The 473815-nt window shown below is 35.1% G+C and overlaps 4 protein-coding genes and 3 long non-coding RNA genes across 25 annotated transcripts; 3 read left to right on the forward strand and 4 right to left on the reverse strand.

Moving 5' to 3' along the window:
• Positions 1-223: 223 nt before the first annotated feature.
• CalpC (calpain-C) lies at positions 224-99307 on the forward strand. Of its 4 annotated transcripts, XR_001100378.2 has the most exons (18): positions 71110-71660; positions 82313-82456; positions 84258-84327; positions 87259-87541; positions 95007-95193; positions 95266-95340; positions 95481-95650; positions 95874-96046; positions 96203-96297; positions 96377-96609; positions 97029-97198; positions 97310-97368; positions 98018-98165; positions 98249-98365; positions 98465-98523; positions 98626-98724; positions 98971-99037; positions 99130-99307. XR_001100378.2 is itself a non-coding variant. In XM_012363489.2 (17 exons), the coding sequence occupies exons 3-17, from the start codon at positions 82319-82321 to the stop codon at positions 98650-98652; spliced, it is 2004 nt and encodes a 667-aa protein (XP_012218912.1). In that variant the 5' UTR covers positions 224-332; positions 570-607; positions 82313-82318; the 3' UTR covers positions 98653-98917. The 4 variants fall into 4 exon arrangements, 3 of the variants coding, with proteins under 3 accessions (XP_012218912.1, XP_012218910.1, XP_012218911.1); XM_012363489.2 differs by lacking the exons at positions 71110-71660; positions 98971-99037; positions 99130-99307 and adding exons at positions 224-332; positions 570-607 and having other exon boundaries at positions 98626-98917; XM_012363487.2 differs by lacking the exons at positions 98971-99037; positions 99130-99307 and having other exon boundaries at positions 71111-71660; positions 98626-98917.
• Positions 73466-78860, forward strand: LOC137000083 (uncharacterized). The gene is made up of 3 exons (XR_010890376.1): positions 73466-77098; positions 77154-77428; positions 77785-78860. It is a non-coding gene; the product is annotated as an uncharacterized lncRNA (long non-coding RNA).
• Positions 85503-89008, reverse strand: LOC137000082 (uncharacterized). 2 transcript variants are annotated; one of them, XR_010890374.1, is made up of 3 exons: positions 88503-89008; positions 87975-88230; positions 85503-87521 (listed from the first exon to the last, which is right to left on the reverse strand). It is a non-coding gene; the product is annotated as an uncharacterized lncRNA (long non-coding RNA). The 2 variants fall into 2 exon arrangements; XR_010890375.1 differs by having other exon boundaries at positions 85503-87518; positions 88503-89007.
• Positions 99105-193090, reverse strand: LOC105670148 (dipeptidase 1-like). Of its 2 annotated transcripts, XM_012363491.2 has the most exons (9): positions 192547-193090; positions 192379-192474; positions 105375-105704; positions 104120-104252; positions 103815-104003; positions 103217-103419; positions 102120-102280; positions 101672-101801; positions 99105-101283 (listed from the first exon to the last, which is right to left on the reverse strand). In XM_012363491.2, exons 2-9 carry the CDS (start codon positions 192382-192384, stop codon positions 101152-101154), a joined length of 1284 nt encoding a protein of 427 aa, XP_012218914.2. In that variant the 5' UTR covers positions 192385-192474; positions 192547-193090; the 3' UTR covers positions 99105-101151. The 2 variants fall into 2 exon arrangements, with proteins under 2 accessions (XP_012218914.2, XP_067211843.1); XM_067355742.1 differs by having other exon boundaries at positions 192379-193090.
• On the forward strand, positions 163306-301632 carry LOC105670149 (uncharacterized). Of its 5 annotated transcripts, none has more exons than XM_012363494.2 (10): positions 163306-163342; positions 164475-164683; positions 165069-165138; positions 209111-209338; positions 211877-212016; positions 236803-236893; positions 258033-258329; positions 291784-291896; positions 296201-296436; positions 296788-301632. In XM_012363494.2, the coding sequence occupies exons 6-10, from the start codon at positions 236809-236811 to the stop codon at positions 296903-296905; spliced, it is 849 nt and encodes a 282-aa protein (XP_012218917.1). In that variant the 5' UTR covers positions 163306-163342; positions 164475-164683; positions 165069-165138; positions 209111-209338; positions 211877-212016; positions 236803-236808; the 3' UTR covers positions 296906-301632. The 5 variants fall into 5 exon arrangements, with proteins under 5 accessions (XP_012218917.1, XP_012218920.1, XP_012218916.1 ...); XM_012363493.2 differs by lacking the exon at positions 163306-163342 and adding an exon at positions 163366-163716; XM_012363496.2 differs by lacking the exon at positions 163306-163342 and adding an exon at positions 163366-163601.
• Positions 218186-222633, reverse strand: LOC137000081 (uncharacterized). The gene is made up of 3 exons (XR_010890373.1): positions 222334-222633; positions 220499-221649; positions 218186-220094 (listed from the first exon to the last, which is right to left on the reverse strand). It is a non-coding gene; the product is annotated as an uncharacterized lncRNA (long non-coding RNA).
• Positions 301633-302230: 598 nt separating the features above from the next.
• On the reverse strand, positions 302231-473342 carry Nmdar2 (NMDA receptor 2). 10 transcript variants are annotated; one of them, XM_067355735.1, is made up of 22 exons: positions 472853-473342; positions 472545-472583; positions 469062-469148; positions 425575-425657; positions 385060-385569; positions 382077-382248; positions 344780-344958; positions 344075-344489; positions 341767-341950; positions 341302-341440; positions 328521-328750; positions 317983-318130; positions 317015-317198; positions 316629-316738; positions 315854-315966; positions 314867-315151; positions 313925-314106; positions 313542-313777; positions 312870-313063; positions 310286-310402; positions 309008-309109; positions 302231-308772 (listed from the first exon to the last, which is right to left on the reverse strand). In XM_067355735.1, the coding sequence occupies exons 5-22, from the start codon at positions 385354-385356 to the stop codon at positions 308715-308717; spliced, it is 3345 nt and encodes a 1114-aa protein (XP_067211836.1). In that variant the 5' UTR covers positions 385357-385569; positions 425575-425657; positions 469062-469148; positions 472545-472583; positions 472853-473342; the 3' UTR covers positions 302231-308714. The 10 variants fall into 10 exon arrangements, with proteins under 10 accessions (XP_067211836.1, XP_067211832.1, XP_067211833.1 ...); XM_067355731.1 differs by having other exon boundaries at positions 316599-316738; XM_067355732.1 differs by lacking the exon at positions 469062-469148 and having other exon boundaries at positions 316599-316738.
• Positions 473343-473815: the final 473 nt, after the last annotated feature.

Here is a 473815-nt window from a genome sequence, read left to right on the forward strand (position 1 = left end):
TATATGATAATATATGCATATATGATAATTTATATTTGTTAAATATTTATGATAAAATGTTTTAAAATATCTAAAAATATTTATTAAATATTTATTCCAATTTTTAAATAAGTATTCAAAAAACTTATTGCATGTTTTCTAGTAATTGCAAACACATATCATTCATAATAATTAAAATAATTATTTCTTCTAGTGACAACTGATTTCAAAGGACTTGTAAAGTGAATTTGTGAAGTGAATTTGTGAAATAAATTTGAATGCAACTATGAAGCAGCAATCCATGGAGTTGGCAAAATCTACAGCGGATGAAGTGGACTACAATATCCTAGTTGGTAAGCACTGTTATTAATTTATTATTTAAAAATATAATGCCATAAGACATATCAATTACAAAACTTTTATTAAGAAATATTTATTAAAATATTTAGTAATATATTTATTGAATATGCATTAAAATTTTCAAATCATGATCTTTAAAATTTATTGCATATATGTAGTTATGTCTTATTACAGCTAATACATGTAACATAACTCTTATTCATTGAAATATATATATTCATATTTTTTAGGTATAGCTTATGGCGTGCTTAGCTAGGGTACAACACTGGTGAGTGAATTTATTTATTGCATTTGCACAATTGTGCAACATACTGATTTACTTTTTATCTACGAAATAACGAGAAAATGTGTGAAAATCAAAAAAGATATGTTGATCTATTATCTCAAAGATTATTATTTGAATTTTCTACACAAGTATTTATGTTTTGCAATCTTATGACATGTTAGGATAATTAAAAAGATCAATTGATAAAACATTAGAGATTGCTTTACATATGTGTACAACGCTGAACACAAATTTGAGAGTTACTAAGATATTACATGTATTCCAATGTTATAATTATTCTGATTAATTCTATATTTTAACTTTAGACATTGAGTAAAACAATTTTAATATAATTGAGATAAATTTCGTATTATTATAGTACAAACAGAGAATTATACAAATATTTGAATTATTGAATTAGTTAATCATCTTATTGCAATCTATCACTCTTATGAAAGAGAAGATTGATATTGATATTTAATTCAGTAAACATTGTGTGTTGAAAAAGAAAGCTACAAGATCACATCTATGTAAAGTTAATCTTAATGTAAAGTTAATGTTAAGAAAGAGATGGTGAATTATTCTGTGCATTGTTCTGATATGCGCTAAGTCGTATTTTATTCAGGTTCTGAAATAATTCAATATAATCGACTATGTTTATTAATTAAAAACGAACATTGGCAATGCTTTACAATCCGTTCGGTGTCAAGTCAACGCAAGTTTAGACTTGTCCGGACATTAATTGCTGGCAAGCATCGATGTAAGACGCTTTTAATCGCATGTCCATCGTAACGCGTGGCGACGTAGGAATGTCGAGAGTCGAGCTGCACCGCGATTTACAATTTCAGCGAGTGATAAGCGCAACTTATGCGCCAACTTTGTGGCCACCATCAAGCGTGGAGGCCAAGGGCGCGATGCGAGGACGAGTCGAGAATGCGTTCCCACGAGAAGGAAGAAATACACCACAGTGTACGCGTTCGGCTACTTATTAGCAATTATCTGCATACGCGAATAGTTTTTGGCATTTAGGGTATATTAAAATCCCACAACGTAAGATCTATTTGAAGCATTATTCTTAATCATTAGTCAGGTTCTTCATTTTCATCTTTATCGCGCAATTTCATGCTTGGCATAACCTTGCATTGTTTTCAAATATTTTCATTATATTTTCAATTTATTTTTTTATATTTATATTTTATATCAATCATATTTTTAATTTAAGTTTTGTTATTATATTTGCAGTTTTTTAAATATTTTTAATGTTAGACATTTTAATGTTTAATTTTAGAAGAAAGTTTATTGATTTTTATATACCTAATAATTAAATTATAATCAAATACATTAGCTTTATACTAATTAAATATATAAAATTAAAAGTTTTTTGTGATAATTATGTATATTCTTTTTTGACTTTTAGTTAATTTAGCTAATTCTAGAATATTTATTTAATTCTATCAGAGGATTGTAGAATTGTTTTAAACAGAAAATAAGATTAATTAAATAATAATTGAATATTGAAATTGAACAAAGAATGAAATAATTAATAATAAATTTATTGAATATTAGGAGAAATTTATATATATTTAAACATAGTGTGCTTTGTGCCATAGTAAAATAGAAAAATGGTGGTATCTATTGCAAGTTCTAAATTTAATAGAGAGACGTCGGAATTGGTGTCATTTAACTGAATAGGTTTTCTCCATGTCTTGTTCTTTCGTACAGTAGTGGTAAGGAAAAGCTCAGAGATCCTGCGCGGGCGTGGGAATTATTTCTTTAGGGGCCATTGACCAAGGTACCGCGTGAGGCCTACTGGCCTCACTCGAGCCGCGTCACTGGATCCATGTTCCTCCGAGAGTCCTTCAGATATAAGTCGCAAAACCGCGATTCAAGTGTGTCTCTGACAGGGCGATATATGGCCAGCGATAGAAAGGAACCGGAATTCGCATACACTCGTTTTGAAAAAAAATAAATAAATTTTCCATAAATAATTTACATGCTGAGAAAATTCAAGTAAGAAAAGCAATCGTACTTTTAGGAGAAACTAGTTAACACATAATCATCGTGAGTTATTTATTTTTAGATTAGAAATCAATTTTATCAAGTTACACTTATTAAAATACATTCATAATAAATTATTCTTCTTAGATAAATTATTAATTTTTTTTACTGTCTTATTGAACTATAAACTTAGTCTTATGATATTAAAGAAGCTCAAAGGTTAAAAAAAAAATTTTTTTTTGGTAACAGATTTGTGGTATTAAAAATTAATTAATTTCTTATTTTAAATAAGATTTCTATATTTATCAAATTACTGTTATATCACTGTTAACTACGATCAATCCCGTTCTAATTGAATAATTTACAACAGCTATTATTACCGACCTGAATTAATTACATAATGTCATTAAATAGCTTGGAAGCGTTATAAGTGCGAAAATAGTGTGAGAATATTCAAGTTGAATTGAACATTGTAATTTTAGAGAAGCTCAGAGACAAAAGGCAAAGAAATCGGCTCGCTTCGGTCGATCCGCGTATCGCGACCTCGATGCCCGTGAGGGCTCCGACGCGGCAGGTGCTGGCGGCGGACCCCCGGTTCCTCTCTCTGGGCCTCCGAGGTCCCTTTCTCGTCCCCACTATCCTTGCGGCGGCGACTCGTTCGGCAGACTCGTTTGATCGCCGCCGCTCACGACTCTCCAGGTACGCCGGGACGATAATTATTATCCTTGCGTAACCGCCCTCGGGGCGAGATATCTGTGTACCCTAGGTGTATGCTCCTGGGAATAAATATGCGTCCCTCTTTTTCTTCCGCTCTTCCAGCGGTCCGTTTCTACCGGCAAAGTTTCGATGGCAGCGAAGAAAAATTAAGAGAAACCGCGTAGGGCGAAGGGCGGGTGGGAGAAGAAAGACGGAGAGATCATAAAAGCGAGAAAAAAACGAGCAAAAGGCTAATTGGGGTCAAACGGCGCTCGGCTTGAAGATCGATCTGTAACAGTCTGTATAATTTGATTATCGGTAACGTAATAATGCATTTCCCGAGTAATGCTTCAAATTAGCACATATGAATTAATAAAGAAGAACAGAAAGATAAATGATGTTGAAATATTTATAATATTAATGAAAGATTCTCTGATTTTATAAATAAGATTACTCAGTTTAACGTAATGATGAAAATTTTAATCGCGAAAATTCTTTTAAATAAATCAATATTTTTGGAATACAATAACCGATTATTTGCTCTTAGGTTATAAAAAGTTTTTCGATTTCGTAATGCTAACATATGGGACATGGTAGAACAGTGAAAAATTGACAAATTTCACCAACATGAGACATGAAACATTAAATATTTTTTGTGATCTATAGCATGTCACTTGAGAAATGCATTTGCGTTTGCGCAAGTGACACCATCTCTTGAGAACAGATTCGACGAAGGTTTTAATGTCTGGCAGAAAAATTAAGAGACGGAAATCGAGAGACCTGGAGAGAATGAATGAGAGGGTAATGGGGGTCAAATGGTATCCGACCGAGGAACCATCCGTCTTCGGCCCGCTGGATGCATCTTCCCAAAAAACAAGCATCTCATTCCCTCTCTTTTCTTCTTTCTCGCTCTTCCTTCTTCATCGCACACGCGATACCTGTTATATCTGTGTGTGAGAGAGATATATTCTAATACAACATATTTAACTTTATTAAAATATTAAGATCTTGAGAAAGCAAATAGAATGATATAATCGTGATATATTTGCAGTAAGTTCCACGTTTATTTGTTATAAAAATATGTTGACAAACGATAAAAGAAAGTTTTTATGATAAATTTCAATCAATGTATAATTTCACAAGTCCATTCTTTCTTTAACATTCCATTGAAATTGTTACGACTGACAATGAGTGCGGCAACTGATCCACACTCGTTAGATTTTCGTGCCGCGAGTATGCGTCCGACATTTACCGCCGGCAGTTTGCATTCCGAATCGTTAAGGCGATAATGTATTCGGTCGACGGGCGTATTAAGGATACTTTATTGCTTGGCGCTTAATGCGCGCGCGGCGGTCGAGTGCGCAGCGAAGCGCATCCGAGACTTTCGAGTTTCCGCAAGAGTGGTGCATCAGCGAGATACGGCTCTTCGCGTTCGCCACGAGCACGCGCGCGACCGATAAGCGGCGAAAAATTTTGACGCGCGTTAAACACGTCGTTCCGGGTCGCCGACCACGGGATCGGCCAGTTTGAATTATCGACCGATACACTATCACGATACGGCGTTATATACGACGGAAGGATACCTCCTATGGCCCGCGCACGGCCGTAAATATCGGCCAACGTAATTTATTTATCATTACTGACAACTCGAGCGCAGCTATTATAATTTATCGTAATGCATCAATAACTGTTTAACGTTGGGACAATACGAACCCAGCCAATTCTGCGCTGAAAGCTTGCGAGCGGCGTGCATCGTTTTGATTTATTGGCTTATCGGTGCGTTATCAGGTTCTTCGTCAATGCAATTCGTTTACCGGATCGTTTCCTATTAACGCAAGCGATTGTAAACATTTATCGCAGCTTGTATCTTCGTCGTAGCTATTAGCTTGTTAAAATCTTTTCGCAATGAATTATCACGTCTCGTGCACATATGTGCTACGTGACACATCTAAGATATGGATTCTGAAATATTTCGATCGTTATATTTTTCTTAAAAAAAAAGTATAAATACATATTTAAATTTAATTTTTTAAATAATAAGTTACCGCGTTACCGTCTCAATAGAAAAAGTGCTAAACTGCTAATCGCGTAATTGTTTTCGGCGAGGGGATACGCTTCTCTTCATTTTAAAGGAATCACAGGGCACGCGAACGAAAGGAAGTGACCTACCGCATGCACGGATAATAAAAAGCATTTGCAACCGTAAATACACGAGCCGCCCTCCTCTCGTACTTGTTACATGCATACCGGGAGCAGGACCATAAATTTATCAGCCAACCATCAGCCATCGTAAGCAACGGATAATACGCCATACCCAGATGCCGTTGCGTGCGTGTACCGACGCGTAATTGAACGTATGCGTCGCGAATGTGTTTCTCTAGAAGAAGACGAAGGCTAAAGGGTTGGTGGCTTAAAATAGAAAAAAATTTGAGAGCGATTATCTCGCTGTTGTTTGTGAAATCTTACCGACTCCTGTTCAAAGTTGAAACTATATAGAGGTTTAAAATTGGTAGTATATATTGTAATGTATATAATTAAATCCAACGCGTGGAATGGGTTTTCTACAATATATTAGCGGACGTAAAAGTGGCATGTACGAAACGGCAGTTTTGACAAATGAATATGATTCGCAATCATACTTTTGCTATAATTAAATTTTTTATATTATTAAAGTCAAATTTTAATTTTAATTTTATATAAAATAATTTTATATTTTTTTGTATAAAAAAGTGAAATATCGGTTGACGTAAGCTCACATCGTGTAATGACGTTGGCACTCTAATCGCGTTATTTGCCATCAGTAATCATAATTTCGCGGATCATTTCCGTCACTCGAATGAACGAGCGCATGAATGTGCGGATAGGTAATGCGAACTTGTTTCTCGCGAAGCCTCGGGCGTTCAGATAGAAGGGACCGTAGCCCGCCATTTCTCTACGATTTTTTGTATTGATCGCTTTGATAAGTTCTATGATTGTACTTTTACCGTATCGTTTGCATACAATGGCGCGTTTCATAGCTTTTGCCTGTGCTCTCTCCGACGATTTAATTAGGACGCGACGAATTATCATACGCACATAATCATGTTTTCATAGATTATAGTCTTACATTCCCACAATACAAATCAATAGTGACTTCTTCCTCATGACGTGTGATCGATAAATTGTCTATGATCTATGATCTTCGATTGGATTGAATTACAGAAGCACGTTGTTAGAGTCGATAAGCAATTTTCAAGAGCCGGCTGCACAGTGATTGAAAAGCACGTTGTTCATCAAGTTTTTAATTTAAAATAAATGGTGCATAGAAATAATTGCTTTTTTACGCAATAGCGTATATCTGTAAAGTATTTCTTTAACTGCATAATCAATGTAGTTATAAAGTGAATGTTTATAAATATATATAATTTATAATAACATAAGTTTTTCGGGAAACAAAGTGCTATTATATGATAGGAAATTTTTTCCTGTGCGCTAGGAATTACATATATTCTTTTTAATCGATAAATAAAAACCATTATCAATTTTAATAACATAAATACGCAAAATATCGTAGAATACGCACTTTGATCATTGGTTTCCGTTTGCAGAAGGGTGAGTTAAGGTCTGCAGATGAGTTAAAACACAATTCGAATAGGGGCCATAGGGCTTGACAGTAAACGTACTTCCGCGTTTCGTGGGTTGTTGTTCGTAGCTTGACAAGAATCGTAAACCGTGTGCGGCGGCGACACGCGTGATGTTAGAAAGAAAGAGAAAGATAATATAGAGAGATAGATAAAGAGAGAAAGAAAACTAAACAAGACAGCACACACACGTGGGAGCTTAGCTCCTATCCTCGATAATGCGAGCCGTTCAATGCCTCGAGTGTTGTGTTTGCGATAGGAGGCCGTTCAAGGCTACCAGTTTCCTTCTCGAGTCGCGTTAGATCTCGATTCCTGCCGCAGGAACATCAATAGGAATGTCTTGATCGCAAGCCACGGCCGTACTGCGCACAATAATACGAATAGACAATGTGTACCACGATCTAAAGAACATTATTTTTAAGAGATCATTTTTAGGAGATGATTATAAATTGTAGAAAATTCAACAAAAAAAGCGATTCAAAAATATAGAATGGATGGTAAAGTGACGAAATTTTAAGCTAATGAAGAAAATTGTACTGATTTGTGACTGACATTATACGTGCAAAAAAAGTTCGCGCAGAAAAAGAAGAGAATAGAGTTAATTAAGTAAATTAAATTATTCAGAAGCTGATTAACTTATCACTTACAATGGAATTAAATAGATATAATAAAGTATCTTTTTTTGAATTGTAAATAATTGAATATTATCAAATAACGAGTTAACAATTGATCGTAATAATTTAGATTGTCAGTAAATTGAAAGCGAAATAATTTATTTCATATCACTGATCGATTAAATACAGCATCAGCAAATAACGTGTCACATTGTTTATAGTCTGACTTGAGTATTTTTAGAAGACGTTAAGTCACTACAACCCCATGACGTTACAGCCACAAAACGCGTGATAACTATAATCTTCCCAGTCTGACCCGGCGCATGCGGATAATTAATTTATAGCGCCTTAACGGTACCAGAAAATTGCGACCTTGATGAATAGCCGACTAGAAATCCCCTTCGTATTCGCCATCGTGCACAACGCCAGCTGATGCCAGACTTATTTGTGTTTTCAAGCCTCGCGATAATTCCGTTTCTTCGCGTTGCCAGCCACGGCAGCGGTAGTTTATAATAATTTCTAATGGAACCCTTTAGCCAATTATGTATGCCGGTTTCCGCGGACCTTTCGTTTCTCGTCGTCCTCTCGTGGACGATCATTCTCGCAGGAGAAAAAGGCGCTCCCCCGGTATGAATACTAATATTAATGGAATAATATCGCGTTTCTCGGAATCGCGGGGTCTTTGCTCTGGATTTTTCGTTCCGTCTTCCTGTCCTCATTTTCCTGTGCGAATCCATCTGTCTTTCTCGAGATTGCAAATATGTATACTTACGTTTACAACGTAAAAAATGATAATCTGACAGAAAATTTCAATTTGTTGCCTATTATTTTAATACTTCTGTCGAACAAAAGTAAATCTAGAATTAAATAATATACTGCACTTATAATAAAAGAAAACTATCTTATTATTTTTATTATTAAAATTTTCACAATTAGTAAAAAATAATATCGCCATTTATATATTTGTTCTAATTAGAAGGATTTTCTAAATATTTATCATTGCACGTAGTACTTTTCATTGTTTTCATCTCATCAGAAATGTAGCTACGTCCATTCAACACAAGTGTAACAAGCAGTGGCTTGATGGCATAGATTATTAGTTCTCTTGGATATGCAATTTCAAATGGGTCTGCAGGCACCGATGGTGGTGCCCATCATCCCGGGGGATGTTGTTGATGTCAGCGGTGATAGCTTGTCTATTCTCGGCCGCGCGCATCTTTCTCGGCTGCGGCAGAACGTTCGTTTTAAGTGCACGTTACATATATACATGTATGTACGAATGTGCGAGGTACCAGCCGGTATTACACGTCCGCATTACGCGTAATGATAGGCCAGGACGGTTCCCATTAACGCTTGGAGCACCCGCGTTTCTACGGCGATCGCCTTCTTCTAAACGGCCACCTAATTATATAGGGTACCGAGGATTGAGAAGGCCGGAGGTTTATTCTTTTTCCGTATTGCGAGCAAATGCAACAAGATAAAAATTATTTATTATTTCAGCGAATGTTTTATACAACACCTAGTTATAATTAATTTATGTTGATGTTAATGAATTCTTGATAAACACATTAAGGGATTTTATAATTAATTTATTTTCAAAGATCAAAAAGATTGTAATGTAAATTTCTGATAGATCTATTTATAAAGAGATGATGGCTTATTATCTTGAAGAACGTTTTTAAAGGATTTTAAGTATGAATACAAATAAAATTGATACTTAAATTTAAAAAATTATTAAAATGGTTAAATCTCGTTGCATAATTAAAAAATTAAATACTTTTTATTAAATTTTTTTAAAGTCAAACGCTATAAAATATAGGTATTTTATGTTTTTCTAAAAACATTAATGCAATAGAATATGCTTATTCATAATTTATTATAATTCTTAATTTTTGCAATTTGTACTTACACTTTAATTGACGCCTTACAAACGTTTTTTCTTTATTATAATCTTTGCAAGTGTGGGCGTACGCCAATTCTTGAAAGTAGGATGCGCAGCGAAAGGGTAAAATAGTTGAACCTGCCGTTTTAACTCTGTCGCCTAACATATAATTGCACACGAGCAGATTGCCTGAGATCGCGCCAGTCGATGGGACGAGTTTGCACGCTCCACCGTTCGTGTCTCGCGTGCAAAGGTGCCACCTTAGAAACTCTGTCAGTCAATGGTCATTAGGGAAAACGTGCGAGGCTGTTAGTGGGCTCCATTGTCTTTTATGTTAAAGCGTTATCGTTCCCTTAATGTCTGTCATTAATCATAGATCGTCGCGCGGCACACTCGGCTGACCTGTTTCAAAATTAGTTACTATCCACGCGCGAGTCGGTCTCGCTGCGGGAAGATTGCGGCGTTGTAGACTGCAAATAATGCGAATTGACATCTCCACGCAGGTGAGTGCCTTCGCATAATACGACGATGGCATATGTTTTAGCGCGGCAACGGTGGCAAATCCTTGTTCGCGCATTCGCAATCGGACGATGTAATCGCGCGCTGCAATCAAGTTTAAAAAAAAAAAGCCGATTATTCTCTAATTTGCATCGTGTTGTCGCGAACGATCGATAGTCCCATTGTAGTTTTCCACATTGCGCAACGTTACGCGGCGGAAGTGAAGTATTTATTTGACTCTCGACGCAGCCGAGAGATTGAATCGCGCGTAAATCGATCTCGCGATTAAATTCTGTGATAGAAAAAGCGGAGGAGGATACAATGCCGATTGTTTCTCCTGGCACTGCTCACTGCCTATCGTCTTTCATTTTCATCGTTATCATCATCATTATCGTCATTTTCTTCTAGTTACAACAATTCATCTTCATCTTCCTAGTTAGTATACCGGATTCATTATTTCCCATACCGTATTGCCCGAGGCAATCTATCAAACCGTTAATTAATCAAGACTCGTATTATTATGCAATGTGAAATGACAATAACGATTCTGAGGCTGCATCGCGCGGGTCTCGTCTCTTCAATCTTCGTCTCTTTCTTCTACTTGTTCTTCTCTTTACTTTCGCGCATGTTTCTGTCTACTTCGCGTCGAACATTTCTACATCATTCGGTATGTTTCCGACAAGTCCCGTTGAAGGGAATAAAGTTTGAAGAAGAAATTATAGAAATAATAATAATAATAACCAATCTACACTTTTATCTCTTTGGCACATTCAATTTTATGTTTTATTTCATATTTATCAGTAGCAAACTTCGCATCTCTTGCGTATCAGGCAATTCGATGCGATTTGTATTACGTATTATATTTGCGAAAAACATTTCGCACCGCGGAGCGTTTTGCATTTAAATTGGATACCTCCGCAAATCGTTTCAGTAATAGATTGTTCGCATAATAAAACATTCGGGTAGTTGATGTTCGCGTAACGGGAGGTTCTCTTCGTCCTAATAGCCCTTGGACTACGTCGCGCCGCGGGCAATGCGCGGTCTAAACGCCATAACTTTTCCGCGAATGCCTCCGCGCGAAATAAATCGAATCATTCGCCTTTTCCCGACGCTAATAAATTACACATGCGTTACTCTTAACGCAACCGCACGCGAGTTACCTGCTGGGAGAAGCAGACATTATCGCCTACGCGGTTTTCACGGATCCTTGCGACATTCCGCGCGCAGAAAGTATCCGCCGCAAATGTGTTGATTAATCGGTATTAATGCATGGAAATGCGGTAGCGAGACAGCTGTGCCGACTATTACGATCTTTCGCACGACATCGAAATTACCTCGCGTCATAATTAATAACCAGTTAGCTTTAGATTGTGCGACTTGTAGAATTGTACAACAGCATTCCTGCAATTTTTCGCGAAACCATATTTATAATTGCGTGTGAACGCGTTCTAACGTGAGTGAATTGTTGAATTTTAATTACGTAATTTTCGCACAAAATTGTGTGCGGCAATTCAAGCATTTGTATTATCGTATGATAGTTTACGATAGTAACGTCTTCATTGTAAAGCTAACAAAGACTGTCTCGTGTAAAATTAGTAATGCGATATTAATTGACTTAATTTCAAAATTAATGATTTTTTGTTTATGTGTGTAACATTTAACACCTCTAGCGCGTTCACAACGGCAGGATTCGATCAGGACATGCCCGTCTCTCAAGACGAATGACACCGCCGTTTTACGGCGTAAACGTCGACAAGAAGTGGAAAACGCTCGGCGCGGCTTTGTCACGGCTTCGATCAAGGGAATCGGCATTCGGAACGAGCGTTTAACCCGTAAAAGGCCGAGGGGCCGTGTCGCTCGTGTGTGGTTCGATATGCGCCTCCGCACGGCGGCGTTCCCGCTTGGGAAGACCTTTCGATGTTACGAGACAAACTACGCGGAATCCGAGCGCAGAAAACGCGCGGCGGCGCGGAATAAAGATGTGGAACCCGGATGGTTTCTTCGCAAGAGATTTTTGTCGGAATACCTGCGTGCTTCTCCTTTTTTCGTCTTTCTTCCAAGTTTCTCGCGCGCGTTGGCCAGTTCTGTTTGAATTGTGCCGGAATACTATGGCTTACTTGTTTTAAACTATGCGAGGCGCAGATGTTTTTTAATTATTAATGGCTCTAATAATCATTGAGAATATATTTGAATATTTTGAGAAATATTAATGATATGCTAGCTAGGAAACACTTTACGTGTCGTGAATTAGATATTTGTGTTAGACATGAGCGGTATGGGTTATTTTTTTAATTAGAAAGTGCACGTTCCGTTACGATGGGAAAGGACGAAGGATGATCCGCGTTGAAAATGGAGGAGCGGACCGGAATTAACGGCGGCAGTATTTATTACGTCCGCCGTGTTTATAAAACGGGACGTACACGACGGGATGGCTTATGGAGCAATGGGGGAGGCGGCGGCGGCGGCGGCGGCGGCGACGACCGAGAAGGAGTAAGAAAGAAATTCTCAGGGGAGACGGAAGGTAGGAACGCGGCTACAAACGCCCGATACCATAGCGGAGCGTCAGATCGGTTGTACGCGCGGAAAATGGGACTGGTTTTTATCGAGATCGCCGCCTCGCGCGCTTCTGCGGGGGGCTCGGCTTTATGTTTAATGCAGAGTCCATTGCAATTGCGCGGTGTGCACGTATATACGCGAAAGAGCTCACCCGTTGCGCCTTCTTGACGTTCACGGGCCTGGCATACCTATCGGAGCACCTGAGAGAGCGCGCGCGCATTCTGAGCGTGCTTTTCAGAGTACGTAGGAGCGCGTACCGCAGGTTTACGAAATCATCCATGTGAAAAATCATAATTTTCCGCAAGAAGTATGATTTAATAATATATCATATTATTATTAAATATGTTGATTGCTTTGAAATACTATTTTTTTTTACTCAGGAGATATTTTCACGGTGCTTGGAAAGTAAAATTAAGCGGTACCAAATGTTTTTGTAGAAGTTATCACGACATGCGAAATATTCGACATCTTTCGAGAATCTTTAGAAATAATTTGAAGAGAATGCATCATAATTTCCAATCAATTTTAATTGATCATTTGCATTCGTAAGTTTGAATTCTTCGAATCTTTAAAATGTAAATTTGATAATATTATATTTAAAAAAATGTTTTTAACTAACGGAAGAGATATAAATGAAATCGCGAGTTAGCAATCGAGAGAGACTCACGGTTGCTCACAATCAATACGAAAAAAAGAGGGCAACAGGGATCGACCGGTACGAAGAAGGACGCGAGAGGGCGAGAGGGCAAGAGCAGCGGCTATATCATATACCTACCTACACCCCTTTCGTGCCCCTCGACACGCCTCTCTCGCGAGTAGGAACTCGCGCGGAACCGTACGGGAGATCAGCGCGATAACGGCGCGGCCCCCGTGCGGTTCCTTCGACCCGAGACGAGAGCAATACGCTCGCGCATCCCGCTTTATTGCGGAACGCCTCGTTAATAAAGCGCCGATCCTCTTTTTCTCCGCGCGACTCGCGGCCTGTAGTCTGTAACTCCGAGCAGGAAGCGAAGCTGGTGACCGAGCTCAGGATTAGTCTTAGTGATCGCATTGCGACAATGTTGTTTTACGTATTCACGCATCTGGAAACTAATCATATATTACTTCAGTCGTGAATCTCTTATCTAAAGTATGATTGTATAAGTGTGAAAACATCTCTAATGTAATTCTGTGAATATATCTTCTTCAAGATTAATTTTATTAAGCAACAAAGATGTCATTATTATCTTTAGAATTATCAATTTCTCAATTTCGCAAAATTTATAATATGCTACTAGCATAATGTAGTATATTATATTTTTTATTTAATTCTAAGTACAAATAATCAGAGAAAGGATCTTATTCAATATAGACAAATCAGCAAGATTATGCCTTATTGTTGAAAATATTCATTATTCAGTAAAACAGCATATATTGAAAAGTCATTAGAGATTAATCGTCGGCTTGAAATCAACCGTGCACATATTTCTTTAGCGAGACACGCGTTATATCTATGCAGGCAGGTGCAATCCGTTAAAAGATATTGAAAAGACGAGGTAGAAAAAGAAGGACGGTAGCGAAACGCGATAAGAAGGGAGTATGAAAGAGGTGGAGTAGCCGTAGGAGGAGGATCGACTGGACCACTATACCAACAAGCGAGGCGACTGGCAAAAAGTTAATGAAATAATATCAATGCGGAACGCGTATCGCGGGGGTACAAGTAGTGGGCCAACGAGTATGTAAGGCTGTTGTTCCCCCTCGAGGTCCCTTCCACAAGGGCCCACCTTCCTCACTCCTTTTCACGGTTCGACGAGTTGCTTCTACTCCCTGGCAGAAAAGCAGCGGACGGTTTTGTCGTATTTCTCGTGAATGCCTCGATTTACGAACACATTTTTTCGACCCGTGAATTGGCAGTCGGCATCGGTAAAAGCATAGATTTGACGATGTTGATTACAGCAGTTAGTGTTTAATGCGTAAAATTTAAATTAATGACGGGATTTTATTTAAGACGCCGATAAGTACTTATTTTCGGTACCTGAAAATAAATGATCAGTTTTTCTTACCTTTATACTTCCAGATGCGCATATATTGGCCATTTAATTTAATTTATTTCAATCGCGCAAAGGCATGTGAATGCGACAAAAAGCGTTGTAACAATAATGCTTACTTCTTTATTAAGAATTATTTCGCATACGATAAATAAAGAAGGATGGGATCCGTCACATCGACCGATAATTACCGTAATAGACGAGCCGCGCTCCGGAGAATGCTTTCATTCATATTCGCGGCGAGAAACAAACCGGTCGGAGGAGCGGTTCGGCGATCGCGACGCGGCGTCCCGGATGCCTTCGTGACTGCGGAGCCTGCCGGGACTCAAGTTCCAACGTGATTCCCAAACGAGACCGCATCGCCGCGCCGCTGTGCGTACGAAACCGCGAAGCGGACACGTCCCGCATCCCGCGCTCGCGCCATCACCCGCGATTTATGGGGGTTCGCGCGAATTTATGTGTGCCCAGGGAGACGTATATGGCTCCCGCGTCCCCACCCACGGTGTGTAACGTGTGGGACCAAACCTGGCGAACCTGACCGACGTTCCCGTCCGGTTCGACCGGCGATCCATCATCGTAAAAAGCGCTCCTTTCCTCTCTTCGCCTCTCGTCGTGGATTTACACGCCTGCGAGTCGCGGGTGCGTGCGTGTCGTCAATGACGATCGACTGGCCGATCGATCGATTGATCGTATCGTGGATCGAAGAGAAAGTTGTAAAGAGAATTCTGCGTTTTTTTTCGCATATAAAATAGAGAGATAATATGTAATTAAATTTACTGAGAAAATTCAGTTCTTCAATTATGAATCTATGCAGCTTTATGTGGCAATTGTTAATTTTGCATCGACTAGACTTGAACAAATCGAGAATAGAGATTCTTTGATTTACGTATTAGGTATATTTGTTTATATTTGTAGAAAATAAATTTTTTGATGGGGAAATAGTAGACATGAATTTTAAATACAATAGATATCAAATACATGGAGCGCTTGATTCCTTTTAAATTATCCTTTTAAATTATTTTAAATCAAAAAATGGATTTAGACACATAATGATTTCTGAATTACATGTTTTAAATATATCATAGTATTTGAGAAGGGAAAATACAAAGTCAAAAGACATATATTATATTTTGCTACGAGACAACACTGGCGATACAAAGTCGAGAATATATATCCCTCATAAAATAACGTCGATCGAATGCTAATAGCGAGTAGCGTGATTTTTATAGTGGCGATAATTTGGTTCAGGTCAAAGTTCGCAATGTAGAGGCTTCCTCTTTCTTTCTCTCTCTCTCTCTCTCTCTCTCTCTCTCTCTCTCTCTCCTCTCTCTTTCTCGTGGCGACGATGCCGCTGAAGCCGCTGCTCGAGAATATACGGAGTGCGAAATATATTTAGGTATCCTCGCAGGTGGTGTTCGTGTATCGATTATTTATTTGCCTTAAGGGCACCCGGCCGCTCCTCCCTCTCTCCTCTTGGCCTCTACGTGGCCAACATTCGACAGCAATTTATTTCTATCATAACGTTACCGACGAAGACAGAATTCGCGTAATATCAAATTAAGTGGCCTCATAAATTAATTAACTTTCGGGCATTGCCGCTCCATAACTCTTTTTCATTATGCAAAATTTGATAAATTATTAAAGCTAACATTTTCGAGTTATCCAATATATTATTATAAATTTATATTATCTTTCAAAATAAAATATCACTTGTTTTAATAATGGTAAATTTAAATAAAGTATAATCCATTTATAGTTTTAATCTCATTATTTTAATTTTGATAAAGTTACTTTATCAAAATTATCGTGGAGTTGATATTTTTCTGAAACTGTGTTTTGATTATATAATATATATTTTGCAAAACTTATGAAACTTTTTGATTTAAGATTGATAATTATCTGACATACACATAAATAATATCAGTGAGTAAAATTTGCTTAACCAAAACATTAATGGCGCTTTTAATGTACAGACCATAAAAGTAGAAATAACGAGCACTGATAAATGGCACGGTACCATTTTGCATTATTACCCGTGGAATTCACAGAAACAAGGTCGGTTCACGAAACACTCCGGAAGTGAGATATATCCGGCGAGTTATCTCGGCATCTCGATGTTTGCGTCGCATCGTTCCGTTAGAATTTTTAATTAAAAGAACGCCGATCGCGATAACAATCATTCTTCCTTATCGCGTCGGAGTTTATTCATTGTGGAGTTGGTTCGTTTTCGTGGGACTGCGTTTTTTCGCTCATTTGCTTCCATGCTTTTGACATGAAATACATTATCCCTGTTCTCTTTCGGCCTTTTGTATATAAATATATGTATAGTCTCATTAGGGCGCGAAAGTTCATGAGCTTTCCCAGGCAGACAGTGCTGAAATGTATTGAGACGGTCCATGTGTGCAATTGTTTTTGCGTCATTTAGTCTAAATAAAACATTTCTTCTATTCCGCCATTAACATCGCCAAGAAAAGTACGCATTTTTCGGGATAACTAAGTAAGACCGTGAAATCTCACGAACTTACGCATCGTGATTCTCATAGTTCTGATCGTTTTTTACAATTAAAAAGAGTGAACGACTTCCGTTTGAATAATTATTTAAGAAAAAAAATTCAAGGAACTAAAGATATTTGAATAATTGAGAGTTGCCTCTTTTATATATAAAAATAAGAATACTTTGACTTGCCCATACAAGAGATTAAATATCGATCAGTATTGAACGGGCAGAAGCAGGAATGTGCGCAGGAGAGCGCATCGGCCCCCGAGGACAGAACGGAAGCGCGATTGTATCCGTAGTATGGTCTACGAAACATTAAAATGTTCTGTGCAGAAACGAGTTATCGTGAAAGTATTGAACCAAGAAGCAAAGTAGACCATTATGCGGTGCACTCATAAAGGATGCATCGTATACTGTATCGGAATCGATTTATAATAGTAATAATGCATTAGGAAAATTTTACAACTTTAACATTGTATGAGACATTTGCTCGAAGACAATCGATTTTGGAGATATTTTTAGAGAGTTTTAATATTTATATACGTATATTCACAATTCTCAATTAACTTGATATTTTATTCAGTTTTATATTTATTTTGCGCGCGCGCAGAGAGAATTTATTTATATTGAAAGATTTTATTTGTAGGATTTTTTATGATTAATCTTTATCTTTACAAGATTACTTTGAAGGAGTAACAAAACGTCTCAATGTACACAGCGCTTTTAAAACACTTTTATTCTCAAGTACTCTCGTAGACCATGTCGATAATATCTTACATAAATACAAGCGTCTCGCACGAGACTTAACTTTCGCATTCTAATCGAAGAAGAAACGTACTTTCCCTGTGCTCGTTTGTAACCGGAAAGAAGCGGACGCGCGAACACGGGCACGGTAGAAGGAACGGGAGGCCGGCGTGGCTCGTAGTCCTCGGGTGCACATCCGTGCAGGAATTCGCGGGCAGACGAGAAGGTCAGGCCTCGGGGGCAGCCCGGAAGTGCGATATATCCTCGAGGCTGTCTCGAAACCTCGCCCTGCCGTTCGCCATTCTCCTTCCTTTGCTTCCACGTCGCGGATCCACGTCGGATCTCTCTCCGTCCCGATACACCGGGACTTGTGTGCACGCTCTCTGCGGACGTGACGCAGCTCGCGGAACGGCGCACAGTTTGATTCGGGGTGGCCGCCGCGTTTATTCGTACGAAGGTACGCACGCACCTCCTAACGGTACGCACTGTGTCGGCATCACGAGTCGAGGTAATTGGGTCCCGGTGTGTGCACTTTCGGTCCGTCTCCGGTTCCTCTTTATCTCTCTCTCCTTCTTCGCCAACTGGATCATCGGAGAACCTCGGGGGATTCGAGAGTACGCGCAAAGCGATTTATTCGGCACTACTCGCCGATGTCGCCGGAAATGTTTTATGCGCGATAATGTATGCGCTGCATTCGTTTCTTTGTGCCTTTTTTTTTTTTTTTTTTGCATCTTACGTGCATCTTACGGCGGATGCAAGAAACGAGATCAAGCGGAAACTCGCAGATTATTGTAACGGGTACCATTGATTTTACGGCTTTCCGTGTCATTAAAAAATCGACATTGGTAAAAGATCAAGAAAATAAATATCCGAAGCTTGTTAGTAAACGATTACATACGTGAAAAATAATGAAAATGGGTAATTAATAAAACCAAAATGTCGAAAAATAATCATAATGTAACTGTGTCAATATTAATGATAATTGTAGTATTTTTGCGAGCGAGAGTTATAAATTCAGTTTTTTAATTTATAAAGTTTTAAAGCAAATAATTTTTATATTAATTTTTTACGATGAATAAATATTATTTTTTTGTAAATATGCTAAAATCACATCAGTAACAAGACTATACACATAGTGGCATGATTTCTCGGGATACTTTTGTACTATTGCATGCGCCTGCAATGCACATCTTTTACGTTTTCCACCAGGTGCATCCGGGTGAGGGAAAAATCCTAGACACAATACCGCTACTTCCCGGAAGGTGTGCGGTCCCCGTAAGCATCACATTAAAAAAATTGACGGACACTGTTGTGACCGGTCATTCCACTTTTAGGAATGCGTGCCTCGCAAATTGCCAGACTGCCGTTCCGCGTTAATGTCGTCAGAAGGAGTAGATATCGTGGGAGTTTCCAATTTCTCTAGTCCCGAAGCATTAAAATTTCTGACACACGTTGAAAGAATATCGAAATCTAAGAAATTTTAAAATCTAAGAAGCACGTTATTTAAATTGTTCTTTTTTCTACAAAAATTTGAAAGGAATGGATGAAAAAATTCGATAGATTTGATTTTTCTTTTCAAGAATTTTGTAGATTTAGAATAATAAACACGCAAGATCCTTTTTTTCAGTAATTTTTAAGTTGAGATTTATGAAGTCATTAAGAATAAAAAATGCAAAATTCTAAAAGAGAATCAGCGCATCATTAACTATTCTGAGAAAAGATAATTATTGTTATTTCATGCAAGGAAGTGATATGAAATTATTTTCAAATCGCTAATAGATTCCCGGGGCATTTTCGTCTTGCCTGACTGAGCTAAACGTTATTAGTGCCCGGTCGCGAAACTATCCTAGATATATTAGCCTGATGATAGATAGGTCGCAGCGTTAGTGCATTGCGAGGGGATGACGGTAATTAAGGATCGAATTCAGCGATGCGCTCTCTGAAAAGCAGCCTCATTACTTGGCCGCTGCCGGCAATTCCTATGCGTACTTGATCACAAGACATGTATCTTCCGGACACTGAGCTAATAGACCGTCGGCAAGCAATTCTTGTTCGATTTCGTTGCCAATCAACAAGCGGCCGGCTATATCGACCGGTCGGGACGTCGACGATGTTTGGCGTCATGCTAGCCGGACACCAACCGATCGTAAATCGAGAAGAGGACACGAGTGTCACGCCGAACCGAAGTCCTCGTCAGCCAATCAACGGGACGAGGCAGTCGGCGATAAGCGATAAATCACGCCGGTTTCGTTCGACCAGCGTTCCGCGCTGGACCACGCGTGTTCCCCGAGTGTTCCCCGCAATTAGTGTCAGGCCTCCTTCCTGATCGATCGTTCCCTCGCGGATTCTTTGTCGTGAGACGTGGTCCCCACTTTCAGTTAAGGGAGACAGAGACGCGCCGGTATCCCGGCCCACGCTAACGCCACGTTCATGACGACTCTGTTCTTCGAAGCTGATTTTCTCGATCGGGACATTTGCAGAAAATAGGCGGCGCGGCGGCGGTGTTTACATCAAAGTGTATAATCGCGAGAAATCTTAAGGCTTGTATAATGGAAACTGAATGACAATGATACGAGAAAAAAGAATAAAACTTATTATTTCACTTATCGTTTATTAGATTAGATTTGGCCGTATAAGGCCACGGCGTGAAATCGAGACGGATCGATTGCACGGAATGAATAGGAGCGACCAGGAGAGTCGACTTAAGAAATCAAAGTATGCTAGAAGCGGTAATCTCGCGCGGGGCAAAACACTGGTTTATCTAATTTCATATGTGGCCGCTCGAAATGAAAATATATCTTCGATGTGATGTATCTATCATGATCTATCCAATGCGTTCCGGCCGTCACGATCCATCCGTCATGATCTACCGAGCGCCGTTCCGATAGAATTAGAAACTGTGTGGACCACTGGAGAACCGCACGGTCGCGTCGCGTGTACGGATCTGTCTCTAATAAAATATTGCCGGGCTTGCGATAAACCGTTTTATTAATCCAATGGCCGCAGTAAATCTCGCGAGCAATAAAATTAAGTCATCGTTTGATAAATCGTAATGACCGTACGTGTCTTATTATGGCGTAGACGAATCTTATGTCAAGATCGATATTCTTTACGTGTGAGAGTTCATTGGAACGTTTGAGAAAATACGATATTTGCGTTGTATAATATTGGTGGTTTATTTATTTGTCTGCAATATTTTTTATATATTTATTTTAATATTAAAATATTTTATTCTATTAATATTTTTACACTATTTTTGTATTAGATGAAATAATTTGAGTTGAAAATAATTCGGATTTCTAATATGAAATACTTTTAAAATAATTCAAACATTATTAAAAAATTGAATATAATAGTGATATGATACATGAGAGACTATTAATTAGGAATCAACTGAAAGGTATCTTATTTCAAGAGTAGATTATTATCGAGAATCTATTTTATTTTCTCAGGAACAATAATAAAGTCGAGTACATCATAAAAATGGATTTGAGAGTAATGATGTAAGAAGCTATAAAACATTAATACGAGGGAGACTTTAATATCATTTCTGTCGCGGTCGATTCTCCGGTTCAGCCGCAAGATTCACAACTAATGCGCACGTTGATAGGCCGTCACTTACATTGGGTCGAAACGAAATTATAATTGCGAAGATGCCGAATGATGTGGCATGGCGTACTTATTATCAAGAAAAATAATTAATACGTTCATTTGTCGGCGCTCGCCCATTCGCCGGCGTTCTCCACAAGGACTCGCGCATTTCCGTTTCTCATTAGGAGGCATCATCTCACGCTGAAGAAACTGCATCAGCGAAGAAGTCAATGCGCGGTAGAATCGCATATAGACTTCATAAAATTTCGCATCTTTTTTTCTAGCAAACTGCCTAATATTTCACGAGTCATTATATTTCTTGAATATTATATATATTTTCTTGAGATCCAAGAATATATATTTTTAATAGATCGTTAAAATTGTTTCAAGGTATACAAAAACATATATGCCAAACTTTATTTAGTAACACAAATTTCGATATAATCGACATATTGAAAGATGAATAGTTTGTTAACTCTGCAATGAATTAAAATTATATATAAAATATCATATACGACATGCAAGATCTTAAAGTATCACGCATTATGAAATACGATCTGAATGGCCTAAGGGACTGAAGCCTCTTTGTACTACCCTCGATAAATACAACCTGAATATTTGGTCTTGCTGTGTCGGATGATAACTGTTTCTTTTTCTTTACCGCTGCTTCTCATCTCTCTCTCTTTCTTTCTCTCTGGCTTGTTTTCTTTCCGCCGTAACAGTGTACAACTTCGCGCGTAACACCAATAAAAGCGGCGGTTTCGGTAATGAGCAGTTGCATCTGCGCCCGCTCTCACTCCGGACGCATTTATGCCCCTGGAGAGCTCCCGCGCCGACGCCCGATACCGATGTAGTATCGTGGCATCGTGGCTGGAATAATTTCCATCACTCGGAAGTGAAATTTGTTGCCAGCGCACAAACGTTCTCCGAGGCGCGGTTATATCGTGCGCGTAATCGTCCCAGTTTGCATGGCGAATATATTTGTTCCGCAGCCTCGGATCACGATCGACTCCATTTAACGAATTGGAGACCGGTTTCGACAAAAGTAATAACCAACTAAATATTTAAGTTATTTTAATTAACAATTTATTGCTTTTTTTATAAATGTATTTAAAACTTTTATATTGATAAATATCTTTTATGTCGATTTTCTTGTAATTGTGAATATAAAGATAATTTTTGTTTATCTCCAACTTACTTAAAAATTTTATTATATACATAAATTTCAATTTTTATTTTAAATAACTAATGCGCGATTAATAAAACTGATTTCCTATTAGTATTAAATTTTAATATTTAAATTCAATTTTTTGCCAACTATAATCCGCGATAAATTATATTTTAATAAAATCACTGAAATGATTAATGAACTCGGCTTTATATGGGCTCGATGTAATTTTATCGGAGACTGGAATTTTTTTTTTGGGTCAGATTTCGTTTCCATCGTCTTCGAGATTGATGGGAACATGAAAAATTGGAAAGGGCGAAATAGCGGAATATCATGAGCATATCACCAGCTCGGGCGAGTGTGTAATCCGATCCTTCCAGATTACGAAAGGACTGCGCGACTTGAATCGATGTATATCGAAGAGGTATCATCCACCTCCGCAAACTCGATATCGAATGTTCCGACACAGCTATTTCCAAAGCACCTTGCGGTTCTCAAATTACCAGAGAGCGGGCCGCTTTTGAATCATTCGTCGTTGAAAATACGGATAGGAAGATAAAAATTCCGTGAGAAATTCGAATAAAAGTTAAAACATAGTCGAGCATTAATACGTTCTATATTAATGATCAAGAAAACGTCTATTTCTCAATACACATAAATAGATTAACGACATGTTTATTAAACTAGATTATTTATCGAGCGCGGTAGGCTTTGCTGAGAACTTGTGCGTATCTATGATAATTAGATAGAAATATGTGCGATGAAAGCTATATCTACATATCTAAATATGTTTATCTGTTATCGTTGAATTAAGAAGCATGTTAAATTAATTAAGTAGCAATTTAGTTCAAGAGATACTAACAGTAGTATATTATATATTATGTTGTTGCATAATATATTATTATCAGTAATATAATGAAATAAAATGCAGATATAATCTAGCAATTAAAAAATTGAAATTAAAATTGTGCTGATCACTTTGATTGATAATTCTTTGAAAATTTGTCTCGACCACTTCATTGAATAGTGACACTGTAGCGTGATCTTTTGTAATGGTACTATAATAGTAATACGCTAATTCCTCACATAAATATTTTCCACGCTCAAAAAGGATGCAGCAAAAGGTCAAGACATGACCTCAAAGCGATTTCTGTAGATCGATCCGCGTGTATAATTGAAGGGTTCGAACAGTAACATGCTAAGATACATGAAGCAAATTTGGAAAGTATAAATCATTGAGTATTTTTTCTTTCTCTTTTGCATTGTTTAAAATTACTTTTTTATGTATTATACTATTCCTGTGGAAGATGTAAACATTTTTGTTTTAATTTATAATTGAATCTGTTAATAGATATAATAGGATTAGATTTAGCTACAAAAGTTTTTTTTTTTTAAGAATACTTAAGTGCCTAAGTATTTATTTTATATATTTTTTTATAACGTATATTATTGACCTGAACTCTTGAATTCATGATTGACCGTTACAAGGTCTCGGTGAGCATAGGATACGCCCTTACAAGTATATATATAACACGTACGCACCCGCCGGCATCCGATCCCGAAAGAGCCGCATTGCGTTTATATCTCGCGTTGCACGCAAGGAACGATATTTTCTCGACCAACTGTAGCTCCCGAGAGCTCATTCATGCGCTGTTTCACCCACCGCTGGCTGTTTTGCATGCACATCAATGAACCGCGTGATTTTCTGCTGGCTATTCTCGCGTAGTTCTTGGAATATGGCTTTAGGATTACTTCAGGGTCAAATCCTTATTTAACTCCTTGCGATTTTACGTTACGATGATTATAACACGGCTACTCTTTCATTATACGACTAAATATAGTCTCTAAATTTTTAAAAAATTATATGTATATTTACTTTTAATTATAAATTTTTTTTACTTTTTTAATTTTGTTATATATTTTCTATATATATACAAAAATGATGTTTATCTTTTTTTTGTATCTATATAGACAATGTATAACAAAATTAAAAAAGTAAAAAAATTATAATATTTATCATTTTTGTATCATTTTGATAAAATAATTGCAAGAAAAGTTGCTCCGTATTGCTATCTTTTATTGCATATTGCTTTTAAATTGAAATGATAATAAATAATATAATTTCTTACAAGTAGTTATTGATTAATAAGTCACGCTTTTAATCAGTTTCCAGATCTTTAGATACATATTTTATTTCGCGAACGTTTTTTCTTAATTATAATTTATTTATTTACATATTTATTTATATTTATTCGTTATAATGAGATGATGAAATACTTCAAATATGCTAAATGCGAAGCGCGTTTCATATGCGAAAAATGCAGAAAGCGTACTCAAGTAGTTTAGGTGTAGCACAAACGCGACGGATGACGCGTAAAAGTAAGTTAACTGCATAATTTTTGATTTCTCTCTACTATCGTTGTTTGTCGCCGCAAATGAACGAATAGCTTTGTGCAATCGTGTCTTTTAGTTTTTTTTTGTCGTAATGTGTCAAAGCACACATCGGCAAAAATTGTCGTGCAAAGTATTATATATTTTTTAAACTTTTTTTTATGTCCATAATTTCTCTTAAATTTATTGCATTTAGCTATTTTTACCTTTGAAAGTTATTCCATGATGGATATTTATATTATAAGATATATCATAGCAATAGGACAAAAAACTTACATGAGGCATATATATTTCACTGTCTGGAAAGAATTATCGTTTTCATTGGTACGGAGTTTCGGACAGTGCACCGCTTAATTACGGCGACACAGCTTTATATATCTCTCGGTTACGACGCACCTGTTCTTTCCTATATTTCCGAGCAAGAATAGAGCGGCGAAGATCTATTTAAAGATTCGTGTTATGAAATTCCACACACACTGTTCTGTGCTCATTTAATATGCGCTATGATTAATTATCTATAGATATTCCAATTTAATTTTCCGGAAAATTATGGATGCAATCTCATATCTGATTCTTACAATTAATTTTTCTTTTGATTCTCGTCTAGATAGTTGGACTATCATTTATACAATTCTTAAGTTACATTCACACACTTACTGCCCGCTTAAGGAAACTTGCAGGTGCCTTGTTCTTTTTCTCTTTCAATTAATGTCCACTCATTCTCAATTAATCTGCACTGTCTGTATCGATTATTGCATACCACTTGTCGCTCCGAAGATCGCCCTTACAGTTGAGACTTGTTCTAACGAAGCGTCTCGTAAAAACCTTGAACTTGTGATGCTCGGCTAAGGTGCACCTTCTGACGTTCCGTTGTAGATAATTCAATTAAATTGCCGATTCAAGATAAAAATAAAATAAATCGTATTATAGCAACTATGCTTTAATTCGATATTGCCATGGAAAATTATTGAATATTACAAATTGATTATAGAGTCAATGTAACATAATTGAATCTATCCAATTTTAAAGGAATTAAAAAACTAGTATATACTAATTATTTATACACGTGGGACGACGAATTTACAATTTTATTTTCAATGTTGTGGATAAATATAATTGGGATAATTTTTACAAATAAGTATATAAATATTTTTTTTATTTATAACATTGAAACTGAATTCCTAAAATTGTGTAAGTTTCAATTCCTGAATTAAAAGTTGTCTAAGAATAAATCGGTATTGCTAACACCACTAACAGCTGGATAGTGCGACAATTCCACCATTGTAGAGTCCTAGCGAGTTCTCTCAGCGGGTGTTTCTTCGACGAATCGCAAAATCGTAATATCGCGAGCCCGAGACTGGGACCTGACGAGCGAGATAATTCATCCCAGAAAAGGTTAATCGCAGCAGGACTCGAGCTTCTTTCGCTTCCGGCGAGTGGCTCGCGAGAGGAAGAAAAAGAGGGCGAAAAAGGTGGAGCAGGGAAGAAGGTGGAGAGCGATGGAGGAAGAGAAGAAGATAGTCCGAACTTTTCGGTATTTCGCTCACGCACGCATGCACGCGAGCACGCACGCACGCACGCACCCGCTCGCACGCAATAAAAACGCTTCGTAAAACTTGCCTTCTACGAAGGAATCGTTCCCAGTCGATAACTTCAATGAAAGATATTCTCGCCTGATTATATTCCATGTATACATCGTTATTTACGCATTGCATTATTTTGCAAAATATTTTGAGTTGACAATATTTTTAAGAACACTAGAATCTGCGTAATTATAAATTAATACTTTGCAAAGCTTGAATCGTATAAGAATTACGTCACTTTCTTAGATGTAACAGATAATCAGTGATTCTTTTAGGAATGGAATTTATAATATACGTACTTTGCTGCAAAATTTTATCGAAGCGTATTCGCATTTTGATCAAACGTTACCGTATATGGTGAAAATCTTCGCGACGCATGATGTAATTTCGCAATATTGCCAAAAATATCGTACAATTTACTGTCATAAAAATACTAATTAGAAATTAATTTATTATTATTATTATCGTAAAGGTAGAACGGGATATCTTGGTATAATATCTTGGCAAATTAAAGTTTTACCAGTGCATTTTACTCCGAGATTGCACTAATTAATTGCAAACAGAATTTCAATTTCTAATAACGGATGCTAAAAAATTCGAGAGCTAATGAATGCTGATTGCGCAATTTAATTTCTGATACTGCCACGAAGATTATCGGACCGTTTTCTGTGGCAGCATCGCCGTCGATTCGTGTTGTATACGGCGGTCGGAACCGTTATAATTTCGGCGAGCTCGATCATTTTGGTGTCGTTGATGTACGAAAATGATCTTTATGTCGCTCGGCACTTGGCAGACGTCTTCAAGATGACCACGGAATAAGTTATACCGTATCCTTGGTTCTTACAAAATTGTATTACTTGAATTATGGTAATTTGCGGTGTAGAACGAGTTACTCCGATCGGTATCTTCACTTTGTATGTTGAGATTCTTGGCCATCAACGTCAAGGTGTTTCCTCGCATAAATTCAACGTAAATACTTTGATAACGATGGCAATAAAAAATCATAAGAAAGTAGCTGTAATTTGCTGAATACTAATGATGATGAAAATAATGAGATTTTTATTTTAAGCTTTTTTAAGTAAACATAAGTATGCGACGCGATAAGTGATACTCGCGTGAAACTATTTGTCGTATTTTTAATTAGCAAAGTGAAGTAGAACCGCCTGAAAGTATTCCTTAGCTGGTCATTCATTAGACCGTCCCGCGATCTCTCGGTGTCCCGCGGGAAAATCCTATCGCGCGATACGGCTTTAAGGTCGCGGTGAGCGTTCTCGGTAGTCGCTCACCTGTTGCAGCGCCCATCCAGCCGCAGGTGGAGCCGTGGGTGGGAGTGCTCCAGGTAAAAGGCTGCAGCTTGATAAAAAGGAAGATACCCTTCCTCTCTCGTAGTGCTGCTCTTCCTCAGAAAGAGAGGAAAAAAGGTGGAGGGAACGGGGGAGGGAGAGAGAGATCGGGAGACGGGGGGGGGAGAGGGAGAGAAAGAAAGAGAGGAATGGGACCTCACTTTTACTTGCGAGAGAAGAGGAAGAGGCCGAAGGGAGTCCACCAGGCTGCCAGGCTGGCTGGCACGCTACGTGAGCGGCATGCACGCACGTCGTCCCTTCCTCTCCCCTCGTTTTCCCCTTGCGCGCCACTCCGATCGTATTCTTCTTCTTTCTCCACCACTTCTCCTCTCGACTTCTTCTTCTTTCGTTCACTAAGGTCCGATCGCTCCTGTGTCCCGCAGAGAGCCCAGGCTTTTTCTACTCCCTCGTACTATGACAGTTTTGGCGTCCGTCAGAACAAGGGTAACGATTGATGTTGAATTATAAAAGCAGAAGCTAATGTTTCACGAAGGTCTAACTTGATTACTTGATTTATTTGTAAGAATAATCGCTGTTACATAATTATGAATAATAACAGAAATATTTTCGCATCAATGAATTAAATAAGCAAATATATGCGATGATATCTGTGCGTAAGAGCAAAAATGATAAGATAGAGAGCAGTCGAGATTAATTGGTTTGATTTGCTTGATATAATGACTGGATATCTGCGATAGCGATTGGTCTGGCTGTGAAAAATTTCGCTCCGCTATACTGCGGCGATCCGATAATCGAAAATCAGATATCAGTGGCCGCGTACGTCATTCGGCGGATATAATCGTTCAATGTTTAGTCTTCGCGGCGGATAGGTAATAGTTTGAAGCTAGTGCAACGCATACATCCGCGTGTGCTATAATGAAAAGTCAATCATCCGCTCGCGGAGGTGTAATCCAATCCAACGACGGGGGACTCGTTTGCGCCCGTTTCCGTTAAAAATGCCTCGTTAATAAGATGAGCTTGATTAAAATCGATATACCTAGGATATCCCGTCGATCCAGAAAGCCCCCTCGAGTAAAGTACTCGGGCCGTTTGAAATTAATAACTGGTACGTGTGCGCGCGTATAGGCAACCCCTGCCCGCGGTTATTAATAACCACCGCCGCTGTAAAACTGCTAATGATATACTCACTCCGCGACAAGCGGTACTTGTAGTCGGTCAAGGTACCACCGAACTTATAAACGGCGACGATCCATAATCATAAATGATATCTACGAACGAGAGCGCGCGTGTTGCCGCTCGTTGAAATAAATTGCGAGTCCGCGCGTGTACTCGACATGCCCGCACCTGCACCTACGCCCCGACGCGATACTTTAAACACGCTTTCCGAAGGTTCTTTCTCGTAAGCGCAAGACCGAATGCCGAACAAAGTAGATAAATCGAAATGAGATATAGGATTTCTCTTCTCTTACTTGTACATATACTTTTTCAGAGAGATATCCCTCGCGACAAGTACACGCGATTATCGATCATGTTTTTAAACTCTGTCTATGTTCGTTATATCGATTTCCGATTGAAACTAATAAATATGTAGAGCCACGTTGTCTCAAATTAATAAAAATATAAGTACACGATACTGATTTGTATTTATGCAAAATTTATGTGTCGCACGTATCATCCTTTAAATTAACTTTAAAAATAGGATCAAATTTTTTAATACATTTTTCCCTAGTTTTGCTATAGAAAATTTTAAACTTCAAATTTACTTTGTGAATGATTTCTTTTGTTTATTTTTGAAACAGAAATATTTCTTACTTTCTCTTTTTTGACGATAGAAATAGGCGATAAAATTTATTTCTGACTGTTCTAAATGCACGTTATTATCGTTATGGACAGCGGAAAATGTTGTCTTGGTCTCGGATGCTGTCATAGCCTCCACGACTGCGTGGTAGGCAAGCGAAGTATGAGAAATGAAGTAACAGTTGTTACTTGGAACGCTGATATTTCAAGAGCGTCCAGTGCCAACGAAATAAATCACAGATATCACTTGATAAATCCTCTCACGAGTATCGGAACGTATGCAAATCACTCGAACGTCTAAGCTTCCGCCACAAACGTACGTATGTACGTTAGATCGCTTTGCTACATAGACGGATCGAAATAACAATGTTGTACTTTGACAGCCTCGGGATACGTATTTGTGCGCCATATAAATCGCGTGTAAATCATTGCCCTCGCAACTTGTTCATCATTCATAGCACGCACAGCTACCACCTATGATGACTTAGCGATGCCACTGTAATCGTAAAATTAGAATAGTTCAATCGATATAAATAATTTGCTGTTACAAATTTACGTCTCGAAACATAAGTTTATCAACATTTATAGTACACGACATGCTAAGACCAATAGTAAGAAATAGATTCAGCGAATTATCTAAAGTAAATCAAATTATGTTGTACTGTAAAAGGTAATGAAAAATAGAATTGTTGCCATACATGTGACACATGGAGTAATTAAATTTTATGGATCAATTAATAGCATTTCGATGACCAATGCCCCTCCGATGATATAACAGCCCGACTGAAAGAAATTGGAATCCAATTTCTATCTCGACATAAATTGCACATACCATCTTACCGCAACTTCGAGTATCGTAGTATCGTGGGCCGTAGAATCGACCGTGGTATGTTTCTCAAAGCGTTTATTATCCGCTACTTGAAATAGTTGTTTTATTCGATTCTACCGAGCCGGAAAGAGAGAGAGAGTAGATAAATCGGAAGACCGTGCCCGAACGAACGGGCGATACTTCTCGGACGTGCACTCGTATAGTCTACCAACACGAAACTCTTAGGTTTCCTGTGTCCTTGTATCTCGTGCTCGCAGTGTATGCTCGGCTGTCGCGCGACCTGCACGCGCGCATTAAAATGCGATACTTATGCGCAGTTAATATGCCCCGCGGCGCGCTGGCACCCCGCCGTTAGGTGAATTAATTTCGAGCGGTCGCGTCGATGTAATTAATAATTAGCCGAATGCTTAATTAGTAAGCGAGCATTCCGACCAATTAGATTATGCGGAGATGAAGTTGTGATTCGTCGCGCGTCCCGCTGAGAAAGAAGATCCCGGCCGATCTTCTGGACGCCACACCCGAGATTCGTGTCCCTTGTTCTCTCTTTCTCTCTCCTCTCTCTCTCTCTTTCTTCTGTTGTTGACTAATCGCGAGATCTCGCGGAATGTAATTGATCTTCGTTAATTAGATTCGCCTGGCGAAGTTCTGCTCGTTTCAGAGTGTTAATTAGATTCAAATCAGCTGAGCGATGTAAACTACCGAGTGCGTGCGCGAATGTAAATTTTCGTTTTTTTGACAGCGTTTTTTGAAAGCACCGTCGTATTACATAGCTGGTTAACTAAGCTTCTTCACATATTATATCCTTAAGATTCTTAAGATTAGTTAAATTAAAAAATCACAAAGAATATCGATTTTATAGCATGTTAAAGCATGTGTTATCTTAAAGTAAAAAGATATCTACTTTTGTTATAAATATCTTTATGGCAATTAAAATTTTACAGTTATGTAAAATATACGTTTAGATGCTTTATAATGTAAAGATAAAATTAATAAGTTAAATAGAAAGATTCGGTGTTTAGATACAAACATTTTCAGATACAGAAATATTCTTCGCCGAAAGAAATGTTTATGACAATAGGAACGTCAATAATATATCACGAAACGATTACTCTATCTTCTCAGGAGTCACTTTTTTGTCGCGGTATTTTTCGAATCGGCGTAAAAGGCAGTTTCTGCGTAGGCAGGTGGATAACCTGCAACCATCTCGGATGCCGGGGCGAATCCGGCAGCTCATACGCGAAAATTAGGGTAGGCTGGTAGAAGGTAAGAAAAAGCATGGGGCACTTGTGCCCGCCCGATAATCTTTCGCCGGCAACCGTAAAGAAATTCGTGAAGGAAATTCTTGCTGACGTGAGACGCAAAAAGTTGCACCAGAAACCTCGTCTCTTGACGGAGAGGAGGAGAACGGTATATAAAAGAATGGGTATTTTTGAAAATTAATCCGAGACGTTTAAATTCCTTCTTTTGGTCGAATTTAAGAGAGCAATATATTTAGAAGAAAGTTTTTGATTAATATGCCATTAAAACTGTCAATGTATTATTTGACGAGTCTATCGTAAACTCTTTCGTTGTCAACTACCTGTATATCGTTTTTCAATCAGATGACGTATCCCCTTAGGGCAACAGGTAATGGACGCGATGGATAATAGTCGAGGTGAAAGGTGAAATGCTATGAGTGACAGAAATGTATAATCGTACATCTTCCTTTCGGACTGTCATTCTCATCAACTGTAAAATGCACTCTCGATACAGGCTTTCCGTTCCAATGATCCTAAAAGCTCGGCTATGAATATTCGAAGTCGTCGTAAATACATAAATAATACAAGATAATGTAGTTGTGATAATATATTATGTTTAAATCTTTAAGATTTTCACAAATGCGATCCTCTTTTTAGTTCGACTATTTTTCTATAAAGAATTTTTCACAAATTTTTATGTTCTTTTATTTAAAATGAAAGACATCAACTTCTGTGCTAATACATTTTTAATTAACACAGTCTTAAAAGAACGATAATGATACGTTTCAAAGAATAATGATTCCGCCAGTTAATTTTTCATCTATCCTTTCTGTAGGCAATGAAAAATGATACTTCGAGCTTGTTGGAGATAGATGTTTGTTGTAGATTAATATGATAATTATAAGACATCTATAAGCGTTTCTGTTTGATTTAATGATAATGGAGAACTCGGAGCTAAAGTGTCTCAAGAAATTGTAGCACGCAAAATCCTTAGAATCCAGTTGATCTAATCGTCGAAACCAGAGGTCTTTGTAAAAAGAGGATCGCGCGGGAACCGCGTGTCTTGTCTTAAAGTATCCTTGACGGACATGCAGAAGGGTTACTGCACCGCGAGTGAAACCAGGACCGGACGTTGGTAGCCGAAGAGTAGCCCCTGTGGTAGCCGCGGAATGGTAGCCCAAGGCTACTAGAAGATTGCCGGCAGACAGGTGGGTGAGGCGAAAGGATGGCTGAGGTAAAAGGTAGTAGATGGTGTTGTATGCCCCTCTTACCTCCGGTCTCCTCTTCTTCCTCCTTCGTCTTCTTCTTCTTTCGGGGCCCCTTTTCTCGAGGCCCACTTAGCCGCACGCGAGCCTCCGAGTGCCCGGATAGAAGCCAAGTCTTCTTCTCTCTTTCTCCCTCCCTCTATCTCTTTATATATATTCGACTTTCAGCGCACCGAGCGCACGAGAGGAAGGACGGAGAGGGGGCGGGCGGGATGCGGCGGTGGTGATGGTGAAGGGCGGAGGTACGGAGGAGGAGAGGTAGAAAACCCGTAGGGGAGAAAAGAAGAGGCGAAAAGAGGCGAGGGGAGGCAACGGAGGCATTAACCATGGATTTATTCGGACGAGAAGCCCCGAAATTGCCCGATTACAGTATTACACGCCGCGGACAGGCGGATGGTGGGAGTGGAAGACGCGGGAGGAGAGCAGGAGCGCGGTTCCGTGCGAGGGGGATGGGCGGAGGGGGCTCGAGGGGGCTCCAGTTGTAAAACCGACGTTACGAGACGTAGGCGATGCACCGAGCAATCGGCCGACTCCGCGGCTCCAGCAACGGCGAAGCCGGGGCCGTTCCTCTTTTGAGGGTGGCAATTTGTGGTAATATCGCCAACGACGAGGTAGCGCCTGTAATGGGGCCCCAGGGGCCTCACCGGTGTAACGTGTAACTTAGACCTCGCCTGCCTCGCGGCATCCGACGGTTTTTCCCCGAAGGCAACTTGCCTCTTTGATGACAACTGCGTATGATCAGTCGTATTCAATCATGATTTGATCTTGTTTTTTTTATTTTCTGACGATTTCAAATGGATATTGCTCGCAGCGAGGTAAAGAGCGAAATGCTAGAATTCAGGAATGTACATTGCGATCGTGCTACTTCACGATTATGCTACGTGTGATTATAAATCTTGTTTTTTTTTTTGCACAATGGTAATTTTTGAATCAATGTTAAACTAAACTTCCATAACAATTGAATTAAATATTCAGAAATTATTTAATTACTTGTTCCTTTTTTAGCATTACAGCATCTTACAATTGATGACAAAGTAAAACATATTGAAATAATGTCCACTTATTTTTTAATTTATAAATTAAAAGCAAATTGATTACTGCTAATATAACAAAAAGCAACTTGAACAATAATCTTTTTCCCGTCTTAAAGCACTACCGCTGCGAGCAATTATAGGGATTCGCGCGCGATGCTCTAATCGGTCGTACACCGAAGGCACGAGGAGAGGAATCGTTTGTTCTGCATCGCGGACTTCTGGAAGTCTCTCAACCTGTTCACGTGAGACGGTATCGCAAGGCTGCCACAGCCTTGCCCTGAGCTATACGCGGTATATAAACTCTCGTTCGAACGGGTTCTTCTTCTCTCAGTTACGGCTCTTCATCGGCTGGCGAGAAGTCTTACTCCGAACCTTCGTCGTACTATCCGCATCGGGAATCGTATACCGCGTCCGCCCGCTTCTTTCTGTTCGTCGTCGATGCATACGCTCGCGGCTGCTCTTCCGCGTGTTACATTTCTCGCCGCAGTAGAAGTTTGACGTTTTTACGTCGTAGTTCGCCGCGCGCTCGTCTAGTTCAATCTAAGGAAGAAGCACACAAACCGGAAACTATCAACACGATCAAAACTTTCGCGAATAATTTATTGTACGAATCATACTGGTTTTTGGAGAATGAGGTAAAAATAACAAAAACTTATTGATAATAAAATTAATATTTATAGAATTGCGTTAAAGATGATAAAAATTTGTCAAATTAATTATTAGAAATTTTTGAAGAACTTTAATATTTCTTAATCACGGTTTGTTAGAAGTCTGCCGATCCATGAAACAAATAAAACTGCTGTAATGCAATTAGCGTTGAATACTTCTGAGATTTCTTATTAGATTACACACGTAAGAAAAAGGAAATAACACTTCGTCATGGTTGTCCATCACAGCAAAATTTATATATTATATATACATTTTGTTACTGTATGTTTATATAAATACTTAATTAAATCTCCTTCGTTCTCGGCGTTTCCACTTCTTATTCTGTTTAGCGTGGCTGCTCCCATTCGTGTACGTTTATCTTCTTGCTCACAGTCTTTAATTATACTGCCACATTGCAGCTACACGGTTATAAACAGCTGAATCCTGGTTCGTCGAAACGGCCATCTTTTGCTTGTTATTGTCGCGCGTTTTGCAGAAGTCGAGGCGAAGAACGTTGCGAGACCGGTGTTGTTATGCCTCTTCGGGTTGGAAGTGAAAAATGGCCGGACTTTGAACCCTCGGAGCAATCGGAATGATTCGTGGAGAGAACGGTTCCATCGCGCGCCAAACATCTCGGGGTATCCAACACCTCTTGTTGGTCTCTCTTGTGTTTTCCAAAACAGGAGCCGTCCATATCGTCGGTACGATTAATCTTCGGCCGGTCGTAAGCCACGACTGTTCAGCATCCGTCGGGCTTCTGGTGGTGGCCGTGCGGGGTTTCGTGCTGATCCGACGTTCAGATATGTCCGACTTGGCTAGATGCAGACTGGATATCTGGTCGACGTCATAGACCGGCTGTTATGCGCGCGAGACATTAGAACGTCAGTGCCGGTAGCCACTGGAAGAGATAGATGCGTTTCCGATGAGCGATGCTCCCTCTTCGCAATCTTCTCGATGGTGTTTCAAAGACAATATTTTCTTTGAGAATATCTATTCGTAACATTAAATATTCGTTTCTGATCGAAAATTATGATTAAATATGAAATCAGATTATTCTAATGATCATACGAAATATTATTTAATTTTTAGTTATTATATAATTGTAATTAATTTGACTACTCCGACGAATAATATTTTTTATACTAACAAATTGTTCTATTTTTTGTTTATACAATTTATTATAAGCGGATCATATTTATCATAATTTTTTTATTTTGTAAGACATTTGTGCATTTGAATCGAAACAGCACCGGATTGTCTAATAATTCCAACTGACATTCTATGCAATAAAACAAATCGATTTCTGACTATAAAGCGTCTGCGATCGTAACGCGGTGAAAAGAAGGAGTAGAAAGAGAAACAGAAAATGATTGATAAGCCGTGCGCGGTTAAGACGAGCGAGGGCGCCCGGAAAAAGCGACAGAGGGAAATTAACTGAGATGAAACGAGAACGAGCGGGCTCACTGACGAGGCAGAAGAGTAGTATGTAGCGGGCGCACGAGAGGATTGCGCTCGAGGCGAAACGTACGGGGCCTTATGGGTAGCAGGTAGTAGCAGCCTGCTGGTGAGCAGCTCGCGCGCGTCTATCGGGCCCCTTTGTCATTGTCAATATTCCAAGGAGGTACAGATTATCTGGTGACTGATGGTCCATTCGCGTACCCGTTGAATCTATGCTTGTACGGCCGCGATGCGCCGCGAACCCGAACCGGCACAACGCTGGATCTCTTCTCTCCGTGATTCTTCTTTCCACTTCGATCTCTTCCGTTCGTTCGTCCTTGTTTCTCTGTTCGGATCTCTTTAAGCGATCCACTAGTCTCTTCTTTCTCTCTCAGGTCTCTTCTCATCTCTTTTCGTCTTTTTCTTGTACCCGATATAATTTCATGTATTTCTGCCTTGGCGATTGTTCCTCTTTTTTTCCTCCTATATTTTCCTATCGTCAACTACTCGCATGCGTTCATGTTTTTATTCCTCAGCGATCTGTGCACTTGTCTTTATTCTCTCGTTTTGCTCGATTGCTTTTGACGCAATGCCCTTTGCTTTATCTCCTTTACGTGTCCTTTTCTCTTCTACGCTGCTATTACCACCAGTGTATTGTTTCGAGATTATAGATAACGAGTCGCTTTTCAAGCGAGCCCAAGAGTTATGGTGACTGTCCGATGCAGTGCGCGCTTCGTGTATTACTTTTATCTTCTAAAGTGCGCAACCGCACATACAGCTGAACGACTCCTTGTCATAATCGATAGTAATACAATATGATCGATACCGTCATTAAGAGCTATTTATTTTGCTAAATTAAATAAAATTTTTTTACGCATTACAATAAATTTTTGTGGCAATCATTATTTATAATTTAAAACAAAATTTCAAGAACGTTATACATTTAGTATTTTGAGGAATATCTAAAATTTTAATATGACTTGATATTCATGCCAACTCCGTTTATAGTGAATGAAGACGTAAATCTACTGAAATATCTGATGTTACTGGCGCTTTAGCTGAAAGCCATTACGAACGTTTCATCAGCACGATACGTTTCACCCCATTTCCTCCTACTATCCGCCCTCTAGCGCCTTTTACCGAGACAAATCACGAGCATATCCTACGGTAAAGAACGATACGAAGAAACAGCCGCAACAAAGTGAGGGAAGAAATCGATGTAATCCGATCGACATCTTATGAGAATATTCCTTCACCGCGGGGGGAATTTACAAGGGCAATTTACGGAGAATCGAGCGAAATCGCCGCTCAATGCCGTCACGTAGATTTCTCGCTGCCGATCTCGAAGTGCATTCGCGTTGCTCTCGGGGAAAACCGATCGGTATCAGCGACGATTTGCCTTGTTTCGATGATCACGCCGAAGTCGTCCCGGATCGTAACCTTTCGATTTCGCGAATTATTATCACCGGAATTACCACCGTTGCACCAGGCATCGCATGCGAAAGGCCGTGACCTTAAGATCGAGCCTTACCGAACCTTAACAAGATTGCTTCCGAACTTGTAGTAGGAAACGCACGGTGATTTATTCTTGTCGATTAACGGCGATCAAGAGATCATGCCTTTTCGATTCGCAGACGAAATGGTTTAGACGCAACAGCTAGATTAACTGTGATTGCGATGCCGGTGATAGATTTTGACTGACGGTGGCCTGCGCGTTATCCGATCGATCGCGAACACGCTTATCGGTCTTTGCCGGCGTCTGTCGGAACGAACGGAACGAACGGAAGGGAAAACACACGTCTTTCCGCCTGGGTTGATCCGACGGTGACGATGGGACTTTGTACCATGATGGAGCGGCTGTCCAAGTCCGGTAGGTCCCACTGTCGAAATCGTCACGTCACTAACAGTTACCTGTGTTACCAGTGTTACTGGTCACTGATACGAATCTCTCCCCCTGCCTTGATCCGCCCGCTCCTTCCGTTCTGCCCGTCCTCCTCCTTCGTCGCGTCGCTCGCTCTCTTCTAGATCTGTAAGCCAGATGACATCTTGTACCGCATAATGGACTACGTTAGGGGAATAAATTATACCGGAGTCTCTCCGACAAGGAGCGACGGCCGGCTATGCATTCTGCCCGATCCTTGTTTACAAATATATTTGTCCAGGGTGACGAATGCTCATTAATTAAAGAAGAACATTGTCAGAGTTCAGTTCTTTGAAAGTTCTGCTTTAGTGATATTTTATTTGCAATATAAATATATAAGATTTTTATAATTGCATCAACAGATGAAGCGATATTTTTGAATACAATAAATATTCTCTTAAAAATGTACTAACTATTAAATAATTATATCATAAAATGTGTACATATGAATATGTCGAGTAAATGTCTAATAAACTATACGAAACATCTTTGAAACAATGGCTACATTGCCATTATGCTGTTTTTGATTGTCGGCGGAATATTTTCCCGCGTGAGAAATCTCGGTGGCCTCAAGCAGCCGCGGCACTTAGGTTATCTACATCGCCGTCATTGTTCGGCTTCCAAGATCAGCCAAATCTACAGGCATGATCTTAGTAGGAAGAGAAAAGCGACGCGACGCACGCGGCTGCCTAGCCGTGCAAAAAGCGAATGGCGCTCGGCAGAGGCGCGCTTATAGTTTCGCGCCGGCTGACAGCTGGACAATCGCCAGAAGGGAAGAAGGCGCGCGCGGGATTATAGAAACCGAGATTACCGTGGAAACGACTCGACTCAGGTGCTTAACGGTAATTGGTAAGCGCGAGTAAATCCGCCGCGAGTGTATGCGCGAGCGTGCGTACGTGCGTAGCGAGGGCGAATCTGTATGAGAGCTAATGAAAGTTAAGCTTCAGGCTCTCAATTACCGAGGGTTTTGCAGAATGATTTTATTCAGAAATATCTATTAATTTCTCAAAGTACATTGTTTAATTCCTTAAAAACACAACAAAACTTAGTTTTTAGAATTTAATCTTTCTTGTTTTTTTAAAGGAACGTTTTTGAAAAGGAGATTATTGTTTTATTACAATTTTTAAGAATATATAGTACATTTTAGAATATTAACAACGTTTAAATTTTCTAATATATTTTTATCATTCTATCATATTGAATCCTCTCACTTATGCTCTTGTATTGCTCTGCTGGGAACTCTTGAAAAGTATTACTTCCGCACTTGGAAAAATCTAGCTAGCTTTACTTACCACTCTCATCACAGTTTCTCTCACTTGCTTATACGTCAAATAAATCGACTCGCAGTGCGTTATCCACTCATGTACCACTTTCCTCTCATGATGCGTAGGCAAGCAAACGCACTCCACTGTTGAACCACGGAAAAATCGAAACCGTCCATCTGCCGTATCGAACTATGACCTATGCGCCTCCGCTTTCTACGCCACTCGGACACTGCGGATCTGAATTATTCGTTGCTGTAAGCAACCGGATGTCCGTTCTAGAGAAATAAGGTCTTTGACGCGGTACTTATTGCGTTGCCTTTCTCCCGCGCACGCTCATCGTAATATGGACAGGATAATTGAGTCGCTACTGCATACATTCGAGAGATCATGATATTACTCGATGTTAATAGTTCTTGACGATGTCAAAAAAAGGTTTCCGTTTACATAATAATTATTTGAAGAGAAAGTAATATATGAATTATATGGACGTTATAACTTTATTATGTATACGTGGATGCGATGTATTTATATCTAATGTGTATTTAACGTGTAAATATTTTTGATTCGCATTTATCTGTTGTGCGTTTGATATAATAGATATTCTTCATTTTGCATAAAATTCTCTCGTATCTCGTGGTACGCGAGAAATGAGCTTCCAACGGAAACCAGACATAAAAGAAGAAAATCGGAGCAAAATGCGAGGAAGAACTGTCCTCCCGATTCCATAAACTTTGACCCGTAACCAAGCTCGATTCTCGACAGTGATGCATCGCATCCTGTCGTTGGCCCGTATTCCATAGTTGAGTTTTCTTTTTCTTGTTGTTCTTCTTCTCCTCCTCCTCTTTCTCTTCAAGAACGGCCTCCTCTCATTTTTGTTTTCCCACTTCCCTCGTCGAGTGCGTGGCGAGTGCACTGACTCATTGTCAGAAGGAGCGAGGGCTTAGTCAGTGGCTGGCATGCGTGTACGAAGAAGAAGAAGCAGACGAAGGCGAAGAAGAAGAAGAAGAAGAAGACGACGACGAGGAAGAGACTATTACAATAGAGGAAGTCTGTTCGCCAGGGTGTAGGCGCTTCTCTTTTATTTCTTTTTTTTTCACTGATGTTTCTTTGGTCCGCTTTTGCTGCCCTCGTTCCACTTTACTCATTTTTCTACCTACCTTTTGCCCCCTTGTCTCCGATCAGAGCTCCCGATAGCTTTTTTGCGCTGGTGGCGAGGGCGAAAATAACAGGCGCAAATGCCGAGGAATAAAAGGAGAACCCGGTCCCATCCGCGGACTGTTTACCGGCTTAGCGGATCGAAAGATCAACTAAATATAAACGGATGGCAATCGAGCTTCTCGCTTTCTCTCTTCTTCCCCGCAAATAAATCGTCTTAATGTGTTCGAGCATTCTCTCCGAGTTCTTGCGTCAATTGGCAGAAAGCGATGTTGAGTTTTCATGGAATTAATTTTTGTTTATTAAATGAAACCCTCTTTAGGATTTCAGCGCCGCGATAATAATACAATAATGTTGAAAAGAAAAACAAGCACGAATAGAATATTAAAAAACTTTTAATTTTTTTCTCTAATTAGTGTTACATATGCAAGAATTTGACGAATTAGCCTGGCATGCTTTTATCGCTTAATTATGCACAATGTAACGTTGTACAAAATGTACAGTAAAAGATAATATTGCAGGAGCGTTATTAGCGCTCGGAGCGAAAATAGTTTCGGACTATTTACTACGGAGACCGAACTAATTATTCCGCGTCGCCTCTCGGATTGTCGTGCAACACTTACATCCGTATTTATGCGGACGTTGACGCGTCGCGGATGTGCGACCGCCGGCCGGGGCTAATAAATGCAGTTGCACTTTCCTAAGGGCGCGCGGGTTCGCGACGGGGCCGGCTTAAATCGGCCGACGAAAGAATACGGATCACAGAATTATTGCCTACGTGGACCATTGTCTACGCTCTCATTGACATTCATGGAGTACGTGGTCTCGCGTCCTATCAATGGTATAATATCCGATGCTATTATGAGTTATCGCGCTATTGTCTGTCCGGCAGCGTACGGCGCAAAACGTCTTAATACGTTTTCCGAACTGTTTTGAATAATTTGGAGAACTCTTCTATGAGCTTTCGCAGGTGTGTTTCCATTATATTTTTCACATCACGCTTAGGTTGAGCAAAACCTTCTTGATTAAATACGTATGTATTCGTTAACTGACTGTTAAATACTTTGATTATAATGCTATCTTATTGCGGATAACATTTGCAATTGGCTATAGTAGCAAAGGTCAACTTATAAATTCTCTTCAACCGTAATGTTTATTTTTAGACGATATTATACGACACTTGGAGGTGCTCTTTCAGTCAACACCGATCGTCGTAATAGCGTGGCGAACAATGCGGAAATTGCCAGGAAGGAGCCGCGGTAGCGTCATCTCAAAAAATAGACGCGAGAAGGGATCGGTTTCTGGTGGGGGAGAACGCGGTCGTTATCTCCGGGAGAGGAAAAAAGGATAAACTCGTAAATCGCCGCGATGCCCGCCGCAGCCGGGAGCGAGGGAAGTCGCGGGAAAAATAATCACGCACGCCGCCGCGCGCAGTTTGGCGCACGCAACGCGCACAGGAAGGGACTTCTTGCGAGCGCACTGCGCGGTTACAGTTATGTCTCGCGCGCATTTAATGCGTCTACGTGTGCGCTACGCGTCGTCCTGTTCCACTATACTCCGAGCCGGGGACAATTGCGTTTTGCGGCGCAGGGGAAAGGCGTATCTGCATACACACGGCATAATACAATTTGTGATGCGCCGTGCGTACCTCGCGACCGCGCGATGTATATATATATGTATATATATATATATATATATATATATATATATGCGTTCGCGCCAACGCGCGTGACTACTATGTGCGCTACGCTGCGTTGCGGTTCGCCGCTTGATGGAAAACGCACTTTTATCTCTCATCGCGGTATTACGCCTTCCGACGATTCAGAGTCACCTCTCTACCAACGGCACCGCACGTGTCGAAGACCTGACACGGGCGTTCTCACGCGTTCGAAGATTCAAACACGGCGATAACTTGTCGCACCTCATTGCACCTTATGACACCGTGCTGCAAAGATATCTTATGCGGTGTAGCTGTAACGCAAGTTTTTAGGTTAAATTTAGTATCAATGCCAAATAAATTTTGACATTTCTATGATTTGCACAATTATTTTAATTCATATATTATGCTACGTTATTTTGGCTTTATCTGTCAAAAGTCACGCTTAAAAATATCTTTTTTAGCATCAGAAAATAATGCTTGAAATGCGATTTTAAATTTTAAAATAGCATGCAAATATACCCTGAATCTAATATTAATATTCATATAATTTTGTCATTATGTTTCTTAAGACTGTTCAGGTTTAATCAAATAGATCTGATCGCAGGATTAGAAGAATTTCGCAATTTTGATCGTAAATTTCAGTTATGATGTAAGAAGTAAGTAAAACGTTAGCCTGGAGGTTTTTTCGCTGGCAATTGAGCGATGTATTTTCGGGACATAGCGCTCGAGAGCTTGCATTTGCCATTACTGATTATACATGCCTTTCTCTCGCGTGGAACGCTTTGTCAGGCTGTAGCGCCAGAAACAACGGGGCTGCCTTCCGTCGGGTCGGGTTGAATTATACACATGGAGGCTACTATTCCCATTAGGTGGTCGTTACGTCGCCGTAGAAGGTAGCTCTTCTGTATCGCTGCGATAGAGATACGTAGATCCACCGATGGAGTGATTTATAGATAAGTAAATTGATACGTAAGTAAGTAGATAAAGAAGAGACCGGTAATAAAAGATAGGTATTTTCAGCGCTATCCAGACGGTAATGATGCAAAGCGAAACGATCGTAAGACACGGCTCTTAGCGGTATTCGACGAGATTATAAGCAAAGCGAGCTGCGATGCAAGTTCGATGCACTCGCACATAATATTGTTTCGTTGCTAAAAGACAGACGTGGTGCAACAAATTTTTGTAGCTAAAAATTATGAAAGTTGCATTTAATGTTATCTTCGATTAAGAATCAAAGCAATTCAAGCGATTGAGCAACTAACAAATAAATTTGTAAAGTATTCATTTGTGCTTAGATAATGATTTTACGCATAGAATCTTTGTCGGAATTTCTCTTCTTATTAATAATTATAAAATTATAACAATATTACTTATTTTACTTAATTAAGTCTGCAATCTATTTTACATACAATTGGCGGATGTTTATTTCGATTAAACGAGAAGTTTGCAAGTATTCTATTTGCTGCTAGCGCGAAAAGCCATATCGCTTATCGTAACTATGCAGTGAGCAGTGTTATCTAAATCGCAAGAAGATACCATGAGTTTCCAAGCATGCAACTTCCATAACCGTTAAGTCCACGTTATCTTTAACGCGTTTGCGCACGTCTAAGAAGCACCGTTTCCCAAACTTTCGAATCTCCTTTCTAAAATTCTTACTGTATCCGAGATGAGATACGAGCGAAAAGATACAAAGTATATTTGACGACGATATTTCTTTATAAAAATTATGCAATTAACCTATCAATCTTGGGAATGGCGATTGAAACTACAATTACAATATAACGGTCTGTGCGCATTGATACTGTTAATCATCGACTACAATCATATCGGTGAGAAAAACCATTGCTTCTTATCCTAAGTATCGAATGTCCGTCCGTTTTCTGCATATGCCAGACAAGTGAAGATACGAAACGAGGAATGCATCATAATCTTCAAGCTACATCACAGGGGGCATAATTCACCGTGAAGACAACAGCGAGTTGTGAGAGACCATCGGCGCGATCAGGTGGCTCATCCTCTCGCGGCGTCCCGCGGACTTTAACGAGACAATTGCGACGCGGGGAAAAGACTCTTCAGATCCAAAGTTCGACTCCTACGCGTCGTGGAAGCCGGCCGACGGACGGTGGCAGCGCGGCGGCGGTGTCGCTTGAACACGCGGACTGTGGCGTGTCGCGAGCAGGCGTGTACGCAATTTGTCTCGTCCTCGGATAATTACGCCATTATGCCTACCTTCGTACCTTCTCGTTTTATACCCTTGGCCTTCGCTTATAAGGATCACGCTAGCTAGCAATCCACCTTCGCTCGCGACTCTGTCTCTCTTTCTTCTCGTCTTTTCAACTTCTCGCTGATGCGAAATCTTTCTCTTCTTTAAACATCTTCGCTCTCTCTTTTTCTCAAAGTCCACTTGGTTATTCATCTTCGTCCGTCTGTGTCCGTCTCGAAGCGCGTTATCTTAATTAATACGAAGGACACTTAACGTACCGCTGATTTATGTCATTCGTCTACGCTGAAGTAGTCTCTTCGGTATATTCGCCGTGCCACCGCGACGTCGTTCATCGCCTGCTCGCTCGTTCGAATTAACGGCGCGTTAATAGACCGCTTAGGATTATCGCGGATCCGTCGCGCGAGTTTGTCGAACGAGCATTTGCATGTGCTGGACACACCTTGTGCCATGACGACACTTAATCTACGCACATTTGCATCAATCTTTCAGCTATAATCGTCATACTTCTGCTTTTACGATAATATTAATATCTTTTGCACATTTTCCAAGTAATGTGTTTTCCTCGCTATAGATTCTTCCGTGAACATTTAATTAGAATATTGAATGTGCAGATCGTAATAATTCAAGGATGGTAAATTCCGATGGAAAGATTCCAAGAGATATTAAGCCGGTAAATTCGGCATGCTAATGCAGGCGAATTCCACCTGTTCGACACGATGGCATTAAATGGGCCATTGGATTATAATGGAATGGCTCATATCTCGGCACCATTAGGCGGCGATCACTCATAATTTTACGAGGTGTTAAAACTGGGTGCGAATCTATGAACTGAGCACACAAGCCGTAAAGCAAGAGTGAACGCGTTCGTAACGATAATATGCAAAAGTCGTCGTAAAATTCGCTGTTTGCGCGTAAATAGAATCGTATAAAATTGTATAGAAACATCTTTATTAGAGGATCTATGGAACATATAGAGATATCCGCAATCCAGGATAAAGGTTGGTCGCGTAAACTTTCGATAGGCATGATTCAATAGTGGCTTAACGATGTGACGATCCTCGAATAACGACGAGCAATAAAAGACTCTTTCGAAATTTAAATGATGCGTGATGTAAAGTCGCGAACGAAGGTTGATGATCGTATTAATGGGATAATTAAATGTTGATGGCATTGTGCTAAAAATATATAAAAATTCTAAAAAGAAAAAATATTAGTCTTGCTTGAGATTCAAACAAAATGCAAAGTAAACATGATGCCGGATATCGTATGAACTACATATAAGATGTATAAAATGCCTGTCGATTGTGTATTTTCCTTATTAAAATTGAATGCTTCAAAGGAAAATTAAATATGACATGATAATCCATTTTTACTGTTGCATCTCTTTTTTTAATAAATTATAAAAAATATACGGTTATTTATTACGGCTACTCGCACGATTTCAATAAAAAAATACGAGATATATTTAAAAATAATAAAATATAATGAGATAATTAATCATATTAAAGCACAGATTCGGCAAATATTATTAAAACATATTCAGCTGTTAAGTGACAGCGGCGGCTATTAATCTAGGAAAGAAAAAAATTCTTCGCTTTTGTTCTGCCGCGCGCTTGTCGCGAAATTAGGCGCGGTATCTCAGTAATTAGGGATTGCCACATTTCGCCAATTACCTTACCAGTTAGGCACGACCTGTGTGGCGAATTCTGCCGGACTGGGCAGCGAGCTGCCTGCACCAGGATTTATGGTTCGCCGTGTAGGACGTAACCGAGAAGAAACAAGGTTCCTCTGTGCGAGCAGTTAAGGCCGCTCACGGAAACGTGGTATTCTCTCGACCGGTATACGAGCGACCGGCATTCTTCCGCGCCGATAATACACGTGTACGGTCACCCCGCGATGGTGTATTAAGGGTGTCGATTTTGGCGCGAGAGGCAATACGCGCTCGTCGAGGAAGCTTATCGTACTGATGTACCTCGTGCGTGATACTGCTATAAACCGTGAGTTATAGCGTGTCCCGCGATGGACTCAAAGAATTTAACGAATGGCCACTTCGAAACATTTGTTCGAGCGAGCTCTTTCTTTTTTGCGGGCTGCCAAATACGTATTGATATTTGTATTAAGTTGTCATTGCGGTATTAAAGATACGATTTTACAAATTCGAATAATTACGTTTATTACGGCATTATAATGAGTAAATGATGACAATTTATTTTATTTGATATAGTTTTGAATATATAAGTATAGTATTTAAATAAGTATAAATTTTATAATAATTTTATAATTGCATAAATTAATTTGCTTAATCAACTTTATAGATATTTTGTAAAAGAAATAATTCATTTTCTGAATATATCGGGATTTTAAAGCGGGTATCAAGAAGGAATCAAGTCGTATCTCGATGGTTGTATTAATTTTCGCTGACCTGCCGAGGTCAATCTCCACCTGTTTCACCTGCCTGCGTCCCACAGAATGCCAGACCCCGGATCGAATTTGGTTTTGATTTCTCCGCTTTGTGCGCCGCTTTGAGCGTGGGCGAGAATCCCCGCGGTTCGCCTGGCTCGTCGACCTCGCCGGTTCCGAGAACTCGAAACGTCCGGTCGTATCTCACACGAGAAAGGGGGATTTCGTGCACTTCGGAGCCTCTCTACGAATAATGTACACCCGCCGTTGCTCATCGCCCAACCTCGCGACCCCTGGGGATAGAGGCGATACCACGATTAGTAATCGCGTGTTACCGCTCTCTTTCGTACTCTCTCTTCCTTTTTCTGTACTTCGTTTTGCCATCCTACTACCATTCCGTGTATGTAAGTTTAAAATACGTCGGACTGCTCGCGACAAATGTTCCGGGATATCGATAAACCATAACTAGGTACTTACGTACATCTGTGGAAGCTTTCCGGCACTCTTGATTTTACGAAGTACTAACAGTGATAAAATTCATTGAGTTAAGTAGAAAACTTGTACGATATCTATCATTTTTGTATCTTGATCACAGTACTCGCAAGTTTCTCAAGAATGAAACCGTAGGATTTACCGAAGACTTATATTTCACACTATTCACCTTGCAATTATATTTTAACAAAACTACTATTAAATTATATTTTATAAATAAAATAATTTTAGTTTGTTTAGAATTCTTTATGTGCACGATATAGAAAATTATTGTATGATAACTTTCACCTTTAAAAATCTGAAACGCGTCAATTATGGAAGTATGCAGTCACCACTCGCTTAATAAGAATAAAATTTACAATTAGTTTTGTGGGGGGACCAATGCGCTTTCAAGTTTGCAACTGTCGCGTCTCCCGCTGTTTCGATGAGACTCATCTTCGGGGACACTCGTTCGTGAGATGGTCGTCTCGTTTAGCATACGCAGAGACGGATGACCGTAGTCTTATTTATCCACAATAGAGCCAATCAATGGAGGTTAATTACCATCGACATCGAAGCCGCTTGGCTCGTTATATCGATGATAAATCGGCAACTCGACATCGGAAAGTCGTCATTTTTCGTTACGTAAAAATCGTGTGTTTGTCCTCTTTTATTCGTGATTCGATCGGTTAATGAAGAAAACGCCAATAAAAGCATATATATGTACATTTTTTTTTAAAATCCTTATATATTTTCAAGAAAGTCAATGCTTTCTTTTTGTAAGACAATTTTTTTAAAACCAATCATGAAATATGCGAAATATTTTTAAGTAATACTTTTATTAATACGAAATTTTATTCATCAACAATAACTTTATATTTTCTTATATCTAAAATTAATTAATGTACGTTTTTTGAAACTTGCGCTTTATGTTTGCTAACAATATGTTCAAAAAATTAATCAACGGTTTCTTAAGCCCTGCGACGATTATCAGAGAAGAGAAAAACCGAACAAAATCCACGCAGCCGCGTATCTCGTAAATAGACACGTTTACTCAGACAGACCTTGTTATTTGCCAAAGACCCTTATTAAAGGCTTTAAAGATCGGCGAGCACGCACTAAACCACTGCCTCTGAACTGTTCGCGCGATTACCGTTCCGTCTTGCAGCCGAGAGTAAAACACCTGATTCTATGGCGAAATCCGGCAGCACTGAGCGAAATCCTCTACGTAAACGATCGATCTTGAGGCTCCTAAAGTGTATAACGAGTGATTATATTAATTGAATATTAACGGACGATGGATTTAAAGAGCACGGATATATCCACGTTAAATGCGCTATAAATAACTGGAAACGTCATGGCTAAATGGATCTTAATACGTCCGATCTTTCAATTATATGAAAGTATTTTAGCATTGGAGCAGCTATACTTATATTGCAGTTATTGAACGCCTATTACGGATAACAGAGGCTATTGATTGAAGAAACTGATAACGGCTATGAAATATATTTAAATGGTTCTTATATTTTACATTAATATTCCAAATATATTCATAATATATTATATATATATATTTATTAATTATTATTTTACTATATTTGTTATTACACGAGGAAGAGTCAAAAAGTAACATTAATAATAATAAAAAAGGACTGTAAATTTATTAAGGTTACTTTTTCTTTCTTGTATTTATTTATTAGCACGTTACATTCAAAGGCATCTGTTTGAAACGTATAAATACGTATTTTTTTATTCTTCTTCTTTTGCAAATTAAGTACTTGCAAACACAATCCATTCAATGCTGACTAATTCGCCCTGCAACGCCACTTGAATTCTATCGACATGAGGTCAACAATGTAATGATCACAGAGTATATTTATTGATTGTAAATGTCCTTCTAATTTTGATTTTGCTTCTTATACACTTGAATGCAGCGGTTATATAATAATTATAAAAAGTAGATTTTATTTTATATATTTGCATATACATATCTGTTTATATTTAGAAATTGACGTTTGTTTCTTATTTCTTTCTGTTTAGAGATTGTAAAGCAAACGATAACCGTTTATATTATTAATGATATAAATCGATATAAGAAGGATACTAAAATAATAAAAAATTAGATGAAATGGTTCATAAAATACGCTATATACAATTACGATACTGTTTAGAAGAATCACTTAATGATTTCCGTCCTCAAGAGCATCTTAAGCAAACGCAATGGCTAGGAAGCGGCACTCCGCGTCATTAATCGCAGCTTGTAATATGATGGAAGTGCATCCATATATTAAATAAACGGTTAAGGCACGGATACCGATTGAAGTGTGTCTTGCATATGAGATTGATATCGGAAAGGTGGTCCACTCGCATCCACCACGGACAGACCCGGAAGAAGAGCCGTTTCATTTAGGTTAATATGGATGAGCGTCGTATTCCATCCTGGATGGATCGATTTATGTCGGCAAGTTCCATTCAAGCTACAATCAGCATATATCATTCTCGATTTTAGCGAAGATTGTTGGTTTCTCAAATTGGAACACCCACGCCGTTGATAAATTTAGTTGCTGTCACTGCTCCTCACGTTTATTCAAAGTCTAAGATCGTCAAATATATTCCTAGTAAAAATATTTTCTCAAAGTTTTCAATCATAGTATAACATTGAAACTTTTTTTTGATAATTTAAAAGAATTCAAGAGAATACAAGTACATATTACACAGAAGATATATTGACATAAAAATAATTGAGAATGTAAAATTAAAAAACAGCTTCTAGTTATAAATATGAAATATTTCTGTGTAAAATCTTTATGTATCATGTTATAAAATATGTGCTTCAATTTTTTTACATTGAATTCATGTTGCGATTTAATGCAAAATTATGTTTATGTATGTTTATGATTGATAATAAAATTAATTATTATAAAATATTTTGAACGGTGGACAGTTGACCGGTATGCGTGCTAGGAAGTATCTCGCGGAAAACATTCCTCGTGTTCACGGATGCCTTATTAGGGTGAGAAGCGAGGGTGAGGCTTCTGATAGGTGGAGTGTCGTTGCAATCCAGGCAGGTAGGCGCCAACAATGCCGAGAGACTGTCAAGAGGAGAAAACCGTCGACACCGCGTTAACGACTTGCTGCCATGTAGGGCTGCGACGCCGTTTCTCGCGCTAAGGTAAAAGCCTCTTGAGTCTTGAGAGAAAGATGGCTAGAAGAACGAGGAAGGGGAACAGACGCGGCGTGGACGTAAATAGAGAAAAGGAAGGAAAAGGAAGGAAGGGGCCTTTTGAAGCTCCAGCCTCGACATTCACTGCTTCGACATGCAAAACGGGCGTTGCCGGTTTTGTGAAAGACAGAACAGTAGGCTCACACGTTAATGTGTATTTAAACTTAACTAAGAGAAAGAGCTTCACCAAGATGAAGAGAGTGAGAGAGCATTCATCTATTTATATTTATACATATATCTTTTACTTCTCATTATTTAATACCATAAAAAATTAAATCTCCGAAAAGAGATTAAAATTCAAAAATGAGAAAGTTAAACGATTTTCTATGTATATTAAAATCAACCATCAGATTATATCTTTAAACAAATCGTAAGATACTTGACGCAAAATTCAGCGAACAAATGTATCCTTCAAACATCGCTTATTCACACAGACTTCTCGATTGCATTTTAATATCCAGTGTCCTGTCTCCGCTTAATCGCGGGATCTGAATAATAAAGCATCATCTTTGAGCTAGCCGAGAGAGTTTTCGCGGGCGGATTCAATACTGAAACGCATAGAACGATGATTATCTCCGATATCGAACCGATCCGTGTGCGTTCGCCGTATATATTACGTAACACGTTCAAGATACCACCGGTATATCGATGCCCGATAAATCGCGCACTGCGTGCGCGCATAAGGGCCGGTTGTAGATACGTACACACGTCGGGTCCTAGGTCGGGTATGTGTAATCGCCGGTGAGACATTATTTCTCATGTGTGTGTTTACCCGCAAGTTATAATTCGTCCGATCGCGCACCGTGTACGCGTGTCATTCGCCTAGCCATACCTAGATGCGCAGGGGCCATGAGACTCCGACGAGGAAACCGCGCGCGTTAACCGACGTAAAGGGAAGCGTGAGCTTTCGCGGCGCACGAGCGAGACCGGGATTATACCGGGATTTATCATTATCATCGTGTCGGTAGATACAGAGGCGAGGCGGCTAGAAATTCTCATACGAACATCATAAATTGAGGGCTGCTCTGTCCCCGCCGAGGTATCTTACCGGCTATCGTGAAGCTGCTTTTACATGTTTTATATGGCCTTCTTCAATTCGCGTAGCGTGTAGAATTCGATAAGGGCTTTAATAATATATATAATATAAGAATTTTGAATGAAAACTTATAATTGCCAGCTCTTTTAACAGTATATAAATATTACGTTATGTCAATCACCTTTCAGTGTGATTGATATCAATTTTATTCAATAGATAAATAATCTTATATTTTAATGTAATTATCTAAATTTCGCTTTATGACTATATTACAGCGATGCAGTGGTTTGTGCTCTTTGTCAGTTTATAATTTAACGACGTCGTGGCAGCTGGTTTCGGGCAGAAGCAAATATAAGTCGTTTTCCTAGAAGGTGGCGTCTCAGGCGCGAGTAATAAGCTGCTCCTATCGGATATCGGTTCCAATTTAATTAACGGCCGTCGGTGCGCCGTAAGTCGCTAATTGCAAGGTACGGTGAGCAGGAGCGCCGCGCCGGAGACACGAAGGGCGGATCGTTGAAAAGGATCGCCGATCGATCTTTCCGACGCTCGCGACTCCTGCTTTCGAGGACGCGCCTCTTACCGGTCTCCCGCCTTTCTTTACGACGACGTTCCACCGACGAGTCTTTGAAAAGAACGGCCTCGCTCGTTCCGATGCGCTCTCAAGTCCACTGCGGTTCAATAATTGGAACCGGGAGATAACAGTGATCGGCCGATGAATTACGCCAACGCCGTGCATGCAAGAAATAGTTATTGGATCGTTAATATCAACGAGCACGATGATGGCACGGCTATCTAGAGCCGAGAAATTTGAGAGAATATACGATTCGACGAGGCAACTGCAATGTTCGAATTGTCTGAATATTAATGATATTAAATATTTAGCGTTGGATTGGAAAGTGCTTCCAGTCGCCAATATTTCATTGTAATGTAATTTAGGTATAATGTACTTTCCAGACTTAGAATCGTAACGGTACTTTTTTATAAAATAAAATTAAATATGACTCTGTTATATTTTATATATAACAATTATAGTACAATACGTAATCAATTTAATATGATAATGAAACTATTATCATTGCTAAGTTTTAATAGCATTCAATAATACAAGCTAATATCAAACACTAACGAAAGCTTAAAATTTTCCTTCTTTTGTTCAAAGATATAGATGATGTCTTTTGTAACTTAAGTTATATTTAAAATATTGCTGCTCATTTCCTCCTTTTCCTCTCCATTTGCATAGATCTATACATTAACGGTTCAGTTCGATATTATACTAACTGCAGGCGTATACGGCCGATCGTGCGTGTAACGCACGTACATGCTATAACGCCAGCGCGAATACTAAATGAACGGTGATAGAAAGAGCCTCATAAAATACGATGATCCTAAGGCAGCCACATAACCGAGAGCGAAGGAGGTCCTCGGAGGAGAGGAAGACGAAAAGGGAGAAGAACCGATAGTAATGAGCGAAGGAATGAATTTCGCTAAACGCTAGTCGCCTACGTGAAGGCCTCGTAAATGCAGAGACTTATGCGCGCGGCCGAGAATGCGCCGCTACTTCCTGCCGAACCTTTGCATCGCATCGATGCTTTTCTATTCCGAACGCGATTACGCCCGTCGACCACCTACCGGCTTACGCTCGATACGAGAATTGAAATAGCGTAACGCTAATGCTGTAAATTATGCAACCGTCGCGATTACGAACACTACGGGATACTAATAGAGATCGCCGATTCATCGATACTAATTAATCGATCGATTACGTCTTGCGTGACAGATGCCGATTCGATCGGTTGTTGTATCGCTTAGAAAACCAGCTGCTGCTTGCGCATGCTTTCCGCCGCAGTGATAATCGAGATAAAGCTTATCGTGATGAAGGGAAAGCAAATGAACGATTGAGATTTGTATCCTGGAATTGTACAATGTATCGTAACGGGATATAAGATCAATAGTTTTAGTGAGAAAATAATTATTTAACAGTGATAATCTATTTACGGTAATAAACGTATTGTGAAAATATCATTTTTGATAAATAATTGGTATCATAATTTTCCGATTCAATTATGTATTAATGAAATTTAATTGAGATCGTCAATTGAGGTTATTTTACTTAAGAGAAGCATATTATTCACCATATAACTGAACTAATTATTTCATAGTAATCAGTTTAGAGTAAAAAATTTGTAACAGTAAAATTGGTAAAATCTAGAAAGACACACAATTAGAGTGATTCATTATTACCGAATCAGGTTAGCGGATAAGAATCGATGTTAATTAAGTAAGAAGATAATGGTGCAAATCTCAAATTAGCCGTGCTTTAATAATGAGTCTCATGCCCTATCGTGAATTTAATATGTAGAACTTCCTGACAATTTATATTCTTGCACGTTATTACGAGCGTTAAATTTCGTACCGCCGGGAAATTCAATAATTCTGTAAATTATTTCATTATACTGATATTATAAATATATCCGCCCGCGTGTGGAAACCTCGTAAACGGCGAGAGTCGCTGCTTCCTGCCAGGCCGTCGTTCGCGATATACTCTCCCACTCTCGACGTTTTATACCTATTGACCACCTGCAGGTATGCGGTCCGGTAAATGGAATTGATATACTACCATGTCGATATCATAAACCAAGGAACCGTTGCGTTAACAAAACGCGCTAATGCGTAACAACGCTTTTGCGCGAATAAAACCAGTTTCGTCGTTATCTCAATGTGATTACGCTGGATGTCGTTTAACACTTGGCAGAAATGGAAAATAATTATCGCATTGTGCTGTTCAAGATATAAATCACAATTTTTTACATATTCTTGTATCGCTGATAGTTACAGTCGTGAAATAAAAAAAGGAATAATATAAATTAAATTACATTTGCAAAGGCATTATATTGTGCGCTTTTCCTAAAAAATGAATATCTTTAGAGTAAACGAAACAATTGAATCGTCTGATGAGGATTTCCTGAAGAACGTAACTGATCGAGAACGGCAGTGAAAGTAACGTCAGCTTAACTGGATCTAAATCTGATTGATCGATTTCTAAACACTGAACTGTATCGAAGAGCACGAGACGTTCCACGTAATTACAAGTTGTCAAATCTTAGAAAATCCATTTATTGTTTCATCCATTTATATCCGTAATGTCATTGAATGACATAATTCCGTGATCATTCATCATAAAATCTATCCCTAATATCTTTTGGTTGATCTGGAATAGCCTGTATAAATCATTACATGTCAAACCTTTTCTCGGACATGTCTAATTTTTGTCACGCTTGATCGACGCATACCCATAGCGTATTTGGCTCATAGAATTATTATGTTACACAATCTTAAAACTGACATAGTCTATATCTGCGATAGTGGCAGCCGCGTGCCATCAAAATAACATCCGCATGCCATTCGGAAAACTTGTGACACGGATTGCGCGAGATTTACCAGAGCGAAATGAAAAACTGATGATAAATCGACGATCTGCCAACGGATTATTGGATATGCATTTCAGTTGCCGACGCGCACAACTCGGCACAGTCAAATTTAGGACGGCCACGCGAAACCTACATTATGCGTTATTTATCGCGACAGTTATGTCGCTGATGAGAACGGGCGAGTCGTAATTCTTCGTTGATTACCGCGTGGCGCGCGGCGCGGGTGGGTGTAGCACTGCCGGGAAAATGCCAGTGAAAGTCTATTCAAACGATCGCTCCTACGACGATTCTCGTCCCACGTGTCGCGTCGCGCCGGGACGACAATCGCTTCCTGATGAAGCGAACGGGCCATACTTCGCACGCAGGCGGCACTCGCTCGGGTCGTGCAGCGCGCGCGCGCGCGCGCACACAGAATCGTAACAATATATAATAGTTATCGTAATAACGACGTAATACGTGTGCCCGCTATTTTATGCTACACTATATCACCGGTTATAGTTATCTAGTGCAATGGCGAATTTTATACTCTTCGCAATCGCGTTCAATTACCGTGCCTCGAATCGTATCGCGCCGTAACGTTGCGACATCGGTATCATTCAGAAGCAGCGTATTAACATAATAGCATCGCGACGTAATTACAACACGGCAAGATAACCATAATTTAGATGCGAAAAATGCACTCGTAAACGGTGCGCGAACATGGATACTGGGTGCGCATGGTGCATTATTATAATTTTTTTTCAGATCAATCTGTTGATAATGGGACTAGCTTATAGGAAGTCAATTGATCAGAGAAGTGCTAAAAATTGATATCTTGTTCTCATTTTCCAATCATTACCTGTTTAATGTAGATATGCCCGAGTAAATAGCCAATTTAAGAATTTAGAGTTAGAAGTATAATTCAACTTCTTTGCTAAAACATCAAATTATTATTATATTCACATCTTTCAGTGCATTAAGTTGATTGCACTCTCGCGAATTTCGAGCTGCTTCGGAAGAGAATCGGGCATTCATATGCACGCGCGTGCGATTGCAAACTATAAATAGTCAGCTGGTAGTAGGTGCAACAAAGGGATGCCAGGAAGCCGGAGCCGTGCCCATGCGAGAGACGACTAGTCGCAAACTTTCGCGTGTGAGCGCGGCCTTAACGCGCGCGCGCACTCACGCCCGCGATTATCTTCCGCAGCGCAGTAAGTCCGGCCGGCGGTTCGCGCTTCCAGGCACTGCCTGGTGCTTCGTGGGCAGGCAGTCAAGGTGGGCAGGGTCAGGAATTCCTAGGCGTGTGAGAGTGTCTGGCACACATCGCCGCGCATCGCTCGCAGCCCGGAAACTCGGCGAGAGTTCTCTCGAGGCCGTTCGCCGAGACTCGCAAGGACGTTACCGCTCGTCGAAGAAGATGCCTTCGCGAAGCGGGATATTCGTCCGTTATCATCGTGATTAGCAGTAGTCCTGTCGTAGGATTAATAATGAGTCAGGTTTTTCGTGTGTCCTTGTTTACGATCAGATCTGTGATACATCACGATTTATTAATTAAATGAATGAAATTTAAGTAAAAATGTTTAAGCGAATTCTTGCTATCTTTTATTTTTAAATCTTTTTTTTAAGCAGCTTGGATCCGCCGTTGCCGCATCGTCGGCAATAAATACCCGCAACCAACATAATTCTTCGGGAGAATATCATGCGTCATGCTAAGATTGGTATCGGAGACGCGTTATCGCTCGGCGCGGCTTTATGGTAAAAACCTTACACTTTACGTGTGTATCTAAGAAGAACCCAGTAACTCTTCCGCGCCGGTACGGCGGTACCTTAAGATATGCCCATCGGACAAAGTATATTTTACATGTTAGTTTAAAATCTTGGAGAAAGAGGAATTTCTAAAAAGATTCGAAAAGATTTCATTACATGATTTTCCAAAACAACCTTCTTTAAGAAAGTAAAGGGACCGCCGCTCCTTAAATAAGCACTTGTCACCGAAATGGTGTACTCGTTTCGATGTATTGTAACTGGTGTCGTGTTACTGTTGAAAGAAAGAGAGAAAGCGAATGGAAGTGAGTCCAAACATCGATTTCATCGGTCATTTATGTCTTGTATCCTAACTGATTTGATGATATTTTTAACTAAGTATAAATATACTCGAATCTTAAGTAGCACGCGCATGGAGAAAGGAAAACATTCTCACTATAATCGTGATAGTAATCGTAAAACTAGCCCAAGAATTCAATTATTTAATTTTATTCTGCGATTGTTACGAATTAAAAAGGATTTAATGCTGTAGATAAGTGATTTCTCTAATAAAATGTAGAGGGACCTGCATTATAAAACAGATATAAAAAAAAACTACGAAATCACCAAGTCGATTATTCGTAAATTGCTTATCGTTGCTACGATGTAAAGCCGTTCTTTTAATTTACATTTATGGAAAGATACAAAAATTCCGCTTCGACCGAAAAATTTTAACTATCTTTACGAAGAAAGGAGCTCGCGCCGCAAAGAGTTAATGAGGACGACGCATCTTGTTCCCGCAAGCATTGAGTAGATACGCGAGCAAACCGCATGGCGTCGAAGACCAGGATTAATCGTGTATTCGGCAAATCGAGGGCTTCGGTAGCCGAATGTTTCCGGTGGAATTTCTGAAAGCCATTCGTACCCGCGACGAATCGGCGGGATAGCAAAGGGCTGCGCTCGGCTGTGCGAAAGAAGGAACCGCCGTTCAACGTTTTTCCAAGGAGCCGCGACCACAAAAGCCGACGTCAGTTCCGCCGATAGAGAGATTCCATTGGGCCCTCCACTCGGATCCTGCGGCTGCCGGTTGCAATATCGACGAGAGACGATCTACCCAATTAGTAACCATCGCGAGTATCCATTAGCTCGTACGAGCTATCGGCCAATCTGCTGCTGCAACTCCAGGCGTGTTTCACTACCGTGCATTCGTCATGAAAGCGTACTGTAATTGTTGCGTTATGATTATTGCACGATATCATATTCCAATACTGTCCTAATATTCAATTCGACCGATTGATATAATTTTGATTATCTTTTCCAAATTATACAAAACAATGTTTTATCGATGCAGGGATTTTTATTGCAATAGAAAAAATATATTGAAATAATTAAGAGATAATTAAAGCGGAATAGAATTAATATATATATAATGTATTTTTATTGCATTATTATATTTTACGTAAAAAATTCTTATTTTTTAAAATTCTATTGCATAAAAATGCAACCTTTAATTGCTCTAAAAGAATTTCTTCTATTTTACGTGAACAGACGTTTCAGTTTCTTTGCTGTGCACGCAGCTTAATTCCCGGTCGGTGCGGCCGAAGAGTGCTTTCTGACGCAGGCTTCTTTCGCCGATACATCCGTTGGCCTTTTGCCTCGCCAGATTGTTGACCGTGATTGCAATTAGTAACCCGGCGGGGGCCCTCTGTGCCTCGGAAAGCCTCCAGCCGGCCCCCGCTCCCTTTACCCTTCGACGACTAATACTACTACGAGCGGCGGCGTTCTTTCCGATCCTCACCGCCCCCGAGTACGTCAACCGGCTACGCGCGAGGAGTCGAAGAAGTCGACGAGGACGACTGTAATGGACATTTGTTAAGGGGGGAAACAACAGATCGGAACCTCGTCCGGAGACATCGAGATACCGAATCTATTTCGCGTAATTACTTGAACACACGCCGATGCGCTCGCGGTGCATTGTCGCTCACGCAATGATAAAGCTTCTTTCTCGCATTCCTGCATCGATAATCGCAATGGTTCGTCTGGTTTTAGTTGGCTTTATGATGAGATTTTGCATAGATCTTTTTTCGTATAAATGTGCGGAATGATACGTATTAAAATCATTAAAAAATATTTATAATTCGCAATAATTATAATTTTATTTAAATTTCTTAATACATATAAATTAGATGTTGCGATTGTGATATTTAAGAATGTGTCGAAAAAAATTTGCTAATTGGTGTCAAAATTAGTCAAATTTTTCTCTAAAATTATTGTGCGTTCCGCAATTAATGAGGCATAGAATCTAACAATGTGAAAAGATAAATCTATAAACAATTTGAGATAAGAGAAGGATCACTGAAGTTACAAATCTTCGTTGTCGCGATCGCTGAGCGGACACAAGATCGTCACGCATGATATCATATGTCTATGGACTAATTAAAAATGCAAGGGGTCGCAGATGCAGACGGTGAGATAATAAATAGTCGAAATGTATCGAGTCGAAATTGCGGATGAGGATCTAGAATGGGGATCGACGAAGCGAGTGTGAGCGAGCCGTGTTCGCCGAACAATCGGCTCGCTCTTAAGAAATCGATTCGCCCTCGACGCACACGCTCCCGATGGCTTCTACCGCATACCGCTCGATGAAATATCGGGACGGTCTTTTATATGCAACATCCCGTAGTAGTTAACCTCCACCGGTCTGTTGGCCGCGCACTTACACGCGTGTTCTCGCGACACGTATGGTCGTCGCACGTACATGACCGTGTGCGTAGGCAGCGGTGGTAACGAACAATCAGCGATGCCCGTGATTTTATGTTCCAATTTGCAAACGCAACGTTAAAAGCTCCGTAGATGTCGACAATCACCGGTACCGGTATCACTGTCATCGCTATCATCATTGTCGGCTGTCGATCTTACCACGCAAGACTTGCCCAGTCACAATGAGAGATTACATTAGACGAACGGAATACAAACGTCGTAACGTTCATTATAGAAACAATATTGCATTGAACACTGCAAATGAATGCTCAGATACTTATTAATGCATAGTAGCTCTACATACATACATGTAGAGTTAAATTATCGAGAGGCATTGATTTCGTACTTCTAAATTTGTTTTATTCGACTTGTACAATACCTGATCGCTAATTAATTTCAACACGATATTGATTATAATTATTTCGTAGTCAGCTTGAATCGATGAACTATACATTACATGCAAGAATTCTTTTATCTTATCGAAATGATAAAAATTAATATAAAATGTTTTTTTGTATAAAAAAATAATATATTATTATACTACCTTGTAGATTTTTTAATTTTTAGAAATAAATTGCATGGCTCATAACGCTGGAAATTTATATAAATTATATGTAATAAAAAATTGATATAAAAAAAGTACATGATATGTTAATATATAAAAAATTCAGGTCACAAGGGGTTAATCGCGCGCTCTAATCGCCAGGAGCACTATTAAGAATTATCATGCGATTGACGTTCACTTTCGTAACAGTGAAGTTACGCACGAATTGAAAGTCGTTCCTACGTGATTAATGAACGATATACTATCGATCGTTGCTGGTCACGCACGAATTGGATCCATGACGATATCGCGGAACGATCTTAAGCTGGCAAGCGAAAAGATGAGCTTTCGCGACGAAGGAGGATATAGGAAGGGGCGGTGGTTAGGCACCCCATTACGGCGTATAATTTACATAAACCATAAACATCGGGATTGAACAATAAACGTAAATAATTACCCATATTCTTAAACTGTCATAATAAATTCCGCGCATCCATCGTTGTGCGAGTCATTTCGCTTGCTCGTTCATGGTTTCGCTCTTCGCCTTCTATCGAGAGCCCATCGAATCCCATAAGGACTTTTTACTCACTCACATATACATCTCTCCTCCTTTTTCTTGCTTCGGTAAATTATATTTTTACGACACTCGATTGAGCACTGATTACGAAGTGAGTTATCGACTACCTAATACAGTGTTCGCGCTAAAGATTTGTTGTGAACGAATTTCTTCAAGTTACCAAAGTGAATTATCCCAAGATTGGATGTGCAGCTGTGCGATCGATAATGATTTAACTTGATCGATAACTTGATTTAATTTGATAAAAATAAATTTTTGTTTTCTATATAAGTACTTATCTTCTCTGTATAATAGTGTTGAAAGCACGGCGCAATATTTTTGATGAAAGATGTATATTTATCTACGAGATTGAATTTAATGAAAAAAACTTTACTTATAATTTTTTAAATTAATTTACATATATATTCTACAAAAGATAATAAGATAAAGAATAAATTATTGTGATGAAAAATGTATTATATATAGATTTTTGGACGCAAATAGATTTTTATTTTATATATATGAATAAGAAATCAATTTATAGAAAATTATGATAACGAGTTGTACAACTTTTTTATAATACTTGTCTCAAAGGAGGTCTCTTTTATCTGATACTCTTCTTATGTCACGTTTATAATCTGGCATGTACTCGCGAAGATCTAGGAATCCGGTATAGAAACTAGAAATGCTGTGCGACAAAACCTCACGTAAAGTTCATTTAGATCAAAGATTCAGAGTTAACCTTTGACTGACGAAACCTAGGATTTATTGCAATGTCGACGACCTCCTAAGTAAACCAAGCACGTATACAGGTGATAGTACAAAAGTAACAGCAATATATATTCAGCAAGACAAGAGTAATGATTTAATGCAATGATAATAGAAAATGCATTATTGTGGAAGTATTATTCAAGTATTATTACAAGGCCTTTATATATACGTAGCAAAATGTATAAAAATATATTCACATAACACTAATAACTTTTTTCTATGATAATTGTCAAATATAAAGTCGTGGAAATTACAATTTCCTATCAAAGCAACGGCAAGCACGTGCCTCGCTTCCGAATTGTTTCGAAAACTAATTCCTACGCTGAACAAGGTGTACCATCATGGTCGATACCGTCGTGACCAGAACCTTCCCGGAAATGAGATTAGTTCAGATGTTCGTTACATCCTCCACCTCGTTACTGCGACGCTCGTGGAGCTCACCTAGGGATTTCATTCTGACATAGGGGAGATTTCCGATTATTTTTTCCATCGGAAAGAGTTGCACTCTACCATATAGCGTGGAGTTTAGATTACCACGAATACATTATTATAACTTTACTCCAATGAGATTTCTGTTTTAAATTGCCGACGAGTAATTTAAAAAATTAAAAATTACTGTAAGACTAGAGCGCGACGCGGTATTCTGTTATCGTGCCACATCGAAATAATAGATATTGCAGTTTATTTAAAATTAACTTTTTCTTAAAAAGTTTCAAAGAATTAATACTTGAATCATGAATAAGAATTTTGTAATTTTTTATTAATCTGTAGAAATACAAATATGTGAAACTGTTTTTAAATGTAGAATAGTTTTGATTCATTGTGTAATGTGCAAATTAGTTACAGATAATTGTTGAAAATTGAAAGGCTGCAAAAAGTTGAATTTAAACTAAGTCGTAAAAATAGTGGACGAATTATACACAATAAAATTGCTGCAACATAAAAGTATTTTGGAAAGTTTACGTGATTAATAGCGATACGTTTCGCATAAATATGACGAAATATTGTCCTAGTTAGCGAACATTACGTGCGAGTAAATACAGAACGAATGCCATCGTCGGACACACACGATTGCTCATTCGCGCCGTGCTTGCGTTTGCATTCTTGCTCAGGTGATATATGGCGAATGCCTCCGTCGCTAGGCAGTATCGCGTCGTTTAATTACTGTTACAATTAACAGCGAACCTGATTTTTGCTCGCGAACAACTCTCGCTGCGCATGATAAATCGGCCGCACGACGCCACTCGTTATCGCTCTTCTTGACGCGCATTTCGTCTCCTCGAAACTGGTCCGTAACCGGCACGGCGGACATAACCGACTTCGCGCATCCTATGGTCGGTATAAACCAACTGCTAAACTAGTTCCGGCTGTGAGAGCGGAAGGGTCCACGATGTAATCAAACTCTTGAATCGGGAACTCTGCATAAACCACGAGATCGGATCTCTCTCGGTTGAATCGCGCCGGGGCCGATATGCACGTCCTGTCCGGGTGGAGCGTGCAGACGACAGACTCGAACAATCCGATAATTACTAGTGTCCGAAAGTTTGCTGTTGTAATTACGCGGGACGCCGCTGTGAAAAATCCCCGATGTAATGCCGCGTCTTACTCACAATCAGCCCGGCGTCAGTTCGCCGGTGTCATACGATGAGTTCGTGTTACGAAGTTGATATTACTGGAAGATTTTGCTTCGACGATCTATCTGAAACGCTTTTCTGAAGTATCATACAAGTTTCACGAATAAAATTATTCTCCTTATAGAATTTTTTCAACATGATTTACATAAAATAATATTGATTTGTGTATTAAACAGCAGAGGTCTTTTAATTAATCTTTAATTTGATACTCTTTAATTAATTTTTAATTCAAATTATTGGTTGATTATTTCGCAAATAATTCCTTTTTGCATCATTTATTTTTCTACTTTCAATAAATTATCTATTTTTATTTTTGTCATTCTAAAAAATAATTTGTGTGACATATTGCGAGTTATATTTTAGCTCATCTTCGCTTATTTTTCCTTATTTCCTACTATATATATGTTTGTCCTAGAATATACAATAACTGCTGTGTTGTTCTTATTTTATTCTATCAATATTTTATATCGTACACTTTATTGATTCACCTAGATTTTACGGCTAAAATGTTCGTCGCTCTCTCCGCTCAACTTAAATAGAGTCTTAACACGTTTGCCAATACTTTACGATGAACGTTGCCGGACAACGAGACCGTGTTCCTGTCGCATCGTTACGCGAAAAAAAGATTTAGACCCGAGCATCGCAACAGACCGCAGCATCCCTTGTACAATTTATCTGTCGGACGTACGCTCGATCGTGCTCGGCCATTAATCGATTAATTAATTAAGCAACCGATTAATTATCGAAAGCGAGAAGGGACGTAAGACGCTGGTAATTAAATCGTCGCGTTGAGCCCAATCGTACACGCTTGGGAGATGAGAGAGCCGAAGAGCAGCGCCCACAAATGATTTTGTCGTAACGACGTGGGATACCCCGAACCAGCCCAGCTAATTAAGTCTTAGTCGTATTCGCGTGCTTCTTTTGCTCGTTGACGAGCGTTCCGAGAGGCAGCCGGCACGAGACGCACCGTCTTCAAGGTGGTTTCACACGGGACGATACTGAACGCGTTCATCTGTTCGGCATTTTCGTCGAAATTATTAAAAATGATCAAAAAGTCGTAAATATCTTATCGCTGTCTTGCTGCACGTCTTTCATTTAATTTCACGCTATGCGCGCGTTTGCTTTTTTCTTACATTGACCCCAACCCGAATCTCTCGCTGCATACTTTTTTCGAGGCTTGTTGACTATTCCGGAGGAAACTCGATGTTTTGCTCGGCAGCACACGGTTGTAAGAAAAGTCTCGTAATTGGACGAGGCGAGCGCAAAGGAAGCGCGATAATAAGCGCGATAATTGAGCCGGTCGCGCGCATCAAACGCGTATATTGACTTATTAGTAAAATGTCGCGGCAATCACTTCTAAGTATTTTCTAGTGCCGCAATAAAGCAATAAACATGCAATTTCTCGTGTTTATCGATCGTTTGTGCGCCATAAAATTTGTAATGAATAAAATTCTACGCTATTCGCGTGCGCACGGTCGTTTTATTATTACTCTCATATGTTACGTTAGCTCTATTTCTATTTTATTGCTTTTCCACACATAGTATCTTTACAGTTTTATAGACGGTTATTTTTCATACTTTTTATCAAAGAGATAAATAATATTGACGTTTTTTACCGACATGTTAAAATAAATTAAAAAGACGTTTGTTTATTAGGCTGAGATTGCAACATTGAAAATTTAACCATTACAAATTAAGATATGTTATTGTAGTAAATTACAATTTTAACATTGTACAATTTGCAAATTTTATTTTTGTAATTTTTCGAAAATTCTATTGTTATATAATTTCACTCTTTTTCATTCTATTTCTCAAATTACAAAAGCATCATTTTCCAAATGTAATAAATGATAGTAGTTATTACATATTTTTTTCCATGCGTCGCTGAGAACCACTGTCTCAGCCAAGTAAGACGATGAAGGGGGAATTCGCGATCGTCCCCGTCGACGCAATCTGGCGTCTCGTGTGCGCCAGCGTCGGCTATCGCGATAAGTGCGGCGCGGATGATAGCACGAAAGAGCGTCGAAAAATCTACGTGTGTACACGGGGCCGTGCATGGGCGGGCGTGGGAACCGCAAATAGGGGCCTTATCGTTCCGGCGTAAGAATGATAGCGATTTTTTGCTGCCGGCAGCTCCCGTAGGGAATCGCGCGAACCATCTAGTCGGGCGATCTGCGGGTCGTGGAGGAATTTCGTGTTCCCCCTCCGATTGTAAAAAACGATGGAGTATAGCCGGTGGAGCTTTCGTAACCGGCGGCGAGATCGATCACATCGTAAATCGACAACGCGACGTCGTTGTTACCGTTTTTTTCCGCCGATACCGCCGTTATTTGCTGATTTCGGTGCGCGATACTTCGAACAGAGAGGAGTTCATGCGTGAAGAGCGTTGTCCTGTTCCTTTCACCGCGTGTTCCTACCCCCTCATGGGAAAGTACACAAATTCGAAAGTGTAATATTGGATACACTACCGCGCGATTATGCGTGTACATACGTGCTTCCCATCGATGCCGTTTCCGTGGGATATAACGTGCCGCCGAGATAGCGCCTCTTTAAGAACCTTAAAGACGAAATCAAAATCTTCTGTAGAGATTTCTATATTTAAGCAAAAGTTAATTGGTTTATGTGTAACAATTTTGAAAATCCGACTATTGGAATATTTTTTCGTGAACAATTTTTTCTACGTTTAAGACTTTGGACGTGCAGGTGAAATATCCTGTATATGAGGTACCGTTATTCATTTTCTAAAACTCTGTTAATATATACGGACGCTGCGTGTTGCGCGGCGGTAGGTGATTGGCGAGTGAATCGTCGATTTCAGTTCACACACACCCATCTTTATCAAAGCCTGTAATTTCTCCAGAATTAATCGCGCAATCTTCTCAGATCTTAATGGAAGCAATTATGCGCGTTTATACATATGCGAATGGCAGTCCGTAGCCTCTCCTCGTGCACGGGGAGTCTAGCGTGCGCATTAAGAATTAGCCGCGCTCTCTCGGATGCATTCGGCGCATCCGTGCAGCGGCACTTCGCGACCCGGCAAAACGCTCTCTAATTTACAAAAAAGCGCGAAAACGGGCTCCACCATCTGGCGTCTGCGATCCGACTCCGCGTTCCCTGAAAGCGCGAACACTCTCGCAGTCGACGTGAAACGACCGTAAAGGAGAAGACTGGCTCGAGGCCGCGGGGCCTGTGATGAATTTCTCGCGAAATGCCTGACATTAAGCTACGACGAAGTTCAGCGCCCAGGGCGCGTGCCGTGTGGCACGTATATTTGTAATTCTAATGGAGAGAACGCGCTCGTGTGGCGGAGCCCACTCGGGACTCTTTCTCTCTCTCTCTCTCTCTCTTTCTCTCCCTTTTCTTCGGCATGTAATAGTCGAACAGGAATTCGGGGCCCAGGGCTGCGGTCCTCCTGGAAAAGGTGGGCCCTCCGAGATAGGCGCGGTGCTCAAAGATCATCCATGACGTCCACACCCACCCTTTAGCCCAGGATTCGCTTTTAAAGCGAGGGGCTGAAGCCGCTCATCAGCCGCACCGGGTCTATGTCGGTGAGTCAATCTACGCTGTGGTCTACATCGTGTAACGCAACATTATACGGATCATGTCGCGCGCACCATAAATATTACGCAGGATTACGCGTCATAATAGTGCACGATTTAGCAGTGTACCAGCGCGTCAGTTATTACTGCGATTAAAGATAGGAGATACTTCGGTATTATTGCGCTCTTCGTCACGAAAAGAATTTTCCAAAAAGATGTTTTTCTCCATTCACATCATTATAAAAAAGTAAATTATGGTGAGATAGATAAGTTTTATAAACACTGATAATTCAAAGACGAACATGCATATATTGAATAATGAATAACTATAGTTGTAAAAATAATTGCTTTTTTATGAAATGCACAAGAGAACTAATAAACAAGTAAAATATTAGTTATAAAATTTCGATTTGTCTTAGGAATCTTAAATTATTGTTTATCTTTCATCTTTGAATTATCATCTGTAATTCTTTGCAATAATAAAAGCAATGTTCATTGAACTCCCGAAGATATCGGAATGATAAGTGATTTCAAACGGGGTTCGTGTGCAAAGTTATATCGTTCGTCTCACGATGTGAATAGTGTAGCACGAACAGTGGTCGCGGAATCACCTGGACTCGGATCCGAGCGAATGCCTAGCGTGATTAAGCGTATAATTAAAAAAGGGCGCAATAATGGTGGCACGATAGAAGTCGCACAAAGCGATCGGGAACGCCATTAAATCGTATAATTGAATCGACTAATAGGCGGGCAACGGTTTCCACTCCGCGGACACACACCTATCCACAGTCTCGTACAACGAAAGACGTTCTCAGTTCTTCGGAGCTTCAATTTCGATGCGAAAGATCGCTGCTTAAGCCGTCGATAAATAAAAGATTATTGCGCGCCATTCAGCGCGAGTGGCGGGCCCCAGCGGTGTGTCCCCGTGTAAGTGGGACAGCTTTACGCAAGTTTTTATATGCCGGGCATTGTCACGGGTCCCCGCATCGTCTCGTGCGGGTTCTACCTGCCAGCATCACCGTTCCATGGATCTTCCTTCAGGTCAACCATTGATATACGCCGACCGTAAAAGCGCGCTGCCGTCCGATAATACATCGAGAGAATAAGCATCGGCGAGAAGGGCGAGAAAAGGGCGGAGGAATCGACCGGAGAGGAATCAATGATGATCGCTGTGGCGACATAAATAAGGGTCGTTGGTACGCGCGCAAGTATAACTGTTCCCGAATTGTGTACACACCATCGCATACCCCGCTTACCGTTGTCTCGTCCGCCTCGTCGCCCGGTGAGAACCGCCAGAGGCATTTTCTTCGGCACGCCCGAAGATAATGGGGACGCGTCCGTAATGTGTGCACTGCGAGAGTACGCGTTAAATTCTCTTTGCATGCGAGGCTGCGCTTCCGAAGTCGTTAGAGCGGAGTGCGATTTTATGAGCGTGAAAAAAATTTTTTTTTAAATCATCTTGTCGCGCGCTGACGTCGTAATCTATGCCAATCAAGGTTGTCAGGAAGGCGTAGTATTACGCAAGAACGTCGATTTAACATTCTGGATCGTAGTTTTGGATTTTAATAACATCAGTTAGCTTATGAATTATACATGTTGTTGTTTTGCATTAATGTTGCGGAATATCTCCATGAGAATTATAATGACTCGTGGGAGAAGTTCTCAAGCTAGGAGATTCAGATATTTATATTAAAATATAAAAAAAATACTTATTGAAAGCATGAAAATGGAAGCACTTACAAGAAATATCGATAATTTATAACGAATTGTTAAATTATAGTGCACATAATGATTACATATTTTTTTAATACTATATACAATATATATATCTTATTTTTGTTCATTATCAATCTTAGCAAAGCAGTAGCATATGATAAACTCAAGTTTCAAAAACATCGCGTTATCGCAATCAATCAAAACATAATTTAAATATTGTACGACGTAAAAATTTTATTGACACGTGAAAAATACTGAAAATAACGAGAGAAATATGTAAATACGCGTTCGATTAACACATAACTTCCGTTCGGTCAGAATTTATTGATATATCTCGTGTACCCTGGAGAGCGCAGTAACGCAACAATTTACTGAATCCCCGGTGACAGAAGCATTCAGTAGGTTCGGCGAGGAATTAAAAGATTATTAATTCGATGTGTATACCGCACAGTAGGAGTTAAGTAAGGAGGGTCTAAACGGTTACCGTGAGGAGGATAACGAACGTCAAGTCGGATTACCGTATCCCATGGATTTCCATCAGTGTAGACCCTTATCTCGTCGAGATCTCCAGAATCTTATATATTTTTTCTCCATGAGCCTCTCCCACGAGCGCGAGAGCTGTCGGCGCGAGTGAGCGCAAAGCCGCGAAGTATCAAAGCCCGCGGGTGGCAACGCCGTCGGTCGTCTCTCTGCTTCTCTCGAATAAATTACACCTTAATGAGAGGCAACGTGTCGACCGATCGTAAAGGTCCGAGCTGGATGGCGCGTTACAATCGCGGGAAAACCATCCCGGGTTTCTCCCCAATTATTTGTGAAATTCCACGGTACGCAAGAATCGCTGAGTGTCGTTTTTCGAAATGTTTATCGAATTTAACATCGACACAAATTTCGATAGTTATCGAGCCGAACTGAGCTCTTCAAATATGCCGTCGTGATCGTTTTCTTTTTGATGATTTTATGAGCGTTTTATAATTAGATATTTATAGTCAAAAGTTTTATGGAGCGATCGTTAATCAGAAGAAACGGCTTTAATAAAAAAAAAGTTAAAATAGTTTTTAAAATTGTAATTTTGTTTTTTGAGAAACTATGGATTTGATGTTTAAATCGACATACAAATGCCATCTTTCAACCGCGCATGAAACTTGATCTACCAGTATACGGTATAGCGTCTGCAGTCGGCGGCGACTTGCAGCTGTAGGTAAATCTTCATGATCTCGCCAGTGAGTTTGGTAGATTTAAAAGTAAAAGAATAGTATATAATCTATTTTTAGTGATTATATTTATAATATTAAAAAATGAGGTACATAGAGTAGCACAAATTTAAATATACAGATTTATAATCACATTCATTAGAATTATAAATTAATTTATAAAATTTTAGATACAAAAATAAAAAAAATTATTACGTTCTTTATTAAATATCAGAGTACTAATAATTATTATTTAATATTATTTTACGCGGCTTATTGCTAGCATAATTTATTCCTAATTTTGAACATGATGATTCAGCTGCATCTTTTAGATGGCAGCAAGGTATACCATCTCTTTAAAGTAAACTATCGATTTTGCGTTCTCCAGTTTATCGTATCCTGAAAATGTAGAAAATATTTTCACAATTTATAGTTTAATATATTAATACGGAATTCGATAGTTTAAACATTATTTAGATTACCGAATATAAAGTATGCCTTTTTAATTGTTGATCATATACATGGATGTTTAATCATTCTTATTATTATATTAAATTTATTTCAATAATTTTGCTACTCAAATAATGCTATTCAATAATAAAATGGAAAGAAAAAAATACTCTGGTATAGTTTGCTGTTGATTATTGTATATGTAATACATGTACACCGAACGATGATAATTGCAAATTTTCACAAATTTTATAGAAACTTTTTTAAAAATAAATATAAGAATAAATATAATAAATATTGCTATTTAGAGTCACATCGCGTAGTGATGAGAAAAATTTTTTATGAAGTCTGAGGACAAAGAATGTTGAATGAATCAGTTGCTAGAGAGAATCAGAGAGAAACAGTTTGACATAACGCCGGAGCGAACCTCTCGAGTAAAGTCAACGTGCACAAGCTTTCACCAGAACGGGCTCAGCTCCAGGCTATGATTGGGTTTCTCTGTCGCTCTCTTCGAGATCGATTCTGCCGTTCTTTATCCATTCTCTTACCCGTTTTCTCTCCCACTTCTCTTCAACCGTTCGTTTCTCTCTCTCGCGCACTTTCCACCCGCGACCAAGACGAAATCGACCTGTTTCCACGGCGTCGATAGATGGAAATCATGTTGTCATCGCAAACGTTTTGATATTGTTATTAATTCTCTGCGCCATTGTTTCCTGAATCGCGTAGCACTCATTCGTGAATCCTGTCATTTGGCTCCCGTAATTATAGTCTGCACGCTCATCTCCGCCTTGACCTTCCTCTATGTAGATTCGCTCGTAAGGCGTTTAAAATTATACGTTCCTAAAACGCGAAATAAGACGTTGAGGGAAATAGAATCAGGCAACGATCGATCAACGTCTTGAGGTCGTCAAAGTTCGAGAATAGTTTTTGATATTAAATCTTTTTCTACAGTATAAAATTATGCAAATTAAATAGAAAAAAGTTTATGGATTTTTTTAACAGCAGAATAGATGCAAAGCATATAATTTTTTTGTATGAAATAACTAAAATCTTAGTTGCAGAAAATTTTACGAACATTTTTTGAAACATGTTTCAAGGTATAATTTATTTTTACAAATCAAAATTCTTTAAATAAATGAAATATATAATAAATGTAAACTTACTTATTAGTCTTTTAATTGTCTACAAGAGATTCATTCTAATAATTTAAACTTTTGCAGAAGAAAAGTAAAATACATAACTTTTGTGCAACGTTGCGTAATGTGCTGTTGCATCAAAATCTTTGCCAGCTGATTACATAGACAAAATAACGATTAGCCGTTCTATATAAATAGGTATATTGATCTTTTATCCAGTTGAACGATACTTACACAGTCTCTTTCCTCACGATGAGGAAGGAGACAGCAACGCGGTCGGTCATAAGCAGGAGAGGGAGAAGAAAAGAGAGAGGATCGTCGACGGTAGCTCGGTGGAGAAGGAGGAGGAAGGTCAGCCAGGATGGTGGTGATCGGCTTCGGATCCACGAGTGGCAGTCCATGGCGCGGGCAGCCGGCGCACAGTCAGTCACCAATTCTACCAGTCGGTTGTAGCCAGTTGGTACCAGAAGAGCAGCTCCGTACGCGGGGCCGCGTAGTGCGCCTCTCGCGCTTCGGTTCGTTTAGAAACAGATTTGATTCGTTTTCATCCGCCCGTTGGAAATCCCGATAGCAGCACTCTGGCTTTCGTTCCGCGACGAAATACACGAGATCGTACACATTCGACTCGAGGGATCCTCGGAGTGGCTGGTAGCGCGCGAACTTAACGATAAGTGCGCGGAGTGCCTCAGTATCGAGTGCCTGAATGAAGACACTTATCTGGTATATAAGTGATAAAGTGTCGGCTACGCGTGGGTTCGAAGAGGTGCTCGAGCGTCCTCCTTGGATGTGAAGCGATATTTCAGAGGAAGTTGCAGAAACCTGACTACGGATGGTTAACGTGAGTATCATCTTAAGTTGAAACTACGCGCAAGAATGCATTAGGCTTATTGGTTTCTATATTTAATTAATTCCCAGAAAAATTTATCTAATTGTAAGTTTAGAAATGCGTATAAATTCCTGTCATCTGTTTTTTTTTATGCGTTAATATTAATACTGAAAATTAATAATAATTGATAATGATTGAAATTAATTGATAAAACTAAAATGTACAATTAAAAATTCTAGGGCAATTTTTTTTATATATTTAAATTTATAACAAATGGTGTCAGTAAATAGCTATAATAATTCTAAAAGATAAATTATAAATTTTATAGAGCTAACGTTATTTTGCTGAAAATAATTATAAATTATTGTAGGAATTATAAATTATTATAAAGTATTTGTGGGAAAGAAGTTGATAAATGTTTAATTACATTTTATGAATATTAAAAAAAAAACTACTTACATTAAAGCCACGTGTTACATGCGCAACTGCGTTTTTAATTGCATTATTTAAAATATTAATTGATCAGAAATCTTCTAGTGCAAGTTCTAGTACCATTTTCTAGTGCAAGTTTGACGTTTATCTATCTAGGCCCTGTTCCAAAAACGCTGGCCCACTTTTTTCTCTGCTCATGTATGAAGGCAGCTTCAGCTTGCGAAAGGCTGCCCACATCTTTCTATTTCAGCAATAACTTACTACGGAATTTCTAGTAAGGCGCGGCGCGCTATGTGACTAGAATGATTTCTTTGCGTGAAAGTCATCTCGCTCTGTTTGCACCGAATCCGGCTAGTGAAATGGAAACTATTGGACCCACGCGGCATGCGAGTGCATATGGTAATTCAAGTGCCATGAACAAACATTATGTGAAACAGCAGTAGTTTTCACTTTGCTTTCAAGTGTGAAATCTTAACGTTAGATTTCAAAAGACTTTTTCTAAAATCTCATTTTTGTTACGGTCTTGTTAGCATATTCTTTATATTCTCTTAACATGGCACACGAGAATCTTTTGAAGCATTTTGCGATTAATCGAAATAGTATTGTTACGCAATTTTTTTAAATTTGCGTGTTAAGATCCATTAAGAGCGTGTTCTTGTACAATTAACAACTATTACTACATTAGAAAAGCAAATTACGAATAATATTTCCAAGCTTTCTTTTGTCTCTGCAGTTGCGCATGTGGACTCATCATCATTATCAGTAATTTTATCTGGCACTTAACTTAGATTACTGTAATATTGCCAGCGAACGTAGGACAGTGTTGTGAAAGAATCCATGCGGCCCTGAAGGATTTTTACTTTCGAACGCGTCACCCATAACCACAAATCTCTACCTACGTTTCCAAACACTATCTTAAAGTCCATTAGCTTAGGTCAGTCAACCCTATCTTATACGCGAACATCCTAATGTAATCTGTGTAACACTTTTTCCATTCAAAATCTCTGCGCCATTGAAAACAAAGAAAGACGATTATGATATTTATTTTCTTTCGTAACATCTGACAACATCTAAATTATCCATCCTTGTTTTTTTTTCTGATTTTCTATCGAACATTGAATCTAATGTAGAAATGGAAAAGGGAAAATAACAAAACTTTTAAAAGGATTGTTACATTTATGGCTCATAATATTTTCGCGTCTCGCTCGACGTATTCCTCGTGTAATTATTGTATCAGGGTGAATTAATTACATGGCACCCCAGCAATTAACACATTGCCGTCATGAGTTTGCACCAGCTGCTCGTTGCAATCTCGCAAAATCCGTGCCAGAAGATAATCCGGTCGTCAAATGTAGAAACGGAGGCAGAGTGGACGGGTTCACCTGTTCCTCCGCGTTCCCTCCGACATGGTCGAGAGGAACCTCGAAGTCGACCGGCGCGTTTCCACCTCGCCGCCGTTGCGAGATTCTTTGCCTCCTGCAAAACCGGGTCTTCTTCTCTCCGCGACCTCGAAACACACAAATTGCGAACGGCGCAAACATTGCACATATAGGGACGCCGATAGGAGAGGCCGGTGTCCAATATATTGACATACACCAACACACATTTCTGCCCACGTGCCTAACGTAGCGCCAGCAAAGCTACGAATTGTTGAAGTGAAGATCGTAGAAAGTTGTATTTGAAATATTCTCGGAGACAGCGTCCTCTTTGCGTCCTCCAGAATTTACTGCGCCCAGACGCAGCCCTTCTTCGTTTTCTCACGCGAGCGAAGCCGGCGGTAAAAATTGCAAGCTGAGAGAGAACGTCTCGCGTAGCCTCGAGATTTATTAATCCATCATATATTAACCGTATATCGCCATGTGGAACGTATGCGGCCCTTGCGTGTTGGGTTACAAGACGAGCCGTATCGTTACGCGATTGACTTTTACACTCTCGCGTAGGTGTTACGGTTTTCTTGGTTAGGGTCGATCGTGTTGTAATAGTATTTCCGGTACTTATTTACGTGGAAGGTTCTTATACATTTTCATAAATATTAGATTTATAGCAGATTTTCTGTAACCTTTTTTCATCGTTTAATAATGCAGATATATTGTATAATGCAGATTATATTTGATTTATATTAGAAATCCCGGGTTTTTTATCTCAAGTTTGTAAGTATTGAAGTAGGCGGTGATCGAAAATAATTCGGTATGACCATTACTCGCGAAGAACAGAGAAAAAATTACAGCTCGAGGCGAAGTATAAAGCAAAGAGAGATACGATGAACTCGAGACGAACTCAAGGACATCGAAAGATCCTAACTTGTTCGAATACTTGTTTTTCTTATCCGATGAAAAAGATGGAAAACAGTGAAGACGGTTTTTGTAAAAAAAATTTTTACACATCTATTAAAACTGCACAAAAATTTGTTATGCGTCAAACTTTTATTTGTTATTTCCAAAAAAGGCAGAGTTTATTTTCTGTTATCTTTTGATGTGCATATCCGCTTATAAACGGGATTCTTTTGCAGAAAAAAACAAGACGTGATCAGTACATGACAGTACATGATCAGTCATGTTGATTAAAATTTTACGTGATCTTAAGAATGTAATATGATTTATCTTATCATGTAAGACATGTGGAATTAACATAAGATTTATACGAAATATTACAGATAAGATTTTTTTTTAATGATTTCTTAAATTGGTAAGCAAAGAACATGATGAATCAATTTACATCGATATATCCGTTAACTTGCGGAAATAATTAGTCATCGGTGACTGTCCGAGGAAAGTGTTTCTCGGAATACGAGGATCGTTCAGGGTCGGTAGAGTCAATTGCAGATCTGAGCGAAGCTCTACGATTCAATATTCGCGATGAAGCGCTCGAGCACGATCATGAAGAGAGCGGTAACCCCGCTAAGATCAGTAGAAAAACATCTAAGTGATCCCTCGCCGAGAAAACTCGACTCGTTGGGCGAGTCACCGTAAATCAGTATTCGTTCGGGATGAAATTAGCGTCAGTTAAAGGATACAATAATGCGCCGAGGTACGCATCGAGTACTGGCGGGATAAAATTAAGCAGCACGCGCTTCGAAGAAGGCGACGATTTATGACTTCTTGCGAGCACCACGATGGCGTTTGCGTTACCAACGTAATTTGCTTCTCGTAAATAAATTGCTTTATCGTTCGCATTTCATTCACCCAACCAATAAAAGTTGGAAATACGATGAAAAAGAAAAATCAGAATGTAGCCAGTTTAGCTTCAAAGCCGATCTGAAACGTCAGAGCGTTTAAATGAAATTTCAAGGCTGATACAAGAATGCTGTTAATTAATTTACATGTCACAATATTTTATTTATGGGTTAATGAAATGATAATGGAAGCTGAAAACATATTTTATGTCAGAATCCGATTAAAAATAAATCTTACTACAAGCAAATTGCTATATATTGCAAACTATTTGAGTATGAAAATTCAATAACAGTTTTAAAATATTTATCCATAGTTTAATTATATTAAATTCAAATTTTTAATTCATTTTTAGGTGTATTTATCTCTCGAATAAAAATCAACAGGGTTTAATAAATTAATAGTATTTTTTGTCGAATGTTGCATGAAAGAACAGTTTTTTTGCATGCGCTAATTAATTCACCGCTTCCTGAAACTGGGAAAATCTTGAACTCGCCGAAGGCTAATGGTGATACGTGAAGCTTACCATCGCGATAAGTCGCGGGAAGCCTTGCCTCTGGTACACCAGACTCATCGTGCATATATGAAGACCTGCAGGCCGTGGCAAGATAGTAGACGCGCGTGGAAAATCAAGAGTCGCGTTCCTCGATGATCAGCCAGACGATAACGTTACGGCACTTGCACAAATTTCCGGCATTTGCCAAGGGATAGTGGGAGCACGAGCGGTTGCTTACGGGTTGTTGGATTATCATGCGAAGAAATCGCAAATGAAAGGCCTTGCGCGAAGAATTACGGGATGAACTACTTCAGGCAAGAGGGCCTGAATGTTAATAAAGCAAGCACAAGAAACGTATATATACGATTTAAAGAATATTTTATTTTTATTATTTCTAACTAACAAGACTGCGCACTACCTTAATGTTTTTTTTTTTTTAATGAAATTACTTTCAATTAATTAAAGAACTCGCACATAAAATATAGCGTAGTAAATTAGGGACATCCTGTATGTTATGATCTTTGTTACATCGTTTGATGTGTTTATAAGCAAACTCGCTTTCAATGTGTAACTCAAACGGAACTGTACTAATGCATCGTATAGGTGAAGTATTATGTAAACGTGATGTGCAGATCGTAACGAAATAGGGCACTGCAATGATATGGTTGGTGAAAAGCGTTAAAAAGTTTGCTGTGGCAACCAAGCATGCAGTTTAATATTCTCCGCGAATCTTTTTAATTATTAAATCATTACGAAGCTATTGTTTGCCGATAATTAATGAGGTAGTGATTGTTTAGTGTTCTGATTTCATAAGTATTAATTTCTTTTTCCAATATCAGTGTTAGATAACAATAAAATTATTTTACAATTGTTTTGAAACGTAAATGTGATAAGAAAATAATTCTAACAGAGAAAAGAAATGAATTATTAATACTTTTTAATAATTTACGCTATGATTTATTTAAAAATTTTATTTTGGTTGAGATTTATCGGCAAATTTCTAATTTGAATTTGAATGATTAACTCCTGCTCTCTCTCGACTGCTGTCTCACAAAGTTGCTTCGTTTTGAAAAGATTAATAACGCTCTCGCGCTCGCCCAATTTTCTGCGGCATCAGGCATTTGAATACGTCCCAGGAGGCAACTTTCTAAGTTTCTAGTTTCGCATCGAGTGAAAATGTTGAATTGGGCCCCGCGGAAGTGTCGTGCCTCGGACTTCCGGCAAGGAAATTGCTCGCGCGGATTGTCGATTACGCAAAATCACTCGCGGCATCGTTTGTTATCAAGGAAAACCGATCACGACGATTATCCTAGGTGACGTTGAAGCTCAGCATGATTATGTTCGACTTCCAGGTAAGTCGAAGCGTTACAACGTACATGCGAGACAGTCTAGCGTTTCGAATTGCAGTGCACAGACGCAAGATGCTTCGAGTGAACAGTTCTCATAAGAGCAAAGAGCAGTGTGTCGAGGAGAGAAAGTGCTTTTGTCAGGAGACAGAGAAACCATCAGGATCCGACAAATTATGCATAATCGAAATTACCGTCATTTTCTCGTTTCGCTGTACGGCTTTATGCTGGTGGTGCGGAACCACCACGACTGCTGCTCGTTTTGTTCGCGGTCGTAAACACACCTTGAAATTATCGCACGAGCTGCAATAAAAATTTAACGAAAGTTATTCGGAGGTTTGTGTAATTTATTTTACTTGATGCAGTTTTATTTATTTTTATCTTATTCTTTAATTGTGTTTAAAATTTTTTTTAATAGAAATTTATGTAAAAATTAATAGTACGAAGAAAGTATTATAATTTATAATATAGTCTGAATGATTCACTTAATATCTGTATTATGTTCTTCTTGAATACTTCGTGTGTTTATTGAGAAAAATAAAATTGTTCTCATAAAAAGAATTTTGAATGCCGAGAAATTCGATATTAATATAAAATTAAATTTTGCATTTAATAATAGCAACAATATATATTTATCGCTTCACGATTATGTTACGTAATATTAAAAAAACTTGCTCCGATCTTTTGACAAGTTAAACAACGGAATCTATGGGGGCGGCATAATTGCGAAGGAAAAAATGGAACGAGTTATAATAGAGAAGAGGAAATTAAGGTCACAGTTCATGAGGTTACGAAGAACGCTCGCTGCTGGGTACCGTTACTTGAACATGCATCTCAGCTAGTCGCTGCAGCATCAGCACAATAACATGAAGCTAATAAATATTTTTGATGTCAAAGATAAAGTGATTCTCATGCTTAAAATGGAATATCCGCCATTTAACATTGTATATACTTGAATCAGACATTCTAAAAGTGACTCTTGAATATACCGATTGTAAGTACACTTTATTTTTTTCTCATCATACAAGAAAAAAAGAAGTTTGCTTTTTAAACTCTTATTATATAAAATTGCTAAAGTTTTTAGCGCGACACAATCTAGTTCCCTGAATTCAAGCTTCTTATAAATCGTATTAAGTAAAAAATTTGCTTCTGCACGCTCGACCAGCTTGGTCATTTGTTGGCAACCTGCGCCGACCAAACGACGGCCTTGCTCGTTTTGTGGAACAAAGTGAACGTAATAATACGCCTTTGGAACACGTGACCGACGTAAAAGCCTTCCGCTCAAGCGACTCGTGCATCTGGGACGTTCTTACAAAGAGTGACGTGTCAGGAATCGCGACAGGAAGAACGCAAAAGCTTTTGCATTTCCGCACCATCATTCCGCCACTTCGCTAAGTCATGACGGAGGAGCACGCTTTTTCGCCCTGCGAGTACTTCGCTCGGATGCGCCCGAGTCTCAAGGCCACGTGTGCAAGCTGAGCGTAAAAATTCTCTGACCAGTAGAAAGTATACGATTAGTCATCAACGATCGCTCCCGCTTGTGGAAACACATCTACCTGTTTTTGAGTCAAATTATTTTTGCAAATTTCTACAATAATTTATTTGAAGGAACATGTCATGATTTTTTGTGATGTTACATAACATTCTTCTGAATAATAAATAGCAAGTATGTACATTTTTGTAAGAAATAGCAATTATGCGCAGATAAACAAATTATTTTAGAGACGCTGAGAGTTTAAAATAGATTTTGCAGTTATTGAACTTTATTTCCGCAGAAAAAGTTGTAAAAAAGTTTGGTAAAAAGGTGATGGAAGAGTGAGCGACTAATGGCTGATGGATCCGGAGAATCGGATGTCTAGTTTTATTTCTCAAAGGCGCCTGGAAGCCGACGCATTCGAAGCCGACGCACTCTACGCGGTGAACTCCCGTCTTCCGCTAAAGCGAACACTTCCAGCGATCTACTATACATGTTAGGTACATAATAGCTACCATACTCTCGTACCGGTCGAACTAGTTTCATGCTTGGTTCTCTCGCGGCCTTGAGGCGCACGGACCACTACGCGGTGTGTGTCGGTGGTTGGTCGAGAAAGCCTTTATGGCTTGCCTCATCCGTGGATGGTGGATCCACGATACTACTCCTTGGCCTTCCGCAATTTCAGTCATTATAACCGTACCTCTCGTGCTGCACTTGGACGGATAAAGTGGCTTGAGCTCGGAAACGTAGATTAAGGGCTATTTTCGAGATTTACAAAGAAGCACCGCACAAAACGGTTCACTCCGGAAAGCGTTCCCTTGTTCGAGAAACGCGCAAAAATGTTAGCCTCGTGCCAATTCTTTTCCACCTCTTATTTCAGCAGTAGAAATACTGATCTTTGAACTGATCTCATAAAAGAATTTTTTACTTACTCTTATTAAGAGTTTTTAAATTATCCAAATAAATGATATTAAGCTAATTGTCAGATGTAAATATTAAATTGCGGAAAGGTCTAATAAATACGAGATATGCAAATTTGATGAACATGTTACAAAGAGTAGCGGACTGTCCTGCAGTCGGTTTATTACGAAAGAGATAATTCAAACGTATGGCTGTTTGTCGAGTGACAATGCAAAAAGACACGCCTCAACCTGGTATGCCAAGGTGGCTCCACGCAACAAAACAGGATTGGTCGCAGAGAGGAAAAGAGACGTTGAGAAAGAGAGAAAGAGAGAAACACGGTACGTGCGGAATGAGCGCGACAGAAGGACCTCTGCACCGCGCTAATTATCCAGTGCCGTTTTATTACGATCTTAATTGGTGCACCGCGTCATTCGGTGGAATTAACCGGCTTTGGAACAATGCTTTGAAACCGGAACGCAGTACCCCGACGAATGTAATTGAGTATTTCGCAATCGTGACGCTTTCACGACCACGCGCCGCGCGCACACCTTCTCCTGCATTATCGCCTACGCGGTGAAAATATATTATCAACGGCCGTTGCAAAATTTAATGACAGCATTACGGTTCACTGAGGCGTGGAGGACATCTCCTCCGTCGCAGAAACGTTCAATGGCCTATCACTGTGATGACGATATTTATCTTGTAACGAGAAGAAACAGGATGAAATACATGTTTCTCATTGAACGAAGACTGGAAAATAGTGTCTTCACTTTGTATAGTGAAATTTTTTAATTGATTGAACTGATTTTTTAATTATTATTAATTAGGTAAAAAATTTCACAAATTTAAATTCAGATTTTTATATAAAGAAGTTGATTTAATTTATTTTAAGTAAAATGTACTTTAATACAGAATTTTAATTTGAAGATTATTTTAGGAAATATAGTAATTAGTAAAATAATGTTTGTTAAGAATTTTATTAAATATTTGAAGAATAGGCTAAACATTTCAGAAATTTTATTTAGTGAAGCATATTAAAAAAAAAACCAATGTCTTGGAATGTAAATAACATTTTGTTCCAATTATTGTTCCATGATTTGGAGATAAAAAATTAATATCCATACATAAAACATATTCTTTGCTTATTTCCTGGGTTCCAAATTTTGATTTGTCTTCACGTAAGATAGTAGAATATATAGCAAACATGTTAATAATCACGAAGGCATTAATATTAATGAACGTGCTGCGATGTGTAACGCACGTGTTTTACAGGTAAATATTCCACGCGATATCCGGCGCGGCAGGATATTTTTTAATTTCGCCTTGGCATTAGTGTCGCATCATTAAAATCCATTAGACGAACGAGCATCATCGGCATTTGCTAAGCTCGGTGTAAAACGTCGATATTAATCGTTAATTACACTGTGCAGTAAAACTGTGTATAAAGTTACGTGTTACGGATGCGGCAGGTGAGGTTTATTCCAGTACGCCTAAAGGCTTCTCTCATCAAGAGATGTCAATGACTTTTACTTCCGGCCGAAAGCCGGATAAAGAAACGGCGAAGAAGCGTTGTTAATAACGATGGTGAAAACTTGACAAGGAGAGAGTGTTGACCTGGATATAATACGTTCGATAAACTCGAAACACATTATTGACGTATGTATCGAGGTCAGAAACGCGCCGCCGATTAGCAAACGCACACGCATGGATATCTGTGAAAGTGATTTGTTTCTCTCGTCTGACAAGGTGTTATTATGAGATTTTTTTAAGGAGCTGTATAAATATGATTTCTACTTTGAGCATCTACTTTGTGAGAGGCAAAATTTTACAAGTCGCTCGTTAAGATTAACTCGAGAGATTTGTGAAGGTCATCAAGATACACGCGTGGCGTGAGAAAGAATTCTAAATGTTTGCCAAAAAGTTTGGAACCAGTTTACGTCGCGTATACGTGTAAAATCTAATTAGGAGTATCACAGCACTTTCTAGATTATATGGATTTATTTTATAAAATTCTATAAATTGATTTTTTAAGATTTTAAAATTGTTTTTAAAATTCTTTGAGAGGATTATGGCATGCAAATATATGCAAAACAATTTGTGACACTTTAAAAAAATTTTTAAATTAAAATTGCGTGTAAATTTTCTTTGAATTATCTCTGGATGTACACTCTTTTGTTTTCCAACGAGGTTAAGATATATCGTTATTAACATTATTTTGCACGAGAACGCTTGGAAACTCACTTCGTATTCCTGTGCAATTTTAAACGTCGACATTTGCTAATGCGTATTATTAATCATCGTAAGAACCGCACCGCGGTATTTCAGAGAAGTTTTTGAACATCTTTTACTTGTACTTTAATTACGAGGGAAGATGAGGAGAAGAATGAGAAGGTGATATGTGGGTAAAAGTACTGTTAAATTCTCACCCTCTATTAGCAATGAGCCATTAATATTAATAACATAGCGTAATCTTTGAATTCAACTCCGCTAGGAAGTTCTTTGTTAAAAGAATACGGTCTTTGTTTTAGTATTAAATAACTAAATATATTTTCATAAAATTCTAATCAATTGTAATTAAGAACTATCATGATGTTTTGTTCAGTCTGAATTATATAAGTATAATAAGTTAATAGATGTTACAATTTATAATTTTAATGAATCATAAATTTAATAAGGACTTTATGTTACATTTTTTTCTGTGTCATCAATCAAAAGGTGACTTTAATATCTCTTATGATAAATACTTTAGTTTATATTAATAGTACCGTCAGATTTCAGATTTTAGTCAGTTTTAGTATTCAATTTATTATTTTCAAGTTTTTTCTTCGTTATCTTGCTCTCAGGACGTAATGAGCGAGTACGAACGGATCAAGCGTTCGTGCTTGAAACGAGGTGAGCTCTGGGAGGATCCAGAATTTCCAGCGACACAAGCGTCAGTCTTTTATCACCAGACACCGCCGTTCCAGTTTCAATGGAAAAGGCCGAAGGTAAGACCGCATCTTTTCCTTCGACTAGTATAAAATTATTTTTAACTATAATAGTGTTTTATATTTAGCAAAATATATAAAACGATGTAATATTATACATTCTTTTATAATGTATATACTTTATTAATACTCCGTTCGGCTTATACATCTAAATTAATTTAGACAAATATCTTTATATTACAAAAATATTCGTCTCTATGAAAAATAACTTAAGTATGATATATACTTTTTTCCTGCAATCCGGAACGATTAAAATTTTATTCCTTGGTAGTTGATAAACAATGAGGTTATTCCTTCGGGAGCAGCCTGGAACTAAATTAGCTTCCTCGGTTCGCTCCAGTTCCTAAAGAACGGAAAGACATGTACCATGGAACTTAGGAACCGTAACGAAAACAGTTCGCAACCTTGACACGCAGCTCTTCTCTGTCGCCTGCGTGCTTATAATCGTGGAACGTGTTTTCTGGTCACAAAACTTAACGGAATCACTCATTCTGACAAAAGATCTTGCTGTCTTCACACAATTATCTCACTGATTTATTTTTGTATTTTTTTCCTAATACCTAAACTATATTTAAAATATTCAATTACTCTCTTTGTGTCATAGATTATTTAAAAAAATTATATTTATAACTTTAATATAATTTTGTTACATAAATTTATTAATAAAAATATTTAATGTTCTTACTAATTTTACTTTGATACATTGAACGTTAGAATAAACTCGAGATACTGAATTCAGACTCTTCGAATCCATCTTAAATAGAATGACATTCTTTTAAATCCAGCAAGTAGTTCTATAAAATATCGAAACAGGGATCAACGATCCTGCGGTGTAGATTACGCAACCTGCACGACGAGATGAAAAACGAGTGAGTGGCAGGTGAAGTCGACGACGCGTAACCGTGGTTTTCTGTTTACTAAACGAGACATTGCGTGGCCGTGCATCATCGTCGCATATAATGATCGTAATAGAAGTCACTGACAGCCACACATTCCTACGACAAGGTCAACAATTGCGTGGAGAACTCATATATGGCGTGCATCGTTGGCGTGTCGCGCTTTTAACACCGTCGCCGAAGTTTACCTTTACAAATTCCCGTCACGATCGCGCTACCGACCGGAAATACGCGCCAAAAGAGACTGATATTACGTTAGCACGGGACGTAGTTGGAAAACAGTTATTTAATATGACCCCAATTATTGCTTTGTGTGTTTTACCATTGTTAAAATCATTAATATTTCTTCAGCACAAGGTAACCGCATATACGTGATTATTTTATCGAATATTGATATTTTTCGTACTGTATAATTTGTGTAACAATAAAAATTAATAAAATAGAATTGTCCCATAAAAAAATATTATCAAAAATTACAATAAAATTGCTGAAATATAAATTTCTGCTTCAACTAGAATCAGCAATAAGCAAATGATAAAAGATAATGTGAGGACAGCTGCGTGGAGGGAAGCGTGACAGTATATGGAAATATAAATTCTAGATAATGACACATTTGATACACTTAGAATTAATTAATTAACTATGATTGATAAATGCAATAAATTATGAGCAAATTGTTTTGTCTTTGAGAAGTTTTCCTGGAAACATTTATCTCGAGTAAATAACAGGAAAGAAGTGAATCATGAACACATCAATAGATAGATATGCACCGAGAATCACTTCTTTGTGCCTTACATAATGTGTAGATTCCATTCCACATTACTCTGTTATGAGTGATCAAATACATAGAAAAATGCAAAGATTTTGCAGGAGAAAGAAATTGAAGATAATTTTCTTCGTTTCAGGAATTATGCAATCGTCCGATTTTTGTCAGCGATGCGCCGGCTCAATTCGACGTAATTCCAGGGAAAATGGGTGAGTAATAAAATATTATTTGTAAGAAATAATCGTAACCTGCTTTTATACAATAAATTTGAGTGCAGGAGAGTAGAGCATAACATGAGAGAACGTATTGAATAAACGTCAGTGAAACAAAGCATGCATAAATAAACGGCGCACGAGAAGCATCCAGAAACGACAGAACTGGTTGTTCCGCTTTTGCCTTTTCTCCTTTTATCTTGGTGGTATGAAATTTCCTCGATAGACGTAATGATACGTTGTGTGTTTGAAAACCTCTGGCTCCTATTTGACTCTTTTTCTCCTTGCGCGACGAAAGGTTACGCGAGTTCACTACCACGGACGGGTAATCGAATATTAAACTTTCATAGTCGGTTATCTACGGAATAAAATCATTCATGCACATCGCAATTTTGCTTTATTTTATTTATCTATAAAATAGAGTCGATTCACAATATTCTGCGGAACATTCAACCAATTTTAACACAGTTTGAAATGCGCCCATACATGTAAGTGTGTGAGTGCGTAGAACTTTTTACAATATGATACATAAATATGAAATATTAATACCAGGAATGGTTGAACAGGTTTTCTCGTGCGTTCCGTTTTAAGCGCGCGTAATCGAGCTAGAAAAACTTAAATGTTTTCCTGCGCTACTACCTGCATTAGGTACTCTAAGTGTAATTTCTACAAGCAGAAGAAGAACAACACTGAATCTCAATTGCAATGACGTAAAAAGATTGGCATTTCTGCGTTGCGTATCAGCTGTATGCGCATAATAGTCATAGCTCTCGTAGATGATATCAATTAAGTAATTAAGAAAGTGATCACGTCGCTATTTATCAATTGAATATTGAATATTGTGATTAATTATGATTCAATATCAATAGTATTCGCGATTAAATGGTTCAATCAAAATGGCATTAACAGCATTGTAGGCGAAACTTATACCTATAATGAGAATCAAACGAGAATGTAATATTTGATAAATGCTTTCAAAACTCTGCGTGTATTAATTACGTTAGAAAGTTGTGCGTTCGTGCCGTTGATACTTGAATGCGCAATTTACTCGAGAACTTATTCCACTGCTAATTACTACATCATGAAGATAGTAACACTTGTTAAATGTTACGTATCGTATCAAATGTTGGAATTATTTTTTCGCTGCTACGATTCTAAATGGTGCGATAAGGTCAACGAATAAAATGCTGAAAGATATAGTGTCTACTATAAACTTTCTGTACGCAAGATAAAATATCGCGTTTGAAATTCTTGATTTCTTCCGAGAATGCAAGAACAGGAAGTCAAACCAGTTTTTAGTTTGATAGGTGTTACGGATTGACAGCAAATACGTTGTTACACTTTTTTATTATACCCTGTAATTATTGTAACAAAATTTCACATTCTTGTGAAAAAAAAGTCAGTTTTTAATTTTTGGCTATTAAATGTAACGTTATAATTACTCACTCTTTCTTATTTTTAATCGTAGTATCTTAATTGCAAAAAACGTGTAATAATGTTAACGGTTCGTTTCTACAAAAAAAATTTTTTTGCCACGAGTTTAAATTTCATTATTTCATGGAGTGAGATGAGAGGTTACTCATTACTTGTTACTCGCTACTTGTTACAATGATGCATTGTAGTAATAATTTTGCATTCTTCGGATTTTGTCATGCCTTCGAATGCTCACGATTGTAGCCAACTCAGGAAATTAAAACGGAATGCAACTTCACCTCGGACGCGAGCTAATGCACCGTGGAACGTTCTGCGACGTAATCCCTTCCGCAGCTCAGGTATAATTCACGAGTGTTGCATCGCGCCGCCGGAAGTCGAGCGCTCTCGAGTAAGCCATGCGGGCGCATTCCTGAAGATATAACTGCGTTTGCTGTAGCGCGAGCGACGTGTCCCGTTAACGTGTACGCACGCACAGCCAAGCAGGATGATGACATGTAATAATTTGTACCGACCTACATCGCGACATCACAAAATTCGGCGATTTGCCTTCATGGCCTTGCGTGTCGACACGCCTGCTTTCGAGATCGACTTTAATGAACTCGATCGAAGTGGAAACACTTCGAGCGTGTTTCAAGTAAAACATAGTAATATACGGAATGAAGATTAAGAGTTTATGTAGCAAAACTATCATTCTGCGAAATAATGAAAGTTCAGTTTGTTTCAGTATGTGTGATAGAAACGTTATTATATATTTCTTCTAGAAACTAGTTGAAACGTGAAACAAGAGTCATTATTGAAAGTGAATAATGCAAATCCGCCTTCGAGCGACTTGCTCTCATTTTCCTTTCTTCTTCAGTCTTGAGTGGCAAAAAGCCGATAAAAGCGAGCATTTGATCAGCGATTAGATCTTCGAAAACGAAAGTGAAGTGAATGAACACAATAAGATAAAATACAATGTCATTCTTGAATCATAGACAATTTTCTCATGATATTACAACACATTCGACGAACGCTACGCAGCTATTTTGTTTTTACAAAGAACTCACTGATCGCTAAAAAAACAGTAAATTTTTATTAATTGCGCAATTTGCAACATTAAACAGTTCGATAAGTTATTCCATATTCTTTAAGAGTTTAGTGACAGGATGACAACATCAGTATAATCACTTTAAAATAAAATTAGGTATGCATACATTAACGATTTCTCGGATGTTTTGCACGTTTTTTTTAATAAGCAAATTTAGTTTGTAGTTTATCACGCAATTTATCTTTATGTTTGTGGAATATTAAACTTTATTTTTTTATTTGATGAAATTTTTAGACAAAAAGCGTAAGATAAAAAGTAGTTCTAAGATATTTATCATCCTACTATCTTTGGATAATTTTTCTCTTTCACTAAAAATTTTTTACGGTCGCATTTTTTTTTAGATCTCAATAGAAAAAATAAAAATTTCCAAAAAAGGTTATTCAACAGGATATTATTTTTCTGTTTAGGTGACAAGTGGCTGGTATCATGCCTGGGCGTGCTGCATCTTAGCAAAGGTCTATTCTACAGGGTGGTACCAGCAGATCAGGGTTTCGGAAGCAGTGGAGAACCCTCGGGCTCGCCAACTGCTGAATACGCTGGAGTGTTCAGGTTTCGACTGTGGTGGTGTGGCGCATGGGTAGAAGTTCTCGTCGACGACAGATTACCAGCAGTTCACGGAAGATTGGCCTTCGTCCAGAGTCGCCATAGTGATCAATTCTGGCCGGCGCTGCTGGAGAAAGCGTACGCCAAGTGAGTTTTCTTTGATCGTTTTTACATCAGAATTTCACGGACAGATAAATCTGCAGATAGAAATTACAGCGAGATCGCAGCTACAAAAAAAAAATAGTGATAGCACTTTTGTTGACCCAGATAGAACAGAGAACTGAATGAGCGATGTGTTGATGAGTAAGCAATTATGTCGTTTTAATTATAGAATTTTTTCTAGGTTGACACAAGAGTTGTTTATTTGATATTATTGCACGCGCATAAAAATTCTTTTTGTTATTAAATAAATTATTCATTGTTTTAATTAGCACCGATGAAAATAACGCAAGAAATATTGTGCTAATAATTGATACAGATTTATTTTTTCTGAAGAACAAGCTTTAAAGTTTTCTAAATCTTGGATCTTATTTTGCATAAGGTCGTAGAAATGAAAAGATGAGATACATTGTGCTCTTACGGAGGTGGTTTTCGAGCCAGTTTGAGACGAACGGCGAATTGCCGTGGGCGGCGTGGGCGTCCACCAGGTGGCTGTTCAAGGTGAATTCGCGCGCAAAGATCGACCTCAGTGTGTTCGATCGATGAACCTCAATCGCCATCGGCGCGGGTGTAGGATACGTGAGATTGGACCGACAGACTGGCGTCGATTGCGCTTTGAGATACGCGGTTCTAAATTTGGCCGAACCATAAAAGGAAATGCACAACAGTGATACGTTCTGAAAATAAAAAGATATTTTTAATATTGTCATGTGTCTATAAAATAATTAATATATTATTCTCAATCACACAAAGTTTAATACAGTAAGGGTTTAAAAAATTACAAGAAATGTGGCTTAAAGGAAATTAAATAATAAATTTCTAATTAGAAAAGTTTAGAAAAATTTATTGCGTGAGTAACTTTTACATAGTTAGAAATGACATTTTACACGTATCAAAATTTATAATTAATGCAGAGTGAAGTGCGGGTGAGATACGCGCTGGTAATTACGTTTTGCTGCGGTCGTGGAAGTTGACAAGTCGAGAGCGACGATGAAACTGATCTCACTTGAGCGAACGGACGGAAACTTCATCCCGCGACTTCATCTTGCGACGCCGAGATTCGTGACGCGAGTAATCGAGGCGCGCGATCTCTCGCCACGAGATGAGTTTACGCGGACGGACGGACGGACGACGATGACCGGTTCTGCCGCGGAGGTCCTTGCTCCTCTTCTTAATCTTTCTCTGATGACCGTACCTACCTCCGTCCTCTCTCTTTTCTCTCGTTACTCGCGTCTTGCGCGTCTCTTCTCTCTCTTTCTTTCTTTCTCGTCTTCCTTGGCTTCTTGCCTCATCGCAAGTGTAAATCCCGCTTGGGCGTTGCTCTCGAAACTGCTTGCAAGGTGATGGCGTTAAAAAGAAAGACGGCCTCGTCCCTCGCCAAACAAAAGGGAACTGAGAAAGCAAACGATCGAGGGACGTCTAGTGATTTTTGCGCAAGATTTTTTTTGCACACAATACATTTATACAAACCAAATGTTTTATACTTATCGTTACTAAAAATCAAACAATTATTAAGGAGACTAACAAGTAGATACTAACAAGTTTTTAATGAGGCTAACTGCTGGTTTTTACACTGTTTAACGTGTAACTATTTATATAATGACGAGCTTTATGAATATGTGTATGCGTTACGCTCGAGAAAAATCATATATATAAAGACTTAAAACAAATCCTTTTCTTATTCTTTTTATAAGAAGGACGCTAAGGATGCAATATATTTGCCTATGCAACATTAATCCGCGTGAATCATGATGTTTAACTAAACACCATACTGGCAAACACGATATGTTCCCAGTCAACAACCGTGAACGCACACTTTGCTGTAATTTCATCATCAAACATGCCACTTTTACATCACAATACTGCATACACGTGCGTAACGAGAGATTGTTGTGTCTGCTGCACTTAGTTCTCTCGGAGAAAGCAGAACAAGACGATGACGGGCTTCAAGCGAGAAAAATTACGTTATTTTTTTTAGACATGCGTGCAATTACGCGCCAACGAACCACATCAGTCGTTTTATCGTGAATCACAGATATACACGATATTATTTTGTATCAAATTTACATAATATGAAATTTAGAAAGTTGTAAATATTATATTATGTTTATAACAAAAATTTTTAATTAATAGCTGATAGTATTATTTTTATTTTACGAAACAAAATAATAAGAATTTAGAAAACTCCTACATTATATTATTTTTTGAACTATTTATAATATAAATTAAACAATTAATGTTTACTTCGTTTTTATATGTACGTATTGTTGTATGCACGATACGAAGGATCAGCTGCATTGAGGTCGTGGCTCATTAATAATTGATTGCACGCTGCAAATTCTCAGCAATTTCCGCCCATCGGTGTTGGGATATACAGCTCCGCTAATTGATGATGCTGCTTCGATCTGTAGAAGCTCAAAACTGCTAAAATAATTTTAGCGGTAATATAATTTCCTACTAGGAGCGCCGATCGCAATTACGATTACGATAATAATTCTGCGGTGATGGTATATTATAATGTATAGTGACCCCAACACATGTTGCAATTCTTATACACGTGTAGTTACCCGCAAGAAAGTTATATACGCGTGATAAGTTTAGCGCGATAATATTTACGGTTTTTCGAGTGCCGGGAAATACCTCGTCATCCATATGCTTCTATGATGGTTTCAGTCTTGAAAAAAATTGTATACAATATAATTTTCAGTGATTACAGCGCGGAGTAATCGCGTTGCGCATCGTGCAGGCGATTACCTGAATTATTCAGTCACAGAGTAATTCCTATTTTACGTCCCGTAATAACGTGTTAAATCATTAAGCTCGATCGTATTAATTACTAAACGCGCCCGTCGACGGTATAAACGTTGAAATATTCGCGAGCTACGTGCAACTAATCGTACGAGCGTTGCGAAACAAGTGCAGAGCAGGTGGCTGCGTTGAGTGTGTGCCTGCCGGATGGCAAACTGTTAACGCGAAGCAAATATGGATTGTTCGATTAATATTATAGCACCGGATATCGGGACTCGTTTAATTTACAAACGCACCGTCGATACGCTTTCGAATCAACGCCGCATATTTTCCGCGGACATATGTCGCAGCGGACGATGAATTAATCGTTTTGCAGTGCCAGTAATACACGTGACCCGACAAATATCTCAACGATGACACACATCCATGCCAGGAAAGGAGAAAGACAGGTTCGTTCGCCGACCTTTCCTCTTCCACGGCGACCCTTCCGCAAACTCGATCCGGCCGGAACGATCGGCCAGCTTTATTGAACCGATAGCGGCATCGAGAATCGGTTAGAAAGCTCGCGCATTCTTTCGCGTGCCAATATACACAAGAAGAGTATGCGCGACATACCTCTCCGTCGATTTCCATTAGAAAACTTAGTACCCCTCGAATCTCGCTTGGCCGAACAGACTCATGTCTCACTTTGTTCCCTCATATATTTTATTCGCTTTGTAGAAAGTCTCGTCGTGTTGGAAAATACTATAAATCGCGCGAACGTTTGTAGAATGGAAAATGATTAGAAATCGTATATTGAAACTAACATTTTAAATTGCACGTTGATTTTTATTATTATTCCTTATTTTTCTTCTATATTTGATATTAAGTCCATCGAGTAATTGTGAAATCGATTATTCTATATAAAAATTCATAACTGTAATTACAAAATAATTTTGTAAGGCAAAATACCACGTTTATTAAATAACTAATTTATTTAATAATAATTCTGGTTTAATGCACAAGTTTTACATTTAGTTTACGTAATAACGAAGATATAATGATCGCTAAATTCCATTGAAAATAAAACTTAGTCTTTACGTAAGTTGCACGAATCTAACTTTCTATTTGTTCAAAGTGTGGACTCACTTTTTTGCAAGATTTCGCTTTTGCGAAAATATATTTATGTAAGAAGAAATCGATTTACATTCTGTTATTAGTATATTTGCGTACGTAAATGTACTCACATGCATTTCCGTGGTCGTTTTCAATAGACATTTCATCTTCGGCTTTAACTCGGATTGAAGACACTCGACCCGAAAAGAAATCAGGCAGCGCAGAGATATTTGGTCAGCCCGATATGCTGGACGTGCGTGACTCGCGTACTCGCATTACACATACGCTGACGCGAGAGTGTACGGACTCTTGATACTTTCACTCGGCAAGTAGTCGGTTGCCAGCAATGGATCGGAGGTCAGTGCACCGGTGACCACAGTCCACGCTCGTATCCGCGAGCGCAAAACGGCCGCAGAAGCATGCCGATAATCCCGAAGGTGGATGCTCGCCGATGCGTTCGACAGCCTACGAGTCGATTTTGCCCGTTCAGCTCGGTATCATTAAGATCTCGCTGTTCGCATGTTCGTAAAATCGGGCGAGTCATCGTGCACGCTAGATTCGCTAAGCGATCGGTGTTATTTTTCGATCTCGCCGCTTTCTACGCTTGAGAGATACACCATAAGCTTACGTAAGGGAAAATAGAGCAAGATATCTGGCTGACCAGTCGCGTGACGCGCGCGCGTACGAAAGGTTGTTGATCGAGAAATGAAACTTATAAATGCGAGTAAAAAATTCGATTGGCATCACAAAACGCATGATAGAATTTGTTCGGTTAGCAGTATTCAATAAAAAGATAGCAACGTAATTGTAAGTGGTCGGCAAATATTTCGTTATGATTTTTAATAAGTAGCACGATTTCGATTTTGCCGTTTTCCATTTTTCACTTCCATATCCGTATCAAATATCTTTAATATTTCGCTGTGTGTTTCATTTTACGTTTCACTCGTTATACTTTCTTATTGCTTTTTGAAGAACAGAACATATTAGCTTTTTTTATATAATTTATCATAAGTGTAATAATAAATCTACATCATAATCTTTTATTTTTCTATACAATATTATTTCGATATAAATAGCTTCTACGTAAAAAATTTAATTTGATTGATAATTAAAATATATGAAAAATGAGGATAAATTCAAAAAATAAGTACTAGATTATTAAATATGTGCTAAATGTAGATAATAAATTATCTTCTCTAATTTTCATTTTACAATTTTGTGAGGAGCAATTTTACGATTATACATCACCGTCTAGTCACGCAAGGATCTCGAGGATGCTGCTACGAGCAGGGTATAACGAGTATGTAATAATAGCGGAAGACGATCGACGATCATGACGTAGATGATTGGTAATGGAGCGAGGCAACGTGACAATGACGTTGCACAAACATGTGTGACTGCGTCGCTCCGTTAGACAAACGCGGAACGGAAATGCATCAAGAGGTAACGCGCTGCTAACCATTGAATCACAAAGTGACAACGGTAGAGTTACATAGCCACCGCGATGTTACCCTTTCGGTGGAAGGTGCGGTGACCTCTCTGTGGAAGCCTTGTGTGGTTACTGACGTTTACCAAAGGTGGGCACTTCGGTTGGTTCTGCAAGCAGCAATTAGAAGCGTTTACGATAGTATTAACTTAAGATTTGTATCAAATAGAACATGATGTAGCGTTTAGTTAAATCAGAGATTCTTAATCGATAGATTTCGAATGATTCTTGGAGTTTAGTTTTGCGTTTACAGCGTAAAACATAATATAAATACATCTATGAACAAAATCTGTTGAACATTGTTTATATTAATTATATCTAATTTTGAAAAAATTATAATAGATTTATGTTTAATTTTTTTTTAATTAATTTTTTAATTGTAATTATAAATTATAGATTTTTTCGAACATTGATAGCATTTTTAATTCTTAAAACGTCTCTTTATTTTTTCGAAAGAATAATTATTAATTATCATGTTTGATATAATTATTTTTCTACATTCATTAGTGCATGATTAATTATGCGGATAACAAACTTCGCACAGCGGTTTTGCAGTATTAAAAGAAAAGGAGGAGTGGGAAGAGAGTAGGCAGCGAACTGGCTGCAACACTGATTGACTTGCATGCTCGGAATCTTTTTCCTTGGGCGTTACGACTATTTTTCCTTGAGAAAATACCCAGGTAACACCCGCGATCGTGCGTGTGAATGGTTACGGTTTCCAGATTGGCTTGAACACGCGCAAATCGCGCGCGCGCGCGTGATAATAAAGAGGGGAAGGCGTCGACAACGTCTGGAACGCGAGGCGAGCTACGTAAGCCCCGTTATCTTCGGAATGCTAATTCCCGCAGGAACGGCACATGCGAGGAAGATAATATCGCTTACTCCCTTGATTCTCCTCCGACTTCCGACAGGTCCGCTGAGGATCTTCGTGACCTTCTTCTTACTCCTCTTTACCATTTCATCCTCTTCTCCACTCGCGTGTTGTATAGGTCAGGAACGATGTGAAATGGCAATTACATTTTTCACCGGATTCGATATCGAAAGAATTTCGTTACCGTAACGGGATTATTGCGATACCAGCGACTATAAAACGATAATGAAATTATATTTCCTTTCTGGGTTCCGCATGGAAGATTATGCTCGAGTGCTCTTATATTTTGCTTTCAATGCATTCATATACGGATAATGATTTAGAGATGCTTCCACGAGATTTCTCAGCTATTTATCAAGAAGTATACTATTTTTATTGAAGATTGGAAGAAATAGTAGCACATTACTAGCCTGTAGCATTAAATTACATTTTAAGTATTTGCCGTAAACGTTGAAAATAATGATAGATTTCATAAATATATCACACATAAATCATTATATTTTTCAGATGTCGATGCCAGTACAATTGCAATCTTAACAAATTTAAATATCATTTGATTGATTAAATTATGTTATGAGCTTGCTCATAATGATGACAAAGAAATGAAAAATCTCTTTATATGAGGTCGAATGTTCAATCAACATAAATATTTCTAGTCGGAAATCGGTGATTCAGACGTCGATTCATAGAAGATTGATTCGATGAAAGCAGTATCTGCGTAGTCTATAATAGCGTTAGTAGCATAGTATATAATGTCAGCATGTGAGAGGTCGTAGGTGAAAAAAATTCCTACCCATCCGCTTTCCCTCATCTGGCCAAGAGAGTGTGTGCCCAGTGATTAAGAAAGTCCACACACCGCGTTTTCTCTGATACTAATAACGTGAGAAAGCTGCGATTGATCTCGCCGATAAATCCGTGACTGATGACGATTTTATTATGATTAATACATACTGTTTATTACTAGAGATCGACAATTATTTTTTTTCTGTGAGCTTCTTTATGCGTTCATAATCATTTATTATTCTTACATCTTAGGTGGCCTGCGTAGCATACATGAAAGATTAAGTACAAATTAAGTTATTTGATTAACTCTCGACATCGTGTCATTATTATTAAGTGTTATAATACTCTATTTTGCACTATTAAAATTACATTTTTCGTAATTGTTTAGCGCTGCAAGCACTAAGTACGATCTCTCTATTTTGACTTAGATATGAGTATATAATAATTTTGTTGTGATTAATTATTTTTAGACTGCACGGTTCTTACGAGGCACTAAAGTACGGTACATTATTGGATGGCTTGTCTGATCTCACGGGTGGCATAACCGAAAGTATCGCGATTCGCCAGGACCCCACAGCCTGCGGACGAGCGCTATCTAAACTTTTAGATATGACGTCTCTTATTACTTGTACAGTAAATAATAATACACAGCAACAGGTAGAAAATATTGTAGAAAATCTATGGAACGTTCTTTCCAACATTTTTCACTCACCTGTATTTTTGTCGTAGATACGTGCCAGCACAGAAAAACTCGCCAATGGCGTACAAATGGGAATCAATTACAGATTGTATGCGATTGAGAGGGTTGGTATATCAAGAATAAACGATTCAGTATTTCTTATATATTATTTTATTAATATTTTTATATATATACACAAACAATTAAAAGGCAACCATAATAATTCAAGATATCTGACGGTACAATATTGATCTTGGTGTTGTAGGTAGAAACTTTTGGAGGGGAAGCAGTGCAATTAGTAAAATTAAGAAATCCTCTTGGGCCCGGGGGAGAATATGTGGGTGCTTGGGCGAGAGGCGGCCTTGAATGGGACGAAGTTCCCGTAATGGAAAGGGATCGGTTAGCTGTAAGAAATATGGCTGAAGGAGAATTTTGGTAAGTGAATGGAAGATGGCGTCTTGAATTTATAATGTATTGCGAAAGATGGAATGTTATAAAACTGATTAAATTAACTAGATTAAACGAATGTTTTACACATATTAATTGTATAATACGAAGTTACGAAAGTTTAAGATTAAATATGTTTCGTGATTAAAATGCAAATGAAACTTCGTCGAAGTATACCGCGATGAAATGTTCTAACAGTTACGGTTTCCAGGATATCATACTCTGATTTCGTTAAAACGTTCACTCACCTGGAAGTTGTGCATCTGGATGCTGAAACTTCGAGAGATGAACCGTCGTTGCACAGTAAGCATACTTGGCAAATGAAATTGTATCAAGGAAGCTGGAGAAGAGGTGTCACTGCAGGAGGATGTCGAAATAATCAAGGTTCGATTAATATGCAATTTATAAGGACAACACTGTATAGTTTAGATTGCAGTTATATAAAATGTCAAATTATTTAAAATTTTGATTTATTTTATTATTTAATTTAAATTTAACCAAATTTTACGTAAAATAACGTATAACAAAATGTTTTTGCAGAAACTTTCCACATAAATCCACAGCTGCATCTTATTTTGAGCGAGATGGAAGAAGTAATCGTTTCGTTAAACCAGCATTCTATAATGGAACCGAAAGTAAGAAATGTTATTTGTTAAATTTACTTAATATGTATCTCTTTTTCTTTCTTTCTTATCAAACTTTTGCTCTTTTAAGGTGATTGGTTTCACGGCGTACACACTACCGAAGAACAGCACTGAATCGATAAACAAGCAATTTTTTAAAAAGAACAAGTCTTTAGTTAATTCCCAATATACAAATAGTCGGCAGGTGAGCCACAGGTGCCAGCTCGAGCAGGGTGGTTACCTGCTGGTACCTACGACCTTCGAGCCGACTCAAGAAACAAGTTTCACGTTACGAGTCTACAGCAGTAAGCCTCTAAAACTCAAGTAAGTATGCATTTACCGCTGTCACATACATACGCGCGCATGAGTGGCATAAAGGATCGTATGGTCGTGCATATGCATCTTGGTACATTTAATGTACAGCATACATTAACTTGTGCAAAAGTATGTTATATTTATCCGCTTTCAACTACAACTTTAGCATCTCTCGAATATATTTTAAACGAATCAAATGCCTGTTTCGTCGAGGCACTATCTTTTGATAGCAAAACAATACAAATCGAGAGTTTTATCGTCAAGTTTTTTTCTGTTTTGTACGTGCACACAATTATCGTATATTTTATTATCAAACGTTTTATTTAGAATATAAAATATATATATTTTTTATTATACAATTTTAATAAGCTTGAAATAAATTTGAAAAAATAAATAAGAAAATTTTATTTTATTTGTTAATGTTTCAGATTGTTAGACACTCCGCCATCGTTAATGAAATCAGCAATTGTCAAGGCACCTCCTCTTGAAGGAAAAGGTTTCTCTCAGTATGAAGCTGTGTTTCTACAGCTCGCCGACGAGCATAGAACCGTAAATGCCTTCGAGTTGCAGGAGCTTTTAGAAGCCTGTTTACCGAATGGTACGATGCGACATTTCTTCGTCATAAAATATATAGAAAGTCTCGCCAAGTAGAATAAACTATAATGGCATACAATGCTAATCTAATAAGTATTTTCTCTTTAATTTACAGATTATATTAAAAGTTGTGCCTGCATGGAAGTCTGCCGACAAGTAGTACTTACTATGGATGTATCCTTTCAACAAAAAATTTCAATCTCTAATGCTTATTAATTTCCAACATGTTTGTCTCGATGTTATAAAAGTATACTATTTCTAATCTTACATTTGATAAATATTTAGTATTGATAGAAAGTAGCTTTATATTTTCCATAATTGATTTTAATAGGCTGATCTTGAATGCCAAATTAAAAAAAGGGTATATTGAAAAATTATTCATTCTTACGCTTTAGAATCTTATATAATAACATTTGATAGGCTTAGAACTTTACTACAATGTATTAAAATCTTATATTTTAGAATTGTAGACCATTTCTTTGTTTAAAATGTAAGATTTCAATACACCGTAGTAATAAAAATGTACATTTTAAAGTTTTAACCTAACAAATGTTATGATATAACATAATAAGGCATAAAAATCGATAAAATGTATTGTACATTTTAACATTTTAGACCATTTGTTTTTTTAAAACATAAGATTTCAATAGATTGTCGTAAAATTCTAGACTTACTAAATGATTCTATTATATGATTCTAAAGCATAAAAAGGAATAAAATGTACATTTTAGTCATTTTTATCTCTGTCATGTTATGTTCTATTTATTTAAATGACAAATGTTACAAGCAATAGTTTCCTTACATGTTTTGTATCGGTAAATAGAGCTCCGGAAGTGGCCGGCTAAAGTTCAACGACTTTAAAGATCTTATGTGCAGTTTAAAGTACTGGCAAGCTGCTTTTAAGAACCATACGAAAGAAAAGACAGGTATACTCAAAGCGGAGAGATTGCGCGATGCTCTACTGGAAGTTGGTACGTAGAGAGAAAATGTAATACACGACGCTGCAGAGTAAACATTCTATTTTGTCTTTGTGTAACTAAAGCTTTTATCTCAGGTTTTCAATTAAATACGGACGTATTATCCATTTTGATTCTTCGATATATGAGGAAAGATGGAACTCTTAGATTCGGTGATTTTGTTTCAGCGATATTACATTTAAGCGACGCATTTGGTACGTTTATTATGAGGTGTTGAATTTATTTTTGTATAATATATTTTATACATTTTTTAAAAATAATTTATATTAATTCAATTTTTTGCATTTATTTAGGAATATTCGAAAGTAAGGATCCTTTGCAAAATGGAACGATAAAATTAAGTTTATCAGAGGTATATAAATTTTTTATCAAGTATTTACTTTTATAATTACGAATTATTAAAAATTACGTATTATTAAAAACAATAAATAATAATCTTGGTTTTCATTTACAGTGGCTGAGATCGTCTTTGATGTGTTAAAGTGTCAGTCCGCCTGAAATGTGTACCTTGAATCATCTGTAAATAACATTGTTTTTCATTTCGACATTAAATGTAAGTTTTAGCCATATTAACAATTAGCGACCGTGCCCATCTATTTACACATTGTAAAATAATGTCATTAATTTTTATATTATCAATGATCATCATTGTCTTTTCATGTTATCATGTTATGATTGAGAAGATATGTATAATACGTTGCTTATATAAGGCTGTCGCACAATAAAATTAAGTTTATTTTGCATAATTTTTATATATTTTTAATATATAATTATATAATTCTTGTATATTTTTTATTAGATATTGATGCACCGAGTTATTCAGAAATATACAGAAAGATTATTGTGTTTTTAAAAGTGTTTCACAGGTAAGTTTATTTTACTTTATTTTAAAATTTTTTATGCATGCAATGGAGAGGAAGAAATATAGCAAAATTACAATAGAAACATTTATTTATAGAATTCGTTCGAGAGATACAACGGAACTTTTGATATCCTAGAATTTATCACCTACTCCCAACGGCGGAGTAAGGTATAATCCGCGCAAATTGATTCATTCCTTGTCCGAGTCATCGACTCGACACTCACATGTTCTGAGATCTGAGGTTTCATTTTGCGCGAATTATATAATAAGTGCACACGAGACACAGATAGGTGAACGGCGATATGTGAAAATTGCCAAGAACAAGTTGACATAATAGAGGCTTTGTCTATAGCTTGCCAGTCGTTCTGGGCAATTTTAAATATTCCGTCGAAGACTTTAGATGATGCTTTGATCAAGGAGACTACCGACTGCACTTTAGCGCAGTCCGGTATAATACGTCGAAAAACACGTACGTCCGTATCAATTATGTCCTTATCGACACCTGTTACTGCGAGCAACATATTCGGATTGTACGTGACTCTCGATTTGATAATCTGGTGAACGTAACTCCGAGCAATATTGTGCAAGCAAAATCTGTGCAAAACTAGAATGACTTTTGCTGTACAAAATACGAGTAATCTTAATATCCCGCGGCTTTGATATGTGCAAGTTTGAGATTAAGACTAGAAACTCCGGAGATAGATCATTCGTTCACCGGCGATTTCAATAAGAATCATTGCAATTTGGCACACCTTCATCATTTTCAGGTATTAAAAAGATAATGCTAGTATGTCGCCCTTATAATATATTACACATTTATTAATTATATATTAATGTGCATACACAATAAGTTTCAGTCTTGAAATAATAAAATAACTGCAAGAAGGAGCGTATAAAAATAATTTTTAAAAATTTTATTTAAAAATTTAATAAAAATTTAAAAAAAGGCAAATTTATGAAAATACATCTTTGCATATAAATACAATCAGTTTTCACATAAAAAATATAAATAAATTTTCTGAAATATTTTAACGGACAGAATTGGATTTTAAGAATAAGCTACAACAAATAGAAATGTATCTATAAATACAAGAGAGATTTTATTAATTTTTATGAACATCGTGTACGCTGCTCGTAGAAACACGATATCGATTTCTCCTTCTACAAACAGTCACTTTGTAGAATACGTGTTTTCGTCGGTGCAATGAAGGGAAGGAAGACGTTCAAAGGTATATAGCCGGGGTTCATAGTTTCACACACATATTACGACCGTTTCCAAGAGAGGAAGACATCGAAGTTTAGAAGGTCTCGTGCATCGGCGCAACGACGCTTTTCTTTCACGCGAGTATTGGATGATGCTCAATTTATCGTTCAGATATTTACATGATCGTGAAAATGTTTATAGCAAGATAATAGAAGTCTTAAAGTAACGATAAGTCGATTAACGATTCACTGGGATCTTATTGAATAGAAAAGTCTGTGTATTATTTTACGGGTAATTTACGGCGACGAGCAGATCATTTTGGAACTAACAAGTTATAAACTTGTAACTTTTATAGCTTAAACCGTTAGTTAAAGTGGCGTGATTTAAGCTCGGTGTTATACTAAAAAGCAATTATTTTTAGATTGCTGTTAATTTTGCACTATTTAAACAATAAATTTTTGTAAATACAGAAGATGATTCAAATCTTTATCTTAAATTTTTGCTGATAATTTTATAATTTATTGGCAAATTATTTCTCTTATTTCTTACACCGCGCGAATATATTTTTTAAATGTAATTTTGATATGAAAAAATAATGTAGTGTAATATAAAATTTTCTTTCCTTTAAAGAAGACTTTAAATCGATACTCGCTACTCGTCGCCTGTGTGAAATAGGATATCGAGGTAGGTTTATTTTGAGCCTTCGCAAATGTCGACGTTTAATTGAGCTTTCGCACGAGGTTCGAAGAACTTTTGCGAGCGTAAAGGTCGCAGCAATCGAGATTATTGAATTTTTGCCTTGAGCCGGCGCTCGGCGTGTCCGGTTATCTCACGGCCATGCCCATCTGCGTGGAACGGTTGTGCAGGCATAAGATTAATTCGCATGTCGTCGGGCAGTGCGTATAGTCGATCGATCAGACTTCCGTGACCCTTTGCACAGAGTTAATATCCAGAGCGCAGTTGCCCTTCGCGTCCGGCGAATCTGGAAGGTATTCCTCGGACGGCGTAATTCCCGCAGTTCTCATGTCGTCCCTCACACGCTCTACCTGGTGTAATAGTATGAGGATTAATTATCATAACAATGTTAAAATTATAATATTGTACTTTATAAAAATCGTTGTTTACGAGTTCGGAAAAAGAGTCTTGTGATATTTTCCGAGCTACTTTTTATGCTTATTAAAAATTATTATAAGCTCATGCTGCAAGATAGCGATCACCGCATGATGGAAATTTTCTATTATCACCTCCTACGCTCGTGAAATATTTAAGGGAGACAATTTATGATTATGAGCGAGAAAAGTTATATAGTTGCGCGGGCGTAGTGTGGTGTAGTGATCTAGTAACATGCACGGCAGAGTTATGGCGTTATTAAAGCTCGTCAGAACGCCACGGCATGTATGTACAACTGCACCTTAGACCTTAATCGACTCTAACCTGTGTGAGGACTCGCAGTAAATTCAAGCCGGCGACTTTCTTTAGGTCGTGCACATTCCACTTGCCACTCCGGAGAAGTTCGGCGAATAGTTCGGGGTACTTCGATACGTCTTCGAGACCGCGCGGAGTTCTATGAAGAAAAAGATATCTTCAATGTGTACATAGTTGAAAATATTATTTCAATAGTCTGTAAATTGTACTTTTAGTTTACTAAAGAAAATATCAGAATAGTTTACTAAAGATTAAACCGTAAGTAACAAGTTGAAGTTTCGTCAAAGGTCCTTTGAAAGTTTGTGATTGTAGTTAGATGAATAAATCCTACCGTAAACTACTGCTGAAGCATTATTGCATGCAAGATATTTAAGGATTAAGGTTTTTGATATAAGAACACTTTGATAAAAGTTATGATAAATTAATTCCAAGTCGATGTATTTAATTTCCGACGTACTTGTTGATGCCGTCGAAATCCCCGCCTACTCCAATATGGTCCACGCCAATTAGGTTCCTAATATAGTATATATGCTCAGCCACGTCCGAGACGCTAGCTTGAGGTCCGCATTTCACGAAATAATTGTAAAACGTGACCATCACCAGTCCGCCGTTATCAGCCTGGAAGCAAGCACGTAATGATATAGAATAGAACGCGTAATTCCGCGCGTAGTTCTGTGATTTGAACGTGCTTCGCACCGCCACGCTGGGAATTTCAAGCCGGCTCAATGAAAGGTGTAACACGTAATTTTACGCCGGTGCACAGGGAAAACTATATTCCGACCGCGTGCCTTTGCTTCAAAAAAACGAAATGTACAGCCCCAGAGGCGACAGAGGGATCGATAGAATCGACGAGCGCCAGAAGGTAGACCTCGTTATCGTTGGTACCGCATTCACGGTGAGTCTCGGTGTCGTTAATTTTCGACCTTGATAATTCGCCTCTTAACGAGCCGAAGCGAACCGGGTGCTTCTTAATGGAGCACGAAACTCAACAATAGAAAAGAATTGCCGCCGGCAAATGTTTCGTGCTGCTATTAGAACTCTAGCCACCGTCCCGAGATAATTGTCTGCCAGTAAAAAAAAAAGATCCACAAAGATAGAGGAAGCGGAAAGGATTTTATCTTCGTCACGTCGTGTTGCTTTTTTGTACCGCCAATCGTTTATTTTTGCGACTGCAGAGCGCAAATTTTGCCGCAAGCAAATTGATTACTGCATTAATTATTCTTATATAATTATCGGTGCTGTAGTTATTATACTGCAAAATATTTAATATAAATAAAATATTTCATAATATTACCATAATATTTATTTCATTTTATGTCTTTTATTCAAATTTTTTGAAACTTATTGCAATTAAAAGAATCTTTTTTTTTTTAATTTTAATAATATACGTATGGAAAGTTTTTTGAAATATACTTGTGCTATTTATTTTTTTCTATTTTAATATCAATTGTTTTTTTAATTATATCGGAGATCTTGCTTGAATTATATGTACAATAGAAAAATTCTGTATTAACAAAATTAAATTAGTTTTGCTGATTATATAATTTTACTTACCAGTTGCTTGAGAATATCGTCGGGCACATTTCTGGAGGAATTACAAATGGCGTATGCTGAGGAGTGTGAAAAAATGAGCGGCGCTTTACTGACCCTTAGAGCATCCCTCATGGTTGCCCTCGCAGTGTGGCTGAGGTCTATCAGCATTCCGAGTCTATTCATTTCTTGAACTACCGCCTTGCCGAATTCTGTCAAGCCACCGCCTGGAAGATATATCGATGTTATTTTATTTCTTACACTCTTCTGTGAAGATTTACATTAAAAAGGTCGCGAGGTAAATCTCTTAAATTAGTTAAGCAGTATAGCTATTGTACATTGTTTATTCTCGGTCTTTCATAATTATTACCATATTACCATTTTATAGAGCAAAGTGTAAAGATAGATATCAATTTTATGTAAAAAATCTTTATATATATATTCCGTGATTTATTACAAAAACGATAATTAAAAGGAAACATAAAGGTAAAGATATTTGAAGTTTTTATTGAACGCGTTGTTGTTTACAAAATTAATATTATAAATGTTTATAATTAAATCGGCAAATTTCAGCTTTGCTCACTCTGAAAAAAAATTCACTTGAAACTTTCGTTTAATTTACCAGCTTCATCGTCGTCCGCCACTGACGAACTTTGCGCCCATGGTGTGTTGCAGGTGTGCGTCAATGTGAGATACCGTACACCCAACTGGTAAAGCGTTCTTAAAACGGCTAAACTACTTCCTAGACTATGTCCACCCTCCACTCCAATTAAAGAAGCTATTCTGCCTCTCCCATGGGCCTCCAAAATCTCTAGAAGTCAGAAACATGGTTGCGTAAAATTGTCGCTTTTCGATCTCGCCAAATGATTTTGGAGAATCTTTGTCCAGCGACATTATACGTCTCTCATTACGACGAACTGCACTTACCCCTTGATGATGCAGCGAACTGCATATGCTGGGAATATTTTTCTATGAGCCTCTTAATGAGGTCTACCTGCTCTAGAGTCAGCTGAACCGCGTTGAGATGCTGAGACTCGCACGGAACATAAGCGGCCCAAAACTAACAAAAACAGAAAAAATATTTTTATAATTATCGAAGAAGGTTGCGTCAATAGTTAGAGAGAAATCATATTTTTTTTGCACATTTGAGGGCAAATAACAAAAAATTCAGTACGAAAGAGATATATATGTAGAATGCATACGTTCATGTATATTTAAATAATTTTTATTTTATTTTTCAACAAATCTATACGTTCCAATTTACATTGACAAGCTAATAAAATTCACATACTGAAAAAGAAAATATTGCGATATATTTTATAGTAAAAGTAACAGTTGTGAAAATTTCATTACCCTATAATAGATGATCGCAAAATGCTGAACCCTAATTAAAAAAAAATTCTTCTGCGTTTAGAAATTTTATCCGTCGCACAAGTCCTCACGAATAATCATTTTATTTTATTACAACAAAATTTTTTTTATTTGGAATACTAAGAGGAAAGTACTATATTTTTTATACACAATATTATTTTGAACGTAAATCTCACCAGCAGAAATACGTAAAAAGAAGGCAGCGAGATTGTCATATTATTTTATTTTAAATCCCAAACGAGAAATATTTCCTTTTAAATCACTATCATTTTTAGAATATATGTGTGCGTGCAAGCATGACACGCGCTTAATGCTCGCATCATTCAGACCTAACGAGCTCTTGAGTGCTCGCATGCGATGATAATCGATGCATTCAATCCGTCACGCTCATAATATCGCCAACACCCGAAACCCGTCTAGCTGTCTCTAGTATCGTCGCTGGGATATTCGAGCCTATATTGCTTATGGCATAGTAATATAACTCGTATTTTAAATTGTGTCAAAGCCAAAGTTAATGTCCGATAATACGAAGATTTTATATTTTGTGAAAAAAACTCGATAACTAATATAATAATCAATCAATAATATTTTTTATTTTAATTTAAATTTTTATTACTAGAGTTGCAATAGATAATAATGCAGTTTTTAAAATTATTTATTATTTAAAAAGCTTCAAAACTTTACTTTATTACTTTATTAAAATAAAATTCGAGCATTTTAAAATCCGTTGTTATTTTATTTTAGCCAAATTGTTTTTTCTGTTTATTTTTATATATAGGTAACCGCTGCAATATCAATGTTTTTCAATTACCTGACCACCGACCATGCCCTGCCGCAGTCTGACCAAGTCCGTCTGGCTCCAAGAGCTCTTGCTCCAAGGCGCGATTTGGCGCAGATCCTTATCGAATTCAAAGTCCGCCAATTGACTGTGGAGAAACTTCCGGATGTTCCACGGTAGATCATTGTGACCGTCGATCAAAGGCACCTCGGAAAGAACCTGTCGAACGGTTTCCAATCGCTCACGTGGCGATGTCAGATGAGCGAGCTCCCCATCTGCTGGACGTGGCCCGACTCTGCCTACCCAGGTGCCGATCGACAATATAATCACGGTTGCTGTCCATACACCACTCTGGCCGCCACTCTGCGTAATACAATAAATAACAGATTAATCTTTACTGGCTTTTGGCTCTGTGTTTGTAAGATAAAGAAATAGATCATTTTTTTATCGTTCGAAGCCCCGGGAATTTTCTCGAAACTTCCGGCAACTTTTTTGGGGCCTCGAACTATAATTTTTTTAGTAGATTTTTAATGAAGATTCAGTATAAAATACAGAAAGGCTTTTTTCCTTAACAAGCAAAACGTATGTAAATCTTGCACTAATTGGAATAGAATTAGATATGCAATGACTAGCTAAAAAATAATGATGTAACTTTTTTGTTTTTATAATAGGTTCTTAATATTAAAAAAAATCACTTATTTATGGAATAAAATATCAGATATGGTTTAAAGTTATTAAACAACTGTTTAAAGCGTCATGTAAAAATCCATTTTTACTCAAATGTGGATAAATATAGAGCTTTTATTATCAGAGTTTTTGTCAAAGAGGCTTTTGCTGGACAATTTATCCGACAAATTGTCTGGCGAAAAAATGACTTTAATAATAGCACAAAGCCGGTTAATGGAGTGCCATAAAAGTTTTTCTTGATATATGTATTTAGTGCGATATTCGAGAGTAACGTATTGTTCCCGCGAGATTACCTCGCGTAATGAAGATAGACCGAAAGGGAAACAACACGGGGAGGAGGATATCTGCGGTCGTGCACCGAGTTCGTTCCGCGTTATTCCGCACCTCGTAACCTTTGAAGCTGAAGATCTCAGAACGAGTGATACTTTCGAGAAAGAGACACACAGCTTTGACAAGGATTATAAATTATTAAGCCCTGCTCATCCAAGCGATGCCGGTGGATGTTTGCCTGTCGCCGAGATTTGCAATTCAGAGAACGAAACAGTGAATTATTTCTCGAGCGAGGTATCAAAGCTCTCGCTGTTCACTCTTCGAGCTTCTCTCCTTTGCCAGCTCGGCAGCTTGTAAATACGGAGGAAAACCATATACGATAGCCGAGATTTAACCTTTGCTGTGGGTAATCTGTAGGACGAACTGTGATACGTTCGCGTGTGTTACACGGATTACATGAAAGAACCGGGCACAGATGAACCATGTCCCTTTGTCCCATACATTATTCTGTTTATGGAGACTGTACATGGAAAGAAAAAAACTCACCAGACAAAGCAAATCCTCTGAAAAGTGATTGATAGTCTTTCGTCCAATAATGATAAATTATGAAAGAAAGTCATTCATCGCACGTTATTTACGTCGAAAGCAAGTTTATACTTTTGCTCTATCAAGCGTTTGATGATTAAGTAAAATCTATCTATCGACAAGAACTCTTTAATTTTTAACTTGTAAGATAACAAGTTTTTTTTTCAGCTCTGTTTATATCTCTATATTTCGCGCGGCAGAGGATTGGATATATCGAGTCGAAAACACATACATGCGCGAGATTCAATCGCACCGGAAAATGTCCGCTGCAGGAGCCGAGAGATTCGTGTACAAGAGGGATTAGCTCAGCTCGGCGCTAGCCGTGTACAAAAGAACGAGAATTACTTGAGTGCTGAGCAATGTCGTTTAACTGTATCCACTGCACGACCAAACGGCGACCCGCGCTACTCGTTGACCGCGGGAATGCGGTCTGTTCATACTCGGCTAGCCATACCGTCGTTTTCCGCCCCGGCCAGTTCTGAGAGAGCTCCGATGTTGTTTGAACTTCCGGCGGTCTTACGGAAATATTTGCGCGACGATAACTTTCGTTGGCAATAATCATTAAGGAATTTGCCGCTCATCGCACTGTATTTTCATAGCATTCCACCATGTTATTCGGTACACAGCTTATGGAGCTCTCTCATGGTAATTAAACAATAATAATACGGTTATTGAAAGTAATTATTGAAAATTTTGCTAAGAAGTAAGCTTAAATGCTTTTTATTATCATCTTATACATATTATCTTCTAAATAATATAGCCTTTAAAGAGGTAAAAATTTTAAAAAGTATATGACTTAACATGAGAAAAGCATTTTTTATGACTGAAAAGAATATTTGTTTGACATAAAAATTTTATTTAAGCATTAATTGATTGCCTATATATATGTATAAAGTAATATGACGTGATGATCGATAAAGACTTTCTTGTCCCACGTGAATTTAATGGAGCAGACAAAATATCGAAATGAGATATAAATCTACTATGAGGCAACCCACCGTTCAATGATTAATGAATAGAAAGTGATTTAATGCCACATGAACGATATTGTTGAAACCCTACGCTCGCTGGTTCGAACGATTATACGACGCTCGTTCGATCCTATAGACGACTGATATTGAACCGAATCTATTCAGTCGCATCATCGAACAGTAACGTTACAGTTGTCGCACGTGTCACGTTTAGCTTTCACTATTAACGAATCGATATTAATTTTAGTTGCTTCGAAATAGAATATATATGTCTTTTACAACAACAGTATGTGTGTGTGTGTGTTTAAAGAAATAAAAGTATACGATTGACAGTATAAATTTTAAACTATACGGCTCACCAATACATTTATCGCTAAAAACTATTCAAGAGAAATGGCTATGCTTAAAATACTTTAAGCGTCGCCTGCTGCAGCTGCACTTTCATTAAAAAAGTAGGAAATACATTTTGCATGAGCTTATAGTCTATCCTCGTTAATATCCTCGAGTATAAAAGCGGAAGTGCTGAAGGGAAGTTGGGAAAAGAGGCTGGAACAGCAAAGAAAGTCTCGAACTGGCTTGCATCCAAATGTCGACTGTAATAAAGGACCGTATTAAAAAAGAGCGCGGTTGTGGCAAACCATCCACTAAATGCGTTCCATGGGCATGTTGTGCACTGATGTTTTTCAAAAATTCAATTTCTCAAATTATTTATTAGATCGCTCGGCTTCTTAGTGCTTATTGTTATATAAGTCACTAGAATATATAATTAATTAGAAAAAATAATCTTATTCTGTTATTTCAGACCTGTCATAAATGTATTTGTTTCTTTTGTAATCGGCGTGCTAAAGAATCATTACTTATCACAATTATTACTTATTTCCGTATGATTAGCACTTTGACGATGAAAATTAATACAGGAGATTGTATACGCATGCATCGCTGTATCACACATATAGTTATATTATTTTGTTCTTCCTGTATGAATGGATAATTTGATTTTATCTGCCCCATCGAATGAGAAAGGTTGCCAAGGGTTAAATTGGGCGGTTGGCGCAATCCGATATTCCACGCTCGTATGCGGCCGCGCAATATTGCTCGTTTCATAATTAACGCGATCAATTTGGACGATCGGCATCGTTTGAGCGTAAAAAAAGTGCTATAGCCGATTTAAGGCATGATCTGAATTTTAACAGTCTTCTTAGCAGCAATAGCGAGCAGATGTGAAAAAGATTTTAACCCTATTAATCTTCGAATTCCAGTGAATATTTTATATTCTTATATTTATATAATTTATTTATATAATTAAAAGTGACACATATACAATATTCACTAAAAGTGACACATATACAATATTTACATGACAATATAAAATATTCGCTAAAAGTGAATATATAAAACTGTCACACATAATTACATTATTTTGTTTTTTTGTATGAATGGCTAATTGATTTTATCTGCCCCATTGAATGAGAAAGACCACCAAGGGTTAAATTGGACGGTTGGCGCAATCTGGACGGAGAACATCGTTATATTCGTTATTCAAGTGCTTGAACTGTGTATAGCAGAGCTTCAAAAGAGGTCATGCGAGGCAAACTGGGTTTCGCAGTACTTTTAGGTTTCACCGGGAATATCCTGCGCGCAAGCGAAGGAGAGAAGCGAGGGAAAAATTACTTTGTAGCACCGCTCCCCCGGGGACATTGTAACGTTTGAAATTGCACCGCGGCGGCGCACGAGCTGCCACCGCGGGTGGAACTCGAAAAAAATTCTAAAAAAACAATCGGAGACTCTCGATCTTCCCGCACCCAAGCTTCGTCGGAGCCATTTCGCCGGGAGTCGCTGCTAGAAAGAAAAATTACTTCGAGATGTTCTTCCAAAGACGTCGTTCCGCCTGAACGGCGGCATGCATTTTAACGCGTCGAGAATTTATATGACACGGAAGAAGCGGAAATTTGCAAAATTTCTGCCATATGTCTCCCTTGTAAAATTATGCATTGCGTTCGCGCGAGATTAAGGCCCATTCAATGAAAGTATTTCTATGATTAGATTTTGTACGATGCACGGCGAGATTTATATAATTAAATGTTGTATTTTATTGTTGCTTGGAAAAGTCCCTCTCTTCTTATTTTTCAGATTTTCTAAAATTTTTCAATCACGATCTTTCAGATAGAGCGGATGCATGTAAGTGGAAACTCAGGGGCAAATGCACGAGCATAAGGCAAGTGAATCGGAAATTCTACGGTCGCAATTCATGTTACGTGACTGGCCGCAATATTTCATGGAAATTTCTCCAGGGATAGGAAGGTGAAGATGGCGACCGATGGTCAGGGAAATGATTCGTACGCTCTCGAAGTGAATCTTGTCGGAGAACACCAGAGATTAGACGCAAGAGCTCAATGAACACACGTGTGCAACGAGAATATTTTTTAAATATTCTCATTATTCGCGCATGACAAGACTTAATTATAAAAAGTGGGTTTGTTTCAAATATTTTAGCTGAAACAAAGAATTATGCAATATCTTTTATATCCATTATTTACCTTGTTTTTCCATCAGAAATGTCTCCGGCGTGTATTTTAAAGCGTGATACGTTCTTGTCACGATTGCAATTTTTCGACGCGTCCGAGCGCGAGCAGCCAGTGTGATTTGCAACGGTCACGCATTACACATGTAAGCAAAGCGCGTCAGTAGCAATATTCCCGTCAAAACTATGACACTTGTCACGAGGATGCGTCACGCTGATCTGTCATGCGGATGTTTTATGTTTCCGATATGATAGAAAAATGTCAGCGCGCTCGCGTGCAACCCTGCAAATGAATTACCCGACATTGCGTTCGTGATAATACGATGAAGTCAGCGAGTGGATTTACACGAATAACCGGTGTGTATTTTTGTAGGGGGATCTTTAGCTCCCTGGGAAAAAGCGGATGCGATTTTCGCACTATTCCTGTCGCCGGGAAAAATCGACGAGCGACGGTGCAAATGGATGGGATCGGGCGCAATCCGGAAAAGCATCGGTCGCGGAAGCTCCCGTGAAGCGCGATAGTCCTGCGAGAAAACATCAAGACAAAGGGATGGAAGAATCCATCCGCATGGTCCTTCCTTTTATTCCGCTCCGCTTCCTCTCTTTTTTTTTTTTTTTTTTTTCCTTTCAGTATCGTGACGTGTTTTGACTCCCGGGAATGCGCGCCGAATTGCAGCATCCTAGATTGTGGCGTTAGTAATCGATACGGCTGTTTCGACGGATATTCCACTACAACTGATAAATACCTCTCTCGCACATTTGGGAATTGGCGGAACTTCTAACATAAACATTGCAGATCGTATATCTGATCCATAATTTGTAGTATAGACATACATCAAATGTTGAAGAATGAATGCAACCGTGCAATTCCAACTCTAAAATAAATGCAGATAGCGCTACTGAATTATTAAAGAGCAGCTAGATGTTATTTTCTTCTGGGAAATAATTTTCTGCGGCTCATGGAATCGCGCAATCCTTGTTTCCGCGAATAGGCAAAAAAGCGCAGTGGTTAGCGGAGTGAGACACACGACCAAGAAACAAAGAATCAGGGACGGACGGAGATGGAAAAAAAAAAAGAAATGATAAAACTGTCGCTGAACTTTTCAGTCTCGAGCTCGGGAACTTTGTTATTTCCCTGGCAGCGAATTCATACGCAGTGAGCACGGCAGGGAGTGCAGAGGGTACAGTTTGCGTGGGGCGAGAGGGGATGGCGAACGCGGCGTAAGAAAGGATCAGACGTTGAGGGCAAGATGGCTCAATACGAGAACTTCGGGCGTGAAACTTCGAGATTGGAAATATTTCGCGTCGCTGTTTCTCTGCCCTACAGTCTCGAAGCCGCGCTTTGCGTTCGATAGCTTTGCCAGAATCCGCGTAAATCAACAGATTGGAACTTTTTCGCTGAGTACCTCATTCACTTTGTAATTCTGCCGTGTTATGACAGAGGTAGATATGCAGCGGGACCGTTATGTTTTACCTCTCTGATAATACTCAATTATTTAACGAGAATTCAATTCTATCGATGCAGTAATTGGAGAACATTGATAGGAATTTAACATAAAAGATGTGAAATTAATGACTTTTTTTTTTTTTAAACAATTAATACGACAAGAACGTATACATATGTCGAACAATAATAAGATTTTGTTCAAATTTCCATTTTTGTTTTTTTGTAATTTCTTATTTAAACGATTATAATTAAATATAGAGGGAAGTACGTTGAATAAATATTATTCAAGCTGCCACAGCAATTTTTATACATCCCTTCCGATACTTTGCTCTAATTGCTAATAAAAGTTCGTAGAAGCTTCCACGATGTGGAACGTTAACGAGTCTGCCTCATGACTCGATAAAGTCGCCCGGTTAACGTGGATTTGCAGGAGATATTTTTCCTTTTGCCTGCATCCAACCGTAAGCTTCGGTTTAAACTAATCTCACTGTGCTTTACCGCGTGCTACAACGCGCGATAGACGCGCAAAAGTGCGATTATAAACTATATTTCTGTTTTTTTCGTACTCTCTTTCTCTCTCTTTACCTCCCTCCCTTCCTCCCTTACCCTCTCTCTCTCGCGCGCGCGTGGGCGCGCTTTTTTGCGACTCGCGCTCTATATAAATTTGTATAATTTTTTTCCTTTTTAGCAATTTGAATTGCCGCTGCTAATTAGTCGATTAATAAGTGTGCACAGCAGCTCACACGGAACTGCATATGTACTACAGGTATGTTCGTTAATGCGATAATCGAACGATTTCATTATAAACTTCCATATCGCAGCCTTTAACCGTCTTCCTGTTAAATAATTATCAAATTACTACTGATATATTTTTACTTCAAATCGTTGATTGCTTTTACATAACGGAGATTTTTCTCCTTCTATTTTAGCGATCGACAACAATAATCGCGAATTGAGCCAGTTTTTAAGATGCAATACGCATTGTAGTTAACTTACACAAAGGTTAATTAAAAGGATTTTAAAAGTACGTTATCGCGCTATTAATATGTACATATTAATTTGTTTTTCACATTCGATTGACTGGGAATCGCGACGAGTTAATTAAAATAAATCTGCATTATACGGACGAATACGGAGCGCATCGAAAGTATATTAGAGCGGCGGCTTATTGAGGGAAAGTCGATCTATTTTCTATAACGTAGGATATCAAGTGCACGCATACATCGACTTTTTTTCAAATACGAATGGAATAGAATAAAACCTCTTTGTGTATTTTTGCGTGACGTCAAACGAACTTTTAACTGCACGCGTGTTTCTTTGGGTCGCTTTTTCGTAAAAAACGTCAAAATTCAAATCTGTTATCCGCAACGATCGAATTCAATTTGCGTAGTGATATAGTTCTATGATTAATATTCATACGGGCGAGATAAAATTCCGTCTAAAAACGTCGATACAGCGTAGGTGGTGTTTTTTCACTCAAAATCTATTTAAAAAAAATGTTCGCGTTCACATCGCGGCTAAAATTTACACGTAGAATGTTGATCGTGCTTAACTCAGTGATTCAACGTTCGCTTGATAGTTAACACCATTATGTTGCAGGAAGGATAACGGATTGACGGGCTCGGAAACCACTTTGATACAGTACCGGAGTTCTGCGAGTTTGAAATCGATGGTGGTGAACCGCATCTTCGACGCACGAATCGCGCGATCTAAAGTTTGCCAAACGCCTGGGGGCTAAAGGAAACTTGATTTCCGATAAATTTGTGGCATACAGTAGAAACCGAGCAGAACAAGTAAAATACGATCTTTTTTTTCGGAAAATCGTGTTGACAGATCGCACAGTTTTTTTGCTTTACCGTCAAAAATAATACAAGAATGATTTGCGAATAAATTGGATTTTTTCATTAATTAATAAGAATAACAAGAACAGCCTACATTAAAATATTATACCAAAATATAATAATTGTATTATTAAATGCTTCAATATGAAATAAAATTGTTTTATACATTTCCATACATTTTTTATACATTTCCAAAAATGTTTAAAATTGAATTGGCAAAAATTTTGTTATCTAATTCTCATTTGCATTGAATGTCTATTTTGATCGACGTGTATAAATACTGGTTTTTTTTTAAAGAAATAAAATAATCAAACTCTCTACATTGTATTGATAGTATATGAACAAGATTTCTGACTTTTTATTTTTTTAGGCATATGTGGAAATGTCTAACTCCGCAAATGCCACGCGCATGAAACATGAGGGACATGCGTCTTCGACAGTAGTAGGACGCAAAAACACAAAAATGTTTTGCTTACGAGAACAGTCGATTGCACTCGTGTAACGACTTTCTGCAGTTGGATAGATTGAAATGTGAAAATAGCGCTGAGCTTTGTGTAGGCAAACAGGAAAACAAACCAGCCGGGTATCGGAAAAGCATACGGTGCTTTCAAATGTGAAATATTGTTGCATGGATTCGCTCGGTACGAATTTGCGCACCCAATTCAGTGCTACTGCGGAGATAGTTATGGGAAAAGGAATAGCATTATTATTTTTATTTACGGGACTCATTTTACATTGAAATTGAGTCGTTTATAAAAACCGTCGCTTGATTATAAATTTTTCGTTATTCAGAATTTCATGTGAATTTATATCGAATATGAAGTAGATATCATTTATTTTTTATATCTATTTTTTTTTGTATTTCCTTAAAAAATATGTTTACAAGAAGAACCGCTGTTCAATTTATTGACACATGGTTCAAATAGTAAGCACAACTTTTGGGAACGCTCGTAAAAATAGCAACAATTATACTCTTCTGTAGAAAGAGTATTCGTACAGAGAAACGGCTGCCATTGGCATAATTTTCGCTTATTGATATCTCAGGAAGCTATACGTATTGTCAAGTGTAACTCAATATTATCCACACCGCAGGATACACCGCAGTATTCGAGTAGTAGCGACGCGAGTAAGGCCAGACACTCGTGGCGAAGTTATGCGCAGCATTTGCCCGCGAGGACATAACTCTGCGCGCAAAGTTGGCAGAGAACAGCGTCGGCGTCCCTTTCGTGCTGGAATAACAAACCACCCACGTTACAACTCGGAAGCGCCAGAGATGGATGCTGAATTCGATTTAAGCCAACGCTGTTAGCGCTCGCTTCCGTTAGAATTTTTTATTCATACTTTGGACAATATAAAACATATACGTAGAAGTGGATGTTTCTAGATATCGCTGGATTTTTGCACTTTATCCAAAATAACACTCAAATTTCAGTTTGATTTAAGTAAAAAATATATTGTATTATGAGGATTGTGTATGTGTATTGGATTATTGTATTATCCATATTGCATTTGTGTTTGATAAATATTACTTTATTTTACTTAAAGTTAAATAAATTTTGTTATAATTACAAATAATTTACTTTTTATTTTAACTTTATTTGAATTTTTTTTCTATCTTTTTATTAAATGTATTAACATCGTAATTACATTTTTCTATTTTTTTATGTCCTATTAATAAATTATAAAAGTGCAGCGAGCTAATATTTAATTTAAAATGTAATTTTAAATTGAAAAAGTGCACTATAGGTATAGAAACGTTAATACTTTTTTTCCATGTCAGGTGGCAATATTACTTCAAATAGAAATCGACGTGCTTTCCCGGGTTCTGGGCCAATGATATTGAAGGGCAACATACCAAATCATATATATACGTGCCGTAAGCTTGAAGTCTCGGTCCGCGTGGCGCATTTTCAAATTCTGAGCGAGATAGATCCAACATGGAAAGAGGTTACGTCGTGCTCGTAATAGGACTTGCCTGAATATTACATCTATAACCGTTACGTCTGCATCGTCTACGTGTCTCTATACGGAATGTCAAATATCAATTTTATATAAATTTAATGTTGAATGTTATATAATATTTTTAAAAGATTAAATCTAGAAAGAATTTTTTTTCTACAGAGAGAGAGGGAGATATCTAAATTTATATCTTGTTTTTCAATTTATTTTTATCAGATAGATACTAAGTCGAAAAATTTATCAATCCAAGGCAATTAATTTATGACAATATCTTGGCAAGAGCTATGAAAATTCTTGGCATAAGACCCCTGTCGAGTTGCCCCCCCCCCCCACCTTACACAAATAAAAAAACAAATAGCGCAAAATTATAAGCTATTTATGAGCTTTCATATTCCGCAAATTAAAATTTTTGAGCTCGTCACGCTGAGCATGAATTTAATATTTTTTGTGGGGGGGCTGAGTCGATATCGACTCCGCTTAAGAATAAAAATATTGGATCAATCTTTGAGGTAGAATTAAGAGTTATTTATAAGCTTTTGAACTGATATAGTTTCGATTTTTAAGCTCACTCCCTTAGTCCTCAAACAACCCTTAATTGATGGAACTCAAGAGAGAAGTACTAAAAAAAGAAAAAATACATTATATTTCAAACGTAGTATAAAATTCCAAGAATAAATTTTTAAAATATGCGCATTTTGATTATTGAGTTGCAACCCCTTTACAAAAAAACCACCTCTCATCTTTCCGACACAGGAGAGAACTATACTTAAAATGAAAAAAATTATTTATTTTTCAACTAAATATCGACTCAGCTCTTCCACAAAAAACATTAAATTTATGCCCAGCGTGACGAGCTCAAAAATTTTAATTTGCGGAATATGAAAGCTCATAAATAGCTTATAATTTTGCGCTATTGGTTTTTTTATTTGTGCAAGGTGGGGGGCCAGCTCGACAGGGGTTGGCATAAGAATATTTTCATAAACTAAAAGCTAATAAATTTTTATAAAATATTTATTAATATATAGCAAAAATTGAAAATTTTAATAGTTTATAAAAAAAGTAGTTTAATAAATTTACATTTTAATTATAGATTATACAATTATATAAATAATTTAAAGATCAAGATAAAATGTATTCAGTACAATAGTCATGTTTCCGCTGAGGTGGCTGGAAATGTGTATTTACATGGCAAAACATACATATACGCGCGTACACTTTGAACGAGTCGAATGCTCTGGATGCGAATGCTTTGGCACAAATTTAGCACCTCAAGATAAAAAGATTTACACCTCAATCCACATTTATGTTTCCAAGGGAAACATTGTATATTTGTGATTTGTGGCTACACGCAACAAGCGAGAGTTTTACATAAAAAATTACACACTGCTCGAATAATCGATTAGGACTCGGTGATAGCATTCGTGATCCACACATTTCACAGAATAATTCATTGCGAGCAGATTCAATAATCCAACTTGGAAAGGGATGTAATTAAACGCCTTTTAATCCGTCTATTCATTCATTCGCAGAATGAACGAATTGCACGATTTGCGAAATTAGTAATCGATTGATGCGATCGAGTATTCGATCAAACAATCAGATTGCCGAACGTCATTCGTTATCTTCCCTTCGGTTCGTCAAAAAAGCCGAACGGTATGAACAAGTGTTCGTTACAATTTTCACATTTTCACTGAGAACAATATTGCGTAAATGCAACAAACGAACCCGTAAGCACGCAATAAATTCTTCAATTTGTCTACTAATTACAAATCGATGATGAAAAAATAAAGTTTGTTACATGACCAAGTTCGGAAATAGAAATGCAGCAAACTTGTAATTCGTTTGTCAGAAGTTCTTGCGGAAGCAAAAGTTTGCTCTTCCGTGTTCCTTTTTTTACGAACCGTTGTAAGGTTGAGTACATATGGTACGCTTTGCTGTTACAACAGTTTTTAATGAACCCGACTTGTAATCCTCGTGGCAACGATAGAAACACAATGATAACGTAGCAGAAACTGGATTTGGTGCAATCTGGTGGATTCAGTGTCCCACTTTTTTTGCAGTGTTACGATATTTGTCACGTTTTCTCCGCAAAGTTTAAACGTTTTCCGGAAATGACAAAAGAGTAAAATTTCAATTTTCCGTATTCGTAATGACAGCTGTTTAATTAATTCACTCTGGTAATGGAGATTATATTTAATTAATTATAAGTTTCTATAGAGTTCTTCGTTAATTAAGCAATTTATACCATATTACCTAATTTTATAACGCTATTTTAAAAAAGTTATTTAAGCAGAATATGTAAAATGGGCTGGAATACATCATTTTTTTTATCGAAAAATTTATTAATATTCCGTAAATGTTCACAAATTAATGACCTCTGTTATAATGAGTGAAGGATACCTCTTCATTGTTCACGAAATAACTCGTCAGCTTTCAACTAGAAGCACTTGCCGAAATATCGCTCATTATAAACGGTGTAAACGATGTTATTTTCAGCTATTCTTTTTGTCGCGTAGAACATATCGCGGCATTTCACGAGAATTTCGCATATATTTAGTCATTCGAGGCGCGTTATCATCTCTAATTACACATCACTCTTGCTAAGTACTTCTCATTATCGAGCACAACGTTGTCTCGCTGTGTCCTTGAGAAGCGCTCGTAAGAGCGACAGATCGATTTTCTTGCGCGTTCCAAGATTCGCACGGACCGAATTAAGTACCAGCACTTAATTATTTAATTGCCGAAGGGAAAAGACGATTGAGAGGGAAATCAGGAACGTGACAAATACCAGCCATCGTGCCGAGCTTTGCGAATCGTACGCTTATGATAATGAGGCTCGGGTACCTACGATAATAGCGTTTTCGCGTTCTTGTGCGTCTGAAAGCGATTTGCGGCGAAAAACCGCGTGAAGCAAAAGAATTTTTCTTGTAATAAAGAACTTTACGCTAAGAAATTGAAGATTCCAAAGTCAAAGGTTTTAAATTTCAGAAAATTAAAATTCTTCTTTTAAATTTCAGAATCCTTTGACAAAAGTAATATTGAGCAATATTAAGAGTTATTTTTATTTTATCACAATTTTTTATTAAATATTTATTGTAGTAAATAATGCAAATATACTATAACATTTTTCAATTTTTCTTTTATACATTCACTGTTTATAAGATTTGAGTATGTCAAAAATAAGATTATTCGAATATCGAATTATTAGCGTAATCCCTGTCTTTATTTCGCGTTCTCGCCGTGTTCATAACCGAGCTATTAAAGAAATATCATCGGGATTCACCGAGGTGGGACATAAATTACTAGTTCCATAGAACTATCGAGCATTCCATGCAACACGATCGAACTCAGACGCGGTCACCGCGTGCAACGGAAGTGCCTTAAAGTGCCCGCCTCGATAATAATTCCCCGGGAAAAGCCGAGTGGAAAAAAGGACGAACGTTTCGCGAAAGTTAGACACTCGTGACAAGGATGCGATAAAAGGGCCAAAGGAAATGGGTTGGCGAGGATGGGTGGCGAAAAGAAAGCGGGTGAGCCACGGAACTTTTAAACAGGTCACGAGGTCTTGTTCAAAAAGTCGTTCGTGAAAGCAACGCCCACGATATCACAAGAAAATTCCTCTCTTTTTTCGCCGGCTGCGATAAAGAAACGTCCGCGGAAACTTCAATAACCCTCACCTCCGCCTACGTATCCCAATATTTAAACAATGTTCCCGCCGCTCGATATTGTCTCGCATGAATGGACAACTCGCGGAAGCTGATGTCACTATAATAGCTTTCTTGTCCCTCGAGCGGATCTTGGAATCAGTTCCGATCTCGTCACGGCGACGTCGTATTTCTTTTACGCGCATCCTTTCGCGTCTCGCCGGCATATTAGATAGCCGCACGGCAGGAAATATCGATCGCTAATTTAATGCCTCTCCCGCTGAGATTGTATCGGAGGCACTTTGATTTTTCCGCTGGAGAGCATGTACGTCAGGCAACCGCGTTCCTTGAAAAGATTTTCTCTCTTTTTTTTTTGGAAAGATTTATTTTTTTTAATTTACAAAAGATATTTCTTCTTTTTTCTTGTTTACTCCAGTCTCGTCGGTATTAAATTATTAAATGTAATATAAATATCTATTTGTTAAAATTTTACTCACGTAATTGTATTTATAACAGTCGATAATACTTTTAACTTGTAATAAGTTCGAATTATGATAATAATTCTTTCTTTGTCACTGTCAAAGGTATTATAGGGTTCTTCCGTATTTTCTGACGGAGCTCATTATAACAAAGCACTAAGAAAACTTAAAGATTGGAGGTGTCTATCGGATCGACCCTGCTCGTTAAAAAGTTTCTTCAGCATCAAAAGTATGGGCACACGATAAAGGGTGGAAATTGATAAAAAGTCTTGGATCTTTCGAACATCTTTATCTAAGATTTATTCATAATTCCGCTTGCTACATCTTTTTTTTCAGCGCAAAAAGTAGAATTTTTTTTAATAAAAAGTAAGATTCTTGCGTGCTTATCTCTATATTATTTAACTAATTTATAAACAAAACTTTAGAGGTCTGATACAAGATACTTTTAATATTTATCACAACTTTTTAAGTTTTAATATTAAACAGATTACAGTTCGCGATTTTTGCAAAATGCAATTTTCCAGATTTGTTCAGAGACCTTTCGTGCAATTAGCCAATTAAAAATCTATAAATTATATATTTTGTGAAGCTTTTTCCTATCAACGTAACATTGCGAACTGAATATTGGCAGAGTTTCCGGAAATCACATTCCCCTCATTGAAAATGCTACGAGAGAAGCAAGAGTGCGACGAGAACAATCACCGCGGCGCGAAACTCACGTTCGATACTAATAGATGAGCTCTCGCTCTGCGTTCCTGGTGGATTAAATTATAATCTCACCCCGGATGTACATCGATAACGATGGCGGCGCTCGGTCGCTTCGTTACGAAGTTCCGTTCAAGTGCCGTATTCTAGCTCGTTCACACACGCGCACACATTCTGAGAGTCATAACATACGTTCAGGTTTCTCCACTATTTGTCGACGACTTTTCCGAAGTTCCCAATCCCGGTTCTAATTTACAATTCTCCGCTTCTCGTCTGATGCCACACAACGGTCATACATATTTAACCAACATGCGACTATTCGCCGGATAAAATTGTTCTTTCCTACCTTGCTCTGGCGCCTGCAGTTGTTACAGGAATGACAAAACCGACAGACTTCCCTTTCCTTTACCTTACATCTCGCCTCTCCCGTGCGAGAGTGCGAATGCCGGACGAGAATCACACAGTGCACCTTTAATTCATAATCAAGCTGAAGTTCAGCCTCCGCACTCGCGGCAAGGTTTTCTCCGGGATGAAAGACACCGTGTCTCTTGTGCAGGACAGAAGTTCGGGGCAGACGTTGTCTGAGCCAGAACATTCCCATTTTACTTTCACGGTTATTGTAGAATGGCTGAGCGAAGAGCAAGCCGCAGTGGTTTAAGGTTTAACAAAGCCGTGACACGGCTTTGATCCAAGTTTTCGTTAGCGGAATGGTAGAAGCAGAAACCGATGTATCTTCTAATATAATTTGTTGATTATATGCACTGCGGCGTCCAAAGATAATACAATATATGTTGATTTAGTAATTTCGAAACTGAAGACTTCGAGATCTTAGAATTAAAAATGATGGAATTTTTTAAATCTAAAGGTATTTATGTTTAAGAATATAAAATGTTTAAAAATAAAACACTAAATATTTTTAATGACGCAGTAACACTAAAATAACATTCAGTGAGATTAAAATCTGAAAATTAAAAATATCACTAGTCGCCATTGAATTGCTTTCAATTATATTAATTAATGTTAAAAGCACTGAAAATGTTTATAGCTGCATGCCAGAGTAGATAGTCACTCATATGTTAGTTTTTGGCAAATGCATTTTTTCTTGATCATACTATATTTACCAACGTGACAGTCGACAATTTTCAGCATGTTATCTACAAAGTATATAAAGTAAGGAAAAATATCGTGTGTTTATCAGACAGATTTAGGTTGATTTAAGTGTTCGTTTTAACAGCGCACTTTTGTATCATGCTCTCAGAAGCAAGAGGATGTAAGTAATCCTTTTTAGAGCGTTTATCGGGAGCTTCTCCCGGTATCAAGGTCCTTTAAAAGAAGTACCTTCTTTCTTGCTGGTCTACCTGGCGAAAGGTAATTCTTTTAAAGATCCATCACTCTCATAAATCTTCACCATATTCTCGTACGCTCGCCAATTTGAATCGCGAATAAGAAAAGTCGACTGCGAAAAAAGAACAGGACAGGCATAATTAATGACAGCAAAATGCATATCGATGATATTAAATAGCAATTTTGTATGAGATTTCAGCCCAGATTATCGATTATATATAAATAAATGATTGTATCGGAAATAAACGTAAAGATTCGCTTATTTTATCATTACGTTTTTTAAACTAATTCTTGTAGTAAAAGCGTTTCTCCATAAATCAGGCAAAACGTGCATTTCGTGATAATATATACGCATATATTACAAAGTATGAGACATCGTAAATCGTGCATGTCAATACCTAAGTAGACGCTCTAACTGGTTTGGTAAGTTGTTCCGAAGCCATAGTACAGTTGTGGAGACCGCTTGCCGAGAACGGCCAACGCAGAAATCAGCTTTATGCTGTAGTTTACATTCCGGGACTAGATATTCACGGTACGTGTACAAAGATACAAACGGACCTGCCATTAACGGGTTTAGGCGGGTCGCCATTGTACGGTAACTGGGTAATGGAATGCATGGTGGCTGTATATTGGTGGTTTCGAGATGGGTAATCGAAAATCAACCATGTCCTATTCTCGTAGTACGGAAGTGGTCGAATACAACAACCAGAAGATTGCGCCAAAACACTTAACAACATGATTGCACGTTGTCGAACATCAGTCTGTGGTCTCTCCATGTAGTCTCACCCATGTGGTCTCTTCATGTGGTCTCTTCATGTGGTCTCTCCATGTGGTTTTCCTCTCTTAAGCTTGCACGAATATGCGACAAAATAAAAAAAAATTTTATGTGTAACAAAATGTAAATCATAAAATTAAAATAGGATTTTTTAGCAGATTATTATAATATATGTGTATCAATTTAAAAATATTTGGAATTTATAAGTATTAAAAATGTGCAAATACTATTTCAAAATATTTCACAAATAATTATGATAGCAGTTATGTTAAATTAAATTATATTATATAAAAAAGGGATTTGCGCTTAAAAGATAAAAGTACAATATTATTGTGCTTTTATCAGCTAATTTCTTATGCTATCATTTATCCTAGAACTCTTGGTTAAATTAATTCTTTTCTGTTTGTTTATTCATTTTTGATAAGGTGCATAAGATTGCTGCAAGATGATTGCATGCGGTGCGTGCAATTCCCCTCAATACATTTCCCTATACTGGTGGCGCAATACGACATCTGCATAACTGCGGGTGCGATATTAGTATTAAATCTCAGTGTACCAGGGGTAGCGAAACATTGCTCGCAATTAGATCGAGACGTTATACGACCGCCGGACCGGTGCAATCTACAGTTTGCAACTTTGGCCAAGTCGTTGGAAGTCTCTGCCTTCCTGTTACCGCCTGTGTGTGCGGTGGTTCGGTTTACGCTACATGCAGGTACGCAAACCATAGGGAACGCCGCTGTGTTTGCTCGTAAACCTTGTGTGCACGCTCGGAAGCATTCGATGGACAGTCGTTGCAAATCCGCTTCGGCAGCGAGCTTTCGGTTTCGTACTTGTCTACGACTTTGGCGCTTGTTACGTCTCACTTATCTTCGTGACACATGTATCTGCATTTAATACTGCCATCAAGTTTCGCATTTATTCACGCGATGCGAATAGCGCTGCGCAATATTTGGACGCGTCGATAAATATACGATAAGAGAATTTAGTTCAAAACGTTTGATTTTATTACACTTTTGATATTTTCTTTATTTAATGTCAACATTAATCAGTGAATTTATATTTAAGATTGTTAGATTGTTTTATCACAGTAGTCTTTTAGTAATAATTTTCAAGAAATATCTTTTAAAATAGAAAAACTCTTTTAGATATAATACAGTTATCTAGTTTCTTTTATTATTTGTTCACGGAGACGGTCCATTTCTTTAGTGCAAATTCAACCACGTGCTTAAGTTCCCCAGGAAACCGCGCTCGACGTTGATAGAAACGATTAGCGGAATTAATGCAAATCTCAGAGGCAAACGTGTCATTTACATGTCTGATTACCCTCAAGCCTCCCACCGGTTACATCATCGTTGCCATATTTGCCCATCGGCGTTGATTGCTAGAGAGAATGTCGCGACCGCATAATTACGTTCCTAATCATGTTAACGAGAATTTAAGGGACCGAGTCGTAAATTCGCGGCTGGTGCGCGAATTGTTTGCGACAACTAAATCCCATGGTATATTTAATGTCAAATAAAGTCGCAAACTATACGTGACACAAGTCTGTGGGAAGACTAACAATAAGTAAGACGCGGAAAGTATATTGACAATGTTAACATGCATGGCATTATGTATATAAAAATTACTTGATAATAATTTAATAATTGCATTAATTAATTTAATATAATAATAGAATATACATATTGTAATATTACAGTAATTAAGAATATATGTGTATATTGTGTGTGTAATAGATTTGCATAAATTTTAATATGTTACTTGCTTGATTATTTTGCTATAATATTTACACGTAAATAAACTTTTATGATTAATATGTTAAACAAGCTCATCGAAAATTTTCGCGCCGTATTGCAGCGACACCGACTTCATCCGCGCTGATTATTGCTTTTTCATAAGCGACCGAGGCACCAGAAATTCGATTACCTAGTAATTTACCGTCGAGTAATTAAATTCTGCCGACGACGACGCCGGTGACGGCGGCAACCAGTGTCGCTTACTTAACGAAGGATGCTAGATGACGGATACTCAAATTTTGAACAAAGTGATGTACACTTGACTTGTCTCGGTGCATTTTTAACCGATTTTTTTTCTAATGTTGATCTATGAGCGAAAGAAATAAGAATTAAAATCATCTGTTACATAAAGAATGTCCAAGCTAGAAAGTATCTTAGGAAGAGACATTACGGGATGAAGTTTTTTTGCAATCTATTTTTTTTTTACTAAATATAATTGATCGTAATTTCGTATTTTTAATATTCAATTTTTTGTCGTAAGTTAGAAATGTATTGAAAATATGAAACTTACTTTGCGCAAGAGTTTTACGCAACTCGAGCTTTAAGAATATAGATTAATATGAAAAAAATTGTTTAATTAATTTTATAATAATTTTACTTTAATGCATTACACACTTTCGCGTATTTAGTGCTATGTAACTGTCTAATATTGAGTTTTATTAGAAGAGCATTAAACTTTATATTATATGCAAATGTTAATCGCAAATCAAACAGCCGCATTTAGGAATAATTTCACGATTTTCCATTGCGAGAATGTGAAAGGGAGCATAATTTCGGTTTCGCATCAGATTACGCAAGCGACAGTAATTTTACCGAAAAATTTAATTTTGCCGAAGTGCTTTGACAGTAACTTTGGACAGCAGGTGGTGCGCCGCGGAACAGGCATTTTTTGATTAATTTTATGAAGACAGGCGGATTCGAGTCTGTGCGTCATTTACAGGTTCAGCCTCTCGGAGGGACTTTCGACGGTCGCTCCTCTGCCGAGTCTAATAAATATTTCCTGAGGGAATTTAGAGGGCCACCCGACACGCTTACTCTTCTCGAGGGAGAACGAGACCGATCGCCGCGTAGCAGGTGCGCTCGATAATCGGTCTCGTCGCACTTCACGATCCTGAAGAGTCCCAGCGTCGGGGAACTTAAACGCTCCAGTCAATTGCTGCGGATGCAATTTGTCGCTCTCGCTCAATTCGAGTGAAGAGCTCGCTTCGCTTACGAAGCTTCGTCTATGAGTTTGCGAGGCGTTGCAACCTCTTCTCATATGCCGCCGCGATGCTAAAACTTGGATTAGTTTGCTTTCAGCTCCCGATGTCGGTACAACTAGTCGTCCATGAGGCGGCGGCTCGCGGTGCCTCGTCTCGCAGTAAAGTTGAGTGCCTGACACGTCGCTCCTGTTTCCCCAACTCGGTGTGACTCGCGCCATCGCGGCTTGTCGGCGCGAATCTTAACACCGAGCGAACGCCGGAAACTCCGAATGAGGTTTGCGATTAATCTGGTCTTATGCGTCTATGAATCTCGGTAGAAGTGAGTTGTTGGAGTGCACGAGTGAGTTGCACGAAACAGAATCTAAGAAATGATTTAAGAAATCTTATAAGTAAAATATACTTAAAACTATTTGTTTATTAAAAATTTATTAAGAAATTTTACACGGATAAATATACAAATAAAGTGTTAAGATTGTCAAGTTTATGAAAAATATTCTTATTGAAGGCACATCAAATTTGCGGTAAAAATATTGAAGTTAGAATAACGTGAAATCAATTTTGTAACTTGAAGTTTTCTGTAAACGATGTGCTATTGCACAAGTTTTATAAAGGTTTCTGCTCATCTTCACGATTTCTTACGTATATTATTCGTTTTCATGGTCGAAAGTTGTTCATCTTTTTGCATTCGACTTGGCTCTGAGGAGAATTTCTCGACCGCGTTCCGTCTATCACAAACGGTCTTGATTCAATTGGTTCTCGGGATGGGCTACTGTGCAACACGCCGGTAGATTTGTCCTTAACAAAGGACTCTGATTCGACTGTGTTCTATGTTCGGCATACCTATGCGTAATACATTTGTACATTCAGTCACGTTTCACTAGCAAACATAACATTGCAAGACTATCTAAAGCATCTCAACTATTAGTTTTGAGATAATCGACCCGAAACAATGGTTAATTGATATGTTATACCCTTCATAAATTCATTAGTCGCATCATATTGTCCCATATCTTTCGTAATATCTTTGATTTCAAACTCGCTAATGTGCATATATTTGTTATTGAAAATAAATTGTAGAAATTTATTTTATGAAATTTTATAAACAATATTTTAAATATTAAATGTTCCATCATAAGTTTATATTTTAATAAATGTTTTATATTTTAAGTAAAAATTTTTTATGATTGAATTATAATAGCATTTCAGTCAATTAATATTGATTAATATCGATAATAGCAAAAATATAGATTCAACTTATGTAAGCATTCCTTCTCTTAATAGCGACTTTATCAAATATCAATTGACTACATTTTTGTCGATCTTAAACATAGGATATTTGTCACTATCGGATTCAGGGTAGGAATTTCATCTACGCCCTTCGAATATTTCCATTATCGACCCTTCGTGAGTCTGCGATACCACAGGGAGGGTGGTGAGGAGGTATGAAAAAATAGTGAGGAAATTTTTTCGGTACGATGGGAATATATGATGAAAAATGCTAATATGCACTTACTTTATTTTACATTAGAGAAATTAAAAATCATCGTTTTATAAACAACTGTTCAAAAATTATCATGCATTTTTTAAAAATAAATAGACTTTATAAAGAACATAAATGCATTATTTACAGTCTTATGGTGAAAATATATGGCGTGCGATAAAACGTAAAAAGGATATATATAGTATTCTTGTGGTCGATAGAAAAGATCTTACGAGAATTTGAAACCGGGCTTGGAACCAAGTTCCAACCAACTCTCTTATTTCACGCGTGCACAAGAGAAAAATATTTTTCTGTTGAGATTCTCGTTGACTTTTTGTCGTCAATTTTTGTAAATAAGTCGCCGTTGAGTTTGCAAAAATGCTAAAATAATAGAAGAATTTTTCGCGAGCCCGTAGCGATATTCAACAAGAATTATACGAGTGTAATTCTCTTGAATTTTCTTTTGTGTAAGTACGAACCACGATTAAAAGCTTCGACACTACACGACGCAAAAGCTCTTTTGTACTTTGTGCTCCGTTGCCGAATCGCATCCTCTTATTTCATGCATTTATTACAGAGTTCTCGCTATACGTTAATGTTTAACATTATTAAAAAATTAAACATGTTACTATTATTTTACGTATTGTTTTTTACTATATTTATAATTATTATTTTAAAAATTATTTTAAAAATTGTTTTCTTTGCTATAAACTCGCGTTAGCGTTTAAATGTATTAATAGATGTTTATGTGCTCCTATTTTCTCTAACACAGCTATATACTCGCGTATATACATGTCTCGTATACATAGAGCCGTATGCACTTTTAAAGGGCCATTTACTTCGGCTCTCGTGCGTTGGCTCGTGCCGTAAATCCGGCTGGTTTTCGCGCGTTTCCAGCATTTGGTAGAAATGCCAGGACCAGAAGTAGGCGGACGAAGAGGTGAGGAAGGGTTCATTTTCACGCAGACGAAGTGTTGTACGGTTTAATAACGGCCGGCAGTGCAAAAGAGTGCGATATGATCGTAGTAGACAAAGTGCGAAAAGGTCCGCGCACAAAGCACCGGCACGTAGACCGTTTTTATTAACTATATTTTAACGAGATACCCCGATAAGTTTATAATAGCTTGCCGTTTTTTCTTCCCGATACGGTCATAGGATTTATATGCAAGTTTATATGCATTATGCGGAGTTTTACCGCAAAAATTACATTAAAGTTAAAGTTCGTATGCTTCTTTAGACTTTATAGGTTGTAATAACGTAGAAAATGGTTTAGAATTTTAAATATGGGTAATGACGTGTGCAGTTTTTAACAATATTGTTATTTTCGTAACACATACATTATTTTTATTACACATTTATTTTAATAAATTATATTTCAAACTTTTTATTATTTGAGATCATACGAGAAAAAGTAGTATATACATATATATTATTGTGTCCGAAATGCTTTCAACTTTCTATATCTCTCTTGTGTATATAGCGAGACTTTCAAAGGGGCAAAAATCGATTGCATATCGATATATTGTAACTTTCAATTGGCACATAAAAAATAAAAGTGGGAATTGTGCAGGACTAATAACAATCAAATTAAATTTTATGTCGTAAAACGGCACTATTACCGTTCGAAACACGTGTGACATGTTTCAATTTTATCGGTGAAAAGCGGAAACGAATATAACGCACACGGTTGCAATCCCTTTTTTGTGCGTAAACGAAATTGCGGGATAATATTTTCTAAGCAAATGAGTTAGATTTTCACGCAATTATGATTTGTTAAATCAATCGTGCACTTATATAGTTGCACGATGTATCCTTTATCAATTTTCCGTTGACAGATTTTTACACAGATTCCGTATCACCGCCTTTAAATTTTCCGGTATTTTGAATTTCCATCATCGGTTAAAGATTGAGTTATTTTTAGCAGTAAAATTGCAAATTATGCAAAAAAGCGCATATTTAATTTACAAGAGAGGAAAAGAATTTTTACACGTAAAATAATTTAGAAAAATGATAAAAAAGTATATATCGCGAAATATGAATTTCGTTTACTTAATCGAGATTTATTTATTTTTTCTAAAATATTATTTGTTATTCTGAACGTAATATTATTTTCTTTTTTAATATCTAATAATTTTTTCAAAATAAGTTTAAAATGATTTATTTTTGAATAAAAGGCATTTTTGCTACGACGATATTTTATCACATTTAAGGGCACTGCACGCTCTCGCAGGTGCTTTTTCACGCGGTTATTGGAAATAAAATTTTTAATGGCTGTAGTTACGTATATAGCCGGCTTACTGCTACACGTAATTATTTCAAATAAGAGTTTATAATTAATGTTACTTCGCTCAAGTGCTTCCACGAGAAGAAGCGAACACGATCAAATATTTCGCATACTGAAAAAATTCTGACTGCTTCTAGACATGTACATGCATACACGGACATTTATTGTTGCTACGATCTCGTACCCAACATGATCATACTGTCACTGATTACGATTTACGCTCTTACTTGTTCGTAACATGCGCGATGTCCTGTTCACCTAATCCGACTTGATGGTAACTCTCCGTGTTTATGTTCCAGTAACACAGAAACACTGATAAAGAAAGCTAGATCTACTTTGCATATATTTTATATTGCTTAAATTTTAATTTTGCATTTTATTTAGTTAATAATTAAATCAAACTAATTTTACGCCACATCATATTGTTATAGATTACATCGATGTTGGAATAATAAAGCTAATGTATTTGTTCAATCCATTTCAGATATTGTTTTGTCGGTTTTAATTACATTACTACTGTAATTACACTTGCACTGTAAATTAAATTTGATATTAGTAGTTACCTTGTTTTCCTAGATTGTTGGGACGAATGTGCGGGTTTGTTAGCATCATAATTAGATAATACAGATTCACATTGTAACAGTTCGTCGATAATATTTCATTTTAATAATTATTTATTGCATTTAAACAGTTATGTAAATATTATAAAATAATTCTAAAACAAATGATAAATTTGATAGATTTTTTACTCTATTGCATTAATTCTAATTTATTTGATGCTTATTCAATAAAATAAATTTATTACTATGTATGTTGGAATTCTAGAATTTTCGGATGGATAAAAAATGGATATTGTTGTAAAAAAATAAAATTATTAAAATCTCAATGAAACATTAAATATTCTAAAATTATTAATTATGATGAAAAACCTTAATTATTTACTTGTTTTATTAAATTAAGTCTGTTGCTAAAATGCAGTTTGTCGAATGCACATATTTTTCGCATTATTCAGAGATAAAATAGCCGTATTTTCCACGGTGCGAGCGAAGGGCGAATATTAAAAGAAGGAAATTACTGCATTGCTGCGGAGTTTGTCATTAATTGTAAGTTTAGTGCATTCATATTCCCCGCGCTTTGCTATGCGCGGCCAATAACTCACTTTTATTATTCTTTTAATAGATTGAATAAATTGAAAATCGTTGAGTTAAATATGAATGTTATTTGCAAATAAATTTTATAATTATTAAGTGTGCAAAATAATGGAAATTTTTGGCTACATTTCTAATTGCCCGAATTTATATACATTAAAAATTGAATTGTAATTTGTTTTAAAAAAACAGGTGCTAATAACAAATAAACAACAACAATTAAAAAGTTTGTTGGATTGCTAATGGAAATGGAGTTGACTCGTGATTATTCTCTCGCTTTTCCTTTTTCATCAAACTCGTTTAATCTAAATATCCAAGTACGAAAGTTTTCTGGTATAAACTAACAAATTATCAATATCGCATACTTACGGAATATTTTCCAGTATAAAGATTTTGAATAATTAAATTACCGAATTTGCTAACAATGCGTCACGGTTCGAAAGAATTTTGTGTGAAAAGACACAAGGAACAATAAGAATTTATTTTGAGAATTCTTTTCCCTGCTTCTTCTGTCATTTATGCAAATCAAGCAATAGAAATTTTTGCCGGTTGTAAAGTGTTTCCTACAAGTGTCAAGAGAAACTGTCGAGTCACGATGTGACTCAGCATGCGTATTTAGGGCGCGGAAAAGATTACCTCTCTGGGAAACGGTGCCGTGGATCTTCTATGTTCGAATTTTAGAAGGAGCGCCACGGGCAAGAGAAAAAGTTTGATGTTGAGTCGATCGGAGAAAGTTGCGAGCAAATCCGATGTTTCCTGCAAAGATACGAAAGTAACGAGGAAAGCAATCTGTGAGGCTTTGCAGGGATTCGACTGCTGCGAAGCGAGTGAATTCGGTTTACCGTCGCGGAAGAGGAGAATCTGCAAAATATTTCTTAGTGAAAACTTTGCGATTTAAATGTTACTACATTAAATATCGTACATTGATGTACAAAAAAAACAAAATTTATTTTAATCCAAATTAATCAAATATGTGTTTTAATGAAGATTTTTTTGAATAAGAAAAAAAATAAATTTTAATTCAACATTCAATATTGCCGTAATGTTGCGCAGCTTTAGCAATTCTGCAATGCCATGTCTTTGATTTCAATAAAATGATAACTAAAGATAGCTTACTCAGAATGTCAGTTGTCAATTCAAACCTGTCGCCGCAAGACAAAAACGAATTGCTTAAACAACTCGACGATAAATATCACTTCGAGATATTTATTTCGTACAAGTTGTGGGTCATCAATCGTCATCCACGTAGACGTAACATCGGCGTGATTTTCGAATATGAACGCAAATGCCGATGCTAACGCAAACCCGGGAGAAATTCGCTACATCGAGAGCCGTAGCTTCTATTCGAACGCGTGGCTGCAGCGATGTACATGATGCGCGCATCCATCCGTAAATGGTCTCTCTATCAATCGTTGTCGATATGACGTTTCGCTGTAGGTTTTGTGCGATATTTCTCACCGATAAACTCGTGAATAACTTTTCCAAGTCCCGTGACTGACATGTTGACCTCGGGCTGTCTAATCTCGTGAATTTCTTTTTAAATTTTGTACTATTTATTTTATTTACTCTCGTTATGTCAAAAGGTTTACATTTACAGTAATATTTACTTGTTGGTGTTTTTCAGATCTGGAACACTTTAAAAAAGATTTATTCTTACAACATAAAAAAACTGACATGATGTTACATTTTCCTTTCAATAATGCATTATTTGTAGTTTATTTTGCCAAGCAAAATTTCTCTCGGTTAAGAAGTTTGCCTCGTAGTGTGCCATTCAACGTATGTATGCGCGCGAGTTTCATTTCCGGTTTCAGAGTGCCCCGCGGAGTTGAGTGAGCTGCACGACTATCTCGAGTCTCGCGATTCGGATCATCGCGAGTGGAGCGAGGATTTTCAAAAGGATGAAACGGATTATCGGGAGTGGTACAATGTGGAAAAGAGTAAAATGCTATTGCATTGTGAAACTCTGTTGTCAAGCAAGAGCCATGAAGATCAAGATCCTAACACTAGGGATTCACTCTTAGCTCATGAATAATAAGTACAGACTTAATATATTCCGTCTAAAATCATTTGGTTAGCAATAACGGTAACAGTAAAAGGAAAAGTTCCAATTTGCTGTGATGCTTTCTTACAATACAATGTTAGGTACTATAGAATTTAATAAGCTGACGGGGGTTCAGACTTTTATCGTTGTTTACACGTGGAACGTGATTGCAGCTTTTATGTATGCAACAACAACAACATTTAGAGTTTATTTTTTGAGGTTTAATAGTTTATTGTATGAGAAAAATTATATGTAGTGACAAAGAGAGAGAGAGAGAGAGAAAGAGAGATGTAAATATGATTTTGGATTCCATATCTAAAGTTAAGCGATAATAACTTTTGATTCTTTAAAATAAAAGACAGATCAGTAATAAAACTCCAGCATTACGATGCTAGTAAATATCTTCCAATATATCTATTTGTATACATGTATTATAAAATCATATATTTACATATCCAGTTATAGAGTTCATTGCTCGGATAAATAAAACAAGTTTAAAACTTTGTAAGTAAAATAATAGTCTGAAATAAATTTTTTAGACACACAGAAAATTGCCAGCAGAAAGTTTAATTCAAGAAGTATTTCTGTTTCATTAAAACTTTTTCATTGCATGTCGCTTTCGACGCCGACATCCTGAAAGCAAATGAGCAGTCGTTATCGAGATCGACCGTGAATTCTCGCGAGTTCGAGGTTGTTGGCGCCCGGTAGAGCCGAAATAATATTCTATCGATCGTGCGTAATTCACAGTCACTTAACACAATTTGTAGGGTTATCGCTCGAGAGCTTTATCCTATTATCACCTTATCTGGCTCGCACTACTTCGTGTTCGTTAAGTGTACGAATCTCAGAATTTATCTGCTGCGAACGTTTGATAAGACCGTATTTTCACACAGACTTATTACTGTATTCGTGCGCTTACTTTTAAGATCTCAAATATGCATATTTAATAATGACTGTTGTTTGAAAAACATTTGTGAAGTTACTATATTTATCGCTAAAAGCATTTTGTAATTAACTGTTTTTTTATGCTGCGAAAGCGGTGCGCGTATATATTTTCAATCAAAGCCAATTTCGTTCAAAGTCGGTCCAACTATTGGCGGGCAATCTTGCAGTTACTTTTCCGGCAATTTCCGCTCAATCGCCACCTTACCTGTACCGTCGAGAAACTGCAGAATAGGTAAACTCACAACGTCCTCGCGCGCTATTGCAGACGTAATTGAGCGAAGCGATTGCGGTAACATTTCCCGCAATTTCCGTCTAATCGCCGCCTTGCCAAAAAGGCAGCAACAAACTACGAAAGGCGGTCGCATAAGCTGCAGCAAAGGGGGCAAACGATTGAATCGATTGAGAGAACTTTCTTGGTAACTTCTGTTTGCCGCATTTGTTGCGAATTTAATCTCTTGTTGTAAAGCATCGAAGTTCCACCAACGTGTCGTGTTTCACTCTGTTGTAACGCGACTGAAATATCTAACTATCAGTGCTTGTACATTGGAATTTATTTTAAAAAGTATGAAGAAACAATTGTTATCAGTTTTTTATATAAATATCTTAAATATCTCAAAGATATTATTAGCGACAAATTTGTGATTGCTAGACGTAAAACAAAATATAAATGCATTGTCATGATGCTATATATTTATATTAAAAAATGTGAAGCGTGCATTTAATTGTCATTACTAAGTGTATCTGCTAAAAGCAATCATTAACTATAAATTCTCGATTTTTATATAAAACTACGCGCTGTTCCGGAATCTCATATTGTATGGATATAGTATTCATTTGATCATCTGCGAATATGTCCGTTTATCGTTCCTCCTTAACTCTTGTGCTTTTGTTTTCTGGAAAAAAGCTCGAGCTTGGAACTCGAGAAGATACGATCGCTCTCCAGCGATTCTTATTTCTTCCCCGTGATTTCCATCGATTTATCTCAGACCTAAAAGAATCACAGAGACTTGATCGCATGTTTTCTCTCCTTCACAATCGCTTTGTTCAAATTTCTTGGGCTCATATAACCGTATGCTGAGATCGAAGTTCTTCTATGCTACTAGTGAGAATGCCGAATGTATTGCTGCTGTATTTGTTATCCAGAAATTGCTTGTCAAATTTTTCTTTACTATTTTTTGAAATATGTTTCTTTTAAATATATCCACTATTACTTTAACAAAAAATGTCATTAAATTTCAAGCAATTAACTGTCTATAAATAAATTGTTTAGATATTATTATTAATAATAAGTATTGGTGTAGTACATTGAATATGATATTGATATTTAAAGAGCAATCATGTTAGAATACTTGTATTACTATTTTCTATAATATACGCAAAACATTTATGTGCAAAGAATCATTTATATATGTTATGATTTTCGTTATGAATAATTTTCGTTATTTTACGCATTGTTAGAATTTATGAGAATTTCTACATTACAGAATGTTTAATATCGAAATATTGGAATTCTAAATTTAATATATTGGATTGACGTATATTGGTTTGCGTTATCAATTCTAGAAATGTGAATTACAAATTTTAATAAAATTCGAATTTTTTGCGACAGACAGATTTTGGGAAATTCGATCTGCATGCAAAGACCGAAGAGTTATTAAAGCGACAAAGCATCGCGAAAGCTCGCAGGTATTTGCGAGAATCCAAGGATCAGATTTCACAGAGCGTAAAACAAGTTTTGGATGCCGATGTCGATTTCGATTTGATCATTTGCATGCTGGTGCTTTGGGCGTTGTGTGAACAGGTGCTTCTGACAATGGCTTGCGTAAATACTGGAATTGACATTCGCACTTTTGTCAATATGACCATTATTTAGGCATTAGCTGACCTACAAGTTTTGAATCCAGATATGCTGAATGTACAGAAAGGTCTTATCTTCAACAATTGGATTTCGACATTGACGGTATATAATTTAAACACAAATTTTTTTTCATTTTTATTGAATTACATTTATTCAATTTTAATAACTCCTATTTAAAAATTAGAGACAGAAAATTTTAGGTTTGTCGCTATAAAATTATAATTTTAATATAATCAATATATTTTGTGAGAGTTTTGAATTTATTATAAAAATTATAAACCACAACAAAACTGCTATTGTTGTAATAACATTTTTGCAATATAAAAAATATCTATTTTTAAGACATTTATAACAAATCGTACATGTATGTACACATATTTTTCAAATCAAAATTGAACGTTTACAGAATAATTATCCAACTAGTTTTATTTATTACATGCATCATAGTTTGTTACGCAAGTGATCAAAACTACAGAGATCGCATTACATGAATTTGAAGTGCATTTGGAAGGTATCTCGAAAACTGACCCGAAACAACAACAACGCATTATGTGTAAAACTTTTCACGCGATAATACATTATTTATAAGTTTGAGTATTCATCGTAAATTCGTCAGCGTGTTTGAGAAGCCGCGGCATAGTCGTCCTTTCGAAACTCTGAAGAGTCCTCTTCGAGGTGCATCTCTCGAAGTTCGATCCGCACGTTCTTGGCGCTATTGCATTGCTGTTTGCCGTCGACGCTGGTCAGTCTGGCGCACCAGAAGGGCGTTGTCAAATTTTACTTCAATGAAAAGGAGCGGATCAACGAAAGATTGCCGAATCCGTTTCAATACGTAAAATCTGCCTATGCACCGGATCTTACATGCTTCCATTTTAGAGGTATTGGATAAGGCTTATGCGGCTTACAAGAGAAAATTCAAGTTCCTGTTCAGAAGAATCGATCAAAACGACGAGCTTTTCAGCGTGTAAAAAAAGAACAAAAATAAAATATTATATTTTATTTAATATTTAAGATTGAAGTTACTTTAACAAATTGCCATTTAATAAAACACAAGGAACTGAAGAATTTATTTTAAAAAGGTAATTTTAAAATGGATTTTTTAGAAAATGAAAATTAAAAGCATTATGAAACATATAAAGAATTGTACGTTTCAATTTTAATTCTTGAAAATAAATTGAAAGATAGGCAGTGAAAAATGAAATTGTACAAATAATACGTTTCACATTTTCTCTATGTTTCATCGTAAGATTTCTTAATCAATGTATGAAAAATGCCTTGATTTTAAATTTAAGCAATTTTTTTAAAAATGTAAAATTTTTTTATAACTTGATTAACTTTTGCCTAATAAAAAATAAAAAATAATAAAAAATAAAAATTAAAAGAAAATGTAACATACCATTTTACGAATTAATGCAGGAATAATTAAACGAGAATTTATTATACAAAAGAATGGTTGGTTATAAAACAGTATTATTTTGATTAATTCCAGCTATTGTAATTCAGGTATAAAAAGCCATAAATATTTCGCTACTGAGAGGAATTTTGCTGTGTGAACTCTGCACTAATTTACGATCGTCGGCCACCTTCCGTGCATCGATGAAATTTTGATGATCCGCAATTTCAATTCGTGAAATTCACTGTTACAGTCAGACGACCACATTGAGTGTGCAGCAGTTAATTAATTCAATGAAATTGATTTTGTGGTATTAATTACATTACTAATTAATCCAACGGTCCTTTTCATTTAAAGCCTCTTTGCGAAATTCGCCAAGTAACCAATCGAAATTACTGGAGTATAAAGTCAGGTTTATCAAAGTATATTGCGCGTTATCCAGTGAAATTGCACGGCATTTTCAATGCGCAGAGGGAAAGCGGTCGGGCACGGCAATCACGTCTATATTATCGTTCGATCACGCGGAAAAGCGTAGCGCGTGCTTCACCACTGTGGCGTCTGAAAGTTCCCAGGTGCGCTCGGACTCTTCCACAAAGGACTTTGGCTCTCTCGCACGCGATCGATGCACGGGATCAGAAGCTGGCGCACCTGAGGGTTGTCGCTGGAAGGAGAACATAAACCGGCCGCGACGGCGAATATTGTACAGGTAACGCGCCATGTAAAGAAAGAAGAGAAGCGACATTGTTCACTGGACGTTTAATGGACTTTTCGCCTCGCGGCGACTTGCCGTTTGCGTCGACTGCTGATTCAGCGTAGAAATTACGTCAGCTTTTTCGAAAGGATGAAGCACATGCGGAAGTACGGAAGTGCCACGCCTTTCTCTTCCTTTTCGTGGCGTCTACCAGTTTACAGCGGCAAGTTCCAGCTTTTCTTTTGTAGTATATGTATGTTACGCATTTCATAGAAACGCATAACGACGAATCACAGAACACGCTAATGGAAATCTAAAGCAATCTGTCTGTAATATTTGTGATAAATGATCATATACATCATAAATGCAGTCTAAGACCGTTACGCATTTGTAGATATAAATGTATAGCACATAATTAGAAGAAAAAGAAGATAAAAAAAGAAAAAGAAAAGAGAAAAAGAAGAAACAATTCTCTTAGAACATTTCAAAAAATGACAAGATATATTATTTGATGTATTTATTTAAATGTATCATTTAAAATCTTCGAAAATAATACATATGCTCTAAATGCAAAATTATCTTTTCTTTATAAAAGTTTGTGGAAGAACTGTGGCTCTATTTACTGTTTAAAGTCGTACTTTTAATAATTTAAATACATATAATTTTTATATTCTTAATATTTTTATTATTTGTCAACACTTAGAAATTGTGAATTATTATTATCAATACTTAGAAAAGAAAAGACTATTATTAATGTGTTTTCGACTTTGTGACGTTCTTATTAAATCTGCTGCTAATAAGAACTACTTATACATAGTACACGCATTCGACTAATTCTACATTTGCGTAATGAACATCATTAGTTTGCCAGGAATTAGAATTAACGCAATTTCTGGCGCGAAGATGAAGTACTCAGAGCGAGAGGTATAGGCACTCAGAAGTTAATGCAACTTTTACGATCTATTTCGCTCGTCGCAGTCGCCGGAAGCGAAAACCGCGAAGGCTTTTTTTTCACCGAGCACGATGACTGGGGCCTTCAATTTTCCATGTCGCGGAAATCGCATTTGCGTCGCCGGCACTTTCGATATCCCTCCTTTAACACGGCGCCCATTAATTGCTTAAAAGCCTCGGATTACTGCGCCCCGTTAAGAACTGAAATATGATTATCGAGTGGTAATTAACGACCCCGGGAGTACGTTATCATGAATTACTCATGTATTATGAACAGCAAATAAGTTCAAATACGGTTAAAGTTGTTAGTAGCGATGTTGGCGGATGTGCAATATACATTAAAATTATTTTCTTTTAAATTTTATTCAGTGAATATTTGAGTGAAATCGCAATCTTTCTGGCGCAGAATGTTTGCGAGACACATATTCTGTGAATAATACTTCACTGATAATGAGTAATGATTACGTTTACTCGATTTTATAAAGAAAATTTGTTCTTCTAATATTTTATATAAATTTTACTTTAATTTATATCAATTTCTTAAATGTTTCTACAGTTGTTACTTGCAAATTTCGGTAAATTAAATATTTTAGTACAAGTAATATAGATACTTAGGACGTTGATCTAATGAATAAATATTTATCTAATACAAATGTCCTACAGGCGATCGCGGTTCATCGTCGGGAAAGGAAAATATCCGCGGGAACTACGCCCAGAGGGGTTTAAATATTCGCAATACCAGGGTTAACTACACGCGTCCGTATCCTCTATTCATTATCCTGTTACCCCCCCGAACAATACATAAGCTCGACATTGTCACGCTGATTACTCGGAAGCCGGTAATAACACCGTATACAATACCGAACTCGCAGAGCCGGTCGAATCAATGCCGGGGCACTCTTGCGAGCCCACCACCAGGCTGTCCTCGAAGCTGATAAATATTCATGACTCACCGTGGTTGGCACGATTTCCTCGTCGTAAAACGGCCGGATGACGCGAGCGAATCCGTGCGACAGTTCCATCGTTCCGCGTCGCGATAATCACGTCCAGTAATGCCGCGCACGCTTAAATCGTTGAACGCGTCGTAATTGAGCCCTCGTTTCTCACGGAATGGAACGGGATTTTTGAACGAATTAAACGTTCACGGCACACGGTACTCGGATGCAGTTAACACCGCTCCGCTAATTTCTGCATTTCTGAATTCTGCATATCTTAGGAAAATGTTATTAATGAGATATGACGACTGGCATTTAAATTAGTTCTGCAGAAATAGACAAAGATTTGATTCATTTCAGAATTATGAATTATTTATCTTTGATGTGAGGGAATGGCTTTACGATTATTGAATTTCTTCTCTTTTCTATTCTTTTCTGTGATTCTTTAAAGTCTCATGAGAGAGAATCAGGTATTAAGAAAAATGGATTTCTTACTCAAGAATAAAATATAATAAAGTGTATACCTTCTTGTTCCGTATTGGATATTGTTAGAAAGTAAAATTGACCGATATTGATTTCTATGCTTTCTTAAAACACATCTAATTTTCATCCGTCACAAATGCTTGATTCTCATCTGACTGAGCATATTGGTATACGCTGGTATATATGTGTACATGTACATAGATATGTATTATATATGTATATTTCTATTAAGTAATTAACTATTGCATAATCGTGGTATAATGATCATACGCGTGTGTACGCATAAGGGCGGAAGGTAGCTTCTATGAATTCGTATGGCTGCACATTACATTTTAATCCGATATTAGGACTGTACATTATAATCTCGGATCAACTGAGTAAAGCTGAATACAGCTTATGTTTACTGACTTCATGATTTGGCAAGCTATATACCGCCCGTAAGCCATCATGTTCGATATTAACAGGTTTCCTAGCAGCGGATTATAAGCGGATTATATGGATAAAATTAAAAAGAACTTGAGAGTTTGGAGTCATAAAATTAACATTCTGTAAAATATGTATGCACTGGTATATACTCATATATTTACGCTTATATTCTACCGAGCGCTTAAAAGTTCAAACTGTAAATAATAAAGGCGTAAAAAGATAACTACATGATAAAACTAACATCTTTCTTCTTCTCTCTCTTTCTCTAGTAAAACAGTAAAATTATTTAATAATATGTTTTAATCAATTATTTATTCTAATTTTTATTAAACTTATTTAATTTAATTTTGTAACACAAGATGACATTACAATTTCATTTAAAAAAATGAGAGGAATATTGCGAATAAATAGAAATAAATTTTAGATGAAAAATAAAGCTTTTAATGAAATTAAATAAATAAAAGGGTATTTTAACGAAGCGACATAGCCATATGCGACATAACAGATCGTTAGTAACGAGACTAAATACGGAGAAACATTTATCATCTCTCCGACGGGTGTTGCTGGCACTGCAGATCTCTCCTAATAATAATAATTTGTTCGATCGTATCAGCAATACCTTTTTGCAACCGGAAATATCATTTATGATGTAATAATTATAATGAAAATATGTTTGTTTTCAGCGTTTATTGTAGAGCGTTCAATGCGCACACATTGCATTAGACACACATTGTTTCCCTTATAAATTTAATAATTAACATAAATTTAATTTCTGCCGCATAATTTATTAACTAGTAATTATTATATAGATAGAATAATGCATTTGATAATTTATTGTTATATTGTTATATACATGATAAGAATCTAAATATTAGACAAATCATAAATATCTCGAAATTTAAGCCTTCTTTTTCAGACCTTGTTCGTCTCGGGCTTGCCATTATAGATCGGCAGTGCAATGCTTTCAGCAAAAAAGAGATATAAAAAAAAGCTCGAAATGAATACGAACCATCGAATAGAATAATGATGAATGCACATATCCCAATGGAGATGCGCGATCCCAGCTGCATTTATCACAACTCTCTTATGCTGACATTTACGCTTTTGACAGCAATACATACGCTGTTTTTATCGTATTGTAGAGTAAATTATCTCCTATCCTAGAAATATTAGAAATTCCTGATTTGGCATATACTATTGTTATTTCATTATTTAAGCAATAAATAAATTTCATATAAAATTTCATATAAAGTGAACAATTTCATAAAATATATTTATTGTAAATAAATTTTTAAAAAATCTATTATTTAAAATTTTACTTAAAAATCTTGTTTTAGAATACAATTTTTTAATAATAATATTCTGACAGAATATATTATTTTATTTAACGTTTGCTAAAATAAGAAATTTGTTAATATACAATAATTATAAATTTATTTAAAATTTATCTACTTGTTAATTGTTTCACTATGCTGATAAATCATTTATACTTTATTTACATTAAATTATTTTCAAATGCCATTTCTACTGTCAATTGTAGTTTGTTGAGAAAAGTTAATCTAATGCTTTTTAGTATCAATGACAGCGTTCGTCGCCGCAGAGGCGCTTAGGCGAAACAATGACATTTAATGGAAAGAAAAGGGTCGACGGCAAAAACCCAACGGTAACACGAAGCGGCAATCCGTTTCAGCAGATTCGGTCAAGCCGGTAAAAGGATTAGCTCGCGGTGTCTTAAGCCGGAAGAAGCACAAAACCCGGAACCAGGCGTATATTGCCCATTTCTGCTGCAATTGCAAGCTACACACTGCATTTCCACAAATATTCCTTTATGCAATGGTGTTAAACTCGTTGAACACGCTTACCAGTAACCACGTGTAGCAAGTTATAAACAAGCTTTCGGGGAAATTTGCGCTTGACAGTTAGTTACAGTTGAAATTATGTCGATAATGCTGGCTAAATTAAAAAAAACGAGAATGAATGTTCTTTCATTGCATGCGATACGAGTGCCTCTCAATAAAGTTGATGTTTTATGAAACATACACGTCTGTGTACACAACTATGGAAAGAATGTTCCTTCTTTATAATATGAAATGGAATATTATGCATGTTTTATGCAGTTTTGAGAAAAATATAAAACAAATAAGACTTGCAGACATACTTCGATTTTCTTACTATCAAATTTTCTATGACTCACTCTTTCGTAAACTTTAAAATATCTTTTGTTGAATTCAACACTTTTTCTAATGAATAAATATCCTACTTTTCTTGATCGAGCTTTATTATCCTTAAAGCTTTGTTTTCTGAAATTTGTTGGAACAAATTTTAATTACGCAAATTTAATTAACTCAACATTCTCTGAGAAGCGAAATTTGCACCTCATATTAAACCTTGCCTAATGTCAATATTGAAGTCTGTAATTTCCATATTTACATTAATCTTGTTTAGATATGTATTGTACGATTTCATAGCAAAAGCGATCCTTCAAATATTTGCTTTGCATATGTAAACAATACAATTAATTAACAATTAATTAATAGTAATATAATTTTATGCAATTTTAAACATAAACACTAAACACACATACAACTTGCTGTTTTATTAAATTTGTCTTGTAAAGAGATTATCATAAGCAGAGCGAAAATAAAACTTTAAAAATTCTACACGTAGAAAAAAAGTATAACGAGAAAAAAATATTAGAGAAAAAGATCCAACTGTCTATGTTATTATCTTCAAGAAATAAAATTTTTCCTCTCTGCAAAAACATCACATCTAAAATTTAATGTTCCAATTTTTCTTTCTCTTGCAAAACTTTCATATTTTTTATTGATTTAAAAGGGAAATGCGCAGCAGATTATTGATTTATGATTTTGATTTCTCAAAATTCTCAATATATTTATGATTTAAAATTAAAATGATCTCGAGATTCAATAAATACTGCGTACAATCGGGATTTCTATAAAACGACAGTGACACGTCAGATTTTCCAACGAAAAGAGAGCAGCTCGTAGCTGTTCTTTTTTCGTCGCTTTCACCTGTTATTTTTCCTTCTTTTTAGTAGAACTCGCAATATCTCTTGACGTTGCGCCGCATCCGGCGTGTTTCCCTCATTACATCTGACTATCCATCATGCGTCTCGAACATGCAACAGCGCGCACTCTTTATGCACGATAGGTCGCTTCACCAGCCGAGGACATAAACTGAAAACGCAGTGATCCAACATCGTAATGAAGAAGTATCAATCCCACGTTGGAAAAAACATTCCAGTTCTCGTAAATCATACTTGTAGTGCGCAAAATACAAATGCGATAAGCATCCAAACATACGTCAAAGCTCGATGTGCGATATAAATTGTAGGAGATAAGCTCATACAAAACACGTTGATGGTAGATTAATACATTGTTTACAATTTATATTAACATGTAAATATATGGCTAAAATAAAAAATATAAAAAATGTTAAAAAAAAGCACATTTTAATATCTTATAAATAATAATATTTTTATTTGTCAAAAACAAATTATATAATTATAATATATTTCAAGCTAATAATGTATCTAGCTCTTATACGAAAAAAAGTCACATTAATATAAATATAATTCTTCTCAAAATACATAACGTAATCAAATTATCCGATATGGAGCGTATCGTGAAAAAGAAATAACTGTGCCGAGGAAAATCGCAGATAAAAGATGTTTCGATCCTGTTTTCCATCTTATGAAACAGAACATGAGATTCATGATACTTTTTGAACAAAGTTTACGACTTGCGTTGGGCCGAATGGGTGATAATATTTTCCAGAATTGTTTCGTGCTTTACGATCGCTAGCAACGCAGCGATGGAGTGCGGAGAAATATGCTGAAGAATAATCTACAAGCGAAAAACATATTGGTGCATGCGAATGTGCAAGTACATATGGTGTTTTAACGGCCAGATGGAACAGTAAGACTGAGTTTGCTTAAAATAACCGTGTTTTATTAGGATCTGCGTGCGATTTCGTTTTTACGATCGACGAAGTTATCATTGAACCGGCAGTTCCTTTCAGCTAAAAATGCAAAAGGCGTCGACGGGGTGAATACAAATTGCGTGCGCGCACGCGCGCGCGATGATGGAATTGATCTCATCCCTCTTACATCTCCGGACCTGTAAAATTTATTTTAATAACACGGTCTGATGCACTTCGCGCACAGCACGGCGTGAGTGCCGGACAAGCGCGTAAAAATGGAGAATAACTCTAGGGCGAGTTGCTGCGTTTTTTGCGCAAAGAGCAAGATGACGGAAAATTCAGTAGATAAGGTTTATATTAGAGCGACTGACGTATGCTCTTGTCTCTCCCTTTCTTTTACTCTCTCTCTATCTCTATCGCTATTTCTCTTTTTCTCTTTTATGCGCTCGCTCGTTCTTTCGTGTTCTCGCGGAAATGTCTCGAGACAGGGCGCTCTTGACACTTTTATCCCGTACATCTCCCTTACGAGGACGTTTCACGAAGGAATATCTCGCCCATGAGGAACTTGTCCCCGCCACCGAAGAAACGAGCAACGAACACGCTCCTGAATTATGCGATGCTTTCAATTTCATTTACATCACCGTGGAATATTCGTTCTTCAGATGATGCGTGCAAAATATCATTTTTACTTTCTGTAATGGCAATGTTCCCAATATACGCGGGATGAAACTTCTTTTAATCCAATTGTATTTTTGTCTCTCTATTAATATAATTTATAAATTATTAAAAAATAATTTTTAAAGTAACAGGAAATTATTAAAATTACAATAAAATTTGATCACAAAGGACTATAAATAATATTTCTTAGAAATCAAGATATACGTAATTTAGATCTTAGAACTTAGAATAGAATTTTAGAATAATGTTTAAGTCGTTAAAATAATAATATTTAAATTTATAATTAAATTAAATGTCATTTAATTTTATATTTTGATTAAAGACCATGTCTTGAGTGCGATTAATTATATCACGAAATTATTGCAGAAAGTTGAAAGCGCGCAACTTGTACAGTGCTAAAAATTACAACGGGCTTTTCAGCAGCTTTCCGCGTTGTTTCTCATTGCCTTGAATCCGTTAAAAGTGATGCTGCAACGCGGACGACTTTACAGTCAACTACAGTGGACGGCAGTCTCGCGATCGCGAGAATCGTCTGGTGAGCTCGCTGAAAAGGCTCCTACTTCATTCGGCCGGTGAATATTGCAGCGGCCATTAACTCAACGCCGTCTCCACCCCGGGTTTGTTAATTTTTCAGAGGGCTCGACTCTCCAACGACCCCTTGCGCATCTATTACGAGACTCGTGCACGCTCGAACGAGCAGCAGCATTTCGTTCGTTCCCCATTATATAAAGGATCCTGTTTTCTGCAAAGAGAGTCACGCGGCACTCTATTTCTCCCGTATGATCATAAAAATAATTTGTCTTTGTCCGACCAGGATAGTCAGTCTTACGGCATTACCTCATGAAACATCATGCGATCATTTGCAAAAACACAATTTCTCTTGGATGTCATAATGGAATATTTACATGGATTATACGAGCAATTTATTTTTATCACAATATTTCAAGCAAATATTTCATTATAATAGAACATCTTGTGTATTTGCGGTAAGTAACTTGGAGATAAATTACCGCACTAACAAAAAGAAAAAGATAATAATATGAAATATTATTTTTTGTTATTATAAATTTTTTATTTAATAATTCGATCATTTACGCTGCATATTTCATCGATCATTAAATTCTCTTCGCGTAAATGGATACTTTGAATCACTGTAAATGTCGTGCAAGAAGTAATTTCTATCATTTCGCTGCCGTTCCGTAAACAAGATACGGCAAATATGGTGGTTATATACGAAAGATACGACTTGGCGGCGTATGCGGCAGAAATCACGAGCAGAGTCGAGAAAATAAATTGCGCACGGGAATGGGCAACGAACGAACGAACGAACGAAACGGCTGGCCAGAGGTTTCTCATGGGAGCTGCGTCCTGCGCCGACGGAGATCGTGGGAGCGAGAAACAGCGAGCAACAGGATATTAAAGTACAAAATTCTATCAAAAGTACGCTTTACGTACGAGACGAGATAAGCGATACCAGTGCAATGACGCTGTCTCGCATCTCGTATTCCAGCGGATTTCAAAGTATGAATGCTAAAAAGGCAGAGACGTGTCTCCAACTAAGCCAGTAAAATTACCTCAAAATTTATTTTCTTATCGTTGTCACACACACACACACACACACACACACACACGCGCGCGCGCGCGCGCGCAAACTTTAACACGCATAAGAGCATCTGTGGAGTTTAATATTCAAGTATGTTAAAAATAATAACTCCAAAAAAATCATACATTTATTCGGAAGTAGGCAATTAAAAACTAAATTATAAGTGTTAACATTTGTATGTTAATTTCTATTAAAAAATATCACTAAATTAACATTTACATAATTGTCTGTAAAAAGAAAATAATTGCGTTCACATTTTTTTTAGAAATTTTTTTCTCTCATCTATTCAATTTAAACGATTATCGTCACTGCGCATACCCTCTATCTGTCAAAGAAGACAGTCACACGGAGAAACATTGCAGAAGGTAATTGTACCTGCGAGGATTAAATCACAGGGCAGGGATGGAAAGTCTGCGAAACGAACGGCTTGATAAGCGGCAAAAAAGGAAGAGCAGACAGTACTTTGCGCGAATATGTTGCGAGGAATATGTTGCTAGTCGAGCAAGTTCGAGCATATATTACGAGGGGAAATTACGCGTATATCGTTAAATCTCCAAGCAAGACCCCGCGAGCTGTTTTAGACATCGTGAGTCTCCTTTGGATGTCTGTGAGCGGCAAATGCGACTTACTTCTCATGCGTCGTTTAAGACTTTTTTTTCTAGGTTTAGTTATGTTTGCCATGCTTTCCAGCGGCAATTTATGTTTTCTTCGTTCAAAAAAAAAAAAAAAAAAAAAAAAACACATGATCGTTCTCACACACACATTAATAGTTTGCCTCATATCAAGGGAACATATATTTTCCAGGAATGTTTACTGCTTGCAAATGCTTCTCGCATATTTATTTCGCGGTTTTATTAATCTGAGAGCACGACGCTATAAATACTGAAAAATAAATTTATGATCACTGACTTTGTGCTATTTCTCTTTTCTCTATTCTATTATCGTTTTCTTGGCTGTAATTTTCTTGATTGAAAAACTGGCATTTAAATACTTTTTTGTTTAAAAAAAAAACGAACAAAGATTAAATAAAAAAGAAAAGGATAAAATAGCGACATTTTACTTCTTTAGTGGCGCTGAATTTTTTTAGAAGCTTTTTCCATCAAGACCAAATTGATATTATATCGAGAAAACGTAAAACGGCATTACTATCGAAGCTCTCGGGAGACATAATCGATAACGAGCTACGGAAGTGAAACGTTAAAATTCAAAAGAACTTTAGAGACGCTGATCCCATTGGCACCAACGTTCATGCAGATTATGTGACTTCATCTTTTCGTTCTTGATCCCGTCTTATCTATTCCTCCGATTTTCCTTCTTTGCTCTTCAGCACAGCGAGCAAGAGCAAGCTAGTTATGTCTTCAGCGCGGATTTACGTGCCGCAAAAATTTTCTTGCTGCAAACGACGCTCAAAACGAAGATATAAAAAGACGGAAGAAAAACGACAGAGACAAAGCTTTTAATATTAGATAGAAAAACAAAGTTGATAAATAGAAGAAAAAAAGAGAAGGAGAAAGAAAGGGAGTTGAATATACTAAAGCTTCGCGTGTTTTCCCCGACATCGTCATGGGGTTTCTTCTTGAATGGCTGATTATATGCGCGGTTTTACTACTGCGAGTTTATGCAATACATGTATGTGCTATTATAGTTTGACGTTACAAGACGCTCTTCAATTTAACGTTACTATTGATGCGAATAAATATTTTAATAACTTCTATATTCTTATTTTAATAATATTTATCAATTTAAAATTATTTTTTTAGTAAGAAAACTTTGAAAGAATAAATAGATTCTCGTAATGTTGCAATTAGAGATAATGCTACAATGTTTCATCGGAGTACTCTATTTAAGCATTTCTTCCTCTCTTTTCCTGACCGCATCGGTTGCGGTTCCATTATGGGCTCATGTTATTACAATATTAATGACTCGCAAATTGTAACAAGTTGTAATCTATAACCAACTGTTATATGTACACCGAGCCACGGAAATTAATTTGGTACTAGTCAGTATCGATCGTTATGTAGAGAAGCCGTGTTGTTTTTTTTTTTCAAAACAGTCCAAATTTGGTAAATTTTCTCGTTCAAAGCGCGAAATATACATTATACGAATATTGCCGCTATTTTCTAAAGTGTTAATAATATCTTTAGATACGTTAAAAGATTTTATCTTCCACTGTTGTTTTTAGCATAATGGTTTATCGGGATCTAAATTCTTTAAAATCTTATATTTGATCCTCGTACTTTTAAATCTCTTTAAAATTTCTAAGTTCTTAACTTCTTACCAGTCATAGATCCTTATATCCACAAAGTAGGTACTTGAAAGTCTGTTTAAGTCTTGATTATCCTAAGATACACTTGGCTTCTCTGAGATTTGCAAATTCTTAGCATATTGGATGGCCAAATAAAGATTGCACTTTGTTGCTTCTTCTTTGATTTCACAAAAATATAATACACAAGTGCGCGCGACATTAACGATAACGGCCTCGACATCACGGTTGATCGTACTCACACGACATTATTACGCGACAATAACTTTGCGCATTATGACGTTCTTCGCGATAACTGTCGACGTTGCGCGTGCGAAATCTACATCATTTACGGCTCGCATTTAATATACTCGAGAGAGAAGCGCGACGCGTGTGCGAAACTCAATGTAATATCGTTATACGCTGACGTCGGCCATCCACATGGCACGGTGTGTAATTTAATAGCGCGCCGCCGAAGCAACGATGCTGCGAGAACGCTTTCGAATGCATCCGTGGAAATATCTGCGCGAGCGAGCTCATGCGGCTTTACGATGACGCGTGCGTGCGAGTGAAACGTAGTGCAAAGCTTTTTCAAAATTTCCATGGCGAACCGGTTAGTGGTAGATGGCGGACGCTTTTTTGTGAATTTTTGCGAATCGCACGGTCGCGCTAGCTGGTACGCTTGACGGCAGCATAAACGATGCAACTTTGGTGTAAATAAAAAGCGCGCCGCGTGCAAAAACAGCCAGAAAACAACTGAATCGCGAAACCGGTGAAACACGTCCGATGTTGCGATATATCGTGGATCGTAATGTTATTCTGAAGTCGTTGCGAGTTTTGGAAAATTTACATTACTGATATATTGCTACAAACTATATTATATAAATGCATATATATGTATATATGAAATTATATATATATGAAATTATATATATATGAAATTTGATAACCTTGTTGAAATACGATATAAAGCCATAATACGCACTTACAGCTTACTAATATTTTATTAAAACTCATTAAAAGAAGCTTATAATAAGTTTATAATAGCGCAATATAAACTGCAGTGTGCTTGATAAAGAGAAATTTGCTGTAATAATTCGCTTAGTGCAAAAGTGAATATATATTACTGAATGCTGTAACCATATCATATAATTTTCTTAATATCTTTCATTTGCCTCGAATATTATTATTTATGACAAACTCACGGTAAACTTCGGTGAGATTATTTTTGAATGAATAAATTTAAACTACCAGATGCGCGCACTTCACACATTATTTTACGGCATTATGTAGAAATATGATAAAAATAAAAAAACTGGGGATATAATAAACACTCATTATTCTCTTGAATAATGTGAATAGACTCTAGTAACCACTGGCTAATTAATTAAAATGTTATATATTTAATATTGTATTAATCTCTAGAGACGTCAACCATGATCGAAGTTAATGTAAAGTTCTAGAAAATTGGTAGAGCATGAAATTATTATTAAACACTTTATTTGATCGTTAAATTGCCTTATCACACTTTATCAAGTAGTAGAGCAGAAATCATTACATCTGACTTTATAATGCACTTTAATTAATATATAAGTTGGTGGAACTTTCGTAATATCCTTTGTGGTGAAGTTTCAGCAGCGAAGAATATAGATAAATCTCAGAATATTATGCAGTCTCTTTCAGACAAAGAATGGTTGAAAGAGGTTGACTTTTTCGCGCGTAATTTCACTGTGTCTTTCCGATTTCACGTGATACAATTACTAAAAAATTCTGTAAGAACTTTCTTGATGTTTATGTATGTGCAGTTTTCTTGCTAGGATTATCCAAGTTAAGAGAATTAAATATGATATTGGAAAATTTGCGCAGTATTTTTTAAAAATATATTTTAATTTCCGATATGACTTGTGTCTGGCAGGTTTATAAATGCATAAATAGCACAATTTTTCGCGCGGAGAATTTTTGATAGAGTACTACGGACAGTTTTTTTGTTTTTTGCGTATAATTATATACAACAGCGGCTGTAAAGTCGGGTGAGAATGAAGCGGCCCCAACTTCCCTCTGCTCGGGTGAAATAAGAGACGTGCAGAAAGTATGAGAAGGCTGCTTTCATACGCATTGAAAGCTCTCTTATCCCAACTCTCGCAGTCACGTTTGTCGTTATTACGCCATTATACCGCCGATTGGGGTAGGTTTGACAGCCGGATGGGTTAGAATGAATCAGGAAAACTCTTTTCAATGCTCCTCGATCGTGCCAATTTTATCGCGCATAGATTCGAAAGGAGCGAGACAAGAAATGACTCTTGGTTAACATTCTTTAATGATAAATAATAATGATGAAACTGAATCAGTTAATAAATGTATATTAAAATAAAAAATTATATTTCTAATAAAAGTAAATATTGTGTGAAACTTTTTTAATAATATAATTGATATTGTAAAAATATTTTTCCACGCGAGCGTTTAAATAATTTAAAAGAAGAAGTTCTATGGATATTACAATTTCGAAAGGGTCTCCATTCATAAGCGTTTTAACTTTCATTCACGAAGTAATTCTCCGCGTGTTGCTAGTAGTTACGTTGCTCAAAGATAAAGTATCTTCGCTTCTCATTACTTCCATTGTTGTTAACCGGCTCGTCCCTTTTGGAAATTTTCAAGTTACTGCTCTTGTATAATTGTACATGCCCCCGGCTGAAACGAGATCGTCGGCAAAACGAGAACGAAAAACTTTTCTCCCGTTGCAGAGAAAGATAAAAAAACGAGTAAGAAATCAACACGAGAACCGGGACTACTTCCACGGGTCATTGAAAGCCGGTACACCCTCTTGTTCAAGTTTCGCACTCGTCTCGTCGTTACCACGCTATTACAGCTGCAACAGCCGCGACGACTGCTATTTTGGTGTCGATATCAAAAGAAATAGTTTCTACTTGTGTGCGCGTTTGCTCATTTAATTTGCTGTCAGGTAGGGAGTCTGAAAGAACAACTTCTTATTTCTAACGTTTTGTTGGATGAAAACGTTGCAAGAACTTTATTTATTTTTTCAACAGCTATTTGATAAAACACTCGAGCTAATCGGTTAATATATCAGAGACTTAATAAAAAGACTTAAATCCTAGAATTAAATTTTATGTCATTTAAACAATGGTATAACCTACTGTATTTTCACTTTACTCTCCTATCAGTCAACATAGGTCGTTTTGCAACAAATACAAGCCGGAATCGCATTTAAATTCTCCGAGCGATTTGAAAGAACTCTACGTCCCTATTTGCATGCAATCACTCATTTGCGATTCGTTTAACAAATTCGACGAACTGCGCGCAACGAAAATATTTGCTTCGAGGCGCGGTGGAAACTTGATCGAGTTTGACGGCGCAGTTCGACATGCGGTTCAGCATTTAGACAACGCGTACGTGCGCGCTGTTATCCGAAATCGCATTATCCATATACGTACATGCGTTCGGCCCGTCGCGTACCGGCGGGTGCGCTCGCATAAATCGCGCGCTCGTCGGTGCGCCGCGACGCGTGACGCGCGTCGTGTTTTACGAAGTTTCATTGTTGGTATGCCCCAAAACATCATCAGTCCTGCGGTGTAACGGTTTGCGCGGTACAGGTCTGCATGGCAGATTTACGACGACGACGCGCTCACGGATATGCGTTTTTTATGCCGAATTAATGACGGCATGAATTTTTGCCGAAATGAAATATGTATTAAAAATGCAACGAGATGCACTCGTGGATTCGCCGCGTTGCGCATAGTAACGCGAGCATCATACAATATTCGTATTTGATTAACGATTTGAATAACTTAAACGAGAGCCGGACTATAATTTGAATATAATCATGTTTCTAATTTACGTTGTGGTAGAATTATTTATTAACGATTTAACTATATCGCGGTTATTGGTAGCCTCATGTTTTTGATAACAGCGCATAACATGTGGGAATTCTATATTTGAATAATCTAACATTTAGTTAATTGTTCAAATATTATTCGGAATCGTGTAATGGCTGCATTCCCACATCGTTCATTTCCAAACCAAAAATAAAAATTTACTTGAATATACATAAAATGAGTTAATATATATAAAAATGCTAACTTGTTATACAGAAATATCTAGATAAGTTGTAATAATTAGTTTTATGTATAATATTCAACAAAAAATTTAGCATTAAAATTTAATTCAATAAAATATGAAGAAATAATTTGTAGTTTCACTAATATAATAATTAATTGGATATATTACATAAATTTTGATCTGCGATAATTATGTCTATAAATAGAAAGCAAGGGTCGGTCATTCGAGCATCGTTTGCATGCAATTTTAATCTTGAAGAGGGAAACACAGAGAGAAACGTAGATTACATCTGCGACTTAGCTTGGATCTCTGGATCACCGCTAGTTTACCATGCATCAGAGATGGATTTGTACGGATCAAATATAAATTAGGTCCGAGCTACGTGTGGCCGCGGCTAAGTCAGGTCTACGACGTGCGCCATGTAAATTCACACGCATCGCAATTTTGGACCTGATCTACGCGCACCAGTCGAAATGCAGGTGATGCATGTGACCTGGTTGGCCCTGGCTAACGCTTGGATTAAGTGCGGTGCAGGTGCCGGTCCAATCCGAATTAGGATTGCATTCGCTCGGATTAAACGTAAATCGAGCACGATTCGCGCGCAGTTTATATACCTGTAGAATGGATGTCAGTTATACGAATAGATTGTACGTATTCGCATAATATTAATTTATCAAATTTTCCTTAATACTGATAAACGTAACGTAATACTTGTTAATTTATACCTCCACATCCCATTTGGATGATGAATAATGAAGGATTTTAATTTTAATATTAATCATTCTGCACAACCACAATTTCGAAACTACTCATCGCATAAAATCGCATAACTGACATATATTCGTTATAATTTCTTCCTAATGTTACACAACTCTATTACGAGAACAATACAATTAAAAATTTGGTCAATATAAAATCTATGCGATTAAAAAGCGAAATTTACTAATCGTTTTAAAGCGATTTTACTTCTGTAGAGGATATTGCGCGCGGCGTAAATCGAAGCAGGAAGATTTGATAATCGCGCGGTATTAATTAGAGCGGTGACAATGCGATATGTTTTTCTCCAGCCAAGTGGAGGGCGGGCGGGGGTGGCAGTTCCGTTGGCGTTGCACTTTGGGCGGCCCCGGTTATTCGTCGTGCGGGGAGTTATTAATGGCTGGTATCCTACCGGCGAGAGTCGGTAGCGGCGGCATTTATTCACTTGCAATAATGGCATCCGCAAATGAAACATCCGTTTTGTACGGGGGAAACGCGTCGCTGTTGCGGCATTGCTGCGGTCACGGCAAAGATGAGGGCAGGCGTTGTGGTGAGGGGGTGAGCATGTGTTTTCAATGGTTCATAGAGTTTCCAGAGTTCACACTGCTTTCTAAATTCAATCCCGCTTTCTGCAGTAATAACAGCAACTAGTAAGCGATTGTGATTATCGGAGCAATTGATTTTACAAATACAAATGGCAACGTTATTTATTTCACAGGAAGTTTGCAGAATTTATTAATTTTATATGTACGTAAATATATTTTATATTATTCTCATACAATTTGCAATAATATTTAAAAGATATTTTTTATGTTTATATTTTAAAAAATAATCTTAATTTAAATATGTAATTATTTGAAATCTATCTACTTGTTAAATTTGATTCTTTAAAGCTGTCCGTATTATATTTTATGTGATCTACGCATATTTAACTGCAGAAAACTTGTTATGATAAAAATTTTAAAAAATCTTTGGATGAATGAGATACAATACTTGAACTTATATGTAATAATAATTATGATAAGTGAGAAAAACCACTCAACAGTGACGTCTGAATATTTTACTTCACAAGGATTTGTCGTTGGGTTTAAAAGATTTGCTTTGGACAGAGGGTGACCGTATGGTGCTCTCATGGTATCCGTCTGCGCTCTACCGTATAGCATAAATATTACAAATGAAAGCAGAGAGGCGGAGATAAGGCGAGTCTTTGTCGGAACCCTTGTTTTATCCGAGGGATCTCCCGCGTTGAGATTAGAGGATGCCGGATACGCGTTGCAAGAGGATCATAGTCGCGACCACGGATTTCCTTTATGAAGATTCTGAGCAGCCCTTGGGAGACATTAAAGAACCCGACGCAATGAAGCGGCCTTTGTTGAGGTCATTGTCCGCGTAAATATAAATTAACGGCGATGCCCCGTGAGGCTTTTTTAAAAGACATAGCTTTTTGCTGGATCTACGAGAAGGTAATAAAGACACGCATTACTTCTACTTTATACAGCTAATGCGACATCGCGACGTAAATTGATTTGGAAATTGCACCGTAAAAAGATTTTAGTTTTACTTGTAACTTTAACCCAGACGTGTATTTCGAGAGTCAATCCGAAAAAAATCGGGGAGACTAGCAAAAAAATGAGATTGTCCATCCGAAAACGTTATTCGATTTTTCACAGCTCATTATTATGATCGATTTTCAGTGTGAAAACGCTCGCAGGGTTATAGGATAACGCGTAGCGGCGACACCAGCTCAATTAGTTTAGCCCAAATAATTGGGGCAGGTTATGCGTCGGATTATCGCTAAAGATAATACGTTATCAGCACGCGTTGCAAACGCAAATATCGATGACTTGTCGATGGCGCATAAATTAAAGTTTTATCCCATTACCGTTAATCAAACTATTGATTAGTAACGGATGTAATAGTTTGTCGGATATCAGTTATTGCTACTTTATTTTCCATGATTACGTTACGCATTATTGATTGATGTATTGACACAATTGTGCTGCTGAATAGCACAATTACATTAAATATGTATAGATACACAATAATTTATCTATTATTTTTGAATGATAAGAAAGAGATTTTAGATAATAACTATATAAATATAATAATTATATATAAATTATTTTATAAAAAAAATTAAATAATTATATTAAGTATTGCGTAAGACGCTGATCAATACAGTTTAATTAACGATTTTTTTGCTTAGTGAAAAAAGATAAATGTCACTTTATTGTAACATTCATTAAATGGACGAGCAAAGTAAAAAAAGAATATTTTTTTAAATGACGCTAAAGAGATTGTTCGGAAAATGTTGCAATTAACTTCGAGTGCATATCTATATTAAGCTTAAATCCTTGAACCTCACAGAGCATCTTTGATGTGATTTTCTCAAGGATGCGAGCTGCGGTCGCATCCTTGGAACCGTGTGATCCCGAGGGGTAAGGTGCTTTATTGATCTTAGGCGAGTGGCACCATGGGGTTCGGCTGTATTAGAAGGTTCATCGCAGTCGTGGCGATGCTGCCAGGTACTATTGGATCGTGGACTTTTCCAAAAACATCTGCCTTTACCCCCGATTACTTTTCGATATTTATCCCCCTTTCAAGAAAGTTCCTTTTCTTCATGATGTATTGTCGAGGGATAAGTTTACTACTTATTAGATGAAAGAACTTAATTTTAAGACACGAGGCGTTATATATTGGCGATCGATGGACTCGCGGTGATGCTTCGTTCTTGAATATATTTAACACATTGCACATCTATGTAGATATTTTTAAAATGTATCCTTAGAAATATATATCTCTTTTCTGTATTATTGTTTACATATACATATATTTTTTTTATTTAATAAAATTATTAAAATAAATAAATTATTTAAATTTATTTTTATATTTAGTAAAATAGTTTAATATTGACTGCAATATAATTCTTATTGTCAGTTGTGTCTAACCGGTTCAGATTAAATTGGCTGCGAGCCAAATATATGAATAAATTGTTACACATTTGTTCAGAATGAAGTATGGTAGAGATATGTATAAGACTATATATAAGATAAAGTCCGGCAGAATTTATGCAATATTCAATAACATATTTATTTCCGACCTTCCGACGGCTCTAATGAAATGCATGTATCGATAAATTGCCATTCAGCTTTTGATTGCAGCTTTTCGAAGCGTCCCTCTCGCAACACGTATCTCGCGCAATGGGAATTCGGCTGAAACGTGCACGGATTTTAATCTCAGAACGAAATTAATCTCGGAATGTGCCATTTCGCGCGTCGTAAGAGTTGGATTTATCGACTTCTACTTCAAATTGCGAGTGTACGCGATCAGGGTTTGCGCCACTTTCGACACCTGCTACCCTCGCAGCTTGCCCATCATCTTGCCAACGAATGGACGGAGTGTACCTGTATACCAAGGAAAGGCCGGGAACTTGAATCGTTAAATTTTACGCCGTTTTCCGCGTATATATGATTTAACTGTTTCTTTATCGCGGCAATCTTCCTTCGAACTCGCCAGCGATCACTCAAAGCCAAAGCGCTCACTGCAGCAGTGCAGGTGACGTAATTGCCTCGTAATTGCAACAGCAGTACACACCACGGCTACTTGTCAAAGGTAAAAGCGCAATTATGTGTCTATACAAAATTGTCTTATATACTGTTCTTGTCAGAGCTTCTTTTAATTTTATAAATCCTTCTATTATTTGTTATAAGTAATATTTTAACTATCAAGTATTAAGATTTTACTATTTGTATTATTTTATATTATTGTTGGTTATAACGGAGCACATTATAATTTACAACAAAGAGAAACAGAGAAAGTTTGCGTTTTTAATTTTTTTTCTTCCATTGCAATTTTTTTTATGATTCTTCAATTTCTTGGTTTATATTAGATAAAGCTTTAACGCTCCAGTTAGCTTAATTTTTAGCAATTATCAGAGACGTAAAAGCGATGAAAATTGCTGTAATTTGTGAAAATCGCATCTCGTTTTACGTGGAAGAATTGCTTTTGTATGCGGACACTAGACATTGAAATGAACGCTCGGTGAAAAACGTCTGCGATAAATCGTTACACCGCGTCGAATAGTGATCGATTATCGTTACTCGTGTAGATTAATAGTTGCAGGTATCGATCAGTAAAGACAGAATACCATATATTGCAGAAACCTAGTGTGTTGAAGAGAAGTCATTGATAAATATTGGCATCTTACTAAATTTACAGTTTCTTATAAATCACTTTAATGCTTCCAAGTAATGTAATATGTATATATTAAAAATTCGGATCTTGATGCTAATTATGACAGTTGATTAATTATGCATGTGAAATTTTTTAAATAAATTTTTGTACTTATAAAAGCAACTTGTTTATTCGGCTTTGTTTAATGTATACAATCTGACTTATTTTTTTATAATGGATATGTAAATTTTAAATAAAGTGTAGATATAATTATTGAATATACATTGAATGCAACGTGAATCTCTATTATCGTCGTATCCACATGCTGCTGTACCTTGATAATATATTTTCTTTGTAATATTCATTAATATCAAGTTACGAAATTTAATTATCGGAAATGAAAAACTGCGCTGTGTTGCGTTAAAATAACTTTATATGCATAAAAATTTTCATTGATTTCTCAAATAATATTAGAAATGAAAATTACGTTTACATGCATATATATATATATATGTGTGTGTGTGTGTGTGTGTGTGTATATATATATATCGTTTATCTTATATTTAAAAAGTAGGTATATGTATATGCCAAAGGCAATGACACGAACCGTAATTAACATGCAATATCTAATAATCGGAAATAACTTGCAATTTCCTGTTTACAGAGCACTGTTTACACGTTATAAAAATATCTCCATATTACCACATAATGTTCGCGTTTGCGTAGTTTCATGCACCAGCTAAACAGCTATGATAATATACAGTACGGGCAGAGCAAAATCTCCGGAACGCCGTTTAATCAACAGTTTATCTGTTTGGAAATTTATTTTTCAATTGCAACTGCGTGTAACAATTTTCATATCAGAACTACATCAGAAATTTATAATTATTTATCTAAACAGAAAGATATCCTGATAAATTTCAGCAAAAGCTTTATATATCAAACTTTAATACATATGACGTTTAACAGTAATAGCATATAACATACATAGAATTTAATGAATAGTGGCGTGAATGAATGACACCTTCTGCTAGTCGACAGATAGCGGATGAGCCGATTGTGGTACACACCGGCTGCCTCTAATTCGATGAATCACAATCCTGATCCTCGGACGAACGTGTGAAGGATCAACAAAGTAATAAGATCAGGAAACTCCTTTCACCATGTAAGCCCACGAGGTCATTACTGTGCCATTCCAAATCTATAAAGAATTGTCGTATTGCAGCTGTACGTATTCCAGGATCGTGATCACTATTTGCAAAACTCGTAAGAGAAATAAAAATTGTGGCAAAAAAGATTTTATTTTCACCGCTAATAATGTCGCAGCTGCAAATATTTGATATGTATTAAGATATCAATTTGAAGAGTATTTAATAAATTGTACTATAAAATGACTTTTATTTCACATAATTTTATTCCTACTATAAAATTAATGACACTGCAAAAAAACATAATTTTATATAAAAAATTAATTTTATAAAATACATTAAATTGTTCATTATTTTTATAATTTGAATATATTTTACAATAAAACTTGAAATTTGCACAAACCAAGAAATAGATCGTTGCTTTATTTTACAAGAAAAAGCTTTTTAAAGAAATGAAAATTTATTGTAAAAAATTGTGAATTATCCAACATTTGACTGCTCTTTTGTTTTGCGATTCTTGACGACACGCGGTGCGGTAAATAATTTAATGATAATAAATTACTTTGTCCGCGCGATGCGGAGCTGGGCGAACTTTCTCTCCACAGGTAATATCCTGGACAAGGGTATAGTCCCGTGGGAGACTACACCGAGAGTCGTATGTACATATGTAACACGGGCAATGTCACGCGTGGGAATTCACGCGTTCCTGCGACTTGTTTCCTATCGAGAGTGTCCGTAAAGAATCCTTTCCGTTCGTGTTCCCAGGGGACGTTAGCCACCCACTCTCGTCGCTACCAGAAACCCATATTTCTAGCATGTCCGGAGAAGCACTTACCTTGCTCGCAGTTTTCCCCCTTGATTTACTTCCTGTCGCGTTGACTTCGCGGGAATGTGAAAAATTTCATCAACAACTTGCTACGGATAAAGCTGGGATTGAAATTCGTATGATTTCGGTAAGCTCAGATTTCGCGGCGCTGCAGATATGTAGGAGTGAATTTAACTGTGATGGAAATGTGATATTTGTAAGATACAATTTTCTGTACCTTTATATTATCGAACTGGGGATGAAAATATTACATTTTTTAATCTCTAAAATAAAATTAATCTCTTATTTCAACAATTATAATTCCGGAAATGAAACATGAATGTTTAATTTTGTTTCATAGTTTATTATTTCATGTTGCTCGCTTCTGTTTATGATAAAGCCATTGTCAGTATAGTAATAATTCATTTTATTTATTAATACACTACGTAAATATGTTCATCATAATTCCGAGATGGAAAATTCATAATATAAATCAGCAATAAAATGTGTTTCTTTTTTAGATATTACTCTTTCTGAGAGGATTACGTATAAAGCAAACAAATTAGAACTTTGGTATATAAGGACAAAGTATTTTCTGCCATATAATTCTCGGAAGGGTACCAACATCCTCCTTTCTCAACCACTGAGTAATATTTCAAGCTTATGTGAGAATACAGTTGTGCGTTATTGTTTCCAGAGATGTTTCGTAGTCTCTTTTCTCATGTACAAAAAAAGAGAATCAATAGAATTGTTATTCTAGAAAGTCGGTGAATAATATGATTTTTAGTAGAAAAATATTATACTGTGCAATGTACTTTTGTTCGACATAATTATTGTCATTTTGGTATACTAACAGGATCATGCATATTTTGTTAGTCAAATTTGATGGAAATTATACAGTCGGATATCGACGAATTATTATTCGTTGACGCATATTTCCTCATTTTGACCCTGGTTCACCGAGAATACCATTGAATATTCGATCGCGTGACAGCGACATTACGTACATGTATACACGCTCGTGTACGTCGTATCCTACAGCATGGATAAAATGCGCATCATACATATGTAATACGAGCAAACGTGCGAGGCATACGAAAGGGCCATCCTGTATATCACAGAATCCTTGCCAGTACTACGCAAAATCGCTACTCCTTTCGATTCCGGGTACTTCGGTTTTCAGAGCTTCGCTCACCAGAAGCGACTTTGCAAGCTTCGATTTCCAAACGGAGGGCCAAAAGTAGGATAAGTAAAGTATTATGTAGATGTAAAAGGGGGGTATTGGCCTCTCTCCTGCTACGAGAATGGTGCCCTTAACGCAGACGTTAAAAAGAAACGTTAAGAATTCTCGAATAGTTAAAAGTTACTTATTCCTTAATGTACATATATTTATGTAAATCAATCGATATAATAAAAATATTAATGTCTTGTAAAAATATTATAAAAATTATTATAAGAATTATGATAAATAGTTCACAATGAGACAATAATCGATAATAATATGTATGCATGACTTATACATATACTTTACTAATAATAAATAATAATCGCAAAAAACAAGTGTGTTAGAAAAGTTGTATTGTTTAGAAAATTAATTTGAAATTAATTTGAAATGTTGTACAAAGTTTAATTCTTATTTAATTTCTGTTTAGTAGTGTTGTACTCGCTCTTTTGTATCTGAAAAGTGCAGCGATAGCGAGAAGGCATTAGCGAAGGAAGCGCACCGCGTCTTAAAGCTTTAGTGAGAAGTTCAATTCCGCAACTCCCCCCTCCCTCCCCGCCCCCCATCGAGTTTGTTGAAGTAGAAATTCCTGAAACTTTGCCTGCCCAAAAATATACTCTATTCTCCTTCGCCATTGCGAAAGTTAAAAATGAGCTTTCCTACCATATCTCGCGAGTTCGGCGCCCGCGGATCGCGCGTGCGAGCTTGCACAACTTTCAGTGTCGAATGAAAAATGAAACAAGAAGTCGCGGTTTTGCGAAGTTCGATAACTTTGCGATTTATATTTTCGGCGCCGAAAACTGGTGTGATACAAGCCTTTGGATCAAAGATTAAACTAATAAAAAATTGCGAATAAAAATTTGAAACTGTAAAGAATATATATGTACGAATAAGTTGTATAAATTGGAACGACATATTTATCGGCATATTTATGGATAAATGATATAATATACTTTATTACTATTTCAAATGTAATATGAATATAAGGATAAGAACCGTCCGATAATTAGGCCACGAGACCGCATTACATTAAACTCAATTTGTCAAAAGAAACGTATTATATCTTAGAGAGAAATTTTAATAAAAGTATGTAAAGTTTAAATATTAGTTGAGGTACAATATTAAGATGTGGAGTTAATAGAGTTAATTCATCTATGGCATAAAATAAATTGTGCAAAATAAATTACACTGAAAAATTTCTATTAAAAAGAAAATTATTTTTAATATCCAATGCATACAATAAGCACTCTTCTGCCTTAAATCCGATAATTTCTTGCAGGTCAATTTTTGTTGTAAATCGTAAACTCTAAGAGCACGATTTAATCTTAAAAAATACTTAAATGAGTTACAAAGATTTACTGCTTCTTCAAGAAAGTCGTTTAATTTCGGTTGACATAAGCCGTAAATATCTTATATATTTTCTGCTACAATTTCTTTCAAAATTGTAAGAACCTCAATAATGTTTTTTAATCTAAATTAAGATAATATTATTTTATATTACATATAACATTGTAATTCAAAAATTGAAACAAATTATTTATTTAAATTATGCAGTTGTTAAATTCGCTTTTTTATTTTAGATTATTACACAGCATTTTTTAAATATGTATTTTTTCAATTATTACATTACCAGAAGAAAATGTACATCATTACATTTAATATTTGCAAAATGTAAGTTACTAATTTATCTGAAAAGTGTTTCAGGCAATACAATATTACAGAAGCTTTGGTACGATTTCATTCGAATGTTTAGCTCGAATGTTTATTTTGTGTCGCGACACGTCACATCGTCAATATTTAGTCGAAAATATCGAATAAAGCGTAAACATAACGCTGCGCGATCGCCGTCGTACAAATTAAGAATTATTTATGAAATTATTTCCATTTCAAAATAAAAGCGACGCGGAATTACGCGCAGTTTGTATTTACTCAATCATGACGCGTCGACCATTTCGCTTCCTGGAAAATTACACTGCCGCGGTTCCAAAATAGTCGGCGCCTCGACGGAAGCACGAGCGATGTTTATGGTTTCCTACGGCTGCGATAGCCGTGCAATTACATTTACACTATTGGCGTAGACTACTGTGTTGAGTTTTCATGTATATTGTTTACAATGTAAAATATACACGATCTATATTACGCAATTTGAAATGTGTATTATTGTGTTAATCAAGATATATTCATTATTACCATTAATTATTTGTAATAATATATTTTAGAGAGTAATATTCCCGAATGAAGTTTTTTTCTTTCGCCAGGCATTGTAAAGGTCAAGAATCTTTTATAAATACGATGATAGAGAATAAAAATTCCGAGAATACATAATAAGCAAACTAGGCGCGCAATGTATTTTTTTATAGATATGTTTTGAAACTGGCGGCAGTATTGAATCTGAATTGAGCGCGATCACGCGGATCACGTGATTATCGTGACGTCACGAGATCTATTGCGCGTCACGAAGTAGTTCGCGAGAAGACGGCGGTGGTGTTGGACGCGAGTAAGTATCGTCCTGTGTCTTACGCGTGTTTATGTTTATTAAAGTAAATATTATTCGCAACAAATGTCGGGAGAGTCGAATCAAAGGACGAGCTATTGCTGCGGAATGTTATTTACTGTGCGCAATCGCGATTATCAGTCTTTCGGCACTTGGAAAGTCAGTCGCGTCGCGTCGGCCATTATTTGCCAAATCACCGAGCGTCGGTCCGAAGTTGCCTCCGTTATTCAATGCGTGCAGTCGTGTTTACCAGTCTCTCAATGTTCGTAAAGACAATCGCGTTCGTCGCGTCATGTCGGACATTGCTTGCCGAATCATCAAACGCGTTCGTCGCACCGCGTCATGTCGGACGTTGCTCGTCGAATCGCCAAGCGTCGGTGTGAAGTTGCCTCCGTTCTTTATACATTGCAGCGCTTCTTGACCGTGTTGATAATACGAAATCGAGTTACGGGCGATTTTCGTAGCATTATTTAGCGCGTGCGATCGTGTTTATCAGTCTTTCCGTGTTCGTAAAGACAATTGCGCCCATCGTGTCGAATATTACCGGCCGAATCGTCAAGTCGCGTTTGTCGCGTCATCTTGAACGTTGCTCCGTCGAAGCGTCGGTGCGAAGTTGTCTCCGTTCTTTATACATTGCAGCGCTTCTTCACCATGTTGATACTACTGAATCGAGCCACGGGCGATTTTCGTGAAGCATTATTTAGTGCGTACGATCGCGTTTACCAGTCTCTCGATGTTCGTAAAGACAATTGCGCTCGTATCATGTCGAATATTGCTGGCCGAATCGTCAAGTCGCGTTCGTCGTGTTATGTTGGACATTGCTCGCCGAATCATCAAATCGCATCCGTCGCGTCATGTCGAACATTGCTTGTCGAAACGCCAAGCGTCAGTCCGCGAAGTTGCCTCTATATATATTCTTGAATTTTTTCATCGTGTCATGGCTATGTCGGTAGTCTGGAATCGAGTGACGATCGTCGTAGAGTATTATTTTGTGCGTTCGATCACCAGTTTCTTGACATTCGTAATACTAATCGCATTCGTCGTGTCGAACATGTCGTGCTCGCCAAAGCATCGATCCGAAATTTTTCCGTCTTTCGAGTATGTTAAACCATAAAATAACGAATATGTTTTTCAGTAATAGCGGGAATATTGGGTAAAGTTACAAGCGATCGTCGTGTTTCGCGTTGAAAAACTCGGGAATATCGTATGAATTAATTGGTCGTATTGTGTATTGTGTATTGTGAGTGTTAATTAATATTATATAAATGTGGACGTCGAGCAACATGTGTTTAGAACCACGAAGTGTGGTAGAATCAATGGATTGTAACGGCTGTACATTGGATGGTGAGTAAATTTTAATATTATATTTCATGATTAATTATTTATTCATTTATGGAATTTTGATATCGTTATAATGAGCAAAATATAAATATTTGTAATCCAGTTTTGTAAATTAAATAATAAAAAGGATTCATATTTATTGCATCGCATGAACTAAATTTTATATTTACAAAAAAGAGCTTATCATTGTAAACGCAGTAAGATTATGCTTCTTATTAATTTTATAAATAAAAAATTTTATGTATAATATTTATTTGTAATATTGTAATTGTAAAGTTTGCAATTTTCTTGCCAACTTTTAAATTGATTCTTTAATGGTTCAGTGATTTGTTAATGTTTATGGAACAATTTTTTAAAACGTCAAAATTTTTTTGTTTTTTTTTTACAGATCTATCATTTTCTAATTTTTGTGACTACGTCCTACAACGTTTTACACCGTTCTACATCGTTCTACAACGGTGAGTTTTACTTTATATGCAAATTATGTTTATGTCCTCCTCCTTGTCTTTGATATTTATCTGCAATGCGCTTATGAACGATAATATTTATTTGCTCGGCATGCTTTTTAATTCTGAAAGAACATTTAGCATATTTAAGTAGAAGGTAAATCAGATTTTTATCAAAATTATATTTTTTTATTAATTACATTAATAAATCAATTTTATATATAAATATTTTTATTCATAATTTTTATTTCTAATTATATTAATAAAATTTTCAATTTTGTAAATTTTTAAACTTATTCTTTAATAAGTCGTTACACGTATTTGTAATGAAATTCTCAATTATAATTTCTAAAATTAAATAATTCTTACAATTAGATTTTTAAATTTTTAGTACAAATTATGAAATACGATACTATTCTTTTTGAGATTGTCTGCCTTGCAGTGATGTTATTTAGTAGTTACGAAAATCTTATTTCAATATAACGTACCACTTCTATGAATTTCTATCAAAACAAACATCAACAATTGCGGCTTAGGGATAACCTTCAGAAAGAGAAGGGGCGCACACTATTAGATATACACGATCCATCAAGCCATGAATGTAGATTTTCACGGATAGGTAGTTACGGAATAAATTAATGATCGCCGAATTTGCTGTTCTATGCTACATGGAGTTTGTACATAATCGTGCACTCCTCCTCCTCCTGATTTTATGTAGAGTATCGAATCGATGTTCAAACTCTGGCTGAGAGAATACATCGATGCAATCGGAAATTAATTAACATATGGTTAATTAATAAAAAGTAATATACAATGCAGAGATCCTTTTGTATTAAAAAATTTGTTTAAGGTATGTAAATTTAATTATCAGCTTTCTATATTTCTGATTTATTTTTATTTCTATGTTTATTGAAACATTATTTTTTCAATTTTGAATTTTATGTTACAAGTTATTTTATATTTTGATATCGACAATTGCAATAAACACAATGTTTCTACAATAGTACACACTATAATCACTTCGGTATTTGCGCGGTCGAAACATTCTACGGCCGTAGGACATGGCACTCTGTTTTGCACGACCATTATTATTTTGTTTGATTAGCTTAATTTGTGGCGGAGAATGCGCTCCGGTCCAGACGCGATAACGTTGCGGCTCTGTGGAGCTACACCCTGGCTTCTGCAGTGATGCAACGCGCAATGGACCGCACGTGACCGAATGTATTGCACGACTGCAATTGTGTGCGGTTGCATTTGTGCGCAAACAGTTTGTACTAAACAAAGAAGGCCGTACCGAAAATTACTAACATCCCATGTGAATTCTCGGCCATTATGTAATATATCACTGACTGATAAGGATCAAATTAAACCTCGCTATTCTATTCATAATTTATTTGTGTTATTTCATTCATTATTTTTTATTTAAAATTAATTTTCTTAAAATTTGCCGATTACATTTTAATTATTTAAATTTTTTATTATAAGTATTATTCAAATTTTATTTAAAAAATAATAAAACATGTTAACAGTTTATAAAATTTTGAATAATTTTTGTTTCTTTGAATATTTATACTTAACGAGAAGAATTTTGTTTCACAAAGATTTTATTATCAAGAATCATTATAATCAGATTTAAAAAAAAACTGATATTTTAAGAATTTTATAAATCGTACACGAAAAAAGATGTATCAACAGCATTCAGATTAGAATAATCTTATTAATTCAATGACAATATTAGTTAAAATAAGGTGCGACGTATTTATTTCATTAATACTGTTGTTGAATTAATAGGATTCAATCTAGTCAGACGAATGTTGTTGATGTAATTTTTTTTCTGTGTAAAAATTTTTAGTAAATGCACTTTTAGCTGGACTTCTTGAAAGAATGAAATTCCTGTTAAATGTTATTTTGTATGAACGCGTTACATTTTTCTTTGAAACTCTAGGAGTAACTTGTTTCTCTGTAACTTCCGTAATTCTAAAAGTAATTTCTAAGAGGGAAGATACTACATAATGGCACAAGGGAAATTTTACGTGCCGTGTACAAGCCATGTATACATACGTGTGAAGATGGTCGCGACTGATATAGCTCAGCATTAGTACAAACAACTACTGTTGTCATTACTCGTTTATCGTCGTGCGATAAGGGCAGATAGGGTATGCGCGCGCGATATGCCTCGTTTAGTCGGTGATTTGAGGGAATTGTTTCACCCGATGTAATTTCAAGAGTGTCTGGCCACGAGCGTCTTCTAATTCCGTTCAGATTAGCAACGCGACGTCTCCAGCTGTGTTACTCCCTCATTTACCTCGCTCGGAAATTACAGTTGCATTAAAAGCTACTCGTTTTTATCGAACGCAATTGCCTTTTTATCGCACCTGTTTACCATTTGGCAAATAGGCTACGTTCACTCTCCATTATCAGTTGATCATACGATGAATTTTGAAAGATATAATTCGAATAAATTTTGTAAAGAAATTAAATAAATCTGACAGAATTCAGTTATAGATATTTTATACATTTAATTGCAAATTATTTTATTTCTTCGTGTATATTATATTATGGATTCATATAAATTTTCTGTCATAATTTTATGAATTCTAAATAGCTGTTGCAACGTACATAAAAAATAGGCAATTTATCCAAAGAGGAAAATTGTCGTGTAAAAGGCAATTGCGTTGCCTGTAAATATTAAGGAATTACACGTCCAGCGAGAGCGTTTAGTTGGTGAGCTTAGTTTTCACGTTAGTTTGGGGTGCCGCCCTCGCTATTTAAGACGACTTAATACCCATCAGGGGGCCCTCGCCTGCTGTACGGTATGTGCTACGTGTTGAACATGTCCTGCGCATGCATGTGCTAGAAATGCGGCAAGCGCAGAGGAAGCGTGTATTGCCGCGCGTTGCCGGAGCGTTGAACATGGGTGAAATACGGCGCATCGGTAACATTATTTACTGTTAACAAAGCGCTCAACAATATAATTTACCGTAATTCGAGAGGAAGTATATTTTATTTTACTGAATAAATGTGGACGTAGGATGTAATGGCAAAATGTATCTAAAACATTGAAACATAATCTAGGAATTAGTGTTGAGAAATGTTACACGATCTTTTTACATAATTGGCTCGTTGGAATATACTCAACCATTTTTTCCTTGCATTACTTTTTTTCTTGCTTGTACAAATGAAAGAAAGAATATTGTATTCCTTAGTTTTTTATATTTCTAATATTTTATTATAATAATTTAAAGATAAAAAAGGTAATATTTAATCTTAACTGTTCAATGAATACTTTATATTATTTATGTTACTATTGCGTAACAGTTAAAACAAGTGTTAACGCATTTTTTGGAATAATGTCTCGTCAGATTTCTACTTCGCGAAGTGTAAGAAGTGATTTCTTGAGAAGTTGTGGATTATTCTGAGTGGTGAAAACACATCGGGCATATTATGACAAAAGTTTAGTTTCGGAAAAGCTTTTTTGACGAGACCACGCGCGGAATTTTTCTGAAAATCTTGTTCAGATCTCGACAGCACTGTCGCAGGTTCGAATAAACAACGGATCGATGAAATACGCTTTCTCGAGCCTTGGATAGCCTGGCTGTCAGCTATTTCCAGCTTTTTTACAACGGTTCCACTCACAAAAGCCGCAAGCGAAGCGACCATTTGTACCGCGCGTTCAGCGTTTCGCCATTTTGCCAAAATATCGCGACGCGTCAAAAAAACCTGCACAGCATAGTGACGTTCATTTTGCTAGGGCCGACGGGAATTTGATAGTTTCATAGCGTTATGAAGGTTGATACTGGCAAATTCTACGCGTTGTTCCGGGTGGCAAAAATTTACGTCTTTCCTTTTTTTTTACGCTCGAAATAACTTGTGAGGTCATTGAGAAAGGATATCCGAAATTGAATTCTCTGCGCGTGCTACTTTTTTTAGATTTTCTATTAAGATATTTGTCTTTACAAGCGAAAACAAGAGTCGATTCTTAATCAATTAATTTAGTGAACAGAATAATTAATTAACTAACTATTTGGATGTTTTATGTAAATAATCATTATTTACGATGTGCAACGTAAAGTATACAAGTATTATTTAAATTATTGGACATCATTATTTATTCAAATAATTACATAAAAACATTGCTTTATATGTTTCTCCGGAACATGTTTATTAATTATATATTATATGAATTCGCAAATAATTAGTGTAAAGGATAATTCAGATGGAGATTGTACTCAAATATTTATTATTCAGATAAATCCATGCATTATTAAAAATTTATATACCATTTACGAATAAACGCTCATTCATCTTTTTAATTCGCTAGCTGTTGTGCAAACAGAATTGTATGCAATTTTGCTCAAAACGATAATCCGATGATTTTCGCACACTTTGTGTTGACAATTTAATGTAGACACAAATACTTCCCGTGAAACATTTGTCATATAATTCGCTCCTCATCGATAAAATAAACTATCTTTCTCTCTTTCTCTTTCTCTTGTCAGTTCTCTTGTTCTTCGCATAATAATGAAATTTGGAAACTTTGTAATTATAAAATTCAACGAAGATCCGGATGCTATCGCTTTTTAAGATTCATCGGGTACTCTCACGACTGCCACGAAGTTTCCGCTAATTAAATTTTTCGAATAGCCCATAGAATAATTTGCATTTATTCGCTCATTGCTATTCAACGCTATGTCTATGTACAATGTCTTTTCTTTTATTGAACGCTTTCTTTCTTATCTCATCAAGTTCAAGAAGTTCAAATATATACTGTCTTGCAATATAATCTTTTGTTCGCTTGAATATAATTAGCTTTGTGCTATTTCTTATAAATAACAATTGTTATTATATCAAACCATGCTATTGTTAAATCCTGTTATTTTTGTATTAGCTAAATTGCCCCCGGAAAATATTATTGATCAAGTATATCAATATTAAAAATTATGGAAGGTTTTAATTTATAAACTTGTAATATATATTGAATTCTTAAAGTGATATTTGCGTATTTACATAATCTATTATTTCGTCAGCCAACATTAAAAATATTAACTATTAAAAATTTGAAGCTGTATACAAAGAAGTAAAGAAAAAGCATAAATTTTTTTAGGAAAAAATTGCACATGAAATTTTTAAGCGTTTTCTTTTCTCACGTTCTCAAACATTCCAACTTAACGTACTTAATTACCGACAGCGAAAAAGCTTTAATCAGTTGCGGAAACGCAGTTCGTGGAAATATTAAAATAATCGTCAAACATCCTCCGACGGTTCCGTGTGACGCGACGCCCGTTTCATCGACGTAGCAAAAATGAAATATTTTTGCTTCCGGTTTGCGCTCAGAGCTCGTTTCCCTCTCTCGCACTTGTCAGGAAAAGAGGCCCGAAAAAATTTCTCGCTTTTTGCATCCGTCGCGAGCTTCGTATCGCTCTCTCGCGCGCGCGGCTGTTATTTTTCATTATGTCAAGGAGTTTCCACTCGCCGTGGCGCAACGGGTCTCGTTTGAGAAAATACATCTTTTTTCCGGACGGCGAAATTGATCGTGTACACCGGTACGTTCCATAAAATCCCACTAAAAACTGTCGCGTCCGGAACTGCATACGAGCGCGATAAGTTATATCGTAAAAAGTCAATTTAACGCCGCACGTAAGAAGAGCAGTAATGTATAGCAGGATGTTGCAGAACACCTGACAATTTCTTTGATCAATCTGGAGTCGGTTTTTCTTAAACGGTCGAGATAGTTTTCGAGTTATAAGCAAATTAAACTTTCATGCGATCAAAAGTAAAGCTTTAACGTGTACATGAATTCAAGAAACTAAAGAAACTTTATTTTTACAAAATCTTAATTTAATTATCAAAAATATGTAATAAATGCGTTTTAAAAACTTATATTTTTAAAGACTATAAGTGAAATAAATTACTTAAAATTACGATTAAATTATGTTGAATATAATTTCATTTTTATGGTTTGCTCAAGTCTATGGTATTAAGTTATTTATAGTTAAGAGATAGTTTAAATAAATTTATTGCAACAGATGAAAAAAATATCTTGAAATTTTGTTAGTTTCGGGAAATAACTTCTTTAACGTTTGTTCAGGAAATGCGTTTGTAAAAGGGAAGTTTACGTAATTTCAAGTTGCGGGAAATCGCGGAAACACCGCTGCGAGTTTGCAGAATTATCTCTGAAGGCTCTACGCGGAGTTATATCAACGTGTGGAAAGTTCAACCGAATTTCGTTACTTAAACGCTAGATGATATTTTTTTTTATGGGAATGAGAACAATGGCGAGCTAAGGGTGAAGCGATTTTTACGATGGACGTCTCAACATTGCAGAGCGAAAGAAATTTAATAAAGCGGCTCGTAATCGCGCTTAGAAAAATAAATCCCCGTGATGAGGGAGCGTAAAAATCGCTGCTCCGAATACGTTCGTTTAAATAAGTACAGGAACAATGAAGGTCTCGACTGCGCGTCTGCTTGCTATTTCATTAATTTAACTCAACATTCTTTCTCCGTATCTCCATCGTCTTGAAAATTTACAAACTAAGAAACAGTTGCCTTGTTTTCTTCTTTTTCGCTTCGTGATAATTCTCTTCTGGTTTTACGTTTCTCATTCCGCTCGTTCCTCGATTGGCCGCGTAGCGTTGAAAATTTATATACAGCGTTCAGCGAATTAGAGAAATTTCTCAGACTACACAGCATCACGTTCTTCTCTCCTTCATAATAGGCAGAAAGGGGAGGACATTATATCTACGCGCAGTTACACATATACATACATGCCCTCACACATTTACATACATGCCCTCACACATTCTATTCTTGCAATATCACCAAGCTTGAAATATTGGAATATTCCATTTAATTATAATTCGTTGTAAGTAGCAGGATTCCCTCGTAGAACCTGTATCCAATGCGATATTTGCTCATACACGTTATGCATAATAATGAAGGATGAATTATGAAGAATTCGTTTACGATGCGCGCGCGTTAGCCAAATTAGTACGGTAAATTAAATTAAATTAGCTCGCGAAAGTATTTGCAGCTTTGTATATATTCTCTTGTAAACGTGAAGTTCTTATAGCTCACGTATTCAGTATAATAAATAAACCAAGTCATGCTGTTGTGTTGTTTAAAACACGCTTACATATATATAACGCTTCTTTATGAAGGGAACTTTAAAAGCCGTAATGTATAGCGTAATAAAGCGTAATATTATAATGATTTAAGTTAATTATTGTTTGATGTAAATATAAATTTGTATACATGCTTACCAAAATTAATTAACTTGAGCTATGCAATTATATATATATATATATATATATCGAACAAAAATCGAGTAGCGTTTACTATAAGAGTTTATATTTTTCAAGCTGCTACATTTTGTAAACCCGACATATGTAAAAATATTCTGTCTGTAGAGCATATATTTACTTTTTTAAAGTGCATCGGCAATTTTTTATGGGTTAATATTTAGAGTATTAATAAGAATTAAATTTAAAACGAAAGAGAGGGGATAATTATAACAAATAATTTATTTCTTTTTTTTGAAAGCAAAAAAAATTCAAATTTTTTATTATTAAACTTCTTAAGATATGCATTTCAAAGTGGTCTTAAACAAGCCGCGATCGATGGTGAATTTGAGTATATTACATCGAAGTGAAGGAAAAGTTATTTCCGCGCTAGTTAAGCTAGAAGAGCATGAACAACGAACGAGTAAATGCACTCGAATATTTAAAAGCCGTACAAAATGCAGCGTCCAAGCGTAACTCCATTTCGTCTTCTCGCTCCATCTTTCAATTTTCTTTCTTTATTTATTCTATGCGCAGATTAGCATTAATTGCGGCGAACTATCACAAATGAGAAAAAATGCGAAGTAGTCTGGCCGCTTCAGCCAGTATCTTGCGAGACTGTATTTTCGTTAAAATGCATTATATCTCTGAGTTTGCATTACTTAGAACGCCACTAACTTTAAGATCTGCGAGTATTCAGAAGTTTCGTATAATTCTTACCATTAATATTTGTTACTATGAGTAAGTGTGCTTAAACAGTACTAAATTGCGGTATATTAATTTTTTTGATTGTCCATATTATTTAATGGGTTGTTTCACAATCCTACCATTTCACAATTTCATAGACATCACTTTTATGCTCAATAATATTAAGAGATACATAGCCATTGTTCGGCTGCAATTTCGATGAAAAACAGGAAGTGTAATTTCAACGGATTAAATGAGGAGTATCTGAGTTTGTACAGACGATCCTTTGTTAGGCGTTTATACCGACAAAGTTTCTCGCAATTACACGGAATAATCGGTGCCACCGCAAACTGCTTAAATATACGCGAAAGCTATTCGCATAACGATATAACTGGATAACTTCAACTGCAGTATTTTTTTCTGACATGGAACAAATTACAAGATCGTTAAAAATTAACTTTGCTATTCAGACTAATATTAGTGGAAAAAATGTATTTGAGAACATATATCTTTAATTATATTTTATAGAGAGAAACTTTTTGCGCAAAAACTTTCTTTGTTAAATTTATCAAAAAATACAGAAAACGTACACATTTAAAAAAATTTTTTAAAAATTTTATTTACAAATCTATTACGTTTGATTGCATTTATGATTTAATTTCAAATTTTTATAACAGTAAAAAATGTAAAAAATTAAAGATTTGCATTTGGTATTAGTTAGCCGTGTGAATATTTTTGGTTTAAAAATAAAATTGAAACACATTTAAAAATACATTGTAACATTATTCTTCAGGATAATTTTTGGCATCTCTGGATAACTAAAAGTGTTAAATAAAAGTGGCTTAGTTTACATACGGGCTATCTTCCGCATTTTCCCGCCGTATTTGATATTCTTCGCAATTACAGAGGATTATTACTGTCCGTATGAACTTTTTTGGTGTAGTACATTTGAATCAGTTTAATATCGGTCGGAATTTCTTTTTATTATTTTCACTAAGAATTTACATAAGCAGCAATTTCGAGTCTGTCAAGAAATGATTATGAAGCTTTTACCCTTCTTAACACTTCGTTTACGCCGATCTAGAATTTCATTCTGTAAATTTGTTTTAACTAAGTAACTAAACAAATTAATATAAATATATAAAAATATTTACATCACGATGTAGTGCGTATGTCGATATGTATTGATACTAACAAGTTTTTTTTCTTTGGTAAGGTTTTATGAGATTAGGATTTTTAATTATTGTTTGCTTTGTAAAAGCAACGAAACAGGAACGCGAAAACTTCTGGTATTGTCCAACACTTTAGAAAAATGGGGAACAAAGGGGTTAAGGATATCGATAAATGAAAAGCGTTCTCCTTATTCAATACAGAAGCGAAACTGCAAGCGAATAGTGCAATATCGGATTTCGCACAACAAAGGAATCGGAGAAGGTTAAAGCGCGTTATATAGTGGTATGAAAATACGAGCGACATCGTGAATTCTTTCCTCGCACAATTTCGCACTGTGAAAGATTAAAAGTACGATTTTCTTAATGAATCCGTGTAATCTGTAAGGACGTAGCATTTACCCGGCGATGTAATTAATTCGTCGTGCGTTTTCTCAGCTGGGCAACGAGTTAATCGACACAAACGCGCGGTTAAGTAAGAGAAATTGAATTTATATGGTCGGGGAATGCAACTCCGTTTTCGCGTCATTGAGACGCCTTTTAATTAAGCAAAATGTACTGCAATATACTTTTTCGATTCACAACTGTATAATAGGAGTATCGTGCAACATCTTAAAATTGTTTGCTTGTAAGAATATCAAGTTTTTATATCAAGGATTTATTAACATGCTTATTAATCTTATCTTTATTTGTTTAATTTCTAACACTTTCTGAAATTTGGTATTTATCACCGTAAATTTTATATTTAGAGAAAATTTCTGTGAAATACAAATATCGTGGGATAAACAATTGGCTAGGAGTAACAGGAATAACAATTTATTAACAGTATAACAAGTTAGTGTAACAAACTCACGTAAACTCTCTCTCTGGAAACGCTCAAAAACTAACTCGAAAACACTACGAATTAACGCCTTTCAACGCTCATTGACGCGAAACACTGTTCTCAAAAATGCTCTGACTTTCCCCACTTTTCAAAACGCTCGACACACGTCTGTTTATTCGCTATCAAATGTTCATTCTTATATTCTCTATCATACATGCTTAATTTCCAATCATGCATGTACATTCTCGTTATTTTCCAAAATTTCAATCACATGCCGCATTTGCTTTCATCATATGCTGCACTCGTTCAAAACAATTATATTGTACAAGTAATCGTGTATCAAACGTTCTGACATTCTCTCGCTTTCTCGCTAATTCTCTCGCTTTCTCGCTAATTCTCTCACTTTCTCGCTAATTCTTTTACTCTCTCGTTTATTCTCTCACTTTCTTGTTCATGCTATCATATGCTTATATTTTACAATCCTACATTATTATATTTAATTTTTCAATTTTTTAGTTTATTAATTAATTCTTATATTTTTCTACGAACACAAAGAATTTTCTCTTATTATGCATTATTGATTAAAAACGTTAGCAAAAATCTGTTAATCTTTTTCGGCACATTTATTATAAAACCGCATATATGAATTTTTTTATCTCTCGTAAAATGTATTTAATAACGAAGAACGCGTTCTTCTCCAAATCTTTTTCTCGTCTTTTGCAATAACGGAAAACATTTTAGCAAACTATTAATCAAACTTATATTCTCTTCTTCTTCGATAAAAGAAAGTGCCGAAGAATTTTCTGAAATTACAAAATAAAGTTTCACTATTTGGCGCTTTCGTTGAAAAAAAAAAGAGCGAGGTGCCGAAAAACGCATTTACAACGATCGGTGAGATCGAGCTGACTTACACGAGAGAACGTTTGCCTCATACGTCATTGAAATTCCCCGCAATTACGCGAAACATACGGCCGGGAGAGCATTACCAATGGTGCAACGGACGACTTCTTCGGCATTCGAGTGCGTGGGAGCTGATGTAATGTGGGTCGTTCTTGCCATCTGGGAATCTCGTCGGAATCCCACAGCGCTGATTTCTTTCATTGGTTACCGCTTTGAATTTAGAGTGCCTGCTCATCGGACGTCGTTTTAAGCAGATTCGTTTGAATTTCGGGCTGTTCCTGGTCGCAAATTGTAAATTAACTCGACGACGTTTCTGCATTGAAGTTCGGATCTTTATGTACCTACGCTTCGAAAGTCTGAAATTCCCGTTTGCTATTTCCTGACCACAGACAATTTATTTTTATCGTTCAAAGAAAGGAATACATATATTTAAAGGCTAAATCTCTTTATGATGAGCTACAATTTTTATTCTTTTCCAAGTTAATATTTGCAATTAGTGGAATAGACACATCAATGAATGAATAAATAATTTAATTCTTTTAAAAAATTATGAATATCAAGAATTATTGCTTTAATTTATCTTGTAATAAAGATTAAAATATATAAATATTATACATATATATCAATATATAAGTACTTAAGAAAATATAATTATAAAATTTAGTATACATATATCAATACAGAAATGAATGTACAGTTGCTAATTTCATTCACAGATCTACGTTTGCAATGTTTTTGAACGCGAAGATAGAATGTGATTAAAATACACACTGAACCGCGATGAATACAGATCCGATCTACGCAAACGTAATATACTCAGTGGGCTTTAAACATTGACAGTAAAATGTTGGAACCGTTACTCGTTGTATGGACACAGTATTATCGGCGGTGGAACGAGAGAAGCGCAGCGGTGTGCAGCGCGGTAATAAAGTTGCAAAATAATAACCGTAACGTTATCAGCCAAATTTGTGTGTATCAAAGACAAATTGCGCCGATATTACCGTCCGAAATACTGCGTGTAACTCCAACATATTACAAGTCCCATCGGCTATATAATCGTGTTTGATGTATCTACTCTGTGAACGAATGCAAAATCGGAAACCGGGTTTTGTATGGAATAGACGAGAATTTATTAACTGACAATAGAGTATTTGGCGTATGCTTACACGGAGACAATAGTAATAGTAATACTTTAGTAATTATTTACGTTTTTGCAAAATAATTTTTCGATATGCAATTTAAAATTAATTTTCTACATATTTCAGATTTTCCATTATAAAGACAATAACATAAACTTAGAAGTTTATGAAATTGTTTAAAATTCTATTGAAGAATAAAGAATTAATAAATTAATAAAGTGAAAATAATTAAAGATTTATAAATTTACGTAAGCTTATTATTATCATTTAACTGATTACTTATTACTTAACATTAAAGAAGTATTATTTTATATTGAGGTTGATCGTTTTAAATTCTGTCACCATTAGTTAAATCATTTATTTAAAGAATAATATATAAATCTAATTTTGAAGTTTGTACATTTTCACTGTGATTTATAAGACTTTGAGCCAGCAGTTCTTTACAATAAGCTACTTAATTGAAACGAAAACTAAGCATGTCGACTAGATCACCCGTACCGGAGAATTCGAGCAAAACAGATTGATCGGATCCGTGTTTAATCCCAAAAACCAATCAAACGTAGGACACGCCCGGTTTTAACAACGATTGAAATGCATTGTGCATTTAGTCACGAAAGTGTAGCGCGTTCATTATTCAGTATTCTCGTGAAATACGGCCGACCTGTTTTTTGGCTTTCGTGCAACATTTGAAAAAGTGGACTTGCCCGAGTCTACAGACCCGGGCCTTCGGTTCTTGTGTATCGGTGTATCCGATAGATTGTCAGGGCACGCGACAAAATCTGGCAGAAAATCGATACGGGGTCAGCTCGTTAACCGTTCTGTGAATAATAAGAGAAAGAGCGATAACAATGAACCGCGAAGAAATTGCGTCACACGACAGGTGATACTTCCCGCGAGTTTTGTAATTGCAGGGCATTTCAATTCGCGGACAAAAGCTTTTGCTGGTGTAAACTCGGATATCCAAGGTGAAATTGCGACGGCAGACAGAGAAAAGTTAGTATAGAGTACAAAAAAATGGAAGGAAAGGCTAGAAAAGAAGAAAATATGAAACGCACGAAAAAGAAAAGCGAGGGGAGAAACAACATGAAGAAAGCGGAAAATAGACTATAGGAAAAAAGAAAGAATTAAGGTCCGATAGAAACGAAGGTAGCAAAGAACGCGCGTGCAGAGAATTGTATAGTTACAGGCGAACGGAAAGAATAGAAAATAATGGTGAAAACGGCAGAAAAAGGAAAAAAAGTGACAAATGATGAGAACAAAAACGAGAAAAAAATAGGTGATAGAAAAAAGAAGGCAAAAAGAAGGGCATTGTATAGTGAGAAATAAAACGGAAAGATATAAAGAGAACGATGTGAAAGTAAAAAAGGAAAAAAAAGAAAAAGTAAGAATGACAGGATAAAAGCAGGAAACTAATACAGAAAGAAAGGATTAAAACATTTAAAACGATGTATAAAACAATGGAATCATGGAAAGAGCGGAGAGTTGTACCGGTTATGCGAGGAGAAAAGGTACGAGAGAAAGAAAGTGAAAGGTGCAAGAAGGGAAGAAGAAAGGCGGGTTAAAGGAAAATTACGTGCTTGACGAGTGCGGTTGTTTCTTTTATTTTAGGTGAAAGATGGAGTACGCGCGAAAGAAAATCAGAAAAGAACGCGAACAGGAATGAAACAGAGAGTGAGGCAAGAAGTAGCAGATAAGACAGAGACGAGTAATGGGAAGGGCGAGAAAGAAAAAGAGAAAGAAAAAGAGGGAACAAGAAGCGAATGCATAATGGAAGAAAAGAGCTAGGAGAATTGCGTGCTCGACGATACTGCTTGTCAGTTTTATATTATGGAAAATGAGAGAGAATGGCAAGAAAGAAGTTAGAGAGGGAAAGAAGGAAGGGGGAGGAGAAGGAGCGGAAACGGATGAGGAAAAGTGCAGAGGGAAAAAAAAGGGGAAAATCACATGCTCAACGGACGTGCTTTGCTGGCTTTATGCTTGGCTTGAAATCCGGTTGCAAGTTTAGACGAATTCTCGCGATGGATACGAAGAAGAACGAGAAATCCCATACCCGTGTGAATATTTCTCGAAATGAAAATACGGGAGTTAAATCGATAAGCGAAGAAATGAGGTGCCGGTCGGTCGAAGGAACTACGTGTCGGATTTATCGAATGCTGCACTTCTTTTCCGATTACTCCATTTTCTGCGGGATTTTTTGCTAACTTGTCTGCTGCAGTCGTACACGTATGCTTGTCATATTACAATCAATCTTCGTGGAATCGAATTTAAAGTCTACTGCAATGACTAGATATTCTTATAAAGATATTAGAAAAAAACCTAGGAATAGCAATTTTCGGGTAGCGAAACTCTCTTAATATCGAGTTGTTTAACAGAAAATTGAAGAGTTGTGGTGACTTAAGTTTCAAAGAAGTCGTGCATACATATTAAACGTATATTTTTCAGTTAATTTTAATTTAAAATTTTTTTTTAATAAATTAAAACTAGATTTTAGATTTATAGAGTGATTAAAGCATTACTCGATTTATAATAAGATTTCTTTTAAATTAATTATGCGATACTGTATATAATTCACATTCATTATTATACCATCGTCAAATCTTAAAATACATAAATGAATGTATATAATCAGATGCCACGATTTGCATTTCATATGCATATACACGATGCGTGCAGCTGCACATTAGTGCGTATTTAAATGAGCTCGCATATCTAGCGATTACGTAATAAACAGACATACAATGTAGCGACCTAACTAGCATAATAGTGTCCGAGAAGCATCGTGCGGACATTCTGGATATTTGGATAGACAATGGCACATCTCGGGGACATTCTGTAAACGTTTGGAACATTTAGGTACACAATGGCATGCCTAAGGCGTTTCCTGAAGACATCCGCAAGCCGGACAGCTGGCATAGTTAAGACGTACGTCGGAGAATTGCAAACATGCATTAATGCCATGCTAATACGATATTAACGATATCTAAATTTGTCTTTGAAATATCTCGAAAAATTTACACTTCGACATTTATTGCAGTAATTTCTGTTCCACCACAACGGAATTTAATATTCGGCGATTTTATTATAATAGCATACTGGTTAAACGTTCAGACGAAAAGTAAATAAATGTCAATATAGCAGAATAAAATGAAAAAAGTAAATGGAACTTGGTGTAGATGGTTGAATTATAAAATTCATATAAAACTCACTATTGATATTTGAAATATTATAGAAATTATAGGAAAATAAGCTGATGAGCGAGAGAGAAATGAATAAAACATAGTAAAAAAAGCCTTTTAAAAAATATAAATTATGTTTTATCAACATATTTTTAGAGATAATATAATATAAAACACATTATACATATGATAAAATGAAAAATTTGTTTATGTATAATAATTAAAAGATTGCACAATCATAACGTTTGATTCGCGCGCGCGCGCGCGCGCGCGCGTAGAAAAATATATTTGTGTTATATCTATAGAAGCAGAGAATTTTATTCTGTTAAATATTAAGAGAGTAGCATATAATTGAACAAATAAATAATTATAAAGTAATAAAATCGATGAGTTATGTTATTGCTGTTTGCTTCATCGACGAGTCGTGGAACGTATTTTGTTCGCATTCGAGCAAAAGATCAGACACACTTTGCTCGCGTTGGGGCAAGAGATCGAGCAATTTTGCGCGTATGTCGGGACGCATTTAGGGAATGGAAAGACGCTCGTGAAAGCGTTCACAGCATAAAAGAGCTTTGAAACGTTTGAGTGCATCGGAAATTTATAAGAAGTAGAGAAACCAGCGATTCCGTTCTCTTTGAGAACGACGGACGAATTGTCCTAGCCTGTCGCGAATTTATTACGTTTTGTAGCACAGTGCCGTTATCTTGGCTGTCCGGTAAATATTTTCAAACATAGGGTTTCATTGCACCGTGTAAATCGGCCGCGATATGCATTCGCGTTTGAAATCGATTTATGGCATCGGTTAAAGCGACGTTGACGAAATGTCTGTTATATCAAAGTAACGCGTGTCAGCTTTCGACAGATCGTAAATCAGACAACGTTGTACTGTGTACGCGGATTTTCTGATGCGAATTGAAAAATGATATAGTTATCGATTAATGCGCTGCTCTCGTACTCGCGAATTCATGAATTATTCCCCGAACAATTGGAGTATCGATCTGTTTTTCTGGATTTTCTGCAGTGCAAGAATGCATTCTCAAGCAGTTATTTCTAGAATACCTATAACAAATAATTTTGCTCTTTAGTAAAATGATGCTAAGTCATGTTTTATTCAATAATCGAGATCATCCATTTTATTTAACAGTTTTTTCTATATAACTTAACATATAAAGAAAAAATATATATTTTTTGTAAATGATATAAATTACTTTAAAGATTACTTTGTTAACTGCTTAATAAGTATAATAATATTAATAATTAGTTATTTTCTTTGTCTTTTAAAATTTTGTTTAATTAATTGATATATCGACACTTGAGTAAGTTTTTAAATTTAGCGGTGGTTGTCGTTGCGTTTGTCGTCATTATCTTCGCGCTGCAAATTAGATCGTAAAATATCAGATTTCATCAGACCGCTATTAACGCATCTGCTCATTCTACCAGCTGTCGACTGCTTTAGATAATTATAATGAATGATTTTGTAACATTAGAAATGTCATATATTCGTGTATGTGGACTATCGCGGTTAATTCATAATTTGATAAACGATATGAGCTGATTCTGGGGACTCATGTCATATATTGACGAAAGTGGCACTAAATTTTCCGGGTTCTCTCTGGCAGTGAGCGCTGCAGGGGAGTGACAAGCTCGTTATCGCGGTTAGACGATAACATTGTACGAAGGATTTCGATGAGAACCTTATAGTTTAATTAGGTTAGCTGGAACTTTGACGCGGAAACATTTCCACGGATAGCAATCGATAGTTGTAAATAACTGAATTTTGTTCCCGCTATGTGTCAGTTAAAGACCTCAAGGGAATCGCTGTAACAACGCGTGAACAAGTAATTCTTTAGATTTTTCGCTTAATCTTTTTCGAATTCTTGTTTAAAATTTGAAACAAAAATAAAAAAATGTTAATTCTTTATTATTTCAATTTAGTTAGACATATATATTATAATTAAAAAATATTTACAAATTTGTGAATTGTTCTTTGATGAGTTAATTTTGATATAAAATTTTCTGCGTATAAATAATTATTATATATAAAGATCAAAATGAGAGATTTATTAAATAAATTATGACATACTTTTTCTTTCTTTTTATTTTTTTCTAAATTCTTGAGACAAAGTTATTAAATTACTAGTTAAATTTTTATTGTATTTTAAAAGTAATAGCTTTTTAAGAAGCCAAACTTAGTATACGAAACACACAGATACAAATATGAAAGCTAGTATAAAATATTAGATACAAAAGTTTTTTATCTAGTCGTTAAAAGATTTATTTTCTAAAAACTTTGTTATTTTCTGAAAATTTCCTGATATCAGCGTTCAAATGACGCGATTCAATGGCGATACAGTTTGAAGAACCGATCGATCGCTCAATAAAGCATCAGAAAGCGGTCTAGGAGCTTGCACGCTCGCGGGGATTATAAATCGAAACTCGATAATGATCCGTAATAGATGGTTTCCCCCGCTTTGGAGCGGTCGAGTCTGCAAAAGTCGCTTGAGGCGCGCAGCAGGGACGTGGCATAACGATTATTCATGCTTACCACCTTCCTGGACGTTTCGCGAATTAAGTCCTTCGACGTGCCATGAATTTCGAAGTCGCCCGTGTTCGCGTCATTCTGAGACCACGGAGCTATTCTACGCCGAAGAGCGCTCAGGAAAGATTTTAAGGTGGAAATGAAATCTTCTTTTTATTTTGCGATTATCTTGAATGTATGTGTGTGTGAGAAATTGTTGTGAGATCGATATTAATTACGATCAATTAATATAAACCGCGATATTAATCAATAAATTTAAAATGTTGATTCAATTGATATTTACTCACTAGAATATACATATTAATAAAATTTAAAATATTGAAGCAATGAGTATAATCCACATATAAATATTTAACTTTATAAGTTAGAAATATAATAAATACATGTACCTATCTCAGGTATTAATTAATTTTTCGATAATTTTCGATGAGATACCAACATGTGGTTTATTGATTTTGCCAACATCCTCTAAACTGGATTTTGCTGTAAAAACATATATGATGCATATTGTGTTTTTTTTATGTCGTCATAGATATTTTAGTATTTTCTTGTCATTTCGAGAATGGCATTAAGTGGACTGGCATACATTTTTAATTCAGTACAAAATATTTAACGCTTTATCGCAGCGGTTATCTGCACTGCGGCAGGTGCGATACTGTCTCGTTCAATTACAACCGCGCTTAAAAGTTTTTCATCGATCGAGTGTCTCGGATGGTGCGCGCTATGCGATCGAGAGTCGATCGAGCCATTAATCCTGCCAGCTCTTAGTCTGGGATAACATCGGATTTCCGTGATGGCTGATGGAAAGTTTCCCCGTCGGTGTATTTTGCGCAGCGCGTCTGCCTTTGATGCGGCAGGACGCGTCGCGTAATTCATGAATAAATAAGAAACAACTTTTGAAACAAGCTGACTGAGGAAACCCATGGAGCGGCGGCGACGACGGCGATGACGCCGCCGCTTGCCGTCGTAGTGAGGGTAGGATTCCGGAAATCTAGCGATTCCAGTTGCCGCCTTGCTTCCTGTGTGACCCGCAGATCCTTCTTATTTTCCGACCTCTTTTCGCCGGAGTGCACCCACTCTGACCTTTCCGCCTGGTTCCTACCCTCGTTCTTGGCTGGTCTCTCTCGCTCATGATTCCCCGAGAGGATGGCTTCGAAATTTTCATATATTATGCAAACATCGTTCCCTTTGACACGTCGCCTTTTTATTTTTATTCACTCATCCGTCTATTTCCAGTGTTTTATTCTGCATTGCATCGCTTAGTGCTTTCTCGTTCTCTATCCGAAAAACGTATTCTACTGTAACGTTCTAGCAATTTATTGTTCAAATTTCTGCATTTATTTTAAAGTACTGTAATATAATCTTCACATATTTTTTTAAAGTAGACAACTCCACTAACTTTAGTAACAAAAATATAATATGATAAATTTCCAGAAATTTTAAATATTACATACATATTTTTCTTCTTCTACTTCTTTTTATAGCTATTTTGCTTAGAAATTCCAAAAATATTATAATAAAAGTTATTGAAATTGGAAATTTATAATTTTGTTTTAAACAGCCCAATTATAGCGAAATCAAGTGAAGATTATTTTCAACAAACATACTAACAACATTCGCGTGATAAATTGACATGATGCTCGAGCCAATATTTTTTTCCTCCTGAAAACATTCTCAAATATCTTTTCTCGAGAACCACTCATCTCCAATATGAAATCTTATTATTTCAATAAAGTCACATTGCTTTCATTCTGTGCATTTTTTTCCAAGGAAATCAATTTCCGCGAGGAATGCTAGGCACATTAAAATCTTTATTCGCGTTTGTTAGCAAATTCGGTCGAAACCTTCCACGATATTTTCCTCGATCGGCGATTCAAGTATAATTCACTTTGGAATGCCTTCTGCATATTTATTATCTTGTTTCACATTGATGCGGTGGCGCGAAATTTCTCTTACTCCCCATTATTTTTAATCTAACAATAAGCTGCAACACTTTCATCGAACTCTTTTATATTTTTCAATTGAGCCTTCGTAGCGTAAAATTAAAAATTGTACTCCACGTGGGTATTATATTTTTCCATTTAGTGTTGTATTCGTTATTAGTTTCGCTCTCGCCTTGCAACTTCCTTTTCTTTCCCAGTCATGAGGAAATATTTTGCGGCCTGTGCGCGTAAGCGCGCGCCCGCTAAATCATTTAAACATTTTAATGGAAAAAGCACCGGTCAGCCGTTTTTCCCAGCACGTCTATAATTCATTCGCGCGATCCGAAATTTATATTTCATCGGGGAACGGATCTCGCTCCTCCCGATATCGTTTTTGCAAACATGAAGCAGAATCACCTTGTAATCGAATCACAATCTTCTAATACATAAATCGAGCTGATTCTTTCCCGCATAATTGAATGAGATAGTGGCAAGTTCTCACACAATTAACAAAGAAACTTTTTTTTAGAAAAAGATGAAATATTGATTCTTTTTATAACCTTGTGTTGAGGGCACTGAGATAATTTCGTACGCAGTAAAATATGTGATGTATAAAGTGGAAACAAACTGGGTTATGTACCAAGGTTTTGTCTAAGTTTAGTGGTTACAACTAGAACAATGGCATTGTTTCTTGTTATATCTTGTTATACGTTTGTTTATTTTTATTTACGGTAGAAATAGTATTGTTATTTTTTCACAAGAATAACAAAGAGAGAGAGAGAGAGAGAGAGAGAGATAAACATGCGGATAATAAATTATTTAGAATACTGCAATCATTAATATGTAGGAAAATTTGGTTGACCTCAGTTTGCAGATTATACGTGACGGTTATGCATGTAATATTTACATTTATAATTGTGTCACAGTTTTTTTTCTGCATATGTTGATAGTTTGCAACATCTCTCACTTTTATTTATTCAACGCTTCATAGCTGGATGTATTCATTATAGTTAGATAAGGCTGAAAAAATTTGTTACGGAGTCAGATCGTTTTATATGAGAGATAAAAGTGATCATGGAACGTTATATCATCCCAAGTTTTCTCGTTTCTCCTTTCCTCAATGTTCCTCGAAGGTATAGCAGTGCTTATAATAACTCTTCAATCAGTTCTCTGATCACTATGAATGGTAATGGAGCTTTCATTCAGGCGGAGCAGTGCTTATAAGGCGTTGTGAAAACTTTTGCTGTGCTTGAGTTTGTTACAGGATGCTTATGGATATTTCGCAAGAAGTAGCGGGAATCTCTTAATCCTTTTCCACCTGTTCCTCCCACGCGCAGCGTTCGCATGCTCGAATCTTTTTAGTCGATTAACGTGATTACATTAAACATGCAAATCCGTTACGACGATCGCAACTTCGATGGCGCGAACGACAGCATCTCAGACTGACAACCAATTCCCCACGCTCTCTTTTCGGATTTGTTGTCGAGACTTTTTTGAAGATGTCACATAGTCGGAAAGGAAAGAAAGAAAAACGATGCAACCGTCAGCAACTTCGAACTGAAATATTCTTATATAACGAAAGTAAAATAAATAGTAACTCTGTAAAGTAATAATCATATACAAAAATTTAATTAATAGAAAGATAAATAGACTAAAGAGCTGGCACAAATTTAATCCTTAAATATGTAGATATTTTATTATTTATTATATCAGGACAATTAAAAATTAATTTTACACAATGAGCATTAATTTGCATTTTACATAATGAGAAGAATCTGCAGAAAATTCTAAACAAGATATGTTTACACCGTTTACACCGTTTCCTTTCAGTTTAGAGTTTTCTTTTTAGAATAATTTTTTTTCTTGCAAGTTTTTTTTTGCGATACTTTCCTTTGACGTAAAAAAAAAACATGACTAATATTTTATTGATGATTATTACATTCTGACGAAATGTTGGAATAAAAGTTTCACCGCGCATGTTAGTTTCATTTCTGATTCTGTGTCACATGTTCGAAGCGGCACTTCGGCGATGTGACAGAATAGCCGGCCGCGAGTGTAACAATGTATAATTTCCGGCGACCCAATTCGCCGAAAATGTAAGAGGATTATGAAAACGCGTCGTGCCCGCAAGAGTCTGAACGATTATTCGCGCTCGCGAACCCAAATAAATTACTTGCGGTTCTAGTTGGAACGCCGCGCCACGCCGTGCCGAACGATCGGATGCTGGGTCGGATTGTGTCGTAAGTAGGATTTGTGAGTTATTACAGTATTACGAAGCGCCACGGATTCACCGGTAACTTAGATCCTGAAGACACTGTTTCGCTTAGACAGTAGCAGTGTAATTAGAAACGTAAATAAATGACATTGTAGATGTCTAGAGTGTGATACATTCTTGTTGCAATTTGATTTTACCATATTACAGTACATTGCAGAATGACATCAGAATTTGTAGTATACGTAAATCATATCCGCTATATGTATATACGCTATTCTTAGATGATATAAAAGTTGAATAATATTTTAAAAGGGAAAATTTGAATTTTTGTTCAATACGAATAGTTTATAGAATTTTAGACTGTTCATTGGAACGCGTTTCGCAAAGTAATCAACGACGTAGTTATCGTAGACAAACAGGTCTCTCAACTTCGCGATGTTTGCAATTGTTCGAAAGAATGCTTTGATAGCTGCGCGAGCCAATACATAGGGATTGTGAGTAGTAACATCGAGAATTTCAAAGTTTTCCAGTTTATGACTTGTTCCTACAATCGTTCTAGAGGTTCTTTAAATAGCATGTATAATCAGTCAGCATTTTGATTCTTTTCATTTGTAGAGGAAATCAAATGTGATTCGATTTATTTATTCATTTGTTTTTTTTTACTCAATCAATTTTTGCGATATTTTTAATACAGTGGCGAGCAGTAGATAAAGAAATAAAAATGACAATCAATTATATATAGTTTATATAGTCTGTAGATTTTTCTTTCCGTATTGCATATTCTTATTATACACACTTGTGACGGAGTTGACCTCAACGGGTTAGAACGACCCTTCGTGGCGCACAGATCCTTACACAGCGATTTTCCGCTTAGGTGTATCTTGCGCGTCGTCTCTTTTATGACGCATTCGGCGTATGTAATACCTTCTTCTATTACGTGTTCGACGTAAAACTGCCGGGTGCAAGTCCGGCGGCGGCGGTAATACCGGCACGAGTAAAACGTAATACATATGCTAACGATATCTCCGCGTGCGCCCCGTTGGCGATTTATGGACGAGCGATACAAGATGTTCCGCTTGAACCGGCGACGCGCGGTGCCATCAAAGTGTGTCTCAACGGGCGGCGAGTATGGTCGTTCGGACGGAAAATGGGGGGAGGATTTCGATCAACGAGGGAATATATAATTAGACGGCCAGCAGCGTACGAATTATAGCGCTCGTTTAGCTGTATTTTCGGCAAACCAGGATACTGATAATTTTCTCTCGTGAGCGAAACTATCCGGTGTTGAAATCAGGTATTTACTTGTATTTGTTTCGTGGGTTTTGCTTTGTAAAACTATCAACAAATGAGAAATTCTTGATTATTATTCGTTTGGAAACTCGTGAAACATTGCGCATATCGTGATTACATCATATTACGAACATTTTGAATTGTTGAAATTATTCAAGAGTTGTACATAGCACTGAAATTTCTAATTTCAGTGAAATGCTCCTTTGTTTCATAAATATGTCAGGTAAAAATGCAACTTGATATTCTGACTACATGTTATTCTCTCTTGGTACTTTTGCTTAGTTATCGCATAAACGTTTATTCCTATATAATAATATAGAAATATTTCATCTTGTATCCAATATCGCAATTCTTGTTGCATTTTTTGTTCAATTGGTCGACTACGAATTTCATAGTAATTAATTGAACTATATCTGAAATGTTAACGTCTAGTCCATTTTTATCGAAAAATATCGTTCACATATTTTTCTGTAATATAAAATTGCTTTTGATACACTGCAATATTACAGTATAATCGTAAAATATTTCCAACCATAAATGGATTATTCACGATCTATTGAGAATCGAAGTTTTGCTAATTCAATTATGTTAATGTTTATTATCGTAAATTCGTTACACAGAACAAAAAGTTTCACTTTTTTACTTTTATGTAATTATATATTTTATACGGTGTGTATTATATATCGCTTTTATTAATTGAAATTAATTACAGAAAATTAATTGAAATTGATAAATTAAAATAAGCTAAAGGTCTAATCTAATATTTTGTTTGATCGTAGAAAAGTCTATTACTTGCGTTTAACGGAATATGTTATAGATTTATGATTTTTTTACTGTCCATATAAAATTTATAAAAGAATACCTATAAGAAATTTGGCTGAAATGAATGAATTGTAGTAGGGCTACTAAATCCAAGTCATTTCGGAAATGAGAAATAACATCGTCTACAAATTTCCTAACTATTTCAAGGGAGCTAAACTCCATTTCACCTACGCTTAACTCACGAGAAATAATTGTTACTGAAAGCGAAAAGTTTTTGAAATTCCACCGAACAAATAGTATTGTTCAGCCATATAGCACTGTGTTGAAAACACGTGTCGTTCGTATTTGCGCTTTCCAGTTGCTTGAAGAACTATTTTTTCGAAAATATATTTACGTTAGCAAATAATTTACTTTAAATGGAAAAGAACGTATAAATAAAAATTGTATTTGGCTTGATATCAAAGAGAAATAATTTTTACTGAAATATGTAAAGTTCGAATTTCACTCACTTCCATACAATAACAAAATTTCTTTGATTAAAATGTAACTTTATTACATTTGATATGAGAAAGAAACGCTGAAAACATACATGTAAACAATACTTATGGTATCTACTAATTTCACTTTTATGTAAACGCTCGCAGAATGCTGGATGGTTGTACTCTCATTGTTGCAACGCTATCCGCATATAACTCCAATTTGCATTGCTAATATAAATATCAAGCTTGAAATACAAGGAAAGCTCGCAGATTCCAGCATTTACCAAAGTCTGAGAACAGTTGTTGATTACTTCCTTAATTGGCGGCTTCTTACCGGCGTGTCTTTCATTTTCGCGGTGTTTCTACGGGTCACCGAAACTACAAGATTTTTTCCTCACTTTAGTTTCGAACATTCCGAAACTCACGGTAATTAAAATAGGATTGTATACAATAATTACGGGAAAATTACTTTGCACAAACAATGTGTTTACAACAAACCAAATACTTGGAGCTTAATTCATCATTTAAAGTTTTGAAACGAATCTTTTTTTTTTTTTTTTGAGACGAGATGTGCAATTTATCTTGGAGGATGTGTGCTCCGGTTTTTCTCGTCGACACCTATCTCGAACTTTTCGAAATTTCTCACGCCAACTGGAGCTTAAAGTGAAGTACGTCGTGAGTGTCTCTCAAGCGTTTTTTTAACCTGTACTCAAAACTATCAAAGAGAAAATCTTCGGTACCGATGTGTTGGTCGTGCAAATAAAATTTACCACCCAAGTTTGCGGCTGAACTTACCTAGTACGTCGACGAGTTTTCGAGTTTATCATCGTGTGCATCTTTTAATAAGCTCAAGTAGTGGTTAAACATTATGGAAAGGCGTGGTTAAGGATTCCTCGGAGTTTCAGTGCAATTTATTATCACTTTTTGTGATAACAGATATATAATTATAAATAAATTAATAATTTAGATGATTACGTTTGCGCGCGGAAAATTTTAATTTCCTGTTTCGAGATTTACAGTACACAAGTAAGCTGGATAACAGAAGAGATATATCTTTAACCTATTTTATATTTATTTAAAAATACTTGATATGATTACAAAGTATGAATACATTGCAAATGAATTATTTGGATTATTTATAGCATTTAAAAAATAAGATTTTACGCGTAGTGATAAAAATTACTATTCATATAGTTTTCATTTTACGCAATTTTAAATGTGCTAAAAAATTATTGTGATTATGATCATTAAGATGATGCAAAATTTAAATATCATTGATTAAGTCATTTCTGAATACTGCAGTCTGGGACACTTCCCAATTTGAGTCGCTTAAGTTAGTAGAAGTTATGCCACGCTGCGCTCCAACTACCATGGATGAAAATTCGCCCAAGGGTATTATGGCGTTGGTGTCACGGGGTCGACAGCACCGACAAACTAACCTACTGTAATTCCCTTGATGATTTTAATCCGTTGTCACTTAAATCATTTCTTATTACAAGTTTAGACGCATTCGAACAATTCATTTGCCGTTAAATTATTTCATGAAGGTAGTCAAAGATTGACATTATTTGTTAGATTCTCTTTGAAGGATTCTTTAGAAAGATTGACATTATTTGTTAGATTCTCTTTGAAGGATTCTCTAGAAATCTATGTTTCGAAACAAAAAAATATTGTTAGCATTTCCAATTTCTTAAAAATATATTTTTTCTTATAGTAAGGCTCGACACCATTTTTCTACATATATTTTTTTTGTTTTAAATAATTTGTAGCATAAAAATGCGCAATGTGCGGTAGGTGTTGATGCATCAATGCATTCGTACGTATTATGAGTTTTCAACTGAAATAATTTGCCACTGAACTGCTTTCAGTTAATCAATTACAGAGATTAGTTATCATGAAGCAATTGAAACGGTTTTGAAGAGGCAAAAAGTTATAATACCATGTGCTTTTTCATTGGAAATTGCGCTTACAATTTATAACGATTCTCTCTGTAACAGAGTCCTATGAAAATAACAATTACATTTTTTAATAATGAATGAATAAAACAGGCGGTAAAAATACGAGTGGATAATTAGATTTACTATTTATTTCATAATTGCAAAAATCTCTTTGATGAAGAAACAGATATTCACAAAGCATATTCTGCAACTAATTTACAAGTTAAAAACAAAGAATTTTATATTTGTACATGGTATTTAGCAAAATGCTTTATTCTAACATTAGATGTTTGCATAGATAGGGGGAGAGTGAAAAGAATAGCGTTTATAAATATATCATTAAATAACTCAAAACCTTGTGTTTAATTAAACGCGAAATATGTCAGTTGCAAAGAGATTTGTTGGAATTTTTATCAATATCGTCTCATAAAAAACGAATTTCTGAAAATTAACAAAAGCCACTAATTGTGAATAAGCCACTAAGCGTTTTATATAGTTAAATATTTAGCGCAGATGATTAATGAATGCCCATGCGCTTTTCATAAATTGTACGCATGGAAATGTTTATGTAACATTTTTGCGAAACTCTAATGAAACTTTTTATCTAGTAATGTCAATTGTAATACCACAATTGTTGTAACTGCATATAATCGTAATATCATAATTTTTATCATAATAAGTTTCGACACAAACACAAACTTCACATTTTATTTAAAAATTTTTTAACTGCATTATAATGTGCAATGTCTAATATTTTTTATAACACTGACGTAACTTACCACAAATTTTGATTTGCACGTTCTTGCGAGATAAGATTTTTTGATCTGTATTTGATCTGAAGTTTCGGAGTTTCGCAAAGATGTTTCAAAAAGGGAGAAGCTTCTCGGAGATCAAAGATCTGTTGTCGATTCTAAAAATTCTATAATCGCACACTCACCCTCATGGTCGAAACCCCTCACATGGTCCCACCGACGCTGAAAAACACCTTCAGTCTGCAGTGGATTTGCGTCTGTCACCCATTCGCCATGCCCCACTGTTCTTCGAAAAAAACAATCGTTGGGCGTTACTTGTTTCGCACGAGGCAATTTTCACATTCAATCCCGACCTTTAATCTTTAATATCAGAATCCTTGACACGAATTCTCCTCACATGTCCGAATTATGCGCTATGCTTTTGCACCTGATCCCTCAGAATGCCTGTGTACTACGAGAATTTCCACTTGACACCTCGCAGATGTTCGTATTAATTATTAAAGCAAGTTGGTAAACAAGTTAGATAAATTAATTACACGAATTCATGGATGGTGTAATAAACGAGAATGACGAAAGCTTGTAACGATCGTACACTCTACATGAGAAAGCTTGCAGATGGTTAAAAATTTTCACAGAGTTTTAGAAACTTCGCAAAATTTGCACCTCTTCATAATGTTTTTTATGGGCAAACGAAGAATGGAAACTTGTTGAAAACTCAGACGTAAGCTTGGTGATTTGCGAAAACGTGGTCGTGAAAGCTCTCTCGCGCAGCATCGAACTGAACGAACGAGCAGTCGGGTTGATGCGAGGTCGTGGCCCGGCAGCCGGCGACTGGCTGCTGCTAGAAAGCTCGCAAGCTCGAGCCAGTCGGCCTGGCTAGGCGCAAGCTCCCTACTACGCGGCCTCGAAACACCCAAGCGAACACACCGCCGCGTCGCCCACCCTCCGAGAGAGAGAGGAGAGGGTTTCTTTTGGCGACTCGTGTCGCCGAGGAAAGGGCTGCCAGATATTTGGCAGCTTGCGTCGTCTTAAGGCTACTTAGGGTAACATTCGATTCCTATCACTTACGTGAGATTAACGCATCTACAAAGCAGAATTGTCCAAATCAGTATTATTTATATAAAAGCAGATTTTGTGACTATAAAAATAATTTCTAGATTTAGTTTTGTTAACATTGGAGACAATTGACATCAGATATATTTTGTAATGTTTATATGGCATGGAAAATGAAAGTTATAAAGCATTAAAAGCTTTGATTTCTATCAGAATGTAGTGACATATGTTTTTTTCTTCCATTTTATTTAAAAAAAAATCAGAACAAAGAATTTTTCTGGAGTTTTCTTTATCATATGCATGTAAGATAAATTATTTCTTCACAAAATTCCGGTTTTACGTGGATGAATTCGATTTAATCCGTCGCGAATCGGTGTTAATCGCGAAAGCTGATATCGATATTAATGGCAATGCGGATATAATGCTACATTCGTCGGTATTTCAATGATTAATCGATAATGAATTACCGCACCACTTCCGGCTGCAAGCGTATTACTCGATTTTATGCACCATTTCTTTTAATAACGCAGAATGGAAATAAATTATTTTGATGAAATAACTTCTTGCGTGAATTTAAATAATAATTTCATACACAGATATCTCTTTACGATATAATTAAAATAACGCAAATTTTTTTCTGCAAGAAATCCATCGTAAGAATTAAGAAATCGGCAATTACGATTTCTTAATTTTTAATTACGAGGCATACCGTAGATCTCAAGTCATATTCCGTTCAATTCTATTACGACATGTACTGATGTATTTCGCGAGGGCATTTGTGGCGTAAGGTTTACGACAGGCATAAAAACTTTTATTGGCAATTGCGTTGGCGAAGGAGATACATCTTTAACCCGAAGAAAGAAATGGAGGGAATTGGCATGGAAGGGGTCAATAAATTTTCGTTAATTATTCTTGATGGATCGGTAAAAATGCCACCACGTCGTACACGTTGGATCGTAGTTTGCGAAACTCGTGCTTGCGGGCAACCCGAGCACAATTGCGGCACCGTGGCCGACCACAAAGTGCTTTGATAGCGCGAATACGAAGCTATAGAAGGTCGGCTTACATGGAGAAGAAGAGACATGGGCATCACTTTTACTTTGCGTGTTTTAATTAATTTCACGCGCAAAAACGAATTCTAGGTGCGCGCGCAGGATTCGCGAAGCGGTCACCCGCGAGAAGCTTTGCCCGTATTCTCCCGCATTTTCGTATAGAGACTGTCTGTTCGGAGAATTAAACAAGGGATCATTTCGAACGACTATTATCTGTTAATCTTTAGAATAGTGATTGTCAAAGGATACGTTTCACGATATAGCACAGCGTTACAAAGATACATTACAAGTAACACAAAATTTTAGGAGTATCAATCTTATTACAAATTAAAAAATATTTATAAATATAAAAGTAAAAATATTTAATATTACACACATTCAAATATTTAAATATTAATTATATTTTTTGTTTATTAATACTAAGAATTATAAAACTGTGATGGATAACGGCTTTTATTAAATTTTCGTCAACCTAAAATTCATTAAAGGATTTTTTATTAAAATTTTTTTATAAATTACGCACATACCTATAATTTTTGAGATATATATATATGCATTTTATTTTAATTATGAGAATAAACGCGACGCGGAAAACTAAAAGTTGTCGATACAGCAATGGATTGCATAATTTGATGTTTAAAAATGATATAAAGATACATATTTTTAGACCTTCGAGGCACACGAGGCATGGACATTTCAATAAGCAAACAAACGGACGCGCGCGACTGTTTTATCGCCAAACAACGTAATGCGAAATAACGACCGATCGAACAAATGGTCTCGCGTATGTACATCTATTCTGTTCACGCATGCGCGCGATTCGACAAAAAAGCGTCGTGCACTTTTAATTAAAGCGCAAATGTGAAACAGCTCCTTTTGCGCACGTTTTATTACGTCCAATTGCCAAATGCGCGGCATTGTAATTTCACTTGCGTTGCGTCCACCACTCTGCGATAACCCTTTGCCTTTCGCCTCCCGTGTGCCTCGAACATATATTATCCCGCTGGTTTACGCGACCTGAGGCAAGTGTCGTTACACGCGGGATTCGTGTCTCTCTCCACGTGAATCGATATCACACGTCAGTTAGTCGCCGAAACGACACCTGTCGTGACCAAATCGCATATGTGGTCGTGTTCTATATAGATTATTTATGATTTTCGTAAAAGACGTATAACGATTTCTAAAAAACAATGCAATTATCAAGCAATAATTTACATTCTAGGACAAAGAGTGACATAATAATTATCGAACAATTATTCATTGTGCATTATCGGATACTGAATTATTTTAGCATGTTTGCCGGCACTCCATACAGCAGGATCATATCAGCTACATTAATCGATGTCTCGATTTTTGGACTAATTAGCGAACCGCGATTAATCATCCTAGCAAGTTTCAAGAAACCAGAGTAGCGCATAAGCTTATCGACGTTCCTTCTCTCGAGACTTTCACCTCTTCGCGGTCTATTAATCTATCGACCTTGAATAGATTCCAGTATTGCGACATGACAACTCTTAACGATGTCTTTGATCGCGTAATTCTTCAGATTGATAAGTAGCTTAGTCTCTGTTGCAACTCTGAAATACAAGTTCGCAAGATGAAATTCTTATTCTTCTCTTACGTTGTACCAAACTTTTGTAATAGCCGGAACCGCTAATTAAACTAATTTATCCAACTATTCTGTGAAAGTACCATTTCTCTAAGAGTACTAAATTTTATGTACAATTTTAATTTTATGTAGAAATTAAATTTTTTTATTCTATGCATTTAACTAATAATAACGTGCTTATAGGAATTTTTTAGTCGAGTCAATAAGACTTAAGATATAAAAATATTAAGATTATTTACGAGTTTTTTAATATATTTTTTTAATTGTTTGTTTTAAAGATAATTGATAAAAATGTATATAATTGAAATTTTTGAATTCTTTTGAATTTGTCGTCTGAATATTATTAAACATTCAACGATGGAATAAAGCTGCTTACAGCCATTTATAATTAATTTTATCAGTTCGTGTTCAAGCAACTAACACAAAATATTCGTTCTGCGCATTAATTTATGAATTCGTTTAACGTAAACAGAAATGACGAAATAAAATGCACCATTAGAAACGCGAAAAAATAACCCGCCGCGACGATGCAGCTTAAATATTCAAATTATGACATTCGAATGCAGATGAGGCCACAAAAAAAAATCATATAGGAGAGACCTGGGACGTCGTTCTTCTCGCATTTTGTGCGTATACGCGTAGTTATATGCAGGTCTCTGGACGACATCCAACTAAATTTTTATTCAAATGGTTATTTCAGCGAAACTTTTCCTCTTTGCATCTCCGCTTTTATAGATATTATTTAGTGTAGCGTAATTATGTCACAAAAGTATGATGCAATTCAATTTAATGTCTACATTGCGTGTAATATTTTGAAACATGCATGCGGCATTTTTATGCGTAAATCAAATCATTCCAACAATATACATATACTGTTCGTCAATAAATCGCTTCTACATAACTCAGGCAACTCGTGAAATTTTGCTAAAATTACTGCTCGAAACTAATTTACGATTTGATCACGCAGGAATTGTTGTAGATAGTGTTATCTTGAGTGAAAAAATACGTGATTGGGATTGCTTGAAAATCTAAACGTCGCGACGTGATACAACGACGTTAAGTAGCAACAGGCGCTTTCTTCGCTCTCGACGTAGAACAAGTTACCGTCATTAAAATTCCATAACACTAAATGGACGTGGTCTCTTCGCAGTAGCTTGCGCTATATACAGCCCTATTGTTCGTAGTTCGCAGCGCGCTTCGCGAGTCCTATTCTCCTCGCTACACCTTGCATCATTGCAAGTCAGCCGCGTGATCCGCCGTCAGGACGGCGGTTTTAGGACGGGTAATCAGGAAGATTCACGAGCATCCGTTTCGCGGCCATTTGTTTGGCTGTTTAGGATATAGGGTCGTGGAAGAAACCCGGTGGGAATTCGTAGGACGATCACGTGTTGTGCGGCAATAAATTCGCAGTTCTGCTTTGCGCTACGATAATCAACAAACGACCATGTCAAGGACGATGCGGTGTTCCCTCGCGTTAAACTTCTGCAGGACGCTTGGGATGCAGTGTAACCGCGCTTGGTATTAAAGCAGTATAGTTACTATTGCGTCTACTATATGATAAGAATTTTAAGAGCGGTAATGTTTGTCGAAACGGAACTGATTCGTCTTTCCGATGATTTGGAGGAACTTGAATTCTAACCTAATTTTAGTCCGAAAGTGAAAAAAAGAAATAGAATTTTAATATAGGAAAATTTAAAATAATTGGAATTTTCTGGGGAAATTTTGAGATGAAGAAAATTCAAAACGGTGTACGACGAATTAAATTGAGATTTGGGTCACGTAGCACTGGTAGAACTACCGAGTTAGAATCCTGGGGGACGTTTCTCGCGCTGCGAATTCTGCCAAGGAGAGCTTATTTTTTATCACTCTTCGTTGTATATCTTTAACGTGTACACGGAACTTTGCTCGTAGCAAATGCGCGGAGTTTCTGCAATCTCATCCACCGAAGAAGCTCGACCTCTCCTGCTAGATCGTCCACCATGGGGAGGCACGAAACTCCATTAGCATGTTCCAGATCCCGGCGGGTCTGGCGGGTGAGATCCTACGAGAGTGCTAGAAAGAGAGAGCCGGAATATAGGATAGTCGATAAATTCAGTATGTTCGGGCTGTAGAACATCCGTGCGAAGCACAAAGGAGGAGAAACTGTCAAAAATCTGAAGAGAAGCAAATATTTTTTCCCTTTCAATACTTGTCAATTTTGCCTATCTTACGGTCAGTCGAAAAGCCATTTCTGTAGGTGAGGGAAAATGCCCGTAGAGAAGGCACGTTCCGCGAATGCCGGTGCGCATTTCCGGAACCGGAAGGACACTTTAAAACTGACGCGGCCTATTTGTCTGCGGTGGCTCCGGCCGCTCTGACAACACGCCGCAGCATTTTACTTGCCGCCGTTCTCTTTTTCGACATTTTTCAGGATCTTCCGTGTCCTCCGTTTCCCTTTTGCCTCTTGTCTCCTCCTTCTCTGTCTTCGGCGAGAGATAGAAGTCAGTCGCGGGAGTCCTTTCTGGCCTTTTTCCGCGATGCGATTAATGATGCTCGTTTTCCGTCCGAATAAGCTAGTCGAGAAAAGGAGAGGGTTGGACCGTCGAGTTTATTTCTTCGTAGCGTCTTTTTCTTGATGAATCGACGATATGAAATGCGCGGTGATTGGTTTAATATAAATCAAAAGGGCGAAGAAAATTTCGAAGTTCGTTACCAGTTTATTCGCTACCGGTGTGCAATTAATTACGAAATGAGATATCGATTGCTCGTTGAACTTTTTGCACTTTTGTATATCTTTTAAGGTAATATATTATATATTTATTTACTCTACTTTTGCATTGTTTTAGAAAAAAATTTTTTTCTTCCGTTATTATGAAGCATAATCATAGAAAAGAAATCTTTACCTTAAAACATCTTAAAGTGAAGATATGCAATATATAAATGCTTTTATTCTTATTCTCTTTTTAGTTTTAGAATCTAACATATACCTTTACAAAAAAGGGTTAATTTTATTTCTATTCTGTTCAGAAATAACAGTTAGGTTCTTCATAGTATAACATAACATAGTTTATGATAGTAGTGGGAGATGTTCGAATGTAATGTTGTCTTGATAGCTGAATAGGTTTACGCGCCTACTAATGGACGGCGTGTACATGGAATTACATTCTAGGAGTGTAATGCTAATAAACGGCCGATCAGATGAATTAGCGTTGCAATAACCGCGCCGAGCCACTGCGCAACAAAGCGCGCTCGCATAACGAAACGTCATTCCCATGAATGTAGAGGAGTCATTAATTAATCAGGTAACCCGAGCTAGTTGCAACCTACCCGAAATAACATCAGAGATTACCGAGCCTGTTCGGATTAGGCTGCCGTTTAATAATTTATCAATGTTATGAGATTTTTTGTTCCTCAGGTTTTAGGAAGTAAAATCTATCTTGCTATCATTATGTAAAATTGATGTGCATATACGTTTGTTTTTTATATAAAACTTTCTTTTATTTAACATTTGTGAGAAAGTAATATTTACGAACAAAACTTACTAAATAATTATATTATTTTTTAATATAATATTTATATCTTTACACATAATACTGAAATGTTTGTATTAGAATTGGCTAGAAGATAAACTCTCTTCTATGTTTTTCAAATCAAACGTGACAAAATTAAAATATATATCCACAAAAATAAAAATTCATTGAAAAAATGGAACAGCAGAAAAAAGTGAATTATAAGAACAGCAGAATAATGTGTGACAGAATTTTAAGTATACATATATAATATTTGTTATATATGTATAATTTTTATTTTCACAGAAATAAATGTTAGGAAAAATGAATGTGTGTGTGTGCAGCATTATATTGCGTGACCATTCGTATGACAGGTGTTTTTCTGCATATACATATCAAAGTTACGTCTTATAATAATTGTCACTTGTATCTATTTGCTCTAGAAATTATCAACAGTTATCTGCAAAATAAGTGTTACACAAGTAATAGCGGGATTTTTCGTAATCGTTCACACATTAGAGACGCAACATTTGCACAGCACTTCGCGTAAGTGCGCATTTTCTCATGTTTAAAAAGAAAGTTGCAGAGCTCTCAGGCACGTTTTATAATCAATTTCGGTCCGTACGCTTGGTATCCGAAGATTAAAGAAGCCTTCCGGTTGCCAACTTGTACGGCTGCCAAGGATTTCCGGTTGCAGCGTACTGTATTTCGTTTCGAGGGAAGATACGTAATTTCGCGTAAATATCGGAATGATAAGGTAGACGGAAATTCAGCAATCGTCGGAGAGAGCTTTTTTTTAAAGAAAAAGAGAAAAAAGTAAACAAAAAGTGTCGCTGATTGTTAAACGTCAGGAGATGTTTTTGTCGTCTGTACAAATAAAATTTTGAGTTGTTACGGAAGCCCGTAGTGCGCGGTAGTTGATTTTGCCAAAAAATATTTGCTGTTTCTATTTGTAGAAATCACTGTTCTCTTCGCTGTCTATCACTTCTGATTATTTTATTTCCGACAATATTTTTTTGCTACCGTTTTATTTGCGTTGCGTTTTGTTACTTCTTTGTTTTTTATTGGTATTTATCCTTTCACATCTCTTCACGTGTGCGAGTGACACTCGCAAATCGGCAGGACTGAAATTAGCGGGAGAATTAATCACAGACACGACACACTTCGGGAATAGAAACGCGTCAACTCGTAAAAACATGGGGTGCTACGTAGGCATGTGAGTTGCGTTATTCGGACATTTCGACAGATTTGTCTACGTCGCCGTTTAATTTATCTTATTTCATCGAAAACCGAAACTACAGCGGTATGTACTTCATCGACACGTCGGATTCAGATAAAAATTCATCAATACGTTCCCGAAATTCCTCCGACCGTGGGAAAACAGAATAAATTTTATCTCGCACGCGTGGAATTGCCCGGTCAACAATTTTATTCCATAGTAACCAATTCAAACTACGCATCTCCTGTTGTACCTGCGTACAACACAAAAAAGCGTATTTCATAAACCTTGCATCTGTCTCCGTCAATATTAATTGCCGACGACTCGACAATAGAGCACCGGTGGATATTTTCGAGTTTTTTTTTTTAAAGAAATACACGAGAGAAGAATTGTGGTTAAATAATAATTTGGTTAATTAAAATATCAAAATCCAATTAAATATTAATTTTAAAAATTTTAAGGCAAATTTAAATTAAACAGAAAAATTAATAAAGGTATAATTTATGTTTTGGTAATTTTGTGATGATTATGAACAGAAATAGAAATATAAATATAAATAGAAATAGAAATAGAAATAGAAATATTAATTTTTATATATTTATAATTTTAAAATAGAAACCTCTGTTGTATTTTTTTGGAGTAAAATTCATTATATCTTTTGGCATTTTGTTGTAGAAAAAATAATAATAACATTGCAAAGAATTAATTATTGTAAAGAGAAATTATGTTATTAAATGATACATAAAGTTTATGATGTCAACCAACATCAAATCAACTGATCATATCAATTGATATCATTGCACGTTGACATGTTATTTGTGTTTATACCTACTATCGGTAGTGATGCGATGACCTTAAATATTAATTATTTATTAATGCTTTAACAATGCATATGTCACGTATTTGTTACATAAAATATTGCAATGACACCGACGAAGGAACACGCAAACAATGGTTTAAATTTATCTATTAATTCATTAAATTAATATATTATACACAAAAATATATATATGAAATGAGATTTCGATATAGGTAATTAATATGTTTGGTAATGCAAATGTTATTTGGATGATAATAAATTTAATATATTATTGTTATTATTATTAATTCGATTACATTGGATCTAAGTTGGATCTAAATTACCATAAATTTAAACAAAATTAATTTAATGTTAAAATTTCTGTTATCCAATTGATTAATAAACGCTTGCAAAATATTATTTTATATGGTTGAAGTTATAATATTATATTAATTTTTAAATTTAACATGTTATAGTTTAAAAAAATTATAATTTTTCTAATAACATTTATTTAAACTTTATATATTTTTATCGATAAAATGGAGTCACATATCGAATGGGAAATCCTAATGGTATTCGAAAAAAAAGGAGGTTAAAAAACAGATTAAGAATTACCAACAAATGGAGCGTATTTTAGTGCGCTCATTCCGTCGAATCTCCCTTTTTCGAAAAATAACACCGTAAGGAAATCGTACGCAAATAGTTATTCGAGAATCATTCACCAGTAACTTTGAGGTATGGGATCCGATCGAAAAGCTGTAACTTCACCGCTCGGTCCATTATGGAGTGTATGTATATGTGCGTGCACACTAGGCACTCGTGGATATTACGTGCCGTGGCGTTTGATAGATGGGGATGTTTATAGGGTTGCCTGCGGTACACACAAAATAAGAGCAACCGACGGGAATTGCGACCCAGAAACAAGGTCAGAAACGTCTTTCGCCTTCTCTCTCTCTCTTATGTACACTTTTTCCACTCCCTTTGAGATTGCACGAATATAAGGATAACAATAAGATTAGATGACACACGATCACATTATCGCAGAATCATTTTTTTTCTTAGAATACTGGTTGAATTGAAGCCGTAAAAGACCATTATTTATCTTGTTGTCAGAAGTACGATGTGTTTGTAGAAGCAGTGCGATAATTTTTGTTTTGAAGAAATACTGCGCATTTTGAAAAATTTTACGAAAAATATGAAGATTCTCATTCAGAAATAGATTAAATTAAAATTTTTCCTTTTTTGTTTTTTTTATTTATAAAAGAAGAAAGAAGGAAAGATTTTATTTTATTATTTTAAAGGTTGAAAATAATGTAACTCGAGACACAGATATGACAGGTAGACACAGTAGTTTTAATCTTCGAAATTTTGCGTTTTGCTCAATGCATTTTTAGGTCAAAGAAGAGACGTATTTGCCAAACAGTGAAATTCGATTAAATAATTGCGTAATCATTCATTGAAATTGGTTCAAATCCCTTAATCGTGCCAATACACATTGCCTTAAGCAACAGACAGCAGAGAGATCCGTCCTGTCTAATCACTAATTCAGTCTAGAGAGAACAATTAGCTCGACCGGAGTCCCGTAAACACAGACTCCGACAGAATGCTTTGCAAATTGACCGATAAGCGGGCCGACTAAGACCGAGTGAATTCTGTCGGTCACAAAGGGAAGTTCGAGAGTTTTGCGGTTTGATATGAGCGAGATTCGGATTCGGTTTGCGCGGTACGTGAATGGTCATTGAAGAACCTGAACTGGCTGCCCGGCCACGACAAAGCAATTTGCAGACGAATGAAGGGACTGGAACGGTAGTAGCGGTTCTTGGCCACTCCTGCGGTCGTCAGGAGACGTTCTGCAATAGAGGGTCAGTCAGTTAGACAAGCTGCTTGGCTTCTCATGCTGGCTATGCATAAGACAATGCGCAAGCTTGTCTCCACTAAGGTCTCCGATACCACGCCGTCACTTGCATCCCAACGCGTCGCGTGTTCGACTGATCTATCGAAACGCGTGTTAGACCGGCGCGACAAGCCGGCGAGTGTTAGTTGGTATTAACGGAGCGGAGCACGTAATTAGCGCGAGCGGCGATTATCGTTAATGGAAGTGTCCTGTACGAAGAGGATAGGGCAGCGCGGAAACGTGAAATTCGTATTTGCACGTTTCCGTCGCGAAAATCGGATCGTAGTTAGCCGATTGGTTGAACATCATCCTCTCTCGTGGTATTTCTGTAAGAGAAAAATAATGGATCGTTCATCCTGTTTTCAAAATCCACTCAGTTTGTTACAGATGCATTGATTAATGTAATGTATTAAAATAAAATATTTTCTACAAAGAATAATACGCATGAATGTTTATCATTGTAATATGGAACACAGTATTTTTTATGAAAAAATAAAGTTATTTTATTTTTAACAGAAATATATTGGGAGATTTTGAAATATTGTAAATGTTATAAATGCAGGTGATTGAAACAGCAATAATAATTTTAGTTAGTGTATATTTAAATAGTAATGTATAATTCTAGATATAAAATTTATAGTATCTAATATTGAAGCTGTCAAAAATTACAAAATATATAAAATTATTATGTCTTAAGCTATGCAAATAATGCTGCAAGGGATTTTATTTTCTAAATATATATATTAATGAAAATATCGATCTATTTTGCTGTTATTTCTTAACGAATAGAAACAAAAAGCTGTCAAGAAATATTTTCCTAATGGCAATATACCTTCAAACTAATAGAAAAGACGCATCCTCTGCACTTACTGCGATAGCCGTTTACTGTCTGGCAAAAACAGGAAAACGGTTGAGATGGTAGACAGAAATGTTGGAGCTATCCTCGAAAACGAGAATGTTGCGCATAAAAGGGAGGAATGGATGACATCTCGAGGGAGGATAAGAGCGTTTGTAGAGTGGGAAATGGTGAGCGAGCACATAGCCGTGTCGTGACATAGAATTCAATGTCTACTTTAGTGATTTGCAAAAACACTTTCCGAATATTCGCCATGCAAGACTCGTTCTAGGTACCTCCATCGTGCGTTAGTATCACCTGATATTTGTAGTTCCCATACGATAACATAGAATGATATTATGATAAAAATATGTGATAAAAACGCACTTTTCTGTCGCTGCACACTGTAAAATTATAGCCATGCAGAATCTTGAACAAAAAGCTTATTGACATCGTTGAGTCATTATGAACTGCTAAAGAGTCAGGCGAAATTTGAATAAGTTGTCTTAGCTCGTTTTCTTTGTGGTCTTCTTCGTCTTTCAATATCTTCTGACCGGTCTTTAAAAAGGTTCACCAATTATTCCTGCGGAGCAGGGTTCGACGTCAATAAGGAGAGTTTTTTTGGAAATAGGATCACTAGAAAAGCATTATGGATCATTTCTACATGACTCTTGAAAAATATTATTTTAATAAATGATAGAAGAATATGTTAAATCTTTCTGTGCTACTGTAAAATTTATAGAATTATATGTGTGTTTTGATATATAATATTTTGAAAAAATATTAATGGATTTTTTTGTTGCAAATGTACATTATTTACTCTGTCGTTCAAAAAAGATGCAAGAGATGTACTAAAAAAGTAATACATATACAAATATAACGTTAAATTATAATTATAATTACATATTACGTGTTAAATTTTAAACGAAGAGTATTAGAATATTATATAATTATTTAATACATTACTTTTTTATAAACCTTTTTTATAAAAGATAACATACATGGATTGTTTTAAATTGTTAATATCATTTTATTTTCTTTATTTTTATTATTTGTACGGATAATAGAGCAGAAAATTAAATTTCCAACAATTGCCTGAATCCGTACTATTGTATGAAATTGTCTGCGAGGTAATGAGATAAAAATGGAACTGTTAAAAAAAGATAAATCAAACTTTTTGAAAGGTAAATTAAACAGCTTCAGATAAAGTCAATCTATTTTATATAAACGTTCTTAGACTTTTATGCAAATTACGATACATTTAATGTGCATTTAATGCAAAAAGGGTCTACACGTCCGACTAATAATAATTCTTACGAAGTCCGAACGCGATATAAAAGTCACAGAATAAAAAAGAACAATTGCGAGTTACGAGAGAAATGAATGCGCAACGCGAAGAGTGAGAAAGAGGGAAAAACAAGCGGCAAAATGAAATATCTCGCGGGGAAATTAAAATGCCAGATTGCCATGAAGACACAGTCTTCCGCTTACTTATTTATTCCATTACTGAGCTAGTCGGTATTCCAACGCGTAGGCGAGAGGCGGCACATCGATGCGCCGTTGTTGCGCGCAATTGCGTTCGTGTTGCGCAAATTTGCAGAAAACTCGACACCCGCGCCTCCGGTTTACGAGGACGAATGAAAACTGCAATGCAAGACAAAGCATGGATTTTGAATAATGAAGTAGCATTTCATGAAATGTACAACAATGTAAATTTCTTGACAAAGAGAAATGCGAGAAAAAATTAGATTTTTAAATATATATATATATTGAATTTGCATGTATTACAGGTGGTCAGGTTAGATCATCAAATATAGAATAATTTTTATCAAATATATTAGAAGAAGATTGTGCAAATTAGATGAGATAAATGATTGGATTAATTTTATATTTAATGCAATCATTTTAATTAAATTGATGTGTAACGGAACAAACGATCAAGAGAAAATTTTATCAGACTGTCAGAATTGCTGTCTGTAACACGATTAACTCATCAATTATTCGATTACACACTCATCACAGTCGTCGCGTATGTTCTAGGAAATTTGATTCTAATTTGCAACGCGTCTCGTACATGCCATTATTTAATTCACGCAAAATTCACGCAAAATTCATGTATTGACGTATATCGATATTACATAAATCGGTACTCTGTTGTTTACTCTGTAATATATGAGATAATTTTGTTACATAAAAATACTCTTTATCAAGACTCTTCTGTGATATTAACAAAATGATTTTGAAACGCTTATATAAGAAATGGTTCTAATTAAAGCAGCTCGTTTTTTTTTAAAAGTTGTTTGTAATTAAATTTATAAAATATAATCAAATAGAAAGAAAGCATTCATTAAAATGGCAACGCGCATGGCAACCATTGATAAAATTGGAGCGAAAAAAAATCTGGAAGTTACATACATACTCGACAGTTTGCGGTATGAGAGCTTAATGAAGGGCGGAACACGATAATTGAAGATTTTATGAGCGAAAAAATCGTAATAAAATGTTTTTCGTGGAAAAATAAATTTGTTTCGTGTCGAAACATTTTTAGAAATTTTTCCACTGGTTACAGATATTACATTTTGGTCCATTGAGGTAGAAATTATGTATTCGTCAGATTCATCTTGGCCGTTACAATAATATAAATGTATTTTTTTTATTTTTTTTGAAAGAATAATTACAACTTCATGAATTATTTATTAGATAAAATATTATAACCAAAATAAAGTAATCTGTATTCATCGAATGTTCAAGTTTGTATAATTGCAATTTCAATAATCAATTGCTAACGACGAATATTACATAAGTATTGTATGAATAGTACCATTGTCTGTGACTTTCTACCTTTATTGCGCGCGATTATCGTCTTTGTCAATTATTGGAAACTTCCTCGTTGCTAGAAGCAAACGATTATATTGCGGCGACGAAATTATTGCCTTCGTTATTTACGAGGTTGTTCGTAATTTCCGAATTGTGAAGCACTCTTTGTTGAAGTTAGTTTTTCGATTTGTTTAATTTATTCGATGCAGAGTTCCTCGAGACAATCTAAAGGTTTCCCTCGCCGTCGACGCTTTTCATTGATTTCTGTAAATTGAAAGCTGTAGAAGGGCGTACTTATTATTCGGGTAGCGCCGACGCTGAAGTCGCGAAGTAGGGTGTTAACATTGAATTCCTCCTATTCTTTCTTCTCTGAAACTGAAGTTGCAATCTGTGTGCTAGTTCTAAACTTAGGTAGGCTAAGTTTGTAAATAATTTATGTCGGTTTCCTCTCATTTGCATCTCCTTTAATTCTGTGTGATAGCATGATTTGTGAATAGTGACGTCGTAATTTTGTGAATCTTTTTTGTGTGAAATTATTTTTTTAACAATTATATTTAGAAACACCGAATATATCTTAGATATTATTTAATATTATAAATATGAAAGTTAGTACCAACCATTTTTAATCTATTGAATAGTCTTATTAAAGATTTAATATCATCTCCATCTATATCTATGGCAATAACGCTGCAAATTGTCACTAGCCACTGCATGACGTATCGCTAACCACAACCGGAACTACAAATTACAAAGCTACTGCAACAATTAACCCAACGAGGCGCCAACGGTTGGAGTAGTTTCACTTCATGGGCCTGTTAGTGAGCTACATCGTCAACATATTGAATTTGTGTAGATCGAATGTAGTACCTGAAATTTCAATATTCTGGAATGATTCATAAGATTTTACGGTGAAAATATTACGACGCTATTTCCCGTATGAATTGATTTTAATGCGGTAAATTTACAATGTTTGATAAGAATAAGGAGATATCTCCGAGTGCTCGTAACAAGTTTCGCAATATCATGCATGTAACATTTGTAACATCATCTTGGTATTTCGATGTAACAAGAAGAAGAGAGGTCGAATAGGAAGTTCTGGATGTGCAAATTTTCACTTGCTTGCCGATAATTCTGTGGTAGATTTCTAATTTGTAGTTCGGCCAGTAGGTCACGCCAGTAGAACAGGCTTGATTGATTTATAATCGTTAGTTAGTCAGCATATAGCAGGAAAGAAAAGAGTGAGAATGAGGAAAAAATTTTATTTAGATTGATTCATAAAATTACTTTAGAAAGATATTACTTTAAATTTTTATTAAGTCTACAAATCAAATTTATTTATTTATTGACATATTAATTACAATATATTTGAAAAGTCTGAATAATGGCATTCGCAGAGACTATAATAACAAGATGAAAGGTTGCTTTAGGTCAGCGAAATCGACAGCGTGCGCATTGTAGTTTACACATAGCCGATATTTTATGGCTGAAGGCGAAGATCGTTTGTTGTTACGTTACAAAGTTTCAGTGAAGGTACAAAGTCCGCGGTCGCGATGAACCAGGAATGTAGTATTTCGAAGAAATCCACTCTTCCTTACATTGCGGTATTGCGCGAGTGATAAAGGTCGGTCGAGATTGCACGTTTTATTAATCTGCATCGGTTCGATGATGAACGACTCATCAGCCTCTTGAAAGTTATGAAAGATGCGCTTTTGCATTCTGGTTCATATTTGCGACGAACGCTACCGTGACTAAAGATCAATGATTACAATCATAATATTCCTGAGAGTTTCTTGATGCATTATTTAAATATTGATAACTTGAAAATTATTTAAATATTGATAACTTGAAAAGGTCACAGATGCTAGGAGTTATCTTTGCAGAAATTTTGCAAAAATTAAAATGATATTCAGCAGTAAAGCTAACCATATTTTTTTATTAAAAATATTGACAATTGAGAAAAGTTTATAATCCTTTTTTGATTAAAAATAGTGATTTTATAGTTGTAACTGTTTTGCTTTGGAAATGCAATATCCTGATAGCAGTGATTTTAAGTTGATATTAAAGTCCCTATGCGCTCATTTATGTATAATTTATATAACTATAGTATTGTTTCGGATATCATTGTAATGTAAATGTATTTGTATTTTGCAGATAAACTTGTGCGCGTAATTTGTGCTACGAAATATATTTGTTCCGTCGTAATGCGCGTCGGGAGTGTCGTTTAATGTCGGGAGTGTCGTTTAAAGTGTCGCGCGATTTTCACATTCGGGTACGTGCGCGAGCAATGCGTGTGCCGCGAACGCGTGTGAGTGTTTCAAAGGATCGCTCAGAAGAGGAGGAGGCCTAGGAGGCATCGGGCGACAGCAGAGCAACGATTCGGTAAGTAATTTATTATAAAAAGGCATTTTTTTTTAGTGAAGAGGCTATACATATATATGTCAAAAACAGAATTGAAGATATTCGATTTCCCGATATTGTCTTGATTCAAAGAAACGTGAGCCAATTTCTTGATCCTCCTATTTCGTCGCTAACCATCAATCCCATCTAGCCACCGTCAACAACACAGCATTTTTCTCACGGGAAGACGACTTCTTCGATCGCTACCGCGTAACATATACCGCGGCCATTCGGAGCCAAGCCCCCGCGAAATCATTCACGGGGACCTCTCACTCTCCCCACGTGGTCGCCTGAATACGAGCATCCGCGGCGGGGAGACAGGAGAAAATCATGAAAAGTACGAGTGCGAGCGAGTGAGAGCGAGTGAACTCACTGTGCGCGCAAACGAGCGGGAAGATTCTTTCTCTCTGTCCCTCTGGTTTCAACCTGCGAGAGACTTGGCGAATGTCCTGGTAACGAGAGAAGTAGCCAGTGTCTCGGTAGACCTCCATCTGATACAGAGGGCTGAACACCTCTTCGGGGATCGTCCGTCCGGGGATCGTTCGTGTCACCTGGCAAATCGTCGTGCCAGGTTCCTCGCTTTCTTGTTTTTTTTTCTTTTATTTTTTTGCTTTTTTTCGCTAGCACGGACACAACTCGCTTGATACTCGTGAGAACGGAAGCGTGTGAGTCGTAATAAATAGTATCGGATACGTAGAGACACTCGTACGATACCGAGCTTAGCGCGATCGATTTAAGTAAAATTGCGAACGATCATTTCTGAGGTTTTTTTTAGTGCGAATAACGCATTTGTCGTTTTAGTCGCGTTGCGGGTATTTTCACGCACCGGCTTTAATACCGCTCGTGTCTGATCGATACCACGTGGATTGAAATTGATGACAGCTGCCTCAGATTGCTCCTGGTAACAATTCTGAAATTAATGTCTCAATATCGGTTGCATTTATCGTCATATCTGTATCAATAAAGCGGGAAACAGCGTATAAATGGCTCAATTAGGAAAATTGTTTGAAAGTTCGAATAAAACTTCAAAGATTTTTACACGGATTGTTCTAAAGTCCAGCACAAAGTAAAATTTTCTGGTATGCTTGAAATTAATTGTTTAGAAGCAATAGTTATTATAAGTGTTGAAAAAGAAAAGAGACTGTTGAAGGATAAGGAAATTACTTTTTAATTTATTCTAATGATAGGTTTTATATGAGCAATAATTAAGTTAGGATTTAATCTAATAATTATTAAAATATAAGCATTTATGATATTTGAAAAATTGCATAAATATAAAAAGTGACATCTAATTAAAATTTTAATGAAAATCTTCTTCTATATGCTGATACAAAAATACAAATAGTACACCGTGAATACAAAATTTAAGGTATTTGTGATTATAAACTTCTATATTTGCTGTGCAGTTCTACAACGATCGTAAATAACTATAAAATTCAATGTAGTATCATTTTCGATGCATGTATATGTATGAATGCTGCATCGTAAGCATTATTGCTCCAATAACTGCATTGATACTTTCTCCGCGGTGGTCAAGCGGAAAGTAAATGCGATGTGTGTACGAAAGCCACAAAACGACGTTACATCGCGTGAGCGTGCAATTTAATTCGATGACCGACTGTGTATTAGGCTTGCTGCGCGCTATTCTACCGCGAACGATCGTCGAGCTAATCGGGAGGAAATAATTTGTTTGGCCGCGCCCGGGTTATACATAGGGTTTGATTGGCTGTAGATGATCGATCGCTGTATATTGGATCGTGTTACTGTACGTGTGTGCGTCGGAATTAGGGATTGCCTACGTGTTATCATTGTCGCTAAGCAACAGAACGTGATGATCGTATAGAAAGATATTTTTCTCGATGTGTGTCCGATGAAAGTTCGATTTATTGAAAGAGAAAAATACAAATTGGAGCAAATTATAAATTTTTAATATTAAATTAAACTACGATTATTTGCCGTGGAACAAATTTGGAGCAGTATCCAAATTTTATGGAAAATTTGCTTCATGCAAATATCAACAAATTAAAATACAAAAAAATTTTAAAGTTAAATACGACTGCGTTAAATAGTTCTTGAAAGAGAAATTTCTTCATTCAATGGTTAAATATTTATATTTAACCATTGAATAAAGAAATTTCTCTTTCAAAAACTTGGGCCTGAAATATCTTATTCACGATATCATAAAATTAGAAAGCAGCAAAGTAATTATTCATTTTAAAACGACTCGTTTCCGTTGACGAAGATCATTTTTCAAATTTGTATCAAGATTCGTTTTCCGGTAACTTGCATTAAATGTCAAACCTTCTTCTTTTTGACGTAGTAGTAATTTCACTTCCACGTGCACAATCCACTTTCACGAAACCGGTATTGTGGTGCGCTACTACTCGATCTGTCGGAATCGTGGCAAGCCGTAAAGATCGATATTGTAAAACAAGTTCGTCAATTAAAGTTGGCCGCGAATATCTGGTGCTCGCGAAGTCCGACTGTTTCACAAGATTATTTTTTCTGTCGGTCTCGCAGGGTATACATAGTGCGCTAGTGGACGTGCTGCAGGTGCGAAGCAGTCTCATGTGTTACACGGTGCGCTGAGCCAAGGACGAAGAAGGCGGAAAAAAGTGAGGGACCCTCGGCGGAATTTCTTTAGCTAACTTTGTGAAACGGTGAGTCAAGTAGCGAGATAAAGTTTAATGGATCTTCGAGGTCGAACTTTTGATGTACGGACGAGTGAGAGAACGCATTCAAGTAGTACGTGAGCTTCATCGTAACTTTGAACAGTGCTAGCGTTAAAACGCTTTGTGCCTGATCATTTCTTATTTCTTATGTCTGTCTGCCGCGTGCCTGTGAAGAAAATGCACATGACGTTGCTCCACTTTATCTCGAATAAAGCTGAGTGAGATAAATGTTATTTAAACGAGATAAATAATTTTTAATCTGGTTAAAATATAAATATATTATTTATTGATAAATAGAATTTACAAATTTTTTTAAACTAAATAATAATTTTTGTGGAAAATTTTTCATAGAGAATTGCAATTTTGTTAATAATATATCAAGAAATAATAAATTATAAATAATGTATAATATATCAAATTATAAAAAAATGACTATTAAAGTGAGAGGAAAGCTTACAAAATTATTAAATTTATTACAAATTACTTGAAAGTTTTGAACACGCTCGATTTAATCGCATTCGTCGAATTGTATTTCTTGACTAAAATTAGGACACAGTAATGCTATTTATGGTACTGCTATCTCACTTGGTCGGGCATCTCGGTCGCTATTCGGGCAATCGAATTTGCTGGATACCGATACCACGACATATCGATCGGCCAACAAACGAATTTACCGAACATTTACCTGCTAATTCACCTATGCATGCCACATAATCCGGTTACGTCGTTGCCGCCGCAGGAATGCGCGGATACTCACCTGTGTGGCTATAGTGCTGTATTACGTCGGTTTTCGCACAAACGTAAATGTCTTTACAAGTATGTATGCACAAGATAGAGTGAATTATAAAGAGGCGATCAGGATAGATGCAATTATGATAAATAATATGTCATCGATAAACATTAATCAAGAGTTATATATCTATACTTTCATACAGAATAATATAATTATACTTTTTTAAATCAGTTTTTTATTATTGTAAAGTTATTAATCAAAGCAATTTATTGCAGCTTTATTTTATAAAAAAATTTTTTTATATTTTTTTATTATAATATTCAGCTTAAGTTGTAAACCACTTTTTAGATTTAGAGAGTAAAAGTGATAATGTTCGAAAACTTTATTAATGAAGAAGAAACTGTGACAAAAATATTTTATATATTGAAAAATTAATTTTATCCGACTATTCTTTAGTGCATGTATTCTGAATATGTGTTTAATCATGAGAAAAAGTTTTATGACGCCAAGTGTCTGTTAGCCATTACGCTTTCGTATGATTGAAACTCCCACAACTAAATTTTTTAATTATGTTTATTTACGATTAAATTTTGCAATGCAATCTGTTAAATATGCCACGGTATAATAGCGCGCAGTCCTATCGATTTGAGGTTACAGGAAATATGGTTGTCACTCTCTATCCCTTTATACAACGCTATAGCCCTTTGACACGTAAACCCCATTCTGTGTGACCTTAGCTGGAACAGTCTGTGGTCTCTGTTTCAATCCTTAGTTTACAATCGAAGCTGACTGGATCAATCATTTTCGGTTAGGGTAAATGTTTGCAACGTTCCCTCAAATGCAACTTTACTTTAATCATCTTGTATCAATCTTGTTCGAGTAACTGATATCGCAACGTTACTGTGATACAATTCTCACCTGTAATTTAATTTTGCAATTATTCAATTTCCTTTTTTAATGTTTTTTGTACTCCCGGTTGATTAAATTCTTTTAATATCGTGTTCTAATATTGTGTTGTCCATTTTCACGCTTCTGTATTTTTGTGAATGTTTTTATTGTTTTGATTATTTGTCGTTCGGAACGTCAGATTCCTACGTATGCCGCAATTGAACCGGCTGATTTGTCGATGGGTCTCACCAAACGTTTGCCCGCCAATTTGCTTAGGCACAACGTGCGTGAATCTATGGCAATCTCGTTAGCGTTATCGGGCACACGGTAACGCGCGAATGCCCGTCGCGATTACAGCGAGGGGCAAATTGCCGAGCGCCACCGCCTGGAAACGAACTTTGCAGTTTCGTCGTTTTAACGAACGACCGTTCTTCCGCTTCGGCGGTCTTTACGCGATTGGAAATTAGCCTGAATCGTTTTTGAGCCTCGAATCTGTGCGTCACGCATTATCGGCGAGAGTAGTGGAACTTCGCCGTTTTACAAAATTATGCAGCTGGAAATGTGTACGTTTACATATATATCAAACTTGTGTATCGTAATTTTATCCGTAAAGTGTTCGAAGATTCTGCCAGTAAAATTAAAGTATTGTGGGTTTTGGGATGTATTCCCTGTATATATTGATTTTAACAAAACTGACAAAACCATTTTGTTCCATGCGAAACGGGCGATCGCGATCGAGCTGTCCGCTGTCATACTTCGTCTGGCTAGATTTTCACGAGTTGTAAAATATCATCGGACGCCGCGGGAGTAATTCGGAATTCGTTTTATCAATTAATATCGATGGACGCCCGCGTCACAACGGTTTTGCAGGCATTCTGCTGAATATCGAGCCGCAGAGCCCGTTGGTATAATTGCCGCTGTGGTATCGTTTGTCAGTAACCCGTCATTACTTCAGCTTCTGCGTTGTTTGCGGCTAGCTTGGGTCGTGCGATTTCCTCGATATTATTCTCTCTCTCTCTCTCTCTCTCTCTCTCTCTCTCTCTCTCTCTCTCTCTCTCTCTCTCTCTCTCTCTCTCTCTCTCTCTCTCTCTCTCTCTCTCTCTCTCTCTCTCTCTCTCTCTCTCTCTCTCTCTCTCTCTCTCTCTCTTTCTCTCTCTCTCTCTCTTTCTCCCCTCTCCCTCTCTTTCGTCCTCGCGGGGATTATCCCGCAGCAACGGTTATTGTCTTCCGCAGAGTATCACCAGTAATAAAGCTGTAGACGATCAGTTGAGAGACTTAAATAAGCTTTTTATGGAAAGTGATATGCCAATCTCATTCTCATCAAGTATGTCTTCTTGACTACGCGTTGCTTGCAAATTGCCGATTTATTCGGCGATATTTCACGTAAAGTTGAGAAATAGTTAGGTTTTTATGTATGTTAAAGAGAAAAAGGTATTAAGATTACAATTTTTTTTGACTATTTTTATTATATTTAATTAACGATGTTTATTGATAAATTATTATGAAAGCCAGCTGTATAATTGCAACTGAGAATTGCAATGATTTTAATTAAAATGAACAATAACTTTGTATTTTGTTAAATTTACAATTATATTTATTTTTATCACATCAAATTTTCAATTTTTTCATCAAATTTTTGTAAAGTACGTTAAGTTGAATCTTTATGCATCAAAAAGACAATTAATCTTTAATCAATTTTTAATTTGTCATATATGTGATAGAGGCAGTTTCTGAATGTAAACCGAAGGGGAATCATTTCCATTTATGTTGCGGTACACCATTGTACAAGTAATTCCGTTTGCAGCGGAACGTCTTATCGTCGCCGGGGCGGGTCGGAAGTTTCGACACGCGCCGCGAATTTCGCACTCGCGCGAGAACTCGCGTTAGGAGTAGAGAGACGGAACTGCTAGTAGAGGAAGCGTCATGCCTGTTTGTCGAGCGTGTAACGAGTACCGTGGTAATTGCTCCGCAATCGAGGCGGTAACCGGCGCAATATCTGCATGCATTGCACCCGGATGAGGCTTAATTGCGCCTGCGTCAGGAACACGTATCTGCCGATGCTTTCTAATGCTCCACGACGACGCGATACACGCGAACGCGTTGCTCTTTTGTTACTGCGAACGAGACTCTACTGAAATGGTTTCCGTTAAGCTATCTGCGATCTAACAAAGTTATCACTATTTGTGAGCAACGGCGGATATTTCATAAACAAGGCAGGTTTTTATTCGAATCAGATTATTTTGAAAAGATAAGAATATTGATGCCATCTTCACTGGAAAGTAGCATGATTATTTATTTTACGATTTATTTTACGATTTATTTTACGATTTCAAATCTTTATGAATGCCAATAAATATTCATGTATTATTTACACGTTAAGTACAGTAATATTTTTGTATCAAATGAAATGTTTTAAATCTCTCTTTAATTGTTACAGAAAAATTGAACTGCGGAAAATTATAACAGAAATTGGTAAATTTATATATGAAATAACGTATTCTATATCGTGCAATTTTTTACGCGTTAGATATGATATTAATTGAAACTGCGTTAAATTGTAGAGAATTAATATTATTTATATAAAAACGATGTTTCAAGCTATAGTCGGGATTCTAATGGAATTATTCTATTATTTCGGAATTTGATTGTTTTTATCTATCTATTGTCTATCCGATATATTCTAAAGTAACCTATTTTATACAGTAACATATTTAACGATTTAAAGCTATCTAATTATATATTTAAGAATCTGTGGTCAATGTAAAAATATAAAAATTCAATTATTGTACTAAGTAGTTTATCGCGCTATCAATCTACACAGATCTATAATTAGCGAATTAATCCAACATGAAAAATTAAACGTAAAAAGAGAGATTTCTTACTTATTGGATATTTTATAAATATTGTCGATTAGATTTTGAAGAAAAATTGAATTCCACTCTACTTGTATAAACATTGGGAAATCTGAACCATGTAGTGAGCATTTAACAGTATCGACAAACATTCTTTTTTTAATCCTACATGCAATCCTCCAATACCATGTGAAAATTTGGCGATTGCCGCAAACCATCGACAACCGCGCGCACGCCTCTCTGGACGCACAAATATTTCATTCCGATATTATTCCACGCCGCGTCGATGCTCTCGATGCTGCGTTCGCTTGTCTATAGCTTCGTTACGTGCTATTACGAAACAATTACGTAAGGTCAACGTGTGGCAATGAGTGCAGCCGGGCGGTAGGTTAATTGTGCCGCTATTGGAACGAGGAAAAGGCGTTTTTTCCTGCGCCCCATATGTTGTAACGAGAATAGCTCAGATCGATGTCGCTTCCATGCGGACAGCTAAAAAAAAACAGATGCGCTAACGCGAGTTATCTGCAGGTCTAAATATCGAGTGCAACGGATCTAACGTACTTAAATGTTGATAAAAGGATAACACGGGATTGAACAAATATTTCATACGTTAAAGATTTATTTTTGTTACGCTTCGTTTTATGAAATACAATAAAAAAATATAGCTGCAAATATTTATTGCTAAGTTGTTGAATAAAACAGAATCGTGAAATTAAATGATGGAAGTGAAATGCAGTGTGGAGGTAAATAAATTGTACTGCATATTCTCTTTTTTTCTCTCAATATTCTATGAAGTTGCTCAAGAAGTAGAAGGAAAATTTCAACTTGTTTAGCATGTGTGATGCCAAGGTAATGATAGATTATGCAACACGATCCGTTATAGTAATATCAAGTTTGAAGTTGCCGCGGCTTGACTAATCGATTTTTATAATACTAAACTTTCTTTTTTTTAGAAAGTTTTTTTTAGAAAAACAACAATAAAGTTTAAGTATATTTAATATGTCAAAGATTCTTATTGATGTGTTCTCATTGATGTGTTAAATTCATAATTTCTAGTTGATTTTATTAATAAGCTGGATAAGAAAATTTTTAATTTAGCTAATTTGCTTTTACCAATTTTTCGGAAAAGTAATATTTTTCTAGCTGTTGCTTCTGCATATTCTGTAAATTTGATGACGGTGCAGCTGAGCGGATATTGATAATAATTAAAATTGTTTAATCGAGAAATACTTTTAATAAAAATTGTAACTTAATTGAATTATACGTTAAATATATTCAAAACATTGGATTGAGACATAAATAACTTTCACTTTTTATATAAGTATTTGTTACTGCGACAAAAGTTTATAGTTTAACTTAAAATTTTAATATAAAATTTTTGATTTTGGATCTTAATATATCTTTATATTAACTTTTGGAGAAACGGCAGTTTTAAAACTTCACCTACTTTCGCTAAATTTCTGTGAAAGTAGTTTCTTCGTCATTCTGCGGATTTTGCATAAGCCATCGTATCTTCTAGGAAAGACTTTGTTTCCTAATGAACATATTTTCGCTTCGCCAATTTTTTTATCACTGATTGCAAATCTGACTTTAAAATTCGTCCATTGGAAGAAAACATTGAACAAACAAAAATCTAAATTTTTACTGTCGGTTTCTTGTTTTTTTTTCTTTTTTTTTTTTGAAATTACTGTTCGCTGCATGTGAGTTATCAGCGTGCGTAAAAAAGCCACACGGATTTTTAATTTTACGATTTTGTATACCGCTGCGCGAGAGGTAAACGGGTCGGGATGATTCTGGTGGATTTGGGCAGAAAAACGAATAGATTCGCATGAATGATGCAATAAATTCTGCAGCGGCTTTCCTGACGAAGCTTCTGGTTTTTATACAAAACCGAGGCGCTCGTTAATTGTTTTGTTTGCATCTACTTTGCATTCGGTGGTAGCGCGATTTATCGCACCGGTAACATCGCGAGGAGCGATTCGATTGCGCACACCGGAGATCAAAATTAATGCAGCTAATTTGCAGCTCGAAGTAGGGACATTAGCGTAACAAATTTATGTTCCGTCGTCGGTGAACGGAATGACAGGAAATTCGCTTGAGCGACGTGCAACGGAGAGATTATTCGAGGAATTAAATTTCTGTAGGCCATCTCCACATTTTATGCATAATTAATTAATCAGCTTTATCCTCAACTTGTTTAGTCATCTGCCATGTTTATCCTGTTATATTAGACAAGTAACATTCTTTCACCGAATTACTTAAACATGGATTCAGAAACTCATAAATAAACTTGGTTTATAAAAATAAATATTTTACGTATACATATTTGGAAAGTTCAATTTTCAATTTTTAAAATAATGGAATTATGAGAGTTTTAAAAACTTGATGTGTGTGTGGTTGTCTTTCTTACATAAAAATTAAGATATTGCTAATTATAAATCCGCGAGTGTAACATAATAAGAAATTAATAGCGTGGCGTAAATATACAGGGGTAAATGTTTATAATTTTAAATATCTAATTATATATTATGATAATTATTTTTAATAGAAAAATAGAAAACATGTAAATTGTAGAAAAATTTCACGGTTTGCTTGCACGTTATCTCTAATTGATACAAGAAAAATTAATTGGCGCGATATATTTCGAAAGCGATATAACGATCGTGCCGTGCCGATCGATCGTTCAAAAGATCGAGCTGGCAACCTGCGAACCGATCAGGCTCACAGTAATGTCAGAAGGTGGCACAGGTGATTCCGGTGAAAGTCTATTTGTACCTTCTTCCGAATCGGTTGCGCGATCGAGTTCTCCAAGTGACGTCGCATTGTGGTATCCTTGGACGATAAGTCCTGGCTTCAGGTGAGCAAACAGGTGCATTCGACTAGGAGATCAGGTTGCGTGAGAGATCGGTCAGGCAGCATTACCAACCGGTTCGCCGCTCAGGAAACTCAAGTGGACGACGGTCACCGATGCTCGATAGCTTAGACGATCGTTTTACAAATGAACTTACAAGACAGATCGAAGGAAAATACATGTTCACAGTTCATATATAAATTGATTCGATTTTCTCAATTAAATCGGACTATATTTTTGCAGTAAATCACAAATAAAATTATAAATATTTGTATATTATATAATTGTATACTATACAATTATACAATTATGTGTATATTATATTATTTAACACACACATATATATTTTTTTGTCGATTTTTAATTTAATAAAATGATTAATTATACCGGTCATTTAACAATACTTATTTTTTAATAATTGAGACACATTCAATGAAAAATATTAAGAACGATCATAATCCTTCTCGTCACTTGATATCCTGATAGGATGAACACCTGATCGCGCACCTGAATTATTTGGATTATAAATTTATCTGCTTGTAAAGATTGTGAATCCTCCTTACGGCCTTTACCGCTCTGATAGAAATAGATTCGTTTTGTTTTGATGCTTCCTAACTCTGCAATTTCCTTTCCTAAGTACACGAGTGTCTTGTCGTGATGAACATCCAACGAATTGTTCTTTTAGCTTTAATTTCTTCTTTTAGTTGCTTCTTCTTTAGTTGTTACGTCTGGATAATGACATCTTAACAAAATGTTGAAAAGCAGTTGTTAGTCACGATGCAAGATTTAAAGCTTTCTAGAAACAATTATGTTTATTATAAAACGTATTTTCGTGAAAAAAATAGAATTCTTTGCATGTCGTGGCAGTATGAGAATTATTTTTAATTAATTTAATATTTCGTTGTTAATGCAATGCAATGCGATGCAACTCAACGTATGGAGTGTAATTTATGCTAAATTTATAATTATTTTACTCACAGTTGAATAGCTTATTATTTATACAAATATGACATTTGAATGTATCTACATATGATATTTTATTCTATTGATTTAGAACTGAAATTTGTCTTTTTCTCTATAATAGCATTATATAACAAATTTTGTTTAATTTATTTAAGTGATATGACATTAATATATTATATTTACCATTTTCCATTATTAGTCTTCTTTAACCTTCTGATGACATTTCTTAAATCGTGTTCGACTTTAATATTTATGAGTCAAGTGCCCGAAGCGGCATAAATTTTTTGTAAATTTTACATAGTATCGTATAACTTATACTTTCGTAGTTGAAGAAGTTGCTTGCGAACAAGTTTAACGGGAATTTCTAAAGATTTTATGACAATTTTTTTTAAAAGATAGTTAAATTAATTCTACATAGAATATCACGGACTCTTAAAGAGAGTTTCTAAAAGTTGTCTGTCTAGGTATTGCTTTAATTTGTGATGTAGTGCAAACCTGCATTTTTATCAATCAATCTGACTCTTAAGTAAATTATTAAAATTCTAAATGATGACTTAGTTAAATATGAAATTTGCTTTAGGAAATAGCAATTTCTTAAGTAAGCTGATGACATATTTTACACAATACATTTAGCTGTTGATACGAATTTATAAATGTCAACTCTGTTTTTTATCCAAGTTCTTTAAACGCAGCGTTAATCGCAAAGCTATTAATTTCAGATAACGATAATATATAATGTTTTTTGCTTGAAATATAATTTAAGTAGTTAGTGTTTTATCTCAAAATGTTTTTAAAGGGAAAACATATGAAAAGTACTGGTTTAGACTTATAATACTCCTCTATCTTTCTTGATTTTTTAAAGATATTATTGAGATTTTATTTAATTATATAATAATAGGAAATTTATATATGATTTATTAATAGTTTGAATAATTTAATATTTAATGATTAAATATATGTGACCAGAATATAACATGAAAATATTGCATTATTCATATTCAAATATTAATTTATTTTTAAATTATTAATATTAAAATATTCGACCAACGAATATTAGACCCAAATATTAGGCCACATGATATACTTATGCTGACAATCGATGGAGTTCAAGCAAATCAAACATTTCCCTAGGTCAGGAGAACAGCATGAGCGTAAGTGCGATAGGTCAACGCAACTCTAAGGTGAATGTACCGAGGAATACATCGCTGTATTGCGTCTTCGTAGAACTGATAATGTGAATAGTGTGGTAGTGAGATATGTAGTAGGGCAGCATATACGTCAACGATTCATCGTTCGATGTCGCATCGTGAAAAACGCATCTTCGCTCAATCGATCTAAAAATGGATATCTCTGATATAGCCGCGTTTTAGCGGAATAATTAGATCTGTTCAGTTGCAGATTCTTGAGATTAATACTGGATAAACGTGTTTATGAAGTGACAACTGTGACATTTAAGAACGAAGTGATTCGTTGCTCGTGATTGGTTAGACAAAATTAGTTCTTCAATACAAGGTCGACTGCACGAATTAACATATTCGAACGAAGTGAAAATCTATGTCATCGATAATATCGTAAATATATCGCTGCTATTTTCAATCTTGACGTAACATTATCGGATATCTGATTTCAATCAATTTAAAGATTCGTAAAATAATTACGCAAGATAGAAAAGAATTGTGCAGGTCTTGAGACTTTCAATCTTAATTTAAAGCCGATCTTAAATGTTCTATAAATTGCTGCAGAATTTTATGGCAAATTATATATAATTATTATTCGTATTTCAATGAATAATAAAACTGCTTCTTAATTGCATTTTAAAAGCTTAGTATTCTTACTCTTTGTTCTTTAATTATTTATAATCTGACAATTATTAATGTTTTAATATTTAAATTAAGGAAAAATTGACTGCGAACAAAATAAACCGCAGCATTTCCTACATTTAGAATGTTCCGTGTTCATAAGCAACAATATCGTTATGACAATACTTCATATGCCAATAGTTCACGAATCTTACATACCTTATATAAATGGGAAATAATCTCAACTGTATTCCACTCTACTTGCCTCGCCAAAAAGACAATTGCAAGTGAATGCACACGAGCAATCGCTAGACACGTTTTGTTGTTAACCTGTTACCTTCGCGACCGGCTTACCCCTACCGTGAAGCGTTAGCTGCTCTAGCTACGAGACGCGAAGCTTGGTTAAACGAAGAGGCACAAGAAAGATAATGACGAGGAAGGCGGACGCAGGTGGAAGGTGGGGATAGACCGTAAACTGTGACCTTACACCTTCGAGCAGGTGCAACATCCTGCCGTCTCTGCTACCCTGCTCGCCCACGCTCGCGGAATTCACCTGAAAAGGAAATCTCTCTCGGTGACGAGCCGCAGTGCGTTTTACCTGTTTGCGATGCACGCGAGACGAACCGTTATCGTCGCCGTCGTCACTGACAGCGCAATCGCGTATCTCACTGTCGCGGTCTTCCTTCAACAACACCAACCGCTTGCCTGCTCTCCTAATACTTGCTAGTCGCCGAAATCATTCAGACCGTTTTGCACGACGTGGTGTACTATAGGTATAGAGATAATTTTCCACTTCCATGCTTTTTTCGCAGCTAGACATTGTTAGATATTTTCAGAAGGCTTACAATTGTTATTACGGCTATTATTTTTGAATTTTTCATTATTACTATATGATATTGATAACAAAACGTATATACAGTGAAATATTGAAATACAATGTAATTATATAAGTTAATTAATATTAATTGAAATATAAAATATAATTAAAATTAAAATATAAATCCAGCATTTTCAACAAATTGTCATGCTTTAAATTATTGTTATTGTTGTTTTTGTTATGTTTTTAGTAATAAAAGCAAATGTTGAGTGAAAAACATTATATTTTAATGCATTACGATATAATTAGATAAGTAAATATGTATTAACTAACATTGATTGAGTTTTGCAATATTTACATTATATATATAAACATATAGCATGGAAATGAGAAGTTGTTATGTATATTCTTTGATTAAATGCATTTATTAAATATGGGTTGATTTTAACGTTTTAAAATAATTAATTACGATAATATAATTATTGGGAGAATAATATTTTATTTGAAGTATTTTCTTTTCGCATGATATTGATTCTATCGTAATTTTAATGGAATTGCACGAATGTCTGATATTCTAATAATTGTTTTATCGAAGAGAATCCGCACTTTTTTTCAATTCTTACTTAAACATATATACTAGACTTTTTTGATGCAGTATATTTGTGATTTCTCTTGCAATTTGTATATTTTTATATATTAATATGTTTAAGTACTATTTAATTCTTTTAGTATCTTTTATGTAATTTTTTATAATTTATTTTTTATTAAAGTTTTTTTGTTTTATTGAAAAAACAATAATAAGATATTACGTGACATATGAAGCTATTAATACTATCACCAAATTTGTAAAGATTATTTTTCAACATTTAGATAAAATTATTAGTAAACTTTTATAAATGTTTAGAATGTTAACATTGTACGTACATATTTCATATAAATCATATATCAATAACATCGATTCCGTGTTCTCGAATTATCGAAATTTCAGGATATAACTCTTATAGTAATATTTCCATGTCGACGTTTTATTCGTTTAAACAATATTTCCTGCGATATTTCGCTCGAAGATAAACTACGATTCCTTCGGCAAATATTTCTCAAGGCGGCCGCTAACTTTGCGCCTTACAAAATCAATTGACGCTTATTACGAAGCTTACTCAAACGTAAGATACTTCACTGTTCGCATCGTTTGATGAATCTTAATTAAAACTTCTTCTGTGTCAAGAGCTCGAGAGGGAGTCAAGACCAGATGGTTAATAGAAAGAGAGAAGAACAGTCGATTTGGTCTTTGAATAAGGAGGATGAGTGGGGTGAAGGGAGAGAATAGTCCAGAGTTACTTTCAAAGGTGGGAGGTGTGGGCGTTGAGCCAGGTAAAATGCTGCACCTCTGAGTCCCAGGCAAGCAGGCGATCGAGGAATCGACTCGAAGACAGGCGCAGGTTGAGCATCATGCCGATGCGATGCCTGACTCGATGCTTGGATCAGCAGGCATGTGAAGGAACGCGAGACAGGCGTTTCCGGTATCTCTCATTAGTCGCTGTCCCGAGTAATTAGACATAGTATCGCATAATAACTTTCGCTCCTGTCGAGAGAATTGTGCGAACTGCTGCTGTGCTTCAGTTACAGTTGTGCGCAGTTCGATATTCGATCTTTCATATCTTTGTTTTGCGAAAGTGTACACAAGGATACGCTTTGCTTGAGAGGAATCTTGACTTTTTAATTTGGATTTATTCGCACTTGCTAGCTCGGGCATAGTGAAGTAGAGAGTTCATATTTGTCATTGATAAGGAGGAAAAAAGGTAGTTATCACGTCGCAGCGTTGAAATAGTTATGCGATGTGTAATGTAACGACCTTGTCTCTTTGTAATTGCGTATTTGCAAATGCATTGAAAAAGTGCATACGCTGCATGCAATAGCGTTGTGCGTGTAAAATTACAGAGAACCAAATAGTTACTGTATATTGCTCTAAACTAAATAATTATGCAATATTGCAATTGTATAATTATATAGTAATTTCATTATATTGTTATTTATGATTTTATACAAAATTTAAGATATCACAAAACATAAATGAATATAATATTATTTGCTTTAAGTGAACATTTTTTATCTTACAATGAAAATGTGTTATTCATATTTAACAGGCAAGAAAATATTTAAAATTTATTGTTTTGTTTATAAATTATGACGTCTAGATTTATTTTTCAACTATACGGTACGCGTATCGCTATTCGTTAATTTTTGGCATTTTTATTCTTTTACAACCATCGTTGACGCCTGCGTGTCAGCTTCGAAAGAGCTGCTCGCGTCGGTCACGCGCATGCAGGTAGGTGCAAGACGCAGCCCGTTATCTACGATCGACGTGCGCAGAGTCGCTGGTTATTGGTATCGATGTACCAGGAAACCAGGAGACGGACAAGGTATACTCGCGTGTCTCCCAGTCGTCCGGTGCGTTCTGCTTTCGCGTCGTCGCGGGAACGATTGTACGAGAAAGTCGTCGGTTCCGGTCAAAGACCGCGTGAAAGAGCCTTGTCCATCGTTGATTAATAATTATTGCAACGGCTGAATGAATACTCGGTTAATGTTCGGAAGTAGAGTAAAATTATGAGAAACATGAATTTGTCTGTCTTCTTCAAGAGCAATTAAATTAAATGCACTGAAATAAATATGCATTTGCAATAAAAATGCGATTGTACTAAAGGTGCTTTTAATTATCGATAAAAATCGCGTATATTCGACAGGCAATTGCTATTTGATTGAACATATTGTCGGTGCTTTTAATTACGCGCGCGTGCTTCTTATATATTAAATATTGTAATATTTTAATATCTATAATATTTATTTTAACTGCGCGTCAATGATTCTATTTGACTTTTGAACGGACGGATAATGTACAAAACGCAATCAGCAAGTATTGATGATTGTAAAATCTTCCATTAATTAGCACTAAATTTTAATTATCCATTAAATCAGCATTAAAAGGTAATGCTCTGTTGGTTTTTATCAGTTACATATAAATTAGCGCATTTGGCTACCTGATATAACCAGGCATCCTTGATATTTTCGTTAAAATTAGCCAATCAAATAATTAATTACTGCCGTTTTAAATATATATTATTAAAAATAGAATACATAATATTTACTTTCAAGGTTTTCAAATGTTAAAAATAAAATTAAAAATAATTTAATAAAAAAGTTGTGGCACAGGTTTTTTATTGTACACATTTAAGATTGTAATATGTATTCATAGCTTATATTTTTAAAGATAAAAAGTTTGATTGAACTATTCTTTAAAAAAAGTTGTAGTCGATTTTTACATTTCCAAAAATAAAATTAAATATAATTGTTTGATAGAAGATTAGCTTGACACGAAGACATTCAGTATTCAGTAAGGCAACGAGGAGGTCTGCTTATTTGCACATTTGAAACATAAACTATAAATTTTTTGTGATTGTTCTATAGATCGATTTGTACTTGAAACACGTATCTAATGTTTAATTCAAGCAAAAACTGTTTTGAACTTGGATCGATTTTCGTAGTAATATTGTAACAAAGAGGCTCGATACACAGAAGTGATGCAGAAAGATGATTTTCGAAACTGTGGCTACTTGTGCCCGCATCACGTTTCAAAGTTTCGAGCGCATCTTTTTTGCGCGTCTCACTGGAACCAAAGCAATGTTCCATCCAGCAATTCCGCTAAACTCGGCGATGCAGCAAAATAAGACTGTATCGAGTAACTTTGAAACTTTAGTGTGCTAAGCGAATACCAATAGCTCTAAGAATGCTCGGATAGAAACTTTATGAACTCGAAAAATGCGGAAAAATAAAAATGGAAACTATATGACGCATTTATTACAGTGAGTTTTATCGAGTGAGTTAAAACTATATTGGTACTCATGGTCATTTGCATTTCTATGATTTGTTTTACGAAACTCAACAGATAATAAGTTTAAAAATTGTTTATTAATTCAGATTTTCAATATAACACGATGTGAAATAAAAACAGAATATTTTTCTTTAATATACAACATATTTAAAATAAATTTTACAATATTAAAACGTTACATTTTGTTAAAAAGTGATGTTTTTTATTTGTCAATTTTATATTGTTCAATTTTATATTGTTTTTTAGTGCAGTTATAGTAACAGAATACTACAGGTTTTTTTAGCTAACAAAATCATTCATAAAATAAAATTTCAATCTCGGATATTGTTTTCCGCATAGGAATATGTTCGATGTACTTTATATATGTAACCGTAGTATGCAAACACTTTGTTGATTAATCTTCTGAATTCGTATTAATGATTGAATATTTGATTTTAATATCAATATCAGTTATCAAAATATTGTTAGAATTAATAATAGAATTAAATATTTGCAAAATGTATAATTTTTTATAAAGAATTTATTTACTATTATAATATTTTTATGCGTAAAATATTTTTATACTGTTTTGTAGTTAGGTATAAATATCAAATAAAATATAATGTGGTGGATGTTAATACTAAGGCTTGTTGCTTATAGTTTAGGTTTGGTGTTAGGTCTAACAAGGTGTTAGATTACGGTTTTGATTATATTACGGTGTTTAGTTTAGATTATGGTTTTATTTTAGAGTTGAAAATAAATACGTAAAATTGATACACAAGAAAAATCAACTTTAAAAATTATGATAGATGATAAGTTAATTAAAAAATCTAATGTCAAGCAATTTGTCGCTCATGGGCACCATGAAGCTGTCCCTGGAGAAATCCAGGCTCAGGTGAGCTCCCGGGCAGGTGTATCGATCAGGTAGTTAATTAAATGCCGTATACCTCTCTGCGCGTGGATTCTCCGCGATCCCGGGTCCTGCGGTCCTGCTATTCCTGAAAGTACGCGGTTGCTCGCAGTTCTGAGAGCAAACTGAAACCCGTTGCTGTGAGTGAGGCAGAAAATCGGTATTACCACCAATCAACAGGTGGCTTTCCATCGTACACTCGCGGAGAGCAGGACAGGCAGGGCCTGTAACGAAGGATCCTTCCGATCGCGAGCTCCTGAAAATTAAACCCGTACCTTATACTCGACGCGACTGCGATCGATTATCGGCCCGGTCGGGCGTTTCTCCGCAGTTAATTTTACATCGATACGAGAGAGTATTCGATCGCCTCCGGGATTGCGAGCGATAATTGGAGTGCGAAATTCACGCGTGATGCTGCGAAATTATCGGCTCGGGTGCCGGCAAGGCTGCTATTGCTGGCATCCCACTTATCAAACTTACTGATAACTACTGCCCGATTGTTAGGAACAATCGCGGCTTTCCTATTATCAGAACGTGAAATAATTGCAATAAATAATATAATCCTGACTGTTATGGCGGTTTAATATGTCATTAATATTTAATTAATTGTTGCTACATGATTCTATCTTTAATCTTTATATTTTACAAATCTTTAACAATTATTGCGTAACTAAAAGATTTTTTTTAAATATACTAAAAATAAATTTTATAAAAATATTAAAAGTAGAGTAAGAGAAAGACATTTAGGATAAATAAAGCGATTGTGCATACATCACTTCTTTCTAAAATGACTGTACAATTTATAGATTAGCTGTGAGGGCCCGCATCTCGCTATAAATATTCCCGCATTGAGATCACGAACATGCTCCTTGAATTAATTCCGTATCAAGTAGGGAAACTTTGCGCTCCACATGAGCAGAGGTTCATTCGCAGTGGTGGAAGATCGGTTAATTGTTTCCCGGTATGCTTCCCGGTATGAAAGCTGCTTCTGCATGCTGGCGTAAAGTTAATTGTCTCCGCGCGCATATGTCGTGTGGGAGCTGCCTCCTTCCTCCTCTCCAGTGCAGACTTGTCTTGCGACAGGTTCATGAATTCACTTTTCAAAGTAACCGTCATTTATTTACATTTCTCGTAGCGTTTCTTGTGCTTGTTTCGAATTGTTGGCAACCGAACTATTTTTACGAGATTAAATGTGTTACGTTGGCTCTGAGTCTGCGCGTTTTTTCTGCAATTCATTTCACTAAAAGCATTATTTTTTATTTTCTATTGACCTGCATTTCTTTTTCTTCAAAGTTTCTTGGTTTACTTTTTCTTCGATAAATTGCATAGAGATCGCAGAGATTAAAGTTCTCTTTAGTTATTACAATGTTTGCTGTCTTTATTCTTGAAAGTGTAATTTTTTAAATGAGGAAGAGCATTATTTTTTTACATGCACCATGTAATTAAAAATGATATCAAATTTAATTATCATGCAAGCTTTTTGCTGCACAACAGATGTATTATAGTATCTAATTGTCTGAAATATATTTATGTGCAATAGATCTATTATCGAAAGAATATGCGTCATTTCCAACTTACGTTTAGAGGAAATAGTCGTAAATTTTACAATGTCGACTGCATGTAAATTGCTATTTAACTCAGTTAATATGTCGGAAAATAGTTTCTATTACATAGAACAGGAAGGGCAGAAAGACAGACTAAAATGGTTAAACTGTATTCAGCGTACTATCAGCTCGCTCGTGGAAAGGTGCATTTTAATTGGATTTAAGTTAGATTTTCGCTCGCCATTCTGGCGTAAACGATACCCCTAGGGCATTGTACGTTGAATCTACTTTTAGGCGCAAGATACTCTTAAACCGCCACTGTAACCCATGGGCAAAAGAGGAGGGAATGGGGAGTAAAGGCGCGCACACTTTGAGGTAGATCAAAGGAAAACGCGAACTCTTGGAAACGGCGCCCATGGGGCCAAAGAGCAGCGCCTGTAAATGCATTTTCCGCTTTCCCGGTTATTCCGGATTATTACACGCGTCTCGGTGAACTCGTGCGAGAGAAACGCGCGCGTCGACACGCATCGGGACGCCACTGAGATGAGCGAAAAATTGCGGCGCCCTGTTGCAGTCGCTTTCCGCGTGCACATTGAATTTATTATTCCATCAGCGATGTTGAATTATTACATATCTTGCGCAAAAAATGTCAAGTTTTGAAAAAATTTTTAATTAACGCAATATGTAATTATTATTTTGCTTCTTATCTCATTAGATATCACAAAATATGATTTAAAAGTTAATGAAATCATAAATGCATTCTTACGTTTAGTTAGTTATTCTAGAAAGATATTTTTATTCCGGCTTAAACTTAAAATTTGATTATTTTAATTGAAACGAAACAATTATAAAATTTTGCAGAATTTATAATTATTTTTTAGATTACATTGTCAAGCTTACATTACTTTCGTATTTTCCATAATGCTGTTTCTTATTTGTTTTATGTTGTCTTCGAAATCAATCCTTAAACTCACATCGACGTGAATCTAAAGCCAATGCAGTGGTAGAATGGTGTAATGGAAAAAGGGCGGAATCGTGAGATGGGATATGGAATAAAATGGCATAAAAAAAAAGAAACGTAACGGCGAATCCTTCGATGTGTCTGACTAGGTGCTCCATTTTATCACTCGTACACTTCTCCGCACTGCGGCTTGCTATAATACGTTTTCTACTTCTACCGGAAATAAACCGGTACTATGTAGGGCGCTCTTCAAGATAGTCCATCGCGATCGTGACAAAAGGAAACAAAAAGCACTACTTGTCGTATTTCTTTATTGCTTGTTTCGATACCATCCGCCTTCGAGATGGGCACTAAAAATGTCGCCCATGATAGACATTCTCTCGACTATTGCGATATTTCGATTTAAAATCAATATATAATAAATAGGTAACCAAATAGCGTTATATGATATTTCATAAATTAAGTATCAACGTAATACTATTGTATTTAAGTACTGTATTTTAGGAAAATTTTATTTTTAATGTAAAAAGCGCATCTTTCGTTTTATAGAACTATTTTTTACTAATATTATAAACTTAATTTTTTTAGTACGATTTACATACTTGGAATCATTGAAAAAGTATCGATATTGAAATCTTGATTCAAAGAGAATATTATTTTCCTTTACTCTGAAAGTTTTCAACTTTTATTCTCAAATTTCTGTTTATTCTGCTTTCTCATAAAACTAGAGTATTTGACATGACTCTGCAATGGCTGTTGTGCAAACATATATTGCACACAGTGCTATATTATATATGAAATGTCTAACATTTCTGCGATCTCGTTCATTCTTTGTTTCGTATTATTCCAATCGCCATCTCCTTTACCTTTGCCCTCATTCCGCCATTCCCCTTCGATTACTTCGCTTCGCTGGGCTTAAGTATACCGTCGACGTGCGGGCGTTTGGGCAGGCAGGAAGGAGCATTTCGAAAGGCATCTGGTACAAATAAGGAATATTGTCTGGAAAAACGTGGTCTGAAGGACGAACTCGCACACAAGGCAGGCTTAGCGCTGATGCGATGGGCTGCTTGAGGGTGGTTACGGCACTCTTCTACTCGGCGCCTCGCATTTTCTATTTCTCTCCCCCGCTCCCTTCTTTCCTCTCTGCCTTTCTATCGAGAAAAGTCTTTTCCCTTCGCGCGAATAAATAGAGGGTGAGTAGGAGGCCGCAGATATCCGCGCGTATCGTTGCCAAGGCTTTTTCCCCAGGAACATTGCGAAAAGAACAGCTCCAGTTTGCGTCCCGATATCGGCCGGGCGTAAGGCGGCTTTGTGTCGCTCGTGGATCGATTCCGCCATCATTTGTGCCACGGCGGATTACTCACTTCTATTCCCCCGCTATTTCTTAGACTTATTTCTGCTCGCTGCTCGACGAGGTCAGGATCCATCGAAGGTTCGTTACGATTTGATCCTTAATCGGAATCCCGGAGATCCGTGCGACCCCAACCAATTCGTCGGAACGACCCGCGGTCAGTAGTGGTAGTAAGAAAATTGTATATTGAAGTAATATTTACGGCGGGATCGAAAATAAAATTCAGAACTTTTCTGAAATACGTGAAACAGAAATTGAAATCAATATCATTTTGATACATTCAATCTTTGATGCTGTAAATCATGTTGATTTTTATGAAAAAAATGTCACGTATTTGTTGAAATCGACAGTTCTCAAAGTTAGACGTGTTTCTGCTTTAAAATATCAAATTACTGCAATTGTATTGATTAATATATCTTAAGAGCAGAGAATAGAAATATAAAAAACATAAAAAATTTATATAAACTCACTAGGATTTCCGTATCTTCTCCGCTTTCGTGTTGATAGAGCTAATCTTAATGTTTCATCCCATATCGGTCTCTAGTGAATCTCTTCTACTCTCGTCGTTCTATACCTTCCTCTTTACGATTTTCCGTTTGAAAGTAAAGGGTACTGATACTATCGTATATAAACACTTCCGCGTTTATCGCTACGAGCTCCCGAGCTTGCGACGATTACCGACGCAAAAATGTAGAACGTTGTTTCGCCCCTTTTTCTCCCTTATTCCGTATCCGCAGTCGTTTATATTTATACTCTACGCTACGTCGCTTCCGGCGCGCAATAACGACACGGTGGACGGACGATAGCGAAGCTTAAGAATGACGTTACGGCAGTAGCGAGATAATAATGAGAACTGGGGTAAAGTGTGGCGAACCAAGTGCGCGGACATTCGGGGAAGGTGTTTCAACTACGCGATACCCAATGAGGCAAAGTAAAAACTTTCTTCGAGAGAACTAAACTTTCATCTTTCTCTAATTTTATCCTTCCGTCCACTTGCGCGTTCCTTAATTTCTCGTTTTTCCGCAGGGCTAAGGGGAAACGAAGATTGTCGAGACCGTCATTAATAATTTTTAATATCGCTCAGCTCGGGAAAGACATTTCCGGATATTTGTTCCACCACAATATCGCCGCTATTTATTGCGATTATTACCGCTCTCTCGTTGTTAATAACCCTTTGATCCTACGATTGACGAGGAAATTCTTTGGAGCTTATTTTCAGTAACTGATATTTTACTACCATTTCGTACAATTGTAAGAGCGAAACTTTTGATTGTAATAAAGCAAGTAAATGAATAATTTTGTTAAAGTGATAAATTTAATTAAAGTCTGTCAATAGTTTGATAAAGCAAATAACATTGTCTTTATATAATTGTGTAGAAAATAGATATTTATAATTTTGTTTGTTAATCTTATACCTCTCGTAAATGGGTTGTCAGTTTTGAAAGCGCATTAGACGTGTTTTGTCGGGTTTTGCCGCTTACCTTTCTTTGCTTACTCCACATGGTTACTGTTTTATACATGTCATCACTTATTACGGTCGCATTAGCCCAAGTTAGCGAACTCGCTTCTAAACTTTGCGAAATTCGTACTTATTGCTGCCTCAATTTAGGAATAATTAACACTTCTTAAAATGTTACGTATGTATATAAATTTATATAAAACATTTTTAATGATTTTATATACGCATGAGAGAAAAATTGATACTTTCAAATAAATTAAATCAAATTTAAGGTGTACACAATAATCAATAGAGATTTTAATGAAATGGAAGCATTAAAAGAATATTCTTCTATATAATATAAAACATGATTTTATTACATTATTTTTCGAAAGATATCACATAAATGTCACACATTTAGACGCATTTAAATTTTCAATAGCGAAAGGCTGAATATAAATATCGCAGGTATGTGTGATCATTTCTGACTTCTGAAGAAAGTGCATTTCTCCAAGTTGAATGGAGACCCAGTTTAATCTCTAGAGAGCTACTTAACGAAAGAAGTTTCTTCGATTGGAGGATTTTCTTGTGGAAGCATTGGTCTGCCCACTATACTTTGGCGACGAAAAGCCCTAATTATCACTCAGCCGGACATGGTAGGGTCGCTCGCGGAAATTCGTCTCACCAATCTTCTACTTTAGTCCAATTCATTTCTTCTTTTTTCTGTTCTTTACAATTGTCCGAGATTTGCGCTTTTCGAACATGCATGTTAGAGAATATATCTTCAATTTTTTATGCTATTAATTCGAGAATTATTTAATTTATTAATTAATTTAATTTAATTGTCTATAAACTACTTTAATATCATTTTCTAATATTTTCCTTTTATCATAATTTTTCTGTATTTTTAAGTAATGATTGTACATCGCTTTTAATTCTTGGCAAGTCAGACATACTGATAAAACATCAATTATAAGTTAATTTATTTGCTACTGTCGATTTGAGTTTTCACTTTGTGATAACGTTGATTACAAAATTTGCATTAGATAAATGAAACGTAAAATCAAACTACCGTATTTAATATTTAATGTGAAGTACATATGAATATGTATTTTAGCAATTAGACTATCATTATTCCAGCTTTCAGAAGCCGACCAAAATGATTCGCACTTACATCGTATTTTATTGAGGTCCAAGGGTGCAAGGGCAAAAGAGTAATCTCGAGGTCGGCGAATCCTAGGATCCGACGACCCGAATACGTTTTATTTACCTCCGAAGAGCGGGTTCTAAATTTCACGTCTCGACGGCCGCACTAAAGTCGCCCTTTTCCACCACGATGAAAAGGGATAGGGAATATTTTCGAGCCGACTAACCATGAAACGAGATACGTAGAGAAGTTGACTTCGGCAGGTATATAGTGATCGATGAAGGTTCGAAGGATCTTCGAAGGCGGCTTGCCAGCTTGGCGCGCGAGAATCATTTCGTTGTCGGGAGCGTGTGAGTGTATACGTACGCACACGGGTTACGTGTGTTCGTATATGCTCTCGGTCGAGATGATCCTGGGGTCGAGAGGAGAACCTGCACTTCGAGCGCTGGACGATGTTTTCCTTTCGGTGGAGAATAGGAACATTTACGCTGCTCATCTAGGGATTTCTCCGGAAAGGGCAGCTCCTCCGATAAGTTTCCGGAAGGGATATATACCCGCCATCTCGGGCAAGGAGAGATGTCTATCCTTCGGACACACTCCAACTCGCCCGTTCACGAAATGTATGTGAGTGGAACGTGGTTAGATGCGAGAATGGCTATACTGTTCTTAAAAATGTCGATAACAATATGTGTCCCTTTGATCTTGTATTTTTAGCGAAAGTATTATTCGACCACTATTGTGAAATGGTGTTATATTCACGTTTCAGAATCGTTTTCCTGATTAAAATACTCTCTTCAGATACTATTATATTTTATTGTAATATTTTATTACTAATGTCTATAAATTATTTTAATTATGTATTTTTGCAATACTATAGTGTTTTCGCTCATTTAATACCAAAATATAAGAATATACTTAACTACTGTTAGAATATCCTTTTAGCAGGCGTATACTCTAAGAGCACTTTGATGTACTTAGTTAAGTCGTAACATTTGATACGCTGCACTAACATCATTTAACGCTAACTTTGGTCGAGCAAATTTTCTCACTATATTTATGTGTGTCACAAATAGAACTACAACCCAAGAAAAAAAATAATTAATCTGGACGTATTTAACGAAAGAAATATAAAATATAGACATATATTTATATTTTTCGTCCATTCTTACAAGATAAAAGCGTAGCATTAATTATTTACTTTTCTCTAGAAAGCTGACAAACTTGATGAAATATAAACATCTGTTCTTTCTAATAATAATTGCGAGTCGAAACACAAATTCGCAATAAATTTAAGATCGTTAAAGTACTTTTTATGGTATTTGGTTCGGTAATTTTTTTTTTTGCTGGGTGATTTTAGTCACCTAGAAATGATCTACATTCTCGGGTTAACGGTTCGGTATTACGCTGTGAAATGAGATAGGAACATTCGGCGCGTATTCCTTCGAAAATGGCGATAAAATGTGCGCGCAAAAACCGATGGCAGCATCCTGACAACGAAATCCCGTTAATTTTACGGATAAAACCGTCGTCGTCGTCTCTCTCTCTCTCTGAGAGAACTTTTCTGGGTTCCGGCTCAACTCGCGAATAATATTCGCGGAAACTGACATAAAGATTCGAATACGTGCCGCACGGAAACGCTTGTCGAACGAAATATCTGCACAGTTGAAATCCTCAAAGAAATATTTTATAACATCTCTATGCGCATCCGCCGGAAACCCGGAAATATTCAACTGTGCTCCACTACCGCAGATTCTACGCTCCGTGTCTTTCTCGGTTTTCGATTATCCACGCTATTGCCACAAAGGATCGTCTCCAGCCTCGACAGTTGAGGAGTATTATCTTTTCAGCGATTATGAGATGGCTCGATGATCCGACATAGTTCTAGAAAGGCGGACGCGGCCGTCATATCTTTTCGATCTAGCGAGCGAATACATTTTCTCCGGTGACAAGATTAAAATTGTACGAAACTGCACAATGACAATCTTTTAGTATAACGTTTATATTATTACGAAGAAATTATCGTGTTAAAAGTTGCGAAACAGTTGAACGATATTGCAAATGTCTATTGGAAATGTTTCGTGTTTTCCGAAGATTTTAAGATTGTAAAATACCCAGACACAAAGAGATATAAATTTGAAACTTTTATAAATTAAAACGCTTGTCCTTTTGTGGGTGGCAACTTTGTCGGAACAAGTACAATAATGGATCGGAAGAGATGCAACGGGAAAACGATAAGTTTTCGTAAGGAAACGACGACGTTTCTTCCGAGCGAGCAAAAGCGACTAGAATTTATTGTGAATAAATCTGCGTTATATTGATCCCGCTCCAAATGTTTTATTTTACGTTAACTGAAATTTTAAGCAAACGCTTCCAAGACTTTGGTATTTCTTAAGTTTTTAAGAATGTAATTATGCATGCTATTAAATCAAGATTGGTTAGACGTTGATTTCACGCATAATTAAATTTGTTTCGTTAAGATATTTAAGTAAATTGTTGAGTTACGTCATTGCTACATCGTCGTAATGGCCTTGCTTAAGAGTAAAACATCGTGCAAGACTGCGGTAACGTTGCAGCCGTAAAGAAACTGCAAAGTGCAGTGCGCTGTGCCACTGAATTCTTAATTAAATCCATTCAGAACGTCGCTTCTTATTTCAGGTCGAAATGGGAACGTGTTGGTTTGCAGTGTGGGTGCTTCTCGTCTGTTTCATCGGCGATGTGCGGCCGCAATACAGGGATAAGAATATAAGTGAGTATTTATGTAAAAAATTCTATTTTTTATATTTATGCAAACCTTACAATATTGTAAGTACCATTCTCGAAATTTTATATATAATTTTTAATATTAAACGATTTTTCACGTAATTGAAATCGTAACAAAATTAATGTTCAAATAACACTCTTAGAGCAATTTAACGATTAAACGAACAGTTAAATCGTGACTTTTTAAACGAGTATATTGATCGCGTGCCGTCGACTGGCAATTCGTCTTACTTCAACCCTAATGAACCGTTTTAATCGTGAAAGCAAATCCTGATCCACGATTGTCTGGCTGCACACAATGATAGATGATCTCTCGCGGTCCGAGAAATGACGTCACCGTAGAGGCTAAGTGCTCGATAAATTATCTTTACTCGAGCTCTAACGTGTCTATCCGTTTTACGTAACTATCATCGGGATGACCGTGCTCAAACGTTTCACTCATCGTCGCGATAAATTAAGCAGTTAATCGCGGAGAAGCGATGAGCGAGTAATTGTACAGCTTGGGGAACTCACACTGTCCGAAAATAACATGTCGCGTTTCAACCGGCGTTGGACAAATTGCTGAATATTAAATTTGTGAAATTCGCGCATGGATTGTAATTACTTTTTAGTTGATTCGTCGACAAGCAGTAAGTGTCACTTTGCGAGTTGCGATCTGCACAATCCCTCTTCTCTCTTGACGCTAAAATGACGGGCATATTGAAAGGCTAATTATTTGTGAAACAATTTTGCTTATGCATTGTTATAAATTAATCCACTGCCGACTGCAATTCAACTGTTTTTATAAAATATATTTTATTATTTTATATATTACGTAATTAAAATGCGATGCGTGTTGTTTTTACAGCAATTATATATGTGATTATCGAATATTTCCTTCAAAATAACTGCGCGAAACGTTGTTAATATTTGACAGAACTGAGATAACAATTATATAATTGCTAATTAAGAAATAATCGAGATGATCTCATTCTAACAAGAATTAAAAAATGAGAAATCTCGTTATAATAATAATTGTACTTTCCTTCGTTATGATGCTCGAGTTGAATTTTATCCAGATCGTTGAATTACGCAAAATTTTAATGCGGAACTATTTTATTGATATAAGTTTTTTAATATCTTTCCCAATTTTTTCTTTTTTTTTTTTTATCGTATCATGTTATTGCATTGACCGTACGTCAAAACCGAGCTGCAGCAAAATCTGCGATAATTGAGTGAAATAATTTCTATGTAATTAGCGGTCGTCCATATCCGTCCATATCCAATAAAAAGTCGCTTTTTCGTAATTAATTATATCTTTATTTCGGTTTTTTCTTTTTTAATTTGGAATGAAGGTTTATCATTGTCGATGTCATTTATTTAATTACTTTTATTCTAGTCATTAATCTTGTTTCTTAGTATAAAATAATCTGAAACTATTATAAATGCTGGAAATCTTGATCGTGTTTCACGATATCTAATCGCATTTTCATTTATTTTCAAGAAAAATTTACCGTTCACTATCATAGTAGCAGCAGAAGATTAAATCCATACCTTTATTTTACTTTTTCTTCGAGAATCTTCAATTTGTCTGGAAACGGTTCACGGAATTGCGAAAGATGCAGAGTCTTAACGTTTCCTCCTCCGATTGCACACGGAAACGGTTTTCTACGGGATTAAATCCTTAGAACCGACACGAAGTTAATTAGACCCACGTGTCGCCTTTCCTCGATAAAGATTGCAACATTCTCTTTTTTTCTCCGCTCTTTTTGTAGTTTATGTTACACACAGTGAAAGGTTTCTAAAATTGCGTTGCAACTTTTTACAAATTTTGACAATCCCTGTATTGATGATATTTTTGCATTGCCATGCGGTCAAGCATTTCTTTTGAAAACGATAATCTTGAGAATTTTGCGAATTGCCATTCGACATTCAGTTTTAATGTCATATTGTAAAAACATATGCCGAATGTAACGTGCAGAATATACAGGATGAGAAAATTGCTTGCGTTTGAAATAAAGCGCGATCGATTCTCACACGTGTTCGGTTACCGTTCGTGAACTACGAAGTTCATCTCCGGGGTGGGCTATTATGGGGTCCAAATATCGTGTTTCGCGAGCAGTTTCTACAGTTTCCACATAAAATTTTTGCAACTCGAACAATTGCGAAACGGATACGACGCGTATACAGGCACTCTATCCGCTCGATAAACTCGAACGCGACGAGATCGAAGGGCTTTGGAATTCAAGTGAGTTCCGCCGAATGATACCCCGGTGAGATTGCGAGCAGATTGGGAGTCGAGAATTCAGCCGTGATATAAGGAAGTTCGGCGTCACTGATCTCGTCGAATAAGACGGAGAGGATGGTTAAAAGATCGAATTAAATGAGGATATCGCGCGCGAGAGACTTTGAAATGAATATCTCCGTTGCGAAAAATCCCTGGAAAATTTCCAGTCTCCCTCGCGTACCTGTTACGTTCGAGGAAATCGCTCGCGGGCATTATTTTATTCATTCGCCAAATTATGGAAATCTTATAAAGTGCTCACAACTTGCTTCTAAATTAAGGATTAAAAGTGAAACGTATTCTTATTAGCTTTAGATTGTACGATTCTCTTCATATTTCTACACTTTCGAAATTATCCTGTTTAGCATTTAAAGCTAAGAAAATAATTTTTACAATGTAACGTGAAAAAGTGAGTCGATTTTTTAATTCTTGTTTTACATTTCGAATTTTGGGAAACTAAATACAATAATACTATTTTAATACAAATTTTGAACGCAAAGGATTTTTTAGAATATCTAATTTACATTTAACTTGTTAATTTGTCAGAAGTTACATTGAATTATGTTATAGTGTATATTAATTGTGCTTGAACATGCATGATTTATCAAATTGTGTGGAATATTGTGTAAAGTATACAAGCAACGTTGAATATATGTAGTGATTGCAAATCGAGAATGTTGTAACTAAATGGTTTTCTTCGCAAAGTGGGCTTCAGAGCTTGTTAGACACGTCTAGAAGTATATAATAGGCAATCAGTGTTGGACAGATGTAATTAAAGCGGAATCGAAATCAGGATTTTCCACTAGCGAAGCGCGAGTATAACTTCGCCGTTGGAAAATTGGTACCTAATTGATATTCCGTTGGAAATTGAAAATTCTATTTTAATTGAAACTGGTGACATTTAATGAGAATTGGAGTTTTCATTTTACTAGCGCGCGTCGATGATATCGCCGAACCATAACTGGTCGATCCTGTTAATAGATTCGATAATGTAAAAGTAATAAAACTTCACAATCATAACGATAATTCGCGGCGTCGTAATAATTTATATACGCGCCAAAGTAAATGAATTAATTGTTGAATGGCAACATCTGTCTGATTAAACTTCATTTACAGCGTTTAATTAGTAATTAAATCGACGTATTTAATGTGAGCAACGTCGGACAATACTCACGTTTGTACTCCTTTCAAATTCGTTTAGCAAACGAATTGCAAGCGCAATGATTGCTGCTGCATTGCATGTATTTATCACGATTTATCCAATCATTCCGCTTATCGATTAAATTTTTTGTTTAAATAATGATTGAATCATCTGGAAGATCGCTCTTAACAATTGTTGGTCGTACCGTACGTGCGATAATAATAAAATAAAGTCATTGCATCTGATTTTACTTTTTTGTATTTGTGGAAACACGATAAAAAATTTTGTAGAACATTGTGAAGCTGGAAATAATGAAATTGACATACGTACAGATAATCTGCACATATTTATTTAAAATACAATAAATCCGTAAAAAATAACTAATATAACTAATAATAGAATCCTCATTGATCGCATTTTGATATAAAATTTAGTATGCTATATTGAAAATCATGAATGTGCGCGTAATCATAATACAAAATGAGTCAACACGAGTTTAACGTAGCGCGCTTAGATAAGATTTCGGAGCGAATCGGATTTGTGTTCGGGCGTTTATGGTGTACCGTCATCGCAATACATAGAGTGTCCCAAAATTGACAATATTTTATCATTTTAATGATATATTTTCTAATTAATTTAAAATTAATTCTTTTTTATTATTAAAACACCGATAATTTTGTAAGCTATTGAAAAAGAAAAGTTTTTTGCAAATTAGATACTTTCGGGGAAGTAATAGATAATAAAATTATAATTTGAAGCTTATTGTTAGTTGCAGAGATATATATACATATATGAAAAATTGGAAAAGTACGATAAATAATGATTTCTCTCCATATTATCTCCATAAAAAATTATCCAAATTTATAAGAATTTTGTCATCATTGAAAACATATCCATTGGTTTTAGAACACCCGGTATATCTACGACGAGCGACCGTTCGAATCTATTTCGAGGTATGATTTACGTTACCACGTACCGCGTACACGCGCGTCGGTCCTCCCTTTAGCGCCGCACGCCACGCTGCTCTCCTCCCTTCGCCCTTGTTCCCATTCGAACGAAAAAAGAACCATTGTCCGCTCAACGCGGCGCTCGCTGCATTGTACGCGAATATCGCGTAGCTACGATACCTCGATGATTTTGCACTTCTACGAGCTCCGCGCTTTCATTGCTGAACCCTACTGTATTTGTTCTGCATTGCCTGTCGACTGGTTAGATTGTCGCATTTTCAAAGAAATCCATTCTTTGATCTTACATTTTAATAGGAAAAATTATACTTGTTGAGAAATTATAATTAAAGAAAAAAAATATTTTAAATTTGGGGCAAATGACTTGATGGTAAAAAAGTTATTTTTCAGTTAATCTTTTACAGTATATTTTGGTGGAAAAATACATCGTTGAAACTATGCTATTTCTTCAGCTCAAAATCGCGAGTTTATAGTTGTGATGGTTTAGATACTGAAATAGCGTTGCAGCATAAAAATTTTGATACAAATCGAATAAACACTACGCATCTAAAACTCCTATAATTGCAATAACTCCTGTAATAACAAGTGTTTTCAAGTGAAATTAATAATAAACTTTCGCATTATTTCTCTCGTGTATTAATGGTATAATAATAATGTATGGATGCATGGATGAAAGGCAAATATGGTCAGGACTCATTATTCATAACATAATATTGAAATGCTATTACATGCCATGCGCGCGGACGACGAACAATTTCCGATGGCGAATTGGAATTTGCAATCACATGATGCGCAGGTCTCCGCATCAACCGTGATCGCAATAGGGTTATTTGAACACGTTTGGCGATTTAAATGAAACTTTGACAAACTTTTGCCATGTGCTGTCGATTCGCGATGCGGGCAATAAAAGCGGAAGGAGGTCACCGGGGTCGTTCTGTACTGAAAAGTTTAACATACGAAATATCCGGCTGGAGATCTGGTTGATCGGAAGCCGGAACTTTGGATAATTGCGTGGCAGGATTGAGGAAAAGTTCTCTGATTTTCTCGAAGCGATTGGACATGTTTCTTCCTTGTGATCTCTGCTGTTTGTGCTACGTTGTGTTTTTATTTGTAATACAAATATTGCAGTAGTTTGTCACAGCGTAATAACTATTGCATAGGATCTACTTAGTTTCTGACCCATCAGTGTATTTTTTCCAAGACGTAGAAAACTTTTTATTATTAATGAAACGTAGAATAATGTATAATTAATGATTAAAAGATTCGTCTCATTCTTTATTTTAAAATTAAGTTAGAATTACTAAAGAATGAACCACTTATTAGAAAAAAGCAAGATAGTAAATAAAATTTTATCAAATTAATATTGATAAAATGGAGAATAAGATATTTGTTTTTTCTACAGTATTTTATGTACTGTCATCGTAAATAACGCTTGACATCATGTCTGACATATATCGCTATATCTACCACTCAAGTGCATTATTTGAATCACGAAAAGTACGCAGCTGAAACACGCATGAAACAATAGCGTGTATTTTTTCAAAGTAATCCAACACATCGGCGTATTACCTAAAAATTATTGTTCCATGAGTTATATCTGCTATAACAGATCATAATTTTAACTCGCGATATATACGAAAAGGAAAAGCAGATAAATAAAAATAGAAATCACGGATTTACAATTGTTCTGCTGATTCATATTTATATTAAGCCGGATATAACATATAGGCATGATTTTTCCAACAAATCTTTATTCTTTTTTTTTATTAACGAGTGTTTTGCTTCTTCTCTTTTTTGCTTAATATTTGCGTATTACTTATTGCACAACAGAAATCGATAAACGTTCAATGTAATCGCTTGTTTGAAATGATTTCTCATTAAATGTTCTTTTTTGAATTTTTTGAACTGCAATATTTTATTAATTGTTAAATTAATGCAATGTAGAGATAAAGTCAAATATAATTTTTATTTAACTTTATATATTAAAAAAATTTTTTTTACACGTATCACGGTTGTACAATATATCATATTAACATATTCTATTTTTGGTAAATTTAATATATGTACGCTTTGTACTGTATGTAAAGTTATTATCTGAGTTTTATAATATTCTCACTTTACACAGCAAACATATATATAATTATCGCTAGATTAAACTGTGCTATAGTTATATATTTTTTTTTTTATATTGTAAAGTGCCGCGAAAAAATATGTTTTATAAAATAAAAATTTATGAAATACATTAATTAATTTATTAAATATGACATAAAAATGTGTGTGTGAAAAAATAGTTAGAAAATATTAATAAAGTATATTTCACATTATAGAAAATATAATAACGTTTAAATTATCTGAATTATATATATAATGTCAACAAGTATTGCGTTGAAGTGTTCTGTGATGGTAGCAGTTACATCCTGTATGATAACATCTTTCGCGCATAATGTGACGCCACATTACATGAGTGACGTAGATTACAGGAACTTGTATAGTCTCGAGAGACGTTTCGTATTTTAGGTAGTTTGCAGCCGCGAAATTACTCATGAGGCTCATCTGTTCGCGAAGCTTTCAAGCAAAATTGGGCAACTTTCTTCAAGTGTTGACGTCACTTCCGTCATATTCTCTATTGCACCATATTGATTAGCATCATGTTACGTTAATTAATTAAAGATTAGCACAGTTATTTGCGTCTAAAATAATTATTATATAATACATTCAATCTCTATTGCATTTGCTATGCAGTTTTACAAACATTTTATATGATAAATTAAAAAGTTAATTACTAACTAATTAATGCCTCTTATACATGCTTTCAGTTTAATCCTGACTCGTAGCTTCAAATTAAATTAAAAGTAAAAAATATATTAATGTTAAATTTAATTTTAATCACTTTGAGCTGATAAATTATTTAATTTAATGTTTCTAGCAGAAGTTTAATGTAAATATTACGTTAGTTTTTTTATCATTAGTTTACTTTATTTGATGCTGCAAGCTATAAAATAATTATTAGTATTTATGGAATAACTAAGATAATCGCATGGAGCTTCCAGCGACATGAGCTTTATCTCATGAAGCTTTCAAGGGATTTCTGCAAGGCGCCGTAACTTTCTATACAATTTCAGAGCCATTAGAACAAGGTCTCACATCTCGTGAGTGCATACGCACTATATACGTATACTCTGGCAGCTGCAGCCGTTCAAACATTTACACTACGAACACCATCGTAATTCGCCGCAGGATTGCAAACTTTAAGAATGACGACCGATAGTTGCCACCTTTCTCCTTCGTGATATCGCGTTACCTCCTCGAAGATTGAAAATTGAATTTTTATTGGAAACTAAACATTTGATGTGCCCGAAGCATATTGACGTTTCACATGAATAAATCGTTTGCCGGACCCGCGATCACTATTAATATTTTATGGGAATTTTATCGATGTGAATATCTCTGAAATCATAAAACGTCGTCGAATAATGCATGTTTTATTTGATCGCATAAGTACATTTATACGCGATATTACGCAATCAAGAGATTTATTTAACGATGTTAACAACATCTCTCGCAAGCAAAAATATTATTAATTAATAAAACATCGGATGTTATTTAATGAAAACATAAAATTTAATAAAATTGACTGTGAAACCATTTAAGTTTATTAGTTTTTCAAAATTATTGAATCTTTTGTTATTTTTATTTAATTTAATATTACAGATAGTGTGCATACTATTATATCTTTGTTCTAATTTTATAATACATTTGATAAAACTCTCAACTTTTTTATTGTTCGAAGAAAAACTTTGTCTTGTTTATGTTTTACTATATTAATTGAGTTTCGAAGAATTTGCAAATTTGCAAATTATTGCGAGAGATTTGGTTTTCAAAGTTAAGCATTTTGCGATATTTGAACAAGCCCTCCTCTCGACGACTTCTCCAGCTCATTAAAAAGCGAAGCCCGGCATTACAACAAGAGGAAAGCGCGATGTCATTCTACAACATTTCGAAATCCTGTCGTCGTGAAATGGTCGGTCGTCAAACGGAAATGATTCCCAGTTTGCACATAAGCATATACGAGTACATACGAAAATTCTGCCAATGCTGATCCGGACCAAAAACTTTTTTCCTCTCGCTTTACGCTACGAAAAAAGATAGCACACACACGTGTACGTTAAAGTATTACTGATGCGTCGCTTGATACTTTCGTATTCGTAATCATTCGGCGGATATAACGCGGTATACGGTCAGTTAACCTCGCGCATCGTGAATTTTTATTCGCCGAGAAAACACCAGCGGGTCTCTTATTTATTTTTCGAATATTCCTTTTATTCTCTATTTTCCTGCTTTCTTGTAGGGAAATGTTTGCAATGGAGTCATTGCTGAGGTTTTTAAAGAATTTTATTTCATCTGTTACAATTTACTATTCAAAATATGATTTAATTAGAAGGATGTTGAAGACATTGTTCTTTCTTTTCTTAAATGTATATATTGCATGATTATATTACTACTTTAAAACTTTGTCAAATAATAATAATTATAATAATTACACTGCGGTGTCGACATAATTCTTAGCGTTTACGATTGAGCCGAATTATTCAAGTGTTGTAAAAAATTTTTGATTGGGCTAGTCATGCAAAAGAGAATTGAAAAGTATGTCAACAAACAAAATTTTATTAATAGTTACCGGAAGATACACTTTTTTTGTTACGAAAAAGTAACATCTGTGTTATTGGTATCGACAGCTTTTCACCGTGATTAAAAATGGTAAATTGTTCAAGAAATGGATAAATGCGGAAAAAGTATCGACTTCTCGCTAACTAGTAAAACCGGTATATATTTGAAAACCAGAAAGAATGGCGAAACGCCGATGCGGCAGTTTTACAAAAACGGAAGAAAAAGCAATATCGGCTGTAGTAATTCCGCGGAGTTATCTTTATTTTTATTCTTTTCCCATTCTTCGTCCCGCGTTACGCATATCGATGAAACAAAATTGAGTTTCGTACGAAAAAGGTTACGTGGTACCTTTGCCACATCACAAACAATGAAAATTTTTATTTATTTTGCGACATGTTAACTTATTTAAGTAAGCAAATACAAATTATTTGTAATAAATACACGCAATATAAAACTCGGAAAATAGAATGCTAGATGATCAGCATTTCGGGAAAGTTTTTATAACAAACGATACCGTACGCAATTTTATCTGTCAGGAATGATAAACTATTACACGCTACTACAATAATAATTTATGACGCACATATATTTTATAGGGTTCAATCTTCTGATTTCGATTCTCGCTCATAGAAATGCTTTCCATTACGTTGCCAGTAGTTTTCTCTCTATTTCCCGTTTCACATTTTTCCAATTCGAGATATCTTCGCGGAGAAGCTCCTCGACCGCTTCCAATTACTGTGGAAAAAAGCTGCCAATTAGGAAACGTGTTCGAATGGTTGCGTCTATCAAGAACCATACTACGCAACAGTATCGAGTGCTCGACACACAAGTATCAAGCAAAGGAATCAATTTAATAAAATACCGTAAATAAACTTATAATATAATTTTTGATTCTAATTAACATCGTTTATTTGGAAAAGTTTTATATATATATATATATAAAAAAAAAAGAGACGCGTGTGTAAATTTAAAATTTCTAAAAGAGAGTACGATAGAACAAAAAATAAACCAAGAATTATAATATAATTTTTTTTTAACTTAAAAATTGAAAAATAATATAAGATTTTCAAAAATGTTTTTATTTTTTTTAATTATTTTAGTTTTTACAGAGTTTAAAATATAATTTATTAGTTGCAGTTACTACTTACGAGATTCTCTTTACTTGTAATTTATTTTTCTAACTACATATGTGTACAAGATAGTTTACAAACATCTGTTTACTGCCGCTCAAAGTTATATTTATTAGCGCAATTTAAGTCAATTGTACTTTGATCGAGTTTTTCCTTCATTTATTTAGTAAGTTCGAAAAACATTTTTAAAAAACGTAGAAATAAATCCTAGATTACAAACGTAAAAATAAACTTTTTTACGAAATTTTTTACGAAATTTTTTACAAATTTAAAATAAGTATGATTCGATAAAAAGTAGACAAGAACATATATGCGAATAAGCGAAAGCTCATTTTTATTTCCGGTTTGGTGCGGAATGTGCATTGTTCGCAAAATGGAAATGAAACCGGAAGTAATTTGCGTTTGAATGACTGCCCTTCCTACGTTTTATTCATTTTCTCTATTCACTTCTGACATTCCGCTCTATCTTTGGGCCAACTACTTTTTTCCGCAAAGCCGATTGGTTGACAGAGTAATCCGGACTCATGTAGATTTCTTTAAAGCTTCTTTCCATGTTTTTCATTTATTATTTCTTATATAATTACAGCATACTGCTTTTCAAAAACAAATTATTAAAATCGAAATTGGATAGCAATACATATGTTTTTAGCAAATAGTAAAAAGCAAGATTTTTGTATATATGCTAATTTTTTGCTCATGCTTTTTTTTCTTTTTTTGAAACACAAGAAACTATTATAATAAAATTAGTAGATTTTATATCATACACAACATGCAGTAAGTTTTAAATGTGAAGTGTTTAAAGTTAACAATCAGATTGTGAAAAATTTACGCGCACAGACAAATCGCATATTGATTTTTAGATCCTATATCATATGAGAAACTTCAGAAATCTGCTATTAATAGGTGATACGCGATTAGCATGTGAACCACATATGTATATTTTACATTAATTTTTAATCTATTCTTTTAATAATATTAAAATAAAACAAATTGAATTGACTCTCCGGCAAAATGCGCAGCAGCGAAGTTGTTTATAAGTTGATCTGTAACATACAAAGTATATCCAAATTATAACAGCGTTAAAAATAATTATTTAAGAAATTATTACGCACATTAAATTTTTACTCTTTTTTACGCAAATATCTGATAAAAGAATTTTATATATTTATATCTAATATAACCATAAATATTAAAAATTGCAAATATTTTACTGAATATTTTTTACAATTTCTATGTGTAATATTTTATGTGCAATATTTGACAAATAACAGATAACAAATAAATGATTACTTACTCTACAGTTGCTCTACCGGCGCCCGATGCCTTTTCTGAATCTCCTTCTCTTCTCAGTTTTCCTTGGAGTTCTTCAAGGCACTCACATGTATTTGCGACTTGAATACGAAAATTGCACGATGTTTAAACGATACTCTCGACGTGTAACTTTATCATATTAGGACAAAAGTAAAATTCACACGGAATATCATTGCACGGATTACACATTCGATACTCTGCTGCGTCTGTAACATGTAACGACGGAAAGAGTAAGATCGAAAACTATGGAAAATAAGAAAGATAACATTATTGGAGGGGATAACGCGCCGATACGGAACCAATCTACCAAATACGAGACATGCGCATAATAAGGCTACGATAAACATATCAAGGACAAAGTCGCGACTTTGTCCTTATATATGTCTGTATGTTTATTGTTTCCCTTATCATTCGCACGGCGGCACTTGTAGCACGGGGTAGATCGCCTTCCGTATCGGCGTATTATCTTTTTCAAAAATATTCTTGGACTATTTTCCGTGGTTTTCAACTTTATTTTTTTCCATCGTTACTTATTACAGACACGACCGAGTGTCGAACGTGTAATCCGTGCGATGATATTTGAGTTTTACTTTGTCGAAATGACAAAGTACGCGTCGGGAGTGCCGTTTACAACATTATGCGATTTTCGTATTTACGTAGCAAATCCGTGTGAGTGCCTTGAAGGACTTCAAAGAACTGAAAGGAGAAGCAGGCTTGGGAAGAGCATCGGGCGTTGGCAAAGCAACATTAGAGTAATCATTTATTTGTTATTTGTTGTTTGTAAAATATTACACTTAAAATATTATGTAATGTAACCCACATAGAAACTTTGAAATATTCCGTAAGACTTGCAATTTTTAATATTTATGATTATTAGATATTATAATTATAAATTTATAATTCTTTCATTAGATATTTGCATAAAAGAGAAGGGTAAAAGTTTAATGTACAGCATAATAATTATTTCTCAAATAATTATTTTAAACGCTGTTATAATTTTGATGTACTTTAACTGTTACAGATTAATTTGTGAACAACTTCACTGCGCATCGTGCCGGTAAGTCAATTTAATTTGTTTTATTTTAATATCATCAAAAGAATGGATTGGAAAATAATGTAAAATATACAATGTATCTCACAGACTAACCGTATCCGTTAATAGCAGGTTTTTGAGGTTTTTTATATGGTAAGAATATAAAAATCAATATGCGACGTACCTGAGCGCGCGAATTCTTATTGTCAACTTTAAACATTTCACATTTAAAAGTTACTGCAGCCTCTATATTTTTGTGTAAAGATTTTTATCTCCAGATAATCTAAAAAATCTGCTATCAACGGTTGGTCTGAGACACTTTGTATTTTATACTTTAAACTATTCAATTTTAACGCGTAATGTCTAAAATGTCTCACCAAGGTAATTTTTATTAAAAATTTTTTAATATTGGAAAAAATATAAAACAACGGACAATCATAGATTTTTCCAACAATAACAGTGACTTTATTGTGTAGCGTATAATATTGCTTGACAATTGACGACAAATGAATATTGATGCGCCATAAACGTGACATTCACGGCATCAATTATCGGGAAATTATTCATCAGTGTGTTATCTCTGCATCTCAATGACGCGTTTATTACATTCGCTACATCCGTTTCGCTTTTACTGGAAATCGGTTCTGCGTGCGCAGAAATAAAATGACTATTCGACATTTGAAATAAAGTATTGTACGTATAACACAAAACATGGTAGTGGAAACAGAATAAAAGCAAAATATCACAATATTAGTATTGAAGAGTGCACGATAAGTAGAACGTTATCTTTTGTTTAAATGCAAAACGATAACATCGGTAATTTATATTAAATTTTTTGCTTACATTTTACTGTATTTACTGACATTATTGTATTTTATCAAGCAATATTTTTTATTGGAAAGCATAGAATTTAAAATATTATAGGATATGAAAGATTTACGTTCTTTTGCAAGAAAATCTGTTTGTGAACGCTTATAGAATTCTCTCCGGATCTCGTCTTTGATCTTCTCTACGGTTCCAGCGGCATATTCGGGTCACTGACTGTCTTTCCGAGGACATGACGTTAACGATGCGTATATATAGAGACGGATGAACATACGAGGCCTTAGGTCCTTGCAGTAATGTCTTTCACTTGTGGGCTTCATTTAAATTCTGCGTTAATTAAACCCAAATCCCATTCGCTTCTCGAATAAGTCATTCGTATTTGGTTGAATACAAAGTTGAAATCGTTCTCTCTGGTCGAACATTAATAAGCCGCGTATCGCATTATTATTGCATCTTTCAGCTATTTGTTATAAGAAGATATTTTATATGCAATTAAAATACGTGCGTATCTTACGCAGTTGATAGATATTAATTATGTGCATATTAACAATTTTTTTTATTATATGACAGATTTTATCGAATATATATTTATGTGTGCTTTATAAATATTTTTTTATTGAATGCAAAATAATATAATACGCGCCCCCAATAAATTTATAAATGAGAGTCTTTACGATCGTTGTTCTTTATCAAGTGCGCTTTGTACTGAGAAAGCTCATGAAACCTTTCGATATATTTTATGCGAATTTTTCCCAATGTTCTCCAAGTGGCGTGCAATTTTACGAGACCGAGACGCTTCTCTAATGCACTCGCGCAATTATGAAATCTCGAGTCTTGCGCGACGTACGGAAACGCGAAAGCAAGAAACTCAGACAGGAAATCTCTGCTCTTCCAACGGAATTCTCTTTGTCCGAGGGAACGATGTAAGAAGTCGTGAGTGGCCGACTTGACAAATTATTGTCAGTCGCATTCGAGCCACTCTGCCGCTTCTTTCCCGTCAAACTGCGAAATGGGGACGTATATCAGAAGAACGGGCGCACTAGACAGACACTTTCCCTCGGCAGCGCTATCGCGTTGAAATATTGGCAGACTAGCAGTTATGCTTACTTATCTTATGATAGAAGTGCAATTTTCTTTGTCAAATAAGCACACAATTGTAATTGCAAATTATTTACAAGTTATTTAAAAGAATCAGTTGTATAATTTGTCACTTAAATTATAAAAGATAATGTAGCGTAATAATAAGCAACGTCAATTTTTCTATCATATTAATTACCTAATAATATTGAGCAATTTATTTTTATCATAAATATATATTTATTAATTCATAAAAGGAAATGTCACAAAATCATATAAATTATTAACAGCTATCAACGTCAAGATGATAAATCTTACTTATGTTTCATTTTCCATGCTTTTGACTCGCTAAATTTATCTAATAGTTTGCGTAAATCAAATTTTGTCGGGATAAAATATTAAAAATGGTGGATTATTACGAAGCTCAGGCATTTATCAACGCAGTGATAACGCATGATATGCTTTGCAATCAATCAACGCCACGAATCGTAATTTTCATGTAACTCTCATTACATAGATTCACGCGAAAGAATTCCTATTTTTTTATGTGAGAGATTTAGAAAGACATTTATGAGCAGCGTCGCTATTGACGGCGAAAACGTGCCTCGAAGCCGAACCTCGTGTACAGTACGCCGTCTTTGTTTACCATTACTTAAAGCACTTGTCACGTACGAAACTCGCGTATATACGAAACGCCGACGTTTACACAGGATCTTTCGCTATTTACGCCATATAAATCTCGAAACACTGTGCTTTTCTTGAGAAGAAAACGTCTCGAAAGTACGTATCCAAACACGCCATCAGGGTTTGTCGGCTCCTCCGGCTCGTTCCGAAAGCAAATGGTCCGTTTCAGTCCGTTTCAGCGACTGCATTTAAATCTATCGCATCCGTTTCGTTTCAGGAAATCCGCGAAGACGTTGCATCTCATTTAGCAATCCTTCTTTAATCAATTTATACTAGAGATACAACATTCTTATACAATTTATATCAGAGGTACAATATTGGTTATTAAAACGAAGAGTAAAAAGAGAATATTTTAAATTTTTATTTTCAGTACATGCAAATTTATCAGTATTAATTATCGTAAATATTTGAATTAAATAAGTTCCAATTATAAAATCTTTATTTTGCAAACAAGTACATTGCAGAGATTATAAAAAAAAGATTTTTATCACATGATCATTTATCACATCATTATGCAGAAATTATCCTGAAATAATTGAGAGTTATAATAGAAATGAGGTATTGAAGTATTAATGAAGTATTAATTTATATGCATTAGAAGTATCTCTATTGAATGATTTGTGAGAACCTCTCAGTGAGATTTCACGCCTTTTTAACACGAAGAATTTTGCCAGATCGATCGGGAATTCGCATTGACGGTTGAAACGAAATTCATACGAATGCGCTTCGTTGGAATAGGTAATCGAACGGCTTGATTTCCCTCTTTGCAAGTCAAGCAGCCACGTTTACTTCACACGGACCGCTCATGTTTCTTTTAGTCGCAATCCAATCAATTTTTCTATCTTTAACGAACTGTGTCATAAAAGAGAGATTAATAACAACAGTCAATACATTAAATATTCTGTTTAATTAAGTCATAATTTTTATAATTGTATAGATATATTTAAAAATCTAGATCTTAATATGAATTTAATGAGAAAGTCTTGCAAAAGAGGTATAAAATATTTTATATGATTTTATTAATTTTTGCTAGCTGTGCTACGCATTTTTATCGAAATTCTTCTGGAAGCTATGTATAGTTATGATACTCGCTGGCCGCGGCTTTCTCATACATGAGATTTTTGAAGAACCTCCTGTCAATAAAACCTAGCAATCCTCGTGTGAATTTTTCACAAGAAAATATCGTGCATCATCGAAATATGCACATTGCCTGACATCGTTTTTCGCATGGGACAGCTTTTCGCTGCTTTCAATATGTAAACACCTTCTATTTGCAAAGTAGATGTTCATCCGCTTGTTAACATCCGTTATCGAAAAATGCTTATCTTAAAGTGTAAAATATTTTTTAATCAGAGAGTAGATGTAATACAACTCACTAATTTTAATTATTTACTATTAAGATTAATATGTTTTCAGGATATAATTATATATACAATTATATATAATTCATTTGTTACCGTAAAATTATTAGAAATAGAAATTTTTTGTTACATAAGAAAGAAAACATTTTTAATTTATACTTACAATCTTTAGCGATATCTACAAGTGATATCTTTTTATACTTTAACTTCGTCGCAGTAGATATTGCCGTGCGCCATAAATTATTTCGTACGACCGGCTGGCGTTCTCCAATATCTCTATAACTCGCTATAACAGGATAACATCGGTTCCGATACAATAATAGCCCACGTTCGAGCAGAGCTTTTATTAGACTTCGTTCGTTCATTCGTTCCAGAATTTAGATCCAATTACAGTAAAAGCGTATCACGTACCATCGCCGGTCAACGCTGCGCGATAATCCTAAAAACGCATAAAGCATTCAGAGGACCCATCGAGGAAATAGTCCGGGAAACGTTAGTTCCGAAAGTCATTGAATTATGAAGTGGGAACAATGGATTGCAGGAGGAGCTTGGTTTCCGCGCGTTGTGCCGGGCCGGATAAGAGACGCGAAACTTGCAAATCAGTTCAGACGTCGACATCCTGCATTTCGCTTTAACGCGTGCTCTCTCTCGAGCTTTTGATGGCGCGCGAGCGAAGCTTAAATCACTCCCTGGGATACTCACGTCTCTCCGGTCGGTCGTAACGATTTCTTCGGTCGCGACGTCAAGAGACGACGACGACGACGACGACGATGAGTTGATCTTGCGCTTGAGCGGAATGCTCAACCCAGAAAGTTGAGCGTTTTCCGTCGAATTTTCTGCCCGAATTGGGATTCCGACTGAGGAGGAATCCTCTGGTGAGTCCCCGGCTAGATTCTCGGTCCAGTAATTTCGGAAAACTTCCACTCGGACTTCGCCGATCTTTTCCCAATTGCATCGTCGTGTGGTTGATCTTGAATTTCGGCACGTCGGTCATTTTGAGACACGTGATATCCAGAGTTTCTAGAATTCGGTTGATGCTTCGAGGAAAATAGCTTGTTTGAGAAATTGTAAGTTTCCACTCCGGAGACGAAGGACTGTTAAGAATGTAAATTTGATGTGGACGAAGCAAAACAAATTTATATTTAAATTAAGAGCTTGTCGAGACGCATTTTTTCGTTTATTTCGCGCAAAATATTATGCATATAATATTATGCATATATATATAATATTTTTCTCGTTTTAACAAGCGTTAATATGCAATAGATCGAGAGAAATTGAGCGACGACTGCCTCGTGCGACATTTCGTCGAATTTGATCTTGGAAAATTCTCAAATTTCTCTTCTACCTTTTGTGCTTTCGTTCGTGCGCGAAGATATCGCGAATTTTTCTTTCTGAACGTTTCGCTTCTGGCGACGCTGCGAGCACTCGACTGGGATAATTTTCCGCTTCCGAAGAAAATATTTCGGATTTCCCGGCGATACTCCTGTTGCTTTATTCTTCCTTGAAATACATTCCATCTCGCCGAAGAGAAGATACCTTCGCTCGCTTTTGGAGATGCTTTTGCTTTGTTTTTCGCAGAGCGGCCGAAATTGCTCGTTGAGGAGGAGCCGGCATTCGACCGCTTCTTCGCAAATTCTTCGTCGCTTCGTGGTTTCTTCGGCATGAAATTTGTCCGAGAAAATTCCGGTTTGGAGAAATCCGCACGCCGGCTGTGGTTTCTCGCGGAATATGCATTTTTTGGTTGAGAACGCCGCTAAATTTTTCTTAGAACGAATCTCACGTTGCATTCAAAACGCAAAGAAATCCGCTCAATCTGCTGTACGGCGTGATCTGTGTCCTTTCACAATTTCTTTCATACTCTTCCACAATTGGATTCAGCATTTTTCTTTTACGAGAATGTCTGTCTCCTGCAGTCGATCGTTTGCGTTGACACTCTTTACGCCCTTAAACTTTATTTTACTATCCACTTGATCCACTTTTTTATTGGACTACTCGATGCTGAAAAATTATTTGATTCTCGAGATGCAATCATTTTTGTAATAATTTCTAAAATTGAGTTTTTAAATGTAAGTGGTCGTTTGATGACATTTCCATTAAGTAGGCTGCAGAATTTCGTCTATAATAAAGAATAAAATTCGATTGGTGAAATATTTTTTAGGTCCCGCGTGATTATTCTTGGATACGATAGTTTTCGCTAAAAATAGATGAAATCGTGGAATATTTTGGAGCATAGCGTTTTATTATTTTTCCGATATCGGGTAACGCTTTATGTGTTGTCTTGCGGAAGCGCGTACGAGAATATTTCTAATTGCCGTAACGCGCACCAAATATTAGTTTTGGTCGTGTTTGGTTTCCCCGTCAAGTTGAATATGGAAAATTCGGGGCGATACGTTATTACCACGTGTGGTTTCATCCGATATTTTTTAAACGTTTGCTTCAAGGTTCAATCGGTTTTTTTTAGCAATTTTCTCTGCAATCGATCAATACCATTTAAATTAACATCACGATTTGCTCTGCTTAAAATCATTTTTTACGATTTTCCACGATTAAAGAAACATACAGTAAATTTTGCAAATTATTGATTGGTTTGAATTGAACATATTGCAGTGATTAGATTAAAAATGATATTAATTACTTGCTAGACAAATACGGATAACGTAGCAAAAATAAATTATCAATGTTTTTAAAAGATATTCGTCGAATTAGCCTGCGTGTGAAAGCAAGGCTAACAAGATTTGCGCGAGGCAAAAAGATTCCGACTCTGAAAATCCTTGCCGGGGCATCACCTCCATGCCAGAAAGTTGATCCTTTGCAGTCAACTCGAGCGTGTATTTTTCAGTTCGCACGAAATATAATAAGAAAACAGCTCGCGCATCGTGCGCTGCTCATTTTCCGCCGGTTTGCAAGACGCTTTTTCATAAATTAAATCAACGTTTGATTGTGCGATTTAATTACTCACTATATCTAGAATAATAATTTCACGAGCGTCACTGTGTAGTAGAAAAGACCAAAATAAAAGGAGCAAACTGGATCAGCGAAAGAAATGATAGGATTCGCGCGATACAATTGATCCAATTCGATTACGAGACAGCCGTGCTAACAAACAAGCTTACAGGAAGAAATCGATGTAATTGCACTCGGTGCTAGACTTCGCCGAAAATTGGATTTCTTGTCGCCGCAAATCCTCCAACAGTTCCCACGACTCCGTCGTTTAATCCACCGCACTCCTTTAATCATCCGTTTCTATAATTACCTTTGAACTTATATAAAATTTATTTAGCAACACGCTGATTTTTATGAAGTTACTGTAAAAGAAATCAACCGTTTTTAATTTTAATTGGAGGAAATTAATTTCTCAGAAATATATAATAATTCGAATATATAATATTTCAGTCAGAATATATAATAATTATACTTAAATATTTAGAATTGCAACATGATAATTAATATATTAATGTTCCGTCTATTTTTGATATTTGTATTTTAAAAAAAATATATAATTAGAATATTATTAATTAATATATCGTATATATACTTTCTCTCTAAATTAAAGAATATTTGAAACAGGAAATTTCAACAAAATTGAATATATTTTAATATAAAAATCTTTATTTAATTTAAATTTTAATATAAATTTTGCAAAAGACATTGCTTTTTTATAATTGTATGCTATTGAAGCGATATTAGCAATTGCCTTATTTCCTGCGTAACAATCAATGGTACCTAGATGTTTAGCATGCTTTTCACAAAGCGACATCGAGTAGTTTGCGAATCTTTCTCTCTGTTGACATAGGAATTGCGTATCCGTCGATGCTGAGTGACAATTCGTGAATGCTCTTGGCACATCAAACGCAGATGGACACTCTAATGAAGTGTCCTGCGGGCTTGAATACGTTTCGCTGTTATTTCCATATTACATTTGATCGTGTTTGGTTAATACGTCGAAATTAAAGACGAACAGCCATGTCTTTAATTATTTTATACATTATCTTTCTTTCTTGCGCATCATTTTTCTTATTTTTATATTACTATCATTGCCCCAACATCACTATTATTTATTATCATTTAAAATAATTTGAAGGATTTGCTAGAAGATCTTGCATGCCTTTGTTGTTTCGACAATCTTTGTGTACTACTTTTTGTACAAAAAATACAGTGACTTTTATCTTCTGGTGATTGTGAATATCCAAAATCATTTCGAGTATGATCATTTTTTTCGGAATTAACAGTCCATCAATCTTTCTGCCGCACTGTAGCACGAAGAATCACACTCATCATTAAACACGTTTCATCTGAGCTTATCATATGTGTATGTGTGGATCGGGCATATCTTTATACCTTGCACAAGGATGCACACCCAACGTATCTCGCACATGACGCAAAAAGGAGGACCCCTCGACTGCTGATGATCTCGAGTCGAGCTTTTTTATTCCCGATCTTGTGAGAGAAAAATGTGAGGAGTGTCATGTCATGGAAAAATGAGAGAGAAAACTGACGATAAAAGAGGAAAGGAACGAATGGGAGGAGAAAATGGACGATTGGAGAAGCGAGACGAGAGCAAAAGACGGAGTATAAGAATGCGGATATAAGGACCAAGCGGAATATCGTAAGATCGGGAAGCTGTTGTCGACTGATCACGAGAGCGAGTCTCTCTTTCTGTCTTCCAGGCACGGCGGAGACAGACGCGGTACAGGCGCTCTTGGCCCGTTACCTTCAGCGTCGCCTTCAGGGCTCTCAGCTGTCGACGCCTCCGCCACCGTCAGTTCTCTTCAATAACGATCATCGGACCCGCGTGCGACAAGCCATCCAGAGGGGTCCTCCGCCCGGCAACAATCTCTCGCGAAATGTCAGCGACAAGGACAGGGATCCGGGTCCCGTCCCTGAGGATTACGATGATTACGAGGACGACCTTGAAGGCTACGAGGACAGCGAGAGGAGCAGAACGAGATTTGATCTTCTGGCGGGTAAATCGCGACTCACCTTGAACAATAACAGCGACCGGTAGGGAGAAGCTTATCGTTTTGTGAGATATTTTAATTGACGATCGACATTCTTCTGTTTCGTCCATCCTTTATTTTCTTTTTCGAGTGGCGAAGAAGATTCCGCGTCTGTGCCATGGAATGCAGACAGAAAGAGATAGGGAGAGAGAGGGTATGAGACTTTGTGCTGATGTGGTCACATACCTCATGATATCAATAACAGGTTGTGCTTCTTCTACGCGTACAAATAAAAAGTGGATAAACGCGGTTTTGCGACATAAAAGAAATGAATTTATTAATCTTTAAAATGGATTTAGAGATTGAATTATTGGATTGCTAATTACAGTATGCTGACATGTGTGCTGTTGTTCAATGTATAAAATTTTCTGCTGACATTACAGGCAAGCAAATATATATATTGAAAAAAAATTAATTGCCATGTCACATGCAGGTATTTTCCGCATTACTTGCTAATAATGGCTTGATATTTAATGCATTATGATTAAAATGAATTTTGTTGCACGCACAAAAATCTATTGCGAAAAATAGATAATAAAATATCTTTGTAAAATGTATCTCTACATTTTATTTTTGAAAATTGACTGATAAAAAATTGCTTAAAATGTCGATTGTTCAGTAAAAGCAATATAATATTTGATAAATAATTTATAAAAAGTTAAAACATATTTGCAAAAGAAATTTTGAAATATTGCATACGAACAGTGATAGTAATTAAACACATCAGTACGATAGTTATATAGTTACGATAGTAAAAAAACACATCAAAGGTTACGCTCGCGTAAATTTGACGTTTTCTCTGCCCGATTTTAGTTCCGTTAGCGCAGCAAAATTACCGTCGATCGACTGTAATGCGGTGACAAAGGTTTAGGGAAGCGTGCATTGACGTCACGATGCCCCGCTTCTGTTCCGAGCTTGAGTCGCATTGAACCGTAGTGAATCGTTCAGCATCCAGCATAGAACTGCATTGACGGCACGCTCTAAATCGCATATGGTATCGCACTGTTTTACGATTACCAAAGTCTAATATCATCAATTTTGATGTTTTAATACAGAATTAACCCAATTTTTTGTTATTTCATTATTAACATAATTTCTCTTAAGGTAGCAGCGAAGTGTATAATAGAGATTTTATGATAATAAAGTTATAGTACGATGTGTACTTAAAAGCAAAACACAGATAAGACAATGTAATGAAAACAAATACGAATTGTGGTATTAAGGTTAAATTTGTTGGCATTTTGATGCCAAATATATCATAAAATGAAGTCTACTTCTATAAATCCCTTATACAATATGAAAACATGTTTCTGACATGAAAGAAGATGGTTTTATTATGAAACATAATGTACGAATGGAACGTTTGAAAGCTTGAAACAACATTTATCCTGATATCTGTCGGGAATCGTTAGGTGAGGAAATATAGGGTTGAAAAATCCGGGTGGGATTCAACGAGAAATAAGCAGTACAGAGAGAATGGTGATGAAAGTTGGGCAGGCACGTAAAATCGAATAGAATCGACACAGGATAGTTTTACGTTGTTCCTATCAGTTTTCTGTTTCAAAGCTTTGACGTGGTTTTCGCAACCGTGATATGTGGATGGATTTTTCGATCCGAATAATCTGTTCTAGCGATTTGTTTCGCGCGAGATTCAGTTATTTAATTTTATGTTGTTTCCAGTAAAAATCTAACGTTTTGCGTGAAATATAATAATTTCAATATTCCTGAAAATTTTCGTGATGTACTTAGTCACTCGATATTATACGAAAACTAACAAAATATTGACAAGCAATAATTCATATGCAATATTTTTGACAGCACACGTCGAACGTCGAACTGATGTGCATTCTGAAAATTGTATACTCAAACTGTATTTCGAACTATACGCGGATATGCAGTGCTTTATATTATACAAAAATTGTGCACTATAAAAATTTTATATAAAAAATATAAAGAATGGTGTACTTTAAAACATACAATCGTATTTATAATGCAATGTATTATATTTCTTGGAGGAATTATAGTTTAATTTAGCTACTTTTTCATTTAATGTGTGATAAAAGACTTGACCGACTTGATTTGATTTAAGAAAAAAATTTTGAAGAAAGGAAATTAACTTTTTACCACTAAAATGTTTTTTTTAAAGCATTTTCGTAGTTTAAAAGTATGTATTGAGTTTCAGCAAAGAAACTTTGTTAGAGTTTCGGAAACTTCGAAATTCAATGTACATGGTAGCGAAAAGGTTAACTCGGTAAAATCAACTTTGACGAAGAATTCTTGATGTATATGAGTATATGCATATAATAACTTTGTTATATATGATTCTAATAAAAATAATATAATTTATAAAATGGAAATGTAAAAATTGACGCCGTGCTCTAATCAATACATGCATTCGATGTACTTTTTGTGCTTTTATAGGGAAAACACCGACAGACTGACAAAATACAATATGTATGCTGGCAAAGAACTGTCGTCTGCGTACAGTTCGAGAGATGCGCGACATAATGGGCACAGTATAGAGAAAAACCGAAATTATCGACACGCTTTGCATTGTGTCAATATTTTTCCTCCACACTCACTTCCGCTTTATCCAGTCTTTTTTTTTTGTAGCGAAGTGATTTCGCGAACGCAATTCCTTTTTTACCGTCCGGCGATTTAACTCCATGAATTCGATATTCCATCGGCCGCGCTGTCGTGGATTTAATTGAGCACAAGGGGTTTCGATATTCGTCGAATGCAATATGCAATCGAGCGACCTATCCAATCAAATCCTCGTATGCTGTCGACTGCACTCCGACGCGGCGACAAACTCTTGATAAGTTTTATTCGTTGCTCCTCCATTCTTGCATTGTGATTTTTTCTCTATTGTCGTGTTCGTCTTAAATTTATTTACGATATGTTCTGTATTTGTTCTTGCATCTTACACTTATATCGTTGCATATGAAATTTTAATTCTATTTGCGCTGAACTCATTATTATTATTCAAAGAAGACTTTGAATAATAATAGTAGTAATTTGGACAAGAAATATAGATATATTACAGTAATTAATATATATCTGGTTTTGACATATAATATTTATCATTATTATATTTTACATATGCAATTATTAGTGATTAAAATTATATTTGAAGTTCATACCATCAATTATTTTTATCAATAAAAATAAAAAATACAAATATTAAATTTTTTATAGCATGTAAAATTATATATATATATATATATATATATATATATATTATTGAAGGAAATACATTTATATATTTTATTAACAAAATTACATGTTTTTATCTGATAAGATATAGACGGAAGATCTCATGCGCACATTGTGATTTGTTGAATCAATCAATCAAAGAAAGTATTTTCTCTTAATTGCTAATTAAAATAATTTAATAATCTCAAGATATAAGTATCTCCTAATGGAATGCTCAGAAGCTATTATGAACATTAGCAACTTATCGACTTTACGCACCATTGAGCTTGCTGATGCTCATTTAAAATTTAAACTCGCATTCTCGATCTCTTTCCGCTCGATGTTTGTTGTCCTTGCCGCACTCTTCGCCGTCGCCGTTCTAGTCTATTTCATTATGAGAACAAATATTAAGACGTATTAGCTGGTTTGAGATTTATAGTCGAGATAATGAATGAAAAAGAGAGTGCAAACGCTTATATTGCAGTTTACATAAATTTAATTATTGAATGTTTGTTCAAAATAATAATTGAAATTTTAATGTAGAATCGTTTAAGATTACGTAAATATTTTTTATTCAGCGTAGGATTAAGACAACGTTGTCGATATTTCACAAGCACCACATTTATATGCACACAATTCAACATGGATATCACACGTTTGTTTTTCGATATAACAGAATGTCAGAAACACGAAGGCCTGCTTTGTGCAGTTCTCATTTACTTTTTCTCGCACGGTTATTTCCACGAGCTGACGATGCTTTTCGAAAGAAAACAAGAATAAGAGTAGAGACAGAGTTAGAGGAGATGAAAAGAATTGTCGATGATGCTTAAGATATCACTGCGATAGAGTAGGGTCTCCCCAAGGGGAATGTATCCGCGCGATATGTGTCATGCAAATATCCCTTTAGTCGTCCTAGAACAACTTGACAAAGACAAATAATGCGCGGTGCTCGCAGGTGCATCCCATTCATGCAAATTTTTATGAAATTTTCATGAAGCGATGCAGCGCGCGAAGTTCGAGCAGTGTCGAGCAGGGTTTGCCCTTGAAGTAGCGAAGTATGCTGTACTAATCCGATGCCGCTTAAGCGACTACGTGTAGTTGCAAACGCCACCTGAAGCATTTTCGAAAACGCCATTTGTCTCCGTCACGAGTTTGCTGATGTGCATACATACATATGCATGTTTGTCGTTACAGATACCCGCGCGTCTTCCGCAATAATCAAGATTAACGATTTAATCGATATATTTTGTAGGCAAATAAAGAAGCAGAGAATAAGATACGTTAATTATCCATTTATCTAAACGTTATATTGTGTTTCTAAAGGGAAGATATCACGACTGCAAAATTTTTATTCTTCAAATAAATGTGTCAAACATCTTTCTTGTAGAAGATAATTTAAGTATTAATTATCCACTTTTTATTCATTTATTTGATTAATTGTTTTTTTAATTATAAATTCTAGATAATTAATTCTTGGATTTTTAAAATTATTTTTTAAACAAATTTTTTTAAATTCAACTATTATGATATTAATCATAATTTGAAGTAAAGTTCTTTTGCATTATTAAACTTTTTTATAATTATTTCGAAAAATGAGAAGATCTTTTCCCATTTTATTTTTACTTTTTATATGTATATGTATATTTTCCGCCATTACTTTACGACTGAAAAATTATATAAGTGCATCCAAGAAACAACCAAAATAAATAACATAAATCATCTTAAACTGGATAGAGAACATTTTCCAACTGCGAAAGTGAGCAATTCATCACTCTATTGTTGTGCGTGAGAACAATCTCGTCAGCAGCACAGCTAACATGTGGGTGTGTGAGTGTTTCGCATTCTCTGAATTTTTCCAGAAGTCCAGACAGGTCAATTTGTCGCCCACATAAAACAAGTGCGTAAGCGCTATACTACGTTTTCACAACACAAACAAATGTGACAATCGCGAGAAATCGCGATGAAATTGCGAGTACATTCACATGTTTTGATATTTATCTGACGATTGTCTTCTTGCGTTATTGTTTGTCAGCAAGAAGCTATTTTTTTTTATTAAGTTTTTACTTCTTTTTAGCTTTGCAAAAAATAGATAAATTAAAAGCAGGATTATTTCAAATACATATTAATATTTAAAATTATATATTTTACATTTTTGTCTCAAAAACTGGTTACCATATGTAATTTTATAATTTTTTTAAAATTAAAATGCATTAAATAATTTTCTCTTTACATTGTGCATATAATTACATTGTTAAGAGTGACAGTATGTTAGGATAGAAATAATTAAAAAATATGACAACGAAAACCTGATTTCAAACATTAATTCAATTTTATAGAAATTACAGGAATTTTTTATTTTATAGGAATTATTTCAATTCCCGGTTTCTAATTTATTTTGCTCTGCTTTTATCTTTGCAATTTTCTTGTTAATATTTCACAAAGGAATCAGTTATCTGTGTAATATTGCGTGTTGGAAGTTTCCGACAAGTTAAACCGCAAAGGCGATTGAATAATAATACTATTTATCCATTATTTTCTGAAAAAAATTCACTTTAATAAATGTTTTATCAAATATTGATATTTAAGACAGAATATCAAAAAATTTAATAAATAAAACCATAAAATTGAATATTTATGTTATGAATTTTCTTTTATGATCGTTATAGCATTAAAATTATAAGAGAAATAAAAATTGTGGATAAATTTAACAGAGCGAAAGAGCGAAATTAATTCAATCGTTGAAGTACGAGGATGTTTTTTTCAATCGTACTGCAAATAATTATTTGCGTAAAGTACGTCGTTTCAATATTCACTTTCTACATACGCGCGCGTCCAGATTCAATATTTATTTCATGCACTATAAAGAAAACAAGATGTATATCCAACGTTTTAGAGATAATTTTCAAATAGAAAACGTTTTCCGCGTGACACATTTAATTCTCTCAATATTTTTACAACACACGTGTTTTTCTCTATTTTTATCCGCCAAGAGAAAAAAAGAAAAAGACAAAAAAGGATTAACGGTCTTCTGTCTTGACGGTAGTGTGCAATACTCTCTTACGGTATATAATTATGCAAGCTTTCCAATCTTTTATGTCTTTTATGTTGCTTCTTATGAACCCTTTTGACCGCAGAAGGAAAGGAGTACGTTAGTCGCGTCATGCGTGAAAAATAACGCGCGACGTGTTAACGTTAGTGCAAAGACGATCCCATAAATACTGTAACGGGAAAATGGCGGAGTGGATATTCTTGAATTCAGCATGCAATTTTCTTTGTACTTTGTCACCACGTCATGCTATTAAGCTTCATTATGTGCAAAGGCTACGAGCTTTAATCTTGATTTTCGTCACGTATTCGCAGCATGGTTGTAATCAAATATCTTCTTCGCAACATTATATATGTTGATGACAATCAAAGAATGAATATTAATCTGTGACATGCATTTTAATTTGCTACATTTCAAAATTTACTATACTTAACATTTTATGTTTAATAGAAATCTGGATAAAATTTTACAGAATCTTATTTTACCATTAATCTTTTTCTTATCTAAAATCTTTTGAAAATGATTAAATTTTTTACAGATTTTTAATATGGAAAATATTCTTACAATTGCAATTCTTTCCGGAACATTTATATGTTCTGTAAAATTGTATTTAAATAATTTAATTAATTCACGTTATTTACAAAAGGTTCTGTATTGTCTTATTTTTTTCCTTGCTGCATAACAAGGATTTATTTATTTATTTATTTATAAACTATATAAACTTTAGATTTAACATTTTTAATGCAAATTATAGATTTTACTTGCAAAACAATGTTTGAAGTTTGAAGTTAACAAAAGTTGTAGTTGAAGTTAATAAAATATAGAGAGAAGCATATCACAAAGACGACAAAGAAAAAGGGTTAAGCTTAACATCGCTTACCACAGAATTCCATGACATACTTTACAGGAACATGACATAGTTTCACGGGCTTATCCGTAGCTCGTGCCAATGTTTAAACAAACTTTAATTCGGTAAACGTTGCGTACTTTCGTCTGACAACTATCTACTTTCCTCACATACGAGACTTCTGTTTGACTTGTTGATGATTCACGAAGTCGCGCTTGCTCGTATGTATCAATCATTTATTTCTCTCTGGTTTGCAGAACGTTGCATGTGTTTATGCTTATTAGAATATTAGAAGCCGTTTGACTATGTGTTAAGAAGTTTAATATAAATCGACAAACCGCGTGATTGCTGTATTTCGTTTCACAGCGGCGCAATTTGCATTCAATTTTGCGAGAAGCACGCTTTTGCACGCTTATATTCGTGGTGAGTAAATATGTAAAATCGAACTCACTGCATTGGTTTCAAATTGTTTCGCTAATGTGGTTTATTTTTGATTGATTATAAATCTACACAGAACACGCGTAATACAAAGAGAAATTCAAAATATTGGGAAACCAAAATATATGAAACATAATAATATTTGTTAAATAGAATATTAATTGAATATTACTTTAATTTTTAACTTATAAAAGATAGATTGGCAATTAAAATTTTTTTTATTTCCTTGACAATTCTAACTCTAAAGATTTCAAAATTGTTTAACTTTAAAAATTTCTAAGTTTTATAAATTTTTAATGGATTCATGAATCTAAAAATTCATAAATGTCTAGAAATTTTACATATATTTGAACGCTACATAAATGATCTTAGATAATAGAGCGTCTTTAAATCAATTTTCTTGCAATGTTTGCAGTGAAATCGATCTTATATAATATATGCGGTAATTGGGATTATGGGATTAGATGAGAGTTTAACATTTTTCTCATATTAATAATAATAGCACTTCGAGCTAGGCTTATGCAAGTATGATATGTCAAGCGACAAAGAAACGTCGAGGAGAATTGAATGTGCTTTCTTCCGGAAGTTTAATGAATATGAACGGTAAACGCGTGACAGCATTTATCCTCGTCTTGCGTTACGCACGCAGTGGAATAGATTTGTAATCAGACCATTTCACTTTGCAAATAGAATTTCGATTCTGCAAACATCTTCCACTACTACGTTTACACTTCAACGAGCAGTCGAAGCTGCAATCAGATGGTATCAAGTTGGATTGACTTTCACTTTATTTCTCTTCCGCAGGAGGATCAAATCATCCTGACATTTCTATCAGCTCTGACTGAATAATCAGATTTAAAAAATTCTTAGTATTGAAAAATTGTAGAATTATTTAGTTATTAATTTTGCAATAAAATATAATTGTATTCAAAGATGTATTATGAGCATCGGCGCTATGTTTAAATCAGGCGTTCCGCACAAGCAGCTGTAAAATATAATATTGAAGCGAGAGATGGCTGTTGCATCTCAATATTTTTGACAAATAAGCATTGCGTTTGTTGAAAAATCAGAATTAAGTGAAAAACAGACTAATTCGTTGACAGAATGATTCAATTATTTGACGCTCGTCGCTATTCTCCAATGAGGTAGCCGTTTGTTCCGTAAGCGTAGCTATTTCGAACTTTTAATCAGTTTATACAATTTCCTGAAATAGAAGTTCGTATAAACACTAATTAATCAAGTTAGGCGGGTACGTGGTTTTGTGGGATGCACAGTTTGTAACAGAATATGCATTTGCGTAATCGAGTAACTGCAGACACGAGTAACGGCATGAGTGTTCGCGCAAATCTCAAAATTTAAGCGCTTTTATTTCTTGCTTCGCAGAATCGGATTTATTAAATGGATTTTTTCAAATTTGTCTGAAGTAATTTTGAAGTATCGCACTCTATACAGCAAATCTATGTAAATTTGAAATCCATAATAAGTGAAATATCCTTATCATACGATAACGGAATATTTAAATATAGAAAAAAGAATAATATGTATATGACTTATTTGTTTTAATAATCGTTTAAATTAGCTGACTAAAAAATATTTTCTGAAGCGAATCTCAGGCAAATAAATGCATATGAATGATTATGTGAGGTCTGCCTCGAGACATCAATAATGGGTAATCGGAGCATCCAACTTAATTAAGCAAGTACAGTCGGGATTTACGAGGAGATCTAACGGTGTATTAGGCGATGTAACTTACAACTTGTCGCATTAACTAGCATGCCTTCAGCCACGAGTCCGATTTCGCTGTCGACAGAAGGCAAAATGGAGACAGGAGAACTCGGGCCTGGTCTTAATTACGCTTCTTGCGCGAATACGCCAAGTATCTACCGCGCACACTCTCATCCACCGTCTCCTACACAACATAATGCGACTGTTATATAGACTACTCGACGGAGGCGTCGTCAGGAGTGCTCGCAGACGATAATCTACCGTGAATGTCGACACACGTAAGGCTCGCGGGACTCGCATTAGCATTCTGATCTCAGGCCGACCGTCCTCGCCAGCAGCCCTTCCCTGTAAATTGTCTCGAAGCACCAAGCACGCTAAGGAAATAATTAATGGTAACGCGATTCCACCGGGCAATTAAAGTTAACTTGTTTGATCCATATACCGCTATTAAAAATTGCAAAGAAAAATGCCCGTGATGAGTAATGTTTTCATTACAATCTCTTTTTAACGAAACTACTTTTTTTTTGCACATACATATTTCTGACAGCTTATTTGTGTGATTCTCTTTCGTTCTTACTTATCGCGATGAAAAATGTGCTTGTTTGCTTCTTCTTCCCTCCTTTTCCTCCCGGCGGAGTAAAACGCCAGGGAAAACCGCGCTCGTACGTCGCAGTTAACGGCAGTTGAGCCGTTATTACATACTCGTCAAGGCAATGCACCGTGAGCGCTTTCAGCCAAGTTCCAAGTTGGAGATCTGGCCGAGGCTGATAAGCACCCGGAGACAAAACGGGGCATTATTACGCGATCGTTTCCGGCTGCGCGACTCGAAGGCCCGCCTAAGTGCGATCAAGTCTTCCCGACCCGCCGAACGAAGATTTAGTCGGCTCGCTTTCCCATTCAGTTCGTCCACCATGCGCGCTGGAAAGATCGGGAATTATCCTCGCTTTGTGCGAGGAAGATGCCTGCTGGGGATACTTCATGCCCGTCCATCCCCGTGAATCGACCGTGACGTTGCGGCGGAGCGTGTAATCGATTTAATACTGCCACCAAAATTCGATCGATCCACCGATTTGCGAGATATTTCGATAACGAATTGGTTACGCGATTTATCGAGAATGATTTCGTGCGTCAACGCGTTTGGGAAATTAAAATTTGTATTGCTCGGAAAAACACGATCATGAAGCCGCGCGTGTACAATTTTACTTCCGCGTCGTAAATTGCATGAACACGTGGCGTGTTTATCGAAATTAAATGTTTTATGAACGATTATGAAACGAGGTTGTGAACGCCATATTAACCGCCAATATTGCAAAGTTTACAAATTATTCTTGCAATTTATTGCACACATGTAGTAAACAAAGTTGAAAACCATAAATTTGATTATTTCTAGAACAATAGACATTATGTGATTTACGTTATAGATTAATCGTAAAACAGTGTAATATTACTGTCCTATTGATGAGGGATTTCCCATTAAGCAACAGTTGGCGCAACATCACAAACATATAACAATTTTGATGAATTTTGAATACTATCTTTTTACTCACGGAAATATCATGCTTTTTACTGTTTTCATCTGGCTTGTAACGCAATTTTCACTAAATAAACAATCGATAGAACGGCGAAAGATTGGAATTAAATTGCAGACGCGATGCGGTGAACCATATAATCGATTTAATTTGAAGGAAATTTCATCATTCATTCAATCGATTTATTTGCAGTTAAATTTTTTAAGTTGGTTACGCATTTTATGCGAAGTAAATTTTGGTTAATCAAACAGATTAATTTAGCTTTGATAAATTTGTGTATTATAATCTCGACTGAATGAGTCTTGTGCCGAGAAATGTGTAATATTTAGTAAAAATATATATATATATATATATATATATATATATATATATATGTAATATATTATATTTATTACAATATTTTTATTATAATAAAATTACAAAATATTCTAAAATGTTACCAAAAAATTGAGCCTTGCGGACATATCTTTTTTGATAAATTCTGTTATGGAAATTATATGCCTGTAGGCAATTAATACGCACGAGTAATTAATGATTTAAAATTGATTTTTATACGCTTAAATAGCGCACTGATATTATAAAATAAATCGGTTTAGTGAGCATTGTTAAAGCGCTTTAACATCGAATTTCCTACAAAAATCACATACGCGAATAACGTCAACGGTTTATATAAAGCGGGCCTTAACTGCAACTGACTGATTATCAGTGTTGATAAATCGAGAGAAATGTATCGTGAAAATAAATCTAGTTTACTTTGCCAAGGCCGGTTTACACGCTGGAGAAAGTAGCGCATAGTATCGTCTTATTAAATGGAAATCTTTCTGGATTCTTGAAACATGAATTAATAATTTGGAATATCATGGGATGATTAGATCTATTTACAAACATACTGTTATTTGCACAAGTGATTAATATGGTAATATATATGTGATCAGTTTTTTAGATTTTCTCTTAATCTTTTTAATATAAAAATATATAAATTGATTTTCAGATTTTTAAATCTTGAAATTTCTACGGATTTAGAAATTCTAAAAATTTAAATTTTTTAATTTTGACACTTCATGAAATTTTTATCTTTTTAAATAATTTTATCGGTTTAGTGTATCCTCTAATCTTACTATAAAATATTGCATGAGCAGGTTATTGAAATAATTAGAGCATGCGTTGATCCGCATAATTTAATGACGGTGGCATGTATCAATTTTCTATTTAATATGTTGAATAAGTCGCATGGAGCCTCTCAAAGGTATTCACGATAGATGACAGGTAATTAGCAGGTCCAATAGCACGGTTTCTCTCGAAAATGCCGATAATGCCGAGAACACCATCGTTCTCATGCTGAAAGCGGCACGAGGATTGATTCTCGATTTTATATCATTCGAAGCGGCTGTTAGAAAGCTGGTGCTTTGAGCGCAAGCGGACAGCTTGCAAACGACAGGTTGGCGTGCGGACTGACAGATTACTGTCTCCTCAAATTGATCCCGCATATTATTATGCGCTAATTAGGTGAATTTCCGATAATAAAATAGCGAAAAAAACTGATTAAAATTTATTAACTGATTATAATTTAAATTAATACTTAAATTAATACTTAAAAATCTGTTTAGTTTATTACAGTGAATTAAGAATTTATAAACATGGATTGAATTATGAAGTTGTAGGGAATATATTTTAGTTAAAAATGAGAATATATAAGAGAGAGAGAGAGAGAGAGAGTTGTCATTAAATTGGAAAATTTTTAAATTGGTATAATATTTTATATAGAAACAAGTACGTTTTTTAAAATTGTCCTCTTTTTGTCAATTGCTTTATTTAAAATAATTGCTTTTGTTTCTTTTTTTATTACAATTTCTGGAAAATGAACTTTTTACTATCTTTAAAGCGATATGTAAACTATTTTTATTAGCCTTGTCAAGGTATCTGACTCAATTCTGTCGAATTAGTCAGAAAAATTGTAAATTATTCACGTTAAACAAATATTTCCCACGCGCGTTAGCGAGTTAGCATGACGTTGCTGTTTTCTCTCGTTCCGATCACTATCACTCTGTGCCTAGTGCACGCATATGCTCGTATGCGTCATCTAAAATCAGGTAGTCGTCAAGTGACTTTCATTCTGCATTTAAATTGTATGTAATGAAATTTCTGTCATATCCACTAGAGTTGTCCAGTCGGGTTGTCCAACCTTGAACGAGTGAGCATACGGTCTGTGGTTTTTAGATCAGCAAATATCGCTCTTGAAAGATTATTAATTCTAGTGTCTCATTTGAAAGTATGTTAAAATTTACGAATTTTTCTTTTTCCCAATAATAGCTTACTTCAATTTATAGGAGATAAACGTTATTATAAATATTTTTATGTGATTTCTTTATAGTAATATTTATATCTAGTGTTAAATTGCTGTCTTCAATTAATTAATAGTATAAACTCGATAACTCCCGCAGAATGATATATACACAAACTTTCAAATAGATACTTTATGAATGAGTGAAATGTAGAAACATGTCATACGCGTTGATGTTACGCGAACTTTGCCCCAGCACCTAAAGGTCATTAGGACATCATATTTTTAATCATTTGCCTCAATATATAAAACGCTATTAAACTAATTTAGTATCATCACAATTTCAACTAATGGATATAAATAAATGCAGCGGGCAATTTTCGAAAACATTTATCTTGATTTATGAGTTTCCGCAATAATGGACTGATATTGCGCCCAATGTAGGCCCGATCAGCCGTAATCAGCGGTAGGAGCTTAAATGCCCAACGTCGCCTTTCTAAGCGTGACCCTGGTTATGAAACAGCACGCCGCGGAATCTCAACTTTCATTTTCTACGGTTGTATCTCCTTGCTTCGCGCATGGTTCTGCACGTGACGCGTGCCGTGTGTGCAGTACTGGTAAGTGCATAATATAAATTGCAATCGTCGTGGCCGGCGTGTAACCGGGAGCCTGTTTACGCGACGAGCTCGCATTTAAGGCCGACAATGCGCCTGAGAGATAGTCTTGAATTCTTCAAGTGTAAGTTTCCTAATAAAACAAACAGTGTTTTCGCTACTACAAATTTCTACAGATCTTCTCTTTACGTAAGAACTGCTAATGTAGGTATGTAATATATTGTTGCGCAATTAAGTCGTTTAAATTGTTTCTTCAGAATTATCTAATAAATGTATTTTTTATATTATTAATATTTCAAGAAAAATATTTTATTATTAGTTGTTTGTATTGCTTCTGATAAATAATGATAAATAATGATTTTATTAAAATAAAACATTTGAATAAATAAAGCTCAAATAAGCTGACAGAATCACAATTAATAAAGATTTGAATTCAACTATTAATTTCTAAATTAAATTTATGCTAATTGTAAAACAAAATCGAGTATAAATTATTTAAAATTGAAAAAAAGTGCTAGAGCCGTGCTTCTTTATGTTAAATATAAAATACATTTTGTGAAAAATTTAGATATTCGATGAATTGGATGAATGTAATTTATGTCAGGCATCTACTTTATATATAAGAAAAATAACGTTCTGTTTTTTTACATCTCTCTGGAATTCCATCAGAAATATTTCGTTGACCTGATCCTGATAATGTGACCGAGGCCTACATTCCTGCGACGTGTGTTCACTTAGCAAAACACGTTGCGAAAGAATCTTCTGGGCTCTTTCGCACCGCACTTACTGCAAATGATCGATCACGTGGCGGCATTAAAGTAGTAAGAGTAGAATAATAAAGATTGAAGAAATGCCAGAACATTAAAGCGTTCAATCGTTTCACAAACGTCGTTCAACCTTAACGTTTTTTTTCTTCGATTTCTTTTGTGGATAATGATGTGATTAAGTTCTATTTGTACTCGGAGAAAGTCTAGTTGGAAGCTATATATTATACGAGGATATAAAAGATTAACCTTAAATTTTTTCCTGAAACCACATTAAGAGTTAATTTATAATTGATAACTCTACAGATTCAGAAATTATATAACTAAAATTTTTAATTTATAGTATTCCGCGAAATTAAAAACCCAAATTATATAAATTAATCTAAATTTGTCGAAAAATTATAAAATAATAAAATCTAATATGTTTATTTTGGAAATTAAAAATTTGCTGTGTGATCAATCTTTATCGAATAAAAAAAATATTATTCGTGACTATTATATATTTTACGAAGGGGACTATGTAGTAGGTATACAATAGTTTCGATCGCAGACTTGATATCAAAAGCTAGTTTCGTGTTGCAATTTACACATATATGTCGGATAATCTCTGCGGTTGCGAAATGGGTTATTAGCGGGCTCGTCATTAAGTTTCGCATTCCAACGGTTAACATGATCTTCTTAGCGCACCAACGATTTGCGGTTTACAATTAGTTAGGCACTCGGCATTTATGACGTTCGTCTCCGCGGTGCCTGTAATTGTTAAGTACCTTTATGGTGGTTGACGTATCTAATCAATAATCTTTTTGCCGCTTATTTACCGCAGCGCACACCTCGAATAATTTACCGTTATTTCCTGGCAACGTGATTTATTTCTTTTAAAAAAAAACTGATGTCTCTCTCGATCGAAAGTACAGAAATAGGATTCTCAGCGGTGCTGTGTCGCACAGATGTCGTCGAATAATCTCGGCGCAAATCTCCTCTCATGAATAATTCGTCGAAACGCTGATCCCTCGCGTATATTTCCTGTCGATCCTCGTAGATTTCGATGATGTTATATCCGCCTGTACGCGATACGAAACGTGATCGGTGCCGATCGCGTGTGTAAACGTCGTTCGGCGACGCCGTTCTTCGATCGAGGCGGTACCCTGATTGCGGCGACGATGTGCTCTCGAAGGATGGTGAATTACACTCCACAGATTAGAGATCGAGGCACTCGATCTTACGGTGGATTTATGGTGACTTGGAGATCGCCAATCTAGATCGTGGCAATCATGAGTAAGATTTAATGCGATTTTATGCTTGATGATTATTGAAACTGATAAAGGACGATAGAGCGATTTAAACAATTGAATTTTTATCTGATAAAACAATTATTTTGTGCTGAAGGAAAATATTTAACGTCAACAAATAATCACAAATGATCTATAACAATTTTTTAATTAAAATTTTAATTAAAAATTTTTGATCTATTTTAACTTTTTTATCAACATCGGCAAAACAGTATTTTGAATTTGAAAAATCGAAGCATTAAATTGATATCTTTTTTTGCTCGGGGCAAAATCTGTCGCTGTTAATAATCGTGTGGAGTATGTAACCTGATTCTTTAATTTACGAGAATAAAAAACTCCATATTGCGAGTCACGCGCGAGAGAACGCGGGATCTTCTGCGTCGAAGGAATATTTCCGTATTTCCGCGAGTTTCGTCGGCAAGAAACTGCGTGCCGTCTCCTTTATGACGGAGAAATTATGGCCTCGCTGTGACAAGAATTCAGTCCCGTAGTATTTCTCCGCCTTCCGTCATTTCAACTGGTAGAAATTCGCAGTACCGCCCAGTATGAGCGACAGGGATGGTAATAGTCGTTGCAGTCTTTGCGATAGTCGAGTTAGAAATACTGTTGACACACTCATGCATTTGGTGACTTATAAAGCACTCTGAGTTTTACGGCGGACTGCGCTGAAAAATAATACAGTACTTTCGCAATTTTGTGTTTAACATTTAATTAAAATTTAATATAACAAAGAAGAAAGAGAAAGAGATTTGCACTATAATTATGAAAATTAGAACTAGAGCTTTGTAGGAAACTAGTAAAATAAGAAATATAATTTTATATAAATTAAAATTTGTTCTTTGAGAATTATTTTTAATTTGAGAAATGTATAGGAAATATAAGTAGTTTATTACCAGAAAATGTGTGAAGCTTAAGGCTTTACAGTATGGATTTCTACACTATAATTTTATTTAGAAAAAATGGATCGTATATTGTACGATAAATTGAGATAAACTACATGATAACGTACATTTGCATAATATATGTCACTTACTCCTGTCACGTCCGCTAAGCGAAACCGAAAGTGATAAATCATTTAAACGAGAAATATTTAGAGCATTTTGTGTTAAAATTAATTAGTATTCCGTACGTAATTATATGTTTTACGTAAGAATTATAGACAACTATAGTGCCAGATATCATGTAAAATACTCAAATAGATGAAGGTAATAAATTAGATCGGGATTTTGTGGAATTTCCGAGCTTGATATCCCGAGAATTTCACCCGCGTGAAGTACTTCTCAAAGCTGCGGAAAACGAAGAAGCTCAGTCCCCCTCCCTAGAAGCCGAGGAATTCTATCGAAAGCGACGTCACGCATTTTTTTCGGATGTACCGGCCGGGCAAGTCGATAAATTCGATTTACGATTCGGTGAAAGGCGATTCGCCCGATACGGAGAAAATGAAATTAAATCGATGAACCAGGACCTTTCTACGAAAAAGTAAACTTGTATTCGTAATGCTTCTCGAGTTCTAACTAATTCGCACGACTGCATTTTTCAATTATCCGCGATTATTCAGTCGTATAATATAATGGCAGCTGTTGTAAAAAGTTGAGGTGAGTTTTATAAAGAGAGAATTGTTACGGGAAATTCTATAAATCGTGCATAACAGAATTGCCATATATCTCTCTTCAATAATAGATTTTTTTAATTTAAGATGCATTTTTATATTGCAAGGTCTTAAGTTTTAGCATTAATTACTTCGACAAATCATTGTTAAACACACATAAATTTGAAGGATATACATTTGATGTAGCAAAACATATAATTCATCCAACCTCGAAATTTTTGCGGTGTGTAAATGGAAATTTATAGCGATAGATATAGTAAAATCACAGAGCTATTGTGAATCGCGATCGTACCGGGATATTGGTTTTTTTTTTTCAAGATTGATGCATGAATCGCGATAAAATTCTTTTTTGCGGATATTTGCGGACATCAGGACCCTCAACTGGCAAATTTCTGGTGACCTTCATTGGCGACACGTACCTTTCTCAAGCACGCGGACCAAAGTGTGTTGAACGAGGGTGTTCGTCTTGTGACCGAGACGAGCATAAGTGGCCGGTGAAGGTCGGCCAGTGTGGAATCCAATTGAAAAGCGAATGTTGGAGCCCGCCGGTGCTCAGTTCGTCGTTGTTTGCCTCGAAAGATTGAGCAGGAAGATTCCGGTGCCCTCTTACGCTGATTAAGGTAGCCGAAAAGTGAAACGCAATTAAATTGCAATTTGTTCTACGTTAATTAGTCGCCCGATCTCGTAACTTTGTTTTTAAGAATTGCGAAATTGAAGCACATCATAAGGGATTGTTAATGAGTGTAGGTGTACATGTGTGTGAAGGAGGGGGAGGGGGGGAGGGTCAATTGTGTATATGTAATATAATAAAATTGGTTAATATAAATTCTTTTTCATTCTAATAAGAAGAGAATACTAATTGAATGCAACAGGAATCAAAAGAAGTTTTTTCTTATCACATAAAATATATATTTACAAAAGTATAATTACTGATAGTATTGTATGTCTGTTTTATGGTTATGTTATAAATATTTTAAAAGCGTTTACAAAACTTCTGCATAGCTTTGTTATTATCTTAAAAGAAGCACGTTGGCTTACTCGTGCGTGAATACATTTGCAACTCTCTGGTCGACGTATTCTATTAACGTAGTACATATGTACGTAGAATGAGCGCACAGGATGCGGGCTTACGGGAAAAAGGACGGCGCACCAACTTTGATATGGGGAAGAGGGTTAAACTGAGATACATTTTGCGCACTGCATAATTGACGATGCATTTGGACGCCTTGCAACAAATTCGCGCTGTATTATCCGGCAAAGCAAGTTAATAATTTATAAGAAAATTTGTTTGTTGACTGTAAAACGGATTCTTCTTTTCCAGAGTTGGCACAAATGTTCATTAATTTGTGTAAATTCAGTTAAATATTTGGAAAGCAGATATAATAAAATATATTCTGCACATTTTATTTTGACAGACTTTCATCAGATTGCTCAAGATTGATTGCACGCAAGGCAAATGAGAGAAAGTAGTGATGCGATATATATTTCGAGAAATATTTTAGATTTTGCACTTTCTCGTTTTAATTTTCAATTTATTTATAAAGTGAAGGCATTTTTATGACAATTGTTATAACAATAAAAATTTTACATTTTCGGAATTAAAAATTTTTTTTCTTAATTTATGTTTTTGAAAGTATAATAGTGCAGATTATTATTTTTAATTAAGCAGTAACATGCATAATTTTGCATATAAAGAAGATAAAAAACATTGTAGATATAGTTGTTATAGCTACAGCATTTAAATGCAATAATATTTCATTAAATTTTAATGTGTGAAAGACTACTGAAATAATTAAATTTATTTTATCACAGATTTCAAATCGCGTTCTTTTGCAAAAGAGTTGCTGTCAAGTACTTTACGTCAAAAATCTCTCTTTACCTTTCACCGACACAATGGGCGTCTTGTGCAGTATCTGATCTCGACCAGAATTCACGAAGGCGACCCTAGCGAGATTTCGTCAAGTTCTCACGCACACTAATGCGATCTGCACTCTTTTACATGCTCGTATACTTTACACAAGGACAGAACTTACACCAAAAGAGAACTCGGTTTGTCAGGAGCCCGTATCCGTACGACATTCTATCGTATAACCAATGCGCCGTAACTCGTTCCCGCGATCGTCGAGAAATTCGCATGGTACACGTGCTCGGGCGACATTCTCCAGCTGGCTGTTAGAGGTCCAGCATCGTCAATCTCTCGATCTCGCGCGGGTCCACGCGTCAAGAACGCCGATCGATCGGCAGAGATTACATGAGGTCTTGTCCTCAGACAAGAAGATTCGGTGGATCGGGCTCGGCCATCAGAACGATATTACGGTGACATCCAGGACGACATGGCTGCGAGGATACGTTTGCTTCTAGTGTTGATCCTCTTCGTGGGATCGTTGCACGCCATTCCCGGTAGACTCAGCGGTATGTGGATTTGTTTTTCTCGATTGGTGTTATCCGGTGTTGTTACGAAGTGGAGTATCGTGGATGTGTGATGCGGTGCGATCTGGTTTCGACGGCTTGTCGATGATTTCCGCGGGTGGTTCTGCGCTCTGTTATTGTTACGTCGGAAACGAATCAATCTCTCGTGATTCGACGATGAAAATTTATATTTTGCCTCGCGGTTTCTAAAGTACCTAAACGTGAACACGACGAATCGTATTCACATCAAGCATTTAACGTTATATTTGTTTTCAACATATTTGTTTTCAACCAGGATGCGTGTGTGTATTATTGCTTATCGATATAAACAAAAAAAAATAGAGATTATATATTAAAAAACTTTTCATAAGTTCACATAATTTTATAATACATAATTTACATTTTGTTTAAATATGGCATTTAGGTAGTCTGAAAATAATAACTCTTAAATTATTTAGAATAGGAATAATATATTTTTGTGTCTATTTTGATTTATTTTTTTAATTTCGACTATTTACATAGTATTATTTTTTTAGAATTAAACGTTCTTATATGTTTTTAAGCTTCTTAATGGTAACTGTTGTTAAAACGTGTAAATTGCTCTTACTACAATGTCGTTGTTGCTATAATGACGCTGTGTAGTCTTCACCATGTAATTACCAGCACCACCGGACTTTTAACTCAATCGATGAAGCCGTTACACTGTCATTACGTCCACGTTTCGTCAGACTAAAACCGTGCACTGTAAAAAACTTACGCGTCCGCTTCTTCAATTAACATTTTTTTTACTTTTTCTTTGACGCTTTCACCGCTAGCAGAACTTGTTCTTTTCGTCACTTTCATAGCACTTTCGGTTAATCTTAGATATTGAAATTTACCGTTAAATTTATTTTTAGATATTAAATTAAATTGAACATATTTGTTATCTTTTATTCACTGAAAAATGTGAAAAGTTGTGAAATACACTATTTTTATTCGAGCGAAATTGATTAAAAGTGAAAGTTGGTTCTATTTAATACAAAGTTAATGAATCATCTTCACTAAAAAATTGAATAAAATTTGAGAATATATACACATATATACGATGGTCATGTATGATCTTTCGTCGTGGAATCTCGAAAGTGATCTTGATAGAATTTAGAATTTGATTTTATCAGAGACTATTCCGCTGACCGTGATCGCAATAAATTTACTGACCTTAGAAGTATAGTCATTGAACAAGTATATGGTTCATTGATGTGCCCCAAGGAATATTCCCTTTTCTTCGATCTTGTTTTTTTTTTTTTTTACTACACGTGGATTACATGAATTTTTGATGTACATTGTACAATGCTATCAATTTAGTTACTGTTGTTTTTTTTTGTTGTATATCAAGTAACACTACATATTATTTATTCTACAGTCCTATGTATAGTATCTCATTAATTAATAATTCGTACAAAAGTACGAATAAAAGATAGTGTAACAATCCTATCACTTTAATGTAGCGATGATCTCAGGATAAGGTGTAGTGTTTCTCGTGAGTTTCATTTGAGACTATTCATGCCGTAGGAACGCGCTTATTTTCATACGAGTGTTCCCGCGTCGGAATTTATGGCAATTAGGGAGCCAGTATACAATGACGTTATTCTATCGAATTTCATAATCTTACGTGCCGGTGGTTTGCCTCGCGTTACGCTCAGCCGCCGATGGTCCGTTGCACTGCAATGCACACGATTTACTCCGCGGAGCGGAAGTGCAGCATGACACGGGGGGATACTCTCTCCGCTCGCTCCAGCCGAGACGTTGCACTTGTGCGGAGCTCGCATGCCGTTCTTTTCGTCTCCCTCTTTTCCATGCCGTAATATATTCTTCCTGCGAGTGTTTCCTCTTTCACCGGCTCCGGGCTAACGACGCATATCCTGAAGCCTTAATCTCGCACGAAAGGCTCGCGAATTGCCACACGCCCGTCACGCTTGAAAGGACTAATTTCCTAATGAAACTGATCATTAACGAATGATACGATGGGGATTTTGTATTTCTTCGGTTATCTTTGAGTCGGAGAATATAAGAGTATGTAAATTTTGAAGTTTTAAGAAAAATAGTTATATTTGCAACTGAAGCGTAAAATAAATGACAACAAGGATTGAAAAGATATTTTTCTATGATAGATTCGATATACTAAAAAGAGATAAATACTAATTAATGTTTAATAAGATTATTACATTATTTATGAGATATATAAATACAATATTTATAATATTCCGAGAATTTCAGTCATTTTGATTTATTTTTGGTTTTGTCAGAATTTAACAATATTTCAAATAAATCCCCTAGCTCGGCTCGCTTTTTTATCACAAAGGATTTAAAATTGTTTGTTGCATATTTACATCGTAATGTGAAAAGAACATTTTTAATTATCGTTATGGCTTGCAAAAAAAGATTTACTCATCCTACTTCTTTTTCTTTTGGCGTTGTCCCTTGGTGGTAGCAATATTTCTTTGCTGGAACTTCGGGCTAACAACTTATATCCCAGTACATTATCTCACGAAAGACTTGTGGTCTTTCCTAAGTAGCCGTCACGCTTCAAGGAGTTTAATTTTTTAACGAGCAAAGTTGTTGCGATTGAAAGCAACGCACACACATTCTATTTCCGCAAAAAAAATTATTGAAATAGCGAGAAATCTTTAAATACGATCGCATTTTAATTTATTCTATAGTTTACAATATAATACACCATTTTTTTATTTATATTTTATTATATTTAAACAACTAATAAGTATTATACATATTGCAAGCAATGTTGTCAACATTTGCTTACTAAAATTATTTTTTAAAGTTCCAAAGTATTTGTGTATGCAAGTTTCATCGTTAGAAAAAAAATCGCAATAAATATACTATTTGCGCAATAAATAATCCATTTACAGAAATAAAAAATATATTACTAAAAAAATAGTTGACTGCAATTTAAAAATAATTTTGAAATAAATTACATCGCGATTTTTTTCTGTATAGGAAAAGCATTAACCGAGTTTACCAGATAATTCTAGAGATTAAAGTAAATGCGAATAGAAGTTGAAGCGTTATCTGTCGCCAATCGCATTAACACACATTGCCGTTAGCGAAGCCAGTGCCGTTGGACATTCAAACGATGCTTTTTGTTTTCGCGCTGGAATTCCAGATGGTGAGAGTATTACGCGGCACTTACACAAATGTACGTGCTCCTGATTGCGGTTTCAAGAGGAAAGCACGATCTTTGCTGCAACGCCGCTGTCGGCGTGCTCGGTTTGCGGCCGGCCGCGGTAAAACAAAACCGAAATTAGATAACGCCGTCCGGCAGTACAGACCACTGCGAAATCGTCGCACCTTGATGCTTGCGAAGATGCAAATCACAGCGCATCGTGCTAGAATACAGATGTAGGTGAAGCGAAACTTCTGCAGTGTTACGCGTTATATACAGTTTTCGTTGATAATCTTTTTGTTTCAATCACTATTACCTTCTTATCGCGCATAAAATATCGTTAATTACATTTGATGTAATATGCTATTTGTGTTAACTCTTACAATTTTCTTCAGATTATCTCATTTTTCAATCATTATTATGCTTTAAATATCAGAATTTTTATCATGATATTTAATGTTAAATATAAAAAAAGCAATAACACGTGGAATTTTCTCTTCGTGAAAGTCAATATTAGGAAAATTCGTTAAAGAATTTGCCACTGAAATAATGTTATGGGTTCCGGGATATTTCGTGTGTATTATTTTCATGTAATCTGACCGATTAATGCGTACGCAACTCCAGTTCCAGTTGAGCTACTAGCAATCAACCATCCTCTTGTTTTTCGTAACCGAGCGGCGCGTAGCGCGTATATCAGAGCGGCTACTTGGCGTCTATTAATTAATAGCGATCATTTTGTAATAACATTATCTGTTCAGGCAGATAATCTCATGCCGGTGAATCCATCGTGGGAAAATTTACCGCGGATCGTGCTATTGCGTTACGATTAATTACGAAATGAATGCGCCTAAACGGCTCTACGTTATGTCCAGCTGGCGCACTCATTATCTAATAGCGTATGTGTTGAATTTATCATAGTTTAATTACGCCGTCAACAGTCGGCGTGCTTTCCTGCTATGAAATATGATTATACGTCTGACAATAGGATAACATAATCTGCTTCCGACCGCTTACAACAGCCGAAATGTGCTCCTAATGGCATTACTGCGAGCGTCATCCTAGTCACGTGCTATTTTATAGATGTACCAAAATTAGCGTTGCGTGCTGTTGATATTACTATTTTCCTGTAAAAGTCCGCGGTGGAGAACTTTGAGAGTTATATTTTAGTTTTAAGTAGCGCAATGATTTTACATGTGTTATCGTACTACGTGTTTTTACTATTAATTTTAAAGAAAAAAGATCAAATAGAATGCATTTTGATTGTGTGTATTTATAGAATACGTATTTTATTAGAAATAAATGACTTATTACTTTACTTTGAGAAACAAGAAAGTCATAAATCCATCAAAATTCTAAATTGTTTAATGATGAATTTTATTATCTAAATGGCAAGTTTCCATAATTATTCTTTAAATAAATACAAAGTAGTATAATCAGTATACATATGATATCTGCATTATCTGGTAATTATTATAATCACAAATGTGTCACTAAGAGAAAATTATTACACCTTAATTAACATATTTCTTCTGCTGCTTTTATGTCTGTGAATATCTATGAAACTGCCATCGCGACCTTTTTGCTTCAACTGAGCAACAAAAAGAAAAGGTTATCGTGTAAGTAAAAACCACACGAGAAACAGGTTCAAATGGAAAGAAAATGCGGTGAAGAACGTCTGCTCACGTTTCGCCGCGCCTTTTTTCGATCTTACTCGCCGTCCTGCATCGGTTTCACGTGGCTATCCACGTGTTCCCGTCACGTCCGCCTACCACCTCGAACGCACTTCATGGGCAATACACGGAGGTACATTTCCGAGAAAAAGTATCGCGAAATACTTTGCAGGAAACAGGATTGCATATATTGCGGCTCTTGATTAAAGAAAGAAAAACACTTTTGACAAAGAATGAAGAAATTTAAAGAATATTTTAATTACAAAATATTTATTTTAAAAACATAAAGTTTTCTATTAAGCTTTGGAAATTGATAAAGTTGAGATAATTATCTGTTTTGTATAAATTGATATTCAAGCATACAAAAAAATATAGCTAAATTAAAATAATATTTCTATTTTTCAGATATAAATTTATTTATCGTATTATTTATAATACTTAATAATTTCGAGTTTTTTATAGTCACTTATTTAATTGTAATTTTTATCTCAGCTTTATAAAGACAAGTATCTGAGTAACTGCACATAGCCCTGAATAGAATAAAACGTTAAAATCCCGTGGGACATCGGCGACGACCGTAAAATGATATCAAATTTGTGATATAACCAGGGAAGAGATGGAAGGCGAAGTGGCTGCGTCGCCGCATCGTTATCGAGAGCTCGTCTTGCAGGAATGAATTTCTGATGGATTGGATTTACTCGATATGAACTGTACTTGTTTCGAGAAGCGCGGAGAATGTAGGATATAATGTTCCAATGTGATATATGATAAGATTAATACAATAATACGTTTCATTTACATTTATTAACTTTGTAATTCTATGCTAAAAACTTAGAAAATGCTTCTCAAAAATGAATACATTTCATATGTTATTGAACTCTTTAATATAGCTAAACAAATGATATGTTTGTGTCTTTTACGCAACGTCGAAGAGATGTAAGTATATCATTCTAGCTCGACGCCCGGCGGGCGTCGAAATCGTTGATCGGAGGTGTAATCGAATGATGCCAAGTTGGCGATGCAATTTCTCATTGCGTCACCCACGTCACCGAGGTTACGTGGGATGTGCAGCTTCTCACGTCATTTATTACCGCGCTCTGCGCAAAAAGGGCCCGTCGACAAAGCTTGACGACAGCGAAAGCTCGACGGGACTTTTTTCTGCTTGCGAGCTTTTTCTCTGATGGAGTTTAATTAGTCTCGTGGCGTCCGCGAAAGGTCAGCTGACGAACGAACGAACGAACGAACGAACGAACACGTAAGTGCCACTTCCACGCAAACACGGCGGAGAGAAAGTTTTGGTGAAGCTGATTGGCTTCATTTCTCCGTTGGCGCGGTGGTTCGCCGTTGGACGAAGTAATAAAAGGAATCGAAGTTACCTCTCTCAAGTGGCTGCGCCGCCGACCTCCTCCCGGGACAATGTGCATTTCTCTCCCCGCCCCATTTTCCTTCACCCTTGTGCTGCACCCGGTTTTCCCCCGTCCTCGCCGTTGATGAAATTACGTAAACTCCATTTTCCGGGCGCGCGAGCGTCGGGACGCCCGACCTCTCTCTCTCGAGAGAAACCTCGTAAGGAAATATGGTGAAGGGCGGGAACAGTAATAACGGAGCTCGGTGGTATTTGGGGTGAAGTACTCGGCGATGGTACTGGGAAGTACGCAGTGGCGTTTTAAGTCGTTGTTACACCGACGAAGGGTCTTTTTCTCTTGTTTCTTACGAGTTTACAGATGATATTTGACAAACGGAACTTTAGATTCGTGATTATTCTGCAAGAAAATTTTGTTGGTTTACGCCAAAGAGATGCGATCACTTAAATCCTTACATTTTGCATTTAGAGAAATTTTTACATGAAGAGCTCTTAAATAATTTCTAAGTATAAACAATATTTGAAAAATGCTTCTCAAATATTCAATACATAATTTCGATGTATTTATAAAAAATATTGGGTCATGAAGTTAAAACAGAAAACTATTTTATTTTCTCAAATTGAATTATTGCGTCAGTGATTATTACTTCTCACGAAAATATTTTGTTCTTTTGTATCTTGTACTTGCACTTGTTTCGTAAAACTTGCATTTCTCCAGCAGAAACTCTGCGGCTCGATTGTCAGATTAAATTTTCCACTTCATGATTCTTCAGGCGTACTTTTGCGTTCTAATTCAGCGAAGAATTGAGACAAATAACTGGATAAATATCGCGTGTTTAAGGTTAAATTATTGTAGTATAAATTAAATAATGGGAACCTTTGTAATTATTTCATTATAAGAGATAAATTATATAAAAACTATAAGACATATTAATTATAATGATATGTAAAAACTAATTAAAAATTGTTAGCTATGTCGGCAATCCACTTTGCATACTTCTAATATTCGTAACGTTACATAACATTTCAAGCATTTATATCATAAACAATTATTTTATTAAATTACAATAAATAAATCACTTGCAGTTGACAGGCAATCATAAAAGGGACACAAAGGACCGGATACCGGTAAAAAGCAAATTTTAAAGTGGATTAAATTTGAAAATTTATTCAGCGTTTTCTGGAAGGAATTACATCTATAAAACACAAAGATATACAGATTCCCTCGAAGCCGAAACATTTCCATCTGTAGCGATTGTACGCTCGACGAGCACACGACGCGCGTGGTTCGAGGCCGCATCAGCTTTTCCGCGTCGCGATTCCGCGAGTCAATTTCAGCCGTTTCCATCGCCGAATGTGGAAACCTGCCTTTTCCATTTGCCGGAAACGATACTCGGAACTATCGCTCTCTCTCTTTCTCTCTCTCTCTCTCTCTCTCTCTCTCTCTCTCTCTCTCTCTCTTCTGTCTGCCCCTTCTGGTGCAGCCTCAAATTCTGGGATTGTATCCAGTATCACATCTACCTATGCGATCCATAATAGGGCTAGGCGTCACACGAGTGCACTGTCTGCCTACGAAGGGACAACGCACTTCAACAGTTTCAAAGATATTTTTACTATCGAAATCGATACTTTGCGTAACGCCATATTGTTTCAGATAAAGCGTCTGCTTTTCCCGTAAAGAAATCAACTCCAATTTTGCCGCTGAACTTTCTAGTAAAACATTTCAAAATGGGAAATTTTCTTTTGTTGCATTAGAAAAATGTTTTCCGATTTAACATTGTTGCTATTAATATCTGCTTAATATTTTACAAGATTTACAGAAACACCTGCAAAGAACATGTAATTTAACTTGCTCACCGTTGTGTATTGGCATCGCCGACAGTGCTAGGATGCAGTTGCGTATCGGTAGATGGAACACTTTGATCACTCCATCAGTATGCATTGCGCCATAACGGACATTACGTAACGTGGCCCCCGTGATTTTACCCACATGCGGCGTGTTCATCATTCTCGTCAAAATCTTCCTCGACGATTACAAACACCGATACGTGACATGCGCCGCGTTGACGGCTACCTTTTCGAAAGCGTGTCAAGGATACGTCAAACGAAGGTCGATTGCTGTCGTGAAGTTTAGTCGGTCATTCGACCGGTTGACTATTAAGTCGCTCGTCCACTTTGCGCGATTAAAAGCGACAAGCTGATTAGGAGCACCATTACGATTTCTAATATCGGATCCGTCCGTCGGGATCGGGCAATTATCTCTTGGTATAATCAGATGTGTATCTCGTTAGGAATTTTTCAGAAGTTTAGCGATGTCACATTTAAAATAAAAAATGGTTTATCTATATAGTACGTAAAAATATTAAATTATAAAATTCATATATATTACATTATATAAAATATTCTCTATTTACCTCAAGATTGCTTACATCTTATTATTTTTCTTTGGATCAATCAACAAGTGTTTATATCTTGGAATTGCTAGCTTCATCAATTCACAATAAGACGAAGTATAAATAATCTTGTGGGATTATAAATTTAGAAATGCTTAAGATATATATTCATTCGTGCTTAGAGCTGCGGTTAATGCTTTCTCTTTAAGAATATAAGATCTGAAACATGCTTGGAATGTATTGTAAGATATAATATTCTACGAAAACAGAAAGGATGAAAAATGTGATTTAATAATTGATTTTATTTATTGAAAAGAATTTCATTTAACTTGATTTATATATGTGTGACGTTCACGTAGAATATATAATAGATACTTTATACCGTTTGCTTTCTGGTATAGATATCTGGCATCCTGGTAATTAAGGCAGTCGTTCATTAGTCATTCGATTTCAATTCCGGATGGCTGAGCACAGGGAAGGGAAATGGTCGACGGACGATTTTCGATAGAGGTTTGATCACTCGTCTCGATATACGTGCGCGTATTGTTGCTTCGGGGTAGCCCATTAGGTTAGTCATTAGCTGTTAATGGTAGCTCATGAACTCAGATCGATTGGACACAATCGATTGAGCATAATCGCGCTTATTGAAGCGCCGTGTTTCCCGATCAAGCAGAAATCTTGACATTCCCCGATATGCAAAGTTAATAATGTAATAATGTAATTAGTTAATGAATTACGTCCTCTCACATCGCTTTCGGAAAGCAAATACTAAAACGTATATTATAAACGTATATTATATTTTTATGCTTTAGGCTTTTAACAACCAAAAATATTCTTTACATTAATCATTGTGGCAAGTGACATAAAAAAATATTGTTGTATATATGCGTATGAAAAAAATTGTGGACGTTAAAATTAGATTGGTTTCAATATCTGCTGGTAAATAAAAAACATTTTGGTAGAAGAATATTGTGAAAATAAATAATATAATTTTTATGATCAAATAGTTATTATTTTTGTCAGCAATTTTAAACGTTTGTTTTTTAACTATGATCAATGAAATGAAATTAACTCGAGTGATATCGCGATTTGCGAATAATAATTAAATTTTTCTATACATGTTGATCTCATATTATCATGAATCATATGATTTTTGAGTTAACGCACGTATGAGGTCGCACTCGTAAAATTCGACTTTACGATGCCGTTTCTTCTAAACGAGTGCGGAATCGCCTGTCGATAAAATCCGCCATTAAGAGCTGAAAGATCATTTATCATCTCGATGTAAGCTTAAAATGATCGTAGTCGTGCATATGAGTTCCGTTACTAGCAAATTTTGCAAATAGTATTTACTAAATTTTCAATCTATGTGTATATCAAAAAGCACTGACTAATGCGACTTGCAAAATTACTTTCCGTATTTTTTAATCAGCTTTTATAAGATATTTATTTGGTTGATATTTTTGTGATAATTTTCAGTTAAATAGATTATAAAAATAAAAGTATTAGTTAGGTATTGCAAGAGATATTATTTTACTGAAATAATATTAATATCATTATTTAATGCTTTATCTAAAACACTAAAAATTTATGTTTTTTTATTTTAACTATTTAACAAGGTTTAAAAATTTTGCTTACTGATTTTTTAAAATCTGCATTTTTACATCTTCGTTAATAACGCATTGGTTTAAAGCTCGTATTTACTACGTTTTTAGCCGCAATGCTTTTTGTTTTCCTAGATATGAAACAAACATAACGGTCGACATGGTATATCGCGACGAGTATTAAACTCAGTAATAGTTGCTGTCGGATTTGTAAATTCGAGCAACGGATTTAACGTGTTGCGCTGTGAATGCGTGCATTGTGGAACAAACAGTGACGTGGACAATGCCACCTAAATCCCTCGGAATACTCCAAAATTCTGTCAGGCTTTTTATCGTACTGGAGGGCACCTCTTAATTATGCTATATACTTTTTCTCGTTATTTAAAAACTGTAGCGACTCTTATCATTGTCACAGTGGATTACCCATTGCTGCATTCTGGGACAGATAGCACACTACTTTACCTCAATGTTATTTAAATTTGTGCCAAGTTTACAAATTGATATTGCGATACAATTTCTATTAAAAATTCCTTTAGCGGTTAAAATATTAACAAATTGATTACCATTTCGGCGATAATAGGTACAATAAAAAACGTATATTTGTTTTTTTTATTAATTTTGACATACATATGCAAAACGTTTTAAAAAAAATTGTACTCTACCATCGGAATCGAAGAGGTTAAACTGTAATTGTATTGAAAATCAAGTAATAAAAATTGCAGCGGCTTAAGATCCACTAATGGCTCCCCTAATGGAAGTAATTTACTCCTTCTTCATTCTGTGAAATCTGCGTGATGAGAAGCGATGTTGTCGACCGAAAAAGTGGAACAGGAAGCAAAAGTCTGTGGTGTCTATTAAGAAGTCCGCTGAATATTAACGCGACGAAACGTTTTCCGACGCCGCGGCGCCGAGATTAACGAGGCGATTATTAAAATATGCAGTACGCCGGCCTAATTAGCCAGCCGACGAAACCAAGAAGGCATCTTCTTCACTGGCCTTGCTCGCCATCTTCTCTCCGCTCTTACAAAGGTGTCGTGAACTTTAACACGACGCAATTTCGCTGTATTACCTCGCTCAATTTACGCTCGACGAATCGAGTTGGCTCAAACACTTTTTTATCGCTGTTTTTTATGGATTTATTTTTAACGAGAATTTTAATGTAACGAAATTTAATGATAAGCATTTATACACTTAAAGGCAGAACAATTTAAGGATAATGTTAATTTGCTGATTAACTTTTGGAATTAAATTTATAAAAAATTTTACTTTATAAATATTCAAAAAATATACGTAAAACATATAAAAAATTGTAACTGTTCATATATTTAGATACAAATGTAACGATGCTTTGTTTTGCGCGCGCAAAAGAAACAATGACGACAGATTTTGCGAACAACGACCAGATTAACACAGTGATAAAAGAACGGGTGAAAAAGAATGACTAGCGCGATGTATCGCGCGCAAAAGTGCGAAAAAAAGCCACTCCCTGCCACTTGTGCGAAGGCGCATCTCATTTACCGCAACAATTAGCAGCTTAACGACGCAGGCATGCACGCGCGACACTATAACGAATGAGCCTCGTCGGAGAAATGCCGTCGTAGACAGAATAGGCGGAATCGTCGCCGAAATTTCACGTAGCCACGCCGGCGAGACCTGCAGCAACGAGATCCGTGGTTTACGCAACCGCCCGTGTAACCGTTGTAATTCAACCTTACAGCCTTACACTGCAAAGCAAACGCACGTGAGGTTACGCGCGGTATCACATACACATCCTTTGTACAGTAGCGGCGGAGACTTCCGTGATTCGCATTCCCGTGGCGCACATTGCCATTTTCGTATACGCTGCTCCGACGCTGCCCTGACGAAGCTGATTGTAACCGCTGCGCGACGATCGGTCTTGATTATTCTCGATTGTCGCTTACTGTCGTTATGAAAATATTATTTTAGATTTTATCTCGACTCATCTCCCAGCAGTTAGGTCGCGCGGTAACTTTCCAACGGGATCGCATCGCATTGAGAAGTGCGTGAGCCGGTGAAAGCGGCCGTTACGTGGGCGATACAAAGCGTTCGTATCTTCATAATCCGTGTTTATGATCAAGGTTACTAGAATACTTAAAATTCGGTGTCTTTATGTAATATCGCAGTGGGTGAGATTTCATCGTTCCACATAATTTATTCAATTATAAAATCATTGCAGCGGATGGTGTGTTTTTTTTACATAAATCTTAACCAAATTTTAATTTTCCTGATTTAAATGTCCATAGGTGAAATTCGTCCGTATCGTTTCTTTGCACTTCTGCAAATACTCAGCATTTTTATTGTCACTTTCGCAGCGACGTCGTCGTCGTCTCGCGTGAATGCATAAACGAGGCAATTGTACACATAAGTGTACACATAAACTTTTCCGCATTGCGTAAATGCAATTGCTTGAAGTCGTCAGTCGCCCGAGTGCTGCAATTGCTGAGTTTTCCTAGTACGCGCGTGGAGAAACCGATTACATCGTCGATTAAAAAGATACTGGCGATAGTCGCGAAGGGAGGAAAGATGGAATTTTACTTCGTGGAGAATTTCATTTTGTGTTTCTGGTTTTTTTTTCTAATTCGATCAACGTGGATTAACACGAATTTAATTGTAATAGAGAAAATTAATTTTGTTACTGTGAAATGGATATTGTATTGTTCTAATTGGACACGCAAATATTCAAATTTCAAAATTGCCGATGAAAAATTGTTTTTATTTACGAAATTATTTTTGTTAATTAAATATACATACTTTAAAAATCAATAAAAAAAACGTTAATTGGATTTTATGTTTTTAGAAAAAATATTTGGAAAAAAAATTGTGGAAAAGTTTTTCTTTTTTTGCTGAAATTTTTACATTAAATTTTCGAAAATTTGTTGTTTAGTATTATGTTTCTTCATTATTTTATAGTGTAATATATTCTATTTCCTTATTGTATAATATGCTAAATTTTATTACATATGTTGGATATGATCGTTTATGCAATAGCCCATATATTTTTCTTTAATAAAAAAGATAGCTCGTAGTAGGAGAAGCGAAATGTTTGGAGAAATTTTTGAAGTATGGACGCATTTTTTGGAGAAAGATGATAATAAGTCACGATTACAAGTTAATTTATGGATGCGAATAGAATTCTAGAAAGCTGACGCGTTGCGACATGCACGTGGTGGATCTTTCCATCGTGATGTTACGTGATAATTTTTTAATTTTTACAAATGTCTTTTTTTTATACTTTACACAATTTGTTACTAAATAAAATTAGCATTTATCAAACAGAAACATATATTTTTATATGCATCCTACATCTTTCTGTTAAGCGTGTAAAAATCAATCTTTCTCTGCATCATTCTAAGAATTGATTATATTGCTAGGTAAAATTGTGACATGTATGCACTTTAGCTCCTTTATCATCCATTCTGCTTAAATACACATTGGTATTAATAGCTTTTCCATTTTCTTCGCAGACGACTGTCCAAACTGCGTGGACGAACACGGCGGCAGCTTGGCGGCCTCAAGATGGACGATGCCTCTGTTGAAGCTGGGCGAGAAGAGATACTACCTGGGGATCTTCTTCAAGGTATCGTTCCTGCCAGTTACGCTGATTTATCTGACCGGACCGTCGACCCAGCCTGGGTTGAGTCTCGGACTTTATCAAATTATTTCCGAGCTCGTAACTTTCCGGCTTTACCGTCACGGACGGTTTTACGGTGCATCGAATGTCGGAGACCCCGCGTAGTAAGGGTTTTTCCGGATAACAGTGACCCTGTATTAGTTACACAGCAAAGAACCTCGCGTGGTAAAAAAAAAAAAGGATGAAGCACATCGTTAAGAAACGAAATATTTGGTACGCGAAGAAAAATTGAAGGAAAACCTGGCAAACCTAAATTGCAAACGCCAAACTTGTACATTTTTTCTAAAAATTTTATAGTTATATAAATATATAAATATAAATAGGTATATAAATATAAATTAAATATAAATATAAATAAATATATAAATATAAATAGGGGTATATAAATATAAATTAAATATAAATATAAATAAATATATAAATATAAATAGATATATAAATATATTTAAACTACAATAATATTTCTTTGCCAAAACATATTTTGAATTTTAGCTTTTGCGAATTTCTTTTTAGTAATTAGTCCAATAATGTTAAACTTTAAAATAAAAACATTATTTGTAGTTTTAATTTAACTTAATTATATCGAAACATTTCTTTTCATGAAATTACGACATTTTGAAGGCGTATAAATCTTGATTTCACCCGTAATGCTGATCTCATGCGAGTCTTTCGAGAGCAGCATTCCTGTCTCTGACGTGTATAATGCGTATCCGTCCGCGCACGAACACAATCGTATCGATTAGACTCGCCCTTATTACGGCATCCCGGATAATCTAGGCGCTTTTATTGACTCGCGCGCTATTAACACGGATTTCGCAATTCTACCGGCGCTGCGGATCCGGCCGAGGTGGCCTCACCGCGTTCTCGCCGGTGATGGGTGGACGTGACGTAAAAGCAGTTTAAATGGGCTTTTCGCAATGAGGAGGGGGAAGGAAGTGGCATCTCTCCCTTCCTCTTGACCCTCTCCTTTAATCGGATCGCTCTGAAGACGAGCCCTCTTTGTTTTACGAGCAAATAATGGCTGGCACCGTGGCCGTTAATCGAGACCTTGCAAAACAACTCCACTCGTTGCCGGACGGTGACCGACTTTTCGAGTAAATTGACGAGAGATAGCGAATCTCGTGGTCCTCTTCACGACAGAAAGTGTCGCTTCTTTCACTTTCCAATAGTGAACTTATTTGAGTTAGGAAAGGAAGCAATTTCGGGCCGAAAGTCAAGTTTCTCGATTGCGCGCGTTCCGCTTATTCTCTTGCCGCTCTAATTAATTCGTCTATTTGATATATGTGATATTTGCTGCGAGATATGCGTCAACTCAGATACGTATATGTATTTAGGTGATCAACATAAGTTGATCCTGCTATAATATATCAAATTTACAGAATATTAATCAGTCAAAAGGAACTAATCGTAACTTGTAAAAAATTGAAAATTTAAATAACAGAATCTTTACATATGCTGTTTTTACAAATTTCAATTTTTTTTTATCATGTTCTTTGTCCGAGAAACTATGTTCTGAAGTAGAATTTATTAGAACTTATAGACAAAAGTCAATAACTTGCCATTGATCGTCACGTACGATTGCTTTCGTTTAGGGAGCTTAAGCGAAACCGTCGTATACGAATAACACGTACGCGATGGAGAGAGAAATGCAACAGCGGCAATGCAGCACCGTCGCGCCGCTCCGGTGCAATCGCGACAGCGTTCTATTTATTACACTTTATTTGCATTCTCGGCGAGCTACATGCGATTTTTCGCGTCCCTCGCGTTCCTTCTTCGTCCGTATATGTGCTACATACTTTCGGTCGAATCGTCGAAGGAATGTCGAAAAAACAACGACGAAATTCAATACAATTGACATTGACATAGTGAGGGGTAATATTTACTATGCTCTTAAATAAATTCTTTCTGATTAAATATAAACAGAGATAGCACATACAATATATATATGTATATATAATACTAAATAAAAATACGGAAACAATAAGAAATAATAATAATAATGTGATATAACACGCAAGATGAAGAAGAAAATTGTTGCAGTGATAACTTTGAGATTAAATATTTTAACATTTTACATTTTATTCAATTTTATGCTTTAGAATCTTATATCATATCATTTGGCAGGCTTAAAACTTTATTACGATATATTGAAATCTTATGTTCTAGAATTTTGTATTTTTTTTTTGTTTAAAATCTAATATTTCAATGCATCGAAGTAAAAAAATATAGATTCCAAAATTCTAGGTTTATCAAATGTTATGATAGAAGATTCTAAAGCATAAAATGTACATTTTAACATTCTAAGCCATCTCTAAAATTCGAGGCGTATCAAATGTTATGATATAAGATATATGTATATATAAGATCAGTTGGTAGTTAGGCAAATTTACATAAACATTAGCTACAGTATTAATTACCAACGATGTTAATTCAAGCAAACTTTAATTAGCATAGCGTTTAAAGTCTGTACAGATTCATTAATTTAAGGTTGTACAAATGCAGAATATAAAAAATACTCGTTAGGTTGCAATAAATACTGTTTTAACTTTTTACGTTTGTAAAAACAATACTTAAGAGTATCAAGAATAATGGAAAATGTAATAGAAGTAGCTTTAGCTACCAGCAAAGTTAAGTTAACTTGAAGTGATAGTCTCTCTCTTACAAAGTTATCACAACAATATACAGGGTATATCAAAAGTCACAGCCGTATGTTTAGCGGAAGTGCAATGCAGTTGTTGCATAAACGCGTTTCATAACGTCCGTATTGTTGTTTTATGGAAATTCAAGCAGATAATCCTGTCTCTCAGTAAACATGTATTATACGTTCTAATTATGCAGATAAGAAACTTTGAAGACCATGAATATCCACGTAGCGGCACGTGTGAAGTATACGCTCTGATCTTTCGTCATAATCTGACTTTTGCAATTGGATATTTGTTATTGCGGAAAAGAGATATAATATCGTTTTCAAGAATCTCGTAAATGCAGATAGATACATATGGCGTGTGTACGATGTGCGAAACAACTTTGTGTTTAAATGGCCGCTGGTAAGCGACAATGCAACGCGCTGTCCGGAAGTTTTCAACGATCGTAAAGGATTATCACCGATGAAACCGGGACTTCTTCGCACTTCTGCAAACATTCCATGGTCGTAAAAAGCACGTAACGCAGTGCGAATGACCGAGGTTACATGGTCGATACGCCGATATACGTATATAATGCTGTATATAATATTGAAATACCGAAATATAAATTCGCGCTATTCGCGCCGGATTTCTCTTAAGCTTATAAAATATCGTGACATACAAGTTATTGAAAATATTAGCGTTATAAGCGCACGAGGCAAGTTGGTACCAGATTAATAATTTTTTTTGTGCGGTTTTTGATAATTATAATGGATTAAGTACAAGATTTATATTAAAAATATTGTTATTGATCAGATTTTGTCTTATATTTAGCGGTGATCCAGTTTGGCTGAAATATAATCTCTTGCGTTTCATGATTAAACTACACTTTGGCGCAATTGCAGCGTTTTTGATTATTTATTCATTAATAAGGAAATTCCCGAATTGAAAAGTCTACTTGACTTGAAGCTTGTTTAAATGTCGTGTAATAATTTAGCGCGCTGTAATAGTAGGATTATTGACATGTCGAATAACAGGTTCCATTACATGTCAGTAATATTCCAAACATGTTCTCGAATATGATCTCCCGAAATCGATACCAGAATGGTGATTATGTAACCTTAGTGTGAATATTAATGTGCGCCCACAACCGTGTTGTCAGTTATTATGCTGATCAATCTGTTGTAATCAATGGCGAACATGTTATATGTGAATATTAAAGACGGCTTAATCCATCTCATAATTTACTTACATAAATTTCATCAACAATTCAAATGTTTCTCTTTGCTATAATTATTGTTGCGGCGTTTAACGCAGTTTGCATTACAGGATTTAGACACTTGCCTCTCGTAGTAACCTCTTTAACATAATCATTATTCATAGCGATTTGGTTTATTAACATTGTAAATTATTCAGGAACTATCTGATATTGGCCATTATTAATATTCAATGCGGAGAGCTTTGCGATAAATGTCAACGACAATGGGTTACTACAATGCATCAATTTCCCCTGAATAATTCACTATATATTCACTTCTTGCATAACATGCTCTGCATAACTGACGACGTAATTAAAAAAGAAAATGTCAGGATTAAATATCACCAAAGTATTTCTTCTCTTTGCAGGCGAACTGGTACAGAGCCTCGCAATACTGCCGTTATCACGGAATGCATCTGGCGAGCATAGCCTCGCAGGAGGAAAACGACAGGTTAGAAAAGCATATCAAGGACTTCGGTCTCGGTCACGAGCACTTTTGGACCTCCGGTACTGATCAAGCCGAGGAGGGAACTTTCTTCTGGATGGCTAACGGCAGGCCGATCACGTTCGAGAACTGGAACGTCGGCGAACCAAATAATTTCCGGTAAGAGTGCCTTACGATCGCGAACAATTTACATTCCTTCCGATACTGATCGCAGCAATTTCGTCTGCTCTTTCGTTGCGATATAATTGACATAAATCGGGTATTGAAAGTAACAGAATTAATTTCCGGCGATTTTGGTCCATTTTTATCGATGACGTTGCTTCTTGTGGAAAGAAAAAAAAACGTAAAAAAGGTAAATAATAAATTTTAAAGATAATAGTTTCTTAAAAATTTTTAAAATTAAAAAAAAATTAAGGAGCACAGGTTTGCAGTCAAAGTCGATGCATTAGGCGATTTATTTTCTCACAAATTTTCTGCGAATTTTATCTAGCAACCTTACTTGCCGTCTAGATACGAGAACGGCGAGGAGGAGCATTGCTTGGAACTTTGGAACAGGGACGGCAAAGGGCTCAAATGGAATGACAGCCCCTGCAGCTTCGAAACTTTCTTTGTTTGTGAAGTGCAGTGATCAATTTTACGGGAAAAAAAAAAGACCGATGAGAGGGACTAAACGCACGGGAATGTTCACGCGGCGTGCAGATTGTCGACTCGCGGCGTCTCCTCAAGGTGTTTCTCGAGGAAGCTGCGTATGACGTTCTCATCGGTTGTCCGTTCGTTTCAGTGGACTTAGCAAGGGAGCGGAGTTTAACGTGACGTGTGCTCGGACAGGAAACGATGCGCGATTAACCGTTTGCTACCGTTGTCACGTTTCACGTGCGCTCGAAATTCAGTGTGTGCATAAAACTACAGTTCAGTCGGAGTTCTTTTCGTAAAAAAATCACCAGGCGACAAACCCAGCGTTGAATAAATCCGCAGTGACGGAGGATAAAAGTGATTCACTCATCTTTTGTGCAGAGGCGGCGTCCAGGCTTGGCGTCAGGATTACGCGGTACGCTTAAGACCTTGCGCGCTTAAAAAGTTTTACTTTAAATTAGAAAGCAAATCTATAATTAATTCTACTTTTAAAAAGCACAAACCTTAACTTTTAGATATTTTTTTATATTTTTATATATTTTAATAGATTAAAAAAAAGATATATATAAGAATATATAATGATGATTTAACTAAATGTTGTATGAGAAGAAAATTATGTTAATTAATTAAGATTTAAATTTTTTTATTAAAGTCTAGTACCGCCTCTGCTTGTAAAGTCACTATATCGACGCATGAAATCTGTTACAATCGAATAAGCAAAATACTAGCAGTGTTGACAGATTGACAACAAATTTGATTAAATTTACTATTAATATGCCAATATTGCTAATATTTGGCTATTTGGATTAATATTGCTATCGGATATGATTCTTATGTTTGCATTAACCTTCTCTTTCTCTCATTAATAATATTAGATCGATTCTTTGATTACACTGAATCTGAGTTTTTGCTGTGTGGTGATACTATATATTGATTAATTAATTGTCCAATGAAATATTAGTAATATACATATTAACACTTTCTAATTATTACATAAATTACAACCAATGTGTATGCGCGAGAAATCAACTTAATCACGTATACATTTTGCAAATATATCTTTAATACTAAATCGAATTAGGTAATTATTTTAGTGATTAAAGTAGCGTGATCGAATAAATTTATCGATTTTATGCTCGAAATAATTAATCAATTCAAATTATTCTTTTTGACACTTACTAATTTCACAAGTGTGTGCAAAATTCCACCACATTCTATTTTATTTTTGTATCTTAGCATATGCCAACACAATATATAACATATATGTATATACATGTGCAGCTGTATATATTTACGCCACATACACACACACACACACACATATAATTACTTACACACATATAGATAGTGACTTGCAATAATGTTGCTAATAGTACGAATAAACCAAAAGACTCTTATACGATGCTACAATGCAATGTTGGTATTGAAAATATTGAAAATATACAATATTTACTGCGTGCATTTGTTAGTAAACAGTTCTCTCTAAAATGCGCTTTAATAGACAGCAATCGTAACCGTTACTATATTGACAATATCTTGACCATCCATCAGTATAACATTTTATTATTTAAGATTTTTGGATCTCTACATTATTGTTTTTTGTAGCTCCTCAAATTTTGAAATTTTTGATAAAATTTAGGATCTTCCTATCTTTAACTTATCTAGTCTCAAATTTGTGAAATCTAAGACTCCTCGAATTTTAAAATAAATTTAAAAACCAAATTTGATATTATTTAAATTTAAATTATTAGATTTTTAGGTGTTTTGAATATTCAAAAATTCATGGAACTTTGTGTTCTGATGTCTCTACATATTTACATTTTAAACGTCTTTATGTAACTTAAAGACGCAATTTAAATTTTAAATTCTATAATTTGAAATTTAAAAAAATTTTTTTCTTTTAGATCTAATTTGCTTTTTAGAATGGTGCATGGACTTCCAATTTTGTTCTTATAGATGAAAACGAGCTACATATATGGATGAATGAAAATATGACTTGTTCGACATTATAACGGTCGCGATCTGCGTTAATTAGGTCGCGGTATAAATAAGCGTCGTAATAGATTCCGGACGGACAGTAGTTAGCCGTCGTGGCAAATGAAACGGGAGTTCGTCGTTGCACTCTGTGTATTCGCCGTGCATCAGAAATTTCAAAAAGCAGCGTTGTACATGGCATTATTTAGTGTTAAATAATAAAATCAAAATTATGCTCCAATACACCTTTCATGATTTCTGTTTAACCAGAAATATTTACCGTATTTCCGTGTGTTATTAAAACTAATGATCAAACAGTCAACTTTTTTGATCACCACTGATTCTGCTGGTTTATTAACAAAGAACAGATAACACGCATTTTTATATTAAATATAATTGCGAAAATTGGCTTTGAATTATGCATTATAGCAAATCTCTTAATTAATTATTAAATCATTTATCATATTTTCTGTTAAATTCCGCGCTATGCATTATTATTAATCCATTTTCGAAATTGTTCCAGTAAAATATTAGTCTTCGTAAATTATTTGGATTGAAAATGCGAGAATTGAAAATGACAAAAATTTATTAAATATTGTGTTACACTTACTATACATTGATCTGAAAAATAATAATTTTGATGATTTATTTATTTTGCAATTTTTTGGTAGATTTTATAGCTCGTTTAATTAAAGTTAAATTTTTTATGATAATTGCAGAGCAACGTTACCGTAGTTCCGTAGCGAATCTTTTCGACTGACATGAACCACGCTTCAATGTTTCCTGTTCCCATCTCAGCGAATCCCACTTCCACTCCTTGTCTGAATTGACAGAACCAATTAGTAGTTCCGTCGATTTTTCGCCATCTCCGGGAAACAACAATACCCTCGAGAGGAAGAAAGTGAGTCGATGGAAGAAGAAAACAGAAGAAGACGAGAAGGCTGTTAAATCCAGAGGATAGAGTAAGCAGGTAAGAGAAAGATCGCTAATGATGAGAATTCCGTCATCGATACACAAATATAACATTGCATATAATGTTTCTGTTATCGAATAAAATAAATTTTGCTGTAAGCTCGCGTCTGTAATTTTCTACAGCAAAATTACGCAGCATTGTTCAACATCGAGCGAGGTGCATTACATGCGCTACGATACATAATATTTTTAACGTATTTTATATAAAAGACGTAAAATATATGAATTAATATCAATTGAAAACAATTCATTTCTGTGTTATCGGATATTTAATTTTTTATATAATTAATACGAAGCATATTTCTGTTTTTTTTTTTCTTTATATTGGGGCTCGGAAACATGATTATAATATCCGTTTATGCAAGATAATACGTTCGCGCATAAACGTTCGGGATAAACATTTTTCGTATTTTAGGTGCCAACTAAATCTGCTAATCATTCTCATTTCTTTAAGTACGGACAGAAAAACTGCATGAAAAAGAACGAAACGTATACTATTTTGGGTATATTTAGATTCGTTTTACTCGTGCCGTTGAACCGCGCGGCTATAACGAGCAATTTATGCCAAGAGACTTTATTTAGATGGCAATAAATGCAGATTCGCTGGAGAAACCGGGTTCCGTAGGGGGTCATAAACAATGTACAGTATGCAACAATGCACACACAATGCAATAACAAGGCCACTCTTGTTCTTTATGGCGCGAACCTGTCGTAATACGATGCACGTGAAATCTTTAACGTCTGTGTCCGCTGTGCTGGTGTGTCCGAGTTCTTTGATTTTTATCAAGAGACCATTGCGCGATTCTTTCGTAGAGTTTCACTTGTGTCGATGCTGCTACGGTTGCGGAACGGATTCGCAGCGATAACGCGTGAATGAGAGAAAAATTGCGCATTTTTATGCTAGATCTGAAGTAAATTGCAAAACAATCTGGATTTATGAAATTAATATCTTGATTTTTATCATGTAAATCTCAAGTTGCAATCATGGAAAGTACGATGTCTTTACATTGTTATGTAGGAGACACGTAATGTAGTTTGTTTTGTGTTTCATATGTTGTTTGCATAACTTAGATTTGCCAATTTTTGATGATGTACAGTTATATAGCATGAATTAACATTTATAAATAATTTTTTTAATAACAGTATTTTTAGCATATTGATTTATTTCAATATTAGAAATATATATATATATAAATAGTAAAACAAAAATTATTAATAATATTTATTTTCTCTTTATGTATTAGAATATTTATTTTCTCTTTAGCATAATACGTTTATAATTATTAAAAATTTTAAAAATTTAATTTACCAGAAAATTGCAACTTAAGTACTTTACTTATGTTAAATATATCGGTGACCGATATCGACGCTGTGTATGCTACCTTCTGCTGCACAACTTCTGTTATAATAGTTTCTATTATGTGGCTTTAGCTTGGAGCGCAAATGAATATTTGCATGAAATATTGCATAATTTATCGATTAAAAGTACACAAATGGAAATTTTTATTAAGAATGCAAAAGGCGATTATTGGAATGTATTATTTACCGCGGACGTCCTCAATATTTTCAATTAATAATGTTTCATCGATCCGTACTGTGAATTGCAATCGATATAATATTTAGTGAATATATTAAACTGCAATTATATAAATATAGGCTATGGGCGCACGGTGTACCTTTTATTAGATGCAATATTTTAAACATTAATTGTTGAAATTTATATTGAATGAAATATAGCGGTAATACATGCATAAATATAGGAAACACATTCATAATTCTTTCTTATCTCTAATTAACATTCATAATTACTATAAGAAAATATTCATAATGCAATCAATCATATTTATTATCAACAATCGTTATTGTCGCCCAACTTCTGCAAAATCAATAAACGTTAGCCACTGACGTTAGCTCTCGCTTCATTTTCTTGCTGTTATCAACAATCGATGAATCAAGAAAATGCATATCTACAACTGATAATCATAAATTGAAAATTGGAAATATCTACATAAAATAAAACATAAAAATTAAATAAAATGATTTAGCTATTATAATATAGTAAAAATTACAAATGTGAAAGTTGTAATGCATATTAAAAGAAAATTTAATTTTATCAATATATTAATATTTTTTAAGAATTGGAAAATTTATTGTTAGACATTTCTTAAGCGTTATCTGCGTCATCTGTTTCTTAAGATATTTCTTTAGCGTTATCTGCTAGTCGTTTATGCTGATGAATTTTAATCTATTGCAATTTCTGATGCATTTCAGCATATATTGCAATATATGCTAATTATTCTAATTTTATATACAAGATAACAATGAGCAACAAAATATGTGGAAGGATAAAATTTTATGAAGAATCACAGTAAAATATATAAAACAACAATGTTTTATTGGAAACAACATACAATCACATGCCACGTATGTTCCTTATAAGCCCTTATCGTTCACGCGTTTTTCGCCAAGGCGTGCACGCTACGAACAAATACAAATGCTCGAAATTCGCGGAGCAACCCCGTTCGTCCCGTTCGAGTTTCACCCTCGCCCTTTCACTCTCGTCGCGGAACTCACGAATGTCATCGTCAGATTTGAGTTGAAATTTTACTTCTTGACATCATAATTCTTGAGTCCTTTTACTCTCTCTCTCTCTTATGTTAGAAACACGAATACAATTTTCCGAGCCCCAAGAGTGGCAGACGGAAGTAGAGACAGAAAAAGAGGGTGAGGGAACTCTTGCCACAAGAGCTCCAATCGCGAGGTTTTATTTCCAAGCCACATTTACTAAAGGGCTTGTCTAAAGGGCTAATCCTAAAGGATTCTCTCTCTTTTTTTTTTTTTTCTTGCTAATCCTAGTCCTCGACAACGAAGACGGAAAGCGAGGACGAGAGGATTCATCGAGCGGAGGAGTCCTCCTTTTATGTACAAGTACACCGAGTACGATATACACACACGAGTTTCATATACCTTTGGTATACACATATTCATATGATACCTCTAATTGTGATGTCACAGCAATCTTTTCGGTTGGCACAAAAAGGCGCGTCCCTTCACGCTTAGGTGCGACGCCTTTCATGGTTTCATAGTATCTAATCTAGGACTCGAACATTTTCTTTTTTACGATAATACACTTCAGGGGTATAGCCGCAACTGTTTCAATGCAGCGATCGCGGGTTATTTAAGTCACTGAATCCTTCATTGATTCGCGCGAGTACATTCCTTGGGAATAATTATTGCAGAGATAATATTTTTTATTTACACATAATTTAAATAAAAGAATGTAATTTCTAAAAAAAAAAAACTAAAAGGAGTTTTTTGATTAATGATAACAAAATAAAATTGATTACGTCTTAAAAGTATGCTCTAATTACTTGGTTGCCTCTAAAATGAAAATTTTTGGACCATAAGTCGCTGAAAAGTGGCGTTTTATCATTCGTTGTATCGATCCTCGCGCAATGCAACGTAAGTTCGCAATTCAATGCGATGTAAGTTAATAATTTTTTATGAAAAATAAAAATAAGATTTTTATGACAATTTATATATAATTTTTATTTGCTATATATTTCGAAAATTTTATTAATTTGACGGGACATTAATGTCTTCGCGAGATATATCAACTTGCCACAGAAAAATTGTCATACATAATTTCTTGTGGTATGACATTAATATCATTACGTTTTTGATCAAACAACTATAATTAATCGGCTTAATTGATATGATTTCATTTATCATATACAAACTTCTACAAACTATCTCTTAGATTAAAAAATATTTCTCTTCTTTCAACGCAACAAAATGTTCTTGTTTAAACATCCTATCTTAGAGATCGTGATCGAAAGAGTTTCGGCTAGCAATAGAAAATTTGAAAGGCAAGGGATTTTGAATCTGACATTATGAAAGGAAGTCGATTGTTATCTATGCTTGGTTCGGGGAAGTTCAGCGTATGTCTAATAGTTACAAGTGTATGGAGATTGCAGCGACTATCATACTGGAAATTATTAAGGCCGCTATTTCGTGTGTGCGCACAGTGATTTTTACGGAGTTTCGTAATCTCTCTGATTGACGAATCGTTGTCAGTGATAGATTTCATGTTGTCACAAGTACCGCTCGTGTTATCTATATTGCAATTGAGTCATACAATAACTTGAATTATACAATTAAAAGAATTTAAATAATATTTTGATCGGTTTTATAGTAAAAGTTAACTCCAATATGTTTTATCAAATAAATTCTACAAATCGAGAATTTGTGGAATATTTTGCACTTATTGCTTAGTGTATAATTCAGGTTTATGTGTAACTGACATTGCAGGACCGTAAAGTGAGCCTAAATTGCAGTAACGGTAACAGTACACTACGGCGAAGATTGCTTTTGGAATCATCTAGCATTAAAAAGTTTATTGGCGAGCAACAGGAATCTTGCGAATAATAAAATTGGCGCCAATAAAATAAATCATCCTCTTAGATAGTTTCAAACAATTGCTATTTGCATTATCGTGCAAAGTTACTTACGCTAAAGCAATCTAATTAATTTTTGCGAATAATCTCTCATTTTACCTGATTCTTTTAGTGACAAGATCACATGTTGCGAGAAACATAAAATTCTACACAAAGACATTATTTTCTATTTTTATAATTTTCAATTATAATGACCCACGAGATGGAGCAGAGTACTTCTGATAAACGCGAATTGATGCGTATCGTCTTATAGTCATCGATTTCAATGTCTTGCTGTTCGCACGCTGCATTGCCGTGTGATATTTTACCGCCAATAAAAACTAGTTAAAAGTTAGGCAGTGTCTGAAGAATATATCTCGCTCCCCAGATCAACAGTGACTGCTTTAACATCACATTTCATATAAAGGCCCACGGTATATATATATATATATATTCACATATAAAATTAATCAATTAAATCGTAACGCGCGTGGTATTTAATTACCGTGTTAACTAACGAATGTTCAATTACATGTGCACAATTACGGTGATCCAGATTCACTGGACGATATCGAAAGAAGCGACAAAGAACATATGTCACAATTATTCCATAAGATTAATTTTTATCACGCTCACATCGATTCTTGCGTGTTAATTACAATTAGTCGATAAATCAAATCCTGTGTGTGATTATTTCATCTTATTAATAGCTCAAATGACTTAATATCGTAGGTCACTAATCATCTCGCGCCGACGCAAATAACTGGTGCCGGGTGATAGCACGCTCGATTAAGAAGGCTATTGTCGACTTAAACATATTTGAAAACCTTTCCGCGATATAGCGGGGAGCTTGCAAGCTTGAGCGATCCGCGAAGGATCGCGAGTGCGCACACTCTACGAGGAAAAGACCGAAATGCGGGGCATTTTGCATTCGCGGAGAATGGTCGCTCGAGTGAATTAACATAATTGAGTGGCAGAAGGGCGGAGGGGGAAGCAAGCTTACCAGTGCACGTGGTGGGGAATAGCAAAGATGATTTCGCTGTAAAGTGAAGAAAAGCCATACGTATGGAAAGTTCTCGCATATGCAATCGCATGCGGATGCACTCCGAGATCTAGAAGGATTTAAGATCCTTGTCATACATCTTCACATTTCACTTAGGTCCATGAGAGGATTGAATACATTCCACACGCTCACACGTGAACTTTCAACATGGAAATGAAAGCTCACCTACGAGAAGATCTGATGTATACAAGGATCTTATGGTTAGAAGCTTAATTAGCATTATAACGGCTTGGAGCTGGCAGTATTGGTGTAGTCAGCTATTAAAGTACTCAATGCACACATTTACATTTGTAATATACGAAATGGCTCGAACATCATCTGCGTATTTTTTACTTTATCCATTTTATATAAATTTTTCCAGGGACGTAAAATTTCTTCAAAGATATATTGTATATGTGTGTATACGTGTAGAATAATAAGATTGATAATATTAATAATAATAATAATAATATTAATGAAATATACTTTCAACATTCCTGAAGGAGAAATTAAGCCGATAACGTTACAATTATTATTACGCGTACGCAGAGTTCTAATCAAATTAAATAATTTAAGGAATAAAAAAAGAAAAAAAAAAAAAATTAATTTTGATACTCGAAAAATATTATACATAATTTTCCAAAATAATTAAATTGTAAATTTTTTTTTGCGTGTGTAATAGACGTGCAAATATATCTTTAATGTCTATCATTAATGACGCAAATGTTCGAGCACATAGAAACTCGAGCGACCCTGCCGGCTCCATTATTATCATGTGACGCATTCGAATACGCTGTGTCGATACTCTTTAGGAATAATTACTTGCACTTGACTTAACAACGTAACACTTCCTTTTATCTTTAACAACAACAGTAACAACATGTTCTTCTCTGATAGCAACGTATTTTCTCTTAAAATTCTCAGGATGACGAGGATTCGTCTTTCAACTCATCCATTCACACATGTCGCACGATAATTAGTACGAATAATTGATGATTTTACAAGAGCAGATGAAATAAAGCGGAATTTTGATCGTATGAGTGTCCCGTAGGCCAACGAAACACGCTCCGATTTTCATTTTTTCCGCTTATAACTTTGATATGCATTGCAAGCTTAAAGTGTTATTTTCAAACTGGGTATCAAACTGGGGAAAAATAAAATAAATAACAAAATCATATATATACATTTCATATTATAACAATTATATATAATTATAATTTATAATTTTAGATTGCTACATATTTTTATTTTATTAAATGATAAAGAAAATTATCCACTAAAAATTGAAGAAAAATTTATTTAGATTTTTGATATTTTATTTGATAAAAAAAAAGAACACTAGCTTGCAGTGCATTTTTATAGCTCATACGATTCAATGCGATTATGTACAGCGATGTAAGTCTTAAAATCTTAATTCTAATTGTCGAATCCGATGCGCACGTGAAACCCGACTTTGCTCGAGGGTTTTTTTTTTGTTCATTATCTCGAGTTTATCATCCATTGCGGATTGCCAGGACATCATGTCAAAGATCACGACGACAGTCTGCCTCCTCTCAAGAATATTAAAGATTTATGCAATCTAGAAAAATTTATGTAGAGCTCTTGGAAGTATTTGAAGAATGCATAATAATTCTTATTGATTGATCGCTTTACCACATATCCGATATAAACCACGATTTTAGGCACCGTCGTAAGAGTACAGATATAAAACATTTCACATTCACCAATTCTCCATTTGTAATCTTTTTGATTCGCTGCATCCACGTTGTTTCATCTGTCTTTTTTTTTTGTTATTGATTATGTTTATTCTTATTAATTACTTTGTCCGATTTCAAGTAACGTAAGAGTCCTGACTTTCCGCCATACGCGCGCATTGTGGCTCGATTTTTCATCTTATATTTATATATTATTTTTTGTTTGAGCATATTACGTCCTCAAAGTAGGTTTTTCTTTAGAATATTTCATTATTAACCATATTAAATATATATATATATGTAATACTATATATATACCGATTCATTTACACTAACTTTATCCAACATACATGCTTAGGTATCATGTAGTTATCTCGTATGGTACACATTGACATTTTCCATCAAGATATTAATTAAGTTTTCAGTTTTTGGATTCTTCTGCGTTGTCCGCATTCGACGTATCACTGTATGACACTTATTTGGAAACTGACGCAAGTTCATATAAAGCTAAATGTGTCCTTTTTAAAAGATTTTTAGGAATTTTATAACTATCTATTGCATTGTTGGTGCCTGAATAAACGTGTGCCTTTTCTTTTGCGAGTGGCTTTGGTTCCAGCTATCACGTAACTTTTTATTGAGGTTTTTCCAATTATTCTTGTATTAGAATTAAAATAGATAAAAGTGTCTCACGGATAATATCACGCTTAATCATTTCTGCTTTCTATTCCATTGTTGAATACCCGTATAGAGTGTAATATATACTTTTTAATTTCTTAGAAATTTTGCCCACTAATGAATGATCTTTAATTGTGAAAATGTATGAATATTTAACGAAAAAGCAAAGGATGGGAACTAATTGTTTCAATGAGATAACCGCATCTCAAAGTATTCCACAAGGATTTGAAATTTCATTCAATTGTCGAATAGTTAGGGCATCAACAATACTTCAAGATCGATCATCCAACGCATAGATAAATAATTGCGAGATGTGTCCAGACGATTTTAGGCACGGATTGAAATTTTGAAAAAAACAAAAAAAAATCTGCGCATACACACAGTTACTCGAGCACGAAACATATCGTTCGACATCGACGACACGATTCCCTGTTATTGATTATGCATTAAAAACTCCATCCAATTTGAAGGCCGCAATCTGGCTTGATTATCGAATGTTCCTCCGAACATCTCACGAAGATTCAGCAGCTTTTGAAAAACATTTTCCTCGCAGTCACCGTCGCACGAATGCACAAGCGCTATGCGAGCGCATTCCTTCCAGTACACTTACTCCGAGGGACACAAAGAACGCATTTCTCGGGAGCGTGACGTAAATGCCAACAACGAATATACTTCTTCGAGTTAGAAAATATCTTCGAGTCATGGCGTTGTTTCTTTATTTTTTTTTGTCGCTAGTCGACTCTGGATCATCGACAGGCACTGACGACGTTCTTCCTCTCGTTGTTCCGCCGCGCGCACAACGGCAGTCTCCGAGGATCGATATCAACGGATCAGCGTCTTCGTCCGAGCGAGAGGATGATGTGGGTGGGACTCGTTGTTCGAGGCAGGAGCAACAGGGGGCGATTTCTACATCGCATGGTTTCCGGAGTATTTGAGGGCCTGCCAGTCTGTCCTACGCGCTTCCGCTTTCGGCGTTGCGCGATTAGGCGACTGCACCCGATCCTCTTACGATCACAGAACTGTTTCCATTTCGGCGATTTCCGTTCTGGTTGCATCATCATCCGGAATCCTATGAACAGCAGCTGCTTATTCTTGCGAGCACGCAAAGTGATCTCGAACGAATTTGAGATAAACGAAATGATAAACGAAAAGAAGTTAGAGGTTAACAAATGTAACATAAATTTAAGTAAAGTAAAATCTTTATAGAGATCTCATGCAATCTCTTTTGCAATACAGATTACACTTTGTGTTACTGAATTTATCGGATTTTGATGCAACGCCAGATAATTCCTCGTTGCCTTTACCTGTAAATCTCTGTGGGCAAGAACCTCTCGGCGTATTCCGTGCTGACCACATGGTTCCTGCTCATGTCTCTCGGACGGGCAACTTCGACAGCGTCGATGTACCTGAATATAAACGATTGAGTGTTATGTCATCATCATCGTAACGAAAGTTTGCCTCCTACACGTATAAAGTAAACTCGATCATGCTCTTCGTCTTTGTCTTCATCATCTTCGCCCCTGTCAATTCGCCCCGGCCTTTTCCCAATATCCCCCACACCCCGAATTAATTTTCTCCTCGCAACTCCTCGTCTCACCGTCATTGCCAGGCATTATAGGTAATTAATCGATTAATCGCCACCGTCGGTAATTACCTACAATGTACAACATAGGTACACCGACACGCCTACATCATTACCTAGTGTTCTCCTCATGAAACTTACATGCCATGCTCTCGACGATGCACATTAAAGAGAAATCCGTGATAATAAAAACGACATGAAAGTGTGTGAGCGGAAGATACTTGATACGTGTAACTTATGCAATACGATCTACTGATCTACAAGAAGCAAAGCGGCTATACCTAATCTACAATCCCTGTTATTTCTACCTATTAGTTCTCTCTAGGCGAGGCTTGCCGTCGATCCGCGTGACGCTCGGCGTCTCTTTTTGTCCCTCCTTCCTGCGCGTTTTTTCTTTTCATTATTCCAGGGAAAGAGTAATCAAGAGCGTGACGTAATCGCGCGAGTTTACGAAACAACAGAGCCTCGCGGGATCGCGAGAGTCGTGGCAATATATATTGTATCAACGATCGATGCGACGATCTTTCTCTACACCATGTGAACCGATTGCAGTGACGTAGGAACGTTACTGAATGCAAAATGTGAGGTGAGGCCGATGTAAATGTGTAATGAGCGAAGCTTCGATGCTTTCAATGTATAATGAGCGATAGAGTCTTGCCACAGCTCCCTACAAGGCAACGCATCAGCAACGCGATATATGTCCCTCAGCCTGATTGTTTGAAAGAAAATAGCGGCTCATAGGCAATCGAACAGCGTACACTTAGGTGTTTTTTGCGTATCTGTGTCAAATGTGTGTGTGTATATACTGTTACCAATTATCCGAAGATGATTCAATATTACTGGCAGGACTTTCTCGTTCGGTCAATTTATAATTTACTGAAAATCGAGATATTATAAAGAAAAGAACTTTATGAAAAACTTTAACGAAGAAGGGAATATTCTGGTAGTAGTTCCTACGTCACTGAACGTTGTTACGTGTGGTTTGTCGTTGCGGACTTACGAATCGAAGTATGGCGGTAGCGGATGCGGAGCTTCCACCGCCAATGGCTCCGGTTGTGAAAGGGGGTCCGGGCTCTGGAAGCACCCTCGCCACCAGCCGAGACTTCCGGTTTTCCTCCTTTAAAAAAGCCGACGTGGATATGTGCCAGACTCCCTTCTCACCCATCGTCGAACCACCAATTATCGTTTAACATGGTCCAAACAAATCCTTCCTCGTTCGTTCGACACGATACCCCGGAATAACATCATATGCAACACTCGCGTGGAAGGTTTTTTTTTCTCTTATTTAGAACGCGACGCGCAGATAGATTCATTTGTAACGAAATAAGAACAGATTTTCCAATTATCTACGCAGTGAGCGTGTGATGCCGCAGACGGACAATAGAGAAAAAATCAAGTGCGCGTGCTAATCGAAAACGATATTAACGTACGTAAGCGTAAAAATGTACACGATGTATATACATTTTACCAAAAGTAAATAAAAATGGCAAAGCGTACGTTTTCAATGGAATATCTAAATAAATCTTCATGCAAGTAATATTTGTCCCATATCTCTCCATGAAGAATCAAATTGAATTTTGCAATGTTAAAATAAATACAAAAGACTTGAAAATCATCACAAATATATAAATGCACAATTTGTTGAAAATTTTCAATATTTGGAAATTAATTTCTAGAGAGATACATATTTAAGTTTGTATTTATTGAAGCACCGCAAAAATTAATTATTTTGGTACCTAGTGATAATCATATACAAAATTAATATTCTATAAGTATTGTATTAATTAAACGATATTAATAATCTTAACAAATTAATATGAAACAGTTTAAAATAATTTCACATTTCGGTATTATTAATTACATAAAATATATAATTTTATATTTCTGCCTTATTACAGATTTAATATTGCGTCATATGTGTGCTAACATAATATAGCACGGCTCGCGCAATATTGCGAAGAGAACTCTTGTCAGCAATAAGACATTAAAGCGCGATAGGATTTCTACGCGATATTAAAAGACGTCGATACATATTATACGCTCCGTCGAAAACGCACGTTTTGCCCTATATATTATTAGACAGGTGCATGCTATGCGAGCAAAACTTCAAGTGACTTTAGAAAGTAGGTTACTACTTAAGCTCGGTCCGGGAATCAAATTTGTTCTTTGGGACGCACTCTTACGCATTCTCTCATTGTTGCTACAACAATGATTTTCGTAATGATTAAGCTTGGAAATAAGCTTATAAACTTTCAGAAGAACCGAGCGTAAGTTCGTTCAAGATATTACGAAAGACAGGTAGAATAACTGTAGAACAACAGCATGCGTAGACTTTTATTACGGGTCCACTTCCGCTTTGCGAAGTAATTTCCGGAGAAAGGTATGGAAGGATAAAGAGACTCAAAAGAAAGCTTTCTAGAATAAAGGCTTCCAGTTTCGAAGATGGGAAAAACAAGCGACAGCACTTTGCGGAAAGTATCGTTCGTGAAAGCGTAATCGTAATCCAACGAAGTGAAATGTATCATGTCGGCTGATTTGAATGTCGTTTTCTCCCGTGCAAACTTTTGACTCAATCTGTATTAGGCTTCGAGTATACGGGCGATTTAAATCGCGTCACTGAGTAGCGCAATCGAGTAGCATCTCCGATTTTTCATATATTTATATTAGATCTTGGCACACGAGCGAAAGCAGTCGCGATAGTGGCGCTATTGTTCTACTCGATCGCGCTACTCAGTGGCGCGATTTAAATCGCCCGTGTACTCGAAGCTTTAATCTTTTAATGCTGGCTGTACCACAAATTTAATTTTAATTTAATTTTTCCAATGCATTGGTTACTGTTGATAAAAATTAGTGTAAAAGTAATATTTTTCGTAATATTCTATAAAGTTAAATAATTTTTATCTTTTTAGCCGTTTCATTTATTTTTATGAAATATACGTAAATGTACATTCCCAAGAGCATCAACGTTCGCAGATTAGAAATAAAATCGAGTTTAAAATATAATCTCATTTTTATTATATTGCGTTGAAATTGGGTGGCAAGTTATTGCAGTTAAAATTATACATTATTGATTCACTTTCAACTTGTACAGCGTACGCTGAAAAAATCACGATATTTTTTACTCACAATTGCTGTCAAGATTGTCAATATATCAGTATTTAATTTTTATTTTACCACTGTAACTGCGTTCCATTTTGATTTTGCAAATTCCGACATTAAAAGATTAATCATATCGGAGAGGATCCCGATATAGACATTCGACACAAATTCCGAGGCAATTTAGCCTTGAAATTTGCGAACTACGCTTACTACTTGAATAAAAAGGAATAAAACTGGCCGATTAAAACGGAATTGATCACGAGGGAACGTCGTCTCATCGGATATTAAGCGACCGAACGCGAGGCTAATTGAATAGCACAACTGATCACTTGGACGACAGGTCTCTGTCTTCGTAAATCGTGCGATTCAACCCGATTAACCTTGAGCGACTTCACGTTCAATCGCACTGCGAATATCCGGCGCAATCGAGTACTTTCATAGCTTAATACGGAATTAGGCGGTATTAGGAGGAAGATGAAACGTACTTGGTTTGGGTGGGCTTTATTCCGTGAGCTTCGAGATCCTTCTCAAGCTGTCGTATCCTGATCTTAGCCATGTCGAGTTCGTGCTTGACCTTCCACAAGTGAGTGTCGCAGATCGGGTCCTTGCATCTATGATGCCTGAGGATATCCTGCGCTTCATAGACTGCGCCACGGAAGGTCAAGGATTTGCCCACGCTCTTTAAATGAAACATTCCGTATATTCTTTTTTTTTTTTTTTTTGAATGTTTTGTAACCTCTCGAAGCATGTGAAACTCGGCGCATACAGATATTATCGTATAACAAAATAAAAATGTATATAAGAATTTTGTAGACACATATAAATAATATTAAAAATATTTCTGGATATTCAAATATTGCTATATATATGTAATTTTACTTTGCAAAAAATTTTAGATAAAAAAGTAAAAAGCAATTTTTTCGCATAGAGACAAAGAATATTTCTTTAAAAATAATTTATTACGTAGTTTTAATTACGTTTTTTTTTAAATATTTTCTGCATATTACTGTCAAGTATTTAAAATTTATTATCAATATTTAAACGTTTGTCACTTTCTACACAAGTTTAATAATAAAGCTAAAAATGATCTACTTCAAGAAATAGTACAGGGAAAATTACAACAAAATTCTCGCGATATTAAAATCCGCGTTACTTACCAGACTGAAAATAGCACATGTGCCACCATCGTCGCTTTTCGCCAGGTGCTGTCTGATGTATTTGAAATACAAGTGCTCCAAAAGTAAAAAGACCGCTGCCAGAAGAATACCCATCATCAGCAAAAGAAACGCGCTCAAGAATTGCTCCAACGCCAAGGGATCACTACTCTTTTGTACTTCCTTTCCTGGTTTGCACGTACCAGTCATCCAGTATCTTCTCAATCTCTCTAGATCTCCTAAAATTGATAGAATAACGTAGAAAGATAGTAATGGATTTATCAAGTGAAATTTACGTGGATCCATATACTTTAAGAAGACGGGAAGAATTCTTTTGTTAGATGAAGGTATTTTTCAAAATATCTGAAAAAGGCACGAAAAGTTACCGTTATCTCTATAATCCAATAGCCGCTTGTTGAACATCTGTAGGTACTTTGAGTTCCTGGAGAACGCGAGACCGTATCCCGTCATAGCGTACCATGATCCCACGGTTAGCAGTCGACAATCCTCGTCCTGCGCGACCAAATAGTCCAGGACTGTGCCGTCATAAATGAACGCATCCATCTCTCTGCAGAAGTTATAATACTCTTACGTTATTAAATGTAACGATATTTCAAACCTGCTTTACATCGAAATTAACGTCGCGGGGAATTAATTTTAGTTTCTACATAATATAACCGAATTAAATACAAAGTACCTTACTTTGACTTATATACACGGAAAAAAAAGTAGTGTCAAATCAAAGCTTATATACTCAAATTATCGCGTTCATTGTTTCGTATATACGCAACAATTTATAACCTACCGATAAGAATTTAATAATCTTAAATTTTAACAATACTATAGTCTTATATATATATATATATATATATATATATATATATTTCCATTTTATAATGATCACTTGAAGAATACAATATTTAATTTTACTCTAAGAAAATTATAATCTTTTATTTAAAAAATATATTATTTTCTATCCAACATTTTTTCTTTTCCATTCAAGAAAATTATTTTTAAATAATAAGAATATTTTTTTCTTGGTTGAACTATATAAAATGGCTTCATTCAAGCCAGTTTGCTTCGTTTAAAGCAATATAATCTCATTTCAAGATTTTCATGTTAAAAATAAAAATATTTTTAAAATAAGAATATCTTTTTTTTCCGTGTACACAATTAGTTAAATTTGTATTTTGATTTTATCAATTTCAAGTCAATTGATTAGACCATTTGGCGAAATATTTAGATTCGTGTGCAACGCAAAGGAATGTTATAACTTTTAACCGTTTGAAAAATATTGACAAATTCAGAAATAATGTCTGTTTGCTCACCCACTGATGACGGCTTCGATACCATCTGTCACGCTGCTCTTGTTAAAACTCCTCATGTAGTTATGCATTTCCTTGAAATACTTTGCCAGTGTGCTGTCCGTGTGGCTCCATGGTATAGTGCCGAATTTAAACATGGGCTTGTGCGAAAATGGCCTAGCAAGTCTGTGATCGTCCACCCCAGTGAACTCGTGAAACTCTTCCCGCGTGATCATGAAGGCAGCCAGATTGGCAGTGTAAATGGCGAGGAATACCACGGCGAATAACGCCCAGACGTTCGTCATAAATCTATGTAGATCGTATCAACTCTTCGTTAGCAGTGATTTTCGCGATTTTAAAAATATGAATTTGCTCAAAATTAAATATGAATTTGCAAATGTCCAATCTATAAAAAGGATTCCGTAAAACAAAAAACGTTGCAAATTTTATTATCTCTCTCTCTCTCTCTCTCTCTCTCTCTCTCTCTCTCTCTCTCTCTCTATCATATTGTGTATAAAATTTTCAACAGTTGTATTATCTGTCTCTTATTATTTTCAACGTTGATATAAATCTGGTTAACAGTTCTGATAAGACTGGCTTACAGTCTTATTCGTAAAGTGTAAAAGCACGTTTAATAAATTTTTTTTTCTAACTACATCATGTTTTTATCGAGATTTCTTCAAAAAATTCTACAATTGTAATTCAATGTAATTAATTAATTCAAATTAATTAAATAAAGACTGAATTGTGTGGACGAAGCACATACTTATATCAAGTAGATTTGAATCGCGGTAACCGATTCAGAAGCAGTTGGAGCAATTTACATTTTAGAATGGTTGTCGCAAGCGAATGTTTGCCCGAGAACATTTTCCCTACATTTATGCAGAGCGGCCGATCTCGGATAAGTGGGTGAAGAGGTGGAAGACTAATTTGTCGAGTTCTATCTCAGCTCGGTAATTAAAATTCGTCGGAGAAATGGTGGCACTGGGAAAAGAGATCCTTTTCACTGACCTGGCTGTAAATCCTCTGGGAGAGTCGATATGGACGGCAGCCTGAAATAATACGGCCCAGACTAGCCAATATGTGCGGCAGAAGGAGAACCGATGGTTCGTTGATGGATTCTTCTGCAGAAATATAAAATCGATATCATTAACGTGAGAAATATTTTGCAGCAGTAATACAGAGAACACTTCAAGGTACATGTACATATACATACATTTGGAGGAAAATAATACATCATTATTGTTTTTGTTTGTGTAAAAATATAATTTAACGACTATGGGAAAACACGTGGAAAATATCATCTTTCTTAATTTGAAATATCACCAATATATATATACATATATATATATATAAGATTATCATGATTTATATGAAATGAGAATTATACAAAATACATGCAACGAGTAATCATACATAAATCTAAAAAGAAAGTAGTGAGTTATAATAGGAAACATGATCGTTCATATAAGTGATGGTAAAAAGATTTTTATAGAAAAATTTTGTCGTTAAAATTTATATAAAATTGTACAAGCCATAACTGCAAATTAGAAATATTAGTATGGTGATTATAAGATTATTCTAAGAAGATGATTTCCTTGATAAACACTGAAGCATGCATTAGAATGAAATACGTAGTCGAATTAGATTACATGATGCTCATAATCTGTGTGCTCATAATCTGTGTGCATTGACAAGGAAACGTGCGAATGAGGTAGAAACATATATAATTAATAAAAAGCAAAATAAAAGATACCAGTTTTTGCGCAGCGCCTGAAGGGTTTACCTTCATGTCGAAACCGGAGGGAGATGCCCATTCGAAGAGCAGAATCATTACTGTTGCCGCATGTATAGCAACAATACCCACCAGCATCCATGAAGCCGTGTCAAACGGTTCTGAAAATTGCAACGTTTTATGATAAAGCGGTGATTTTAACATTGATGTTCATTGTGTATTATCATGCGATATAATATTTCTGCTTTTGTCAAATAACGGACGTAATTTTTACGAAATTGTATCAGTATTTTAAAGTATAGTAATATTTATTTTTAATTTATATCCAACATTTCATATATAATGAAAAATGACGTATAAATATATTATTACACATTTAGAAACAAAGAGTTGTAAATACTCTTTACAGAATATTTCTACACATATGCAATTCTCACCTAGAAATGCGGTGGGAGATATTATGCCCGTTCTCTTTGCTACGACAATAGCGATACCAGTTTCCATGTAAGGTACTGTAAAATCGACCACTGCTTCCCTTTCCGAGTTGATCATCAACGAGGTCATCACCATGTCAGTCTTCTTGTTGATGAGATCAGCTATAAGCCCATTCCACTTCCCGTGCTGCGTACAATAGGTGACAAGCCGCGCCATTTTATTAAACATGTCAGAAAGTCAGTTATTGTTACAAATTTTATGGAATACTGTAGATAATTTGACATAATATTTGTAGATTATGAATATTCACGGAAATAGTGCATAACGAAACAATACTCGAAATGATTTATCTTTGCAAGGTTATAAAAAAATATTTTTCTTGTTATTGTAATATTAATGATTGTCATTGTAATGTTAAATTATAATTTAACACGCGTCATTACCGCAAGAAAAATTTAGTTTATTTAAGAATTTAGTTTATGCAGGCTATCGTCTACAATATAGATGTATACTACATCATCGGAAACAACTTTTGTGTAGCGGAAATTAAACGCGTTAGAAGCGCATTCATGCGTACATTCCGTAATAATAGTCGTCAATAGCTAGGTCAACGTACGTGCTTGTAGTTATTATCGTCTAATAATTCGAATTTCGTACTTTATGACGTTCCACATCTACAAACTTGCAACAGTGAGGTGTGTAATTTTCCCACTATTTTTCACATTTAACCTATGAAGCATAAAGATTTAGAGTAATAAGTCATGTCTAAGTTGCATTACTTTTTGTTTGCAGTGTAGTCGTTGGCCGTAAAAGGATAGAAATGTTAAGCGTTTCTAAAAGGAAGAAATAATCATGCTAGTGCAGATGCGGTAAATGCTTCGCGGGAATTTTCTCGTTGCATTACAAGACACATCTATCTTCCGCGTGACGTAAGTAAGCATCGTCTTTCATGAATTTTGCCCTAGCTCACCTCCAAAGTACCCCACTTGCCATCCTCCACCCTTACGAGCTCGTAAGTGAAGCCGATTTCCTCGGAAAATTTCTGCAGCAAATCGATGCAAAATCCGCTGCAGCACTGATAAACACTCGCATTCTTCTGTGCTGTCAGCAAATCCATTCTGCAACAAAACGAGCACTCGTAAACTGCAGAATTTGCTTTAATACGCGATATAGCGTGCGCTTTATATTTACATATGCACATTCGAAAAATATATATTAAACAATAAACTTGGAGAAGAATTTTGATATTTGGCATCAATATATATAGCTAACAATTTTAGCAACGCGTTAGAAAATGCATTATTTATTTTAATAAATATTATATAGAGAAATAAGAAAATATGTGTGTGGAAATTTATTCAAGAAGAATATTAATAAAAGATTAAAACAATACATAAAATTATAAAGTAAAATGCAGTAATTGAGAAGATACAGTATCTCATAATATTCTCAGAATATATTTTAAATTAATATTGTGCTGTTTCTATCTCAGAAAATTTTCACAATAGTAATCACATGATAAAAGAGAAATTCTATTTAAATAGTGATTTACTTTTTAAATAGTAAAATACATCTTTTACACAAATAATGAATAATTCAACATAGTTACAATCGCATTTTTAAAGAAGCGAAACGTTCCTAAAGTTAGACTAACATATTAAAATGAGACATCCAAGGAAAGTTTTCTATTTGAATGTCTTGATTTTTCGCTTCAAGAATTTTTAAATTAAGTCGTTCTTCTATGTGATCCTGCTTGATTCTTTATTCCGGTATAAGCAAGGTGCAATTAAATCCACCGTGGCTGGCGGTCCGCGCCATTCGGGCCAGATGTTGTCGCGACAAGAACTGACAGCCATTGTTGGTCGCTCTTTTGAGAAAATCGTCCGTCGGAATGAAGTCCTTTCATGCATCTGACATGCACAGCTAACAAGATTCGCTCTGAGAGTAACATTAAATTCTTTTGTACGCAATACCCAAGTCATGATTAATGCTGATGCGGAAAGGGTGTTAAATTATTAAGATAAACAAAGTACAAAGGATACAAAAATAACAAACGTGAGACAAACATATTAAGAATATACAAAGTTTTCTCGCTAGCTTTTGCGGAATCTAGTAACCTTGCGCGCAATTTGAAAAAAATTCAATGTAAGGCTTTGCAATCTAATAATTCTTTGACGTATCCGTAAAATACTAACATCCCTTTCAATTATATTTATTTTATTTCTAAATTATAAGAAAAAAAATAATAAGTTGTCGGAAAATCATAATAAATTCAGAAAGAATTAAAACTAAAAGCAGAATTAATTATTTAGAAAAGCATGGGAAATGCACTTGTTGAATAACAAGTGATAGAATATATCGGTTGTTATTGCAGTTTGAAATGCAGTGATTCTCGCAATAAATACTTGTTAGTTTTATTGGCTTGTTTATGATGACTGTATCAACGCGATGAAACACAATGGTCAATAGTAGTCAGCTTTGAAAAAATCGTGTAGTAAATTTTCGTCTATCATAAGATCACCATAAAGATTTGTATAGGCTATGCCCACATAAGCTCGCCTCGGATCATAATCAACTCAGAACTGTGCTGACATCATAAAACTTTACACACCATTTGCAGGGGATATTAAATTTCGATCGGCATTGTTCCTTCATATGTGTACCTTCTACACATGTAAAAAAATCTTATCCAACAAACAATCTATATATTTTTTATTGCTGCGGTATACGAATTAAACGTAGTTATGATTTGACATATTTTTACATATTTATTAATAGTATATCAATCATTATTAAATCGTTTGGTGCTAGCGAATAATAGTTACTTCGAACAGTTGTTACAACATATTTTATTTGCAGCTAAACGATTGTGATCAATTTCGTTGAAGCATTGCATCAAATTGGCGATTAAAAAAGTTTGTTTGACTTTAAAAATTTCAAGCACTATTTAATGATGGCCAATAATGTAAAAGAATGTAAAGAAAAACACATTTGAATTACACTCGTATCGAGTTCTGTCATAAATGTTCTTTACAATTTTAACCAGAGTTTTCTCTGCAATACTTTTATTATATTTTTATCGTCTCCATATACAATATAATAATGTCTAGCGTTAACGATGCTTTTTCGAGAGAAAAAACATTCTACGAGAAACGGGAATAAAAACTACAAATATTTGATGGAAGATATATGTACAATAACTATCGATAACGGCACATTCGGCATTTGTTGTTTATGGTGTCGATTACGATATTTTTGCTGATATGCATGCGACACGCGAGAATATTGAATTCCAATATTCGCGACAAAAATCGGCGTTTTACATACTGAGTGCTGGCTTTTATATCACGTTTTCAATTTGAAAAAAAAAAAAACGTATACTTACACCCATTTACAAATACAATATGTGTAATATACTTACATAATTTGACATTTTTGTAGAATAGGATTGTCATGTAAAGAATAGTTATTATGTCGATAAAAATTTTGTTTCAAAGTGTTTGTTCAGAGAAGATTTGAATGCGATATAACAAGAGGGAAAGCATACCCGTGCGACTGTAACTTTAGCTGTTATATAAAGATATCTATCAATACGCTATCACTACAGCAAAGTACGTCCCTTTTGTCTCAAATGGGAATATTTGCTGAGAAGAGAACGTAAAGACGAAGCCGTGCGGGTATAGTAAAGCAGATAAGAGGCAAATATATTTTGTGACGCGGCAGAAGACGAGGTCCCGATGGAAGCATATGCCGGAATCGGCGGTTATAAAATCGAATACATATTCGTAGGTTAGCTTGACGACGACACTCGGAAAAGTACCATGGTGGAGACGCCACCATAAAGAGCCCCGCAGTGACGTTTATTACCACTCTCTCTCTTTGCAGTGGCACAGCACGTAAAAGGCGTTCACAATTTTGAGGGAGCGTGCGCCTGCTGTTACTACTACCATGTTGCCGCCGAGAAAAATGTAATGTTCTATTAAAAGCTAGAAGTTTACGCTTGTAATGCTTTCGGCTGCTCAGTTGCAGTCGCACAGCGGGTTGAGTCAGGAACTTTAAATGCTACCCTTCGGAGTCGACACTTTCAAAATGGGACTTTGGAACGCAGCCTCTCATATGATGCGCGTAACATTTTCTGTGCCAATTTGTTACATAGAATATAACTAGATACATGTAACACAGATTTATTTTATGTTACATTTTATATTATTTATTATTTAAAAACTTGAGAATTTATTTTTTTGCATTTATAATATTTTTGATTGAAGAGCTTGTCAAATTCTTGTAATTTGAAAAAAAAAAAAAAAAAAAAAAACGGCTGAATGATGTATTTCCCGGACATTCTATCCAAGAATTAAAATGGAAATGTGGATTCATATAACAACATTACATTGTTTAATTCGTATATTATATGAATATGTCTTTCATTGGGTTCTCATCAAGGTTTCGAAACATTTACAGTAATGAGGCTTTGCGCTTCCGTAGAACGGAAGTGAGCTTTCTCCTTCATGTAAGATCCTTCGAAATGATGTAATATTCCGATAATCTCTAACGTTCTCATATGTGCAAGACGTTACTACTAGTCTGATAATGTTTACGAGATCAAACATACAAAAATCTCTATCCTCAATATGGCAACAAGTAAATAGTGACATTACGATGCATTAAATTACTCACGAAACATGATCTTACATAAAATTTTTGATAAAGCTTTAATTTATTCCTCCTGTCAGTCGGAAAAAATTTAATAAATTGTTCAGATGTCACACTTTACAATCAGATATATTAAACCTTTTATATTTTTTTTATTTTGATGACATTGTAATTGTTTCAAATTGAATTAAAAATTTTATTTTTCTAAAATTATTGTAAGGATAATTTTATTTTTTAATTATAACCCCTATAATTTTATTATATGAAAAAATAAATAAATAAAAAAGAGATTTTATGCCCATCTCGAAATATTATAGTATAAACAAAACTATCTCTTCGTTAAAATAATTTTTTTATTTCAATAGATATTGATTTTATGGAATGCAGTTTGTTGTACTTTGCAATAAAATTCAATTGTGTCTACCAAACGGAAAACATATGGAAGAGAAAAATATTTCCTGAACTTCTGTGTATGCTTCTGAAAATAATTACGCCAACAGGCTTCGTAGTCTGTTTTTATATCGTCGTTTAATCAATACACTTTTTATTCATTGTACAATATTTTTTTTTCACGTTTCTTACAAACAATGAAATGGTCGATTCTACAAACCAGCCAGACCACAAATTACACTACTCTCAACAGCAAAAATAAATAAAATAAATAACATACTCTTAACTTATACACCGTAGTGATGCGGGGGGGGGGGGGGCTCCCTCCTGCCAGTCGGCAATAATGGAGTGCACTCAAAGTCACGAACACGTATGTCTGACAGTAACACGCGACTACTACTGCGATCGAGTAATATAGAGTAAAACTGCCACGTGTGTGTTATGTAAAGCGACGTTCCATATTAATCGCGAACTTTACGCGCGTAATTTTAGTCAGCATTCGGACGATGCTTGACGTTGATATTCCCAGAGGCGCGTAACGTGCCAGCTCCATCGGTTGCAATCGATGTAAAATCTCCCTCGTTTCTCATAATGCGAAAAACCGACTCCCGGTACTGTTCCGGATACCCGCATTGTTGGTTGTGCTCTGATCGGCCGTAAAAATGCACTTTAAATCCGCATTGTGGATCGATTTAACGACAGTGATTTGTCATGACGGACAGACGGTTATCGCGCGGATCCATTCCGTCGCATATCAGAAACATGAAAAATGAACGGCGGCTCTTTGCACAGCATATTGTGACCGGTCGACGCTTAACAAATAAATCGTTTTCCGAAGATTAAGTAGTTAGCATTGCTGAGCGCAAAAGACATATATTCTCGCGATTGACCCTTTAATCGAGATTCATTTTCTCTTAGCGAACTATGTTCCATAAGATATTATCACTTATGCTTGTATAACTTATCTTTAGATCAGTTTCCGTAAAAGTGATTATAATATATTTGATAATTTAGTGATAAATTATATTAATACCAAAATCTAATTAAACGGAAATTAGATCCGACACAGAAATACATTTTTTAACAATTATATAAAAATTTATGAGTAATAATAACATTATTTTACTGATTTATATAATAATTTTACCAAATTTATGTATACAACAAAATCCTTCTTTGTTTTATAAACAATAAATTATTCTGAAAGTATTTAACGTCACTTTTCTTCGAACACATTTTCTTGGCAGTCTCGCGTTAAAATTTCTTCATTGAATTACTCAACGGTCTGTCAAGCGTGCTACTACTTTGCGAAAAGTAGATTCTTTCCTCATCCACGGAAGTAGAAGGCTGAGCTCAAAGGGCGGTTGAACTACAAAGAGGGTCGTTACCTTCGAGGAATATTACACGGTAGTTCCGTTGAAGAGTTACTTGTTGTATCGACATTCCCGCTCGCGCCGCTATCCGAGTCTTTATCCGAGTATCCGTTTTCGCAACACGTCCGCGAGACTATCCTATTTCGCGGATTAACACAGAATAGAAATTGCTAAAGATATTTGCACCGTTGTAAATTTCTGCTTTTCTCTTAGGAATGCTGTGCGTATTATCGTTATCGATTTGCGTTTCTCATTAATTCAGAACCGTTATTGGCTGAATTAAGGGAGCTCAACTCGGTTATAGACTAATGAGATATTCGATATATGCGTATACGCATTAAAGGTAATATATAGACATTTCCGGTACAATGTGATAAAATAATGACTACAAATGTACATATTCTGCAGTTTAATCAAAGATGCTTTAGCTTTATCAATAGTTTAATACTCGCAACGTTAATTATGAAACGAGTAATAACATTGGAAATTTTAGCATTGCTGCGTACTGTTGTTTATCTCGCATATACATTTCATGAATACAAAGCTGTTATTGGTTGCATTCATAACATAACTTTATGGACAAGATGGATCTTGTCTGTCACAGTTCAGCGTCATTAATTACTGACTTTCGAGTTCAGAAGCGAAGAAACTACTCAGTGAGTTATTAAGCAGAAGTTTCCAATGAATGGTATTTCGCGTTATTGATTTTACTTATAGGAAACCATAATACTCGAAATTATCACAAATTACACATTGTTGCCTGATATGCGCATAACTTCAGAAATTCTGAAACTTGGGAAATTTAGCGGGCAAATGTAATGAAATAGGATTTAATGTGTTTGTGTCATTTTTCATTATGTGTATTCAATTACTAGTAAAATTGTGCTTAAATTATTAGGAAGCAACTTGTGTATGTATTTCTGATTTGCGTAACAAACGTTGGGATCAAGTTGGACATCTCGGGGTTAATTTGGTTTCGCACGACAACACATTAATGTAATTCCTCCCGTTTCCAACTCGGTTGCATTCCACGCCACGAGAGGATATGCGTCCTGCAAGAACGCGTCCGCGTTTATATTCTCTCTTGTGCCCAAGATAAGGACTCACGGCCTTCACCATTTGTAGGTGTCTCAGCCACTTCCCTCGCAAAGGACACCAGTTAATCTAAGCGATTTGCATATTAATACATGGAGATATGTTCACCGCTCGCGGTCTTGTCGGAGATTGTAAATGCGTGGTCCGTTGAGTACTCAGCGCAAAGTCTATTATATAACTATACTTGCGGTAGATAGAGAATGGCAGTACAAAACACAACGAGCACGAGAAGGATTGCAACAGGCGTGAAAGCAACCAAAGCGTCATTGCTTTTCAGCTGCCTTCACGCGAAAATGGCACACTGATGCTAATATTCTTTTAAAAATTAATTTAACAAGATATATACGGGCAAGTGAATACGTGCAAGTGATTCTGTCTCATTATAAAAATTGCAGCGAATAAATTTAAATTTCAGGCAGACACAAAAAATGATCGCGACGAGGCAACATTTATTATCTCATTCGAGATACCCGTTTAATTGGATGAGAATGTGATCTTGCGGTCGACGAAAAATTAAAAACATAACGTGGACAAATTGGTATTCGTGCTAACGGTATATCATCGGTGAAGCGTTACGTTCAGTGTAATTTATTGCCAATTATTCTGCACCGTGCAATACTTCCGTAAGTTCCTTACGGTGCTAATATCAATTCGTTAAGGGAGAGTAACGCGCGCGCTGTTCTTTCAAGCTGCATACAATTAGCAATTAAGGTAATTTACTCCGTTTTTTTCGGCAACTGATGGAGTATAATTTTTATTTTTTATTGGCAGCAATTAGTCCTTTCGCGCTGTACACGAAAGGATAATACAATATGTAGTTCCTACTAATGGTTTAATATTTTTTAGCGCCCTCTTACTATTTAAATATGCATCCCTCGTGCATCTGCACTCGAATACATTTTGCTACATGGAATTCATTAACTCAATTTACTGCATTCAAGTAAAAAATGTTACTTTGTTAATAAAACAAATGTTCAATACGTTCCACATTTTGCAGTTAAAAAGTTTCAGATGTGCATATTTTATGAACTATGCGTCATGAATAATTTGTTCAAGTGTTATAATAAAAAAATATGTTTCGAGCAATAATTTTTACATAGTCTAACCAAAATCTTAATGTCATGTATTATTATTAAATTAGTCAAACAATAGCTTCTAATAAGAAGTGCTATTTTAAGTAAATATTTGCTAAAATCTCTCTTAAAATTTGTAATTTCTTATTATTACCATAGTCTTTACGTTTGCAATTATTGTTATTCGTATTTTTGTTCAGAATTTTATTATCAATCATGGCTTATTATATATATATATATAATAGGCTTAGAAGTTATCTCCAAAGGAGAATAACGTCATTCTCCAGTTAACAAGCAGTCGTATGACAACTTGTCACAGAATTTTCAATTACATCTTGCTCGGAGAAACCGCGTGAAGAGTTAATTCTCTGTCACTGTTTGTCAAAACGAATAGGCGCGCGACCTACTTCAGCGTAATACAATTGTATGCTTAATTAATTTAAAATTAGTTATTTTAAACAATCTTCAAAGTATATTTATAATGCATACTAATATTATCAAAAAAAGTTTATTTCAATTACTTTCTAAATAAAAACTTGATTTAGAATTACAAAACTATTAAAATAAAATGTATTAATAATAATAAATTACAAAACAATAGAGAAATATTGAAAGCAACACATGTGAGAAAATAATTAGGATTGGTAATTTTACAAAGATTTAATAAAATATGTATTTAATTAAAACAAGACATAACATGTTAATTTATACACGACAAATGTTGTATAGTTCTGTATTGTCCGGAGACTCGTTCCTTCAAAATTTCTCTGACAAGCCGACTGTTGTGACGTTCACAATTGAAGTAGAAAATCGACTTGTCTACTTTGCGTCCTTCGCCGTAATTTCCTAACGTTCCTTTGCGCGTTTCTCTCGAGAGAAGGAAAGGAGTTTCAATTACTTCCACACTGCTATTCTCGCGGATGCCTTTAGAAAACTTGTCGGCGGGCTGTTTTCGAGATGCTATTCGAATCGGAATCTTGGATCTGGCATGTACAAATACGCTTTTAAATCATTATCTTTCTTTTTTTCGTCTTCATGCATCTCGAAACTCGCGATTTTATTTCGTATCGGAAATCTTCGTTCGATTAATACCTAGAAAACGCTCACGAAATACAGTACAAATTATTGAAAAATATTTGAGATAAAAATTTGCTAATAATTATTCGCATTGTTGTTCGGAAATACTATCATCTGCAGTATCGATTTTCGACTTAATTCTTAACTGTTTCACAATTAATAATACAAAAGTACTGGGCCAATATTTTTTTGCTGCAAGAAAAAAAAATACAGAGAAATGTAAAGAACCACTTTGCTTCGCACTGTTTTAGCAAAGAGCTGTATTGTTTTTACATAGAAATAGATTTTTACAAAAACTTTCGAGTTTACATTGAAAACGAGGTTCTGCAACAGCTGTTGCGAGCACTATGTAAAAATACAAGCTGGGAAGATTTTAACGTATATTACGTGACCCCATTTCACTTAAATAAATATTGTTATACGCAGAGAATGTCTGTGATAGAGGCTGTAAATCCAAACCATATCAATGATACTTTAAATTGGATAACGACGCTGAGAACACGCTCGATAAATTTTGACAATATAGCTCGTGTCTTCAGCGTGAAGATCGATGGAAATAAACTGAAAATAGCATCGTGTTGTCGCCATAACAATCGCGATTACGTTTTCTTTCGTACTCATTCGTCATATTCTTCACATTCTCACTTAAGCAACTTTCTGAGAGACTAAATGCGAACTTTAAGAATTTTCCAACAAAAATGCGCTACAAGGATACTTCTTGAAAGACTCATTTGCCGCGTGATAAACCTCATTACTACGTGCCACTGTAAATGTCGACTTTTTGCTCTTATGAAGGGCGAGTATAACCTAGCTTCGTCGAATGCTTTCAAAGGCCGGCCCTTTAATTTTGGACTGGGTGCGCGCAAGGCTCTTTTCTTAGTGTAGAAGCGACACGTATACTTTGCTAGGATTGCCTTGTAAGCGAAATGTCGCGTTCTGTAACGTTCGGGTTTAATATTCAGTCTTTACTTAAAAGCAGCGCCGTGTTCGTGGGAATTTGATAAGTCGATTTTCTCAAAATGACACAAACTATTATAAAATAATGATGTGCTTACAATATTAATATATTGTAGTAATAGTATATTATATATATTATACATAAAGAAAATTATTAGCGTATGTATTTTAGGTAACATTAATTAACACTGCTTAAAATCTGATCAGATTTTAGTAATTCGTTTAGTGATCAATAAAATTGAAATCCTAAAAATTACAGAGAAAAAGTAAAATAATAATTAATTATTTCTAAAGATTTTTTTTTAATTTGTGTAATTCTCTTCCTGTATGCTTTTAATTAACACTGTTATTTTACAATGGTAACAGTAACAAGTTAAAATATAGCCTTATAAATTGAATAATTCACGAAAAAGTGATATTAAGTAGCAGTGGTCAGTCTGCGGTCAGACATTCTGAGTAGCTTATTCCCCTGTGGTTAGACATTCTGAGTGGCTTATTCCCTTGTGATCAGACATGCATTCGTCGCTTAAACTTTCATTCGTATAAACCATTCGAGCAATCTCTACGAGATAAAATATTCTACTTTTTAATAAAAAATATTATCACATAAATTAATTCGAAATAATTACAATCGGTCTGACTGATCTCAAATGCTCACTTTATAATAATACAAGCAATCAGTGTAAATATTTTTCACAATTAATAAGAATTATTTCAAAATCATATTAAATTCGAGTATTCTCGAAATCAACAGTTATTGGAAGACAACATGAGTGTGCAAGCAGTTACACATTTAGAATCGCAAGCTTGTAAAATCTGAACGTATAGACGTAGGACACTGGCGGACAAGCATATCCTTCCAATAAAAAAGTCCAATTTCTCATACTTACTCAACTATATCGGACTCCTTGGCCACTCGACAGTGAACACCGCGATCCACCAAGCATTTTCCGGTCACAGGATCAGGCGGAGCAAGATTGATGTAGGGTGGCTCTTCTAGAAAGGTTATTTTGAGGTAAAACTTCTCCGGCACGCCTTGCGGAGGCGTGTGGGTATTGCCCGGCCAGACGATGTCCTTGATGTCCAGACCCTCTTTCTCCCAAGACTTCCAGACGCCGATCTGACGACAAGCAGACAGAAAAATGTGATGAAATGTAGTCCTTAATTAACTTTCTCGCGATGTCAAATTATTAATATGGTTTTTAATGAAATAAGTAAGAAAATTATAAATGAAGACGAAGGACGAAATGCAGCACAGAAAGCAGTACTCAACTCAATTTGCCAGCGCGTCGAGTTTGAAAGTTTCAGAGGGATTCTGTTATGGTTCTTCTCTTTGTAGTTACCTGTCTTTCTGCTTCTCTCTCTCTCTCTCTCTCTCTCTCTCTCTCTCTCTCTCTTTCATTTTCTCATTCGTTGCTCATAGTTTATATAATTTGTGATGAGCGTATTCTCTGACTTCTCTTTGAAAATATTAGACAAACTAAAAATTTTTAATGCTACTTGACGCTCAGACCCGTATAAATAATTTAAGAAATATCTTCTAAAGTCATAGTTACAAATTCTTCTTAATATTACATAATGCTTAAAACTTTCTTTTGATGTTCCTAATCCGCTTTAGGATGCGATTTTAGCTACATAAATTATAAATAGCTATATAGCTTATAAATTATTTTAAATTTTATATTACCGACTTTATATATATATTATATGCACTTTTAATTGTGTGTAAAATTTTGTTCGGTAAGAAAGCGATGAAAACATGATATGAAACGAAAGTGGAGAATTATGAGAAGTTCTCTGAATCATTCTGTAACGATGTAGCACGAAAGAAGGATTAGTTGCGCGATATAGACTGAAATTCGTCGTGTACTTCAGCTGTTTCCCACGTATCGTCGCTGACTATATTGGGTGTGTAATTTACTTCCTATTCAGACGAAACTGCGCTCGGTAATCCAGCCGCCATTACTCAACATCAATGAAAATTTTATAATACATATATTGCCGCTGCTATAAAAAATGTACCATTGCGATAATGATTATTCCAATCGACGAGGATTTTAATCACTTTGTTTGTCGTCGCAAAGAAGAAGTAGGTCAGAAGGTAAAATAGAAACTTCATTACGTTTTGCAAAAAAATTCTTTGAAAACATTACTTTTTTATTAGTTTCACCATTTACACACATGAGACATTAATTTTATATTTATTTCTACGAAATTAAGAGCGTCGTTAGAGAGTTGCGTGCAGAAATTTGATAGTTAAGTATCAACTAACGAAGTATGGAAATAACGCGGATATAATTTATGCTGGCAATTAAAACCATTTGCACATATGCTGGACGTTTCCGCACGTTGAAACTTACGGTCAACCTGAAACGTGTGGGAGAAAATACGTGACCGTCGCGTCGGAACGACACGTGAACAGCATTGAAAATGCACTTACATTTGTTTTTGCATTTTCCTTGCATTCTTAAAAACGTCGTCAACAAATAAAGTCTTCGATCGATTTCTAGTAACTGTCTCTAATAATTGTGGATGCTGTACCATTGCAATAATGATACACAAAAAAGAAAACAAAATACGTAGAAAATATTGGCGATTCCTGTTATTGATATTAAATTCAATCGATTTTAATATCAAATAAAAAAACGTAGAAAATTTTATTGCTTTATTTTTTTTTATTCTATTTATTGTTTTACTCTCTACATACCTAAACCTTTAAAATATAAATTTTCCTAAAACACGACTGATTCTACGACTAATTCCTGGAATGTAATTTATTTAGAAATTTAATTTCTGTCAGAAACATAATTTCGGCAAATATGCAAAATACAAATATTATAAACGTTGAAAAAACAATTTTTTGTAACTGTTATTCAAGGAAAATAAAATATTTCTGTAATATATAGGAAATGGAATTCTGATAATTAAAGAATTTTCTAGTTTATCATGAAGGACGCTTTCACAATAGGAAAAAGGAGGAATCTATCTGTGAGGAATTTATCTGTTAATTTGTAGTTTTTCTAAAGTATCTAATATCAATTTTTATTCGGCATATTATTGGAAATCGATTTATTCAAAATATTTAGAATGAACAGGACGAAAATTATTCCGCATGGCATCATTACAAAAATTGATAAAGCAGAATTATAATGTAATGTATTACGATGAATTATGAAGTATAAAATTCTTTTACAAAAAATACAAAAATTAACTTCATTGCAGTATTCATTTTAGAATTTTCTTATAAAAATATAATTTTATTTATTTCTTTTTTTAATGCCATAAAAGATACTTTAATACAGTTCTACATACAAATTAATTTTCTTTTTTTTTGCATTTTAAAAAAACGAACTACATTATTTATATTATTTTAAACGCTTTCTTAAATAGATATATATACAATTTGAAATCCTAGAGTATCTATTTGCATCACACTTTATCGATTATTCATTAATTCTCGTGTTGCGCGTTTAATCGAGTGCATTCAAACGCGAATTGATTTGTTCCACACATTCCGAAACGTATTCAAACGAGTAATTTTACGGCGATGTAAACAAGGGACTAAACTAGGCCAGTTTATGTACACTAACATGGGGTTCATTTCCGTCATTGTAAGTCAGTATGCTTTGTCGACGGCCTTTAGCTGTCAAAATTTATTTGACAGTCGTGTACTATGACGAAGAAAATAGGCGGTCGTTATTCATAAAATATAGAGCAACTTTTCGGTAGCGAGGAATCAATAAAACGAAATTGCATTGCTCCAGTATGAGCGTCGTCTAACTTTTGAATATGCAAAGCCTTCGCTGCACTCGGATGCGCTTGGGACATCTACATGTTAGAAACCGATACTGCACAGGGGAGTAGGTTGCACTCCGAGCGTGTCGCGATGAAAATTCATATACACGCCCCGTATACGGCAGTATAATTGTCCACTTTTAATTCTGATTGCCGCGCAAGGATGGAAAAATTAGAACGTGTGACTCTTCGATCAATGTCGGCCGTTCTCTGTGGGAAGGACAGGGATTATCCAAGAGATTCATGTATTCGTAATACAAAAAGTTCGATATATCATGTGTTTTCGGAGTTTCTCGCTTATACGCCCATCAACCGCGCCTCGTGTCTATGAATTAATATTAGGATTCACGCAGATGCCATATTCTATATGTCCCATTATGGGAAATCTCCCATTTATGTCGGAATGATGACAAGCGCGTAATGTATATATGCGTTTATGCGCTAACGTGCGGTTGCTAGATTAACAAAAGTAATGCCAAACTGGATGTAATAAACAAGGGCGTGGAGAAGATACGAAATAGGAAATGATCAGAAATTTCAGAATATGATATCGTGGATATTGCAATAGAAATATAAAATCTGAAAATATAGAATTAAGCAATTATGCATTACGTATTATTTGGATCGAAATGCCTAAAAATGAGTAAATCTAATTTTAATAAATTGAATTTTTTGAACTATAAATAGGAGACCTCACGTCACTTTTGTATTCTTAATTTCATGTGTCTCTAAATCTGCTTGTTTATCTGAAATTACATCTGATTTTAATTCCACTTCCCTGATCATAATTGATAACAGGATAAATAATATTCTGCTCTGCTTTGCTTATTTTCGAGCTTAATTTAAATCGGGGATCGTGATATAATGCGAGTTGGTAAACTGCAGGAAAGACTCGAAAATTAAACTTTCGCTGTGAAATATCTAGCGAAACGTCGTGTGCATTAGCGTCCGCCACAAAGCGCCGGTGATGAATTAATGACTATATTAACATTCTATGAATTAATGAACAGATTATAAGTTCATTACACGACTTGAGATTATACAGTTAACTGTGCCGTGTGATACACTGTAACGTTCTTTGACGTTGGTATTCTCTACCATATTTCTCGTTAAAGCAAATGCACTTTTGACGTGAGACCAACATGAATTTATCGTAAAATTTCATAGAATCTCTTAATTATCGTAGTGCCGTCTAGTGCATCGTTCGCTAATTATAAGTTCCGCTGTGTGCTTAGTTCGTGAAATGTTACTAGTTACATCTTGTTAACCAGTTTATTGCTCCGCGGCAAAGCCTGAACTTCCTAGCACAATAACCATACTAGTTACAGTTATGAGACATTGCAGGTTGACATAGGTATTGAGTATACGTGACAGCTGTCTAAAACGCTAAAAACTATTCTCCGCGTGTTAACACCTTTTTAATTATGTTTATTAATTTCAGTATATTTATATTTTCTCTCTTATGAAGAATTTAAATTAATCTTTCGATATAATTTCACGTGTACAATCAATTTCCAATGTAAACTCTCGCGATTATACCGTATTTATTTCTATTTATCAATTTACTAAAATAAATACAAATATTTACGATAGAAATAATTTTGTCAAAGTTCGCAGAAGTAGAAATTTATAAAAAGAAAAGTTTTGCAATATTTACATGAAGAATTTGTAGAAGCAATTTCATTAAAACAAGGATTTATATGTGCCGAAAAAATTTCAACTTTTATTATTACTTTATTTAAAGTGTTTTTATATGCAAAGTTTTAAGAGACGATAATACTTAGCCACAGACTGAATACCTCCCGGAGAGACATTAGTTTTCATTTAGTTGCGTGGGTCTTAACTTTTCAATTTAACGGGAAACATTCTAACGTGACTTTTGATCATTACTCTCTCTCTCTCTTCCTTAATTTACGACATCCGTTTAAAAATTTAACAATGCGTGGCGCAAAGGTTCACGGAGTAAAAAAGTAAGTCCCGTAAGTCCCGACAACGAAGGATGGAAGAGTTAATTAGCCCACAAGGATTTTGACCGCAACATAAAACCACCACAATAGCCAGTCCCTTCGATAAGCCCGGTCAAGTCAGGGGAAACGGGGATTATGTCGTGCGCTGTACATTGTCCACGTTTTAGCAAAGAGCCGTTTGCAACGATATATCCCACGGCGTTTGGCACGATTCCAGCCGCCCCTTTCGGCCGAAACTCGGTCCTCTAATCTGCAAAACTTCCGGCGTAAATTTTCGTCTAAGAACATCCTTCCCCGGGGAGGGACGACTTTCGAGCTTGCCTGCGGGGAGGGGCGTAGTACCCACGAGGGTGCCTCAATCGAGGAGGCAAATGGAAAAGGACGTAATTCGCGAGACTTGGCAAGAGGAAACGCGTACGTGGTATATATTTCGCTTCGCAGTGCTGCTTCCACCGGAAGTTTAATAAGTTATCGCACTCTAAATTGCCGGCGAGTCGCCGGATTTTTCATATCAAATAAAACCACAAGCGCTGAAATTTCCTGTTGTCCTTTGTTACGGAATTGGGTTTGCGCCGTGTTTGCATTGCAGTGAATCGTTGATCAATTAAAACGATGTTGACCTTTTTACTTGATTAAAGGAAAAATAACAATATTGTTACAAACTTTACACCGCAAGGAGGGAAGAATTTATATCGCGGTTACGCTTTACACAACTAATAAAAATACCAAAGTGTTACAATAATATTCAATATTGATTGTGATAATGTTAAAAACCAAAAGTTTACTTTACACTTTGATAATGTTTTCCGTAATTAATAAACAGTTTAAAGCGAAATAATTTGCTAGCGAATAATTATACTCAATAAATATGTAAATTTATCGCATCTCTATAGAGAAATTTAATGCTACATAAACGTGAAATATTTATTGAACAAGAAATATGTTTATTGTGTGCATGTGTGTGTGTGTGTGTGTGTGCGTGTGTGTGTGTGTTGCGTGTGTGTGTGAGAGAGAGAGGACTCTTTCTGCATTTATACAAATTAGAATCTGCGGTATAATAATTCACAAAGTAATGTGGTTGTAGAAAGGACGGATCGAATATCGCGTGAATAATTGCGATTCTCCCACGTAAGCGCAATAGATCAGTTTGATCAATTTCCCTATTCTCTACCGCACAGCCAATTAACACCATGGATGAGTAAACGGGCGCATCGAATAGCGCTATTCGAGCAATTCCGCTAATTAGCTCGTAACGCTGCACACGCCGCGCGTGTCTTACGTATTCGGGTGCACGCATGTGTCATTGTATACGTACGTACACCACGCATCCGGTGTCAAAAAGCTTTGAATGACCGCGATGATGTATCAGATCAGATGATTAATTCCGGACTCGCACCGTTGCTTCGTTCTCGATAATTGATTAATCATTCATTCTCCGCGTAGAATACACGATCAGTTTTTAGCCGGTGCGCCTGTACTTGCTCATAATACTCATGAAATACTTATTTTATCCTTCGTTCTCAACTGTCAGTAATATTCTGATCTCGCAAAAAGATACAGACAGAAACAGCCCGGTAGTACAGCATTTTCATTAAAGAATTAACAACATGAGAGATTCACAAAGAGTTGATTAATATGTGTGTGTGTGTATGTGTGTGTATCGCATTTGGCATTACATTCGAGCTTTTCACGAGCTTGGCGTGGTACATTCATTATGTGATAATGTTCTGATGTTTGAGATTTCGAAATATACTATAATTTTTGAAAATAAAATTCCCTTAAGAACATTGTGTGTTCGTATAATGAGTATTTATTGGTGCACGGACAAATTGGCTTTTATATTTCTGCATTACATTTGACGAATTCGTTCGGCATTCATTTATTTTATCTTTTGTTCGTTTCGCATAGACATTACATTGAAAAATGCAATTATTTCTCTAATATTCCGGTTCGGTAAATCGTCCATTGTTTGTTGTTTTCTCAGATATGTCATCCTATCCTAATTGATTTTTCTTTCTTGGCACTTTATCCTGTCCGACTTCGCGCCGAGGGTTCCTGCCGAGGCTTCGCGACGTAATCCTTCGGATTGCCGAGGATTCCCGGAATTCATTTTTGTTTGAAAGAATATAGGGCACGGCGAAAAAAAATCGATATGGCCGTGGCGCAAAAATAAAAGTCCGCGTCGGCTGTGAGTTATATCGCGGACTCTCTCCCCTCTTATAGCTTACGCGCTGTAAAAAATCCAAGCGGGGATAACGCGACCATTGTTGCGGATGATACTATCGGGGGCTGGGTAGTGGTCATCGTGGATAGCGAAAATTGATCGGTAACGTTTTGCTAACCTGCAACTGGCTTCGGCAGGCCGTTTAAGGGCTCATCGATATTCAATTTTCGCTCTATTATCGTTATTTGACTATCGAATATCGCAATTCACTGCATGCGTTTTATGTGTACATATCTAAATTGACCAATTAATATCACATAATTGCTAAATGTTATGTATACAATATACAATGCTCCATTTGTTTAAACTGTCTAAAGATAATTGCTAGATTAATTAGTTGTATTGTATTTCAAAATATATCCCATCGTGTATCTCGAAATTTATGCGTGTAATGATAAAAATTATTTTAAATAATTAAATTATACAAATTGATAATAATTATTTTTAGAATCTATAATAATTTTGTGTTAATATTATAAAGTAAAAACTCATCTGCATTTGAGGATATTTTAAAATAAAAATATTTTGCAAATAAAATATTTTTCCAACATATTGGTTACAATCTGCACAACTAGTGCACGAAGAAATATTGATTGCGGGAATATAATTTTTTTTATATCTTCTGCCAATATCTGAGAACAATATACGTTGCCTGAAAGAACGAGAAGAAAGCAATATACAATTTGCTAAAGTTGCCATTTCATCAAACATCGAGTCCAAGGTAAATTGCTCAGCCGTGTTGAAATCCGTACCCTTTGCAATTGCTAAATTACTCACGCATCTCCGACCACTAATTAATGTTTTACTTGCAATTTGCTGTAGATTACGTAAGCTGCCGTTATCCTAGAATCGATTCAAAATGATTCGTAATGATCGAAAAGCATGATAATGAATCTTATCACTTATACAAGATGTAAAAAATATTTATGTAGTTTACTCTTATTTAAATAATGCGATAATTTCTCGAATATTTCAGCTATATAATTTTTAATATTAATGGTGCTTAAGAATTAAATAAACCACGAAACAATGAGTTAAATATTACTATAAAATATTAAGAAATCGGGAACATTTTAATTTAACTAATAATTACATATCTGTGTTATCTTTTTGAAACAACACTAATATTATATTATGGCTCAAAAATCGAAAAACGGAAATATTATTTGTAGAAATATAAAATATTTATATTCCCATAAGAAATATAAAAAATAAACTAAAAATCTTATAAAACAGATAAATCAAATAAATATTTTACAAATTAATAAGACACGGGAAATTGAAGAAACAACAGAAAGTAACGGAGCAGGTTTTCTGAAAATAACTATATTTGTATTGCGCATACTGTGTGATACGGTTTATCTTACAGTGATGCACTTGATGGAGATATGCTTGAAACATCAACTAACAATAAATGGCGAATGTTTGCTGTATGTACGTTTATATGTACAGTTGTTTGTCAGAGTCGCACCGCAGTTATCCTGCCGACGAATGGAACGCGTGCATATTAATTAATTCTAGCTCCAGCTTCCTAAGTGACGACCTAATTTCACACGGTTGCCCGAATACAGGAAGGTCTGGGGTAAACTACGTTCCGGCGAGTTTGGCGCGATTCTTGCGCCGGGAATTGGGATTTAGTGGGTGTACCTAACGTGATTAGCCGATCGGCGCGTTTCACGCGTGTGCCGTTCGCATCGGACGGGCAGACTTTGATCCGATAATCCGCTTATTTTGCAAAGGGCCGACAATTTGGTAGTGAAAACATGCGGGGAGGAAGGAGGGGGAACATGCATATGCTGGAAAATGATGCGTCATCTCGGTATCGTTGAAATTGTGCCATAAACAACAATATTCATCATGCATAAGGATCGGTATCAGAGATAGATTTGCTTTCATCCAAGTTACAGTGCGAATAACTCCGTTCATGAATTCAATAAATTAACGAAGAGCGATTGTCAAAGGAAAGCGTTCTTTGCAAAAAATCTATAATTGAATAAATTTATCAAGAAATATTGCACGGCAATGTGAGATCTTGTATGAAAAATAATTTTACCAAATTTATGATTATGTTGAAAAATTATTATAATACGGTGTTTTCGTAATATCAATTATGCACGGCGCACGATTTCTTTGCGACTTTTAAAGCGATAGTTAAAATCGATTATGCACCCGCTATAAGGATGCGAAACATTTTGTTGCCTTTGAAATTCTAATGAACTTATGATACGGGGCAAGTTGAGTTCAATAGCATTATTTACGTTATGCTGATGTACGTAACACAGTATAGGCCATTAACGTCCTACTCTTCGACATTTTCTATGTAAAGTGCACCATTCTTCTGCTTTTAACAACTTATTTTCATTGATTTCATAAATCAAATTAAAATTTGTAAATATTTCAGATTTTAATTAGGTATATAACACACGTTTCCCTTCATATTTGTGCGATATATTTCTCCTTTGCTGTCAGATCTTACGTAGGAAACGTCAAACTCGACTCCGATATCTTGGTTAATTATTTCTAGCAGCGGAACGGAAGAACGTCACTGTCAGAACACAGAATAAACGGGAATACGGGATCTCAGCGTTCTGTAGTTTACCCGATGATTCGTAGCGATGTGATACAAACGAAAGATATAATTAGAAACGAAACGTCGACGGATGTGATGAAAAACGTTTGTCGAAGCGGCAGGAAATAATCATCCTTTTAAATTAAAAGAAGTAATTAAAATCATGATTCGCATGCATTCGTTGAAGAATCGAAGTAGTTGCGAATGTTGGGATAACAAAGTTTTGAATCTCATCGTGCTGATCGCAGGATATGAAATAAAATTTTATCGTAGCTTTCATTATATGAGACGAGCTAGCTAGCTTGGTAATTGATAATTATATATGTAGAATATTTTAATTATAGCTTTGCTAAAAGATAAGTGTAGATAAATGAATCGCGTGTTAAATGCAATGTTTGAACAAAGATAGTAATTGTGTTTCTTTTATTCATAGGCGCTTAAATATATGTTTATTATTCTGTGTTGAATATTAATTATTACGAAAAAAAAATTTTCTAAAAACATTTCAAAATTAACTGCAGTTATAAATTATAATAATTTATGACGTTATAATAAATAATAATAATAATAATAATAATAATATAATAAATAATAATAATATAATAAATAATAATAATATAATAATTTTGCTTTTTAACTTTATGGAAAAGTTTGTATAAAAAATAAATATTTAGTAAGTACATTTTCAAAGGACAGTGGAATTAATGAATCATAGAAAATTAATCATCTATATATATAGAGAGAGATCTCAAACAGCCTTTAGAATTTGCTCTAAAATGTAGCGGACGTAGTATTCACGCCGAAGTACATTAAAACTTGTTGAGTCATCAAATCCTATAATGAAGTTTACGGAGTTTTCATTGTTAAATTGATTAATGAATAAAATTCCGAAATCCTTTCCGAATTGGAAGTTTCAAACATATTTTAGCTTAATGGTCTTTAATACTATCTTGACATTAATAATTTAAAAATAATTAAAAAGAAGTTTTAAAAAAGATAATTGTTTGAGGAATAATTTTCTCATTACAACTCTATAACAAATCTATAAGATAAATCATCAAATAATATTTATGTATAAGATTTATTAATATATTTTGTCATATTTTTTGTGCTATTCTTGATTCAACATAATTATATAGATCTCCGGAATAAAATAATAGAATAAGGTTATGTCAAGAAATATTATGTAAAGGAGTATTTCAGAGCTGACATCAAGCACAGGAATATTAGAACAATATTTTATCAGAGTACATGCGCTGAGAAGAAACGCCGCTGGCACGGACCATAATATATTATGAATAGCCTGCACAAAGTATATAAGAGCTTTATCAGCTATTCAGCAAAAAATTCATCTTAACGGCAAGCGTATCCTCCACAAATGGCGGATTTACCGAAGCGGATGGATGATAAATTCTTGCCTGTGTCGTCATCGAAATGCCGCGGTTCTCGCGACGCAGGCGTTTCAAACTTTAATGAGGTGACGAAAGAATTTCTCGAATAAAACGGTACGACGAACAAAGATGGATTTATGTCGCGAATGGAACGTCGACAGGTGAAGTTAAACTTTGTCGGCATTTCTGATGGAATTCCTATCAAACTTGCGAAACCTAATACCACCGTTAATGGTTAAAAAGTTACAAAACGATAGTAAAAATCTCAAACAGATGCTCAGCGGCACATTAAGATACGATAATAGCTTTAGAAGAGAAAAAGATAAAAGAAAGAGAAAGAAATCCAAGGTGCTTACTTATTTTTTACTTTCCATCTAAAATGAAGATTTATTTACTATGTGTTTTCGATGAAAAAAAATGTTCTCAATATGATATTTTTGAGAATTTTTATAATGCGCGCGCACACACCAAAGAAATCTCGTAATAATTTTCTCCGTAGCGAAGCATTATGGAATGGTCTTCTTTGTCGCGTACGTGACAATTCTGTTTCTATGAACGAAGGAAGCAAGCGCATTCTGAAATATCTTTCGCGACAATTCATAACGCGATTATGAGCCAAGCCTGACAATTTCTGGAAAGCATCAACGCGTTAGAACGCGCTTTCGCTCGCAGTGGAAATCCAACCAACGAGACTTAGTAGAAATATCCGCTATCGCATTAATTTATTATCGCAGATGGATCGGCGCTGTATTGTGAAAACGATAAAGGATGCGGATTTATAATGAGATCGCTTCGCCGATTAATAAAGCGGTACTTCGTTTGCGGTTCTCCGACGAACATCCGCTCGTTTACGGATGCGATTGCGAAAGGAATATCGCTGGCGACGGACGCAAAAGGAAGCTAAAGTTTACCGCAATTCCGCGGCTCAGCACCGTAAATCCAACGTAGTGAAAGAGACGATCACGGAGTTATATATAGCGCTGTCCCCTTTGAGCCTTTTCGGCAGCAAGGGTGATAAATTCTGCTCTTTTGCTCGATAACGCTTCTTTATTTCGAAGCCACTTCATGCTCAAAAAAGCTCTTTCCCGTATTTTTATGCGTGTTTTTACATTTTTACATTTTCTTTTCTAACAATTTTTGATTTAACAAATTGTTGACTCGGTAAATTTACTTTGCGTTCTGTCTCATACATTTTATCATACCTTTTAATTCGAAGCTTAAAGCTGCGTAAAATATATATTTGCTGATGACAAAGTTAATTCAATTTATAAATGTTCACTCATATTAAAGTATTGTATAATAAATAAAAAGAAATTGTCTTTGATATCGTAATTTGCGTTCTCCATAACACTTTGTAATAATACTTTGTCGGCCAAAACGAAGAAATATCTTGTGCACAACTGCTGTCCGTTTGTGATTTTCCGTACTCGAGATTTTAAAAGAAACTTTTTATAAGAGAAGTTTTTCCCTTCGATGTAAATTTCAATGCAAAATTTATGCAAATGCATGCAAACATCTAAATGCATTAATAGTGCCGCAAAGAAATTTAATGTTTGGCGAAATGGCATTCCAGTCTTAGTTCGGTGCTTTAGTTTAATTATTCGTCCGTCTTTATGCATTTATTTGCGAACGCTGGAAACTGCACCATATCTTCCTGTACGACTAGCAATAGCTTTCGGAAGCTAAAGTTCCGTGGTAGGTAAAGTGCATGCGAAATAACCTTACCTCCTCCCAGACGAGCTGCTTACTAACTCCCGGTCGAAGATTCATAATTTTCAACTCCGCCGCCTTTAACACACCGTCTTGAGTGAACTCGACGTTCGGCTTTCCCTGATCACCTTCAACGGAGACGTTCTTCAAATACCTAAAGAGAATAAGGAATGTGTGTTATAATACATAAAGTCAAAAAACTGAGAGTATATATTTCATAAGAATTATAATTGAAAATACATATTATTCAAAGGCATCAGATAATATAATGTCAATATTTAAAATATCAAATCGTGGAATCAACTCTTGTGGCAAGAGAATAATTATATTCCTGTTTTATAAAATTCTGCAAATTTGCTGTATTAAAGAAAAATCTTCCATAACGAAATTACTCGGACGGAAATTCCGCGAGTCAGAATATTATGCGTGTTTATTCAACAAATACATCTATCTTCATTTCGAAAAATTATGCGAAATTACTTGAAAAATAGATCCCCAGTGCTCCATCGTGATTCACCGGCACCCTCGCAACTCAGCTGTGTGTTCAAACTACGATTTGCATTTTTTGGGTCGTTGACGAAGTCCTCGACACCGTAAGCGTAGACCTTGATTGCCGTTGTAATCTCGCTTACCAAGCTCTCGCTACTTGTATCGAAATGCACGCCTGCAAGAGGAAAAAAAAAGCATTGAAGCGGGTTCGTTAAAGCGATTTCATTACCGGTGGGATTTATGTTGGCTCGCAGGATGATGATCGATTCAATCGTACCAGCGCATAAAGGCAGAGATTTTCAGTATTTTTCACCTTCCTCCGACGATGGTAATCGGATGGAAACGAACGACCAACCGAGCGAGCTTGTAAATAATTCACGAGACACGGATTCTATTTCTCAATATAGAGCTTATTGCTCGGCCTCTTTGATACTAGCGGCCTCGCGCTTGTGGACGTTTACAGAAATTGGATTTTTGCAGTAACTGGGTTCCAACTTGTTCTGGCTTTTGCTTATTCACTTCTAAATAAAGTCGCGGTTCTGTATTAAATATATCTGTCTAAGAAAGGCATGTATCGCATGCCAACAACAAAATATAATTTTGACTTCAAAATAGAATGTATTTGGAAATTTTTATTCTTTATAAACTTTTAATTCTGGACATCAAATATTAAATAATTCGCGTCATTCAAATAAAAAAAAAAAAAGGAAAAATGTATTTTGTAGATATAACGCAATACAAAAGACAAAAAAAATAGGTAACAATTTTTTTTCAATTTCACAATAAATTTTTTCGCGGAAAGCCCAATTGTCATCGTCGATTTTATTTCGCTCTCGAATGTTCGTTTGCCAACTGTCGCTTCTCATATTCGAAGTATATATTTCTTTTTGCCCAGAATTTTCACGAAAAATTTGCACGTGGCAAGACGTTTCATTCGACCAGATTTTCATGCGATATAGTGTGCCAACCATATTTCCATGAATATCGAAAGTGCCAGCGGATGTGAGACGCGAGGATAAATCGATGTATTGCAAGGCCGAGAAATGTCGGCCATTCATGCAACAATTGTCGTGTCTTCTGCTTTCTGTTCGACAACGTAAAAGTCAAATCAATAAAATTTATTTGCATTGTACAAGCATATTTTTAGATGTGATATTTATTGATCGAGGATTCAACGAGAAATTCGTACAAAAAAGAATATCTTAAATGTATCGTTGCACGCGCGCGCGCAATTACCAATTTCGTGAAAACAGCTGGTGAAATGATTTTTTGATTAACTTTTCAACACTTTTTTACATCATCTAAAATAAGCGTAGCTCTAAAAAGTGAACAATGTGCTCGTATAACATCGAGAACAAGCATTCAATGTTTGCAAGCAACGTTTTCTCTGCTCGACATGTGGCATTCATATTTAAAAACGCAAGGTGTTTGCATTCTATATAGCACGAGTTTACCATGTTAAAGTTTTAGCTCAGAGAAATTCAGACGTGAGAGATTCAACTCAAGTTATGTTATTCCATATGGTTCACTGGATGGAATTCGACGAATTTATTTTCCCCTCAAGGATATTCTTGGAAAAATCTTGAGGAAGAAATCAATTTTCTGTTTCCACGATTCTGGTCACGGTGTGAATAACTCTTTCGTCTATCCGAAAAGCTATGTATTTTTCCTGATAAAAGGCATATCCGGAATGTTAACGCATGCATAAACGATGTAAATATTCTCGAATTCACCGCGATGTCTACGTATTCAAAAGAGCTAGCACAAAATAATAAATAAATTTCGAATAAAATCAACGTCAATGATCAACAAAAATTGCTTTTCTCTCGCTGCGAGCGCATACACTGGATTTTATTTTAAATTATAAGTTCAATCATAAAATTAGTTACAAAAATAGCCAAATTGATATGCGGTTAACAATATCATACATTGAAAATATTGTTGCAACAAATGTAACTCGATAAAATTATTAATATCCTTAAAATTTGTGAATATATTTTAGTCAGTGTTCTACAAATTTGTATAATTAATATCAAAATTAAGAGAGGTAGTGGAGAAGATTTTGCAATGTGTAATTTTATAAATACTCGTTGCAGCAAATTTTCATTCAAATTAAAACAATTTAGCTAAAATTGGTTGAACCGTGAATATCTATGCAATAAATGTAAAACATAGTTTATATTAATTTGGCAGAGCAAGATAGCGTCCGTGTACTCGGAGCGATATTTCGCATTTCTATGAATCTACGCTTCCAGCAACCACAAACACGCGAAATTATATGAATAATTTCGTTACTCACCTAACATTCCGACTGGAAACTGGGCGGGTGTCTGCAGATTCTCAATAACGCTCTGCGTGACAACCCACACGTAATTTTCGCCGGTAATTTTGTAGTCTCTGGCATGTTTTAAGATGTTTGTAGCTTCGTCTCTGGTCGAGTACAGTAGCATCACACGAGACTCGCTGTTGACCAGTTCCTGCAGATCGTGCGGTTGAGTGACCAGAACGGCGTTCAGTATAGTGAACTTGAATGTGTCCTGCATGTCGGAGATTCTCTCCCTGACCGCCTGTATGAAGTCGTCGTGACCAGCTATTTGCGAGGTGACTATGCTAAACTGATGCCACTTGTACCTCTCCAGGATACTCAGCATCGCCGCGGTCTGATGTTCCAGTGACGGCGCCAGCTGCAGCTGCAGGCTACTCTGCGATGCTCGCTGCAAACCAAACGCGGGATTTTTACTCGTCATGTGTTTTAAATGTCGACGAAACAGGTGGTCCGACTTTAATTTTAGCTTTAAGTTATAAAAAATTACGGCCAGAACAAACAGGTAAAATTGTGTTATTTAACCGCGCGTTTAATCTCGCGTATTTCAACGTAAGTTAAGAAATTCTTTTAGCGTTGTAAAAAATAAATTTTATCTGCGAGCGCACACAGATATTTTTCGCATGCCAGAGGTATGAGTTTGTAAATTCTTCTCCTTTTTAATTTTTACTTCTGACTCACCCTCTCGAGACCAGAATTATCGGCGTTCCATGCGATCACAGGAATTCCTAGGTAGCCGGCCAATTGAAGAAAGTATTGAGCACTGGCCGTACTGCGTCCGTATTGCTCGTAATTCGTAAGGTATAAGATGGCCGATACGTTCACCGAAAGAAACTCCTTGCAAATCGAGTCTAAGATCGCTGAAACACAAATTATTTTATTATAGATAATAATTCTACTTTAACAAATAGACGCAATAAATAAATATCTAAAATTTTAACTCGTATAAAAATTTTCAAAAATATTTAATTTTGTAGTTTAATATACAATACATTAATATATAATTTTCAGTTATTTCCAAAAATTAAAATTGTATGTATTAATAGAAATAACTTTATATACGCTCATTTTTCCCAATTTTACTCCTACAACCTCACATTTTTATATTTGACCAATAAAAGTAAGTGATTATTGGTAAACAACGGACAATTATTGCGCTTTATGAATCATGACAATGCAGTCAATCAAACGGATCTTTATTTCATTAAAGCAATTAAACGCTGAATGCATTATCGTTCAGCCGCGGGCAAAAGCGGTACGTGTAGTTTTAGTTTTTTACAATGCTCGCCCCAGCCGTGCCGGTATTATTCTTTCCTTTTAGCTCTGTTAAATTTATTTCCGCATCTTTATCAGGCGCACACCCATTTTTCGAACAGTGGAAAGCAAAACGACGACAGACCGTGCACGGATCGTGCTATTCCGACCAGCAATGTAGTCCGACCTGCCTCACGCAGCGACACGCTTGGCCGACTAACCCCTTTCTCGCGTACTCTATTGTTTCTAGATGCGGGATAACTTGAAATTTTGATTTAACTGATTTTCACTTCGTCACGCGGGATTTGTTCTATTTGATTTATCCAAACAGATCTGCAGAAGTTGAATGAAAATTTTCAAAAGCACTTAAGCAAACAACAATGCTTTTGATTGTATTTTGGAATCCTTTATTCTCAAAAAAATGTCAAATTCTTTATTATTTTTAATTCAAAACTAGCATTAATTTTTTATTTTAAGCAGAAATTCGTATTAAACACAATAAATCTGGTATTTATATTGAAATTATTGATCCTGCAATACGGTCCTCTGCTTTGGTACGGTCCATTTCGAAACGTATAAAATGCAACATTTATATCAAATTTTACGGAAATATACAAAAAAATAAACTCCGGTAAGTACAAACAAATACTAAACTGTTTGCTGAAACAGATTAAAGTTATGTATACACCGGAGTTTCAAGCTCTGATTTCAATAGCACAGTGACAAACTAAAATTTTGTAATCAACGAAACGTCCATACATTAACAATAAGCCTGTTTGTTGACAGCGGTTCGAAATTATTTTGCTTTTATGAGAATCGTGCAATTTAAGTGACGTAATCTTCACGCCTGATACCTGCACATTCAATTTGCCAGTGAAAATGTACTCTAGTCTCGAATGATATAACGTTGTTTCATGAAATATGAGCGCTCGCCCCTTCTCCTCCTCCTCCTCCTCCCCCCTTCACACTCTCTATTAAATACCCTACAGAAAATCAATCGCCGTGAAAGAGCTGACTGATCTCAACCGATGTCCGATACAGTCTTTAACGACCACTTCCAATTTTGAAATATCATCTATGGAGTTGTGATTCGGACATCGGTGATTTTTAGATATAAACACGCACATACATATTCATTTAAAAATTGTTAAATTTTTTGGAATAGTTGTAAATACATGAATAAAAATTTCATTGAGATTTTCTCGATAAACTTGATTAAAATGTCGAATAAAAATTAATGATTAATATAGATAATTAAAATATACATAATAATAATTTCATTTTTTATACCAATATCGTGAGATTACGTAATTAATTAATGTGACTTGTAATATAACTACATCAGCATTAGTAAGCAGCATTATTTCAGTATAATGTTAGCGGTTTATTATTCCCAAAGCCGTAACATAATGAACTAATGTTCATAAAGTCTGACATAAAAAAATAGTAAAAAAGATCAAATTGACTACATTGGCATATAATATTATTAATATACGTGATTTATTATTATTTTATCTTTGAAAAATGAAAAGTTGGGTGTGATATTTCTTTGGAGAAAATAACGTTGCCTTTTGGAAAATATGCTCCTACGCGTGGCTCATATGTTGCTATCCACGGAAGCCGCATATTTTGAATCATCACACTAAATTCATATACGTGGCTTCATTTCTCTACACACGTACGTTACACTATGTTTCGAATTAATCAAAATGTAGCATGAATGTAGCAACTAAATCTGTATTAAGGAACGACAAATCAATTAAAGTCCTTTGACCAGAAACTACTTTGTCCGTTCCTGGAATGGATTATAGTCGAGTACCTATGTCGACTATATGTTCGTGATTAGTTAGATCCTACGTACAATAGAGAAAATATTAAATATTAGAAATAGGAAATTTATATTATTTTATTTCAAAACAAGAAAATAAAATGGATTAATGTATCATGAATTAGGAAATAAGAATTAGAACTAATTAATCCGTTTTGTTCTCGTGTTTGAAGTAAAATAATTCCAAATTGCTCTTCCTAATATTTAATATTTATTCTTATTCCTAATATTTTCTCTATTGTTCTTTAGGGCCTTAATGCTCGGGGTATATAGTCTATTAAAACAATTCTTCGACAAATATAGCCAACCACTCGATGCGATAACGCCTTTGGCGATGCTTCTCAGGTAGTATTATATTATTAAAAAATTGTATTTTTAATACAAGCGGATTAATTCAAGCGGATTATAAGATTGAAGTTGTTTATTATGTATTTTAGTCGTGATGGAATTGCGTTCTTATTTATAAGCGGCACTTCTATTATTTTTATCTTAAATTTCTAGTTTCAACACTTTCTTATACATTATATTAGGTTTAATTATGATAAAAATTTTTTTATAACACTACCTTTATATCGAAATCTGTCAATTATACTACAATCCATATTTGAAAACGATAAAGTCTAAAGTGAACGACGGTCTCGGCGATTTAGAACCGCTTATTTTAAACTCTCTCGTCTGTTTACTCTCATCTCGCATTATTAACAAGTAGATTATTTATGGCTTGTTGGTGTTTGGTCTACACCGATAAATGGGTTATTTACGACTTTGCATGTTTCGTGAGAATTAATAATTCCTAATGGGTTTTCGCATATAGCAGCAGATGACATTTAAATTGAATGTGTGGCAGTGGCAAATGTGGCCGCTACTCGTTTCATGCGACAAATGTCATATTAATGTCTGGTTTTATTCAATTCCATAATAGCCGCATCATTTTCTACGCCATTAAATCTTTTTCTCTTGCTATGGATTAGAAAATATTTCGTCATCAAAACTATTAATGTATATAATAATAAAATATCCATGTAATTTAAAGCAGTTTATTAATCAGTAATAATATCAACGTAAATTTTCTCGATTACCGCAATTGAAAGTGTAATTTATCGATTCGGAAGTGTAAAATCAATTTCTTTGGCACAACTACATTTGCCACATTATTCTGAACATGACATTTCCGAACAACTTAACACGCCTAAGTTGTCAATAATAATCGGAACGCAGCTACATGAGCCAGAAATCGGTCGCATTTGTTCCGGCCAATAATTGTCGATACTAATAATGACAATCCTGACAAATCGAGGATTCCGCAAAATTAGCCACAAAGATATTTCGCCAGTAATTATAATATTGGTAATGATTACACTACGGGGACGTTGGCTTGGGAACGCTACCTTGGTTGCTGCGGCTCAACGTTTATACGTCGATAATCGGCTTAACCGCGTATTAATTAATTAGCCAATTTTGAACACATGGAACAAGCTTCTGTAGTTCTATAATCAAAGTATACAAAAGTTTACTTTTATCTACCAGAGTAAATATGAGTATATAAAAATATATCAAAAAGAATCTGTTCTCTTCTGGCTATCTACACAGACATGCCTACTACTGATCACGTCTGACCACGCACTGTCTCATTCTACTAAATGATAAATTTTCTGTATTTGCACGCAATCTTCTATTAAGTCAGTATCTAATTTCGGTCGTATATCACTATGATTGAAGAAAGTGTGCCTTTTTGATTCGTTCTGGTTTGGTTCGCGGTGATAATTCATATCTGAGGGAATTGCGGAAAGATTGAGCGCGATTAAGTGCGTGCCAAGAAACAATTGTAGTACTTGGCACTGTTAACGTGCTGTAAAATCATTTTAACACACGACTAGTGGAATTTAACGAGACAATGAAATATCGGAAATAGTGTAAGAACTTTTTTATGCGTTTAGTCAATGTTTTTTTAATAAAAAGAAAAATGTTTTGCTACGCGACATATTCATTGTTAAAATTATTTAATGTCTACAAAATTTCAGATTATTAATATCTTCTTTTCCTCTTTCAAGTTACAGTATGATAATAACAATAATAATAATATGGAAAATTTGTGTGGAATTAAATATTGCTTTTAAGATAACAATTGTATTGTAAAATAAGCGAGTTAACTTATGTAATTAGGTTAATGGAAATATTATGTAATGTAATACCATAACGTGTGAACGCGTTCTGAAAGGCCGTATTTGCATACGTTGCTATTTAATTATTCTGTTGCGGTCACTCGAGCATTTTTTTATACAAATTTAATATGTGGCAGTCAGTTTATCGTTGGTCGTAAATTCTGAAGTTTTTACATAATTAAAATACGTCCAAGGAAGATTCGGCGCCTCATGCCACGATGAAATCCGAACGGTTAATGCGCGACGTCATGTTTTTCAAACTTTCTTGCTGTAAAGTACAAATTGACGATGGAAGTTTAATTGAATGCACTGAACGCGCGTCCTAAGTAAATATATTAGTCTTGAAGCTTCCGCACGTGGCGTTTTCGAAACTAATGAAAGTTGATCACAGTTAAACAACACGAGCTGAATCGATAATTACTTAATCGATAATCCTAGTTATTTAAACTTATTGTAATTTAAATATGTCTCTCAAATTAATCACCATCACTGATGTAGAATAATTTGATCATTTATTTGCTGTCGTTAATGTTCTTTTTAAAGAATTTCTTTAGAAATAGATTGGAATTGCATTTTAATTTATTTCAAATACATTGAAATATTGTGATAAATTGATTAACCAGACCGATTGCTTTTTACATTATTGGATAACAATCATTTTAAGAAAAGAAAAATAAACCGCAATGAAAATCTAATCACGTACAACGAATATATTCGGTGCAATTTTTAGAAAACGCTGCAGAAATTGCTCCATGACTGTTCAAGTATTAATAATGTGATTGTTTCTTGTCATGCTACCTTTCTTCCATATCAGCTGGAAGAAGGTGAATTAAAGTTCACCGCGTCGTTGGTTACCTTAAAGTTGTACGATCGCAATTGCTTTGTAAACATTACGATTGGAACAGCTAGCGTGCTCTCCAAATATAAGATGGGGAAGGAAATTTCCGTTGTGAGAATCATATACCGGGTGGTAGGAAACACACCGATATCGGCTCTTCGCTGTCGTCACGGACGTGTGGGTTAAGCTTGAAATATTGGCTCCCCGGGACATCTTTCAGTTGTGAGAGAAACGCATCGCGCCAATGTTAATTCCGACAGATCGTACATCACCCACACGAGGAATAGCGCACCGAGAAATATTTCCCGCGGCGAAATCTTCCCGGCCAATGTTGTCAGAGGGGAAATTACGAGAGAATCCGCGCGCAGTGTTTGCTCGACAATGTTCGCACAACGCGAACAGACTTCAAACACTACCGAATAATGGAAAGAAATATTGCGACAACAGCAGCGAAAGCAATCTTATTTCTAAATTTATTATTATTGTTGAAGCTTCGGAAAACACTGATGTAGAAGTGCATCGCTTAAAATCTGTTTATCAAAAATACGTATGTATTGTGCTGCAAATGTTGCCACCGTATTATTCAGTTTTCGCGTTATTACCCTGCCATGTTGTGTTGCCGATATTAATGAGAAGCTATGGTGATAAGAACCTAAGTTTAGCGTCGCATTGGTGTACACCTTATTACCTCGCAATGTCGCCCATTATATACGCAAAGCAAGCAGCTGTTTCACCTCGCGCGCGGCGGTTTATTTACCTGTTAAAGCCATTAGGCTTCACCAAGTCGATGTCAGTGCACTAATATTTATCTTTTAGATTTGTATAAATCTTTTAATCTCAACCTCACATCAATTAAGAAAATATAATATTAAACATAATAAAGTAAAATTACGAGTAAAAATGAAAATGGAGAGGTATATTTATGCCATCAAGAGATATAATCCTGTCAATCGTTTCTAAATTATATCATTATCGTATAATTTTACTCGATATTCGCCGAGAGATCATAAAGCATTAATATTAATCATCCTACAACGAAATAAACGCAATTTCCTCGAGATTCAATCAGTCGCGAAAATATTTACCTGTTGGACTCGGCGTAAGCTTCATCATAGTAACTCTGACCTGCTGCGGGCTGAAATCGTATTTGTCCAGAAATGAGTATCTGGTCTGGCCCTTGGTCCTGGCATGACCTTTGTGTAGATTGCTGACGGCTCTATTGATAGCCTTTGTGTACTCTCGCACGCTGAAACTGGTATGCGGCACTATCAGACCGACAGTGAGCTTTGACAGCGAGGTGTTACTGCTGCCTTTGATTGAATCTTGACTGATTGGTGTTCTCAAACCGCCGCTGGTTGAGACGACGAGCGTGCCCACCGTCAAAAGAATGCACAAAACATACATTTTCTTTTTCTTCCGAGTGACAAACTTGGTTCTTTCTTCTCTTCAGTTTTTCTTGCTTCTAATTTTAAAAAATTTTGATGCCATTTTCTTTGCAGGGAAACATTCACTTCCTCATTTTAGAGGTAATCAGGTACATTGTCATAAACAAGATAACGAACTCACAGTCTGGATTGATTACAGATAATCGATGCACTCTTTGTTCCACTCTTGATAACCATAGTTATCACGATGCATTTTTTTCCGTACTCTCGTCATTGTCACCGACAATCTTTATCTTGCGCACACTTTTGCTTGCCGGACTTCTTTGTAGATTTTATTTAATTGCGTGATAATTATCGCCCAAGTATATTTATATTTATTTAAAATTTAATTGATGTACACAGCACAGAAAACACATATCACAATGAGATAAGACACTTTAACATCTTTTTTTCAACGGTATTTATACTATTATCTCTGACATCGAAAACTTTAAATATATACTTCTCATTTGTTTTGGGTTAAACACGATAATATATTAGATTTTAGAGAAGGAAGACGAAATTTGATTCAACCAGTAAAGATACTTTATAGACACGAAGATTGAAAAATTTGTAAAGTATCTGAGAAATGTTCATCAGGTCGCTGTTGCTTAAGAAGATGCTGAAAGATAAGATGAGATTTTGCTTCAATGCGGATAATCCGTAATCGCAAGTCAAGTCTCGATTATATTACGGTTAAACTTTAGTTATTACTTACGTTTTTGGGTTCTTTAAGCGTTTAAATACCTAAGTTCTTATGTGTCCAGGCTCCATAGGATTTTATGCGCTTAAATACTTAGATGCTTTAGTAAATGGATTCGAAAATCCTTTAATCCTTAGATATATAGATACCAAGGTACGCAGTATTTAATTCCATTATTTAATTATCCTTCTCCGCTTTCGTTCTCAACACTCGTGTGCCTCATTTCGCTCAATCAAAGATATATAATAACAAAGATGCAACAGATGTATACACAAATTAATATTAAATTGATATAATAGCACGGTATTAATAACACAAAACCTCCATAATATACTGAATGTGAAACTTCCCTTCCGCGTATATTCGTATTCGAGTTTGAAATCAAACATCGTATCACGTATTATTATTTGAGAATTCGACAGTGAGAATTCCCAACAATTTCTATTCACTGCTGCTTTCTTTGCCGAGCACCAGGAAAATTGGCCGGAAGCAATTACGACGTTTTCAATTAATCGGCTCGATAATTTCACGAGGATCTAGAGCGTCAGGACCGCGACTGAGCCAATTATTGAGATTTCCATCCGCTTGATGGAGAGCCGCCTTCCGCGGCGTGTAATACCGCATTAATTGGTAATTATGACGACATATAGCGCGTTTGCATTTGATTATCATACATGCATGTATTTGTTCCGTTCACTTCAAAAGTCATTATCAAGTCTTGCTTTCTAAGCGCCAACAAAATGCCTTTCAATACCTATAATGTATTGATCCTGATGTAAAGTCTTTATTATTGTTACGCTTATTATATTTTGATAAACTTCCTCTTTCTTGTTGTCTTTCAAAAATGTAAACATGTATGTAGAAGAAATACGACTAGAAAGAACAAATTTATAGACACATGTTTAGACGAAATCTTACATCAGGATCAGGATCTTTCTATCGTCCTGAACACGCTCGTTTATCAGGCTCACCGATATGATGTACGATAGAAATGTTTGCGAAAAGAAAGGTTGTAAATCTAAACAACAACGGGCAGTGAAGAATGCGAATACCCTATCACGAGTTCGTTTTTGTTCAGTTTTGCTTCGATATTTCTATCATCTGTCGCGTAGAATGCTGTGTGCAAGTCAATGGAAATCTATCATGTAGTGCAGTATAGAAGTTAATAGAAATCGAATTCGGTTGCATTCACTATTGCATTTTGTCATCCATGCAAGCAACGTTTTTCCACTCTCTGCTTTCTATTATAAGATTTAGAGGAAAACGCGCGTAAGAAAGCGAGAAAAACCGGACCGGTTTGATCGGATTTATGGAAATTGTACTATCCACGAAGCACAGCAACGGTAAACGGAAAATTTGCATTACGGTATACTCACCACGAAACAGCGCATTTTATGATAGCGACGCGAACAAAATATCGAGTTTAACAGATCCATTATTATTGCATGACATGAGCATTTTTGCATGCCGGACGCGCAAATATTTTTACATAACATTTCATGAAATTTTATTCCATGGCATAATTTTCGTCATTTTCAATAAATAGCGCAATTATACGTTAAGGCATTTTTATAAAAAATAAAAAAAAAATATTTATTAAATCTACATTTTGCATTTAGCTGTTTTGTAAAGTTGTTATAATATTTAATAAAACAATGCTACGTAAATATTTAAAACGCAAATCTATAGAAATTAAAAGGAAAGTACATTATATCATCAAGTTGCATAAAGTTGACTCTTCGTCACATATCCAATTAAATATTGCAACATCAAACAGTGTAAAGTGGAGTGGCAACTATCAAATCACGTACAACTAATCCATTGCAAACTCTCTCGGTCGCCTAAACGTGTTCTGAAACGCGTTACTCGTGACAAGTTAAACTAATTTTATAAGGGTGATAAACGAGATCACGCGTGATAAACAAACCTACGCTCATTCCGCGACAGGAAATCGTCGTTAATGTGAGGAGACACCCGTAGAATTCTGAGGTTTCTGAACGTGTTTCTCGTAAACTCGAAGTTACACCGTCACTCGTAGAATTACCGATGAAAACCGATGCCCAAGTTTAACAAGAGAGTCGCGTCGGTTTTGGTCAAGCCCTGATTTCGGAAAGTTCTTTCGAAGGATCGCGATGCGGAATTCTGCAACCGACAACTATCTACAACAAACTTTGAGTTTCAAATAATATCGTATTCGATCGAGACATATTGAATTACAATGGTGATCTTACGTGCATGACGTTAAAAAAATTGCAATTATACAAACCATTAGGAAATAATACCTTTAATTAAAGTCTTAATTCAGCGTCGTATTAAAAAAAAATTTTAAACATGCCAACAGAAACGCAACAAACTTAATACAAACTAAAATAATTATTAGAATTTTTTTATAAGTAATATTTAAAACATAAACAAAGTAATATATATTCCGCAACCGACAACTATCTACAACAACCTTTGAGTTTCAAATAATATCGTATTCGATCGAGACATATTGAAAGATAAATAAATGTTACAAATCTTATATTATATTGTATTATATTTGCGTTGAGATATGCTCAAGATATACACAATTGTCACGATAATCTCATGTTCGATGTCACGAATTTTCCTGGCTTGTGAAACACAATTTCTTTAGGATAGATCTTGGATCTACCTGCGGCAGAGAAAAGTGTCGATAACTCAATTCGCGAGAACATATTTTCAGGCTTGATCTTATTGACAAAGCTTGGTCAATGTTTTAGCTTTTTATCGAAAATGTCAATAAAAGCAACCTTGTTAGTAAAACAAATAAGTGTTCGCCAACAGAAAATTTGTAAATAATTTTACATTTGCCGATAAAGTTTACTGGGACATTTTGGAAACACTAAAAAATAGAACTATAAAGATGGATAGAAATGCCATAGTTAGAGATATTAGCGCTAAATATTCTTCTTAACAATTACATTCTTTTTTAACAAGCCGTTTAGATAAAATAAAAGTTCATGACAGACATCTCGCTTTAAATGGCTTCAACGACAGATATCTGTAATTTCCGACAGATTCAAGATATCTCAATACTGCCAAGGTTACTCGGAGATGTATCGAATTAGCGCTATTTATAGCAAGAGGAAATCGGCGATAATGGGATTCACGGAAATATCCGGATGCTGTTATCCGGCAAAATCTCGACGGTGTCAACCTACACCAGCTATTTCACATTTCGACACACTGTCAGAATTACTGATAGAAATGGGACTTCAAGCGAACGGAAATAGCAGGATACAGATTGAAGACGAACTCATCGTCATTAATGGTGCGCGCAGATACGCACGACAGCATCCCTTAATATTCTCGCGCCGTAACGGAATTTTCAATTATACTTAGATATAGATAATCTCCTTCGTTGATGCAGTTCACGAATGTACAATGAATATAAGAAAAAATCACGAGTCTCCGATTCTAGAACGAATAAAAAATAAAATTGTAGCACGTATTATGTAATTGCATGATAAAATAATATTTTATGTTTTTATTCAAGATATTATTTTCTGCTATATTTAATTTTTTGTAGAAAAAAACAATGCCGAATGTCAAGTGATTGTAGCTGGGAATATCAATAAATTAAATTTTTAAACTTCTATTATAATACTACAAGAAATTTTCGTACAATTTCAGATATAACATTCTCATTTACACGGTAAGTTACACAATAAATGGAATTCTCTTGGAGAATATTTGTTGTGTAAGGTACAAGACGAGTAAATGAAACAAAGAAAACGATTAAGACCGTGAAACTACAAAAGCTCCCTGCGAGACTCATCTTTGCCGTTTCCTACAAAATTAAAAGAATAAAAATCATATTGCTCTGATAATTGAATACATCACGTTGTTCCACTATTGTCATTCATCGGAAACAATATTTAATTTCGTAACAATAAAAAGTAAGTTGCTGCCTTTTGCTTCATGCCGACTCGTGCGACAAAATGAAATGAGAAAAAGGGAAATCGAACCGCGAGATTACAGGGAATTGAAAGGATGGGTACGGTTCAAGGAGTATTATTGAAAAATCTTAAAGTTAGATAGGATACCTAGCGGCAAAAATTACAGTAACATTCCGTTGGTGTTTTCTCTCAGAAAACCGAAAGTTTGGGGAAATAAATATTAAAAACAAATAATAATTTTCCTAAATAAAATAATGTTGCGCAAATAATCTAATTTGTTTATCAAATGTTGTGATATTTATTGTCATTTAATTATCATAAAGTTAAGAAAGAACAATTATTCTTCATTCTTGTAATATTTTGTACAATAAAGCATCTTAATAAAGAAGTTAAATTTTAATTTTTAAGAATAACAAAATAATTAAAAGAACGATTGCAATATCGCGTAGCAATACTAATAATTATAATGCATTGCGGAAATAATCTATATAAAATATTTTAATTAAAAATTAAAAAATTTAGATTTTTTTTTAATTGTTAGCCCAGCTCGACAATTAATGAAATATACAAATAAAATTTGCCACATCTTGTAATCCTGCAGAATACATCATTCTTTTTTCGTCATTAATATTTATCACCGTTATATTAATATTCATCTTCAACAATCATAGTAATCTCATTTGCAACATTCTGAATTGTTTTTTTCAATTACGGTTTTTCAAATATAAATGATCCCTGTTATTATTTTAACATCTGTGTAATTTTTAATTTTATTCCATCAATTTATTCATTTTATGAGGGCTTTTATTTTTCTGTTCATTTTAGTTTTCCATTTAATTATTACACTTTACCTGTATTTTTTATGGACAATAAAAAATATTTCTTTCGGATTAATAGTTAAATTTATATTAAACTAATTACATTTTAGAAAAATCGACAATAAATTAATTAATTAATGACTTAGACAAATCAATTTGTCTAATTTATAGAATAAAATTTTCTAATATCTTTTTATTGTAATATAATAATCATTTGCTTATTATTAAATTATAATTCTAATCATTAATTAATAATCATTAAATAATAATTAATAATTTTTGAAAAATAGTATGCTTAGCACAGGTAGTCGACAAATCGGTTACACTTTGGAGTGATTAGAATGTTGATCACGTAAGTTCGCAGACTGCTCAATTTTCACATTGAATTTCCAATATCGAAGCTGTTAAATTATTCTCGTTATGCTATTGAAATATTCGCATAACTTTCAATTTTGTCTTTCACGCACGAACTTCTCTACATCTTGAAATACAGAACGTTATTCTTCTTTCTATTATTTTAAAATTATATTACATTCTTAAAGTGCTCTCAATGATGAAATTAAATTCTAATTATAAGTTCGAACAAGTTCGTGTTATTCATTGTATTTGAAAACAATATAGATTTTTAATTAAAATTATAAGAAATTTAATTTTAATACAATAAGAAATTTAATAAATTGCTTTAGAAGATAAAGTGTGTCAAAAGGAATAAAATTATTATAATTAAAGACACACAGAAGTATATGTGCATATATTAAGCTTTCAGAAATACTAATTTTCAACTAATATTAAACTTTTAATACTGATCTATAAATATAAAAACTCTGCTTTTTTAAAATTTTATAACAAAAATTTTGTGTACTTTCCAATACCTTATTTGTGTTATACCAGCGTTGTTCTACAAAATTATATATTTTGAAGGAAGTAGATCAAGAATAATCCGCTTTCGTATAATAATTTTTATACTTCTGTGTGTCTTTAATTATAACCATTTTATTCCTTTTACTTTTGACACACTTTATCTTCTGAAGCAATTTATTAAATTTCTTATTCACGTGAAGTTCTTGCACTCTTAGCGGTTTTTTAAGTACACAGTCAAAAAAACTTTAATTCCATCATTCACGTCACTTCTTTGAACGCGATCTTTTACCTCAATTTTGTCCGTTCATCTCATTTTCCTCTTTTCTTTTGTCCAACGTGAAAAGTTAAAAATTCAATTTGATGGGCGTGAAGAACGTTTAAAGATCCGACAAAATAAACTAATTAAATTTCCATTCTCTGATTCACATCCAAACCGATTGCTGTGTGTGTAATTTATTTTTTTACATCTAATTTAAAGCTTTTGATGTTTTAATTCTTTGACTTTTCCGTTAGTGTATTTTAGAACAAAAGTAACGTGTACCTTTGTGTTTCGATTGTGAAAACAAAATTAGTTTCCATCAACGTGCCCCATCATAATAAAACGCGATTAATTAAGCGGAGAAACACTTTCAACACTTTTCAAAGTTATGTAAAAAACGTGGCTTCCCTTGCATTATACATAATTAAATAAATGTGATAATAAAATGTAAACAACACTGATGATTAGTTATAAAAATTGTGGTTAATTAAATACATACACACAAAATAATCTTTTTCTGTAGATTAAATTTTACTCAATTCGGATATATCCCATTTTTTCGTTGATATACATTACACAGACGATTAATGTAAATTGTTGAATAAAATTTTAAACAAATAAAACCATTTTTGCGTTTTACAAATATATCGCATATTGAAATATAATGTATAAAAAAAACTATTGTTAAACTTCATTGTTAAATTAATAACATAAGCACATAAGTTTTATACCAGTTTGCAGAAATAGAAACTAATACTGTAAGTAATCTTCTTTTATTTGCGCAATTCAAGCAGAAAAACAAGGCAAAGATCGATTTTCTCAATGTGTAGGCGAAATTTAGTGTAGGCGGTATCAACTTAGTTTCATCCCTTTGGCTTTGGCGAGCCCTTGGCTCGCTGATTCGATGTTGTTTGCGTCAATTTCCTTTTTTCCTCTTTTTTGTCTATTTTCTCTGACATGACTGGGCGCCTTATCTTTGCACTCTAACGTGTGAAATTAAATTCGATATAAATCAAGGGCGCGATGCGATACGGTTGACGAAGGGATGGGAATAAAATTGCTTTCTCGTCATTAGCGGTCGATATGCGTCCGCAAATGTTCAACTAGTTCACATTGATAGATCGTTATGCGCGGATTTCATTCCTAATGAGAATAATAGTTTCGCAAATGAAATTTGCGAGATTTTACTATGAATTCTATCGTATTCGAATCATGAGTACTCTTATAAGTATTCTTACAAAAATGCAATTTGACTTTTCGTTAATAATAGATTTTGCAATTCTAATAGTTTTTTTCTTGTAACATGTAAGGTAGCAATAAATAAGCGGATGTATAATTATTAATATACAAACATAAACAGAAAAATTATATTTGTCTTTTGCGTTCAAATATTTTTATATTTTCTTATTTATCCAAATGAGATAAATTTTAATATTTTAAATAAATCATTGAAAGAGAGATGATTTTCATAATAAAGCTTTTGTCAGCGGTAGAATGGCATTAAACGTACTTATGGTTATCGATAATTGCAACGTGCCTGAAATTATTACCAGCTTGAAATTGAAGCGGAATTATAGCTAGAATTATCATGGCTTGACTATCTGCTTATCGATGTGCTTCATGTGCGAAATTCAGCACGTAATACGTATCCACAAACCAAAACCACTGCATTTAAATGCATAATTATTCAATAAAGCATAAATAATATATAAGTATCGTATATGTATGGCATGTATCACGAAACTTTCTGACACATACAAACATAAATTAATTAGTAATTTTGTCTTAATGTGTATCTTTTTACTTCATGACTCCTTGTTGGAAAAGTAAAACGTATACATAAAAGTATCCGAGATAAAACAGTAAATAAATTGCAATAAATAAGATCTTCGATTTTGCTGAATTGCAATTTTTTATAAAATATTTTTTATCTGGTGTTAGTTGTATTGAATTATGATTTTAATTTTATAATTCTCGTATGTATTGGGTTGTCCAATAAGTTCGTGCCATTTTCTATTAAGGCATTATTTGTCACAACAGGTATTATCCATTACTGAGAAAGACGAATCTCCGACATCTCCTTCTCTACGAGTTTAATCGTGACTGTAATGCTACGCAAGCCGCTCGAAACATTAGTACTGTTTACGGACAAGGTTTTATTGCCGAGAGGACAGCTCGAAAATGGCAGACAAGGAGATATCGGAGATGTCGGAGATGTCGGAGATGTTCATCTTTGTCGACCTGCAGTTGATGGAACTATCAGCCCTACTGTAAAAAAAAACTATTAATAAACTAAAAATAAAAAATTCAATAATGAATCTAGAAGAGGAAAATAAGAGCTACAAAATGATATATAACATTCAGTGATAGATATATAACATTCAGTAATATCCGTTGTGACAAATGATGCCTTAATAAAAAACGGCGGGAACTTATTGGACAACCTAATATTTGACAGAAAATATTAATAACTTTATGTACAAAAATAACATAATTATAAGCAATAAAATATAAGCTTTAGATAAAAAAAATTTTTTATTTTATATTCTAGAATACATTATAAAAACACATAATATATATAATAAACAATTATACACATCTTTATAAGACGTAAAAATTGTTTATCGATATAAAAATACTTTTTTTTCTTAAGCATTGTCTATTATTGCACAGCACTATTCAATAATCAACAAATAATATTGAAATAAAATGTGGATTTATTTACCATCCAGGTGATTCATCCACTTGACTGTCAGAAATGGGCAATACGTGCTTCACGGTTAGAAAACACATATTTTTTTAAAAATATGTGTTCGAAAGGCACAAGGGTAGAATTGATGAAATGTGGACAAAGAAAAGTTTTGCTCGGACCGCCGTATATCATGTGAGGGTGACACGGTATAGAATTGTTTTTTTGATATTGGCCATACAAGTATTGCCTCTTGACAAACAAGGGACAATTGTGCTGTTAAGAAAAATATATTCTTTATATTTACATATGCTGACTATATACATACATATATACGATATATTTCGGCAATATATATGTGACGCAAAATAATACAAATAGAATCAAGAAATAAGGAAGTTTAAAGAGAAAGTTTGTGAAATTCTAGAAAGCCAGAAAGTGCAGAGAAATTATATTTCACGAAACTGTATCCTCTCTAACTATTCTATGGAGAGTGTATTTATATCAAACAGAAATCAATTTCATTTAATTTTGATGAAATGTTTCGAATTGCAAACTTAATATTGTTCCAATTTCTTAATAAGCTTACGTATAATAGTATTACGTATTAATTAAAACGTTTGCAAATAGATTTAATTCTCACTCTCGTAATTTTTGTTATCTTATATTTTCGGCTGCATTTAATTTTAACAGCTATACTTTAGCCTACTTTCAGCCCGGTCTGCACAATCTCGCGATAAACGAGTAAAATTAAAATAAAAGGAAAAATATTCTGGAAAATTGAATTCAGATAATACGAAAAAAGAGAAGTAGCTTGAGATTGATCTATAAATTACCCAGTAGATCAGAAGATTTAATCGGAAGTACATAGTCAGTATCGTGAAAAAGTAAATAAATGTAGCAAGACCTTTGGAACTGGAATACGCTCAAACAGTTAATAAAATTATTTAAAAACATTTTTAAGGGTATTTTCTTGAATATACTTATTAATAATACATTACGAAACTTCTCTCCTTTTCTTTCTCATAATTTTAATCGCAGATAATAATAATAGAAGTATTAAGTTAAAAAACAAAAAAAAAATTTGCCGCATTTTTATTTCGCTAATAGTATAAAATACTGCAGAATTGCGATATTACGAGATTTATAAAATTCATTCGCAATGCAGAAACTTTTTCCGTATTTTAGTCGTACAATAAGTAAAACGTGAACACTTGTACAAAAGTGTAATAGGACCATTATATTATTTCGAGTTTCCAAGACCCGAAGACTGGCTGTAGCATAAAACGAGGTGTACAGTTACAAATTCGTGAAAGGCAAGAAGGGAAAACTGCGTAAGGGAAAAAATAAAAGCGACTATTAAGGCCGTGCGCTACCCTTCGATGTTCCGGCTGGTTTAATTCAAGCTCTACGTGATTGCGAGATAGTAAGGCTGTTAACGCAATAAAAGTTGCTTGTATAATCGCGAAGCTTCGGATGAGTCATATTCAATAAACAAACTTTATACGAGAAAACTACTCAGTTTTACCAATATTGATTATGCTTTCCATGCTATAGTGTTACAAAAATGCTCTCCTAAAAGAAAGCTGTTATACAAATTGTCTTGTTTACGATGTTTGAGAATTTTTATATTTATTTAATATTTTTTCCACTAACTTTATAGCGTATAGGTACCAATTATGGAATGTTATTATATATTTTGCAACAATGTTTTATGTCATTTTATAATAGATATAATAGTTTTTGACATAATTACATTTTATAAATGAAACGTTTCATTTTATCGAAATACCTTTTTTCAGTCCAAATTTCATCTTTTTTAATCTATTCAATTATCTAACCAATTCCGTCAAATGTAATATCTTCTCTTATTAAAATGCTATATTCAGTTATCAGGGATTAATAATAATAAAAAAAAGTAATAAGCGCACTGCATTTTATTTAGATATATGAGGGATTCGTGTAAATGGAGGGCAGCGAATCGATATCTCGTATAGCAATAATGGATGCGATAACTAAAGAAACGTCGTAGGAGAGTGCTGTTAACCGTTTTGCAGTGCAAATGAACGTTCGCTACTCTGCAACGTGATAAAACGTGTCTATACATCATCGATTGCAACGGTCGTTGCGAGAAGAGATTTGATGGAAATGATGTTGACGTCACGTTTAATGCATCTCTGTAAACAAGGTGCTGTGCGCGCAAGAACGAAAATTAAATGAGATGACGTGGAGAGTGAAATAAAGAATGTCTCATTAGGAAACGCATGCTTACCCGGCCGTAGGCGGTAGACTCAAACGATGTGATCTCTAATTAGCGCCTCGTTAAGCAACGCGCGCCGGAAGGCTTGCACTCGAGGTTTGCGGAAGAGTCAGACACGGATGTGGAAATGCACTTTCGGCTGTATTATGCAAGTGAGCCTATCGTCGTCCTACGCATACTCCGCGTTGCGAGTGACTCGCAGTTAACGGACCGATTGAAATATTCATCGGATGAGAGGGATGATGTCGAAACTCTCGTGTTGCATTTTCAAGCGTTTAGCAGGGTGTTGTGTTGACTCACACTAATTGACAGAATTAACTTGAGCGGAACACGGTAACATGCGCGTGGGAGTGTTGGGTTACGAGAGCGAGAGAAATAGCACAAACACGATTTCCGCGAGGCGTACGCGGTATCATGAAAATTGTCCATTCATATATATCACCGCCTCGTAATGGAACTTGAAGCACTGGCAATAAATGCACTATTCAAATGGAATATTTTTGCGATTGCGTCAGATCGTTACAAAACCGTGCGACAACTGTGTGCGACAACTGTGACAATAACAGGACGAATATAGATTTGCACACAGAAAAAGATATGCAGGGTGTCTGGGACAGATTATGAAACTTCTTGCGAGAGCGCAATAAACTGAACGGGAAAGTCCTTTATCGTTTTGCAATTTTCGAAATAATTATTGAGATAGTAATTAAAAAGGATTGGTGCACAATTCGCGCAGCTAGAGAATATACCGTAGGATGTATGCTCTAGGCGTGACAGCGACAAGACACGACAACGAAAAGTTTGATCGTTCGACGAGAACAGAAATAACACGTGAGCTGCGAGCGGAAGCTTTACTTTTTTCGTTGCCATGCGACACTCACCGTTGGCACTCCTAAAGTACGCATTTTACAGTCTTGCCGCGCAAAACGCAGGTTCATTTGGTAATTCTTTTTAATTATTATCTCATTATAGCGAAAATTGCAAAATCGTAAAGGATTTTTTTGTTCAGTTTATTATGCTCTTCACGCTTATGAGAGATTTCGTAATCTCTCTCAGATACCCTATACATTATCGATCTTTCGAGCAATTATCATCAGTTTGACCCAAAACTGAATTTAGATGCATAGAACTTTGAATTACAGCATTAATGCCATGCATTTATGCTAAATTTCTAGTTATTAATGGAATGCCTAAATACTATCAATATAATTTGCGTCGTAAGTTGTAGTTTCTAATATTAGAATGTCTTAGAATTATAATTATAAGCATATATTTCTCTTATTTAAAAAAAAAAGTAAAAAGGTTTTTTTTATCGTTAGCTTTTATCGTCATTATCGTCATTCAAAATAGCAAAAAATAAAAATATAAGATAGCAAATAGTATAACTTAGGTATTTAAAGCCTTTAGTATAATTTCATTCTTTAAATGCATATCCTCAACAATATTTTATTTCAAATCCATATTAAATTGATAAAAATATCAATAACAAATGGTAAAAACAGATATAAGTACCGCGGTTAAACTTTCAGATAAACTGCTTTGAATTTTACAATTAAAATAAGCAATTTTCGAGACTTTGACTTGCGATTAATCATATTGACCCGCTTTCGCGTAGTCAGCGCTACCAATGATCCTCTTCTGGATCAAAATTCAACAAAGTCAAAGGATACCTTTGTGGAGCTGCGCTCAAGCGCGCGCGATCGCACGAGTGCACGATCTACTTGACAGTGATCGATCTGGCAGTAACGTCGAGCCGCGACGTGATTATCCGCGTCGACCACGAGAATCTCCGTTTCTGCGGAGACACACGCCACGACGTTTCTCCGGCATCTACAAGAGGAAGACGGAGTCGGATACACGGGGCGACAGAGAGAGAGGAACAATCTCCAGGATCGATTCTAGCTCCGAAGATGAAATCAGGTCATTCTCGATCAAAACTGGACGCATCCACGCGTCGCGCGATCCGCCGAAGGTGAAAGCTACGCACGGCTGATCCGCTCGAAGCGCTTCGCACTTTTGTCAGAATCGTGCGTCACGAAAGGCACACACCTCTATTTAAATCACCATGTTGTTGATCGTCCAATCACGTCGCAAACGGCGCGCGTTGAGTTATTGTTACGCGTCAGCTGTTTCGCCGCCGCGCACAGCGTAGCGTATTTCTTCTCGTTCATGATAACGAAATCGCGCCCGGCGCAGCGTTTCGCGTTTATAAACTATCTACAACGTGCTTCATCAGTTGACAAAATTCATGGTTCATTACGAATCCGAGAATCGAGTGCTGCGATACGTTGGGACCTCGCCGCGAGATAAACGAGACTGGCGGCGATCTCCGTGATAACTGTTCGGATGATCGATCGATGTGTGTGTAGTTGCTTTCCGCTAGTCGGGGAGAATCGGGAGATCCATCGGCGGCTTCCCACGCGGAACGTATCCCGTTCCTCGTCGTATCGCTGACTACGGCACACTCGGTTCACCCCTCTTCGCTGCCTCGACAACCTCGTTGCTCACGTGACCAGGAAGTTTCACTGGCGCAGCGGAAACGCTTGGTTGATCGGCGTTGCATGCACGCGGTGCGCGAAATCTTTGCGTCTCGACGGTGCTCTTCCCGGGAGCACTTTTCGCGCGCTCGGCTGAAAGCGGGTTCGTCAAGATTGCTCAAGGACCCTTCAAGACTCGAGGGGTCTTCAAAAGGTGTAGACGACGAAAGGAAGCTCCGGACTGATGCCAGCTGTGCGAGCGATTGGCGCGCACGAAAACATATGACATACCTGTACCGCTGAGGCTGCGACACTTTCGTTTGTTTTTTCTTGTTTTGACACGTGCACCGTAGCGGCGGATGCAGCCGTATGATGCTTTCGCATTTCCCGCTGACACGTGCACCCGACACTCACCGAAAAAGAAACTTTAGAAACAACACAAGCCTGACGGACACGGCACGAAAACTCGGTGATAAGAAGAGAAAGCGAAAGAGATGAGAAAAAAAAGAGATAACGACGTAAGGGAAGAAAACAAAGGAGAAGAGAGGATGAAAGACAGAGAGAGGGAGAGAGAGAAAGAGAGAGACAAAGGAGGGTAGAAAACGAAGAAGGTGACAAAGAGGAGAGACAGAGGAAAAAGGGACGGCTACCACCCCCGTAGCCTTCGATTTTCGGGAGGAAAGTGAAGGCCGCAGACACCGCCCAGCCAACCGCCCGGGTGTGCCAACACGAAAAACCACCCCCGTGGTGTGCTCCACAGCGGATGGCCCGAGTCACCCCATCGCGCATGTGCTCAGTCGTCATGGATACCGCGGCAGATACGCGCCGACGACGACGGCGGCAGCGGCGGTGGTGGCGGCGGCGACGGCGGCCCGCGGTACTTTAAGGGTCGCCAGGACTTTCACACGCAGCCAGGGATGTCGGGGTTTTAGCCGTATGAAAGATGAAAGACGTTCTCCCTCTTTCTCTCTCTCTTTCTCTCTCTCTCTCTCTCTCTCTCTCTCTCTCTCTCTATCACTCTCTGCCCTCGTTGTACCTCCTGTTCGGCATTACGCTCCCCATAAACGTGGACCGGCTCTCGAATGTTGATGCAATAGAGTAGGAAGAGGGTGGAAAGAGGTGGGGTGAGAAGGAGCTATTTACGTGCGGAGAAACGACGCACCGCCACGATGATATTCGACTTGCAGCTTAACGTGGGCGAGGCCAAAGAAGTGAAATTGTTTACGATATTTGTTTTAGCTGAATACAATTCTGGCCAGGATAATAACAATTGATAATATTAGTAGAAAAATATGTACATGAGCTGAATACCAATGAGATATTTATATTTCTTTAAGCTATAAATATTTAAAATACATATATTGCCTGCAAAGTATTTTTGTACATTTATCAAATAAGGATAGATGCAGATAATTATATAAAAAAGTAAGATAATTAAATTTTGTAAAACATAATTTGTAAAACAATTATATTTTCGAAAGGAATTATACTGAATTGTTATTTTATTAAGAAACTAATCAAACTAAAGCAACACATTTGCTTATAAAATAATTACTATCATAGTTATTCTTAAAAAAAAAAGAAAAAAAGAAAGTATACAAAAAGATAACTCATATTTTATATAAAATAGAAGCTGCAAAACAATTAATAAAACAGCGTATGGTAATAATAAGTGTCATATTATTCTATATAGCGGAGAGAAAACTGATTTGTGAAAAATTACGTGCAGGTCATAATGAAATTCTCACCTAACTAAATGTAATTTCCCACTTCTCTCGGAAGTGATGTACGTTCCGCCCTAACTGCTCGCCAGAACTCGGTGTTGATGCAATAAGCGACCGTAGCGTTATTAAGGACGGGGAAACGGCGATATTCCTCATACAGGGAGAAACAATTACTACATTCAACAGAATTGTTACAAGCGAGAAATTAGCGATACGTATTCCGTTACGAGCTTCCTATATTTTCGCGGTGCGATTTAATTAAAAGAGTGTCTCTTGCTTACGTAAAAAAATATAATTTATGTAATATAATGATATAATAATTATTACATATAATAATACAATTAAGTGTTTGCGACTGTGCAACACTTCTTTTTTAAACGTTACGTATAGATATAATATATTATTACACGGATTATATATAGATCCCACCGTTACCACACGATTTGTCTAATGAAATCAATCGCAGCCGATAACAGGATACTATCGATAATCGATGAATACAGGTAATTGCGTTCGCACAGATCATGTAATTCGCTCATACACGCGTTGAGGATGCGGTGGTTGTATTTCGTGAACGGAGAGCATTCCTCCAGTCGATACGGATTCTTGTTGCGAGGCGTATCGCGAAAACAAGATTGGACAGAACACCGACGCGGTCGAGACATCCCCTTTTTTCTCTCCACAGTAACCTCCTTTTAAGGATTTATTCCCCTCAGGATATGCAAATGCGATTCGATCAAGTAGGCGCCAGTAACTCCGATTCGGTTTCAGTATTTTTCTACAGTAAGTGCACACCCATTCTTATGTTAATGTAATAAGCACTGGGAAACGTATTAAAAGACGTCAAAAGAAATTTGTCCGACACGATCGATGGCGGAAGTAAAGTTTGCAATTTATTCAATGGAATTGGAAGCGTTTCACTAATACGACGAATGATATATTTCAGATGTTGCTGAAACTTTCTCTCCAAGATTTATCTATCTAAAAATATACTGTCTATCGGGAATCACGTAGAATCATAAGCTATGATTTAATGTCTGATAACTCGATAATTATAGATATATATACATATACGAATTAACAAGAAAATTGAGTCTTTATATTTTTTAAACTGTTATTTTTAAAAAAGTGTAATCAGTAAAGTGTATCAGAAATTTAATACAATAACGTGTTCATTGAAAATTTAAAGTTTCTAGAAATTGAGTAATAACTGCTCCGTGAGACATTAATTAAAGATTCAACTTTCCAATTCAATTTTGCATATCGATCAAATAATGTGATTAATTTAGAGGCAAGTTATAATTCAAAATTAAAAAGCTGTCTACATTTAAAGTTAAAAAATTGTATTATCTACAAATGGATGTGAATTTAATTTATATTATACGATTCTAATTACATCAAATATGTATGTCAATTTTCACATCATTTCAATATTACAAAAATTTAATATTAATTCTTTTTAATTTTTTATATGCTGATTTAAAAATTGAGTTGACAAGAATCGGAATATGTTACATCGTGTAAAAATTTTCGATCCAAGGGTTTGATAAGTAAAATACATCTAATGTTGTATGAGAATCTAATTAAGTGGAGTACTGTACGTGACGTTAAGCAGCGTGAAAGCAAAAGGATGCAGGACACGTAATTTAGTTTGGATCCATGCTGAATAGAGAATAAGAGAGCTCAGTATCGTATTTTGTTCTTTGTACTGTAATTAGGAGCCTCGTTGTAAAGTCTCGCTTGCGGTGTGTTTTGCCGCTCCACGTGCGAAAGTAAAGTAATTGACTGAGGGGGTTTTGTTCGACTCGGTCATCCGAACGCGTCGTATTTGTTGTTCGTTAAAGTATCACATATGTATATGTAACACAACTTCTCTCTCAACAGTACGGTAACATATCTATTTTGAAAGCTACAAGATTTAAATTAACGAAAAAAATAACTAAAGAAAAGCAGATATTATATTATTATGTTATGGAAATAATTAAATAAGTTTGGACTAACTGTGAGATTATATATATCAAATGTTATCAGAAATTATTATACAAAAATAAATTACTAGGGATTCGTAACTATAATATAACAATTATAACTCAATATAATTATAATATAACAAAGTTTCTTGCGGTTTCGTTCAAACCAAAATAATTAGAGCAAAGGCAGAAAGCTATTTATGATATATGTATATATATAATAATAATAAACATATACATAAAATTAATTGTCTATACATATCTACGTTAACAGCAATTTCGCGTGATATGCATATTTTCGACTTTATTTCAATATTCGTTCTTTATTGTTGATCAATAAATTTCAATAAACTTTAATCGATGCGCTTCTCAGAGTAAAAAAACATCCCTCCGGAATGTTCATCGTCAGATTTCTTCACGAGAAAAACTGTAGGATACTCTGAGAATGATAGAGTCCACGATCCAACCATACTTAGAAGGGTTGTAAGATCTTCGATGGAATTCGGTATCGAAGCGTATCGGTTCGTGAACGACTGCTTCGTGCTTGGAACAGGCAATGAGGAAAATGCAATATAGCTTTGTTCGCCATTTCGCACCATACGTCTCTTCAACTTTATGTCATTCATCTGAGTTCATCTACTCACACAGCGTGCTCAGGTGCATCGGCGTTTGCGAACGAAATTGAATTCTGATGGCATAATTCGCTGGTGATGAACGGGAGATTCTCCATTGTTACGGCAGAATTAACAAGATCCTGTGTGAAATGGTTCAGTAGGAGAGAAATAACGAACCGTTAGCCTGTTGTCAGAGTTGATTATTAAGAGAATCGTTTCAGCGATATTGGCTTCATGCTCGAGCAATTGTTAAAAAATTGCATTACACAGCGTTTCCGTCGACCATAAACAATCGCATCTTCACGGTGCGTTCATGTAGAGCATTCTTGCTACCAACAAAATTTTTAATTTCTCTGTCGAGTTTTCAAAATATTAAAAATATTTTTGTTTCTTTTCGTTACAAATTCTACATAAAAATTAAAAGCTAATTGTATATTAAATAGAATATAATTACTTGTGATGTCAAGTTTTATATGTAATTAAAACTTGACTATTTAAAATCTCTTTTTTCTCTCTTTCTCTCGCTAATTATATTAGTATACTACTTCAACGGAATATAACATCTTGAAATTTCTCAAAGTTTATATTACATGTCTTGTGCATTCAGCACGAAGCATATACATATAATATGCTGACAGGAAAATGCGAATGTAAATATTACAAGACTCTCCGCGAAGTATTGAATTCAAGTTTCACGAAGCATGCTTTAACAATAAATGTACTTAACAATTACAAAGTTGGCAAAAGACTTTTGTTTGGGAAGAACCTTTCATTCGACGAAGCTCGCTGGCGAATCGAAGAAGAAAAAGGATTGCGGTCCGAAGAGCAATAATTGAATATTGTCGTGATGGCGCAAACGATAGCGGAAAATTCGTGTCATACTGAAAAGTATCGATTAGTTTAAATGGTATCACCAGAGCAAAATTTAGAGGCCCTGAGTCGAACATTCGAAGAGTGAGCTCATACGTGAGCTGGCCTAAATAAACGTCAACTATGAGCGGGGCTGGTTTTCCGCTATGGACAGACCGAGCCGCGGACGGATGGGCAAGGGCGGCGCTTTATTGCATTACTTTGACTACATTTCCGCGCTCTGGAATTCTACATGAGTGGCAGTGACAGCGGCCTCTGCGCGAGAGACCGTAATATTACACCGCGCCGCACAAGCAGCGGGGAAATGTGCATACGATCTATTCCGTTTAAAATACCGAGAATACGTAATGATTGTATTTATTTAATTTCGAGTGAAAAATTAATTGCAGGCTACTAATATATCTATGTTTTCCCAGTGGGACAAAAGTGGGATTTCAAGCACAAATTTGTACAACGCGATATTTTTCAGAAAACTTTGATTCAACTTTTCAACATTTCCTGTAGAATCGAAATAAATTCGAGATTATGCAGCAGATTATTCACTTTGCATAAGGTAAAGTCTAGTACTAGCAAAATCGCAGCGTTACAAACTGATCTTTTATTATGCATGCAGTCCTCTTTCGGAAATGTGGCTAGGCATAATGCTTGCCTGGTAAAACCATAAACCATCAACAGAAATTTCATAGCGATTCGTAATTAAATATAGTTTGCTGACAAATATTACGGAAAAATATTATTTTAGTCAATAGCATATTTTTGTATATATTTTGAAGTAACTTGCTTTTAGTAGATCTTGAGTAAACAGATTGTAATATCGGAAATTGCCCACGTTGTGAAAAATAATATCGCGTGTTGTGGAAGTAAGACAGTGTTTTTACACTTAAAGTTTCAGCATTGTTTACAGACTGTTTAGGTGATGAAATTGAAATCGATCATTAATGTCAATATAATTTTATACACAATATTTTAAGAGTACTTGTATTTGCGAAAAATTATTCATAATATAGTGAATGATAGTAAGCCTTAAGTTTATAATACTGATAAAATCGAAACCACAAATACTTCCTTTTATTATGCATGCAGTCGGCTTACGAAAATATGGCAGAACATGTCCGTTGCGTTGTAATAGGATACGCAGACAATCCGAGATAACGGTATCGACATCAAATATTCATAAGGGTGCTACAAGCACGAATCGTATCGAATCGCTGAAAACCATAACGCGCATCGCTTCGGCTTACAAAATTCTACGCCAAATCACTTTATTGAGTAGCCATTGTTGCGCGACTCTACACTACATTCTTCCCGATTTTACCGAGCTTTCGGTTCGTGCAATTGCCGTATGTGGATGATAACAATTTAATTTGTTATATCGGTCGCACGATGATAGGTTTTCCTTTTTCCTGCACTCTTCTTGATACTATTCTGCGCCACAAAGCGTATTCTTTTTCTCTGCGATTCCGTGCGGAGAGAAAGACAGGTAATACACATTGGTATCAGTCGGTGGAATATTGTGTCCGCGTCCCTTTCATCTCCGAACCAAATAACATGCGTGTTCCAGGCATGACCTATTTCAATGCTTTTTCCATTTGTTCTTCCGTTTCTCTTCTTCCGAGAAAGACAGATTTTTAAAACAAACTCTTGGCTCTGACGTTCGTGCGCTTTTCATATCGATATTATTACTTCCTTATACATTATATGCTATTACATACGTAGCTGTAGGTCATAGTCGTTACAGTCGTGTAATAAACTCTTTGAGCGCAAACTTATTTATAACATCGTTAATTAAAAGATTCTTTTTACGAGATAATATATTTTTTTCTGTGTTAAATATATATATATATATTTCTTTCTTTTTAATATATTGACAAGAATTTTATACCCATTTCATCAATCTCAACGAGTTTGCTACAAGACGTCGTATGTTTGACAATATCTCACGTTGACTTGTTGTCCTGCACTTGTACGAAGTTTGATCAGGAAGAGAAGGGGAAGAAGAAGGCACAAATTCAAGCGTATCCGCTCTTGAGAGTAGCAAGTCCCAACCCTGTTGCACCCTCGAGACGTTGGTGGAGCAGACCGCTGCAATTTCCTTTGACCATTTGCTTCTACGTGTGTAAACTTCTTCACTTCTAACGTGAATTTCTCTACATCGGTATAAATTTCTCTAATATTTACAGTGAAGAGTTTTATTTGCATTTAAATTCTCTAATTAACATCTCATAAATTAGAAGCCACTTGAAAGTAAATGCAAAGTTTATTCATCTTTTTCTTTTGCAAAAAGAAGTAGTTGATTATCTTTGCAATATTTTAAGTCTGACGAATAAATTTCTCATACAATTATTCATAATTATCTCCTGAATTCATTCGTTCACAAACTAAAATACCGCATTATTTTCCTCCACTTTGATATCTTTTGAAAAGAAAAATTAAATGATAATGCGTATTACGGGGAAGAAAGGAGAAGTCCTTGCAAGCAAATCAAGGTCAGTTATATCTTTTTACAAGCAACAATGGACTATCAAAAATTGGCCGGCGATAGAATACTGCGAAACCATTGAAAAGCTCCATTAGTGGCTCGACCTGATTTCCTCTCTTTTATTGGCTAACGAACGGCAGAGCAGTTTCGCCCTAGGAGATCTTGTGTAACGGGTGGCCCGTTCAAATGATTGACAGACTGACTGGCCAACGAGATTGATTAAATGTTCTCGATGGGACTTCTCGACCGGACGATATCGAGAACGAAATCCGGAGCGTCGTATATCGATACACGCGAAAGAATTCATTGCGATATCGTCTGATCATGAGTACGATTGAAACTTCTACTTGATAGAGAATAGTAAACACTGTCGTGATTGATCCACTTTGACGAACAAGGGAAGACGTATTGCTTATTCGCGGTAGTTTAAATGGGGTAGATAAGTTCCTTCAAGGGAGATAAGTTTTATATTGCTCATAAAAATATGTATGTGCGTATATAAGCGTGTAATAACTAAATATGATGGTAAGACTGCGGGATATAATAGTTATGAGATATTAACATATTATTAAAGGAATTTAGATAGAAGAAAGATAGATAAACAATCTATTGGAATAAATAAATTTTAACGTCTACATTTTGAAAAATTCTCGTTAATATAATCCTTGTTGTTTTTAAGAATAGCGGGATAACTCGCATATAAAATATTTTCTCAGAAAAGAGAGAAAAAATTGACTGACGTAGCTAGAATAGAAAGTTCTTGCTGGTTGTAACTAAACTCAAGTGGTAAGTTCCTTTTTACTCTTCTGATCAAGAAATGTAATGTATTGGGTTACACGGCTACTTCTTCAATTTCGTACAAACTATTCGCAAGTTATTTTTACAGAAAACATTGAGCTCCTACATTGAAAAATTTATTTCAGGATTTTAGGTCAAACGTTCAATTGTGCCAATAAGTGGATATGGTCTTGTTTTATTCCGGATACATCAAGGTCAATCGACTTTCCTTTCTTTTTTTTTTACAGTTCAATGTTTCTATTGTCATTCTATTACAGTAACGTTTATTTATGTTAACAAGCAATTAGAGTTTCATTAATTTCTATTAAATTAAAAAAGATGTATCAGATCAAAGTCGTTAAAAAAATTTAACATAACGTAAGAAGCTTCACATATATAATTTTTGCATTTTTATAAATGCAATGAAATTGCACAAACATTTTCACAGAAAAGATTTTGCTAGACAGAAAAATCTTACTAAATGGTGTCATGCTTGACTTTATCTTACACATTAAGAATAGCGCGCAAAAATTATTTTTACGGTGCAGCGTTGATTTTATACGCCATGATGAACGTTCTATTCTTAAGATATGTCTACGAGAAAGAAGAACAAGAAAGAAAATTAAGCTCAGCGAAGTCTGGGTTTCTAAATTGCTAATCGATAGCGCACACCAATCTGAGCTCCGTAGAGCGCACGACATAGACATCAATCTGCGGAATGGCGCGCGATAAGAGGATGTCGTTTATTCGAATAGCTCGAACTAGCCGAAGAAGGGTCAGCGATGTCTTTGTACGGATGTCGTTGGTAAGCGGTGGTGAAATCGATCGACCGATCCCGAAATTATATTCCTGGACGAGAGAAGTTTCAGCAAAGTGACAATATTCAAAATTTACTTGGCGAAGACAGGTCTTTTCACTGTTATTTTTTCTTCAAAAGCAAAAAATAAATTTTTTTTAGAGAATAAAAAATGCGCATAATAAACAGAGCTTAAAATTCATTATCAAATATACACAAGTCATAATGGCTCAGCTTAATATCAATAATAAAATTTGTTGAAAGCGATAATAAATAAATATTGATCCAGTCATAGCATCACGCTTCTTAAACATATTTTTTTTATTATGCAGCTCTAATCTTATTTGAGATGTATTTTTTTATTCGAGCTATTATATATAGATGTATAATACGTAGTTTTCCGTTCGCTCTGACATATCGTCGATGCTGCGTGTGTGTCGGTAAATCCAGAACTGATCCATTATTTATTCGAATTTTAACTCTTCATTCTTAGCTTGCTATGTAAACTGAACCCTTCGTTTTCTTTTATATTTCTTTCCTTGAAGAGAGCCCGAAATTGTGGCCAAAACGTTCTTTGCATCTTGATTAATAATAGTTCATAACTCTTACGTGCCAACAACCGCGCTTTTGGTTCTTATTGCCTTCTGTCTCATTATTTACTTTTGAAGAACCACGTTTAATAATACACAATTTTTCACTTTGGAATTAATTAATGTTATCCTTTTTATGGTTGGTAAATAATATAATGTTACAACATTTTCTTTATTATTATATAGAGACAAAGAAACTCGTTATGCAGAAAAGAAACTTTACAATCCGCAAAAACATTTGTTATGGTATTCTTTGTGTTAAAGTACTTTGATATTTCTCTTGCTCTTTGTCATCTCACTTCTTAGCAGCTGGATACAAGGTCTTTAACAGAGACGTGAACAAAAAAACACTAAGGCAAATAATTCAAAGGCTCTTCGATCAACGTTTCAAGATGCCAAGTACTTGAAACGCAGCTCTCTCTACTATAGCACGCTGATTTCAGTAAATAGATCGAACGTCGATTGATTGCTCAGGAACTTTGCTAAATAGCTGCGGCTGTTAGATAAAACACATTGCGAATGCTTATAGAAAGATAATAATAAAATATTTCAATAAAAGTATCTCTCAATTTACTTCATGCTTAAATAAATTCCAAATGGAGATTTTATCAAGTGAAGAAATTAATACATGTAATAAAGAATTTACATGTTTGTCTCATCTGACAGACGTTGACTGATAAAAAATGTTCTTCAAATTGATTGAAATAGATTTAATATATATTATTTTGAGAAAATTATTCACACATACAATATATGAGAGACTGTTATTGATTCAAGTTAATATGATCAAATAATGGATATGTCACGAACGGTAAATAAAGCATAGATTAATTCCTTAGGAATTTTAATTGCTAAATTATACTGTGCAAATTATATAATGAGAAAATATATTCCATGTAAAAAAACGATGTAAAAATTTGATATAAAATACGATCGGGATTTATAATATAAATGTAGAAATGTAATGAGTTGATAATCCAACACACTGTAAAAGCTAAAAAAAAAGCTAAAAATATAACAGCTATGATTACAAGAAATTTTATTCGGAAATAATAGCATATTTAATTAATCAAATGTATGTCAATAATTCATTTTTTAAATTTACCTAAATAATGTACATTTTAATGCATTGAATATAAATGTTCTTTTTCTGTTGTTATTTGATTTCTTCATTGCGATTGCAATATCATAAACAAAATTTTGTATTGTGGGTGTGATCAGCAAATCAAATCTATTTCCGGTGCTAGAAAAGGGACCGCAAAAAGCGCATAAATCAGCGTGCCTGAATTTGTCAGTGTAACAATGGAACCAAAGAAAAAAGGGATGAAACGAAGAGCAGAGAATAGCGCTGGAGGAAATCATCTGTCTAGCTCACTTATACTTTCCACGGAACCCTGGAGCTTGGCTTTTGAACTTCCTGAATGTATCTTGATTTTCTATTTTAGCGAGGCGGCCGATACTATCGCGAAAGTTTTGTGATTCGTACGCAGCCATGCGAAATAGTTCGAATGCACCTTTTGATCGTTACAAGTTCATACTCAATACATTATCTACTAAAACCATTGAAAACAGGTATCTCGTATAGAAAATATGTATATGTATATCAATTTGTACTTTCTAACGTTAAATATTCGCGCATTAGTAACGAGTTGCGTTGCTCTATTTTAGAAATATTCTATAATAACAAAATTTAGTGCACAATTTTATTATTAATATATTCTTTATTTAATACTATATGCAATTCTTTATTAATTATATTCATAATTTAATTTTTCGTTAATGAAAGTAATATAAAATTCTAACACAGAATTTATGACGCAGCATAATATCGCGAGGGTAATTTGGAGAAATCAAAAGGTACAAATCCAGCAAACGTCTTTTATCTGTTACTCTCTTATTATTACTTATCTCTTGATCGCAGATTATTTAAACAGAACGTAATATTTATCGACTTTTATCAGACTCTTCTGTGATATCGTTTAGTGTAATTTAAGTTTATTTTGATTGCATATAAATTTTTGATTGGATATTTCTTTTAAAGTAAAATTCAAAAACGTAGTTTTCTGAGAAGCAATAATGAGATTTAAGTAGTAAGTTTTATGCAGATGTAAAGTTTCTCCGCAAGCCTTAAACTTTTAGACGCAAACGCGAAATGACTCGATAAAGTTAAATATATCGTTATATTTTCCGCTATATATTTTCTCCACGTTAATTCATTGCGGCATTGCGTCGAACTTTAGTCGTTTATTAAACAAAAATGGATCATTCGCAACTTCTTTTATTATGCGAATTTTATTCGCAAACGTGTTTATTTCATATAAAAAACTCATAAAAAATTTTATAATTCTGTTATAAACATATTATAAAAAAAAGATGAGTAAGACACTAAAATGTGTCGATGAAAAGTATCCGCAACAGTAAAATAGGTACTGGCATCGAACGTTCCGAAATGCACGTGTAAAAACGTTCCAGCATTTTTCACTAGATGGCAGGAGCTTGCAAGCTCCGCGATAGCTCACTTCTACTCTCGAATCGAGCATGATGATTAACAAGATTTTAAATAATCGATGAGACACCAACCCGATCAGGCGTTGTCGCCGTTATTGAGTCACCGATAAAATTAAGTGGATCACTTTGCCTGATGGGAAACAGAGCGCTCTCTTAAGGCGCTACGCGACCTCCTTTAGTGACGATAGCTGGAATTACCGATGGATTTTCATGCAGCGCTGTTAACACAAACCTAGCTTTATAGCCGTCGATATGCGAGTAATCCAAAAATTACACCAACAATCGCGAAGTCCATATAAACTTTTCTCATCGCTGGGGTGTACGAAACCATATTTTGAAGTTAATATAGCTTTCAGGTATATTCCATTAAGATTGAAGGAATTTCAAAAGTTATATATTCGATAAGTTTTATACCCTTATTTGTTGGCTTCGATTTTTAACTGCGTGAGATAGTATGGTTTCAGTAAAGTTAATAAATCCCATACTATAAAAATAAATAAAAACTTCATTTTCTTTTAACACAAATTGAAAGGCATCTCGAGCCATCGCTGGATGTTAGTGCGAGAATTATTAATATTTTTCATACAGAAAATTAATTTGTGTGTGTCTACTAGAGACATTTTTCATTTTCTTTTATGTTCTTCTTTTATTTGATCCCTGTTCGATGATATAGCAAATAATTTTTGTGAAATGCAAGGAACATATTTTTTTATTTTTTTTATGCTGACAACAGTCATCTATATGCTGAATTTTCATATTATCGGACGGTGATTTTTTTTTTTTGACATATCAGTTAAGAATCAATGTTTACAGTTTCTATTTTCAACAAAAACGACTGTTGCAGAAAAGTTATCGTGCATGTGGAAATTGTCCCCACGATATCGAAAGCATGGATATTGATCAGAACTCCTGGCGGTAGCTTGCGATTTACTCTACACATGTCAATCGGTGTCTGTGTTTAACCGCGATGTTCAATTTACCCTGCGGCGGGGTCGCTTCCGGTTTTCGGCAAGCCATTCGCTACTTCCCAATCCTGTCATCGCGGTTGTATAGAAGTGTCAGATAAGATCGCGGAAAGCTGTTGATATCGCGCAAGAATTTCTGTTCAAATAAATTATCGATATAATAAAAAGGCGTTAAATATAACTAACGATATATGAAATAATAAATTATTGTATATTATTTACTTTAAATATTTCTAATTTGATAAAACGAATAATATAGAAGAAATTCACCAAATTTTCGCAAAATTTTTGTCTTAGTATTCCGTTGCTTTTTTTAGTTGACGGTAATTATGTTAAAATTCAGAAATATACGAAAATGTCAAAAAAAGCATTTAAATCTACGCATTAATATTTATCTATCATTATTTATCTATTATTTTCAGCAAGTTTAAAGATTATTATTTTCCGAAGAACGAGTCACGATATATATTTTCTTTCTTGCCCGAGGGAGAATTTCTCTTTAGAAAATCTTTATTTCAAAGATACAAGCAGGATCCGCAAAAATGAGATGCTTCTCCAGGAAATAGTCGCAAATGACCGAACGCAATAGTCGTGCATTTGTTGAGTATCAGCACACTTTACTTTGCAAGTCTCTGCATCGCCAGTTCCATTAATGCCATTTCTGCACTGGCGTTAAGAATTTTCCTAGAAAATTTAATGGACCGGTAAATGTTGCAGCTGCGTCATGGCAGAGATCGACATCGCTCAGTGAAGACACCGAGTAATGCAGCGCGACTTTTCTCGGTCAATGTATTCATCGGGAGGCGTGTATGGCGATGACTGATCGTAACTGTGGCGTGTGTCGGTGAGTGGTGCGACGTGTGGTGATGTCTGAGCGGCGCCTGGCTGTCGTCCAGCTTTTCTAACGTGATTTACATGGCAGAGCTGCGCCCGACGTCTCTCTTTCTTTCAACGGAGCGCAGCAGCATGAAAACATCTGATTTTAACTCGATTCCGATTTTTCATAAATTCAATGAGTTCCAGAGAGGATTTTCGCCAATAGGAATTTTTTAAGGTGGATCGATCATCGATATGCTCAACTGTCATTTACCGCGTGCGGTTATGAACTGGCGAGATATTTTCAGAGAATTTAAATTCCCCAGAATATTGAAATTACGGCGGAAGATTTAGATAGAAATCGCGTCACAATACTTTCGAATATGTGTTCGTGTATTAAATTTTAAATATATATGGCTTCACAAAAAAATATTTAAAATTTTAAGCTGTATAAAAGCGCAATATTAAAACGTAATTTTTATATCAGATTATATTCTTTGCATTTTTAGAACTTTAAAAATTAAAACATACATAAATTTACATATTATTGAATTAAATAAGATTAACTAATAAGAATAATCAATTCAGCAAAAATAATATAGTTAAGATTTTTCCTAAAGATTATATAACATTTTATATTGTTTTACATATCTTCCAAAATTGCAACAGGTAAAAATAAAAATTAAATATAAAACGCACTTTTGAAGCACTTATCTTTTGAAGTTTTTTGCCTTCTATAATCAATATTTTTGCATCAATTCGCGTGATGTAATTTTGTCCCATTCAGAATTAATTGAATGTGAAATTGTACGGCGGGTCACAGCAGATGCGAACAAATAGATGTATTTTATGCACTTTCATCCATCAGAACCCACAATAATTGGAAAGCTTGTATTTTACTTCCGTCCATTCGCGCTATATGAAATTGATACGAAGTTTCTGGCGTCAAAATATTCACCGTAAATATCAATGTTTTAAATTCTCAATGTAAATATATAAAAACCACAACGTAATACAAATTATGGAATTACAGTTTGTAAAATGTTTACATTGTTTTGCTAATAATGTAAACAGTTATTTTAACCGCACGAAATTTGGACGTTGCAAGTCTGCAAATCTTTAATCGTAACACCAAATTTATATATATTATACAAAAAGAAATAAATTAAAATATGTAGAATATGTAGACGTTAATGATAAAAAATAATGACTGCTTATAATTGAGTTGAAATTACAAATATATACATGACTTTTATCATTTTGCATTTTTCAAAAGCAATAACAAGAATTAATTTGACTTGCAAACGTCGTATATGTGAAATTGAATTTATTGTTCTCTAACTATTAATTCATTATTTGCATAATGCGTCTATTATTTGCTTTAAACCATTTTAGATTTATCTTCTTTGGGATTAATAATCTTAGTCTACATGCTTTGCGTATTTGACTTTAACTTCCTGTATGCTAATTAATTATCCTGTATTACTTGGCATTCTCTACGCTGCTTCATGTTGCAGCAAATGAATGGTGGTGCAGTAGATGAATAATGCCGCATAATATAAACATTATTTTTTGGAATTGTAATCTGCATCTTGTTTTAAAGTTTCGTGAAGAAATCAGGGCTACGTAAATTATAAAATGATAAATCCAAATGATTTCTGTTTCATATTTTCTTGGCAGCGAAAAATCGCTTTATTACACGAATAAAGTGCTAATTTGTATCCCAGAGACACGAAGAATGAACGATACTAGCGAAGGGAACGTGTAATCCAACATTTAAGATTTAGTCCGATAAAGACCAAGCCCCCATAAAAATCTCCGAGACGTCTCGCGAGATAGATTCAAATCGATCTATGAGATTTTCTGTCCTTCCCTTTAATCTGACATTGCACGATTTCTTGCAATTTAAAAAGGATTTACGGCTTTGCACATAATTCTCCATACGATCGCAGTAATCAAAATTCATCCTTATAAGACACCTTGTCACTTGCGAGTTAACGGAAGATTTATATGTAGGATTTATTGTATAAAATCTCCGTAAAATTGAATATTAAGCAATTGTATATAATAATAAATATACAACGCACTGAAATTGATGATAAAGATTTCAGAATTCTTGCAAGCAATATTAATTCAATAGAAATGCAGTTTTTTTTTTTCATATGCGTATATATGAAAAAAAAATCCAATAACTTCGCATTAAAAGCATTGTTGCAGCTTTAGCTTTCAACCTTTTTGCAATCTCTTTTTAATTAATTGCATAATTTAGTATAATTTTGTAACCCGTGTAAAAAAAAAGAGAGATGTAGTATGATAAAATATCACATCAGTAATAGATAACGATGTCATCAATCAAATAAAATTGACACTCACCAGTAGGACTGGGTGTGAGCTCCTTCATCGCTATTTTGACGTGTAGATCGTATCGCTGAAAAAGTCCCAACCTCGGACCTCTCGTGCTTTTCTGTAGCACGTTGATGGCGGTGGTGACTGCTCTAGTATACTCCCTTGTGCCGAACGATTTATACGGCACCATCATGCCCACCTGTTACACAAATGAGGGGGAAAATATAAAATTTCGGCAAGGCGCGTATTAAACACACTCTTACTCTTATGTGCGTCACGCGCTTCTACCTGGTTTTGGTCAGTGCGAAAACGAACGTCGACCGACAGGTGATAAATTGGTTCCGCCACGGACGAGAAAGATCGTCAACAGGTTGCACAAAACGATATTTCGAGAAGTTTCGGCCGAGATGTCGTAGTTGACACGTTCGCTATGTTACAAATGGCTCGAGTTTAGGAGAGCGAGTGCTATCGCGTTGTCCGTGACGTGCACAATTGCGTCGGGGAACGCGCATCCGTTGTATGTCATATTATTTTATCATCACCATCATCGTATTATGTCATGTGCTGAATTGTGTTAAGTCTCGAAATTACATTATAACTTGTAATATTCTAATTCTGTGTATCAATTTGATTAGATCGCTACAATTATTTTATCGTGTTACCATTTATATAATTATATTTAATATTCTTCATTAACTCGATGATCAATAACTATATTTAGCTTATATGAAGTTTGCCTATTTCCTTCTAGTTATATATGTTCTTTAGAAAATAACATGAAAAATTAAATCAAAAAGTAATATTTAACAATAAGAATTGGAACAAATTTCAATCACATCAAGATCAAAGAAAATAATTTTTAAATAAACATGATAACATTTTTTTACGTCTTGAACAGACTTACATGAGATTTCTAAAAATTCTGGAACTTAGAATCTGAAACTAGTAGAAGAAAAAATTATAAGAATCAAAACGTGAATGTCGGAACACAAAAAATTTATTACAAATCAATTCAGAAACATTTCAGTTCAATTTTTGAGTGCTTTTCCGTTTGATTGAACTGTAACTTCTTCTTTCTGTATCGATTTGTAATACATTTTTTGCCTCTCGATGTCCGCGCTTTGATTCTTATAGCTCTTTTTCTGTTAGCTTTTTGTTATCAAAAAACCATATGTCACACTATAAAACCTAAAAGTATAAAATAAAAAATTTACGGGGAATTATGATGTCCAAGAAATATTTGCAAATTTTGAATCGTATCTAAATATAAGAAAAAAAATGTGAAAGATTTTAATATATTCTATTATTTGATTGTTATATTCTACTATTGTAATTGTTGATGCAATTATGTTATATTGGATGATCAATATTTCCTTTGTCTAGTGTTTTGTGTAGCGATTTTGATAATAGGTAATTATGCAGCATAATATACACCTGCTATAATTCAACAATAGAGTTGATTATAATTTTCAGTTTATTTAGCGTATCGCAATCGACAATGCATTAAGTGTTTAAAGCGATCAGAAAACTGCAGCAAGGGCATCTCGTTCACTTTATTACCGCAAGAATAGACTGCCGCGCACCTGTTGCATAAATCGATCGGTGCGAATGAATGTATGTAGGCTGAGAATGGACAACTTACGTTTCGGCCTATCAACGATATCGATAATTTATCAAAGACTTTATTATAAATGAAGTAAATATTCTAGAAAAGCTAAGAGTTTCATCGATATTCTGCGCGCGCAACGTTATGTTCTAGTAATATAAAATTTACAAGACACAAGCAAAAAAATAAAGTATTAATTCTTTGATCGTTAAGAAGACTTTTAAAAACAATATTATGTTATTGAATGATTATTTTTAATGCAAAAATATAGTCAAAAAGTATTTGTCTTGTTAGAAAACTATCTAAATTCATAGTATACATAAATCTATAATTTCTTCTCTTATGTATAATTTTTCTGAGATTAGTAACATTTTCCACAGATATTTTCATTCATGAAAATTATTTATTGCAACATTTATTAAAGTATGTTGTGATACGTATTCTTGCATTGCTTAAATAACGGATTTCATTCAGATAAATGGCGTTATCCATCGATTATCGCTAATGAATTGTGCTGTGAATCAATGATCATAAATCTATCGGCCATTATTAAGCACTCTATTCCGATGTGTAGACAGGTACTTACTGCAATCAGTGAATGAAGACGAGGCTATAAATTTTGCCATTGTGCGGCAGCTCAGGTTTAAAATATCGAGAAAAAATTCATGAATGAGAGCCGAGAACGAGAGATCTCCTGAGAATTTCACTTCGTGTAAGTCCAAATACAAAAAGTAACGAGATAATCATTTCCCGATTAAAGCGAGTTATTAACTTGACGAATTCATTAATATTCATTAAAAATAATTATTTCCGCGGTAAGCATTCTCGAGGCGCTAAGTCGAAGAACTTATCGTCAACTGTGTGTGTGTGTGTGTGTGTGTGTGTGTGTGTGTGTGTGTGTGTGTGTTTCAACGAAACTCGGTGTGATAATTCGTACAGAGACTTAGTATAAATTAGATAAGCGGATTTACCTAAAATAATTCACCTAAGAAATTTAATTAAAAATTCACTAACATAAAAAGGGACGAAGAAGTTCGTGAAGTAAGAGTCGCACAATATAACAGTTATCACAAAGTTATGAAAACGCAAAAAAAATGTAAAAGATAATTAAATTACATCGAAACTCTATTTTAAAAAGATTAGAAACTAAATATATTTCGAAGATAACTCTGGAAGATAATTTTGTTGCAAAAGTAACATACTTTTTAATTGAACTGAAATTCTATGTGTGTGTGTTTTTGCTTTTACTTGTGCAATTATATTTTTTAATGCAAAATGTAATGTAACCTTTAATATTCTTTTAATAAATTCCTCTTGAATAAAGAATGTAGAATATCCTTCTATGATCGTAATTAATTTTAATAATTTTTTTGAGGAATTCGGAATCAGAAGGGAAATTTTTACCTTGAGGTCGGTGACGTTGTAGTTATTTGACACAGAAGACTGCGGCGTGTATGTGAAGCGCGCAGGAGGTACGGTCGTAGTTGTCGTAGTCGGGAACGGCCGTTGCCTCGTAGAATTTGAGAGTCTGCCTTCGCCAATACGAACCGCCGAATTACCTCTGACCACGTTTATACCCTTGGGAACCGTACCCCTGCTGGTCCCGACCTTGATGCCGCCCTCTCTAAAGGTGCTACCCGGCGGACTACCTAACACCAGCAACGGCGACATCACCAACGAGAGGATCCACGCGGTCTTCATGGCGTGAAATTTGTTGTTCGAGGCAACGATCGTTTTTGCCGCAACACGTCGATCCGACGATCGATTTGATCTCGTCCCTCTTCCTCGTGTTACCTCGATTCGGATGCAGCACTTCCATTCAAAACACCCTTTTCAGCGTCGCAGCAATGTGACGCAACTGCGTGCACGCGGATGTTTGCCACCGTAACGTCGTTTCATCGCGAATTAGTGCATCTGAAATAGAGATTAATTGGAAATTTGTTAGTTATAGAAACAATTTCAAGCATGAAAAAGTATTGATGTTGAATTGAAAAATCAAGAGTATTTAAGAAATATCAATTATATAAGAAAATTTCCTTAATGTAATATTTTTTAGTAATTTGCACAAATTATAAAATAATAATTTTGTTATTTCTTTCTTTTTCTTTTAAGATAATATTCCTTTAATTTTGTCCAATTATACATCTAAAGACTAAAATCCGCTAATATTTTTTACAGCTGTAGATTCATTTTCCTCTCTTTCTCTCTTGATCGTAAATTTTGATCTTTTCAATTATACGAAACCATTTTGTAAACTGAAGGACCGACTAAATACACAAGAGCGAGGAAGGTATTTTAAAGCAATCCCTGATATTTATTGCCAAAGTGAGCGCTTTAATTGAAAGAATCCTTAATTTTGTTTTCCTAATTTCACGATGGGGAAATACAAGAAAGCTCATTCTAAAGGCGCTTAATTGCGATTCACTTCATCACTTTTGTACAAGTATCTCAATTGAGAGTCACAGTTCGGCTAATCTACAGATAGAACCGCAAACTTTTCAAACAACTGTTCGAACCACAAACTTCGCACGTAATAATCTAAGATTTTGCTTTACGAAGAATTGCGTTTGGAAGCATCGAAGCGACAGATGGCCGTATGTAGTAGCCAATTTCCCATAGGATTAGTCAGATAAATCGATCGGTCATCGCTATCTGTCATCATACATGGATGAAATGTTCTACCTGACAGATTGAGTCTATCACGGATTGAGTTTGCAATGTTGATGGCGTAAATCTGTAAAATCTAATCGGATAAATTCCAATTTGATGGACTTGCAGTTTTGACGTATTTCGTTTCCGTGGATTAAAACTACGAAATCCCTCCGATCAAAATAATAACGAATTGTTTTAACTAATGCTTTTATTTCTTTTGTGCGTTTTATAAATTTTCTCTTTTATTATATATCTATATATAATAAAACAATTTCAAACAGTCATTTATCACGGATATTTTTCGACCTTAATTGAAGAAATTTACCAAGATGTTGATTTTTAGATTTTCTTGCGAATATTTCGGCTTCCAAGTTCCGAGCGAACAAAACTTTCGTCTCGCGTACGTTCAATGGCAACCAGTTGGTGATTTCCAGGTCAAGAGAAAAAAGATTGTATGAAAAACTTTTAATTCAGAAATCCGGACGTGTAGAGGACCGTGTAAATTGGACACGTGTAAACTCAGATTCACTAGGTTTCTTATTCAAAATTATTTTAACAAATTGTATGTGCATCATGTGTATATTATTGATTACATGCGCTACATTTTATGTATATAAACTATTTAAATATTTTTAACATTATATTTATAACAATTAAATAATTAAAATTTTAGTGAAATGTAATTTTCAAATATAATTTTCTCGCTACAAGAAATGAAAGGATAAAGTTTTTAATTTTTAATTCTATAAATTTTAGAAGAATTATTATAATTTGTATGTTTTTTCTAAATATTATAAATAAAAATTAAATGCATATGTTTATCTCAATCATATATTTAAATATTAAGTCATTATACTTAAATATCAAATATTTAAGTATAAATTAATTATACCTTGTTGCTTAGTATAATTAATTAATTATACTTTGATATTTATTATAATTAATTAATTACACTTAAATATTTGGTATTTAAGTATAATTGCACCGAAATATTTGATATTTAAGTATAATTAAGTATATAAAAAACAGAAGTTCATAAACTTTTTAAAAATTTTTCTTATTTTATGGTGTGAAAATTATGGTTTTTCTTTCATAATACGTGGCGTAAGACGATATTGATTAGCCTTTTGAAGCGTGGTTGCCCTTTTAAGTTTAAAGCTTAGTCGAACTTCAACCCTCAAACTTTTGACAGTAAACTCGTACTGATATTTGTATTTAAAACAATACAAAAGATAAAATACAATTTTTGTTTTTCCGATTAAGTAATCTATAATAAAAGCTCTGAAAGTATGTGGAATTGTATTATTATCATCAATAAGTAATCTTTCATTAACCGGCATAAACTCGTCCCATATAAAATAAATGATGTGCTGTCGATAACAAAAATGATATACGGTCGATACTTCCTGCTTTATTTCTCGATTGTTGGACCTGCATTGAGAATGACATTTGTTTCAACTTTGACACGTTGGCAGCTATTTCATTATTGCAGTGTTTCTACTACGTAGACGCTGTCGATTCCGGCTGCAATTTATATTTTGAACACGTGCGATATAATGTGATGGGTATTTTTAAATATGTCTGACTATCTTTCTCGGGAGCTGCCATTAATCATTGACATCGTGATAAAGCGATTTATATGGAAATTGCAATAATAGAAGCATTATGCGTATTAATGTCGCATGTGAATTCGATTTGTAATTTACGTGTAATGCACTTAACTTTACATGCAAATAATTTTAATTCTAGGTCGGTATTATACATTCAAATGTAAAACGAACGGATTGATTCAAATTCAGTCGCAAGGCATTCTGTTGCAATATTTCTACCAGCATGATAATTTTTATTTCGATATTATATAAACGGAACATCTGATTGAAATATCTTACAATCAATGAAATTTTAATGTTTTTTACTTTTTATTTTTTTTTTCTGCCACGTAAAAATGCAATTTACATGTATAATTTAAATATGTCTAATAATAAACCATGTTTAAAATTTTGCTTTAAATTGAATATACTAATTATATCGCAAGTTATTGATAATTTAACTTTTAATAAAATAGATATTTTAATATATAACTAATAATAAGTATATTAAAAAAATTAGAGAACATTTTTTAATGGCTTTAAAGAACTGCCAGTTATACACAACTAAGGATAAAAGGATTTAGTTCTTGTCCAAGTAATTGATTCATGACCAAGAAAGTTATAAGAATAGACAACACAGCGACAGTTATAGTCTCTCGTTACATAAATTCTTCCTAAACTTTTTACGAGGTTAGAACACTACAAAGTGACACTAAGAGTTCTGCGCGAACGAATAAATAAAAGAATGTTAAATAAATAAATAAATTTCAGTACTACGATTATCTGTGTGTTTTTACAGATTTTATGACATTATTTTTACTTACTGTGTCATTTTACTTTTTTATATGTAGATACGCGCGTTTATTGTTAGGTCAGGTCTATCCTAAGTTATTGCCAAAGTTCACTTTACTCTTCTTCTTTGCTTTTCGATTTTCGTTGGAAGGTGATTTCCGAAGTCAAATATTTGCTCACTGTCGCAGACTGCGCAGCGAGATTTAATGATTGTCACTCGCAAGGTCGAATTTATTCATATTAGGATATTAAGATACGTATTACTTAAAAATATATTAATTGTTTGTAACATAGTCACAGAAATTCATAATATCAGACATAAAATAATCTGTTTCAGAAAATTTCACAAAATTATATATTTTTGTGCAAATTTTACAACATTATATATTTTTTTATATGCGATTTTATTTTACGTACTTTCGTGTTGTAAAAAAGCTCATTACGTTCTACTTAAAAATATTATTCTATCAGTAATTCAAGGAAAAAACAACATTTTTAGTTTTATAATGTTGTGCAATTAATCCCTTATAGGATAAACATTTACGTATATCTGGCATTTCTCTTTGGAAGCAGACAACCAATCGACAGACGATTAGAGTGGTTCGTAGAGAGTATTAGCACAAGTGTATAGTGACGATACGGTTGACTTTTCGCCGTCACGTATTGCTTTGACCCGCGTTTATCTTCCCTCACGTATCAGGTTTCGCGATATTGAACCGCGCCCCATATGGATGGGCTTTGGTAAACCGACCAACGGCTGTCGCGGATTCCTGTGGCTTAGCTCTATCTCTAAACCCTTGTACCCTCTATTAAGGTAGCAAACTAACCGCTGCCGTAAGGGGAGTTTCTACCCGCGGCTATCCATCGATCTATTTGTGATAATTACACATCCAATTAACAAGCTTGATTATAGACGATGAATATTGCGTGCATTCTCGCGGAGTTTTGGTTGATAACCTTAGCAATCTCTCTTGTATTTGCTATATATTGATATTTCAAATGACGATTCATATGATGGTTCTGATGTAGAAATGTTAAAAACAATTATAACAGCTTTTTTTGAAAAAATCCACGGAAATTTAGGAAAAATACTATTAAATGATGCAAAAAACTTACAATTTAAAAATCAATTTTGATTCATAAAGATTCAAGAACTATATAACTACTTAAAAATCCTTTTCAATAATTATCGCTCAACTATCCCTCTGAGATATCTGATAAAAAATAAATCATTACTATAACTATTCTCTTTATCACTTCTACATTACAACAAAATACTGTTTAAAATAATTGAGAGAATTTCTGCTAATTTCACAGAAACGTTGCGTCAAGTTTCAAAGTGCACCATGCTGTGTGAAAAGAGCGGAAGCTACGCTGAACGCAAACTGCGAATATAATAAACTGGAAATGACTGAAGTTAGCGCGAACAATGTACTACAAAATGTTTAGTAGTGACACAGTTACGGTAATCAGTAATTTTTTGTAATGCATTCTTTCGCAGATTTTTTCAATGCAACTGACGTTATGATCCACTCTAGAATGACTAATATCGCAAATATATTTTGCCGACATGCTACTAATTGATGTATTCTATTCGTTTTTTCACAATATTTTTACTCTTTCTATTACTACGAGAGTTTATATCATTTATGTATTTCACTACATTCTCTATTTTTCATGTACATTCTTGTCAAACAAATTATCATGAGAGCTGCGACACCTACGATACCTACGTTTTTATTGGTATAATGCAGAGATTGCTAGTAGAAAGTGGAAACACATGGGTCTGATTACGGATTTTCGACGTGATTAAGCAGTTCATGCAGTAATTACGTAGATTAATTAACTTGATTGCAATTAATTACAACAATGATGATTATTAGTGAGTTACATCGATACACCATATATTATATTTAATATCGCAATTTAAAATCTTTTTATTTGTCTCAAATGTTATAAAAAATTCATAAATTTTTATTTTTTGAAAGAACAAACATTTTGTGTGTACCTATATGTATTTGTGTATGTTTATGCATAAAATGTGTGTGTAAAGAATTTGCGATTAATTTTCTGTTTGTTGTTATGACTGAATTAATTACAATCGCTAATATAGGATTATAAGCTTCTGTTAATAGTCATTCGAATCACGTAAACATAGATCGTTAAGTTTTACGCTAATGTCAATATCTTGTATCAGTACATTATTGGAATATACGATATGCATTTGTCGTATCGAATAATCGGTATTTTAGATAAATGACAATCCGATAATCGGTGTTCCGATTAAGCAGCATCAGCACAATCAATATCTTGGTCGACCCGAAATGCTTTAGTGATTTTCCAATATTAAAAAAATGCAAATGCATTATTGCAAAGTGCACTTTTTCCGACGTCAAGCCATTTGTCAAATCAGTTTAATAAATTTTTCAATAAAACTAAGATTCTTTTTCTTTCTCACACTTTTTTAAATTCTTATCTCAGTTCTATGTATTAGAATAAGTAATATTTAATAATACGTTTAATTAATCTCTTTCTCTTTCCCTCTCAATCTCTCCAATATATAATTTAACAATTTTTCTTTATAAAAACTTTTAATTTCATAAAATTAATATATGTATTTGTTCAAAACAAAAAAAATAATAATTTTGTTTTTAATGTTTTTGGTAGAATTTCCGTTCCTTGTTTTTCTTTCTAATTAAACTTCCATTTGTTATTACAGGTTAGTAAAATTTAGTAGTGACGTGAAATATCACGTGTAAAAATCTTTTTTTCACAATTTACGTTTTCAAAAAAAAAAAGAATTTTTTTTGCGAAATTTATGCGAAAATCTTTTTCTGGCAATTTACATTTTCGAGACAAAAACATTTTTTTGCTTCGAAAATGTAAATTATCGGAGAAAGATTTCCACATATGATGTTTCACATCACTAATGAATTTTACTAACCTGTAATAACAAACAAAGTTTAATTAGAAAGGAAAGCGAGGAACGGAAATTCTATCCCAGAGGGTCGATTAAACATTTACCGGGATATGATCTGTGACCTCGTATTTGTTGTATCACTTGATAGTTCGCCAATCACCGGTGATTTCAATTTCTTTTCCATCGGACCGCAATTCGATATTCAATCAAGGATTCATTCGACGTATGTACCGAGCGAAATAACCCGGAACGACGAGATCACCGGTGAAAAGCTTCGTTGAACTACCGATTCTCGTATCGAGACGAATTAAATGTCAAGTGCTATTTCTTTTCCAGCTTGTTTACAACTTTTCGCGATTACCAGAAGAGTGGAAATCTCGACAATTTTTCTTCGATTATGTATCCGTTCGAGTAAAAAAAAAAATACTTGTGTTATTCATGAGAGCGCTTCGGGAAAATGTGACGAATTACCATGATTGAGTTCTGTGAGGATTTCGTTGGACGAAAGTAGACAATGGAGGTGTAGGAATTGATCGAGACATATAGCTTCAATTCTGAGTTTTTCGATTTCGCGGAAATTGAGTTTTATCATTTTGTAGGAGAGAAATAAACATCTGACGAAGAAAAGTGGAAAAAGTAAAATTGCAGTATAACTAGTAATACAGCACGTCTAAAGAAAATATGAAGAAAAGAACAAATAGAAGGCTGCCGTCAAGGTGCAATACTGTTCTTATACTAATAATTTATGCACAGAGCGACATAAACATGCGCTGCGCAAACTTTTTGAGGTCGGACCGATAAGATCCGTAAGAGGATTTTCGGTAGTATGTAACGCACGCGCGGAGCACGGCACTACGTGCGGTGCCGGCAAAGAGAATACCGAAAGCCGAGCGACCGGCTGAAAAGCAGATAATCTCATCTGGATGGTAATACGGAAAAACAAAGAAATACGCTGAACATTACAGGGGAGAGGCACACAAAAGGGTGGAGATAACCCATGTGTATGTGTGTGCGTTCCGTGCGTTATTGTCTTTTTTTTATCTCTCCCGAAGAATTTTGTGCGCTTCAGCGATACGACGAGTAAAGTTACGACGTCGCGATGTTTGCCGAAGAAAGTCCCCATGTATTAAGGAAAACTATAGCGCCCGTAATCTTCCTCGAAATTGCAGTTGCTGCTGGGAAAATGCCTTACGTTGTAATTCGATCGATAAATCGCAGATAAGCTGCTGGTTTTGCACCGTAAGAGTAAAAAAATAGGTTTCTTTTTACAATACAATTAATATTGATAGAATTATACATAGAAATTTATTCTAATTAACATTTATATCTTGCGTGATAAACTACATTCGTAATATATCTGTGTAGCTCATACATCGCATTCCCTTAATTGTTGATAATAAATTTCACCGAATAATTAATTTCCCTTCGAGACTGGTGCACAATTAGAAGTGGAATGATGGCGCCTATGGGACATTCTAAACGTTTACACATGATAACGATATAACAAGCTCACGGCAGCCCTGAGCTAGATGTTAAGCTATCAGCTAGATGTTAAGAGGCTAACCGAACAGTTTCAGTAGTGCAGGAACACATGATGCGACTATGCATACGATTTGCATTCGTCGGCGATCCATTTACATAATGCATTATGTATAATGCACCATGCGGCGGACGTGTAAGTGTATAATGCTGCTGGATACACGATAACATTGCCCATTTCGATTGTACGCTTTTCTCTCGCAAGCTTTCCGTAGAATATCTTGCAAAAAATATTGATAGCCGATGGATATAAATATCGAAATATCGCCAGTGACACACAGAATTTAAATATCTAATTACATGTTATCCTAAAGTTTGTAATCTGCATCCCTGCATAATTATAACACAACATTGAGCTAAAGTTCTGCCAAATATCGCTCGAGGTAACGCGACAGAAATAACGCAGATGACTCATCTTACACAAGACGCTGCGGATATACAATATTACATGCTTATATATGCATTACGTGGTTGACAATAGTAAAATTGTATAATGCTTCGTGCAAATTGTTTTAGTTAGTTATTAATTATTTTTAGATTGTGGAATGATATGTATTTATATTTAAATATCTTTTTCTCTGCCCTTTGCTTAAATAAAAATTATGGATACACATTGTTACATCAATTCGCACGTATGCGTGTTGTTTGAAAAACTATAAAGAGAACGAAGGTAAATAAACATATATTAATTGCATACTGCTGCAACCGTTCCATTAAGCTAATTACTTCAACTTACGTTTGACGTTTACACCTTGAGGCTTGAATAGTGTTGAGCTAATTTGTTTCCTCACCGTGGGAGTTGAGCTTCCAGACACAGACCGCAAATGCCTCTTTCAGAGGTACAAGCTAGGTATGTGTTAAAAGCCTTAAAGGACAGTAAATTTACAAAAGGTACGATGTACTAAAAACTGTGAGACGACCTGATGAAAAGCACTCTTTCAGATGTAATTTCGACCCTCGTCACAACTTCATCTAGTTTTTTTCTCCCCTGCATTATCTCGTCTGTCTGATCCACCTATATCGTTTTTCCCCAAGTCGACGCAAATAAATGGTCGGTTATTCAACTAGAGAAGCGATTAAAGCGCTTGAATATCATTTCTTTCAGTACAACATTGGGAACAGCCAACGTTACAACCGAGAAACTGTTATTTATGTTCAAAGTACAGGCAAATAAATTGCTAAACCCAGAAAGTCATAAAGTTTAATTCACTGTGCGAAGCTGCAAATTGCAAAAAGAAACGGATATTTAAAATTAGATTATGTTCTAATTTTCGTCGCCCTATTAACAGACACGAAATGGTTTCCTCTATAAAAATATTATACAACAAGTCGATGTAAATTGTTCATTACTTTAAAAAATAATATTTTACAGCATTATATTTTACTTCGATATTTTTTAGATTTATGTGTAAAAAAAGCATATACAGTCGATTTACCAAATTTTTTCGGAACTTTAATGCTTTATGTATTAATTTTGTAACATTATATGCAAAATATGTAATTTCTATTTTTTAGAAATTATTCATAGCACATCTCAAGTGTAATAAATAATTCCGAGATTTACATATTTCGAATTAAGCATCACGATGACGCTGCCTTTATATTACAGTCTGGCAGAGAAAATTCGCAATCTTATCATTCGTTGCTGCACAAATTTCCATCGCGCAAACTTTGAACCGCGTTTTCAAAGTCTTTGTTGAAAGTTAAAAAATTCTCATTACGAAGGCGGTGCTCGTTTGGATCGTTTTATTGTTCCATTACGAGCCGACAAAGATCGCTACGAGCAGTCTGTGCCAGAAGAGAAGTGCGACTTTCACGGCGGATCAGGCCTGTACCAAGAGATCTTTCGGTTCTTTTCTATTTTAATGATAATAGCACGACATAGATATCAAAATAGGTCTTTGAACGCCGAAATAACGAATCGCCGCGAAGCGATTTAATTGTATGGAGTGAGCTCATTAAACGCGACAAAAGCCTAGCACTTCAGAATTATTGTATAAGAGCCTTAGTTATGCTTCAAGCGTCTTTATTAATTGTGCGGTGCTTCTTTTGATCAAAGAAAGCGTTATCGAGTAGAAATAAAAGTGCAGAATATTTGCAAGATGCCTAAAGATTTAACAAGAATTTTGTTAAATGTCACAAAATTTTTTAGTTATTTTTTATCGCAACGTATAGATGTACATTTACAATAACCACGATAAAATCCGTTGAAATGTGTGATAAAACTTTATTGTCGCAAAAATCACAGAGTGGTGATTGTACTAGAAATGTGATGTAGCTAGTGGCAATGTTCACCAATGTTGAACAATTATTTTGTACGTGTATAATATTAAGTCCTTTATCTTTCATTAAGTATATAAACAGCGTGTTGAGAATATGCTCGGTGTATTTAGAATTCTAAATTTAAGTTATTCGTAACAATTCCTGTACGTAAAGAGCGATAAAATACAATAACCTGTTTGTCCAGCCAACCAGTAAATTTTGTTTCCACCTTTCGACTTCTACAATAAGCAACAGCACGAAGAATCTTGCCCCTAACGCTCTCCTATCCGAGAAATCCGAGAAATAATACACTTTTGGCCATTGCTTCCCTTAAATTGGCCATTCTTAAATTCTCCTTTTTCTTGTCTTAGCTGAGCAACCCGCGTTTTACGTCCCTGTCTTTTATCTCCCGTTACCCCTCTTACCCGACGGATGCGAGTAACTCGATGGAGCGAAAGAGCGGCCCGCCATTGGCTGCAATTCCGTACAAAGTTAGATCCGACGAGACGATAAATTCAATAAGAACAAAAGCGAGCTCTAGGGACATCGGTACACACCGAGAGGGTCCCGCGTCGCCGTACCGTCCGACGCCGAAGAGGATTGCGTGCGCGACAACGCCCTCGCGGCCCCTCGGTAGCTCCAAGGGATACCGAATAAAAGAAGATAAATCGGGTAATCCCTGGACGCGTACGCGGTAAAAGTGGCGAACCGTGTTTTTCGCGGCCATTACACTCGGTGTCGCCTCGGGGATAAATCCGTTGTCGCGGTGCGCTGTTCTACAAATGAGAAGGCTAGTGAGGCCACCTTGGCCACTTCTGAATGAACGAGTTTACAGGGTGATATCCAGCTATCCGTATTTCTTCGGCGAGGACACAATCGAAGAGAAAATCGGTACAAGGATTGAGATATCTTTGTAATATATGATAGTTTGAATTGTTTTCGATACAGCTATGTTGCCAATTGTGTATTGTATAAAAATTGATATTTAATAATACACCTCAATCAATCGATTTACATAAAGATGATGTTTATATGTCCATTCTTAACATAACTTAAATACTTTTATGTACATTTTAATTTTTGTTTCAATTATTTTTAAATATAAAATACTATACATTTAATATATTTTCGAATAATTAAGCATTTCAAATTTACCATAAAACTGCATATTAAAATCGAAAGCTTTGACTTCGCGTTTCGAGAAAGATGTCTTTCTTAAAAGGAGAGGCAGAAGCTTCTTAAAGAGAGAAAAAAAAAAAAGAAAAAAACCGAATGCCTTTGGGAATGACAGTGCTTTACGGCAACGTAAAGAGGGTATATTGGATTATACGGGAAACTGGAGCGTAGTAGAAAATAAGATATCGCCTATCTTTATGTGAGTCCGTTATTCTTAGGTCACACGGTGGATAAATCTAGACTCCACTTTCCAAAACGCGAAATCCGTGTACAGGTTCTTGCGCGCGTCCGCACATATCTCAAAAATGCGTTTTCATGTATTTCATGCGCAAAGAAATACATACCATGCACTCACTGGAGGATTCTTTGATTTATTATCCGTTGAAATTTTTCGCACTTCTCTAAAAGAACGTAGATACTACAATATACAATACTAAATAGATCTCATATTTTCTCCAATTATAAAATCCAAAAAGAAAAAAAGACTCAACAGTTAAGAATTTAATTTGACGATCGTGAAACGTCCGTTTCTTTTTAAAGTAATTACTGCTTTGCACAAATTCTTATTAAAAATCTAATTTTAATTCAGCTATTAAGTTATCTTCAATTGTTGCAAAAAAAAAACTGCCACACTATTGAATAATTATTCGTTAAAGTAATCTTATATTTTATATTATAAGTATAAGAAAGTTTTAATAAAATAAACTCAAATGATGTAATCATTAATAGTAAAAAAACAAATATTTCTGTCACAAGCGTGCACAAAATGTAAGATATATATGCTACTAATTTTCGAAGATTTATAGATGCGTGGAGGTGTGGAACATTTTGGTTTACGATGAACGCAAACTGCGGCACATTTCGATCTATGATGGAGCGTTGACTTCGTATGGTATGCGCGCGGTAGTATTGTTTTCATTGGCACGATCGTAATTCCATTCCATTATCTCGTTCTCGCCAGGCGCGTACACATTTTCGCGAAAGAGAATTGCAGCTGAGACCGGTATTCGATTTACTACGCGTTGTATTGGCTGTCCAAAATAGGAAATAAAATTTATTATTGTCGTACACCTTCTACTTTTTCAGAATAAGAAGTGTGGGCCTCCGATCTGATTGGAAACATATGGGAAAGTATATAGTATTATTTTGCCTATAATTTTGTGATATTTATTGCAATATGTAGAAAAAAATGTTGTATTTTTTAATGTAAAATTTATACTCTAATTCGAATTGTTATTATCTACTTTAAAAACGCAATCCACTTTTTAAAAATAATAAATACTGACTTCTATTTGGTTGTCAACATAGTTCAATGTTGTGTATGGTTCACGATCATGGTTTCCGCTACCCCAATCACCCTCGCGCTTCGCCCGAGATAATCGAATTCCATGCGTGACTCCAGTCAATCGTACAGAGATTTGCGCGCTTCGCACGAATGACTACGTGAAATCCTGTCACGGGAAAGAGAAAAATAGAGAAAAACGAAGAAGTCAACGGGACATGATTCCAAACTTGGTACAAAGCATCGAGGATCGAGTTTGCAAGCCTCCAGGCATCCCTTAACTCGCATAGTCCCTCAGAAAGCATTTCCATTTCAACGCATATGCTTCGTTGTCTTTGCGAGCTTACCCGCCAAAGAACGCTCGATATTCCTAGGCAAACTTTGATTTCCCCGGATTCATCTTGCACAATCGACTCATGCCTCTCTGCGAATAATTTGATATTGGAGCGCTCTTTACAACATGAGAGTATGGAACGAATTTCAGAAGAATCGTTCTAACGGTGACAAAGGATTCTTGACGAAAAGACATCATCTTATTTGAGATTCTTATAAGATTTACCTAGTTTAAAAAGGAATTTATACGCCATTGATATTTTATAGAAAAAAAAATTGGACTTCGTCTCTTTATTTTATCTCATATTATTGCCTCGTTAAAATTGTAATAAAAATCGTGCTTGTTTAACTTTTATATTGTAAATATTTTGTATGAATGAGTATTGAGAGAATGAATATATTTATTCTTATGTTGATTTTTCCTTTATGTTTTATTTTCTATTATTATCGTATTTTGTGAAATGTACGAGACAAATAAAAATGTGAATATTAATTCTCAATATATTATTTTTTAACAAGCATCGATTGCGATATATATTTTACGAGGTGTAATAATAATAAAAGAAGAGAACAAGAGAAAGAAATAACCGGTATAAATTATAGCAATTTATAAAATAACTACCGAAAGCTTCGACTCTTATGATTCCTATCCAGAAAACAATCGAGTGCAACTTTTCTCTTCTTGGCACTTGGAAGTCGGAACACATCCGCCCCGTCGATACTATCGACAGAAGAAAAAGGACAGTAACCTCCGGCTGCATCGATATGGTTCCGAAGCTTCGTTACTTAACTTTCACGAAAGAATATCCCCTGCGCGCGGATTCCGTTCTGCTTTCTGATCTCCTTCCGGCTGGTAAATCACAAAAGCTCGACCGATCGAACAACCCCCTTTTTAAAGGTGCTTCGTTTTACGCGTTTATTCGCCCTTTTATCGCCGGCTGCCTCTCTGTTTAGCACTGTTTTCTCGTCTAGTTTACCCTTCGCGGTTGTTCATTTCACCCTTGTTGTGTTTCCCCTCTCGTTTTATTTTTTTTTCTTTGCTTGCTGGCAAAAGTCGATTATTTTGCTAAGAACTTTGCTCTTCACGCGATGTTCTTTTTTAATGTTCTACTGATTAAGTTAATTACTTTTATAAATTAATTATCGAGTTAATTGATGAATTAAATGATTGATGAGTCAATCATAGAGAATTTTAATAATAAAACATAATGTTAATATATAATATATAGTATCTGAATTCTGGAATAATCATCTCATGTATTGTACTTCATAAAATTAAACTTATTGTTAGCTTATTTAACGTTTTACATTTATATTTCATGCTAAATAATCAGAAATTCATTGTGTCCGTTACATTAAATATATTTTACATATTATAAAAAGAGGATTACGTCATATGCTACACAGCAGCAAGCAACCACCATATTTCCGCTTAGACTAGTTCACTTACTTACTAATGCATGACGTATCGCCGGGTGCTGCTTGCATCAAAGTACACAAGTGCATTATGCGCAAAACTTCGAAAAGATATCTTGGTACTACAAGTTAGGCCACGAAGAACATATTGAACTTTAGTAAAGCCCTATTCAGCTTTTATAATATTGCATTGCATGACTTTTGTTATTTTTTTACACGATTCATTTCAAAGTGCAAATCATAGCTGTTTCATACATTGCTGCTGTACATTATTATTTATAAACAGAATGAAGAAAGAATATATAAATATATATATATATATATCGATCGTTAATTATGTCTACGTATACAGTCCGCCAGCTATTGATATTCACGAACGTGCGGAATACATAAAAGTATAAAGTGTAATATGGAAAGAATAAAGGGACAAGAACAAATAACATCGATAACATCGTATAACGAGATATCAATACAAGAATATGAATACATCAAAATAATGCATTCAAAGAAATCTGAACGGCTCGTATATAATGCTCGTATATAAAGTCAACCTGACAAAATATGAAATTGTTATTTTATGATTTTATATAATTATGTGTTTTCAATCAATTAGGCGAAATATAATTTATAAACAGATACATAATAAAATGTTGACCTGATTTCAAAAATAAAAAAAAAGTATGAGATGTAAGCAGAAACGTGAATGAGTTACAGATACCGAGAAAAAACAGTATAATAGTACTTGAAATGTACAATTTCGATAAATTTAATCAAGATTATAATAAAACCACCAATACAGCCTACAATAGTGTTTTGTAAATATCACGTGATCTACGCGAAATGCGAGCTTGCAGTTAAATAACGCACGGCAGCGTATCGAAATAAAATCGCGATGGTTTGTCATGATATCGCGCGGCATTTCAAGCCCGCTAAATGATTCGCGCTGGCGCGACAAACGCAGGATACGCAAAATTCAGAGTAAACCAATCGCACGTCAAACCCGGACGTTTTTGTTTATCTTTTGAAATATAAACCGCGCGCGGTTCATGCAACGCACGCTCGATATACACCGGGGAAGCTTAACGTTTTGTGCAATTTCTGACAGGGTCCGAACCCCAGGTGATCCACGATCTCGCGGAAACGACCATTTCCGTCGTTTCGCTTATCCTCGCTGTGGGAATAACCGCGAAATATCTTCAGAGACGAATCGTGAACAATATCTGCGAACACAGTCCGCAGATAGTATTTCGCATTTTACAAACGCTTTTTCCGGAAAAAAGTTTTGTAATGTATTACCGGATACTTGGACTACTTCGAAATGCTCGTAAAATAACGTAAGAATAAATACCACCGGAATTAATATGTAAAATATGCTGCATTAGAGAAATTTTCTCTGTAAATGCAATGAAGCCGTAACGCATCATTGATGCCGCAATAAAAATGAGATTGCAGTCATCGTGAACGAGTATTACGAGCTCTTGTATCATTTCCAGGTCATTGAAAATTGGAAGCAAGGATAAAAATCGATGTGATATTGGTTCTTGATATTTTCTTCTATTATTATTTGCCTTTGGAAAACTACGCTTAACAATATTCCTTATGCATTTCGCTACTACAAAGACATAAAATTCACTCATACGCTAGCTTGTGAAAATTTCTGCTCTAATTTGAAATACAGTTTCGGAAATTGCATCGGATATTGTCCAAATTCCATCTCAATAGAATTCCTTACAATATTTATAATCTACCTAGTTGCTTTGGGAAACTTCTTATTGCATATAAATGTATATCAAAGTTCTGTGTCAGACATCAAACGCTTTCACCCACAGTCTGGCTAACTCCAAAGCTGTCCCTGCAACTAATATTTGGTCACGCCATGATGTGCGCACGTATAAGACTCCTACACAAGTACAAAGTGCACCCTGGAGCGCACAAGAACTTTGCTGCTATATATGTATATGTAATATGGGACACTTTCGCCTAAGCTCCGACGGTCATGAAGTCTGCACGTGTAGCTTATCTCGAACTACCTCAAGATAGTTCCATCTAACTTACTGGACAGTATTCGTCTCCAAGTTCCCTAACATTGCTCTCGATCTGCAAAGCACGTTGTATCCATTGTTGCGGATTGCTGTATTATACAGCCTGTTACTACTTCCGCAATTCATGTTATAATTCTATGCTGATCAGACTGGCGGTTGATCGTTAACTAGGCACCCGGACCATTTAGCCGGTGTTAGATTACCGTTTTGAGCTATTGGCTATGCTCATCGATTAAGGCAAAATTCTATGCATCGATAAACAATGTTCACGTCCAAGCGTTTCGCGATTAATTGTTTTATATCAAGCTGATTAAAGATTTTTAACTACATACGGAGAGATATTAATCATCAAATTTTCGATTTATCTTTAGAATAATCTAATTTGTTATCTCCCGTATTTGCAAAGAATATAATAATTTTAGTGCTTTCTATGTGATTTTTAATATGAAGTTTGTATTAAAAACACAAGATTATTTTCCTTTCTCAATTAGTCTTTTAAAAATGTTTTTTGTTGTGTACAGCACAATATTTTGTTTAAGCAGAAAACGTTTTAGGTTCTATTAAGTATAACACAACACACTTCTGTGTGTGTTAACAGCTTCATTGTTTCGGGATAAAGACTACATTGGGCGTTAACGAAACCCCCATTGTGGCAGGATCGACGTACTGCTACGTAACGATTATGTGTGCTCAGATGGAGGACCATACAATAGCATCTCAGGAAAGCGTTCTGGTAAAGCATTCACTTTTGAAACGACGCATGAAACTCTACTACTAAACAATCATTACCGTCGATGAAGTCATGGCCGCATATATTCCATTATTCTATCGAGATTAAGCTTTATCATGTGTTTCACTCCACATGCAAAACAATTCCCAAGCGACGCCCAGCATGATTTCCATACGATGATTACAATTCAAGGGAAATATTATGTATATTATTATCACAATTCTGCATGCAGACTGTCCCAAGAGGTACATCAATACGACGAGTAAATTGCACTAGATTTTTCTCTGTTAAGGTAGTTCCAACGGTACAATCGTTGCCAAAAATGTAGAGAAAGTAAGTAAGGTTGGATCTATACAGAAAATAGCAGACAGAACCAATTCTCAATTCTGCTGGTAGAAAACAGCGGAAAACCAATTTTTGTTTCACTTAACTGTATCTTCCACACATAAATGACGATATACATACTTCTTGCGACTGCAAGCTCTTGTCTTTCTGCTCTCCATGCATGATATTAAATTATGTCATTTTTATTATAAAAATTATTCAATAATAACGTAATATTCGCGAAATTCAAATATGGTTCTTATATAACATATTCATCTAATTATATTCAATTTTTTGTAAATACTGCAAAAGTAGTTTTCCTACAATTAAACAAAATTGTCTGATTTTTGTCTGATTAATCTATAAAAACCATTGAATAAATGATATGAATTAAATGAAAAATATTTTAATAATTATGTATAATAATAAAAAATTCTAAAAAAATTTGAGACAATGCCTTTTGATGTTGCATGCATTTATTTCTTAAAGTTTCAAATAAATTTCCAATAATTGAGAAGTCGTTGAAACTACCTTAAAATCAATAACTATATTCGTAATATTATATGTGAAAACACATTTTAGAATTTTTATTCTGCCGAGATATCCGAGATAAATTGTATATTACGTTTATGGACGCGTATGTATTGCATTATATAAGTTAGTTACGTAATATTATTCAAGTTTTTGTATATTTCACATTTAGTGCTGCAATAAATACCGTAAAAAAGATTCGAACGTTTTCAGTATTATTTCATCGTTTTATGACATTTTAAACGATTTTTAAGCCATTTGTGGGCTCCTCATAAAGTTATTCAATAACGCTTCCTGCAATAAATGCTCGTTCGTGCGGCTAGATGTAAATGCAGATTTTTCAACTCACGTACTCACGTACCGAAACTGGCTTTATATAAATAGATGAATGTGTTTGTTTGTATTTTGCTGCTTCTATTTTCGAATAACCTGTGGACAATGCAAATCCGTAACCGTCAATCACTCTACGTTCAATACGGTGATATAAATCGAGCGCTTAACGACGTGCTATGGGGCGATGGACTAATTGTTAGGACTCGGTGGATAGCTTTTATACCGATAAAAATACGGCAACGGCCGACCGAGTGGTTGCCACCCGTAAAACGTGCAACGACCTTTATGCATAATCGATACACTTGCGTAGCCGGCGCAAAAAATGCGCATTTTCGCGCTTGCAAAAGCTGTCATGTTTGCCACTAGAAACGAAGTTGCTGAAAAAGTCGGTAATATGTAGTTTATCGTAAAAGCGCTTTTCGAATGCGTTCACGGTCGATGCATCCCAGTTAAGCTATGCAATCGATTCCATATGGTACCGACATGACGCAACAATATGTAAGCCTGTTACAGGAATGCATAATGTATCGCTGGTTTATCCTTTGACATCGTTTAAATCGATTACTATTATAAAGTAAAGTAACGTAAATCTGTAATTTCTATCGTTTTAGATACATTTTAGATGCTCCTTTCATAAATTTTATTATTTTCTATAAATATAAATCATAAATTTTGTTATTATTTTCTATAATTTCTCTAATACATCTTAATAAATTTTTAAAGAATCACAAAACAATTGTGAAAAGTTAGATAATAAAATTCTTTTGAGCTTTTGAAATAAACCAGGTTAAAAAAATCTTATATTAATCATAGATAAAAATACAATGGAATTGTATGTTCTTTAATCAAGAAATTATAAAGATAAATTTTAAATTATTGCTATTGATAAATATATTTTAATTTTATGTTTATTATTACGACTTTCGATTTGTAAAATGGCAAGATTTGCCATTTGCGCGTCAACTTTTGTGCGTCGAAGCGAAAAAGCCCTGTGAAATCATGGTTATAGATATTTTTCTGCTGATCAATCAATAATAACTATAGCTGGGATAAAAATCACAAACTGCCTGCCAGTGAATAGAATTCAGGAATATAAGAAAGAAAATGATTTCGAAGAAAGCTGCGGTGGCAATTCGAGCGAGAGTAATGTAGCGATCGTATTTCTGCTTCTAAGCGCGGAATACACGCGTCTTTATGAGGTTCGCGTGAAAAGCAGCTTAGTGAGAGCTTGGATAAAACGCTTGAAGTTGTCAACCAAGTCGAAACTGGCACAATGGATCGAAGCTTTTTATAGCCGTCTTATATCTATTGAACTGCCAGGTAACCTGATCCACTACACGTAAACAATATTTATATATACATAATTATATATTTATTTCTATTTGAATGATATTTAATATCTGATATATGCGATATTGAACATTTTTGTCCATAAAACGCATACTCACAGTATATACATTTTATGAAGATAATACTACGCAATATGTGTTGTAGAAAATATTTTTATTTTGACTAAAAGGATCAGTTATTTCTAGGCAAATTTGATACGGCTGACGCCACGTTGCGACCCAAAAAGGGAAATATCATTTTTCCTATTGATTTCTCCCCGTATTTTTTTGCGTAATGTTATCCGGAATGCTGGCAACACAGCTTGCAGCAATGTGTTTTGTTTAAATATTCAATCATGTGTTTCATGATAAAATACATGCAGTATAAGCCCTCAGGATAGGCACGTAAATTTTAAAAATCAAAATTATTATAATATTTTAACCAATATGCAACTCAAAATCAGTAACAAACAGGAAAAAATAAACTGTAATAATTTAATTAATGTTATTTTATTTAATATTAACGATTGAACGGTCTTCTTTGTAAATGGCGTAATCGAAATTATATTACTGCACTCGTGTGAGACAGACCCATCACGTATTCTGTGCCGTTTAAATTAGATGGCGCACCTCACAATGACATCTTAATCCATTTCGACCGGAACATGAAACGGAATTCGAAGAGACGGGAACGAATGCACTGAAGTTTCGCATCTTAATTGCGTCCTTAATTAAGGAGCTTCTGTTTACGTGCAAGCCGGAATGTCTATTCTTGAAACACAAAGATTTAAAAGTCACCAGATTCTCTCCATCAAGATTCGCTCACTGTACTCTCCTCGAGTATGATTCACTTAATGAATTTTCACCATCTAATTTAGGAGGTAAAGCATTCTCGACGAAAATCTTTGATAAGAATCAGATTGCTACGTTCTCATGCAAACAGAAATATTTCAATTCCTGAGAGTTAATAACGTTGATGCAAGTGATAATCGTGCGTTAGTAATATTATGAAATCGCTTAAGATTCTTTTTTTTTTTTCATTTATTTTATAAGAATACTACGACAATTCTAAAGTGTATTGCGAAAATTTTTATTCTAATCCGTTATTTGTAAAATGTAATCTGTAAAACGTGTTCCGTTATAAAAATATATATGTCTAATAAATATTAAATGTAATAACATGACTGAAAAATATATAATTATAATTGAGAAATGTAACATTAAATTTACAGTTAATAAAGCACAGATATAATATTTTCTAGTAAAATTCTCGTAAAATTCCGTTTGCGAAATGGGTTGAAAGCAATGAATATTCCCCGGATTTGTCCATCATAGTTTATCATCCTATTTCCTGAATGTATAGCGTGCAGACTAAATGCTTTATGAACACAGTATTATTTTATAATAATTTATTTCAGATGTTTGTATCAAACATAACATTGTTACTATTTAAAACAAATGCCCACTGCTTACTGCGCCAAACTGAATTTATGTTTAATCTTTTGACGTATAATACGAGAGAACATGCTTCGTACTCGACAAATGATCCAGATAGAAATACGAATTGAAATGAATTAAAATGTTTGTCGAATTGGATTCAGTAGTGTTGTTCAAAGCTAGTTAATTCCAGATTAGACATAGAAATAATCTCGTCCTAAATGGAAAAGGGTCTTTGGTTGTGCAAACGTGCACAAGGCGCGTTTCAGAGAACGAATTAATCGCGAGCCCGTGGCGTAAAACGCGTTAATCCACCAAAATGGATATTTCTCGCGCCGGTGTTCTGTACAGACGTACACTGCTCTAGAGTTCTGCTCTGGCGATTCAATTAAGTTTAATCTTATAGAGTGAAGTGATTTTTAATCGTTCAAGCTCTCTCTCTCTCTCTTTCGTGTACCGAGAGGCTGTATTCGTAAAACAAAGATTGATGTAGAAATGCGCAAAATGTATACAAAAAACTGATTTAACATTTCATGTATTTCCCGGCATTAACGAGATTAAAATCCTGCAAACTATATTTCTATTACATCTTATTTATTTATCTCAGAAATTAAAATAAAATAAAATGAAATTAATTAATTAATCTTATCGAGTTATATGTATATTCTTCTCCTTTCCAAATTCGAATTAAGTGACTTGAAAGAAAGAAAAAAGTAAAAAAGCACTGTATTAACAAACTGACATTTCTCATATATCAAATAAAAAGACGAAAGCATTTCTTGTGTAAGTGGTACGATATAAACGTTGCTAATACGTTCACATTAACCAATCTCCTTCATGGATCGATGGTTCGCGAGCGTGAAGTGCATTTTATAATCCCGATGCGTCTATAGGTAAACATTCTATCCGTCTTTTTCGGAGCCAAATATACAGTGCTTGATAGTAAGAGGATTTTATCTGCCAATCTGTCTTTCGCAACGCTATAACGTAATGGCATCGTGACCGCCGGCATCGTGAAGGAACCGGTATCCATGAAAGTGGAAATGGAAGTTGCGATGCATCCTGGCGAAGGTTTTGCGAGGTGACAGACCGATCGTCGAAAAATAACCAAGCAATATTTCCTGTCAGCTAGATGCGCAAACTCGTTTCTCACACAAGTTTCACACTTTGAGGCATCGAAGGGAGAAACTTGTGTCGTTTAAATTTATATGATAGTTGAACGTCAATCTGAAAAGTTAGTCATCTCGATATCTATTTAATCAGTTCTTTAAAAAAATAGAAATAACTGGGCGTCTCAATTGTTTCTATTTACATTTGTATTATCTATTATTATTACAGCTTTTCTCAAAATTTATCTTTCTCATATATTTTATTAAAATTAATAAATTATTACAATAGAGCCGTAAACAGATTCTGCACTGACAAAAATGTACCAATATTTTATTAAATTCGTTGAATTCTGTTTCGAGCAAAACTCAATAAATTTTGAAAGAGAGTAACTTTAAAGAAAAAACGTAGAAAGTTTGAGAATAAAGAAATGTACATTTAATTGTTAAAATAGTTAGCAATTAAATATGTAAGCCGCATCAAAAAACGAAAAATATTCAAACATTTGCAAATGATGATTTTACAGTCTACTGAATTTAGATATCTTTCTAAAATATTTCGTATTATTGACATTTTCGCGATACGAGCCAATTCCATCACGAAGGCGACGTACTTTTTGCCGATGCATGAGAAACGCGAACATCTAGACAGGGCAAATTGCACTATCGTGGTTGTGAGTTTTTCTTGTCGCAACTAACGACCGGAACGCCGGCTGGCGCAAATCGAACTTTTTCCAACGGAGACTTCTTTCGTCAAGAGGACACCACCATAGATGGGCTAGAAAGCTCTTCTGTATTATTGGCACGACAGCGACATTGGCACTTGTATTTGAAATAAAAGCGACCTTGGCCTCTTGGTGAGATTGCAGGCGATACGTATTTGCCGCACCCACTCTATGGCCGTGTCGCACTTATCGATATATGTACTCTCGGTTGCGTCACTGCGCGAGTGCAGCGTGGCGAATCTCTGATAAGTTTGGCTCGTACGGTGTTACTCTACTAGCAACCAGCGTATACGCGGTAAACTAGGAAAAAAATCCTATTATCGGGACAACGAATAGAATAAAACTTATAAGCCCGATACTAATTCAACTACTAGTCTTTTGATTTACAAATTATAAAAATACACTCTTTATAATAGGGATTATTCACGGTACAAAGTGAGAGAAATAATTGGCCTCACGGATCGATAGATAATAAAATTTCATTTAATTTACGTCTCTTTTTTTTTTTTTTTTAAGATTGAATCTAGTGGATATTAACGATTTATTTACTTTTAATTTAGAGTAAGCAACTTTTAAAACCAGCGCATTTATTTGACGTAAAACGAAAAGTTAATATAAAATTGAAGGAAAATTATTTTGAAATAATTAATTTAGTTCTCGAAGTACCTCAATATGGTTCTTCAATAATCCTCGATATTTTTAAGGCAAAATAACATAATGATAAGCTCCAGATTTATGATGCACTGTTTTCCGTGCCGAATAAGTGAAATTTCTTTGCGAGTCTTTCTTTCTACTACAACAATTAGAACATACGAGCACTTGGTCATTCTATTTTAATTGACGTCAACCCATTTTACTTTAATAGCCATTATAACCGTTAACCCTTGAAAAACTCTGATGCGACGTGCGCAAGAACTTTGGAAACACTCGAAATACTCCAGATAAAGAGTTTCTCTACATTTTGTTTATGGAGGGTACGAGAGTGGCTCGCTGGTATACATCCTCTCTCTTTACGCAGTAGGTATTCACCCCTCAGGCGCACGAGTACGCTTTGCGACGTGATTTCTAAAGCCACCCCTACCTAACCAACATTATATGTCTTTATACTGAATTAATTCGCCGACATCGTTACAGAAAATTTTATTTCCATATTGTGAATATTAACTTTAAAATGGTCTTTCAGCACTAAATGAATAATGTAATAATAAATTCATGTTCTGCATTTTAGGTCAAATAAATATTCATTGTGTCCATCAAGGAATGTAGTACGGCAACTTTAATTAAATATCTATCCGATATGTCTAAAAATATGAACATTTATTTGGGCTATGTAAAATATGTAACTATGCAATTTAATTTTGTCCAAATTTCATCCGCACAATTTTATATAAAGCTGAGAAGAGCTACGTATATTGCAAAATTTCAATGTCATGCATTATTGAAATAGAACAATAAATTTCTTTTAAGACGAGTAATAGCAGCACTCGAAACTCTTTTAAATTAATTATTTTAAAAGAAAAGCTTTATCTTAACAGATTAAAGGTTGATCGACTTCTGGAATTGAAAAAGTTTTAATGTCTTCTTTTAAACCCCCGGAACATGTTTCCAACTTTTTATTTTATCTATTTGTGTATAATTGTGATTTCTGATGAGATTACGTGACATACGTTGCATGCATTTAATGCATTTCGCAGCTACTCTCTTGCACTTATATTTTATTATTTTTACTGCTATTTCTTCCGCGCCATTATTTTTTACCACAGCATTAGAAAGTAAACGTAAACGTTAAGAAGATATTAATTACAAGGTCTCTGATTTATCAGATCCATAAAATCCTGAAGCCACCTACAGAATCCCGGGCGAAGTCTCATCTTAGATAAGCCCTAGTACTAAAAACTTAAATCTACGAAAAGGACAATGAGCTTCCTGTACGTCGTTAGAGTCGGAAGTGCGCCAGAAGGGATCTTCAGAGATAAGTTGCCAAGCATAGCGGCACTACGCCGAGACGAGAGTCATCGCCCCATTGACGATCGTCAAACTACATGAAATTTGACGAAACTCTTGCGGAAAGTTTTCATGGAGAAATTACGTCACGCGCAAGGCTAATCGAAACGGTGGCGAAAATGAGCGTCTTATCAAAGAGGGATTCTTTGTCGGTGGACCAATTACAATGATTATTTGCGGACCGGGACAAAATTAATGTAATCAATCTGAAACGCGCAAGTTCCCTGACCTGGAAAATGTAAATCAGTTACGTAACGAATAAGGCAAAAGTTTTGGAGATAATGAACGTGGTCTAACTAGGGTGGACTCGGATGAGTAGAAAGCAGGGAGAAAAATAAGAGCATAAAAGGGCTGTGCCTTTTTTCCGCAATTTTTTGTAAAACTTTACAGTACCGTGGAAGTTCCAGCGCGGAGCTTGACGGCTATGTTGGTCGACGGCGCGTCATTTCTTGCGATAACCTCATGCGGGAGTTACTAAGGATTTTACCTTCCGCCTACATTCCCCTACAAACGACCTCTGGTAAACTGGTCCGGATGCACCACCACAATAGAATTTTCTACTAGAATTTTTTGCTAGGTAAAAAATGAGCGATGATAGAAGGAAAATGAGGGAAAAAGGAGAATCTTGGAGATAGGTGAATGAAACATTCATCATCGCAAATAGCTTGTAAAGCAACCAGAATAGAACATCCGAGTCGCAATGACAGAAAGTGCGGTAGTAAAAAGCTGTTATGGTCAGTAAATAGCCTTAAACGCAGATTTGCTTTACATGAGATCTCTCCGTGCACAGAGATCCAACGCTCCATTCCCCATTCTCACCGTTTTCTCTCGCAGTTTGTGCAGCTACTTTTCCTCTCCGTTGCTATTTTACTATTTTAAATCGTCTTATTGCTCGCTATTTACCTTTTCATCACGCTGATGCTACACTTTTATCTTTGCATTTTGTGAGTCGTCACGTTCCGTGATAAAATTTTGAAAAATTTTACACACGTTGTGTAACGTAATGCCTACGTCACAAGTCACAATCATTGTAAAAGCAATGAAAGAAAAATGAAAAATAGTAAATAATGGAAATGGAATGGAAAATAATAACAAATTCAAGAATTGCGTTTTGCGATGAGAGACAAAATAGACTGTTCGCTAGGACTCTATGTGCATTTTGCATGGAAAAATACAAAATATAAAATACAAAAATAACAGACACAAAACGTTGAAAGATATTTAAATTCTAGAAAAAAATTATTTTCCGGAGGATACAAGCTAAAAGGAAAGAAATATATCCCAGCACTGTATGTCTTCTCCTACCACTCGCTGCTTATTCACGCAATAATAACAGGGAAGTTCGATAAAGTTCTCCAAACAGAAATATTTCTCTGCAATGTCTGCTATAACTTTCTCTATCGCACTATGTAACATAAAGAAGCGAGAGAAAGCACAGAGATATAATTAGCATTTTCTCTTATTCCATGTAATAGAACAAGAGTTAAACTTTCAATGTTGCTTCTACACAACGCTTCTACGCGTATTTAATAAATATCTTGAACTTATTAATGGCAATTAAAAGCGTTACTATCACACGCAAAACTTCTCAGCCGACGAAAAATTACCGTCTATTTGATGCGAGCATACCAATGTTGTTTGTATTAAAATAATTTAATTATCGCATAAAAGAAATAAAACATTATTAAAAAAATAAAAAATTAAAATTAAATTAAATTAATTTAATTAAATTTCTCAAATTATTAGTGCAACAAACATACTTTGCAAGTCTCAGGCTTGTTTTTATGTACGCAATAAGATCGAAATTTATCAAAAGTGAATAAAAGCGAATAAAAGATATGAATGTATAATATTTGTATAATTTGCGGCACAAATATTATACGTTGTAGGTTTTTTTAATAAAATTCTTTCATATATTACTTTTATTCGATAGAATATCACATAAAATATGACAGAAATATTTGTGTGAATAATGACGAGAAAATTTTAAATGTTACGTTAATACTGTGAAAAGCTTTTCATGTGATCTGTTGTACCGCCGTTCATCAGTTACGCAGTTTTTCTTCATTTAATTTTCTATGTGTAATTATGTTGTACTACTTTGTTTTTTTCCCCTTGTATTATAAAATATTATTCATAGACGAACAAGTCGGTTTAACTAATTGTCATGAAGTATTTCCACATGCTTTGATATTACATTATATTCAATCTTATATTACTTTATATATAATATAATATTTCACTTATTTGCAGAGAATTTGAAGAAAATAACTACGTGCAAAGAATATTTAAGCAATCAAAAAAATTTTACGACAATTTCTTTCGGAAAGTAAATGCTGTTTTCGTAAATCTTGAGAAAGCCTAATATTTCACGATGCTATGTCCAATATTTTTTCACGATCTCTTTTCCGCTGAACCGCTGAATTCCGGCTACTTTTCACTTTTTTCTGCTTTTTGTCAAAAGTGATAGAGTTCGACAGGCGACGAAGCGTATCCTTGTTTTCCGATTCGTTGGTAAAGTTCGAATTTTATGTATTTTCTCTCCACTCTTTTAGATATTTTTATGATAGCTGCATATTTGCGCGAGTGTCACCGCCATTTTCCGAAAATTATTACATTGCATGAATAATGCAAAATAAAAATAGTGAGCAATTTATAAAGCAAAAAATGTTGGATTTTCTTTTATTGTTAAATATTTCATCCGAATATATTTATAAATACTTTTCTTATCCTTTTAGAATAAAGTCTACGTCCACATTGCTTATTAATATTTATTATCTCATTGTATCAAACAAATAATTATGCTATAATAAATTTTCATTTTTATTCTAATGCAAAAAAAAGATCAAATAATGATCTTTTTGCATTTTTTACTTTATTCATCACCTCACAATTTCATCTTGCAATCACATTAGCTATCGCTAGATACTGCAAGAGCATTCGACACCTTTTAACGAACTTTGTCTTTGACGTCGATATCGATTTGGCAAATCGAAGTTTTCTGTCAGTCGCAATTGAGAATTACTTGGGTGAGTGCATTACTTTATAACCATTAGTTATGTCAATTTCATGTTCGACATCACTTCCTTGTTCTTTTCTTTCCCTTTTATTTCTTTTTCAGACTCTCGACGACATTTAGCTGCGAGGACACGATATCGCTTTTACTTTTATAGTGACCGAAGAATCGCGGATCGTACTTCTCGACGAGGTAAAGCGGAACTTTTCTCACACGAATGGTCGCGCTGGCAACGGAAAGCCTGGTGATCGATGCAATCTTACATACGACTTTAATTCTCTGAGCCTGAATTATGAAGTGTCGATCCTTTAAATTGACAAAGCAGATGTCGTCGCTAAAGCTAACTGTAAAAAACTAGCTACAGCTTCAAACATAATACTTAAAAGAATTTAAAAAATTAAAGTATTATAAAGAGTTGCGAGAAAAGAAACAAATCTCTAAAGTTAATAAATTGGACAATAATAAATTTCAAGGATAAGGAAATTTTAAATATCCGTCTTTGTAAGAATATACATAATGAACTCGACATAATGAAAATAAAATTATAAATGGGCAAACCCGCTCGTATTTCGAAAGTCTCAGAACTTGCCGTATCATGTTACAGCGATGTTCTTGCGGTAAATTGTTATTAACGTCGCTATTTCTCAGATGGATACCCGAGCATGAAAACCCGTGAGTGTCGCAGGAAATTCGAGTCCTGATGGTGTTGTAGTGTTTCATAGCTAAAACAGCGGAAACAATCCTACAGGATTTACAGGATTTAAGGGCTATTCTAGTCTCTCGAGAGTATGTCGCAACCAACGCAACTGTGGAAAACGCAACGGACAGGACGCATGATTTTCCACCTTCCTATAGTTACGCCTACTTAAAGTGGACTGTTTGAGATTTGCAAACTGCATTATCACAAAGACGTTTACAAGTTGCAATAAAGCGGCACGAATCCATCGTTAATAGTAATTGGTAAGAAATTGATTGGAAAAGAAATTAATTTAAAGTAATTAAAAAAATAATTTATAGATTTCTTAATTGCAAGAATTATTTTTCTAGCAAACTATTCTGTAAAAAGCGACCGAAAAGCATTTATAAACATAGCGATAAAATTTTTAATTCAAGATCCTTCATTATGTAATAATAAGCCTCTTAGATATGTTTATTGTTACATATTTGGTTGATAATTTATCTCATTGTATTGCAGTATACAACAGCTGTTTATTACATGCTACGGTATTGGCACATTAGTGGATTGGCACCTTAGATGTTAGCAATCACTTCGCTTTCCGACGCAGCCGTTCTGCTCAAAGCGTTAAATGGATCGTTAAATTACTGCAAATAATAATGTACTATACGATAAAGTAAAATACAGCAAACGTAGCAAATGCGGTAATGAAGCAAAATATCAATGCAAAAAATTACTTTTCTTTGACAAAACATCTTTTTTTTTAAATATTTTTTATTTAACTTGGAAATCACAAATATATGTATTAAATAAATCTATTGTAATATTTTATTTATTTTACGCAAAAATTTATTTACTTTTATAAAAAATTATTGTTTTAATAACAACTGTATTTAAAAAGCCAGCAAAACTTTAATTGTTTATTAAAGCAAAAGAGAAGTTTAAAAAAGATATAATTTATTAAAATACACAACAGTTCTCAGCGATAAAATTTTAACATTTTGAATAATTTTTTTAAACATCCACATAAAACTACGCCAAAAATTGTTGCAATTGCATAGAAGATAGGCAAAACAAGTCCAATATTTCAAATTTATATATGAAACATTATTCTCTGGATTTAACATTAATCCGGCACTAAGTATAGCTTGCGCGCTCGTCGGCGAAGTGTATCTGGGTTATGCACCGACTTTCCACAGCACTTTACTCACGTACATATACGCATGAACTTTACAAACGAATTCATGTACAGGTTTCAGTTTAATGTCGAGGCTTCGTTCACGCAAAATCATTAAGATGCATGAAACACGTTGCGCGCAAATTATAGTAGATAACGTGATAAATTCAGGTAATACCTTATAAAATAACCACGGATTTTCACTGGTTATCCAGGTTATTCCGCATATTATATTTCGTATATTTTTTATGACTACCACCATTCGTATGCCGAATAAAAGATATTTAAAATATATTATCTGTGCATCGCCATTGAATATATTGCGGAATTTTTACTATAAATGTGGGTAGAAATGGGAAATTTTTAAAAATATCTTTCCTATATTTGAAATCGATTGTTTGAAAAGTCAATCCGACACTTCAGATATGCAGGTGTGCACAATTGCGCGAGCGCAATTGTGATATTACCCTCAACTACTTCAATTTTCCACAATATTGCCCTATTATGGCGAATATTGCTCTATTCATCAAATGTGCTCATTATCGAACATCTCTAGAAAATTTAAAATTTGGTTTCTAGATGTACCTTTAAGTTGTGGTAATAAAATCATATTATGATTTATATTACAAAGCACATATAAATATATATACACAATATATACATATGTATCTCGATAATAATATAATATATGTCTCGAATTTATATAACAAATAATAAAAGCAGTAAAAGTGATAAACAGAATTTGAACAAATATAACACGACTTTCTTCATCTTTTTCAAATATAAGTCCATATGAAATCCTTATAACAAACAAACTTATTTGTACAGTTATTAATATTTTCTTTTAATACATAAAATCTCAAAATATCTGCAACAATAACCGTACAAAATAAGTACGGTAAGAAAATTAATTAATATTGATTAACGAAAAAGAAGCAACAGTGTAATTTGATTTAATTGTACATTTGTGGAATAACTTTTCAAACATAACTAACTTTTCTTAGAAGCGCACATAGAGATATTTAAAAGACATGTCAATTTGTATTCCAATATGTGACTAATATTTTCGTTCAATTTAACGCGACACATGTACGAAAAGATAATGCATTTACATCTTCAAATATGTGGCTTCGCAGGCACATACATGCAGTACACCTACGCAATCTAACGCACGTGTTCGATGCAAATGGAGATCGGCCTCTATGAATATACCACGTTTTGCATATTAATGCATTAAACGTGCCATTGTTCGCACAGTATTTTAACGCAAGAGAATATATACGAGACATATTTTATAATCTAACACACTTTCTACTGGAACTCTGATATGTGCTGACGTGAGTCACGATGCAAGACGAGACAGCGGCTATTGCGCGCGAAAACTCATAAACGCGTAACCGCTACTGACTATCGAAGTTCCAAGAGCTTCAGAAGCTCTGCAACTCAAACCAACTTTCGCTTGTTCTACGTAATGGCGTGGAAAATTGGATCATCCCCAGACATTAAAACCAGACTTGTTCCGTGAGATCAATAAACGACCTTTCGTAGCTTGGCCGAATGATTGGTTCTTTTCGCGTCAAAATTATTTATAACTAATGATATTATCACCACCTATTTTCCTTTGTTATTAATATTAATCACAGATTTATTAATATTACATCTGCATTATTTGAAGATGCGAGTAAAATCGGTGTAAATAATTTATCAACGTTGAAACATTTGGCGAGGTTAAACGTTTACTTTAATGTTGCGATTAGCATTACTATGTTACGCGCGATATAATACATTAGTGGGAAAAATACAGTGTTTAAAATATGCAAAAATATTTACATACCAGATGTATAGTGAACATAACTCAAAGTGAGACATTACCTCGGCATCATCCATCATTCAAAATGACAAGCTTATTCCTCAGAACTTGGCGACGTACATTTGCCGAGACGTACGATTTGATTGCGTTCATTCACGTATTTTTGAATGCAGATGCGTGCGTAACTCAAAGTTGCGAATTCAAAGTTTCAAGGTGCATTCAAACTCATTAAGCTACCTTGGCTCAAGACTCAGCGATCGCATCTGTTCATTCTCCTTGCTATATGCAGACAGTCTGACGTCAAGAACGAAATATACGACATAGCGTTACAAGAAAGTGTCAGTCTAACTTTCAATTTAAGTTTCGCACATACTTACATGATATTATACATATAAATAACTAAATAAATTCTTTCTATAATAATAATAAAAATAATATCAAATTTGTCAACGCATTAGCGTATCACTTTTATCACGAGAATTGAAGTTTATGAAAAAATTTCTTCAAAAAAAATGTTTACAAAACAGTAAACTAAAGAATTAATTTTTAAAAATAAAGCTGAAAAACTTGAAAGCGTAAAAAGCTTTGTATGTTCCATTTTCTCTCCTTCTTTTGGATAAATATTTTTCTTAATTATTATATTTATATTGAAAATAAATGATTCTCGGCCACTATATCCATGCAGCCGAGCTTATGGATCACAGCTCTGCTGACATTTCTGTCAGAATCTCGTGCATGTCGGAGTGCATCCGTTCCAGAAAGCCGATCGCACACGAATGCACCGGCTAATGGAATTGCTCTCTTGACGTACACTTCACCGCCCGATAAGCATGCGCGCGACGATATTTCTCGGTTCTTAATAGTTTTCAACGACGGAAGCCGTTTGTTTCCCTCATCACTATGCACTTTACTATGCATACTTTGTACTCTTCATTTCTTTTCTTTTTCCCTTGCTCTATCTTTTCCGTGTCCTCTCAAAACCGAGAATAAACAAAATTCCCCCCTGACACATCACTGTTCATCGCCGTCGGCGAGTTCATGTAATTATGATTACGTGGCCGGAGAACCATCCTTCCAATTTCCAGATTCAGCCAACCGGCTTACCGGCGAATTATGTCTCCCTGCTTCCAAGACAATTAGGTTAGCGTCACAAAACCAAGATAGAAATGGAGATTAAAGCATATTCAATTTTTATGCAATTAGAATTGTAAGATGTGCTCGTTTTTTTAGATCAAAAATTTTTCTCTTTTTTTTTCGATTGTCGAGAGCAAAATAATCTGGTGCTGTAAATATTCTTGATGAAATGAGAATTATTTGCAAAATTAGATTTGTCTCTTTTTCGGCGCGTTTCTATCACTTAAAAAATAAAACAAAATATATACTAGTCATACTCTATTACGAATTTAAGGAATGTCTTCTTGGATCCACGACCAAATCTCGTTTTGCGTTATATTACTCCGATTAGAATACATCCGTATCAGAACTGAAAGCTCTCTTCGGTATTTCCCCGTGGTACTCTTCCTCCTGTAAGCTTCCAGCATTCGTTCCTCATGACACATTCTCCTTCGTACTACCTTCCTGGCGGTAATCTCAGAATATAGCCCTGTTGTTCACAACGGCGACGATCCCCCGGGAACCAATGCTTCGCATAATTATAACGTGTCGACACAGCCGGTGTTCAATTTCGATACTTCGCTGCATCGGATTTTATTTCTCAGATCGTCGCGTCGTCGTCGTCGTCGTCGTCGCCTTGCTCGATTCTAATTCGATCGGCATCTCCGTTCATGGCTGAACGCCCGCTCAAATAGACGGAGAAATTGAGAAAAGAAAGAGAAAAACCGAGGGTTATCGCGAAACGCCGGATGCAGAATCGCAGCGTCGTCTTCCACTCCGATAAACTTCCGGAGAAATTCCGGTGTGCAAGCGACGCGTGAGCGATATCGGGTACTTCATGATGCGACGCATTTTCCCCTGGTTGTAACATCAGACGTATAATCTGTCACCGCGCAGCAGTGTTGCAGAGCACTTCGTGTACTATATAAGTGCAACGCGATCTTTATTTCGTGTGTTTGGAGAGCGAGTCGACAATCGCGTTTCCGTGCGCCGAATTTGCAGATACTCAAGTCGACAGTTCAGGTCGAAATAAAATAGCCGTATAAGCTATCCGCCCTCAGCCAATATAACGTTACAATCTTCTCCGCCTCTGGGATGTTTCCATTGTCGTAGCGAAACACGGGCCTCCGTATCTTGTGACGATAAATTCTCGTTCGTGTTGCTCACGCTCTTGTGTCAAATAGGGCAATAAATTTGTCGCCGTTCAATGCTGTCAACTTGTGCAGAAACGTCGTATCGTGTAATGTCTAAGACATTAACTCCGCGATGTTGCGATTTCACTATTTGTATGCCGATAGAGAGAGAGAAAGAGAGAGAGAGAGAGAGAGAGAGAGAGAGAGAGAGAGAGAGAGAGAGAGAGAAACTATGCAAAATTTAATTCTTGGCGTCAGACGACATCTGACGATATTACGCCCTTTCGCTTAATCCTGCCAGCGACGCGGCGCCGGATGATCGATATTCCCGCAATGTTGGATGGTTACGGGATATCCGCGAAAATTGTCATCCGCCAAGTACGCCGTTAACCTTTTTTTATTCTACATTATGTATGCAATGTATATTTTCGCTGAATTAATTTAATCCTAAAAATCCACATCTCTATGAATGTAATCTTCGAGATTGCGCACTACTATCTATTAGTTTAAAAAAAATTTCTAAGACAACCTCAGCTTCATTTTCTTTTGCACAAGCAACGAAAATAAAGACCTATCTAATCAAGTGAAAACTAAAAAGTATACAAGCATTCTACAAAAATTTAAAATTATTATTATAAAATCCATCAGATCTCATTATGCCTGTTGATATAAAAATAAATATAATAAAATAAATCAGAATCTAATAAAATTTTATTTGCTTGTAAAATACGGTGATTCACAAAGTAAAATAAGTTTTTCGATTAAAATCATTCTTTTTTAAATAGTGTATAAATCAGACACGTATAATAAAATATATCAAACTAATGATATCTGGAAAAATCGTATGTCAAGATCGATCAGTCGGAATAAATTGAACAATCAAAACATTTGAATCCGGATCTGATCGTAAAAACCGAAATTGAAAACGCAGCTATATCCCTAATCTTTCTCGCTATATCCCTAATACTGTTTACTTTTCCCGCGTGAGAATCCTCGCGCAAGCAAATTCTCACAACGTGATTCCAATATCTCGAATCACCAGCAATATTATCGGTATTTCTTTCGGACTTACATCGAGGTTAAATAAAATTTTATTTTTCACGTTCACGTATCAGAAACATCCAAGATTCTTCTCTATAGGATAGCTTACTTAATCTGCTCTTGTTCTTCGCGAAACTTTCCTCTAAGCTCACTATTTTCGCAACAGTACTTTACTGACAAATTCTCTAAACTCGGAGTATTATCACACGATTGGATTAATGCCCAAACTATAATACTGCCGAGCAAGCCAAGTGTTATATACATATATGTACGTATATAATATGTTTGTTAAAATTATATATAAATTATTTTTGATTACTCTTTCAAAGTTTCAACTTCTTCGAATATATTAATCCTAAAACTTTTAAGAATTAAATTTTGGATTTTTATCAAATATGCAAGCGTGTCTTGAGATTAGAAATTAATAAGAATATAAAAGTAATTTTCACTGCTCCATTAGCTAATCAATCAGAATTTGTCTGTTGCAAATGCTACAGTATTTCCTTTATATGCAAAAGGCACATCATCTCCGATTCCATCATTGCTGTAGATTACAGATGAAACGAATTCTCTCTTTTTTTTTTACGTCCCTAGCACCGCATCGGTGTTCTATTGCTAGTAAACATTCGATTCCGTTTTCACTCACGTTTCTACACTGATACAAACGGTAACATTGATCGAGTTAAAATTGGATAGCAAATACAACGTAGGTACCAGGCGATAGGACAAAGCACAGATGAGAGAAAAGAAAAAAATTGTGGAAATTGGACCACTAGCGTCACAGTGTACGATAGCAATTATGCGAAACATCTCCCCAGGACACGACTACGCATTACAGTCTGGATATAATTCTGATTGTGAGTTGGATGGCGAGAGAATGCCGACCGAAAGAAGGCGACGCCAGCGTATGTGAGATTGGACAAAGCGCAGAGATTGCTTGGTCGTTGCATTCGATTAAAAGAGACATCATTTCACGAAGTCTCAGTTTCTATAAAACTTCCATTATGTGTTTCACTTTTGTGCAGTCAAACGTAAATGATCTAAGATTGTTTTTCTGAGAATAATTTTCATTGTAAATTTCTAAATAACAACTTGAAGAGAATATAAAGAAGAGATTTATATTTCTTCTTTCATGTTGTGTATGCTTATAAATTGACATCAAATATTAAAATTGTGTCCAACACACAATCTCTACACTCCAAAAATCAACAAATTACAATATTGAAGTCAACTAAATTTGAAAATACGAAGAACACTTTGCAAAATCTGAAAAACGTGTTGCAAATTGAAACTATTAATAACATTACTCGCGAGAGTGCATTCTCTGATTTGATATCGAGAGGATTTTACTTTTCCACGAAAAGTCGAATGCAATTTTAACTATGGTAGAACGCTTTTAGGCACATATGGTCACGAAATGGCCACATTTTCAAAAGATGGAATTTCTATACGGAAATGCAATTAGAGTTTTAATCAAAGGACGCATATATCAGCAAATGTTACTTCGTTCTTGTTCTTTAGTATGAGTGCTCACTGAAACTTTATTGTCAGACAAAATAAAATTATGCTTTAATAGTACTGTACTTATTATATATATATTATTCTGAAGAACAAAATATATATAATATGACATCATTCTTAAAAAAAAATAATTATTACATTTTATATATCTTGATAATTAATAATATAAAATATTGTATTATATTTAGTTTTAATTAAAAGCTATGAACTTCGGTAATATAACGACAATTAACTTTTCCTTTTCCACAAGAAACATTTTGTTCTAGAAAATATTACAATGCAAACTTTCAACTCCGAAGATAAATAAATATCAATCAAATTTCTTAAAATTTTCACGCAACATAAAAAAATCTCTCTTCCCTTATCTTAAATTATTCTAATATTTTCACGACTAAATTATGCAGTATCTCATTTTTTATTTCCTTAAGTATAACATTTAATTTTATGCCTTGCTCAATAATTGTAATGTAATGCATAAATGCGATACGTGCTTAACCCATTTTAAAATCGCGTACTGATTTGAAATAGTATGCAGAAAATGGGGGAAAAATTAAAAACTGTGCAATGTAGAGCGGTCGAAAATACATATTTATGGCAACAAGATGTTAAGAGAACAAAAGAGGCGCCGTGGTTGTAAAACAAATCATGCACCACGTCCACAACAAGATGTGTTAAAATTTATGGTGCGCCTATGACATGCGCAAACTTCTCTGTAGAGGAACAATTTGTCAAGAACTGATTACACGGGTTCCATATTTTTATGTACTTTTATTTTAAACACGAATATAAATCACCATAAAAAGCAACAGAGTTTTGATCGAGATTGGAAAAGATAAAACTGACCATATATATATATATATATATATATATATATATATATATATATATATATATATATATATACATACATACATATTAATATGCACATTCATATTATATATAAACTAACCTGTCTACTATGTAAACTGTTGAGATTAAAAATAAAATTAGAACGATTTATAAATTCCTGCATATTATTATTGGTGCATTTTATAATATGCACTTTAAAATTGTAATATATTATAATGAAATAAATGTAACGTATTTCAATAATGAATGCTGAATGCAATAATAAAATCAGATTATAAATTTATAACACTTCTATTTGGATTTGAGAGGTAACAATATGCATGATTACCGATAACGTAAATTTATTCGCAAATGTTAATTTATCGAACTTATTGTTCTTTTGTAATAAAATGGTATAAATTCTATAACTGGTCACGTCTACAGTACACATTATACGTCTAAAATTTAAATTGTTTTAATCCATCTTTATAGATAACAATTATATTCCGCTTTACATTTATCTTTGACCTAATAATCTTTTCATTACATTAAATGTGTAACGTATCTATACGTAACGTAACAATTCTATTTTTATCTGATCAGAAAAAATTTTATTTATTTTTGCTTAATAATTGTACAATAACGAGCAGTGCGTTATATGTACATTATAAATAATGATTAATGAATCATTTTAAACATACAAAAGCGCTATTGTTTTAGAAAGAAATTAAAGTCTATTCGATAAATTTAATCATAAAATCGAAAAACTTGAAAAACTTAATAGGAGTGTTAGAATTCTAGTTTCACAAAATTATATTTTTTCTCATAAATTTAAAAAATGTGAAAATATCATCTTTTAATAGATAATCCATGAAGTGAATAATTAGGTACTTGTTTTAAATTAGGAAAAGTCACAAAAAGTGCACAACGATCGAAGAATCTAAATATATCGTTAATCGAAGACTCCAAATATAAGCTAGCATGAAACCTACATATATACTCAACCATTAAATCAATCAAAATACGATCTTTATCATGCAAATGTAGCTTTTTTATTCTATACTTAAGATTTAAATCGACTAAACATCATTATGACATATCAATAACATTAAAGATTAATATTCCGGAAAATTACCATATTATCTGTGCTTGTACACAAGCCGGAACTTGGTTACATATGCTATGCATTAGCTGAAATTGATTCATGCCTAACGGCAACAGTGTGTTAACCAATATTAAAATTTCAAATACTAGAGTAAAATTCTACAAATACCCATTATATTGGAACAATGCAATTAATGTAAAATTAATTCACATGTTTTTGCCCACTGATGTGACGTATAAGCGACATTTCGTGTTTCCTACTTTTTTGTTAATTGGGAAAATAGCTATATTACTGGATTCAGATTAAGATAAAAGGATTATGCGCGATCTACGGCTTTTCAAAGAGCTGAATGTTTGAATAATATGAATACGAAGCGAGTTAGTTGAGCGAACAAAGCTTGAAAGCGTAACGTCAGCAGTTTAATATTGAAGAGAATCAAAATTATTCAGTCAGAAAATAGATTATTATAATTTAGAATGCTCATACTTCTCACTTCTAACTTTATATCAAATCTAACACTACGTTTAATCTCTGATTAACGATTCTATGATTACTTTTGTTGTTAGCAATCAATTTAAAATTTATAGTTTAAAAAAGAAAGTTCAATATACGCGCTTCACTTTAAAAAATTCTATGAATTTTTCAATATACAGATTTGAAAAGTTTGATCTATGAATCAGTACATTTATAAACTTTTAAACAAATAAATGTATGCCAGTAATATGTCTGGTGATCTATTCTTAGAGAATTTCCAAAAATATTTTTGCCTTTTATTTCGATAAATTCATAACAAACGTATAATCAAAAAGGCATGCATATATAGTAACATATATTTATGGTAATCTAATAATTTAGTAATCTAATAATAAATGTCTAATAATTAGTAATTTGATAATTGACAACAATATACATATTCAGTAATTAGTTATAACTTACAAATTCAACAATTAGATCAGTGTTATTAATATTTAAATTCATCTATTGTTAAAATATGATCTTATTGACATTCTGAAACTGGATAATATGTGCATCTAGTTTAAGAAGCATAGATAAGCATTAAAAAAGCATAGATAAGCATTAAAAAAGCATAGATAAACTTATCGAAGGGGAAATGTAAGAGAGAGAGAGCAATTGTCTCAACGCAAAATAAAAGGCGTTGAGTAAAATGGTCTTTGCCACTTTTTTTCACATAAACGAGGATTTTAATTTCGCTAAAAATACATTGTTTAGTCTAGCGGGCAAAGAGTATTACAAGTTGTACGTTTTTTCGTTTCTACTTTTGTCACGCGATGTGCAAATGAACTTTTATTGTATAAAGATTCTCTTTACTATATAAATTTTTCAATCCGTACATTTTAGAATTGTGATAATATTGATATATCACTTAAAATTCTATTTCTGACGGAATATAATTATTTTCTCATATTTCTGATGTAAATATTGTTTTAAATTTCAAAATATTGTTTTAAATTTCAAAATATAATTAATATGCCCATCGTTATTATACAAAGCAACAGTTAATTATTGAATATGAATATGTAGTTGATAGTATAATTTATATTTTATCATTTTACCATAATATCAAAAATTCATAAATTAATAGAATAATAAATAAATTCTTATTATTTCAATGTATGCTGCTCTAAGTTTCATGTTATTAACATTGGTACCAAGCTCATCGTAAATGCAAATGTGATACGCAAGGAACGCATTCGGAAAGACGATGAATAGGGTGGTATTATTTTGCAAGAGAGGTACGAGAGATACAATACATAATTTCAAGAGATAAAGTCATTCCCAACGAAAGCAAATACGTCTTACAGAAGGTAAATATTTCATAATGCAATTTTACATTCTTGTTCTTATATTATTGGTTGTGGTTTAGATTGAGGCCTGAGGCAATGCGGAAATCATTTCAAACGCACGTATGCATCAATATCGAATGTCAGACTAGCAAGACAATGTAAGACAGACGTACCTGAGGTTAACGTATGCTCTGCGTGTAATATCTATCTGAAGGCTGAGGCTTCTGCTGTCCACGTGTCAATCTCTCCAGTTTCCCTGAGCCAAAGATAAAATTTAATTATTAAACGACGATTTTCGACAATTTTCAATTATTGCTACTTTTCACTAAATCCAAATAAATTGAATTGCTGGTGCACACTCTATTAGCGTCTTTTATATATAATTTCTGATTAGAACGTATAAACTTTATCACACTGTGATATGTGAATAGAAACTAACGAAGATGCACAAATACTCGATAATTTTTGTTTTTGCATTTTTATAAAGCTCGACTGTATAGCTATTTTTCTGCTTCTCTTTACATCTGTAATTCACTTTCTTCTTCACGCAATAAATTATCAATATTTGCTTTTCTCTATTTTTTCTTCCGTATTAACTCTTTCGCTGCATACGATGTATATACACGTCGTCGAAAAGTAATCTCTCAGTTACGTAGTCTACGTTATTTATGTCAGTTACGTACATCTACGTTACGGAAAACCGCTCTTCACTTACGAACGCCGTACTTACACAGCGAATATATATAGAAATCAAATAAAATATATAACAATAATTAAAAAAATAAATAAATATAATAATAAATATGTAAAATAAATATGTGGAAATCAAATATCGAAATCAAATATCATGCCGCACACAGCGATCGCTTTTGAACTACACCGCAGCGAAAGAGTTAATGTATTATCGTATCATAAACATTCATAAACAATATTATAATAGAACAGTGTGTTTTTCACGTGTGTCATCTGGTCTGCATTACAGTTTCCACAATATTGAATTCATGAACCGTACATAACGATATTCGCGAAATCATCTGCGATTCAAATCAACGTATTTGTATTTGTGGTGCAAATTGCACTGAATCGATAAAAAAAACCGTATTATTTGAAACGTTGGTGAGTAGAATGTATAATTCGGTGCAGCGCGAAAACATCGTATCACTGGTGGAGAGATAGACCAATGCAATGATGGCGTCTGCGGTGAAAGGTGACAAATTCCGATCGGTTTCCGGGTGCATTCGCACGTATCTTCCGCGAAACAAATGTCGCACAGAGAAAAGGCAGACAAGCCGAAGTTTGTCTGTTCAACTTTTCGCCCTGGAGACTCGGCGTTTCTATATATTTTCGATATTGAATGTCGTTGGAGTTAGATTGGGGACCGTCAAGAAGAGCTTCAATGCTTATATCAGACTTTCGCGAAAGTTTGAGAAATTTGTCAAGAAGGATTAAGATAATGAAGGAATTATAAAGCTCATGTTTTCGATCTACTGCTAATAAGCTATTATCAATGCGTTTAAAGAATGAAATTCGGCCTTTCAAGCAAATTTTATTATCAAATTATAAGTAATCTTTATAAATGATTGTAGTAAATATTTAATAAAAATAACAAAATATTTTTTAAAAAGAAAATATCAGACAATCTAATTTATTCAATATAATATACATATAGTATATCATATTTTTTTAACATGTTTAGTGATTTACTTATTGCCGCACAAAAGTCAACATGTTACAAATTGCTAGATCTATATAATCTATTAAAAATTATATTACAATCAAATAAATATACATGCTTATTCACTAATGCATTATCTAATTTAAAAAATGGCACTATTCCTCGAAATAACTTAGATCGCTTTATACAAAGTGATCGTAATACGTTTACAAAGTTAAATGTTGTTGCTGAAATTTATTGACTTTATTCCTAACTTCAACATCGTCACGAAATCGGTCTTCCTGTGAGAAATTTCCTGTAAATTTTAAATGTAAAGTGCCGTAAAGACACATCGTGGAAATGTGTGCGCTTTTGCTAAGTTCTCCCAACGGATGGCCAGGTGAAAATATTTCGGGAATGAAATTTTATGTAAAATGCAAGACTGCCTCTTGAGCGTCGGAATTAAGCCCACGAGGGTAAATATTTATACCAGCCATGAACATTTTGTTTCTACAAACTTCCACGAACTTTTATCGAATTGAATCTCTAGGGCTTAATTTAGCGTGTTTATTGACTACGTTCTTTTCTCCCTTTATCCTGTATCCTTTTTGTTTTCAACAACTGTTACTTCATGTTATCGCTATTATGCTAGCTGAACAAAGCAATTGTTTATTGTCCAATATTGTTGTTCATGCGATATTGTTGAATAAAATAAAATGCCAAAATCGCTGCTTGAACGATAAATTTCCTTGTTGATACACTACAGTGTATAACTGATATGAAGTGCGCTATAAAAAAATATCAAAATTGTTTTGCAGAAATCTCTATATACTTTATTCGTATCACTCAATTATTTTTTGTAATAAATTTTATGGATATTTTATGGATAATTTTTATCTACTATTTATCAATTTTATATTACATTTATTAGTTAGAGATAATTTATTAGTTTATTAATTTATTAGTTAGAGATGCTATAATGAAAAACATTATATTTTTTATCTTCTTGCTTATTATGAAGAACAAATTAGAACTGAGTTAAGAAAAATTGGAAAACTAGATTGTAATTTAGATTATATAATCATTGCGCATAAACGAGAGACAGGAAAGGATTAAAATAATCTGATCATCAGTGGAACGAGATTATTCAAACTACATATAGGAAACTGTATTGCGCAATATATAAACGCACGACTCCAATAATCCCTCAGTATTGCTTAAGCTTTGGTTATATCTATGGCAGGCAATTAAATGTATGAGAACCTTACGTGGTGATGTGAATTGAACACGACATTTCTATTTGCATTTGGATGCCAACTATTAAGCTAGGATTAAGTCCGTGAACAAGTTTTCAAATGGAAAAATTTTTTCAAGACTCTGTTTACTCGTTGAGTATACATGCTGGACCGTTTAATTAAAATTTCTCAGTCCGGGAAACGAGATCTGGCACAACTAGCAATTCGGAAGTTAAATGGACGAGTGATTTCTGTGACCTATAAAATCCGATCTGAACTTCAGCCTATTTAATACCTCAACAAGGGCAGCTATACGAGAAATTGAATTTTTTCCACAAGAGAAAGATTATCACATTGCATCGCGCAAACATTGCAAAATTTTATTATCACAGAAAATCCGTCAATCTGTTACGAAAAAATTGCCCATTCTTCATTAAGAAATAAAATTATATTTTAAATATTTTTTCTTTACTGAAATTAATAACAATGGTTATTCGCAGATTTACAAAGAAATTAAAAATTTGACAGAGATAAAAAAATGTATTTACATATAATATTTACTTTTCTATTATTGTAACACGTTCAACAAAATTCACAACGGATATCTCATCAAGAAGAAATACGAGTAGGAACGCGATAACTGTTTCATGAACCGGTGCGTTTTCGCTTTTTATAACACTTCGAAGCCATTTCAAGCGAAAGCTTTTTCTCTCATCGCGTGAAACGGGTATCCTAGCTTCGGTTACCGCTTTCGAGATTTACTGCGGTATCCCACACGTGAGCCGCGTTTAGGTTCAATCCTTTCGGCCAACGTACGAGTAACAACGTTCTCTTTGCGTCACGAACGGATCTCCATGATGAACGAAGTGGGGATGGACGGTATCAAGTAACGTGACACGAGCTGGAGAGCGGAAACGATCTGCGCGGATATATAGCTCCCCGTACGGGCGTCAACGTCTACGCGAAAGCGCGGCTGGATGATCCTCACAAGAACGAAGGAACTAGAAAAAGAAAACGACGTAAGTTCCATCGTCGCCGGGCTTTCGCGGTGGATTTTCGAAGCGGAAAACTAAGGTGGAAAAGGCGCCGAGTTCGACGCAAGGGAAGCAAGAAAGTGAGCACGCATGAAAAATATAAAGAGAATAAAAGAATATTTGACGCGTGGTTTATTCTCCAAGGCTTTTGTTGTTATCGGAGAATTGCCATTAAGCTTTTCTAAAATTCGAAAATCTTTGAGTAACATAAGGGAAATATTAATAAAGATAGGGAAACATTTTAAGTGAGAAAAGTCTTAAAAATATTTTTGTTATTATTTTTATCTAACAATTTTTGCCTGTTCTTCGAAGTTACATTCTCATACAGCAAAATCGTTCTCATAAAACCGGTTTTAGAGAACGATTGCATTTGTGAAACTACGTAGTGAAACTATAAGAGAAAATTGTTTCGTAGAACCCGCTTAAGCAAAATTGCATCACATCGGCGATATTTATGATAGGGAATCCACTTTAGAAAAAATTCTCTATCCGCGCTGGACGCATTGGTCGAATCCTTTTGTGCATGCCGATACTTTTCGATAATCGAGAAACATTTCGGTCGCTTGAGACGCATTTCTTTGACGTGCAAACGCCATGGCTTGTAAATTCAACGTCTCGGTTTCAATTTCGCGACTTATTTATTCAAAGTGCATATATAGGTATATGTATATATATGTATATATATATGTATATATAATATATAAGCACACGAAGTATCGAAAAGAGAGAGAGACGAGTCGAGTGGTCGACAAAATTGAGTTTTGTCCAATGTTTGTGGACGAATTTGATTTTCATTCTACGGTGTTAATAGCCAGCTCGAACAAAGAGAGCGGACAGCAGAGGAAATTGGTCGGTAACGGTATTCAAATAGATGGAAAGCACTACGACTTTCATCGCCTTTTTCTCATCTAGTCTGCAATTTCCTAAATTAACGCTCGAAATCGCATAGCCGTGAGAGCTTTTTCGATTATAGTTTCGGGCAACATAGACTTCTAGTTTCGCGTATACATGTATAATTTTTTCATCGAGTTCAAAATTGCTAAGATTTTTAATGCTGAAATTTTTTGTCGTTATTATTATAAATAATATATTAAATATAGAAATGTTGAAGTTTGGAAATGCTTTTTTATGGCAATTAACAAATATATTTTTTATTAATTGCGTATTTCAATAAACAATACATAAATGATAATTTACTTATCTTCAAGTTGCTCCGCTGACGTTCAATGCTTTCTGAATCTCATTCTTCTCTCAGTGATCTATCGATAAGTACAATTGCATGAACGATTCTTTCGACATTTGCAGCAGAAGAGCAGACAATGAGTGAAATTGAAAACACCAGCTAATTTTGCGCGTCACTCGCTGCGGCTGTTATATATCAATACTACTTCCGCGCGCTTTCGCTATTTTTCGCACTCGAATACAGAACGATTTCCGTCATGTCTTGTCTTCTTTCAAGTATTCTCGTGTGAACGATAACAAAGTGATAGCACGTAGCAACAGTGTGCGTGAAAAAACAAAATAAACTGCGCGTTGCGATCCGATATCGAAACATTGAACATGGTTTGCTCTTTTTTTTTTTAGTTCTATGTCGCGGCATACGCGCGATGTTGTCCTACGTGCTATCACCTTGCTATCATTTGCACGGTATATTCAAGTAGGCAAGACACGACGGAAATCGCTTTATATCCATGTGCGAAAACATTGAAAGCACGCGAGAGCAGTTTAGATGTACAATAGCCGCGATGGGTGATGCGCAAAGTTAGCCGCGCAATTTTCGATTTCTCTCCGCCATTGTCTGCTCGTTACACCGCAAATGTCGAATAAATCGTAGCTCCGTGTGATCGTATTTACTAATTGTATTTTTACCATGAATGTCAGAGAGAAACAGCCATCGATGAATTGAGAAAAAGAAAAGGCTCAGAAGGCATCGGACGCAATTCGGCGAAGCAATTTAAAGATAAATAATTTATTGTTCGTAATGCTTGGAAATTTTAGATGATCGAGCAATTTACATAGTTCAGATTTTAAGATGAAGGATTCAGAGCAATCGTAACTTCGTTTTTGTGACAAATTCCACATCGCTGCATTCGAAACATTCATGGTTCTCAACTAGACTAGTTTTGACAATATTTTAATCTGTCGCACACATTTCTCAGAAACGTCGGTGTTTTCCCGCAAATCTTCTTTCCAACCACTGCTCATTAATTCTAACTTCATGAATAATAATTTTAATGATGTACTTGTGTAATATTTTAATGATGTATTTTAATGATGCGCCAGCAATAGAGTAGAATTATGGCTGACATAAATTTAGGCTAAAATTTCAAAAATTTACGGTAATACTGTATTTTTTCAGCGAGTTTGCTATCTTGTTGAATTTCTGAAGAATCCCGAGATAAAGAACGACACACATTGAGAACGCTTATAGGAGGCTTGTGAGAAGTTATTGAAGGATTCTTTCCTTCCGATCCTTAAGTGATGATACTTCCCGAAAAGTCTCGCAGGAAAAGTATTATACGTTCAATTTTGAAAGTTATTTCATGCACGTTCTTACCAACTTTACGCTAGAACTTTAGCTGCTGCTTTTCGTAAGTTTTGCAGCTTTTGAACTGTTCGATAACATGCACAATTTTATTATCTGTGCGGCGTGGGACTAATCAGATCACAATTAAAAATTAAAGCGCATCCATTAACGTTCGGTATCACTTAGAAACTGTTGAAGTCATAATCGTGTTTGCCTCGCGCAAAAACGCAAAAACATGATTAAGTCACTTTAGCTTCTGACGATGCTAATATCGCACTACTTTTTAACACAAAATTTGTTTAGATTCATAAATATTTAATTTATTTCTTAAAATAGAAAACTTTTTATTCAAACAAATAATAAAATTCATGTTGCTTCTTAGTTTTTCATATACATTTAACAGTGCAAATTAAATCCTCCGTGAGTATTTATATATAGATAATTATCGAATAATTAATAACTTGTAAATAATATCGTTTTATGCCATAACATTATAAATATTAAATTAATTAATATAAACTCAGAGAGAATAACAAATATTTGATATTTGTTCTATTTTAATCAACTTCTCGCAAAGGAATACTAATCGAATAATTCAACAATGCACTTAGGATTACAGAACACTCGAGCGGCTTGCAAGAACGCCGCGCTGGTGTCTTGCAAGCCGCGTAAATATCCGCGGAAACTTGTCGTCGACTACAAGCGACTAGCATGCGAATTTCATTAAACATCTAGAGGGCGGGCGTCCCCGTACGCCAACAACCAATCTGCAAGTAAAAACATAGCACAGTGTACCGCAATGACAAAACGCTCTGTGGTATCGCGAAGCCACGGAATTCCTCGCGAAATCTCACAGCTTGTCCATGGACGTGCGAATTGTGCACCAAAGAAAGTTACAGTCACTTTCGCAGCGAGATACGTTACATCGGCCATGAGTTTACTGCTATTTAAACATTAAAGAAGGCTACATTTCTCGTGTAAACAGAAAACTATTTGTCGCGTTGATGTAATAAATGACTCGTCGGGAAATTCCCACGTTACATACCGCAAATTAGAAAACTTTAATTACGAACTGTGCGACGTGAATCCGTTCCTTGATATCTACATTTTATATTAAAGTATTCGAAAAATTTGATGCTGGTATTTTATCGAATTTTATGGAATTATGAACTATTAATTAATGATAGATGGAATTAATAATATTTAATTAAACACAAATTTATCTACTGTCTACATAAAATATATTATTCCAGTGTATAACCAAAATATCAAATTATATTTTTGAACTCTTGTATTATAAATTTTTATATAAAATAATGCGGTTAAAAAATATCATAGCTTTTGTAAATTAAATTAAATAAATTACAAAATATTAAAGTAAAAGGAGCACGGAGCAAAATTATTTTAAATATAAAGGCAAAAAATATATAATATTAAATAAATAGAATGAATTAATATTAATATTAACCGCAATTAAATTCTATTACATCCAAAGCACGTTTATTTATCCCTCTAAATAATATCAGAGAAATTATTATAATATCAGAGCAATAAACTACACGTGTGTTAGATCGTTTGCGACACGCTGAGATAGCGCGACGCATTAAAGCAATACACAAACCAAGGATTTCGGTGATCCTAGCGCGTGAGTTAATTGTAAGTTATCATCTGTGCATAATTACATTTCGCATAACGACTACGAATGGCTTGACCTGGCGGAAGCAAAGTTTTTACCACTACGAGACTAAAACATAGCCCGATAGTTGCAAACGTGCAACCGTCTCCCGTGGAATTCTGGTAAGGTAACCACAAGCGCATTCAAGCCCCGCAGAACATGGTGACGAAAAGCACCAATTACTAAGTGGCGCGATATATCGTAGTACATCGTCAATTTCATAGCTAAAAGGAGTGACGTTAATTCAGGCATCGTTTAATTTTAAGTGTCTGCTCTCTTACTTCGAGTGAGTACTTTCGATTATTAGATTAGATGTGCAAGCACATATTTAGACGTACAAAATGGAATATTTAATCACGTAATATACGTTTCCAAGTTATTATTAGCGTTTCACATGCATTTACACTTAAATTTGTTTTATTAATAATATAACATTTTTCATATAATTAATAAAATTTAAATATAAAGGCCAATGCTATCTATTTACGTATCAAACAGTTAAATAATTAAATAATACTAATTTCAAAATATTATTAGCTTCTCTGTTATATTTTTATTATATAGTGTTGCTTCTTTGATTCCATTTGTGTTCTATTAGCCCTTTGTTCGAAAATTTAAATTGATTAATAATACAAACTGAAGGTTCCAGTGCAACGCACGAGCTTAATTATCGGCGATCAGGGAGCAACGACTTAAGTCTAACCAGTTACTCCTGAAGCTTCTTTGTACAAAGTTAACCGGTTTTAGCTATGGCCAGAACTTTTCTAATTAGGCATTCAGGTGAGCCGTCCCTAGTCCTTCTGCATCATATTAGTTTCGTAATTAGTTACATCATAGCGGAAGAATTAACGAGCTCGCGAAGTTTCACCGCGAAAAGCTGCGAAATAATATCACGTCCCGTAGTGTCATAGCATTATGTGGACACATAACGCTATGTCCGCAAGCAAAATATGCATTTACTGGAGAACTTCTCGGAAATGTATCCGCCAGAAGTATGATATATCACTTGTATTTGTAACTTGACTTAGAAAAAACCAAAACCATGATCGAAATGGATAATAAATAAAAAGATACTTAATTTAGCGCATTAAAACTGCGACCCTAACGCTTTTGACTGTAAAAAATCAACTTGTTGCGTAGAAGGTAACTTTAGATAATTGAGATTAACGCTGACAACTATAAAATATTGTGCATAATTAAACTTGTTGAATCTCATAGTGTTTGTTGTCAAATTGAAAGAAAATATCTTCTAATTTTAAATTCCCAAAGGTAATTCCCAAATGTAAAAAATTATGATGTAAATTGAAAATCTATATCTCATTATATTTGCTAAAAAATTCAGTGAAAAAGGATATTCTCTTTTCATCGTATTCTTTCCTTCAACCCAAGATATCAGATTTTAGGAAAGTTATTTAATTATATGACGTTTCTAGGTAACTAGTACATTAAACCACACTTAAAATAAGATTGCTGGTTTAAATAATAAAAATTATGCTATTTTCAAATTTATATCAGACTAACATAAGATAATATTTTTATAGAGCATTTTAATGTTTTTACTTTCAATAAGAATATTACATTAATAAAACAAATAATACAATTACAAATGCCATGATTATTTTTTATTAAATTAAATAAATAAACTTTATAACACAACAATGCTACGACGTTGTTTGCAAATGGCGTGTCCACTGATTAATTTGTGCAACATCCGTGCTTCTCCAAATGACATCGGAGGCTTTTTTATTTCCGCTTATCCAATTCTAATTGCTTGCATTCTCGCGCCACGCAGAAGGGGTTTTGCTAATTACTCTCATATTTCATTCTGCCAGTACCAAATGAATCTTTCAACTACGCGTGGAAAATGTTCGCAATCTCGCAGTTGGCTAAGAAAACAATCGTGCAGTCTTTAATAATAAGACTTTTGAAAACTTTGCAATAAGGCGCAAAAAGATAAATAAAATATTGTATTGATACTCTCCAGGGGAATATTCATTCGCGCACTCGAGTGCGGATATTATTTCGGTTCAGCATAACCGCAATAAACGAGAAACCTGTCGTTTAAAACTGTCTATGCCGCTGTCAGAACCGTGACCACTATTGCAACAACGACTAAGCCGCAACAACTGACGAAAAAGCTAGAATCATTGTAGACAACCGGGTACACGTTTACGACGCGTACATTTTTGTGGCAATCTCTACCCATTCGAACCTTTGGCGGTATAGTTTAAGCGAACGATCGGAAAAAAATTCGTCAGCTCTGTTTCTCCGCTTCGGCTTTTATCTCGCCGATAGAAAAACGCTCAATGCAGCGCTGAGGATTAATTCCCCAGTGTATTTTTGAACAGAAATTTCTCCTATTTCTTCTCTGCGCGCATGTAAAATCCATTATATACATATAATATGAAAGTGGTTTCGTTACAGGAAATCTAATAAAAAATTGGGTATTACTTTTTCACACAGGTGATCTATTTAACAGTTTGAATGCCATCTTTTTCCGATAGATATATAATATATAATCTCAGTTACGTTACCTTTCGCCAGATATTTTCATTTTTTATTTTAAATTCAATAATAGTTAAATTTATAAAGAAGTGAAACTTATTGCAAATTTATTGAAAAGTTTTACTTCTAAGTATGAGTAAAAATGATTACAATAAAATCAAAATAAAATTTTGCATAATTTTTGCAACGTAAAATTTAAAACATAACATAAAATAACATAAAATATATAAAATAGGATATTTTTTATATATCTTAAACATATGTATATTGAAAAAGAATAGAATGAGATTTTAATATTATATGGAAATAGCCAATATCTATTTTGCATATCGCACAGCGCGCATTTAACGTTATATGACGGTAACATTATCGCGTACGCAGTTCCTAAATATTTCTCAGATATGCTGCTTGGCTGCTCTACCATTATTGTGCTAATATTAATCCGGCATTAATATTCGAGACTAGTTATCGGTCGAAAAACGCGGCAAACGTGAGACGGCATATCTCTCCTCGACCGCGCACGCACGAGTTATGAAAATGAGAGATCGATCTAGCCACTGAAACGCAATCCGACCGCGTTAATTCGCGAGCGTAAAGCCCAGCTGCCGCGCGACTGACGTGTCGAGAATCAGATTACGTGAATTTAATGAGCTTTCTCGGAGAGACTTAATGCAATTTGTCAGCGAATATTCCATGCGCTTTGCATCTTTTATTTTTACACTTGGCGAAAACCTCTTGACACTTTGTCATGTCGCTCTGATGCTGATAATAATGTCAATTAAAAATCTGTATAACTTCATAAATAAGATCCATATATAAAGTACAACTAAATGCATTCCTAAGATATAATAAAAGGATGTTAGAAATATCTGTAGTTTCGTATATATCTAAAATAATAGTTTTAATTAATAAAAAATTAAAAAATTTTTATTTTTAATATAACAAAATAACATTTTGAACCATTTTCAACAACTACTACGTAAGATACTCGAAGAATTAGGTAGATATAGATTCTGGTTTTGAAACATTACGCCAGCGTATTAAAAATATATATCTAATTGTGAGATCTATATTGCGCTCGAAATAAATGCTCAAATAATTTTGAAAGAATAAACAAGCGTTTCCAGACTCTAACAACAGCGTGGAAGGTGTAAGCTCTCGCAATGCAAGCGCTGCTCCGTGATAAATACCTTGACATGCTTCTTATCTCATCTTTTCATGCCATATCATGCGCCTAGCAGAGCGAGTGCATTCTCGTTCAGACTCGACCACTCGATATATTCCACATCAATATTTTCACATTGAGCTTAAGGCGAACTTCCAGCCACGTGTATTCAATTTCCGTCTAGCCCTTCAAAATGGAAATCTCGTTTTAAACCTTTGATATCCGGTAGTGCCACCAGTACTGCGGTGTTTGAAGACTGCAAGTGCGACTGTTTCATACAGGCAATCTATTTACATCGCTAGTACTTTTGACATGTTGCCGAAATATTCCGATCGCGGGTAAGTTCGCTCATCGAGGGTCATCGTTTTTAAAATATTAAAAGTTATATGAGATCTAAATTAGCTTGGTAACGAGAATATTTTTTGAAATCGTCATTAGCATGCTTTCGCTGTTGCCTATTATGAGAAACATGAGAAATCTTTTCACGCTTGTAAAATTTTATGTGAATTTTTTGTGAAAACTCGTACATTTCTTTTACTCATAAACATTATGTGAAAATTGTGTTATCTAATAGTGTTGAAATCTGAATTATATTTCGGGTTATACATATAATACATTAAAAAGTTATTAAAAAAATTATGCTTAATCAAAGTTTTAATAAAACTGTCTTTAAATTTTATACAAAATAAAACACAATTTCGAAGATTTATTATATCCGTCACTTACTTCCATTTCCGTCACGTATATATTTGTGTCTGAAAATTAATTTGCTACGAAGTTCCATAACGGCTAATAACCTATTAATTAACCGGAGATGGATTGGGTGAGATTGACGCCGAAACTGATTATTACAGTAAAGTATCGACTTCGTTGCTGCGTTTCTTTTTTCTTTAAGCAATAAAATATTTTGCGTATAATATCTACATTTTAAAATATAATGAATTATTAAAAATTAAAATATGTAATATTACATTTTTAGAGGAAAACTGTATGCAAGAACAATACGATCTGAAAGCCGTTTCATTTGTATTCTGCACACGTTTACGCGAGATCGTTGAGCCGCAAGAAATATTTATGGTGGCTAGAAACGGAGAAACGAAATTGCCGACAATGAATTACATCAAAGTTGATTCGAATTCTCGTTCGACAGAACAGACACGCAGCGTGAAGAAATAAGCCGCGAAGTCAAACTGGAAGTTATATCCGAATCGTCCACAAATTCCGAGGATCGTTAGATAAATTTAATTTCCGTTTGTTCGTAGACCATTCGCACGCGGTATTTGGTCTCCTGCGGCGGTCAAATATACATAAGCGGATGAAGGAAGTGATGCAACGCGACACTTAGCTATGTATATTGTTCCTGCCGTTTATTTGAGTCCTATGCTCTGGTCGCAGTTTCGCAGATTTACGACGACATTTTCGTGCATTCCACGTCGCAAATGCCGCGCTTCTAAGAAAGCTAGTATCCGCGTGTGTAACACCGCAACGAATACGCCAGCGCATTCTTGAGCCGCGTTCTCTTAATACCCAGGAACTTTGTCGGCCGCAGTTACGAAACCTTATACACATACCACGCGAGTTAACGGAGAACCTCACCGGAAAATTTCCGCCGTCTTTGAGCGTACGATGTGAACGCCCACGACGGATATCGCGTGACTCGTGTGTAAAATGCACCATTTGTGCCAGGGCAGTAGCCGAGAGGATGTGTAGAATACCATCTCTAAGAATTTTAGCTCTGTGAATAATTTATGTTGTTGAATCAATGATAATGTAAATAACCATGAGAATTTTGTTAAATATTGTTACATAAATTTTAAATAAATTAACAAATAAAGATTTTATATTAAAAAATGTTCATAACTTCCGAGAATCATTCTGTTTTAAAAAATTCAAAACAAGAGTAAAAAAAATTTATTTTCCATGTGTACATACATTTTGAGATAAAATATTAAACATTACTTGAAAAAATAAAATTAAAAAAAATATATATTTAAAATGTTAAACATTACATGAAAATAAAATACACTATTAAAATGTTACTTCATAAAGCATCTTTATCAAAAAATTTGCAAGCAAAAATTTTTATTTTTGTCATTAACGGAATTTAACATTTTTTTTATTATAGCAGAAGTTTGTATTTTAATGAAAATAAAAAATGTTCTCTAATTAAAATCACAGCAAATACGTTCGCGCGTATACAACATTACCACTGGTAGATTAATATCTTAACTCGCAGTAACTTTTAATTCAACATATCAAAAAGTTTGCTGGAAAAAATACTTTTAATCTCTATTATCAGGTGCGAAAAATAACGAACTTTCGCATTGTTCGAAGTTGCTTAAGAAGAGAAATGTTATATGAACGTTTCCTATCCAAATAACCTAGTTTCAAATCCTAGATTGCACGCCTGCATATTCTTCAATATAATACAATATATATGACTATCCAATGCATGAAAATTCTAACTTCTCTATTCTGTTTTAGAATCAGAGATTGTACATATACAAAAGTCGTGTATAAACCCAAGAACGAGAACAAACTAATATAGTTGAAAGAAAGAAATATAAGGAATATACATATTTTTTTGCCTTCAATTACCAGGTACTGATACTTTGATCTGAAATATTAATATAACATAAGAGAAACACTAGAGAGCAGAAATATCGATAATTCTGTAATTATCGATATTTCTGAAAGTAAAAGAAAAAAAAATCTACAAAACACTTGCTCCTTTATCTTTAATTCAGATACAAATCTCAAAGCATTGATATTGATTTCGATAATCAAGACATCGACATTATTGATGTGATAGTAAACGATAAAGAAAAAATATTTTTAGTTAAAAATTTTGGTTTATAATAATTTAATAAAACCGTCTTGTTGCGAATTTTCAAATAAGTAGATAAATAATAGTGACTGCTTGAAATTCGTATTCTCCGAAAGAATCAGAATAAGATCACAAGAATAAAGGTTAATCAAAGCTGGAAAATGCCAAATATAGATGCAGATATGTCATACAGTACGTCAGGAAATGAAAACGGTAAGGTTGATTATTTGAAAAATGAGATCTTGCAAGCATAAAGCTTTCTCGTGACTCTTTGTACGAAGTATCGACATATGCAATTCTGTCCCCCTTGCCGCGTTTACGTCCTTCTCTTACATCACATTTGCTTTAAAAGTATCATGAGAGATATGATAAAAAAAGTTATTCTCTTTCCCTATTATTCGAACTCGTCAAAAACATGACATTTCACATACGCTAAGCAGATAAAACGGAATTGATTCTTTCAGGGTGTCGCCAAGTGCGTGTCTGTGCAAAGCATTATTGATTATTGGTAACTTCACTCGTTTCATTTGCCCTCAGCTAGTGCATTAAAGTGTTCGAATATTTGCTCAGCGTGGTAGCGGAATCGCAGGCGGTAACACGATGAAAGCCGATTAAAGCATTTACCACGGCGACGAACGATCGTGCGGACGGTATTTGTGAGGAAAGCTTTCGCGCGTAATTCGGTTTGGTTTAATACAACATGAGAAATAATTGATATCTCTATCTTCCCTTTATTGTGTTTCCTGTAAAGATAGCGCGAAATGGAAGTAGATTTTTGATGATTTACACGAGTATGAAGAATACTAAAGCACGGTGCCCTAGTTATTAAATATGTTTTGCTGTCTACTACAAAGAATTGATACTTGTTTAAAATTATAATTTATCATTGTTCTAAATTTAACTAAGAAGCATTTTTCTCGATAAAAAATCGTGTGCAATTAGATATCGCTAAAATGGAACGAAAAGAGGATAAAAAAGCACAGTTCCCTCATGATTAAAATGTTCTTAATACCACGATATACCATGATAGCCAATAAATCTACCGCATCGAGGGAAAAATATATTTTCGTGCGCGTAACACCCACCTAGATTCCATAAAATCCCCTTCGACATTCACAAAATCCCAATGTAAGCTTAATCTCACAATCCGTAAACCAAGAATTAAAATAAAATTTGTGCAAAAGATCACTGTTTGCGCAAAATGCTACTAATAGAATATCGTTGATTGTATTTTAAAATAATCCGCGAAATTTACAAATATTTGAGGTAAATCGAAATGTTAATATGCAATAGTCATCAGTGGATACGTTATTACCGTTACGTTAGTACCGTGAGTAATATATAAATTCTTCAGCTATTTTGCAAATAACAGTGACAATTTACCAAGTTAATGTCTTTTTCAACTACAATGGAGCACCATTGTCAAAACAGGTGAATAGAGTTAGTAGAGCACATGAAGTGAGCTTTCTTGCGCCCGGACGGGATGGGAAAACTCGTTGATATGCAAAGCTTAACTATTTTATGCGCGTTACGACCTGTTGGATCAAAAACTGGATAAAGTGAAGTTATATAGTACTTTAATTCTGCGTCATAAGTTTACCCTCGCGATAGCCGAGGAATCTGCAATTAACGATATTTGTCGAGCTTTTTGTGATGATAAGAAAACACGCATTTCCGCGGATATATCATTTAACACCGTTGTCACGGAAACATGATACCGAACCGTTTATAGAAGAGATAGCTAGCCACTATTAGTTTTTTCTGAGACCGGAGAAGGAATGAAAAATTGTTTTTACAACCTCCGCACTAAACCCGATGTGTCAAACTTCCCAAGTTTATCTCGTAAAGTATTGCGAAAACTTTTCCAAGTAACTGCATAAGAGTATTTGGAGACAACGAGAACTAGGAGGATAACGAAGAAAATTTTCTTGAATTCGTTGCAACAATTACTCAGTACGAATAAAAGTGCAGTTCTTTTCATTAAAAGAAATTGATCTCGAATCCATAATACGATGTGTTGCCGTATATAAACCGGTAAATATTTAGTCAGTATGTGAGCGTTTCCTAGTTTCGTTGACTCGTTTACTAATGCATGCTTTTCAAATATACAGTTTTTATCTTGTTTTATTACTTTTGATATAAATTTTCAATTTTTCTGGTAAATGCTGTAGTAAGAAATATATTTATAAGCATTACAGTAGTGTTTTTCCGACAAGCATTACGCTCATTAATTTTCGTATAAAACTACAGTTTCAATACTGTTAATATATTCTAACAGTATTATGTATAAAGTCTATAAATTTTTAAAACCGCAAACCTGCGATTTAACAGGTATAAGAAGTAACATATACATAAAGTAAACATATAACTTGAGGTAATATCGAGAATCAAGATACGAACATATTATATTTATGGATTTGCGGGTTCTGGAAATGTACAAATCTGTGGACTTGTAAAATTAATATTTCGCGTATATAAAATGATATCTTAATCTTTTTAACGCCGTTCTTTTGATGCCATTAAAAAAAGAGATAAAAAGCTGTTATTTTTGCTTTCGATTACAATTCAAGTTTAAAAAATAATAGAGATTTTTCAATGCAATCTTTTCAATCAGAGGTTTCAACATTGTCACCATCAGGTATTACATGCATAAAAATCGAGGGATCAGAATTTAACATTCATAAAGCACAACACAATGCAACAACACAATGCAACACCATCGCGGAATTTATAGCTTGATTGCTTTATTATGGAAATTTTCATATAGAACGTCGATATATGTACGGTATATCGGAAGTTTCAGCAGAAACTTTTTTTCAAAGCGTAATCCAGCCGTAGTAGGCCTGACTCGTAAAACCGTGAAATCTGGTCTCCGCACGATATCGGGTTTAACGAAAATTGTTAACGCCACTTATGCGGCGAAAAAAAGGCTTTTTCTCTCTCAACACCGGCGACTGTTTCAGAGGCGCGGAAGTTTTTTCGCGGGTATTCGGGTAAAATTTTATTTTGTCTCTTCAAACTTGACGAGGATCCAAAATACAAAAGAAGTTTACAATGTGCGACAATGTTCAAACATCCATCCACAGTGTCATATTATTAACAAAAGATTACTGGAAATTAATTTATCACTTCTAATAAATATTATCTGTAAATAAAAATTTTCGATTTAAGTTTGATAACAAATCGCTAAAATTCACAAATGTGTAATATATTACACATCAGTCATTATTAGAATTAAGAAAATACTCTTATATTTATACATTTTATTCCTGTTGTATACCGCAACATAAATTTTAGATGATATTTTAAATTTAAAATTTTTGAGATATTTTAAATTACAATTTTTTTTAACATTCTAAGATTTTAATTTCATACAATTTGACATGTAGCGGAAAGGAATTTATGCTATAGCCGTACGAGTAAAGTTCGATAATCGTTAAAACAAGGCTAATTCAATCCGCGCGATCTCTTCCATCTGTGTAATTACCATTAACCGATATGGATGTAAAATATAACGAGGCAATGTGGCAATTCATTAACATCTTGTCAGCATGAACATGCTCATGCTTGTAATCCCATCAATGGAAAACACGAATTACGGTGCCAGATTCCTGCGATAATTATTAGCGTATAATTATGCGAAGGATTTATTTAATAATAAGCTATCCTATTTGAATGTATAATAGTTTTCTTTCTTCGCAAAAAGTGTCTGAAGTATCGTATTTGTTGAATTTTACTATATTACCTAATATTATTCATTATTAATTGTTTACTACATTGAAGCATGCAAAATTAATGATAAATAGCATTCGTCAATTTTAAAGTAGACTAAATAAGCCACGCTTACATTATTGAAACATTAAAATAAATTTTGCAAAAGAAATATAAACAAAAAGCTTGTTACGGTTCACTTGTCAAAAGCATTTTTAATGACATTCTTGTTATCAATGCGTGTTCTTTAAATGCACAGTTTTAATCTACAGAGAATTTCTACAGAAGGATCTACCATTTTAAATTTGTTAATTTTCTACAGACTTGCGTATGTGTTTCATTAAATTGTCATTTTCAAACTTTTTGAATTGGCCATACATCTCTACAATAAATCTATTTTTAACTCTTGTTCAATGTAATGGATTCACAAACTCGATGCATTCGTCATGTCTGTTGCCGAGAGAGTGATCGTTATTCAACACAATCCAAAATTTCCAAAAACTCTGAGAGTAGTGCAAAAGCGAGAAATTCGAGAAAAAGCTCGTACAATCCGTCAAGAAATAAATAAAAGCGCAGCCAGTGTGCGCGAATTTCTAAAAGAGTATGACGCGCAGTGGCGTGCTTTCTACGCTCGCGAAAGGAGAAAGAGAAAAAAAAACTAGAGAACCGGAAGAAAGCAGGAAGAGACAAGGAAAGGATGCTCCCTGCGGAGTTACCCCTTAGCTGCGGGCGTTCTGACGCAAGTAGCTCGTTGGACTCCGAGATAAAAAAGCCAGAAAATACGTAGGGAAAAAACAGAGAACGAAGGATCACAACGAGGCTGAGATAACTCTGCTACACGGCTGATCGCTATTAATTGATCGATACTGGTTGATGAAGATTAATGGAGACGTGTAAGCGGATTTCATTAGAAGCGTCTCGCGGGTAAATTTGAGGTGCAGGGGAAGATCTGATTCTCCGCAATGTAAACCTAGGAAATGACACTCGTTCATTTTACCTCGATCCTTCTTTTAATTGGAAACGGATTTCATTACAGGCATGGGTCGACACCAAGATATAGTGAGAGATTTAATTTGAATACTATAATTGAAAATTAACATTATTTGTAAATAAATAAATATAATTATTCCCAAAAACTTGTACAATGAACGAATAAATTATTTTGAAAATAACGTGAATTTAATATCAGCTTTCTTGGTTTATCAATTGAAGAGTTCGTAATAAAAACAACCCTTGTCAATTTTTTCATTTTTTCAAGAGAAGAAAGAAACAGCTTTGACAAAGACTGTAGAAAATTAAATTTCCTAATAATATAAATCAAGATATGTATGAGTTGTTTTTATGAGAATTGATGCAACCACTGTAGGTTTTACCTGTGATTGCTAGAATACACTATTATCTCAATTTTCTCCATTTTTGACGAAGGTTGGTTTTGTTATGAATTCTTCAATTACTGCAATGCAAATCTTAACTTTTTATAAGTATAGTTTGAGTTTCTGTATACAAGTTCGTGTATACATTACACATTTTATAATTACACAAGTTACAATTATTCGTTAAAAATTAATAAACTTATCTTGCCGCACAAATCTGGCTTATGAAGCAAAGTACGAAGCTATAATGATCTAATTATGCAAAAGTAATTATCGACTTCGAGAACAAAATCGAAAAACATGCCGTTTACAATCAGCAATGTAATTTCCAATTTAAATAGAATATGACGTGCAGGCAGAAGCGCTCTCATATTAAACGAACCTGTTTTGAATGCGTCGGCAAATCGGATTTTCCGGTGCGTTAAGACGAAACACCCGGCAAATTCGTTTCATCCGCAATCGAAATCAAATTGCAAATATGTTTATCAAATTCCAGCTACCTCATCCATCGTCCAGTTTTAATTTCAAATTATTACTTGTTATTCTTATTTCAGGCCGTGAAATGAAGGGACACGTATATAAACTAAGTATTTCATTATATCTATTTTGCAACTAATTCACGTAACACGGGACAATTTGTAAATTCAATCCTTGCCAATCCTTTATCCTGCTTACGCTCCAAAAATATAATCATTTCTCGTTGGTATCACGGCCCGATTAATGCTACACGGAGAAAATTTTATATAAAAAATTATTATGTACGGCAGTAATCGCGGACCATGAAGCTGCGGACTGAAAATTTTTACTATGTTTCACATGTGAAAAACATAGAAAAAATGTTTATAATTCCTTCATGATCCGCGGTTACTACCATACATAGTAATTTTTGATATAAAATTTTCTCCGTGTACATATTTCAGTTATTTCATTAATCTTAGTCAGTTTGTTTATCTAGATAGTTATTATTCCAATACGTGATCTCGGCTTCTATCGCAATAAAATATACATGCTGCACTTTTTTATTCCATCAGCAATAAATATGTCGCAATAGACAAGCCCTTCCATATAGCCGAAAAATGACAAAGACACGAATGCTAAATCAATATTCCAATACCAGTTACGTATGGCCAAGGTAACATACTAATAATACTAGTTAATATTCAACACAGGAAGTGATACACAAAATTCGTAACGCGTATATGATATTCAAAAATTTTTAATTGTTTTAATAAAGTCACATTAAAACATATCACCACGTATGTCGTTTTAACAAATCATATTTTCACCCATGATAACATTTCTCATATTTAAGATTTATCATAGATGTAAAAATATACAATTTTAAGTTTGCAGTTCAACGATTTAACGATTTACTAAATCTTTCACCCATATTTTGTTCATACCTTTCAGTCATTTATAACAAATATCTTGTAGAATTTTTTTTAGGTTTACATGTAGAAAAATAAATATTTCTCGATTCTATAAAAATTTTTCTATCTCTCCGCATATCGAATTAAATCGAGTGTTCTACGTGCTCGTGCGTCCAATGCTTACAAAAGAAGAGAGACGTTGATTCAGATGCGGGTCGTTTAACAAAAAAAAGAAGACAGAAAAATAGACACGTATATCGATCAATGTGCGCATTCTAAACAACCGTTGACCTACTTCTACTGATTAACTGTGATTGACATTCAGTTGACAAATGCAGCACCTGCCGTATATGTACATCTAACTAATGCATCAAGTGACATCATGGTCATCGAAGGTGCAAATGACCCTTTACGTTCTCTGCTGCTAGGTCCTTTATTATAGCCCAGAATATAACACATGTAGAAAAGGTATAGAAACTTACTTTAAATATAGACCTGTTGTGTTTATTGTATTATGTTATATAATTTTGTTCTCTTTCTTTTAAAAATATTATTCTATTGTAACTCAATTTTAAATATAATAATCTGCCACTATCATTATTAAACTTAACAGATATTAGATAAAATTCGTAAATAATTTTACAATAATGCCGTAGAAAAAAAGAGATACCCTAATTCCAATGTGGAAACATCCAATTAAAAAAAAGGAGTAAAAAACATGAGGAAATTGAATCGTGTATTATAGAGGAGCGGAAAATTGCCCGCTTGATATAAAATACAGTAAAAGCGACTTTGTACCCCGAATCTACAAAGAATATTCGTACCGCATTTTTCTTCGTCAGAAAAATCGCGTCATGACGTCGAGCACAACTTCTTTAAACAAAATTCACTGTGAAAGAACTCGTAATCCTATATTTTTACACACACTTTCGAATAAATCAGCCGCACCATATTTATCCGATGCGCAAGAAAAAGTCGCGCGGTTACGTAAAAAACGCGCGAATGTAGTGGATGCAACGGCGCGAAAAAAGCGGCTGAAAATGCAAATATCCCTCTACATTGCCATACCCACACTCTCATGTTTACTCTATTACTCTGGTTCCTTTTCAACGCTGCACTCGTTCGTCGTTTGATTTTTACATCCTTTAAACCGTTGAAGGTCGGCTCGATTTTCGCGTTTGAGCTGTGAGCGAACGTACAGGCACGTTTGAACATTGGTAAAGTGCACCATATTAAAAACGCGAGTCCAAAGTTTTTTGCAATAATGTGCAACTATATTCGATACAATCTTTATACTTTGCTGACTAACGGAGATTAATGTACGTGAAATATTTTATAAAATATCGTTTACGGAAAGATACTTTCCAGAGATAGTTTAAGAGATTTTAGAGGATAAAATAATTTTTCTACTTTTCTATGTCACACATTAATCATAAGTAAATATCTATTATCTATGTTGTAACTGGAATATATCTATAAATCGTATCATAAATTTTATGGGCTCCGATACAAGCGCGATGACGTAATATATTGAAGCGCTACAGGATCGATGCGCCACTTTTTAAGTAAAGAAATGCGACCCTCTAGCTACAAATTTTTGTACTGTTAGCCTTTTACAAAGACGACAGTTTATTTTACATCCTCATCGATCACGTTAAAAACGCATACACTATAATCCAAAGATATAATCGTAAGAGAAGAGAGATAACTATATAACATTATATGTATATACAATATATAGTTTCTCTGTCATATATTATTAAGATAATTTTCAATAGTAAATAAAGACAATATTCTTCTCTATTACGGATAAATGTTGAATCAAATTGAAAATAAATAATAGAAATAAAAGAAAATATAAAAAAAAATTATTATTTTCTATATATACACATTTTTCGCAAAAAGAATTAAGAAAAATATAAAATTAATGTAAAAAATACTCTAAATTTTTGATAATAAACTTAATATATCCCATAATTTGTTATAAATTGTAATAATTTCGTAATATCTATTTATTACGTCATTAATATAAATTATTCCATTATATCACTCAATAATTTCAACAAAATGATTCGACTTTACTTCGTTATTAATGGACTCATTTTGAGGTAATCATAAGTTTTGATAATATTTTTATTCGCTTTTCGCTGCTTATGAGAGAATCACATCTAACCAGAGTATTCTTATATGTATAAGGGAACTGTAAACAGCAGGGCAAAAACCCACTTACCATTCTCATCTTTATTCTGCATTTTTTCCATTAACTTGTTCTTTATGGGCAGTTTTTCAACCGACACAGATGCCTCGGAATTTACAAATTCTTTCTGAAAGATATTACAATCTCATCACGCAAAACAAAGATGAGATCAAAGCCGTGCTTCCCAGTAAAAAGAAAACGTTTGAGGTATAAATTACGCCGCGAAATAGAAATTGCAAATATTATCTGTCATCCGCAGACTTGATCGAAGTTATATGCAATTACCTATCAGCTAGCACTTTTGCACCGCATGAGAGATGTTTTCCGACCTGCATTCCCCTTAAACGCAAAGTAATGGAATACCTCGCCTAGCTCATTTATCTACTTAAATATGAAAATTCATAACTCTGAAAAGAGAAATATTCCTTGCACAATTTTTCGGAAATAATACGCTGCAAAGATAATTTAATGATGTGCAAGCTTTTATCTCTGAAACCATTAACTTTCATTATTAATGACTTTATCATTGATCATCCTTCCTGTATTTCTTTCCAATCTCGTAAAATGTTGAATATTTTAGCAAGGCACCAAGTTTATAAATTGCAAATAAAAATTATTACTTGTTAAAATAAAGTTAAAATATTTGATGTAAGAAAAAAAAGATAAACAATATAATCTTGTCATTTTTATTTTTGAAATATCGGTAAGCAGATATTTCAACTTTTGCACTAGCAAAGTAATTTTAATCTTATAACAATGTCGTGGCAATGCCATCTCTTTGTTGATACTGTTGCTATCGCAGAAGTACCGTGCCATTTCCGACTATGCGTTACAAAGCTCTGACATTTGTGAGAAAAAAGGGCGCGCAGTCACCAGCGCGAAATGCATCGTCAGCGTTGCAACGACGATATAAGCAACAGCAATAAATACTTATGTTTACGTAGCTCCCTAGTGGACGGTACCGCAGATGCATTCTTCGCGTCGTTAACACGCGCAAGTGTGCAAGTGTGCTTCGGCAACACTGTTGCGGTTAAATAATCACTACAGCGCGATAATTAGTTCGGTAATAATCATTGTGTGAATGTGAATTTTGAATATTAACATTGCCGTTTCCGACGTTCAAAATTGCATCAACAATGCAATGATTAGTTAGTACTCATAACATTAAAGCGTAAATCAAAAATTTATTTGTAAAATAACTCGTGTTTAATTATGTTACGGTTATTTTATTTAAATAAAACAATTAGAGTGGAAAATCAAAGTTATCAACGTTAAATCATTGTTACATTTTAATATACAAATTAACACAATAGAAATATCAACCATAGAAATTAAATTCGATCAGCCAAATTTACTACAATTTTATTTTTGCACAAAATTCGAGACGGTAAATCAAATAATATTCATGAATATATTTGTGTATAATTGTTTTATGAAATTGATATTTTATTTTTCAGAGTTTTGGTGTTGGAATAAATTTTGTATATAAAATATTTAATGCATAATTCTTCTCTCTCTTCTCTTCTCTAACAATACGATATCTAACGATATTTAACTGATTAATTTTCATGCAAAACGCAGTACGAGTGATATGTCAAGTATCGAAATTAAATCATTTAAAAGAGATATTTACACTAATGTATAGAATCACATCTGACATTTTAGAAAAAAGGAGGCCAATACCGCTTAATATTGAATAAGATGTTAGAAATAAACATAGATGATAAAGACGGGAGCGTATTGAATATCAAAGGTAACAAGTACTAAAAACGAAAATTGATACATTCTACACTTCATTTTGCACAAATTTGCTTTACAACAATTCGTCCTTTATGGCATAATCATTATTTTTCATCATTATGATAATGTAAGACAACATTTGTTATAGGCATTTTCTGCCTTTGTAAAGTTGCCGTTTTATTGCTATGCCGGCGAAACCTCACACTCCTTTTCCAAGCTTTACCTTCAGAGAATAAATGCAAAAACGGTCAGTAGTGAAAAGGCGCGTACCCGAACAGGCAATAAACCTCGTGCGGAAAATGATGAAAATAAAAGCTGAATAAACGTTGGTTCAACCCTTTGGCGAGTTTCGTCGATGAGCCTCGCCAACGAGTCGCGCCGAGACGCGCCATCCCTCGCGTTTTCTCATTTTCTCTAGACGGCGAATATTCAGGCTTTAATCCCTGCCTCAAAATAACCACCTCAGCAATGTGAATGAACAATCTGCCTATCAGATTTCTTGCTTCTATAATATTAATATTTAAATGCATTCATATGACGACACACACGAATCAGCATGTTTCTTATCTCTTTCAAGCGATTGATCCTTTATCGAGAAAATTTCGCGATATACTATCTTCCATTAACTGTACAAATATCAGAAGGGATGGTAACTTTCTCACGTTCATACGATCCTCGCAGCATTTGGGGGCTACTTACTGATATCTAGTCTCAATGACATATTGGGATCGACCCCAGTATCAGCAATCATGCCGCAACGTCGATCAATATCCTGTTATATTAGTGCTATACATCACCAACCGCGTTTGCGCATGTGAAAATGTATGTTTTAACAAACTGTGTATATAAGTTTAATATATTAACTTCTTTCTTCAAAGCTTAAGAGCTTTAATAACCGAGTTAAATTAAAGACTGAAATTAAATAGAAGACACTTTCATAGTAGTAATAATTAAACATATTCTTTGTAATCCCAAATAAAATATCAAGAAAAAGAGAACTTAAGAATAAATAATTTCTCCATTTTCTACAACTTTTTATATGTGAGACATAGTGATTATATCACATTTAAACAACTTTTATCTTCTCTCATTAAGATTTAAAATTAAAAATACTGCAAAATTGTTTTGCTCGAAAAGAAAAATGTTAATTTAATCCAACATATAAACTTCATTATTGATCAAGGAAAATTTGTTTTGCAGTATTTTAAATTAAAAAGTAAACTAAAAATTTTATTACTATCTAAAAATTAAAATTTATCATTTTACTTAGCACATATTTAACATAGATATCATATTAGCATATCTTTCATTTTTCATATTAAAGGCTTCGAAATTTTACATAAAAATAGATTTATTACATATCTAAGAATTAAATTCTTTATTTTTATCTCCAAGTCTTTGTTTATGTTATTTTTCTGTTGTAAAAAGTCTGAGACTAACTATCATTATAGTATTGTACTAATATCTACGCGTTGCTCAATATTCTATCATAATTAGTTCTATATTAAATACACAACGTATATACCTTATATCTACCTCTCTCAACGTACTAAATTTGACCCTAAAATCGCACATCGCGGCGATTAGTCTAATCAGCGCTGTCTATCAACATGCTACTCCAGTTTATACTGGCGATAAAATATTAATTTACTTAATAAACAGCAGAAAAACATCCAACTTTAATTAACAATTTTTTTTAAACGACAGAGATATGCATCGGAGTGCTGTAACTTTGGAGTTGTCCCTTAGAGACTTGATGTCATTTCTCGGATGACATGATAGATAGAACATCGCAAATCAGACTCATATTTCCTATCATATATTATATATATACAATATATACAGTATATACAATATTTGAAACATTATAAAATACTGTAGTTATATTAGTTTTATTTTTTTATAAGAAACTCTCTCTTTCTCTCTCTCTCTTTCCTTCTCAATCTCCTCCCTTTCTTTCTTTTTATCTCTGTGTTTTATCGCGTAAATCAAATAAAATTGCAACGTTTGCAGAGAAGAATAAGAAACTGGACATTACATTCTTTCATCCTAAATTGTTTTGATTTAATGAATACTAATTATAAGATGGGTATCAAAATATCCGACTAATTATAAACTGCCAAGAAATTATTAATGGCAAAATATTTTCGCATCAAAAGTTCAATTTTCTTTTTAGCTGGGTCAATATAATTGTCGTATCGGCTTATTTTCCCGCAAATAATAAGTACCATACGCAATATTTTTTTGCGCTTTTTTTCAAAACGCCTGCCAGAGCTTGATGCCGTAAGCGCGGCTTTATAACTCCGGTGAAAATTATTCCAGCCGCCAGCTACTCGAGCATTATTTATCTCATCTCCTTTGTGTCGTCAACGGTTGTGGTTGACGTTCCATTGGTTAGATGGTTGGCCGTTAATTAACATCGTTAACTATCATCTCTGCTGAAGGCGCACAAAAAAGGTGCAAACGTTTGAATTTTCTTTGAATGCCAAGACATTCCAATGGAAACTTTTCTTTCTCACTAATATTTTATTTAACATTCAATTTTATTTGCTTAAATCATGCACAATGATAAATGATGTATAAATCAGTAATATGAGTAATATGAGTAAAATCAGTGATGATTAAATGTGGTTAAATATCGTTTGTTAACAAGAGAACTACTTTTACTATTATTTTCTATTTATTTTTGTAAATTGAACAATCAAGGATAATTTATCTTTACTCTTTGTGTCAGCCTGTCATGTGTTCCGCTCGACATGAGGATCATTAATTAACAACGTTAACCGCAATGGTTGCCGAAGATGGGTGATTTATTACGACGGAAACAGCGCGAATGGAACCGCTATTCTACAGCTACTTTTTTCCTTAATTATTTTTTAACATAACTTTGATTTCTAGGTAGAGTATATAATTTTCCTCGTTTCATTAATTACATGCAATCAATATAAAATTTTTATAAGCGCGCAAACTGATTTATAAATGTTACAAGCAACCAGATGAAGTTTTTTTCTTTGATAAAAGTCTTTATCAAGATTAATTATAATTAACAAAATTAAAGTAGTTATTTTTATTAATAAAAAATATTGATATATTATATATTTTGATCACAAAATTATATTAGACATATATAAGAAATAAGATTCACAATAACAGAACCTGTTCATCAATAGCGAAATATTTGTCAGGATAACATTATGAAACGTTAATCAAGATCGTTAATGTTCGCTTCACTTCATTTATTTTATCCTTTGTCCTGAACAACATTCGCTCTTGACTACGTACGTGACTTGCTCCATGATGAACACCATTAATTGTTACAAAGGCATTACAGTTCCATAAAATAACGATGACCAGAAAGGACTGATAAAACAAACGCGATGAGACAACGCGAAAGCTTAACTGTCAACTAATATTATTATAACTAATAGAAAAGTGTTTTAATTTTATTTTTAGAAGCTTTTATCAAATTTCACATGGTAAAAGATATCTAATATGTACACGTTCTCGTCACGATTTGGAAAAATTTAGAGGAACTGTATAATCGATAACTATTTTTAATAATATGGGCAATATTTTGACATAACATTTTAATATAAAAAGCATATTTATCATATTTATTAATTATTTTTCAAAGAATAAAAAATCTACATGTTAACGTATTGTAAAGCAAGATTGTAATTCTATATTTAAATTATATTTTTTATTTATAGCAAAATTCTGTTAAATAACAAATCAGCAAGGTGGAACACAATAACGAAGCTACAACGTAATATGCAGTGAAATCAATTTTATTAATCAAACATGTCTGCATTTGTTCAATAGCAAATAAATTTGTAAGCGTGCTTTAGCTGGCCCGTTTATCTACCTCGATATTCTCTTATATAACTCTTTCACTTGGTCATTAATTCCTGCATGTACAGTATTACAATTACTGATTATAACTGGCGTGTAAAATGATGAATTGAGATAACAATGAATAATGAATTTGTCAATTTCAAGAATATCAAGCAAACTTCACGTATATCATTCCGCAATTCCGTTTAACAAAAGTAATTTGTTAAACAAAGATGCATCATGCAAATTTTTATAAGCAAAAATTTTAAAAAATTAAAAAAAATTATTTAGTTTTATAAATTATCTATCTTAATATTCAGTGTATAGAAAAAAATTACATAAATAAAAAGTTTAATAATATATAGTGAAAAAGTATGTATAAAATATGTTGCGCATTTTTCCGCTAATCAATCAAATTACTATGCCTCTCCACTTGATAAGTTAAATATAATTTTACCTCATAAATTTACGTAGAGAAAGAGAAAAAGAGAGAGAGAGAGAGAGAGAGAGAGAAAGAGAGAGAGAGAGAGAGAGAGAGAGAGAGAGAGAGAGAGAGAGAGAGAGAGAGAGAGAGAGAGAGAGAGAGAAAGAGAGAATTGAGAGAAGTTCGTATTTTCTGAAGTTTAATACCTTCTAAATTTGAACTCAGAAGTTCGAAGTTATTGCTAATTTTGTGCTTGTTCTCTTTTTTTAGGAAAGGACTTTACGATCACAAGTTTGGACCGTGAAATCGAGCCGTCGCGCCATTAGGCCAATCAACTCTGGCGACAGCCACTCGAGCTTCATTTATTTGAGCACTTTGTGTCCTGTCGTTACCCTCCATATGTTCGCCTGTGGGCGTGTATAGGTTGATAGTTAATTAACAGCTTTCGTCGTCTAGCCTTCGTCAGACCCCGAGGGGCAGTAATTTGCACACTTTAATAATAAATATTCAGTTGCCGCAAATATGGTTGCGGTAAATAAGAACTTTTATGTATGTATAACGTAATTATCGGCTAAAATTTTTATAAAAAATTCAGTTCTATACTTCCAATTATAGATGTGTTTGTTATAGGTTTGTTTGTTAATAACATATGGAAGATATGAAGAATAAAGTTTATCTAATTAAACCAGCAACACAAAATTTTTATGATTAAACAAATCTATACATATAGTACAATTTGAATGTAATCCTACCAATCAATACTAATAATTTATGACTCTTATGCATTTAATAAATGAATTACGTACAAAAATAAGCGCAAAGATTTGTTGAAGTAATATGAAATGCGAAATAATAAGGCAGCAAACAATGATTACGCCGGATGGAATAATAGCACTGACAATAGGCAGTAACGAGAATGAAATCTCACTCGCCTGTTTGCTTTACTCGCATTTAATCCGGAAAGTTCAGTCAGTTACATGTAAATGTGATCCCCTGAGATGTCGAATTATATATCAAGTGGCGACTCGCGAGCTAATGGCCATGAAACATACAATTAAAGTCACTTTGACACAGGTAAATAAGCAATTAAACCGGCCGCCTTTAACAATGCAATATACCAATAGGACAGTATTTTGTGCATGTATCCAATTTCATTCAGATTATGTGTCATTTGCAATTATTGTTTAATAATCAATACAACGATATAATACGAAAAATATCAGCGTTGAAATACGTTCACTGTTATATGTACTACGAGAGAACGACGAAACTTTGTTAAAGTAAACATTATTGCTGATTGTGCAATAATATACATATTACAAGTGTTTTGCTTTTATAAAATATTTTTAATCTTCTTTTAAAGTAAATTTGTTCTTGTAAAAAAATGTAATACACGAGAATAAACTAGTTGCAAAAATAATTATATGTGATTGTACATCAAAGTGATACTAATAACTCGATTATATTGAATTCGTATGAACCGATAATATGCTTATTTTAAGCTAGCACAAACACACGAATGTATAATTAATATTATATTATCTACCCTTTATTTCATAACAGTATTTATACACAAGCTACTAAAAAATTTAATATTTAATTATTCTTATAACAACGATAAAAAATAAAAATAAAAATATACCAGGCACAATAATTTAAACACTTAAAAAATTGATACAAAGTATGAAATTACTTTGTTGTCGTTTAACACGCAGTTCCAAATACTAATTTTTTAATTTAATTCTATCAAGTCTTTTCATTACATTTTTTTACGATAAGATTATTAGAATTTTTATGCCATTTATGTATAAAACACGTTTGGAGAATATTAAAATGTGATCAAAAGGCGGTAGGAATCTACTGTCTTCTTCCAAAGCATTAAGAAGCGTCGTCTTTGTAACACCTCACAATTCGCTTCTTAATTAAGTCACACTTGCAGAGTACCCTTGTTTCGAAGTATGCAGCATTGGTATACACAAGAGTCCCACACTAAACAGAACGCGAATCGATACCTGATTGCGTCCCACCACCAAGTAACTTGGATTATCGAAACAGTCGTGATCAACGTCTAGCCACTCTTGTATGCACTATTGCAACAGCGTCTGAGATAACCGGACATTGTTATTACTCTTTATTCGATCAAACAACATACGATTGTGCTAATGCGCGTTTTATCAAAGCGTGACTTTCGACGACGCATGAGAAAATAAACAATCACAAGATTAATAAAAAAAATTAAAACATTAAAGATAAATATTTTAGTTGTTTGTATTATGTTCTTATTAATATTATAGTTTAACTAAGCAATAAATATTTAAGCTAAATTTGCTAAAATTTACATAAAAGTAGTTTATATAAGGAACACATATTTAAATTCTTGCTTTTCAATTCATCAATTGTGCTTCTTAAATATTTTTAATTATTATTAACCTAAAAATAGATTTCTTAAGATCTTTTTAGCATTATTTCATTGCTGATTATTTAATTATATAACATAAAACGCGAAAATTCCTCGATAGTAAATACAGAAATACTACAGAAAGGAAATGTAATGCCTATCAAATTGAGATAAATAGACTACTCCACTGATCTTGTAACATCAGTAAAATACTTCAACTTTAAAATTATTTGCCTTGGCTTTCGCTACTCATAAATTAAAATTATTTTTTTGGTTACCTATAAGTTATTCTTGAAAGATCAATGCATATCTTGCCAATTTATTCCCTACACAACTCAATGATATATCATATTCAATGTTCAGATTCAGTTTTTACAGAATTTCTGATATCCCTCGCAATTGCCTTTAAATCGTTCCGCGCTATAAATCCAACCTGTTCTGACTGTGTATTACTTCTTTTATGCAATCTTGAAAAAATTGATCCACACATCTATATTACTATCTATTATCATCTATTTTATTATATTAAATTATGTAGTAATATCTTAATATTTCATTTGCATATAGATTAGAGATTCAATTAATTGATACTGTTTAATTTAATTTTATATCGTGTCCTTTTCTTCTACTGTAATATAACATAAAAAAATTTAATTATCTGCAGTTAAAGCGCAATTTGATTCATCATCGCTAATCGATTTATCTATCGGCTTTATTTATCGGATATACTGGTTCAAGATTAATGCGTAAAGTAAAGAACGAGATTATTCCGTAATTTACGACAATTCAGCGTCGCTAATTTCCTATCGTTTATTAAGGAAAGCACTCCCGTTAGCTTCTCGAACTAAAGCCGCAAGTCTTACCATCCATTTATTTTACACATTTCGGACCGCAAGGTCAACTCTCCTACATACCTAACTACGTCAACCGTCCGGCGCCAACTCAACCATTTGCACAGCAGTCGCTTCCTCTACGAGACAAAAGCGCGAATAGTTTACGTGTTTCCCGATATAAATCAAAAATTATAGCACAAGCGCAGGAACTCACCCCTCGTCATCTGACAGTCCGACAAACGTTTGTCTTGTTGAGAAAAAATTACCAGTAAACACTCTCGGATTCTCGAGCACGTACGTGACATCCGTAGCCGTCGCTCCCGTAAAGTTGTACGAGTAATCGATAGTTGAGCGAAAAATTGCGGCAAAGTTCTTGAAAAAGTGTGCACGAAACGACCCGTCTTCCTCGCGAGTTCCGCGCGCGACTCGTGAAATGAGATCGAACGAAGACAGGGAAGAGAACAAAAGTGCTCTCTACGGAGAGGCGCGCAGTGGGCGGCCAGTCGCGAGACGCGTACCAAACCCGACTGAAGAGCGACGATACTGTCCCCGTGACCGCGCCCCCGCCCCCGATTAAAACCACCCGCGCACGCGTTTCGCCCCGAAACTCCGGCATAGAATTCTACGTCTTCGGGGCACCACCTCTCTCTGTGTCGTCTCGGTGTACCGAGCGTCTTACGTGGATCGCGATTGATCCTGGATATCGCGAGGAAAATCACGACCGTGCAATTGCACATCTTCGCAAAACTCGGACAATTAATGTGCAGAATGTATTCGAATATTCGGCGGGAAAACGGCTGATATATTTTCCTTGAAAAGATAAACGTGTTGGGCAGAACAATGGAATAAATACGGCAACCATTTATTCTGTTTCTCGACATTCCATTTAGGCTTTTTATAGAACACGATGGATAAATAGTTCGAACGAGCACACCTGCATGTAGGTATGTGACCCATATGAGAAAAGAGATCATCCCAAATATAAGTTATATTTTTATCCTTCTGAAAAATAAAGGGTTCGCGGAAGTGCTTTGTATAAAAATGAGCTATTTTATATTCTTTCCGAAATATACTTCCCCTTCTAGTACTATGAAAAGTCTAAAATTCTATGTATAATAAACATATACAAGAAAAACAAATATACGTAAAACTTTCATTTTTATTTTCTTTTTTTTTTACCTATGACTTATATCAATATTATGCTCAATGAAATGAAACAATCCTTATCAGTTACCTCACATATTTGATTTTGCGTTGAATATTGCAGCAATCATAAAGTACAAGAGCAAAAATTATTTTTAGTAAAATGTTTTGTATTATTGAAAGCGCTTCATAAATATGTTTTTAACTTTTCCAGAAAGATAAAGTTTTTGTAAATTTTTCATATCAAAGTAGGTTTACGAAAAAATATTCAACTTTCTTTAAAAAACATTAAAGCTATAAAAAATCTACAATATTGCAAAAATTGTATTTAAATATTTCTTTCCTGTATATTGCGTGTTCTTTATGTTTTACTAAATATTCCAATATTTTGCATAAAATGCAAAATATTGATGATATGCACATCACAGATGACAAGCCGTGCTTTGTTAAATATGTATCTTAAAGCTTCTAAATACATAGTAAATGTTAATCTTCTCTTATTCAAAACTTATATCAGGTATTCAGCTAAATCATATTACACGACGTTTAATATAATTATAAGTTATAACATCCTAATATACCTAATTAATTTCTGTAACACGTTGACGACAGTAGAAATTTCTATACTTCGATATGTGCCTCTACCTACGTCACAATAACTTCTGTACATAATTCCGTACTTATGTTTCTCAAGGGAGGCCGTATAACGCGTTAACGCGTTAACTCATAGTTAGAATATATATCCTTGAGGATTACTCCAGGAGAATACAATGTCCGTGTAAGGTTGCGCCATGCTGTGAAGGAACAGCCGGGAATTCAAACAGCAAAGCACTGCTGTCGGAGAATACAACGTGCAAGACAAAAGGCAATGACAGTGTCGACACGAGTAATCTGTATAAACCTTTGTTCAGAAAGTTTGTTTGCAAAATCATTGTTTTTATCTAATTTTTATTTAATTTTATAAAATTTATTTAATTTTATAATTTTGTCTCACATCCTAGTTCTCTTTTTTCATACGAAATACTTTTCAATTATTTTGTAAATAATTTTTAGTTACAATACAAATTCAAAATATTGAGAAAGCTGTTTTTTAATAATATTTTAACGATGCGGAGAGTAATATTTACAGAGGACATTACGTATAGATTTTATTAAACATAAATTCCAAGCCTTATGCATTATTTAAAAATAACTCAGTAAATATATTTCATGACAAAGAGAGAAAGAGAGAGAGAGAGTCAAATAAGTTATAACAAATAAAAATTCTGCTAAATCCAGTGAAAGCATCATTAGAAGCTTTGTTAAGAGATAACTGCATAGCTTATATAATAGGACCATTTATATTCCTCGACAGGGAAGCAAAATTCCCGTGTAAGAGGGGAAAATTGTAATGACTATCTGTGAATCTGTCTGAAAGAGGCAAGTAGGATAAAAAGGACGGATCGATAAGTTGGGCACATGACATCGTTTTTAAATATTCTCATAATGTAAAAAATCGTACAAAAAATCAAGAGTATAGCCAAAAGATTTTACGAGATCTGGAGAAAGAATGTAGAAAAAGATGTCGGCAGAAACGTGCTAACGCCCACCGCTTTCTTAAGAGGCTTTTGTTTTCGACAGTCTGACGCACTCTCTACTTTCGCCACGGCGAGGAAAATAAGATTTCTGGAAAAGGCTTTCGACAATGTGTTTTACGGGTCGTTGCATTCAAAATACCGTAAGAATGTTTGATTTTAAAGCTAGTTTCAGGCTACAAAGAAAGAAACGTGAAACTATTTTTGTAAATGTAAAATACTAAAGTAGAAAATAAAATTACAAGTTACTTTGTGAAACTGTAGGAAATCAACAATATTGACGAAAATTAAATTTTGATTTAAAAAACACTAATGTGTACGTTTATGTGCATTGTAAGCCGAAATTTTATATTATTTTATATCTTCTTTTATAACATGAATTAATATTCACTTATAAGAAAGAATAATCATTGGCATCATGTTAAAAACTGAAGAAAACTGTTTTTTTTTTTACACAAAACATTTGATTCCGTTAATTATTGTAATTGCATGAATCTGGACGATCGGGGATATCGATAAGGGACTCATATTTTCGGCTAACGATCGTATAATTCACATATCCAAAATTACTGTAGTCAGTCATGGATGTAACGCATGAAACTTTCTAATCGCCAGGAAGCTGTATTGAATTACAGTTCTAGTTAAACGTATGTTATCCGGCAGCAGAGGCTTTGCCTATTATAAGCTAACCGTTGCGGCTGGAAGACGCCGTAACCCTTCCATGATGAAATTCCGGAACTAATCTTTGAGTGTACGATTTTAACTAAGTTCCACGTCATAACGGGTGCAAGGTTCTCGTGCGACATCGCGTAACCGTAATGTCGACCCAAGGTGTAGTAGTCTAGGAGGAATTCCAGTTTCCCTGCTAGTCACCGGAGCTAATTAGCAAAATACCAATGGCACCGACCAACTTCCGTTCGTAAACGATCGCACGCGATGTAACAATTACGCCAATTGGTCAATATTAATTAAGGGGAATAATATACATTGCAGAAAAAAATTAATTTACAATTAATATATAAGTGATAGCGTTATTTTATGTTAAAAATGTTTGAGTCAAGTAGGAAAAGAATTTATACGAGAGAACTGTATTTCTGTGCTAAAAATTTCCAGATTACACATTATTAAATCGTTAAATTGCATTCATTATTTTTTTATTTGGTGTTGATTTTATATCTCATTGTATATATTATTTTAAAATTATATTAAAAAATAGCTGTCCATGTTGAAATTCTTACTAATATTGTATTTTTAAATAGTGCTACAGCATAAACGATTTGAAAAATATAATGTTATGTGAAATTTGTACTTGCCTAAATACTCTGCAAGATGCACTTACAAGGTTGAGATAAATTAACATACATATATCCTGAAGCTATGCAACTCAAGTTGTCTACATACACTTCAACTCATATACTCTATATGAACGCTTGATAAATGACTTTAAGATACTCTCACGGTTACCAGGAAACATTCAAATATAGCTCGACATATATCAAGCAAAACTTAGTTTAGAATGGCAAAGGGTAAAATATCTATTAACTATCGTTCCGCCTCGCATCAATCTCGAATCGTACATTGAATGGCTTCGCACCTTATTGCTTTCGTATCGATTGGTCCAAAGTTTATATAAATTGTTCCAACGTTAGCGAATATCTATACCTTTATTCACGTATTCGCTCGGACAGCAGCAATCAACTCGCTAAATCTATTCCGTCATGTCAATATAGACTACTACTATTAGCATCGCCACTATCCGTGATCACTCGTTCGTACGAGTAAAAAGCTGTCGGTATCTCGAGAAGATGCGGAAAGTTACGAAATCACAGCTGACGGTGACGCTCGGGAATGCGAAACTTGTAAATTAATTAAGAAAATTCCGAGACGACGCGTCGAAATTACGCTTGCTAAGATTGGATTTAGTCATCTCTTTTTAAATGAGTCTGTAAAGGCTGCTTAACTTCCAATTTATTATTTGCAATATATATACTGCAATATATAGACTTCTCTTTTCTTTTAAATATGTTGTAATTACATGTCCAAAATTTTCAACTTAAACAATTTTAATAAATTTAACCCAATTTTGCTTAAACACTTTACAATATTCAAATATAATTAATGAGTACAATTCTATAAAGTTATTAAATTAATAATTTCAAACTGCATTATTGATAAAATTATAAAAATATTTTGAAAAAGAAATCAATATTCTCACAATTTAAATTTGAATAGAAGAGTAATATTCAAATTTGAGAAACATTCTGTTACCATGTAGAAATCAGATGACTCTACTGAAAAACCCCACAGATGATGTTGGGGTTTCGAAAGTAAGGTCAGAGCTGAACGAGTATTGACCCTCGACTTATGGTAGTCGATTTGGCAAAAACACGACCGACGTTGGCATCCTTGTTGGTATGTTCAACGAAAAGGACGCGTCCCAAACGACCCTTCAACGACACTGACACTCGTCGCGACTTGGAAGGGCATCGCTTTTTATCGCGAATAGCTCTTGGCGACTTTCGGAACTGCAACAGGTACTTGTTTTCGAGAAATCGCGAAATTCTGACCTTCCGGTGGTGACAAAAATTCTCAAGAAAACTCACTCATCAATTAATGGATATTACAAGGTGACAGCGCCTTCTTATGAATTCGTTCACGGGATTTTATCCAGAGCGTATCTCGTTGAAAGTTTCATGCGACTGGTATTATTGATGGGGATTGGATGCAAATACAGTCCGACGGTGACAGAACGCTGGTCTTTTGCGCTTTTTCCGCGAATTCATTTACATGTAATTTCAATAGAAACGAAAAACTGCAACTCGATATTAAGCTTTTAAAACCGCGTTACTACGCGCATAAATGAGAAAGCTTTGTGATTGTCGTGAGTTGTATTTGTTATAAAATATTTGTTTATTAGAAAATGTAGGACGAACTCTTTAAACAGCAAGTTGTTTTTGAGCAGCTAATGCTACAGTTGAAAGTTATATGCTGAATGTGCTGAAATAAATTTAGACTCGAAAACCCGATAAAGCGTTAGCTTCATTTAAATTAAAAGTTAATAAATATGTTAAGTATTATGTATGTCATAATTTTTCAAAATTATTAAACTTATATCGACAACACTATCATAAATATAAATATTAAAACAATGGACACACACGACAGATGTAAAAAACATTGAAAACATTCTTAGTTTTCCGCGTACGTTTACGCCAATACTAGCCGCCGTAAATCTATATTACGCGTGAATAATAGAATCGTGTAAGATATACAGTGTTACTTATCAGAAATACGAAAGAAATTTATCGCCCAACGTGAAACTTGGAAAATGTATCAGATAACTACATTGTAAGTTTCCTTAATCAAAATACGTGCACGTTTCAGTACAATTAACATCGCGTATAAGATCTACTTTATAACGTTACCAATGCATACCTCCAAAGTTTTACTCGCCTAATTTTGCACAAAGTTTCATTCGACCGTTTTCCGTACTTTTTATTTGAAATACATCAAGATTTTCATTTTGCCGTATTCAGAACTATGCTACGATATTTGAATGTTAAAACAAAATTCAGATTGATCTTAACGTTTGATACAGAAAGAGGAAGCTGCCACACCCCGGTCTTGCGCGGCGTTAACTAATTTCGTATCCGAATCATATCACCGTGGAATTAAATCGATTCGTTTAATTTTCAATTTATCTGCAAAACTCAATACGTTTGCAATAGCAGCATTTGAATTATATGCGAAGAATTTTCTCATTTTGCCCTAACACTTTGCAGGCAGGATATTGTGTTGCGGCGGAAATTTGTAAAATACGCGCACAAATCTCGTGAATTTTCTGCGAGTTCTTCATCCTTCATCTTTTATTCACCTAACTCAATCCTCTCGTTGAACCTTGTAAGTGTAACAATGGCGTTTATAATACTGCTGCTTTTATAGAGATTATTTGATTATTTTATCGGTGAATGTTCCCGCGAATATACGAAAAGGACAAAGTTTATTTATACAGCCGGATATAAATGCGTAAATAGAGGTGATTTGGCCGGCAAGTTTTAGTGAAGCCCTCATTAGTAGTGAATCATATTTTTCACTTGTACTCACAGCGGTATAAACTTATTATACGAAAATAATTCCATAATAAATAAAATAATTAAATACATAGCATTAACCTAAATTAAATGTAGTTAAAAGTTAACAGCTATACACACCATTTATTACGGTTATTTCTGCTCTTTGTCTGGATATATTTTAAATGCGATCAAAATACATCTCACTAGATAAATTATAATTGATGAAGATAAATGAAGATAAATTTCGTTCTCTCTACAAAAATTTGAAAAAATTTGCGTAGCTTTATAAAACTTCAAAATTTTAAGATTTAATAGAGAACTCACTAAATTCTCGCGCTACGCGATTCAACTGATATCATTCCCATTATGTACGGCTGGCAATAAAATAATTTTTTGTTAAAATAATTATTAATCTTCTGATTACCCTTACGGAATTGAATGCAAATCGCAAGATAAAAATTTATACGATAGTATGGTAATGTCGACTATTAAACATTTTAGCATTTGCGTCATTAATGGAAAAGAAACGAGAAGCGAATGAAAAACGTTTACGAATCGAGAGCAATTTCACACCTATTTTGGACAGTACGTTCTTTACGGACTCGCCTCCGCGTAAGCGGAATCGTGACGTAGAAAAGGGCGTGGTCCCTTCTATCCTTCTATTTCAGACCGTGAACCACATCGCTTTCGAATGCAGACTATGAATAGCTTTCGGCAATCGATACGAAATCCATTGCAATCAGTATATAACAAATCAATGTGTTTGACATGTTTATTGTTAACATGTTTGTTTATTTATGGGCTACTTTGTTGGCAGAGTGAAAACCAGTCGGCAACTAAGTTAGCTGATGGTTATATTGTTGCCAGTGACCGTTAGATTTAGTTACAAACATGAAATCGTGAACTCTACGCAATGGATTCTGCGATGCTATCGATTTAACCGCTTGTACCGGAAATTAGCTACCTTCAATACTAAAGTTACTATGCTTTCAATCCCATTATATCTAGCAACGTCTAGGACATTAAAAAAAAACTTTTCTAAAACAAGTTATCCATATAAAGAGAGATATCTTTTTTCTTCATTTCTTATTAGGCATTTTTGCAAATATAGCAAGAAATGCATTGTAAAACTCAAAATATTTTTTTAAAGCAAATATAAATTAGTATTGCAGCATTTAGAAGTTATGTGAGCATTGAAAAAAAATATTTATGCTCTTTTATACGAGCATTATAAGCATAATATTATTTATCTGAAAATAATTAATAGATTTTTTCATCAGTTTCACTTTTGTTCTCCATTTACTGTCGAGACAAAATTTGCAGTAAAAGACATGTTTTTCAATTTATATCGCTCCCCAGAGAACTCACTTCACAAAACTTTATTCATGAAAAACTCGCCTATCGCGTTACAAACTATGTTATGCAATATTTTTCTAGAGAACGAAACTGACAAAATTAATTTTTGCAGTTATGTGTTCATCACATTGGAATTTTTTCCAGAACTACGTAATGATACCAATAACAAAACTCGTATAATATATATATCATGAATCAAATATAGGATCAAAGTTACGGTAGCATTAAAAAGCCCGATTACCGCAGTAATAATTAATATACATATTTAAAATTCCTGAGAGAAAGAGAGAGAGAGAGAGAAAGAAAGAGACTCGATTATAATTATCCATTAAATTATCGCGTGTCTACAGTACTCACAATTAATTTTCCAATTAACCCAGTTCTTTATTTTAAAATATTTAGTATGGCATTTTTTAATTTCTATAAAATCGTGTTGCAGGTTTAATACAGAAAAGATATAAAATACCAAAAAAAAGAAAAGAAAATTGAAAATGTAGTTGTACATAAATATACATATTTTTATGCTTCTACTTTGTATATGTTTTAGAAAAAAAGTGTAAAAGTTAGTTTAAAATGTAAGTTTCTTAACAAAATATATTTTAAACTAAATATATAATTATTTATGAAACAGTAGAGCAAAAAAAATAGAAAAATAAAACATGTACAAAGAAATGTTCGAATTATGGACACATCGTCACATAATAATGCTCTCATTTTCCTTCCTTTTTGATTATTTATATTCTTTTTTACAAATACAAATTTCTATTTGTGTTAATAATCTTCAATTTAAGATAGATAGTAAACTTCAGAGAGAAAAAAGTAGGTATATTAATTTAGCAATCTTCATCAAAATGATAAAAATTTGTTTTGTCATCAAAAAGAATCGCGGAAAAGCGAAAGAAAATAGCACAGTCTTCATTTATATAATGCAACTATGTTTTGACGACTGCGAAACAGAGTTGTCTAAAAATAGAAAATAATGTGTCAGATTTACTAAGAGAAAAATGACTGTTTCGCAGAATGACGTATTTTAATGTCTTGAGCAATAACACCTATCCGTACATAAAAGAAAAGTATATCTAATGAAGCAAAGAATGAGTATGCAATTCTACGCGTGCGACGCAGAGTTTATATCGCGCTGAATCCGCAATGAAAATTACGTAGCTGTAGTTCGCGCAGGAGAATGTGATGTTATCATAAAAATGAATGATACGAAAAGAATACGTGGATGTGAGATACAGGAATATACTTAAGAAAAATTGAAAAGTTTCCTGCCAGATATAAACTGGTGCATTAATGACGTTTCTCTCGTGGAAATTTTTATAATACTCTTTTTCAATATTCTTTAACTTTTAATTCTTTGATATGTAAAAATAAACTTTCAGAACATATTAGCTAAAATAAAAGTATCTTGAAAAATTTGCAAAGCACAATTTTTTTCAATCTTTTGTACAAAAAATATTATTCTGTAATAAGAACTTAAATAAAAAATATTTGATGTTTAATTAATTAATTTTGTACTAGCGTGAAATTCGAATAAACGATGTAATAATTGCTCGTGCATCACTTAATAAAGCAAAATATACTGTATAATAAAACAAAAGGTAGAGTATAAAAATGAAGAGTATGAAATGTATGCAGAGAAATGTTCGGATTGCTGTGTGCATTACGGAATTTCCATCCATCGTTAATGCTTGCATTTATAAATACATATGTAACCGAAATCATGAGTAACGGATTTTCATGACTAGTATTCCATGTTACTAATATATGTATGTATGTCACGTCACAAGTTCCGAACGAAATGCTCTGATCATATGATTTACACTAATAACTTTGGCGAAAATAAATGTACTATTTCAATCTGTTACGACTCATTGCAACTTTCCTTACAAGGCATTTATGCACGATATGACTGTTCTTGCTACTTTCTTCTTAATTATAAAAAATTGCTATTATAAATAGCTCTTAATAATCTGTTAATATAATATATTCAAAAATATAATAAAAAAGGTGTTAAAAATATTGAATATACACATATCATTAAATAAAATTTAAATGGAATTATATACTATATCATTAATTATTATTTTAATAAAAGGGAAATAAAATATTAAAATTAATTTAAATATCTAATTTTAGAATTGTTTGAATAACAGATCCAATATAAATTCATATTATTAAACCTTATTTCAGCAACCTATTTTTCAAATAAAGATCGTCGTTTTAAAAATAATAAAAGTTTGTAAAAAATAGTAAAAGTTTCTAAGGAAACACTTTTTAGAAATAATAAAATAAAAAGTTATACGAAAATATTAAATATAATACAGGTAGAACTTGTTTATGTTATGATTAAAATCATAAAATGTACAAGTTTATTTCAAAGGCTAATCTCTGTTTATATTTTAGTAATAAGCCAAAGGATCCATGTCACTTGCATTAGGTGAATCATATGAGTTAAGTGAAATCGTCTAATCCTTTCTGAATCTAATGAGAACCATGAAAGACCACGAGTATCAACGTACGCCACACTAGCCGCAAGTCTACCATCGACACTTACAACTCTAACTAAACGGCGTACACTAAAAGCAGGAGAGCATCACTCTGCTTGCGACTGTGCGATTTACGAGCCAGCGAGCGACCACGAACTCGCCGCATTTTCCAATCCCACGGACGTCAAACTTTAATGAAGTTTGCTGAGCCTCCAGTCACGTACGATTTACAGAAGATCTGACACGTCACAGTTTTCGACTATCCTCACAGCCGAACAGCGCAGTAATAAAGTACGCAGAAATGAGATAGAGATATTACGTGAGGAAAATTTTTCTTTCGAAGAATTAAAAAGGACGAAACAGTCAATCATATTCTCTTTAAATATAAATTGTATGAAAATATTTTGTATCAATATTGTATATATAGAAGAAAATAAGACAAATTTTATCAAAGCAAAGAAATATTGCACACACCTCATTAAATTCATAAAGGAAAATGTTTCAGAGAAGAAGCACTTACAATTTGCTGTTAACAGAAGATCCACAATCAAAGGTCCGCCTCCTCAGGACAGAGATTGGATAATGCAGAATCATGCGACTAAATGACCTGAAGAGAAAGATAAAGAAAGCAAATTAATCACAAATATAGACAGAGAAAGATATCAAGACCCAATTAAATGTATATAATTTGACTTAAAGAAACCTAGAATAAGTATAATGTGACAATAAGTGCATGCTTATGTCTGAGAGGAAGATAGACCAAATAAAAAAAATAAGCTTTACAGCCGTTTCAAGTCGAGACATATATTGCACCGTTTTTCTATGGAGGCAGGCGTGTTTATATGGCGACACATACGACCGCCTCTGCAGAGACATTACTCGAGGGTGAAAAGCTCTTCGCAGGAACGTTTCCGCGATCTCTTCTTGCTTATCTCCGCTAAAACGATCGCCATTTGACGATACCATTTGCACAGCTTTGCGGTACTGCTATTGAAAATTTCTCACCGCACATACATTATCGAAATATCTTACGTATGTAGTTCTTTCGCAATCTAATATTGTACTATCATATGCAAACTATCATATGCTATCTTTTAGATTCTTGACTATTCCAATATTTCTTTTTTCTTAATTTGAAAACGGCAAAAGTATTTTTTATCTTTTTATTTATATGCGATTTAAAAAAAACTTTAAACATAAAGTTTTTACCTTCCACTTGTAAAAAGAGCACGTAAAGTTGAATCAAATTTCATTGTTATCTCGTTTGTGCGATATTGAGTGGTTTTCTCACTTGTGCTTACTTTGAGAAAACAAATCATGTTTTTTTAATCGGTTCTCGTGTAATTTATAGCAAAGTTTTAATCTTTTAATTAACACCTACTTACTTTCTAGGTTAACAAACGAGCATTCGAATGACCACAAAAGAAATAAAGTAAATCTATCGTTTGGCGCACTAATGGTGAGCAATGGTCGGTTCCAATAATGGATAATAATTATCGCTTGGATTACGCTCCCATTAAATTCGACAATTTGATTAAATTGATCCGTGGTGCGCATGAGAAAATCGTTAAAAAATTTCACATTAAATGGAATGGAATTAAAACTGTGTAACATAGGATTCAGAATATACTTTGTGGTCCTAACAATTGTATGAATTCTGATTAAACACGATAATAATCTATTAATATTACGTATATATAACATTTATGTTTTAATAATTAATATTATCGTAAATGCTGTTTAAAAATATATTGTATAGTATTCCTATAACAATTGAAACTTTTCGTATTACTTTATAAGAAAAAACATTGTATCAGAATGATGGATCACTTGAATGTTAAAACATTTAAATAGCGAAAATTGAATGATAAAATATTCAAAAACTCGGAAAATGTCTCAGCCACCTACATGTTCACAGAAAAGATTTCACATTGAATATCATCTCAGTACATATACAAAACTATTTTTATTCGTCTAATATATTTTAATTGCCGCCAAAACGTTTGGCGTATTAAGTCAGCAATAGAATGAAGAGGTGAAGCTCAATAGTTAAAATAGAATTGTGTATATCGATGAGTCATATTGATAAGGTTCTATTTATGTGCGAATATATTCCGTCGTCAATTAAATTCAAAATTGCTGGTCTATGCTCAGTGATAAGAATTTTGCAACAATTGTCAAAGTTATTAATAACGTCATGTACTGACGGTGATAATTGATAGTCATTTGTCATATGCCTGCACATGTCAGTTATTCGTCTAACGCATTGAGAACTGGGCATTGAATTGGCTCGATCATGGACGATGTTCGAAATACAAATCGGGGTTCGATTGTGTTCACTTCAATCACTGAATTCCGATCCAAGTGTTCTATTACCGGAACTTCCATCGTGAGCACGCTGACGTAAATAAAAAATCGCAATTAATCGATCCTCTGGCACGGTTTCGAATTTTTGGATTTGTGAGGATCTGGGGAAATTGGGTGGGCTCTCTATTTTTATGACATGCCAAACGCAAATCTGTCAAACAGCATTTTTGCTTTTTTTTCTTCCTTTGTCGCTGTCATCTAAACTGTTCTTAGCAATTTATTTCACGACAGTTCAATAAGTTCCCTTAATAATTCTTCAAACCGTTTCATAGCACGTGCTGCATGAATTGATGGAAGTTAATTCGCTTCTTTTATTATTTCTTTCTATCTCTTACCGATTAATTTATTATGTACTATATTCTATTTTTTTTTAATTAACTTTCTTTGGCATCAAACAATGCAATAAAAATTTATATATATGTATGTATGTGTGTGTGTATATATGTGTTAATAAAGGTGGCAGCTTCCTACTCTTGAAATTCCCTACATCATTAGACTAATAAGGATATGGCGGAAAATTAAATTTGAGAGCAACGAAATTAGAGGACAAAAGCGAAATGAGCGAAGAAAAGTAGGTGATACGAATCCATATATGTATTACAAGTGAATCTATAAGCTAAAATCTAACTCATTTCTCGACGACAGCAAAAATAATAAACAAACAGACAACGGTAACACTATAATAAATTGTCCAATTTTTTAAGATCGATAAAATCTAAGTAATTTATTGTACCAATTTGTCTCCTTTGTCGATCAGCTGAAGTGCTCCTTGACAAATGTTACGTTATACGAAAACTGGTTATATGTTAGACGAAATATGATTTTAGTTTTTTCACTGTTTCCAGATAATCCTCGAGATTTCGCAGTGAAATAAATAACCCAGAAGTTTAAGAATTCTCAGAAAGATAAACCAAAACTCGACAAATATTTAATTAAAAATATTGGTTATTGTTATCAAATGGTGATTTCTTTTTCTAGGTCGCTAATTTACATGTATCCATTATGCGCCGTCTGTTCGTACATTTATCCCCGAAACTTTTAATCGGACTCGGCTTATACACCTAAACGAAGGAAAATATAACTCGCGTTCATTAATTAACTACGGTCACAAGATAAGTGAAAACAAATATTTAGACTACACGGAATATCGTGTACGCGATGATAAGAAGTGTATTCAGTGGGAATAATAAATAGCTACTTATAATTCTACCAGCCAAATCTGCAGATGAGCGAAAGGGATGTAAATGACGTTGTATGTAACCTCGTTGCTTGAGATAAATGTCTTTCGGCCGTACAACCATGAAAATTGTGTTAACCTTTATCTGAGTAATCCATTTTTTAAACACAAGTGAGCTATTCTTTTCTTAGAAAAGCTGGCATTATATAAAGATATTGAACATATTCATTTCTTTACAATAAAATATTGCAAAAATTTTTTTATATTTTAGCAAGTAACTGCAATTTATTTACTAAGTAATTCAACAAAATTGAGACCTAACTTTTGCCACATTTTTTATTTTTTTCAGAATGTAGTACATGATACGATTAGTTTGTAAGACAGATTGTATATTGTATATTTTATTTTTAAATATATTCTTTTAATAAGATTAAAATAAAATTAATTGGATCCACTTACCGGCACGATGCGCAGCAGCGGAGTTGTTCATATGTTGATCTGTAACATATAAAATTTATTCAAATTATTGCAGCGTTTAAAATAATTATTTGAAAAATAATTATAACGGACATTAAACTTTTACTCATCCTGCTCTTTAATAAAAATATCTAACAAAAAAATGATATGTTTATACCTAATAACTTTAAATATTAAAAAATGCAACTTTTTTACTGAATATTTCAAAGTTTCTTCGTGCGTTAAATCACATAATATTTTATGTGCAATATATTGTGTGAATAACAAATAATAAATAAATAATTAATTACCTAAACGTTGTTCCGCCGGTGCCTGATGCTCCTCCTGAGCCTCCTCCTCCTCCTTTCAGTTTTCGCAGTCTAAGGAATTCACTCACGTTCGCGTCGCGAATACGAAAATCGCCCGATTTTTTAAACGACATTCCCGACGCGTACTTTGTCAGTTTGAGACAAAGATGTAACTGGAATATTCGCACGGAATACACGTTCGACACTCGCCGCAATAGGTGACGACGTTAAAAGGATGAGGTGGAAAACTGTGGAAAGTGGTAAAGGTATTATTGAAGAAGATAACGCGCCGATACAGAATCATTTGCCCCGTACAAGTGCCGCCGTGCGAATAATAGTAGGACAATAGCAAGCACAAGGTCGCGCCGATTCCGACTTAAAGGAATGCGAGGAGTAGGGAGAAACAGTGTTTATGTCAATACATGGCGCGCGCGCGAGAGAGAGAGAAAGGAAATATAAAGTGCGCATACCAAGCATGACGACAACAACCCCACCACACGCTGCAAGTGTTTTCGATCTTAAAAGCATTGAAGCAAAAGATTAAATCGAGTTAAAATCGAGTTTTAACTCGATTTTGATAAATGTTCGATAAATGCCCTAATGTTAAGAATTTCGAGGGCGACTTGCAGCATTTGATGGGGTTGTTTTCGTCGCCCTTAGCCTGCGTTATTCATATCCCTCCCCTCTCTTCCTCTTGCGCTATGTATCGGCATGCACATTATTGCAGCCTACTTTCCGTTTTCTTCCAAATCGGAATCGGTGTGACTTTGTTCTTGATATGTTTATTACACTCTTATTATTCACACCGTGGCCCCTCATACAGCGACAGATCGTTCCGCGTATCGGCATCTCTCCAATAGTACTATCATTATTTTCCGTAGTTTTTGATCTCGCCCTTTCCATCGTTACTTGTTACAGACGCGGCAGAGTATCGAATGTGTAATCCGTGTGAGTATTACTTTTGTT

The sequence above is a fragment of the Linepithema humile genome, chromosome 5, assembly GCF_040581485.1.
Source record: "Linepithema humile isolate Giens D197 chromosome 5, Lhum_UNIL_v1.0, whole genome shotgun sequence".
In the NCBI taxonomy this organism is placed as follows: Eukaryota; Metazoa; Arthropoda; class Insecta; order Hymenoptera; family Formicidae; genus Linepithema; species Linepithema humile.

Excerpts from the sequence above, each read along its gene's own strand:
- CalpC (XM_012363487.2), top strand. Across the intron at positions 96,047-96,202 it reads AGGATGTCGAAATAATCAAG|AAACTTTCCACATAAATCCA; the intron begins GTTCGATTAATA and ends ATGTTTTTGCAG. Across the intron at positions 96,610-97,028 it reads AGTAAGCCTCTAAAACTCAA|ATTGTTAGACACTCCGCCAT; the intron begins GTAAGTATGCAT and ends TTAATGTTTCAG.
- LOC105670148 (XM_012363491.2), bottom strand. Across the intron at positions 103,420-103,814 it reads GGCGGACGACGATGAAGCTG|GCGGTGGCTTGACAGAATTC; the intron begins GTAAATTAAACG and ends TATATCTTCCAG. Across the intron at positions 101,802-102,119 it reads GATTTCGACGGCATCAACAA|AACTCCGCGCGGTCTCGAAG; the intron begins GTACGTCGGAAA and ends TTTTCTTCATAG.
- LOC105670149 (XM_012363494.2), top strand. The coding sequence starts at position 236,809 with ATGGGAACGTGTTGGTTTGCAGTGTGGGTGCTTCTCGTCTGTTTCATC. Across the intron at positions 258,330-291,783 it reads GAGATTTGATCTTCTGGCGG|ACGACTGTCCAAACTGCGTG; the intron begins GTAAATCGCGAC and ends TTTTCTTCGCAG. Across the intron at positions 291,897-296,200 it reads ACCTGGGGATCTTCTTCAAG|GCGAACTGGTACAGAGCCTC; the intron begins GTATCGTTCCTG and ends TTCTCTTTGCAG.
- Nmdar2 (XM_067355732.1), bottom strand. The coding sequence starts at position 385,356 with ATGAAGACCGCGTGGATCCTCTCGTTGGTGATGTCGCCGTTGCTGGTG. Across the intron at positions 328,751-341,301 it reads AGCAGCTCGTCTGGGAGGAG|ATCGGCGTCTGGAAGTCTTG; the intron begins GTAAGGTTATTT and ends GCTTGTCGTCAG. Across the intron at positions 315,152-315,853 it reads CCCAGAGGATTTACAGCCAG|ATTTATGACGAACGTCTGGG; the intron begins GTCAGTGAAAAG and ends CGATCTACATAG.